Source organism: Lissotriton vulgaris, chromosome 5, assembly GCF_964263255.1.
Source record: "Lissotriton vulgaris chromosome 5, aLisVul1.2, whole genome shotgun sequence".
NCBI lineage: Eukaryota > Metazoa > Chordata > Amphibia > Caudata > Salamandridae > Lissotriton > Lissotriton vulgaris.
The window spans coordinates 1,249,567,772-1,250,100,656 of record NC_141693.1 but is presented as its reverse complement, the minus strand read 5'-3'; the positions used below and the strand labels follow the sequence as shown (position 1 = coordinate 1,250,100,656).

Here is a 532,885-nt window from a genome sequence, read left to right as displayed (position 1 = left end):
CACCCGTCCATCCTTCTTTCCATCCATCTTGTCATCGATGCTTTTAGCAGCTGTGGTACGTGCAGGCCGGAGCGGTGGGGCTGGGTTGGCGGGGATTCGACAGATGACCACAAGGGAAAATTAAACAAATACTTAGTATTTCCTCGTCGTCTGTCGACGTCCCCCTCCCCACCTGGCCCCACCGCTATTACCTGCATGGGCCATGGCTGGCTTTTACCCTTCCATCCACCCATAATTTCAAATTCCATGGATCTCTTGTTTTGCTATTCTATCCGTCAATCCTTTCACCCATCCATTAAATGTAGCCACCCATCATCAACCATCCTTTCTTTTGTTCATCTGTTCACAAATCTATCCTTTAACGATTCTATTCATCCTTTCATTTATCCATTCTTCTTTCATCCTTCATCCACCCTTCTACTCTTCCGTTCATCCATGCTTTCACCCATTCACACATTCATCTATGCATCCATATACCCATCACATCACCCATCCTTCCTTTTACCCATCTATCCATCCTTTATTTCACCTATCCATCTGTTCACTCTTAGATCGTCTCACCCTTCCATCCAACTATTATTTCATGCAAACATCCAACATTTCACTATTCTCTCATTCCATTGGTTCACCCGTCCTTCCACCTTTCCATACAGCCATCGATCCTGACACCCTTACCATGATCCTTTCTCCCTTCCATCCAACCATCCTTTTGTTCTTCCTTCTTTTCGCCTCCCTTCCTTCTTTTCCCCCTTTCTTCTTTTCATTGAGGTTTCCTTCATTTTACCCTTTCTTTCTTTCCTTTATTCTTCCTTTTATCGTTCCTTCCTTTCACCGTTCCTTACTACCTTGCTTCTCTCCATTCACCACGTACCCATTTTTCCCTCTCCAAGTTGTTCTTTTTTCCCTTTCTTTTTTCCGAAGCTGTCTTTCGTTCTTTTTCGCATTTTTATAAGCCCTCCTTCCCAGTCTCCTTTGCTACGCCCTCCCTACCCCTACCCTGTAATGAGTCTCACTTACAATGTCATGTATCAGCTTTCATTTGATGATCTGCAGGAAGAAGAAGCGCATCCATAACTAGTTATCCTTTTCGAAACCCAGCTTACCAGCCCGTAGTGCCCAGGGCAACCCCGCCCTCCACCTCGGCTGCTAAAGCAGGGGCTCAGCCGCCATTGGACCCGGTCTCAGACTAGACTCATCATTCCAGCTTCTCTTTGCCACTCCATTGCAATTAGATGCCAACCGGGTGACTCCTACTCCGAAGGGATCCACCTGGCCAAACTGCTAGGCCTCAACCCCCCTGTAAAGTTCAACAAGCAATCCCAGGTGTGTTTTTGTCTCTGTAGATGACACGAGCGAGGGACTGAAAGGGCCGGTAGGCCCAGCGAGCAAGGTACTTACCTCTGGACACACCTCGTCCACATAAAGAGACTGAACAAATAGCAAACGTGATTGTGAAGCTGCTCAGAATTCACCCTGTTCAACCTTGGTTGGCTGGCTGCCCATCTTTTACAGCCTTCTCTTTCATTTCCTTTGAGCTGTATGGATTGTTTTCGAAACTGTTCATGGTTTGCCCGCGGCTTCTGTGTGCTTGTTCGTCACACTCAAGGAATGAGAGAACACTCTTTGTACCTTCCACAATTCTTAGAATGTTGGGATGTTTGTTTGATGAGAAGCTTAATGAACATGGAAACATTTTTACTAAACGAGGTATTTGGTACTCTTAACATAGAGTTACTTACGGAAAGATCATAAAAAAGCTGGGTAAGTATTAGTGTACACACCAGGTACGCATTTAAAGGTCATGTTTTCCATAAAAAAAGAAAATAAGTGCAATTGAAACCTGAACCCCATTCACAAACATACTTTCTTTTAATTGCGTGTGTACAAATTCACATTTGTGCCAGCGCAATTCAAAAGCAAACATTACTCAGAAATGTATTGATTTATTTAGGGGTGTTTGTATTGCACTACAAATCACTGGAAGTATCCTCAGAGTGCCATTTGGTACTGTACTGTGATAAGAAATAAATAGGATGTTAATATTGATAAGCAGATAAAATGTAGCAAATTCTCTGGGATGAAGATGTGAAAGGTCAAGAGTGTCTTCCAGTCTAAATGACAGCAGCCAGCACTGACAAGTGATGGTGGCAGGCTGGAGGATAGTTATAAGGCTTGCAGAAAATGATGAGTTTTCAAAAGTTTCCTAATTTTAAGAAAGCCGTTTTCCAGTCTTAAATTCAAAAGGAGGGTATTTCAGAGGAAAGATCCAAAGGAATGAGGGGGACTGCCCCCAGACTTCTTGAGGCTCAGTAGGCGGATCAATACAGTGGAGGGATTTTTTTTTACAGTGGATGCAAAATGGTCAATGTGTTTCAGGTCAAAAAGGAGGTGGGCTGCATGGTGTTGAGTCTTTGGAGTTTGGCAACAGATATGTTGGGGAGACTTATGTGCAGGCTGTTGCAATAGCCAAGGCATGTTTAGATTTACTTTACTACTTAGTACTCAATTGTCAAAGCAAACATTTGACCCATAAATCCATAATCTTCAGATCTGCACAACCACTAATTCATCTTTAAAGCTTGTTCAGGTTCACATTTACAAATCTCAAGTGTCTGGCCAGATTTGCACCATTACTTAAAAGACTCGGCTGCGTGAGTACATTTGCATCATCACTCATTAATCCTGCTGCATGTTCAGATTTGCACCATATGCTGAGATTTTCACCATCCCTATTTATCTTCAGTACACACCCATACTTACCCCATCACTCAATAGTATTGCCACATTCCATTTGCAAACATATCAACAGAAAAAAACACATTTACTATTAGCCCAATAATCCATATGCATATGTAAATAGATAGGGGCAGATTTACAAGTACCTTGTGCCTCTTTTATGCCGCAATTGCATTACTTTTGAGACGCAGCGGTGGCGCAAAAGATGCGCCATGGTGCGGGGTATTTACAACGTGACGCGTCTCCCAGAAGCGTTACATTTAAAGCCCTGCGCCAGCAGGAGGCGTTCCATCACAGAGGGGGGCGTTCCGGCGCAGGAACGCCTACAAAAGTGGCTGAGTGAAATCTACAAGATTTCACTCAGTCACTTTTGGGCCCATGCTGCGTCAAAACCCTGCGCCTGCTTGAAGCAGGTGTAAGGATTGACGCAGCATTGTGGAGATAGGGTCCTCCAAAGCATTGCTGGTGCTGCGTGGCGCTGGCAACGCAACTCCAGCAATGCGCCGCTTTTACAGCACAGATGCGTGACTTTGGCGGAGCTGCGGCGCACAATAACTGGTGCATCCCTGCTGATATGCAGAAATGCGCCAGTTATTGTAAATCTGCCCCTCAGTATTTATGCAGATGGCACCACATCCATTTTGGTCTTTCCGCAACAGTGATGTATTTATCTGCTCTTTCTCTTTATACTGCCAGTGGCACAAGGATGCGGCACAGGTATTACGAGATGTCCCGATGAAGTGAGAAAAAAGGGTGTAATATTTCAGGTGATTTAGTCATCTAAAAGAATGCAGTACCTCATCAATCCCAAAGGTCCTTCTGAAGTCCGCAGAAAGCTGCATTCCCATAATCAGTTGCCAGATAGCTTTTCAAATTATAATTATAATAAGGACTAACTAGCTTTGCCACAGGGGCCGTGGAATGCTGTGTGACCATACACCAAAGCAGAGAATAATCAGAGAAGACCCAGTAATCCATGCAGCAGCATGCACCAGGCCTAGATGCCGTTTAATGAGCCAAAGGACATCAAAAGGGCAAGAAAGTCAATTGGTGACAAAAGCAGCAGCTATGCACCATATTATTTTCTTTATTTCACACTGTCTACTGCTGAACAAAACACCCCATAAAGTAGAAAGAAGAAAGGATGAGGAAGACCAATAAAGACTGCCACTTAAGCAGAAATTGCTCAAACTTTAAAAGGCCCAGACTCCACTTACCCCTGCTAGGATAAAAGAATGCAAACTCTGAGCAAGGTTGCAGGGTCCAAACCATTGGCACCCCCACTGAATCCCTATCTAAATTTGTGGACCACTTTTTAAGACCTCACATCCCAAAAATTAAATCATATGTAAAAGACACCTGTCATATGATAAATATAGTAGAAAACCTAGACATTACACCAGGGAGAGATATACTAGTCACTCTAGACATCGAATCCCTTTACAGCAATATCCCCATAGATGAGGCCATTATAGCAACCGATTGGTTTATAGATAAGCATCAAATCAGAAGTCCTAAGAAGTTCTTAATAGATTGTCTGTACATCGTTCTTACAGAGAATGTCTTTGAATTTGGAAATTACATCTATCGTCAACTTAGAGGTGTTAGTATGGGAGCGTCAGTGGCTCCGTCCATAGCTAACATATACATGTCCCGCTTCGAGGAGCAGTTCATTGATAATGAGGTTGCACTCTTTTTTGAGTCGATTTCCCATTGGTCCAGATACATAGACAACATCTTTTTTATCTGGACCAATGGGAAAGACACCCTGCTTGAGTTCCTGGAATGGATTAACTTGACTGACAGCAATTTGAAATTTACTGCCCACTACAACGAAAATCAGGTCGAGTTTCTAGATCTACTAATTAGAGTGAAGAATAGTAAATTGGAAGTGGATCTATTTGTTAAAACTACAGCACGAAACACCTTACTACATTTTAGTAGTTTCCACCCCAAATGTCAAAGGGAAGCTATTCCTTTCTCTCAATTTCTCAGAGTCCGCAGAAACTGCTCCAACTTATCTGACTTTGATAGGCAAGCTGCCATTATGCGCAAAAAGTTCTTAGATCGTGGATATCCACACAGACTGATAAGAAATTCCTACAAACGAGCACGATTTTTCGATCGAGACGCTCTATTAACCCCTAAAGATAAACAGGTTAATGAACAACTCGTGTGTGTGACCACTCATTCAACTATGAATGAACGCGTAAGACAGATCATTAATGCCAATTGGCATATTCTGAACTGCAATCCATCCTTCACATCTGCCTTACCCAAGCCCCTATTTGCCCATAGGAGAAATAGGAATCTTAAAGACAAGATTGTTCACTCTAAATTTACCACTAAAACACTAAACAATAACCAGATGCAGAGATCTTTACTCACCAACCTCCCGGTTCGAGGAACGGTCCCTTGCTCCTCATGCAAATCTTGCAAAAATATTCTTAGTGGAGACACCTTTACTCACAATGGCTTCCACACCAAAGCCACTGACTTATGGAACTGCAAGACTAGTAACGTGATATATTTCATCAGCTGCCCATGTGGCCTAGGCTATGTTGGCGAAACCTGTAGGTCCGTTCAAACGCGACTTACAGAACATAGATCAGCCATCAACACGAAAAAATTGCAAGCACCCTTAGTAAAGCATTTCCTGGATTTAGATCACAAACCGGAAGATTTGTATTGGCGCATCTTAGAAAAAAATTAAAACCCCTGACAGCAGAGGTGGATGCGCCATTCGTAAAAAAAGAGAAGTCTACTGGATTTTTGTTCTGGACACGCACAAAAGGGGACTTAATAGTGAAATCCCCTGGGAAAATGCGATTTTATAAATTTTCTTTATTAGATAGTACTTTTCTTTTTAGCCTAGTCTGATGAAATATACAGATTGTACTTTTAGTGTAGATTTTTTCTTGATCTTTCAGCTTAAATATGACCCAATAATTAACCAGTTTGTATTTATTTATTTTATTATTATTTTTCCACATCAGGGTTTCTCCCCCCCCCCATCTTGGCCTACTACCACTGTTACCACCGGAACAGTGTTATGTAGTACATCTCTAATATCGTGTGATTTTTCTATTTTGAGCCCCGCTTTCATTGTTACCATCTTAAAAGCGGCTAAAATTATGGGCATATCTTGTCTGCCACATACTATCTTCAACATCAATAGACTGCAGAGTATTTAGTTCGTATTCCACATCGACCCGGGGAGACTTTCTAGTTGATGTTATCGGCTTAAGCCTCCATTCTTGAGGCTTTCCCTTTAATTGGAAGAACTCCCCTCCCAATGCGTGACCGAAGACATCCGGTTCATTCAAATTTAAGGAAAGGCTCGCATTCATGCCGAGTTCTCTTCCTATCCCAGCGGCTGCGGGACGCCAGCAGAGATCTTTTCCGCGGCCCTCGCAGGTTGATGCACACGCCGGCGACCTTTTTATCCACGGTAAGAACTCTCATACGAACCGTTTCCCGCACTATCCTCTGCTTACCCCCCCACAATTCGTAATATTTATTAGCACTTAAAACCCCTCCTTTTCCCTCTCTATATTTCCTTTCTCTGTAGAAACAAGGTCTAAATCATAGCTGTGTTTTCGCCACCCAGTACGGACAATATTAGAGAGGCACTCCAGTTTTTCCGTGACATTACCTCCTTCCAACAGCTGTGGGTCACCAGCAGATTTTCTTAGCGGGACCCATAGGTTGATGTAGACGTCCATATCCTGACATCTACGGTAAGACCGCTTTCGCCAATACATTTGGTTACTGTCAGCGCATACGCTATTTAAATTATTTAGGCCATTTAATTAATTATAGCATCCTCACTTTTTGTATTTTAGTAATTCAATTTGATCCGATACTTCACTTCATTTATTGCTGATCTTATCGTGGCACTTTTCATCTTCCAACGGCCGTGTGTTATTAAGCAGATGTATTCAGCGGTTCCCACAGGTTGAAGTAGATGGATACATTCTTATATCCATGGTAAGATCGACGCCGCAGATCTATCTTGCCATAATTAGCGGGCTGTTTATTTAGAAAACTTAGACCAGCAAAGTAACCATAGCCTCATCATTTCTTGTATTTTAGAAATTCAATCTGAATTAAAGGCTGCGATACTTTATTTCACCAACTGCTACGGGAAGCTGGATAATATCGTTGATACTGCTCCCATAGGTTGATGCAACCGCCTATGTTTTTAGAATAACGGTAAGATACGGGCACATTTGGCATCTGAAGTCCGATTGGCCACATTTAAATGGTTAGCCAAAATCTATTTACTGTGAAATATAATAACTGCTCCCATGCTTCTTTCCTTATTACAGACGCATTGCGCGTTTCATACATAACCAACGAGTTGCATCGCTCTTTTGCAGCCGTTTGAGAAATCCATTGCATACACCACCAGAGTCTTTAGGTAAGGATAATTCAGAACAATCTAGTATAGTTCAGAACACCTTTATTACTTTTCTGAGCCTGGTTATTATGTATTAAATTGGAGATGTGGGACCTTTTATTTAACCATGCATTCAAGTAAGGTCAATAAAGTGAAGGGCTTCAGTTATTGCTCTCACGGATTCCATCCCTTCTTTAGATCTAATTCAAATTTAGACTATAACACACACCTATAATTCTCATCATTAAATGGATTATTAAAATACAGTGCACTACAATTATAGACCAATGATTTGAAAATATTTATGGTATATAGAATAGTATTTTCCAGGAATTTTTCCCATCTCATCAACGATTTACTTATATGTTCGTTGACTTCATAAGTGAGACCCACTTACTTGGATGGACATTGAATCTCTAAGTGAGACCCATAAACAGCACTCTGGCCAACTATGGAGGCCGTTTTCAGACGCCCTAATCCCTATAGGTGACTGACCAGAATTATAGTTTTCTACACACATGTCGGTATCATCATTTGGAGTGGATTGTAAGAACCTCAATTCCCATCTTGTTGTAATCCTTGTTGCGACTCTAGGGCACTTCGCCCTTTAACCACTGCTCAAATATTAAACCATTAGTTTGTACCTTGTGTAGATGTATGTTTTAGCTACACGAGTAGGGATTATTATTATGAAAGCACAAATTGAGAACAGCTTGATATTTCTCTCACTGTTAAATTTAAACTTAGGAATGTAACCATTTGTTTTTTAATTTTGTTTTTAAACCTGTTTTTCAGCTTTTTTTGTGGCTCCTGATGAAGGCGTTTCCTACAACGCCGAAACGCGCGTCGACCTACATTGTTTGCCACCGCTATTTTTTTATGAAATTCTACTAATAATTGTGATTCACTGTCCAATTTTGTCTGTTGTTTTAACTTTAAAATTGCTTTTTGTAATTGTGATATATGTATATGATTATTGTGTTATTAAGTTACCTATAGAATTGTTTGTGCCTTATGAATCATTTCTATTCAATGTTTTTAATATGAATGAGTTCAGATTTACAATAAATGTATTTCCACTTTTTAACTATTTGAATTGTGTGCTTTCCATACATTTTCCCTTACTCCTTGTGTGTTGACACCAGGTCTTTTCTTTCGCATTGATTATTTCCCTGTATTACAGATTAATTTTTGAAACAGGGGGTCCTTGATTGTTACATTGGGCATCCCTGCTGATATGCAGGGATGTGCCAGTTATTGTAAATCTGCCCCTCAGTATTTATGCAGATGGCACCACATCCATTTTGGTCTTTCCCCAACAGTGATGTATTTATCTGCTCTTTCTCTTTATACTGCCAGTGGCACAAGGATGCGGCACAGGTATTACGAGATGTCCCGATGAAGTGAGAAAAAAGGGTGTAATATTTCAGGTGATTTAGTCATCTAAAAGAATGCAGTACCTCATCAATCCCAAAGGTCCTTCTGAAGTCCGCAGAAAGCTGCATTCCCATAATCAGTTGCCAGATAGCTTTTCAAATTATAATTATAATAAGGACTAACTAGCTTTGCCACAGGGGCCGTGGAATGCTGTGTGACCATACACCAAAGCAGGGAATAATCAGAGAAGACCCAGTAATCCATGCAGCAGCATGCACCAGGCCTAGATGCCGTTTAATGAGCCAAAGGACATCAAAAGGGCAAGAAAGTCAATTGGTGACAAAAGCAGCAGCTATGCACCATATTATTTTCTTTATTTCACACTGTCTACTGCTGAACAAAACACCCCATAAAGTAGAAAGAAGAAAGGATGAGGAAGACCAATAAAGACTGCCACTTAAGCAGAAATTGCTCAAACTTTAAAAGGCCCAGACTAAACTTACTCCTGCTAGGATAAAAGAATGCAAACTCTGAGCAAGGTTGCAGGGTCCAAACCCCTCTCAGGTTCTCAAAGGCTCTCAAAGTCGGGCTTGTCCTAGTTGGGTCATAGTGCAGACTCCAGCTAGGAGGCACCCTACACATGAAAGGGTAAGTGGTGAATTGCTTAATAGGTTGCTTCCCTGGCAGCGCAAGAGCAAATTGGCCATCCCAGCACTCTACTTTCCTCACCCCTCCATGTGCGCCCAGTACTTTTAGTGGATCCCAGAGAACTATGTTCTTTCTAGTTTACACAATTGGGCATCGTCTTAACCCTCACAAGTTCCTCCCGAACAAATTCCACTTTCATTATTAGTTATGAATGACATTTCAGGGTACTACCAATCAAAGGGGGACCCCTGCAGACAATAGTTAGGCAGGTGTGGCAGGGGAAAATGAGTAAAGACAACACTAGCAAAAAATATGCGCCTAAAGGTAAGAATACAAATGGCCCAAACAAAGGGTCCCAAAAGGGTCCCAAACAAAGGGTCCCAAAACACTGACTGCAGCTGACCCAACCATATTTTGAAGCCATATAGCCACAAGTTTAATTATCAAAAATAGTTTTTCTTTTTATTCTTATTATATCAAAACATAATTAACAAAGTAATACAATACATAAATAAATACAACGCAGGCATACACTGGTGTTGAATAGTGTCTTACACATCCCTTCTATCACACTAACATTCGCTCATACTCACATACATTCATTCAACAAGACCACACAGTGTCCAGAGGACATCACACGTCAATCAAAACAACTCCTCGTGCAACATCCCAATAGCAAATAGGGACGAGATCCAAAACCACGAATGAGTTTAAACGCCTACATGTGTTTCGGTGTACATCCCAGGACCGGGCCACACCTTTATAAGGGCAAAGATGGATGGGTGGTGGGGGGGGACACAAACACACCTAAAATTACAGAAAAACATGACATCAGCTTTTAAATCAATATAATTATATAAACAAAATATACACGGTTCTAGGCATACATAGGTCAGCTCCAGAAAGGAACACAATAAATGTATTAATGATAGACAAGGCAAATCTAATGCCAGAATAGTGTGCACAGGAAAGAACTAGAAACTAGTTAGAGAGCTAAGAAAAAACAGTGAAAAGGACAGATACACCCAAGTTTGTGAGCTTAGTTCATACTGACAATGTGATTCATGATACCTCATGCATCCAGCTATATTGCAGATTGACATATAGTGCAAAACACTATAGCATGCGCCAAATTTAAGGAGTATAGGATGTAACATACTTCCAAGCTGTCTGCTGGGCGTGATTTTCAATAAGGGGCTCTTTAAAAAAATCAGAAATGTGATCTGACGTTCCAATGATACAGAATCTGTGAAAGAGATCAATCATTCAGGCTCAATTGCAAAATAAAAACAAACCCAGGTTGTGCTTCAGCAAGGAATAAAGAGTGGGCAACAAACCTACCCGCAACCTGTGGCATCACATAAGAGTCAGCAAAGGGTCAACTCCGGGGACCCAATGGGCTTCAAATAATCCCAAAGCACAAAAGCATGAAGATCAATAAATATCGCAGGAGCTGCCTTAGGCCATTCTAGAAAATAAAGACAAAAAAGGGTAGGAAGTAAGTCAAAAGGTCCTGGACTGATTACCAAGAACACAGGGCGACTGCTAGCTATGGATTGAGCACAAAGACCTACCCGTATTTTCAGCGTTACAAAAGTCCTCGAAAGAGAGGAGGGTCCAGGGGCCACTGATGTCCTGTGTCCTTAATAAAGGACTCCAATTTACTGACTTTAGGTTTCAAGAAACGGTCAATATATTTGGAGAGCGGCTCCGTGGCCGATCCAATAGTCGACACAATTGGCCTCAGGGGGGTCCTGAGGCCAATTATTGCATAGACATCTATGATATAGCTGCAGCACATATGTACAAGTAGCACTTTACCCCAGTGCTGACTCCTCTTTTCCCAACTCAGGGGGGGTCCACCATGTTTTTGTGGGTTTTTGGGACCCCGTAGATAATAGGCATTCGTGTGTGTGTCTAGGCGTCAGGAATTCTGCTTCCTTGGGGCATATAAATCCAACATCTACAGCACTCTCAACCATGGATAAATTACGCTGCTTGAGGCCCGGCTCGTAAATTTGCATTAGGTAAGTCTTTAGGTCTATTTGAAGGTATATTCCTATCGCTCGCTGGGAGGTTTGGATTCATTTGTCCCCTTTATTGATCTTGGGGTAAAGTGCTACTTGTACATATGTGCTGCAGCTATATCATAGATGTCTATGCAATAATTGGCCTCAGGACCCCCCCTGAGGCCAATTGTGTCCACTATTGGATCGGCCACGGAGCCGCTCTCCAAATATATTGATCGTTTCTTGAAACCTAAAGTCAGTAAATTGGAGTCCTTTATTAAGGACACAGGACACCAGTGGCCCCTGGACCCTCCTCTCTTTCGAGGACTTTTGTAACGCTGAAAATACGGGTAGGTCTTTGTGCTCAATCCATAGCTAGCAGTCGCCCTGTGTTCTTGGTAATCAGTCCAGGACCTTTTGACTTACTTCCTACCCTTTTTTGTCTTTATTTTCTAGAATGGCCTAAGCCAACTCCTGCGATATTTATTGATCTTCATGCTTTTGTGCTTTGGGATTATTTGAAGCCCATTGGGCCCCCGGAGTTGACCCTTTTCTGACTCTTATGTGATGCCACAGTTGCGGGTAGGTTTGTTGCCCACTCTTTATTCCTTGCTGAAGGACAACCTGGGTTTGTTTTTATTTTGCGATTGAGCCTGAATGATTGATCTCTTTCACAGATTCTGTATCATTGGAACGTCAGATCACATTTCTGATTTTTTAAGAGAGAACCTTATTGAAAATCCGCCCAACAGACAGCTTGGAAGTATGTTACATCCTATACTCTTTAAATTTGGCGCATGCTATAGTGTTTTGCACTATATGTCAATCTGCAACATAGCTGGATGCATGAGGTATCATGAATCACATTGTCAGTATGAACTAAGCTCACAAACTTGGGTGTATCTGTCTTTTTCACTATTTTTTCTTAGCTCTCTAACTAGTTTCTAGTTCATATACGGTGCACACTATCCTGGCATTAGATTTGTCTTGTCTATCATTAATACATTTATTGTGTTCCTTTCTGGAGCGGACCTATGTATGCCTAGTACCGTGTATATTTTGTTTATATAATTATTTTGATATAAAAGCTGATGTCATGTTTTTCTGTAATTTTAGGTGTGTTTGTGTCCCCCCCCCACAACCCACCCATCTTCGCCCTGATGAAGGTGTGGCCCGGTCCTGGGCTGTGCACCGAAACACACGTATGCGTTTGAACTCATTTGTGGTTTTGGATCTCGTCCCTATTTGCCATTGGGATGTTGCACGAGGAGTTGTTTAGGCCAACATCATGGGGCAATTCCACCACTTTGATTGATGTGTGATGTCCTGTAGACACTTGTATTGTATTGTATATGGTACTTATATAGCACATGCTGTCACCCTACGGGTATCCTGGCGCTTTAGATTTTACACCATCATCCTCAGATGGAAGGATGTGAGCACGGGGAAACCCTAGCAGGTCGGGAAGAGCCAGGTTTTCAGGCTACCTCTGAAACTCATGAGGGACTCACTCCGTCTGTTACTCAAAGGAAGCTCATTCCACAGGCGTGCCGCAACCACCCGAAAAGCCCTGCCCCCCAGCCTGGTCCGCTTTAATCTTGGGACTTCCAGAAGACCAGCACCAGACGAACGGAGCTGTCTCTGTGGCCGGTACCAGGAGAAGCAACCCTGCAGGGGGACTGGGCCCAGGTCATGTGTCGCTTTAAATACCATGCATAGAGACTTAAATAATACCCTCTCTTTGACCGGCAACCAGTGCAGATCCCGTAAAGCTTGGGACGATGAGGCACTGCGATTCCTCTTTAGAGCCAACTTGGCTGCTTCCGACTGTACTCTTCACAGCCTGCCGATGATAAACTGAGGGTCCCCCAGATACAGAGAGTTACAATAGTCCAGCCTGCTCAGCACAATGCTTCTCACCACCAACGACCTCTTATCATCTGGAAGAATAGGGAGGAGTCGACGCAGCATTCCGCAAGAGACTGAAGCACAGGCCGGCTATCCTAATGGCCTGTGACTCCATTTGTAAGTTTTTGTAGAGCAGGACCCCTAAATTTCTTAATGTATCAGACGAGGGCACTGGCTATTCCTCCGGAGTAAGCCTGAACTCCCTCGGTAGGTGCTGAGTTAGCCCTGCTGGGGCGCAGTACAGCACCTCTGTTTTCTCTCCGTTGAACTGTAGGGAGTTCTTCCGGACCAGCAGAAATGGGTCTATAACTCTCCAACTCGGTGGGGTCCAGTGAGGGTTATTTTAACACTGGTGTCACCCCCACCTGTTTCCAGCCATCCGGGACCGAACCCATCTCGTGGGACTGATTACAGATGCGCTGCAGCCATGGGAGGGTTGGAAGACCATATGTCTTCCAGATTTTTACCGGCATGGGGTCTTCTGGTGAGCCCGAGGATACACTATGTACCAAGCTGTTAAAAGTACACTCATTAAGGCCTGGAAACCTTTCCAAAGTGGCTAACTGGCAAGCATTTGCTGTGTGGTCTTGTTGAATGAATGTATGTGAGTATGAGTGAATGTTAGTGTGATAGAAAGGATGTGTGGGACACTATTTAACACCAGTGTGTGCCTGCGTTGCATTTAGTTATGTATTGTATACATTTGTTTAATATGTTTTGATAAATATGGTTGGGTCAGCTCCAGTCAGTGATATATAATATTGGGACCCTTTGTTTGGGCCATTTGTATTCTTACCTTTAGGCGGGTGTTTTTTGCTAGTGTTGACATTTCAGGGTAAAAAGGAGACAATTTAGTGAAAGGAGACTTGCCCTGTGTAGAACTGTGACTTTTCCTGTTCTTTCTGTGCTCTCGCTTTCCCCTTGCTGTTCAGCCTGAGTCTGTGTGGAATGTTGATGAGGTCATAGAATGTGGGGTGCTTGATGTGAGTCAGTTGGTGTCAGCAGGCTGAGCGGCTAGGAGGCTGCTCCAGGTGGGGCTACTCTACTATCTTACTTCCATCTTATTTACCATCCTATTACCATCTTTCTACATTTACAATTGAAACGTATTAAAGGAACTACTTGGATTCTACAACTTGTCTGCATATGGATTTTCATACTACAACACCCTGCTTCCATTATTTTGGCTAGGACAGCAGCATGCACCAGTTTGGTAGCTCTCAATTCACTCAATCTTAGTCCAGCTCTTCTCTGACTTGTGGAAAACGCGTTTTATGGATGCCTCCACAAGTTAACATCGCTTCCAAACTCCTTTGTCTGGTTCTTCTCTCTCCACCCCTTCCTCACCAATTAATCCTGCTCTCACCACTGGACAGAGGCCTTTGAACTGAAGCAATAGTAGTCAGTATTTTTCTTTTCCAGTCTGGGCAACTCATAATTCAACTCTTCTGAATGCTGGCTCCAGTCAACAGAGTGTATTGATTGAGTCTACTAGCTACTACAGTTTTGGGTCTGCTCTGGGAGTGCAGAGTTTTTGCCAGCCTTGTTCACTCAAGAAGCTTTGCCTTTTTTACATGCACATTGCATGGAATATGTATACTACCCCTTACTACTATAAGGTTGGTTATTATTTCTTAGGCCCGCCTTGCTGATTCCTGGGTGCATGATTTCAGTATACCGACCCTTTCAATTGTGGGGACATGACCCACAATCTGCTTTTCTCAGCATTAGAAGACACAAGTACGCTGAGCCCTGCCAGCCAGGAAAAAGAAACTACCCCTACCATATTAAGGTTTGTTGCAATGTCTCAGGCTCGCTGTGCAGATTTCTGAGTGCATAGTCACATACTGCTGATCCTTCTCTTTGCAGGGATATAACCACAATCTGCCTTTATCAGAATATTAAGCAAGGGCTGCATTATTTTTGTTCGCCTGGTAATGGTATGTGTGACTTTATTAAAAACTCATCATACTGAATGGTATCCAATCTTGTGGCTTTCCTTCTTAAAACATGTACAACAGCAGAAGTATTCTGCTCTCCTGGAAATACTCAATTGTGCTGCCCTGGTAAAAACAAGGTCTGGCACTTGATCCATAAGTCATCACTTAATTGCATTTCTGGATTCAGATGGTAACTTATTTTCTAAGTTATTGCTTTGAAAACCTCTGTTGTTGGTATCAGATATGAAATTACTTAAACCAGTTTCAGTGTGAAATGTTCAACACTTGATAATGTAATGGCTGTAAATCTGTTAGCACGGAGAGAAAATGGGAGTGAGCTGTTTGTTCGTTATCATTGACTACTCCCTAACTTTTGATGAAGTTGATAGGAATCATCTTTGAGGGAAATTGCACTCATGGTGCAGTGAACGGATTTTGCTTCACTTTTTGATCGAACTTCACTATGCAACTAAGATGCAAGTAAAACTATTAAAAGGTAGAAACCTTATACCAAGAATACATAGATCAAATTGTCTTAAACAAGGGTGCAATCTGCCTTTCTTGTTTCTTCCCTGTGTGTAACAGACCTTCCGGATTTTCTAGATCACCTCGATGGTTAAGCCCCGAAGCTCAGTACTGAAAGGGTTAGCTACCTAGTACACCCCAATGACCTGATTATTTTATCCATGACTTAAATAGGCTTACTGTTAGACCTTGCCCTTTTTGCAGGTTTATCCCCAAAATGTTTGCCTTTTGCTTCCTATTGTTCTGACCCTGTTTTGTTGGTTATAATACTCTGGGTACTTTACCACTGCTGTTCAGTGCTAAAGTGCATATGCTCTCTGTGTAAATTGTGATTATGATGGGTTATCCATAATTAGCATATTTGATTTACTGGCAAGTCCCTAGTAAACTACACTGTGTGTGCCCAAGGCCTGTAAATCAAATGCTACTAGTGGGCTTGCAGCACTGGTTGTGCCACCCACATGACTAGCCCTCTAAATGTGTCTCAGACCTGCCACTGGAGTGTCATGGCGCACAGTTTTAAACTGCCATGTTGACCTGGCAAGTGCATCCACTTGACAGGCTATAATCTTCCCTTTTCTTACATGTAAGACACCCCTTAGGTAGGCCCAAAGTACCCACATGGGCAGGGTCTAGTATATGTGAAAGATAGGACATGTGCGATGTGTTTTACATCTTTTTTTACTATTGAAATGTTTTCTGTCCCTTAGGTTAACATGCGAGCTGCCTTGTAACATCTTACAAGTGTAACTTGCCATTGGGACAAGATAGAGAAATGGAGTTTAAGCTCTCTGAATTTGAAATTTAATAACAGACCTTTTAGTAAAGGTCGTTTCTAAATCGTGTGTTTTAAAATACCACTTTTAGAAAGTGGGTATTTTCTTGCTTTACCATTTTGTGTGCCTCTTCCTGTTTGTGTATTTACCGTCTGGGTTTGGAGTGACAGGAGCTGGGGATGTACATTCACTCTAGACACTAACAAGGTGGCGTTGAGGTGTTTCATGCCTTGCATGGGTGACTCATCACCAGGCTGAATAGACATAGTCTGCTTTTAGAATGATGGGCAGAGTTTTGCTAGCGCATGAATAAGCTATCACTTTGAGAATGTGCTTTTAATACATAAATCCTTTTTACTCGCTGACACCACAACTAATCAGACTGACCCGGGCATGAAAGCAGATGAGAGTGTGATGGGAAACACTAACATTACCATATTGAATGAGAGGTTTTGAAGCCCCTGATCCAGAACTATACTAATTACACCCAGGTCCATTTTGCTCACCAATGGGTCTGCCCCACTCCCTTCCTGCCGCAATTGTGCTTGAGCTGGCTGAAGCATTGCCTATACCGCTCTCATCCCTATTGGGCACATCACCCCCAGGACAAAGAGCATCCTCCGAGTCTAGCACCAGGAGATGCACTATAGATGCTTGGAATAGATTGGCAGAGAGTGCAGGGTGGATATTATAAATTCTCCTTAACTACCCCTTTATTTCTATCCATGACTACCAGCAACGCATGAAGCCAAAGCAATCTACCAGCTACAGAGTTTAGGAACACTTAACTGAGGAGGCATTTATAAAAACTGTAGCTTCCTCACACTTGCCAAATTCCAGGGAAACTCAAACAGCACTCTGCTTGCAATTTTTCTCTATCATCACCTTCAGAGATCTTGTAAGACAGCATTCCTAACTTCTGAACCCAACCCCTTCCCACCACTAGAGAAAATATTAGTGGCTAAGTCCACCAACCAGATAATTTCCACTTTATACTGCTTTAGGCAAAACAAAATACTGTTAAAAGAGTACCCCACTAAAACTGAATGGGGAATACTCTTGTAGAGGAAATTCTGCTGCACCAAAACTGGCCTAGTAGTCTCAAGCAGTCAACTATGAGAACCTACCGCACCTCCTAGCCCATGAAGGTTTGGTCTCTATGAAGACTCAAACTACGGAAAGTGTAGGTCCTGCACTTGAACAGGATGTGCGGTGCAGTCCTCTCATATTGTCATGAGGCACTAGTTGCCACATCCCCCATGACAGAATGTGAAATATGCACAGACCCTAAAATCGCGTTGTTGAGATGGATGGAGGATCTTTGCACCACACATTAAAAAAATTATAGCTCTTGTGCTGCTATTAGACAAGAAGGAGGTGGCTTGTTGTTGGGGTGGGAGAAGACTGCTGAAGTACAAGCAATGGTTGGACTCTCTTATATATTCTAAGGAACAGCTGGAGCTGCACACAGAATTAATGCAACAAATCTCTAAACCCAGAGATATCTGGGGGCTCCTAAAACATTACCTAATAACAACTCCAGATTGGCCTGCTTCTCCGCTGCCCCAGGACATTGCTACGTGATGGTTGGTGTCCTGCTACTCACAGAGGCACTAGGGGGTGTCCTGTGTTTCCCCCATTCCCCAACAAACTCTGAAACTCATCTCTGGGACATCAAATGACTACCCTCTTAATATTCCCTGAGATGGCCCTAAAACTCCAGAAAAGGGTAATCAAACCAAAGTTCCAATTACATAAAAATGCTCAACCTTACCTCGAAAGGGCCAGCCAGCATTCAGGCCACTCATTCAAACTGTATGAAAGCTGTGGCTGCACTGTTGGGACACTGCCAGAGCTATACCCACAAGGGCAGAGTGTACTTAAGATAGGTGAGAACATAGAGACTGATTAAAAAACTATAAAATACCCTCAATTAGTGAAAAATGAAAGTAAACTTATAATGTGTTGTGCAAACATAGTACTTGTAGAGAATTAAGTTCATCTAAGTTATCATCTGTCACAAATTTCCAGGTAGAGGATCTTAAATTGCTATATAGTCTTAAATGAATCTTGGAGACAACTACATGTACAGCAATGCTATGAAAATGTTGACAAAAGATTGTATGACTAAACTGTACTTTAGTATTTTGAGATGGTTGATAAAAGAAAATGAAAAGAGATAATCGTGTCAGAGTTCCAATTCTGTCAAAATGATCGTCCCGCAACACAAACTATCTTTTATCAACCCAAGCAGTAGCGGCCGGTGGTGGGAGTTCTGCAGGGTGGGGGAGAAGCAGGGTGGGGGGTAGTAAACTATAGAATACAGCCGAGCAGAGGTAAATAAACAAATAAATAAATAAAACGAATTTCATTGCTCGCGCTGCATTGCCAAATGCGATGCCACGCGCGCAACTAAATTAGTTTTATTTATTTTTTTGTTTACTTATCTCCATTAGGCCATATTCCATAGTTTACTACCCCCCACCCTGCTCCACCCCCGCCCGCCTCACCACCCAGCAGCACTCCCACCACCGGCCGCTACTCAACCCAAGGTACATAAAATGTTTCCAGAGCACCAGGAATACCAATGCTATCTTCCAAAGGTATTCTTCTAGAAAGCACTTCCCAATATATTGATCTGTTCTTGGCTCAATACATGAAAAATCTCACAACATATGTCAGAGATAGCATGGACTTTCTCAATAAGATTGAGGGATCCCATGGCAAGCTGACCTCTTAATGATACCTATAGATGTTAATTCACTGTATATCAGTAAATGAAATCAGGACGGCCTTATTGCTTATGAATATTTTCGACCAATATATTTTTGGAGCACCCAAAGATGTTAATGCAAATCTTACCATTTTGATGTGAACATAATATTTTTCTTTTTTGATGGAAATCTTTTCCTGCAGTGACCGGAAACTGTGCTGGCCACCTACTTCGCCATCAGTTCAGCAAATCTTTTTAAGGACTGTTGGGCGAAGCAGGTGTTATGTACCAATGACATGGATGAACATACAGGTTTAGATTTATTGCAGACCTCTTTTTAATATGAAAAGGTACACCAGAATCAACCAGGAAGTCTTTACAATCTATAAATAGAATCAATTTGAATCTGAGTTTCACCCGCACTATGTCACACTAGCATCACATACTTATATGTTTGTAGGTAAACCAAGGGAGATTGAGAATAAGACTACACAGGAAAGAGACTGCATAGAATAGCTTGTTACATGCAAGCTGTCATCATCCCAGGTTTCTGAAATGGAGTATCCAGTAAGGAGAACTCCTTAGGGGCAAGAGAAACAGTGACACTGAAGAAGCAAACGAAGAGGAAAGAATCTGGATATGCAAAAGATTGTAGAAAAGGTGATACCCACGTTAAGTTATCTTCAAAGCAGTCAATTGACTAAATGAAGTATAAAATGGAAACACTACTGGTACCCAGGAAAAAGGGAGTGGAAAAGATGGTAGCCCCAATTCCTTAATATTCATTACCTACAAATCAACACATGGTTCTGTAATACCTTAGGAAGGAATCAGAATATTGTGGGTATCACTGAAAGAGTCAGGACTAAAAGAATATTTGGGTAAATATTAAGGTACAGGAAAAACTGATGTCCAGTTTGTCAACTTGTTTGTGAATGGTGTAATCCACATTGGGCAGATAAACGCCACTGCCAAAGTAAGTGTGTTGCTTCTGGACCAGATGAAAGAAGATGCACTCGAGGATGAGACCCAGGTTTATCAAGATGGCTATTACATATGGTAGGGAGGCGTGCAAATGTCAAAGGAAAAAGCTTTTCATACAATCAGCCCCACCACCTCAAACAAAATCGAAATAGATTACATTTTTCATTTTTTTATCTGGCCTACTATTGGAGAAAATGGCATCTAGGAGTGCCACACAAATGCTTTGAATACAAAACGTTAATTCTTTAGTTGTTTCTAGAACTCTGTGGTGCAGCAGGAGTCGACCAATGAAGAGTTACCTGACTGACTGCTGCTGGTGTTGACAGTACTTGTTTCACACTGTATTTCATAAAGTTTTATTAACATGGATGAGGAAGATATTTTAGAACTCATGGACAATCTGTTCTGACTTTAGCTTTCTAGAGCACTAACCATCATTTCTATGTCAAAGAACAAGCACCTAACTTCATCATTTATGGTAGTATCCTTTGTAGTATATGCTTTTACTTTTATGGCTTTGATTCCATAATTATGGTGTTCAGGTGTGCCACACCTTTGTCTTAAATACAGAATTTTAAACCTCTAGTTGTTAAATGAAAACTGTGACGAAGCTGCAGTAGAACGCTGGGGGATTAACTGACAGGCTGCTGCTGTTGGAAATATGTTTTACTCAGAATAGCAGACTTTATTCTTACTTGGCTGATGAAAATAGTGTGACCTTATAGAAAATGTGGTAGTATTTTAGCTTCCTTAACCTCAATCAGAAAATTATGAGAGAAAACAGGTTTCTCTCAATTATGGTTCATTGACTCCCAGCAGAGGATCAGCGTTTTGCACATGTCAAAATCCCTTTAGAACATAACACTATTCCTAAAGTTAGTATGTCTCTACCAACAAATGATTTATAAAATCTATTATCACACTTTGGAGGTCATTACGATGTCAGAAAAATCAATACCGCCAGACGCCGCATCGGTCATGGGACCGACCTACACCCGGTCGGCGGTACTGATCGCCTCATTAGGATGAGACCGAACACTGTTCAGTAGCATTCCTAAATTTTACTATGGCAGCATGCATTCCGGAAGTAAACCGATCGTAATGCATGCTCCCAGAGTGAAATGTGAGGTGCTGTTCATCCCTGCACCCAGTGGCAGGCACCTGAAACCGGATGCTGTGCACCCAAAGGGGCCCTGCTGGGGGTCCCCAAAGAAGCTTTCCGATATGGTTTCCATGTCAGACAGGCTGGCATGGAAACCATGTCGGAAACTGTCATTGCGATCTCAAGGGCAGAAAGGACCGCCCTTGAGACTACAGACTGGATTCCGACTGGCAGACGGGCCCTTCGAGCCTGTCGAAAGCCAGCCAGAATGACTGTCCGGTTTCCTTTCCGACCGCCTCCATCGTAATGAGGCGGTCAGAAAGGAAACCGAACGGCCCATTACAATGCGGCTGTAAACCTCAATGGGCCGAATGTCTATCGGCCCCTGAGTGAATGTATGATGTTACAACGCATACATTCATAACGCATACCATTACAACAAAACTTTTACAATGCAGGATCCATTACAACGCATGCCATTACAACGCAGATGCTATTACAACGCATGCCATTACAACGTAAGTATGGGTAAGTATTTTTTTTTATTTTAATTAATGGGAATGTAATAGTAGTGTAAATGTTGGATAGTGTAGGGGTTAAAATTACTATTCTAACTCCAGGGGGTGTAATAGTAGGGTAAGTGTTGGATAGTGTAGGGGTTAAAATTAAATTAAATACTTACCCATACTTACGTTGTAATTGCATGCGTTGCAATAGCATCTGCGTTGTAATGGCATGCATTGTAATGGCATGCGTTGTAATGGATCCTGCGTTGTAAATGTTTCGTTGTAATGGTAGTGCGTTGTGAAAGTTGCGCTGTAATGGCTGTTTCCCCCCTGAGTATGTGGTCTGGTTTGTGATCCTCAAAAATATGCTTTCATTACAATACATTTCAAAAGGGACCTTGTCCCAGAGTCCCATAATGACTGCCACTAAATGTTTGACCTTATTGTGGCCAGCCAATCAAGGGGTGTGGTCCTTTTAGGACCCCGACATGTCATTGGGGGTTACCATGTACCGTTAACAAATAATGAAAAGGATGCTTTCTGAGTAAAGTTTTAACTTTCAGCCAAACTTGCTGTAATTCCATTCAGCTGATTTTTTCTATAACACAAAGCAAACATTCCTGTAGGCATTAAAATGGGATTTCAACTTTCCAAATAAAAGTTCAACCAACTCAGGTCCTTCCAGGAAGGTTTTGAGTGATCAGTCAAGCACAGCTAAGAAAATGTGGGTCCCAAAATGTTGTTTCCTTTGTTAATTTGTAAATTGTGAGAAGTGACACAGAAAATAACAGCTGAATGGAAATATTCCAAATCTGGTAAAAAGTTAGAACTTTACTCAGAAAGCATTCTTCTGGTTATTTGGTATACATATGTTCAGCCATTTTTGAGAAATTTGAATTTATGGAAGTGCTCGGGTGGTGATGAAGTTGCTAAAATCATGATGATAGCTGGATGGTTGGTATCCTGCGGGAGTCCAACAGTACAGTAAGCTTAAAAAGTAAGGGCCTCTGACTGGGTGAGGGAACTATTTCTCCGGCCAATCTTTCGAGTCTTGCAGGACCGTACTAGGCCCTCAGTACCAACCGATCTGATTGACTGGCCGCAACTTGAAGAAAAATGTTGCAGCAGCCATTACATGACACAGGGATTCAGTCCCCATGTCCTGAATTTGGAATTTTAAAAAACCTCAAAAGAGAGACAGAATGGTAAAAGTAAAAAATTTGTAAATATACATGCGGGTTGGTGGTCCATGTGCAAGATTGTGCACAGTGGGATGAGAGTGGGTTTATTGCCTGCAGGGAGTGGGCGTTTTGTGCAGGGCCTGATTGCAAGCTGTGCGCAATGGCTTGTTGGATGCTCACAGGGGGCTAAGTGCAAGGCCTGGGCAGAGTTCAGGCCATGTGGCCAACCCCTGCAGTGCATGCAATAAAAAAACTGAAATTCACTGAAAAAACCATAGGTCGTGCACAGCAGCGGTTGGGCACCCACGTGGGTTGGTCCCCCAGGCCCTGCGGCCAACTTCCGAATGCACATGACCAAAAGCTGTGCTTAGCAGGGGGGTTGGCTGAATATGATTACACAAATTAAACATTCATTGAAAAAGACAAAGGTTAAAGTTATATTATAATTAGTTAAGCTAATAAGATCTTACCTTATGTTAAAAACAAATCAAAAAATTAACTGAAAAAAAGGTTCAAGTGTTCTTATAATGAAGTATGGAAATAAGATCTGACATTTAAAAATACTCAGACGCTCACTGAAAAAACAAAGGTTAAAGTAATGTTATGGTTAGGTGTTGAAATAATATAAAAACTAAAGTTGAAAAACCATTGAAATTCAAAAGTTTCTAACTTAATTATGTTACGTTATTTATACTTATAGAGTGCACTGCTACCCAGGGGTGTCCTGACGCTAAGTACTGGTAGCCTGGGGAACATAGAGCTACTTAGTGAGAGAAGAACCATGTTTTTAATCCCTTGTGAAAGGAGATGAGATCAGAGCAGTTCTAAGATGGGACGGGAGTTCATTCCATGCTTTAGAGGCACAATGGATAAATCTTCTGCCTTCCCAATTAGTTTTCTTGAAGGTGGAGGTTTGAACTAGTTTAGACCCGGAGGAACGCAGGGTTCTACTTGGGACGTACCACGCAAATTTAGATTTAAGGAACTCCGGACCAATCCCATTAACCGTCTTAAAGACAACACAAAGTGCTTTAAAGCGTGATCTTAGTGGAACTGGAAGCCAGTGCAGATTCTTGAGTTTTCCTTTGACCGAACCTGGGTGTTCCCGTCAGCATTCTCGCTGCTGCGTTCTGGACCAATTGCAACCTGTTCATATGTTGTTTTTGAACATTGAGATAGAGACTGTTGCAATAGTCCAGCGCGACATTATGAGCGCAGTGACCACCGTCCTCAGGTTGCTTGCCGACAGGAAGAACTTGGGGGCATATTACCAAGCAATAGCGATAATTATCGCTATTGCTTGGAAAGCGGGAAAAAAATATCGCCGAGCATCGAGGATTTTTACCGCTGAGGTACCTTGATATTATCAAGGTTTATCTCAAAAGCGGTAAAAATCCTGCGAAATGCATGAATATCGCTGAAAAATCAGCGATATTCATGCATTATCGTGACAATGCTCTTAGCCATGTTATCCACCTTCCATTGGATAACATGGCTAAGAACTGCTTTTAGCAGGCGTTAGCTTTTGGAGATATTCGCTCTTATCGTGAATATTTCCAAAAGTTGTTAATAGGAGTTAGAGATGTTAGCGACTGTTTTCAGTCGCTAACATCTTGGCACGCCCACTTTGCATGTCATTAGCGATAATTATCGCTGACATGCAAAGTGGGCCCCTAAATGCCCGCTATCGCCTACAAGCTGTCGCTAACCGGTGTTAGCGACAGCTTGGTAATAGAAAAGGACCTGCAAGGGATTTTGTTATCTTTCTATTTATCAGCACTGATAGGATCTGTTATAAATAATCAGAATACCTAACACTGTTTTCAATCAGTGGCTGTGCTATGTTATTAGCTTTTAGTATAGGAGTCCCAAAGGATCAGTACAACTAGTGTTACCACACTAACACAGTAAATATAGTAAATAATGAATAAATGCAAAAAAACAGGGTTTTGTATTGTCTGAAGGTTATTATTTGTTTTCAAGACAAAGAAATATATATTTTTATACAACAGAGATAAACATTCACATAAAATAGGGTGCATACATAGATATTATTTAGATATTCAAGGTGTCGATTGTTTCCTCCTTTGATATATCTAAATCATAAGTCCAGACTGCTCATAAATAATGGTACATTGATTTCAACTCCAAATCAGAAGAAATTCAAAGATGACATATTAAATCAAAATGCAGAGTTGGACTAAATAGTCGACGTTTCGGTCTCTTTGGGAATTTTTCACAAGACCATCATCAGGACAAAATAATTCTATATACAGTAGATGACCCTTTTTTCTTAATTAGAGACACGTCACTTATATAGTCAAGGCGGAAGCAGCACTTTGAGTGTAGCGTTGATGCGAAGCAAAGAAATAAATCTTTTTGTGCCAAAGTTTACTCGTATTTTATAAGATTCAAATTTCGATCGTAAGCCCGCCAAAGTCCGGACGAATCAAGTTAAGGCTTGATTCGTCCGGACTTTGGCGGGCTTACGATCGAAATTTGAAAAATATACGAGTGTTCTGGAATTGATCAAATTTGGATATCCTGCCAGAAACTTTTGACAACACTCTTATAAAATACGAGTAAACTTTGGCACGAAAAGATTTATTTCTTTGCTTCGCATCAATGCTACACTCAAAGTGCTGCTGCCGCCTTGACTATATAAGTGACGTGTCTCTAATTAAGAAAAAAGGGTCATATACTGTATATAGAATTATTTTGTCCTGATGATGGTCTTGTGAAAAATTCCCAAAGAGACCGAAACGTCGACTATTTAGTCCAACTCTGCATTTTGATTTAATATGTCATCTTTGATTTTCTTCTGATTTGGAGTTAAAATCAATGTACCATTATTTATGAGCAGTCTGGACTTATGATTTAGATATATCCAAGGAGGAAACAATCGACACCTTGAATATCTAAATAATATCTATGTATGCACCCTATTTTATGTGAATGTTTATCTCTGTTGTATAAAAATATATATTTCTTTGTCTTGAAAACAAATAATAACCTTCAGACAATACAAAACCCTGTTTTTTTGCATTTATTCATTATTTACTATATTTACTGTGTTAGTGTGGTAACACTAGTTGTACTGATCCTTTGGGACTCCTATACTAAAAGCTAATAACATAGCACAGCCACTGATTGAAAACAGTGTTAGGTATTCTGATTATTTATAACAGATCCTATCAGTGCTGATAAATAGAAAGATAACAAAATCCCTTGCAGGTCCTTTTCTTATAACAAGTATTGCCCGAGCCCGCAAGGGTATATTGGGTTGCTCACCTACATATCTTGTCTAGCTTGGTAATAGGGCGATAAAATTATCGCCGCATTAGCGGGAAAAAGTCCCGCTAATGCGGCGATAATGCCCTTGGTAATATGCCCCTTGATTCTTTTGATTATTCTGTGGACCATAAAGCATGCTGAGGCCACCAGATTCACTTGGTCTCCCATGGTGAGTTTATTATCCACCATAATGCCTACATTCTTGGCTTTCCTTGAAGGCATTGGACAGGAGCCGAGATCCTCCGGCCACCAATAAGGTGTCCATACCCGTGGATTATTGCCAAATTTTAGCACCTCAGTTTTCGCTGAGTTGAGTTTTAAAGAGTTGGACGAAATCCAGGTTGAGATAGAACTCATACATTTGTGGAACTGATCCCCAGCCTCCCTTTCCACTCCCTCCATCAGCGGCAACACAATTTGTGTGTCGTCAGTGTAGGAGGTGAGCTGGAAACCAAATGACCTGATGATGCTGGCCAGGGGTGCCACATAGATAATAAAGAGCGTAGGGCTCAAAGCCGAGCCCTGTGCCACCCCACATGGAAGCAAGAAGGGTTCCGAGGTGGTACCGTCTAGGTCTACGGTCTGAGACCTGCCCGACAGAAACAACGTAGCAGTTTCCATGCTGAGCCCTTCACATCAATATCAGAGAGCCGGTTCAGCAGAACCTCATGATGAACCATATCAAAGGCCGCGGATAGGTCCAGTAGGATTAATATAGCATTACCTCCCCTATCCACGTCCTCTCTGATTTCCTCGGTTGATTTTATTAAAGCCAGTTCCGTGCTATGAAAAGCTCTGAACCAATATCGTGATGGGTCTAGAGAATTGTTAGAAGAAATAAAGTTGCTGAGTTGGCTGTTCATTTCTTTTTCCAATAGTTTGGTTGGAAATGGGAGCCTGGATATTGGACGATAATTATTCGTGTCCTTGGAGTCCAAAGATTGCTTTTTCAGTAGAGGAAGAAGCTTTTTTCCAACTTATAGGAAAAATTCCGGATAGGAAGACTCCATTAAGCAGAGGGGTAAGTGCTGTTCCGATAATGTCCGGAATTTACTTAATAAACCAAACTGGACAGGGGTCGCTAGGGACACCAGATTTTATTGTGTTCAGCAATTTGATCCAGTCTGATTTCTTGATCGGGGTGAAATGGTCCAGTAGTTCTGCCGGGGCACCTGATTTTCCTGCTTCCATTAGGTTCAGATCAGTCTGATTTCCATTGAACTGACGAATGAGTGAGGAAAATATTGTTTCTATTTTTGATTTTAAAAAAACGAGTTTTATTGCAGAATTCTGCATCACCCTGTATCTTGGGAATATTAGGATTCGATAATTGGGATTGGGAAATTGTTTTAAACAGTTCTTTTAAGTTTGTTTCAGCCATGGTTATTTGTAAGGAAAAATACTCTTTTTTAGCTTCCAGAAGTGCTTGTTTGTAGTTAGAAATACAAGTTTTATAGTTTTCCTTATCAGATTCAGCATAGTGTTTACGCCATTTCCACTTGGCATATTTACAGACCAATTTCTTGGCCCTGAGCTCCTCTGAAAATTCCAGGGAGCAGTGGGAAAGGCGCATTTGGGTATCCATTTTTTGTGGGGAACAAGCCAATCACAGGCGTCCGAACCCACTTAATGTAAATGGTCGTAGCCTCCTCCACATCCAATGGATGCTGGTACATTGAGTTTTCAAGGACATTTTCCAGCCTCTTCACATCCAAATTGCCCAAGATCTAGTTATAATCTCCTGAGTCTGTTTCCGACGAGAGGAGTGAGCCAAAGAGCTCTTTAGTTCGAACTTGATCTCGCAGTGATCATACCACGAGATCGGGAGGACTGAGATCTCATCTAGATCTTTATTATTGGAATATATACCATCTAAGGTATGACCCTTTTCATGTGTTGGAAGCCTCACCAGTTGTTCAAGGCCTCCTGCGCCCATAGTTTGGTCCAGCCTGGATGTGTCAGTATCATTGGTATTTTCAAGATAAAAATTGAAATCACCCAACATTGAGAAGGACTCTAAACACAGTCCTTCTTCCAGCAGCGAACCAAGGGAGCCCAGAAAACTACTTTTGGAACCCGGGGGTCGATATATTAACATCCCTTTAAAGGGTCTATGAGAGCTAGAGTAGATATTAAAGACTAGAGCCTCACACGCCAAATTGGAGGCCGGTACCAAATTCGGTGTGAGTGATTTATGATAGATAATAGCAAGCCCTCCCCCTTTCTTATTTGGCAGATCTAGTGTGTAGCCGTAGAAGCCAGGCGGTGTTGCCTTCACCATATCGGGGCCAGAGCTGCTATCAGTCCAAGTCTTGGTACTGAAGGCCAATTTTACATTGTTTTCTTCCAGTAAAATTGCACATTCCAAACTACTTCATGAGCGATCTGGCATTAAACATAATGCATTTCAGCGGGCCTCTGTTATCATGTACCAACGAGTTTTCCTGTGGTTGTTGATAGGTTCAATTGAGAATAGTTGGGATAGGTGTCTGACAGCAAATACACCGGGAACCCATTATATTCTCACTATAGTTATCCACAGACAACCTAGGACACTGATGTAGCCTGCCTCCAGGATTAAGTTTGTGTAAATCACTACTGGTATATTGCAAGCCGTTTGGCGTAAAACATCCAGGAGGGCGGGCCCTGCCCCCGCCCAGAGCACGGACGGGCGCAGACAGGCTTGCCTTTGGCGCGCCAGTGGCGCGCCCGCTGCGCGCACGACCCAGCATGCATGCTAAATAGTCTCCCTGAAAGAAACACTACACTGCTAACCGACGGTCCAGAAGTGAGTAGCACCCAGAAGAGGCCAGGATCGGGACTCTAGTGCAAAAAGTGGCAATGAGGAGATTAAAAAACACTAAACGGTATCCCCCAAGAATACAATTCCCAAGTTAAAACAGCGATTAAAATCAATGCCTCCAATTGTCATGAACGGGTTCACAAAGTGTTTTGTCTCACCTGGCGAGCATTAAACACAGCTTCGCCCAGGGAAACCAGCACTCAATTATAACGTGTGCCCCTGCCTTGCACTGCTTAGGACGTCACAAATGTAATCACTGTTAACATCTCAGATTCCATCATTAGTGTGTTCAGTACTGTTAGATGCATGAAGCAAAGAGCATGTTCTTTAGTCGTATATCTAGATCAATGGATTGCAGCTCTCTTTTATGACACTCTAAGTCATTACATTTTTATTTCACCCATAGATAGGAAGGTGAGAGCAGCATAAGGATGCCGTGGTAACCTTTGTGGTATTTCACTGCTGTCAGAAAATGAAGGTCCCATTTTGATACTTAAGTTTAAAGCGACTAACAATAAAATAGCTGAGTCTTGTACACTAATGGTTGCTCAGAACCCACACTCTTTGTGTGGGATGGGCCTAAACATCTCAGTATGCCAGCATTATGTGAACTACGCCATTTGTGTGTAGGTGATAAACTAATGGTAGTGATTTAGGCAAATTCAATTTAAAGAAAGATTAAATAAAAGAGATGACAAATCTGAAAGGGGCGTGGGCAGCATTTAAAATAATGCCATTTCCATGCATGTTTGCTAATATGCATCTTGTTATCAATTTCAAATTCATGAAGTGCAACAATGCTCACAAATTAATCTCTCACTGCTAATTGTGTTCGAATGATTACAATGGACAGCATTATAGGGGGGAAGCATCCTTCCAAGGCTGCATTAGTACTCACCAAATAGTCCCTGCCACCTGTTCCTGAAAACATGTCCCTCATGAACTCCAGTGGAGAGAATCCCTTGGAAGTGAAATATTATTCCTGCAAGGCAGCGCAGTGATTGGTCAGGGGATTCTGGGAGGCTGGGTGCTTCCTGTTCCTGCGTCGGAGGAGGACACGTGGCGGCTGGCGATTGGCAACGATAAGATAAGTTGATCTGAAGTTGGATTCACGTTTGAAGGGTTTCAAATTTTTCATGCAAGAGAGATGGTACCATGTTAACTTCGTTTTCTTGTTGATGTGTTTTTTGAAGGAGGTCTGTGTTAGGGGTGATTGTGAGTGATTTTTCTTCAGCCGTCAGGATGTGGCAAAGTTCTCTAGGTTCATGTCCAGTAGCTAAGATTAAATATACAATTCTTTGCAAAAGGAATTCAGATTTTGTTGGGTTGAGGTTTGAAAGGTACTGCGCATCCGGTTCTGGATTACCTTGAGGCGGCTTTAATTCACTGAGGGCACGATTCACATGAGGCTGTGCAGTCATGGCAGAGGCTCTGCATTCGTGTGGAGGCTCCACACTCGTAGTGTAATTTCCACACCAGTTTTTCATTGGGGCAATTCACTGCAAGTGCAAACACTTTGCCACAACTGAGGAGCCTCTACCACGACTGCAGAGGTTCTTTGTGATTTGGGCCCTGACTGCTCTACATTAAGCAGATTACGAGATAATATTCTGTGTTTTCTGCATATTGGTGAACATTGATGCCATTGTGGAGTGTGAATCCAAGGGGTTCCACATAGTGAATGAAGATGATGAGGAGCAGATATATCTTTGAGGCCCTTCACAAGAGATGGGGAAGTTCTGGTTCTCGAGGTTAACACATGGACAAGATAGTGGAAATTGGTGCTGTATGATGTGAACTATTGCATGACTGTGCAGAGACGTCTCTTTGTGTTTCCTGTGTGTGAATCAAAGCTTGCTGGCCAAGAAGCAGGGGTCATGTTTGTCATGGATGAGGAGGGCTTTGTCCGGACTATTTATCGGGTCGCAGCATATATGTACTGAATCCAGATTGGTGGATTTATCAAAAGTTTTTTTTGTTGATCTGATCCTTGGGTGGAAACTGCTTTCTCAATGATTCTCCTGATCAAAGGAAGGTGAGGAGGGAGAAGCAATTGACTAAATTATCGATGTCGTGGCTAGGAGTTTACAGTACTGGTATTATCAGCCCGACTCTTAGATTGTCCTAGAAGATCCCATAGTTCAGGGATGTCAGGACATCTCACTGAAGAGTGGTAAAAGATCTTCTTCAATGGACGTAGCCTTCAGGGAGTTGAGTTTGTCAGTGAGTTGAGCATCAGAGAGAAGCTCAAATGCGGTCAATTTGGAGGTACAGTAAAAAGTAGAACTGATGTCAGGTTTCTGTTGATGTAGGATCTGATTTTGTGTATCTTCCTAGTGATAACAGATTTAAGGACTTGCACTTTTCATTTGAGTGTGCGAGTAGTGGAGGTGGGAGTAGACAGTATTTTCAACCTTGAAGAGTTCTTTGCTTCTGTTAATCGTGTTCTTAGTGATAGTCTAGTACAAGAAGATTCTGGCTGTGGTGATGAGCCATCTCCATGTAGAGTGGAGTACTTAAATTAGGTGAGGTCGGCATTCGTTCCTCTCCATTTCCATTCTTGATTGCACATGGTGCGATGATCTTGCGGATTCTTAAGATAACCATGGTACAAAGTGCTTTGGTTTGGAGGATCATATATATATTCTCGGTGGTGTGTTGATCTCAGGGCTGTCTTGGTGACATTTGCCCTGGGCTGGTGGAAAGTTCAAGAGAATGATGCATTCTTCTTGGAAAGTTTCCATAGGGAATTTTGTGAGTGAGTGCTATGTTTCTTTTACACTTCTTGGTTGACCACAATGAAGAAGTGTAGAATTAAGAATGGAGAAAGGGATGGCAAAGTTGTCTATCCAATCCAGAGAATCAGTTGTTGCAATCAAAAGGGGTTGAGGCTGCCATTACAATGTTGCGGGCATTGTGTTAACAATGGATCAGTTCGATGACATGAGGCTTGATGTTCATATTATTAAGAATTGTATGAAAGGACTGTGAAGAGATTGTGCTTTTTGGAGGTACAGACGATAAGGCATGGGATTTCTTCAGGGAAGTTTGTCAATGATAAGACAGGCTACTCTTACATCTATGTGAAGTTGGTCCTAGTTTCTTCAGCAAGACAAGCCAAGTGTGTTATATTGCTATGCAAAGCGTCAGCATTTTTCTCCATTAGATGTGAGTATTTAATGCTAATCCCTACCTTATTTATATGACTTTTTATAGGTTTTCTTCATATATACTTTAAGCAAGCGTAAGCATGACAGGAATAGAAATTCAGAAAGCAGGTGCATATTTTTCTCTTGAGAATGAAAAAGAACAAATGTAAAGTTTGAGGCGCTGAGCTAGTCCTTTATGAATCCTAGAATGAGATGTCTGGACAAGTTTATGTAGTCTTTCTGATTAAGGAAAAATTCCAATACGCTGGTTTTGTGGTGAAATATCTTTATATGAGGGTGATTTAGGAATTCTGAGTTGGATTGGCAAGGGTAACAATGGGGCATGTACTTGGCCGGTCGTTAAACCTGCCCTCAGACCCTCCTCCCATTGTTTGTTGTGTATCTGAACAGTACAGCTAAGGCTGTGGGTCTTTTTAATACTGGTTGACCACTCTTGGTCTCCTGCATAATTGAGGTTACTGCGAGGTGTCCTCCACAAACTCCCATTGTTGTGGGTTTCCCTGTCTTTTGCTTGTATTCTTGCGATCGGCCTCCTGACATGGCTACTAACTGGGGCTTAGCATTTGAGAGTGCCGAGGTTCAAAACATTTTAGATGAAAACCCTAGTCTTCTAGACAGTATTCCAGCCCAAGTAACAAATAACGATGAGGGTTGGGCAAAAGTTCTGGTTCTTAAAAAATCACATTCCAGGACAACGGTCCATGGAATAGTCATGGCACAATACCTCCGAGACAACTGTGCACCGTCAGGCCTCATTGTCAACAATGCACCACGGTTGTTTCTTGACGATAAAGACTTTCTTAAAGACTGGTCAATGATAGCCTGGAGGTGCACAAGGGACTGGCTTGTCCTAATCATTAAAACCGCAAAAAGAGTAGCGGATAAAATATTGATTGAGATTCAGGTACTTGAAGGACAAATAAAAGCTACACTAAAAAGTGGATTGTTCAAAAAGGGACAGGATGACAGTGACAAAAATAACAAAGATTTCAAGGAATCTATTCTTTTCACCAAATTAGAAAAGTTCAAAAAAGATTTAGCGAAATTCTCTATGGAAAGAGTATATCCATAGACGAGCGACTCATACACAGCACCAACATTCAATCGAGGTGGCAAAAAGGGTGGCTCGACATATGGCACATCAAGCTCAGACGGAGCCTCCAGTGACTCAGACACCTCACAAAATGGGTCTGCTAATCAAACCTCCAGGGGCCGAGGAAACCGAAGAAATTGGAGGAATGGACATCAATCACAGAACTTCAATAACTTTCAACCATGGTGGCCGGCTAATCCCTGGATGTTTGGACCAAACTATCCTCCTCAAATGGGTCCTTTTGGTCCCCCCCAAATGCAACAAGGCCCTGGATCTTTTCCTTTTTTAGGGTTTGGCCCGAGACGAGGCAGGGGCAGGAGGAGGCAAGGAACCACGACATCACAGGTCCATTGGAACACGAACACCACACCACAGCCCACGATGGATCTTCGCAGCGGGAAGAAAGTCCCACAAGAAACTGCAGGGACAAGCAACCAGACAGCCTCGTGATGAACCTTAGCTCACATACTCTCTCTCCTGATGAAGAGCGCCTTTTAAATAAAGGCCTGGGTTTTGTGGCTACCCAGAAAGGGGACCCTTTTGTAGCTCAAGTTGAATTAGCTAAACTTTTTAGAAAAATAAGACTACACTATTTCTTTTCTAAACCAGGAAATATTGGGACATCTATTGAAGGCAAAAACACTGGACTGAAAAAGCCCTCTACATTCAATCCACCAAGCGCTGTTCTGCCTCCAAAGGTTTTGACCTTCGAAACAGCCGTGGAAAATGACATCACACGCCTCTACAAAACAGAGATTAGACCCTTCATGAATCTCTCGCGAGATGAACAGTTGGCTCTGCGTTCATTGTCATCTAACGACCGGATTATCATTAAGCCGGCCGATAAAGGCGGAGCTATTGTTATTCTGGATTCCGAGACATACAGGAATGAATGTCTTCGGCAGTTGAGTGATCGGAAATCATACCTCCCACTGAAAGAAGACCCTACAGAGAAAATACAAACCAAAATAAGTAACCTAGTAGAGGAAGCAACCACTGAGGGTTGGATTACGCCACAAGAAGGACAATACTTAATAACTAAATATCCTACGACCCCGTACTTCTACTTTCTTCCTAAAGTGCACAAACCCCAGAGGCCGCCACCTGGAAGGCCCATCATTTCAGGCATTGGCTCTGTTTTGGAACCTCTATCGACCTTCGTCGACTACTTTTTAAATCCCATGGTCAAGGCTATGCCTACGTTCTTGCAGGATACGAAAGATATCCTGAGACTCCTTCCAACAGTACAATTTAACATCGACACTGATATTCTTGTATCGTTTGACGTAGAGTCTTTGCATACATCGATTCCGCAAACTGAAACATTGGAAGTAGTAGGCGACTTGCTTGAACATAGCAACCATCAGTCCATCACTCCAATACGTTTCATTATGAATCTAGCGGAAATTGCCATGAAAGAAAACTACTTTCGCTTCGAGGACACTACTTACCTGCAAACATCTGGGACCAGTATGGGCAGTGTTTTCGCGCCGAGCCTGGCGAATCTTTACGTTCATAATTTTGAACAGCAAGAAGTCCTGACGCCCGCCAACCCCTATTTACCATCACTACATGTATGGAAACGGTACATTGACGATATTCTGGTGGTGTGGCGAGGTACGGAAGAAGATCTCGTGTCTTTTCATGGATGGTTGAATAGCAGGAATGCATACCTCAAATTCACCATTGAATACAGCCGAACGTCCTTGGCTTTCCTTGACCTGAGGATACATGCAACTCGAAACGGCATCGAATCAGAGCTTTATCGCAAGCCGATGGCCAGAAATGCACTGTTGAGATATGACAGTTGTCATCCACGGGCATTAAGGGACAACCTACCCTTTGGCCAGTTTCTCAGGGTACAGAGAAACTGTTCTAGTAAAGAGGCCTTTAAGATCCACTCAAAAAATCTGGAACTACAACTGAGTGAGAAAAACTATCCAAAGAAAATTATTCGTCAGTCCAAAAAGAGGGCATCTAACAATAACAGAGAGTCTCTACTGGAGATACACCCTCCCAAAGAAAAGACCAACCGCATCGCCTTTGTCAACACATTTAACAGTAGATCAAACCAAGTGCAAAGGATCATAAAGAAACATTGGTCGATTTTGAAAACTGGAGGTGATGACATCCCTTTACCAATCTTTGCCTTCAAAAGAGGACAAAATCTCAAGGATCAGTTAGTCCATACACGCCCACGGAACAAAGAATCAAGACAAGTGGGCACATTGTGGGACTTGCCCCCTGTTGTAGGTCATCATCCCTGTGGGGCGTGTACTGTATGTCCCCAGACTTGTAAATCCACCATGGTTGATATAGGGACAAACAGACCGTGAACACAAACTAGATTCACAAACTGTAACAGCAGTAACCTTATTTATCTGATAACTTGCCCGTGCCCACTCCGATACGTTGGCATGACAACTAGAAAAATAAGGACACGGATACAAGAACATAAGAGCACAGTACGATGCCGAAAACAGGCTACTCGCCTTACTGCACACTTTTTGGAGAAAGGGCATGGCCCTGACGATTTCTGTTGGACAGTCCTGGAACAACCACAGATTCCTGATTTTTGCACTGACATCAGCCGCTTTCTGTTCAAAATTGAACAGAAATGGGTTTATCGACTGAATCGTGATAAGGAGGGTCTCAATGAGCCGATACCCTGGATGTCCCTCTAAATCACCATCTCATACATCCATATCCTTAGTCTCTTTCAGCATAACACATACTAAGAATCATTCAATCTCATCCCTGCAACTTTGCTATTGCACACATTAAAAAATCAAATAGGCTTGGGATTTTCTAGATGTTCTAAATGTACCCTAGATCAATGAATGCTACTGACATACAGCAATGGTCTATTTCCTTTGCGTAATCATTTCTAAAATAATATTGTGCCTTCTTCTACAAAAATGAAATCTAAAGCGCTTTGATAAAGACTAGTTTATTGTCACGATTTAAAAAAAAAACGCAACACGATGCACCTCGAACTACATGTCCCAGCATGCCCTGTATCACGTGACCGCATCTGATCACGTGACTCTATCAAGCTGAAGGCGAACGTACAAACAGTTCTCCATTGCGATCACCGGTGCCCCCCCAGACAGTTCGGATGACTGCCAGGAGACACCGACGGTCAGGTAAGCTGGCTGCACAGCACCCGCACGCTAGCGCGCGCGCTGCATGCCTGACGAATTTTGTCAATTCCAACGCATAAGTCAAGCAGCGTAAGCCTCTGATGCAGTCTCAGATACCTTTAAACTTCGATCTAAAAACTTTACCAAACTAAGCCTGGCTCCATGTATTCGTGAACGTGTTAAGTGGACTGCTCTCCACATTACCGAACATTGGTGTCACAATTTACATCGAGTTTTAAACTGAGCCATTAGTCTGATTGCTGGGGTCCAGTTTAGGCGGGGTCACCTACAACGAATCCACGCACTATTTGATGGAGTAACTAAACCATCTTTGTTCTTCCTCCGTGTAAACCTTTTTTTAAAAATAACTCTTTTTAAAATAAATTACTTCTAGAGCGGTGCTCCTCATACCTGAGCCGCAGCCAGGTGGGGTGAAGCCTCTCAACCATCACATATGGGTGAGTGTCTATATTGGAATTCACTTCCTAGTATGTGTGAATGTGGCACCATCACACTGCGGTTTTTATTGACAAAAACCACGGGAATATGATACATTCATGTTCTTTTGTTTTCTTGTTTGTTTGTCTCTCTGTTTGGATCCAATACCGTGCGATACCATGCGGTAACAGTATACGGTTGAGTACACAACCTGGGACTCTCAGGTGATATTTTTTCATTACTATTCACTTAAAGCAGTAGTTTTACATAACAAGGTCCTGAAGAATGCATTTGAAAATTTGTTCTAATGATGCAGAAACATGTTGACCACCATCAAGTACGGTTATTATTTCAAACCCGCACTTGCACTTGCTTTTTAACCTTAGGGATTGGGAGATACTAATAAAATTCGTTTTTCTACCCGATTCACCTAATTTTATTAAAACCCCTCACTATTTCACTCTTATCACTATACACTGCTTTTTTCAGTAGCCACCTTAATTTCTGAATAATACATACTACCCACTTGTCACATCCATCGGTCACGGTAACATCAGACCGGCCGTTTTGTCTCCTGGGTAAGGAGAACCCAAATGATGAGAAAGAGAGCGGTACAGTGTGGCTTCTGATGGGAACAATTTTCTCCATATGCTCTTGAGCCTTGACTTGGCCTGCATAAACCAGCATGCACGGTGTTCTCACGGGTGTTATCTGCGTAGTATTGGTTTTGTGATCCATGTTGATTGACTTACTCTGTATGACTCCCAGGTACAATTTGTTGTTATAAGGGTAACAAACAGACAAGACGTGTTTCGCCCCCTTACACGGCCATCCGGCATAGTGCTTCTTCAGGGGGTTGTGAAAGTAAAAGAGCTCAAATCTTCTTTATGTGTCTAAAGATCCTAAATCAATCTATTAGTCTTTGGCAAAATTCCCACCGGTCAGTCTTCTGAATTTGTCAAATCTCACTTACCAGTGCCAAGCACGAGATTGAGGATAAATATCTCAGAGGCGAGAAAGCAGTAGAGGTTATAGACAGCATGGACAAACAATAGGTAGTAAATTAATCAAAATGGTGTAATCTATTATGGTGATTTCAAAGCAATTTTTACACTTTTTCAAGTTCTTGCTCGATTCAGGAAGTCAGTAGCTTAAAGTGATGGTGAAGTATCGGGTAAAGAACTTGAAAGACCTAGATGTGACTGGGTCGCTTAGAGTGCATGAAGTCTTGTGGATGATACTGACTCTTTGTTTTTGCTATCTATACGTTTAATGCTACATCCTACAGAGATGAGGATATCAGTGAAATGTGTGGAAGTGGGCGTGAACTGTACTTCTCAGCGTGCATCTTGGTTATGCCAGCTAGACTGGAGCCTGATTTGCATTGATGAGCATAAGTTGGAAGGTTGGCTCTGTTGGTGTTGTTTGGGAGCTTGTGAGTTCACTCCAAGCTGAAGACACTAGGACGGTGGGACATCTAAGGTGTTGCCAGAAGAAGGGAGGCGTAAGGTGCTGAATGATCCACTAGTATATCGGTGCTTATTGGATGGCTGGTTTGAAGCTCAAGAGTAGACTCATGGATGTTCCTGGGTGCTTTGCTCATGCTGTGCTCTGATTAGCAGGTTTTAAAGGCCTTATAAGCAAGAAAAGGGCCATTGAATAGGCCTTTTTGTCTGCCAACAGGCGCTCCTTATTTGATGTCTGGTCATAAATAATGCTTCCTGACGAGCTGTGAGTGGTTCTGGGGTGTCCTTTATTTTTTATGTATTTCTATTATTCGTTTATTTTTGGGTAACACACATATAACAATACAAATATCACTAACTTAATTTAGCGCATAAAGCATTAGCCAATACAATTTTAACGTGAAAGTAAGTCCCTTCTTATCATCATGTCATTTCATTATGAAATTAAGTGACCTCATTACGTCTTCTTGAACACCAGTTACATCAAATCTGCTAAAATGGTTAAGACACACATTCAGTAATACAGACACTGTAAAAGAACAGGATATCACCAAAATGTCTTATTTACGTGAGACTAGAGGTGTCGAAATCGTGAATTCTTTCTGGCCACCAAGGGACTCATTTATGAGGCCTTGCGTCACTTTTATGCCGCCGGTGCGTCACTTTTTTGTGACGCACCAGCAGCTTAAAAATGTGCCTTGTTGCACCATATTTACAAAGTGACGTATCTAGGTAGATGCGTCACTTTGTAAACCCCTGCGCCACATTATACCTGCGCCAGGTATAATGTATGCAAGGGGGGCGTATTAACGCAAGGAAGGGTCGTAGAAGTGACGCAGTGAAATCTATGAGACTGCGTCCCTTTTAGGATGCCGTTGCGTCAAAATCTTGCACCTGCCTCACAGCAGGCGTAAGACTGACGAAGGCCCTTTCACATGGGGCTTGCCCCATGTGAAAGGACGCATTGCTGGAGTTACGTCACTTTTGTGACACACTCCAGCAATGCGTCACTTTTGCGCCTACAGATACGTCAGAAATACTGACGTATCTGTAACTCCTTGCAACATGATGCGTCATACTGTAAGTATGAAGCATCATTTATGTCGCAAGGAGGGCGCAATAAAAAGTGATGCATCACTGTTTTCACGCAGCGATGCGTCACTTTTCATAAATGAGGCCCTAAGAACTTAAACCCACCATACTGGTAATATGGAGTTTCTTACCTCTGTGTCTTTTCTACGTTCGGAATTGTCTTCAGAATTGTAGTTTTTAGCATAAAATATTTTAAAAAATAGGCGCAAGATCAAGTATGAGATGGTCTGGGTGTCCAAAGTATATTCCTCCACAGCAAGTATTTTCGAGTTCAGCTAATTGGCTCCAAGCAGCAGGATGTACTTACTCGACATCCCACCGCTCTCCTAGTTGCTCGATTTTACGTAACCGCCACAAATTGGTAGCATTACTTATTTCCTAAATTGCTTTCTCAAAATGCCAATTGGCAGCGTTTACGTTACCAATTTTTCGTAGTTTGTTGTGCAATCCTGTCACCTGCTGGCTAAATAGGGAACTGTATGTATTTAGTTGATGGTTTAGAAGAGCAATACTTTGCTAACTCTCCACGGAGCCAGCCTCCTGGGCGGACGAAGAACGGCTTAGAGTGAAAGTGTAAATTCTGTTTCCTTTCTATTCTGAAGAGCAGTAATCAGGAGTACATGTAGAGCTTTTTGTCAACCAAGCTTCCGGTCAGAGCGAGAGCCACTTGGGAGTTCTCAGAGGTGAACACATAAGTGCTTAATTTGTAAAAAAAAAAAAATAGAGTGTCGCCACCCAAAGCTATAAGAATGGCTTGGGCAGCAGATATTAGTCAAATCTATGTCAAGACCAACAGCTCGATAATGCTCAACTTTCTTTATTCTCACAGCAGCCATAAGAACAAGCATTGGCATAGCCAATGGGTCTTGCATTTGTGGCATTATAAATGTTTAGTCATGCAGCACATTATCAGACTACCCAATGCGTCACAAACATAATACTATGGGGCCTATTTACAAGCCTCTTGCGCCACTTTTGCTTCATTTTTAACATAGGAAAACATACGCAAAAGTGGCGCAAGGGGCTTGTAAATAAGCCCCGGTGTGTGCTTATAGATGAAGCTAAGCATAAGTTGTTGGATGCGTACAGCCCCCTGCTGGCATAGTTCGGTCTCATGCTGTTACAGACTGGACAACCCCTAAACTAAACTGTAAACGCATTTGCACAGCACGTACTGTTCCTAAGTGGGGCGCTGAAGCGTTTCTTCACATAAATAGCAAGGTACATGTGTGTGGAAGTGGCCAACATTAGCGTTCCACATGGCATATGCTTAAGTTCCAACAAAGATTTGCAGGATGTGAGATTTTCAAACATTGGTATCAGCAAGAGATTGTGAAACTGTGTTAGAAATAGGGCTCCCTGTTTTCCGTTTTTACAGATAAATACAGACAGACAAAATTTTGTTTCCTGTCTGTATTTATTTTTGAAAGCTGGAATATAAAAATAACGTGGCTTCTTTTGAGTGACACTGCAAGCTGAGGTTAATGACTTTCAGGCCAATAGCTGTACATATTGGCAGCATTGGGAGGGACAAAGCTCAATGAGATTTGCTTAAATGACTGCATACATGTATTTGTGCTAATATGCAATTTTTGTGAGTTCATTACATTATTATTTTTGTCTGTGCAATGTGCTAAAATCTGACATGCATTAAAGTATGAGTGCACGTTTATCCATTAAATAAATGCATAAATATACAAGTTATCACCTCATCTGTTCACAAAACACAAAGGGGCAGATTTATGTTAACTGGCGCATCCCGAGGGATGCGCCAGTTAACATGCGCCACAGTGCGCCACAGCTACGCCACCCATGGTGCGCCGCATTTATGATGCGGCGCACCATGGGGCAAAAACGGCACAGATGCGTGACACATCTGTGCCGGAAATGTGGCGCATTGCTGGAGTTGCGTCGCAAGCGCGACGCAGCTCCAGCAATGCTCTGGGGGGGCCTATTCTTTCAATGCTGCCTCAAGCCTTACGCCTGCTTCAAGCAGGCGCAGGGTTTTGACGCAGCATTGCCCTGAAAGTGACTGAGTGAAATCTCATAGATTTCACTCAGCCACTTTCAAGAGGCGTTCCTGCGCAGGAAAGCCCCCCGCGCAGGAACGCCTCCTCATGGCGCAGTGCTGTACAACGTGACGCATCTCCTAGATGCATCACGTTGTAAATAGGGCGCAGGGATGCGCCACATTTCCGCGCCGTTGCGTCACGCAACGGCGGCGTAAACGTGGCGCAAGCCCTTCATAAATCTGCCCCAATATACACATGGAGAAATACCAACAACTTGGCCAAAAAATAAATATGGACAAATACAGACGGAAATGTTCAAAAAATAAATACTATGGCCCTCATTTATGAAAAGAGACGCATCGCTGCGTGAAAACAGCGATGCGTCACTTTTCATTGCACCCTCCTTGCGACACCAATGATGCATCATATTTACAGTATGACGCATCATTGTGCAAGGAGTTACAGATACGTTAGTATTTCTGACGTATCTGTTTGGCGCAAAAGTGACGCATTGCTGGAGTGTGTCACAAAAGTGACGCAACTCCAGCAATGCGTCCTTTCACATGGGGCAAGCCCCATGTGAAAGGGCCTGAGTCAGTCTTACGCCTGCTGTGAGGCAGGCGTAAGATATTGACGCATTTGCATCCTAGAAGTGACGCAGTGAAATATTATAGTTTTCAATGCGTCACTTCTACGACCCTTTCTTGCGTCAATACGCCCCCCTTGCATACATTATACCTGGCGCAGGTATAATGTGGCGTAAGGGTTTACAAAGTGACGCATCTACCTAGATGCGTCATTTTGTAAATATGGCGCAACAAGGTGCATTTTTTACGCCACTGGTGCGCCACAAAAAGTGACGCACCGGCGGCGTAAAAGTTGACGCACAGCCTCATAAAGGAGGCCCTATGAAACTGGGAGCCCTAGTTATAAAGTACTCCTATGAATAAAGCTAACAACACCACTAAGTCACTTTATAATACCTTCCTGCCTTGTGCAATTTCTCATGCAAAACCTAAATAAAAACAAAAATACAAATACCACGGTAAACTGATAGATGAAGAAAATGCGTGTGTGTATGAGTGTTGAAGTGAAAAAAACTCCATTTGGCAACGAGTAGATGGCGGCGGCAGGGGGGGAGGTGATGGCGTGTAGAGAAAGTATGAATGGCTGGAGATCGAGTCCCCCCTTCGTTCCTCCCAGCTCCTGGTGGGCAAGAGTTAAACTACTGCAGCCTCCCCGAGCAGCACTAGTTCTAGAATGGGCCTTAAGTGTCCTTCCACCCCCTCAGTGACATTACGGGAAGCAACAAAAAATGCATGTGCCACGTAAATAAAAGTAAAGTTAGGTGTGTGGGTGGCCCTCATGCAAATAAAACAATCACCCACAAAAACAAAGACCCGTAAACAAAATTTACCTTTTCATCAATTAGTGACTGTTCATCTGGGTCTTTTCTTTCATTATCGCCACATCTATAGGTGTAGATGTGATATTCAACCGGCATCCTTCATTTACACCGCCCAAATCTCACCATAAGACTCATATTTGTTGCAAAACAGTAGCCTTGTTATACGAAAGTCCACCAAAAACTGCTCTGTGACGTAGAAATTCCTGCTGGTTCTAATGTAAGAACATGTGGTATAGAAATATTAAACATGTGAGGCATCAAAAGCAATGCTGTTCTTAAATGCATGGTTGTACGATATTACTTAATTTCTTTATTTTTATTTATTTAATGCATTTTTATAAAGCTCAGACTTTACCCGAAGGTGTCAGAGCACTGTACAATAGAACCAGTTACGTTATATGAGAGAACTGTTACAGGAATGGAACAACCAAAAATAGCATGCCATTGAATCAAAGTGACGCAGACATAAGGGACACAATCTCAGACACAGCAAGCACAGACTCTACAAGCAAAAATATGAATATATATGACAAATTTTACAATGACTAAAGTACTTCCTGGCGAAAAATAGCAGGCCATAGAATCAAAACAACGCAGGCAAAAGGAACACAATATCAAACGCAGCTAGCACAGGATGTACAAACAAAAATATAAATATATGTGACAAATTTACAATGGCTAAAGAACTTAGTGGCGGGGTATGAGAAGGAGGGAATTAGTTCTGAAATTGTCTTTGGAATAAAAGAGATTTGATGTCTGCTTTGAAGATCTGGATGGAGGTGATGGCACGGAGCGAAGGAGGAAGCCAGTTCCAGATTCTCACCACATTACCTGAGAACGATTGTGCCATCCATTTTTAGGTCTCGGCTAGCGTAGGCTGCGCACATGCGCAGTCTCGCTGGCGAGAAGTAATGACTCTGGGTAGCAAGGGTTAACCCCGCCCCTCTTCTCCATTGGCTGGCCTCCTAAACGGCGGCCAGCCATTGGAGAAGAGGTCTCAGTGATGTCATTCTCTCGCTGTAATCCCCATCCATTTCGGTTTGGGGGACGTGTTTTTTCAGTTTGTTCTACCCTCTTCTCCATTGGCTGGAATGGTAAATAACAAGTCAAAAACACGCCCATTGTTTACATTCCAGCCAATGGAGAAGAGGGGAGAAAGAAAAACATGCCCCCCAGTCTGAAAAGGATGGGGCGTTTCTCAGTCTCTTTTTTGCTTGACCTCGGAGAAACATGCTGGTGTTCATGGAACGGTCCGACCGGTATCCGTGTTGGCGCGTGTGGTGAGGTGAGCTGAATATGATCCACTTCTTGAGCGCTAGGTTAAGAGCTTAATACTACTGCTGCTTACTCTTTTTTTACAGCGTGCCTTGAAAGCGTGGAGCAGCAGCTATAGAGCCTGGCCCCACCTCAGTTTTCTTGCACACACTTCTCGTCATTCGGCTGCTTGGCTGGTTTTCAGCAGTAGGTCTGTCGCTGCTTATGATTCAACCCCCCCGCCTCCACCCTTCGAGTAGTGGTGCAGCCCCCCTCCGACTTTATATAAGTTTGCTCCCACAGTTTATCCTTTTGCGAAAAGCTGGCATTTAAGTAGGCAGCGCAATGGGTTCAATGCAGTTTGAAATGCGCAAGGGGAGGTTATTCAGTGGCCTTTTTGGGTCCCCTTTTTTTGCAGATGTTGCACTAGCCACAGCTGAGACAGGCGCGTTTCAGACGTTCAGTGTTCTGTTTTAGTCCTTCGTCCATGTCAACACCTGTAAGGGAGCCTGTTGTTTTGCGGGCGCTTAGTCGTCTTTAAGTTTTATGCTGAGTTTTAAGTAATGGCCTTTGAGGAGCGCTAGGCCTCTCTTTATATTATCTCACTGCAGCTATGCTGGTTTGTCGCCCCCCTCCCCCCCTTCCTGCTAGATACAGGTCTTGCTAGTGTTCAATTTTTATGGTTTAATCCCAATGTCGCAATGCATACGACAGTTTCAATAGTTTTACATTTTTGTATCCGGTGTTACTGCACTTCTATCTAGATGCCAACATGTCGAGCTGCGAGGAAGGGGTTTGGTCATCCAAAAGGGGTATTTGATCTTAGAATACTTTGGAGTTCCGGCGATGAGGAACACATTTTTGGTGCACGCTTCTTTTAGGCAGCAGCGGTACGGAATGGCACGAAGCGCTGCAGCGGTCACTTGACCCGCTAGTCTATCTCAGCAGCTGATGACCTACTGTTGATATTCAAGACGTGTGTAGCGCACACTCTACGGTGTGCTGTCTCTTGGCGCTTAAATACAAGGAGTTGTTAATTCTTGTATGATGATGGACACATCCTAGCAACCTCTGAATAATGAAAAGCCGAGCAGCCCTATGTGTTGCACACGAAGCTCTGCAGCGGTCACTTGACCCGCTAGTCTATCTTAGGAGCTGATGAGATGTAGCAGCGACCTGCAATGTCCGGTCAGATTAAAACCCCGGCAGCTGATTGGTGGGAGCTCGCTCCTTAGTCAGTGCTGGTGCCAAGCACGAAGAGGGCCTTCTTCAGTGTCACTTAATGCCATTTGAACCTCTTGAATGATGAAAAGCTGAGCAGCCCTACGTGTTGCACACGAAGCTCTGCAGCTGTCACTTGACCCGCTAGTCTACTTTAGGAGCTGATGACCTACTGTTGATATTCAAGATGTGTGTAGCGGACACTGTACAATGTGCTGTCTCTTGTTTTAACTACATTTGCTCTTGGAATTATGCTTGGTGTGAGTGGCTCTGTGTGTGTGTGTGTGTGGCTCTGTGTGTGTGTGTGTGGCACTGTGTGTGTGTGTGTGGCTCTGTGTGTGTGCGTGTGGCTCTGTGTGTATGTGTGTGGCTCTGTGTGTGTGTGGCTCTGTGTGTGGGTGGCTGCATAACAATTACACTTGCCACATTTCTTACTAACCCTCTCTCGTCTTCTTTCTTTTTCTCCATCTCACTTTCTCTTTCTCTGTTATTTTTTCCTCTTTGCCTTTTCTCTTTCTTACTTATCCTCTTTTTTTCCTATTCTGTTTTCTCTCTTGCCACTCTTCCTTGGCCCTCTCTTTCATTTTCGTCTCCAAGTTACTTCACTCTCTGTCTTACTCTGGGGCACACACTGTTTTTATCTTCCCTTCTCCCTGAAGCAAAGACAAAACAATTGCTCAGTTTAACAAGCATTTGCAATGCAAAAGGTCTTGCATTTAGGCAAGTTTAGGCTATTGATTGGCATTTTAAATGACAATGCCTTTTATTTATCTGTATTCAAAAACAACATATAAATAAAACTTTTGTCATTTACAATGCCAATAGCTCTAACTTTTGCAAAGGCGAGACCTTTGCATTGTACTCTACTACTCAGTTTATAATAATCTACTCACACTATACTAATAACTATATTACAATATACTACTCACTCGCCACACCTCAAATACTCTATACTACTCACTCAAATACTCTATAATACCCTAATCCTAATACTCTTGACTACTCTACTCACTAATAATTCTCTACTACACACTCTCTACTACTCAAAATATTTATACTACTAACTTTCTACAATATTAATACCTATTACTCTATAGTATTCACTACTAATCTACTACACACTATATAAAACTATCTACTACTCACTATTACTCACTCTACAACTCACTCTCTACTACTAACTCTCTAATACTCAGTTTATAATACCCTACTCAAACTATTCTAATAACTATATCTACAAAATACTACTCATTACTACTCACTGTAATACTCTGTATTATAACTATTTAATACTCTACTACACTCTAATAACTACTCACTCTACTACTACTGTAAGCTACTCACACTTTACTCAATCTCTATTACTCTCTAATACTCTCAATTCACACTCTACTACTGACTCAGCTAATCACACTCTAATACACCCTCTAACTACTCTCTACTACATACAAGTCACACTCCTCACAACTCACTAAATTACACTATCCACACTTTTATACTCACTCTCTACTACTCTACTACACTCTAATACTAAAAAGTACTAACTAACTACTGCTCTCTAATATATACTCTATTTTAAAACTCATTCGCTACTCACTCTACTAAATAGATAAACTACTCCATATACTATCTATAACTCACTACACTACATCTATTTCTATCTAGTACTTTTCATTACTCACTTCTACTCTGTCTCTACTACTCGCTAACTCCTACATGCTCTCTACACACTATCTACTACTCACTCTATACTACTCTCGACTAATCTACACTACTCACTAACTACTATTGCCTACAACTCACTTCTACTCTACTCTATACAAGTATACTCTCTATTAATCAACTAGCCACTCTCTACTAACTATTAATCACTGCTAATACTCTCTAATGCTTACCTATTGCCATTGTAAATGACAATACCATATATTCATTGGTTTAAAAAAAAAACAATGAATGAAAAAAATGACATTTGCAATGCCAATAGCTCTAACTTTAACAAAGACGAGACCATTGCATTGTAAATGCTTGTTCCCTTTTGAAGGAGGGGGGCTCAAGAGGGAACTTTTCCGCATTCCGAGAAGGTCTTGAACCTCCAGACAATTTCAGTTTATTCGCCAGATAGCAAGGGGAGGAAGAGTGCAAAGCTTTGTGGGTGATGCACGCCGTTTTGTAGATAGCTCTAGCCTCGATGGGAAGCCATCCGAGAGAAGACAGGATAGGAGTGATGTGGTCACTTCGTTTGGACCCTGAAATGAAGTGAGCTGGTGAATGGAGGACGAATTTGAGGGGGGAGAGGTGAGATTTGGGACGGCCAGTCAGAAGAGAACTACAATAATCCAGTCTAGAGAGAACTAGCGATTGGACCAAGGTTTTTAGGTCATTCTCCGGGAAGAACTGACGAATCCCCCATAAAAGGCGCAGCTGATACGTGCGCTCTTGGCCATGGAATTGGTGTGTGAGATTAGGTTGAGTCTTTTGTCAAGTATGACACCTAAGGTTTTAGCGCAGTCCACAATGATGGGTTTACTGTTGAGTAGATTCAACTGATCCATCCAGGTTTGAACAGGAGGCAGGGAGAGAGAGATAGATAAGAGGAGGAATTCCGTTTTGAAGGGATTGAGAATGAGTTGGTGCACTAACATCCAGTTGTGAATAGCCTTGAGAGTAGAGCTGAGTAGTGAGAGATCATGAGGGGAAGACACCTTGAGGTAGATTTGGGTGTCATCCGCATAGAGATGGTAGAGGATTCCAGATTTGCTTAGGAAGTTCCCTAATGCTTCCAGATAGGGATTAAACAGAGTGGGAGCAAGGATAGAACCTTGAGGGACGCCTTGACCAACCACCAGTGGAGACAAGAGACTGTTCGCAATCTTAATCATTTGGGATCTGTCTGAGAGGAAAGAGGCACACCATTTGAGTACTGTGCCTTCCACGTCCCTTCTCTGTTGAAGAATGTTAAGGAGGGTGTTGTGATTAACAGTGTCAAAAGCTGCAGAGAGGTCAAGAAGAATCAGAAGGCACGATTCCCCCTAATCGAGAATATGCAGCACATTATCGATCACTTGCAGCAGGGCTGTTTCAGTGCTGCAATTTTGAATAAAGCCCGACTGGAACATGTCGAGGAGATTATTTTCCATAATGTGTTGGAAAGGTTGTTTTGCAACACATTTTTCTGCGATCTTTGAAAGAAAAGGGAGATTGGTGATGGGGCGGAAGTTATTGAGGTCATTTGCATCTGCAGAGGTTTTTTTTAGAAGGGGGGTAACCTGTCCTGTTTTGAGGATAACTGGGAGGGATCCTTGACTGAGGAAGACATTGACTAGCCTGGTCCAGTAGGAGAGAGTGTTAGTATAGAAATCAATGGCGATGCCACTGGGTATGGGGTCAGAAGAATGGTTAGAGGGTTTGGTTTCACAGATGCATTTGAGGAGATCATCCTCTGAGATGGCGGCAAAGTTCTGCCAAGTGACTAAGAATTTTCGCTCCTCGATGGGGGTGGGGTGGGTGACCTGCTATTTTACTTGTCATGAAAGATAGCCATTAACTAAAAGCAAATTCCCCTGATAAAAAAAACTGCAAGTAAAATTATTGGGCTAATGGGTACTGTAGTGATCGGCCGATCACAGTATCATGTATGTAAAATAATGTGTTTCCACCAGCAACTCCTCAAGGGCAGGCTTCCATACCCACCCCACACCCATCCATCCAGATGTCACACGTCAGGTGACCCTGCTAATAAAAGGGTAAGGCGCACATGCCCTGGGCCAGTTCCAGACGATACCACTATGTGTCTGCATCCTGGTTATCTCTGCATGAGGGCCTAGGGCCCTACGCCTCACAATGGCGACGAGCAGGTTGGACCTGCATGTGCAGCAGCCCTGAAGGTTGGTGAGGGGGAAGTGTAGCATGTGTCTCAGGCAACCCCGCAACTTCTGCCAGCATAACGGACATCCAGGGACGACATACAATGAAATCCCTCCTCCATGCCCTGCGGTCTCCTGCTTGCCAGAATCCCTGTGAGGCAGCAGTGGACTGGGAACGGTGTTCAATGTCCAGCCGGGCATGAGCTGTGCCCAGCGCGTGGATCGACGTACAGCAGGCAAAGTGGTGAACCCGGGTATGTGTCGCAGCCTGCACCATAACTAAGGTGCTTGCATGTAGCTAACCAGCAGAGAGAGAGAACACCCCATTCGCAGGTTAAAGGGGAATGACTGTCTCTGCCATGTCCAACATGAGGGACAATCCATGCAATATGGTGAGCAAGGCTGGTAGGTGGTCAGCCTGCAGCGCAAATCAGTCGTCCGTCACCCCTTTGAACACGCCGAGCAACCGACATGTGGCGGGCCCTAATAAAGGTGGTGAGGAGAAAGGGACAAGCCACCCCCTGTCTTCTAGCGCATGTTACCATCCAACAGCATGGATAGACTGAACCTGCATCAGCAGTACAACTAGCCCTGCACCAGCATTTCCCCGCCCTGAGCTTATCGTCATCTCTGTGAGAAGTTAGCTTGGCATATGATGTCCACTAGTTCTAGTGGGCACCTTGCACCAGTCTAATCGACCCTTATTGATGGTGGTTGTAAAGTCAACCTTATAGAAAGCTATCCTAGTGGTAGCATGGACCAGCAGTCATCAGGCTAACACTTCAGAGAGCGCATTAGGCCAGTTGTTTTACCAATTATAATCCCTTGAGTACCAAATTAAAGGACACCACACAAGGTATATATCAAATATTTATGTATTTATTCTAAACACAACCCCTCTGCAATCTTTATGAGGTCAGAGGTAAAAATATAATACAAGTCACTGAGTTAATATACGATAAGTTGCACAGTATATGTTATGACCTAGGGGCCTCACAAACCATATACTAAAATAATGGTATAAGAACCACGAGAGAATTAGAAAGCAGGTCTGGGGCCTGTGGAATCGCTGGGGCTGTTCTAAACAACCACAGGTTAGGAAGTAGAAGCCCCACGGGAGACGCGTGCAATGACTAAACACAGACGCGGGTCACCATTGACTTTCTATGGGAAACGTAAAGGTTACAAAAATGCAATTTAAGGACACTTCTGGATGGACTAGGATGGAACCCTTTTAAACTAGGACACTTCGAGAGTCAAGACCCACAGGAGCACCGGAGTACTCGTGTTACCTCAGCCAGGGAAGCCGAGTGCATAGGTGTCTTCTCGTGTCGGGTTTCGTCGTCGTTTTCAATGGAAAGCTGCAAAGAAGTGCTGCAGGCGACCAAAGGAAAAGTGTCCGGGTGGATCCAAGGGTGGATCGAAGATCTGCAGAACCTGAAAGCAGAAGGGACAGAGTCTGGGTCACTAGCTAGTGACCAGGAAGGAACCAGGCAATGTCAGGTGATTTCTGGTGAAGTAGTGAAGTTTGTCTCTTCAGCCACGAGAACCAGGAGGCGTCGACGACAACCAGGCACTGGATTCAAGCTGTCCCACAAAGGATCTAGTTGACTGCGGTGTTGGTATCCGGACTGGACCCAATAAGCCTTGGCAAACGCAACCCACGCAGGATGTCAAGAATAGATTGGGTGCAGTCCAACAAGGTCTGAGGAACTTCTCCTTTGCAGGGAAGTTGGAGCAAGCCTGAAGCAACCAGGAAAACAAGTTAGATTCAGGATGGCATCTTCAGGAGGCTCACTAGCCAACGGGAAAGGAACCGGAAAGACACATCAAGCTGAAATGAAGGAGCGGGCCCCACGGGACACTCATGGAGTGTGGAAGCCTGAGCTTCAGTGCAAATGGTGCTCGGGTCTGGGGCTTCAAGCACCCCAATGCACAACTTTAATATACCTCGAGAAAGGAGTCCAGCTTGCAAAATGCAGGATGTCCAGGAGTTCTGGTCACACGTCTCTCGTGTTTGCCACAGGTCTCAGCTTTGCTGTGGTTGTGGGTCGAGGTCAGAGAAGTCTAGAAGTCCATGTCCTGTGTCGCAGATTCTTCCGAATCCGGTGGGAGCTTCGAAAATGCAGACCGGCAAAGTTGCTGTTGGTGCCTGTTTGAACAGGGTGGTCACTCCTTGACCACAAGGGAGATTTCTTCCATCTTTCAGTCGAAATGGATTGTCGAAGGTCCGGGATATGTCTTTCAAAGATTCATCCAGGGTTATCTGAAGTCCTAGGGACTGGGTTCCTATACATATACTAAGTTAAGAGGTTGGACTATCTTTAAGGTCCATCCTATGGGTGGACCTGAGAAGGGGGTGGTTACACCCCTTTCGCTTTGTCCAGTTTCACGCCAGAGCTGGGGCTGAGTGCCCCAGCAAATGGTTTGAACTGGGCTATACATGGAGCACCTAGTGTGCCCCAGGCAGAGTCTGGAAAAGCATCTGCTGATGCAGCCCTCCCTGCCCCAATACACAAAATCCTGTCTGGGGAGGTGCTGGCACCTCCCTGGACAGGAAACCTATTATCCAGGCCTCCCCTGCCGGAGTTTCATCCAGCAGCAGGAGGTCAGACTCGTGTCTGTGGCAGCAGCATCCATTTTGTGATGCTGAGGCTCTGTTTAACTTTAACCGGGTAAACCAGTAACTACATGTCTTTTCCCTCTAGAAGGGTGGAATGCTACCCCCACCGCCAGGACTGGCGGGGGCGGGAGGGGTATTAATCCAAAGTGTTTGACACCTTACAAGACATGTTTTGATAAAGCCAAACCAAAGTTAGCCTTAACCGTGAGGATTATAATGCACTTAAGAGTATATGGTATGGCTATATCATAGAACAGCTATAAGGAGATGGTTCCGAAAGCAGCAGAGGGGCTCAGCTCATGCTAGGGCACCCTCTCACATAAAACCAAGCACTCTGCCTCCAAGATTGTTAAGGTCTGCCATAGGAGTGACTTATAGGTGTATATGTGTCTATATGTATATATAGATATAGGTATACTATATTTAAGTAAGGGGTATTACACTACCTTACCCAGGCTGTGTGAACAGACCTGTGCTGTCAGTTTGGAAGGCAAACCAGGGGTGGCACAATACATGCTGCAGCCCCTGGTAGGCCTAAGGTGCACCTATGTCCTGGGTACCTATGGTACACTATACAGGGGCTCACAAGGGTGACCCAGTAACCAATCTGGTATGTACCTAAAGTACATGGTATCAATTTAGAGAGAGAACAGCTGGGCTGTGGGTCTGATTAGTAGGCCCACAGCCACACTAAAGTCGAAAAACCAGAGAATCACAGTAAAAAGTGGGAGTGACCATAGAAAGCAGACCCTACTCTCCTACACAACCCCCCAAACGCAGGGACATTAAACTAACCTTGACCAGTTGAGTCTTCATGTTCTACGTGGAAATATCTTGAGAGTCCATCTGCATTGGCATGGTCACTCCCAGGTCTATGTTCCACTGTAAAGTCCATCCCCTGAAGGGAAATGGACCACCTGAGCAGTTTGGGATTTTCACCCTTCATCTGATTTAGCTACAAGAGGGGCTTATGGTCTGTCTGAATATTGAAGTGAGTGCCAAACAAGTATGGTCTCAACTTCTTCAGGGCCCAAATCTCAGCAAAGGCCTCCCTCTAAATAACTGACCAACGTTTCTCTCTAGGGGTCAGCCTTCTGCTTATAAAAGCTACAGGCTGGTCTTGAACGTCTTTATTCAGTTGGGAAAGCACAGCACCTACCCCCAACTCAGAAGCATCTGTTTGAACAATGAATTCTTTGGAGTAATCTGGACTTTGTAGGATTGGTGCAGTGCACATGGCCTGCTTCAGGTCATCAAATGGCTTTTGACAGCTGACTGTCCACTGAACTTTCTTTGGCATTTTCTTGGAAGTTAATTCATTAATGGGTGTCACTATGGAACCATAGCTCTTGACAAATTTCCTGTAATACCCAGTCAGGCCCAAGAAAGCTCTGACCTGAGTCTGGGTGGTTGGAGCAGCCCATTCCATTATGGTCTGGATTTTGCTCTGCAATTGTTGAACCTGGTCCCCACCTACAAGGTGGCCCAGGTATACAACCCTGTCTGGCACTTGGTAGCCTTGATAGTTAGGCCTGCCTTTTGCAGGGCCTTCAAAACATTCTTTAGGTGGATCAGGTGATCTTCCCAGGTGGAGCTAAAGACAGCAATATCATCTAGATAAGCTGCACAGTAGTCATCCAGACCTGGGAGGACTTGGTTCACCAACCTTTGGAAGGTGGCAGGTGCATTTTTCAGACCAAAGGGCATTACCAAAATGGATAATGTCCAACAGGGCTTAAAAATGCTGTCTTTGGCTTTGCATCATCAGCTAGTCTGATCTGCCAGTAGCCAGCTGTCAGGTCAAACGTGCTCAAAAACTTGGCAGATGCCAATCTGTCAATGAGCTCATCTGCCCTTTGTATTGGATGGGCATCTGTCCCAGTGACAGCATTGAGACCTCTGTAATCCACGCAAAACCTCATCTCTCTCTTACCATCTTGGGTGTGAGGTTTAGGCACAAGGACTACTGGACTGGCCCAAGGGCTCTCTGAGGGTTCAATGAATCCCAAATCCAACATCTTTTGGACCTCTGTCCTGTTACAGTCCCTGACATGATCAGGTTGCCTGTAAATCTTACTTTTAACAGGCAGACTGTCCCCAGTGTCCACTTCATGAGTGCACCAGGTAGTCTAACTTGGAGTCAGAGAAAACATATCTCTGTAGGCCTGCAGAACTTGTCTGCAGTCCTGCTGCTGTTGGTCAGTGAGGCTGCCTGCCAAGGCTACACCATCAACTGAACCATCAGCAGGGTTCTGATAGAGCAGGTCTGGGAGAGGGTCACTCTCCTCCTCCTGTCCTTCATCAGTAGCCATGAGCAAGCCCATGTCTGCCCTGTCAACATATGGTTTCAGTCTGTTGACATGAAGCACCCTGTGGGGGCTCCTGGGAGTTCCAAGGTCAACCAAATAGGTGACTTCTCTCTTCTGCTCAACAATAGTGTGGGGTCCACTCCACTTGTCTTGGAGAGCTGCTGGGCCACAGCCTCCAACACCCACACTTTCTGTTCTGGCTGGTAAACAGTCAGCACAGCCTTTTGGTCATGCCAGGCCTTTTGTAATTCCTGACTAGCCTCAATGTTTTTGGATGCCTTTTTCATGTACTCAGCCATCCGGGAGCGGAGCCCAAGTACATAGTCCACAATGTGTTGTTTGGAAGGTTTGAGAGGTAACTACCATCCCCCCTTCACCAGACAAAGGGGTCCCCTTACAGGATGTCCAAACAAAAGTTCAAAAGGGCTGTAGCCAACCCCCTTCTGTGGGATTTCTCTATAAGTAAACAAAAGGCATAGCAGCGAGAAGGTCCATCTCCGCCTGAGCTTTTCAGGGAGACCCTTAATCATGCCCTTTAAGGTCTTGTTGAATCTCCCAACTAGACCATTGCATTGTGGATGATAGGGTGTGGTGAACTTGTAGTTCACTCCACACTCCTTCCACATTGCAGTGGCTCTTGCAACAACAGGTGCTGTTGTGGTCCTAAGGGGAATAGCTTCTGGGTATCTGGTGGCATGATCCACTACCACCAGAATAAATCTGTGCCCAGAGGCTTTTTGGGGATCCATTGGTCCATCAATGTCAATCCCAACACGTTCAAAGGGAACCCCCAGCACAGGTAGTGGTATAAGGGGGGCCTTTGTGGTGCCACCTGATTTGCCACTGGCTTGGCAGGTGACACAGGAGCGACAAAACTCCTTGGTGTCTTCTGACATGTGAGGCCAGTGAAAGTGAGGGACAAGCCTGTCCCAAGTCTTGTTCTGGCCAAGATGTCCTGCAAGGGGGATATCATGGGCTAGTGCTAAAAGGAAGCCCCTGAATTCCAAAGGTATGACCAACCTCCTTGAAGCACCAGGCTTGGGGTCTCTAGCCTCTGAATACAGGATCCCTTCATCCCAATAAACCTTATGGGTCCCACTAGCATTCCCTGCAGCCTCAGCAGCAGCTTGCTGTCTGAGGGGTTCAAGAGAAGGGCAGTCCAACTGCGCCCGCCTTAGATCTGCCCTGGAAGGCGCCCCTGTCCCAAGAAACTCAACCTGATCAGGCTCAAGTTCTTCTAGGACAGTTCCTTCCTGGGTCTCACAATCAGCTTCCTCAGAAGGGTGATCCTCTTCCTGAGGCAAGGTGGAAGGCACTGCCTTAACCCTACTGCTTCTCCTCCTGGTAGGCAACTGGTCCATTATTCCAGAATCCAGTGCCTGTTCAGTGTTACAATTTCAGACCTGTGACCTAGTCACAGCAAGGGCATGTGCTGAGATTCCTAACATTTCTGCATGGGTTCTATACTCCACTTCAGCCCAGGCCGAAGTCTCCAGGTCATTGCCAAGCAAGCACTCTACAGGGAGGTCTGAGCTAACCACAACCTTTTTGAGGCCAGTTACCCCTCCCCAGGAGAAATTAACAATTGCCATACTGTGAGTGGTAGTGATATTGCTAGCATTGGTCACTAGGTAATTTTCACCTAGTATGATCTGTCCAGGGTCCACAAAGCCAGGCGTCACCATTGTGACACTAGCACGTGTCCCTGTAGGCCTGAGCCACTTTGTCATTAATCAAAGGAGTTTGTCTGTACTTGCCCAAGTTATTAGGACTCACAGTAGAGGACATAATTATGTCCCCATCACAGATCAAAACAGCTTGAGTTGGTATTCTGACCAGGCCAGAATCCATCTCAGTTCCCAGGGACAACCCTATTACACCCTTCTGTTGTAGCTGTACTCTGCTCATGACACTCGCGTAGCTCCATCAACGTTACTGGGATCCATGCTGCTGACTTTCCTCTCCTCTCCTTCAGTCCTTCAGTGTCACCCTGCTTGTGAATGGCCTTATGCGAGATCTGAAACACACACGATCCACAGCATTCCTTCCTACCACATGGCCTTGTGATGAAATATAACAGGGTCACAAATTTCTCTTTAAGCAACGGCTGCACTCATCCTGCTCGGCACCTGGTTGGGTTCTGGCCCTGCCGACTGCATCCAGAGCCTTGCTGCCACATTGCAATCCTGCACCGTGGAATGGGCCGCAAAGACCCTAAACCAAGGACCCTACCCTTTGAGAAAGTAGCGGACAACCCCGCTGAATCACCCCCCACCATGGCGAACAGCACCCAGAGTGCGGACAATGTGGACGATCCTTCCTCACTGTATGCATCGATGCTCCAGGAAATGGGAGCGGGCGTCAAGGCTCCTGATGGTAGATACGATGCACTGGACAAAAGCTTGGCAGACATGGGTGCCAAAGTTTAAGCACATGACTGACGCCTTGATCTGGTGGAGGCCCGTGTATTGGACATTGAAGATAGCTCGGCGCAGTCACTGAAACGCTTGGACAGGGTGGAACGAATTTTGAAAGAGGTTGCAATTTAGAACGAAGACTTGGAGGGGCGCTTAGTCGGAGCAACAACGTGTGCATTTTTGGGCGTACCGGAGACTGTTACGGCCGGGAGGATGGATGTATTCGTGGAACACTTTCTATCTGATTTATTTGGCAGAGAGGCCTTCACCCTGAGATTTGTTATAGAATGTGCACACCGATCCCTTGGCCTTAGGCCTAATCCTGGCCTACCACGAGACCCATAATTGCGAGGATCTTGAATTTCAGAGATCAAGATTCAGTCTTGCGCCTCGCCCGGGAATGAGGTGATAATATTTGGCAGGGCTCTAAGCTATCTTTCTTTCCGAACTTCACTGTCATGGTCCAAGATGCCAGTCGCAAGTTCAATGGGGTGAAGGCAACCCTCAGAAATCTGGGATTGAAATATGGAATGCTTTACCCTGCCAGGCTTACAGTAGATGTGGTAGGTCGCTCTCGCATATTCGACACTCCGACAGAGGCACAGGAATTTTGTCACACCTACAAGAAAAACAACAGAGGGATATGGAGGACCTTCCCCTCCACATAGCTGTTCGGATGCTAGTATGGAACTCTTTTTCAATACAGGGACTGGATGAAGTGGCATTCCTAGCCTTTCATTTTGACTCTGTGGTAATAATGGGTAATGCTTACTATTCATCTGTTTTGTCATAAGTTAGTTGCCCTGCGGACGTGGCTTTGCCACCATTTAAGGTGTACACTTTATTCTGTTTTTTGTTTCAGTATGTACAGAAGTATTTTTCCAATGGTTGTTCACACATTCGTAAAGTAAGTTGCCACTTCCTGCTGATTATTGGGTCATGGTATTGCCTTACTTGGGATTGGGTGAGGCTGGGTAGTGGGAGGTGGGGCGCAACTTTGCGTTGGTTAGGCATTTTCAATGATTATACAAAATGGTCACTTTCACATGATGATTTCTTAGAATGCAATTTGATCACATTTTTCTGGATGTATACCCAATATGGCTCAGCTAGATAATACTGTTGGACCCTCTGGTTTGTCCCTTATGTCCTGGAATGTAGGAGACTTAAACAACACCCACAAATGACAACAGGTACTCAATTATTTATTGCGACATAAGGTCGACATCGCCTGTCTACAGGAAATACATTTACCCAAAGCTGATACCACCCTCATGGCTGCTAGTTGGGGAGCACATAGATACTTTGCCAGTTATAGCAGCTATGCTAGGGGCATTGCTCTCCTCATTCATAAGAGGCTCCCCTTCAGCCCTGGCAAAGTGGTTGAGGACAGCACACTCATGGGCCATTTTATAACCTTAATAGGCATCTATGGCCCAAACACTGACATTCCGGACTTCTTTCACTCCCTACATATACACTTAATGTAACTTGAACCTAGTCTGATTATCATGGGAGGGGACTTCAATTTATTATTAGACCCCAGGTTTGATAGCACCTCATCCCCTGACTCCAAACCACGCTCCCGTCGCGCACTGCAGGAAATTTGCAGACAACTTTCATTAATAGACATTTGGCGGAAACACAATCCTATCAGCACGTCATATACCCATTACTCTGGTTACCATAATACATGGACCAGGATAGATTATGGGCTGGTTTCTCTGGGAATTGCTGGCTGGTTTTGAGACCTAGAGATATTGCCAGGCACATATTCTGACCATTCACAGGCAATCAATACTTCGCTTAGATATCCCTCGCCCTGAGGGCTTCAAGCGGCAGTGGTGGTTTCCAAGCAGGACGCTGCAAGACGAGGTCTTTAATGCACAGGTACGAGAAGCCATTGATTATTATTTTACCATAAATACTGGATCTGTGGATACTTGGGCGGTCTTGTGGGAGGGCTTTAAAGCATACATAAGGGGTGTATGGATTGCTAAAAGTGCTGGCATGCTAAAAGACTTGCGTACCACACTGGCCCGCATTGAACGAGACATAGCTACACTGAGTTACTTCGCAATGCCACAGCAGATCCGTCTTTGGCCCTCTTGGTGGACTTTCGCAAAGCTGCAGACAAGGCGAAAGACCGGGAAGAGTACTGGCACAAATGCTCCGCCCCCCACAGCAAGGCATACGTAACGGAGATATGCACCCCCTCCCAATCAGCCCTTCTCCTCCACCTCGGAGATCCGCAACACTTTTATAGAGATTTTAAGGCCTTATACAGTTCTAGGATTGACAGCAATCTTAACGATCAGGAGGATTACTTGTCTAAAATTTCACTGGTGTATCTTGAAAAGTACATGCAGGATTTCCTGGCAGAGCCCATATCTGAAGTGGATGTTGTGGGTGCGATGGAGGTACTCCGTGGTTCCTCAGCCCCTGGTCTAGAAGAATTTACCGGACACTTCTATAAGGCTTACAAAGATATCCTTGCACCCCAGCTGATTGAAGTCTACGCAGAGGCATTGAGAGGCAAGTACTTCCCCCACGTTCCGGGAAGCAGTTATTATTCTCCTTCTCAAACCTGGCAAGGACCCCTCACTATGCAGTTCCTATAAACCCCTTTCGCTATTAAATTTAGATTATAAAATCTTGCCTAAGGTTATTGCCAGCAGACTCTCTCAATTAATGTAATTTATTATATCCCCTGCACAGTCTGGTTTCGTCCCACACCGTTCCACTTTACTCAATATTCACACCCTCTTCGGACCCTCTTCACTGTCATACACAGAATTGATCAAAAAGTTCCTGCTGCGGCTGTATGGTTAGATGTCGAAAAGGCCCGTGATTCTTTAGACTGACCCTTTTTTCTCTCTGTACTGTGCTGCATGGGGATGCCTGCAGGGTTCGTGGCCACTACTGCCCTGTTGTATACCAACTCAATGGCTAGACTCCGTGTAAATGGCACACTATCACTTCCCTTTTCGTTGACACGTGGCATGCGAGAGGGATGCCCTCTTTCCCCCTTTTTATTTATATTAGCGATGGATCCACTGATTAGACATTTTCAGGAGCGACATCTCCACCGGGGTCTTCAATTTAACACAGGATACTTATTAGTCTCACTCTATGCAGATGGTACCATTCTATATGTGCGCCACCCACATTTCACAATCTCGAACCAATCATAAGACAAATACTTAGATTTGGCTGCTTTTCAGGGCTAGGCATCAACTGGCACAAATCTGTAATTTTTCCGTTAACTGAGAGCACGACTCCTTGGTATTGTGGATTTCCTCTTGAATGGTGCCATGATTCTGTCAAATACCTAGGTATTCACGTACACCTAGATGCTGCTAGTATTATTAGCTTAAATTATGGTTGTGCGCTGCACAGATTGGAGGCACAGGTGGAACGCTGGCTGCGCTTTCCGTTGTCGATGGCGGGCAGGGTCGCTATACTCAAAATGATAGTGCTCCCCAAATGTTTGTATTTATTTAATAGCATCCCCATCCCTCTCACTAAGACTTTATTTCTACAATTGCGTACACATCTTATAAGATTGGTTTGGGGGGTAAGAGGCATCATGTCCGTTGATAGGTTTACTCTTCAGAGTGACAGAGGGGGTTACGGAGTACCCAATCACCATTTATATTATTTAGTGGCTCAGTGTAGCTATGCTTTCGTGTGGTATCATCCAGATGCACGTATTCCTTTTTTGAGACCTGAGGCTGACTTTGTGCTTCCTCTGAAGTTGTCCATGGTGCTGCCAAAGGGCGTCCACAGAGACCTGTGCGACATAGAAACCGTCTCCACTACTAGTTGGGCATGGGACAGGTTACGGAGATTTCTAGGGCTCAACACACTATACTCTCCAGCTCTACCGATCCCAAATCCTCTATGGCTCGACATCACAGACGAAACGCGTGTACAGCGCACATTAACAAAATTCAACATTACAAAGATAGGGGATCTATACCCAGACGATCATATCTTCTCAGTGTCCGAAGAGGCCTGATTCCAAGACAGATCTTTCATGGATACCTTTGTACTGCAACACATTCGTTCAGCATTGAGAGCAACGTTACCCACTTATCTGATTGTACCTGACATTGATAATTGAGAGCGACACAGGTACCCACCTCATTTCCAAACTGTATAGGTCATGTTCTATTCTCCGGCCGGTGGCAGATGTTAAAATATGCACTGCTTGGGAACAAGACCTGGGCTGTCCCATTACAGATGATCAATGGGAGAAATGCTGCATGGCAACGAGGAAAGTCTCCCTAAACAGCAGACACAAGCTTATTCACTTTAAATGTCTCCAACGATTATACCACACGCCAGCCATGTCACACAAAATTGACCCATCCAGACCCCACCACTGCTTGAAATGTTCAGCTCCACATGCGGACTTCGCCCACCTTACATGGACTTGCCCCAAACTACAGAAATATTGGGAACAAATTCATGACACATTGGGAGCCATGATAGCGCTGACACTTATCCCCACACCGGAAATTGTACTCCTTGGATATACAGTTAGTTTTCCCAAGAAGGTTAGGAGATTTGCAGCACTTGGGCTATTACTGGCTAACCGGGAAATAGCGCTGCTATGGGGTCAACGTACTGTACCTACCCTTAAGAGATGGCTTTGTAGTTTGGTCTATTGTAACGTGAACTATATGCCTCCCTCATGCCAAGTTCGTCGCGCCCTAAGGACATATGGGGCCCAAACAAGGCATACATTGAACGTGAATGCCAGAAATCTGCCCCTCAAGTTGAAAGTGGAATAGTCTGATTCGCTTCCAAACTATTCTTCATGAGCACTGTTGGGGATCCCCATATAATGTAAGGTATTTTTTTTTTATTAGATAGGGTCTGGGTGTGGATGGTCTTTGTGGTTTGGGGGAAAGGGACAGGCGGGAGTGGGTTCTGACACAAACAAAATTTGTTATTATGAACGTCATAAATGCCGTTGTGCCTGAGCTTTATTTTACAAGACTATTTATGTGACGATAGTTACGTGATATGATACCTGAAAATTTGAAAATAAAGATTTTTTACAAAAAGATTGACTCACAACAATATTTTGGTGTAAATTGTTAAGATTTCCCTCATTAGTATTGTGGATGAGTGACTAGCAAGTGTGTGCAGAAGGTTTAACTCATTATGTATTTTTTCAACTAACGAAGAGAAACAGTGAGGTTCGAAAAAAAGCTGGAGAAGTGATCCTGCCATTAGCAGAAGGAGGACTAGTGAGGATGATGCTGTGTTATATATGGTTATTAACATCATTATTTGTTGGATTGGTCGCGTGTTGTGGCTTTACGTGGTTGACATGGGAGTTGCAGTTTTTTCTCATGGCTGCTTTGAGAATTAAATAAAGACAGTTGAGCATAATATTTGACTCTGTGTCCTTAATAGAATTGAAATTTTCCTTCATACTAGCTAGGAAATTTTTCATTTTAACTGGTGTTGTGCTCATTTAAAATAATAAAAACTCTGCCACCATGTGGGGAACTGTATTAAGTGCCAGCAATTGTTGACAATTGAGTCCCGGTGCCGAGCCCTGAAACCACTGACTCAAATTAAGCACTGATTACTGTGCATGGAGTTTTGCCATGCTCAGAAGTGAATGAACTCATCTATAAATTTAAAGGATACTGCATGCCACCTCTGAGTTTCATGAACCTTCGGCCTCGTTTTTCTTTATGGTGGCATAGCTCCTTGGTGACTTACAAAAGCCTTATAATATATGTCATATATAATAGAGCTGTATCACTTCAACCAGTAAAGACAGATTGTGTTCTTTCATCTACTTTAAATAAAGTCACAAGATGAGAATCAGTGGCACGTACAATCACTGAGAAATCGCATAGCGGCCTTGGAAAAGTGGAACAATGAAAGCAAGTGAGTGTGCATGTTCTCCATTAATTGCCTCTGAAAACCTACCTTCCTCTCAGTAGTAATTGTCACATTCTGTCTTCCTATTTAGTTAGCACAAGTTTGCATTGGACCTGATTTCCAATGCAGGTTTATTCCACAGCATTGAGTGTAGAGCTGAGAATGTTTTGTCCCTTCTAGAGACAAACATTGGACCTGATTTTCAATGCAGGTTTATTCCACAGCATTGATTGTAGAGCTGCGAATGTTTTGTCCCTTCTAGAGACAAACATTTGACCTGATTTCCAATGCAGGTTTATTCCATAGCATTGAGTGTAGAGCTGAGAATGTTTTGTCCCTGCTAGAGACAAACATTGGACCTGATTTCAAAAGCAGGTTTATTCCACAGCATTGAGTGTAGAGCTGAGAATGTTTTGTCCCTTCTAGAGACAAACATTGGACCTGATTTCCAATGCAGGTTTATTCCACAGCATTGATTGTAGAGCTGAGAATGTTTTGTCCCTTCTAGAGACAAACATTGGACCTGATTTCCAATGCAGGTTTATTCCACAGCATTGAGTGTAGAGCTGAGAATGTTTTGTCCCTTCTAGAGACAAACATTGGACCTGATTTCCAATGCAGGTTTATTCCACAGCATTGAGTGTAGAGCTGAGAATGTTTTGTCCCTTCTAGAGACAAACATTGGACCTGATGTCCAATGCAAGTTTATTCCACAGCATTGATTGTAGAGCTGAGAATGTTTTGTCCCTTCTAGAGACAAACATTGGACCTGATTTCCAATGCAGGTTTATTCCACAGCATTGATTGTAGAGCTGAGAATGTTTTGTCCCTTCTAGAGACAAACCTTCATTTTTGGAACCTCCAAAATGTTCCCACCATTCACTTGGATCATGAATCTAGATGATGGATTGTAGAGTCCCAATCTTTCTTCTCCTTGACTTTACTCAATTATGTTTGCCTACGTCTACAAAGAAAAAGTGAAAAAATGTTCTTGCATTTAGATTGTGTTTAGAGACACCCTTGTGTTTTGAGGATAGTATCTTTCAATTCTCTGATTGCCGTGATTTTGCTGGGGAATTTCCAAGCCCTTGATCAGCTATAAGATGTTTGCCACCACATCCTGAAGTGGTCGCAATCTTAAAGTGTCTGGCTTCCTATTTGGACATCAATATTTTACAAAGAGCTAAGAATGAATGGAGCTTGTGCAGTTTACACTGCAAAACTTTCACATAATTTCACTCTCGAATAATAATAGATTCAAATGAAAGGAGAGGAGGCCATAACAACTGCATCTATGGAGAACGTGGTTTTTGAGTAGACACCATCAAAATCTGCAGAAAAATATGCGAAAGATTGCAGTAAGGTCTTTACATTGTCTGTTGTAAAACAAATATGGGGAGACCGGAAGATATGCAGACGATCTATTTCTCAATCTAATGCCAGAGAAGATAACACAACAAAACACATTAAATTAAGGCCCAATCTTGAAAATGTTGCACATGCAAAGCAGACTGACTCAATCAAACATCCAGATTTATGTACGCAAAAACACGTTTGCAAGAGAGGAAAGCAGATTTTGAACAGAGATTAACACGAGTACATCTACTACTGCAGGTGGGGAGTGTCGTGGTATTTGGTGCACAATTGCATACCCATCAAATTACACATCTGTATAATTCCTATACCCTTTTCTGTCCCTTTAACACCCTCGATAACATTGAAGGGGTACGGTGAAGGAAGAGAACACCACTCAAAACTGGTGGACATGTAAGGGGAGAGGATTATCCTTAGTAAAAGCTTTTTCCGTGTAGAAGAACGCAAGTACGTGCACTTGTGCTCTCTTGGATATTTTCTGATGCCAGAATATGTTCGTATCTGTACTTAAATGAGAAAATGAGCTTTCAAATCTGAAAGGGTTCTGGGAAGTGAGTAAATTTGTGCTCATGTGAAGACGTAAACCTCAGCATGTACATTTCATCATGTCTTCAAGCAGGGGCGGCTCTAGGCTCATGGTAGCCCTGGGCAGGGAGCGTAGGTAGGGGGCCCCGGAAGAGGGGGTCCCAGCGGACAGAGCGGGAGGCCAGTGAAAAGGGGTGGGGGGGGTCATGGTGTTAGGAAGTGGAACAGAGCCTGACGCCGCCAAATCCCGCCAGTGGCACCATGCAAATACGTATCCATCCTCAGAGGATTATTAAATTAAGGATATATATTGGCGTGGTGGCCCCTGGGGTTTGGTGGCCCTATGCAGGTGCACAGCTTGCACATGCCTAAGGCCGCCCCTGCTTCAAGTAGGGGTCCCCTACTGTTCATTTATGTTTCAACATTCCAGAAAGTTTAGAAACCAAGCTATTTGAAATAGATAAGGTCTCTCTTCGTCCTGATGCACATATCTCCTGAGCTTGTCTGGGCCTTGATCCTGTGGACTTTTCCCCCTCGCCGCATACCTCTACTGCTGTGACAGTATTTTCTGGCTCCAGGTAATACAGAGCACTGGTGGGCTGCTGATTGAGTCCAGCTGTACGACTTCCCTGTGAAGGCTCATTGCACAGATGCTCACTGCCCCGCCCATCTTGCACTCACCTGTACTACCATTATAATTACTGCTGAATTTGTGCAGATTGTTGTAGGCGTTGGGAACTGGCAATCGTTATTGGGAACCAGATAGTTTTTCATAATCAGACTTTGATCCATAGAGAAAAGGAAGCGAAAGATGGGAACATATTAATAAAGAAAGCAGGGATGAAAAGAACTTGCAAGAGTGAGATAAAGAGGCAGGAAGTGTATGGTGGTGGATGAAAGAGGCATGAGGTGAAATCAAAGCTAGGAAGCCTTGGTGTTTGGTAATCTAGGCACTCAGCAGCACCAGTGGTGAACACCTAAGAAAACCCCACATTGTCCCCTGCACTTCTGCACTTCTACAAAGATACTGCTAAATGTTGCCAACAGCTCCCACCGCTACTCTACCTGTGCTTAATTTGAGCCTGTGTTTGCCAGTGGGGGCCACTGGCACTCATTTTTGGGGACTGACAAAGATTTGTCTGCATCAGACATTTACTGAATGCAAGGGCGAAAAAAAAAGTGGAAAGACGGAACAAGAGAAAAAGAGAACCCAACACATAAAGAAGAAATCAGGAACCTGCAAGAGTGATATAAAGGGGCAAGGAATGTCTTCTAGTGGACTAAAGAGGCATGGGGTGGATTAAAGACTACCAGCGTAGGTATTCAGTGAGTCAACACTTAGTTGCAAGGCCGTGTTCTGCTGAGCACAGCTTTGGGAACCTACTCTTATTCTTTCACAAATCAAGCAGTGTACCCTCCCTCCCAACAGTAATTTCTCCTTCATTTCCAAGGCTGTCTGGGAGTGCAAAAAGAGAGAAAAATTACACAGGGTCCGATAAATCAGTTTTTCCACCAGAAAGTCTGCAGTGCAGATTTAAATTGCCTATATGAAGCAATGTTTGGTTATGCGCCTACGTAAACTCCAGGTACGATATAAAATAAGATTTCTTAAAGCAGCCCTGGAGGTTACTTAAGACTGCCAAGCCCTGCACAGTGAAATAGTTATCCCCTGTTTACACCTTGTATGCCCACTAGTCTTGTGTGATCTGCTATGATGAAGAACCTCACATTTTATTCTAAGCAGCACACTTTCAAAGTTTACACAGTTCATGAATTAGGATGCTTGATTCCGGTCCAGGAAAGATATGGCTTGGCAGTTCGGGCTGGACTGTTCCCATGAGGCACAGAGTCAAGGCTGATTTGCATATGGCCATGTCTGAACTGGGGTGGTGTGGAGTGCAAAACAACGATGGATTTAGGCCTAGATCTCTGTACTGGGGTGAATGTATGACATTGTTCTGCATTCTGTCCATCAACTGTGGTTTTTGCATTTGTCACCCCGAGTGGGATGGGTATGCTCAGACGTGAGTCCCATACTCTCCACACCACTGGAGTCAAGCTATCCTGGCTGAAGACGGCTGATAGCCAGAAACCAGTCTTAGGATGCTTGATTCCGGTCCAGAAACCGGTCTTAGGATGCTTGATTCCGGTCCCGGAAAGACATGGCTTGGCAGTTCGGACTGGACTGTTCCCATGAGGCACAGGGTCAAGGCTGATTTGCATATGGCCATGTCTGAACTGGGGTGTTGTGGAGTGCAAAAAAACGATGGATTTAGACCCAGATCTCTGTCCTGGGGTGAATGTATGACATTGTTCTGCATTCTGTCCATCAACTGTGGTTTTTGCAATTGTCACCCCGAGTGGGATGGGTATGCTCAGACGTGAGTCCCATGCTCTCCACACCACTGGAGTCAAGCTATCCTGGCTGAAGACGGCTGATAGCCAGAAACCAGTTTTAGGATGCTTGATTCCGGTCCAGAAACCGGTCTTAGGATGCTTGATTCCGGTCCCGGAAAGACATGGCTTGGCAGTTCGGGCTGGACTGTTCCCATGAGGCACAGGGTCAAGGCTGATTTGCATATGGCCATGTCTGAACTGGGGTGTTGTGGAGTGCAAAAAAACGATGGATTTAGACCCAGATCTCTGTCCTGGGGTGAATGTATGACATTGTTCTGCATTCTGTCCACCAACTGTGGTTTTTGCAATTGTCACCCCGAGTGGGATGGGTATGCTCAGACGTGAGTCCCATGCTCTCCACACCACTGGAGTCAAGCTATCCTGGCTGAAGACGGATGATAGCCAGAAACTGGTCTTAGGATGCTTGATTCCGGTCCAGGAAAGACATGGCTTGGCAGTTCGGGCTGGACTGTTCCCATGAGGCACAGGGTCAAGGCAGATTTGCATATGGCCATGTCTGAACTGGGGTGGTGTGGAGTGCAAAAAAACGATGGATTTAGGTCCCGATCTCTGTACTGAGGTGAATGTATGACATTGTTCTGCATTCTTTCCATTAACTGTGGTTTTTGCATGATTTCCAGAAACACACTGAATGTAACAGAATTACTAAGAAAGACTAGTGTTGACCTTAAAATGTGGTTTGCAGATACAGCGCATGTGCCGTGACGCAAAACCCCTAAATTGAATGAACTGTTTGACACTCAGAGGGATCATGTGTGACAAACCGCAAATTAGTGGAGTATACCAGTAACATGATACATCTCACTCAACATAGGATATGTCAGTGCAGCTGCCAGGATGCGTTACTTACTCGTCAGGACTCAGCGGGTGCAGAGGTGGAACACTCCAAACTCATTCCTGCTGAGATCATTTCAAGGATGGAAAGGCTGGCAGTGGTTGCTGAGGGTCGGCAACGCCTGGTGAAAGGCGTTGCTCCTGTGGAGATTACTTTACATAACGTCATCAGACAGAAAAAAGTATGGTTCCAAGGAATCGTCACACTCTCATGTTGTTTGGAGAAGGCAGCCATCGTGGATCATAGGGCATACCTTTGCGTGGGTTCCACTGCACAGTTGCAGACAATTGTGGTGCAATATTTCTGCTGCTAGCAAACTTAGAATGATTTGCTATTTTTCCAGTTTGGAGTACTGTTGTTACAATATTGGAGGACAATTTGTATTGTCTTATCTGTAACATGATTTATAACATTTGTAACTAATTGCATGGATTTAATTGTGGGTGAAGTCATGAGCAGTGCATTGGGTGTATTATGGTTTGCATTGCTGTTGTGCCAATTATTGATTGTGCTGCTAACCATAATTTGTGAATTTAGGGGCCGATTACGATGGCGGTTGGAGGCTTTCCGACCCCCCATCGTCAGTTTCAATTCCGACCGGCTGATTATGTATCAGCCGGTCTGAATTGCAACCCGTTGACCAGTCGGAACAGGCTCGTAATCCCAAAGGGCAGACCTTTCCGTCCTTGGTATAACTATGCATGGTTTCCGGTATGGTTTCCATGCCAGCCTGTCCGACATGGAAAAAATGTTTGGGGGCCCCCAGTAGGGCTCCTTTGTGTGTGCGGCCTCCGGTTGGGGGCTGTTTGGGGGGCCGTAGATCCCTGCACCCTGTGGCAGGCACCTGAAGGTGTCTGCCACTGGATGCAGGGATCAAAAGGGTCTTCCATTTCCATTTGGGAGCATGTATTACAGCCAGTCTACGGCAGTAATGCATACTCCCATGGGAAAATGTAGAAATGCGAACAAACAATGTTCACTCGCATCCTAATTAGGCAGTCGGACTGCCGACCAGAGGTCGGTCGGTCCCAGGACCGAGATGGTGCCGGGTGGACTTAAGTTTGCCCAACATCGTAATTAGCCCTAAGTGTATGTTTGATTTAAATTCGTAACTATAACTGCATTTTAACTGGGGAGAATTTCTTTTTTTATTTTTTTTAAACATGCATTGAGGTTTTACAATAAAAGCTAACCATAAGCCTGCTTTGGCTTTTTCAGTAAATATATATGTATAGAAACACAATCCCTATCAATTCGAAGGAAATGATTTGGCAAAGCTGGGTTTTTAAATGTTAGGCTGTTTAAGTAGTGCAACCCTAGCTCTGCGGAAGTCAAGACTCAGTGGCAGTTAGATTTACTTCTGCTTAAAGAGGAAACTGAAAAAAACCGCGAGGCTCTATCTGGGCCACGGAAATGTCATCTTGAGCAAGAAATAAACGCAAGCTGTGAAGCGACTTGGGCACACTTGCACTACGCTATGAGGAGAGCGCCTCGAAGGAGCAATTAGCGGGTAAGAGAAGGACATTCTTTGCCATTTATAAGATTTGCTGAGCTAAAGTGAACACTGGGCCCTGGGATTGGAACTGTTCTTTTCTGCAGAGATGTGTTGGTGTTGTGAAGAGACCTGGGACGTGCTGTCAGAAAAAGACCCATTAATGTTATGTTTCCCTGTTCCTCTCCACACCTCGAGACCCCACCTGTCTCCAGCCTCACTCCGGCTGCATCCGGCCTTTGGCTTCCCTAGAGGAGGGACGGATTGTTTTAATTCCACTTCTTTGCTGCCACTCGTTTACATTTAGGAGGTTTTCAAGCTTCTCAGCTAGATTCCAACTGCTCACACTTTTCAAGTAATTTGGGGGGCAACGCCCATAGATTTCCACATAACGCAAGGGTCTCTTGCTGAAACTAGCCGAGGGGTGGGTGGGGAGGGGAGAACGCTTTTCCCGCATCGAAATGCTATGGGGCAGATTTACAAACCCCTTGCGCCACTTTTGCGTCACTTTTCCCATGTTAAAAGTGACGCAAAAGAGGGGCAAGGGGCTTGTAAATCTGCCCCTTAGTTCCTCTATCTACAGGGACGTCGATTCACCAAATGCCAGAATCAAAGTCCTGCACACTTTGCCTCCTCCTGATGGCACAGCGTCGACCCCTTGTCCCGCCCGTAAACTCCTGTTTGCTGCCGAAGGGCATTGGAAGGACATGAAGTGAAAACTACAGAAAACAATCTGTTCTCTGAGGGATGTTTACTTCCTGTATCTGCCACTTCCTTCGTGACCAAGACTCGGGGTAGCAAGTGTCGCCCAGGAGCACCTGAGTAACCAAGGGCTGGCAGTACCAAGGACATCTTAAGGATTGGGGGGCCCTGGGCAAATGCATTTGGGGGCCCTTGTTCGGATCAGCTTTGAATTTATGATCCAATTTCAGCCCTTTCAGGTCACTGCCATCGCACAGGCACACTCATCAGATGTGTTTACATCTAATATTCAGGGACAGTGATGCGTGCTTTCAATATTGTAACACAGCAGCAGCTCACTAATCTGTGTGTCTCCCTCAAAGTTTTCATGTAAGGCCCTGTTTTGGTCTAAAAGAAACTTTTTGTAATGGATCAAGACACATAAAACATTTCTCTGCAAAATGGCTGTTGTAGACTTACAAATCAACCATGTTAAAAAATAAATTAAAGGAAACAGTATATTAAAGACTGCCGTAAAATATCTCTGGGCAAGAGGTGAGTAGCTGCTACCATTACTGCCAGGGTCGGACTGGCCTTTAGAGCTCTCTGGTGGTGCCACTAAGGCTGGTATGACAGGTTTGTGTGTGGGCCGTTTTATTTTTTGGTTGGGTGTGGGGCCTGTTTTATGGCCAGGTGGGGCCGTTTTAATTGTGATTTACCTGATGTTTTCCACACTGCCTCCAGTATGCAGGCACACACGCATGCAGCCTCCCAAACCCGTCAAAATACCTGTACAGCAGTGTGGGCCACTTTTTTGATCTGATACGCTAATGAGGGACACTTTGCTCAGGTCTTTTTTCTGTCTCAGTCCCACACTGTAAATTTCTACCTCTAATCGACGTTTCTGCTTCTCAAGTGTCCATCACGTGATTGGCTGTGCCCCATCCATCCTAGTTCTTAGAGGAAGTACCCTCCACAGGGCTCGGAATAAATAGGTACACCAACATACGGAGACGTTTATGTTTCTTGGGGTGTACACATTGTGAACAATTTAACCGAAAGTGTCAGTGCTTCCGGCACATTTACAAAGATTTAAGGTTTCATGTCCAAATGGTCTCTTTGATGCACAGTCCATAGGTAAGAACTGCTCTGGTCAGCCACCAAGCAGGCAGCAGCAACATGTTTTGAAAAAACAAAATCGTCAGGAATGTGTCTTTTTGCAATTTTTTTTGCAAATTCCAGACTCATACACCTATGTAAAAGCCTGCGTGTGAGTATCAGGCCTCTGGTGCATATTCCATAGCCCGAGGTCGATAACAAAAGAATACCTTGAGCTGTGTTCCAAATAATTTTTGTAATCTGTGTCAGATCACTTTGCCTTGTGTGATTTTGAAATGGTAAATAATTTGGTTATGCTATTTTTTTTAATCGTTGAACACATTTTCAGTGACTGTTTGCTGGTTTGTAAATAAAGCACACCTATTCAAATACTCGGGGGCAGATTTACAATAACTGGCGCATCCCTGCTTAGCAGCAGGGATGCGCCAGTTATTGAGCGCCGCAGCTCCGCCACCCTGGATGCGCCGCATTTACAATACGGCGCACCATGGGGCAAAAACAGCACAGATGCGTCATGCATCTGTGCCGTAAAAGCGGTGCATTGCTGGAGTTGCGTTGCAAGCGCGACGCAGCTCTAGCAATGCTCTGGAGGTCCCTATCTCCACAATGCTGCTTCAATCCTTACGCCTGCTTCAAGCAGGCGCAGGGTTTTGACGCAGCATGGGCCCAAAAGTGACTGAGTGAAATCTTGTAGATTTCACTCAGCCACTTTTGGGAGGCGTTCCTGCGCCGGAACACCCCCGCGAGATGAAACGCCTCCTTCTGGCGCAGGGCTTTACAACGCGACGCATCTGGGAGATGCGTCACGTTGTAAATACCCTGCACCATGGCGCATCTTTTGCGCTGCCGCTTCGTCACAAAAGTGACGCAACGGCGGCGTAAAAGAGGCGCAGGGGGCTTGTAAATCTGCCCCTCGGTTTTTAGGTCAAAGTCTACCAGACAGCACAACTGTCTGGTTTGCTAATGACATCTTGAAGACATTTGTAAAGCTTCCCTAAGAATGCAGCCACCCGTTGCTTACCATTGGCTTTGTGGTTTGTAACTCACATTTGCTTGCATTCTATTTGCTGTCTCTATTTGTCTTAGTCTGTCCAGCTCGAGGTCATCCCTTCAGTTGCCCAAACCCTATTTACCTTAGTCCTCATCAGAGCTCGATTTCTGTAAACAGGTCTTTAAACAGTGGGGTAGCTAGAGATTTTGCCGCCCAGGGCGGTCCTTGAGCTTTCCACCCAGTGACGGCCAGTGAAGGTAAGAGTGGGGGGGATGGGACGGGGTGGGGGGAGTTGACAGACAACTCCAAGTGAAAATAACATTAAAAAAAAGAAAACCACTTTCTGTTTGCTGAAATTGCCACCTGGGACAGACCCTGTCCCCCCAGCTACACCACCTCCTTTAAATTTGTTCTTATCTTGTCACATTTGCTGTGCATTCAAAGTCAGACGTTTGCTCTTCCAGGGAGTTTGGTATTTACTTTTCTTTCTCTGACTTCAGAGTGAGAGGATTTATGTGACAATCATGGTGGCTCTAGGGATTGCTTGAGGAAGACTGTACATGTTATTTTGCTTCTAGCATTCAACAAAACTTAAATGTCTGTAAATGAGCTGTGCGGATATGTCAGAATTAGAAAAGCCAAAATGAAGCACATCTTTTGGTAATTCAGAAGAGTGGGGCAAACAAATATTTTAAAATGATCAAAACAAATCAGAACACTAGGTGCTGACATTTTCACACATTATTGCTTTTGCCCTGTATACTTGAATCAGTGAAACTGTATGTCTGTACAAATGTAATGGTGATTTCAATTGAAGATGTGTTGTCTGTAATAGACGTGTTCTACCACACCATGCATATTCCACTCTCTGACAATGCAGCCTCCTCTGCACCACTCCACTTTACACCACGTCACTCCACTTTATTCTACTTTGCACTACTCCATTCTATGCCACTGCACTCTATGCCTCTCTACTCTACTCTACACTGCACTACTCTACTATATGCCAATGCACTCTATGCCACTCTACACCACACCATTGCACTCTTTGCCACTGCATTCTAAACCACTCCAGTCTAGACCATTCCACTCTTCTCTGAACAATTCACTCTATGTCACTCCACTCTACTCCACTTTGAAACACTTCACTCTCCGCCACTGCACTCTATGCCAATACACTCCATACTAATGCACTCCACTCTATGCCACTCTAATCTACTCAGAAAAACTGCACTTCATTCCATTGCACTCTACTTTACCCCATTACTCTAAGCCACTCTACTCTACACCACTGCACTCTATACTGCACCACTCAACTCTAAGCCACTTTGCTCTACCCTGCACCACTCCACTCTATACCACTTCACTCTACTCTGAACCAATCTACTCTAAGTCACTGCACACTACGCTGTTCTACACCACTGCACTCTGTGTTACTTCGCTCTACACTGAACCAAATATACTCTAAGCCTTTGCAGTGTATGCCACTGCACTCTACTCTGCACCATTCTATTCTACACCACTCTACTCTATGACATTCTACTCTACGCCAATGCACTCCACTCCAATGCACTCTACAACTCTCTACTCTGCAGCACTGCACTCGGTGCCACTGAAGTCTATGCCACTCTACTCTGCACTACTGCATTCTTTGCCAATGCACTTTACGCCTCTGCACTCTACGCCATTCTACTCTGCATCATTCCACTCTACGCCATTTCCCTCTGTAGCACTGCTCTCTATGCCACTGCACTCCACTCTACGGCACTATACTCTACTCTTCACCATGCTACGTCACTCTATGTTACTGCACTCTAAGCGAAAAAGAAGCGAAAAACATGCTACGCCAATGCACTCTACACCACTTCTCTCTATGCCCTCTTCTTTGCATCACTCCACTCTGGGCCACTCCATTCTGCAGAACTCCACTCTACGCTACTGCACTGTATGCCAATGCACTTTACGACACTGTACTCTACTCTGAACCACTCTATGCCACTCTACTCTGCACCACTCTACCCCACTCTACTCTGCACCACTCTGTGCCATGGTACTCTATGCCACTCTACTCTGCACCACTGCACTCTATGCCACTGTACTGTATGCCACTCTACTCTACTCTGTACCAATGAACTCTGCACCACTGCACTGCACTGACATGGTAAAGCTTATAAGCTTTACCATGTCAGTAAATATGTTCTAATATTTCCTTCAGAGATGCTTACCATAGGTTAAGGGATGAGGAAGCAAACCTCACCGCAAGCTCTTGTGCAGTGTGATAGAGCCACTTCACCAGGTCTGCGCCGACCCCACATGCTGGTACGGCAGCCTCGCAGTAACAAAAGTACAACTGTCAAAAATATCTATTCATTTTCTCTTAATTTGAGTGAATATAAAACAGGGAAGATTGAGTACCAGCAGCACAACATAAATTAAACAAAAGACACAAGGAACAATTACACCCCTTCTGAAAATGAAGAAAGTCATAGCAGGTTAAGTACAATATGTTTTTTCAAACACCTTATGGATCTTCACTCAGGTAAATTGTATCTAGCGGATTTATCTGAGAAGTGGCGTAGGCAATGGCAACCTACCACGGGGAGTATAACATGATGTACGAGCTTTCATTATTTGGCAATATCCCCAGTGACATCATAACAGCTGGCATCTCCACCTGCAACCTAGGAATTCATTTGGACATTGAAACAAACAGCTTATCATTTGTGACCAAGGTTCCAACCGTCTATGGACCCGCAACCTTGATTACCGTGAGATCATAGTCCTAGGCTTTGCAATCTACTCTTCTTGAACTCCAAACAATGTTCTCAACTTAACACCATTGATGCTGATGGTATTCCCCTCCTGTGCTGAGCTATCAGTAAATCCCATTGTTCATGACGAGCTCTGCTCGTCATCAGCACAGCTCAACCGTGCCTCATGACGAGCTGAGCCCATCATGAGCATCGAAAGGGTTAATCACCGGCATACATGCTCTTCAACCTTCCCGATCCATCCACAACTCCACTTAACAGATCAAGGTAGGCTAGTTGCCAATGACAAATGGATCTGTTGTCAAATTTTCCCTCTTTGTATCATGAGCATACAAAGGGTTAATCACCGGCATACATGCTCTTCAACCTTCCCGATCCATCCACAACTCCACTTAACAGATCAAGGTAGGCTAGTTGCCAATGACAAATGGATCTGTTGTCAAATTTTCCCTCTCTGTTTCACACATACAATTTTCCTCTTCAAACCTCAGGATACTTCGTTACCAACAGCTTATCATTTGTGACCAAGGTTCCAACCGTCTATGGACCCGCAACCTTGATTACCGTGAGATCATAGTCCTAGGCTTTGCAATCTACTCTTCTTGAACTCCAAACAATGTTCTCAACTTAACACCATTGATGCTGATGGTATTCCCCTCCTGTGCTGAGCTATCAGTAAATCCCATTGTTCATGACGAGCTCTGCTCGTCATCAGCACAGCTCAACCGTGCCTCATGACGAGCTGAGCCCATCATGAGCATCGAAAGGGTTAATCACCGGCATACATGCTCTTCAACCTTCCCGATCCATCCACAACTCCACTTAACAGATCAAGGTAGGCTAGTTGCCAATGACAAATGGATCTGTTGTCAAATTTTCCCTCTCTGTTTCACACATACAATTTTCCTCTTCAAACCTCAGGATACTTCGTTACCAAGCCCCCTTTGATCCAAAGCATCTCAAACCCGATCTCTGTTTAATTTATTCAAACTTAAATTCTATCAACACACCAAAGAAAAATTCAAATAAATCAGGATTCATAAAGAGTGGCAAATCACCCGTGAGGGTCTCAAGGCGATGGAGTTGCTAGCTGCTTTGCGGTGCCCTGTTCATTTGAACAACCATGTCTTGGTCCCTCTGGACAAGGAGAAACAATGAAAAATGAGGAAAAAGCAGCAGAAAGCGCTCAGATAATGGGCTGAAAGGAAGGAGAAAGCAGTAAAAAAGAGGCAAAAGCAGGAGAAAGCACGCAGAAAAACTGAGGAGAAGGAAGGAGAAGCAGTAAAAAACTAGGCCAAAGCAGGAGAAAGCACTAAAAAAAACATGGGAAAAGCAGTAGAAAATGAGGCAAGAGAAAACACTCAGAGAATTGGGGCGGAAGCAGAGCGGTGCAGCAGCATGGGACAGCTGGTCGTGGGACCAGTCAGCAGTAATCATTCTAAGGAAGTACACCTATGTGTGAGACTTAATCCTACAGGACATTAGGGAAAATCTGTTGCAAAGAGCTGAACAATATGCAATTTGATTAACTCTTCCAACTGTGAAAGGTTGTATTTTCGACAATGTTTGAACTCTCAGGTGGCGACCTATCTAGCCTAAATATTACATCTAAACTTTTAACTTGATAATATTGAATATAACACTGTCTTTAATCTTCATATATCATATTACATATTACCTCATAATTTCACTGTATGAACTGTTCCTGTGTGAAGGACTTTACAAGCATTTACATCTCGCCCACAAGAACTAACTAACTAACTAATTGCCCAGCTGACTATCAGTTGTCCTTTGGCTCGCTAGCTCCCAAGAGATTCAAAATCTCCCTTGGGGATGACCTCTCACAGAGGGATTGCACTATGGATGTTTCGATATGTTGCTTATGTGAAAGCCGGTGTGTAATTTTTAAAACCTCAACTGTAATGTAATCATATTTGTCATGTCTCTAGCTGAAAGTTGCCTTATATTATCACAAACGTGTTTAGAGAAAACACTGCATTCATACTGTGCAACTGGCAAGTATGTTGAGTGAATTTCATTTATCATTTTTCAGCTTGTCTGTGACTTTACAGAAAGGAAACAACCTTATGCAAATCAGTCTTGGCCTAGACCCCAAAAAGGGGCAGTCCAGCCTCGTTCTAAACAGGAACACAAGGCACTACAACAAGCATGTTTTAGTCTGATGAGGTGCAGCTAGATTGCTCATGGCACAGTGGAGTCACAATCCACGTCTCAGCATATCTTTTAGTAAGCACAAAAAACGTGGATGTACATTCATGAATCAGTTTGAGCTCATCCCATTCCAATGTGATTTAGCTCGTCATTTCGGCTACAGTTAACCACCAACGAAGCAACCTACAGAAACTGAAATTATTACGCAATGCAATCACTTATTTGTCACTATTTTTGTAGTCAGCTACAAAACCCCTAAAGAAAGCAGAAGCCTGCAGATATCACTGGTAGAAGTTCAAAATGGTCAATATTGCACATTCACCAGGAAGACTAAGTTCAGTCTTCCCGAATATACATTTTAATGTATTAAAAAGTGTTGGAAAAGATATCTGCAAGATTGGATTGAAGAAACAAACAGAATTCCCCGGGTCCAAACAGGCTTTAGGCGGAAAATGGGAACAATCACCAATTTGACATGCCTGTCATTACTAATAGACAGATCGGTAGCAAAGGGAGCACGGCTGTACGCCTGTTTTGTCGACATCAAATCGGCATTCGACCGGGTTAACAGAGAGCGTCTATGGGGAAAATTTAAGACCTGGGGTATGCAGACCAAACTTTTAGAGGCAACAGAAGCTCTATACCAAAATACCTGGGCAAGAGTGAAATTGGGAAATGGAGGTTGTACAACAAGGAGTATACCAACGGACCAAGGACTAAAACAAGACTGCGTTTTAGCTCCTACTCTCTTCAATCTTTTCCTTTCCGACCTTTCAATTGTATTGGAGTCGGATGAAGTTCACCCACCATCACTGTCTAATCATCAAATTCCTTGTTTGCAATATGCAGACGATATAGTATTGCTGAGTAAAACGCCAATTGGATTACAAAGAGCACTAAATAAATTAGCAGCATACTTGAAACAGGAAGGCCTGGACTTAAATAAAGAAAAAACAAAAGTGGTCCGCCTGGTAGACCCTCAAAAACGTAAGTATACATGGATGGCGAATGGGGTAAAGGTGGACGAACAAGGGTCTTATAAGTATCTTGGAATTACAATATCCCAGGGAGCAAAACAAATGGAGCATAAAACAGCAATTCGTGCAAAAGCCCAAACTCTAACTTTTGCTTACCGTTTACTAAAAACAAAAATGGACTGTCCGAATTATAAGCACCTGTTGAAACTCATGTCAGCCCAAATTTTACCCACCCTGTCCTACGGTCTGGTCATCTGGTTTGGCAAGGAAGCTGACTTACTAAATGATCTGCAAACCAAAATCTATAAAGCTGTTTTTAACCTTCTAAAATGTGCCTCAGCATCGCAAGTCAGGCTTGAATTTGGTCTGCAAAACCAGAAATACAGAAGCATGAGCAGCTTCGTAAAACTGTGTTATAAACTGAGATCTGCAGATCCGGATTCCTTGGACTGGCTAAGCTGGGAAGAAATAAAAAATCAAGGGGAGACCGGATCCCCGTGCTCCTGGGGAAAGTATTTGAAAGTCTGTGTGAAAGAGCTGGAGCTGGAAGCTGCATGGGAATCTGGAATGGACAAAGCAGGCTTAACCAGATCGGCCAACACGGCAGCAAAAAAGAAATCTTTTCAAGAAGATAAAGGTACACTTATAAAACGGCGGCATGGCTGGACCATCATCAACTCTTTTAAAGCAGGAAAACCACAAGTTTACTTAACTTCCCACTTCAACGAGTATCTAAAAAGAGCTTTTATTGACTATAGGATGGGTATGCATATCTCGAAGGACTTACAACCAACCTGGAAAGGTGTCCACCAGACGGAGCAATTTCGACTATGTGGCTACAAATCAGACTCTTTAGCCCATTTTCTGTGTGTCTACCCGGCACTTATAGATCAGAGACAACGACTTTTAAAATTCACCTTTAACGAACTAAAGATCCGTACCTGCAGACAAGCTGTAACACGTTGGGAATATTATTATTGTGGCATGCCGGGGAACCACATTTTTGGCTGAGGTGAAAAAACACCTGAGACAAATTGAACAGGGGATAGACCAAGAAGCGGGACATTATGGCCACCTTAATGCAAGGGTTTGTAAAAGATCTTAAGAATTTGCAAAATCACTCTGAGAATTCTAGATAGGAGGAGTATCGCAGGAAAAAAGTTTTTTAAACACCATTTTTATAATATTTCCTAACTGTGGAGGAGTAAGAATTTTAGTAAAATGTATTATATTTCGTATTATTATTTTATTATGTGAAAATTGTAATAATTTTAATTAATTATGCAATAAACCTATCTAATATCTTGCTTCTCCTGACGAAATTTTGTGGCTACACACTCTTGCACCATTGTATTTCACCACTCTTTAAAAATAATGTCACCTGAGACCCAGCTGGTATTGGGTGCCAAATTCAGCACTTGGTCAGACACCAGTGAACTCTGCTCAAATGCTACTATCTATGACAGAGGCTACAGTGTCTTTCCATGTGAATATCATCTTGAATTTGGTGGGTCAGCAATTGATGGACATCTGTTGAGATGAACACACACTTAGGCCCTAGTTATCCTCTTCCTGCTTCTCATAATATCTGGTACAGGGTTGAGATAATTACCCATCATCTGTGCCAAATATTGTCCCTATCTTCATCATTCGAAATCTTAGCACTAAAAAAGGGGTCCCTTGCCTCATACACATCAATTCCACAGCGCTGTTTATTATCTAAAGCGTTTCCACTTAAATAGGTTTGTCGTCTCCATTCATTCCCATCAGTTGTGGGAGTTATTCAAATGGATCTCTGCCTTCACTAGATCTCTGCCATCTCAGAAGGTTACTGAGGTGTTCCATGTTCAAAGTGAGGGTAATTTGTTCTCTAATTGTGCGAAAGGCATCCTTTTGGCCCTAATCACCCCCATTTATTGACTGATGCTGGTAGTAGTTGACTCTGAATGTGCACTAGGCTCTGCTAACCAGGCCCAAGGCCAGTGCTCTGATTAAAAGGTATATAGTGACTATGTGTCATTACAATTGGTACTGACAACCTACCTTCAAGTCCCTAGTGTGGCTCACTGGTTAGAGGCGGCAGACCCGAGAGCAGAGGACGGCCCGAGACCAGGGTTCGAATATCGGCGTGGCAGGTTTCTGGACCAGGGTCAGCGGACTCGATAATTCTCTCGCCTCGGTGCCCACTCTGATCAGCGATCACACTCGGCAACTCTGGGCATTAGCTTGCCTCATCTTCACTAACGGCCCCACCAGACCGCCGGGGATGCCTGGTCTCACCCTGGAGATACCCATTAAGGGACCATCTCTCAGGGAAGCCAGGAAGGGTTTCGCAGCGGTCGAAGCGCCTTGGGACCCTCCGGGTAAGTAGTGCGCTATATAAATGCCTATACATAGTATATGATAAGGCACGTAGCTTTAGAAGCCCATCAGATATAATGCACTTAATTTTCACTGTTGTGTTGCCTGCTGTCATTTTAAAAGCCAGCCCTGATTTGAAAGCTGCTTTTAAATTGAAAATATATGCAAATTCGATTGTTCATTTAAAGCTGCTTCCAAAGTTTTAAACTATCTTATTTTTATGTATAGGTCACCCGTAAGGTCTACCCTAGGTGCCCTAGGTTAAGGTTCAATGTAAAAACAAGCAGGGGGATTGTAAAAGATGTTGTATATGCCCTGGTGAGGGAAAAAACACCAATTTCGTTTTCCCCATTGAAGCAACTTAGCTCTATAGGCTAACATGGCAAAACTGTAATAAAGTATAGCTATTGACAGAAGTGAGCTAAAATAATATTTCAAGAACTTAAAATATTACTAATGATAAAGCCAACAACTTGTCACTATTGGTTTTATCATAACTAATGCAGCACAGAAGTTATAGAACTTTCTTGTTCTGTGAGACAAAATCAAGCCTTCTAGCAGCCTCTCCTGATTGGCCAGTCTTGACAGGCTTAGCCAAATTGCTTTGATGATGTGATAAGTGGCCTGCTCAGAGACACAGGGTATCTGATGAGGGGAGAGCTGCAACTGCAGAAAACAGGCCATGAAGGGGGCTGGGTAAACAAACCAGTCTTCAAAGTGAGCAGTATAGGAAGGATGCAAGCTAGGCCTAGCCCCTCTTCCTGTACTCCCCGGACAGATGGGATCCCCTAGAATGTAAATTTGCAGAAGGGCTGGAAGGGGAGTGTTAAGGGAAATAAGCCACACCATTAAGTTGGCTTAGCCAGATCTTAACCCCAAGGAGAAAGGTTTTCCATCTTTAATTTTAAATTGCAGTACTTTGTGGTGCAAGAATATGCAACACTTCGGAAAAAGCTGTCATGCTTTTGGGTGGCACCGAATACCCCCTACTTGTCGCTCCAGAACAGAGGTTAACTGTGGGAGAGCTGCATAGCAACTTAGATCTCCTGCCTGAAACTACAAGAAGAAGAAGGACTGCCCTGCTTGAACCTTGGCTTGCACCAAGAGGAATGCACTCTGAATAAGTGCACCTGTGTACACTAAGGAACTACAGCCCTAAGGACATTGCCTTGCTTCAAAAAGAGGAGTGGACTCCCTGAAAGCAACAGGTTAAAAGAGCACCACCTGCATCATCCCTAGCAAGAGGAACCCAGCTGACCCCCTTCAGCTTGACTTTAAAGGACTTGGTCAGGTGCATTGTGGGAACTGTAGTCACAACTTAAGAGGGGTAATTCAGAGACTCTGGAAACTTGGATTTCATTTGTGGACACTTTAAACTCCCAATAGGAACTTCAGGAAGCACAATTCTTTTAAGGTAAAATTTTATATCATGAGGAGAGCCAAGCAATATAAATAAAATCCACCATCACATTTTATTATCAAAAATATAAACATACAAAAAATACACAACAAAATGTTGGGTTAGATCCTACCCAAATCCACTTGCTACAAAACATTCCATTGTCTGCTCCCATCATGGCCTCTCCCTAGTACTATGGGAAGTGGTGCAAATTTTACTTCAAGTTTTCAGTTGATATTCTTCCAATTGCTCCCTTTCTACCACAGTAGGAAATTTGATTCAAGTTTGCATGAAGTGTCTGACCAGTCGCGGCTGCTACCTCCCACCTGCAGTGGGGCGGGTGGGGGAGAAAGAGGGAGGGATCGGTTAAATTATTTTTATAAATCACTTACCCCCCTGCCGTCTTCCTTCTTGGGAGAAACAGGAAGCAGGAAAACCAGGGCTCTCAAGCCCCCCGCAGCCAATCACAATGTTGCAATGCAGCATTGTTATTGGTCTGAGAGCGCTCTGCCAGGGGCTGGAGGGGGGGTCATGTTCTCCATGCAGCTGTAATGCAGCCTGCATGGAGAACAGGGAAAGTGCTCATGAGTGTTTTGGGCGGCTCGAGAGAGCCGACCAAACAGTCACTGCTCACTTAGGAGGGTTGTACCACTCTTACTCTGCTCTGCAGCCCGCTCTGCCCCCTCACACAAGCTGCCACATCAGGAGGACAAAATACAATGATAATAACGTTAGTTATTATCATTTTATTTTTTCCTTTCTTTTTCTGCATCAAGGCAGTGGGGCGACGCTCCTCCATCTTAGCGGAGGAGCCATCACTGTGTCTGACTCCAGTTTACCTACAGGCCGAACATCTACCTCACTAATGATCCATTCAACGGTGTCCTCTTTTCTTGAATATAATTTGAAATCCAACCGGCTGTGCCACTCAGTGCTCCACAGGGCTTCTTCCCTAGGATTGGTTCAGAAATAGTGCCAGCTCTCAGCTGGTGATGTCCCACAAGAAAGGGTAGCAGTGTGGGAGGATTCCACTTGGTGCAGCTAAACTCACTCGGGTGCCCAGCAACCATTTGTGGAGCATTTCTTACAAGAGTCCATTTTTATTTTCTCTCTCCATCATAGTTTAATGGTTCTGTCTTCAAAGGTCACTGTTCCTTAAGAAACTCATTGGAAATAGACTCCGAAATGCCACCATGATATCCTTCACCATCAGGGGATTCCCACTACTGAGGGCCTAAGTCTTCAGTACTCCAATGTCCAGCCTGCACTTAGAGAAGAGCATTGTTGATAGAAGTCTACGTATAGTGTAGAGAGTCAAATAATTACAAACTCGGGAGCAAGTGTGATCAGTAATTCCCTTCTATATGTATGTGTAGCATTTTATAGGGGGGAAACTTAAGGTGAAGTTGTCTACAGAAGAATTTTATATTCAGGTGCGCCTTTAAAATTCACGCATAGATAAGAGATTCCTTTTTACACCCCTTGCAGGAGCTTGTTTTCAATTATCTGTGAAAACTTGTGACACATGAATAGCGAGACTAACTTGTTAGTGAGAAGTGTGGCTCAATGGTTAGAAGAGGCAGACCATGAAGCAGAGGTCAGACCCAGGACCAGGGTTTAATTCCCGACGCAGCAGGGTCTTGAGCCCAAAATGTCCACGGACTCGATAATTCTCGCTTCGGTACCTGCTCGAATCACAGGTTCACACTCTGCAACTCCGGGCAATAGGTTGATTAATCTCCACTATGGCCCCCTGCGGTGGGTTGCCTGGCTTTCACCTTGGGGGTGCCCAGTACGGGTTATCTCACAGGGAAAAACCAGGACGGGTTGCCAAAGCAAGCGCTTAGAGACCGTTGGTGATAATGCGCTATATAAATTACAATTACATAGTGACAGACACTTTGAGGCGTGTGGGACAAATGCGCAGATAGTGAGGGGTAGACTGGAGAATATCGGACGCATCACCAGGAAGTAGTAGAAGCTGAATCACATCGAAAGATCAAGTGTCTCCTTGTGTCAATTTTCATTTTTTATGTTTTAATACTTTTGTAGTCCAGACCTGAGCTGGCCTGCTTTACATGCCCTCTCTACTCTCTCCCCCACAGTGCAATTTGTGGTCCCTATTTACACGGAATTACTTTCAAAGATCAGCTTCGCCACTGGGTGGTGCCAAGTTGATTCCGCCTGTATTCCTTCCCACATCCTGAAATGTTAAAAAAAAATCAGAGCAAAGAGAAACAGTCTGTGGAAAATTCTGATGAATTAGCGCAGCAAATGTATCACTCCCCAAACGCCACACTTGTTCAGAAATGTGCCTGGTGTCTGGTATCTGTGACCAGAGACCCTGCACAGGGACCTTAAAATACTGAGCTATATTTGTGAGATTACTTCATTTCTCGCCATATGTGCTAGTTTAAGTGTACAATTATTAGCCATTGTTTATCCAAAGTTCTTTGTAATCATTAGAGGTGAGCGAAGTGTTCCTGGAGATAATATTTAATACATTATGGTGATAGCATTGGTAATGGATAGCAGTCTTTGGATATAAGAAAGGGATATGAGAAAGGCTTTAATTAAAGTCCTAAGCAGAGAAAGATCCCTGGAGGTAAGTAATACTCATCATTCACTCTACACACCTCCACACCACTGGCTGTATATTGTCAAACATGGAAGAAAAAAGCTATTCAGTATTACTTAATATTGGAGACAAGTTTTTATTAACAGTTGAGAAACCTACACTTACAATCTTTGATATGCACGGAATACAATTATGATCCCACAACTAGAAAATAGTATTTAATTTTTTTTAATTAAAAGGAGTTTTACTCTCTACTATCACTTTAAACTGTATCAATACAGATACAATAAATGCAAAATAAAACAATGAATAAAAAAATCACAAGTTATACATTGCTCGATCCTTTATAGCACACAGGAGTGCAAAAAAACACATAAACGAATGCATAGACCCTAGACACAACACAGTGACAATAATCTGTTAAAAATCTAAGTGTTCCAAGAACCATACATGTATTTCATATAATCCTATCCACATTGCATTTAAAAAATAGTCTCTCCGCCATGCAATGAGGCTAGGTTTATATGAAATACATGTTCGCATTGTAGAGATGATACATTGTGTACAAATTGCTTGATATATGTTTCTTTTTTGTGTAGATACATTTTGAAATATTATGAAAAAAAGTGACCCTGTATTGGTATTTGTCCTGAAGAAGGTGGTTTTTCACATTATGCCAACTCTTCTACCGATACGCGTCGACGCCTATGTTTAATGAGAATCCACCACAAACAAAGGGATATTAGATAAGAAAGATAACTTCTTACAGAATAGTCCCAAATAGATCATGTTTTAATATTTGTATTGATACATTTTAAAGTGATAGTGGAGAGTAAAACACTTCTTTTAATAAACCATTTTTGTAAATACTATTTTCTAGTTGTGGGATCATAATTGTATTCCGTGTATGTCAAAGATTTTAAGTGTAGGTTTCTCAACTGCTAATACAAACTTGTTACCAATGATAAGTAATATTGAATAGCTTTTTTCTTCCATGTTTGAAAATATACAGCCAGTGGTATGAAGGTGTGTAGAGTGAATGATGAGTAGTACCTACATCCAGGGATCTTTCTCTGCTTCATTGTCTTAAGAGCCCTGTTTCCTGGAAATAGTTGGGCCACCTCTCTCTTTATTTACCTTTCATTAAACTCCACAAGGTCTGAACACACAAGCTCCAAAACCTACAAAAGGGAGTTGCGATGAGAAAGAAAATGTCAGTGACAATGCTATTTGGTTGTTAGATGTATGTATGTATGTATAGAGACTTTATTCGGTTATATTTCACACCATAAAAGTGCACATATATACAATGCAATTAAAAACATTATTCATACTATTACAATAATTCGTAGTCACATACAAAAATTATATTACACATTGGTTGTTAGATAGTCAATATACAGCACAGGTCAATGTAGCTATCGAATCCATCAACATGGCTGTGCTCAGTCTAGGAACACTGGGAGCAATTTTAGGAATAACCCCACCATAGAAAAATATTTCTTTGCCAGTATTACTGGAATAGCAAACAGCACCACTCCGATCCTGCATGATTTCAGTGGAGAAACCCCAGTGACTGGGAACTCGTTGATGAAATTGCCTTCAGGGAAGGACTCCTACATGCTACAGACTAACCACTCATGGGACCACTCTAAAACCCCTACCTTTTGAAGTAATCAGGTAGACAGGAATAATGTGGAAAAATAGTTTATTCCTGACAAACAGCTTAGACAACCACAGATCTCAAAGTCTCTCTTAATATGCCCAACTCCCAGATACAGAATGTTCAGTAAGAGAAGAAACATAACAATTCTAAAAGAATGCTAACATGGAATACTACACCTTTGGTCTACGTAATCTTACTGCACATGATCTTCCTAACCTCTGGGGCTTCTTTTTGAAAGTTAAGGTTGGAATATAAGGAAGGACAGCTTGAGGGTGCATAACATAAATACAGTCATTCCTCAAGGAAAACTCAATGAATCACCTGACATGGAAAATTATGTTTGAAACAAATATCTGTAAACATATCTAGAAGCAGTGCTCATTTGACGTTCCCTTCTAAGGTGTCTATTAGGAAGCCCTTAAAAATAAAATTGAAGTGTCCCATTCGTTTATCTGGTTAATAATTAATTACATTATAACACTTATCTAGCAGAAGTAGCCTTTAGAATACCGAGACAGATTATCTAAATCAAAAGATTATCTAAAATGATAAGAATCTGAGCTAGAGAAGTTTTGAACTTGTTGCTGCCATTCTAATCCATTTGGCTAGGAAATGCTTTTGCTGAATGTGTAAATTATGTTTGCTGGGATATTGTTGATATTTGGCATTTTATTCTTATATGGTGAACGATTTATACAATTTCCTAATCTATTCCAATGAATAGATCCAACATATAAAGGAAGTATCTTGACAATCAAGAAAAATCATCAATGCACCATGAATCAACAATGTGAGTTTCAGCAGAAACGGGTGTACTTCTTAGGCTGCATTTTCAACCGTTGGGGTGTGGAAATGGTCCTCTTAAAGAGTCAAGCTATTTTATCTTGTAATAAGCACAACAAAGTAACTAAAGAGATTTTTTTATCTTAGCCAAATATTACAGTAGGTTCATACATGACTTTGTTACTGTTCACCTATTTATTAGTATTATAAAGCACGAACCAGGACCAAAGTGTGGGAAAGTGATTGGCAGGCAAATTGGTAATGAATGATGGCCAAAAATGGTAGACAAGAGGCAGAAAAGTGGTCTTAATGCACAAGGAGAACAGGAGGTGCCATTAGCAAGCAGTGAAGGAAGGGGGCATGGTCAAGGCATGAGGCTGGAACTTTCAGCATGGAGGCATTATGACATCATCACTGGGAAGTGTTGGCTGCAGGTGAGCCACTCAAGTCTTTCTAAAGGAAGATATACAAGCAGACAATATTACAGGGAAGAGACTGGAGTTTAAGACCAATAGAGCATAACCTAAAAAGACCTGAGGAGGAGTTGGCAGATTTTTTAAACCTGGAGTCTCCAGTCGTAATACCTCAGGACTGCGGAGGCACATTTGATCCTCCTCACTTTCCTCGAGATGGCACATTTTTGAGCAGGTTAATGAGGTGAGGTTGAGTGCAGGATTATGCCCAGCTGCATCTGAGGTCATGCATGAACAGTGTGGGGTTATTCAGACCAGGGATGTATGGTCAGATCAATGCCGGCCTGACACTATATAGATCGCGCATACCCAACTGTAGTATGTATATATATATATATATATATATATATATATATAAGCTCTTTAATGTTTAGTATATCTTTAAGGAATGTTATATTAACAAAGTTCCAATGTGGTCATAGGCATTCCAGAATGTAAATTGTAAAATGCACTTGTACACTGGAAGTCATTGAAGCAAATCGTGGTTTGCTTCTCTGGTAATAAATCTCTTTATTTTTAATTCATCTGGAGACTCTTCTACTTCATTGGATCTTGCTACCACTGTGGAGAGCTTACTACATATTTTGGCGACAAGGGTAAATTTGGATTTTCTTTTTTATATATAAACTTTTTTCACCTGTTCAAGTTATAAGAGTAGCCCGCATGGCAGTACTTCTGCAGGACAGAGGTTGGTGGAACAAGAATGCTCTTATAAAGATTACTGACAAACATGCTGACATAATTTGTAAGAATAAACATGATTCTAGTAGTTATGGCAGCTCAAATTCAGACTGGTATGGTGTTGCTGACAACATTATTTACCTATCTCTAATGACTCAAGTGGTCACTCACAAAGTTCCTTTGCTTCCACTTCTTCAACTGGCGAAGGTAATTCTAATGCTATTTTGAGTCATGTTGTTTCTCATTCTTTTACTTCTCATGGAGGAGAGGGGGATGGTGGAGGTAGAATGAATGGTCTTGTAGAGTCAGAAATGCTCCGCTTTGTTTTCGTGATTATATCATGAATTAATGTTTAGATCTTTAGTTCTCATCGCTGTATACAGTATTTTACCTTTCTTTGTGTTTCCTGAAAAAGGGGGGATGCGTAGTATGTATATATATATATAAGCTATATATATATAAGCTCTTTATTGTTTAGTATATCTTTAAGGAATGTTATATTAACCAAGTTCCAATGTGGTCATAGGTATTCCAGAATGTAAATTATAAAATGCACTTGTACACTGGAAGTCATTGAAGCAAGTCGTGGTTTCCTTCTCTGGTAATAAATCTCTTTATTTTGAATTCATCTGGAGACTCTTCAACTTCATTGGCTCTTGGTACCACTGTGGAGATCTTACTACACCAACCTCTTTGAGAGATCTTAATTGGTCTTTAATAATGCCTGTGAGCAGAACATTCCCATAATCTAGTTTGAATAGGCCCAGAGTCAGTGGGTTGGCTTACTGGGTTAAATGCTGACTGCTGAGAGATGCAGTGTTCTACAGATCATGATTACGAATCCTGTCAAGGATAACGTAGACTACTATTTGTCTGCGGTCAGCAAACCATGCAATGGTAACATCTGTTATATTACAGCACTGAGAAATAGCAGAAGTGTAGTATGTAGTGCCATATGACAATGACATCATATTACTCTTATTATTTCTATTATTATTAGCATTATTATCATCCATAACACATTTAAATTTTATTACACTAGCAACCTTGGCTGTTGTTGATCGTTTTCGTTTTGCATCATCTTTTTCACACCCACATCTTAGGTGGAACTTTTTATCTGAAACAAATCTGAGGGATGACAATTTCTACAAAGGCAGGAGAAATGTCAAGCCATCAGCTCCAATATCCAGCCACAGGTGTTGAAAAAAAGTGTGGTTAATGAATAGTTTCTTGTGTCACAAGAAGCCCTTGATCTTTTTTAGACATATTTCAGGATAGTGCACACACATTCTGCAATAAACTCAGTGAAAGCACCCACCACAGAGAGTTAGAAAGGTTCATTACTCAGGATGAAGGTAGTATATTCTTTACAATCCTCGTGTAAAGAAAAGGGAATGCCTATTCTTCAAAGTTTACTGTATAAAGAATCGCGATTTCATTAATGAGGAGGCTAGTATTATGGATAATCTTTTATTCATTTCTTTCTGAGCACCAAAACCAAGTCCATATAAATCTCCCTGTCTTCCATGTTCTTCTTCTTTAGTTTTTCTTCGCCGACCAATTCTCTTCTTCTGTGTTCTCATATCATAATGTCCTTACTACTCTGAAAAATATGCAAACACATTTGTATCTTTCATCCCATCTCAATCTGCACATCACCTTAATATCCAATTACTCTTATTCCTTAAACTTTGTTATCAATAATGAACAATTCCACTTCTTCTAATTAATCTGGGAGGGTGTGGTGGGAAATACTAGCCTCCTTGTCTTTAAAAACATTGTAATTCTTCATACAGTAAACCTTTAATAATCGCCATTTTATGGCAAAACAGGAGGCTAGCATTATGCATGTTCGAAGCTCCTCAAAGCGCAGCGTGAAACATGATCTGTTGGTCAAAAAAAGAACAATTCCTAAATATATATGTGTTAGACCAGTCTGTGCTAACCTCCTGCCATAAAGGTTTTACTTGCCATCGCACAACTTACCAAATGTGCTATAAACTTAGTCATTTCAGTACCTGCTTCCTTCATTGCAGACTTCACCCATCTTGCAATGGTTGCATTCGTAACCACATGAAGAGGTTTCACATTCAAGATCAATAACTGATCCACTACAGCACTCCTTTTTTTCCAGCATTCTACGTTCATATTCTTTAATACATTTAACTACACATAACTTTGGTGATCTATCTAAATTCGGATAAAATATAGAAGTTGACATAATTTTTGTCCTTTCGAAAAGCTTAAACAGCACTCCATTAGTTGGTAAAATCTAAGTGACACCTCCAATGCTACCACATCTGAAACTTTTCTAAAAGAAACTAAACACAACAGTCACTAATTTATAGGGTAATTCTCTTACACCCAAATATTTTTTACTAGGCCAGAACTGAAACAATTTTAACATTGGAGGCCCGATTATGATACCGAGCGGTCGGACTACCGTCCGCTGTTGACGGGGACAGGAGACAGCCCGACAAGCAGTCAGTGGTCCAGTCAACCAATTCTGATATGACCGCCGTGGTGGTCAGAAAGTGCTCATTTACACTGTGGCTTGTGCTGTAGCCCAGGAAAAGGGACACAGCACAAGCCGCAGTGTAAATGAGCACTTTCTGCATCCATCCACTGTGTTCTATGCACTAAGTGGTGCATGGCACACGGTGCATGGATGTACATGGGGGCAATACTTGTGACCCCTGGGCCACTTTTCAGTGCCCCAGGAGGGACCAGGGCCCTGTTTGGGGGCCCCAAAGCCACTTTCAGACAGCCATTTCATGGTGGTGGTACAGCCATGAAAAGGCTGTCAGAAAAGGAGATCGTAATCCCGACGGCGGTACCTGCATTGGCACCGCCTCTTGTCGGGATTACACTAGCGCACTAGTGCGTTGATAGGCAGCTGGTATCCAGAAATCCCGGGACGTCACAGAGGAGAAGATGCAGGCATCACGAGACCGGTAAGACTATGACCGGTAAGGGTGTGCACGCGGAGATGCTCGTGACTTGTTTGAAAGGCAGTAGTTCACCCGCCATGAAGCAATTTGCATCACCAGTGCACAAAATAGAGGAAAATGCCCACCCTCACTCACCGGCAAAACACAGTCCAGCCTCCTCAAACACGTGCGTCGGCTCACCGGAGACGCTGCCCGTGTGCAGAGTCGTGAATCCAAAAGCCATGCTTGTCATGAAGGGGGTCCACTCTAGGGCACAATACGGCAAAGTGCACATAACACAGCAAAAACACACAGCCTCTGCTCCCACAACATGCGCAAGTGCCCACCCTAGATAGCGTAACGTTCCTCTCAGAAAGTTCCTCAAGTTCGCCGCAGTCGTCACTGATTCTGCCAGAATACCAGCTTGAATGAGCACTTACACAGTGCTCACTGCTGAGAAAAACATATGCTGCAAGTTAGAATACACCGCTATCCTCCTCAGGTGTAGCTTGAGAAATTTCTGCCAATGAATCCAGACTTAGTTGAAGACGCTGTAGAAAATACACTGGCAGACTCTGCTGGATACTGATTTTAGATCCAGACATCTCAGTAGTTCACTGAGGAAGTAGATGAAACCTACTGTTATACCACAACGCTTCCCACTCAGAATGAAGGCCAGATGAAATAGATAAACACCGCAGGCCTCAGGGAAGAGCGTTGCTGGAGAGACTTTTCCCAGACAGCAGCTCGGTGACAGCAGGCTCATCAGTAACAAATGCCCAGGTTGCAAGCTGTCCAGATAGTACAGGACACTGGTGGGCCTAGCCGGGGCGTTACCTTTGGGTTTCAATTGACGTTTTGAAAGTCCTTAATGTCTTTAGTTCATTGTCCTTTAGTTCCTTCATTTTTTAGTTGTCCTTTCTCCTTACTCCACACGTAGGTTCAAGATTGTTGCCATGTTGTAGTAAAGGAAGATGCACAGTCCAACTGTGTAAGTAGATAATCCTTTATTGTATATTCCTTGTAGGATAGGTAAGTAGGAGAAGATAGGAAGTATAGATAAAAACCCCACCAGGAGCATGCTCCAAGCAGCTCAGCCTGAGTTGACCAACTGACACTGTGAGCACAGAGAGACACCCAGGCATTCCATGATGTCATGGTACATTCTATACAGTGGAGAACAGTAGAGAAGTAATTTACTACACCACCCTGTCTGGATCAGATGAACCCGTTGGAGACAGCTGTCTTTCTCCCCAACCTCTCAGACTGATTGCCTGCATTGTAATGCGGTGGTGGGGCTGATGGCCTGTCTGTCGGGCTGACTGTCACCTACGGCCTGTCAGTGGTGGTCCGCTCAACATGGTAATCATGCCCTAAATATCAATTCCAAAATGATTGACACGTAAGTTTTGGATCTCTTTTCAGCCTGATCCCTTTCATCATTCCACAAATTAAAGAGCTCTTTTCCATTGAAATACCTTGAATTAAAGAATGCCCTTCCGCTACTGCTGAACAATAACAATTCTGCTGTTCTGTAAGCCAGTCCTTCATCAAATAATTCTGCTTAAAAATTAGCCACCACTATTTCATCACCCTCCATGGTATCCAAATCCCTTTCCATGCACCAACGTAACCATACTCCCTATGCACTCTTTTATCTTTTCTTAGTCTCTGTGTCCCAAGACTCATTGAGTAACCAGGTAGCCGACTCTGAAACTTTTGTGAATATTCCTGATTCCCTAAAAGTTTCCAAACAAGGAGGTTGAGCAAACCTAAAAGAATTAAAGGATGCTCTCTCACTTCTGTTCCTGTTAAGAATCCCTTCTTGGACCTTATTAAATAGGGACTCTCCATAGTCAACTTCGAAGCAGTCAGAAACCATGTTTGAGTCTTCCAAAATGGCACCACTAAGGTAATCCAACAATTCTGTCTCCTACACTGTAACAATACTCCTTGTATCATAGAGAAAGTGGGAAACGCATAAGCTTTCATCTCTGGCCAATCCTCCATAAACGCATCCCCTGCCATTGCACCCGGATCTGGTCTCCAGCTGACAAAGTTTGTTAACTGAAAGGTCAGCCTGGATGCAAAAAGATCCACTTTCAGTGGGACAATTAGATTCTAAATCTTTTGGAAATATCCTATTTGCAATTATCCAAATTCCACATTTCTCTCACTAAGTCCGCTAATCATTTTGATCTGCTCCCACCTAGCTTGTAGATATAAGTCATTGATGGCACATTGTTAATTTTCAACAATACGGATTTGCTGTTTCAAACTGCGAAGGGCAAAAAATACTGCCCTTAATTCTAGAAAATTGACATGTTCCTTCTTTTCTAACATGTTCCAAATACATCTGAACAGGTTGCTCCCCAGCCTGACATACTTGCATCTGTTTCCAGAACAAAGTCTGGTCTCGTCCCAAATATCGCACACCCATTCCATGACTCCAAATTCTCCATCCACCATCTCATTTTCTTTCACCTCCATATTTATTGCTACTCTGTCCCCATACCATAAGCCTCCTGCTAAAGCAGCTCTTTTTAGTTTCTGCAAAGCCTTGTAATGTAAGAGACCTGGGAACATTGCTTGAATTGATGATGACAGAAGTCCAATCACCCATGCTAAATCCCTTAGATTTATATCCTCTTTCCTCATCACCTTTTTGTATGTCTTGCTTTCTTTTCCTTATCTTCCTTACCAGAATCTGTAACTGACACTTTATTTTGTCTATAATAAAACTTAAGAATTGTAATGTCTGGCTTGGAATTAAAACAGATTTCTCTGTGTTGACAATGAAGCATATTAACTACAATACATTTCTTAATATTGTTATGTGTTCCTTCAACTCTTCCCCACTTTGATTCACTATCAAGATTTCGTCCAAATAAATGATCATCTCTCTCAAATAGCATACCACTGGCCTCAATATCTTTGTAAAGCACCAAGGGGACAAAAATAGGCTGAATGGAAGACATTTAAATCAGTACAACTGACCTTTCCATCTGAATTGTAACAAGGTTTGACTCTCCGGATGAATTGGAATAGTGAAATACGCTTTCTTGAGATCTAACTTCACCATCCAGTTTATGTTTAACAACATATCTCTTAGCAGATGGATACCCTCCATCTTGGAATGTCTGTAAGTTACGAATTGGTTTAATCCTCTTAATTGTATCACAGGTCTCCACCCTTTGTCTTTCCTCTCCACTCCAAAAAGAGTGCTGTCATAACCTATCCTGTCATTCTCCATCTCCACTATTGCATTTTTTGCCATCATCTGCACCACTTCCTGTGTCACAATCTCCCCAAATCCATTTGAAAACTCAACTCTCTCGGTTCGTTCACCTGATATGGTTGCCTATCCAATTCTATCAGATATCCTCTTACCGTCGAGGTAACACATGGATCGTCTGTGATCCTTTCCCATTGTTCTGCAAACAATTTTAGTCTTCCTCAAACCCTTTCTTGGGTAGAACCGAAAACTGTCCTCATACCTTGACCTGCTGAAGAGCTCTGCCCATGATATTTGGCCCTTGATGCTTTTTGTCTATGTCCTGTATGGGGTTAGAAGCCAGATGGCTATCTTCTTCCCTGGTAACTGTTTCCCTGGTTTCCTGAATAATGGGTCCTATAGAACCCTCTGCTGGGAAGTTGCCCCCTCCTCCCAGCCCGTCCATAAAAATTGTTACCTAAGAATACTCTTTTCATGGACTATTGTGCCTTATTCAGGCTTGTAAAGGTTTGAACATATTTATCGATACTCTTAACCATGCCGTCTCCGAATAACAGGACTTTCGCCTGATCATTGAACTCTTTTACACTAAAGTCTGTCAGCTTTGAATTTATTCACATCAGAATACTTTTCTGCCTTTGGGCTAACAAACCAGCATTGGCATTGCCTAGAAAGTAAACTACCCTTTTGCACCATAGGTAGATATTCACACTCGTCCCTTTAATGTATGCCTCTTCCACTGGATTAAAAATATTTGCCACCAGTCCAAGGATGTCCCAAACTTTATCCTGGCAAGACTTAAAGAATTTCTCCTCACTCTTTGTTTTAATAAGTAGATATTCTCCGACTGTACTCTTAGATGGCACTCACTTTGAGAAACCAACTGCGGGCACTGAGTGTTGCCAGGAGAGTCAGAGTCAAAAAGCTTTATTAGATTTAAAATTTTAAATCATAAAAGCACAATCAATCATAAAAGCATTAAAAACATTTTTAAGATATACAATAGTTCATACAAAAATATAATTCATGTTTTCCTACTTTACATTGTAATGATAATTTCTGCCCTGGTGCTTAAATTTTATCCTGTACACATTAGATGACTCACATAGATTCATATATTTAAAAGGAAAAATCTTTACATGGTTTTTCTACATCAGAGAACTCCTTTCAAGAACTTGGCTATGTGATCAACGATTCCTTCGTTATCTAGAAATTGTAATTTGCAGAATGTGGGTCGACATTGTCTAAAGCCTAGCACTTTCAATATTGACAGGATCCACCTTTTCTTTAATAATTAATAGAATTTACAGAAAAACATTGTAAGTATGGTGGTCTGTGTTGATAGATCATCGCCTGGGCAGAGGCCCAATGCGTGCGACCAATCATTCACATTTGGGAATGTTACCATGATGTGGAAATTACCTAATCTAAGTCATGTCAGTAACATCCTTTCGTAACTCCGTTGTGTATACAATACATATGGGTGTATCCATGCTTGTGACAGAAGCAATTGGTTTTCAAGAGTTTTTGCTATTGTTACTTTGAAATCTGTCCATCTCCAAGAGCTTCGCACATGCGGTCTTTAGGTCTTGCCTTGTAATAGAGTCCATACAGCCGGGATTGGTGAAATATTCCGGGCAACCTAACTTGACCACGAATTTTTTTATGTAGTTCAGCCACGGGATGCGGTTAGCCCACTGCAATTTAAGGCAATATTTAATTATTTCCCGATTAAGGCCGATAGCTGTTCTGGTCCATATTTTATACCACAATAGCACATGTTGTCAGGAGACCCAACAGGTGATTTCAATGTCAAAGCGCATCCATACATTTTCAGTCAACAAGCTTTATTCGATTTCCATTTAAGAAAATCATAAAAGCACATCATAAAAATACATAGTTATACAAATTTAACAAACATCAGCTCCTTTCCTTTAAAAGTAATATTATAATACAGATAGTCCATCACAGTGCTATCAACTTTCTACATTTCATCAAATTTTTCAAAAACTTGGTTAAGATCCATATCATGTGTTCATTATCTAAAAATTGTAAAGCTAAAAACGCTGGTCGGCAACTTCTAAAAGCAAGTTTCTTTAAAAGCGGCACTAACCATTTTTTCTTTGTAGCTTGTAAAATGTTCGGAAAAAGGCTACATGAATTGTTGTTTGCTCTAAACTATTATCACAGGGGCATAATAGCATCACCCTGGCCCATTCGTTCATGTTTTGGAAACTGGTTATATGATGAAATATGTCTAATCTGAATCTTGTTAACAGCAATCTATTGTAGGAGCCACGCACTAAAATGAGATAAGGTTAGATACTTTAATTTATTACTATCATCTGGTGATGCAGTACTGTGGGCTTAGAGATCTCTTCTGATAATCGACATGATTCAAGTAATGATAAACATTTAGCTTTCAGCTCCTTTCTTGACATCACATTCATTGTGCTTGGCTCGTTGTAAAATTCAGGATACCCTAAATCACGCAAAACGTTCCTGACATATTTTAACCATTGCTTTTTTAACACACAAGTCGTTCCCAAAACATCAGTTAAAATCTCCTGGTTCAGATGGGTTTCCCTACAGCTCCATATCCTGTACCAGAGGATAATTGGTTCTGTTTTAATAAGGTTGGTTAAGAATGGAACCCCCAGTTCCATGTGACAAACATACGACGAAATGCTACTTTGGAGTGCCTGGATATATCTTCAGAACTGGTTTTCAACCGTCTGTAAGGAATGAACATTACGATGTCCCCACACTCCTGCGCCATACAAGGCTATTGATACACATTTAGCCTTATAGATTTGTAGTAACACTTGCGGGGGCCTCCTTCCTAATTTCTTTGAAAAAATATTAGGGCTGCCGTAGTTTTCATAAGAGCAAGTTTCCTCATCTGTACAGCCTGAACCCATGTAGCTTTATGATCAAATAGTATTCCCAAATAGCTAAATCTATCGACAACATTTATTTTTTGTTTGTCAATAAATATATCTCGGCATTTATTACTACCTATACCACACCTCATAGTAAACGTTTTTGATGTGTTCACCCTTAGACCTAAGTCTCGCATAAATGCTGCAAAGCCATCCAATAATCTTTGTAGGCCCACTTGGGTGTGACACATCAGGACGGCATAGTCCGCATACATTAATGCCGGTATGGCTTGCCCTTTTATCATTGTCTGAATTATAGTGCAATTCCTTTCAAAACACATGTGCTTCATCTTCCCGCCTTCTATTATGTCCATTACAAGAATGCCGAACCTCTTCGGCTCCTGTTACTGTCTATGCATGCATTGGACACACGCAATATGGTGGTGCATCGTGTCAGGGCGTTCTAGTCTTTTGTGATCTACTCGGCTATGGTGGAGCTTTAATGTCTCTGTGAGCCCAAAAACACGCATTAACCTTTAAGTAAGGCTTTCTTCATTAATCAATCAGTTTTAAACAAACAATTAATTTTTGCATTTCCAAAAATAATATACAACTTGAATTTAAGCTGTCTGATCGTGCATAATCTATACTACTATTATAAAGAGAGAAGTGTGTCCTTTGAGTCAGGTAAACTTGTAAACTACACCACCAATCCAAACACCCAATACATCTTTGAAAATGTCTGGGCAAGCAGATGGACATAGGCTATATTAAAAAACCAAATATACGTTATTTAAAAAATTTAATATAAAAAAAAGTAGTCCCTTGGAAGAAGCGCCGGCCGCGACGTGCGTGCTGACATCAGGAGCTCGGGGAGGAGCGGCGCACAGGAGCAAGAGGAAGAGCGGGGGACGTGAGCGTGGGGAGGAGTGACGGACAGGCGGGGAGGAGCGGTGAGGAGTGGCGGACAAGCGGGGAGGAGCGGTGACGACCAGTGAGGAGCGAAAGAGCGGTGAACTCAGGAGCAGGTAAGAAAGACTCCCACTGCTCATGCCTCTTTGCGGTTACCGCAGCAGTGAAAGCCTTGCATGCTATGTTGGGTACATCCGGCTACCAAGTGATGCAATTCAGTGGCCTGACTTCCACCCACATCCTGAGGATACGCTACACTTTTTGTTGCCAAAGCAGCTCAGGAGCCTTGTCTAAGCTGCCAACAGAGCACCAAGAGGAAGTGAGCACCCGCGGGTGCGCAATGGGAGACACAATGACAACGTCGGGGCGGGCAGGGGCCCTGAAGCACCCTTAACGTCGGGGCGGGTAGGTCAGGGCGGGCGGGGGACCTGAAGCAGCCTTAACGTCGGGGCGGGCGAGGGCACTGAAGCAGCCTTAACGTCATGGCGGGCGGGGGCCCAGAAGCAGCCTTTTGCTCCTGGACAACGTCGGGACGGGCTGCTAGTAAATCTTATAAAACAGACATCAGACATGAGCAGAAGGAACTCTTTGGCCAGATGTCCCTCATCTGTCAAACCCTAAATGAGGACCTTAGTTTGGAACTCAGGTCCATCTTCTTGCAGTATAACACCAAAAAATTAAGGCTTCTCTGTAAGATCTTAGCCTAGAATAATGTGACTCAGGCTCAATCTTTAACCTGGGCATATGAAAATTTGGCATTTTGCTCACTCCACTGAGGCCTCCCCTCTGCTAGATACACCTCTGTGAAGAACACATTTTCAGGGATAACCTGAGGTGGTGTACTGCAAAGAAGGTGAATGTCATCCACTTGCAAGCCAGTTTACAAATACAGGTGATGTATGCTGTCTAAACACACAAATACAGATATTATCTGCTGGCCAAAAGCCTTCAAACATGGATAATAACTCTCTCCCTCCATCTTTCAGTTATATACAACATCTGCTAATTCCAGCATAATAGATAACCATATGCATTTATAGGAGTGATAATGGGCAATAGGGACACTTACAACCTACACAAAGACGTCATCAAAAGAAGAGGTAATTCCATTTTTAAAAGTTTGGCAAGCAAAGCTCATTCCGGCAATCACTTATGGGAGCGAGTGCCTGAAGAGTAAGAGATGCGGCCATATTAGATAGCACTGTTTCAAGAGGGGCCAGAATGATCTTTCATTTACCTAAGTACGTCTCGTCAGCCCAAATAAGGGTGGAATTTGGCATACAGCACCAAGTAATAGCCCGCAAAGGAGCTTACGCCAATAGCTGGTACAGGATTAAAAATGCCAAAGCAGGATCTCTGAATTCCTACCTATGGAATGAAATACATCAAAAGAGAGACTGGGGAGCACTTACCGAGGGGTATCTCAGACCACTCCCCTATACAACTCTTATACACAGCACAAATCCCTGGAAGGAAGATGATATACCCGCTCTACCCGGGGTTCCTAAAAAACGCTAAGATTACCAGGGAACTCGTGAAATCAACTGCACAGGTTTTTACAGAAAATGTACAATCAGTTGAGTAACCAAGCATATTATGGGAGGCATATAAATCTGTTATTAGGGGACAGGCCATCTCGACTATTACCCTACACAAACATAAGCAGAGGGAGACCCTGGATACATTGGAAGAAGCTATACAGAGGGCGGAGGGAGCACATGCCACGGATCCACAGCCCAATCCCTGACACTAGCGGCCCAAGAATTTAGAGCCTATGCGTGGGAAACCGCAAAGACCAGACATACTGATACCCTTCATAGGATCTATGAACTAGGGGACAAGACTGGGAAAATGCTTGCATGGCTGGAAAAGCGGGAAAAAGGCAAATAGATGGATTGCCCAGCTTAGTTTGGGAGATGGTGCTATCACGACTGATCCCGAACGCATAGTGGAAGAGATGGCAATACATTACAAAACGGTTTATACGCCATGAGCAGTAGCCACAGTGGAGGGCAAAATACAATTCTTGCACAATATTAAAATGTCTACACTTCCATTAGAGGCCATGCGCGATCTGGAAGCAGACCTCACGGTCGAGGAGTTAGAGGTGGCACTAGCAGCGCTTCACACGGGGAAAGCGATGGGACCGAATGGGCTACCAGTGGAACTGTACAGAAAGGTGACAGGAAACATTACACCCCACTTACTCAACATGTACAATGAATGCCTAGAGCGGGGGATATTACCCAGAGACCAGAAACTAGCCACGATTGTGGCCATATGCAAACCGGGCAAGCCAGCACTGAAGGCCTCTTCCTACCGCCCAATATCTCTAATAAACGTGGAAGCCAAAATACTGGCTAAAGCATTGGCACTTCGATTGCAACCACATCTTAAGGAGCTGGTTCACCCAGACCAGTCTGGCTTCATGCCGGGACGCAACACCTCCCTTAATTTAAGGCGTCTACACGGCGTACTGGCCCGAACACCGATGGTCCAGGAAGATGCAGACATCCTCTCCTTAAACGCCATGATGGCGTTTGATCTAGTAGAATGGCCGTTCCTATTTGGGGTGCTTCAAAAGCTGGGGTTCGGCCCAAAGTTCTGTGCATGGATCAAATTATTGTACACAGCACCCCTCGCCCAAGTTGTAGCGAATGGACGTATATCAAGGGAATTCGCACAGGGAAGGGGAAATAGGCAGGGTTGCCCGCTATCGCCGCTTTTCTTCACCCTAGTGCTAGAACCGCTTGCTGCATGGATCAGGCAGGATTTATCAATCCATGAGATGAGACGGGAAACAGATTGGGAAGACCGGATCTCGCTTTACGCGGATGATGTACTAATATATTTAACATCCCCAATGAGGTCTCTGGTATTTCTGCTGGACATTTTTACAGCATGTGGAACGGTGTCTAGGTACACCATTAATTGGACAAAATCACTACTCTATGTGTTACATGGCCCCATACCCCGGCTCCCCCGGGGATGCGAGTTGCAGGTTACGACCAGAGGATTTAAATACTTAGGAATATATGTCAGTCTATTTTTATAGAAGAAAATGTTATGCGGCCCTTGGGGAGACTCCGAGCACATATCAAACACTGGACATCCCTCCCGTTGACGTTATTAAGAAGGGCTGCACTATTCAAAATGCTGGCGTTACCTAGATTCCTCTACCCAATCCAAAATATCCCATTCCCGGTTCCCCTCTCATACTTCAAAGCAATCGTGGCAGAAGTGGCCACATTGTTATGGGATGGGAAGCCACCCTGTATAGCGCAACACAAATTGGTGCAGAGCTGGCACGATGGGAGTATTGCTTTACCAAATGTTAAACTGTACTACTGAGCCTCACAACTAATGGTGATAAATCAATGGCTGCATGTCCCGCAAGACGAACCGGCATTCGGATTAGACAGGAGCCTCCTACCTACAGACCAGTTGATGAGGGCACTGTACACCAACAAGAGACGGACTGCACACAGATCAAAATATGGCACACAGCACAAAGGGCACTGGGCTGGGAGGGAGTACTGACATTGGCTACCCCCCTTTGGGAGACTCGGCGTTTAGGCACTTTGGCGAACACAAAGGGATTTCGACAGTGGGACCTCATTGGCATTACTAAGGTGGGTGATCTATGGGTGAAAGGAGAGATCAGGCCCTTTGTGGACTTACGAGCAAAGTACGGGATGGCAGAAGCAGAACTCTATCGATACATCCAATTTAGGCACGCACTGCAGGGTGCGATCCCCCAGGGAACCCAATTGGCAGAATCTTCACCCCTGGAAGACAGACTCCTCACAGAATACATGGATAAGAAGGCCACCTCACAAACCTATCGGAAGCTGGTTAATAATCAACCAGACCCCATGGTAGCATTAAAGGGAAAATGGCAGGCTGAACTGGGAGACATAGAAGATTCGGACTGGATAGACGCGTTAGCGTCGGCCCGAGAAGCGGCGATCCCGTCTCGACTGAAACTTATACAGCTCAAAGTACTACACCGAGTATATTACCCACGCACCACATTACATAAACTTGGGCACACACCTGATCCACTCTGCCTCAGAGGTTGTGGTCAGGTAGGAACGTTTTATCATATAATATGGGAATGTCCCAATATACAACTCTACTGGGCAGGAATACTGGCTGTGATCTCGGAGGTGGGCGGGGCTGAGGTTCCCTGTGATCCCAGATGCTGTATCCTAAATATCTGGCAGCCTACTGACTTAAACTTGGCATTACAGAACTGGGCCACGTTTGGGACGACGATTGCGAATGCGAACATAGCTAAAAAATGGGGCTTCGGGGTTTCACCGACATGTCCACAATGGTAAAGGGTAATGGAATTCACCATTGTGGCTGAAAGGGCAGTCTATACACACAGGGGATGTCCAAAAAATGGTACAGAATATCGGGAACATGGAACGAATTCCGGGGGAACATATGCGACCCTCCACCAACGACCTCCACCCCTGAAGATAGCCCATGAATGAAGAAGGGACCACATAGGCCGGGCGACAGATACGATTAAATATTGTTGACACTGTACGCCTGCTTGGGAATGGTATCATCTGTTGCATTGTGATATAATGTTGTCGTGCTGGGACTGCTGTGTCGCGTATGTTGTACACTGTGAAAGGCATAATGTAATTGTGGATAGAGATACTCCCTGTTTGTTGATGTTATTGGCAAAATGACTCTGTGTGGGCTTGTGCTGATGAATAATAAAGAATTCATAAAAAAAAAAGAGAGACTGTCCAGCTAGGAGCTATTTGACAGCATCAAAAGAGCATTTAGGCTTGGATGTACTTTGGGCGGCCCGGGGTCTTACCACTGCTTCAAACAAATTATAAATAAGACAGTGAAAAACCTATTCCTAGTAGAAGTTAAGGTGGCACTCACAGAAAGAAACCATGGATGGTTTACTGTGCAAAGCTATGTTAAGCCCTCTCCACAACCATACCTAGGGGTAGGTTTCAACAGGAAAGAAGAAAGAAAAATACCTCCACTTTCGAATGGGCATCCTACCAGCATTGCTGCATCTTCCCCCCTGAAACAACTGCCGGGCCAGACAACTTGTCGTTTATGCGAGGAAGCCAACAAAAGTGTATTGCACCTTCTGTGTATTTGCAGAGTCGAAAGCCTTCATTTGTATGTAAGGGGATAAGAACCTGCAGACAAGCTGTGATAGCATGCCTTGGCGGAGGAGACGTTCAGTTAGCATGCCGTTTTGTGCAATTTATGGAAGTGACAGGGAAGAAACTCTGTCACCCTTGACCGGTATGTTTTACCACTGCAGAAAAAAGTGCCCTTTTATGGGCGGATCCTCATCTGGACCACACAGGCATTAGCAAAACAGTCATCAGCAATTTACAGGGGCAGCAGGCCAAAAAGCAACTGATTACTGTCCCGTTATCCCCTTCTAGGAAAAGTGTTTGGTCATCAATTCTTTTTGCCTTTTAGATTATTCTCCCCCTCAAAAATTCCCTAGAATTCTTAAAAAAGATATTATTAGGAAACCATCTGGTAATCCGTTTTAGCACTGAAAGGTTGTAACCCTTTACCATTGTACTGCATCATACGACAACTATGGACAACAGCCAGAATAATGCACGGATGTTTTATGAGACATTGTTTTTAAATCTGTCTATGCATTTTACAAAAGGATTGAATAACAATTTTTGATATTTGTTTAATTGAACTAATACTAGGAATGGGAGGTTATGAAATGCTATTTTTTATCTGTTTAAATTGTGAATCCTGCTGCTATAATTCTTCTTTTATGGATTTGTATAGGTTTAATTAACTAGACAATAAATTACTTACTTACATATGCATTTAGATATCGGATGTCACTGGTAGAATTTCTAAATGTATGCAAATTATGGAGCACATTGAATGAAATATTCACTCCTCTGTCCACAAAATATTGTTGTGTTCTCTCTGCCTCCCTCTTCCTCGGTCCCCTCTCACCGCTTCTACTTCTTTCAATCCATTCCTTCCCATAATATAATTGTCTACACTTTTTCTCCCCTGTGGCAATCACTCTTTTTCATATCCCCTCAATTGGTTTCTCCTTTTCTTCCCTTGATTCACTTATTTTTGTACTCTTCTCTCAATTCCACCCTCTCTATGATATTTCATTTCTTCACCTTTCTTTCTTCCCACATTTTTGTTCATTGTTTTCTTTTATCTTCCATTATTTCTGTCCTTCCTCTCATCTAAGCCTTTTTATCTATTTGTTCCACAATGCCTTTCTTAGTTTCTCGATAATAGCTTGACTGTGCCATCTATGGCTTCCAAGTGCCGTCTGCAGCGTGTGTTACAATTACCCGAAGCTGATAATTTTCAGTGTTGGCCCACTTGGTAATTTAGAGGGGAAAAGAGACATTTATATTAAACTGCTACTTTAATTATAGTCATTCAGATTATCTACAAAACTTTGAGTTCCAAATAATGCACTGTAAAATTGCAAATATGCACGGTTAATAACATTGCACTACTACTAGTTGCTTGATAAGCTAATGGAAATATTTGTGATGTCTAGCTAAGTGCTTAATTTGTCTGTATGATTTTTTTTTTTTAGAAAAACTTATGTGAGGCAAATTTACCAACTGATTAATATACTCACTTGTGTTCCAGTGAGTGTTGTGTAAACACAATTACATCCTCACAATTTGCATGTAAAATAAGCTAACACATGTTGACACATTTAATCATATTTGAAGTCCTACATTTAAAGCACACCTCACAGAAACGTTGTTAAGGATTTCATTCTGGTATATGAATATTTGAACATACTTCAATTCTAGTGTGACTTTGGGTTTTAACAAAGTAGGATTGTTTTAATACATGGCCTCTGGCATACTGTACTTTCATTTTCAGTATTGTGCTATGTGTATGGGTGGTTGTGGTGTGGGACTTTCCTGACTGTAGTTGAGCTGGATGGTCAGTTATCAATTTGCTCTGCCTGTGCCTCTTGTTGTCTAGGCAGCGCTGTCAGCCAAGCAAAAACCTACGCATGTGAATAATGTGAGGTTTTTTAAGAACACTATGGGCCTGATTACGACTACACCGGTTCATCAGACCACTGTAATCACGGTGGCAGCCCGTGAACCTCCAAACAGTGGTCCACCCGCTGTATTACGAGTACGTTGGTTGGACCGCCACTGGATCGCTGCAACCGCCGGGGATCCCTGATGCCGTAGTGGTCAGGCAGGGTTCTAAGACAGCAATATGCTGGCAGTGCCAATGTGGCACCGCAGAGCATATTACGAGTTGCCTCACTGTGACCCTATCCAAGGCTGTGAGTCTGCCATGTAAAGGGTGGCGGTTAGGCAAATAATTGGGCCTTTACAGGGCACCCTGTCACTTCTGTGCGCAGGGTTGCCTGCAGGGGAGCACATAGTGTTAGCACGCCCATTTCCTGCACATGAAGAAATGCACAGCATGGTGCATTTCTTCCTGTGCAGGAACCTGCTTTAGTGCTCCCACAGTGCTGCCTTTCTATGGCTCTCCTTTAAGCCTTAGAAAGGCACCTCCATGGGACCGTCGATGCAGGGCTGCCCACACAGGATTAACTCGTAATCTGGCGGGCAGTTTGACTATGTGTCTGGCGGTCTTGTAGGGGGGCGCTAGCCTGACGGTCTGCTGCAAGACCGCCAAACACATAATCAGGCCTTATATCCTAATGGTCTAAGATGTACATTTGGGTAATGTGGGGTTAGTAATTTTAGTGCAGTTAGTTAGCTGCACTTTGGCATCTATCGAGCTTTTGTGCCATGTTGTATACCTGAAAGCATGAGGCTGGCCTGTCTAGCATTTGAGAAATGCAAAGATAGTTGGAAAGGAGTTGGTGGGTGGAAGGTGTTGTTGGGTGTATGGTGCTAAATATGGCATATTGGAAGTGTGTTGCATAGGGGTGGTGCAGCCTGTCTCTTCAGCAGTGACAGTCATGTTGTTAGCGGGAGGCAGATGGGGCCCGTTCTCCAGCTGCATTTGTCCTGCCCCCCAATTGTAACCCATGACATTTGATAGGATAAATTGTTAAAGCCTGCTGTAGGGCCATGGCAGCCATAAAAAAACAGCCTGTGGCAGTCAGCACTGTATTCCGACTGCTAATGAATGGTCAAGGAGGTGGGAAACAAACTGAAGGAGCAGCACATCTTTCTTAGTGATTTACAGTCTAGTCCCCGTGACTCACTCTGTGAAACATGCCAATTGCGCCTTGCACTTTGAAACAAGTTGCTGCGCACGTGGCAGGTAACTACTGGGAATGGGTGTATGAGGCTGGCACTACAATTCTGAGTAACGGTTTCCCAGATTCTCTTGGGCAGGCGTCGCTTGGCCCTTGAGCCCCTTCTGCCAGCAACAAGTTAATTTTTCAGCCTCTTGCTCTGCTCTCGGTGCCAATAGGACAGCACTCATAAGCGACTGCTTTAGTTCTGGGGATTCTGGATGGCCGGGATTACACTTATGCAGATATGCAGCAGCGCCACGGAAGCTGAATGTGGGAGGCATCTAGGAGATCCTGTCATTGCCCTATCTGCAGTTGTTGCTGAGACAAAGGCATAGCAGCCTAGCAGTAATGGACCATAAGTAGGCAAGGAGCTCTGAGCTGCTGCAAGTATCAGCAAACAGCACAAGGCTGACTCTGTGATCATGATTCCCTCCTTCGTAAGGAATGAACTAAATAGTGGTAACTATGCATGCGGTCCATGAGGCCCTTTAACCATACGATGTATACACTTTGGGTGTGCTGCCTAATTTTGAATGAAATGTACTACTCATTTCTTTATGTTTTACTTTGATTCTGGACTGGTACTCTAGGGTGGACAAGCCATTGAATAGGGAGAGATGCACTAGAGATCTGGCTTGATGCAAACAATCATAGCCTTCTAAATATTTGGTAATCCATTAAAGCTTTCCCGGCTGAGTGGTGTTTACTTAATATATATATGTATATATATATATATATATTACCTACTGGCGGTCGCCAGTAGGTATATATAGTTAGGATTTTTTCTCTATGGAACTTTTGAAAATTCTATGTCTAATAACTTTGGCGTTTGTGGACGGAATCAGCTGAAATTTTCAGGAAAATGGCACATTTTGTTTCTGATCAGCCCCTGAAAATTTGGGGGGGTTTCGTCAAGGGGGGGCCGAGAAAAAAGGGGGGTCCCAAAACGCGTTTTTCCCATGTTAATTTCCATAGGGCGTTTGGCCTCACTTTTAGCTCGAACGGCTGAATGGATTTACACAAAACTTGGCAAAATTGTAGGGACTGTTAGCCCGATGTGCCTTTGCTGGGTCTCAATATATGTGCTCCAGTGGATTTTGAGAAATTAACGTTTAAAAAAACAGATATATCTGTGACAGCGTCCTAGATAGCGTACTAGTTCGCGTACTTTTCGCGTTTCGGAGCTTTTCGAAGCGAAGCTGATTGGCTCTCCGGTGTCTGTCAACATTCTAAACAGTCTGTAGCGGCCGCCATCTTGTCTCTCGGTAGGATCGAGAGACAAGAGGAGGCCAAAACGAAGGGGGAAATGAAGGAAAGGGGGCAAGGTAGACCCCTTCTGACCCCCTAGGATTGATGAGGGGGATATTAAAGTGCCCCGCGGGGCCAAAAAAAAATAAAAAATGTTTTTTTCGTGGGTTGCGCCCGGTTCGCGTACTGGAAAGCGGTCTGGGGAGCGTAGTATAAGGAAACAAGAATGATTGACTTTTAACTTATTGTATGTTTATTGATTGTTCGTTTTGTTGTTTTTTTGTTTATTTTTATTTACGTAGCTACATGTAGGTATCAATGTAGAGTGTATCATTTAATAAACGCCGTCTCCTTTGTAGATATGTTGCTTGTTGTTAAAGAAGTTATTGTGGTATATGGAATTCATACCATAGTCTGTCTGGAAAGCCGAAACAACATGGAGGCAGGAGATGATAAAGAGATGTTGTTGATGTTGTCACTTGTTGTTTTTGCAAATACACATTGGAGATAATATAGTGGGAGAAAGGAAGTAACTATGTACAAAGTTAGTATGTAACACCAAAAAGTTGCACAGTATATTTAAAGTCTGACTTCACGTTATAATCAATTTGCTACTAGTTTTCAATATATATATATAAATAAATAATGTGTCAAACAATTTTTGAATTAAGAAATTAAAATTTGTTTTTCAGATTGTTTTTCAAAATTTAAAAGAAAATCTAAAAAATCGTGATCATTTTGTTCTTCATTTTTCAGTAGAAAATCTACTGCATCTACACATTGCACAAGTTCATTGTTTATTGTGTCGTCGTAGAAATCCATGTCAACTTCTGTCTCATTTTTTTTCTGTTTCAGTTTTAAAGTTGTTTACTTCTCCTTCCATTTTGAATTCTGAAAAATGAATTTTTAAAAAATATATCAGTACAGATAGGGCACTGTTGGGTTTCAGTACAGACAGGCAGTTTGGTTATTTATACAGTGCTTTTTTCTTTGGGCAGTGTATGGTATCAAATTGGAAGTAGAAATATGAAGAAAATTATCAAATAAACTCTTAGTCAATTCTGAATTATACTAGAGAAGTCTAACTCTATCCTTAACTCAGGGCCGGCACTAGGCATGGGCAGCGTGGGCTGCCGGTCAGGGCCTCGCACTCAGCCCATCAGCATGGGACCACACACTGGTGATGTGTCCTTTTGTTTTCCTGGAGATCTATCACAAAGAAAGGTGTCGCCTGCAATTAAGGTCCATTGGCGGGGGCCCCTCCTTGGGCCTCTCATGGATGGTGTCAGGAGGTATAGGGGAGGGAGAAGGAGACGTTCCCTCAATTGCAAGGAGACCATTCACAGACACTGTGGGGGGCCCATTGTCCAGCATTTTGGCGCACCCTCAGTTTTAAAAATAATATCTTACCTTTTAAATATAATTTGAAGTTATCAGTTGATTTTTTGTTGTTCTGCACTTCACGAAGTAGTAGTCAAACTTTTTTCGTGTGGTTAGCTGCAGGTACGCGAACTGGGTAGCGTACCGGGAAGCGAATATAGGTGAAATTAAGTGAAAAAAAGGTTCATTCGAAATTTTAAAAGAGTACACTAAGTTAAGGTAGCTCTGAAAAGAGCTTGTGGGTTCTGTGTATGTTCTAGAAAGTTATAAGTAGGAACCAATACACATTCTTAAATTTAGTAACGCGATATGTTGCGTTTATGGGACGCGTCATGATGTGCCTTTCTAACGCGGTATTTACACTAACGGAACGTTTACCGATTCGCGGACCGGCAACGAAACAAGAAAAAATAATTTAAACTATAATATAAATTGAATTAAAAAAATATAATACAAATATATATAAAAAATATTTGTGAATTAGAATAAAATATATGTTACAGCTATAGATATTTGCTATTAAAAAACCATTGAAATTCACAGAAAAAACCATAGGTTTTAGGCCATATATAGTTAGGGATTAGCATTTACAAAACCTTAATATACTCGCACAAAACCATAGAAATTCGCATATATATCGCGCACCCGCAACCCACTGCTGATGATGTCACATATTACATCATTCATGACATGGTCAGTGACATCACTGATGACATCACTGATGACATCTCAAATGACATCACTGATGACATGGTCAGTGATATCACTGATGACATCACTGATGACATCTCAAATGACATCACTGATAACATCTCATTTGTCATTACTGATCACATCACTGATGATATCATTCATGTGATAATACGATCAACCTCTTCAGACTCTAATATAACCTTAGATACTTAGATACAATCAGTGTAAACAGACTCTCACAGACTGTCACTCATCCATGGAGTTACTCACACACCTAGTCAACATGCAAAGAATCAATCACACCTCCATTTCCTCAACTATACAGTTATACACACCTTACTTAATCAAACATATACTAACACATATTTACTCTCTTATACAATCCCTGATACAAGTTCAGAATGATCCATACAGCCATACAGCCACTCACACATTCACTGGCTCTTATGCACAGTTATTTATATATGTCAACTCTTACATGTACTGTGTTTTACATATGTACTTACTTTGACATATAGCACTGATAAATCCAATTACTCACCAATGCACTCATGCTGATAGTCAACCGCCCATACAGCTGTTTTCACATGCACTTTTGAACCCATACATCTACTGAATCAACTGCTCACACATCTATGCACAGAGTCACACACCTCCCAGCCACCCCCACTCACACACTCACTCTCCCATACAAATATTTGGGAAACCAATCAATAACCCATATAGTTACTCATATAGCTACTGATCAACACATGCAGCAGTTTACAGAACTACAGTAATAATGATGCACAAATTAAGACAGTTTAGTCACTAACCCATGCACTCAGTGAGACACATTTAATCACTCACTCATACAGTCAGTCATGCACCTACTAAATCCTTCATCCAAACACGTATACATCCACTCATTCTTCAATATCTAAGACATATTTTAACTTTACAGAAACATACAGTCACTGGATGTTGTCATTTGAGATGTTATCAGTGATGTCATTTGAGATGTCATCAGTGATGTCATCAGTGATGTCATCAGTGATGTCACTGACCATGTCATGAATGATGTAATATGTGACATCATCAGCAGTGGGTTGCGGGTGCGCGATATATAGTTATTGCATCTAACTATATATGCGAATTTCTATGGTTTTGTGCGAGTATATTAAGGTTTTGTAAATGCTAATCCCTAACTATATATGGCCTAAAACCTATGGTTTTTTCTGTGAATATATATATATATATTTGTGCAGGTTCCATATCCAAGCATACAAAACCACAGTCCTCGTGGAAATGAAGATACAGACACGGTCCTCAATTTTGTGCTGAAGTTTTATTTTCGGTGCTCAAGCGTCACGATGCGTTTCGGTCCCACCTTGGACCTTGATCACATGTATTCTCCAACCACACCTGATTTTCTCCTCAAAAACCGGACACCGACACAGGAGCAGATTAGGTCATCAGCCATTCAGGGTTTTTTTTTATTTTAATAGCATGACGCGTTTCGGCACACCTGCCTTGTTCACATGGGCAGCCATTTAAATTTACAACGTCTTTATACCAGAGCAAGGGTCACATGGTCATTGTACTTATGGACATGGACAACAGACTCTTTACTTTATGGCAATTAACACCTAATAAAGTTTTTTTTAAGTTTTTATAATTTTTATCTAAGACACCTTTTCTATTAAAATCATAGAAAGTCGGGACATCTTTACATTTGCAATGTTTTACAACTTCCATCTGCATTACACTTTCTGGTTGAAGCAATTTAAATGAAACAAAGACTCTCAAAGTTCATTTTCTGAAATTGTGTGAAGCATTCCTTCATGCCATCCTGCCCAACCTTTTTTTTTTTTTAAATCTTTTTATTTATTTCAAACAAGAAAGGAAATAGACACATCCGGCGTCATACATTCATAAACAACTAACAGATTGGACATATACTTTAACAGAATAGACTTGGCGCAGTCGAAGAATCCCTGACGCGCCTGCGTTGGTAGATACAAAATAGCCATTGCAACAAAACAATCGGAACACAGTTGAAGCACAATCCATCCAATCCCGCCCACACACCTAATCAGGATAATAGAAGAAGCGTGACCACCGGACATTGGAAATTAGAAGATAACAGGATATGTTACCGACAACAACGAGAAGAAAAGACCAAGAAAGATTAAGAAAAGAGAAACCAAGAGAGGGAAACAAACAAAGAAAATAATAAGCCCATCCCCCCACCCTGCTCCCCTGCATATGGCTGTCGCCTAACCCCAACTATCAGCGTGCCTGTCGACCCAACTAATTAAGTTCCAAAGATGGAAAAAGAGAAAGAATGGAGGAGGGCATATCCGTATGGGCTCCCAGCCCCCTTACTCCCTCCGCCAGAAACAGGCACCCCCTATCGTAAAAATACATGGTTGTCAAAAACCGTAATAGAAGAAAATTACGGGGCACCGTAATACACCGCCCTGCCTCATGTAAGTCCAACAGTTGCAGGTCGAACACCCATGTAAGCCACTGGCAGTTAGCGACTTAAACCTGTTCCACGATATGTGCCAGTTGGGAAATGAGGAAAGTATGGGGACACAAGAAATAGTGGCGTCCAGTGGACAGAAGAAGCCAAGTACCCCATTCAAGCCTAAATCCAAGTATATTCCCCTGGCTGCAAGGGATGGACTTGATGCTTTCAGTGACACAATTGTACGACAAATTAAAAAGTTGGCTCAAAACAACAATGAAAATAAGCGACAATATACGAATAAAGAGAGAAAACTGAATCAATTGTCAATAAAGTTAAAGGATGCTGAAGTAATAGTGCTTAATTCTGATAAATGCGGAAATATTGTCTTGTGGCCTATCACACATTATCTTGAGGAGGCGCATAGACAATTGAATGACATCCAATGTTACAACAAAAGCAACCCACAGAAATATAGGATTATGTTGGAAAATCTATGCAGGAATCTGGTGGCATGGAAAGGACTTGGTATGCTAAGTGGGGATGAGTTCAAGTATCTAAAGAAGGACCACCCACTGGTTCCATACATATACTTTATACCTAAAGTCCATAAAAACATTACTGCACCACCAGGAAGGCCAATCATTGCGGCGTGTGGCGGTCCCTTCGAAAACCTCTTTAGGTATATCGACTATTTTTTGCAGCCACATATGAAATCCCTGAAATCTTACGTACAGGACTCACGTGATTTCTTGCGTAAAGTAGAGGAGATCGTGTGGATACCAGACCTGTTGCTAGTTACATTGGATGTCAGTTCCTTATACACATGTATAAAGCATAGGGATGGCCTGCGTGCATGTGCATACTATCTTAGCCGCAGGCCAATGGAATTAGCCCATCACACCAAGATGCTTTTGGAAATGTTGACATTCTGCCTTGAGAACAATTACTTCATGTTTACTTCATGTTTAATGGACTAATGTTCCAACAGGTTCAGGGTGTGGCAATGGGGGCCAGTTTCTCCCCAAGTTATGCGTGCCTGTTCATGGGGTGGTGGGAGGAACTGGTCCTCAAACGCAAATTTAAAAAATACTGCACTTCAAATATAACCTGTTGGCTACTTTTTATTGATGATCTTTTTATTGTGTGGCATGGTTCTGAAGAAAGTATTTTAAATTTCATACAGGAAATCAATGAAAATGATCTTAATTTGTATTTTACCTCTAGTATAAGTAAGGAATCGGTGACATTCTTAGATGTGCATGTTTTATTATCAAATAATGTTCTTACTACTACCCTTTTTAGAAAAACGACGGCAGGGAACACTCTTTTACATGCAACGAGTGCCCATCCACTGCATTTGATCAAATCTATACCGTATGGTGAGATGCTACGCATCCGCTGTATCTGTAGCAACAATGAAGATATGATCATTAAGCAACAAAAAAGCCTTACGAGATTTGTGGATAGGGGTTACAGTATTAAGATAATACAAACCGCCATAAGAAAGTCACGACTTAAAGTAAGAGGTGAACTTTTAACATACAAACAAAAACCTAGTATATCACAAAGTGGAAATGCCAACCCAGTAAGATTAATAATGACATACTAAAAGCAGGAAAAAGAACTTAGGAGTATTGTCAGAAGAAATTGGCATTTTGTTCGAGATGATCCACTAATTGGAGAATTGATGCCCCCAAACCCGTCAATAACTTACCGTAAAGGTTTGAGTATGGGCACTATCCTCTCAAAAAATAGTGAGGAACATCTTGGCAAGGAACTATGGCGGCCAATTAATAGGGTTTTTTACAAGTGTTTGGCATGCAAGGCATGCCAACATGGTGTGAACACCAAGAAATATGTAATTCCAAAGACTACTAGGAAAATAAAACAACATCTTACCTGCAGAACAGAGTATTGTGTGTACATATTGGAATGTGACTGTAAACTCAAGTATATAGGAAGCAGCAAACTGCAGATCCATAAGAGGATCTTGCAGCACCTACGCGCTATCACCAACAAAGATCAAAGTTACCCGGTTGCCAGGCACTTTGAGGCATGTCATAATAGTAGACCTCAGTGCCTAAAATACTATGCCATTGAATCAGTCCCGATAACCAAAAGAGGGGGTGATAGAGAGGCATGTATGCGCAGGTTGGAAAACTAAATATATTCTTGAGTTTAATTCCAAATGGCATGGTGGCCTCAATACCACGGAGGACCTCCACACATATCTATAAATTGAAAACAGGCACACCTAAGTAAGATATATGGATTATAGACCTACATTAAACAGCACTTTATTCGGATTGGAAAGAGGAGTTGGATTATACATTGCACAATTTGCACATTTTTGTATTTATACAGTGTAATATATATTGCCCTTTTTTAATCAAAAGGATATTTATAATTGTGATATATATTTATGATATGATTGATTTTAGCCGTCTTTTAGATACTAGGGTAGTTTTATCCTAGTGTTTTTTATGATAGCTGGTTTTAGTTATGTCACCGATTTCCTCTTTTTATAGGTTGATTTTATGGTGTTGTTGTAATTCATTTTAATGACGTAACCAGTTGTGCGCCATTTTAGTGAATTCTAATGTATTGTTTATTTCATCTAGTACTGTATGAATTTCGTACTTCTAAGTGAGTCTTGATCTAAATGATTAATAATCTTTACTGACATTTATGAAATTATCTCCTCCTTGTATATATCCCAGGTAACTTTCTCCCCCTCACCATCAAGTCCTTGATATTTCAATGCACCAGTCACTTTGAATATATTAAACTAAAGCACGAGGTCACTTTATAATATAAGTCAAACCCGTGGTAATAAATGGATGTGCAATAATGAATATAGTTACATGTACATTGAGAAATTGCTAATTATCTGCAGTACATTTGATTAATTATACTTAGTGACTGAACAATATTTCATAGTTGAGCACATCTTCTGTATGGTTTTATGATACTGTTGATGAATTGTTTTTAGATTTTATCTATTATTATGTAATAATAGAAATTTATATAATTTTGCTGTTATGATTTTGTACACTTTTGGTGAGCACCAGTATTTGAATTCTAGATATGCAATGTCAGATGGATGAGGCTACAATGATTAAGTTGTGTTTTGGATGTTGGAACCAGCATTTATGCAGGTATTCGATTGCATTACGCTAATCTTTTTCCAAAATACTTCAGAGACATGGTTATTTATAATGTCTGAAAAATAATACAAAGTTTATTTTATGTATTCATACAGTTAGTAATGATATTACTATTTTGAAAATATATGTATTTGTACAAATAGTATTTCCTCTATGTCCATCGAAATGACATGTGACTGCACTTTGCACTTTAAATACGGCTAAAGCACTTTACAACGCCATGTGACCAAGGCCCCTGGGACGGCCGAAATGCGTCATGGCAATCTGTCTGTTGGCTAAATAAAGTATGCTGAAGAAAAGGTGGTCCTTGCCTCGTATTTCGCTGATGGAAAGCGTAGCTGCTGCGAGGTATTGCAGATATATATATATATATATATATATATATATATATATATATATATATATATAACCACCCAGACAAAACTCCTTCTGGATCCCATGAAAGGTGACGTGAATGTCGGCGGAGTATTTCCGACAATCGTATGCTCTCATGCATCCAAACAAAAGTTCATAAAACACGCTCTCAGGATACAACGAGGAGGTCTCCAATATCAAACAGTGCTGTTTAATTCACAACGCGTTTCGCCGACAAACGGCTTGATCACGTGAATTGCTGCTTGCAAACCATAGGTATATGACAAGAAATTTATATGGACATAGACAGAGGACTTGTATCGTAATCACAATCAAGTAATTTCACATTAATAAAACATCATGGTATTTATACATGCTGTTCACAATTCATCATGTTTTGTATTGTAATGTGCAAAGATACCGTTTTTATTACCGTTTTCATTACACGTTCTTAGAAAAAAGGGTTGCGGGAAATTGCAAAAGTCACTCGAGGTTAAGTGTATAATGTATACCTCGTGCTCTAATGTGTCCATGACTCTTCATAAGACCAAAGGGATGTTGTATGGAGTTATGTAAACTCCCTTGAAGTTAATGTGTCCCGGAGTAAGACGTGACTCCACCCCTGCTCACGCTCAATGCGTGTGGAAAAGCATGCGAGGAAAAACACAATCTCTGAAGAATAAAGACTTAAAATGTCACGGATCCCTGGTCTAAACTTTAAAAAACAGGGGGAGGGAAGGGGGAAGTATTGACAAGTGCCTGATTGCCCCAAAAAGGGGGACAAATATAGGCGAGTGCCTGATTACCCCAAGAAGGGGACAAGTATTGGCAAGTGCCTGATTACGCATACTCTGTCCACAAAGTCAGTCCATTACGTGTCCAAATCTCATAAAGGTTTTTACAGCGTGATAGTGCCCATGTGACAAGGAGCCAGAGAAGGGGAGAAGTCCCGTGAGGTGAAGTGAAGGTGCGTTGGGCCCCCTCTTTTGCTCCTGAAACAAAAACAAATACACAGCATAATTAAAATCACAGTTCCATTCTTTTCTGATGATAACATAGGACTAAAAACATCTTAGAGAAACAGAAGATTCTTGAGAACGCATGAAAACTAGTTTTTGAGGTGTACGGCTAACTCTTCATCCTGATTCAAACCCCCAGGGGCCTTAGTCTGGAAGTCGATAATAAGTTTAGACTCCCTCTGGCGTAATTTAAGAACTCTGTTTCCCCCCCTCGGGTTTTTCACTATCTGTTCTAAAATGATGAAACTCAGGTCCTTGACATTTGACAAATGTTGTTCTCTAAAATGCCGTGCCAACGGGTATTTAGGGTCAAAATTAGTGATGGCTCTTGTGTGCTCTAGTATTCTTTGCCATACACGTAGTGCTGCCAATATACCATTTGTTGCATGTGCAAACAATTGCGTATACAACAAACACCGAACTGCAAGTGAGGAAGGGCATGATCTTTTTATTGACTCCATTGTAGCTGATCTCCTTAACGGATTTACTGTTGGCACAGGCTTTACAGTGCCCGCATTGGAAAAAGCCATCCAAGCCATGTATACTGGTTGATGGGTATACTGTGATGTCACTGCGGACCAACATGTCACGGATGCTCTTACCCCGTCTGTATGTTATACTAGGCCTAACGGGTAACTCCTTACCTATGACATTGTCTGTCTTAAGAATATCCCAATTCTTAGTTATTATTTTCTTGATATCTTGGGAATCAGTACTATAAGTGAGGATAAATCTGGTAACATCCTCATCCTCATTATTTTCTTCACTCTTGTCAGAGATGGTATCTGATCTTTTGATTGAGTTAGCTCTGTCTTTAGTTCTCTTAAGTACCCAGTTTGGGTAACCTCTTTCTCTGAATCTGGTTAAGATAATTTGACTTTCTTCAGCATAGGCACTACACGTATTACAGTTACGTTTGGCCCTCAGCAGTTCCACAAACGGAATTCTCCATTTGAGGTTATCAGGATGACTGCTGAGGGCATGCAAAAAACTGTTTCCCGCCGTTGCCTTGCGAAAGAGTGAGGTGTGTACTTTATTATTTACAATTTCAATTTTGACATTGAGATATTCAATAGTTGTCATACTCTTAGTACCACCGAGGACAATGTTCAAGGTGTTGCAATTTAATTTTTCAACTAAGATGTCTGCCTCTTCAATTGTGCCCCTCCATACAATAAAAAGGTCATCGATGTACCTGAGCCACATCGATACCTTTTTAAAATCCTGTTGTAAGGTGGGATCAGATCGAATATCTCTTTCCCATTTCCAAGGAACAAATTAGCAAAACTTGGCGAAAAACAAGAGCCCATGGCTGAGTCACTAACCTGTCTGAAAAGTTCACCATTAAATAAAAAGATGTTATTGCGTAGACAGTATCTCACCATGTTAAACAGCATACATGTATGTTCACTAAATTTTATATGTCTGCCTTTCAGAAATTCCTCACATGCTTCTAAGCCTTGGTCATGGTCAATAATGGTGTACATACTCTGCACATCCAAAGTTATGAGTACAGAGCCTGTCTCCCACTTCAAGTTCTCGATTTTATGCAAAAAGTCTTTAGTGTCCCGAACATAACTCCCTAATTCCATCACAAATTCTCTAAAGAAATGGTCGATATATTTGGACACTTTCTCAGAAACACTACCCCGTGAGGACATGATAGTTTTCCCTGGAGGTCTAGTGGTGTTCTTGTGTACCTTGGGTAACAGGTAAAGGACAGGAAGAACAGGATAATCACATTTTAAATATTCAAATTATTCCCATGTTAGAATACCTTTCTCTTTCCACTGAAACAAAGAATCCCATAAGTCACAAATACTCTTGTCATAACATTCCATTTCTATTGTCTCATAGAACTTGGTATCAGATAGTTGTCTATTGGCTTCGTCTATGTACATTTCTCTGTCTAAGACAACAATATTTCCCCCTTCGTCTGCAGGGCGGATAATTATTAAGTCATCTTCCATCAGTGATTTAATAGCCTGTCTTTGTTTATAGGTCAGGTTCTGTCCACCTTCGGGCCTATTTTTGTGTAATTGTTTATGTCGCAGTTCATTTAGATTTTTGTTGATACACTCATGAAAAGTATTGATATTATCATGTGGCAAAATGGGTATGAAACTAGATTTAGTTTTAAATTTCGTACTTGCTGCTGCGTCTGTACAAATGTCCAAATCTGAGAGCATTTGTGTAGTACTACATGGTGTTCCCTCCTCTCCACCATTGGTACCCAATTCCATTACGGTGTCTAATGTTTCACTGTCTCTGATATCAAAATTATATATATTAGAAATGTCAGATATGTTAATAGAAATGTCACTTGAACCTCCTTTTAATTTATGCCACTTCTTGAGTTTGAGTTTACGTGTATACTTGAATAAATCAATCCGATTAGCCGTATATCTAGAGGGATGCGAAGGGCAAAATGATAATCCTAGGCATAAAGTTCTTTTCCCATTCATATTGAGTTTTCTTTTGGATAAGTTAATTATAGTCATATTTACCATTTTGTCATCCATTAGTATTTCTTTTTGGCGCGTCCCTTGTTGGTTCCCATGTCGCCGCGTCCCTTGCCTCTTTTGCCATCGTTGTCTGATCCGCGATCTTCTGTTGCGGCGTTTCCCCTTCCGCGTCCCCTTCCACGGGCTCCCTGTCCTTGAAGTTTCGGTACCGGTGTCTCCCTTGTTGTTAAACGCCCCCTCCTTAGGGTCCGGTATTCGTCTAAAAAAGTCAATTGTTTTTTGCCTTTTTTTGGAACTACTTCATTAATCACAGAAATATCGGATTCACTTCCACTAGTAGGATTCTCTTCAGTACCTGTTGTGGTTTTGTTTTCATCCACAACTGATCCATCGTTTTTATACAGGTGATCATATTTATGACTAAATGTTAAAATACGACCACTGTCATAATCTGCAAAGTCACGGTTAAGTTTCCTCTCCTTCCGTGCTTTTATGTCTTCCTCATGTTTTGCCAAACTTTCTTGTATAGGTTTAAGTCTTAATTCCAAGCTTTCTGTCTCCATAATTTTCTTTACATCGTCCATGAGGTCCTTTATTTCCTTGATTAGTTCATCACGATCAATCCAGGCATATTTGATTAGGATTTCCAGCATCCTACGTGAACTATTTGCAGAATTAACCGACCACTCCTCTAACATTGCGGGATTAGGTCTCTCATAGGTCGGTGTTGTAAAGATACGTAATCCTCTAGGTACCATATTTTGTTCCACATAATATTGTAGAGACGTTGCCTCCCACCATTTGGTGAGTTCAGTTTTTTTCAATTTCTCATATAGCTTAAATTTCTGTTCTAGTGGTTCAGTGCTCACAGTATGTTCACTTACTTTAGTGGTGCTGCTAGTGGTATTTTTCCGCACAAACAGTGTTTTGGCAGCTTTTATGCGTTCTTCATCTTCTTCCATGTTATAAATTTCTTTTAAACAGCTCTATATTCTTTTTTGCAGTGTCCACCTCTGTGTCCCCCCAGTAATTACCGGGTTCCTTTTGCCAGTTATATGTCCTAGATAGCAGCCTTTATCATGCCAGTTCCAGTATGCTGAATGCACCAGCGCCGTGGTTGGTGCGTGGTTGTTGGAGTGTGTCAATATATAATTTTGATATCTGAGACAGTGAAACATTAGACACCGTAATGGAATTGGGTACCAATGGTGGAGAGGAGGGAACACCATGTAGTACTACACAAATGCTCTCAGATTTGGACATTTGTACGGGCGCAGCAGCAAGTACGAAATTTAAAACTAAATCTAGTTTCATACCCATTTTGCCACATGATAATATCGATACGTTTCATGAGTGTGTCAACAAAAATCTAAATGAACTGCGACATAAACAATTACACAAAAATAGGCCCAAAGGTGGACAGAACCTGACCTATAAACAAAGACAGGCTATTAAATCACTGATGGAAGATGACGTAATAATTATCCGCCCTGCAGACAAAGGGGGAAATATTGTTGTCTTAGACAGAGAAATGTACATAGATGAAGCCAATAGACAACTATCTGATACCAAGTTCTATGAGACAATAGAAATGGAATGTTATGACAATAGTATTTGTGACTTATGGGATTCTTTGTTTGAGTGGAAAGAGAAAGGTATTCTAACATGGGAAGAATTTGAATATTTAAAATGTGATTATCCTGTTCTTCCTGTCCTTTACCTGTTACCCAAGGTACACAAGAACACCACTAGACCTCCAGGGAGACCTATCCTGTCCTCACCGGGTAGTGTTTCTGAGAAAGTGTCCAAATATATCAACCATTTCTCAAGAGAATTTGTGATGGAATTAGGGACTTATGTTCGGGACACTAAAGACTTTTTGCATAAAATCGAGAACTTGAAGTGGAAGACAGGCTCTGTACTCATAACTTTGGATGTGCAGAGTATGTACACCATTATTGACCATGACCAAGGCTTAGAAGCATGTGAGAAATTTCTGAAAGGCAGACATATAAATTTTAGAGAACATACACGTATGCTGCTAAACATGGTGAGATACTGTCTACGCAATAACATCTTTTTATTTAATGGTGAACTTTTCAGACAGGTTAGTGGCTCAGCCATGGGCTATTGTTTTTCACCAAGTTTTGCTAATTTGTTCCTTGGATAATGGGAAAGGGATATTCGATCTGATCCCACCTTACAACAGGATTTTAAAAAGGTATCGATGTGGCTCAGGTACATCGATTACCTTTTTATTGTATGGAGGGGCACAATTGAAGAGGCAGACATCTTTGTTGAAAAATTAAATTGTAACGCCTTGAACATTGTCCTCGGTGGTACTAAGAGTATGACAACTATTGAATATCTCGATGTCAAAATTGAAATTGTAAATAATGAAGTACACACCTCACTCTTTCGCAAGGCAACGGCGAGAAACATTATTTTGCATGCCCTCAGCAGTCATCCTGATAACCTCAAATGGAGTATTCCGTTTGGGGAACTGATGAGGGCCAAACGTAACTGTAATACGTGTAGTGCCTATGCTGAAGAAAGTGAAATTATCTTAACCAGATTCAGAGAAAGAGGTTACCCGAACTGGGTACTTAAGAGGGCTAAAGACAGAGCTAACTCAATCAAAAGATCAGATACCATCTCTGACAAGAGTGAAGAAAATAAGGAGGATGAGGATGTTACCAAACTTATCCTCACTTATAGTACTGATTCCCAAGATATCAAGAAAATAATAACTAAGAATTGGGATATTCTTAAGACAGACAATGTCATAGGTAAGGAGTTCCCCGTTAGGCCTAGTATAACATACAGACGGGGTAAGAGCATCCATGACATGTTGGTCCACAGTGACATCACAGTATACCCATAAACCAGTATACATGGCTTGGATGGCTTTTTCCCATGCGGGCACTGTAAAGCCTGTGCCAACAGTAAATCCGTTAAGGAGATCAGCTACAATGGAGTCAATAAAAAGATCATGCCCTTCCTCACTTGCAGTTCGACGTTTGTTGTATACGCAATTGTTTGTACATGCAACAAATGGTATTTTGGCAGCACTACGTGTATGGCAAAGAAAAGGATACTAGAGCACACAAGAGCCATGACTAATGTTGACCCTAAATACCCGGTGGCACGGCATTTTAGAGAACAACATTTCTCAAATGTCAAGGACCTGAGTTTCATCATTTTAGAACAGATAGTGAAAAACCCGAGGGGGGGAAACAGAGTTCTTAAATTACGCCAGAGGGAGTCTAAACTTATTATCGACTTCCAGACTAAGGGCCCTGGGGGTTTGAATCAGGATGAAGAGTTAGCCGTACACCTCAAAAACTAGTTTTCATGCGTTCTCAGGAATCTTCCGTTTCTCTAAGATGTTTTTAGTCCTATGTTATCATCAGAAAAGAATAGAACTGTGATTTTAATTATGCTGTGTATTTGTTTTTGTTTCAGGAGCAAAAGAGGGGGCCCATCGCACCTTCACTTCACCTCACGGGACTTCTCCCCTTCTCTGGCTCCTTGTCACATGGGCACTATCACGCTGTAAAAACCTTTATGAGATTTGGACACGTAATGGACTGACTTTGTGGACAGAGTATGCGTAATCAGGCACTTGCCAACACTTGTCCCCTTCTTGGGGTAATCAGGCACTCTCCAATATTTGTTCCCCTTTTTGGGGCAATCAGGCACTTGTCAATACCCCCCCCCCCTCCCTCCCCCTGTTTTTTAAAGTTTAGACCAGGGATCCATAACATTTTAAGTCTTTATTCTTCACGGATTGTGTTTTTCCTCGCATGCTTTTCCACACGCATTGAGCGTGAGCAGGGGTGGAGTCACATCTTACTCCGGGACATATTAACTTCAAGGGAGTTTACATAACTCCATATAACATCCCTTTGGTCTTATGAAGAGTCATGGACACATTAGAGCACGAGGTATACATTATACACTTAACCTCGAGTGACTTTTGCAATTTCCCGCAACCCTTTTTTCTAAGAACGTGTAATGAAAACGGTAATAAAAACGGTATCTTTGCACATTACAATACAAAACATGATGAATTGTGAACAGCATGTATAAATACCATGATGTTTCATTACTGTGAAATTGCTTGATTGTGATTACGATACAAGTCCTCTGTCTATGTCCATGTAAATTTCTTGTCATATACCTATGGTTTGCAAGCAGCAATTCACATGATCAAGCCGTTTGTCGGCGAAACGCGTTGTGAATTAAACAACACTGTTTGATATTGGTGACCTCCTCGTTGTATCCTGAGAGCGTGTTTTATGAACTTTTGTTTGAATGCATGAGAGCATATATATATATATATATATATATATATATATATATATATATATATATATATATTCACTGAAAAAACCATTGGTTATAGACCATATATAGTTAGTGATTAGCATTTACAAAACCTTAATTTACTCGCACAAAACCATAGAAATTCCATATATAGTTAGAAGCGCTAACTATATATCGCGCACCCGCAATCCACTGCTGATGATGTCACATATTACATCATTCATGACATGGTCAGTGACATCACTGATGACATCACTGATGGCATCTCAAATGACATCACTGATGAAATCTCAAATGACATCACTGATGACATCACTGATGACATCTCATTTGACATTACTGATCACATCACTGATGATATCATTCATGTGATAATACGATGAACCTCTTCAGACTCTAATATAACCTTAGATACAATCAGTGTAAACAGACACTCACAGACTGTCACTCATCCATGGAGTTACTCACACACCTAGTCAGTCATGCAAAGAATCAATCACACCTCGATTTCCTCAACTATACAGTTATACAAACTTTACTTATTCAAACATATACTAACACATATTTACTCTCTTATACAATCCCTGATACAAGTTCACAATGATCCATACAGTCAGTCACACATTCCCTGGCTCTTTTGCACAGTTATTTATATATGTCAAGTCTCACATGTACTGTGTTTTACATATGTACTTACTTTGACATGTAGCATTGAGATATCCATTCACTCACCAATACACTCATGCACACAGTCAACCGCCCATACAGCTGTTTCCACATGCACTTTTGAAACCATACATCTAGTGAATCAACTGCTCAGACATCTATGCACAGAGTCATACACCTCCCAGCCACCCACACACACACTCAGTCTCCCATACAAATACTTGGGCAACCAATCAATAACCCATATAGTTACTCATATAGCTACTTATCAACACATGCAACAGTTTACAGAACAACAGACATAATGATGCACAAATTAAGACAGTTTAGTCACTAACCCATGCACTCAGTGAGACACATTTAATCACTCACTCATACAGTCAGTCATGCACCTACTAAATCCTTCATCCAGACACTTATACATCCACTCATTCTTCAATATGTAAGACATATTTTAACTTTACAGAAACATACAGTCACTGGATGTTGTCATCAGTGATGTCATCAGTGATGTCACTGACCATGTCATGAATGATGTAATATGTGACATCATCAGCAGTGGATTGCGGGTGCGCGATATATAGTTAGCGCTTCTAACTATATATGGAATTTCTATGGTTTTGTGCGAGTAAATTAAGGTTTTGTAAATGCTAATCACTAACTATATATGGTCTATAACCAATGGTTTTTTCAGTGAATTTTCAAGGTTTTGTAAATGCAAATTCCTAACTATATATGGACTATAACCTATGGTTTTTTCATTGAATTTCAATGGTTTTTTAAAAGCTAATATCTGTAGCTGTAAAATATATTCTTCTTTAAATCTTGAAATATATTTTTCATGTTCTTTAGACAATTTTTTTAAAACATTTTTTTTTGTTTAGCTCCCAGTCCGCGAACCGGTCAGCTTTCCGTTTGCTCAATTTAAAGCCGCGGCTTAGTACGCGAACCAGTAAACGTTCCTTTAGCGTAACTGTTACGTTCGCATGACATTTTGCGTTATCGCGTAATACGTCATTGGACGCGCCAAGTTAGCGGACCCGGAAGTGGACCGGAAAGCGGAGCAAAGCGCGAAACGTAAACACAGCAGGTCATGTGACTCGATAATTACACTTTTCATTGGTTCATTTCACTTTTGGTTTCCTAATGATGTAATACTTGGTCATGTGATATAAAATTAACACTTTTCATTGGTTTAGAATTTTTCCTTCTCCCAAATGATGAAAACTCCTCCTTCTTTCCTCACTCTGACTTTCATCTTGGTGAGAGAAAGACCTTTTTTGATTCATCAGCAATGGCTTCAATGGTTGCTTCTGCCAGTGTGCCCCCACCACCTCCTCCACCTCCTCATGGGAAGAAAGGACCACCTGCTTCACTAATTATAGAAGAGGAGGAAAATCAAGAAGAGGAGGAAGAGGAAGAAAATCAAGAGTTTTTGCCAGAGGAGCCCAGGAGATATAATAGGAAAGAAAATTATATCTGGCAATTTTTTAAATTTCCTGCTGACCAAAAAAAAGTAAATGCCAGATACGTCTTTTGTCGCATTTGCGGCGATCGTCTTTCAAGGGGCACAGACAAAAAGTACAGCTATGGGAATCATACAATGCACAGGCACATGAGTCGATGGCACCCTAACAATTACAGTAATGCCCAACTTCGCGACCAACAACAAAATCCCCCAGAAATGGCAAGAAGATCTGTTGTTCAGGAGGTATCGGGACCGGAGGCGAGGGAGGTGATCCCGAACATCCAAATCAACATGGGAGAAGTGAAGCAAGTCTGTGTGTGGTGCAACCAGACACTTTGCTTCCGCGAAAGTAGCATTATCCTTATAATGAGAGCCATCAACAATCATGTGTGCCCAAAACGCCCCAAAAAGTAAATTCTTCTTTTTTTTGTTGCTCCTGTTGAGCCGTCTTCGATGAATCATTTTTGTTTCCCCCCTCCCCCCAAAAAATAAAAAAAATACAAAATGTTCAGAAAAAAACAAAAAAATATAAAAAATGTTCAGAAAACTAAAAAAAAAAATATAAAACAACAAAAACAAAAAAAACAGTTCTTTTCAGAACTACCTCCCCATTATTAAAAAAAATTGGTAGAATTCTTTGAACTCTGCCAAGCTCTATTTCTATTAGTTCGCTCCCAGTTCGCACTCCGGTACGCGAACTTTGAGCGTACCAAAACATTTTTTTTTTAAAAAAGGAACTGTAAGTATAAGGAAAGGAAACAGACAGTTATGTTACAAAAAAGACAGCTATAGGGAGTAAAGAAAAGATACTGTTACCCGCAATTCACTTCTGATCATGTCATATATTACATAATTTTTGACATGGTCAGTGAGATCATCAGCAGTGGATTGCGAGTAACAGTTTTTTCTGTTTACTTCCTATAGTTGTCTTTCTTGTAACATAAATGTCTTTTCCTATCCTTATACTTACTGTTCTTGTTTTAAAAAATTTTGGAGATCATTCAGAAACAGTAACATTAATAGAGACAGAATTAGTGAATAATAATGAAGAAGTATGAGAAGAGAGGGACTGAGAAAAATACTGGAAGGAGTAGAAAAATTAAGTAATAGAGAAAGGAAGGAGAGAAGTAGCAAACACAGGAAAGTAAAGATTAAAGAAATGAAGCAGTAGAACTAATAGATGTTAAATGTGATAGATTAAATGAATGATTGAGGGTGACGATAAGGTGTGTCCTCTCTAAAAGTTTGTTTAAGGTGAACCGTACTCTGGGTTGCATATCAAATTTATGCTTGTAGAAGAATACAGACGAGATAATAGATGTCAAGACCTACCATTGCAGTAAAACATGCCCACTTATTACATCAATCATAACATAGTCAGTGACATCAACAGCAGTGGAATGCAGGTTAAAAAAGTAGAAAACATTTACCTTATAATTCATGTTAACTTTTCAAGCAAATTTTTCATGCATTCAATCTGTAAAAGAGAGAACAAACATTTCCAAAAATATTAAAACATGTATTTAAAAATTTGAAAAAAGAAGGGAAAAGGTTCAAGAAGAAACAGTTTTTAAACAACTTTGACACTTACAGAAACCTCTACTTCTCTACGACCCCTACACAATCCTAAAGATATTTATTTTAAACAAACAGTATCTTCATGCTGATGAAATGAGGCCTATTTTGAAACATGATGCTTCTTTTGCATTGCTTATGTCTCACAATAGTGATGCAATAACAGCGCAAAAGAGATGTAAAACCATCATAAAATTGTGTCAAACATTTTAAATGATTGTTTTAGGATGCAAATAAGATGTGTGCTTTCAAGAGCTTTCTTTGAGGTGAGGCCTATTTCTTTTTTTAAAAAAAAAACAGTACCTAGAAGTACAGCACTATAAGCATTAAAATTGACACTTACAGAAGACTCAGCTTCTCCATATCTACCTCACATTTCTAAATGTATATCATAATTTCAAAAAGCATAACATTAATTATACATGTTAAATGGTTTATTTTTGCTGTTCTCAGAATGTATCAAATTTCACTTAAATCAGTGACTTGAAGGTATTCATCATGTAACAGCGGGGAAAAAAAAACACAATCAAAATGACTGTGTTTAAAAAACCCATACAAACTAAGAAAACTGATTTCAAAACTCCTTAAAATTAACTTACTTTCAATGACGTCGAAGGATCTCCTATGAACAGCATCCACTCTGTTGTGCTATAAATATTTTCAGCCCGCCACTTTCTGAAAGAAAACCTCCATCGATACGAAAAATATGTTACATAGAAAAAAAGACTTCTCTCATTCTATCACATGTTTCCACTAGGCCAAATCATGTTGCCGCGATTCGCAAGTCTTGTAATTCTTCCAATCAAATCCTGACATTTTCTATTTTTGCAACTTTCAAAAAGAAAACATTTGAGATTATTTTCACAATCCTGGACTACTAATATCTTACTCTTCTTTGTCACTCATGTTCTCCTTTTCCTATGACACTGATACTGCTTACTATGAAGCAGACTTACTTGCATCAGGTTTATATAGTTGGATTTTTAATCTAGACAGCATTGCAGACTTACATTCCCTCTACTTAAAATTTTGGTTTTAAAAACACCAGATAAGAATTTTTAAGGTCAAACGGCAATTTTTTTGTGAAAGTTACAACGGAATCATTGCAGAATGACCAGCCGTTTTGAGACTTTAAGTAAGCTGTATAATGTCCTGATGTTGTTGATAGACCATCGTGATAGATAATTGCTACAGTTACAAAAGTCCTCCCTGATATTGACAGCTGAGAAGCCACAATTTTTTTTATTAAAGTTGACAATTTTGATCCATCAGGCCTACATCGTTGGATCATTAAAATGACATACTGGCCATATCTACGTATAAATAATGTTGACATCATATCACATTTACATTGGCTACACTCCATGTTGTGATCCGCTGCATTTACTAGCTTATTAAAGGACACTGATTTACTGTCTGGCAAAGTTAAATATATAAATCTTTCTGAGTCTACACTAGTAGTACTTGATACCAAACAGTTATCGCAGTCATGCTGCCATTGATAAGAAAGCCCAAACAGGTGATCTACATCTACACCCTCATCTTGCAATACATCAAGCATATACATTAAAAACTCCTGACAATCTTGCTGATTATTTTCAGAGAAGTCTGTTTGACCTGAACATTCATCTAACAGATAACGAACTTCAGACACACTTTCTACTTTTGTTCGATCACTGCTACATTTCTCGAAAACAGAATTCAACAAACAGCATAAAATTTGTTCTGAATTCAACAGAATCTGTTCTCTTAAACTCTGTAGTGAAAAGAGAACATTAACCACTACATTTGCATAGCAGTTGACACCAGAACTGTTTTCAAATTGAAAACCGACAACATCTTCAACAGAATCCACTTTCTTTCTGGTAACAATTTTCGGTTCATTGACTTTTAGTCTTTTTGCAACAACCTCCCTACTATTACAGATATTTCTACGTTTCCGGCCTACCACACGTTTCTCAAACAAAGGATATTGAGGCAAATGTGGCGCATACTCTCTTCTTAACCTATTGTATTCCTTAACACAATCTAGATCCGCACAAATGTTTGTGACATCACAGTCAATCAAGTACAATCCCGATAAAGTTCTAACTCGTGACAATGCCACATATGCCATACCCTCCTTGAACACAGAACTGCCAATATTCACCAATGCACAGTCTACACTTAAACCTTGCGATTTATGGATTGTCACCGCATATGCCAAGCAAACAGGAAACTGTTTACGGCGAACATATAAGTCTTTAACAAGCAAAAACCTAGCAGAACAACGACCAATTTGCTGTACTTCCTCAATGCCATCAAATTTAATTCTTAAAAATTCTATTCCATCTCTATTTCTGTATTTCTCAAAATCAACAACATTACCCATTGATCCATTTACCAGACCTCTTTCTACATGTAAATTCCTTCTCAAAATGATTCGGCAATTTAAACACACATTCAAAGTCTTTTCAAAACCCGCTGTTTTGGATATAGTCTTCTCTAATGAATCCAATTTTGATTTCAAATTGTCTGATAAAATAATTGTTGATCCCATATGCTCTAATTTGTCGATAGCTTCAAGTTTCACAATCTCTTGCTTTTCTAAATTCAACATTTTGTTGTTGAAAATGGCACATTCTGCAAGAGTTGGCATCAAACATATCCCGGATTTCTTCTCAGTAATTTTCTGAAAAATATTCTCAGGCACAATCTCTTGTTTGGGATATAAATTTGTCAGTAATCGTGCATTTAAAGCTTCTTTCCCATGCTCGGTCACTTTTCCAATTCTAATATCTTGTAGAATATTCTTGTAATCTTCATCCTTTGCCTGACGCATATTTTCATGCAGTTCAGCATAATTGAAGTTTAACCATATATTGACGTTGCCAATGCTCCCTAGGCACTTCCTGGTATCTTCATGCGTGAGTATTTTGAACACAGGTTGACCTTTTACTGGTGTCAGCTGCAGAAGATCTCCAAAAACAATGATGTGTTTGCCACCAAATAACACATCATATTCAGTTTTAAGTACTTCTTGCATTCTCAAATGCACAAAGGCAAGCATGACATTGGAAACCATGCTTACTTCGTCAATGATAAGTAGTTTCATTTTCCTCAAGACTCTTGAAACTTCACAGCAAGCATCCCCAGATAACTTGTTGTATTCTAATTTGTTGTCATGCTCCACCGGCAGCATCAGTAGACGATGCAAAGTAATACCTTTAATGTTATGTGCTGCCAGTCCAGTAGGAGCGGTGACAACACAAGACAACGATGACTCAGTCCTTTCCTGCAAATAACAAGAAATTGCTTTAATGAGGAAACTTTTGCCAGTTCCCGCTTCTCCACTCACGTACAGTCGGACAGGCTTCAACAATGTACATGAGCACTCGTTCTTCTCATGACTTAATCCGTGCTCAATTTCCTTGGTAACTTCATCATATATTTTCCTCTGCTCAACGTTGAGTTGTTTTTCCAAGTCTTCTAAGTTAACTGAATCCTCCTGAGCATGTGCCATGGCTCTTTCTACTTCATTCATAGCAGTGGCAGCTTCATTTTCGATAATAGGTCCTCCAAGTGGATCTTGACTCAATGAAACAGAACTCTGACTGTCCTGAGAACTGTCTCTGGCAATCTCGGCTGCAATCATTGCTTCCTGCTCAATTTCCAAAGTAAGCATTTCTTGATATTTAGGAAAAGCAGGACATTCTATGGACTCCTTGGCTGCATTGAAAGAGTCTTCGTAACAGAGGAAATCTCCAAGCAGTTCCTCTTCTGCACGCCAAGGCTTGAAAAGTTGCAAAAGTGCTAAATAGAAAAACTCCTTTTTTTCTGGAGATTCGCCACTCAATTTTCGATGGTTTACTAATTGGCATTTTCTTTGCTTGACCAGACATCCCTCACTTCCAATTACAGCATACACTCCTTTCTCAATATCTTCTTTGATGTTCCTCTTGAATATATAATTTTGTAGAACCTCATATAGACAAACATTCTCAAGGTGACTGCTTCGATTTGGATAATATGTATCCTACATGTTGGTCTTCAAAATGTCGGTACTGTTTGGCTCCTTTTCTGCCAAATACTCAATTTCCCGGACAGGTTTTAGAACTCGATTTCGTGTTGCAGCAAGACCAAGACTTGCCCAAACGATACTCCTGGATTTGGCATAGAGACTGGCTGAAGACAAGCGGTCAGAACATTCGTAAGCTCAGATTTCTCGATGCGACAACATCTTCAGACTGAAACTGTACAACTTCTTGCTGAGGCTCTTTTCATGGGAAATGTCCTCCCACATATCCTTCAGTTCTGTCTTTTCTTTTTTGGTGATGTAAGATGTCACATACCGAGCCACAGCCATACAGTTGTCAGCCACAAACTGTATATCCATGTTAGCATTCCACATGGACAAAATCACTGGGTTGTAGTCATTGATGTACTTGGACTCTTCGTTCCTTTTCAAATTGTATGTATTCTTGGGTGATTTCCTCGTCACATTATGTCGCAGCGAGGACATCAAACTGTTCACTCTTCCTTTAGAAATCACCGGTCGTGGAAAGTTGAAACGACATTTGGTGTAGAACTTGTCCTTGTTTCTGAATTTACGACGACAGTGCTTTCCACAACGATGGCTTTGGAAACGTAGAACTTGTTCTCTTAGGCTTTTCTTCTCCGTTGCGTTTGGAACAGCACACGTAGAATACTGTTCTATGAAACTCATCACTAAGTCATCCGGATCTGTTCCAAATTTAGGTGCATCCTTGATCCACAACAACATATGTATATGAGGGGCACCTCTTGCTTGGTACTCCTTTCTCCAGAAGAAATCCAACACCTCTCCAAGAGGTGGATTCTTTTTATTTGTGATGAAAGACATCATAGCTTCAAATCTATGATTGAAGTACCTGCATACATTCACTGGATCCAAAGAACACAGTTCTCCAGGTGTCTTGAATTCAATGTTTTCAATATTTCCATTTGCCTCTCGTAGAAATTCAAGTAAGTCTTCCCAGCCATACTCGGCACAGCTCAGAGTGAGGAACCATGTCGGAGTTCCTAAGTTCCTCAACATACATTTTAAATCACCATGACGACGGTACCAGTACTCATTAGTACCACGCTGACACGCCATGAGATTAATTAAGTGAGAATCCAAAATACTGTCTTGGACATTGACTTTATGCATAAAGTCACTTGCCGAGATGTTTCGCATCTGTATACCACTTTTTAAGATGTGGTTCACTGCATATGACAGTCCAGACAGATCGCTTTCAAACAGGAGATGAAACAAATAGGGAATGCATTGACGAAACCTAGCATCTTCTGCATACAATCGTAAAGTCCGGTATTCAGACGCAGGAATTTGACGAGGTCGCTCATCATATCTTCCTCCTTGACCTGTGGGAAATAGCTGTGGGAAACACCGAGCTTCCAAACTTTCCTCCCAAACACTAATGGGACTCCCTTTGGCTTGTTTCATTTGAAACAACTCAATAGCATTCCCCATGACTTCCGTGGAATGCAAAGGATGAACACTATAATGTTCATATATTTCTTCACTATTAGACACCTCTACTTTCTCAATTTGGCCAGCACACAAAACGCTATCCTCTTCATCACTTACTTCCTCTTCTGCAACATATACATTCTTATAGTACTTATTATTTTTCTTCAAATACAAAGTTGCATTTTTCACTTTCCTAACATCCACTAAATCTTGCCATATTTTCTTATTCTTTGTCGGAACCCCATTAACCAAGATAACCAGAGGTTCCTCTTCCACTTTCTCAACTCCAATTGTGTTAATGTTTTTGTTCAAATCTAGAGGCAAATAAACAACTCTTCCCTTTAATCCTCTCTGTAAATCTGCTGGAGGCAACTTCCCTGTCTTGGGCTCCATTCTTACAATAGCCTGAAAGGGATGGATACTTTGAATCAAAATAGATTCATAAGTATTTAAATCCTTCAATTCTGAAGGTATCTCAACCAATTCCAGATTATTATGAACTGCCCTAGCAGGCATCTGGTTTTGATTTAATTTATTACAACAATAAGTACACACACGTTGATCCACTCCCAAATCAAAACAATTTTCTACCATCAAGTATGTGGCAAAATCCTTCCATTCACTATTTTCCCTTTCAGTTTTTGCATATAAATCCACTAACTTAGTCTGATTCTTATAATAAGTGCGTCGACAACATACACAAGTGAAATTAGGCCTCTCACTTGATTTCATCTGAAACGTGGCCATTTCCTTCTGAAAATTATCTGAACTAGAAACCTGTATATTATCTTCAACATAACCCTCTACTTCTGGGTCAATTTGAACATTCTCATCTCTACTACCAAAGTAACAAAAGTCAATTTCTTCACAAATATTCTTCACATCTATTTCAGAACCATGCAAAAGAGCAGCACATAATTGTTTAAGCATAATTGCTGGACTCTTAGCATAATACAACATTCTCACTAATTTTCTCACTTTATTATGATGCACTGCTAGCATCCTGAAATGATGAAAAACACTCTGGCATACTCTCCTGGAAAGACAAGCCAGTGAATGACCACGCAAACCTGTCATTTGTCTCACTCTGCAAGGATCTAAATCTTGCAACAACTTCATTTTCTGCTTCAAACTTTTCTTATTAAATGTCCGTATAAAATCACAAAGCAAATTGATGGAAACCTGTCGCACACTGCAAATAGAACTACACTTCCAAATGTACACAGGACCCTTAGGACGTCTTCCTAAAACCTCATCACTTAGCGCCTCTTCTGTCTCTGTTGTCACAAGTTGTTCTTTTTCAACTGGACAACCATCCTTCACTTCATAAGCTCGACCACTGGTGTCAACTGCAAACACCAAATCATTATCCTGAAAATAACTCTCCTCATTAAAAAATGCCTCACAACTAGAACTATGCATCCATTCTCCGGAAAAAACTTCACAAAAGTTAGTACGATTTACTACTCTCTTCCATCTACTTTTAGTTTTGAAATCAGAAATTACCTTGCTTAGTTTCCTAATTCTATTGATTACCAAAATAAACAACTTTCGCTTAATTTCAAAAGCATGATCAATAATTTTCTCTACATTTTTCTTCTTCTTATAAAATGCCGCTTTCTGTTGGCCTTTTTTTTTATATTTTTCAATAAATTAACTATTATCCTATTACGGAACATTCGATGTCGAATGTCCCTAAACTGTTGTTTCCTTCTACTATCATGCACAGAGTTATCTCTTCCTCTACCAGTAACATTTTTGATGGGTCTCTCCTTTCCATTTAAATTGCTTTTCTTTTTGAGGACTGAAACATTTTTTGGAGAAATACTTTTTTTATGACAAATATTTCTTAAGAATGATTTCGTGCTCTTACCCGGACCTTTCTTGGTGTTTTGACAAGTATTTGGGGAAGAGGACTGCTGCAATAAAACATCATCCTGCTGTCTTTGACGTTTTCTCGCCTTTCTAGTTCTATTTTTGGTAGGCATTTTCCAAATTATGAAAGAATCTGCAGTTGAATCTGTGGAAAAATGTATTAAAAAATGTTATTAACCACTATTACCAAACAGTAAATGAATAACAGTCATCTAAAACTTAATGCCCTACTAATTATTTAACATAGCAAATCTTTTGCACCAGCACTGCATCACAAAAATGACACTCAATGGTACAAAACAGGCATAGAACAATCATAAATCTCTCCCTAATATTTTAAATGATTAATTCAGGATGACGATAAGATGTAGCTTATCTAAAGGTTTGTTTAGGCCCAGATAAACATTGCTATTAGCAAGGTTTATCACAAATGCGATAAAAAACGGCCGCAATGCATGAATATCGCTGAAAAGTCAGCGATATTCATGCATTTTCCAGCAAATGCTCTTAGCCATGTTATCCACCTTCCATTGGATAACATGGCTAAGAACTGCTCGCAAATGCAAAAAAAAACGGCCGCAATGCATGAATATCGCTGATCAGTCAGCGATATTCATGCATTTTCCAGCAAATGCTCTTAGCCATATTATCCACTTCCCATTAAATAACATGGCTATGAACTGCTCAGGGCCCCATGAGGAACCCTATCCATTTTAAAAGGAAAACATAACATCAAAGACACTCAAATGCCTTATAAATATGGCCCAAAACAACCTATGAAGCTCTAACAGTACATATCCAGAAATGTATTTGATTTCAAAATTCGTTTTTAAACACAGCATATAAATCAATTGTATACCTGCATTCATGAAGAAATGACTGAAAATGTCCTTGAGACACATGAAAGTGTTTTCTGGAATGCCCTAGCACCATTTTTGGGACACTATTAACATGGCTAGGTAACTCCCATAATCAAAATCTAAATTTGCCCAGCGCAATTGGGAGCGTATTTACAAGACACTTGCCCCATGAAGAACACTTTCCATTTAAAAAGGTAAACCACAATGCAAGAATATCGCTGAAAAGTCAGCGATATTCATGCATTTTCCAGCAAATGCTCTTAGCCATGTTATCCACCTTCCATTGGATAACATGGCTAAGAACTGCTTGCAAATGCAAAAAAAAACGGCCGCAATGCATGAATATCGCTGAACAGTCAGCGATATTCAAGCATTTTCCAGCAAATGCTCTTAGCCATGTTATCCACCTTCCATTGGATAACATGGCTAAGAACTGCTCGCAAATGCAAAAAAAAACGGCCGCAATGCATGAATATCGCTGAACAGTCAGCGATATTCATGCATTTTCCAGCAAATGCTCTTAGCCATGTTATCCACTTCCCATTAAATAACATGGCTATGAACTGCTCAGGGCCCCATGAGGAACCCTATCCATTTTAAAAGGAAAACATAACATCAAAGACACTCAAATGCCTTATAAATATGGCCCAAAACAACCTATGAAGCTCTAACAGTACATATCCAGAAATGTAATTGATTTCAAAATTCGTTTTTAAACACAGCATATAAATTAATTGTATACCTGCATTCATGAAGAAATGACTGAAAATGTCCTTCAGACACATGAAAGTGTTTTCTGGAATGCCCTAGCACCATTTTTGGGACACTATTAACATGGCTAGGTAACTCCCATAATCAAAATCTAAATTTGCCAAGCGCAAGTGGGAGCATATTTACAAGACACTTGCCCCATGAAGAACACTTTCCATTTAAAAAGGTAAACATAACATCAAAGACACTAAAATGCATTCTAAATATGACCCCAAACAACCTATGAAGCTCTAACAGTACATATCCAGAAATGTAATTGATTTCAAAAATCGTTTTTAAACACAGCATATAAATCAATTGTATACCTGTTTTCAAGAGGAAAGGACTGAAAATGTCCTAGAGACACAGGAAAGCGTTTTCTTGAATGCCCTACCACCATTGTTTGGACATTATTAACATGGCTATGTAACTCCATAATCAAAATCTAAATTTGCAAAGCACAAGTGGCAGCGTATTTACAAGAAATTTGCACCATGAAGAACGTAAAATAGCATAATAGACACTCAAATGCCTTATAAATATGACCCAAAACAACCTATAAAGCTCTAGCAGTACATATCCAGAAATGTAATTGATTTCTAAATTCGTTTTTAAAAACTACATATCTGTTTCAGCTTACATAACAGACCATGGAATGGGCTCCATGTACCACAATAACTTGTGTTACTGCATGCCAGAATGCTACACCGAATATGCAATTACAATTTCTCAAAGTAACAAAATCTATTTCTATATCACTACAGACAAAGCCACAGTTTAAAAACACAGCTTTCTTCATCATTTTCTCCTTAATTCATACTATTCTCTCTCTAAAATAAATAAATCTTTTCTCACCTTAGCAAATACTTTTTAAGTTTTGAAAACAGTCTCAGAAATACACCAAATTGTCTTCAGCAGAAGAAAAACGATGCACTCCAGAGGCTGCAGCTATTGAAAGCACAGAGAAACAGATATTCATTTCACATATCTCTCATATTAGCCAATCATAACTCTTCCCTCACTTTTTTCAAATCAAAACCCTTCCCCCCCTCTGCCCTCTCTGCCTTTTTTCCATAGCAACCACCTCCTGGAAGACCTCTCATGTTTGCAAATTCACACAACAATGTTTCAATTGAACTCTGAACTCTCAGTGCACCTGTGTATCCAGTGCAATCTTTCATTAAATGTTTCTTCCTTGACCATTCAAATTACATCTTTCAAAGAACGCATCCATGCACCCTAACTTTCTGTTTTCAGAAATGGAAATGCACCAATCACTGCTAATGATTCATTAGCATTGGAAATCCACAGTTTTTTTTCTTTACAAACTCCTACTGTTTCAACTGCCCTTTCATTACCACACTTCATCTGACTGCAGAACAACCTTCTCCCACCATGTTTAAGGTCTGGATTGTTGGACATAGTTACATCCACTGGGCTCAAAGGTATGCTGAGAACAGAAATTTACACAACCTCAATTTACAGGATGTGGAAATTAAGTGGTTGGGCCAAAGAGGATTAAAATGTCACCAATTGATACCATTGGTGAAAACCTTTATGCATTTGCCAAAACCTGACCTGTTAATAGTGCACTGTGGAGGTAATGATTTGGGCACTTTGACAGGGGTAGGTCTGGAAATGCTTTTAAAGGACACCTTGGAGCAATTAATGGCACTTTTTCCTCAAACTGCTTTGGTATATTCCAATATATGCCAAAGACAGAAATGGAGGTGGTCCAACCAATTTTCTCCACAAATTGAGAAAGCGAGGAAGCATGTAAACAAATCTGTTTCAGCTTTCATGAGAGACCATGGAATGGGCTCTCTGTACAACAATAACTTGCGTTACTACATGCAAGATATCTACAGAGAAGATGGAGTTCACTTCTCAGATGAAGGCAACAGAATTTTCATTCTGAATTTAAGACTGTGCATTGGTACCTACTTATAAGTACCTAAATGTACCATAAACCCAAAAGCTCTTCTCAGAGCTACCCTTCATCTGATCACACACTTTTATTATTTTTTTTCTAACTTTTTTCTGTAATTTTCAACAAACTACGCTCAAAGAGCGCTATCCGGTACGCGAACTGGAAGCTAACCGCGCAAAATTTTTAAAAAAAATGTTTTTTCTTCGCACATATAGTCCTCCTCAGCCACCCTCAGAAAACGTAGGGGGGCAAACTACTTGTACCATGCCCCCTTCTACCCATTCAGAACATTATTTACCCTCCATTTTATACCTTGATGCGACCGAAACACAAAATGGTGGACTCCCGTTACGCTCCTAGTTCGCGGACCGGACCGCTTTCCGGGAAGCGGTCTAAAAAAAGGTGGGAAAGTGATTCACAGAAAAACGACTAGAGACACTCTCACCAAATATGAATTAGCTCATACTACATAACAATCCCTTTCATTTTCACAAATTTGATTGAAATTTAATTTAGCCATTTAGCCTGTAGACCTCTCCAAGTACCGTGAGGTAAATTACTTCACAAAACACATCTGAAGTGTTGGAATTGACAACCAATGAAAATGTTACTTTCATTTTCTACTTTTATTACCTGACATTTGATTGGTTATATACTTGAATATATATAAAGGAAGAGAAGGAAACACAGCCATTTTGACTGCTACTTCTTGTTGTACATTACAATTGAATTATCACTAAACTCTTCAACTTGTTTGTAAAGGTAAGTTGTTATTTTTAAAACTGAAGTATATTGTACACTATAACTTAATATAGTAGACTTTTTCTGCTAGATATACACTATCCCTCTGTACTAGTAATGTATTTAGATAGACTTCTCTGTTATAGTTATGAATGGAGTTGCCTTGTCTTGGTTAAATCACATACACTTTTTTATAGTCCTATTTCCACTCTGATACTATACACTGCCAAAAGATAAATTCACTGATAAAAAATGACTATCTAAAATTAATCCCAACAGTGCCCTATCTCTACTAATATATATTGTTTTAATCCAAATTTCAGGCAAAATGGAAGGCGAAAACCAAGTTTCTTTTGAAATGGACCTGCAAGAGAGCAGCCAGGAATTGATTGAACAAATTGACATGGAATTTATGGATGAAAGCTTGGATAATGAACTGCTGCAATGTGTCCAAGCAGTAGATGCCCTCCTTGCAAATGAGGACATTTTACAACCTCACAGCTTGCAAACAATATTTCAAGAAAATAATGACATTTCAGACACTGAAATGTTAGAAAGTTTAATAAATTATGAAAAACAATAAAAAAAAAAAAAAATAAAAAAAAAAGAAAACAAAAAAAAAAAACAACAAACAAAACAACAAACAATTAACATTTAGTCTTTGAAAAGTATATCATTCTATTATCCTTAAAGTACGCTGCCTAGAACGCTTTCCGGTTCGCGTACTAGGCGCTCATCGCGAAAAAAAAAAAAGAAAACATTTTTTTGAACCCTGCTGGGCCCTTTTAAAACCTCCACATAAAACCTAGGGGGTCAGGGAGGATCTACTATGCCCCCTTATGGAAATTTCCCCCTTTGTTTTGGCCTCCTCTTATCTCTCGATCCTACCGAGAGACAAGATGGCGGCCGCACCGGACTGTTTAGAATGTTGACAGACACCGAAGAGCCAATCAGCTTTCCGTGCGCAAAGTTCCGTTACGCGAAAAGTACGCGAACCAGATCGCTGCCCGGAGCGCTGTTACAGATATATATCTTGATTTAAACGTTAATTTCTCAAAATCCACTGGAGCACATATATTGAGACCTAGCAAAGGCACATCGGCCTAACAGTCCCTACAATTTTGCCAAGTTTCGTGCAAATCCATTCAGCCGTTCGAGCTAAAAGTGAGTCCAACCGCCCTATGGAAAACTCAATGTTAAAAACGCGTTTTGGGACCCCCCTTTTTTCTCAACCCCCCCTTGACGACCCCCCCCAAATTTCCTGGAGCTGCTCAGAAACAAAATGTGCCATTTTCCTGAAAATTTCAGCCAATTCCGTCCACAAACGCCAAAGTTATTAGGCATAGAATTTTCAGAAATCCCATAGGGAAAAAATCCTAACTATATATACCTACTGGCGACCGCCAGTAGGTAATATATATATATATATATATTCAATGAAAAAACCATAGGTTATAGTCCATATATAGTTAGGAATTTGCATTTACAAAACCTTGAAAATTCACTGAAAAAACCATTGGTTATAGACCATATATAGTTAGTGATTAGCATTTACAAAACCTTAATTTACTCGCACAAAACCATAGAAATTCCATATATAGTTAGAAGCGCTAACTATATATCGCGCACCCGCAATCCACTGCTGATGATGTCACATATTACATCATTCATGACATGGTCAGTGACATCACTGATGACATCACTGATGGCATCTCAAATGACATCACTGATGAAATCTCAAATGACATCACTGATGACATCACTGATGACATCTCATTTGACATTACTGATCACATCACTGATGATATCATTCATGTGATAATACGATGAACCTCTTCAGACTCTAATATAACCTTAGATACAATCAGTGTAAACAGACACTCACAGACTGTCACTCATCCATGGAGTTACTCACACACCTAGTCAGTCATGCAAAGAATCAATCACACCTCGATTTCCTCAACTATACAGTTATACAAACTTTACTTATTCAAACATATACTAACACATATTTACTCTCTTATACAATCCCTGATACAAGTTCACAATGATCCATACAGTCAGTCACACATTCCCTGGCTCTTTTGCACAGTTATTTATATATGTCAAGTCTCACATGTACTGTGTTTTACATATGTACTTACTTTGACATGTAGCACTGAGATATCCATTCACTCACCAATACACTCATGCACACAGTCAACTGCCCATACAGCTGTTTCCACATGCACTTTTGAAACCATACATCTAGTGAATCAACTGCTCAGACATCTATGCACAGAGTCATACACCTCCCAGCCACCCACACACACACTCAGTCTCCCATACAAATACTTGGGCAACCAATCAATAACCCATATAGTTACTCATATAGCTACTTATCAACACATGCAACAGTTTACAGAACAACAGACATAATGATGCACAAATTAAGACAGTTTAGTCACTAACCCATGCACTCAGTGAGACACATTTAATCACTCACTCATACAGTCAGTCATGCACCTACTAAATCCTTCATCCAGACACTTATACATCCACTCATTCTTCAATATGTAAGACATATTTTAACTTTACAGAAACATACAGTCACTGGATGTTGTCATCAGTGATGTCATCAGTGATGTCACTGACCATGTCATGAATGATGTAATATGTGACATCATCAGCAGTGGATTGCGGGTGCGCGATATATAGTTAGCGCTTCTAACTATATATGGAATTTCTATGGTTTTGTGCGAGTAAATTAAGGTTTTGTAAATGCTAATCACTAACTATATATGGTCTATAACCAATGGTTTTTTCAGTGAATTTTCAAGGTTTTGTAAATGCAAATTCCTAACTATATATGGACTATAACCTATGGTTTTTTCATTGAATTTCAATGGTTTTTTAAAAGCTAATATCTGTAGCTGTAAAATATATTCTTCTTTAAATCTTGAAATATATTTTTCATGTTCTTTAGACAATTTTTTTAAAACATTTTTTTTTGTTTCGCTCCCAGTCCGCGAACCGGTCAGCTTTCCGTTTGCTCAATTTAAAGCCGCGGCTTAGTACGCGAACCAGTAAACGTTCCTTTAGCGTAACTGTTACGTTCGCATGACGTTTTGCGTTATCGCGTAATACGTCATTGGACGCGCCAAGTTAGCGGACCCGGAAGTGGACCGGAAAGCGGAGCAAAGCGTGAAACGTAAACACAGCAGGTCATGTGACTCGATAATTACACTTTTCATTGGTTCATTTCACTTTTGGTTTCCTAATGATGTAATACTTGGTCATGTGATATAAAATTAACACTTTTCATTGGTTTAGAATTTTTCCTTCTCCCAAATGATGAAAACCCCTCCTTCTTTCCTCACTCTGACTTTCATCTTGGTGAGAGAAAGACCTTTTTTGATTCATCAGCAATGGCTTCAATGGTTGCTTCTGCCAGTGTGCCCCCACCACCTCCTCCACCTCCTCATGGGAAGAAAGGACCACCTGCTTCACTAATTATAGAAGAGGAGGAAAATCAAGAAGAGGAGGAAGAGGAAGAAAATCAAGAGTTTTTGCCAGAGGAGCCCAGGAGATATAATAGGAAAGAAAATTATATCTGGCAATTTTTAAAATTTCCTGCTGACCAAAAAAAAGTAAATGCCAGATACGTCTTTTGTCGCATTTGCGGCGATCGTCTTTCAAGGGGCACAGACAAAAAGTACAGCTATGGGAATCATACAATGCACAGGCACATGAGTCGATGGCACCCTAACAATTACAGTAATGCCCAACTTCGCGACCAACAACAAAATCCCCCAGAAATGGCAAGAAGATCTGTTGTTCAGGAGGTATCGGGACCGGAGGCGAGGGAGGTGATCCCGAACATCCAAATCAACATGGGAGAAGTGAAGCAAGTCTGTGTGTGGTGCAACCAGACACTTTGCTTCCGCGAAAGTAGCATTATCCTTATAATGAGAGCCATCAACAATCATGTGTGCCCAAAACGCCCCAAAAAGTAAATTCTTCTTTTTTTTGTTGCTCCTGTTGAGCCGTCTTCGATGAATCATTTTTGTTTCCCCCCTCCCCCCAAAAAATAAAAAAAAATACAAAATGTTCAGAAAAAAACAAAAAAATATAAAAAATGTTCAGAAAACTAAAAAAAAAATATAAAACAACAAAAACAAAAAAAACAGTTCTTTTCAGAACTACCTCCCCATTATTAAAAAAAATTGGTAGAATTCTTTGAACTCTGCCAAGCTCTATTTCTATTAGTTCGCTCCCAGTTCGCACTCCGGTACGCGAACTTTGAGCGTACCAAAAAATTTTTTTTTTAAAAAAGGAACAGTAAGTATAAGGAAAGGAAACAGACAGTTATGTTACAAAAAAAGAGCTATAGGGAGTAAAGAAAAGATACTGTTACCCGCAATTCACTTCTGATCATGTCATATATTACATAATTTTTGACATGGTCAGTGAGATCATCAGCAGTGGATTGCGAGTAACAGTTTTTTCTGTTTACTTCCTATAGTTGTCTTTCTTGTAACATAAATGTCTTTTCCTATCCTTATACTTACTGTTCTTGTTTTAAAAATTTTTGGAGATCATTCAGAAACAGTAACATTAATAGAGACAGAATTAGTGAATAATAATGAAGAAGTATGAGAAGAGAGGGACTGAGAAAAATACTGGAAGGAGTAGAAAAATTAAGTAATAGAGAAAGGAAGGAGAGAAGTAGCAAACACAGGAAAGTAAAGATTAAAGAAGTGAAGCAGTAGAACTAATAGATGTTAAATGTGATAGATTAAATGAATGATTGAGGGTGACGATAAGGTGTGTCCTCTCTAAAAGTTTGTTTAAGGTGAACCGTACTCTGGGTTGCATATCAAATTTATGCTTGTAGAAGAATACAGACGAGATAATAGATGTCAAGACCTACCATTGCAGTAAAACATGCCCACTTATTACATCAATCATAACATAGTCAGTGACATCAACAGCAGTGGAATGCAGGTTAAAAAAGTAGAAAACATTTACCTTATAATTCATGTTAACTTTTCAAGCAAATTTTTCATACATTCAATCTGTAAAAGAGAGAACAAACATTTCCAAAAATATTAAAACATGTATTTAAAAATTTGAAAAAAGAAGGGAAAAGGTTCAAGAAGAAACAGTTTTTAAACAACTTTGACACTTACAGAAACCTCTACTTCTCTACGACCCCTACACAATCCTAAAGATATTTATTTTAAACAAACAGTATCTTCATGCTGATGAAATGAGGCCTATTTTGAAACATGAGGCTTCTTTTGCATTGCTTATGTCTCACAATAGTGATGCAATAACAGCGCAAAAGAGATGTAAAACCATCATAAAATTGTGTCAAACATTTTAAATGATTGTTTTAGGATGCAAATAAGATGTGTGCTTTCAAGAGCTTTCTTTGAGGTGAGGCCTATTTCTTTTTTTTAAAAAAAAACAGTACCTAGAAGTACAGCACTATAAGCATTAAAATTGACACTTACAGAAGACTCAGCTTCTCCATATCTACCTCACATTTCTAAATGTATATCATAATTTCAAAAAGCATAACATTAATTATACATGTTAAATGGTTTATTTTTGCTGTTCTCAGAATGTATCAAATTTCACTTAAATCAGTGACTTGAAGGTATTCATCATGTAACAGCGGGGAAAAAAAAACACAATCAAAATGACTGTGTTTAAAAAACCCATACAAACTAAGAAAACTGATTTCAAAACTCCTTAAAATTAACTTACTTTCAATGACGTCGAAGGATCTCCTATGAACAGCATCCACTCTGTTGTGCTATAAATATTTGCAGCCCGCCACTTTCTGAAAGAAAACCTCAATCGATACGAAAAATATGTTACATAGAAAAAAAGACTTCTCTCATTCTATCACATGTTTCCACTAGGCCAAATCATGTTGCCGCGATTCGCAAGTCTTGTAATTCTTCCAATCAAATCCCGACATTTTCTATTTTCGCAACTTTCAAAAAGAAAACATTTGAGATTATTTTCACAATCCTGGACTACTAATATCTTACTCTTCTTTGTCACTCATGTTCTCCTTTTCCTATGACACTGATACTGCTTACTATGAAGCAGACTTACTTGCATCAGGTTTATATAGTTGGATTTTTAATCTAGACAGCATTGCAGACTTACATTCCCTCTACTTAAAATTTTGGTTTTAAAAACACCAGATAAGAATTTTTAAGGTCAAACGGCAATTTTTTTGTGAAAGTTACAACGGAATCATTGCAGAATGACCAGCCGTTTTGAGACTTTAAGTAAGCTGTATAATGTCCTGATGTTGTTGATAGACCATCGTGATAGATAATTGCTACAGTTACAAAAGTCCTCCCTGATATTGACAGCTGAGAAGCCACAAAATTTTTTATTAAAGTTGACAATTTTGATCCATCAGGCCTACATCGTTGGATCATTAAAATGACATACTGGCCATATCTACGTATAAATAATGTTGACATCATATCACATTTACATTGGCTACACTCCATGTTGTGATCCGCTGCATTTACTAGCTTATTAAAGGACACTGATTTACTGTCTGGCAAAGTTAAATATATAAATCTTTCTGAGTCTACACTAGTAGTACTTGATACCAAACAGTTATCGCAGTCATGCTGCCATTGATAAGAAAGCCCAAACAGGTGATCTACATCTACACCCTCATCTTGCAATACATCAAGCATATACATTAAAAACTCCTGACAATCTTGCTGATTATTTTCAGAGAAGTCTGTTTGACCTGAACATTCATCTAACAGATAACGAACTTCAGACACACTTTCTACTTTTGTTCGATCACTGCTACATTTCTCGAAAACAGAATTCAACAAACAGCATAAAATTTGTTCTGAATTCAACAGAATCTGTTCTCTTAAACTCTGTAGTGAAAAGAGAACATTAACCACTACATTTGCATAGCAGTTGACACCAGAACTGTTTTCAAATTGAAAACCGACAACATCTTCAACAGAATCCACTTTCTTTCTGGTAACAATTTTCGGTTCATTGACTTTTAGTCTTTTTGCAACAACCTCCCTACTATTACTGATATTTCTACGTTTCCGGCCTACCACACGTTTCTCAAACAAAGGATATTGAGGCAAATGTGGCGCATACTCTCTTCTTAACCTATTGTATTCCTTAACACAATCTAGATCCGCACAAATGTTTGTGACATCACAGTCAATCAAGTACAATCCCGATAAAGTTCTAACTCGTGACAATGCCACATATGCCATACCCTCCTTGAACACAGAACTGCCAATATTCACCAATGCACAGTCTACACTTAAACCTTGCGATTTATGGATTGTCACCGCATATGCCAAGCAAACAGGAAACTGTTTACGGCGAACATATAAGTCTTTAACAAGCAAAAACCTAGCAGAACAACGACCAATTTGCTGTACTTCCTCAATGCCATCAAATTTAATTCTTAAAAATTCTATTCCATCTCTATTTCTGTATTTCTCAAAATCAACAACATTACCCATTGATCCATTTACCAGACCTCTTTCTACATGTAAATTCCTTCTCAAAATGATTCGGCAATTTAAACACACATTCAAAGTCTTTTCAAAACCCGCTGTTTTGGATATAGTCTTCTCTAATGAATCCAATTTTGATTTCAAATTGTCTGATAAAATAATTGTTGATCCCATATGCTCTAATTTGTCGATAGCTTCAAGTTTCACAATCTCTTGCTTTTCTAAATTCAACATTTTGTTGTTGAAAATGGCACATTCTGCAAGAGTTGGCATCAAACATATCCCGGATTTCTTCTCAGTAATTTTCTGAAAAATATTCTCAGGCACAATCTCTTGTTTGGGATATAAATTTGTCAGTAATCGTGCATTTAAAGCTTCTTTCCCATGCTCGGTCACTTTTCCAATTCTAATATCTTGTAGAATATTCTTGTAATCTTCATCCTTTGCCTGACGCATATTTTCATGCAGTTCAGCATAATTGAAGTTTAACCATATATTGACGTTGCCAATGCTCCCTAGGCACTTCCTGGTATCTTCATGCGTGAGTATTTTGAACACAGGTTGACCTTTTACTGGTGTCAGCTGCAGAAGATCTCCAAAAACAATGATGTGCTTGCCACCAAATAACACATCATATTCAGTTTTAAGTACTTCTTGCATTCTCAAATGCACAAAGGCAAGCATGACATTGGAAACCATGCTTACTTCGTCAATGATAAGTAGTTTCATTTTCCTCAAGACTCTTGAAACTTCACAGCAAGCATCCCCAGATAACTTGTTGTATTCTAATTTGTTGTCATGCTCCACCGGCAGCATCAGTAGACGATGCAAAGTAATACCTTTAATGTTATGTGCTGCCAGTCCAGTAGGAGCGGTGACAACACAAGACAACGATGACTCAGTCCTTTCCTGCAAATAACAAGAAATTGCTTTAATGAGGAAACTTTTGCCAGTTCCCGCTTCTCCACTCACGTACAGTCGGACAGGCTTCAACAATGTACATGAGCACTCGTTCTTCTCATGACTTAATCCGTGCTCAATTTCCTTGGTAACTTCATCATATATTTTCCTCTGCTCAACGTTGAGTTGTTTTTCCAAGTCTTCTAAGTTAACTGAATCCTCCTGAGCATGTGCCATGGCTCTTTCTACTTCATTCATAGCAGTGGCAGCTTCATTTTCGATAATAGGTCCTCCAAGTGGATCTTGACTCAATGAAACAGAACTCTGACTGTCCTGAGAACTGTCTCTGGCAATCTCGGCTGCAATCATTGCTTCCTGCTCAATTTCCAAACTAAGCATTTCTTGATATTTAGGAAAAGCAGGACATTCTATGGACTCCTTGGCTGCATTGAAAGAGTCTTCGTAACAGAGGAAATCTCCAAGCAGTTCCTCTTCTGCACGCCAAGGCTTGAAAAGTTGCAAAAGTGCTAAATAGAAAAACTCCTTTTTTTCTGGAGATTCGCCACTCAATTTTCGATGGTTTACTAATTGGCATTTTCTTTGCTTGACCAGACATCCCTCACTTCCAATTACAGCATACACTCCTTTCTCAATATCTTCTTTGATGTTCCTCTTGAATATATAATTTTGTAGAACCTCATATAGACAAACATTCTCAAGGTGACTGCTTCGATTTGGATAATATGTATCCAACATGTTGGTCTTCAAAATGTCGGTACTGTTTGGCTCCTTTTCCGCCAAATACTCAATTTCCCGGACAGGTTTTAGAACTCGATTTCGTGTTGCAGCAAGACCAAGACTTGCCCAAACGATACTCCTGGATTTGGCATAGAGACTGGCTGAAGACAAGCGGTCAGAACATTCGTAAGCTCCGATTTCTCGATGCGACAACATCTTCAGACTGAAACTGTACAACTTCTTGCTGAGGCTCTTTTCATGGGAAATGTCCTCCCACATATCCTTCAGTTCTGTCTTTTCTTTTTTGGTGATGTAAGATGTCACATACCGAGCCACAGCCATACAGTTGTCAGCCACAAACTGTATATCCATGTTAGCATTCCACATGGACAAAATCACTGGGTTGTAGTCATTGATGTACTTGGACTCTTCGTTCCTTTTCAAATTGTATGTATTCTTGGGTGATTTCCTCGTCACATTATGTCGCAGCGAGGACATCAAACTGTTCACTCTTCCTTTAGAAATCACCGGTCGTGGAAAGTTGAAACGACATTTGGTGTAGAACTTGTCCTTGTTTCTGAATTTACGACGACAGTACTTTCCACAACGATGGCTTTGGAAACGTAGAACTTGTTCTCTTAGGCTTTTCTTCTCCGTTGCGTTTGGAACAGCACACGTAGAATACTGTTCTATGAAACTCATCACTAAGTCATCCGGATCTGTTCCAAATTTAGGTGCATCCTTGATCCACAACAACATATGTATATGAGGGGCACCTCTTGCTTGGTACTCCTTTCTCCAGAAGAAATCCAACACCTCTCCAAGAGGTGGATTCTTTTTATTTGTGATGAAAGACATCATAGCTTCAAATCTATGATTGAAGTACCTGCATACATTCACTGGATCCAAAGAACACAGTTCTCCAGGTGTCTTGAATTCAATGTTTTCAATATTTCCATTTGCCTCTCGTAGAAATTCAAGTAAGTCTTCCCAGCCATACTCGGCACAGCTCAGAGTGAGGAACCATGTCGGAGTTCCTAAGTTCCTCAACATACATTTTAAATCACCATGACGACGGTACCAGTACTCATTAGTACCACGCTGACACGCCATGAGATTAATTAAGTGAGAATCCAAAATACTGTCTTGGACATTGACTTTATGCATAAAGTCACTTGCCGAGATGTTTCGCATCTGTATACCACTTTTTAAGATGTGGTTCACTGCATATGACAGTCCAGACAGATCGCTTTCAAACAGGAGATGAAACAAATAGGGAATGCATTGACGAAACCTAGCATCTTCTGCATACAATCGTAAAGTCCGGTATTCAGACGCAGGAATTTGACGAGGTCGCTCATCATATCTTCCTCCTTGACCTGTGGGAAATAGCTGTGGGAAACACCGAGCTTCCAAACTTTCCTCCCAAACACTAATGGGACTCCCTTTGGCTTGTTTCATTTGAAACAACTCAATAGCATTCCCCATGACTTCCTTGGAATGCAAAGGATGAACACTATAATGTTCATATATTTCTTCACTATTAGACACCTCTACTTTCTCAATTTGGCCAGCACACAAAACGCTATCCTCTTCATCACTTACTTCCTCTTCTGCAACATATACATTCTTATAGTACTTATTATTTTTCTTCAAATACAAAGTTGCATTTTTCACTTTCCTAACATCCACTAAATCTTGCCATATTTTCTTATTCTTTGTCGGAACCCCATTAACCAAGATAACCAGAGGTTCCTCTTCCACTTTCTCAACTCCAATTGTGTTAATGTTTTTGTTCAAATCTAGAGGCAAATAAACAACTCTTCCCTTTAATCCTCTCTGTAAATCTGCTGGAGGCAACTTCCCTGTCTTGGGCTCCATTCTTACAATAGCCTGAAAGGGATGGATACTTTGAATCAAAATAGATTCATAAGTATTTAAATCCTTCAATTCTGAAGGTATCTCAACCAATTCCAGATTATTATGAACTGCCCTAGCAGGCATCTGGTTTTGATTTAATTTATTACAACAATAAGTACACACACGTTGATCCACTCCCAAATCAAAACAATTTTCTACCATCAAGTATGTGGCAAAATCCTTCCATTCACTATTATTTTCCCTTTCAGTTTTTGCATATAAATCCACTAACTTAGTCTGATTCTTATAATAAGTGCGTCGACAACATACACAAGTGAAATTAGGCCTCTCACTTGATTTCATCTGAAACGTGGCAATTTCCTTCTGAAAATTATCTGAACTAGAAACCTGTATATTATCTTCAACATAACCCTCTACTTCTGGGTCACTTTGAACATTCTCATCTCTACTACCAAAGTAACAAAAGTCAATTTCTTCACAAATATTCTTCACATCTATTTCAGAACCATGCAAAAGAGCAGCACATAATTGTTTAAGCATAATTGCTGGACTCTTAGCATAATACAACATTCTCACTAATTTTCTCACTTTATTATGATGCACTGCTAGCATCCTGAAATGATGAAAAACACTCTGGCATACTCTCCTGGAAAGACAAGCCAGTGAATGACCACGCAAACCTGTCATTTGTCTCACTCTGCAAGGATCTAAATCTTGCAACAACTTCATTTTCTGCTTCAAACTTTTCTTATTAAATGTCCGTATAAAATCACAAAGCAAATTGATGGAAACCTGTCGCACACTGCAAATAGAACTACACTTCCAAATGTACACAGGACCCTTAGGACGTCTTCCTAAAACCTCATCACTTAGCGCCTCTTCTGTCTCTGTTGTCACAAGTTGTTCTTTTTCAACTGGACAACCATCCTTCACTTCATAAGCTCGACCACTGGTGTCAACTGCAAACACCAAATCATTATCCTGAAAATAACTCTCCTCATTAAAAAATGCCTCACAACTAGAACTATGCATCCATTCTCCGGAAAAAACTTCACAAAAGTTAGTACGATTTACTACTCTCTTCCATCTACTTTTAGTTTTGAAATCAGAAATTACCTTGCTTAGTTTCCTAATTCTATTGATTACCAAAATAAACAACTTTCGCTTAATTTCAAAAGCATGATCAATAATTTTCTCTCCATTTTTCTTCTTCTTATAAAATGCCGCTTTCTGTTGGCCTTTTTTTTTAATATTTTTCAATAAATTAACTATTATCCTATTACGGAACATTCGATGTCGAATGTCCCTAAACTGTTGTTTCCTTCTACTATCATGCACAGAGTTATCTCTTCCTCTACCAGTAACATTTTTGATGGGTCTCTCCTTTCCATTTAAATTGCTTTTCTTTTTGAGGACTGAAACATTTTTTGGAGAAATACTTTTTTTATGACAAATATTTCTTAAGAATGATTTCGTGCTCTTACCCGGACCTTTCTTGGTGTTTTGACAAGTATTTGGGGAAGAGGACTGCTGCAATAAAACATCATCCTGCTGTCTTTGACGTTTTCTCGCCTTTCTAGTTCTATTTTTGGTAGGCATTTTCCAAACTATGAAAGAATCTGCAGTTGAATCTGTGGAAAAATGTATTAAAAAATGTTATTAACCACTATTACCAAACAGTAAATGAATAACAGTCATCTAAAACTTAATGCCCTACTAATTATTTAACATAGCAAATCTTTTGCACCAGCACTGCATCACAAAAATGACACTCAATGGTACAAAACAGGCATAGAACAATCATAAATCTCTCCCTAATATTTTAAATGATTAATTCAGGATGACGATAAGATGTAGCTTATCTAAAGGTTTGTTTAGGCCCAGATAAACATTGCTATTAGCAAGGTTTATCACAAATGCGATAAAAAACGGCCGCAATGCATGAATATCGCTGAAAAGCCAGCGATATTCATGCATTTTCCAGCAAATGCTCTTAGCCATGTTATCCACCTTCCATTGGATAACATGGCTAAGAACTGCTCGCAAATGCAAAAAAAAACGGCCGCAATGCATGAATATCGCTGATCAGTCAGCGATATTCATGCATTTTCCAGCAAATGCTCTTAGCCATATTATCCACTTCCCATTAAATAACATGGCTATGAACTGCTCAGGGCCCCATGAGGAACCCTATCCATTTTAAAAGGAAAACATAACATCAAAGACACTCAAATGCCTTATAAATATGGCCCAAAACAACCTATGAAGCTCTAACAGTACATATCCAGAAATGTAATTGATTTCAAAATTCGTTTTTAAACACAGCATATAAATCAATTGTATACCTGCATTCATGAAGAAATGACTGAAAATGTCCTTGAGACACATGAAAGTGTTTTCTGGAATGCCCTAGCACCATTTTTGGGACACTATTAACATGGCTAGGTAACTCCCATAATCAAAATCTAAATTTGCCCAGCGCAATTGGGAGCGTATTTACAAGACACTTGCCCCATGAAGAACACTTTCCATTTAAAAAGGTAAACCACAATGCAAGAATATCGCTGAAAAGTCAGCGATATTCATGCATTTTCCAGCAAATGCTCTTAGCCATGTTATCCACCTTCCATTGGATAACATGGCTAAGAACTGCTTGCAAATGCAAAAAAAAACGGCCGCAATGCATGAATATCGCTGAACAGTCAGCGATATTCAAGCATTTTCCAGCAAATGCTCTTAGCCATGTTATCCACCTTCCATTGGATTACATGGCTAAGAACTGCTCGCAAATGCAAAAAAAAACGGCCGCAATGCATGAATATCGCTGAACAGTCAGCGATATTCATGCATTTTCCAGCAAATGCTCTTAGCCATGTTATCCACTTCCCATTAAATAACATGGCTATGAACTGCTCAGGGCCCCATGAGGAACCCTATCCATTTTAAAAGGAAAACATAACATCAAAGACACTCAAATGCCTTATAAATATGGCCCAAAACAACCTATGAAGCTCTAACAGTACATATCCAGAAATGTAATTGATTTCAAAATTCGTTTTTAAACACAGCATATAAATTAATTGTATACCTGCATTCATGAAGAAATGACTGAAAATGTCCTTCAGACACATGAAAGTGTTTTCTGGAATGCCCTAGCACCATTTTTGGGACACTATTAACATGGCTAGGTAACTCCCATAATCAAAATCTAAATTTGCCAAGCGCAAGTGGGAGCATATTTACAAGACACTTGCCCCATGAAGAACACTTTCCATTTAAAAAGGTAAACATAACATCAAAGACACTAAAATGCTTCTAAATATGACCCCAAACAACCTATGAAGCTCTAACAGTACATATCCAGAAATGTAATTGATTTCAAAATTCGTTTTTAAACACAGCATATAAATCAATTGTATACCTGCATTCATGAAGAAATGACTGAAAATGTCCTTGAGACACATGAAAGTGTTTTCTGGAATGCCCTAGCACCATTTTTGGGACACTATTAACATGGCTAGGTAACTCCCATAATCAAAATCTAAATTTGCCCAGCGCAATTGGGAGCGTATTTACAAGACACTTGCCCCATGAAGAACACTTTCCATTTAAAAAGGTAAACCACAATGCAAGAATATCGCTGAAAAGTCAGCGATATTCATGCATTTTCCAGCAAATGCTCTTAGCCATGTTATCCACCTTCCATTGGATAACATGGCTAAGAACTGCTTGCAAATGCAAAAAAAAACGGCCGCAATGCATGAATATCGCTGAACAGTCAGCGATATTCAAGCATTTTCCAGCAAATGCTCTTAGCCATGTTATCCACCTTCCATTGGATTACATGGCTAAGAACTGCTCGCAAATGCAAAAAAAAACGGCCGCAATGCATGAATATCGCTGAACAGTCAGCGATATTCATGCATTTTCCAGCAAATGCTCTTAGCCATGTTATCCACTTCCCATTAAATAACATGGCTATGAACTGCTCAGGGCCCCATGAGGAACCCTATCCATTTTAAAAGGAAAACATAACATCAAAGACACTCAAATGCCTTATAAATATGGCCCAAAACAACCTATGAAGCTCTAACAGTACATATCCAGAAATGTAATTGATTTCAAAATTCGTTTTTAAACACAGCATATAAATTAATTGTATACCTGCATTCATGAAGAAATGACTGAAAATGTCCTTCAGACACATGAAAGTGTTTTCTGGAATGCCCTAGCACCATTTTTGGGACACTATTAACATGGCTAGGTAACTCCCATAATCAAAATCTAAATTTGCCAAGCGCAAGTGGGAGCATATTTACAAGACACTTGCCCCATGAAGAACACTTTCCATTTAAAAAGGTAAACATAACATCAAAGACACTAAAATGCTTCTAAATATGACCCCAAACAACCTATGAAGCTCTAACAGTACATATCCAGAAATGTAATTGATTTCAAAAATCGTTTTTAAACACAGCATATAAATCAATTGTATACCTGTTTTCAAGAGGAAAGGACTGAAAATGTCCTAGAGACACAGGAAAGCGTTTTCTTGAATGCCCTACCACCATTGTTTGGACATTATTAACATGGCTATGTAACTCCCATAATCAAAATCTAAATTTGCAAAGCACAAGTGGCAGCGTATTTACAAGAAATTTGCACCATGAAGAACGTAAAGTAGCATAATAGACACTCAAATGCCTTATAAATATGACCCAAAACAACCTATAAAGCTCTAGCAGTACATATCCAGAAATGTAATTGATTTCTAAATTCGTTTTTAAAAACTACATATCTGTTTCAGCTTACATAACAGACCATGGAATGGGCTCCATGTACCACAATAACTTGTGTTACTGCATGCCAGAATGCTACACCGAATATGCAATTACAATTTCTCAAAGTAACAAAATCTATTTCTATATCACTACAGACAAAGCCACAGTTTAAAAACACAGCTTTCTTCATCATTTTCTCCTTAATTCATACTATTCTCTCAGCCACTACTCCAACTCTGTCATCAGATGTGAACTCGGACGCTGTGGCTCTAAATTTCTGGATAGGTAATTCGCTGGATACTATCGCGCCTGCAAAAATTGCTACATCACGCAGAGAATCCCCCTCGGCCCCATGGTTCTCGACTGAGCTATTGGCTGAAAAAAGTCATTGCAAAAAACTAGAGCGTCTCTGGCGGATAAATTATTCCACATCAGCAAAAATTTGCTATAAAGAAGCCCTGCGTGTTTTCCACAAATCCATAAAAAAAGCAAAACAATTGTTCTTTGCGACCTCCATTCAGCAAGCTGAACAATCCAGCAAGGAAGTTTTTAAAATTGTTCAATCCTTTTTTAAACCTCGGGCAATTGAAACTGAAGTGACTCCGTCGGAGAATCTCTGCGAGGACATCTCGGTCTTTTTTGATAAAAAGATCGAGAAAGTCTACGACACCTTCACCAGTCCCGAGCCCACAATTATGTCCGACACAAATGATAATGTGGCTTCCCTCCCCGCCTTAGCTCAATTTCATCCTATCTCCCTCGCCGAGGCCAAAAGGGAACTACAAAAATGTAAATCAGGGGCTCCTGATGACCCATGCCCGCCCAAGCTCTGGAAAATGATGTCGGACTCAATTGCCACTTCATTGCTACATATCTGGAATACATCTATCAAAACTGGTCTATTCCCTGATTGCTGGAAACATGCCACACTCCTGCCTTTAAAAAAGAAACCAAACGGTGCCCCGGATGATTTGAGCAATCTCCGGCCAATCTCCCTGTTAGCAGCCCCTGGCAAAATGTTTGAAAAACTGATACAGCGCCAACTGAACAGGTTCATAGAAGAAAGAGACACACTACATGAAACCCAGTCGGGTTTCAGGGCGGGCTTTAGCACTGAGACCGCTCTGATAGAAGTGGCTGAGTCAATCAGGTGGTCTTTAGATTCAGGAGCATCGGCTATGTTGGTGCTCCTGGATCTATCTGCCGCTTTTGATACTGTGGACCATGTGAGGCTACTGTCAAGGCTAAAAAACACAGGCCTGGAAGATAAGGCTCTGGGCTGGCTACAGTCCTATCTCACGGATCGTACCCAGAAAGTAGCCTTGGGCCCCCTTTCCTCAAAACCTAAACCCCTCTGGTGTGGTGTCCCTCAGGGCTCGGCCCTTAGTCCACTACTTTTTAATATTTATCTGGCTCCTCTCTTCTCCCTTATTGCTAATTGGGGTGTCAAGGCGATTTCATACGCCGACGACACACAATTAATTTTCCCCTTCTCGGACGTCTCAGAGGCAGCCTTCAGCAATATGAAGGGATGCTTGCGAGATGTTGCCAAATGGATGAATGCAAACAAACTCAAATTGAATGCAAGCAAGACGGAAGTCATCTTCTTTGGCAAACATACTCGGCCCCCCCCAAGCCTGTGGTGGCCCTCCGAAATGGGTATCCCTCCTCTACCCAGCACCAATGCGAAAAATCTGGGAGTAAGATGGGATGAGAGTCTCTCCTTTTCTTCACATATACAGCAGGTCTCTGCGTGCTGTCTCCATAAACTAAGAAACCTTCGCAAATTTCTGTCCCTCCTGCCTGAAGACTGTCGCAAGTCGGTGGTCCATGCTACAGTCACTTCCAGACTGGACTACGCAAACGGCCTCTACCTCGGCCTACCCAAATATCTGGTGCAACGACTGCAGATCGTGCAGAACGCGGCTGCGAGACTGCTAAAAAACATCCCTTTTAAACAGCATGTCTCTCCGTACTTGCGCGATCTGCATTGGCTCCCTGTAGCCTGCAGAATCAAGTTTAAAGCTCTAACTCTGGCGTTTAGAGCCCAAAAGGGGACCTGCCCCTCCTATTTAAAGCTTAGACTCCCCAGATACTATCAGGAGAGATGCTTGCGCTCTAATTCACGAAACCTGCTCTCCATCCCCCGCGCCAAGAGAGCCAGACTCGGAGGCAGATCTTTCTCTGCCTGCACGGCGACACTCTGGAACGCCCTACCGGTCAACATCCAACTGGCTCCAACGGAAGCCAGTTTTAAGAGGCAGCTAAAGACCTGGCTCTTTTCCCAGAATAACTAAACACTCTCTCCCCTTTCTCCGCCCATTCCTACCTGGAAAAATGATCACTCAGCGCCGGGACACCTCCTTGTGAGGTAGCTGTTCGCGCTTTATAAATATCGGTATTATTATTATTCTCTCTCTAAAATAAATAAATCTTTTCTCACCTTAGCAAATACTTTTTAAGTTTTGAAAACAGTCTCAGAAATACACCAAATTGTCTTCAGCAGAAGAAAAACGATGCACTCCAGAGGCTGCAGCTATTGAAAGCACAGAGAAACAGATATTCATTTCACATATCTCTCATATTAGCCAATCATAACTCTTCCCTCACTTTTTTCAAATCAAAACCCTTCCCCCCCTCTGCCCTCTCTGCCTTTTTTCCATAGCAACCACCTCCTGGAAGACCTCTCATGTTTGCAAATTCACACAACAATGTTTCAATTGAACTCTGAACTCTCAGTGCACCTGCGTATCCAGTGCAATCTTTCATTAAATGTTTCTTCCTTGACCATTCAAATTACATCTTTCAAAGAACACATCCATGCACCCTAACTTTCTGTTTTCAGAAATGGAAATGCACCAATCACTGCTAATGATTCATTAGCATTGGAAATCCACAGTTTTTTTTCTTTACAAACTCCTACTGTTTCAACTGCCCTTTCATTACCACACTTCATCTGACTGCAGAACAACCTTCTCCCACTGTGTTTAAGGTCTGGATTGTTGGACATAGTTACATCCACTGGGCTCAAAGGTATGCTGAGAACAGAAATTTACACAACCTCAATTTACAGGATGTGGAAATTAAGTGGTTGGGCCAAAGAAGATTAAAATGTCACCAATTGATACCATTGGTGAAAACCTTTATGCATTTGCCAAAACCTGACCTGTTAATAGTGCACTGTGGAGGTAATGATTTGGGCACTTTGACAGGGGTAGGTCTGGAAATGCTTTTAAAGGACACCTTGGAGCAATTAATGGCACTTTTTCCTCAAACTGCTTTGGTATATTCCAATATATGCCAAAGACAGAAATGGAGGTGGTCCAACCAATTTTCTCCACAAATTGAGAAAGCGAGGAAGCATGTAAACAAATCTGTTTCAGCTTTCATGAGAGACCATGGAATGGGCTCTCTGTACAACAATAACTTGCGTTACTACATGCAAGATATCTACAGAGAAGATGGAGTTCACTTCTCAGATGAAGGCAACAGAATTTTCATTCTGAATTTAAGACTGTGCATTGGTACCTACTTATAAGTACCTAAATGTACCATAAACCCAAAAGCTCTTCTCAGAGCTACCCTTCATCTGATCACACACTTTTATTATTTTTTTTCTAACTTTTTTCTGTAATTTTCAACAAACTACGCTCAAAGAGCGCTATCCGGTACGCGAACTGGAAGCTAACCGCGCAAGATTTTTTAAAAAAATGTTTTTTCTTCGCACATATAGTCCTCCTCAGCCACCCTCAGAAAACGTAGGGGGGCAAACTACTTGTACCATGCCCCCTTCTACCCATTCAGAACATTATTTACCCTCCATTTTATACCTTGATGCGACCGAAACACAAAATGGTGGACTCCCGTTACGCTCCTAGTTCGCGGACCGGACCGCTTTCCGGGAAGCGGTCTAAAAAAAGGTGGGAAAGTGATTCACAGAAAAACGACTAGAGACACTCTCACCAAATATAAATTAGCTCATACTACATAACAATCCCTTTCATTTTCACAAATTTGATTGAAATTTAATTTAGCCATTTAGCCTGTAGACCTCTCCAAGTACCGTGAGGTAAATTACTTCACAAAACACATCTGAAGTGTTGGAATTGACAACCAATGAAAATGTTACTTTCATTTTCTACTTTTATTACCTGACATTTGATTGGTTATATACTTGAATATATATAAAGGAAGAGAAGGAAACACAGCCATTTTGACTGCTACTTCTTGTTGTACATTACAATTGAATTATCACTAAACTCTTCAACTTGTTTGTAAAGGTAAGTTGTTATTTTTAAAACTGAAGTATATTGTACACTATAACTTAATATAGTAGACTTTTTCTGCTAGATATACACTATCCCTCTGTACTAGTAATGTATTTAGATAGACTTCTCTGTTATAGTTATGAATGGAGTTGACTTGTCTTGGTTAAATCACATACACTTTTTTATAGTCCTATTTCCACTCTGATACTATACACTGCCAAAAGATAAATTCACTGATAAAAAATGACTATCTAAAATTAATCCCAACAGTGCCCTATCTCTACTAATATATATTGTTTTAATCCAAATTTCAGGCAAAATGGAAGGCGAAAACCAAGTTTCTTTTGAAATGGACCTGCAAGAGAGCAGCCAGGAATTGATTGAACAAATTGACATGGAATTTATGGATGAAAGCTTGGATAATGAACTGCTGCAATGTGTCCAAGCAGTAGATGCCCTCCTTGCAAATGAGGACATTTTACAACCTCACAGCTTGCAAACAATATTTCAAGAAAATAATGACATTTCAGACACTGAAATGTTAGAAAGTTTAATAAATTATGAAAAACAATAAAAATTAAAAAAAAATTAAAAAAAAAAGAAAACAACAAAAAAAAAAAACAACAAACAAAACAACAAACAATTAACATTTAGTCTTTGAAAAGTATATCATTCTATTATCCTTAAAGTACGCTGCCTAGAACGCTTTCCGGTTCGCGTACTAGGCGCTCATCGCGAAAAAAAAAAAGAAAAAATTTTTTTGAACCCTGCTGGGCCCTTTTAAAACCTCCACATAAAACCTAGGGGGTCAGGGAGGATCTACTATGCCCCCTTATGGAAATTTCCCCCTTTGTTTTGGCCTCCTCTTATCTCTCGATCCTACCGAGAGACAAGATGGCGGCCGCACCGGACTGTTTAGAATGTTGACAGACACCGAAGAGCCAATCAGCTTTCCGTGCGCAAAGTTCCGTTACGCGAAAAGTACGCGAACCAGATCGCTGCCCGGAGCGCTGTTACAGATATATATCTTGATTTAAACGTTAATTTCTCAAAATCCACTGGAGCACATATATTGAGACCTAGCAAAGGCACATCGGCCTAACAGTCCCTACAATTTTGCCAAGTTTCGTGCAAATCCATTCAGCCGTTCGAGCTAAAAGTGAGTCCAACCGCCCTATGGAAAACTCAATGTTAAAAACGCGTTTTGGGACCCCCCTTTTTTCTCAACCCCCCCTTGACGACCCCCCCCCAAATTTCCTGGAGCTGCTCAGAAACAAAATGTGCCATTTTCCTGAAAATTTCAGCCAATTCCGTCCACAAACGCCAAAGTTATTAGGCATAGAATTTTCAGAAATCCCATAGGGAAAAAATCCTAACTATATATACCTACTGGCGACCGCCAGTAGGTAATATATATATATATATATATATATATATATATATATATATATATATATATATATATATATATATAATGCGCCTGTGTGTGTAGTTTACATTATTAGATAACATAATTTTTTTAATGTATTATAATGTTTAATAAGCTTTTTACCATACTGTAGGAGATCTCCACCCTGAGTGTGGAGCCTCCCCCTGGTAAATATAGAAGTGAAAGTAAAATGTTTATTTACCTAAAACAAATGTTGTAAAAAATATGCATATGTGATAAAGTATTATTGTAATTATATATATGTATATCTATTTTAAATATAGAACAACATTTAAAAAATGCTTCAGCACTATTAACTAAATTTTGGAATAAACCTTTATTAAATTTAAATATATTCAATAAAATTAAAAAAAGAATTCTGAAGTTTAAATTGAAAAATCGATTACCATCTAAGGTAAAATAGATACATTGTTCGATAGGCATTAATACTTGTTACCAGTTATTCAATTATATTTATGTTAGTGGGATTACGAGGCAAGTCGGAGCAGGCCTGGTAATCTGAAAGGTCGGGCCTTTCCACCCTTGGGATTACGAAGCACAGTTTCCATGTCGCAAAGAGTGTTTGGGGGCTCCCAGCGGGGCCTCCTTAGGTGTGCGGCCTCCGGTTAGGGGCAAAGGGCTGTTGTTCCCTGCACCTTGTGGCAGGCACCTTGAGGTGCCTGCCACAGGGTGCAGGGATGAACAGCACCTCCCATTTATCAAGGGCCGTAACATGAGCTTCCATTGAGCAATTGGAGCATGCAACTGAAAAGTGTTCGGTCACATTGTGATTAGCCATTCTGGGCCCCCGACCAGTGATTGGTCAGACTCAGGACTGAGATGATGTTGGGCGGGTGCAAGTCCGTCCAACATCGTAATCAGGCCCTAAGTAGTAAACTAACACATGTGAGGATCCCCTCATTGAAAGGATGAGAGAGGAGAAGGTAGAAATTTACACTCATAAACTTGTGAATAGCATTTTGTAGTACTTTTAGTACTACTATACTATAGTACTATACAACTATGCTAGTACTAGTACCATTAAAGTAAAATAAACTTCAGTTTGTGAATTGGTCTCGCAGTGTGTAAATCCGTGCAGATTAATAAATCATATTCACGATTCAATTAGAAGATTGTAACAAGTTGTCTGAACTTTTAGACCTCTTAAAACCTTGTTAAAATATTCTGATTTTAGAAGAGATGTCAGCATTTCATGGAGTTTTCAGCAATAAGACTTGCTTTTCCTTAACTCGCTTTTGTGTGTTCTTTGGTTTTAATAACATATGTATTTACTTTATGATGTAACTGTTTGTTCCTGCTAACTCTGCCCTTGATATGCCTTTAGGTATACCAGTGAGATAATCACCTCACCATGTTCTAGTGCTTCTATCTTTTAATTGCCTACCTACACTGTCCTAAAAGTCCATGGGAACAGCGGTGAATCCTTAGCATTTAGTAAATGGGTGATATCCTAGCATCCAGTCACCAATCTTGCAAATGGTAGGGACCCAATCACAATACACATAAGTAGATTGGAGCGTACATGCAAGCTGGTAGCCCCCAGAGTCCGCATTTTATCATACAATCTATCCAATTGGTGAATAACACCTTTAATTCCATAACAATTCACATGTATCAGAATATCTAGTCCCATGTAGTCTGGGTGCAGTAACAGAACAAACTGTCAAGTGTTCAAACCATCACTGATGGAGCAAAGGCCACCTTCCACTTAGCCTTATATGTGTGACATTTTGCCATTATAGCCTCAAAGACTGAACCTCCATGGACACCATCTTGTCCACCGATCTCTTCTGAAACGCTGAGGGCCAAGAAATGTCCAGTTCATCTCAGGGCTCTCTTATGTACACCCACAATAAATTCACAATGAAGAGACTTCTTTCCATTTTCCATCTATTTATGGCCACCCGGCTGCTGATCTCTTTAGGACTATTGCTGTGTTTTTATAGATTTCTACAAAATTGATGGACCACCCATACTATGTTAACAGTGTAATTCTATCATTGCAAAACAATCAGCAGGAAACACGTTATAATGTACAGAACGTTATTAGTTTTTAAGAGAAAATTTAATTATTTAGCAACCTGATTCTATTAGGTTTGTGATCAATGGTCCTGAAATCGAGTGCATTCTATCTCTGACTTTCCAGGTGTGATGTCAAGGAGATTGGAGCATAGACCTGGGGTGCAAGCAGCAAGCAGACCCATGGGAGTTCTCGAGAGAAGTAAAATAATGTCTGCGAACATTAAGATCGGGGCTGACGTTCCTGCAATTTTGGGTGTGCGATTTTGCATTCAGATAACCACTTCACTGCCCCGTTAATATTGAGGCTAAACATTGTGAGAGCAAGAACACATCCTTGCTTAGCTCCCGATTTAATTTGTATCCTTTCCGTTGTCTCCTCTCATGTTCCATCTCACCTTTGCATAAGTGTTAGTATGTAGGACTTTTAGGATCCATAGGTGATCTCCAGGGAGCCCGCATTCATCCAACAACCTCCATAACTTGTCCCGCGGACCCTTGTCAAATCCTGACCTAAAATCTAATTAATAATCATTATAACTATAATTATGCACTATAGGAACTGCTGCAATCTTCCTCTTGGTCCTAGGAGACACTTTTTTGTTGTCGATCATCATAACCTGATCAACCACCTACCAGATTCAAGTAGATCTAAAAAAACGCTACTTTACCCTCATTCCCATCTTTTATCTTCATAATCAAAAATCTTCATTTTGGCTCGATAACCATAAAAGAACAAGTTAATCATGAGAACAATAAAATCACCAAATATAATTTAGAATTCATATACAAATACACTATGGCACATCCCATAAAAATTAATTGATAAATATTTTAAAAAATAAAATACAGATAAAAAGGTTAAAACATAGCAGCAATGCCCCAACTCTCTCCTCAATGTCGAGGCTAAAATATTGGCCAAGGCGCCTGCAAACCGCCTGCGGTCCCACATTACTACACTAGTGCATCCAGACCAGGCAGGGTTTATGCTCCAGAGAGCGACTCAACATAATATTCGATGGACACAAGTTGCTGTTGCGGCCATTCAGGGGCTAAGTGACCGGGCGGGGCTACTGCTGGCTGATATGGACAGGGCATTCGACTACCTTAGATGGATGTATCTATTTGTGTTATTACATAGGCTGAATCTTGGACTGCGCTTCTTGTCCTACCTGGCCCTACTCTATACTGACCTTACAGCATCGGTACAGGTTGCCGGCTCTACCTCCTCAACCTTTTCCATTGGTCGGGCACCCGACGGGGTTGCCCTCTGTCCCCCTATTTGTTTGCACTGGGTGTTGAACCCCTGGCCGCCTTGGTGCTTGTGGATGCGCAGGTGATTGGCTTTGAATGGGCATCTGGATTGTCGGATCGTATTGCATTGTATACTGACGATGCTTTATTCTTTCTTGTGGATGTGGATAGGTCGGGACGAGGCTGCTCTGTATTATGCAGATCTTTGGGGAATCGTCCGGTCTTTACCTGAATCCTTGAAAGTTTACCCTATGAGTTCTTGGGAATGCGTCGGCTCTGGGCTTTTGGGCTTCGTCAGTTCATTTAGTTACTGGAGGGATGAAGTATCTGGGGGATTTTCTGTTGGACTCCCCTGCAGTGTCATGGGATAGGAATCTGGTCCTGGTGTTGGAACATGTGCCGGAGGATCTCAAGACTTGGTCTCACATGCCACTGTCCATATACGGCCATCTTTAAGATTGTTTTGCTCCCCCACTTATTGTACCTATTGCAGAATCACCCCTACCCGATTTCCCCCAGTTGGTTCAGGCAGGTTAATGCTGCCTTGGGTCAATTTCTATGGGCCGGGGGAGTGGCAAGAGTTGCCTTACGGACATGCTTGTTCTCTACATATTGTGGTGGGTTGGTGACTTCCGACATATTATCATACTACCTGGCCTCTCACCTGCTTGTTTTGAACGAATGGTGGTATGGGGACAAAGATGATCCTGCCTATGCGATTGAACGGCGTCTTATGGGAGATTTCTCCCTACACACGAGACTGTGAAATTAAATTAAATGAAAAGAACATTTGTATAGCGTGATAGCTACACTGAGGCGTCCTAGCACTGTGGACAAACACGTGCAGAAGAGCGGAGGGGACCTAGTCTGATGTGTTGAACAGCAGGGTTTTAAACTTTTTTTCGGAAGGGCAGAAGATTGGGCTATGAACGCAGGTGGAGGTGAAGAGAGTTCCAGAGTTTAGCCGAGTTGTGGGAGAACGAACGGCCCCTACATCTGGCTCTATTTATCCTGTGTATTGTGACAAGGAAGGAAGAAGCTGATCTGAGCTGTCTGTTGGGGTTGTAGGGGGTGATCAGAGAATGATTAATGGTGGCACCCATTTTCCAGAAAGCTCGGTGAGAGATACACAGGCCCTTGAATACACCGGGAGCCAATGAAGTTTCTTAAGTTCGGTTTTGACAGAGAGGCGACGAGGTATCTGAAGGAGGGTTCATGCTGCACAGTTCTGGATGACCTGGAGCTTGTTTAGGGTGGCCTGGGGAGCCCCTAGTCAAAGGGCATTCCCAAAGTCCAAATGAGACAAAATGAGACCCTGGATCATGATCTGTCTGGCCTTAAAGGGTAGTAGGGGAAAGATTTTCCGGATAAGCCCGAGTATACCAAAGCAGGTGACTGAAAGTTTGGCTGCTTGGTGGTTAAAATTGAAAGACTTGTCCAGCCAGATGCACAGACTCTTGATTGTGTCCTTGGGTATGGGGCTAGGGGGTCCAAGACACGTAGGCCAGAGGGGGTCAATAGTAGGATGGGGGAGTTACCTAGGAGCTTCAGCTGGGTCTTGTCTCCGTTTAGTTTGAGACATGATGATGTCATCCATGAGGTCACCGCTTCTAAGCAATTCCTAAGGTTGTTGGGCCCGGTGTGAAGTTGGTTTAGGGCCACCACTAGCTGAGTATCATCCGCGTAGGTGATTATTTTATACCAAAGGGGCGGACAATTTCAGCAAGGGGGCTCATGTAAATAGTAAAGAGCGTAGGGCTCAAAGAAGAGCCCTGCGGCACACCACAGCCGAGAGGTTTGCTGGGGGAGGTGATGTTGCCCTCGAAGACTTGTAAGGATCGATCGGACAGGAAAGACTCAAACCATGTGAGTGCTTTTGTTGAGACTCCTAGATTGGTAAGTCGTTGCAGTAAGATGCTATGATTTTAGGTCAAGGAGGATGATGGCTGCAGTGCCTCCTTGGTCCATGATCTACCTTGCCTCCTCTGTCACGGCGACGAGGGCGGTCTCAGTCCCATGCATGGGTCGGAATACTGTCTGGGAAGGGTTGAGCAGGTGGTAGATCTATAGGAACTCCGTCAGTGTCTTGTTGACGTGTTTCTCTATGATCTTGCCTAGCCAGGGTGTAGAGATTGGTCGGTAATTCCCTGGGTTGTTAGTATCTAAGTTGGGTTTTTCAAGGAGGGCTTTGACCATGGCGTGTTTCCAGGGGAGTAGAACGTTTCAGGTGGTTAAAGAGGCATTGAGCAATTCCATAATGCTGGGTAGGATATGCGTGGTAACTGTCAGCAAAGAGCGCGTGGGTGCTGGGTCATTAGGGACCCGGATTTTACTTGAAACATGATGGATTGTAGCGTGGAAGAGTCAAGATAGGGAAGGTTGTCGAGTGTTGCTGGGGGTGGAGCCCTAGCTCAAGAGGTTTGACGGATGAAGTGGGGATCTGAGTGTGGGAAAAAGAAGTATAGATGGTTTGTATTTTATTGTAAAATAATTCTGCCAGGTCATTGCAGCGGGGTTGGGCATTAAGGGAATTTTGAGGTTTTTCTGGGAGTTTGAGAAGGGTTTTAGCAATTTGATAAATTTCCTTAGGCCTGGAAGCAGATGCATTGATCTTATTTTCAAAAAAGGCTGCTTGCTATATTCTGATTTCATTTTTATAGGTTTTTATTGCAGCTCTATATGCAGTTTTTCTGGGGAGTGAGTAGTCCAGACGCCAATTCCTCTCCAATGTTTTGAATTGGTGTTTCTTTTTTTGTAAATCCTGGGAGTACCAGGGGGTAGTCTTAGCGCTGTGCTTGGATTCAGTGTGTTTTATGGGGAGTACAGAGTCTAATGAGTTTGAGATCCATCTATTGTAGTTTTCTTTGTCTAGGGTGGGGTCAGAGTTACAAGGTGGTCTAGAAGTTTCTAGGGTCAATTCAACTTGGGGGAGTTTTGACCAGTTGCGTTCCCTCCGGGTGACTATAGTGGGGGAAAAGTGAGTATTGGCGTAACCCAGGAGACAGGGATTAGGTAGTGGTCCATCCATGGCAGGGCGGAGGGATTTCCCACTAGGAGATCTGGCCAATTGCTGAAAATGGGATCGAGAAGATGACCCTTAGAGTGAGTAGGTTTCAGCACTAGTTGTTGAAATCGTAGTGCAGCGAGACTGCTGGTCATTTCTAGGGCATTATGGCCCGTGTTATCACCAAATTGGATATTAAAATCTCCTAGGAGTGTGAAATTTGAAGAACTACATACTAGGTTGGCTATGGAGGAAGGAAGGGATTTGAGAAATTGTCCTAGGGTCCCGAGTGGGTGGTATACAAGCAACCCCAAGAAGGTGCTAATGGGGGAGATGTCAAGGGAGAAGGAGAGACTTTCGCAGTTGGTTATTGGATTGGGGGAGCTGCGGCAGCCATAGCATTCTCTGTAAATAATTGCTAAGCCACCTCCTCTTCCCGTTGACCGGTCTTCGTGTAAAATTTGGTATCCTCTAGGTAGGGCCTGGATGATATCAGGTTCTGATTCGGAGTGAAGCCAGGTTTCAGGGGTCGGGGAGAGGCTGAAATCCGCAATGTGGGCATGTTGAGCCTTGTTCTACTGGGTTACATGTGGAAAGGCATGGGAGTGAGACCTTTCCTCTTAGTTTAAGTAGAGATTTGGCTCTGTATCTCCTGATCAGGGTGGACCAACGAGCAGGGCTCATGGCCCCTGGCCCCGGCCGGCCGTGGACGGGCACAGACGGGCTTGTCTTTGGCACGCCTTTGGCGAGCCAGCGGCATGCCAGCTGCGTGTGTCCGCTGTGCGTCCTGAGAGGCATCAGCTTTTGAGGCGTGTGCAATGTCAGCTGCAAGCAGCTGATTGCCTGCCTGACCCGCAAGTCGTGATACACTTCCTGGAGCCCGGTTCTTGTCCCTCCACGCAAACCAAACAATTGGCGGTGGACCGGGGGCTCGGGACATGTGAGGCGATGCAACAAACTGTATTTTAGTCCATGTGAGTGAATTAAAACAAACTGTTTAAAAATTAATATTTCTAGTGACACTTGTGAAGAATAACAATATAAATGCGGGATTTAAGTAAAATTCAGGACTAGGAGGCAAGATCGGAGTCCTTTCCCAGGCGCTCCTCTCACCCAGAGTGTCTGCCTTTCTTCAAGTGCATCCTCTGCGGACCTGAAAGGCATCCGCCTTTGAGGCGTGCGCAGTGTCAGCTGCAAGCAGCTGAATGGCTGCCTGGCCCGGAAGTCGTGATTCACTTCCTGGAGCCCGGTTCTCGTCCCTCCATGCAAACCAAACAATTGGCGGTGGACCGGTCCTCGGGACAGGTGAGGCGATGCAACAAACGGTATTTTAGCACATGTGAGTGAATTAAAACAAACTGTTTAAAAAGTGATATTTCTAGTGGCACTTGTGAAGAATAACAATAATAATGCGGGATTTAAGTAAAATTCAGGACTGGGAGGCGAGATCTGAGTCCTTTCCCAGGCGCTCCTCTCACCCAGAGTGCCTGCCGTTCTTCAAGCGCGTTACTCTGCGACGATACGTAATTCACTGCCGTCAGCAACGAAGGTGGTGTTTTCCAAATTTGGCGCATTCCTTGTGGAGGATGGGGTGGTGGAACACACTGACGAGGGAGACCCCATTATGGAATAATGGGCATCTGCCACAATTAGCTACTCTGTCGGGGTTTCGAGGATGGTATGGCATTGGGGTCTCTACCCTGGGGGACGTAATGCATGGGCCGGCCCTAAAGTCCTTTCAGGATTTACAAAAAGACTTCCACATGCCGAGAACCAAAATATCTCCAGTTCCGGCACGCTCTCTCCCCTAGTCTCAAGGGCTTGGAGTCCCTGGTGAAGTTCAGTCCGATAGAAGCAAAGTTGTTCATGGGGGACCTTCAGGTCCACAAGATCTCTAAGATCTACCAATCCCTGGTTACTCACTGTTCTCGCGCACTGGAGAGGCTTAGGGGGGCCTGAGAGGGAGATGTGGGTCCACTTGATGAGGAGGACTGGACGGAGGCCCTGGCCTCCCCGTGTGGGGAAGCTATACCAGTACGTTTCCTCCTCGTCCAGTTCAAATATCTGCACTGAGTCTACTTTACACAGACTCATTTGTGGCGGGCGGGGCTGGTGGCCTCCCTTGTGTGTCTCAAGTGTGAACAGGAGGAGGGGATACTGATGCACACAATTTGGCACTGTCACTCCCTGTCTCGGTTCTGGAGTGGGGTGTGACCTGCCTCTCTCTTAGGTGTTGGGCTGGGACCCACCCCGCTTTCAAAAGCTGGTGCTTCTGCATGTCATGGAAGGGGTAGGGGGCAATATCTACAAACTCCATACTATGTTGTTTGGGTTACCCTGGTGAAGAGAGACATTGCTAGGGCATGGAAAGCACCAGCACAACCCTCGGTGTTGGCATGGAAGAGGGGTCTAGACTTCTGCATGGGTTTGAAGCTTTCCATATTTACTGCAAGAGGGTGTCCTCATGAACATTTCAAGGTTTGGAAGCGGTGGGCAGACTACCGAGGCTGCAGCTGGAGCCGGTCCCTGCAGCAGGGCCCCTCAATCCAGTTTTATTCTACCCTACTGGTGCAAACTGTAGATTATTGTGTGTTTGTACACTGCAGTGATATGTTGTGGTGCTTATTCCATTGCTGTGCTGCTCCTGAGAGGCTGTTGGTGTGACAGGGGGGGAGAGTGGGGGTGCTGGGTTGGAGTTTTCAGTTGTTTTTTTCATCTGTATTGCTCTTCCTTTTTCCTTGATCTTCTCACGAAAATGTCAAAGTCATGATGATATACGTTTATTGTGCAGAAGTCTCTGGGTTACAGAGTCCTGCTTTAAATGTGCCTTTTGATGAATAAAATGTAGTTTTTTTAAAATATATATATATAGCAGCAGGAAAACCCCAATCCATCAGATAGACAGCTTCTTCTGCCTAAACCTCCATAAATACATCATAAATACATCAGAAATCTTGAAACAGCGAAGACGATACGTTGTCTAGTATCCCTTCTTAGTATCCTATAGTTCCCAAGACCTAGGTTGCAGCAGACTGGTAAGATCCACTTCTTCCTAAACCCATGGTATCCCCTGTTTCTTGACTGGGCAGACTCCCAGTTCTTCAGGCATCCTCCATTACCGTTTAACACATATGTGGAGCCTCTAGGATATTTGATGTTCTTGTATTACACATCCTCTTGTTAGGCTGGAAAAACAAGTTGATAACAATGGAGACCATTTAAAATTGTATTTTATTGGCCATAAATATTTAGCATGGAATGATGATCTTGGAACTTCATCTTTGCGGAAGCAACAGCTCCTTCTGCCAATAAGAAAAGTCAGGAGTTTTCAGGATCTGAACACACATATAAAGTCACATCCTCCTGTAGACTCTTGGCAAGAATCTGTCATTTGGGCCTTCTGATATGGACTTTTCTGTGACAGGTTATATAATGTAAACAACAAGGACCCCCTGTTCAGAATAAATGATTCCTAAGGCAGGGAAATAGACTGTGTGTTTATATACACACAGACTTTTCTGTGACAGGTGCACACATAAATCCCCACCAAGACTACCGCAATAATTTATAATAAGGACTACTGGATAAAGATCTGAATAGACTCCAAAAAGTTAAAAATAGTTGTCAGATTTGCAAAAAGAACCTGCAGGATAAAGACAATGTATAAGAGGTGAGATGCACTACCCACTGTATTGCATTCCAGAGAAAAACATGGTGAAGGTAATCATTCAGTCAAGGCTATTGGTTTTAAAGGGTGTGGCAGGCTGCTGCGCTGTGTGCATATACTTATCTTGCGGTGGCTGACCCACTAGTGCTGCCATGTTCCTGGTCATTCCTCTCTGTGCTGGATCCCTTGTGGGAGATATCTTGGGTGTCTCCAGTTTGGTAAGCCATCTTCCTCCCAGAATTCCCTGGTAAGGAACTCTGGGTCAGATGGGTTCCCCCCAGTATATCCAAATGGCAATATCCCATTCCAACATGTTAATTCTAGGTGGTTTCTGTTTTTTTGAGTATATAAGGAGGGAAATTTAATTATTCATTGTTTTTCCAAGTTCAGTCAGTTAATTCTCCCTCTTTGCTAATATTCCAACTGCCTCTGTATTCCTAAAGACCCTGGACTTCCGTCAACTATCCTATTCGTCACCATCTGGAGTTCTGCTGCCACCTTGGAGTTTTTTTGCACACAGGCTTTTCACTCTGTTAGTGGTTCCTTCTTGAGGCCACCTTATGCTTAGAAGCTTTCTTCCGTTGGTGGCAAACGTCTAGATGGGGTCGTCTATACCTGTGGCAGACCAAGAAAGCCTTTGTTTTAGCCAGCAGTTGCACTCTTAATATTGTTAACTTTTCATCAATCTTCCATAGATGCTTAACTCTGTGCGACTCCCTTGTGAGTGTTTTGTCTAGGAACACTGTCAAGTAAATTGCGATAGGTGAGAGCAGGGGTACTGCCCTCAGGTTCAAGGTGTGCACACTCTTTGTTATGGACCAATATTAGTCCTCTAGTTACATTCTCATGTTTCAATACAGAATCTTCAGATGCATTATCCTTTGTATCATTCTTTTTTTATTGTGGTTTTTAATGATATTTTCTCATTAAATACGTTTTGTTGCAAATGTTAGCAGGTTCCATTGCTTCAACATTTCACATTCACCCAATGCATTTCGGGTACAAATGGACCCTTCGTCGGGGGTCTCTACGAAAAGAATAAAGAATACATAATGAGCCCCAAGCTATGTTCATGTTATCTCAATAACATATCACGTTTTCGTTTAAAAAGTCTTCAGGAAATCACAAATAAATCATACGAATTCATAGTGCTTAATAACTCTGCCTAATTTCAAAAAATGTGCTAAAACATATGCGAGACGTTTTGGAGTTCCAACTGTGAAAAATCTAAATAAACTTTCGTGTTAATCATAAGTAGCCCATCTGAGTGCCTTGCTAAGTACGTTATACCCACGTTCACTCGACATTGCTCGCCCGTACTTACTGAAATGTTTGGCGTCAAAGCCTCCTGCCATCTAATCCAATCCCTGCCGCATTGAGTTCCCACTGTGAGCATTGAACTTATACCTTCTCTGGTTGGTTAAGAGTCCGGTCACGTGATCGTTACTTTACAACGGGTGTTCTGACTATGTTAGTTTAAACTAAATCTCAAATAAACAATCTAAATTGCGTTACTATTTCCTCCTATTCAATCTTTCCATAGATGACAAAATAAAATAAACCTCCGCTAAGATGATATTACATCACATGCACGAAGCTTTCATAATTGAACCACATGGTAAATAAATGTCTGCTCGACTGAATGTCAGTAATTTCCAAATATATACGGTGAGCATGAAAACATCACTTTTGGAACAATTTCTTCGCTCTTATTACTTACAAATCGATAACAACCTAGTGGAAAAAATGTCGGCCATTTTGAAACGGGCAAAAATCTAGTGATAGATATGTGATCTCGTTTACTGAGTACCTTGAGTTTATAGGAAGCCAAATGGGACAAACCGTGTACATAAAACACAATATAAATACTGTATAAATGATATTATGTAGTGATTGCGTTGACAAAACAAATTATAACTTTCTTGCTTTCAAACACAGTCCATGTTAAATTCTGTAGTAATTGCGTTAACAAAACAAGCACTGGTAACCTCAGCCTTGTCAGGACAAATCCAGTGTGGTAGTTCAAAGTTTATAAGAAGCATGCTAGTTCCAATCTATCATTGAGCCCGTCTGGCTGGAGACTCCCCATTTTTTTTTATCCAAAAGTATTCAGATCTTAGTCTCATTTTGTGTGTGTCAACATCTGGGCGTGCTTTTACCACTTCTAGTATGGTGAAGCGTAATTGAGCAATATTATGTCCTGTTTCTGTCCAATGCGCTGCCACTGTTGATTTCAAATTTTTTAACCGAATATTACTCTTGTGCTCGGTTATTCTTACCTTAACTTTGCGCTCCGTCTGACCAACGTATAACTTACCACATGGGCATTTAATCCCATAAATGACACCTTTGGTATCACACGTACTTGAGTGTTTTAGCTGTATAACCTTTCCCGTTCTGGGATGTGTGAAGGATGATCCTGTCATTACGTTGTTGCAATGTGTACAGTTTTCACATTTGCGCATTCCTTTATACATTGGTTCTACAGAATCCTTTCTTTTGCACTTGAGCAATTCTTTTAAATTCTTGGATCTATTGTATGCAAATGTTATCCGGTTTGCAAACAACGGTTGTAAATCCGGTTCTTGGGTGATAATAGCCCAATGTTTTCTCATGATACTTGCAATTTTTGCTGACTGCATAGAATGTTTCAATACACACACTGTACGTTTTTGGTCAGTTTTATCTTTTTGAGTTAATAGTGATTCTCTTGTTAGAGACATGACTTTGGTTTTAGTCTCTTGTAGAAGTTGGTTAGGATAACCTCTTTTGCCAAATTTCACGATCTGTCTATCGATAGTTTCGGAAGCATCCTTGGAGTCTGATGTAATCCTTTTATACCGGATAAATTGAGACATCGGTAGATGTTGTTTTAAGGCCTGGTGATGAAAGCTTAAGTAATGCAACCCACTGTTGCGATCCGTTTCTTTTATATGCACACTGGTGCAAATTTGACCCTGTTTGATGGCGACTTTCACATCCAAAAAGGATAGTTGTTGCTGATCAATCACATGTGTGAACTTGATTCTACCATGTACCAAATTTAATCTCTCTATGTTGGTTGTTAGTTCTTCTTTCTTGCCTTTCCACATAATGAATATGTCGTCGATATACCGTTTATAGACTAGCAGTCCTCTTTGCCAGTCTGGGCAAATTTCCAAATATATACGGTGAGCATGAAAACATCACTTTTGGAACAATTTCTTCGCTCTTATTACTTACAAATCGATAACAACCTAGTGCAAAAAATGTCGGCCATTTTGAAACGGGCAAAAAATCTAGTGATAGATATGTGATCTCGTTTACTGAGTACCTTGAGTTTATAGGAAGCCAAATGGGACAAACCGTGTACATAAAACACAATATAAATACTGTATAAATGATATTATGTAGTGATTGCAAAAACCTACCAGCAACATCACCTCCTCTCAGGAGAGCGTCGTATCAGATTCGGACACAACTCAGAATAGAAGACCCATAGAAAAGACAGTACAAACAGGTCAAAAAGTTAAAACAGATAAGGCTTTTTTAGATTTAAGCCCGGCAGCCAACAATGTACCGACAACATCCGCAACTGCAGAACCTTCAAAACCAGGAGGGGAAAGAGAAAAAGAAAAACCAAAGGAATCAGAAGCGGAACGCGAACTGAGATCCAAGAAAAAGAAAATGAACTTGTCATAAACATCTCAGACAGGTCATTATCCAAGGCACAGTTGAATTTACTGAACAAAGGAATTTCATTTGTCCCAGTATACAAATCCAATCCTGAAGAGACGGAAATAGCCTTGTTTAAATTCTTTCGGACTTTGAGGTTAAAGAACTTTTTTAATACTCTTCCGCCTACAGACAAAGAACCAAGTACAACTAAGGAATTCAAAGTGAAAAGCACATTCTGCGCTTCAATTTCACACAAAACAATTGATGCATATGAGCGTGTCGTTTCCACAGAAATTAAGAACATCAATTACCAAAGTGGAACTAAAAGTAACTTTTCAAAGAAGGAATGGAACACGTTGAACACCTTAAAAGAGATGACTGATATAACCATCCAAAAAGCGGATAAAGGGGGAGCCCTGGTTGTAATGAACTCAACCTTTTATAAAGAAAGTGTCAAACAACATCTACAAGACACAACCATTTACCACAGACTAGAACAAGACCCCACGGAAACTTTTGCAATCACACTAAAAGAGATACTAGACAAGGCTCTAGAATTGAAATGGATCACAAACAAGACTTATCAATTTTTGAACATAAAATACCCAAGGAGACCACAGTTTTACATGTTGCCTAAGGTGCACAAGCACCTAACTAATCCACCGTTTAGGCCCATAGTATCAGCTTGCGGATCCTTGTCCGAACCTATCGGACAGTATTTAGACTGGTTTCTACAACCACTAGTTCAAAATTGGTGCACCCACATTAAAGACACTACTGCATTTTTGAAGGTCTTAATGGAAGTCAAGATCCCAGAAAATGAAGAAATTTGGTTGAGTTCTATAGATGTCACTGCACTATACACCTCGATCCCCCACAATGAGGGACTCGAAGCAATGGAGTGGTGCCTATTAAAGAATGAAGTTGAGGGTTCAGAAAAAAAAATTCTGATGGAAATTCTACATTTTGCACTTTTCCATAGTTATCTGGAATGGGATAATGAATATTATGCACAATGCAGTGGGACCAGCATGGGCTTTGCTGGAGCACCGTCCTACGCGAACATTTTTATGTCCAAATTTGAAAGCGAACACATGTTGGATAACCCAGACTGGCAAAGAGGACTGCTAGTCTATAAACGGTTTATCGACGACATATTCATTATGTGGAAAGGCAAGAAAGAAGAACTAACAACCAACATAGAGAGATTAAATTTGGTACATGGTAGAATCAAGTTCACACATGTGATTGATCAGCAACAACTATCCTTTTTGGATGTGAAAGTCGCCATCAAACAGGGTCAAATTTGCACCAGTGTGCATATAAAAGAAACGGATCGCAACAGTGGGTTGCATTACTTAAGCTTTCATCACCAGGCCTTAAAACAACATCTACCGATGTCTCAATTTATCCGGTATAAAAGGATTACATCAGACTCCAAGGATGCTTCCGAAACTATCGACAGACAGATCGTGAAATTTGGCAAAAGAGGTTATCCTAACCAACTTCTACAAGAGACTAAAACCAAAGTCATGTCTCTAACAAGAGAATCACTATTAACTCAAAAAGGTAAAACTGACCAAAAACTTACAGTGTGTGTAATGAAACATTCTATGCAGTCAGCAAAAATCGCAAGTATCATGAGAAAACATTGGGCTATTATCACCCAAGAACCGGATTTACAACCGTTGTTTGCAAACCGGATAACATTTGCATACAATAGATCCAAGAATTTAAAAGAATTGCTCAAGTGCAAAAGAAAGGATTCTGTAGAACCAATGTATAAAGGAATGCGCAAATGTGAAAACTGTACACATTGCAACAACGTAATGACAGGATCATCCTTCACACATCCCAGAACGGGAAAGGTTATACAGCTAAAACACTCAAGTACGTGTGATACCAAAGGTGTCATTTATGGGATTAAATGCCCATGTGGTAAGTTATACGTTGGTCAGACGGAGCGCAAAGTTAAGGTAAGAATAACCGAGCACAAGAGTAATATTCGGTTAAAAAATTTGAAATCAACAGTGGCAGCGCATTGGACAGAAACAGGACATAATATTGCTCAATTACGCTTCACCATACTAGAAGTGGTAAAAGCACGCCCAGATGTTGACACACACAAAATGAGACTAAGATCTGAATACTTTTGGATAAAAAAAATGGGGAGTCTCCAGCCAGACGGGCTCAATGATAGATTGGAACTAGCATGCTTCTTATAAACTTTGAACTACCACACTGGATTTGTCCTGACAAGGCTGAGGTTACCAGTGCTTGTTTTGTTAACGCAATTACTACAGAATTTAACATGGACTGTGTTTGAAAGCAAGAAAGTTATAATTTGTTTTGTCAACGCAATCACTACATAATATCATTTATACAGTATTTATATTGTATTTTATGTAGACGGTTTGTCCCATTTGGCTTCCTATAAACTCAAGGTACTCAGTAAACGAGATCACATATCTATCACTAGATTTTTGCCCGTTTCAAAATGGCCGACATTTTTTCCACTAGGTTGTTATCGATTTGTAAGTAATAAGAGCGAAGAAATTGTTCCAAAAGGGATGTTTTCATGCTCACCGTATATATTTGGAAATTACTGACATTCAGTCGAGCAGACATTTATTTACCATGTGGTTCAATTATGAAAGCTTCGTGCATGTGATGTAATATCATCTTAGTGGAGGTTTATTTTATTTTGTCATCTATGGAAAGATTGAATAGGAGGAAATAGTAACGCAATTTAGATTGTTTATTTGAGATTTAGTTTAAACTAACATAGTCAGAACACCCGTTGAAAAGTAACGATCATGTGACCGGACTCTTAACCAACCAGAGAAGGTATAAGTTCAATGCTCACAGTGGGAACTCAATGCGGCAGGGATTGGATTAGATGGCAGGAGGCTTTGACGCCAAACATTTCAGTAAGTACGGGCGAGCAATGTCGAGTGAACGTGGGTATAACGTACTTAGTAAGGCACTCAGATGGGCTACTTATGATTAACACGAAAGTTTATTTAGATTTTTCACAGTTGGAACTCCAAAACGTCTCGCATATGTTTTAGCACATTTTTTTAAATTAGGCAGAGTTATTAAGCACTATGAATTCGTATGATTTATATGTGATTTCCTGAAGACTTTTTAAACGAAAACGTGATATGTTATTGAGATAACATGAACATAGCTTGGGGCTCATTATGTATTCTTTATTCTTTTCGTAAAACCCCCGACGAAGGGTCCATTTGTACCCGAAATGCATTGGGTGAATGTGAAATGTTGAAGCAATGGAACCTGCTAACATTTGCAACAAAACGTATTTAATGAGAAAATATCATTAAAAACCACAATAAAAAAAGAATGATACAAAGGATAATGCATCTGAAGATTCTGTATTGAAACATGAGAATGTAACTAGAGGACTAATATTGGTCCATAACAAAGAGTGTGCACACCTTGAACCTGAGGGCAGTACCCCTGCTCTCACCTATCGCAATTTACTAGACCAAGAAAGCCAAAACCTGGAACTTCACATAAATCTGCAGCTGAGATCATTGACTAAGCATCAGACCCCAGACATACATTGGTTATATTATTAACTGCTTTCAGTTTTCAGTTTTTTATTCAGTCCTGTTTTTTTAATTATTGTAGTCCTGAGGTCTTCCTCTGTTTTTCTTGTCCCTTTCTCATTTTAGCACCAGGAAGTCAGCTAAGTAACACATGCACTTTATAAATCCTTATCACGTCACTTCACTTAACTGAATGACCACTTGATTGAACTCTAGAGCCCTCATTTATATCATCACCATATTGGAATATATCTGTGGTATTAGACTAACCAACAGTTTACCATTACTACCTTGCCGATATGGAAGCTCCACTGTAGGCTTAAGAATCCCCACCAGGAAGGTGTCGATCTCTAAATTGGGTGGGTGATACTCCACCAAGGGAGTGGAAGCCAGGGCTCTACTAACCTGACAGGCTGACTGGCCACCCATCAAGGTCTACATGACCCTGTTGGAAATCTCCCTTAGTGTAAGCACTAAGCAGTCCACATGGTAGGGTGAAATTTATTTTAAAATGAGGACATGTACTTTTAAATTTTACGTGTCCTGATAGTGGAAAAGTCTTAAATTTGTTTTTCACTATTGCAAGGCCTACCTCTCCCATATGAATACATTGAAGTTACCTTATTACATTTAATAAGCTGTAAATTCCAAATGAGAACAGGTAAACAGTTCATGTTTGGTGCTGTTGGAATCGTAAATCCTCTTTCATGGTAAAGTCAGATTTTTACAATTTTGAAAATGCAACATTTTTAGACAGTTTGCATTTTCCTCCCTTTGTGATTTAGGGCCTGCAGCTGTCTTTGGGTCTCCTGACTAGGTGTAGATTGCAGTTGGGCTTTCTGTTTTCCTCCTTGATAGCCACACATTATAGAAAGCTTAGGTATTCTTGGATGAGCCATCATCGGCAGGATGGGAAGGTAGAACTGGACACAGCCTTACTTACTCTTGAATAGGCTGTGTCCTACCTTCACACAAAGGATTGCATACCCCCTGGAGTTAGTCTGGTGCCAGTATAGGGGAGGAAGGACACCTGGGCTCTTCAAAGGGAAGCCTCTAGCATTTTCTCCCACTTCAAAAAAAGGCCCCACATATCAATACTGGACCTCAGACACAACTCTTCAGTACACTTCTGGACCTGTGGACTCTGCCAGGAAGAAGGACTGCTGTGCTGCTAAAAGGACTGTTACTCTGCCAGACTGCTACTCTGAAGGACTGCTGTCATGCTGTACTGACCTGCTGCCCTCTTGCCTAGGTGAGAAGGACTGGACCTGAAGTGTAAACCCAGAACCCTATAGCGACTCCAAGGGCTAGTCGCTGACCTCCTGATCAGAAGCCTCAGGGACAGAACAGGCTTCCCACAACCTTCAACCCAGCACCTTAACTCTACCATCTGTGAGTCCTACTCTACCAAGCAGTGCCACCCCAATCCTAGACACTTGGAAGGAGGCCTAAAGTTGCTATACCAGCTGTGGATCCACAGGACCGACTTATCTCCTCTGCTGCGCGGCACAACCCAGAGCAGAACCAACACATCCCCTCTGCTGCGTGGACTTTCCCAACGCAAGGACTTTGTATCACATCCTTGCAGCTCCATCAAAACCACTGCTGCGTGAAGCATCCCAACACAGGCCCTCACATCACAATACTCTCGTCAGTGGGATCCTCAATGACAATGCAGGACCTCACATTGCAGCCTTGCAGCCCCTTTGGAACTGACACATCACTTCGGAGGCATGGAGCATCCTTGACTCTGGCCTTTGCATTGCATGCTCTCATTGACAGGATCCTCGACGAAGACACAGGACCTCACACCGCAATCTGACTGACTGACTGACTGACTGAGGGTATTTGTAAAGTGCACTTATGCCGAGGCGTCTTGGCGGCGAGGAGAGTGATCGGGTAATCTGCGCTGACATTAGCATTGTATAAAAAGCCTGGTTTTAATAGCTTTCCTGAAGATGGTACGAGAAGGCTGAAGTCGGTGCGACGCTGGGAGTGAGTACCATAGTTTGGCTGCCAAGAATGAAAAACGTTTGACTCCCCAACTGACCCTTTTCATCTTGGGAGGAAGGACCAGCCCGGTGTCCATTGACCTTAAGCAAACAGTGGTCCGAGACCTATTATTTTAAACACGTAAAAAATCACAATTTAATAAATTAGAAGGCTTATGGTATTTTAACCGCCCTGATCAATTAATGAAGAAAAATAGAGAATAGGCAACAGCAACAAACTCAAAGTGTATAGACAATATTTTAATCTATTGTCAGGATTTGGAACGGAAACACAGTATACAATATTTAAATCTATTGTCAGGTTTTTGAAGCGAAAGCACAATTCACAGTATTATGTACTTTTTTTATGCATTGTCCCGTATTCAGAACGTGCAGTAGAGCAAAAAAAAAAAAAAAAAAAAAGGGGTGTCAAAAGAAAGTGAACGTGATAAAGTGAACGGAAAGGAATCACACAGATTTAAGAAAATATATTTCAAGCAATTCAAAAGAAACACCAGCCAAAAAAGGCCAGAACCATATGACCTGGCCACTTCAATTAGTCAGCATAATTTCCCTAATTTATTACTAGGCAACTGATGTCAAAAAAATGTCTGCACTATATCTACAAGGGTGATACAGTAAGTGGTCCAGGTTAGTTAATGAAATGTCGACGTTTCGACTCGACTAGCGCCCATGCGGTCGTTTTATTCCTGGGCCATGCGAGTCTTCTTCAGGACAGGTGGGACGGGACAATAGGGATCTCATTGGTGACCCCTTCTAGGAGATAATGGTCGTGATTCCCACTCCACATAGACACAGTCCTTACGTTTCCAGGGAAGTTATCCAAGTGGTCTCTGCGTTCTTATTGGTTTCCTATCCGATGGGTAATCATGTGGCACTACATGTCTTAATTTTCGGTCCCAATCCTAGGTATTGGGTAGTATCAAAATCAGATTTTGATACTACCCAATACCTAGGATTGGGACCGAAAATTAAGACATGTAGTGCCACATGATTACCCATCGGATAGGAAACCAATAAGAACGCAGAGACCACTTGGATAACTTCCCTGGAAACGTAAGGACTGTGTCTATGTGGAGTGGGAATCACGACCATTATCTCCTAGAAGGGGTCACCAATGAGATCCCTATTGTCCCGTCCCACCTGTCCTGAAGAAGACTCGCATGGCCCAGGAATAAAACGACCGCATGGCCGCTAGTCGAGTCGAAACGTCGACATTTCATTAACTAACCTGGACCACTTACTGTATCACCCTTGTAGATATAGTGCAGACATTTTTTTGACATCAGTTGCCTAGTAATAAATTAGGGAAATTATGCTGACTAATTGAAGTGGCCAGGTCATATGGTTCCGGCCTTCTTTGGCTGGTGTTTCTTTTGAATTGCTTGAAATATATTTTCTTAAATCTGTGTGATTCCTTTCCGTTCACTTTATCACGTCCACTTTCTTTTGACACCCCTTTTTTTTTTTTGCTCTACTGCACGTTCTGAATACGGGACAATGCATAAAAAAAGTACATAATACTGTGAATTGTGCTTTCGCTTCAAAAACCTGACAATAGATTTAAATATTGTATACTGTGTTTCCGTTCCAAATCCTGACAATAGATTAAAATATTGTCTATACACTTTGAGTTTGTTGCTGTTGCCTATTCTCTATTTTTCTTCATTAATTGATCAGGGCGGTTAAAATAACATACGCCTTCCAATTTATTAAATTGTGATTTTTTACGTGTTTAAAATAATAGGTCTCGGACCACTGTTTGTTTATACTAATACGTTACCCAGGTCCAGTACCGTTTGGGTCACCCCATTTCTTTAATCATTGACCTTAAGCAGCGTGACAGAATGTAACAAGGAAATAATGATTGTACGTCTTCCGCCCCGCCAACATAGAGAGCTTTATGTATTAGACATAAAGCTTTAAACTCCACCCGACGTTTCACCGGAAGCCAATAAAGTTGTTTAATGCTGGCTGAGGTGGAGTGATGCTTGGATAGGCCATGCAGCACTCGAACTGCAGCATTTTGGAGTGACTGGAGTTTGCTGAGTTGTTTTACTCCAACGCCCAGATAAAGGGCATTACAGTAGTCGATACTCAATAATATAAGTGGGCCAACCACCATTTTCCTGAGGGAAAAGGGGATGAATTGAAGGATTTTGCGCAATATCTTAAGTGTAAAAAAGCAAGTGGAAACCATTTGGTTTCTTGGGGGGCGCAAGTGAGATCTTTGACAAGGATAAAACCGAGATTTCTGGCCTTCGGCACCGGCTGCGGGCATATTTCCGCATCAGGGAGCCACCAGGACTGGTTCCAGATAGAAGGTTTCTTGCCGTCTTCTCCTTGTTAAGATTTAAGAAGTTGACATTCATAAATAAATATGTAAATTGATACTTGTATAGTGCACTACTCACCCGCAAGGGTCTCAAGGCGCTTGTACGAATACCGCTGTGGAACCCATCCTGGCTTTCCCTGTGAGGCGTCCACTCCTGGGCACCCCCAAGGTGGAGGCCAGGAATCCTTAGCGTTGTGGGGGCCGTTGTGGAGATTAGGCAAGCTATTGCCCAGAGTTGCAGAGTGGGACTCCATGATTGGAATAGGCACCGAGGCGAGAATTATCAGGTCCATGGAATTTTGAGCACAAGACCCTGCCGAGGCGGGGAATTGAACCCTGGTCCCGGGCTAGACCCCACGCCATTACAGAGGACAGGCAGTCCCGGAACCGTTCTGCTGACATGCTGTTATTTTGAGTTACCGACACTACCACTTGCTTGTTAATTGCAGTCTTGCAGCTTCTCGGAAACAATGCATCACCTCAGCTGCACGACGCATCCCTGATGCGGGACTCTGAAACTCTTTGCAACCAGGATTGAAGCTCTTCTGTTCAGCTGGCCTAACTGGGTCCCTGTAGCCGTCCCACACTCCATTTCAGTCGGCCTAAACTTGGGACTTTGTCGTGATCTAGCGAAACCAGATATCCATAGTTGGCAGTTTGTGCGTTTTGGTGCTATTTTCACTTAAATCTTTAAAATTGCATATCTCTGGTTCAACTGATTAGATTTTTGTTATTTTTGTCTTAAATTATTTATTAAAATTCACTCTATTTGTGTAGAATTGGTGTGGGATTTTTCCTTAGGTCGTATTTCACTTTATTACTGTGCTGCATAAATACTTTACACATCGACTCGAAGTTAAGCCTGACCGCTCTGTTCCGAACTACCAGAGTGTTGAGCACAGGTTAATTTGGGGTTAGCTTGTACGTTCATCCTGACAAGGATTGTGGGGGCATATTACCAAGGACCTTATCGCCACTTTAGCTGGATTTCTTCCCGCTAAAGCGGCGATAATTTTATCACCCTATTACCTAGCTGTCGCTAACACCAGGGATAGCGATCATCTTGGGGCCCGCTTTGCATGTCAGCAATATTTATCGCTAATGACATGTAAAGTGGGCGTGCCAAGATGTTAGCGACTGTAAACAGTCGCTAACATCGCTATCTCCTATTACCTACTTTTATTTCCAAAAGCTAACGCCTGCCCAGAGCAGTTCTTAGCCATGTTATCCAATGGTAGGTGGATAACATGGCTAAGAGCATTAGCTCGGTAATGCATGAATATCGCTGACTTTTCAGCGATATTCAGGCATTTCGGCCGATTTTTATCGCTTTTGAGATAAACCTTGATAATAGCAAGGTTTATCTGCGTTAAAAATCGGCGGAGCTCAGCGATAATAATATTGCTGCTAAGCCAACATAGCGATAATTATCGCTAGTTGTTGGTAATATGCCCCGTAGTTCCTAAATAAGTATGGTTTCATCCCTCTCAATGAGTAACTTATTTTCTTACATATCCTGTATGTTCATTTGTGCCTTTGGGAAGAGTGGGCATGGATAGTGTGAGCTGACATGAAAGTTATAAACTCCTCATATTATCTCTTGTTGAAAAAGCATTACTTTGAAATACTTTCCAGGAGAAGCAAATTCATAGTTGAATTCAGGGAGAGAAAGAGAGCGACAGAGAGAAAGTCAGGGGCGTAGCTTCAAGGGAGGTGTTTGAGATGTGACACCACCTAAATAAATACATTCTAGGCTTGTTAGTTGTGCCTTTTCGGGCCATGGGTTGGGTTTGCAATCTCTGAGTTGGTTTTTCTTATCATAAGCCAAGAATGAAAGACAAACCAGTAGCCTTTTATGTGACCAAAAGACAGAAATGAAAGAGAGATAAGAATACCCATCTAGTGACTGAGTTTCAAATTGCCAAACTATATAACCTGCAACCAATACCAGTTCCTGCACATCCAAATTGTATGATCCCAGGCATATATTTTATTTTGAAGAGTTCCCTTTTTCTTTATTATCACATCTGAGAGCACATTTAAATACTTGAGTTCAGGATGTGCACTGCACAAGCTTCAACTATAATTAGAATCTAGGTGACATTTAGGGTTTAAATGACTGCTGACTTGCCTCTTAGTCCACTAATGGCTTTGTCATTGGTGGGCAAGCCACAATGCTTCTAAAGACTATACATTTTAATAAATGTCTGTCTGTGCAGTGATATAATCTGATGTGGTAAGGTGAAATGATTCCTCATGTTAAAGAAATATACTTTTTCAATTTCTTTTGTTTGGGAACAGATTTTATTGGTTCTATCGTAATCAAAACAATATATTCGAGCGATGTGCATCACAAATAACATCAACAGGATATAATGATTAGGATTCTTAGTCCCCACCACTTTGTATATATTGGCATTACAAACATAAATCATAAAAAAATATGTATCCAACAAAGCCTAACTATGCACCTTATCGTATGTGTGGTTGTCATGGTTATTCACATCTCAAGTATATGTAGTATGATATCTTTATTAACTCCCCAAACTGGTGGGTGCCCCCCCCCCCCCCAGACTCAAGCCGCTACAGCACTGCAAACATTCTTTTTCAAGAAATCCATCAATCTGAAAACAAATATATAACAATGTAATCCAAAGTTTATTCCAATAGTTACTCGATGTTATAACAATGATAGTGTTGTTTTCAAACTTTAATTGCTGCTGAAATGCCCGTCCAGTCCTTATTCCGTAGCACGTTACAACCCACTATACATCCTTGGAGAAGGTGCTTTAATGTACCCAATGCTTTTCTGGCTATTTGAGCCCTTCATCAGGGGTATGAAACATAAATAAACCCATCAGTTTAACAAAGATTAATCATGACTATACTTATGGGTATGTATACATGAAGCTAACTAGTCTGTGTGCCCTGTAATGCGATGTGTTCTAAATTTAAACTGAAATCATATTCAACAACTTCCCCATTGCCACATTCCCACTTTAAGTGCTCATGTTGTAACGAAAACATTCCTAATTTAAATTTATACCAAAACTAATTGCATATCTCCCCATGTATTCAAAAGTCCTGATTCACTCACCGCACCGTTCATATGCGATTACAATCTCTGCTGCTGTGCGCCAAAGCCGGCATAGTGACTATATGTTTCAAGTTTCCTTGACCGTTATATCCGAATTAAACCAGTATGAAAAAACTTTTCTTGCCTCCTCAGGTGAAAACAATATATTTGAGCGACGTGCATCATATATAACATCAACAGGATATAATGATTAGGATTCTTAGTCCCCACCACTTTGTATATATTGGCATTACAAATATAAATCATAAAAAAACACATGTATCCAACAAAGCCAACTATGCATCTTATCGTATGTGTGGTTGTCATGGTTATTCACATCTCAAGTACATGTAGTATGGTATCTTTATAAACTCACCTTGCCTACTGAAGTGTTATAATCTCACTGCCTAGTTAATGTCTGCCTTTTTGTGTATCTCTAGGGGAATGTTCCTGTATGTTGCCTACATTTCCCATATTTTAATATGTTTCTGTGGGCAACCACAGGTTATGAATACCGGCTGCTCCAATTCCATAATGTAATGCATGCCCTTTTTCCATACTGAAACGCAAAGTGGGGTGTCGGCCTACCAATGCTTACCTATGTCCTGTTTTGCATGTGTGAGGCCGAAGAACAATAGGTGTTTATTGTAATGATTGCCCCCAATTCCTTCTGAGCAGTGTAAAAGTATAAGCTTTGGGGATCTGGGATCATCCCATGCTAGAACCGCTGTCAGGCAATTAAGCACCCCCTGCCAGAATCTGTCCAAGGCAGGACATGACCAGGTTGTACGTAGAAAGGTGCCGTCATCTGAACAACACCGAAGGCACTAAGTGAAAGCAATCAGCCTAACTGTCCACAGTCTGTGTCGGGTATAGTACAACCTGTGTAAATATTTAAATTGGATATTGCCACCTCTTGTGGGTATTGAAGTGCCTCTGACCAGTCATCGTCATGGATCTGGCCTAAGCGTGGGTCCCATGTAGCGTGCAAGGTAGCTTGGGTCGTTGGGCTATTCGTCAACAGAGTCTGATTAATTTTGGAAATGTTATGGTCCCCTATATCCCCCATCAGGAGCTGCCTTCTAATGGGCTTAATTCAGGCAAGGCAGGTAAATCCTTAATATAAGGGTGTAGGGCATGTCGTAGTTGTAGAAATTTATAGAATTGGGATTGGGGCATTGAGAATTCTTTTTGGAGGTCATGAAAGGATTTCAAGACTGGTCCCATCATGACATCTCCCATAGTTGAAATTCCAATACGATCCAAGCCACTGAATCCCAGAAGTTCTTCTACCGGCGGAAGTAGGCGATTTTGCCAAAGCGTGGTCTCACTTGTAAGGCGTCCCCTCCACCCGACTCGGCGGAGGGTTTGTCGCCAAGTCATAATCACAACTCGTGTTGCAGGGGAAGGCCTTTCGCGTCAGACCTGCTATATAGAAATTAATATAAGGAAGGTTCTCCCATGATCCAAGGTTCAACTTTATTTGCAGGTTCTGAACTGGGTTCACACCACCATTCGTTCCAGATCTGTAGCTGTGTGGCCGCATGGTAGGAGTGTATGTCTGTGGCAGCTATACCTCCATAGTGGATCACTGAAATAATATAGACTGCCAAAATATCGACCTGCAAAAATATCGTTGCCAAAATATCGACAGACAAAATATCGACTTTCTATCTACAAACAGGTAAGTACAAAAATATCGAGTACAAAATATCGTTAACAATAATATAGATGTAAAAAATATCGACTTTATTAAAAACAGTGTTAAATTAAATTAATATTAAATTTTAATTACTAACATATACTTAAAAATACTTAAATTAAATTATAATAATTAAATAATAAATGAAAATAATAAAAATAATTTTTTACAATCTTATTTGTTGACCCTGAACCCTAAAATATACCCCTTTACCCAAAAACCCAAAACTGACCCTGAACCCTAAAAATACCCCTTTACCCAAAAACTAAAAACTGACCCTGAACCCTAAAAATGCCCCTTTACCCAAAAACTAAAAACTGACCCTGAACCCTAAAAATGCCCCTTTACCCAAAAACCCAAAACTGACCCTGAACCCTAAAAATACCCCTTTACCCAAAAACTAAAAACTGACCCTGAACCCTAAAAATGCCCCTTTACCCAAAAACTAAAAACTGACCCTGAACCCTAAAAATGCCCCTTTACCCAAAAACTGAAAACTGACCCTGAACCCTAAAAATGCCCCTTTACCCAAAAACTGAAAACTGACCTTGAACCCTAAAAATGCCCCTTTACCCCAAAAACTGATAACTGACCCTGAACCCTAAAAATGCCCCTTTACCCAAAAACTGAAAACTGACCCTGAACCCTAAAAATGCCCCTTTACCCAAAAACTGAAAACTGACCCTGAACCCTAAAAATGCCCCTTTACCCAAAAACTGAAAACTGACCTTGAACCCTAAAAATACCCCTTTACCCAAAAACTGAAAACTGACCCTGAACCCTAAAAATGCCCCTTTACCCAAAAACTAAAAACTGACCCTGAACCCTAAAAATACTCCTTTACCCAAAATGTATCAATATTATTTAATTACCAAATAATTATTAATTAACAATAACAATAAAGTAAATATATTAGCACATTAGCTGTAATTATTTTAATAATTAATATTATTTTTCCCAATTAATTACTTAACAATAACACAAAATTATATATATTTAAATGTACTCTAATTAATGTAATTAACTAATTACAATTAATCAATTACCAATTAATTACTAATTCAAAATATGTACAAATTATATTAATTAATTAACTAATTATTATTAATTATCAATTAATTATTAATTATAAATATTTACAAACATATATTAATTAATTAATTATTATTAAATTACTTCCCACCCTATTCCCCTATAAACCCACAACCCGCTACAGAATTACATATCGCAATTATTAAAAAAACAAAATACATTTAATAAAATATTTTATAACATTAATACACACTTTTCACACATATTATTACATAAAAATACACTATAAAATATTATATATTATTAAAAATTCGATATTTTTGCTATCTATATTTTATACAGTCGATATTACTTCACTTACCTGAAAAACAATATTTTTGTAGTCGATATTATGTCCAGTCGATATTTTGTCCAGTCTATATTTAAAACTCGATATTATGTCCAGTCGATATTTTGGAGTCGATATTTTGTCTGTTCACCCTCCACAGTATGTGGATTGTGTACATGTTTGTAATGCAAGCCAGGCTGTGCCACCCCCCCACATAAATTGTCCCAATGCTGTGTTCAATTGACGGAACTAGGTCGTAGGAATCAGGTAGGGATGAGACTGTAGCTGGTACAATATTTTTGGTAGAGATGCCACCTTAAAGATGACTGATCTTCCATAAAGTGACAGGGGGAGTGTGAACAATGTCTTTATCTCCGTTTTAACCTTGGCTGTCGTGACTTCTATGTTTTCTCCCCAGGATATTGTTTGGTTATCTGACACAAAAACGCCCAGGTAGGTGAAGCCGTGTGTTACTGATGTCAGTCCCTCTGCCCACCGTTTTCTTTCCGAGCGACCCTCTGATCGGCCATATTTGTGATTTAGAGGCATTCATATATAGGCTGGATGTTTCGCCAAAGATGCGAATAACTTGAAGTATACGGAACCTGTCTGGATGGGATTGGTTAGGAAAAATAAGATGTCATCTGTGTATAATGCTATACGAGCAGAGATTTTGGGAGTCCATTCGAAGCAGTGGTAGAGTTCATTAGTTTTACCCAGGATGCAAGTGGTTCAATGGCAAGGGCAAATAGCAAGGGGGAGAGGGGGCATCCCTGACGGGTGACCTGTCGGATTGGGAACTTGGGCAATGTAACTCCTGCCACCTGAACGGAGGCCATAAGGTTTGTGTATGAGAATCTGATCAGAGCGAGGAAATGGGGGCCCATGCTTAGGTGTCTTAGTAATAAAAACATATATGTCCAACTGATTGAGTCAAAGGCCTTGTCCATATCAACCAAAAGTAAGGCGGCTGGTCTGTCCAAGAGATCAATAGCAGCTATTGTGTTGTGTAATCTCTGTAAATTGTGCTGGGTTGCTCTTTCTGGAATGAAGCCGGCTTTGTCTGGATGGATTAGGTCATTAAGATGTGTGATCAGTCTGTTTGCCAGCACCTTGGCTAATAGTTTTGCTTCAATATTTAGGAGAGATATTGGCCTGTAGGATGTACACAGATCTGGGGGGCATCCTGGTTTGAGGAAAACAACGATTTCAGCATGCCTCCAGTCTGATGGCTGGAGTTTATTCTGGAGGGCTTAATCAATGGTCACATGGTAATGTGGCCCTAGTATGGTTGCAAAGGATTTAGAAAACTCACTTGGGAACCCATTGGCTCCTGGTGATTTACCAGATGCGATCTCAGAGGCTGCTGAGGTTAGTTCCTCAATTGTGATAGGGTCTTTGAGCGAGCTTTGCGCAGCATCAGACAATGCCTTAGGTGGAATGTCATGGAAGAAGTAATCTATTTGGGACTCTGAGAGTACTTCATGTTTAGTATAAAGTGAATGGTAAAATTCAGCAAAGGTCTTGGCAATTAGAGTAGGGTTGTGATCATCTCGCCTGTTAGTGACTTAATAATAGGTAGCTTGGTGTGTTTGAAAGTGTACTGACACAGCCTATGTAGAAGTTTCCCAGATATATCCCCCCACTGATATATCGTGCTTTGCGTGGCCTGCCAAACATGCTTGGCCTCGAAAAGTAGGATGCGTTGATACATTCAATACATTCAAAATCAGTGATTCGAGGCTAGACTCTCCAGGCGATTGTGCAGTACATGACTGTAGTTATGAGTTCCCAGGGAGAACTACAGAGCCCAGGTGGAATGGGCAGGGATGTAGCTTCAGTGGGGGTGTTTGGGGTGTGGCAACCCTCAAATCCATGCTTGTTTTGGTAGCTGGGTTGGGGGCCCTGAGTCTGGTCTGCTGTGTTGGGGTCAGGTTTGTCGTCATTCTCATTTCACAAAGAGATTTAAACTTTTTCATTTTTTGGATTGTGATCTTATATATACCTAGTGACAGGTTCGCCAAAAAAGTAGAAAATCTACACCTATAAAAATCAATGGGTGCAAATGTACTACCTTTTGAAATTCACAAACATTGGCAGGAGTAGGCTTGGAAAGCTGCACCAGTCTCAACTTTCCAGGCAATCTACTCGCAATTAAAAACCCAAATGGTCATGAGATGAATGCCTGCAAATGGTCAAACCATTGCTTACTCGCAAACATTTTCCTAGAGGCCAAAATGTTTGGGCAGTAATGCAACCGGGGGCCACATTAATGCCAGTGTTGCTAAAAACAACAGTGGTGGCGGGCACGGATCTGGGGTGGCGGTGTGGGAGGCGAGTGGGTAAGAAAGTGTAAAAAAATATATACATTTACCTCCTCGCCTCTCTGTCCCATGTTGTTACACTGTCGTATGATCAGGATGCGGCCAGGCTCCCCTTAGCCAATCACAACGCTGCAATGCAGCATTGTGATTGGTCTGAGCACTGAAATTCGGGGATATAACAAGGACTGGGGGCTTCGGCATGTTCTCCACTCAGGATGTAATGCAGCCTGGGTTGAGAATATGCTAAGTGGGCATGATCGTTTGGCTGGCTGAGATTTCAGTGTGCCCACCACTCCTCCTCTGCCCTGCGAGCAGAGCAGCCTTGTCCTGCCCCCATACTGCCACAGCAAGAACAAAGAACATGATAATAACATCATGTTATTATAATTTTATTTTTCCTTTTCTTCACTGCTGCATCGCAGTGGGGCGACGCTCCTCCGCCACTGCATGACAACTAACTGGCCTCTTTATTTTACTATTAGCAAGGTCATCAGGGTAGGGATAAGAATTAATGTTTCTAAATTTGTGTTTGAAAACTATCACTTTTAAATTAATACTTATTAATGCACTGATATAATCTGATGTACTAAGGTGCAAAGACTCTGCATGTTAATTAAGTACACTTTTCGAATTTTAAAGAGGCTTCATCATATTTTACTCTTTTGCTGCAAGATGTCTTTAAAAATAAAGATGTTCCTACAGTTAAGTGGTGCAAGATTCCCTAGTTGCTTCCTTTCTTTAACCCTTTCGATGCTGATGACGAGCTCAGCTCGTCATGATGCACGGTTGAGCTGTGCTGATGACGAGCTGAGCTCGTCATGAAACAATCAAAATAATCCAAAGTCAGCACAGGAGGGGAAAACACCTAGCAGCCAAGGTGTTAATACAATTTATCCTTTAGAAAAATGCTTGACTATTTACCGTCTTTTTAGGTCTCGCCTGAGCCAGCACATTTGCTGGTCTGGCGAGACATTTAGGGAGTAGGCTTTAGAAATCCGACCACACGCTTCTGCTTGTGGCCTAAAGCTAGCGGTTACGTGTGCAATTACGCGCACATCCGCCATCTGGCTTTCCTATCTCTCCCTCATTAAGCACATCGCTCAAGCGCATCGCTCACGGGGACCCTTAAAGCGCACGCTCCAAATCAGCATTAGTTATTCACTCCTGCACAGTGTGTGAACTGAAAAGGTAGCCCCCAATTTTCCCACTGTACCATACACCCATATAATTCAATGCTTTTCGCCCACAGCTGCCTATGCACACCGCCAACAGCACTAAATATGTTACCAGTAACTATTATAAATCGTATATGCCATACTTACAGTATTTCCTCAACTTTGGTCCGCCCCACTTCTGGCTCTCAACTGAAGAATGCTCTGTTAATATAACACATTCCTGCCCAAACAAATCCACTGTCACCCTTCACCGCAACACATAGCCCCCTTGCTTTCAAACAACAGTAAACAAAACAACTCCCCCACCGGGCTTCCAATTTCCAGCAAACTGTTGCTCCTTTCCAAATTACTCACGCAGTCCATGCCGCCACACTAGAAATGTATCAAATGCTCAGAAACGTTGTTTGCTCAGCTTTACTGTTTCAAATAGTTGTAAACAGTATATAGGTTTTGAATGCTTTTTTAATACATATGCAACTGCTCATCTTTATGCATATAAATGACTATGTTCCAACCACAACAATATTTTAGGGGACACGCACTAAAGATAGCTCTAATTCCATATTGTGCACCCATGGTTAATATGCCTTTTTAAACGCCTATGTAAAATTATACTCGCTAGTTTTAAAAAACACATAAACTTGTTCAACAGTTTCCTCTTACATTCTTGCTGTGCCATTCCCTATACTGCTATATTACAGTGGTTATTTTTATATTATATATGATACACAATATTAGCTCACTTTATCGAACATATTTTACTCTTACAAAACGACTCCTCTATATATATACAGAGCAAAAACCAAATTGCTGTACGCACATCTTTACTTACTATATTTAGCCAACTCCATTCCGCCACACATTTACCTAATAGGTTTAAGAATGCTCCGTATCACTATTGCCCTACCCCTACAAAAAATAATGTACACCTTCGGCGCAACACATACCCACACCCTCTTGAACAACAGTAGCCTGACCGATTTCTTTATCGGGCCTCTCATCTGCCGGTGAACTCTTGCTACTTTGCAAGTTACCTATGCAGTCCAAGGCGCAGCAATAACCAAAACGACACATGAATTTACACCCAGAGCTACCAACTTACATATGCAGTACAAAACCAGTACATATAAAAACAAGCATTCGCAATTCAATAGGTCTCGAATTTACGTGAGTTTAAGCTATTGGCATTGTAAACGGCAATGCCTTTTATTTTTGTTTTAAAATCAAAAACAATAATAAAAGGCATTGTCATTTACAATGTTAATAGCTCAAACATGCGTCATGGCTCATTAAATGTATCGCTTGCGGGCACGCTTTCAGCCCGCGATCGCCATCACTTTCACTTTGACGGCCGCGGTGTATGTCTGTTTTCTCTGGTTCTTTCATTTATGCCTTCTCCATTTGCCCTCTGCGGAATCTCTTCTTTTATCATGTTTACTTTGCCTGTTCTCTGTCACCTTCCTCTCTCTTTGGGAAATACACTGTTCATCTTCTCTACACCTCTTTCTATCTTATCTCATCATTTTATTTTTCCTTTCGTCTATTATTTCCTTTACATATTTTACTGCTACTCTCTTTTCTCCGTGCTTCTGTGTTTAGCCCGCTCCCCTGCCCTTTTCACTTCCGTCACTGACAAGCACTTTTCCCGCCTCTGCGCCTTCCCTCCTCAGCACGTGCACTGCCCCGGGCTCCCGCCCTGGCAGATCTTATCTTTGGGCCTGTGCACCTCAATAGAGAAACCACAACTTTAAAGGCAGGACTTCAGTGAGGCTGACATAATGTAGTCAACAACCCACCCTGCCCCCAGCACTGTTAACCTTTTGAAGAAACATCGGTGACATCTATATTCATTACAGGGAGATGTTGACGCTGTTAATTGCTTATTGGCCTTGACCAGGACAGTGAAGATTTGCATTATATCAGGGTCTTTTGCTGTTTGCCTGAGTCAGTCACTACTCACTACACCCTACCTCACTCACGGATCGATCTTCACTCACTGATATACCCCTTGCTTGCACGTACATGCCAACTATTTTAAAATGGAAGCTTTAACAAACAAGCACTGGCATAGCCAATAGGTCTCGCTTTTGGGGCCTTATAAGTGTTTAGCCATGCAGCAGTTGATGTTGTTGCACCAAGGATATTGTGCTGCATACTTAAATACTTATAGGTCCCAAAAGCGAGACCTATTGGCTATGCCACTGCTTGTTATTGTTAGTGCTGAGTCCAGTAAACAGCAGGCCAGTGTTGCTGTTGATCAGGGGGTCTCGTGTAAAGGCGGCCCCTTGCCGTACTTTGAGTATCAACGGACTCTAAACAGTGGCAATTGCGTGGGATAATATTCCAACTCAACTTTTGTGCCGATTGTGCCACTCTAGGCTGAGGCCCACCTAATGCAAATCAATCCTTACCCTGGAAATGGTCCATCCCGAACCTGGTACATCTCACTCCTCCACTTAGCAGCCAACTGCGTTTCTTAGTTGGGAAATTTGATAGTCGCATCCCATGAATCTGCTGACTAAGCAACAACCCTGGGAAAAGAAGAGGAAAGAAGGGAAAATGAAGGAGGAAAGGGTGATTCCAGGAAACCCTTCACACATTGCATCCTTTCTCTCGGTCTTCTTTTGGTAGAAGGGATAAGAAGATTATGCGTTTTGGGGAAAAGCCATTATCCCTAATATACTCTTTCCCAATCAAGGAGCAATAAAAATGTTCAGCAAGAGCTGTCCGTCATAATTTGAAATTAATCTTTATTTGTCTACAGGATATCTGTGCAAAAACGAAAGTAACGATGTTAAAATAAATAAAGAATACCTATTCCAGCTGCCTTGCATTTTAAATGTCACTCATGGTTATTTGAGCTATTACTGAATTAATTTGCTTCTGCATCTCAATAACAAATGATGCATGCTCTCTTCGCTGCCTGCCTGCATAGGGGTCATAATTAAAAAACCGTTGCTAAGAGATGCTCAACAGATGAAAAAGAATAAAGTAAGCAGCTTTTGGTTTATCTTTTCAAAGTGCAGAAACACGTGTGCGCCCGGCGCTGGACCCGGTGAGGCACCATGTCCGGGAAAGCTAGGAAGCTGGGGTCTACCAGGCGGAGGACGGGGCGGCCCTCCCGCGACCCCGAGGACGGCAGCAGGGCCATCCCGACACTGGACGAGGAGCCGCTAGACTCCGACATCATGCAGAGAGTGCAGGAGTTTTTCCAGGAGTGTGACGTCGACAACAAGGGATTCATCACACGCGAAGACATGCAGGTAAAGCAGGGTGCATGGCGCGCGGACTGTGAAATGGCGGCGGGACTACCTCCGGGCGGGCTGGAGGCTGTGACATTACCAAATTAGGCTGACGGCACATTGAGAGAATCAGGGACGGCCTATAGGGAAATTTGGGTCAGGCAGTCCTAATGGAATCGATTTCTGGATTTCTAGGCATGGCCAAAAGGAAAAGTGTTGGATTTAGACAACTGTATGTAAAATATGGTCTGGCGTGAATATTGTGTCCCGAATATCATTTACAAAAAGATTGTTCTACTGGGTGTAAATATTCTATTATTAACTCTAATTGCGCTAGTTTTGTAAACAATGTTTAGGAAACAATATTTATGTCAGCCATATTCTGACCACCAGTCTGGTACCATGCAATTTAGGCAACACCTTGAAAAGCAAACTAGGAGTTTTAAGGTAAGACCGAGATCGAAAATGGGAGGATTAGGCAACGCCTAATTGGATTCTTTTTTTTATCAAAGGTGCAAAACTATTGAATGATACTAAACACATATAGGCAAAACTGTTTAGCAACAAGAAACAAAAAAAGATGAAAAGCCCTGCATAAAATGCAGACAACAAAGATTGTACCTGTAATTAAAATCTGCGCTGGCTTTTTATATATTTAATTTAATAATAGGTGCATCACTCTACTAGAGTGACTAGACAAAAAGTGTTATATTAGTATCCCACGAAAGCAGACATCAAGTCCTCTCAGAGTTTCTCGTATGGGCAACATTATAAACCCCTTATGGTTTCGCCCAAAGGTATTCTAATAAGAGCGTATGTCTTAGAAAACAGGACAACCAGACTGCAAAAACAGGAAACCAACAACGTAGATCACCTCTCTTGCTATTGTTTATCTCCTGTAACCCTTTGATGTCTCTGTATGTGCACCCAGCGCGTTCTTATTCTACACCAATGACATGGAGGGTCTCGGCTACAAGCTCGGTTCAGAATGTGTATGCGTGCTATACATTAAACACAGTCAAAAGAACTAGCAATCAATGAGATAGCAATGTCCTCCATTCAGGAGAACCAGCATCTTGGTACTCATTGGCCTATTTAAATCATTAAATGGCTACCTTCAGAGACGCTCTCTGTTTAGTATGTGACTCCATGGAACGGTCGATTCGTTTCTTAGTGGTTAAAAACCAACGATGCACATTAATCAGGGTAATAAACATGTTTAACAAAATTCACAAAATATTTATGCACTCCTTGATCAAAAGATAATGGTGTGGATCATACAAACATTATTCAGTAGAAGAACACATTCACATATTTAAATATAATCTAATACGGACTGATTAAAAAGTGCTAGCCCAAAGGGTTGGTCAGGAGGCAAAAATGTATAAGAATTTAATACAACATTCTCCTGAAATAGGGGACACAAACCGTATGAATTGTTCTTTATGTCAAACCCTCATTCGCTCTAAACAGTGTGTAATGGAACCACCTAGATGGAAAACCTGTACAGTGATAGGGGACAGGACCCCTCTCCACTCTTTCAAAAGTATTTCAAACGCTGCAGCGATCTGATCGTCTGCTGTGTGTGGAACTCCAAGACCGTAAACCTGACAAGATGCAAGTCAATAGGGCTGGGACAGGGTCAGGACAACAGCAGGCCATGGTAATGTTTTGGCAGTAAAAACCCATTTGTTGTACCAAACCAAACAGTGACAATTACATTGAAATTGTTTTAGTTTTATGTTATTATAAAGGGCAATGTGAGCGTCTGTAGAGTGCTGTGCTGGGCCCCTGTTAGCTTGCAAGCTGTTGCAAGAATGGTAGTTTTTGTTACAATGCAAAAGGTATAGGCTGTGAGAAGTGTTATCTTTCTGTGTGGGCTTTGTTAGCCTAATTACAGAGTTGGATTTTCATTATGTGTAGATTCGAACAATTAAAAAAAATATTTCAGAGTTAAGAAATGTTTGATGACTTCTTCTTCGATGTTGGCAAGTTTAGAATTTTCTCCAAACCACCCCCTTAGAACAGGCATAAGATATGTGCACTGTAAAGACAGAGGTAGTTTAAGTATGGTAAGTTGATATTGTAGCTTAGGTAGGTATGGAACATTATATATTGTAGGTAGGTATGGGAGGTACAGTAGATATGACTGAAATGATCTTGGTTGTTTGGTTTGTACAGTAGTTTGGGTATGGCAGGGTGGTACGTATGGTTGTTTTGGTAGGTATGTTAGCTATGTTAGTTATGGTAGGTACAGGAGGCATGGTAGGTAGATTAGATTGGCAGGGATATATGATAGGTTAAGTATTGGGTTGTGGAATGTTAGGTATGTTAAGAAGCTATGGTAAGTGAGGTACAGTAGGGAGGTTAAGTACAGGGCAAAGTTAGGTAAGTATGGTTTGATAGGTTAGATAGGGTAAGCAGTTTAGGTATGTAGGGAGATTACTAGGTAGGTCTGGTAGGAAGACATGGTACGTATGTAGAAGTGGCAGGTTGGTATGGTAGGTATTGTAGCATCTTCCCAGTCGGGGTACCCGTAAATGACTACGTCACACACGGCGTTTGTATCACACGTCTTTATTCATCTGCGTGTGACTGCGAACTCAGCACGATAAAGCAGCCTTCGTTGCAATGCACTATTTTCATTACATCATAGCTCCACAGAGTTCATCAGGAGCCAAAATTGTTCCGTCATTGTTAACTTGCAAGACACTACATCTCCCCCTCTGTTAAATTAAAACGTACCAATTTTACAATTTTACAAAAGATATATACATATATACATTTAAATATCTTCAATTAATCTCTTTGGTTTTGTAATTGTTTTTGCACTTTGTTGTGCAAAGTGGAGACCTGTCACAATCATGATCCAAGAGCTGCTGGGATGGTGATAAGGCAGAGTCAGTCATAGGTGCTTCAGTGTCAGTTTCTCCTGGACCGAACTAAGAATCAAACGCTTTGGTTGACCCCACTTAGAAAGGTTCTGCATCAAAGGAAGCATCAGATTTTCTTTTCCACATCTGCCGTGGCAGCACTGTGTCTCCTTTCTGGAAGATGGTGTTTTTCATATCGTCTTCGGTCAGCATATGTTTTTATCTTTTGTTTCGGAACCAAGTACCTCATACAAGTTGTATTCTCATCTATTTCTCTCTGAGTAGTCCACTGGAGTGTTTTAGCTGTCAGTGCTCTCCCGAACATCAATGTTGCCAGATTTTCACCAGTGGTAAAGTGAGGTGTTGAACCGTAAGCTTGCAATGTAGAATTTACAAACAATTGTTTGTAAAATTCAGCTTCTCCAGTGTTGCAAGCTGACGCTACACAGCTTTCTTTAGTGTACTCATGAATCTTTCAACCAGTCCGTTGGCCTGAGGCCACAGAGGAGTGCTCTTTTGATGATTGATTCTCAGATGCTGTAAGAAAGACTTGTCAGAGAGAGGAACAGCTAGAAAACAGCATTTCCAACTGAGGGGTCGATTATGATGGCGGTGAATCCGCATCCACCGGGCCGGTGGAAGCCACCGCCGGCCCGGAGGATGTGGATTCATTGCCGCGGTCCTTGAAAACACCCACCGCCACATTATGATGGCAGTGGGATCAGCAGCGAACGGCAGGTCCGTCCGCCTCTGATCCGCAGGGTATGGACCACAATATGGGGGCGGTGTCTGCAAGACACCGCCAGCCATATTATGATGGGTGCGGAGACATGCTTTTCCACGGTGGATATTCGGCCGTGGAAAAGCATGTGGACCTTTGCTTCTGGGGGCCCCTTGCGGGCCCCCAGGATGTTGGGGGTGGGGTGTGCACATGGGGTGTACCTATGGTACCCCCCTGCATGTGCATGCACAAAGCGGCAGGCACCGAGCGGTGCCTGCCGCTTTGTGCATGCACATGCAAAGCACGCATTTTTAACTTTGCGGCGGGTGCTGCTACAAGCAGCACCCGCCGCAATGTTAAATATACAGGATGTGACTGCCAGGGTGGCGGTCACATCCTAATTCCTATGGAGGGCAGCCCCTGCGGACGGTCCCACCACCTCGGGGGTGGCGGACGGATGCAGGTCCGTCCGCCATCCTAATCGACACCTAAATTCGGGCCCTGAAAATACTGTATTGTTCCTTTTAGAGTCTGCAATGCTCTTGCTGTGTTCCAATGTTTTATAAATTATGTAATTCAGCACCTTTTAGGTGCATTAGGGAAAGAACATCTAACGTGTGTGTGCCATTTTGCACCACATATGTTGAGTTTTTAGGGTTCTATATCTAACCCACTAATATCAAGATGGATAGTAAAAAAAACATTGAAGCAATTCTTCATGGGCCCACACACACATGAGCTAGAGACATTCACAACTTCCTCTGGTTTGCTAGTTTCTATCTTCATTTCATTTCCCAATTTAGAGAAATTGTCTTTTCAGTCACCCAACTTCTGCAAAAAATACTCCATTTGTTTGCAATTACAGGAACTCGAGACCGGTTGTACAATCTGCTTTGAAATTATCATTCATTGAAGAGGTTGATGCATGACTACGCACAAAGAAGAGTTTTTTTTATGAGATCCATATTTAGGTTATCTACATTCAATGGGTTTCTTTTCAAAGAAATTGTAACCGGCAAAGCAGAATTAATCAATAACAGAAAGACCTTCCACCAATGAAGAAGGCATTCCATGAGTGGCTGCACTATCTGCTAAATGCACGGCACACTGAAATCCTCTATACCAATCTTCAAAAACTTCACTTGATGAGATAAGCACATGTTTGAGTTGTACAACAACCGGGTTGTTATTGTATTTTAACAAATAACATAATAACTTTCTGAATGATTGATGACTTGTCCAGGTTGGAAATTACAAAAGAGAAGGATGACACAGAAAATAATCTCTCCCTATTCTCCCCGAAGGGGCAGTAATTTGACTAATTGATTTGGAACAAATAAAAGCCAAATCGCGAGCAAACAAGGATCTGAACAAACTGTCAAAAACAACCTCTTCTAGCAGGGTGGAGCTTTATATATTCCAACACTAGAATTGGGACAGCAGGCACGGCAATGCTGTCACTCTTCTCTGTCGGCAGGACATAATGGTAGACTTTTCAAATTATGCAAGTATGATTTTGGTGGTAAACTCTAGCCGAGAATGGGAATATATTTGCACTAAATAATTCCATTTGCAGAGAAAATAATGATGCCCTACCAAGCCAGATGGTCTTTTAAAGCTGTTGCCTGTTCCGCTTCTTCCATGGCATATTGTCTGAATGGAATTTGTAAAAAATTTGGCCAGAGTGGGACTGGGTCAAAAAGAGGCTGGGGCACCAAAATAAAAGTGTCCCACATTAGTGAATTAGGAAGGTAGAAAATGGCGTTTGTTTGCAAGTTGCTGCAGTACTTGAGCTAGTAAAGACATGCTATGTCAGTATTTTGTAAGGTATGGAAGACTGCATGAGTTCTGGCTTGCAGCAAGCAATGTTTGCCATATTATCAGGGATGTCAACAGTATAATCTGTCCCAGCAGACCATAACCAGGCCCACAAACAACCAGAAAACATGCCCCACACACTGACCTGTCATACAAGCCCATTGAGGACTGCCTGATTGCTCTAAAGGTCAGTCCAGCCCTGGATCTAGTACATGTTCAAAGGTTTACCACTGTATTATTGGTCTTAGATCATGTGACCAAAATAGCTCTATGCTGTGCTCCTGAAAAAAGTGCTGACTTCATAGTTACCAAACAGTGATTACGGATCAAAGTCGTTAATTTACCTCAGGATTTTGAAAAGCATGGTGCCCATCCTTAAACATAGAGGCATGTTTTTTCTCCTTATACTAGCCTCAGTGTTTTAATCAATCTGTGGAACAATATTGCAGCTCTTTATTGAATGCAATCTCTGACAATTGGGAAGAAGTATTACATTTAGTAGAATTTGTGTACAGCAAGTCTCCAGGTGCTGCATCTCGACTGTCTCCCTTGTGTTGTCTCATCCGGCAACATTAAGAAATAATAACTTTAGACCATCCTCAAAAGTAAGGAACAATACAATCAGCAACTGATCATCACAGAAAGTTAAGTGATATTTAGCATACAATTAAGAACCAATTACAAGTTTCCAAGAAATCATTTAAAGAAATGGCAGTTGTTAGACCTGGCATCCTTGGTGTGCTTTCCCCTGACTTTTTTCCTTTCTAACCTCCTGTTTTGCTGACTTTGTTGTTGCAGGCTTCAGGATTCTGGGTACTTTACCACTGCTAACTAGTGCTAAAGTGCATATGCTCTGTAATCAAAACATGGTAACATTGGATTATCCACAATTGGCATATTTAATTTACTTATAAGGCCCTAGCAAAGTGCACTATATGTGCCCAGGGCCTGTAAATTAAATTCTACTAGTAGGACTGTAGCACAGATTGTGCCACCCACTCCGTAGCCTTTTAAACTTGGCTCACGCCTGCCACTGCAGAGCCTGTTAGTGCAGATTTAAACTGCGAATTCGATTTAGCAAGTTAAACTACTTCAAACAGAAGATGATGGACAGAAAACTGAATCTTTTCAGACACTCACCCCCAGTCACAGATCTGGGTTGAATCCATCATCGTTCTTTAGCTCACTTCGCCACCCCAGTTCAGACCCAGCAATATGCAAATCAGTCTTGACCATGTTCCTCATGGGAACAGTCCAGTCCGAAGTTAAACTACTTGCCAGGCCCAAACACTCCTTTTTTACATGTAAGTCACCCCAAAGGTAGGCCTTAGGTAGCCCCATGGGCAGGGTACAGTGTATTCACGTGGAAAGCATGTACTTTTAAGATTTACATGTCCTGGTAGTGAAATATTCATACATTTGTTTTTCACTACTGTAAGGTCTATCTCTCCCATAGGATTGCCTCAAACACCTTTTAGGTGTTATCTCCAATTGGGAGCAGATTGAAATTTTGAGTTTGGTGTCTCTGGACTCACATTTTAATATCACAACATATGGTAAAATTGGATTGTGTATCTAATTCTGTAAATCGCACTTTTAGAAACTTGCGTATCAAGAGGGAGAGAGAGGACTAGATAGCTAGTCCGTATCCCCAGGGGTATTTATATATGTATCAACAAGGACTAGCTATTCGTGACTTGTGTGTCAGAACGCTATGACATGTATATTGGCACCTATTGGGTGTCTTCATGAAGCCCTCACCCACCAACCGAGTTGGTGGTATGCTTCATCACCGGGCCCACCCAGTGACACCTAATGTGTCCCGGGTGTGCTTCGACGCCTGATTACAGCGGAGCAGGTATTCTTACTGAGAGTGCAGTGTAGTGAAAAGTGAAGTGGGATTAAAACGGCTTGACAGGGGTCCCAATACCCGAGGGCTAATTAAATTTTAATAAATGGGCTCCTGTCAGCGGTTAAAAACAAGGCGGTGGGGATGTCACGGTGGCAAATTACGGCCTCCTACATCCAACGTGGGTCGACATGTTTCAGCCAGTGCCTTCTCTTAAATCTGGCTTTCCTCAGGACCGGGCCCGATTCACAGAATGAACTTAAGACTCAATCCTAAACTTACTACTGTTTTGGTATTCACAGATTGCACTTACTACTTTTGGTATTCACAGAATGAACTTACTAACTTTGGCATTCACAGAATGCACTTACTACTTTTGGTATTCACAGAATGAACTTACTCATTTTGGTATTCACAGAAGTTAGGACTCCTAACTTTAGGACTCCTAAATGCCTTCTGTGAATACCGAAAGTCCTAAAATTACGATTTTTCTCCATTTAGTAGTAGTAAAGTTAGGACTCCTAACTTTAGGACTCATAAATGCCTTCTGTGAATACTGAAAGTCCTAAAATTACGATTTTTCTCAATTTAGTAGTAGTAAAGTTAGGACTCCTAACTTTACTACTACTAAATTGAGAAAAATCCTAATTTTAAGACTTTCGGTATTCACACAAGTCATTTAGGCGTCCTAAAGTTAGTAGTCCTAACCTTACTACTACTAAATTGAGAAAAATCGTAATTTTAGGACTTTCGGTATTCACAGAAGGCATTTAGGAGTCCTAAAGTTAGGAGTCCTAACTTTACTACTACTAAATTGAGAAAAATCCTAATATTTTCAGACTTTCGGTATTCACAGAAGGCATTTAGGAGTCCTAAAGTTAGGAGTCCTAACTTTACTACTACTAAATTGAGAAAAATCCTAATTTTAAGACTTTCGGTATTCACAGAAGGCATTTAGGAGTCCTAAAGTTAGGAGTCCTAACTTCTGTGAATACTGAATGAGTAAGTTCATTCTGTGAATACCAAAAGTAGTACGTGCATTCTGTGAATGCCAAAAGTAGTAAGTTCATTCTGTGAATACCAAAAGTAGTAAGTGCAATCTGTGAATACCAAAACAGTAGTAAGTTTAGGATTGAGTCTTAAGTTCATTCTGTGAATCGGCCCCCGTATGTTTAAGTGTGGTGCAAATTAAAGAAATAATTAAGTATTAATTATTTCTTTAATTTGCACCTGCTGGGTAGGTGACGGTCAAGGGGAGACCCAGAGCTGATCTCCTCTATATCTGACTAGGCAGCTACACTCGAAATCTGCCATGATGATCGGTATCTTTGCGCTTAGGAGTTCATGTAAAAGTCAGGCTTTGTCCTGGCCCGTCATTACAGAGGACACCCGGCCTCGAAAGGCCCCCAGAATAGGGTGCCTTCGCAATGGGGGATCAGTTGGAATGTCCCTACAGTTCAGTTTGGGAGTGCCCCGGAGCCTCAGGAGCCCCCCGCTATGTATCCTAATCGGCGTGGGTCCCCGGGTTTTCGCAATGAGGGACCAGAGGGGAGGGCTTAAAAAGATCTGCGAGAGCGCGTGAGAGCCAATGTTGGACCTGCCCACTCAGGGGTCACGTAGTGGCTGTGCTGTGCGGCCGCCATAGTGTGCTAGGTACACTGGGACGTGTAGTTCCCTGCATAACACATTATACGGCTGGAGATGCCGTAAAAAGTTGTAATCACGGAAAAAATGCTATCTAAAATACTTGTTGTCATGAATGTGCTAGGCATATTTCATTGTATTCACGTCTCGGCGATATAATTATAATGTGGACACATGGCATGACATAGTAGCCTAAGCGTGCTGGAAAATGTAGTTCCCAGAATTACGTGATGTCCGACTGTACGTGCCGTATGGAGTTAAATAAAATAGAGGGGTGGTGAAAGTATATTCAAAAGCCAGCCATACCATGTGTATATAACATTTCGATTTTGATTCATTATATAACGTTGCTGCGGCATGGTATGATATAGAAGTGCCAAGTGCCTGGTAAAATTATAGTGTGAATATGATGGAAGCCAGGTCTTCTTCATTTGGAAGGAAGTAGCCACACAAGTGACATACTATCCGGTACCTCAGTCGTCTGAGAAAAAGATTGGTCATGTATGATTGTTTTAGTACGTGTATCTCCTTTTGCTAAAAAACTTTTCAGAATACGGTATTGTTGAACCACTAGGCATCTGTTTTCTGATGTTGCAATAAACTCGGAATCATGGATGCGGATCGACAAGTTTAACCATAGTTAAAAAAGGTTTGCGTTGTCCTGTTTTTTGCAGCTATGATCATTTCCTATTGAGTTGATTCCATGGTATGGAGTCATTCAATCCAATCATATGGGTCTTCAGTCGATAGGCCCACCGTTGTTCTCATTCTAGGAACTCCCTTGACCTTCTCAATGATTGTCCACCTTATGTCATTGTCAGTATGGTTCTTCTCAAGGTAGTGAGAAGACAGTTTGGTGGCCGTGATTGCTCTTCCAACCGGGCTCCTATGTTCACTTATGCGCACCTTCACTTTCCTTCCAGTCATGCCGATAGACATAAGCTGGCATTGGCTTTTGCGAGGTATACCACATTGTCGCTGTTACAATTAGTATGAAACCGTTGTTCCCATGCATGATGCATCCCAAGGTCAATCTCTTTGGTGTGCTCAGTGAAGGGGCATGCCACACAGGATCCATACAGGTAGTGACCCGTAACAGGTGGATTATTCCAAAGTGTCAGTTGGTGGGTGGCTTTGGATCTCTGTGAGTTGGTATGTTTTAGTGTATCCCTTAGACTTCTATTTCTCCTGAATGAGAACATAGGTTTTCCGAAAGTTGGTTTGTTGGATGTCAGCACAGACCACCTTTATTGATGATTTTTTAATATCATTTGACGAGGAATTATATGTTGTGACACATATAAATATATCCTTCTCTTCATTATGGTAGGATTGCAGCAGAGCCTCTCTTGGTGTATTCCGAGATTTTCTTTGGCTTTTTCAAAAATCCTTTTTGAGTAGGCCTGCTGTTCCAATTATTTGGACAGTGTTTCTGCTTCCTCCTTATAGTCTTTTAATTCAGCACAATTCCTGCATATCTTGAGGAACTGCCTAATCTGTAAGTTTTCTCTCAGTGCGGGCGGATGTGCGCTGTCAAAGTGTAATAAACTGTTCCTATCACTAAGTTTAGTGTAAAGTGAACTGACCAGCCTACCACCCTTTGCACTGAGATTTATATCTAGGAACGAGACCTGCTAACTGCTGAAACTCATAGTGAATCCTAGGTGTTGGTTCAGCTGGTGCATCCACCCCAAAAAGTTCACCAAATTGGTTTCATCTCCTTCCCAGATAACAAGGATATCATCGATGTATCTGAAACACTTACAGATGTTTTTGGAGAATGGGTTGGTGGGCCAAATGTGTTGGTCTTCCGATTGGCCTGAGTACAGACACGCTATGCTTGGCGCAAAGATGCTGCCCATCAAAGTTCCATGGACTTAAAGATATAGCTGGTCATCAAAGCTAAAGAAGTTTTCAGTCAGTGCTAGGCGCATCAATGTAATCACCCAGCTGACCGGGGCGACCCACTTCCAATCTTCCTGTCTAAGAAGGTCTTCCACCACGCGGATGCTTTCCTCTTGTGGAATGCTAGTATATAGCGCTTCCACGTCTAGGCACACCATGATATTAAGTGCTGGATCATATGTAACATCTGTCAAGAGACTGAGAAAATGTTTAGTGTCTTGTACATCTGACCTAATTCGTGTGACTAGAGGACGTAGGAACCAATCAGTGTACTTGGAAAGAGGTTCTAAAAGTGACCCTATCCCAGACAAGATGGGCCTGCCAGGAGGTGACAGTTTGCCTTAGTGTATTTTGGGTATTGTATAAAACAAAGATGTTCTGGAGTCATCAGGATTGAGGAAATCATGTTCCTGTTTCGTAATCCAATTTCGGTCTAGTGCATTGGCAGTCAGTGTGCTAATAGACTTCTTGAGCCGTGTGGTTGGGGCTCAGTCAGTTTTCTTGTAATATTTGGTGTCAGCCAGAAGGTACATCCAAGCTGTTCTGTATGCCGTAGTGCTCTGGATTACTGTTGGGCCCCCTTTGTCAGCTGGCTTAAAAATGATGTCTGTTCTTGTGCTCAGGGTTTTGAGGGCCTCTCTCGCTTTTTTGCTTAGATTGTTGTGAGTGTCTCTTCTGGGTTGTAGTTCTTCAATTTCTTTAGAAACACCCTCCTCAAAGGCTATGACCTCTGGGGGCCTCAAGGATGCTGGTGGGAAAAATGTGCCATGTTGCGCCCTATTGATAAAGTGATGCATCTAGAAAGATACGTCACTTTGTAAACCCCTGTGCTACATCATACCTGCACCAGGTGTAATGTATGCAGGGTGGGCGTATCCCCGCATAGAAGTGGCGCATTGACATCTATAAGATTTTAGTGAACCACTTCTAGGAGACCATTGCGTGAAAACTTTGCGCCTGCCTCATGGCAGGTGTAAGGGCGATGCAAGCCCTTTCACATGGGGCTTGCCCCATGCGAAAGGACACATTACTGGAGATGCGTCTGTCAGACACACCCCAGAGATGCGCCATTTTAGCGCATACAGATACATCAGGAATACTGACGTATTTGTAACTCCTTGCGACATGATGCGCAGTACTTTAAATATGGAGCGTCTATGGTGTCGCAAGGAGGGGCACTGAGAAGTGTTGCAGCGATACAACACTTCTCATAAATGAGGCCTTGAGTTTCATGAGAAAAACTTATTGAAATAGCACAAGAGATACAATTTCTCAGTCCTACGAGTATAAGGGAAAACACTTACTGAATCCTTGAAACAAATAATGTTAAACCATGAAATCACAGAACAGGTGCTCAGAAAATTGGTCTAAAAACAAATATATATGAGAACCCCCACTGCTGCTGCGCTATATCAAAGGTTGACATTGACTACCATGAAATAACCTCACAAAACAGAATGTGAAACAAAAGCCATGCATCCCGCTTTAAAATCGTCTAAGATCACTGGCCCAAGATGCAAGAATTAGCCTCTTGCCTTACGGTAATGCCTCACGTCAGGTCACATGAATTTCTCCATGCGCCAAACAAACCCCTTTATGTAGATGTTGCATGGCGCACCATCAAATGTAAGAATGCATGCTAGCAGAAGAAGATACTTAGGGGCATAGTTACAATATCTCTGCGGCACTTTCACACAGCCGGAGCATCACTTTTGTGACGCTCAGGAGGCATGGTGTGCCGGCTCATATTTACAAGGCCACATAAAGCTACCCAGTGTGGTTTTTCATGGCCTTGTAAATATAACCTCCCTTCATGCATCACTCTGGGTGTTCACACACAATACTCATGGAATCTGACTCACCCCAGATTTACAAGTTTTTGTAAACCTGGGAATGCATAATATTCTAACGCCTCCCCAGGGGAGGCATTAAAGTGGCGCTTTGAGGAGAAATACTTTTATTTCTCCTCCTTTTTGCTCTTTCTATGTGTTCTGCAATCTGCAGCACACACAGAAGGACAAAAACGACATCAATGATTGTTTTTGTGCAAGACTTCTCTGCTTTCTTTAACCAAAAAACTGACAACATAAGAAGTGATCTCCTCAATGACGCTATCCTTTACTCCAACCCCCAACACACAGCACCGTCTGAACCAAAGAACAATGCTACATGGTCATCCTTTGGCACCTACTCCGAAGAAGAAATTGGCAGATTGCTCTGCACCCTGAAACCATTCAATCACCTCTCTGACCCCCTTCCTGCTAACGCTTTAAAAGTCTTTACCCCGTCGCTCCTCCCACTTTGGACTAAGATCATCAATAGCTCTCTTCAACAGGGATCCATCCCTAACGCCCTCAAAGTCGGACAAGTCACACCGTTACTAAAAAAACCAACAGCAGATCCCACTGATCTAAACAATTACCGTCCTATTACAAATATTCCCACGCTCGCTAAACTGTTGGAAAAATGCGTACAGCTACAATTGACTAATCACATAAATAATTTTGATCTCCTCAACCCTCATCAATCAGGCTTCCGAGCAGGGCACAGTACCGAAACTGCTATGACTCACCTAGTTGACGACGCCCTCCAAATCCTAGACCAAAATGATACCTGCCTCCTCATCCTTCTTGATCTCTCTTCAGCATTCGACATAGTTAAACATGAGAACCTACTCGAACTATTAAACATAAGAATGGGTATATCTGGGAGTGTTCTCAAGTGGTTCACTTCCTTTCTACACAACCGGTCTCAGCGATTCAAAAGGAACAACCTGATGTCCTCCGCGGTACCTGTATCGTTAGGCGTCCCTCAAGGTTCCTCCCTCTCCCCTACACTGTTCAACTTAGTCATGGAACCTCTCACTACTCTGCTACAAGCATCCAATGTTCACTTCCACATGTATGCCGACGACACCCAACTTTATCTCAAAATACAATCCCCCAAGGACATCTTGCTTCTGAACTCCACGATCAGAAACACCCAATCCTGGCTTGCAGAGAATCACCTCAAACTCAATGCGATGAAGACTGAGTTCCTCCTGATCTCACCGCCCGCAAAAATCTCTACCGCTCAAACTTGGCTCAAGCACCTAACTGCTCTCAATGTACAACCTATCATCGTTGACTCAGCAAAATCTTTAGGCATAACACTTGACTCCAATCTTAACATGCAGCAGCACATCAGCAAGGCAACCAAAGGAGCGAACTTCCAAATCAATACCTTGAGAAATCTCAAACCCTTCCTGCCAACCAAAGACTTTCAAACTGCAGTACAATCTATAGTCATCCCGCACATAGAATACGGCAGCATCGCCCTCTGTGGGCTCCCCATTACCACAACGGCACCCCTAAGAGCGTCCCTTAACGCTGCAGCGAGACTCATCACTGGCTCAAAAAAGCACTCACATATCTCCCCTGACTTTAAATCCCTGAACTGGCTACCTTTTGAAGCCAGAATTCATCTGAAAATCGCCTGCATGACACACAAGGCTATACACATGAACTCACCCGCCTACCTCTCTCAAAAGCTGACAATTTCGGGCGGCTCTAGAACTACTAGAAGCACAAACAATCTTCTGCTGAAGCCTCGAAGATTTCGGAAGGTAAAAACCTATAAACGCTCCTTCTCAGGAATGGCGCCCAGGATCTGGAACTCACTCCCTCCTGAAACCAGGCTCATCTCCTCCAACAAACTTTTTAAGAAAGAAGTAAAAGCGATCCTCATGGCTAAATACACATGAACTATTATTCTGTACTTCCAGGACTCCGCGTTGTACTACCTTCCTGACCCCTTGGCCTATTTGTATTACTGGTATTATCGACTCACTTGATAGTATACGTTCCCTCTCTGTTAATCTTATTTTATATTATTGAAGTACCTATCTGACATTGCACACTCTACCTACACCACCTCAAATATTACCTACTGTTATTTTACTGATTCTCCTGCGTGACTATGCACCCTGTACTCTCCTACCTCAACTATGCCTACCTCTATGCTATTTACAAAAGTAGTTTAAGCACGCTTAAACAAGTATATGCTCCCTCTTTATGTACTTTCATTTGACTTTGCACCTTGTACCTACACTACCTCAACTATGACCTATCTCTTGTATTTTGACCTACCTATGTAACTATGCATATCGTACCTAACTACCTCAACTATTACCTACTATTATGCTATCACCCCATGTCCTGTAAAGCGCTCTGATATCTGCAAAGATCTTGTTCGCGCTATATAAAACTTTGAAATAAAATAAAATAAATAAAATAAAGAAGGTGTCTCTTCCTGCACAAAAAAAACCAACCCTGCAACGCAGACACTCTTGCACCATGCCTGCATTGGCGTTAGGCAGCAAATTGTGTGCCAGCAAAGAGGAAAGCACTGGTATGTGTCGTATTACTGTAAATACAGCGCATACCTGCCCTTTCTTAAGGACGCAGCTCAGCACAGCAAGATGGCTTGCAGCACTGCGCTGTGTCATTTTCTAGTAGATGTGCCCCAAAGTATCTTCTTCCTCCAAGATGGCTGGAGTTCTGGTATAATTATGATATTCACAGAAAACAGACCGAGTGGTCACCGATATATATGTAGAAAACAGACCAGAGGAAGGCAAACAGACCAAGGGTTTGCAGATATGTATGGCAAACAGATGAGTGCAAGTACAGAAAAACTAAAAATGGATAAGGGAAAGTTAAAGAAATTTTGAAAAACAGACACAGTAGGTCGTTGTTGAACTTAGAAGAGTTGAATCAAGTATATAAATCAATTCAACATTTGCAGATGAAGGAAATTGTTCTTTCATATATCTTAAAGTGTCAAACTCTACATCACAGCAACAGCTGAAGAGGAAAACTAAACATTTTTGCTGCTAAAGTACTTTCATAAATGGGTTTTGCGTGCTCTAGTCAATAGGAAGATAGCTGGAGGTGATCTCCATGATACCCAATGATTTCAAAGCCTTCCAATAAACTATAGACAATACAGAAAGAGCATGGAACTGCCCCTGCCTCCAAAAAGTCAGAGATGTCCTCCACACGATGCGCCGTCTTAGCAAAAGCTGCATCCTTCTAATACACATTGGTATAAACTCACCTTTCCCCCAGCAACTCTAGCAACCTGTTCTCTGCTGTAGTTACCTCCGAAACCAAAAAACACCACAACCGAAGGCCAGATTCAAGGAAACCCTCCTGAGTTTCTCTTTCAAGATCACCAATATTTAGACTAAAATTCTCTCCTTTAGCCTTCTCACCCTCCCCAAACATTCCATCATCAACTATCCCAAAGCTCTCATGATTCTTTGCCTTCTTTGAAATATCAGCTGGCTAGATATCAAGCTAAACAAATGCATGAATATCACATTGTGTTCTTTTAAGAAACAACTTACCAAGATTAATAAAGCTTCCATATCTGTCTTCTTGCCCGAGGTTAGTGGCTTCAGGGTCTGTGCAGGCAATCTAAAACAATCCACAATAAATGTATTGCACTTAAAGCCAATTGGCATTTATAGTCCTGTACCCAAATATTCATGCCTCCATTCCTTTCCTGCTCTACATGTATGGCAACTCCTTCCTTGCATTGTGGTACATCTGGCATTGCCATCACTACGGGCTGGTTCCACAAGTCACTGGTAGGAACACAAATTAAACAGGGCTCCAGGAGGCTTGTTTATGTTCTGTAGTTTACATTGTATTCACCCTCAGTGTTCCTTTAATCACTCAACAGCAATATATATGCTGCTGAGTGCACACTAAGGGAAGGCATCAATCCACTGATGTCATTGGGCAGTCAGCTAGTGGACAATGTTGATTCTGCTACCTCTGGTATGCTGGTGATCTGACATATGCCCCAAAACTGATTGACTACTGCTAAATTGACTCTCAATATCCCCTAAACATTGACAATCCCTCTTATGCACTCCCTTTCTTCCCATCGATTATTGGGCTGTGACATAAAAATTCCTAAGGGTACATAAACAGATCAGTTATCAACCCAGCTCTTGAGAGAAATCTTCAGCAATCAGAAGCCAAGAAGGGATTTGTCAGAAGTGAATATACAACTTCCTGGTGCCTGAAGTTGTAGACTTCTTGCCATGTCCTTCCCTGCTCCCACCTCTTCACGGATTCCATCAATAGTTAAGTTGACATGGAATGTCAGAAGGTGTACCTTGAACCCTCTTGGCCCCAACTGGTAATGAAAACTTCATATGAAGCCTTGACCATGCCAAGCACCTCAAGGACAGCGTACTCCAAGAATAATTCAGGTTTCGTTGTTTACCTCCAGGTCAGGACGGAAGAATGAATACCGGTCCAATGCCTAAACCTTGAGTGCCCTACAAAATACAATAACTTATCAAAGTGGTTAAGAAGGGAACATATATAGGTTATTACAATGTGATCACATGTATTCTCTTTGTATACGATTTACTTTCTGATTCACTATACAATAATCATATTCATGACAATAGTGCAGAGGATGCAGTGTATGGCAAAGGTGAATACGTCTGAGATATCTTAAGAATTTTGGGAGCCCAGGGCCAAAAGCATTTTGGGGCCCCTGTTTCATCTTAGCGATTTTGGGGCCTCTGTTTCCAACAGCTCTGAATTTCTGATCCATTTTCAGCTAATTCAGTCCCATTAAATTAAACATTAAAATATCAGAAATGGGAAAAGAAAGAAGACAAATGATAAGCAATTATGCAGATAAATTATTTACTGTCTCACCCATACCCTTTCGGATCCTTCTTTTTCTTGATCTCGCCGGACTGTCTTGATTCACATATAGCACACCAGAGGGCACCATGAGGCATCCCACTCTGAGGCTATAGTGTATTCAACAGCATTCTATGACCAAAATAGGTAGGAGTTTTCATATTTCAAACATGCTAATTTGCATAATAATTACCTCACAATAAATGACATCACAAGATTTTTAACATGGCGATGAGATCACAGCAAATGACCACACCACTCATTACTTGGATAGGAATGGAATGGAATGAGGATTTGTAGAGCGCGTTGACTACCCAGGGGCGTCCCAGCGCTGTAGGGAACTTGAGCTAATCCGGAGGGGTAGGAAGAGGGAGGCTAGGTTTTGGTTTTAAACAGAGGTTTTGCTGAATAACCAGGTTTTGAGAGTTTTTCGGAAGGTGAGGAGGTTGGGTTCGGATCTGAGATTGAGAGGGAGGGAGTTCCAGATCCTGGCCAGGTTGTAGGAGAGCGAACGACCACCACATCTGGCCTTCCTGATGCGTGGTACTGAGGCGAGGTAGGAGGTCGCAGATCTGAGAGAACGAGTGGGCTGGTAAGTTTTCACAAGGGGAGAGTTAATGGGGGGGGCCTGTTCCCCAGTAAGAGCGGTGTGCAATGCACATGCTCTTAAACTCGATTCTAGATCTCACCGGGAGCCAGTGAAGATCTCTCAGTCTGGCTCTTACTGACGTTCGGCGGGGGATATCCAGAAGAATTCTTGCTGCGCAATTTTGAATAACCTGGAGTCTGTTGATTGTGGATTGGGGTGCTCCAAGATATAAGGCATTTCCACAGTCGAGGTGGGAGAGGATCAGTCCTTGAACCACGATTCGTCTCGAGTGGAATGGAAGCAAAGGGAGAATTTTGCGGAGCAGTCTCATCAGGCCAAAACATGTCGCAGCTAGCTTAGTGGCCTGATGGTTGAAGGACAGAGTGTGGTCAAGCCAGATGCCCAGGCTCTTGATTTGCTCCTTGGGTTGCGGGGGGTTGCCTAAGCAAGAAGGCCAGATGGGGTCGATGGTTTTGGCAATGTTATTACCCAGGAGCATTATCTCAGTTTTTTCCCCGTTAAGCCTAAGACAAGAGCTGGACATCCAGGTGGCGACTGCTTCCAGACATTTGTGTAGGCTGTGTTGAGAGTTTAGGGGGGGGTCCAGAGATACCACTAGCTGCGTGTCGTCCGCATAGGAGACGATCTTCACTCCAAATGGGCGGACGACATCAGCTAGGGGGCGCAGGTAGACATTAAAAAGGGTGGGACTCAGGGACGAGCCCTGAGGCACTCCACAATTAAGTGGTCTACTGGCAGAGGTGAAGTCTCTCTCAAGCACCTTGAAGGATCTGTCAGTCAGAAAGGAACTCATCCAACTGAGGGCGGTCCCGGTCACTCCTATTTCTCCAAGACGATGGAGTAGGATGTTATGATTGACAGTGTCGAAGGAGGCACTTAGGTCGAGTAGGACGATGGCCGTAGAACCGCCATCGTCCAGGATCCTTCGTGCCTCCTCCGTCACTGCAATCAATGCCGTCTCCGTTCCGTGACGGGGCCTAAAGCCGGTCTGAGAGGAGTCGCGGATGTTATTGACTTCTAAGAAGTTGGTGAGAACGGAGTTGACATGCTTCTCGAGGAGTTTACTGAGCCATGGCAGGAGGGAGATGGGACGGTAGTTGGCGGGGTTAGATGGGTCGAGATTAGTTTCTTTTAGAAGGGCTTTGACCATTGCTCTCTTCCATAGGGAAGGGACGATCCCAGTACGGAGTGAGGAATTGAGCAGGTCTAGAATAATAGGCGAGATCAAAGGTGTGATCTGTGTGAGGGTACTGGGGGGAGCAGGGTCGGCGGGTGATCCAGATTTGACCTGTCCCATAAGTCTCTCCAAATTAGTAAGTTCTAAAGGAGGAAAGCTGTTCAGATCATGGAGAGGGACTGGTGGGCTACCTGTGTTGACGAAATCTGTGGGTGGAGTGACGAGGAGGGGGAAAGAGGAGTTGATCGTTTCAATTTTCTGGTGAAAAAACGGAGCTATTTCCTCGCAATGGGCCTGAGTATTGTTGTGGTCCTTCGGCGGTTCCGGAAGTTGTAGAAGGGTTTTGGCTATTCGATAGATTTCTTTGGGTTTGGACGCTGCGTTTTCAATCTTGAGTTCGAAGTATTTAGCCTGGGCCTGGTGAATTTTCCGTTTTGTAGTTTTTGATTGCTGTTCTATAGCATGATTTATCTGAAGGGAGGTAGCTGAGGCGCCATTTCCTCTCCAGTCGCTTACAAACACGTTTTGCCTCTCGTAGCTCGTTTGAGTACCACGGGGCTGTAGGATCGCCCCCGTTTAGGGTGGGAATTTTTTTGTGGTAAAACTGTATCCAGGGAACTGGTGATCCACAGGTTGAAGTTGTCATTGTCTTAGTGGGGATAGATGTAGTTGTCTTTGATTCAATGAACATCACTAATTGTGCACAATAAAAAAATAATAGCTGATGAGAACTGCATGCCCCATCCAATTTCTTAATTTGCTAACATTGATAATTTACCAGTCCTTACCTTGTCATTTACCAGTACTGGTTCTACTCGACACATGTAGGCCACTGATGTAAGGTTCTCATGAACCAATGGTAAGAGCTCCTCAGAATCTGGTGATGCACAAGAGATGTCCACCTCTCGACATCCCCAACTCTGATGGAAGTAACACAGAGTACTAGGGCAATCAATCGACGGAAGGGAATTAGGATAGGAACAGCAGGGAATAGGAGACCTGTAGGCAGAAAACCCAGTGTTAATAAATCAATCCTGTAAATGACGGCTACTCTCATAATGTCTCACTAAGGTTATATATATACCTTTAACCAAGCGGATGTCACGTCTGATTGAATCTCTGACTGTGAGTCGAGTTACCACTCTCTGATGCATACACCTATAGAGATAAAGCACAAACTCATTACAACTCCATCTCCTCCAGAAGCATAAATACTCAGTGCACCCAGCGCCATTCATACATACCAGCTTCTTCCATTCCTTGTCACAACAGAAAAGAAAGGAAAGAATATGGGCCTGTTCCACCCCTTGGAGAGTGGTAAATGAAATGGCAGATAATTAGTTAATTTCCCATGTACTGTCAAAGTTCCAATAGTGAAGAGCAACAAAATAATAGTAGATATCCAAGAGATAATTCATCCACTGAATGGAAATATGAGAGCAACAGTATACGGATTCTATAGGAGTTACATGCAAATTAACATGCCATTTTCATAGCCCTCCTTCCTTTTTACTTGGCCTTACTAGAGAACCTTCTCGGTCTCAGAGGAAAATAATAATCCAATGATACTTCCTATCTGGAAGTCCAAAAACACTGGAGCAGAGAAAATGCCTTACTTCCAGCAGCCCCCCCCCCCCATAGAGTCTGATACCAGAAAGAACACAACTTTCCAAACGACTGCTACTCAAGCTTGAATAGCTAAGAATGAAGGCTTCAGCTGGAAAACAGACACCAGTGCCCCAGAGCAGAAACACCGGAGTCTGGAAAATATCCCAAGTAGCCACGTCAACCGAGGACAAAACAGAAAACAGTATTCCTGAGCAGCTGTAGCTGCTCTTTGAGGCTTCCCGACAGGATACAAATTCCTCTCTCGCTCCCTAAGAGAGAGGCCGAGCATAAAGGCGAAAAAGACTCGTTCAGCCAAACTATCCCACGAATCCGATTCTATGAAGAATTACGCACGCCAGCTGGCATACGTCAATATCTTAAATACACGGAGCCGTCTCTTCTACTGGCCCAAGCCTCCTGGGATTTGTACCCATCTGAAGGTTGAAGAAGACACAAGGAAGTTGCATCTCGACCTATACCCGACAACTGAGTGCCCCCTTTCCAGTCTTTTCATTACTCTCAAACTCTACTTACTCTCCAGCTTCACCCTTCTTCACATGAGTACAGTAGCTTAATTGTCACTTGAATCTGCCAATAAAAGGAGATACAAAAAGAGAAAGAAGTAAACCGAAATGGATAGAAAGAAGAAGTAAGTGAAAAAGGACATAGGGTGGGAAAGGGACAATAGGGCAGAGGAGACAAGAGGAGAAAGAGACAGAAGTAATTGAAGCAAACAAAGGGGCAAGTGGAAGTAAGATCACCGATAAGGGAGAGAGATAGAAGGGTAGATGAGAGAGCATTAAGCATGGTACGAATTAAGTGAAAAACCTGAGGTGATCATGTAAAATGAAATGGGAAAAGGGAGAGGAGAGGACAAAGAAAAGATGGAAATAAGAATGAGAGGAGAACATTTACTAAAAATAAGGGAGAAGAAAAAATGAGGGGCGAGGAGGATAAGATCTAAGAGAAAGAATGAGGGAGCCACAGAAAGGGAAACATTTGGTGGCAAAATAAAGGCTTGAGAGGGAAGAATTTGACATTTGCCTAAAAAGCATTTGAAAGAAGATGTAGAAACTGAGTTCTAAGGGAGAATAAAGTGATGGGTAGAATGGAAGCATGAGCAGCAGAAGTGGGAAGCAGGAGAGAGAAGGTGTACGAGTGGTGTGAGAAAGGGGGGAGGGAAATAAGGATGAACTATAGAGAAGTGTGAAGAATAGAGAGAAGGTATGAAGAGGGAGATAGATAAATAGAAATGAGTAGAAATCAAAGTAGAAATGTGGTTGTCAAGAGTTTGAGACCATGTGCCAACTTTGTCCTATTTCTTCCAAACTTCTGATAAAGAAAACACCTGTTCCTTAGGGAAGGAGGGTATGCATGTTGTTCATTGGCTCTGAATAGCAATTGTTAGGCGGTTCTGCTGATGTTATGTGCCCAGTGCCTGCACACTGAGCTCTGACCAATATCTTCCTGAAATATAGGAACCACTAACATAGTAAATACTTGTGTTATTATTATGGGAAGACTCCGGCCATCTCAAATTCAAATTGCACTGTGAACTTTAAGAAAAAGAAAATCCCTTGTTCACTCCCCCTTCCTTTGTATCTACTCACTCATTCCCTTGCTCACACACAACATGCTTACTCTCACAGTATTCTTGCAGTTGCTTACATGTTCACTCATATGTTCACTCAGTCACACATAGCATGCACGTACAATGGTATTTTAAATCTGCAAAGTGTTACCACAACTTCTTTGGTTCTCATTGCAAGTTAAGAGATAAATTCTGATCACTGCGCAAACATGTATTTTCACAGGGATCGAAACAACGAATTGTGTGAGACCACCTTTGCAGTTTTCACCTGATGAATTCTGGTTTTCGGACTTGCCAAAATTTATCAAGGCAGAAACTCCCTGAACAAAGGCAAAACATGTAATTCAAACGATTACTCAAGTCAAGCCCCATTTTCCTTGTAAAAACTCAGAATAGGAAGTGTTTACTACACATTAGTAATTCCTCACCCAATGATAATGGTATTTACCAAGTGTGGTACATATCCCATCCTATAACAAAAAACTACTAATGATGTCCTAGGTATTTTTACTTTGCACTGTGAAAAATTTGATTGTAGTGTGTTCAAGGGGCTGAAATTAAAGCTGCTGGTCTCAAGTGAAAAGTTTGGAAAATTATGTTTCTGTCCATGACAGACCTTCACTACAGCAGACACACTATTCTTTTTCACACTGTATAGTGCCACTGAGAGATTTCTTCTCCAAGCGTTAAGTATACCATAGCACCCCAATTATTAAAATTATTTTTGAATGTACTTAAAATAGATAATTCCAACTAGGGGTGCGTGGACTTTGCAGAGTTTTACTCAGTGGAAGTCCTTGGAGTTACCTAAAAACTCTGCAAAATTCAGCAAAGTTTCGTAAAATGTCAAATCTGTGCGAACGGCATAATGCGGCACACCAGAGTGTGTTGCTTTTTTCTGCCACTTGAGCAGATTTTCTACTTGAGTAGCAGCATTCCCAATGCGAGCATCAATTTTCTAAACGCAAGCGGCAGCGACCTGCCTCAACCACTCACATTGAGAAATATCTTGCCGGAAGTCAATCTAGCACTTGTTTTTTCATGCTCACCAAATTAACATTGGCGAGTACACATGGGAAAGAAGACGTTTTTTAATTAAAAGTATGATAACCATCCAGGTTAAGAAAGTGCTAGCTAAATTAATGAGGGGACCCTTAGAAGGTGGTATTCTAGGCCAAAGACCACTTTGCCCCTACCTTCAAAGGTCTCTGGAATAAGTGACTTATGTACCCAAAAAATCACAGCCTGATAGAAAATTCTGATGTGTGTCCTAGTACTTGTGAGTGCCTGTTATTGTTGCACAGGTGTTCTACATAGGACACAAGTTCTTATAGGCCAAGGGATTTCTTGTCAATCTTTCCACCCCATTGTTACTTATAGTGTATCATCAGGGCAAGTCATCTACCTATGATTGACACTACAGGTTATTCTGAGTATATAGCTGATCTTGCTCTAAGTACGATCATTCATATCCTTTTTATTTATTTTTTTGCAAATTATAAGGCGGTGTATACATCCACTGAAGTACATTATCACAAAACAATTATGTATTTTCTTTTTATTTATCCTTCCCCTCCAACCACCCAACGCCCAGCCACCCATCCCAGGGGAGTTGGCCTCACTCTGTTGTCCTTAATGTCGTCACTAAGTTGGTTTCCTCTTTATAAGTTACCCGTTTTTCTCTATCCATCTAGTCAATGGTGCCCAGATTTGTAAGCCTTTCATTTTGGAGCGTATTCCCCTCCTTGCATAGATCGCCTTTTCCAGATTATAGTTGGCCGACTGCCGAGAAAGCCACTGCTGGAATCCGGGGGGATTGGGATCTAACCATGCCAATGCTATACGTAGATGGAGAATCGCCATACTAATTGTTAGAACCGGCTGTCTCTAGTTGGCAGAGGTATACACTTCTGACAAATAGGGACACTCCTTTTCTAGTTAGGGCAAGGGGATCACACCCTTCGATAACCCCTGCTCACCCCCTTGGTAGCTTGGCAGAGCAGAACAGGCTTATCTCAGAGGCTGTGTGTTAAGCAATTATGACCACATACAGTAATACAGTGAATACACTACAAATGGACACGACACCGTAGTATTATAAAAATAAGTATTTTTATATAAGGCTTAGCACAAGACCAAAATAACGGCAAAACTGTACACAATCGGAATAAATACGTTCGGGAAGGAAAAAGGATAGTTCAAAGGTAGTTTCTTCTTTAGCACAAAAGTCTTTAGTATCAAGCAATTCTTCTTCTTGGGAACACAGTTCTTAGCAACAGGGTAACTCACACGGGAGCTACACAACGCTGGGGCAAAGGTAATCCACAGGTTCGGCGTCGACCGCGAGGAGCGCTGCGTCGGGCCTGGAGTCACACGGACCCCCAACAACACAGTACCTTAGGAAAATGAAGCACACGAGGATCAGCGGCGTCGAGCACTCCGGCGTCGCGTCTTCGGTGTCGATCAGGCCACAGCAGGCGTTGTCGATGATGCAGTTGCACAGAGTGAGCAGCGCTCACGGCGTCGAAGGGCACACGGTTGATGCGATCAGCAGCGGGGCAGACACGAGGTCCTCTGGAGTTAGAGCCGTACTCCTACTCACTGGCGTTGCTGCTGGCGTCGGTTGGGCCCAGCGTCCGATCGTCGTGGTTGCTGGTTCTTTCAGAGATGCTGGATTCACACTTCCAGCAGATAGCACTTTGTAGCAGGTGAAGTCTTTTAGCCCTGTGACTTCGGCAGGAGACTGGCACTCTTCCAGTCCTTGGAGATTTTCTTAGCAAGCGTGAGAGTACACACAAAGTTCCTCTCTCCTGGTTCCTTGGCAAAAATAAAGAAGCACTGCAGGATTCCCCCAACAACAGCACACTGGCAGAAGGGGTAAGCAGTCCTTTAGATCAGCAGGCTTCTTGTCCTTGGTTACAGGGTTCCTTGTCAGAAGTGATCTGATTTCCTAGTTCAGGGGTCCTTCTCTTATACCCCTTTTCGTCTTTGATCCCTTTGTCTATGCCGGGGATTTCCCAACACCCTGGGTCTGTGGTGGGTGGAGCTAGGCAGTCGCACCTGGCCTATTCATTGAGCCGGGCCGGGTCCTCAGATGCCCCGCAGGAGGTGGAGCCAGCATTGACACTGGCAGGAGCAGAGCTATCGCCCTCCTGGCAGGAGGTGGGGCCAGGATCGTCCATGGCAGGTACAGAGCCATCCGTCGCTCGGCAGGAGGTGGAGCCAGCATTGTATCCGGCCAGGCAGGCTATCAACAACTACTCTCCCCCTACTCTCAACGTAATGTCCCACTCATCCCACACTGACTCATCCAGACCTCTTGGAGCCACCCAACTCCTGTCACATACACGCAGACCAGCAGAGTCCAGATATGGTTAGACAAGAAAATAGACACTTTCTAAAAGTGCTATTTTCGAACCCAGAGTCCAAAAACCATCCACACCAACGGATGCGTAATTAAACCCCGAGTTCAGGGATACCAAACTCGCCATTGCACCATGCTCCCCGAGCCAGCTAGGATTATAGCGTTAATAATCCCGGCGGCCCATTCTATCCAACGGAGAGCAGGCTACCTCGCAATAGTGAAGCCCTAAGATGGCGGCACCTCACTATCAGGACATGCCAACTTGGTCAGGCTTGTCCTACCTTACACTTACAATGCACCCTGCCCATGGGCCTACCATAGGGGTGACTAACATGAAGCTAAGGGAAGGTTGGAGGGGCTGGCAGGTAGGTATACCTGCGCAGCCGACGTGACAGTGCAGGACTGCACGTGGGTCTCGCAATGACCGACCCGTAGACATTCTTTTACAAGGCCGCTCCCGTGGGTGGCACAACACGTGCTGCAAGCCCACGAGCGGTATTCGTATTTACAAGCCCCGGCACTCCTGGTGCACTAGACTAGGGACTGACAGTAAACCAAATAAGCCAAACATGGATACAATAGATACATCATTTTAACATAGGGAGCACTTGCGCTATGGCACTGATCAGCAGTGACACGGCGCCCAAAGCATATACCAGCAAAACATCGTAACACAGTAGAGGCAAACAGAAAAAATGGAGGAGAGACTCAAGCCAATGATGTCAGGTCTAACACGTGTCCCCTCCAGCTGAAATGTGGGGAGAACTACCCTTAACCTAGGGAGTCCTCATCACTAAGGCGGAAAAATCTGGACAGACCATCAGCATTGGCGTGATCTGTACCAGGGCGGTGTTCCACCGTAAAGTCCATCCCCTGTAGAGCAATGGACCACCTCAACAGTTTTGGATTCTCACCCCTCATTTGCATCAACCATCTGAGGGGCCTGTGGTCTGTCTGAACCCGGAAGTGAGTCCCAAACAGGTAGGGTCTTAGCTTCTTCAGCGCCCAGACCACAGCAAATGCTTCTCTCTCTATCGCACTCCACCTCGTTTCCCTGGGAAGTAACCTCCTACTGATGAAGGCTACAGGCAAGTCTCGGCCCTCTTCATTCACCTGAGCTAGAACAGCCCCCACGCCATGCTCTGAAGCTTCCATCTGAACAATGAATTCTTTCGAAAAGTCGGGTGCCTGGAGTATAGGTGCTGTGCACATTGCAGTTTTCAGGGTGTCAAAGGCCGTTTGACAGGCATCAGTCCAGATCACGTTTCGTGGCTGCTTCCTGGAAGTCAGCGAAGTCAAGGGGTGCACAATGTTACCGTAATCCTTGACAAACCTCCTGTAGTAACCCGTGAGTCCTAAGAAGGCTCTCACCTGTGTTTGGGTTTTGGGCGGTGCCCAAGCCAGGATGGTATCAATCTTGGGTTGCAGGGGGGCCACCTTACCGCTCCCTACTTGGTGCCCCAAGTACACCACAGAACCCTGCCCAATCTGGCACTTACTGGCCTTGATTGTGAGGCCTGCTCCGCGCAGAGCCAACAACACTTCCTGGAGGTGACGCACGTGTTCCTCCCAGCTGGCGCTGAACACTGCGATGTCGTCCAGGTAGGCGGCGCTGAATTCCTCCAGTCCAGCCAAGACCTGGTTGACCAACCTCTGGAAGGTGGCGGGGGCATTCTTCATCCCAAAGGGCATCACCCGGAACTGGTATAGCCCATCTGGTGTGGCGAATGCTGAACTCTCTTTTGCCCCATCAGTCAAGGCGATCTGCCAGTACCCAGACGTTAAGTCAAACGTACTAAGGTACCGGGCAGCCCCCAACCGATCGATGAGCTCATCAGCTCTGGGGATGGGGTGCGCGTCAGTCTTCGTGACTGAATTGAGCCCTCGGTAGTCCACGCAGAACCGGAGTTCTGGTGAAGCACCAGGCGCTGCAGCCTTCGGGACCAAGACCACTGGGCTGGCCCAAGGACTGCTAGAGGACTCAATCACCCCTAACGCGAACATTTTGGAGACCTCCTCCTTAATGTACGCTCTGACCTTGTCAGTCACCCTGTAAGCCTTGTGCTTCACAGGAGGGCTGTCTCCGGTGTCAACGTCATGGACACACCAATGCGTGACACCCGGAACCAAGGAAAACAGATCCGGGAATTGTCCCAACAGGTGGCGACAATCCTGTTTCTGCTCAAGGGTCAGTGTGTCAGAGAGGACCACACCATCCACTGACCCGTCTTGCTCCTTAGCATACAGGAGGTCAGGAAGAGGCTCACTCTCCTCCTCCGTTCCATCATCTGTCGCCAAGAGCATGCCCACTTCGGACCTTTCTAAGTGGGGCTTCAAACGGTTGACATGCAGGACCCGCAAGGGGTTCCTGGGAGATTTCAAGTCCACCAAGTAGGTGACATCGCTCTTCTTCTCCACAACCTTAAACGGTCCAGTCCACCTGTCCTTGAGCGCACAAGGTTCCACAGGGGACATGACCCACACTTCCTGACCAGGCTGAAGCTCTACCAGAGTGGCATTCCGGTCGTACCATCGCTTCATCTCCTCCTGGCTGGCCTCCAGATTTGCCTGAGCAAGTTCTCTGAAGCGCCGAGTCTGGTTCCGAAAGGCCAGCATGTAGCTGTATACATCCTGGGGAGGTTTCCTGGGAGATTGCTCCCAGCCTTCCTTGACCAGACTCAAAGGTCCTCTTACCGGGTGACCGTATAAGAGCTCAAAGGGACTGAACCCTAGAGCCTTCTGCGGCACCTCACGGTAAGCAAACAACAGGCATGGCAAGAGGACGTCCCATTTCCGCCTCATTGGTTCTTCAAGACCCATAATCATGCCTTTCAGGGTCCGGTTGAATCTCTCAACCAGCCCATTTCCTTGAGGGTGGTAAGGAGTGGTGAACTTGTAGGTTACCCCACACTCCTTCCACAGAGACTTCATATAGTTCGATATGAAGTTGGTGCCTCGGTCGGACACCACCTCTCTGGGGAACCCCATCCGGGAGAAAACACCCATCAGTGCCCGTCCCACCACGGGGGCCGTCACCAGGGCCGGACTGGGAACCAGAACCGGCCCTGGCAAAGTGCTTGGCCGGCCCCCCTCCCCCCCTCCGGGAGGAGAGGGGAGGGGGGAGAGGTGCAACCGCGATCTGTGACAGGGCCGGTTTTCGGCCGTTTTTGTTACAGGGCCGTTTTTGCAGCATAACGGCCCTGTAACAAAAACGGCCCCAGGAGCCGAAAACCGGCCCCCAACCATGCGGCCCACCGGGGAATTGCCCGGTGCCCTCAACGGCCAGTCCGGGCCTGGCCGTCACTGTCCTGAGAGGGATGGCTTCCGGGTACCTTGTGGCATGGTCCACCAAGACCAGGATGAACCTGTTGCCCAGGGCTGTCTTGGGGTCCAGGGGCCCAACAATGTCAATACCCACCCGGTCAAAGGGGGTGCTGACTACCGGAAAAGGTTGGAGGGGAGCCTTCTGCTTCCTTCCGCTTTTCCCACTTGCCTGGCAAGTGCGACAAGTCTTACAATGGATGTCTACATCCCTACGCATCTGAGGCCAATAAAAATGGGTGACAAGCCTGTCATAGGTCTTGTCCTGCCCCAGATGTCCAGCTAACGGTACGTCATGAGCCAAACCCAGTAGGAAGGCTCTGAAGCGCTGGGGTACCACCAGCACACGGGCTGACCCAGGCTCAGCAGCCTTAGGCTCGCTATACAGGAGGTCGTTCTCCCAGTACACAAAATGTGACCCTGACTGATCACCTGAGGATTGGGCTGAGGCCTGCTGCCTCATGCCCACAAGAGAAGGGCACTCTTTCTGTTCCGCACAGAATTCCTCCCTGGAGGGACCACCATCCTGCTGCCAGTGGGTCAGCTCGGGCAGATCTCCCAGTTCGGCAATTTGTTCCCCTGTGGGCTCCAGGGCATCCCCCTCAGGGTCTACCTCCTTCTGGACCACGGGAACAACGGGGGCCGGTTTGCCGCGCCTCCTGCCTCTTCTCTTCACAGCTGGGTCCTGGGCCGTACTTTCAGGCTCCGGGACCCCATCGACACCCTTACTCGTTGTCATGGATCGAGTGGTTGCACACACCCACTCTGGCACACCCAACATTTTCAAATGCGCCGCTCGCTCCACCTTAGCCCAAGGGGAGTCTTCCAAATCATTGCCCAGGAGACAGTCGACAGGCATGGCGGGCCTCACAGCAACCTGAAGAGTACCTGAAACTCCCCCCCATTCAAAGGAAACCTGAGCCACCTCACACTCTTTCTGGGAGTTATCGGCAGCTATCACGGGGTAGAATGCGTGGGGAACCACCTGCTCTCTGGACACCAAGTGACACTTGACAGCTGTCACACTCGCTCCGGTGTCTCTGAGAGCTTCCACTCTATGGCCATTAATGGTCACCCACTGCCTATATTTACTAGTGTTACTAGGCAGAGGGGGTGGAGGGACCATTCGCATGTCTCCTAGCGAGACCAGGGACATTTCTGCGGGACCCCTCCCACCATGGACAACCATCTCCTCCCCTCCCAAGGCTACACTTGCCAACTGACGAGGGGGTGCACGCGGCGGTGCATTCGAATCCTTCTTGGGACACTGGGGGTCATAAAACCGGTGTCCCACCTGCCCACAACCGTAGCAGGTTAGGGGGCCCCTATGAACAGGTTTACCCGTCGGGGCCCCTGACTTCTTCTCAGGGGGAGGCTGGGAACCCTTCCCTTGGTTCCCTTGGGGATTACTTTGGGGCCCTTTCTGAGACTCCTTCTGTTTTCCCTTGTCCCCCCCACTCTTCTGCTGGGGACCCTGCCCACCTTTGGCTAAGTCTCCCACTGGACCCTTGTGGACCCTGGTACTGACCCAGCGGTCCGCCTCCTCAGCAAGTTTTCTAGGGTTAGATATCTTGCTATCAATCAGGTGCTGGCGCAGCTCTGGAAAACAGTTATTAGACAAGTGCTCCCACGCAAACAAATCATAGAGAGCTTCATAACTTTCCACTTTGCTGCCCTTTACCCAACCATCCATGGCTCTGCAAAAATAAGACACATATTCAACCCACGTCGTACCAGGCAACTTCTTACATTCTCTAAAAGCTTGTCTGTACTGCTCGGGGGTTAAACCATATCGCAACATTAAAGCATCTTTCATATGAGCATACAACATCCTATCCGCAACAGGCATGTCTAACAGGGTATCTCTTCCCTCATTCACAAAGCGACCCCACAACCCTGCTCCCCAATTCTTCTCAGGGACCTGGTGGGCCAACAATGCTAACTCATATGCTTTAAACCATTGACCAATATCTTCATTCTTATTGTAATCTTTGATCACATCTTTCGGGAAGTAAAACTTACTTTCTGCAGGCTCGGATGGAATGCTGCCACCAGAGGGATTCAACTCTAACTTTTTAGCTTGGATATCCAGTTCCCTCAACCTGGCTTCACGCTCCAAAGCTAACTTCTCGCGCTCAAACTCCAACTTTTTGATCTCTAAATCAGCTTCCCTTCTACCTCTTGCATTTTCTAACTCCAACTTCCCATTTATCTTTAGCCTTGCCATCTCCATGTTGTAAGCTCGCTCTTTCGCCCTTTCTTCTCTTTCTTCAGGGGAAAGACCCTTGGAGGAAACACTGCTTCCGGGAGAGGGCACAGGTCCATTCACTGGCACCTCCTCATCCCCTTCCTCTGTGGGTACCACCACCACATCAGAGGGATTTCTGGACTCCCACCAGGCCTGCAATGCTTTATAAAAATCATCTTTTCTCGAGAGGCCGGTGGTCGGAACTCCAAACTGGTCGCAAAAGTGTTTCAGCTCATCTTTCTTGTATTTCTTTAGCTTACTCCTCTCGAACTCCTCCACAACAACGATAGCAGGGGCAGTGACTCCGTTGTCACTCATGGTTAAACTGGCAGTGTTCAGAAAATCAAGTTTCAGGAAAGCGGAGAACAAAAATAGGATCCTTCCGAATCAGATTGTGACTGCGTTATGGTCTGCTTTCACTACGTAGCGCACACTAATCACTGTACATGGGTCATAAATGCAAGGTCCAAATCCTCTCGCTGCTGCCAATGTTAGAACCGGCTGTCTCTAGTTGGCAGAGGTATACACTTCTGACAAATAGGGACACTCCTTTTCTAGTTAGGGCAAGGGGATCACACCCTTCGATAACCCCTGCTCACCCCCTTGGTAGCTTGGCAGAGCAGAACAGGCTTATCTCAGAGGCTGTGTGTTAAGCAATTATGACCACATACAGTAATACAGTGAATACACTACAAATGGACACGACACCGTAGTATTATAAAAATAAGTATTTTTATATAAGGCTTAGCACAAGACCAAAATAACGGCAAAACTGTACACAATCGGAATAAATACGTTCGGGAAGGAAAAAGGATAGTTCAAAGGTAGTTTCTTCTTTAGCACAAAAGTCTTTAGTATCAAGCAATTCTTCTTCTTGGGAACACAGTTCTTAGCAACAGGGTAACTCACACGGGAGCTACACAACGCTGGGGCAAAGGTAATCCACAGGTTCGGCGTCGACCGCGAGGAGCGCTGCGTCGGGCCTGGAGTCACACGGACCCCCAACAACACAGTACCTTAGGAAAATGAAGCACACAAGGATCAGCGGCGTCGAGCACTCCGGCGTCGCGTCTTCGGTGTCGATCAGGCCACAGCAGGCGTTGTCGATGATGCAGTTGCACAGAGTGAGCAGCGCTCACGGCGTCGAAGGGCACACGGTTGATGCGATCAGCAGCGGGGCAGACACGAGGTCCTCTGGAGTTAGAGCCGTACTCCTACTCACTGGCGTTGCTGCTGGCGTCGGTTGGGCCCAGCGTCCGATCGTCGTGGTTGCTGGTTCTTTCAGAGATGCTGGATTCACACTTCCAGCAGATAGCACTTTGTAGCAGGTGAAGTCTTTTAGCCCTGTGACTTCGGCAGGAGACTGGCACTCTTCCAGTCCTTGGAGATTTTCTTAGCAAGCGTGAGAGTACACACAAAGTTCCTCTCTCCTGGTTCCTTGGCAAAAATAAAGAAGCACTGCAGGATTCCCCCAACAACAGCACACTGGCAGAAGGGGTAAGCAGTCCTTTAGATCAGCAGGCTTCTTGTCCTTGGTTACAGGGTTCCTTGTCAGAAGTGATCTGATTTCCTAGTTCAGGGGTCCTTCTCTTATACCCCTTTTCGTCTTTGATCCCTTTGTCTATGCCGGGGATTTCCCAACACCCTGGGTCTGTGGTGGGTGGAGCTAGGCAGTCGCACCTGGCCTATTCATTGAGCCGGGCCGGGTCCTCAGACGCCCCGCAGGAGGTGGAGCCAGCATTGACACTGGCAGGAGCAGAGCTATCGCCCTCCTGGCAGGAGGTGGGGCCAGGATCGTCCATGGCAGGTACAGAGCCATCCGTCGCTCGGCAGGAGGTGGAGCCAGCATTGTATCCGGCCAGGCAGGCTATCAACAACTACTCTCCCCCTACTCTCAACGTAATGTCCCACTCATCCCACACTGACTCATCCAGACCTCTTGGAGCCACCCAACTCCTGTCACATACACGCAGACCAGCAGAGTCCAGCTATGGTTAGACAAGAAAATAGACACTTTCTAAAAGTGCTATTTTCGAACCCAGAGTCCAAAAACCATCCACACCAACGGATGCGTAATTAATCCCCGAGTTCAGGGATACCAAACTCGCCATTGCACCATGCTCCCCGAGCCAGCTAGGATTATAGCGTTAATAATCCCGGCGGCCCATTCTATCCAACGGAGAGCAGGCTACCTCGCAATAGTGAAGCCCTAAGATGGCGGCACCTCACTATCAGGACATGCCAACTTGGTCAGGCTTGTCCTACCTTACACTTACAATGCACCCTGCCCATGGGCCTACCATAGGGGTGACTAACATGAAGCTAAGGGAAGGTTGGAGGGGCTGGCAGGTAGGTATACCTGCGCAGCCGACGTGACAGTGCAGGACTGCACGTGGGTCTCGCAATGACCGACCCGTAGACATTCTTTTACAAGGCCGCTCCCGTGGGTGGCACAACACGTGCTGCAAGCCCACGAGCGGCATTCGTATTTACAAGCCCCGGCACTCCTGGTGCACTAGACTAGGGACTGACAGTAAACCAAATAAGCCAAACATGGATACAATAGATACATCATTTTAACATAGGGAGCACTTGCGCTATGGCACTGATCAGCAGTGACACGGCGCCCAAAGCATATACCAGCAAAACATCGTAACACAGTAGAGGCAAACAGAAAAAATGGAGGAGAGACTCAAGCCAATGATGTCAGGTCTAACACTAATAAACACTAATTCTCTCCAATTATCCCCTGCATGTCCTGAGTTACCCCAAGCCCTATCAGAGACGGAGAGAGGAAGCAATCTACTCCTAGGGCCTCCTTAAAGAAGTTGGTGATCTCTTGCTTTAGCTTGCTAAGTGCATCACAAGAGGCAAAAATATGAGTCAGATCTGCCTGATATAATGCACACCGGGGGCATAATATTCCTCTACCCGGCCCCCAACTCGCCCAACCTTTTGAATATTGGGCCTTTGAAAATTTCTGGCAGATTTGGGGTATTGCAAAGTGGTGTGTAAAAATTGAGCTGACCCACTCCTATCAATCTTCAATCTGACTTCCAGAATCTAAACCCCCCTTGTAGTGTTTTCAAATGGACTTTTTTGTAGTGGTTCTCATTTAGATATCACCAGACCCATCCCCACGCTTCCCCCCCATTATAAGTTCTAGGGGGGTCTGTACTTCTTCAATTGCTCTCTCTTTTAGCTTCTCTTGTAGTAGAACTAAATTGTTTAATAGTGTGGTGGCCCAGTAGTAAACTCTTATATTTGGTAGAGCCAATCCCCCTCTTTCCCTAGGTATAGTGAGGAATTTATATGCCTTTCTTGGCTTAGCATAAGCCCAAATGAATTGAGAAAACAGATCTTCTATTTTCTTCAGGCAATGAGCTGTGAATTCCAGTGGGATTGCCCGCAGAAGATATAAAAACTTGGGGAAAAATAGCATTTGATTAATGTTGCATCTACCAATGATATATAGATGGAGATTATGCAGTCTCGCCAGGTCCTGTTTGACTTTAAATAGTAGGGTATCGATATTCTGTTTAACGATCTTATCTGTATTTGCTGATATGGTAATCCCTAAGTATGTTGAATTTTTAACTACTCTGATATTATTGATCAGTGAGTTCTCGTTGCCCACTATTTGCATTTTGCAGCGATTAAGAGTATACCCGAGAATGTTCCATACCTCTCTGCTTCTTCTTCGATTTCGCCTATAGCAGTATCAGGGTCGGGGGTTACAAGGGCAATGTCATTGCCATATGCCAAGACTTTGGATTCGCAGCCATGCATTACGATGGGTCTGATATCCTTCCTATTTTCCAGTTGTCGAAGAAAAGGGTCGATATAGATTGCGAATAACAACGGTGAGCTTGGGCATACCTGTTGGGTGCCTCTTGTTATTTTAACACCTTGACCGCGGCATGAATTCCACCGAGTTGCTGGTGATTTATTGAGTGGGCGGGGTTTGGACGGCCCCCTGGCCATCCTCCACACACGCCAACTATGACGTCGGACGACCGAAGGCTGTCCGACACATGGAACGGGTTAAACGGATCTGAAAGAGCTCCGTTAACAAATAACCTTGCTGTAGGGTGACAATAAAGCATTTTAATAGCCTGTATTAGCCCTTCTCCAATTCCCACCCTTGACAGGGTCTACCATAGAAAATACCAGGAAACCCTGTCAAATGCCTTTTTTGCGTCCAGCAGAATTACTGCCATTGAGTCCATGGACATGCTGGTAGCATGTAAGAGTGAAGTAATATCCTTATTTGGTCCGTTGTCCCCCGCCCTGGGATAAATCCATGCTGATAGATGGAAATGACCTTATGGATAATCAAAGCCATGCGGGTGGCAAGGATTTTTGAGTAGATCTGACTATCACTGTTAATCAGTGTTATAGGGCGATATGAGCCAGGTTCGCATGGTGGTTTATTTTTTTTTAAGGAAGATCACAATTTTTGCCTGTGACCAGGAATCTGGTGGTCTTCTACCCTTGAATACATGTGTAAATAGGTGTGTCATAAAATCTTTAAGTTGCGACAAGAATGTTTTGTAAAATTCCAGAGGGATACTATCTAGACCAGTGGCCTTGCCGTTAGGGAGGCTATTGATTCATAATAGTATCTCAACCCATTGCGGGAGCTCATCTAGCAGTAGCTGGTCTTCCTGAGAGAATTGCTCCGCTGGAATCGAGTCCAGATATGCCTTAGCCTCTCCCGGGTCCCCAGGAGCATCCTCCTGATATAGCTCTTGATAGCATGTGTAGAAAGCATTTCTAATTCCATAGGGATCTGTAATCACACCTAGCACTGGATCTTTGATTTCATGTATTATGTTCTGGGTTGCTTTTTGTCTAGCTCTAATTGCCAGGTGGTGCCCTACCTGATTGCTGCACTCGTATGATTTCTCTCGCCATACTGCAAGCCTGTCGGTGGCATCTTTTGCAATGATTTCCATAATTGCTGACTCAGCAGCTGCCACTTTTACATGCACTTCTGTGGGATCCCCACAAGACGGGAGCACTTTAATCAAATCCTCTTCCGCGGCTGCCAATCTAATTTGTATGTCGTTTAACAGTGATTGTTTTTTAAAATTCAAAGATAGAGAGAATCTAAGGGCGTCCCCCTGTATTCCTGCTTTTAACGTGTCCCATACAACCTCGATTCCTGCACTCTCTAAGTTCTCAATGAGAGACTGAGGCATCCATTTCCACATATGATTACACTATTCCTCATTGGCAAGCAGAGCTCGTTCAAAACTCCATGTAACGCCACCCCCAGCTTTTGGCACTTCCCCCTTAATCTCTACAATTAAAGGATTGTGATCAGCTAATATGCGTGGGGCTTTCTCGATAGAGAAGTCAGGCAGAAGGGAGTAAGATACTAATATAAAGTATAGTCTGGCATGCTTACTGTGTGGAAAGGAAAAATAGGTGAAACCAAGATCATAGGGATTTTGCCATTCCAAAGGTCGCAAAGCTCGTGATCTGAGCATAGTGTCCTTAATGCCCGAAACACTTTCGGTTTCTGGCAACTATATATCTAATTAGTTTCTGAACTCAGTTTCTTGTCAGCAGGTATATTTATGTTGAAATCCCCACATAGGATTATGGGGAGCGGCCAGTCAGCTAGTTCATTATTTATATGTTCAAACACTCCTGGGTCATCTAAGGTACTGCCATAAATTGAGCATATAGTGAATGATTCCCCATTATTCTTACGGCCTTCGGTTATTGCCCATCTTCCTAGATGGTCCACTGATGTTTGCCTGAATTGTAGGGTAATGTTAGATGTCAAGATCGCCACCCTGCATGTCCGTGTATTTTGTGTCATTCCCCCACCAACTTGTAGCCAGTGTATTTAATAGGTGCATTTGAATCCTTTCAATGTGAGTGTCCTGCATACAGACAATGTCTGCCTTCAATAACCGCAGCCCAGCTGCCATATAGTGTCTTTTTTTAGGGTCATTGAGGCCACAAATATTATTAGTATGTAGCAAATGTAAAAGAAGAAAAAAAAAGAAGCAAATACCTGTAGGTCTTCTCCCTGTAGTGCTAACCCCCATCCCCTGCCGCAATACCCCTCAGCCCAGCCTCCCCCTCCCACCACCTATAGCTGAGGTAACCTGGCCCAGCCCGAGCCCAATGATGTCATCTGAGCAGTCATAACCCCTGCTGCACCCCGAGTCTTCCCCCTCTCTCACATCACCCTCAAAAGCTGCGAATCAGGTCCAAATATTTTATCAGTCATGGTCAATTATTGTTCTGGATCAATTTCCGTAAAGAGATTGCATTCTTAGCATTCTTCCATATCATAAGAAATGAATGGCCACAGAAGCTTTTAGACGATAATATTACTTTATCTTGAAGTTTGGCTCTGTCTACCACTAGACCCCCACTCCCAGTTTGGCCAGAGATCTCCTGTAGATATGCTTGGGCCTGACTTTCGGAGATCAAGCTGCGAGTTGTCCCCCTGAAAACAACCTTTAACCTAGCTGGATTCTGCAGGTATACTCCTGCCCCAAGCTGCTGAAAAGGGGTAAAGAATTGTATAAGCTTCCACCTGCGCTCCACAGTGGCATGAGCGAAGTCCGGTCTTGTAAAGAAACTCACTCCATCTATTTCTTTCTTGGCGGTAGGTCTGGCCAAACCATAAAGAGACAAGAAGTTTCCAAAGTATAAAAGTATTGCAAGCGGCCGCTCAGGAGTGAATGAGGGACATTTCGCCGGTATTAAGGGGAATCTGTGGGCTCGCTGGATCTCTATGTCCCAGTCCCAGGTATGCAGTTCTGGAAACGCTCCCTTGAACAGCGAGATCATGTATTTCCTGGGGTCGTTCCCTTTGGCTCCTTCCGGAATACCTAGAACACAGAGATTTTTGTGACGTTATCTGTTTTAATACTCCTCCATTTTCCACATTAGATCCTTCACAATCTCCTCATGTGCATCGCCTTCTGCCTTCAATGTGACTAGGTCCTTCTCCAGGTTTTCAGTCCGAACTTCCACAGAGGCCATTCTGTCAACATTTTCGACACCTGTTTTGCCCACCTTCCTGACGGCCCCTTTTAGTTTTTTGGCCGCCTGCCGTGCTCTCCGGTTGTCTATCTTGACCTCCTCCTGAAAGCTCTTGATTGATTGTAGCACCACTGCTAAGGGAGGATCCTTCTGGCTCCCTGGCCCTTCATCCTCAATGTCGCCTGTGATTGTGAGGTTTCCCCTGAGTGAATTATTTGATCTGACATAGTAGTTAGTTGCCAAGCCGAATAGTCCCATCTCAAATCCCCAGCGCTTCCGTAGTCTGGGTCTCACAGCTCTTTCTCCGGTTTCCTTTCTTTGTTTGGAGTTTTTTCTGTCCATGGGATCTTGAGGGCGGATATTTCAGATTCTTCAGTTAGGGAATAAAATTTCTCCAGGGTGTCAGGTGTTCTTAGCAGGGGTAGAGTGGTATTTCCAATGTCATTCCTGGCTGCATTTCTAATTTCATTTCCAGGGTCCTTGGTTGCAAGGGAGCATTCATTATCAATTATTTCCGCATTTTTTGGCACTTCTGCTGGCCATCCTGGAGACCACGGATGGAATTTGTAGAGATAGTCTCTTCATTGTCTAATGCCAGGTTAGAGGTGAGTTTGGTTGGAGGTTAGGGCCTGGTGTCACCTCTGGGGTTGGTGTGGTGGCAGCAGCGGTGGTAGCAGTAATTTGTTCATTCTGCTCCCCTTCCCCCTTCCTTTTTTCCCCAGAGCCCTATGCGTGCTTGCCTCAGTTGGGCCAAAAGTGTTTGTGATTAAAGGCTGGCAGGTGACTGAGTCCCGAGGGGCCTTTAACTGGGCTTTCTTGGTTGTATCAGGCTTCTCAGTGTTATCGCTTTTTTCACTCTTTTCTCCACCTTCCCCTTGCTGCCATGTGTATTGGTCCACCTCCCCTGATTTTCAATAGTCATTGTGGTGGGTTGGGTGGTTGCAGTTGTTGTGGGCAAAGACCATTGTGCATTTTTAGGTCTCGCATAGGCAACTCAGGCGCTGCCTCTACGAGGCATGAAGTCATAAGTATTACTACTGAAACTCCACCCATTGCATTTCACTTTGTTTTGTCGCTTGCCATTGGTGGATTTAGGCATTGCTGTTCTTATCTTGCTCAATATTGGCTGGTGGTCAGATACCTCGCTTCCTTTTCCTTCAGTTTTTGGAGGAAGCAGTATGGACCAACTACAGTTAACTTACACTGCTGGCTGTTATCTTTTTGTTTAGGGACTATTTTATTTCTTTGCTGCTCTCAATTCCACATGTGGCAGCTTCCTGACCTTACCCAAGGCTGTTTATTTATTTACATTTATTGTATTATTAAATCACACTTAAATGATGCAGCCCACACCAAGGATCGAACCCTGTTTTCCTCTTCTAAAGTCGGCAGCGTTATCTGTTGAGCCACCTCCTCGCACCATTTGCTTCGCTTAGTTTCAGATGCTAAATTTGTCAGATTCAACCGTGTTTTTTTAAAATTGTATCTGTTTCTTCCTCCAAGTGTATTATTTTTTTAATGTGTCTCTCCCCACCCTCATTGCTGTTTATTTTTAAATAATTAAATAAGCCCATGCCGAGGCTCGACAGAGGCTGCAACCCTGTTTTCCAGCACCAAAGTCAGCAATGTGCACAGCCTGCCATCTGTATTGCCTCATGTTATGAGGCTGAGTACCTTGTTTTTACATCTCGCCTAACTCACGCTGTCTGCTCGGGCCAGTCGGCTCTTGAATTGGTTGGCAACTACCAAATAAGCTTTCTGATTGGTGAACCATGTCAACCAATCAGAGAGCCAACTGGCGCGTGTCAACTCGCTGTCCCAAGGGCGTGTTGATGTTCAGCCTTGTCCCGGATTGCGTGTCGACAACCAGCTGGTGCCTAGCGTAAGATCTGTGTCTCCTGAAGTGTGAGCTGCCCCTGGAGGTAGTCCCTTTAACGTTGTGCGCAAGTCGGCACCGCTGGAAATCTGTGGGGCGCCTACACTTCCCCAGAACATTGCCTGCATTCAGCGATGTGGAGGCGGCATCTGCCGAGATCGTAGGAGAATTTTTGCTGCCACGGAACCAGCTGTGAGGCATTGTGTGGGGGAGGCCGCACCGCAAAAAGATCGGCTGGGAAGTGTTGTCTGGCAACGGAAGACTCTGCAAAGCCGAGCGGGAGGAGCTGTCTCGCTCCTCCTCACCCGGGCAGAGCCAGACAGGATCAACTCACCTTCCATTGGTGGAGTAGTGCGAGCTGGAACAATTAGATGTGTAGATTGTTGTTCGTCCCTGGAATAAGGTAAATTGTCAGAACTAGGGTGGCTCGCGATTAGCTCTTTGGCATTTTCATTACTGCCCTTGCGCCTTTTGGGCCGTCCCAAATGAAAATCCCCTCTCGCTACGATGAAACTTCTAGGGGCGTGCACACATACTTGGCACGAGACATACGTGTCCGCGCATGCTGTCCTGCACGAAATGTGCATGGAATGACGTGCATTGATTGGCTAGTCCAGTGGTGCACCTGCTTTGGCGGGGAGGACATGCAGTCTCTCCAGCGGAAGATGTGCTTGAGACGCACGTGGCCGTGCATGATGTTCTGCATGATCACTGGATCACTACGTGCAGCAAGCGTATAAGAATCCAGTGACGTGCGTGGGAGCTGCATGGGGCTTGTTGGACGTAGAAGGCTTGGGTGATGCAAGGAACTGAGGGATCCTCCAAGTCTGTCCCTGCAGGGACCTGTGGCATTGGTAATGTAGGGACCTGCAGGAGGTTGTACCCGGCATGGGTTGGGGTTGCACCATCCTTTTGAGGGGTGCCATGCACGCAGAATGAACCAACCTGCACCCATTCCCTAGGAGGGCATGCGGAATGTACCAACCTGCACCCACTCCCTAGGATGCGAGTGAGTATATGAAGCTGCAAGGAGTGTGTATGGCGCGAGGTGCTGCCTCGTGCCCACGGGGCATGCATACCATTAGTTGAGCGCACAGAGGAACTGCACGCGGCGCTCTGCTGTAAGGGATGTGCTGCTGTGTCCAGGCACCGTTCCCTGGCACTGTACAGGGGCGGCGGCAGCTTTGGGTAGTAGATACCCTAATGGTCAGTATATATCACGCCTGCCCCACCCCTTCCTGTGCATCCCCAGTGTGCCTGAATGAATGAATGATTAACTGTATGAAATGGAGTTTGTGCGGTCTGTGGAGGCACAGCTGGTCTCCTCCTTCCCGGGAACACATGACACCCATTTGCATAGGATCACAGTGTTGCGAACATCAAATTGAAACTCCAGTCTGTTGGTAACACAGTGACAGCTATTAAAAAAAAACATTGCTTAGGAAAGGGTAACGTTAAGGTGCAGCGCATGCACTGCTCGCCTGCCAGAGTCCAGGCATGTATTATATTGTCATTCAAAGCTTGGCTCATGACTGTCTGCCCAGGCGAGTAAGGTACCCCCCGCTACAGAAGTAAGCAAGTCTGTTATTAAGTTTAACTGCAGAAAGTAACTCTTGGCTTTAACCTGGACCTATAAATCTGCACCCTGCGACTCGTTACGATCTGTGCCCTTTGGTTTATGGATCTGATACTGCACGGAGGTGAGTATACATGGGCAGTCTATAAGAGGACTCTACCCCCAACCACCTCAATCCTCTTGTCTGGAATGACCCGCCCCCTCCCAGGTGCGATTACTGTCGTCTGAAGCTGCTTACACTTCTGTTAATGGTACCGCTCTTTCTTGTTCTTGTTTTGAATGCCAATAAAATGCGTACTGTAGATATATATACATATATATAGATATATATATAGACATAGTCATGTGATCAAGGCTATTGGTAGCCGAAACGCGTCATGGATGACTAGTGTTGGGCAATAAAATAATTCACACCGAATAATTGGGTCTCGCTTCATCCTTCTGCTTGGCTGAGTAGGCTGTGTTTGGACGACTACGTACCGAATATATATATGTATGTATATATATATATATTTCTCGCTCCACTGCCAAAAAGACTTGACACACCAGAACTCGTAGTAGGTTAAACCTTATCAGGTATATTGCACAGAAAAACAATAAAACAAACGCTTTTCAGCACTTGCCTTCGTCAGTGTCAGCTGGCGACGGCGAGGTGGAAGTTAATAACGGCAAATATAGTCAAAATAAAAAACGGACCACTGTCCAAATCATAAACACCATCTTGTAATGGCAAAACCAAATCACAATTATATTAGTTCAGGTATATCAGTTCAGATTACTGTTGGAAAAAATGCATGTGGTATCTGCTTTTGCATTGCATAAAATAAATAATTACATCCTTGTCTTAAGCCCTAAATGGGCAATCATTACAAGACAATTAATTCAATGTCATTTGAATTACTAATAAATCACAGTCCAACATTCTCCAAAGTAACCTGGATTATTGTATCATGTAATAGTATGTCTCGGGCAGAGTCTAATTATGTTGGAATACGCAGCAACCATAGTGCCCTGAATGGGCATACAGTGAAAAGAAATTCTTATGAACTATTCATAGTTTATTCTAGAATCACTGTCTGTTTTGAATGGAAATCTGCCTTGTACTATGCATCATATAGTCCCCTGACTTATTACTAACTTGGTTTCTTTAATTATTCACAAGAAATACTCTGGCATCAACACAGCTCATAGTTGCTCTCTTATATCATTGATTACAGATGTGATGTACCCCCCACGTTAAGACCTCCAGGTGACTTTGTTTGGAGTTCAATGATGTACCTCGACTCCAAACGTCTTAGCTTCCGTTTATAGTCGCCCCCTCTCAAATCTTGTAGGATGCAGTCTAGGCTAAAAAAGCTAAGAAGAGTTCTATCGCTATTATGGTGCGTGGCAAAATGTCGAGCCATCGGATAGTTCATCCTTATTAGCGATGGCCGGTTGGCGCTCTAATATCCTTAGCTTAACTGCTTTAGTTGTACTCCCTACGTAACGGTGTCCGCAGGGACATTTCAGGCCGTAAACTACATACGTGGTAGAGCAGGTTATAAATTTAGGGATTCTGATCTTAGCTTCCTTGTGAGGTACCTGATATGATAACACCCTCTGGCTCGTGCTACAGGCCTTGCATTTCCCACATGGGTACGACCCATGCATGGCGTGTAGTTCTGCTATATATATATAGCTGTGTGTCTTTTCAGTACACAACTTTCCCTCGTTATGCGTTGCTGTCCTTGCTGACAGAAGTGGCCTGTGGGGAGGGAGAAATCTGTGTGTGAGGTGTGTAGGTTGTGCATTCTGTTGGGATGGGTATAATTTCAGTTGTATTTGAATCAGTCACATTTTTCTTTTTGCCTCTTTCTTACTCTCTGTTCACTCCTCCCTTCCTTTCTCCATCCTTTCCTTCTTTCTTGGACTTCTCGCCTCACATCACGCCTACTAGATAACTTTTGTTACTTCAGTGTTTTCTTCTCGTTTTGTTTTATGCCCTGCTTGCTCCTCCCTACTTTCTGTGTTTTGCCTTCTCTCGCCCATGCTCTCTTCCCTAGTTTCTTTTGTGCAGTCTTCCTATAACTGTCTCTCTTTCCTATCATTACTTTTAAGTTCCTTTAACTTTCTTGGCTCTGGTGTGTGTCTCTGTGTAGCAGAGTTATGTGTACAGCGTTGACAAGCTCAGTGGTAGGTTACATGAAAAGCGCATTAATCTGCAGAGCTGCCAGTGTTTTGTTCCCAGGTGTTCCTTCCCGCGGTGACCTCATCTTAAAGACTGTAACCAGGTAATAATATATGACAGGATGGCTTCAATAACATAGTGTGACATCACCTAACAAAAAGTGAGGTTATAGCATGAAATAAATAACACAGCATCATACCACTACACGCAACATCATTCAACTGCACATAATTACACTCTACTCAATACCAAATAAAATACAGCCCACATAAAACCACTGTCACATAGCAACAATCCACATAGATCCTCCAGACTATGCCACATAATTCCAAACAGCACAATTCTACTCATCGCTACAGTTTCACCCCAATCAATTGAACGCCACACCTTTCCATTTCACACCACATAATTGGACACCAAACCACATCATTCAACTCAACAACACATTACACAACACACCACATATATCCAATCCATACCACAGAATTCCACATCATGCCACAAAATTCAACACACCAAATAATCAAACTCCACGACATACCACACCACAACAGAAAATACCATTGCACATATTTACACTTCATGATGCACAATCCCATTCCATATAATTCCAGTACACTCAATACCACATAAGTAATATCCACACAATCCCACTGCACACTATGCCACCTGAATTCCACTACACAAATCCACTCCACACCACACAATTCCACAACTAACAATACCACTTCAACCCACATAATTCCACTTCACACCACATGGATTCATCCACTCCAAGCAAAAACATATGGGTAAAGACATTGTCATTTACAAAGCCAATAGCTCTAACTCTCACAAATGCGAGACCTATTGCATTGCAAATGCTTGTTAACTCTGGCTGTCTTCTCACCCCGCCCTGCCATCCTTACTTGCTTTATGTGGAATCTTCCTCCGATACAATGTTTCCTCCGTGAGCGGTTCTGTCTCAGCTGCCGGTGATCAGGAAACCCACCTCCGTGCTGACCGCGCTGCAACGCGGATGACAAAGGTTTTCTATTCAGAGGCAGCAAGGCCCCAGGGATCGCCAAGAGTATTCTTGTGAGCTGCTCGCAGGAATCCTGTTGCAGTCCATGAGACTTCAGTGATGCCGGATCGAGCCGCGCGGGTGCTGGAGCCAGCATCGGTGCAGGTTAATTACACTCCTCATACGTCCCGCATAGGTCGTATCGGCTCTCTACAATAATCACAACTTGTAGGTATTTCCTTTGCAATTTGCATCTTTAATGTGCTTTAGAAGGGCATTCTGTAATTTCCTGATTATTCTGGGAGTCTGACCAGGGAAGCGTCGTGAGTGAGAGGCTACTCAGACGCCATCTTGCCTCTTCCCTGTCAGATCATTTATATTCTAATGAACCAGCACATCAGGTTTCCTTTCCAACAACTCGCTCGCTATATATATTATATATTAATAAAAGTGAACAAACTTCACCACTTGGTTTCTCATTTCTGAGCAAAGACACGCTTTCAAACTTCACTGCTGCATCTCGTGATATCTGACCTTGAAAAGGAAAACAAAGGTTATCTGAGCAATCAATCATTTATATATTAATTAATAATGGAGCCAATGGAAAATCACAAAGGAACAGCACTAGAGAGGTAAAACTACCAGAGGGAACCGAAGGTCACAATGCTAAGAATTTTCTAGTATTGACACAAAAGATTCTTAGTCAAATGTAAATTATCCCACTGTTTTAACAATGCATAATCCATGAATAGCCAGCAGTAAAAATAGAGGCACCACAGAACACTGGACTTGAGAGCTGGACATAGTAGTGAGTCAACGTTTCCAGGTGAAGTGCCTGAACAAATCATCCCTTTCATAGGGTTTATACCTAAGGTAACCTACAGAATCAGTATCTGAATGTGCAGTGCACTATCCAAGGGTCTGGATATGTTCTCAGCTGTTGCACTATTCCACTAAGCATGCTCAAAAGAGTATGCACAAATAATATCCATCTTTGACTGCTTTATAAGTGGTAATTTAGATCTCAGCAGGCAGTCCATGAGCCTGCTGGAGATGGATAGGCGTCCTTGTGGTATAGTGATGCAGAAGATAGTAGCAACACGTCCCAGCTTACCTATAGATTGCTACTACCAGTGGAAAGGGAACCAGTGGGTGTGAACAGGTATGTTGCCCCACTGCGGGTGTCTGAGGGTACTGGCCTTAAGTCTATGGTACCTGAGCCAAAGAGGTAAAGGAAGGGGTAAGAGATGCGTGTCATCGCAGTGGAAGCATCAGTGGATGAGGGCTTACCTTCTCCGACTGGACTGGACATGAAGGCAGGAGGTATGACATTTGTCCTGAAGGTGCTGTCTATCTCAGACATAGTTGACAGGAGCCCTGGACCAGACAAACCTCTTCATGACATAGAGTGTGTCACACATACTAGGGGCTGTCTTTCCACACTGGAAGTCCCACACTTGAAGTACAGACCCTGAGCTGAATTTGAGTCTCATGGAGTCACCCCTGAGATGGTTAAAGTGAGACTGGAAGGAGAGAGTCTGCAGCCTGAGGTCATAATCTTTGCTCTGAAAGCATGGGAGGTCTCAGTTGCCTCAAGGAGGTTCGAGAGCCGGAGTTTGTCCAGGGAAAGGCATTTCAGGAGTTGCTTGCATTGCTCTCCCATGAAAAGATGAGGTGCCCTTGTGTGACCACAGGGGTACCAGGTGAGAAGGGAGTCTTAAGCCCTGTAGCTAAATCTGATGTACAATGCTTGGCACTGGAAAATGTAGTTCCCCCAGCTTAGTGTGCTGAAAGGGCCTGGACTGTGTCAGAGAAGCCCCAGGTGCCCACGGGTGACTCTGTGTCAACCCACACATTGGAAGCGACGCCTTCCCAAGACATTAGATTTGAGCATTGACCTGTGAGTAAATGGCCAGGGATCTAGTCCAGTACACTTATAGCTTTCCGATGTATGTAATTCTTGGGTGTCTTGTGGGCAGAACTTTAGATTGGGGACAGTAATCTGACACAGGAGGCATAATGGGCAAAATCTCCTTGTCAGTCATGGTACTTGGATGCATGTAGGAATAGGCTAGGGTTAGTCCTCTCATATGAGGGTTCTAAAGATGAGGCGAAGGGTCCTCCATGAGCAGGGATAGTGGCTTCAGCAGATCTTGACAGAGCGGTACTGGTAGTTTCAGTGGGGCATAGAACAGACAAGTGTCTGTGTAGAGACAGTGAATTGTCCTTGACTGGAGGGGGCATGTGCAGCAAATTTGCCTTTTCTCCTTTGTCATCCCAAATTATGAATTTTTTTCTGCACCCTATTTTTCTTGTGCACTGTGACACTGGTATTTAGTGCTGCAGCGTGTGAGTTAGGACCCTAAAATGGTATTGGTGAGATTGGTTTCACCCAATTGGTCTATTTAACTTGTTTGCAAGGCCATATTAGATAGTGAAGAAAGTGTTCCAATACATGGGAGTTAAAATGTCATGTGTGTATTTACACAACCCACAAATATGTGTGGCTGCAAGGAGCACCACTATGTTTTGGCTGAACTGCAGGTTACTAGCACTGCAGAAACATGTGGTAGGAAAAGTGTTCAGCATGCAGGGAAGCCTATTTTTATAATTAACAAGTCACCTCTAAAGTCTGCTTTGTTAGCCCACAAAGCAGAATGGGCACTATATATTTAAAAAGTGTGCCCTTACAGTGACTGAAGGGTTGAAAGCTATTTCACTGTATTGATTGATATATATTTTCCATAGAACCGGCCTATGTGTGATTAAAATTCTAATTCTACAGCTAGGAAACTACTAGAAATTCATTTTTTAATTTATTTCTTACTTAATTTTCAAAATCTGATTTATGGATTGCAATTTAATTTTTATAACCTGAGTGTAAAAGGTACTTTAGAAAAATTTACGTTAGGCTGCCGGAGCCCGAACTGACTTGAAAACAGTTCTGCTACTTATCAGACCTGCTGTGTTCGAATACCTGGTTAGAAGACTGTTGCCTGTCTTTGTGATCAGGAAAGACAGCCACCACCTCTTAACCCCCTCGGTGCTCGTGACAAGACCAGCTCGTCATGAGTCACGGTGGAGCTGTGCTTGTGACGAGCTGCTCTCGTCATAACAGCACCGCTCCGCCCACGGGCGATTAATTCCCTGCCTTTGCAGGCAAATTAATCAGTGGGCGGGGTCGTGACGAGACCAGCTCGTTATGAGCACAGCTCCACCGTAACTCATGACGAGCTGGTCTCGTCACAAGCACCACGGCGCCGCACTCACCCCCCGCACTGTAGGGGAATTACCCCCACAGGTAAGGGGTTAGGAGCATTCTTGGATATGGAAACACTCCCCCTGTGGTGGAAAAGGGTCCTGCATGAAGAAAGAAGACTCCTGCTTAAAGAAGACTCACTCAAGTACTCCTGACTCATGCTGGCATTTAGGGACTGAAAGTACTCAAATGTTTCACTTCCTCTTTGCCTGGATCAGGAACACAAAAAGCAAACAGACTCCTGACTCCAAGAGGGCCCAACTGACCACAGATGATTGGAACCTGCGTAAATTATGACTCTAGCATAGTTCTACAAGGTGTGCTTTCCCACCCACAGGTGATATGGGTAAACTTGGTTCAATGACCAAAGATGCATGTGAAAGATGGGTTATTGTTGCCCTGCAGAACACTACTCAATGTGTTATTGAAAAAGAGGTAGTGTTTTTGGGTTACTAACAATCCCCATGAAGGGATCAGTGGCACCGTGGTAACAGAAACAAACATTTTCCATTATACACAGTATTGCACGCCCACTGAACTAAGAAGAATGAACACTTTAAGGTAAAAAGTATTTATGACTACAGGAAACAAAGTGTTTCTCAGTACATCTAAAACAAGTACAGAGAACATTATAAAAACAGTCTGTTATAAATAACGAGAATAAGATGAATATTTCAAACAGGGTTAAAATGTCATCTAGAATCTACCACCTTAGCGTCTACTTTTATGTGCTACGCTAACAGAGCATGGAAGGCAAAGCAACTTACAGTCTAGAGTTTCTTAAGGAGAAGAGATGCACTACATACCTTGTTGACTACAAATACTGTCTATATCAGTGGAGGCATGAAGACTGTGTTCCCTACAACAGGCAAACACACATTGCAGTCTTCCTCCAATATTCAGCTTTATCAGCTTCAGGCAAGATCTAGCATCCGTGAAGTACGAAGTGTGCTGGCAGTGGGTGAGACCGTCTCTGACAGAATCTTGTGTCATAATCTGGGCAAATGACCTCTCCTGACAAGTGGTCAAATGGCAGTCCTTACATACTAAATCTTATCAGAAATTGGAATTTCTGACATGAGTTTAGGAATGCCTGACATAGATTATGTGCATTAAGGTGTGCGTCTCAGAGGTTTCCTTATGAACATATAAGGTAGAAGGATGTGAATTCAGACTACATCATTTCTATTTGTTCTTTTTTAACCTTGACATGGTAAAAAGTAGACATTTGACCCAGACAAATGTTGCATGTGATGTTTTATCTATGTCATGAGTTGAATGACTTGACACTTTCATAGTTCTTAGAAAGATAAGGTCAGACGGCATCTGTGGCAAATGGCAGACCTGACTTTGAATCTGCATGAATCGGGAAAGATGACAACTTCCATTGTCTAAGAGAAAATGGTGATCTCCATTATCTGCGATGGAGTCAGGCCCTACATAAAATGGAGTTGGATCTTAGAGGCTTTAGGTCAGGTCAGACTCTTGGTGCTTAGTAGCATGCCCTGAGGATCTCGGGGCTGAAGGATTTACCAGACTAACCTTTACTAGGAGTTGGGAAAAAATGGGAGGTAGTATTTTTCCCCACACTGGAGTACATACACACGGTGCCAAAGCTTCCCAGGAAAGTCACACCACAGGTTGGCAAGAAAACCAGGTTCATTCAGCTGAGCTTTTTACCACAGTAATAATAGGTTTAGCAGGGACATCGCAGAAAAGGTATCATGCCTAATGAAGTCTTTCTCAGCTGCAGCTTCCAGCCTTGCCTTGCTGAGGATTTGAATTCCAAAACAATGATCACAGCTCAATGTAAATCATTGGAATGGAAAACGGGCTGCATTTCCCCCCCAAAAATGCAGAGTTTTCTTTTCATTTTTTTTGTGGACAGTGCAAATGTTTTATGACCGCATTCCTTGTTGCAAAACATTCATACATAACAGTGCTACTTGCTATTAGGAAGGGACTCCTTTTACACACTCCTTTCCCATAGCGATCTGCAGACCCTATTTTGCGCGTCGGTAATAGGTTACCAACTCGCAAAATAGGGTTGATACATAGGAAAATGATTTTACAAGTCATAAACAGCTCATCGTGCCAATTGCGACTTGTAATCCTACTGGCCCAAAGCCATTAAGGGTAATCCCTTCCCAACAATCAGTCTGGAGGAAGACCCACATTGAAAAATGGTCTCCTAACTTGAAGTATGTGCAGTGTCAGGTGCCTCTGTTGAGGCTGAGTATGACCTGTTCTTTCTATGACTGCAGCAATGCAACATCAGTCTGACATGGACCCCTAACTGAGCAGAAAAAACACCAACAGCAGGCCTTACCTCATTGATGGTTTCCTCAGAAGCAGGCCAAGCTCTGTTAATGGGCTACTAGTACTCTCTACACTCCTTTCCTTAGTGACTGTTATGCCTGCACAAATATTCCATGAAGTGGAAACTAAGTGCCACCCAATAGACACTGTTGTTACCTCAGAGAGTGCCCACTATAAATATCACTGTGATATAACAAACACCACACCAATTAGGGAACTAGTGGAGCCCTATAGAGGTCAAATAAACAACCTCTCTCCATAACAACTGAAGTGACACTGTTGTGAAACAATGTCTGAGGCATTCCATTTCTTAAGCTAAGCTTGAGTAAGGGACCTTAGGTCAGCAATGAGAGGAGGAAGCAGTCCATACCTCGTCACAGAGTGGGATGGGGTCAGTAAATGTTGCAGACCTCACCCCACTCTCTGATAAAGTTTCACTAATTGACACTTGGTCCCGGGGACGCCAGTGCTTAAAACTAAACTGAAATGCCCTGGTCCGAGGCTATCAGTGACGCTACTCCTCATCATGAAGGGACCTCACAACCTTTTGCTATTCTGAGGAGGTCACGCTCACAAGGCAGTGACATCTTCAGCCCAGCAAAGTTCGGCTCAGGCAGCCATGTACCTGCATGGCTGCCTGACCTGAACATAAAAAGTGTCTGTCAGGATGACTTTTGCTCAGCCTAACACTATTTATGTGTGCCAAAAGCGGGGGGGTATTCACCCTTAGGGACAGGCTGGAAGGAGATTTTTGAAAAACAGGTGTGTTTAAGTTGTGTTGTTTGTGAAAGTGAATGCAGACATGGCTATGCTTGAGGCTCATTATTAGTAATTAAGGACACAAAGGTATCTATTTACTAAGATTTTATGCCATGTTTGCATCATAAAAGTGACGCAAATCGACGTAATTTCTTTAATCCTGTTTACTTTCCAGCTCTAAACTTGTTCAGCACTGAAAATCACTTGAAAGTAATGTGCTGCTTTGCATTACTTAGCGCTAACAGGGTATGCCATGGGTGGTACATGGGTGTTCCCATGCAACCAGCAAAGCTTTCTTGACGCTAAGTCCTATTTACTAAAAAAAGTAAACAGGGTTTAGCTTCAGAAAATAGCGCCCCTTTCAAGTAGGCGCTATGAAGGAGAAATGCGTTAATTTTGCCTTCTTTTTCCAACTTTGCATTGTGCAGCACACATACAAAGTGGCAAAAAAATTAAAGTTAGTCTGAGTATAGTGTTTTGTCCTGGAAGGCTATCCTTCTAGTACAAAACCAATGTTAGACTCACGCAGACACCCTTTCACTATGGTGCAAAGTGGGGGGTGGGGGGGCACATGGCAGCTAATTATAGCGCTGGTGCTAGGGAGAGGGGAGGAGAGTGCCATATTTCTGTAAATTTTGCGCTCTCCTGCTCTCTTCTTCTCGTACTTTTTTACCTGCTGCACTGCGTTTCGTGAGCTTTTAGTAAAACTGTCCCAAAGATCCGTTTATGTTTCTAGCCGTTCTACTCACCGCCATGTCTGAACCAATATTCCATCTTCCGAGCTCCCCATTATTGTGCTGCTCCTCTTCCATGTCTCCTGTTTCCTGTTATTCCCCGCCCTGCTTCTAGACTGCCCCAGCTGATGGGCGTATCTCAGAATTGACCTGCATGCTTCTAACCAGCTGTGCTGGTTCATGCACATTAAAATTACTCAGTACCACAAGAGACACAAAGTAATATTTATATTCTCCCCTTATATTGGTACTGAGGAACAGTTTCGACTGGCATGGGCCAGGGTAAATGTAAAATGTCAAGGTATTTGTAGAGCGCACTGCTACCAAGCGGTTTGCTGGCACTATTACTCATACCGTTGTAGAACCCTTCCTGGCTTTCCCTGTGAAGTGTCCACTCCCGGGCACTCCCACGGTGAAGCCAGGCATCCTGGCGCTGTTGGTGCCGGTGTGGAGGTTAAGCAAGCTATTGCCCAGAGTTGCAGCATGGGGCCCATGATTAGAATAGGCACCGAGGCGAGAATTGTCAGGTCCGAGGAAATTGAGCCCAAGACCTGCCGAGGCGGGAATTGAACCCTGGTCCTGGGCCAGAACTCTGCATCAGGGTCTGCCGCTCTAACCATTGAGCCACACTCCTCCAACCTGGAATGGGCCATGGTTGGTGGAGGGCGGGCACAGGGAGTTGCAGGGGGGTTGCGCAGGGGTGTCACGAAGGAGGGAGTGAGCCAAAAAACAAACAAATAAAATACAAATCACTTACCTTGCTACCGCCGTGTCCCACATCTCTACTCCTGCTCTCCTGCTTCCGACTTCAAGAACAGGAAGCAGGCAGGCAGGCTCCCTTCCCAAAGCCAATCACAATGCTGCAATGCAGCATTGTGATTGGTCCGAGTGCTGTAACACAGCGCTCATCCAGGGGCTGGAGGGGTGGGTATGTTCTCCATGAAGGCTGTAATGCAGCCTGCATGGAGAAGGAGAAAGTGCGCATGACTGATTTGGGCGGCTATAGAGGGCCGACCAAACAGTCATTGCGCACTTAGGGGTGGACAAACCAATCCTCCCCTGCTCTGCTCCTAAAGCAGAGCAGCCTCGTCCACCTGCTTGCCTGCAAAGGAAACATAACATGATAATAACTGAAAGTTTTTACCATTTTATGTGTTTGCTTCTTGGACTACGAGAAACCAGTGGGGCGATGTTCTTCCGCCACAGCGAAGGAGCGCCCCTACCAAAGAAGTTCAAAATGTTTTTGCTTTCGTATCGAATATTACGAAAAATTGTCATGCTGTGTCAAATCAGAAGTAAATTCAACTCTACATACCTCGTGTTTTCTTCCTTTTATACTAACTGTGTATATTCAGTTGTGTACAAATCATGAGTCCACTCTGTGCTGCTGTTTTTTTAAATAGATTTGAAACCTCTTATTTGGCTTCCTAGAGCCTGTGTCTTTTATGTCCTTCAGATTGTATGCAGAATTGTTTTAACATAAATAACATAAAAATATCTAGAGGAAACTATTGAGCAACACGTCACTTCTTTTACAGAAAGCGAACAGTAACTTTCTATGTAGTCCAGAAGAATTGGAAATCCTGTTTGATGGGCTTGATAATGACAGAAAAGGATATCTCACCACTGAGGAATTTACCACTGGGCTAAGTATGAACACTTTGCTATTCTGCATGTGTAATGTATGGGTAAAGTGCGTACACGTCTACAGACATACTGTAGCCACTTCAGTCCATTCATTCATTTCAGACTGTGAGATGTTCCACAATAATACAGACTCCAGAATATCGTGCTATCAGAATATTGAGGCCACAGCCCAGGCGAGAAGGAATAACTGAAGAGAATACCAATAGCCCAGTGCCCGTAGACTCAAGCCAGAAAAGTCAGAGGGAAAGTTAACTGAGCCCAAAGATACCCGCAAAGCAAACAACTAAGTGGCCACCATAGAACGATATGTGGATGATCATATGTTCTAGACTAAAAGAAATTCAGGACAGACCAAAAGGAGCCACAATGGAACCAGCTGTAAGCTTATAACCTTTTTAAAAGGAGACACCCACTGAAATAGCAAGGTCCAAATAAAAAGCCAGGAGCAATGTTGTCTCACTACCACATGGGCTAAGGAATTGCTATAACCAGCATGGCAGTTTAGGGGAAACTTGTTGCCAAAACCCACATCGGTCATTGCGTGGAAAGCCACGAACGGGGGATCAGAGACAGAAGCCTGCAAAACCAAGACACCATACTGGCTCACAGAACCACAGCACCACACCAAAACAATGGCATCTGAGTGAGGGAAACCACAGCACTATACTGCATCGGGACATACTGGCTAAAGCTCAGCCTGAAATAGATTAAAAAAACATAGAAATAAAACAAATGCAAAAAACCCCCATTATAATGGCCCCCTCAGAGTGCGGGTCATCATCTCTAGATGCACAAAGAAAAAAAAACAGGTTGTGTTTTCAGGGGATAGGGGTGTTATGGGTAGTAGAGGCATGGTCAAAGTTATAGAAATGGAAGAAAGACTACATCATTAGGTGGAAAATAGCTTTTTTCCCAGTTACAAAATTAAGGGTTATTTGTCCATGTGAGTATTCACCTTAAGTCCGTATGGACTGGGACGAGGAGACACAAGAGGGTAATGGATAGCCGTCGTCAATGGTATATTTAAATTCACATTGTACATTACCATTAACATTGATTGTAGTCATTGTTTTGCTTTGTCAGGTAATTTTTCAGATCAGATTGCTCTCACATTAATCAGATGTTTGTGATTTACCGTTCTAGGAAATTTTGTTGATTCTCAGGAGAAAAACGCGGAACAAAGAAGAAAGCGCTTGTCTTCAAAGAGAATGTCTGCACCTCCAATGATGCTCTCCCCGGAAGAGGCTGATGATGAGGAACGCCAGCACTTTATGTCTTTCATGGAGCACTTGGGCGCTAATAACATTTTTGAAGAGTAGGACACTGATTTTCTTTTACTGAATCTAAATCAGCTTTTGAATAGTTTAGTGTTCAGAGTCGGGAGAATATGTAAAAATGTTAATTTTAAAATGATATTTGGACTTGCACTGGGAATCTCTAAAATTCTGCTGCAATCTCCAGTTTTGGAGTAGGTCACATTTTGGTGAATACTTTGAAAGAAATCTAATCTAATTAAGAAGGCCGAGGCTCTTCCAATGACTCTGAAACCGAAATGGTACTAATGAGCATTTGGTGTAGAGTGATCACCGATTTCCAGGTTATTAAGGAGACTGTTTCAAGGCCTGGGTGTTTGTGTGATGTATTCTGGGTGTTGCAGTCTTGTTTTGCTTTCATTGAAATATTAAGACTGATAACAATTGAAATAATTGATTTGTAGGTGAAACATTCAGGTATGGATGCAGTGTCCGTCATGCCCCGGACTGAGGTGGTCACCCTAATTTCTTACTATTACTCTCCTTATTTTTACTTCTTACATTAACAAAGAAGAATATATATTCGGATGCACTAAATAAAATGCTGCAGTTTCACATGAATAAATGTTTCCTTTAGCCAGACTGAAGCATGCAGTAACTCACTCAAAATACATAATCAGCCAGATTCATCATTGAAAATTGCGCTCGCAGAGGGCCAGAGTGTGAGAATCTGGCCCTTTGCAAGCGCAATTTTTGCATTTGGGATTCATCATCCCAAATGCAAAAATCGCTAATAGCAAAATCGCTAAATTGCGAGGAATTGCATTTAAGGAATCTCTATTTGAGATTACTTAAATGCAATTCATTAACCATTTTTTATTTGCGAATTCGCAATTTTTGGCCGCTATTTACTGCGAAGTCTGACTTCGTGGTAAATAGCGAAAACTTAGAAAAATGCACTTTAGTGCATTTTTCCAAGTTGTATGTTACACACACACATGTCCTTTGGACGTGTGTGTGCGCAACATCAGTCTACATTTTCATTTCAGGGGTGCTACAGGGTGTCCTTTGGACACCCCTGGCACCCTTGAAATCGCATCCTTATTTGCGATTAGCTAATTGCTAATCGCAAATAAGGAAGCTGTAGGAATCGCAATTTATTTTGCGATTCCTACATGAATCCCGTTTTGCAAGTCCATAATAGGGATTAATCGCTATTAAGAACTCACAAAACGTGACAATGATGAATCTGGCTGAAGATTCTTTTTTTTGTTTACAACGCAGAAAAACATAATTCATTTTTCATTAAACATTTACCTTAGGGCAAAAATCTGTTGCCGTTTTTAGTACATTGGAACTGGACTAAAGGGGCACATTTGTGCCTACATTTGAGGCTGGCCAATGTCCTGAAACATTTTTGGACCTCACAATCCAAAATGCGATTCACAAATAATATTGAGAAACATTGTTTGAGTGAAGTTGAATAACCTAATGGCACACGACCAAGTATCATTTATTTATAATCCTGTAGGAGCAATGTAAAGTGTGTAGTAAAAAAATCTTTAGCAAAGCCACCACGTTTGACTATTGCCTTGCCACTGCTTGTGTTCTTAATCTGGATGGCCATTTTTGATGAATAAACATTTAGAAATCATCCAAAGATGCTGCTTGTGCGTGCACGCACACAGGCAGCCATCTTGGAATATTTCTGAAATTCTTTAATACTGTTTACCAGTGCCGGGTGGTCAGTGCTTTGAAAGCGTGCCAGCCTATCTGGAATGTTTAAAAAGGCTAAAGTATTGAAAAAACTACTCAAAGAACGCCACTAGGGCATATACATTGAATAAATGAACACTTTTTTTAAAAAATGTATGGCAAAAAAACAATCCATGATCGTCGTTGGAATGGATTTTGGCGTTCTTTATTATTATTATTCTACCATTTCAGGATGAATGACGGTCATTTTGGAATAGTAGAAATTAATAAAGTATCTACAAGATACGGCACACATTCAAGCCAGTGGCCTTGTAAGAGTGCGCATAGAGCTTCCAGGCCCTCGCCAAAAATAATACATAAATTAAAAATTATAATAATAAATACAAACGCTTTCCTACAAACCCTGGCATTGAAGTGCACTATTTAATGTGGGGATGACAACTTAGTGCGTAGATAAAATGCTGTCCCTCACGGGGAAGTTAGCTAATGGCTGAAGTTGGCTGACCTTCTGCCCCAAGATACATGCAACTGTAGGCGGAAGAAGCAAGTGAATGAAAACAGAACAGACCAGTGGAAGAAGAGGGCTAGCTAGGGCCCCTTATATATGTATGGTAGATTGTCTTTTTTTAAACAATAGTCTGGAGAGACACCTAAAGCTGTCTCAAAGGCCATAGCTAAAAAGATATTTGGGGGGCACTTAGAGTAAAGGGAAAGGCGGCTGAAGCCCATGCAGGTAAGAGCGGTGGCCCCAGATGGGGCGGGTGGGGGGTTTCGACAGACAGCGACGAGAGGAAAATAATTTTATATTTAATTTTCCCTCATGTTCGTCTGTCGAATCCTCCCCCCCAACCCGGCCCCACCGCTCTTACCTGAATGGGCCGTGGCCGGGGAAAGGTCTGACATCTCTTGACAGCCATCCATCCGTTGAGATGTCCTTGAGGTCATCAGCTCAAAACCCGAAAAACCCCTCCTGTTCATAACCAACCCCAGGCCCAGCATTTTCACTGGTATTGCTTTCATTCACAACATAAACTGTGATTGTGAAAGGCTGCAACTGTGGAGCTTTTTCCATTGTGCAGGGATGCATGCATATATGTAGCAAATGGGACAATTTCGGGTACTACTCGTTGGTGAAACTTGACCAGTTTATGCAAGCTAGGCATACATAGAAAAATAAAAGTAAAGCCTAATTGCTATACCTGCAAACGAAGGGATTTTTTAGTCACCAATGAAATTAGCAACTAGCACATTGTACACAGCAGAACACAGACATAACTATCTTCTGGCATTTTTCAAAGGAAATCTGTCAAAATGGTCCTAGAGTATATACAAATTGTAAAATGCTTCAAAAAAAAGAAATATGATTATAAAAGGCATGTCTATTACCCATCTGCGCCAGCAGTCCACAAAGAACTAGGGGCCATCAGTAGGCTGTCCTTTAAGTTGGAGCCTGATGTTTGGAGTCACGTGGCCTCATGGGGATTGATCAGCTAAAGCACAGACATGGCAGCTAGGTGTTAACCTTGCTCAGGTGGGAGTAGTGGCCACAGAAACTCAAAATCTGTATCGCCCATATGTTGTTTAGACCTTAGATGGCCTAAAATAGCATCAGGAGAAGTCATTAACTTTCTCTACCACAAATCATATGAAGAATAGGGATTGTACATGCCCTCTTCAGCCCAATGTCAACATCAAGGAACGTGGTGCACAAAAACACTCCTTGTCCAACACCCACTCTGAGCAAAAGAACACAAAGAACTTCGCAGCAGAGCGCAGACTTTAGCAGCTAAACTTACCTTAATCGACTAAGAATACACATCCTTATACTAGCCCTTCTCACTCTCAGGTTGAACTTTTGGTCGCCTTTACAATCACTCTTTCACCCACTTCCCCTTGTTGTATATTGAAACGTACTGAACCCTCACAAACAAAACAAATGAAAAACAGTTTTCAGCATTATAGAAAATAGATACAAGTTGTGCAAAATGTTGATTTAATAAGATTTCACTTTCATAGTGCAATGTCTTGGGAGCCTCAGTAGACCTATAGAAATGTGCATTATACAATCAACGATGGTGCTGTTAGCATTAACTTCCTGAAACTGAAGCGTTTTGATAAGTACAAGGACAATTGGTTATAGCATATGGTGTGTCCAGATTAGCTGATGCATCAATGGAAACCTGCAGTCTAAAATCATGGTATGATTCACATGAAGGTGCAGTTAATAAAAGTGCATTTGTAAAGGTCACGTTCGCTAAGAAGGGTGTCTTGGTGCTGGAATAAGAGATATCTATTGTTACCCAACTCAACACAGAAGCCCTTTTATCAACCTTGGAAAGATAAAAGACTGAGCGACCAGGCCAGGATTCGAACCTGCAGTGGATGAATTACTCCCCTGGGCCACTAGATCAAATATAGGCTTCACTTCTACTTACTATCTCTGTCCTCTGCCAAGCTGCACAGGGGATCTGCAAATGGACAGCTATCTTATCAGATGTTTTACCAATAACTGCAGTTATGAGATGTAAAATATATTATGCTGGGGGCCAGCTGAAGTGCTTTCCAGTGGCCTGCACATATCTGTATGTAATTAAATTTGCTTCAGTATTTTGGTGACTTGCCCTCCAGCCGCCACTTCAGACGAAGGCACACACATTTTTTTTTTTTTGCAGAGTTTTATATAGTGCGAACTAGACCCGAACTGAACCGGGTATCAGAGCGCTTTACATAGCACCAGTTACGTTACACAAGGACACACATTCATTTTGTTAGGCACGGGGAGATTAAGTGATTTGCCCAGAATCACAGGAGGTTTTAGCGACATTACCGAGACTCGAACCGGGTTCCCCAGGTCCGAGGTCGAGCGCCGCAGCTGTCGTCTGCAGCAGTCCCCTGTTTCCTGCAGGATGGGACATCTGTGTCAGAAGAGAATCTGTGGAAGCTTCCCCATTCAGGAAGTTGCCCTAGGAGTCCTTGTGGAGTCATGCCCATGAGCAGGCCCGAGCCAGGAGTCGGCTCAACAAATTCTATTTCTTTGGAAACTATGAGGGAGAAGTGGGAGGCAGGTGGGTTGTTAATGCACAGGACTCCAAAATGATGTTTAACTTTGTTGCAAAACTGAGAGTCAAAAGCCTGGCTTTTTATTAGGACTGGCTAGATCGCATCAACAGTGCCAGACGGGTTTACTGATCCACTCCACAGAGAGAATGTGTCTTAATCTGAAGAGAGAGAAGGCCTGCTTAGTTCCAGCACAGAGGAATGTTAGCCTCCTAGAAGTTTTTCTGCACGAATTTCTGCTTCCAGGACTATGTTCAAGGACTGGCACTACCAGTCTAGGAGGGCTGCGGGTTATAATAATCCACATTTGTAAAGCGCAAACAATCACCTGTAAGGGTCTCTAGGTGCTGGGGGCCGTCTGGAAGATTAAGCAAGCTATTGCCCAGAGTCACATGATGCTGGGCTAACCTGCCGCCAGAGCCAGGGATCGAACCGTGATCCCCAGATTCCAGCGTCAGTCGCCCTGCCCACTGCTCCACACCTCATCCCTGCTGCTAGTGAATTCTGTGTGCCCTAGGGAAATTTTCGTACAGAGACTGGAGGATGGAAAATGGTCTACAACTGAGATCGTTACATGCCTGGAAGAATTCTAGCAGACAAGTTAGTACTGGGTATTTATTGTTAAATTGAAAGCTAAATAATGGGGACTGGGGTTTGAGGAGGGGGACTATACGTTCAAGGACTGTTCTTCAAAGAGGAGCTGTTCTCAAAACTTGTGGGAAGACTTTGTAATTTTGAAAAACGGTGAATGCTGAATCCCAGGAAACCTGCAAATCCTCAGAGCAGTGGCCGCTCCTCTGCTTTAGCAGAGGAGTGTCGCCCCACAGCTTTTAAGCAGCGCCAAGTAGAAACATTAAATGATAATAACTTAGTTATTATCATTTTATGCTTCGTGTCCTGCTGCTTTGCAGGCAGGGGGGTGGGCGAGGCTGCTCTGCTCTCAGAGCAGGGGAGGAGTGGTTTGCCCACTCCTAAGTTCGCAATGACTGTTTGGCCAGCCAAACCAGCCATGCACACTTTCCCCATTCCCCATGCAGGCTGCATTACAGCCTGCATGGAGAACATGCCCACCCCTCCAGCCCCTGGCTGCGGGCTGTGACTCGGCTCCCAGACCAATCACAACGCTGCATTGCAGCATTGTGATTGGCTTACGAGAGGGAGCCTGACTGCCTGCTTCCTGTTCCTGGAGTCTGAGAGCAGGAGAGCAGGAGAGCAGGAGCAGGAACAGAGATGCCAGACCTGACCTCAAGGTAGGTTTTGTTTTTTATTTATTCCCTCCCTCTGTGCAACCCCCCGCGATCGCCCCCACCACTGAGGGGATGATCCAGAGGTGCGTGGGGGGCTGTTCAGGAGCTTCCTTCACTTTTGCTTCGATAGATGCAGGGAGGATGGGCAAGTGAAAGAGATGCGAAGCGTAGTCTTCTCAACAGTTGGTGGAAGTTCAGGTGGTGGTTAATGTAGGCGGGTCTGGGTTGTGTAGAGCCTTATTCTCAGCAGCTTGAATTGGCATCTCTTCTGCACAGGGAGCCAGTGGATTTGCTTGATGTGGGGTGTGATGTGGGTTCATTGGGGAAGGTTGAGCATGAGTCTGGCTGCAGCGTTATGTATGGTCTGAAGTCTCTGTAGGAGGTGTGCAGTGATTCCTACTTAGAGGGCATTGCTGTAGGGCAGTCGGCTGGTGAGTTGCATCTTGTGTGTAGGGGTAGCCACTTGAAGATCTTATGTAGCATGCACAGAGTGAGAAAGCAGGCGGATGAGACAGCGTTGATCTGTGATTTCATGGTGAGCCTATTGTCAATGATGATTCCAAGGTTTCTTGCATGGTTGAAGGAAGTGGGTGCAGGTCCAAGCCCGATGGCGGCACCAGGAGTCGTTCCATGTGTTGTTGCCTCAGATCAGTGCTTTCATCTGGTCTGTGATCAGCTGCAGACAGTTTTGCTACATCCAGTCAGCGATGCTTATCATGTATCTGTGGAAGTTAGTTCTGGTGTTGGTGGGGTCGTCTGTGAGTGAGAGGATGAGCTGGGTATCGTCTGCAAAGGAAATTATGTTGAGACTGTGGGATCTGACGATGTTGACCAGCAGTGTCATATATGCATTAAAGAGCTTGGGGCTGAGGGATGTTCCCTGGGGGACATCACAGGTGATCTCCTTGTGTTAGGAGGTAAAAGGTGGGAGGTGGATCCTCTGAGTTCTTCTGGTGATGAAGGAGGTGATCCATCTGAGCGTGTCCCCTTGGATGCCGATGTGGTGGAGCCTTTCGTTCAGCATTTGGTGGGATACGGTGTTGAAGGCTGTCGAGAGGTCGAGGAGGATCAAAGCTGCTGTTTGTCCTCAGTTAAGAAGGGTTCAGATGTCGTAGGTGGGTGCGATCAGGGCAGTTTTGGTGCTGTAACTGCTGCGGGAGCCGGATTGGGAGGCTTCAAGTAGCTGGTTCTGCTCCAGGTGTGTCATGAGTAGATTGCTGATGATCTTTTCCAGTCCCTTTGCTAGCAATTGGAGTAGGGCTATTGAGCTGGGTTACCCCTGTCAGGGGAATCTTCATTTTGGAAAGTCGCACACTTACCATTATCACCTAAATGTCACGCATCCTCCACTTTACACAGTAGTGTGTGAAGAAGTCTGAAGACATGTAAAAGACTTTGTCCTCTGTCATGGCTGCTTTGTTGACTCATTAATGGCAGTAATTGAACATGGTGCAACAGGAGAGTGTTCCCAGTGCACATAAGCAAATAGGACCTCAGCAAGACAAGCCTTTCGTTACCTATAAGATAAAGCATAAGAACATATCTGCTTGATCTACACAGTATATCTACATGACTTTATTAACACTGCAGTGTTTCAGTTTCGATTATGTATATGTAAGTGCAGCAAGAAAGTACCTTGCCAGCTCAGCCCTCTGAAGGTTAACAATATGCAGATTGACGTACAAGGTTAGCAAACTAGAGGCCAGGGCCTCGTCTAGGCAGGCAAGCTGATGCAAAGGTAGCCACATGACTTGTATCTTTTGCTTTTCATGTGCCCCCTACCTTTTGTCTTACAGAGTAGTGGTGATTTTTCCCATTTGATTAAGGTGTTGGCAACCGTTGGCTAAAATAACTAAGGGCCTGATTACAACGGTAGTGAACCCGTCACTGGCAGGCTGCCGGTGGTGGGTTCACCGACATCGTAAGGCCTTTTTCCACCCGTCAGATTAGGATGGCGGGTGTGTGCCTGGCGGGCAGAAAGCCTGTCTGCCATGGGTCCGACAGAGGCAATTGTCACGATTGCCTGTCAGACCCACCCCGCATCCACACAATGGTGGCAGTGCCTAGCAGGCACCACCCGCCAGATTTGGATGCTGCATCCCCACCAGTCTGTCTATAGCGGTTCAACCGCCATTAATTTGCTGGCGGTGATGTACTTAGGGGGCCAGTTGTGGGCTACCCTTATGCAGGGGCATGTGGAATTTGCACTAGGGGGGCACCTATGGTGCCCCCTGTAGTTCCCTGCACCAGGTGGCAGGCACTGCTTGGTGCCTACACGTAGTGCGGGGAAATGCACAACATCCATTTTTACCATTGCGGCGGGTATTGCAGCCAGCAGCACCGCCGCAACGCGTAGGGTTTTGTCTACCCAGAAAAAGCAAACCCAATTTATGGATTCCACATGTTTTTGCCAAGTGGCATGTTCAAAAACTGTTTTTTTTTTTTTGGGAGTGCGTGGAGTGCGTGGAGTGCGTGGAGTGCGTGGTACTTTCTGTACGTGAGATTGGAATATATACATATATATATATATATATATGTATATATATATATATATATATATATATATTAAAAAAATATATAAAATAATAAAATAATTGTCAATAAAGTAAATTTAATATACACTTTAACAAATATAACAAATAAACTTAACAGAAATTGTAAACACACATACATAATAATGTACATATATATGCATATTAACTTAATAATAAATTAACTATTAATTATACACAGTCACTACATAGAGTAACTGGGATTCCAAGAACCGAGTTGTTAAAACAAAACAAAGAAAAAAAGAACGATGATGGAAAATTCCGTCTAATAACAACTTTTTCTAATGATGCCAACTTTCTGAAAGGAACACTGCGCAGAAACTGGCACATTCTGAAGACAGACCCTATCATTGGGATGGATATCCCAAGAAATCCTCTGGTGACTTTTAAGAGAACGAAATCCATCAAAGATCTCTTAGTACACAGCCATCTAGACGCCCCAAGATCGAGAACAAGTACCATGGCAGAGATGAAAGGGTTCTTTCCCTGCTGCAAGTGCAAGGCCTGTGCATACAGCAAAAGAGTTTTAGGCTATGAGATACCAGGCCTCAAAAATCGAAAAACCATTAGCTCTTTCATTACCTGCCAAACACCATATGTAGTGTACTGTCTGATGTGCCCCTGCAGGCTAAGATACATAGGGAGCACTATAAAAAGCGTAAAACTGAGAATCCTTGAGCATATGCGTGCTATAGCTAATAAGGGCATGACATCCCCAGTAGCTAAGCATTTTGCGATCAAACACCGTAGCAACAGGGATCTCTCACAATACTTCGGGGTTGATCAGGTACCAGAGCATGAAAGGGGTGGAAACAGATTACTTAAACTAAGACGCCTGGAATCCAGTTACATAATTGACCTGCAAACTAAAATCCCAATGGGCTTAAACAGTGGGGAAGAACTGGCTATCCACCTAGGAAAGTAAATTCACAGAAATATTACCAGGGCCACCTAAACGAATCATGAGGAATTTGTACTGTCCTAAGGCATGCCTTTGGGGTAACCTGGCGGTTTCTAGTGATAGGAGCCGCCCGAGCCAATCCACGGCAATGTTTAAGGGAATGTTCTGTATACCAGGCGACTGTACATTACTTTTCAATGCCAAAGCATTGAGTAAACTACATGTGTCTTTAATGTGATAAATGTAGTGCCATTTAAGGTTTTAAGTTTGAATTGTCAAATATGAATGTCATTCATTTAACACATGTAATTGCTCTTTGAAGGTTCGATTATGAATATGGCATTATAACATGTTATGTATTTGGCTAGCCAATTCACGGCAAAATGTTTAATTCGTAATAACTTTGAAATCATGGTCTGTAAGTAATTTTGATCGCCGCATAAGTACAAAATCTTGCTTGTTTTGCACATTCCAACATGGCACCCGTGTATTGAGGACGGGTAGTCCTACCTCACTTTTCTCATGAACTCACGCTTTGCACTTTAAAAATGGCTCCTGTGCAACACTCTTGTTGACACATTGAGAAAGGGCTTGACCCAAAACGCGTCTGTGAGGAGCGAATAAAGGAAATGTCTGATAAAACACCCAGCGAGTGCTGTTTTCGTCTTTCCCGGCTGAGGGAGGAGATTTGGAGCAGTATTGTCACACGGCGTACCAACCGTGTTTGCGGCACCCACCGCTAGTGCCCTGTCACTTTTGGTACAAAACCGGAGCTTGAATATATATATATATATATATTTATATATATATATATATTCACTGAAAAAACCATAGGTTATAGACCATATATAGTTAGGGATTAGCATTTAAAAAACCTTATTTTATTTGCACAAAACCATTGAAATTCCATATATAGTTAGTTGCACTAACTATATATCGCGGACCCGCAATCCACTGCTAATGATGTCACATATTACATCATTCATGACATGGTCAGTGACATCACTGATGACATCACTGATGACATCTCAAATGACATCACTGATGACATCACTGATGACATCACTGATGACAACACCCAGTGACTGTATGTTTCTGTAAAGTTAAAATATGTCTTACATATTGAAGAATGAGTGGATGTATAAGTGTCTGGATGAAGGATTTAGTAGGTGCATGACTGACTGTATGAGAGAATGATTAAATGTGTCTCACTGAGTGTATGGGTTAGTGATTAAAGTGTCTTAATTTGGCAATCATTATTTATGTTGTTCTGTAAACTGCTGCATGTTTAAATCAGTAGCTATATCAGTAACTATATGGGTTATTGAATGGTTGCCCAAGTATTTGTATGGGAGACTGAGTATGTGTGTGGGTGGCTGGGAGGTGTATAACTCTGTGCATAGATTTGTGAGCAGTTGATTCCCTAGGTGTATGGGTTCAAAAGTGCATGTAGAAACAGCTGTATGGACAGTTGACTGTGTGCATGAGTATATTGGTGAGTGAATGGATATCTCAGTGCTACATGTCAAAGTAAGTACATATGTAAAACACACTCCATGTGAGAGTTGACATATATAAATAAATGAACATAAGAGCCAGTGAATGTGTGAGTGGCTGTATGAATCATTGTGAACTTGTATCAAGGTTTGTATAAGAGAGTAAATATGTGTTACTATATGTTTGAATAAGTAAGGTGTGTATAACTGTATAGTTGAGGAAATGGAGATGTGATTGATTCTTTGCATGACTGACTAGGTGTGTGAGTAACTCCATGGATGTGTGACAGTCTGTGAGTGCCTGTTTACACTGAGTGTATCTAAGGTTATATTAGAGTCTGAAGATGTATTATCACATAAATGATATCATCAGTGATGTAATCAGTAATGTCAAATGAGATGTCAGTGATGTCATCAGTGATGTCATTTGAGATGTCATCAGTGATGTCATCAGTGATGTCATTTGAGGTGTCATCAGTGATGTCATCAGTGATGTCACTGACCATGTCATGAATGATGTAATATGTGACATCATTAGCAGTGGATTGCGGGTCCGCGATATATAGTTAGTGCAACTAACTATATATGGAATTTCAATGGTTTTGTGCAAATAAAATAAGGTTTTTTAAATGCTAATCCCTAACTATATATGGTCTATAACCTATGGTTTTTTCAGTGAATTTTCAAGGTTTTGTAAATGCAAATTCCTAACTATATATGGTCTATAACCTATGGTTTTTTCTGTGAATTTCATTGGTTTTTTAAAAGCTAATATCTATAGCTGTAAAATATATTCTTTATTAAGTGACGTATCACGTAGCCCGTGAGACGCCTCATGATGCATCGCATAACCGTGACGTATCGTCTCTGCAGCGCAAACCAAACCCAAAACGTAAGCGCGCCAGAACACGCTTAAAGATATATATATTTTTTTTTAACCTTAATTAGACAAAATCCACACGTGCACATATCACAAACGTTCAAAAAACACAATATGTCGGACTCCCGTTACGCTGCCGGTTAGCTGCCCGGTTAACGTACCAGGAAGCACCTTTACCGCGAAAAATCGCATTTTTTTTTCTTTTGCCCCGCAGGGAACTTTAATAGCCCCCTCATCAATCCTAGGGGTTCAGGAGGGGTCTGCCTTACCCCTTTCATTCATTTACACCTTTTTTTTTCCACCTCTTGTCTCTCGATCCTACCGAGAGACAAGATGGCGGCCGCTCCGGACTGTTTACAATGTTGACAGCCAATCAGCTACTCCTCAGACTCCCGTTACACTGCCGGTTAGCTTCCCGGTTAGCTGTCCGGTTAGCTGCCCGGTTCGCGTACCAAGACGCGTCTCTACGGCGAAAAAATCGGATTTTTTTTTTTTTTTTTTTGGCCCCGCGTGGCTTTATAATATCCCCCTCATCAATCCTATGGGGTCAGAAGGGGTCTACCTTGCCCTCTTTCCTTCATTTCCCCCTTTGTTTTGGTCTCCTCTTGTCTCTCGATCCTACCGAGAGACAAGATGGCGGCCGCTCCGGACTGTTTACAATGTTGACAGCCAATCAGCTACTCCTCAGACTCCCGTTACACTGCCGGTTAGCTTCCCGGTTAGCTGCCCGGTTAGCTGCCCGGTTCGCTTACCAAGACGCGTCTCTACGGCGAAAAAATCGGATTTTTTTTTTTTGGGGCCCCGCGTGGCTCTATAATATCCCCCTCATCAATCCTAGGGGGTCAGAAGGGGTCTACCTTGCCCCCTTTCCTTCATTTCCCCCTTTGTTTTGGCCTCCTCTTGTCTCTCGATCCTACCGAGAGACAAGATGGCGGCCACTCCGGACTGTTTAGAATGTTGACAGACACCGGAGAGCCAATCAGCTTTGCTTCGCAAAGTTCCGATACGCGAAAAGTTCGCTAACCGGATCGCTACCCGGAGCGCTGTTACAGATATATATCTTGTTTTAAACGTTAATTTCTCAAAATCCACTGAAGCACATATATTGAGACCTAGCAAAGGCACATCGGGCTAACAGTCCCTACAATTTTGCCAAGTTTCGTGGAAATCCATTCAGCCGTTCGGGCTAAAAGTGAGGCCAACCGCCCTATGGAAATTAACATGGGAAAAACGCGTTTTGGGACCCCCCTTTTTTCTCGGCCCCCCCTTGACGAACCCCCCCCAAATTTCCAGGAGCTGCTCAGAAACAAAATGTGCCATTTTCCTGAAAAGGTCAGCCAATTCCGTCCACAAACGCCAAAGTTATTAGGCATAGAATTTTCAAAAGTTCCATAGAGAAAAAATCCTAACTATATATACCTACTGGCTATCGCCAGTAGGTAGTATATATATATATATATATATATATATATATATATATATATATATATATATATATATATATTACCTACTGGTATATAGTTAGGATTTTTTTCCTATGGGATTTCTGAAAATTCTATGTTGAATAACTTTGGCGTTTGTGGACGGAATTGGCTGAAATTTTCAGGAAAATGGCACATTTTGTTTCTGCGCAGCCCCTGGGGGGGTTTCGTCAAGGGGGGGCCGAGAAAGAAGGGGGGTCCCAAAACGCGTTTTTCCCATTCATTTTTCCATAGGGCGGTTGGAATCACTTTTAGCTCGAACGGCTGAATGGATTTACACGAAACTTGGCAAAATTGTAGATATGGTTTGCCCGACGTGCCTTTGCGATGTCTCAATATATGTGCTTCAGCGGATTTTGAGAAATTAACGTTTTAAAAAACAGATATATCTGTAACAGCGCTCCGGTTAGCGCTCCGGTTCGCGTACTTGACGTGTAACGGAACTTCGCGGAGCGATGCTGATTGGCTCTCCGGTCTCTGTCAACATTCTAAACAGTCCGGATCGGCCGCCATCTTGTCTGTCGGTAGGATCGAGAGCCAAGAGGTGGAGAAAAACGAAGGGGGAAATTAATGAAAGGGGGCAAGTTAGACCCCTCCTGACCCCCTAGGAATGATGTGGGGGCTATTAAAGGGTCCAGTGGGGCAAAAAATAAAAAATACATTTTGTTTGATTTTTCACGGTAGAAGCGCTACCCGGTACGCGAACCGGGTAGCTCACCGGTAGCGTAACATGAGTTCGCCATTTTGTGTTTCGGACAAATTTAATCACAAGATGGAGGAATAATAATGTGGGAAATGGGTATAAGGGGGCACGGGAGATGTATCCTGACCCCCTAGGTTTTCTGAAGGTGGCTGAGGAGGCTCATATATGTCGGAAAAAAAATGTTTTGAATTTGTCGCGCGGGTAGCTGCCGGTACGCGAACCGGGTAGCGAACCGGGAAGCGAACATAAGTGAAAATTAGTGAAAAAAGGTACATTCGAATTTTTAAAAGAGTGATTATAGTTAAGGTAGCTCTGAAAAGAGCTTTTGGGTTCTGTGTAAGTTCTAGGTACTTATAAGTAGGTACCAATACACAGTCTTAAATTTTGTATGAAAACTCTGTTTCCCTCATCTGAGAAGTGCACACCATCTCCTCTGTAGATATCTTGCATGTAGTAACGCAAGTTATTGTTGTAGATGGCGCCCATTCCATGGTCTCTCATATAAGCTGAAACAGACTTATTTACATGCTTACTCGCTTTCTCAATTTGTGGACAAATTTGATTGGACCACCTCCATTTCTGTCTTTGGCATATATTGGAATATACCAAGGCAGTTTGAGGAAAAAGTGCCATTAATTGCTCAAAGGTGTCCTTTAAGAGCATTTCCAGACCTACCTCAGTCAAAGTGCCCAAATCATTTCCCCCACAGTGCACTATTATGAGGTCAGGGTTTGGCAAATGCAAAAAGGTTTTCACCAATGGTATCAATTGGTGACATCTCAATCCTCTTTGGCCAATCCATTTTATTTCCACATTTTGTAAATTGAGGTTGTGTAAATTTCTGTTATCAGCATACCTGTGAGCCCAGTGGATGTAACTATGTCCAACAATCCAGAGAGAAAACAAGGTGAGAGGAGGTTCTGCTGCAGTCAGATGAAGTGTGGGAATAAAATGGCAGTTGAAACAGTAGGAGTTTGTAAAGAAAAAAACTGTGGAGTTTCAGTGCTAATGATTCAGTAGCAGTGATTGGTGGATTTCCATTGTTGAAAACAGAAAGTTAGGGTGCATGGATGTGTTCTTTGAAACATGTAATTTGAATGGTTAAGAAAACATGATTTTAAGAAACATTGCAGTGGATTAGCAGGTGTACTGAGAGTTCAGAGTTCATTTGAAACATTGTTGTGTGAACTTGTAAACATGAGCGGTCTGGCAGGAGGTAGTTGCTATGGGAAAAGGACAGAAAGGGCAGAGTGGGGAAGGGTGTTGATTTGAAAAAAGTGAGGGAAGAGTTTTGATTGGGTCACATGAGAGATATGTGTGATGAATTTCAGCATTTCAGTGCCTTTGTTGGTTGCAGCCTCTGGAGTGCATACCTTTTGCTCTGCTAAAGAAAAATTGGTGTGTTTCTGAGACTGTTTTGAAATTCAAAAAGCATTAGCTAAGGTGAGAAAAAAATTCATTTAATTTAGATAGAGACTAGTATAGTTTATGGAGAAAATAAGGTGCATTTAAAATGTTGTTTTGTGTCAAGTGTTTTCATTATTTTTTCCAAAAAGATTTTGCTTGTTTGACAAATTATAATTATAGATAATGTGAAGTATTAGTACTGACAGGGTGTGCTTGTACATAGGAGGTGTGCTGTGTTTTCAAATTATGATCAGAAAATCGTTTTTTAACAAAAAGTCATGCTTTTTACATTTATGAGAAGGATAACATGGGGTGTGCTTTTTTAAATAAATATTTCACTTCCCAACATGAATATGGGAGCATAATTTGCTTGTTTGTTGGTTTAAAAACTCATTTCTTGAAGTCATTTAGGTTTCACAATATGTTTTGCAAGAGTTACATAGTCAACATGGGGGCATATTTACAAGGCTTATGAGACACATTCACGTCATTTTCCCCATTTTAAAAGTGACTTTAAAGGTGGTGCAAGGTCCTTGTAAATACACCCTCATGAGTGCTTTGCAAATTTAAGTCGTTTTCCCCTGGTGCATGTGCCTTGTAAATACGCCCCTATGTGTGCTAGACAATTTTAAGGTACTTCTCCCATGAATCTGGGAGCCTAATTTGCTTAAATGATGGGTTTAAAAATTGTGCTAAGGTGAGGAAATATTCCTTTAATTTAGAAAGAGATTAGTATGCTTTTTGGAGAAAATAAGGAAGCCAGCTAGGGTGTGCTTGTACATAGGAGCTGTGCTGTGTTTTGAAATTATGACCAGAAAATCATTTTTTAAAAAAAAGAAATACTTTTCACATTTATGAGAAGGACAAAAAGGGGTCTGCTTTTTTAAATAAATATTTCATTTCTCAACATGAATATGGGAGAATAATTTGCTTGTTTGATGGTTTAAAAACTCGTTTCTTGAAGTCATTTAGGTTTCACAATATGTACTGCTAGAGTTTCATAGTCACTATGATAATTATGATATACATTTAGGACTGTTTAGGGGGCATGGATATGCTGAGGCTTCTGTAATTGTCACTGAAGGAGAATTATGTACATTGCACTGCTGCATACAGTCCTCACCTTCTGCGTACTCTTGGATATGCTAGACTATATCTGCTCAATGAGATACCTAAGCTGAGGAAACACAGGTGATGTGATTGTGAAATGAGCAAAAATATTTGCACGTTTTTCAATTACATCACCTGTGTTTCCTAACATTACTAATCACATTGTGCAGATGAGGTTTAGGCCTGTCCAGGGAGACAGAGGAGGTCTGGCCTTTGTTGAAGTGTGCAGTGGACATGACTCACTTCATCTGTTGGCCTGCACATGTATTATGTCCTCTGTACTCTTCAACAAGCCAAAATTTCATCTGCAACCCCGAGTAGGCCTCACCACAAACAAACTTTTGTGACTGCAAGACCTGCCTTTTTGCTCCTAGATATTTCTTGGTTTTACCATGGCAGACAGACAATCAAGCATACCTCTGGATAGGCCACACCTTATGGTGGTGCAAGGGCCTTGTAAATATGCCCTCATGTGTGCTTGGTAATTTTAAGTCACTTCCCCCTGGTGCAAGGGTCTTGTAAATACACCCTCATGTGTGCTTGGCCATTTCAAGTCACTTCCTCCTGGTGCAAGGGCCTTGTAAATACGCCCTCATGTGTGCTTGGCAATTTTAACTCACTTCCCCCTGGTGCATGGGTGTTGTAAATACACCCTCATGTGTGCTTGGCCATTTCAAGTCACTTCTTCTTGGTGCAATGGCCTTGTAAATATGCTCTCATGTGTGCTTGGCAATTTTAATTCACTTCCCTCTGGTGCATGGGTGTGGTAAATACGCCCTCATGTCTGCTTGGCAATTTTAAGTCACTTCCCCCTGGTGCATGGGTGTGGTAAATACGCTGTCATGTCTGCTTGGCAATTTTAAGTCACTTCCTGCTGGTGCATGGGTGTGGTAAATATGCCCTCATGTCTGCTTGGTAATTTTAAGTCACTTCCCCCTGGTGCAAGGGTGTTGTAAATACACCCTCATGTGTGCTTGGCCATTTCAAGTCACTTCTTCTTGGTGCAATGGCCTTGTAAATATGCTCTCATGTGTGCTTGGCAATTTTAATTCACTTCCCTCTGGTGCATGGGTGTGGTAAATACGCCCTCATGTCTGCTTGGCAATTTGAAGTCACTTTCCCCTAGTGCAAGGTCCTTGTAAATACGACCCTATGTGTTCTTGGAATTTTAACTCACTTCCCCCATGGTGCAAGTGCCTTGTAAATATGCCCCCTTTGTCTATGTTGTTAAATTACTGTAGATAGAATTGACAACTAGTGTGTTCATTGTTTGCCTACTGTTATTGGTTTACTGTTTGGTAATAGTAGTTAATATCAATTTTTAAAAAAAAGTCCACAGATTTAATTGAAGATCTTTAGAAAACTTTAAAAATGCCCTCAAGGCAGAGAAAACAAAAAGAAGCAACGCGACTTACACTCCATCTTGGTAAAGATTTGCAGCAGTCCTCTACTATTAAATCGTATCAAGTCGCCAAAAAAGCTCCAGGTAAGAAAATAAAATCATTTTTAAAAACAATTTGCAGACAAAAAAATACCAGTATTGAACATGTTTTAGTGCATAAGAAGAGAGATAATTTAAAGGAAAAGGAAAGGCCCGTCAAAAAAGTTTCTGCTAGAGCAGGAGATAAGTCTGTGCATGGCAGTAGAAGGGAAAATCAATTCAGGGACATTCGTAGGCGAATGTTCCGCAACAGGATAATTGTCAATTTGTTAAAAAAATTTAAGAAAGGCCAACAGAAAGTGACATTTTATAAGAAAAAGAAAAATGTATAGAAAATTATTGATCAGGCTTTCGAAATTAAGCGAAAGTTATTTATTTTGGTAATCAATAGAATTAGGAAACTAAACAAGGTAATTTCTGATTTCAAATCAAATAGTAGATGGAAGAGAGTAGTTAATCGAAGTAATTTTTGTGAAGTTTTCTCAGGAGAATGGATGCATAGTTCAAGTTGTGAGGCATTTTTCAATGAGGAGAGTTACTTTCAGGACAATGATTTGGTGCATGCAGTTGACACCAGTGGTCGAGCATATGAGGTAAAAGATGGTTGTCCGGTTGAAAAAGAAAAACTTGTGTCTGCAGATGCAGAAGAGGTGTTAGGTGATGAGGTTTTAGGAAGACGTCCTAAGGGACCAGTCTACACCTGGAAATGTAGTAGTATTTGTAGTGTGCGACAGGATTCCATCAATTTGTTTTGTGATTTTGTACGTACATTTAATAAGAAATGTTTAAAACAGAAAATGAAGTTGTTGCAAGAATTAGATCCTTGCAGAGTGAGAGAAGTAACAGGTTTGCATGGGCATTCACTGGCTTGTCTTTCCAGAAGAGTATGCCAGAGTGTTTTTCATCATTTCAGGATGCTAGCAGTGCATCATAATAAAGTGAGGAAATTAGTGAGAATGTTGTATTATGCTAAGAGTCCAGCAATTGTGCTTAAACAATTGAGCAGTGCTCTTTTGCATGGTTCAGAACAACATGTGAAAAATATTTGTGAAGAAATTGAGTTCTGTTACTTTGCTAGTAAAGAGAACAATGTTGAAATTGACCCAGTAGAAGAAGGTAATGTGGAAGAGAGTGTACAGATTTCTAATATAGATAAGTTTCACAAGGAAATTTCCATCTTTCAGGTGAAATCAAGTGAGAGGCCTAATTTCACTTGTGTGTGTTGTCGACGGACTTATTATAAGAATCAGACTAAGTTAGTGGATTTATATGCAAAAAGTGAAATGGAAAACAATAGTGAATCGAAGGAATTTGCCACATACTTGATGGTAGAAAATTGTTTTGATTTGGGATCGGACCAATGTATGTGTACTTATTGTTTTAACAAATTAAACCAAAACCGGATGCCTGCTAGAGCAGTTCATAATAATCTGGAATTGGTGGACATTCCTTCTGAATTGAAGGATTTAAATACTTATGAATCTATTTTGATTCAAAGTGTGCATCCCTTTCAGGCTATTGTACGAATGGAGCCAAAGACAGGGAAATTGCCTCCATCAGATTTACAGAGAGGATTAAAGGGAAGAGTTGTTTATTTGCCTTTAGATTTGAAGAAAAACATTAATACAATTGGAGTAGAGAAAGTGGAAGAGGAACCTCTGGTTATCCTAGTTAATGGGGTTCCGACAAAGAGTAAGAAAATCTGGCAAGATTTAGTGGATGTAAGGAAAGTCAAAAAGGCAACATTGTATTTGATAAAAAACAATGAGTACTACAAGAATGTATGTGTTCCAGAAGAGGAAGTAAGTGAAGAAGAAGACAGCGAATTGTGTGCTGGACAAATTGAGAAAGTAGAAGCCTCTAAAAATGAAGAAATATATGAACATTATAGTGTTCATCCTTTGCATTCCAAGGAAGTCATGGGGAATGCTATTGAGTTGTTTCAAATGAAACAAGCCAAAGGGAGTCCCATTAGTGTTTGGGAGGAAAGTTTGGAAGCTCGGTGTTTTCCACAGTTATTTCCCACAGGTCGAGGAGGACGATATGATGAGCGACCTGATCAAATTCCTGCTTCTGAATACCGGACTTTACGATTGTATGCAGGAGATCCTAGGTTTCGTCAATGCATTCCCTATTTGTTTCATCTATTGTTTGAAAGTGATCTGTCTGGACTGTCTTATGCAGTGAACCATATCCTGAAAAGTGGTCTACAACTGCGAAATATCTCAGCAAGGGACTTTATGGATAAAGTCAATGTGCAAGACAGTATTTTGGATTCTCACCTGATTAATCTGATGGCATGTCAGCGTGGTACTAATGAGTATTGGTACCGTCGTCATGGTGACTTAAAATGTATGCTGAGGAACTTAGGAACTCCCACATGGTTCCTCACTCTCAGCTGTGCTGAGTATGGCTGGGAAGACTTACTTGAATTTCTACGAGAGGCAAATGGAAACATTGAAAATATTGAATTCAAGACACCCGGAGAACTGTGCTCTTTGGATCCAGTGAATGTATGCAGGTACTGCAATCATAGATTTGAAGCTATGATGTCTTTCATCACGAACAAGAAAAATCCACCTCTTGGAGAGGTGTTGGATTTCTTCTGGAGAAAGGAGTATCAAGCACGAGGTGCTCCTCATATACATATGCTGCTATGGATCAAAGATGCACCCAAATTTGGAACAGATCCAGATGACTTAGTGATGAATTTCATAGAACAGTATTCTACATGTGCTGTTCCAATGACAAAGGAAGACATAAGTCTAAGAGAACAAGTTTTACGGTTTCAAAGCCATCATTGTGGAAAGTACTGTCGTTGTAAATTCAGAAACAAGAACAAGTACTATACAAAATGTCGTTTTGGATTTCCACGATCGGTGATATCTAAAGGAAGAGTGAACAATTTGATGTCTTCGCTGTGACATAATGTGATGAGGAAATCACCCAAAAATACATACAATTTGAAGAGAAACGAAGAGTCCAAGAACATCAATGACTACAACCCAGTGATTTTGTCCATGTGGAATGCTAACATGGATATACAGTTTGTGGCTGACAACTGTATGGCTGTGGCTCGGTATGTGACGTCTTACATCACAAAAAAAGAAAAGACAGAACTCAAGGATATGTGGGAGGACATTTCCCATGAAAAGAGCCTCAGTAAGAAGTTGTACAGTTTCAGTCTGAAGATGTTGTTGCATTGAGAAATCGGAGCTTACAAATGTTCTGACCGGTTATCTTCAGCAAGTCTCTATGCCAAATCTAGGAGTATCATTTGGGCAAGTCTTGGTCTTGCTGCAATGCGTAATCGAGTTCTCAAACCTGTACCGTAAATTGAGTGTTCGAGGCATATGGGCTGCAGATGGTACATTATGAATAGATCGCCATCTGGTGTTGGGCTCGGATGATTGCACTTTGTTTTTCTCTTGGAGAGTCTTTTGTATGTTGGTGACTCCTCCCTTAGTTGGTAGTGCGCATGGGCATCGGCTCCATCCTTAGATTGTTTTTTTCCGCCATCGGGTTCGGATGAAGATCGAGACGCTCCAGATCAACTTCAGAAGAAAGTGATTTTTCGGCGCGTATTCCCTTTCCAATTCGACGGTATTGTTAGCGAACGCGTTCTTTTCCATTCCGACGCGTTACAAATTCAAAATAGAAGAGAAAAACTTGGATCTACGTCGAAGAACAGGAGACCTTTCTCGACGCAGTCAAGCCCGGAGTCCATGGAAAGGACTCCATTCAAAAAATGTCCATCGTGTGGTGCTAAGTTCCCACACAAGGACCTACACGAGGTGTGCAACCTCTGTCTATCGCCTGAACACGAATCCAGGGACTGCGAAGCCTGCGCAGCATTCTCCTCCAAGCTAACGATTAGAAATCGTCGAGCCCGAAGACACGAGGCTTCCAGAATGCAGGCGGAGGCAATCCCGGAGCTGTTCGGAGACGAACAAATCGAGGAAGAAGAGGACCAGTCGGGGTCGGAAGGGGACCAGTCGGAGGTTGAAGAACTCTTCGAGCAACAAACCGTGAGTGACGACGTCCCCTTACCGAAAAACCGACCCCGTGCGGTAACGACCCCGCCCTCGGGCCCGGTCAAACCGCTGAAAAAAGTTTCCGACGCCCCGCCTTCGGGCCCGGCAACGAAACCGAAACTGAAACCGAAACACTCGGAATCCCACCACGTCGGATCCGAGAAAAGGGCGTCATCGACTTCGACACCGAGGCTGCATACAAAGGAGAGCTCGGTATCGAAACATTCCATGTCGAAAAAGAAATATGATGTATCGCCCAAAAGACACTCGATACCCAAAAAGTCGGAATCGAGCAGACATTCGGTGTCGAAAACAGAAAGATCTGAAGATCGAAAACAAAAACAGCTCTCGGAACCAGGACCCTCGGTACCGATTCAAGAGCAACAAACAGATCCCAAACAAAAGATCTTGTTTATTGACCCTCAGACTGGGAAAGTGGTCACGAAGAAGAGAAAGAGTGAACAGTCAGAAGATAAACCTCTTCCTTCAAAAAAGAGAACAATGGGGATGAACATAACTCCTCCTGCTTCTCCTCGTCCTAGAGACACACCCTCTTCTCCTATTCCTCACAATAGGCCACATATTCCTACACCCTCCACACCAAGACCAGCTACACCTCAATCAGATGTAGACAGTGATATAGGGGAGGGAGAACCTCAAGGGGATGACGAATCTATCCAAGATGAGGAAGATCCATGGGAAAATTACGATGTAGGGTCAGATGAGGACAACGACCCAGAGCTATACCCCTCAAAGCCTTCACCACCTGATGATAACACAGGTTTTGTGCAGCTCATTAATAGGGCAGCAAAATATCACAAACTAGATATGCACACAGAACCTCAGATAGAGGATTTCTTGTTAGAGACTCTACCTAGTGCACAGAGAACATCAGGTACTCTTCCTATGCTAAAGGGTCTTCTCACTCACACAGAAGAAATATTCGAAAACCCAGTGAGAGCCAGGGTGTTAAACCCAAGAATCGATAAGAAATACAAAGCGGCTCCAAAGGACCCAATATTTATTAGAGGGCATGTACCTCTAGACTCGCTGGTGGTCTCAAACGCTCGTAAAAGAGCAAACTCATTATCTACAGGAGAGGCTCCGCCACCAGATAAAGAGTCGAAGTTAATAGATGCATCAGGCAAAAGAGTAGCATCACAGGCAGCGAATAGCTGGCGTATAGCTAATACACAAGCACTACTCGCACGTTACGACAGGGCACATTATGATGAGTTAGAAAAACTTCTCACACATCTTCCAAAAGAACATCAGAAGAAGGCAGACCAATTAATACAGGAAGGTAAAATAATAACCAATACTTCCATTAAGTGTGCATTAGACGCAGCAGACACTGCAGCAAGGTCTATTAACACTAGTGTCATGCTAAGAAGGCACGCGTGGCTTAGAATCTCAGGATTCAAACAAGAAGTTCAAACAGCCCTACTGAACAGACCATTTGATCAGAAGACATTGTTTGGTTCAAGTACAGACGAGACATTAGAAAAGATGAAGAAAGATACGGAAACGGCTAAGTCAATGGGAGCATTGCAACAGCCAACGCACAGAGGTCCTTTCGTAGATCCACCTATAGAGGGGGCTCAAAAAGCACAGGAACAAATCAGCAATCCACATCTTTCACACCAACATCACCCAGAGGTAATTCAAGAGGTAATTACAGAGGTAACAACAATAAGGGTAGAGGCCGCGGAAATAATAACAACCGCAACGCCTCAACACCAAAACAGTGACTTCATAGATCTCCCCCCAGACCACATAACACCGGTCGGGGGACGTCTATCACAGTTCCTACCTGTCTGGGAAAACATCACGTCAGACAAGTGGGTGAGACAAATTATCCAACATGGTTATTGCCTAGAACTCACAGCTACCCCACCAAACATCCCCCCCAAACAGCGTCCAATGAGTCAGGATCATCTGACATTGTTAAGAGAAGAAGTGCTAGCACTTCTACAAAAGCATGCAATAGAGAAGGTCCCAAAGGATCAACAAGGAACAGGAGTATACTCTCTATACTTCCTGATCCCCAAAAAGGACGGGTCCCTACGACCAATATTAGACCTCAGACCTCTCAATGCTTACATAAATTCGGAACACTTCCACATGGTCACGCTCCAACAAGTACTCCCTTTACTGAAGAAAGGGGACTTTCTTTCTACACTGGATCTAAAAGACGCTTACTTTCATATCCCAATTCACAAAGCCCACAGAAAATACCTAAGGTTTGTGTTAGAAGGACAACACTACCAGTTCAAGGTCCTTCCGTTCGGTGTCACAACAGCACCGAGAGTTTTCACAAAATGCCTAGCTGTGGTGGCAGCACACCTAAGAAGACAACAAATACATGTCTTCCCATACTTGGACGATTGGCTAATAAAGGCCAAATCAAAGGAGGAATGTCTTCACAACACACAGAAGACAATTCAACTGCTGCACCACCTAGGGTTTACGGTGAACTACAAAAAATCACACCTGCAACCAAACCAGATCCAGCAATACCTGGGGGCTACAGTAGACACAGAAAAGGCAATAGCATACCCCAACCCAATCAGAGTACAGACAATGGTCGGGTTAATACAAAGATTTCAACCACAACACTCACTACCAGCACGAGTGTTTATGCAACTATTAGGCATGATGTCCTCTTGCATACTGCTAATACCACATGCCAGACTACAAATGCACCCACTACAAGAGTGTCTAGCGACACAGTGGAATCAGGCTCAAGGTCAGATTACAGATCTGGTGTTGGTAAACGACCGGACGTATCGCTCTCTGAAGTGGTGGAACACAGAAAACATTTCCAAAGGACGGTCGTTCCTAGAGCCAATTCCACAAGTAATAATAACAGCGGACGCATCGCTCTCCGGATGGGGAGCGCATATGGACAAATACACAGTACAGGGGAAGTGGAGTGCGCAGCAAAAGAAACTGCACATCAACTACCTGGAACTATTAGCAATATTTCTAGCACTAAAAGCTTTCCAAATGCAAATAACAAACAAGGCAGTCCTGATCAGAACAGACAACATGACTGCAATGTATTATATTCAAAAACAGGGGGGGACACACTCTCTCCAACTGTCCAAACTAGCACAGGACATATGGAGATGGGCCATTCCTCAAAAAATCTACCTGTTAGCAGAACACCTACCAGGAATTCAAAATCAAATAGCAGACATCCTAAGCAGACAGTCAGAACAAGTTCACGAATGGGAACTGCACGACCAAATACTACAGCCATTCTTCCAAAAATGGGGGCAACCAGAGATAGATCTGTTTGCAAATCATCAGAACGCAAAATGCAAACAATTCGCATCCAGGTACCCACACCAAAGGTCCCAGGGCAATGCACTGTGGATAAATTGGTCCAACAAATTTGCTTACGCGTTCCCTCCTCTACCACTAATTCCATTACTGGTGAGGAAACTGCAGCAACACTCAATGACAATGATACTAGTGGCACCCACGTGGGCAAGACAGCCGTGGTTCACCACGCTGCTACAACTCTCACAAGTACCACATCAAAAGCTAAGGTTATTACCCATGCATCTTACACAGAACCATGGAGAAATAATGCACCCAGATCCCAAACAACTGAACCTAGCGATCTGGCTCCTGAGGTCATAGAGTTTGGGTATTTAGATTTACCACCAGAATGCATGGAAATCATTAAACAGGCAAGACGTCCTACCACCAGAGCATGCTATGCAGCAAAATGGAAGAGGTTTGCTATACACTGTAACAGTAAGCACATCAACCCTCTGGACGCATCCACTAAACAAATCATTTGCTATTTATTACACTTACAGCAATGTAATCTAGCATATACCTCTATTAGGGTTCATCTAGCAGCCATAGCGGCGTACCTTCAAAACAGGCAACACCTGTCACTGTTTAAAGTACCAGCAATTAAAGCTTTCATGGAAGGACTCAAAAGAGTCATTCCACCAAGAAGACCACCTTCCCCAGTCTGGAATCTCAACATAGTGCTTACCAGACTAATGGGGCCACCCTTTGAACCTATGCATAGGTGTGAAATACAATTCCTCACATGGAAGGTGGCCTTCCTCATAGCTATCACGTCACTTAGAAGAGTAAGTGAAATGCAGGCTTTTACGATTCAAGAACCATTTATGCAGCTACACCAAAATAAAGTGGTTCTTAGAACAAACCCAAAATTCTTACCAAAGGTTATCTCAGCATTCCACATCAATCAGTCAGTGGAATTACCGGTTTTCTTTCCAAAACCACAAACAGTAGCGGAAAGAGCCCTACATACACTGGATGTTAGGAGGGCCATATTGTACTATATAGAGAGAACACAAACTTTCAGAAAGACAAAACAGCTATTTGTTGCGTTTTCTCCCACACATAAAGGCAATCCCATCTCCAAAGCGGGCATTGCCAGATGGATTGTAAAATGCATTCAAATATGCTACTTAAAGGCAAAGAGAACATTAACTGTTCCTCCTAGAGCTCACTCTACACGTAAACTAGGAGCATCTATGGCATTTCTGGGAAACATTCCACTAGATGACATATGCAAAGCGGCTACCTGGGTTACACCGCACACTTTCACAAAACACTATTGTGTTGATGTGCACGCAACACAACAAGCTAGAGTGGGACAAGCAGTATTAAAAACATTGTTTCAGACAGTTGCAACAGACACGGGCGACCACCGCTAGGGAGAGAACTGCTGTATAGTCTATTCATAATGTACCATCTGCAGCCCATATGCCTCGAACGGAATATGCTACTTACCAGTATGCATCTGTTCTTGGCATAGAGGGCTGCAGAGTGGTACATGCCCTCCCAGCCTCCCCGGAAACCTGTGTCTGTTCCAACATTATCTTATTTAGATACACTTACATGGGCACTCTTATCTGTATTCTACTATACTACTCCATCTAACCCTACTATGGCAAAACAATCTAAGGATGGAGCCGATGCCCATGCACACTACCAACTAAGGGAGGAGTCACCAACATACAAAAGACTCTCCAAGAGAAAAACAAAGTGCAATCATCCGAGCCCAACACCAGATGGCGATCTATTCATAATGTACCACTCTGCAGCCCTCTATGCCAAGAACAGATGCATACTGGTAAGTAGCATATTCCATTTGGCGGAGAAGGAGCCAAGCAGTACAGATATTTTGAAGACCAACATGTTGGATACATATTATCCAAATAGAAGCAGTCACCTGGAGAATGTTTGTCTGTATGAGGTTCTACAAAATTACATTTTCAAGAGGAACATCAAAGAAGATATTGATAAAGGAGTGTATGCTGTAATTGGAAGTGAGGGATGTCTGGTCAAGCAAAAAAAATGTCTATTGGTAAATCATCGAAAATTGGATTGCGAATCTCCAGAAAGAAAAGAGTTTTTGTATTTAGCTCTTTTGCAACTTTTCAAGCCTTGGCGTGCAGAAGAGGAACTGCTTGGAGATTTCCTCTGTTACGAAGACTCTTTCAATGCAGCCAAGGAGTCCATAGAATGTCCTGTTTTCCCAAAATATCTAGAAATATTGAATGCAAAAATCGAGCAGGAAGCAACAATAGCAGCTGAGATTGCTAGAGAGAGTTCTCAGGACAGTCAGAGTTCTGTTTCATTGAGTCAGGATCCACTAGGAGGACCAGTTATCGAAAATGAAGCTGCCACTGCCATGATTGAAGTGGAAAGAGCCATGGCACATGCTCAGGAGGATGGGGTTAACTTAGAAGATTTGGAAAGACAACTCAACGTTGAGCAGAGGAAAATATATGACGAAGTTACCAGCCAAATTGATCATGGATTAAGTCATGAGAAGAAAGAGTGCTCATGTACGTCGTTGAAGCCTGTCCGACTGTACGTGAGTGGAGAAGCAGGAACTGGAAAAAGTTTCCTCATTAAAGCAATTTCATGTTATCTGCAGAAAAGAACTGAGTCATCACTGTCTTGTGTTGTCACCGCTCCAACTGGACTGGCAGCACATAATATTAAAGGTATTACTTTGCATCGGCTACTGATGCTGCCAGTGGAGCATGATAACAAATTACAATACCACAAGTTATCGGGAGATGCTTGTTGTGAAGTATCTAGAGTCCTAAAGAAGATGAAACTTCTTATCATTGACGAAGTAAGCATGGTTTCCAATGTCATGCTTGCCTTTGTGCATTTGAGAATGCAGGAAGTTCTTAAAACAGAGTATGATGTGTTATTTGGTGGCAAACACAACATTGTTTTCGGTGATCTTCTGCAGCTGACACCAGTGAAAGGACAACCAGTGTTTAAACTACTTACGCATGAAGATACCAGGAAGTGCCTAGGAAGCATTGGCAACGTCAATATATGGTTAAACTTCAATTATGCTGAGCTGCGTGAAAATATGCGTCAGGCGAAGGATGAAGATTACAAGAATATTCTACAAGATGTTAGAATCGGGAAAGTGACTGAGCGTGGGAAAGAAGCTTTACATGCACGATTACTGTCAAATTTGTATCCAGAAGAAGACGTTCTGCCAGAGAATATTTTTCATAAAATTACTGAGAAGAAATCGGGAATATGTTTGATGCCAACTCTTGCAGAATGTTCCATCTTCAACAACAAAATGTTGAATTTAGAAAACCAAGAGATTGTGAAACTGGAAGCTATTGACAGAATAGAGCATATGGGTGCAACAATTGTTTTGTCTGAGAATTTGAAATCTAAATTGGATTCATTAGAGAAGACTATATCTAAAACTGCTGGTTTTGAAAAGACTCTTGACTGTGTGCTTAAATTGCCGTATCATTTTGAGAAGGAATTTACATGTTGAAAGAGGTCTGGTAAATGGATCAATGGGTAATGTTGTTGATTTTGAGAAATACAGAAATAGAGATGGAATTGAATTTTTTTAAATTAAATTTGATGGCATTGAGGAAGTACAGCTAATTGGTCGTTGCACAGCTAGGTTTTTGCTTGTAAAAGACTTATATGTTCGCCGTAAGCAATTTCCTGTTTGCTTGGCATATGCGGTGATAATCCATAAATCACAAGGTTTAAGTGTAGACAGTGCTTTGGTGAATATTGGCAGTTCTGTGTTCAAGGAGGGTATGGCTTATGTAGCATTGTCACGAGTCAGAACTTTATCGGGTTTGTACTTGATTGAGTGTGATGTCACAAACATTTGTGCGGATCCAGATTGTGTTATGGAATACAATAGGTTAAGAAGAGAGTATGCGCCACATTTGCCTCAATATCCTTTGTTTGAGAAACGTGTTGTAGGCCGGGAATGTAGAAATGTCACTAATAGTAAGGAGGTTGTAGCAAAAAGACCAAAAGTCGATGAACTCAAAATTGTAAGCAGAAAGAAAATGAATTCTGTTGAAGATGTTGTTGGTTTTCAATTTGATAATAGTTCTGGTGTGAACTGCTATGCTAATGTAGTGGTTAATGTTGTCTTTTCTCTAGAAACTTTAAAAGAACAGATTGTGATCAATTCGGATCAAAGTTTTTGCTGTTTGTCGAATTCTGTGTTAGAAAAATGTAGCGCTGATAGAACAAGAGTAGAAAGTGTGTCTGAAATTCGAAATCTGTTAGACAAATGTTCAGGTCAAACACAATTCTCTCAAAATATTCAGCAAGATTGTCAGGAGTTTTTAATGTATATGCTTAATGTATTGCAAGATGAAGGTGTAGATGTAGATCATCTGTTTGGCCTTTCTTATCAATGGCAGCATGACTGCGAGAATTGTACGTTATCAAGTACTACTAGTGTAGACTCAGAAAGATTTATATATTTAACTTTGCCAGACACTAAATCAGTATCCTTTAATAAGCTAGTAAAAACAGCCGATCAAAACATGGAGTGTAGCCAATGTAAGTCTGCAATGCTGTCCACATTATTTATACGAAGATATGGCCAGTATGTCATTTTAATGTTCCAACGATGTAGGCCTGATGGAACAAAATTGACAACTTTAATTAAACATTTTGTGGCTTCTCAGTTGTCAATATCAGGAAGGACTTTTCAAACTGCAGCAATTATATATCATGAGGGTCCTTCAACAACATCAGGACATTACACAACTTATTTGAAGTCTGGAAACGGCTAGTCATTCTGCAATGATTCTGTTTTAACTTTCAAAAAAGATTGCCTTTTCACCTTAAAAATTCTTACCTGGTGTTCTTACAACCAAAATTTTAGGGAAGAAATCTCGGGATTTGTTCAGAGGAATTTCAAGAGGTTCTAATGGCTCCTACACTATATAGCCTTGTGGATAAGTGTAGCACAGAGCGAAAATTGTTTGTTTTAATAAGCTAATTCAAGCAGAAGATCAAAAGAAGGAGTAGAGGTAATGTAAGTCTGCAATGCTGTCCACATTATTTATGGAAACTTATGGGTGAAATGTAATTTTACAATTCCAACTATATAAACCGGATGTAAATAAGTTGTCAAGTCTAATTAAAAATGTTTTGGCTACACAGTCGTCGATTTCAGGAAGAACATTTGTAACTGCAGCTATTATATGACATGATGGTCCTTTGACAACATCAGGATATTACACAGCTTATTTGAAATGTAAAAAAGGCTGGTCTTTCGGCAATGATTACAATTTGAGTATGAAGCAATGTTGCCTTTTGACTTGTTTTCAGAAGTGAGAATTTAGGGTAGGTAGCTGGATTATAATGATTCTAGGTGTTGCTGTAATTTAGTGTTCTGTTTTAAATTGCTTTGTAAGTCTCATTTTTCTTAAAACGATGGAGCTTATCTTTCAGAAAGTGGCGGGCAGAAAATAATAACAGCACAACAGAGTATAAGCTGTTCATAGGACATCCTTTGACGTCATGGAAAGTAAGTTACTTTTGAGGAGTTCTGATTTCTGATTGGTTATATTATATGGGTTTTTAAAACACAATCATTTTGATTGTGTTTTTTTTTTCCCGCTGTTATATGATGAATACCTTCAACTCACTGTTTTTAGTGAAATTTGATATATTCTGAGAACAGCAAAAATAAACCATTTAATATGTATAATTAATTCTGTACTTTGAATTGTGATTTTTAATATGTACTCATCTTGTCTCATGCTCACTCATCTTTTACTACTTTCTATCAATATTTAAATGTTTGTTCTTTCTTTCACAGATTGAAAGTATAAAAATAACAAGTGACTAAGTTAACGACAATTATAAGCTAAGTGTTTTGTACTCTTTCCGTTACATCTCTATCACATTTAATTTCTATTAGTTCCACTGCTTCATTTCTTTAACCCTCAGTTTCCTGCCTTTGCTACTTCCCTCATTCCTTTTTCTATTACTTACTTACTCTACTCCTTCCACTCCTTTTCTCAGTCCCTCTTTAAACAGTAGTTCTGTGTTACTCCCTCTAGCTGTCTTTCTTTTAACATTACTCTCTGTTTACTTCCCTTATACTTACTCTTCTTTTTAAAAAAAAATAATTTTTTTGATTCGCTTCCGGTTGGCGTACCGGCGCGCGAACCGGGAAGCGAACCAAAAGAAACAGAGGTTGCCAGAGTGCTAAACATTCTAGCAATTTCTTATAAAGGGGAGGTAGTTCTGAAAAGAACTTTTTTTTATTATTTTTGTTGTTTTATATTTTTTTATTATTTTTCTGAACATTTTTCTACTTTTTTTGTATTTTTTGAACAGTTTTATATATTTTTTGTTTTTTTGGGGGGGAAATGAAAATGATTCATTATAAAGGGCTCAACAGGAGCAACAAAAAAAAAGATAATTTATTTTCTGGGGCGTTTTGGACATTTGTGATTGTCAATAGCTGTGTTGATTAAATGTATGCTACTCTCCCTGTAGCAAATCAATTGGCCACAAAAAATGCACACATGCTTCACATTCCCAAACTTCAGTTGGATATTTGGGACCGTCTCCCTCGCCTCTGGTCCCGTCAGTGCCTCTTCATTGGATGTACTGGCCACAGGTGGGGGGTTATCCTGCAGGTCACGTACTTGCGCAGCACTATAATTTATAGGGTGCAACCTGTCCATGTGCTGATGCATGGTATAATTGCCATAGCTGTATTTCTTTTCAGTCCCTCTTGACAGATCTTTTTTGCAGATCAGACAGGTAACGTAGCGGGCATTTACCTTTTTTTGGCCCCGGGGAAACGTGAAAAATTGCCAGATGTAGTTTTCTTTTACATGGGACCTCCTCGGCTGTTCAGGTAAAAACTCCCTAGTCCCTTGCTGCTCTTCCTCTTCTTCCTCCTCTTGCTGAAGGATAACCTGAGGAGGTCCTCTCTTCTTAGGAGGTGGTGGTGGTGGTGGGGGTCCACCAGCTGCAGCTACTAATGAAGCCATTTCTTTAGAATCAAAATAGGTCTTCCTCTCAGAAAGTTGAAAGTCAGAGTGAGAAAAAAGGTGGGGCCTTTCATCATTTGGGAAAAAAAATGTTCTAAACCAATGAAAAGTGTTATTTTTAGGTCATATGACCTAGCCTTACATCATTAGGAAACCAAAAGTAAAATGAACCAATGAAAAGTTTTATGAACAAGTCACATGACCTGTTATGCTTACGTTACGCGTCCCGCTACGTACCCGGAGCGCTTCCGGGGCGCTGCGCTTTGCGCCTCGGTTCGCGTTCCGGAGCGCTTCCGGGTGCTCTAACGCGGCGCGTCATAAGACGCATTACGCGGCTACGCGATACGTCGCGCTTACGCGACACGTCACGATGTTGTTTTCTAACGCGATAGTTGCGCTAACCGAACGTTTACCGGTTCGCGGACCGGGTCGCGGAACCAAATTGAGGAAGCTACCCGGTGCGCGGACTGGTGGTAGCGAAACAAAAAAAAATAATGAAAAAAATATATAAATAAAAAAATTATATTACAAACATATAAAATATATTTTTGCATTAAAATAAGAATACATTTTACAGCTTTTGATATTTGCTATTAAAAAACCATTGAAATTCACTGAAAAAACCATAGGTTATAGAGCATATATAGTTAGGAATCAAAAATTTGCTAACATTCGCGCCAAGAATTTTCAATTCTATTAAGGACACGGAGTGCGAGGATTATGCTTCTCAAACTTTACTGCATCAGCACAGCAGCCAATGAAAATGTAATATTTTCGCAACAAAACAATAAATTACTACATTTCCCATGAACACCATGGTTATAGGCACGCCCCCATAGTCCATAAGAACCCTCTGCGTGCGTTACACATCCTCTTTCTTTGAGGCGAAAGTCCATTGCCTGAACCAACACGAACTCCAACTTGGAAAGTAACTTCAGCCCAACAGCTTGACGTCCAACGTCCCTTAATCCGACTTTTTCTCAGCTCCTGGAAAAAAGGATAACACCACCGTAATCACTGAAATACAGGGTGGGCAAGCGTATGATATACAACATTACGCCGGGTGGGATAATCCTCGCCTCCGTGTCCTTAATAGAATTGAAAATTCTTGGCGCGAATGCTAGCAAATTTTTGATTCTATTACAGGACCGGAGGCTTCAGATTATGCTTAGTTTAAAGCTTGATTAAAGACAACAGAAGTAATATCTCCCACCGGCTTATAGTAAAAGGTTTTAAAAAGTCGATTCAGATGACCAATCAGCACAACGCATAATATCTTGGATACTCGATCCCAACCCAAATGATTTCGACGCCATTGCGCCTCTAACAGAATGAGCACCAAATATTCTAGTATCTACACCAGCCTCGGCCATCACATAACGAAGCCATCTAGCAATCGTGGCAGCAGCCACCGGTTTGAAGGGTTTCTGAATGGCAATCAACAATTGTTTACAACCCTGCGGCCGCAAGGCCTTAGTATATTCCTCGTAAGCTTTCAAGCAATGAACCACACACAATTTGTCATTTGAAGGAAAAGCATTATAAGAAATGTGACGTGACAAAGTTTTAGTACGACCTGTAATATGAAAGGAAACCCCCTCCGGGGTGAACACTCTACCTGTTACGTCGAGCGCTCTCACATCCGAAGACCGTCTGCAAGACGATAAACACAATAACATAGCCATTTTTGCCGATAGCTGCTTTCTGGAAAGAAGAGCATTACTCGGCCACGTATTGAATAACGAAAGCACTAAGGATACATCCCACAAACCTGTGTATTTGGGCGCGGGCGGCTTGGCCGCCCTGATGCCTTTTAACAGCTTGCATACCATCGGGTGCATGCCAACCGGTTTCCCGTCTATCTGGGCATGCCCCGCTGAAATTGCAGACCGAAAATTATTAACCGACCGGTACGCTAAACCCGATCCGCCCTTTTCCGTCAGAAAATTCAGAACCTGGGGCAACTCTGCCCCCACGGGATCCAAACGTCGTCCCACGCACCAATACACCCAGTTTTTCCAGGCTGAGGAATAGCGTTTCCTGGTGGAAGGCGCCCATGCCTGTCTGATAAACTCAGCAGTTTCGTTCGAAATTCCCGGCAACCGTCACTGTTCCCGGAAAGCCTCCATGCCATCAGTGACAGCTTGCCTTCCAGAAGCAACGGGTGCTGTTCCTGCTGAGGGCCCTGCAGCAACCATTTCGAGTCCGGAAGCATCCGCGGGCAATCGCAGCTCCACTGCAAAAGCTTGGGAAACCAAGCCTGAGACGTCCACCACGGAGTCACCATGACTATCTCCGCCTTCTGTCTGATTACCTGAGTCATTACCCTGGGTATCATGAGGAATGGAGGAAACGCATACTGCGTCCCCTGAGACCAGTCCTGGAGAAAAGCGTCCGTTGCCGCCGCCATCGGGTCCGGTCTCCAGCTGAAGAACCGGTGAATCTGAAACGAGAGCCTGGAGGCAAACAGGTCCGTCTGAAACGGGCCCCACGTGGCCTGGAGCCACCGAAAGACACGAGGGAGCAGCTTCCACTCGCTGTAATCCCTGAGATGTCTGGAGTTCCAATCGACTACTTGATTGGCCTGGCCCGGAATATATTCCGCCACTACCGAAATCTGGTTCTGGAGACAATAATGCCAAAAGTCCTTGGCTATTTGAACAAGCATCGACGACCTCGTGCCGCCCAGCTTGTTGATATACCTCACCGCCGACACATTGTCCAAGCGGAGGAGGATGCAACAAGACGTCTGTTTCGGGGACAAGGTGCAAATCGCAAACGACCCCGCTAACAGTTCCAGACAATTTATGTGCATTTCCAGCTCTTGCGCCGACCATCTGCCGCCTGTAGAAATTTCTCCACAGCGCGCGCCCCAGCCCCACCTGCTGGCGTCGGACTCGATCACAATCTCTGGTTGTGACCCGAAAATCGCCCTGCCATTCCAGGCATCCACGTGACTTAACCACCACTGTAATTCTGTCCGCACTTCTTCCGAGAGAGGTACCGAGTCTGTGTATGAGAGGCCCCTCTGAAGATGTTGTATCTTGAGCCTCTGGAGGGCTCTGTAATGTAACGGCCCTGGAAAGATAGCTTGAATGGACGATGCCAGAATGCCCACTACTCTGGCCAGCGTCCTGAGAGTCACTATCTGACTGTCTAACAACTTCCGTATCTCTGATTTCAAATCCCGCAATTTGGAATGTGGAAGGGATAATTGAGCCGACAGCGAATCTATCGTGAAACCCAGAAAGTCCACTGATTGTGTCGGAATCAGTACCGATTTCTTTGAGTTTACTACAAAACCCAAGTTCTGGAGTAAAGACATGGTCATGTTCAGGTGTCGCATGAGACAGAGTCGATCCTGCGCCATGATTAAAAGATCGTCTAGATAGATGATCAGTCGAACCCCTCTTTCCCTGAGGAAGGTGACCACCGGTTTCATCACCTTTGTGAAGCACCATGGAGCCGAGGAGAGACCGAAGGGAAGAGCCAAGTACTCGTAACATTGGTCGCCCCAAATGAATTGTAGAAACCTGCGATGCGGTGGGAAAATCGGGAGAGACAGATAAGCGTCTTTGAGGTCCAGGCGGACAAACCAATCCCCTTCCTGCAGCAAATCTGCCAGGAGGTGAATCCCCTCCATTTTGAAATGATTGTAGGTAAGGTATTGGTTGAAATCCCTGAGGTTGAGAACCAATCTGTTTCCGCCTCCTTTCTTTTGGACAAGGAAGACGTTGCTGAAGAAGGACCGAGGGCCTCTCTGAACCCTGGCGATTGCCCCTTTCTTCAGCAACTCTTCCACCTCTGCGGTTATGAAATTGTGATCTTGTAGGGAAAAACGGAGAGGCGGGGGGGGGAGCCCTGCACTGGGCGGGAATAAAATTCCAGATGGAACCCCTGAACCGTTTGCAGTACCCATGCATCTTGCGTCAAAGCTCGCCACTGCGCCATGCAATGCTGCGTTCTTCCCCCCAATGGAAGAATAGAAAGGTCTGGAACACTCACCGGAGTTCTGACTGGACTTGAAGTTGGCCCTGGTGTTTCCCGACTGGAAACGGCCCTTCGAGAATCTGCGCTTGGAAGGATAGAAAGTCCCACCGCGGGTGGAGTCCCACTCTCCACGGCCACGGCCAAAGTCTCCACGTTGGGAGCCTTGCTGGAATCCTCGGCCTGAAGAGCGGCCCCCGCCTCGTCCGGCCCTGTTGAAAACCCCCTGGCTCAGGGCTCGCTTGATACCGCTCTGGGCTTTGTCAAGGGCGGTGAAGGTGCCGACATATATAGTAACGTCCTTCACGAACTTGTCGCCAAAGAGGAAATCCCCCGCCAGGGGTCCGGGTTCCGCTTCTGCCAGTTCCGTGAGGTTGCTGTCCATCCTTAGGAGTAGGGATTTCCGCCTCTCGGAAGATATGGCGCAGTTCGCGTTGCCCATGAGGCAAATGGCGCGCTGGGCCCAGCCCGCCAGAATGTCCGGATCCACTGCGTCCGGACCCTCCTTGGCCTTCAGTGCCATTTCTAGAATTTTCGCCAGCGGTCCCACGACGTCCAACATCTTGTCCTGGCAGCCTCGCCAGGCCCTATCTAACCCTCTCTTCGTGTCCTTGGAGAATTTACGCAAGAACGTGAGCATGCTCGCGTCTATCTCCGGGGTGTCAGCGACGCCATCCTGAATCTCAGGCCGGGGACACTCCGATCGTAAACGATTACGGACCTCCCTGCTGAAAGGCTTGCGGAGGTTCTCATGAAGATATTCAGCGACCGCCGGGGGAGGGATCCAGTCCGAGGACCGGGGGTGGAGGATATCCGCCGGGTCAAAATTGAATGTCCCGATTTTCTCCTCTGCCGGATTCAGCTCGGATCTGGGCTTCTTAAAAGGAGGAGGTTGTTCCTCCGAGGTGTCGGTGTCGGTGCCCGTGTCCGTGTTTGTGGTAGCCGTGTCTGTATCCACAGGCAGCGGGCGTTTAGACTTGGCCTTTCCGCCCACGGATCGTTGGTCCGATGGCCCTTTCGCTGGCAGGGAAGCCAGAGACTGAGCATGCGGCCACTGCTGACCCGCCGAACTCGTCTCGGAAGAAGTGGCTGCGTGTTTAGATTTCTGCTTCTTCTTCTTCCCATAGCCATGGCGTTTAGCAAAACCTTCGGGTTGTTTCCGAATAGGGCGCAGAGCCTCTGCAAGCGCCTGATGCACTGTCTGTGGGACTTGCGTCTCCATAGCTTTCGAAACCGAAGCCTGGACCGAGGCATCCAGAGCTTCCACGATATTGTCCTCCAGAACAGCTTCACGCTGTCCGTCTACAATCTCCTCCTCATCCTGATGTTCCTCATCTGGGTAGCGAACCCAGCCCTCCATCGCAAGGTAACACCGGCCGACTGCCGAACAAAGGGGGGTAACGGGGGGGGTCAGCCCGGGCACACTTGAATTAATTCGACGGCAACGTTTCCCATTCCCCCTCAGCACAGCTGTAGTCAATGGTCAAAGACCTGGGCCCTTGATTCCGAGAGCGTGTGCACACCCTGGGCCTCGCAGATTTTACTACCAACAGGCTCAAGAGCGCTGGCGATCACACAAGGGGGACCTGCCGGTGTGTGGAACGCGTGAGCAATGCGTTCGCAGAAAGCCAAGGAATCAGAATGAGGCGCGCCGCCCAAACGCTACCAAAACCGCCCAAAGAGCCCAAGTTGGTAGTGTGGAGGTAGCGCGCGTCGACTGAGAGCCACCCGGAGAAGCGTTAGGGCGTACGAGGGAAGCCTCTGCGCGCCTAGCGGGTGACGGGAACAGGCTCGTATGCGTATGAGCGGCAGCCCCCTTGCCGGCCAAAGACCGTTGTCCTGAACGCCAGAAGCGCGAGGACCGAAGGACTGACGTCCAAAATCAACGGCTCTGAAGTGGTTCGTAACTGACAGAGAAAGTGCAAAACAACTTCAACAGAAATAAAACAATTCAACTCGGAGCTATGGCTCAATCATACACACATAGTAAATCAACACATTTAACCCCAAAGGAACAACCCAAACACAAGCAGAGTGAGGGGACCCAGGGGAGGTGCACTTAACTCTGACTTGAGCAGCAAAGAAAGAGGATGTGTAACGCACGCAGAGGGTTCTTATGGACTATGGGGGCGTGCCTATAACCATGGTGTTCATGGGAAATGTAGTAATTTATTGTTTTGTTGCGAAAATATTACATTTTCATTGGCTGCTGTGTTGATGCAGTAAAGTTTGAGAAGCATAATCTGAAGCCTCCGGTCCTGTAATAGAATTAGCATTTACAAAACCTTAAAAATTCACTGAAAAAACCATAGGTTATAGACCATATATAGTTAGGGATTAGCATTTACAAAACCTTATTTTACTCGCACAAAACCATTGAAATTCGCATATATAGTTAGTTGCACTAACTATATATCGCGCAACCGCAATCCACTGCTGATGATGTCACATATTACATCATTCATGACATGGTCGGTGACATCACTGATGACATCACTGTTGACAACTCAAATGACATCACTGACAACATCACTGATGACATCATTCATGTGATAATACGATGAACCTCTTCAGACTCTAATATAACCTTAAATACACTCAGTGTAAACAGACACTCACAGACTGTCACTCATCCATGGAGTTACTCACACACCTAGTCAGTCATGCAAAGAATCAATCAAACCTCCATTTCCTCAACTATACAGTTATACAGTTATACACACCTTACTTATTCAAACATATACTAATACATATTTACTCTTTTATACAATCCTTGGTTGAAGTTCACAATGATCCATACAGCCACTCACACATTCACTGGCTCTTATGCACAGTTATTTATATATGTCAACTCTCACATGTACTGTGTTTTACATATGTACTTACTCTGACATGTAGCACTGAGATATCCATTCACTCACCAATACACTCATGCACACAGCCAACCGCCCATACAGCTGTTTCCACATGCACTTTTGAACCCATACATCTAGTGAATCAACTGCTCACACATCTATGCACAGAGTCATACACCTCCCAGCCACCCACACACATACTCAGTCTCCCATACAAATACTTGGGCAACCAATCAATAACCCATATAGTTACTCATATAGCTACTAATTAACACATGCAGCAGTTTACAGAACAACAGACATAATGATGCACAAATTAAGACAGTTTAGTCACTAACCCATGCACTCAGTGACACATTTAATCACTCTCTCATACAGTCAGTCATGCACCTACTAAATCCTTCATCCAGACACTTATACATCCACTCATTCTTCAATATGTAAGACATATTTTAACTTTACAGAAACATACAGTCACTGGATGATGTCATCAGTGATGTCATCAGTGATGTCACTGACCATGCCATGAATGATGTAATATGTGACATCATCAGCAGTGGACTGCGGGTGCGCGATATATAGTTAGTGCAACTAACTATATATGCGAATTTCAATGGTTTTGTGCGAGTAAACTAAGGTTTTGTAAATGCTAATCCCTAACTATATATGGTCTATAACCTATGGTTTTTTCAGTGAATATATATATATATATATATACCAATAACATAAAATCTATTAAAATACCCATTCTATTATCAATTAAAACATTAAACTATTTAAAATCTTTAAACTTAAATTAGGCACTCCAATCATTGCAAAAGTACGGAAAGTGTTTGCTGGCGGAGGGGTAAAAATTACTATTCCGACTCCAGTGAGTACAGCAGTTGGGAAAGTGTTGGATAGCGGAGAGGTAAACATTAATATTCCAACTCCAGTGAGTGCAACAGTAGGGAAAGTGTTGGTTAGCCGAGGGCTAACATTCACTATTATCACTCCAGTGAGTGCAACAGTAGGGAAAGTGTTGGATTGCCTAGTGGTAAAAATTACTATTCTCACTCCAATGAGTGCAACAGTAGGGAAATTGTTGGATAGCGGAGTGGTCAAACTTACTATTCCCACTCCAGTGAGTGTAACAGTGGCGAAAGTGTTGGATCACATAGGGGTAAAAATTACTATTCCTACTCCAATGAGTGCAATAGTTGTGAAAGTGTTGGATAGCAGGGGGTAAAACTTACTTTTCCCACTCCAGTAAGTACAACAGTAGGGAAAGTGTTTGACAGCAGTTGGGTAAAACTAACTATTCCCACTCCAGTGAGTATAACAGTAGGGAAAGTGTTGGATTTTTTGCGGATAAACATTTCTATTCCTACTCCATTGAGCAAGTTTTGGAAAGTGGAGGGGTAACACTTACTATTCCCACTCCAGTGACTGCAACAGTAGGGAAAGTATTGGATTGCATAGTGGTAAAAATTACTATTCCCCTCCAATGAGTGCAATAGTTGGGTAAGTGTTCGATAGCTGAGGGCTAAAACTTATGGGGCAGATTCACAGAACTATCTTAAGACAAAATCCTAACCTTACTACCATTTTCGTATTCACAGAAGGTACTTACTCATTTTGGTACTCATTTTGGTATTCACAGAAGACACTTACTCATTTCGGTATTCACAGAAGTTAGGAGTCCCAACTTTAGGACTCCTAAATGCCTTCTGTGAATACCCAAAGTCTTAAAGTTAGGATTATTCTCAGTTTAGTAGTAGTAAAGTTAGGACTCATAATTTTAGGACTCCTAAATGCCTTCTGTGAATATCAAAAGTCTTAAAATTTGGATTTTTCTCAGTTAAGTAGTAGTAAAGTTGAGAAAAATCCTAATTTTAAGACTTTCAGTATTCACAGAAGGCATTTAGGAGTCCTAAAGTTAGGAGCCCTAACTTTACTGCTAACAAATTGAGAAAGTGCCTTCTGTGAATACCAAAATGAGTAAGTGCCTTCTGTGAATACCAAAATGATCGTAAGTTTAGGATTTTGTCTTAAGTTAGTTCTGTGAATCGGGCCCTTACTCATTTTGGTATTCACAGAAGGCACTTACTCATTTCGGTATTCACAGAAGTTAGGAGTCCTAACTTTAGGACTCCTAAATGCCTTCTGTGAATACCAAAAGTCTTAAAGTTAGAATTTTTCTCAATTTAGTAGTAGTAAAGTTAGGACTCCTAACTTTCGGACTCCTAAATGCCTTCTGTGAATACCGAAAGTCTTAAAATTAGGACTTTTCTTAAGACTTTCGGTATTCACAGTAGGCATTTAGGAGTCCTAAAGTTAGGACTCCTAACTTCTGTGAATACCGAAATGAGTAAGGGCCTTGCTGTCGAGATTTCTGATTAATGATATTTCCAACTCGATATTTGTGTAAGTAGACATTTCCAGTTCGATATTCTGTCTCATCACCATGTAAGAGACAAATGTGCTCAGGCAGTTAGACAAATCCTGATCTTTGTCCCGATCTACTTTTCACCTCTTGCACTACTGAAGCTGAGATTAAGTGGTAAACCTGTGAGATTGAAGGCGCCTGCAGACAAGATTGGGTCACATGGTTCATGTGCATTTTCTCAAAAAGAAAACCCACCCCTTACCACAGCTCAACACCCTATTCCATTGATGGTGGAAAAGGTGATCAGGAGCCTTTAGTGTTGGGTTCCATAATTTGGTTCGACTTTTTTAATTAGGACTTTGGTCTTGCAGATGGAAGAGAAACCAGTTGACGAAAAAGAGCATTACAGACCTTTTCTTCCATAGTCAAGAAATAGGAGGGAAGATGGCTAGATCAGGCCAAGTGAAGTAAGACCCCCCTTCTGCTCCCTTCAAGGTACATCACCCTAAGTTGAAGTAAAATGTTTGATTGGTACTTTCAGATACATAGGAATTCCTCACACATGTTCTTCTTCTCCTAGCTGGATGCTGGGTTAAGAGCCAGAATTGCTGTGGCTGGAGAAACCCAATCATTACTACTTTGTTAACCAAATTTGACAAGGTTTTAAGCACATATTCAGGAAATCCTCACTAGAGACTCAGCAGAAATGGCACAATAGGCATGTTTAGGCTGACTGCATCTTTTTTAGCCTCTTTGGACCAACAAGCACCATCTTTGCTGGAGCTAGACCACACTCAAGCAGTAGCTTAGTCTAATTTTAAAATGTATGCAGCCTCTTTTCTAAAGAAAGTGAAACTGTTCCTTCTAAAAAGCGACTTCAGAATTGCTTTTCAAGCCCTCATACTCTTGCATCTGGATGGGGGTGACACCATATCCATGCCCCCAGAATGCACATTGTTACCTCTTAAAGACATCCTACCCATCGCAGCAATCCTCTTCCATGGTCTGAAGAAATATGATAGCATCCCCCCATTTTGATGGGATTCCATTGGCTTAAAAATCAACTACATAATTTACAAAGCATCACAGCATCCCGCTTATCTTGCAGACAGGCACACCATCTATGGTGGTTCTTGCCACAGCCAGGACAATATCAGACTGCAGATTAGGAAGTGCAAAAAAGAAAAAACATGTAAGCAAACCTGGAACAAAATCCCTCTATTCATGAGGACTGCCCTAGTGCTGCTCAAATTTAGGAAAGAGTTGAAGACACACCCTTCGACGTAGGGTTCTTCAAATTACACTCCATCTCAATGCGTTATCACTCCAACAAACATCTGCCTCTCCTGTCACTTGTTCACCCTTTACAGTGCTCTGCTGCATGTTGTCCAGGTCTCTGTACTGGGGTGAATGTATGACATTGTTCTGCATTCTGTCCATCAACTGTTGTTTTTGCGTTTGTCACTCCGAGTGGGCTAGGTATGCTCAGACGTGAGTCCCAGGCTCTCCACATCACTGGAGTCAAGCTATCCTGGCTGAAGATGGCTGATAGCCAGAAACCGGTCCTAGGATGCTTGATTCCGGTCCAGTAAAGACATGGCCTGGCAGTTCGGGCTGGACTGTTGGCATGAGGCACAGGGTCAAGGCTGATTTGCATATGGCCATATCTGAACTGGGGTGGTGTGGAGTGCAAAAAACCGATGGATTTAGGCCCAGTTCTCTGTACTGGGGTGAATGTATGACATTGTTCTGCATTCTGTCCATCAACTGTTGTTTTTGCATGCATTGCATGAAGGCACTGTCAAAATTTCTTTGGCAATCCATTCTTTGGCAGTTGGCTTACTGCATTCTAATATTTCAATGAAGTCAAAGATTGCAAAAGCACACATTTGAACTCCAACCCTGCAGATTACCCACACAGCATTTAAGTCGTCAAATGCATGCAGCTTGGAGAAAAAGGGTGCTATTTATTTCATCTGCTAAATACTGATCACCTGGGATTCATAACTCAACCAGTGCCTCACATAGTACTTATTATGAGTTGTTCTCATTGTAGTAGGTAATAATGTCCAGATTTTTAGACTTTCTGCAGTCTGCCAATATTTACCCGCCGAATACTGCAAAGGATTGGAAAAGCACTATTTGCATAATTGTCACAATTTAGCAAGCAGTCATAATCAAGAACATGGTGCAAAAATACACACCATTCAGTTTGACCAACCAGCTAGCTTGACCAAACCCAGAACCACAAAACTCTGGAGCATATTTACAAGGGCATATCGCCACTAGAGTGTGACTTTTACCAACGGTCTGTTGGTGCTCTGCCCTTCTCCCTATTTACAAAGTGAAGTTAAGCCACTTTGAGTGCTATACGTGAAAGGGGCACGCAATTCGTGTTGCTGTGGGCTTTTCCATGCAACACCCATTGCATTTTGACACTGCCCCAGGTTTTCCAGACTCTGTAAATCGGAGGCAGCGCCGCAAACTAATGCCAGTGAAAAGCAGGTGCTAGAGTGGCGCAGCGAGGAGAAATACTTTTATTTCTCTTTGTTGTTTACTCTTTCTATGTGTGCTGCATATTGCAGCACACATAAAAGGAGCAAAAAGCCATTCATGATTGTTTTTGTGCAAGAAGGTATTCCTTACTGCACAAAAACAATCATAATTTAATGGCACTTTGCTACTTTTATGTGTGCTGCAGAATCCAAGAATGCAACACACATAGAAGTAGCAAATTGCCACTATTGATTGTTCTGTGCCAGAAGGGACACCTTCCTGAACATAAATAATCATCGCTACAATGCAGGCAGCCTTTAAAAAGGTTGCAAGGGTGTCTGCGCTTGTGCTGGGCAGCTATTTTTAGCGCCAGTACAAGGGAAACACAGGGATTCACTGTACTCTTTTGAATATGGTGCATCCCTACATTTTTTAAATGACAAATCAATCAATCAATCAATCAATCAAACATTTGTATAGCGTGCTACTCACCCGGAGGGTCTCAAGGCGCTTGGGGGTCCTCTACTGTTCGAACAGCCAGGTTTGAGTTGCTTCTTGAAGGAGAGGTGGTCTTGGGTCAGGCGGAGGTGGATGGGGAAGGAGTTCCATGTCTTGGCAGCCAGGTAGGAGAAGGATCTTCATCCCGTTGAGGCTCTTCGGATGCGGGGAACGACGGCGAGGGCGTGGCTGGTCGATCGTAGTTGTTGGGTGGGGTGTAGAAGGTCAGGTGGTCGTTGAGGTATCTGGGTCCTTGGTTGTGGTGAGCTTTGTGTGCGTGGGTGAGGAGTCGGAACGTGATTCTCTTGTTGATGGGGAGCCAATGCAGGTCTCTCAGGTGTCCGGTGATGTGGCTGCGTCGGGGATGTCCATGATGAGTCCTGCTGAGGCGTTCTGGATGCGCTGGAGCTTGTTCTGGAGTTTGGCTGTGGTTCCGGCGTAGAGGAAGTTGCCGTAGTCCAGACGGCTGGTGACGAGGGCCTGGGTGACCGTCTTCCTGGTTTCAGTGGAGATCCACTGGAAGATCTGGCGTAGCAGGCGTAGGGTGTTGAAGCATGACGAGGACACGGCGTTGACTTGTCTGGTCATCAAGAGGGAGAAGTCCAGGATGAAGCCCAGGTTGCGTGCGTGGTCCGTTGGTTTGGGTGCGCTGCCCAGGGCGGTGGGCCACCTTAAGTCGTCCCAGGCGGAGAGTGATGATGCCGGGATGAGGACTTCCGTCTTATCTGAGTTCAGTTTCAGGCGGCTGTTCAACATCCACCCGGCTACGTCTTTCATCCCTTCGTGTAGGTTGGTTCTGGTGGTTGCGGGGTCGTTGGTGAGGGAGAGGATCAGCTGGGTGTCGTCGGCGTAGGAGAGGATGTTGAGGTTGTGTTGTCGTGCAATGGCCGAGAGGGGGCTCATGTAGACGTTGAACAGCGTGGGGCTCAGTGATGAGCCTTGCGGTACGCCGCAGATGACTTCGGTGGCCTCGGATCTGAATGGTGGGAGGCGGACTCTCTGTGTTCTTCCGGTGAGGAAGGAGGTGATCCACTCCAGTGCTTTCTCCTGGATTCCGATGTTGTTCAGGCGCTGCACTAGGGAGCAGTGGCAGACAGTGTCGAATGCTGCGGAGAGGTCCAGGAGGATGAGGGCTGCTGTTTCCCCGTTGTCTAGCAGGGCTCGGATGTCGTCAGTGGCTGCGATGAGGGCGGTCTCGGTGCTGTGGTTGGCCCGGAAGCCGGATTGTGAGTGGTCGAGGGATCCATTCGTCTCGAGGAAGTCGGCCAGCTGTCTGTTGACGGTCTTCTCGATAACTTTGGTGGGAAAAGGAAGGAGCGAGATGGGGCGGTAGTTTTTGAGGTCAGTGGGGTCCGCTGATAGTTTCTTCAGTAGGGCGCTGAGCTCGGCGTGCTTCCAGCTCTCTGGGTAGGTGGCGGTGTCGAAGGAGGCGTTGATGATGTCCCGGTGATGGGGTGCGATGACTGAGTCGGCTTTGTTGAAGACGTGGTGAGGGCAGGGGTTGGTTGGTGATCCGGAGTGGATGGAGTTCATCGTGTGGAAGGTGTCTTCCGTGTTGACCGGGGTCCAGGTGCGGAGGGAGCTGGTGGGTGGCGTTGGTGCGGTGGTAGGGTGCGTTGGCTGTGCCCTGAATCTGTGGTGTATGTCTGCGATCTTGCTGTGGAAGAACGAGGCGAGTGAGTTGCGGAGGTCTTGCGAGGGAGTGATGTTGTTGCGGCGTGGTGCTGCAAAATTGCTTGCAGCACCACAGTGCATAATTTGAGCCAATGGGCTCATTTTTGGTGATAAGCACCTATTTTTCCTCTGACATTTTCCGAGAGCAAGACTGGAAAAAGAAGCAAAGATGGGGAAATAGTCATTGAGGGAGAAAGAAGGAACTTTCAGGAGGGAGATAAAGGGGCAAGCAGAGCCTGATAGTGCTTGGAAGAGTCCTGGGGTGTATTGAAGACTCCACAGCCTTGGTACTGGAAGTACCAATACCTACCACAGGCTTTAGAGCACAGCTTTGGGCACCAGCACTTATTCTTTAACAAATGAAGCACTGCACGCCAGCGGCCATATCATTACGGACTATTCTGACTGTGTTTTTTGCATATGTGGTGTCAAAATAAAATCACATATAACTCTGAATTTCTCTAAAATAATGCATAAAATCAGACAGCAATGAGAGCGGGGATTGTCTCTCTCTGTTTCTTAACCGTGCTTGCTAAAGTTCATGCATTAAACTCGCAGAATACCTACACCTCAAAACCAAAAGAAAGAGGTGCCATGCCCTGTGCTGAGCCAGCGCAGCTCTTCATGATATGGCACCAGGCTTCCAGCTCATTAGCACAGACCATCATCCCACCAAATATGGTGCACCTTGCTTCAGCATTGTGGTTAAAGATGGTCGCCCCTGTTAATTAGGACTGTTACTTTGCTGCATCCCATTCTACGCAGCATTGTATGAATATCTAACCTGTGGTTATTTTAAGGAGAAATACACTTATTAGGGCGACTTTTACCTTGTACATTTGCATTGTACATTAAAAAAATTTCTCTCACTTACCACTACTGGAGGGAATTTCTAGCAATTGAATGCTTGTTAATGTCCGTAAACACCGCACATTAATTGTTGATCTCTCCCTTTTTTAGTGAATCAGAAATTTGGAAACTGTGGGCCAAGCTCCGACATGATGAACCCTACCTGCTTGGCAACTTGGAAGAATTCTTGGCAAAAGTGACCAACCAGATCAAGGAAGCACGAAAGGAGAAAGAGACACTTGAACTGACCCTAAAAAAGTAGGTTTGTCGACACTTTGGCAGAATAATTGTTCCTTCTACCTGCTATGATTAATCTGGTATTTGGTTTTTATATTCCAATACGTTGCTCAGACATTGCTGTCCTGACATTTATGTGGTTTAACACTCCACATAAAAGAGATGTGTGTAGATAAATAGCATTTCACAAGCTCACATCTTGAGTAGGTTAATTCTGCTTTAGATGATGATACATGGGATAAAGTGCAACCAATGTAGCAAACACTGTAATGATTGAAAACACAGATATCCCTTTATTAGCTCATTGTGAGAAAGTGGATTATAAGTTGAAGTGAATGGTAGCCCTCTTCAAGTGATAATTGCACTTTTTTTCTAGGTCCAGTTAGATCTCAATAATGTAAACCTTAGTTCAACTGTCTGGAGCTACAGCACAGAGCTGCTGGCTTAATTTAGGAGACGTGTGACCATTTATGAGCACCAAAACTGTTAATAAGTATAAAATACAACACAATTAAAATGCCACTTCAGTTTATAAAAGTAGAGTACATTATAATGATCAAATAGACACCAAAACAAAAAAAAATCAGATGCAGGGAATCAGAGATATGATTAAGGCCATCCGCAATGGAGCACGAGTCAGATACAGCTACCAGGTTTGTCTCATTGGAAAGTCTACCTTCTGACTCATTTGTTTTAATGGAGAAAAGTTCTCGTAAACAAGATTCTCCGTTTGTTCGGATACCATCTGGATGTGAAGAGGGGCTCTCTTGGCACCTGTACGCCGGACACAATTTATGTGATGCCTAACCCAGTGGCTAAAACACAATCTTTACCACTGAATTCTCATCATTCAAACCCGCAGTCATCATCTTCAAAACCAACAACATCTACCTCCCTCGGGATCCCTTTACAAATGTGCAGGAATTGTACACCAAAAGTGTTTACACTGGGTTTGGTGGCTTAGTGGACTAATGTGTCTACTGTAGGTGCCTGTTTTCAACCTCATGCTTACAGGTTCGAATCACGGCAGGTCCACGCAGCCTTTCATCCTGTTATTCAGTGCCAAGATAACCTTAGGTGAGCGTGCATTTTACAAATACATACGTTTATGAAAAAACATGCTGAGCTCCAAGCATTCAAATTAAGCAGGTGGAGCTATATTAAATTACTGTGTAAGATAGTGAATAATTTGTCAGGGTATACAAAGAGAGAACATTCACTGATCACTAAAACAAAGAATAAAAAGATGGAAAATGTGTGTGGTTGGCCATCCTATCGTAGGACAACTTTATTTATTCTTTCTTAACAAACCAAACTTAAAGTACTGAATTATTAGAAATTTTAAAGTTATAGTTACATCTTAAATGTATAATTTACGCGCTACGTTTCAATTGCTATACCATTATTTATTCTTTCTATACAAACTAAACTTAATGTACCCAAATATTAGAAATTGTTGAGGTTGATGAAGAAGCACTGAAATATAGTGTTAAATGGAGGAAAAACGGTCCCAATACCTTTATTTACGCTCATGTATTACTATAGTATATACAAAAGACTTGTCAAAGCAAACCCATCACCCATATGAAAGTTCCATTTGAGTCTTTTCAGTTTTCAATCCCATGATAGAGACACAATTATTGTACTCAAATTTAGTTTAATCATAACATCATTTGGAAAGTGGTCACTTTCTTTTCTCACTAGGATCAAAAATGGACTTAGCAAAAATGGATAGAGCTTCTATAAAAAGGATACTTCTTTAGGGCTGGTGCTAGCCAAGACATTTTGATTTTTAATAAAAATATGTATAATATACTTACTTAAAGTAGCTCTCAGCCACCTCTCTTCATCGTTGTTCTGTACAGTACACAGTATGGGCAATGGGTCACCCTACTACAGCCACTATGAGTGTCTGCATTTAGCCCTATCACAATGAGCACATCCACAAATTATTTAGTTCCCTTCAGTATCACTGTTTTTGTTTTTTTGTTTTTTCTACTTTTTTTCTCTTGCTTGTTTTCCTGCTTTGAATCTTTCTTTCTCAAAGGCAAGAGGCTAGCAGTCAATGCCAGATTGATTGGCTTTTTCATGTCTGTGTTAGCCAAGACCTTTTGAGTTTACTAAAATGATGCCTATAACACAGTTAATTATAGGGGTTTTAAGCCAAACATCATTCATTGGTGTGTGGATGTGTCGTTAACATTTTCTTCAAACCACTGAAGCATGCATCAAGGGGCAATGTGTCAGCCCACTTCAGCCATTGGCTTACTTCATCTAGACTAAAGGCATGCTCTCCCTTCCACAAAGCAAACACAACACGATGATGGACTGAGTGCTGAAACATTTGAACCACTCACCCCCAGTCAAAAGATGTGGGTTTAATCCATCCAGGTAGGTTCTGGTCTAGCAGTTTGGGCTGGACTGTTTGCATGGGGAGCAGGGTCAAGACTGATTTCATATCGGTGATTCTAAATTGGAATGGCATGGTGAGCAAAATAAAAGATGGATTTGGGTCTAGATCTCTGTACCGGGTTGAATGTTTGACATTGTTTCAACATTCTGTCCATCAATTGTTCCTTTTCCATTTGTCATTCCTTCCACAATGAGCACATCCACTCACAAAGTGTGCGAACGAGTACTATTGTATTGTGTGCTTTTTGAGTCCAAAACCTTGTTTTTGTTCCTTTTAGATTGATGATGGCCCAGCAGCTTTCTGAACAATAAAGTTTTTTTTTTAAAACATGATAAAACAAGAACAAAAATCCTGGTTGTGAACACCAGACTTATTGGCTTTGCCAATGCTTGTATGTTCTTGCTTACGTTTGCACTCGGAACGGGTTTTTTCTTTTAGATCGGGGAGTGAACTTCCATTTTGACTGGGTGCACAAGAGAGCCAGCTTCAGTTCCCTTAGATTCTATTTTTACCAACACCCTTCTTATCAGGTATGATCTGTGGCCTCCCGAATGGAGAGGTATGCAAAGCCCATATAGACTAAAAACACACGAAAGAGTTTTGAAGAAATGCTGAATGTTATAACTGGAATACACGGTAGAGCTGGTGTTCACTTAATCAACATGTTAGACAGTGACAATAGAAAGGCAAATGTGATCAGATGCAGCAGTGTGAATATATTGTGTATTTTAAAGGGGCCCGCTTAAAACAGAGTTCGAACTAATAAAAAAGTATGACTGAGAGTAGTCAGTAAATTAGAGCAAAGTCTGGGTTGCAATTGATGTGAGATCACATTACGGTTACTGTCCTATTCCAATTAGATCAAAAGTCTTCATGTCTGCCCTTGGAGTGACCGTCGTGTCCTTTATTTTCTGTCTGGCAGGAGGATCGCAGAGCACAACGAGGAAGTGCAGCAATTGTATGAGGAGATGGAGCAACAAATTAAAAAGGAGAAGGAGCGTCTGCGAACAGAGGTTGGTGCATTAGCTGATGTATCATTTATCACCACCAGGGCACTGGGGTGGGGGCACAAGTGGACAGCAGCATCCTAATGGTTCTAGAAAGCGCCTGCATGTCCCCAACAGTCCAATCCTGCAGCAGAAGAGGGCAGTTTCCAGTGTCCTCTTTTTCCCAGGAGAGTGTTGTCTTATCTCCTATTTGTAAGAAGATCTACCTAATATCTACATTTTCATCATCTAAACAGTTGGCAAGAGCTTCAGTGTGCTCAGGGAGGTGTGTCTGTGCTTTAAAACGTTATAATGAATCAAGTGCATTAGCCCTAAACAAAATATTGCTTAAAACAAATACAATCACCACATCTACCCTGTAAAAACAGGAATTTGTACACCTATGTACAACATAACACTTGAGTCCCGATTACGAGTCTGGAAGTCCGAGGACCACCAGATTAGTGGGGGTGCGGCGGTGGAGGTCAGAGTCGTCCAATTTGGGTGACAGAGTTGGGCGGTCGGACTACCCTGGGACCACCGCCAGGGAACTGCCATTCCCTGGAGGTGGTGCAGCAGTCAGAGGTCGCAATATGCTTGGCAGGAAAACACTCACTTAGTCAGGAAACCATTGCACAGCACCAATAGCATTATTATAGCCAGATTCAGGCAGGAGACTCCATATTTTTAAGCTAAAATGGCTTCAATTCAGCTTTTTCCCTCCTGAAGTTTCCCCATTTTAATACAAGTCAATGGGGAAAATAAATTCCCCTGATTTTTGTTTATTAAATCTCCTACTTTCTGCTATTCCAATATTGGCATGTATGCAATTGAACTGTATTTTTGTAGTGTCTAAAAGGTGTATATTTAGAGCCTCTAAGTCCGAGAGCAACTTGCAACTGTTTTGTGGCTTATTTTTACTGGATATGTATTTCAAAGTATATGTCTGACCAGCACATTCTACTCTTTACTTTTGCTTTGATTCTATTTGCATAGATTCAATGTGTCTCCTGTTGACTGGCCACAACATGGACAACATGATATGGCAGCCATTCCAGGACGCAGTGTCATAATCTGTATTGAAATGCTTTGTAGGTAATGGCAGATTTTGAGGGTCACAAAAGGAGCACTTATAAAGGGTTTAACTCACACTATAAATTACTTGTTGGCAGTACCATACTAATTGTAGGAATTGCTGTGTGCTCTAAGGTAATTTTACCCAGTGAAAAATGGTGATCCTCTGCTGAGATTTGACGAACCATGTTTGAGAGCAAACTATTTTCTCTTATGATTTTCTTATAAAGGTTATGGAAGGTGCCCCGAAGTTAAGTAAATTTTCAAGACATTAATACTAGCTTCTTCCGCTATGTGAGAAAAAATCTTATATTTTGAGTAAAATATGCACTTTTAAAAGCAGTAGCAGCCGGTCAGTTGAATTCTCAGGGCCTGATTCACAAAGAGCCTCGCTCCGCAGGTGTGTCGGGATCTACGCTGTCGAGGCGGGACCTCTGCAATGAGAAACTACAATGCGAAGATAACTCCACAAGTGCAGAGCCTCTGCGACGAGTGCAGATGCTCTTTGTAAATTCAGGCCTTCATTGTTCTGCTATAGCCTCTCCCACTGTTCTAGTGAACAACCTGAGAGCTTGCATTCTGTATTTATGACAGAAATGTGGCACACTTTATTTATTTTTATTTTATGGAGTTTGTAAAGCGCGCAGCTACCCCCGAAGGGGTGTCCCGGCGCTGAAATCCAGGAGTTTACTGAGTGGAGACGGGAAGAAAGAAAGGGCGGTGCAGAGAAAGTTAGAGTCCGGAGAAGAGCCAGGTTTTGAGCTTGGCTCGGAAGACGGTTTCCGAGGGGCAGAACCTCAGCTCCAGAGGAAGGGAGTTCCAAAGTCTGGCAGCAATGACGCCGAAACCTCTGCCACCGGTTCTGGAAAGTCTGAAGCGGGGTGAGATGAGGAGACGGAGGTCATTGGATCTCAAGGATCTGGCGGAACAAGATATCGAGATCCGATTTTTCAGGTAAGTAGGGCCAAAGTTGTTGACGGCTCGATAGGTAAGGGTGAGGACCTTAAACTGGATGCGACTGGCCACAGGGAGCCAGTGGAGTAGCCTTCGATATGCAGAGACAGATTGACGGTAAGGGATGTTACCAATCAGCCTGGCCGCAGCATTCTGGACAATCTGCAGCCTGCCAATCAGGTACTGTGGAGCTCCTGCATAGAGGCTATTCGCATAGTCCAGGTGGGATGTGATAAGGGCCTGGGTGACTGTGCGGCGGGAATCCGTGGGAAGGTACGGGAGGATCTTTTTTATCATCCGTAATTTCATGAAGCAGGCAGAGGTGACCTTATTAATCTGGGTTTTACATGACAAGGAGTCATCAAATTGGAAACCCAGATTCCGCGCCGAGCGAACCGGGGTTGGGGCGGGATTAAGAGCTGTCGGCCACCACCAAACCGAGGGAATGGAGGTTTTCTGATTAAAAAACAGAACCTCCGTTTTATCTGCATTTAATCTCAAATGGTTCGTAGTCATCCAGCTGCTGATGTTATTCAAACATTGGCGGAAGTTGAGGAATGCGGAGTCCGAGTGGTCCCGAAAGGAAAACACCAACTGAGTGTCGTCGGCGTAGGATACCACCCTGACTCCGTAGGACTCCACGACGTCAGCCAGGGGGGCCAGGTAGACATTGAAGAATAGAGGGCTGAGGGCAGAGCCCTGTGGCACCCCACAAGACAGAGGTTTTTTCTGTGATTTGTAGGGGCGCAGTAGCACTTTCTGGCTTCTAGATGAGAGAAAGGACTCTATCCAGCCGATAGCAGTGCCACCGATGCCTATCTGCCTGAGACGGTCCAAGAGGATGGGGTGGGAAACCGTATCGAACGCTGCGGACAGGTCGAGGAGAACCAACATGGCCTCCTCGCCCCTGTCCACGCACTCCCGAATGGTCTCCGACACCTCCAGCAGGGCCGTTTCGGTGCTAAATCCTGCTCGGAAACCGGATTGGGATCCGTGAAGCAGAGAGTGGCTTTCCAGGTAATCAGTAAGCTGGAGCTGAACTGCTTTCTCCAGGACTTTGGCAGGTTTAGGAAGGAGGGAGATGGGACGGTAGTTGGAGAATGTCGCGGGGTCTGCGTCTGCTTTTTTCAATATAGGAGCTTGAACTTGAAGCTGTTGTGTAGTTCCTATAGAAAGTATACAGAATCTGCACTTTTAGACAACATATACTGTAGGATTGGTGTCTGAAGAACTCTGATCAACCCCACTGGGTATGTTGGCCCTGTTTGTACCAACTAGCTCACAGTGCCACTAGAATCTCCTCTTACCAAGGAGAGAATAGTTCTTGGCAACCATCAAACATGACAACCCTGATCCCTCAGGACCGTGGAAACAATATATTACCTTTCGCTAAGTCACTTAGTTTGTCTCAGAGAGATACACTGAATAAACAGGCTGAGCGTTTTCAATAAGCATTTATTGAACAGTTGTTATTCTGGTGTAGAATAGATGTGCTGCAACAACCGTTAGGCAGTATAAGATATAAATGATTAAACAGTACTATAAAGGTAAATGGATGGTATAGTTGTACATGCTTACTTCTACGATGCCTCCCTAACTAGATGTACCTAAGTGTACCTAGCATGGGTGTAGGTGTTCAGCCAAGAATCTCTCTAGGCTTTAGTCATCCCCATTACCTGAAGTGAAAGACTATGGGATCCCCGTCTTGGTCTCGAGTTGGACACCCTGCGAGGGATGTTTAGACCACTGCGAGCTGGAGCATCTGCATGCAGGAACCTCAGTGTCTCTGGTCAGTGTGTCAGCCGGAAAGTCTTGGTCTCCTCTATATCTATCTTAGCAAGATGTGATGTATATATACCCATAGGTCTCCCCAGGGGTCCTATATTATGGTACCTATATGGAATATAACAAAGCCATCTTGATAGATTCAAAGCTGTAAAAATGAAAACATTCCTTTAGCATTTGGAGAAAAAAGGAGGGGGTTGTTTTGTCATTGAAATTATACTTGGTGCTCCAGAAGACTAAACTAGGACACATTTTCTATGAGTTCTCAAATGTATTTCTCATCCATGTCAATAAAGCATGCAAAATGAAAGAAGTGCTTTCAAAACCTGCAGCAGTCTGTCAGTTAACTATCCAGTACGCTTTTGCAGCTTCCCATAGTGCTCCAACCCTCTGCCATGCACAGCCATAGCGGGTGTTGTTTTTACGTATGGTAATAAAATATTACTTGCATTTAAAAAACCCTAAAAATTGCACACAAAAAAACAATAGTAAAAGTAATGTTATAGTTAGGTGTAATAAAAAGAGCTGTCAACTCAGAGCTGGGGATCTGGGTTTGAGTCTGGGCATCGGCGCAACATCCTGTGATTCTGGGCAAATCACTTAATCTCCCCATGAATATGGACAGCCCTTAGATGCCCTCACGGGTGATAAGCTGCGATATATAAATAAACCCTCTTTGCACACAGTGTTCAATGTGTATCCAACTGTTCAGAGAAAGCCAAGTTACTCAAGATACTCAATGTCTGATCCAAAATGAATGCCCTAATATGGACAGATTTTATCTGTACAAACCCCTCACAGTCATCAAACCTACACTGAGAAATGAAGTTGATATGAGTAGAAAAGTGGGTATTGTCAACAGTGTTTACTCTTTGGAGAGAGTTTACTCTGTACGACAATGTTTGCAGACAGTGGAACTTTCATAAGAAATACACCACAGAGTATTAAAAAATATCTCTTAAGAACATTGTACACTCTATGCAACATTTGTCAAATAAGACACTCTTCGCTTAAAATAACCAAGGTCTGAAGGTTCTAAATATTATACTGCCTGCATCCTTCAAACTATGGTGAAAACTTTGCAGAGAGCCCATCTTCTGAAGGAAAAGAAGCACACAGTTTTCTATGTTAGGTAGAAATTGTCAGGAAGTGACGATTCTGTCTAATAACTCAAGACTGCTTACAATACTTAATATGGCGATAGCACAAGTTATAGTTATATTAGGGCATGAGTCATACTAACTATAGCTATAACTGGTGTAGTTCTGTGGTTTTTAGAGTTTAAAACAGTACGTTGTTACTGAAAATTTTGCCTAGCTATAATGTTACCTTAACCTTTATTTTAGTAAATTTCTAGAGTTTTTTTTAATGTAAAGTAATCATTTATTACCATATGTAAATCAAAGCCCCTGCCGTGCACAGTCTTTAGCCGTGCATGGCAGGGGTTGGTTGCAGAAGCCCTGTGACCAATCCCCCCATGCAGCCAACCCCACATGTCACACAGCCTTTGGCCCGCCCTGTAATCTACCCCTCCAAAGTCAGTCAACACCACACTGTATACCACCTTTGGCGTTGTGAGGTTGGCCACACGGCCTGGCTCGCCAGGCAGCCAACCCCAAGCCAAACATGGCTTTTGGCCATTCATGGCAGGGGGGTTGATGCTTTGCCAGAAAGCATAGGACTGGCCTCTGGGTCCTCGGGACCCCATCCTCTGGGGTCAAATACAACTAAACAAAGAGGGGGAATGTGACTCCTCTCCTAAGCCTTTTTAGGCCCAAGGGACCCTATAACCTTGGGCCCTATGTATTTGAGAGGTGAGGGGACCGCATGGCCCAGTCTCCAAGCCTCATTAGGCCCTGGGGACCCCATTCGCCAGGGCCTTTTATTTTCATGTGACCACCCTCCGTGGGATTTTCTGGCCCTGGGGACCCATTCGCTTAAGTCCACTACTTCAAACAAAGGGGAGGGTGGCAAACCCCTCCCTGACCCTACATTGGCCCCAGGGACTACATCCCCTGGGGCCTGCATTTTTTAAAGGTGGGTGCCCTGGTGCCTACCCAGGGCGCCCGCCATATATTCGTTGGGGCAGCGGGGGAGCCCCAAGGCCCCAAGGCCCCTGCAGCATCAACTGGCTCTCTCCAACCACTGTTAATCCCAGGTGTTCAGCCATGTAATAGACAATCAAAGCATCAGAAAAGAGGGCAGTAATGAAGTAGCAGAGCCAAGACTTTAGGACAGAAACTTGAGCATTAGGCCTTTTTTTCACTTCCTTTTTGAAAGAAGTGGTGAATGGGATTCGAGACAGACTTCCGGTGGAAGAGAGTTCCAAAACTTTAGGGCAATGCCAGAGAAAGCTCTGTTACTCTGGGTTTTCAGTAGCTTTGAACTTGCACTTCGAGATGGTCGACAACACCCTGATCATTCTAATTTGTGATCCAGATAAATGGAGGTCTTGAAGTGAAAGGCTTTGTGAGTCATGCAAGCAATCTTTAGCTGTATTCTAGTTTGTGAGGTAGCCAGTTTAGGGACATTAAGGATGGGGATATGTGATAATTTCTTTTTGTACCAGTAATCAATCTTGATGTGGCATTAATGGAAGCCCTAAGTTGGGCCAAGTTTTGTTTGGGGAGACCCCAGAGTGTGGAACTACCTTAGTCTAGCCTTGGCAATACTAGAGCTTGAACCGCCAGTTTGAAGTTTTCCTGTGGATGAAATGGTTTGAGACTCTTTAGTGTTCTCATCTGGGGCCCGATGTAGGTGGCCATTTACCGGCCGATAACGGCCGAATTCGGCCGTTACCGACCGGTAAATGGGTTTTCAGATGTAGGGGGCCTATGTTTTACCTATTCTGTAAATTTACCGAATCGGTAAATTTACAGAATCGGTAAAATACTGAATCGGTATATTTACCGATTCAGTGAATCCACATGTAGGTGGCACTCCTAAGAGTGCCACAGGCCCTTAAGAATCAGTATTTTACCACCCAATCCTATTGGGTGGTAAAATACCGAATTCAGGTGTGCATGCACATCTGTGCATGCACACCTGTGCAATGTGACACACAGACATGCCCTTAGGGCATGTATGTGTGCCACATGGCACACAAGTCCGGAATTGGGGTGCTAGAGGGTGTCAAAGTGACACCCCCTGCACCCTTGCTGAAATCGGTATTTACCGAATTGGTAAATACCGATTCGGTAATGCCCATTGATTTCTATGGGCTTCAATGCCCATTGGAATCAATGGGCATTACCGATTCAGTCTTTACAGAATCAGTAAATACCGAATCTTAACGATTCAGTATTTACCGAGTCTAAATTATCTACATCCCCCCCCTCTATTTTACCACTTCTTAAATACCGATTCGGTATCATTCAGTATTTAAGAGGTGGTAAAAAAATATTACCTACATCGGGCCCCTGGTGTTTAGTTCCCTTCGTTGCATTGCTGATGTTATTCCGCATGTTCAGGTGCCTGTCTAGAGTGATTCCTAGGGATTCAGCAGACTCAATAATGTGGGGGAGCAGTTGAAGGCTGTAAGATGTTTCTCTAGAGGTCAATCTCGGCAGCGCGGTTAGGGGGAGCTATGAGAAGAATGTTTTGGAGGGGTTGAGCATGAGGTTGTTTTCAGTGAGCCAGTTTTGAGTGTTCATCAGGATGGAGTTGAGCGAGATGAAGTCTTACGGGGAGGAGACCTTCAGATAGAGTTGAGTATCATCCACACTCATATGAAAAATAATGTATGCGGAGTTCAAAGCATTTGCTAATGGTTCCAAGAATAAATTGAAGAGCATAGGTGAAAGGGCAGACCCTTGTGGAACCCCCATAGATACTGAAGAAGGCTGAGGTAGGGATTGATTTACCTTGGCTCTTTGAGATCTATTGTGGAGGAAAGAAGTAAACCATTGCAATACCAACCCAGATACCTTCTTTCATCGTGTGCAGTGGGGGTTGGTCACATGACATGATTGGCTTTGCACTGTGCTCAATGTGCTGTCTATCAAGTTTCATGCTGATTCATCAGACAGTAAAATTATTGATGAATGACATTTTAGTGCCTCCATTTACCTTTGCCTCCGTGATCGATCTTAAAACTTGACATAACCAACAAAAAGCAAAATCTGTCATATTTTATTCAGATTCATAAAACTATGGCAAATATATTAGCAAGTAAACATGTCTTTAATCATCCCCCTAAATCTCTAAACTTTCTCTTGATGGACTACATTAAATTGAGAATATAGAGAAGGCTAACATTGCTATGACTCTCAATTTCTTGCAGTCCATGAAACTGTGCCACAGTTATTAGTATTTAAAAAAATGTGATGCCCCTTTAACTTTGCTCCCCGCCCATTGGAACTTCACAAAATCTAAAATACATGCACTTGTTGTAATTTGATAAATGCCTGCCACAAATTGCACCATAGTATTTGCCAAAGGAAAATGCCATTGTCCTCTTTAACTTTGCCCCTTCTGGATTGTTTGGCACAAAACGTGACATACCAATAAAAAACTCATACCTTCAAGGTTTTGAGCAGATTTTTGACCTAGTTCCAAATATATTAGCAAATGAACACTTTTTTCCCCCTCTTTCTTTACTTCCTTCCCCCTCACCAGGGTTAACATACTAAGGGTCGCTAAATTCCATAAATATTTCTCAACCGGAGAATAGGTTTAAACAAAAACACCAAATTATTTTTTAATTAACAAGCTGTACAAAACTGTTAACCTTTTCAAACCCCCCCGGCATGTTGTTCAGATATTAATATCTAAACAACTATTAACCATGTTTACACAAAACCATAAAAAGCTTGCTTTCCAAGTCAAGTTTAAGGGGGAACTGCAGAAGCTGGTGATTACTTGATCAGTGAGCTCCCAATCCCTGACCTAGCAATTGCTTGATACTGGTCACACTGGGACGCCATTTATGTCTGAGACTATGCCGTGTTACCTCTCCTTGTCGAGGGAGGCATGAAATAACTGCCATGGCAGCTGGTTTCCCTGGTGAGGACGAGCTGTAGCCCTGCAGAATATCTGCGAGCTGCAGCGAAGTGAGCTCGGCGCTGCAGAATGAGACCTGCCACGCCGTGCAGTACTGCAAAGACAGTTCTCCCTGGACCCAGTGCCTAGGGGAGGCTGTTTTGTGTCAGCTTCGGGCGTGCCCGTTTTGACCTCGAACACTGGAGCGCTGCCAATGGCGGTGGTGGCATTGCAGCTAGAGATACCTGAGGACCGCAGATCGCCCCCGTCACTGCTGGGGGCTGGTCGGGTTCCACTCTACCTCGGGATGTAAAATTGACTAGGAGATGTGGCCCGCGCAGGCTGTAGCAAGGGGGGCTTGGGGGGCAGCCGAGCCGCGAGGTCTGCCCCCCGGGCAGATTTGGGAGGGGGAAGGGGGGCGAGTGCGAGAGCGGCCATTTCGCTGCTTTGGGCTACCTGGGAGTAGCCCAAAGGCAGCCCAACTCCATAATTACAAGCCCAAGGGGTTTATAGGGGGTGCCCGAGTTTCCCAGCCACTATTTTAAGGTACTGGTGACCTGGTGCCTGGGAGCGGGGTAGTGAGGTGTTTTTGGTCAGGCAGGGGGGATTAGCTCATGGTTGCGTTTTCGCTTAGCGCAGCTGCGGGGGGCGGGGCGGCGGCGGTACTTGCCTGATCGCCTCTCTGGGGCGGTCAATGAGGCCGCGAGGCGGAGCAGGGCCTTGGGGAAGGGCAGCGAGCGGTCGGGAAAGGAGGCGGTGTGAGAGCGAACGAGGGAGCGGGTGGGGGATACATTCGAGGAGAGAGGAGCACGAGGAGGGAGGGGGAGTAGGAGAGCTGGCAGGAAGGGTGGCAGGCGGGGCTCTGAGCAGGGATTTTCTTTAATCATTCATGTGTTTTTATATAACACAGACTTTCCCCGAAGGTGTCAGAGTGCTTCATCATAGGAACAGAGCTGATATATGGGGACGTTACAAGTGAACAAATTACAAAAGTAAACGTTACCATGCATAAAAGTGACAAACGTGAGCAAACAGGTCAGGGGAGAGTGGGAGGGAGGGGGAGGGTCTGGGCGTGTCCGAGCCTTGGGGGGGCGGGAGGCGCGGTTTTCGTACAGGGGGGTTGGGGCGTGATGGGGAGGTGGCGGGTCCGTCATGGAGGGGGAGGTGAGGCCGGGGCGGGACTGGATGATAGGGGGTGATTCGTGGGATAACGGGGGCAGGGATCGGGGGGTTATTTTGGAGTGAGGATGAGGAGGGCGCGGTAACCGGGGGGATGGGGGGGGCGTCACGGGGTGGGGGGCGCTTGGTTGGAGAGACCCGGCAAACCAGATTGCAGGGAGACAGCCGGCGAGGGGCTGTCGACTTGGCAGGGCTAGGAATGGCCCGCGTCGCCAAAGAGAAGGGAGGGCTGAGCCTCCCGCTGCATGCCCAGAGTCAGCGAGGGATCACAGCGCGGCCGGCACACGAATGCCCGCAGCTGGCTTGCCGACCCTTCACCCACAGGGCCGCAGCGGCTTGGGGGAGCACCGACAGACGTGGAGCAATGGCACGGATGGTTTTTGTGGATTAAGCGGAGTGCAGGACGGGGCGTTGGCCTCGGGCAGGATGCAGTCTGCGCCGCCGGGCGGCCGGAGTTTTTGGGTCGATGATCACAAGAAGGGTGGTGTGGGGCCTGAGGGGCCGGGGTCGCAGGGCGCTAGTGGTGTGGGTTTGGGGGGACCTTCGTGCGGTCGGACGCGGCGCGCATATGATACTGTCCACTAAGAAAAGATGCGGCAGGAACAAATGGTACAGTGGTAGTTCCTAGAGGCTATGAGTGCTTTTAGGGAGTATGTGGAGTTGTTGAAGCTGCTGCATCGGGAGGTTCGGGCGAAGGAGGGTTCGGAGGAAGAAGAGTATGGGCTGCAGAAGAGAGGAAGTAGTCGTGGCCGGTTGGTTAAGGCGATGGACTAGAGATCCATTGGGGCCTCCCCGCGCAGGTTCGGATCCTGCCGTCTACGGGGTGCAATTTTAGCCACAGTTTCCTCTGACGATAGGGGACTGGGCGGCGGCATTTTTAATTTGTGCGAGCGTTTATTGCGAATAATTTCTGGAGGGATATGCCTGGGCGCAGTAAGAGGGGGATTTTCGGGCACGGATGGCGGGTGACCCCGAGGCTAAATGGGGCGAGTTGAATTGCGATCTCCGGCAGCATGCGATGGGGCTGGCGGGGTCTGGCACGACCATATGTACGGCCAGTAGATTACCTTTTATATACCAGCCCTTTCAGGGGTGCCCCACCCGAGGAGGGGTGGGGGCAGGGTTCATAAAACCAGTTCAGGATCGTTGGGGGCCTATTGGGACTTCAATAAAGGAGTGTGCGCCAGGGAACATTTGCCGCTTTAAGCATGAGTGTTCCGGTTGCGGCGAATACGGCCACCCTGTGGTTCAAGGTTGGGGGCCCCCGGGGCAGCGACAGGGAGGTCAACAGGGCCCAGCCGGGGGCTGGGCGGGGTGGCGTGAGCCGGTAATCCCAGCGATTTGGGAGGCTGAGGCTGCTGGATTGCTGGTGGTCTGGATTGCTGGGCGCTGTATCGATCGGGGGCTTACAATAATTCATATTTATCTATCCTGAAGACGTACACTGAGCAGTGCAAAGAGGTCAGTGAGGGCCGTGTGGCTGGGCCGTTTGCGGACTGGCCGTTGCATGAATTGATTGTGTCCCCCATTGGGGTGGTGCCCAGAAAGGAGGCAGGGCAGTTTCGCTGTATCCAACATTTGTCATGGCCGGAGGGTGGTTTGGTTAACAACTACATTGATGAGCGGGAGGCCACGGTGTCTTACTCTTCGGTTGATGCGGCCATGGCCTTGGTGGTGGCGGCAGGCGCAGAGGCAACAATGGGTAAGTGCGACATCGAGTTGGTGTTCCGGCTGCTTCCGGTTCACCCAGACGACTGGTGCCTACTGGGGATCCAGTTTGACGGCCGCTGGTATGTGGACAAGGCTTTGCCGATGGGCTGCTCGATGTCAGACGAGTTTTTGAATGTTTTGGTACATTCCTGCAATGGGTTTTTACGGAACAGACGGGTCACCAAGGAGTTAAGCACTACCTGGATGGCTCTTTCTTGGTCGGGCCCCAGACTCCACGGACTGCCAGGTTGCGCTGGACAGGTCTCAGGAGATCATGGAGGTCCTTGGAGTGCCATTGGCAAAGGAGACGGCAGTGGGGCCAGGCACGGCGCTGTCAATTTTGGGTATTGAGCTGGAATCGGTGTCAATGGAAGTCCGTTTACCAGTGGAGAAAAAGCAGCAGAGGTTGGGGCTGCTGGAGGTGATGGAGAAGACAGTGGGGCCAGGCATGGCGCTGTCATTTTTGGGGTATTGAGCTGGACTCAGTGTCGATGGAAGCCTGTTTACCAGTGAAAAAGAAGCAGCAGATGTGGGGGCTGCTGGAGGTGATGGGAAAGACAGCGGGGCCAGGCGCGGCGCTGCCATTTTTGGGTGTTGAGCTGGACTCTGTGTCGATGGAGGCCCGTTTCCCAGTGGAAAAGAAGCAGCAGATGTTGGGGCTGCTGGAGGTGATGGTGGCACAGCACAAAGTGGCGGTGTTTGAGATTGAGGTGATGTTGGGGCACCTTAATTTTGCATGCAGAGGGTGCGGGTCTGGCGGTTTTCTGTAGGAGGTTGGGCAGGGCCTTGGCTGGACAGAGGCCCCCGCATTCACCACGTGCGTTTGTTTGGCAGACGTTCGCAAGGATTTGCGGATGTAGCAATTTTTCTGCAGCACTTTATCGGGGTCCCAATGCAGAGAGCAGAGGACATGGTATGGGATGTCCAGAATTTTTTGGACGCGGCAGGCAGTGTGGTTGGGGCACGGGAAGTGGCGCGCAGAGCAGGGGCACCCAGAATGGGCGGGCGTGGAGGAGCATAGCATTCCTGCAGCTCTCCCCTTTGGTGGAGGCAGTCTCGCGGTGGGGGGAGGTGTTGGCCCACAGGAGGGTGACTTTCTATGTGGATAACAGGGCAGTGGTCCAAGTGGTGAATCGCCAGTCCGCCAGGGAGGAGCAAGTGCTTAAGCTGCTGTGAGTGTTTGTGTTGGGCTGCCTGCGCTACGACATTGCTTTTCGCGCGGTGTATGTTCCCGGGATTAACGATTACATTGAGGATGCTTTGGCTCGTTCGCAGTGGGGGAGATTCTGTGGGTTAGCCAAGGACGCGGATCGGGACCCGACGCCAATGCCATTGCAGTTGTGGTACGTGGGCAACACAGGCTTGCAGCGGTTTCAAGGTCCCTTGGGGAATCAACGATGAATTTTGCCTTTAGTTTGTAGGGATGGAACAAAAACTTGCCTGTTCGCTACCTTGATGGCGGGGATATTTGCTGTGGCTTTTCGGGTTTCAGGGCTGCTGGGTTCGAGAGACGGTCATGGGCTGCGGTGGTCGGAGGTGCAGTTGCGGCGGGAGGAGGTGCGTTTTTGGTTGCTTAAGTCTAAGATGGACCAGCGGAGCGTTGGCATGGGGTAGTGTGTTGGAAGGCGGCGGAAGGAGCCGTGTGCCCAGTGCAATGGGGACGGAGATGGCAGGGGGTGAGATGGCAGAGGGACAGGTGTTTTCACATATAGATGGGAAGGGGGCGACAGGTTTCACAGCTGTTAGCCGTGTTGCGGTAGGCTTTGGCTGAGTGGGGGGTTTGACGGGGGACGTTATGGCACACACTCTTTTCGTATTGGGGCAGCGTTGGAGGCGCACAGGCGGCGATGTGGACAAGGGGACAGCATGCGGCTGGGAAGGGTGTCATACATCTGTTATCAGCGGTACGTGCGCAGCGCAGAGACTCGTTGAAGCGTGGCGGGTTTTGTGCCTATGTACTTAGTTTCTCGTGTCAGTTTCTGTGGCAGGTCCCCTTGTGCGGGACATGTTGATATGGATTGTGGGCCACTCCTTTGTGCAGAGGGCCAAGCTGCAAGCGCAGGATAGTTAGTTCGGTAAAAATCGGGGGTTTTACTCCTGTTTTTGCTTCAGGTTGTTTGGTCAGGGCGAGATACCATGCGCGGGAAGGAGCGGATAAGTACATTGAATGGTGTGGTGACAGGGGGGGCGGTGTCCGGATGTGTTTAGTTCCCCACCTGGGGTAGGGCGATATGGGACAAGAAACAGGTTGGGTTTTAATGCGGGCCATGACAAGGGATCTGGCGGAGGATGTGGTCAATGGGTACGGTGGTTTGGACCGAGCTGGTCCCACTGAGATTTTGGGGAGGTGCGGGGAGTCTGCAGACGGTGGACAGGGCACGACGTAGGATTAATGTGGACATGGCAGCGGGATATCAAGTACGACGTGCCAGTGTTATTCAGGGGTGATGGGGTCCACCTTTCTCGCGGGGGTATGGATCGGGACTTGTGAGAGCAGGGAGGTTTTGGACAGTTTGCTGGGTGTGTGCGCCGGGGTTAGGGGCCAGTGGGAGTCTGGAGTGTCTGTTTTTGGGGGGGGGGCAGAAAAAGGGGGAGGCGGTGTAATCACCTACCCTTCCACCTTTTCCTGGGTGGCGGAGTTGTTTTCGAAGTTGGCCAAGTTTGGCTGGAGTTTGGTAGGTTATCGTTAAGTTTGGGGACTTGGGGAACGGGAGCGGGGAAAGGTTAAGCAGTTTGGAAGTTACATTACAGGGTAGATAGTTACAGTTGCAAGAAGGCAAATAGGACTGTAGGTCTTGGGAGGCTTGGAGTTATAAAGTATGTGATAATATTGTGTATTATGTAATGTAGTTGAAGTTATATATTGCATCTTGCAGGGTGGGGGATTTTTATCATGTGGGGACGTAGGGGTGGGGGAGGAAAAGTAAAGGCGTCAGGTAATTCGATGTTTAGAGAGGTTTTCATTTTGTAAGGCAGATTGCCAGTTTAAAAAAGTGGGATGTGCACCTGTTTCAATAAAGTGGCCTTTTACAGACACAAATGGTGGTCGGTGGCTTGTCCCCCCCTTCCTCCCTCCCAAGGGGGGTTTGGGGGGCAGCCGAGCCGCAAGGTCTGACCCCTGGCCAGATTTGGGAGGGGGAAGGGGGGTGAGCGTGAGAGGGGCCATTTCGCTGTTTTGGGCTGCCTGAGAGTAGCCCAAAGACAGCCCAACTCCATAATTACAAGCCCAAGGGGTTTATAGGGGGTGCCCGCGTTTTCCAGCCACCATTTTAGGTACTGGTGACCTGGTGGCTGGGAGCAGGGTAGTGAGGTGTTTTTGGTCGCCGGCCACCCTCCCTGGGCTTAGGGTTTTTGGGGAGGCGTTTTCTGCTGGCAGATTTTTGGTTAGGAGGGCTTTATTTGGAACAGGTGCATAGGGGGATTTTATGTATAGTTGTCGCTTGGAACAGGTGCGGGCGGAGTTGATTTTGAAATTGGCCAAGTTTGGCTGGAGTTTGGTAGGTTATTGTTAAGTTTGGGGACTTGGGGTGGGGGAGCAGGGAAAGGTTAAGCAGTTTGGAAGTTACATTACAGGGTAGTTAGTTACAGTTGCAAGAAGGCAAATAGGACTGTAGGTCTTGGGAGGCTTGGAGTTATAATGTATGTGATAAAATTGTGTATTATGTAATGTAGTTGAAGTTATATATTGTATATTGCAGGGTGGGGGATTTTTATCATGTGGGGATCGTAGGGGTGGGGGGAGGAAAAGTAAAGGGGGTCAGGTAATTCGATATTTAGAGAGGTTTTCGTTTTGTAAGGCAGTTTGCCAGTTTAATAAAGTGGGATGTGCACCTGTTTCAATAAAGCGGCCTTTTACACACACAAATGGTGGTCGGTGTGCTTGTCCCCCCTTCCTCCCTCCCAATGCAGTGTTATGAAGGAGGACCAGCATTTAAGAAGCCTGACGGGGGACGGCGGGCCCTCTGGGACTGTATTACTTGACGTGAAGTGGCTGCTGCGTTGTGTCAACAGTGCTGCGAGTCCCTTTGGCTCTGCGTTCAGGGGCGGCATGGGATCCTGAGACGGGGCTGGGACCCAGGCACTTTTATGGCCCAGTGGAGAATGGGCCTTCTCCAGCAGGCGTTGGATGCAATATAACCCTCTCTAACTTGCCACGTGTGCATTTGATGAAGCTGGGGGGCATCTGGCGCATACTACCTAGCACCAGCCTTTCTGCAACTGGGGGTACCAGCATAAACCCTGCTGCCTCTTCACCCCCACTGGCTGGTTGTGCAGACATTTCTCTGGCACTCCCCCTCCTGCTCGTCATAGACCTCCCTAAGTTCCTTCCACTGGATGTCTCAAAGATTGCTGAAAGGGGCTGCATGAGGGGAAAGGCTGCCAATCCCTGTGACCACACTGGGTCACAATGGAGCCGATCGAACAGCTCTCCTGCAGCTTTGACAGAGGAATGTATACATGCCACAACCACGGACCTCCCCCCTCCCCCCAAGATAAACTAGACATTATCCTACAGGAAATACGCAAGTCCAGAGCTGCCATTGAACAACATCGGGCACAATTACCATGGACTTCAGCCTTCCCAGGACTGACGACAAAAAACTGTCGTACAGAATCAAGACAAATGAGGTCTCCCTTTCTGATCTTCCAACCAGAAAACTGCCCCCTGGGGCATTGCTGTGACCATTGGTGGGCAGGATTCTCAATTTGAGAGACAGGGATGCCCTCCTCCGCAGCACTTGAGAAAATGCACCTTTCCTGTTGAACAATGCCCGTATCTCGTGTCCCCATCCCACAATCTTTGTCCAGCTTCAAAGGGCCTACTTTCAGGCGGTGATCGCACTGAGCCTCTCCTATGCTTTACTATTTCCTGTCTATCTCAAAAAAAGCCATGATCAGAAGAGTAAATAATAGCCCTAAGAATTCCAGATTTTAATTCGTTCTGTTCTCTATTTTGCACCGCACATACCTTACACCACAAAGACTTCATGCCATATTCCCCCCGGTTCCATTAAAATGCCCCAGATGTCCAGGTCTGGATGCTGACCTTTTACACATGCCGTGGTTTGCCCTACAATATCCTCATACTGGACACATCTCAGTTCTCCACTGAGAGTGGTATTTTGGATCTCTACCCATGCCCAAGGGCAATAAAGTGTTGGCAGGATTTGGGGATTTGGTGCTTCTCCGGCTTAAACTGATCCTGACTAGGTGGTGGAAATCTGCAATGACCCTAGTGATATCCCAATGGAGAGAGCAAGTGGAAAGGTGGTGATTAGCCGAAAGTGATGCTCTCCGATGGGAGGGATACCAGGTATTACAAAAATGACCAATGGCGATGAAGTGGGATGCATTGTTGGAATCCTTTAAAACAGTTGAGTTTCCTGATCACTGAATACTGTCACCGGCGTATATGATGAACAACACCATGCTCCCGGTGCTCTACAGCTGCGGCCCATTTATCAACCCTTGGTGAGCCTGACCGATAGTACTTGCCCAATAATTAGCAAACACACTGTCGGCTTTGGTGACCTTATTGCACTGGATCATTCTTGAATTTAATGAACAGCATGGTATATTTGCATGTTTGCACCTATCAGGTTGCAACAAGAGATGTGTAAGTGGGTGGATGTCAAAATACACAAGAGAGAAGGGAACTGTTATGTTTGGAAATTGGTATATGCCACATGATTTACAAGGGAGCGCTGCAGCACGGCAACGCAAGCCCTTTGGCTGCACCATGCTGCAGCACTTCTAAAGCACAGGAATATGACATATTTACAATAATATGAAAAATTCCTGTGCTCTCCGCAGCGCTGGCGCACAAACTGCTGCCACGTGCCGGTGCAGGCACTCTTGCACCATGGTGCAAGGATGCCTGCATCATGGGGAGATTGTTTTTGGGCAGGAAGGAGCATCCTCCTGCACAAAAACAATCACTACAGGCATTTTCCTTTTTCAGTGCGTGCTGTAAAATGCAGCATGCATTGAAAAAGGAAATAACGAGGAGAAATGAAAACATTTCTCCTCGTTGCGCCTCACTACACCACCCCTAGGGTGGCGTAGCATTCAGACACATTTCTAGATTTACGATTCCTCGTAAATCTGAAAATGTGCCGTGTTCCATGGGTGTTGAGTAGGAACACCCACAGCAACACCCGAGGGGCCATATTTACAAGGACAGGAAAAGCCATGCAGGGTGGCTTTTCCTGTCCTTGTAAATATGGTGCTGTAACATGCACCACCAGTAAGTCACAAAAAGTGCGTACTGGTGGTGCAGGGGGCTTGTAAATCTGCCCCTTAGTCCTGGTAGATATCTAATGCATCAACCCCTTTTTGAAGACAAGGCAGATAACATGGCTGCCACTCAATTTCTTCATAATTTCTCCATCTAAGTCTCTCAGATAGAATTAGAAACTGGTCATAAGGATCCGAGGTGTGCATTACAGTCACTTGATCATATCTCCTTTCAATTATGAGGTCTTTAGGTTTCTCCTACAGACAGCTCTAACTGCCTGTTGTGGACAGAACAATATACAGAGAGCACTTAGGATCAGCCACTTGCTTATGACTGGATGATTTACTTGTCTATATAAGTGCCGTACTCTTGATTACGTGGCTTTTCTCCCTCTTATTGTCTTTTGTCTAACCAGTGGAGCACAGCTGCTTTGTCATCCATTAAATTGGATGAGTTAGGTACCTTCACTGCTAACAAATGGAAGCAACCTTTTTTATTTTTTATTTTAGCACACCATAGGAGTGCATGGCTTTTCCTGCTCATTCCACCTCAGGTCCCTGTCCATCCAACTTTCTCTTGAGGTTAACCATCTCTCCTCCCCTTCAAGTAAAGCTCTACATTTTGAAAAAGAAACAAAAAAGTGAATTACTCTGTGGAGAGCTTGACAGCTGCACACTGCTACATGTCACTCGTTTATTTTTCTTTACGCCGCATTGTGTGCACACATGGGGGCAGATTTACAAGCCCCTTGAGACACTTTTGCGCCACTGTTGCATCACTTTAGTGACACAGCAGTGGTGTAAACAATGAAGCCAATTTACAATATGACGCATCTAGAGAGATGCGTCACATTGTAAAGCCCTGAGTCACATATACCTGCGCAAAGTATTATGTATGCAGGTTGGGCGTTCCCACGTGGCAAAGCCTCCAAAAAGTGACGCAGTGAAATGTACAAGATTTCCCTGCACCACTTCTAGGACACCACTGCGTCAAAACCTTACGTCTGCTTGAAACAGGTGAAAGGACTGACACAGTATATTAAGTATAGGCCTCGACATGCATTGCTGGAGTTGCGTCGTGCTTGCAACATGACTCCAGCAATGTGTGACTTTTGGGCCAACAGATGCATCAGAATTTCTGAAGCATCTGGCAATCCTTGCGCCATGGTGCGCCGTATTGTAAATATGGTGCATCCATGGTGGCGCAAGGGTATCGCAGGCTGGCGCAGGGAAATTGATGTCTCCCTACAGATGAGTGACTTTCTTGTAAATCTGTCCCTTTGTTTTTTAATTTGCCATACTACAATAACTCTCAGTCATTGTGAACCAGTAAAGCTATTTAATAAAAATCCCAGAATGGCCACCAGAGCATCATTAGGTACACACACATTGGTCACCATCTTGTAATGGGTTTTCTTTTTCTTTATGATAAAAACCAAACCATGTAAACGCATGCGCATGTGCAGTGATGAAGCGATGTTGTCCCTGAATACTTTTTTTTGTAAAGAAATAGAGCAAACTTTTCAGAATATCCTCCTATGTGTGCAGATGTGCTCTCATGCCGCACATAAAATGTGCTTTTTTCTGTTATAAAAACTAGCATTAGCATTGGCAAAATCAAACACTTAGCAATCATCTTTAAAAGTGGAGACCTATCAACTGTGGCAGTTTGTTTAACTATGTAAATCAAATTGTCAGTGGCCACCAAAGGTGTGAAATAAAGTTTTATGGCAATCATCAGCGTATGTGTGTGTGTTGTGTGTGTGCCCGTGCGTTTGTTATGTGCTTGTATTTGCCAAGTCAAACAAGATTGTAACCTCTGATGTAAACCTTTTTAAAAAAGCCATGTCTCCTAAATGTTGTATTTAGAGTGATGCCCGGAGTAACTTTCAAAGCAAGGAGATGAAGAAAACCCTGGATTTTAAAGAGAATGACATCCAACACTTAGTGGTCGTTCAAAATGAGGTAAGAATATTTGTAAAGTTTCTTGATTTGCAGAAAAAGCATAACAAAACTATGCATGACATTAATGTGTATCACCTGTTCATTGCCTGCTTAGACCTAAGGAGAAGTGTTGCTTAGGGGGGCCACACAGATCCTCGGGTGAGTCTTTCATGAGCTCCATAGTAGCAGATGCAGCATGTCTGTGCTCTTGGTCTCTATTTTTCAGTTACATGAATGGGATGACTTAAAGAGGATGTTGCCTGCCCCTTCTTTATGGATATCAGGACAGGATCTTGTCGGTTCTTTCTTTGCAGACACTCTGGGAGGCCTCCTTGTTTAGAGAATATCAGGATTTTCCAATGTGACTCTTCATTTGAAAAACACGAGGTGTTCGTTGTTTCCTTTTTGGGTTTCCATGGTAATTCTTTTGTATGCCTCATTCTTAGCAGTCTTATGTGCTACAATATTGTAAACGCTCTTAATGAGTATGGTAATGAGTAGAATTGTAAGACCACTAATTCACAAGAACATTACAAAGTGAGTTCTAAAATCCCATCTCCACTGACTAAATTGGGTATTTCAGGTAAACAATGGGGCCATTATCTCCTTATCTGTCTTCCACTTCACCAGCATATACCCAAGTGATGCATATAACTTGTTTCCTTATGATACAAGAGAAATGATCCAGACACTTCGACACGGCATTACCCATTCTGTCATGTACTAATGATCAATTATTGATGCAACCGGACCACGCCACCAGATCAAAAGATAGACGCTGTAGCCCTCTTGCGCCCTGCAGCACCCCCATATTGACAGCCAATAGCGAAAACATCGTTGGACGTTCAGACAGCCACATTGCAGATGTTATAGAGGTAACATCTTGTGCTCACGGTGATGCCAGTGCGCTAAGGCGAATTGGTTTAAACTACCCTTGGAAGATATTTGAACAGACAGAAAACAGAGACAAATTTATGAAGAGCAACGTCCGTGCCATGAAAGGCTCAGTAGCCAAATAAAAAGGGTCTAACATAGAGCTATCTTCTTAGATTGAAGAGAACTGACAATTAATTTCCTTTTCTAAAATTGTCTTAGAATGTAAAGAAAGGAGCGAGCTAGGACGCTAATTATTGACAATGGTAGCGGCAGGTGAATGTTTCTTTAAAAGGTGCATGACTTGGGTAGGTTTCCAGACTTCAGGGGCTGTCCCATCTAGTAAGGATATATGATGCATTTTCACAAGGACTGGTATGATGAGTGATATGGCTTTTTCGATCATTAAGGTGGACCATGGGTCAAGAGGGGATACTGAAGAAATGCTATTATTGATAAAGAGTGCTTTGTCGGAGGAGAGAGAAGAAAACTGTTGAAAAGAAACCTGAGACTCCAAAGTAGTTCAAATCGTAGACCAATGTATGGTTGCTGAGATGTTAAACGATTGGAAAATGACAATAATCTTGTCTTCAGAAAAGGTAGAGAGAGACTCGCACAGTTCTTGAGAATGGCAATAGAAGAAGACTGGGTGGTCGGATTAATAAGACGTCTTACAATCGTAAAAACTGTGCTGGAAGAATTAGTTGGTGTGTAAATAGAGGACACATACTAACTTGCGCTGGCTTCTTCGGTTACTTTCTTATATTGCTTCAGCAAGGTACTGCGATCCTGTAATCAGATCTCCAAATGGGCTTTAAATGGGTTAAAGTCTCTTTTGGCATCAGCTAATGCAGTGGTGAAGCAGGCTGCTAAATAATTTTCCCTGGATTGTTTTTGATGTTTTATAGCAATAAGGACATTGGCTCTATCAGAGAGTCAACCATGATAATTGATGGCAGCCTCACAAACGTTGGGCGGAAATGGATGGGAGAATGGCAGTGAGTTAAGAATCCCATTTTTCATCATATACCCTATTCCAGGAATGAGCATAAATCCACGGGATGGAAGGGAAAACAGGAGAAGAGCCTGAAAGATGAATAGTAAAGGGAATCGCAACGTGATTTGACCAGATCATGGGGAAGGGAGAGCTGATAGATAGAAATCTCCCTAAGAGAAACTGTGAACTAAAATATGCCCTATGGAATGAGTGGGTGAGGTAAAGGCTTGCAATATGCGAATAAATGTGAGCAAGTCCACTAGCTCAGTGGAGGCAGGGTTTTTGGGGCATCCAACCAACTATTCAGACTGCAGAGGAGAAAATAAAGTCAAAGCATTTGTGATAGTGTCAGAGAAATCATCTGGATGCAAGGTGCAGAAATTTTTCATCGGGCTGGATGAGTGATAGAGCAGTTGACCTGTGAAAGAGCAGGTGGGTGCTCTTGTTGTAAAAGGAGAGATTCAGCAGGGGAAATGGGACTATGGGGCATAGAGACGAGTTTGCAGTGAACTAATGTTGCTTCAACACGCACTGCATCGAATGATGTTGCCGGTGGAGAGGGCTAAATACAGGTCCCATCCAGAAAAATAACTGAAGGGTAAGAGGAAACAACAGTCTTCAGAGCTAATATGAAACCACTAGAATTAAATTTACACCTTACAACTCATTAATAGTTTGGGAATTGGGTATAGGTAGGAAGGCAGGACACACAACAGATTTCTAGACCAACAGAAGGACAGGACATCACTCTCCCATGCATAAGGAAATGGTCCCATTGAACAGAAGCAAACCATGGAATGCTGAACCTTTGACACAGCCTCTAATAGATATGGTAATGGAAGTAGTCTGACTCTGAAGATGGCAAAACCATGGTGACGTGTCCATATACACATTGTCATTCCCTGAAACATACACTGTCATCTACCTTAGGAAATAGTGCCCTACCCAGCACTTGATTGATTAGGCTACCTGCCAACTGTCTCCAAATATAAAACAACCAACCTCTTCAAGTTCCCAAAACCTAGGCTTACTGTAACCCGTATGTGACTGCAAGGGCGATTAGAATAATTGTATCTTGCTTCTCTGGCCGAGGGCCTCAATGTGAGTCATAATCGACTGCTAGAGGCGATACATGGAGGTGAACCCACAGAATCAACTTCTTACCCACAGAATTTGCAGTGGACTGGAAAACACTCTCTAGTTGAAGGCTTCAACTTAGTAAACTGGTTTAAATAGTTGCGACAGGAGTTTTTCTTGGTGCCACTTGTGAAGAAAAACTGTCATGATACCTTCCTGAAGGTTGTCCTGATGAAATCCATGTCTCTGCCTGGAAGTAGATGAAACACAACGGTGATGGGTGGAATGCCTGAAGAAAGCCTGAGGCACTGGCCAGTGCTTGGACTATATAAAGGTCAAGGATGGTAATGAAGATCCAAGCTAAAGAGAAAAGAGTGTAAGAGAATGGAGAAAGAGAGCAAAATTCCAGCAAGTCAGTAGTTGGAGGATCCTATCAATAAGACTTAATAGGTTAGATCTCCACATACAGCTAAGAGAGCACATATTAGGAGGTCTATGCACAGAAGGGAAGTATGAGAATACCACAGACTGGGACTACCTGGTGCAGGCATACCCACATTGCTTTCAGCCATTATGGCTCAACGACAAATACATTTTCTAACAAAACCACAACAATTTGTAAATGATTAAACTGAAGTCTCATAAATACAATCAAACATTTTGTCCAATCTGCATACAGATTCATGAGCTTGGGGCACTCACTGAGGGGCATATTATCAAGAACGGCTTTAAAAATTATTGCCTGTTAACGGCAGAAAACTGCTGCTAAAGTGGCGATAATGGGCTTGATAATATGCCCTTGTGCATTCCCATAGAAGCCCATATTCTGGTGTGAACATGGGCTTCTATTGGAATTCTCCAGGGCATATTATTTATGAAGCCCATTATCGCCACTTTAGCGGCAGTTTTCTGCCGCTAAATCAGCAATAATTTTAGCGCTGTCCTTGATAATATGCCCCTAAATTTTAAGTCACCACCAGGAGAGCATATTTAAATCTCACTTTACAGATTGTTGCTTAGCAAACATAAAAATGATAAAAAAGAAGACGGATTCCTGCTAAGGTGATTGCTCGCCACTTCTGCAACAACAAAGGAGGACACTGGTTTTATGGAGGAAGCCATGTAACTTGGAAATATTCATTAACCATTAAACACAGAATAAAGGCAACATAAAAAGGAAAACTGTATTTTTCTTTATTGTGGAAGTCAAGGACATTTTGTGAAAGAATGCCCAAGGCAATTGGGAATTCCAGGACTTGCCTGTAAAGGGCAACCCACAGTAAATTCTGAATGGTACTGGGTAGTGCTGAGAAATTTCAAGGATATCCAGAGGTTCTTAGGATATTTCAAGTTTTATAGGTAGTTTATTTAAGACTTTTCGGCGATTGTACATCCCATCTCTCACCTGACGCAAAAAGGAGTATTCTTTCACTTGGGTAGAGAACAAAAAGAAGCTTTTGAAACTTTCAAGAAATCATTTGCGAAAGCACCTATCCAAAGGTATCCAGATGGTACACTGCTTTGCATTGTTCTTTTTTTAACCCCTTCGATGCTGATGACGGCCCCCAGCCGTCATGCACTACGGTGGGCGTGTGCTGATGACGGCTGGGGGCCGTCATAAACCCGCCCACTCGCGATTCTGCCGCTCAGGCTCAGAATCGTGGCCGCGCCCAAGGAGTTACTATTTTTATTTTGTTTATAAGTGTAGACAGCAAACAAGGGTACGAACTTGCACCTATATTAATTATACAACTGCAAAGGGAAACATGCATCACAGCATCAGCATAGTCATACACATCCTGTAACAGACTACAAACTAGGGTCACAGTAAGGTTTGCAGAAACACATAAGGACACCCCAGCATGCACAGCAGGCTTATCCCTGTGGAGGCAAGGCCTTTCTATCAACAATGTCCAAAGTATAATGCTTTATTTAATCTCCCCAGACTTTACAACATTTATGTGGGCACCCCTAGTGTTATGAGTGACCTTTTCTGCCACCATTTACATGTCCACCCGACTTCCATTCCTACAAGATCGGGTTCTCTGGGACCCCCCAGTGCTTGGCCATGTCCCTCTTTGCCATCACCAATCCCAAGTTTCAAAAGAGGAGTTTGGCCAAATGAATGTCCGCATCCGTGGCTACACCAAGGAGAACATACATTGGCTCTAGTGAAATGTCAGCCTTCACAATGTTGCAGTGTTCCCACACAACCTTTACCCAGTAGGGCTTTATGGCTGGGCAACACCAAAGTGTGTGCACAAACATTCCTCTACCCCCATGAGATCACAGACAATCTGGAGCCATGCCCTACCCATTTTATGCCGATGTTCACAGTCATGCTAGAACTGATGCAGAATCTTAAATTGTATAAGCCGAATTCTGGATTTAATACCCATCACTCTGGGATGCATCACTGCTGCCTTTCAGTCTGTGTCATCCATCTCATGCACATCTCTCTGCCACCTTTCTCTCATCCTGGTCATTTTATTGGGCATGTTGTTGAGTGGTTTGTAAGTGAGGGGGACCGCCATTTCCTCTATCTCTCCCATAAGTATCCTACTCTCCAGGGTAGCATATTCAGGTAGTTCAGTTACCTCCAGTCCCTCAGCCTTCCATGCATGGTGCAGCTGCATGTATTTTAGGTATTGACTCGTGTGCAGCTTGTATTCCCTCTGACGGGAGAGAAAGGGCATAAGGTTTCCATATTTAAGAAGGTCCGCAATTCAGGAGATCCCTATTGTGTCCCAGTCACTGAAGCCCTTGAGTTTCCTCATCTCCCTAATCATCACCCAGTCCTACAGAGGCATTTCTCTGGTCACTCTATTTGCCCAATCTATGCATCTGGTGGCTTGGCCCAGGCCTCCAGTGCTACCTGAGTAGCTAGTAGCAGATGTCTGGCCTCCCTCCCCCGAATATGGATAGTGCAAATGGGACCTTGTGAAGAGCTGAGTCTGTTCCAATCTATACCTTGAATGGTCCTGTGGTGCAAACACCCACTGATTTATAGAAATCAAATGGGTTGCCAAAATATATGCTCATATATCAGGGAGGGCGATCCCACCATTGTAAGGGTTGCATTGCAACATCCTGAGTGCTATCCTGGGGTAACCCCTGTTTCGAAGCAAAGTACAGAGAAACCCATATATTTTCTTGCATAGCTTGTCTGGAATTCTAGAGCATTTATTCTGAAGGATGTACGAGAGTTTCGGGATTTCTGTCATATTAAAAATAGCCGCCCTACACAATTAATTAATCAGTGGTTTAAAGAGCGCGCTACTCACCTGTGAGGGTCTCAAGGTGCTGGGGGGGGAGGAGGGAGAACAGCTCTGGGTCGGTCAAAGAGCCAGGTCTTGGGGTCCTTCCTGAATGTGTGGAGGGTTGGGGAGTGTCTGATGTTGACCGGGAGCTCGTTCCAGGTTTTGGCTGCGATGTAGGAGAAAGCTCTCCCGCCTGCTCTGCTTCTGTGGATGCAGGGGAACCCCGCCATGGCAAGGTCGGCGGAGCGGAGATGTCTCTTGGGTACGTGGAAACATACTCTGTCATTGAGGTATTTGGGTCCGATGTTGTTGAGGGATTTGTAGGCGTGAGTGAGGAGCTTGAAGGTGACACAGGATTGTCAAAGGTAGCACATAGCACACACCTGCACTCTGCGTCTCCCTGAAAGTTTTCTACCACCTGCCCCAGGTTTCTATCTAGACCTCTCTCCTTCTGAGCTGTCATATACATTCTGAGGTATTGAAACCCCTCTCTCTCAGTCTGCAGCCTCCTATCAAGGGTAAGCAAGTCAAGGGAACCAAATAGGTGGCAAAGCACTGATTTTCCCCAATTTATGTTGTAATCCGAGTGGGCACCATAGATCTTAAAGACCTGGTAGATGACCGGGATCAATGTTTAGGGCTGGGCAATGTATTGAAGGAAATCATCCACCTATAGATCTTTTCTTCTTCTGTGCTACTTTTGGATACCTGGAACCACCTGCTCCCTGGATGATTTCGGGTCATGTAGGCTAAGGGCTCTATGGTGAGGGAGAACAGGAGAGGTGATAAGAGGATCCATTCCCAGGCCCTCCTCCTGATCAAAAATACAGACGAGAGGAGATCGTTGACCCTCTCTGCAGCTGTTGGAGCCTGTTATAACACCACTATCCATATCCATGTTATGTATTTGGAGATGAAGCCAAAATTCTTCCGCGTTTGCTGAAGAAAAGGCAATGTATGGTATCAAAGGCCTTCTAGGCGTCCAGGGAAAGGAAAACATGTGGTTCGTCATTGCCTTGCATTGTTGAGACTGATCTGCCATCTTTCATTATTGAATTTATCCTATTTTAAAAAGACCAGAGAACTCATCATGTGTCTTGCTATTCTCAAACTTTGATATCATCGGAATATTACCTACACCATCTATGACAGGGAGCTATTTCTCAGGTAGCAACAAAGAGAGGAGGCGTACTGAGATACAAGTGCATTGCCGGTTAAGACACTGCTCCCTTCAAAAACAAAATTGTTTTTTCCAGTACTCAAAGTAGTGGAAGTAACTTCTACTTCACGGGATGACCTGGGCAAATTTATTGCCTGACTCAGTAAGGTCAGCATGCCCTTGGACTGCCACTTCATAATCATGTTGGATCTTTCTGATTGCTTGTTCCATGACCTGCAAAGGACTGGTCTCAAACTCTATCTTCTGTGTATCTGGAAAACTATGTTGTTCTTGGTACTGTCCAAGGCAATCCCTTCCTCTCCCCATAGAAGTTGACTCAGCCCCTTGTATTAGCTGCAGAATGGTAACAAAGACTGAAGCTAAGAGGAAAAGTGGGTGGGGGAACTTAGAATGAGAGTTACTCCTTTATCAAATGCAGTAAGACTTATTAGGGTGAAAAGTACATCCATGAATGAGAGAAAACAAATTACTAGTAGGTCTATACACAGATGGGAAGTATGAGACACAAATACCACAGACGGGGACTTACCCCGGGCAAGCTCAAGGTGTGCTTTAGTTAGCCCCCGGTCAACTTCAAAACCTCCATAGGAGCTGAAGATGAAGATCACTTCTACACCAGAAAGGGAGTAGACAGGATGGAAATTACATACTCAACATAAAGGTCAGAGAAAGGATAGCAAAGTACATTAAGAGAGGGAACAAGAGAACCAAGGAAATGGAACAAATGAAAAATGACAAACGTAAAGGCATGAGCAGAGCGCTAACTAATGCGAGTAATGATGAGGCACAACAACCTCTGTTGCATGACATGTGAGCTCAGTGTGACTCAGGCCTAAATACTACAACTGCCACAATTGACATGTACGCATGTCTGCATGTGCCAGTCCTTTAATGTCTGATGCTGCAAATCTGACTCTGGTAAAAATCGATTTACGGACCAGTGTACTTTCCATTGCCCTGTGTGCCATGTCTTCCATGTTTGTCTCTTTTTGTGCCTCACTGTGTCCTGTGAGCTGACAACCAGATAGGAGATTTTGAAAGAGTAACAGCATAAATTAACCACTTTTCTAAATGGTCAAAAAGGAAAATTCCTGTGTCTAGTAGGTGTAGACCAGTATTTATTTATTTATTTAAAAGTTTTGTATAGCGCGAACATGACCCCGGAGGGTATCAGAGCGCTCTACATGGGTATAGGTAGACAAAGGAGAATAGGTAGGAGAGAGAAATCATGTAAACAGTTAGACGATACACAACCGAGGCACTCAGAGATTGGTCGGGAAAGGAAGCGGGAGGCTGATAGCAAAGAAGGAGGGCAATGTACACAGAGAGACAATCAGACAAAGAGTTAAAATAAACAATCAATTGGAGGCAATATGAGCCCAGCCGCAAGTTCAGTTCAGCACATTGATCAATTAGAGCAGTTTGTTCAAAAGTAGCTGCTTGACTTCCCTTTTGAAGGCAAGAGTAGAGGGAATTAGTCTTGTATCCACTGGGAGGGAGTTCCAGATTCTCGGGGCGATGCCAGAGAATGAACGTTTGTACATTTTAAGCTTCTTAAATTTCATGGGCTTGAGCAGCAGAGTGCCAGTACTTGTGGATCTGGAGCCCCCCGAAAGTTCCAGTTTGTTTGCCAGGTAGATAGGGGTGTTGAACTGTAATGCTCTATGGGTCAAACAAGAGATCTTAAGTTGTATCCTGGCTTCAAAAGGAAGCCTATTGAGCGATTTGAGGTCCGGAGAGATGTGATTGGTGTTCTTAGAGCCCCCGATAAGTCTAGTTGCAGCATTTAGAGATTCTCTGATGGGTGCTAAGCTGATTTAAGGCAGACCGCAAAGAGTCGCATTGCCGTATTCTAGTCTGGAAATGACAAGTGCTTGCACTGCTGATTTAAAGTCATCCTGGGGAAGATAGGGTTTGAGTTTCCTTAGGATGCAGAGTTGAAAGTTCGCTCCTTTGGTTGATGATCTGATATGATCTTGCATGTTTAAGTTTTTGTCTAGCACAACTCCCAGTGATTTAGTGGAGTCAACGATGTGTGAGTTGCAGTTGAGGGCAGTGAGGTTACTGAGAAATTTTGAAACAGTAGGGGTTTGCTTAGAGGGAGAAATTAGGAGGAATTCAGTCTTGAGGGTGTTTAATTTGAGATGGTTGGCGGCAAGCCAGTTAAGGGGTTGGAGAAGGATTCCTTTGAGAGATTTGATGTCATCAGGGGAGGAGATTTTCATGTATAGTTGGGTGTCGTCCGCATACATGTGATATTGGATGTTGGAGTCTTTAAGGATAACAGTCAGTGGTTCAAGGAAGAGGTTGAAGAGAGTGGGGGAGAGGAAGGAGCCCTGGGGAACACCCAGAGTGCAGGGACTCGGGTTGGCGAGAGACTGGTTGGATTTGACCCTTTGTGATCGGTTGTTGAGGAAAGAGGCAAACCATTTAAGGACCGTGCCCAAGAGCCCCATTCTGCATTCTAAAAGGAAGAGAAAATTGCCATGTTTGACAGTGTCAAAAGTTGATGATATATCAAGTAGGATTAAAAGGCAGGTTTCATTTTGGTCAAGTAAAGTGAGAACATCATCCACAATGTGTGTGATGGCCGTTTCAGTGCTGTGCCCAGTGCGGAAATCCGATTGGAATTGGTTGAGAAGCTGGAATTGCTCAATGTGTGTGCGTAGTTGTTCGTGAACGCATTTCTCCAGAAGTTTCGCCAGGGTCGGTATGTTTGTGATTGGGCAGTAGTTGATCAGGTCAGTAGGGTCAGCCAAGGGTTTTTTTTAGAATTGGGAGCACTAGGCCTGCCTTCAGACAGATCGGGATCGCACCTTGAAGAAGTGAGGCTTTGATGATTTTCGACCAAAGAGGTGCTAGTGAGCCTATCATTTCTTTAAAGAAGTTAGCGGGGAGCAGGCCATTGAATTGATTTGAGGGTTTAAGGGTAGAGAGAATGTTGAGGATGGTGTTGTCATTGAAGGGAGTGAAATGAGACCAAGAGGCATTGTTTTTGAGTGAGACATCCAGAGGCGAGGGCAAGGTTGTGGAGACCTCGCATCAGGTGAGGTAGAGAGGGTGAGTGCAGCAGACCGAAGGTCTGATTCGATTTTATTCATCTTTACAAGAAAGAATTCAGCCATCTCATCACAGTTTGGTTGCGGGAGAGTGGTGTGCTGAGATTGGGTGGAGGTGTTGTTGGATTGTGATTTAATGAGCTCAAAAAGAGGTTTCGGGTGGTTTTTGGCTGAGTCAAGTTGGTGCTTGAAGAAATTGGCTTTCACCGTTTTAATAAGTTTGTTGTATCGGCTTCTTTGGGATCTTAGAGCGTTTAGCCGATCCGTGGAGGGGGAGGCTCTCCATTTGCGTTCAGCTAGTCTGAGATTGCGTCTGAGATTTAGACTTTCATTGAACCAAAGTTTGGAGTCTTTTATGGGTATTCTTTTTAGTTGAAGAGGGGCCGTATCATTCAGGACAGATAGCATGGCGTTGTTATAGTTGTCGGTGAGGTCATGGACGTCAGACATGTTGGATGGCAGCGGAAGGGATAGATTGCAGTGATCTATGAGCTCATTAACGCTAGTGTTATGGAGCGGTCTTTTCCAGTGTTTGAGTTTGAGTGGTTGCATAGATTTGTTGTTCCACCTTTCCGGAATCAGGAAGTTGATAAAGTGATGGTCAGACCAGTCACAGGGGAGAATGGATTCGAGAACAATGGATTTGGGGTTGGAGATGATGAGATCCAGTGTTGAGCCTAGGTTGTGAGTGGGGCTGTCACATAATTGAGTGAGAGAAAGGTCGGTAAGGAAGTTTTTAAGGGTTGTAGCAGCCTGATCAAGGGGGTTATTCCAGCGGAGATTGAATTTACCTAGGAAGATCTGGGGGTGGGACGCCCCAGGTTGGAGGAGACGGTTTCCATAACTTGTTTGATTAGTTGGAGGTTATCACCTTGGGGGTGATAGAAGATGTGAAGGCTGCATAAGGGTCTGTGTGTGCTGGTGATATCAATGGAAAGGTATTCACAAGAGGAGAGATTAGCTGAGTGGGATTTTTTTGCTGTGAGAGGGTTACGGAAGATGCAAGCAATGCCACCTCCTAGTTTCTTTACTCGGTCGAGTCTGATAATGTTGTAACTAGGAGGAACTAATAGGTTAAGGATAGGGCCAGAGGAGTAGTTGAGCCATGTTTCTGTGAGGATAGGGAGGTCCAAATCTTGGGCTAGGATAAGATCGGCAAGGTCAGTGGCATGTTTCACCGCTGATCTGCAGTTAAGTAGCATGCATTTCAGGTGTGATTTGTGCATGGTGTCAGGTGGTGCAGATTGTGAAGTGGGGATCTGCAGAAGGTTACAGAAGTTTATGGAGTTGGTATTGAGTTTGGGGGCTGTAAGGTGGATAGGGGTGATGGATCGTATGGGTTCCGCAGTATCATGATTAGTGAGTGTTGATTTAGGTGCAATTAGTGGGGCTGTACGGGAGCATACAGCAGGGCTAGAGATATTCAAAAAGGGGGAGGTGTATTCAAGGAGGAGGGAGCGAATATCAGGTTCTGGATAAGGATTAAAGGATCTCACAGGTCTAGAAGGGGCATTAGGGTAGGGGGTGGTGTTCAAATTTTGGGTGGAGGGATTCGGAGGGATCGTCTGTGGGCTCTCAATTGTAGGCCAGGTGGAATAGCGATGGGGGAACTTGAGAATGGACACGGGAGAGAGATCAAGGGCTAGCTCTTCGGTGGCCATGATGAGTTTAAGTATGGCAGTTTTGCGAGTTAGCAGTTCAAGGTTAATTGCCCCGAGTTTGGAGGCAGGATCAGAGAGTGGGTCAAGGTTTGCATGAAGGGGGGAGGAGGGTCGGTCAGTAGGGCAGACTGGGGGGAGATCTGGGCCGATGTGCGGGAGGGGTGAGGGAAGCCCCCTAATGGCGAATTCCCCCCCTGAAGTGTTGTCGCACGAGGTGAGTCGGTGGTGTACACGGGGACAGGTGTGGGGAGGTTGATTGAGATCCTGTTGGAAAGGCTAGTGAGGGAGGGAGTGGGGGAAGTATCAGAGAGGTGGTTGGTTCAAGGAAGAGCAAGAGCACTGTGAGTACAGGTTACAGTCTGTTCAGGTTGTGGTACGACGGTTGAGTTGGGGAGGCCTGGTGTTGGGGAGGCTGTGGGTAGAAGGGAGTTGATCGGGGAGGGAGAGGTCGACCTCAGAATGTGGTGCGATAGGGAGGGATCAGGGAAATCCTGAGAGAGGGTACAGGAATGAACATACCTGGGTTGAGTATGGGAGTTGCTAGGGACCAGGGATTTTTTAAAGAGAGCAAACCTGTCATCAAAGATGTCAAGGCTGTGGTCGGTGGCCTACATAAGAATAGTCCCATTGTTGTAGATGGATATAGTGGCATTAGCTCTAAAAATGGGAGATTTTGGGACCAAAAGTCGCAGACCGTGAGGGAATTTTTTGGAATAGGTGATGTGGAGTAAATCGTGGAACGTAGATCTCCATTGAGCTCTTCTCTTAGTGTAGAATAGCAGGTTACAAGTAATAGCACCTTTTTTAGGTAGGGGTCAGAGATAAGAGTTTCTGGATTTGGCTTTGAGTAGTTTCTGTTTTATGGTTTTGGTCGCATTTTTGGGTAGGTTGTCCGGATAGTTAATTGTGTAGCTGTTAGATCCTGACTTTTCAAGTCTGGGGTCCATGTTGCGAAATGAAGGAGTGGCTGTGGAGGAGAGAGCTTAGTGAATGTGGGAAGGCAGTGAGGAGGGTGAGCGCAGGAGCTAGTAAGCGTGGTTTGGCAATGAGTTAGGAGTACGCAGGAGTCATGCTCAGCCACGCATTGTGGCACCTGTCGGGTCACACACTGAGTAGGAAACATGCCAATTGATTATGGGGATGCCAATAGTCCAAAATATCGAAATACCAGCAAAGGAAGCATTGACTTTTGGTTTACTTTGGCTCTCCTTTTGCTCAAGAACGGAGCTGAAAAGAGAGAGAGAGAGGGACTATAAAGTAAAATGCAGTCAGAAGCCCCAGAGTTTTCAGCTGATTACATTCAATGCGAGGTAGCAGATGGGCAGAGGTGTGAGGGTTCATACACACTGGTAGCAGTAATCCATGGGCATCAGAGGGGGACACCCGTATGCAATAGGGGCAGTAACCAGATGGATGCCCCTGAGTCGGTAGCCGTTACAAGATGGCTGCCAATAGTATGAGACATAAAATGGCTGAGGTTAATTTCAGAGACATGAAATGTAGTACTCTAAACTAACCTTGGTAAACACTTGTGGTGCTGACGTGAGAATGAAAGTGTAGAGATGTCTAATTTGGAATGTTAATGTGTTGCCTAGCAGCTCAGAGTGTTATGATTAGAAAGGACTGAACTGAGCTGTGAAGCAGGTTGTGGGTGAAGCTGGAGGTTCCTGTACAACTCTTCAATAAACCTTTTATTTCTACTTGCTTGCCTGGATTTCTCTTTACACTGGCGACGAGGGTACCATACGAACTCAACACCAGTTTTCATCAATTTGCGCAAAGGTTCCACAATATCAGTAAAATTCCTCACAAATTTTGAGCAATATTCGGCTAAACCCAGGAAACTTCTAAGTTGATCTTTATTAGTAGGGGTAGGAGCATCTTTGATGGCAGAAACATTACTTTTTTTAGGTCTGATACCTTCTTTAGAAATTTCATGACCCAAGTAACTAACCAAATCCTTTCTCAGTTGACACTTCTCTTTCTTGATTGTTAATCCATGCAGTTCTTGTGAGAATGCATTTAAGGAAGTCAAAGAAGGTATATTGTCAGCACCCAGCCTAGGACACTTTGATGTTAAGGCCAGAACGTATATTACTACAGATGCGAGTGCTGCGGGTATTGGAGCAGTCTTAACCCAAGTTTGTGGTGGAGAAGAAAGAATTATAGGGTTTGCTTCAAGGAGATTACATGGTGCTGAGTGATCGTATTCTGTAATAAAAAAAGAAGCCTTAGCATGTTGTTGAGGTATTAAGCACTTTAAATATTTTGTGTGGGGATTACCATTTAGACTCTGTACAGATCACAAACCCTTAATTCATTTGTTTAAGGGTGGTAAGGGTCTAGAAGGGAGCGTTACTCCAAGGATATCGAGGTGGATTTTGTCTGTGTGAGAATATAATTTTGAGGTGGAGTACATGAAAGGGTTGAAGAATGTAATAGCGGATTGTCTTTCAAGGATTCCCATTATGGTGACTGAAGTGGAGTCTGAGGTTGATGTTGAGGAAATAATGTACACTGAAGAACAAGCTTTTGGCCTGGAACAATGGAATGCTGCGATGTTAGAAGATGATGTGTTGAAGAAGGTCATACATGCTATTTCTAACGGCTGGAATTGTGAACTGAACAATGATGTGCGCTTCAAAGGTTTCTTCAATATTGTTGAAGAGTTAAGTGTGAGAGATGGAGAGTTGTGGAGGAGAGACAAGTTGGTACCAACTGAGAGTCTTAAATCTAAGATTTTTAATATGTCACATGAAGGTCACGTGTGCGTCAATCATTCTGGTGGCCAGGTTTAGATAAGGAGGTTGAAGCGGTCGTCAAGGATTGTTATGCTTGTGCTGCTAGTGATAAGACCCAAGTTGTTCGGAAATCTCCTCTTGCTCCTGTGAAATTTCCTGAACGTCCTTGGGAAAGGTTGGTAATAGAGTTTATTCGTCCTATTTCCAGATTAGGGTCAAGTTGTAGATTTCTAATGGTTTTAGTTGATTACCATTCTAAGTGGTTTGTTGTTGAAACATCTGAGACTATCACAACGGAAAAAGTAATAACATTTCTAGAAAACGTTTTCCTAAATGAGGGAATTCCTAAAGTTTTGGTGTCAGATAATGGTCCTCAGCTAGTTTCCAAAAGAATGGAGGAATTTCTTTGTAGTAAGGGTGTTAAGCATGAAAAAGTTGCTTTGTTTAGACCGCAGGCGATTGTTTTTGTTGAGATAATCAATCGTTTGAGCATGGACAATATACAACTTTCTTTATGCAATGGTTTATCTTGGTCTGAGGAGTTGAAAAAGTTAATGTGGTCTTATAGAGTAACACCGCACTCCATGACTGGTATATCACCTTTCATTTCTCTTAAAGGGAGGGAACCGGGTTGAAGGAGATACCAGGGTGGTTGAAGGACAGAGATTGTGTGTGGGTGGATTGTGATGTGATTGGAAAGCAAGTTGCTAATAAACAAATTGTTGTTGCCAAACATTATGATCATTCAAAAGGGGTCAAGATTCCTAATATCAAATCGTGTGATTGGGTGGTGGTAAAACGCGGTGGTACTGTTGCTAAAGGAGACAGCAAATTTTCTAAACCTATTAAAGTGAAGGAAGTAAAAAGGAGTGTTGTAATTTTGTGTGATGGGTCAACTTGGAGTTTTGGAAATGTTGCTAAATGTTTCTCTCCCCAAATGGGTGGTGACTAAATTTTCATTTATTTTTGTTCTATTTATTATCAGTCATTGTGTAAATGATTTCTTCCAATTTTGTTTTCTTTTATGGTAGCATGTGTGGGGGCAGGTGTGTAGAGATGTCTCATTTGGAATTTTAATGTGTTGCCTAGCAGCTCAGAGTGTTATGATTAGAAAGGACTGAACTGAACTGTGAAGCAGGTTGTGGGTGAAGCTGGAGGTTCCTGTACAACTCTTCAATAAACCTTTTTTTTCTACTTGCTTGCCTGGATTCATCTTTACAGAAAGGAAGGCAAGAGATCTGGAATTATTGATTGTCCATGGACTATGTCAGGCATTGTGGAATGTCGGAATTAATAGGAATGTGAAGGGGTTGTCATCCCAACAAAAAGCAGACAAAAAGTTTCCTGAGTCTAGCAAAGGGATAATGTACTTCACGGAGAACATCATCTATGGCTAATAAGGAATTCATTGATTGACCAATTTCAATATGAAATTCCCTGCCAGCTCTTGGACTGGGAACACAATAGACTTGTACAGTGTCTTCATCCAGATTCTGACCTTGCAACTAAGTTGGTTTGTCCATCAGCTTCTGCATTTACAGAATAGAACTAACTGTTCACTTGGAAACTTAAGCAGAGTGGGCCGAAACCTGGATTGAGCACTGAAAAGCCTTAACTCTAAGTGATATCCTTTCTTGATGATGTACAGGATCCATATCTTATGGGTGGGTGAAGAATTTAAATTTCACCCAGGAAGGTTTGTGAATGAAAAACTTGTTGAAAAGAAAGAAAAGAAGGTTCTCACAAAACCTTTATGTCATTTAACCACACATTCCATTTTTTATTCATAGGTACTGTATATTGCTCTTTGTGAAAATAGTACAGTAACTAAAGAATCCAAGTTCTCAAAGAGGTGAAACTCAGTACCAAACACATCCAGTTACGAATGCATATCAGGTGTCACTGGTCTACCTTAGATACTTAGTACTGGCCACTACGTGCACAATGCTGACACAGACTATTGAAATTCGATTGTCCCTGAGATGCTAAATGACGTCTGGCAGATGAATTCCTTTCAAACAATCTTCTTTGCACTCCAGTTAATTTCCAATATCTCCCTTCATGCATCAGGATCCTCAGCCCTATGAATTCCCTTTGTCTGGGGCACTTACCTGGTCTTTGCATCATATGATCTAATGTAGAAAGCAATGTTGTGGCAGCTAAGCCTGCGATGCGCAAAGTCCCAGGGTTTGCAACCACAAAATAGCTATTTATTATGAAGTAAACCCTTTTTATGATTTGGTAACCAGTCAGTAAATTGCAAAATGGGTTTAGAAACCCATAAGGGATTGCTATTTGGAAGAAACAAGTTTAGGGCATGTCTTCCGAACAGTGATTAGTTAAGGAATGTACCAAGGTTTTGTGTCTGAAATCCAGTTGGAAAACATTTACAGTTTACGGACACCTCAAGAAGGTTTTCATCTATTCACAAATGGGAAGGGGTCATTTTGAAATCCCTACCGTTTTGTGAGTGTTTAAAAAACTTTGGGAGTAAGCAGTGGTCCAAAGGACTGCCAACTCTCAAGACAAACGAAGAAAAACCTTTTCTTTTTAAATGCTGCTTTGTTTCCTTTAAGGAAAAAGGCCTGCATTTAAAACGAAGTTGACTTTATTTAAAATGCGATCACAGACATGGTGATTTCCTGACCCCAGCACACTACAATCCGTGTGCTGACATCCAATCATAGTGAATCGAGCACTTACAACTTAATTCATGAATATTGATGAGGTAGGTCAGATTGCTACCCACTACAATTTGGAATTGGAAACTGATTTACGAATACATTGGCTGGTTCAAAAAATTCCTTATCATTCGCAAAATGTTAGTGCGCAATTTGCAATCACTTTTTGCAAATAGAAATTTTGTACGTTAGGGCTCTAGTCTCCACACGTTCCCTCTATCATATATTGTTTTTATGTTACAGATGTAGCTTACATTAACTGGTCACACAATACTGCTGCTAGAGATGTTTTCTGAGATGAGAATGGAGCGGTTTCTTGTAATGTCAGTTTAAAGAACCATCTCCACAAACTTTCCTGCATGACTGTTTGCACTGGAAACCACTAGTCACTGTTGATGCTCACTCCTGGGAGACTCCATGTTAGAATCAGGCCAGAGCAGAGCAGGAGCATCCTTTGAGCCATTGCAGTCGAAAAAGGCACATTACCCTTTTGGAACAGAAACTAAAAACAGCAAGGAGTACTGTTTTTGAGGCAATACTATTGAACGATTGTATATACATTTTATACTCGATTACTATTGGGCTGCTCATAATTGATAACGAGTAAACCAGTTACATTCTGACGATATATACCAGGCTGGAGATGGTTTGCCTCTGTTCCCCTCAAAGCTGGGTTCAGTGGTGTGATGGTCAGTGAGCAAAAGTAATCATATGAGACAGAGGGACGTGCGTTTGTTGATAATGTCTTAACATAGTAGAATCGTCCTTTGGAAAGTAGACCAGACAGTTTAGCAGTTAGTTAGATAAGACCATCTGTAACCTGAGGTGGAATGTGATGTCTAATGGTGTCATATGCTGCTGGCAGATTTCACCAACGACTCAGGTTTTTTATTGCGTCTGTGTCACACTACAGACAGAAAACGTCTTTTGATTTCTGTGGGTATTAGGTTGCTTATTTTTGTCTTAGGGAATTTCTGTTTTGTGAGGATTTGCTTGATAAAGCTGGGTTTGACGCTAAGGTCCATGCATTTTAGAAGCAGTGTTACTAATCCACTCCTCAAAGAGTTGTCGAATGTGCCGTTATGCAGGGAGTTGTTTATTCTATTGCGCTATAGTAAATTTACGGCTCCCATTCTTTGGGAAGGGATGATACTTGATTGTCAATTTGATGATGTCTTTGAGTTGTAGTTGTGAGAGAAGATTAGAAAACCAGGAGGACCACAAAGCAGTATTCTGCCTTAAGGGGAGGGAGTTATGGGAGGAATTGTTGTCTTGAATTGGTTTTTATTACTAAACATGCTGATATCTTTTCATAAAATACTCATTGTCTATCTTGTACATTTAGAATTGTTTTATTTTTTTTAATGTGAGGGTTGTAGTGAGCAACCCGTACCGTCCCAAAGTAGCACACTGCCCCAGATGTGCACAGTTGTACATCCTTTGGCCAGGTGTGGCCACAGGTTTTTTATTACAGGAGTCATGGGCTGACATGGCCTTTCGCTCACACCATTATATAGTGTGTTGTCTTTGGAGCCAGCGGGTGAATGGTGTGAGCGTGAGGTGGTTGTGTAATATACGGCAACACCGCCACAAAGGTGAGCTGTGCTTTTGTAAATGAATGTACCTCTTCTGGAATTAATCTTGTTCCATTGATTGCAGATAATTTGTCAGTTTCGTTGGCGGCATGAAAAAGATTCTGCTTTGTATGAAAAGTGTGACTTGTTTTATTGAGATTAACCAATAAAAAATAAAGAAACCAAAAATAACAAATATTCCTACCTCCAACCTCAAATAGCCGTAGCTATTCTCTGATTCTGAAGACATATACATTTTTTACAGCCAGATAAATGTTTTGCATTAGTGAAGTGCAGCTCTCAGACAGTGGTAGTCGAGCTGTTCAAGGGAATTGAGTTATTTACTTTTCACAACTATTATGGATTAAGCAGGCCAGATTACGGGTGCTGTTACTACAGACCTGAGCGGGCAGCATTGGAAAAAACCGACTTCATGCTTAGGCGGTGTTGCTACTGTTGCCATAAAACGCAAGGATAAAAGAATTGTTCTCTCAGTTTCCAAGAGTTTAATGTAGGACAGAGCTAAGGGAATATTTTATTATTGAAACAGCAAAACCAGAGCAAGATAATTTTGCTCTAGTTCTGCTTCGGTGAAAAATCACTGTGCGATAAGGTGGTATGGAACTCCTGATTGCGCCATTCCATATTATGGAATAAGCATATTGTTGCAGATTAGATTACATTTTGTTTTCTGGTACAAGGTTTAAATGATATTCTTCCTCTGTGTGCAAAGGGGCTGCCTTCATTCCTTTGGACAAGTTTGCTGTACCCTAAATATTCAAAAACAGATTTCCCTTTTAGCGAAAATAATACTCAGAGTTTCCTGACTGCAAATTCTTAAATAGATTAACACTGCTCTTATTTTCTGTGTTCTGAAACATTAAAAAAATAAAAACGTTAATTTTCCATCATTTTTGTTCTTTGATTACTTTGTATCAATATACCTGTTGTCATCCCGTTCATACTGCCATGGTGCTCATGGTAAAAAGAAGATAAGAACTCCACACATTTTTGAAACCATACATTATTCATGAATAGCACTCTTCTCTCTCTTATATTTGTTGTGGTACCAGCTTTCATTTGGAGTCCCTTCCTTTAAACTGGGTCCTCTTTAAGATGATAAACTCTAGTGGACTAACCCATACTCCAGTCAACCCACTGACGCATGACTTGCTTTTTTCAAGTTGGAAACCCAGCTCCACAAATTGCGAAGTAAGCAGCAGGTGACCACCACAGAAAACGAAAACCTGAAGCGCACAAACCAAGACCTGGAAGTACATCTGGACAGGATTCGAGAACAACTGGTTGAAGCTCAAAATCGTATTCAAGTGATGAGAAATAAAGCGAGCCAGCAGCAGAACAAGGACCACAGGTAGGGCGACTGACAAAAAGTATTATTGGGTAATTGTAACACGATAGGGTGGGCAATGACTCCTATACCTGACTCCTGGCCTGGGGTGTGCAGAGCAGATGTAAATAAAGCAAGTATGGGCATAACATAGGCCAAGCATCCTACTTAATAGATGTATTTTAATCCTAGATGATGTTAAACAAAACTTTGGTTCTGTCATCAGGTCTGTTTAGCCCTCAGAAGGTGTCTTTGAGCACACTGTTGCTGTGCGTGATTTATGGCTCTATTTGAAAATGTTGGGTGTAGTTGTATGTGTGAGTCTGTGATATAGGTACATATTTATTCATACATGGTCCCTCAATCGTAGGTTTGCAGGCATTCCTAAATATGTCACTCTTTCCGTTTAACTTTGGTTTAATGTTAGTTAGATCAATTTATGTCCTATATCTTTTACAAAAGTATGGTCTAGTATGTGAGGAATTGTGCTTGGCACTTCTTCACTTTGGAAGTAAGGGACGGAATTTAATTGCTGTCCCAGTTTTATAAGACTTTCTCGTGGAATATGTGTACAACCTTGAAGTAGTTTATGTTCTAGCTGTAAATGTGAAGTTGAAATCAGACCACTGCTATAGTTCTTTGTGTGTATTTAAGACTATGGCTGACTGAAAAAAGAGTGGTGCTTAATTTCCCTTTCCAAAGGCCTGTCTCTTACACAGAAGTCATTTATCTTTACTCAGGATAATTATATGTCGCCCATGACAGTCTAAAGATGTTTAGTGCCTTTTAACTCTTAGGAGCTATCTGAGCAAGATCACCATTTGGAACATGTCTCGGTTTTTCAGACACACCTTATTGTATCTGATCAAGTAACTTCTGTTGCAACACAAAAGTTTACCAAAATCTCAACACTGGAAACAGTCAGGGCCTCATTTATGGGTGTTTTGTCTTGCTGCTGTGCTGCTCTATGGCATAGGAAAAAGGCAGGAATGTGCTGCATCTAATAGATATGGCGCATTCCTGTACTTTTCCCTGCACAGCGCACAATGAGATGCCGTGTACCAACGCAGGCAACTTTGCACCATGGTGCAAGGGTGTCTGCGTTGTGGGGATGAGTTTTTTGTGCAGGAAGGGAAATATTCCAGCACAAAAACAATTGCGATTCTCCTATTAACATGCCTAGAGAATCTAGATTTCATTAAAGACACAGAGGCTCACATTATGAAATGACTTTTAATTGCAGATCCAAGCCAGTCGCATCACAATACAAAGGTTCCAATAAGAACACCGAGATAAAATAATACACAAAACATAGCAACGATCAGCTTCTTTTAAATCAGGCGAAAAAAGATGCAGTAGATTCCAGAAGATTCGAAGTAAAAGACAAACGAGAATGAAGAAGACAACCAGTCAGCTTCTCGGTGATGAAACATCCAAAGTAGCTTAAGTAGAAGGATTATCTGAAAGAAAGGAGACAATGAAAATTGTATCCAAAATAAAAAGGTAATCATAAACAAACAAATCCTGAAAAATGAATTGAACAACCATAAATAACATTTCAATATAAATATAAAATACATTATATTCAAGTGACACTCAGAATATAAATATTACATCCAGAACCAAACAGGGAACAGGATGGGCGGGATAATGTGAGCCTCCGTGTCTTTAATGAAATCTGGATTTTCTAGGCATGTTAATAGGAGAATCGCAATTTCATTACAAGAACGGAGGCTACATTAGGCATGTTGGTAGCCCTGTAAAACTACATTAGACATGTGTTCAATAGGTTTACAATAATGTCTTGCAAAGGTATTAGCGTTAGACCAGTCAGCAGCTTTAAGGATATCATCCAACTTACCTCCGGACCAAAGAGACTTACTTGCCATGGCACCTCTAACAGAATGAGCTTGAAATTTGGATATATCAATACCAGCTAGAGACATAGCAGATTTAACCCATCTGGCAATCGAGGTGGAGGAAATAGCCTTATGAGGTTTGACAAAGGAAATGAGAAGCTGATTCTCATTAAGCGGTCGAAGGTTAGACATTGTCACATCATAAGCTTTCATACATTCAACTACACAACGTTTCGGACAAGGGTCGAAACGATGATAGAAGATTGAGTCAGACATGGTTTTGGTTCTTCTATAGACCTCAAATTTAACTCCAAACAAATTATAGGACCTATTAGAGATCTCCAGAGCTTTAACATCAGAAACTCTACGACAGGAGATAAGGCAAAGAAGAGTTGCGAGTTTAATAGATAGAAACTTTCTGTTCAAAAACAAATTATCGGGCCAGGAAGTGAAGAGATCTAGAACCAAATTCACATCCCAGAGTGTATCATATTTCGGTTTCGGGAGTCTTTTAATATGAATACTCTTCATAACTCTACAAACAATTACGTTTTTCCCAACCGTTTTGCCATTAACGAGAATATGACCCGCAGAGATTGCGGATCTATAACAATTGATTGATCTATAACTCAATCCCCTGTCGAAGAGTTCAGCTAAAAAATTTACTACGTCAACGAAGGGTGCCTGTATGGGATCCAAATCCCTCTCCATGCACCAACGAAACCAAGATTTCCAGATATTGTTGTATCTGTAATGGGTTCCCGGAGCCCAAGACTCTCTGAGGAGAGTAGTAGCCGATGTCGAAAGTTCTGAGACTTTGTTAGATCTCCTGACACTCTCCAGGCAAGAAGGTAAAAACTCCCGGATAGGATCAGAGGGTGAGGATCTCCGTATACGTCTGTAAGGAGATCCTCTAGAGAAGGATTCAGAAAGGGAAGATCGTAAGTTAGCTCCAGAACTGTGGGGAACAACGCTTGTGACGGCCAGACGGAAGTTATGAGGACTAGAGAGCATCGCTCTTGCCTCACTTTCTGCAAGACTCTCTGGATCATTGCAAATGGTGGAAAGGCATATACACTGATCCCTGACCAAGATTGGAGAAAAGCGTTCAATGCTAGAGCACCGGGATTGGGCATCGAGCTGAAGTAAAGCTCTAGTTGAGAGGTGAGTCGGCTCGCAAAGAGGTCTATTTCGAATGCACCCCAGCAAGAATTTAGCGAGTCGAAGACAGCGACGTTGAGTTTCCAATCGCTGAAGTCCGAAAGGAATTTGGAATTCCAATCGGCAGATACGTTCGATTTGCCTGGGTAGTATTCTGCTTGGACAGAAATCTTGTGTTCTAAACAGAACATCCAGAGTCTCCTTGCTAGGTTGGAAAGGTCGGCAGATTTCGTACCTCCCAACCGATTGATGTAGGCCACTGCCGAAACATTGTCCATTTTCAGAATAACCGATCTCCCTTGAATTGAGTGCCTGGAACTCATAAGGGCGTATAGGCCAGCAGTAAGTTCTAGGAAATTGATGTGGTGAGGTGACTCCTCCTGAGACCAAACACCACCCGTATTCTGGTCTAGGAAACAAGCACCCCAACCATGAAGGGAAGAGTCTGATTCCAGCACAAAATCCGGTTCTGACCCGAAAATTGCTTTGCCATTCCAAGCCTCCAGGTTTTCCAACCACAGTTCAGTTCTGCTTTGGCCTCCAAATCTAGGGTGATTCGGTCTTTGTACCAAAGTCCGGACCTCAGCGCCCTTCCTTTTATCCTTTGCAAAGCCAGATAATTCAGAGGGCCTGGGAATATCGCTTGAATGGAGGAAGATAAGAGACCTAGAATTCTTGCCAGTTCCCTTAGGGGAAAGTCTTCCTGTCTTAAAACGGAACGGATCTCTTTCTTGATCTTCGAGATCTTCGAAGGAGGTAAAAGGAGAAGACACTTGGAAGTATCCAGAGTGAAACCGAGAAACTCCAGTGATTTTGAGGGGGATAGAATAGACTTCTCTTTGTTGACAATGAAACCTAGACTTTCCAACAGATTCATAACTGAAATCAGGTCGAGTCGAATCTGATGCAGATCTTGGGACATTATCAGGATGTTGTCGAGGTAAATAATAAGTCGTAAACCTCGTTCTCTTAGGAAGGAGGCTACTACTCTCATTTCCTTGGTAAAACACCAAGGCAGGGACGGAAGCCCAGAGGGGAGCGCTTTGAACTGATTGAGATGTTTTTTCCATAGGAATTGTAGGTAAGGTTGATGTATTTCCGCCATCGGGATCGTGAAGTAGGTGTCCTTTAAATCCAGTTTGACTAACCAGTCTTATTTTTGAAGAAGGTCTCTCAGGAGATGTATTCCTTCCATTTTGAAGTGCCTGTAAACAAGAAATTTGTTGAGGCCCTTCAAATTTATAACCGGTCTCCAACCTTTTCCTTTTTTCTCCACAAGGAATAACAAGCTTACAAAGGTTAGAGAGTCCAAGGGAACTTCTATTATTGCTCCTTTCTGGAGCATAGAGGAGATTTCTTCCTCTACTATTTTCTATTTCTCTAATGAGATAGGAATATCCGTTGGTAGGGAAGTTTGAAACGGAGTTTGAACGAAATCTATCATAAAGCCAGTCACTGTGGATAGAACCCAAAGGTCTTGAGTTATTTCCTCCCATTTTTTCGAAAAAAGTCCAAGCCTGCCTCCCACCTTTGGAGGGATAGAAAGAGAAAGTAAATGAGGGGGACTTACTTGGAGGGTTTGACGAGAATGAAACTCGTGATCTTGCTCCTCTTGTTCGATTTCCTCTTCCAGGGTTGGATGTGTTGTAGTAATTATTTTGATATGCGCCTCTTCCAAAGGGGCGTGATCTCTGGTAGGGCCTCTGGTTCAAGCCCCCGTAAGAAAGGCCCCTTCTCCCGGCCCTTCCAAAAACATTATTGTTGAATACTCTCTTTATATTCTTCTGGGCGTTATCAAGAGCTGTAAAGGTCGAAACAAACTTTCCCAATGATTTTAAAAACTCTTCACCAAAAAGCAGTCCTTTTGGGTTTGAAGAAGGCTCCTTCTCAGCCATATCTGAGAGTTTAGGGTGAAGTTTATAAAGGATGAGCCTACGCCTTTCTGCGTTAATGCTTGTATTAGCATTAGCTAGCAAAATGAGGGCTCTTTGACTCCATCCCCTTATTAAATCTATATTAAGGGGTGTACCTTTAAGGTAACATTCTTCTGCGGAGTCAAGAATTCTGCTAAGTAGTCCAAGCACATCCAGTAGGCGATCTTGGCATCCTTTACAAGCTTTTGCTAGGCCTTTTCTCGGATCGCGTCCAAGTCTAAACAGATACTTAATCAATTCCGGATCCATATTAGGAGCATAACATGCTTTTTCATCTATTGAGGGTCTTCAACACTCTGCCCTTAAAATATTCATTGTCTCTCTTTCAGGAGGGAAGCAAATCCATTTTTTAATAAATTTAGAGACATGTCCCTGTGGAGACCATTGCGAGGAACGAGGATGTTTTAGATTAAGAGGGGAGAACATTTCCTCTCCCAGGGGGTTTAGAATACTGTCCTTCGAGGAAGAAGGAGTTTCGTCCTCCTCATCAAAAATTCCTTCATCCCCATCATCTAAATCCAGAACGTATTCGTCTGGATCCATATCATCATCATCATCATCATCATTATTATTATCCGAGCCCTCTGGGAAGTCTTGAGCACTTTGAGATAGTGAGCCGCTAAGGGCATCCAAGGTATTTGGGCCGCGAAGGGCACCCGATTGTTTTGTGTCATAAGAGACAACTCTATTAGTTGAGGTGCGAAGACCTTCCAAATATTTTGTGGTGTTAAGACCACCAATATTAAAAGAGGTGCTAGGACCTCCCGTGCTCTCATTGGTCTCTGAAATAGTGTGGTTAGTCTTCTTTATACGTTTAACTCCAACTTTCTCATGAGCAATCACATCAGACACATCTTCCTGAGAGGGAAGTGGTCTTTTATAGGGTACAAACTGAGCAAAGGTCTCTCGCATACAGGTTTTCATTTCTTTTTGAATCATAATGCGAAAATCTTCCTTATTAAAATTAGGAAGTGTTGCATTGTTCATATCTGAATCTGAGTCATTTTCCATCTTGCCCCTTCTTTTTTTTTTTTTTTTAATATAAATAGAATTTCCAATTAATCACCCCCTTTTTTTTTTTTTAGGTCTCGCCTGTCGATGTGCATGCGCATCGAGCTTGCGAGACTATGGGGGCTTAAACAGACTTTAACCAACTTGCAAGGAATCGTGGCGATTCCTTGCAGTGCCCGTGAAATTCAAGCTCAATGCGCATGCGCATTGAGCTTAAAAGCGCATGCACATGCCCCCAGCCGCCTGCCTTGCATGTCTTTTCCCTCAGGCGCACTCCTCCCACACCCCCGCTCCGCCCCCTCCCCTGCCTGCCGTGTCGCATTTCGAATCGCCGTCTGTTCCCTCAGCCGCACTCCAGGCCCCTGCTGCTTTCACACCCTCTCCCCGCTCCGCCCCCTCCCCTGCCCGCCGTGTCGCATTTCTCCTCCCCCCTCCCCTGCCGTCCCTCCGTCTTGTTTTTGTTTTTACTCGCTCCGCCCCCTCCCCTGCCCGCCGTGCCGCATTTCTCCTCCCCCCCCTTCTCAGACTGTCCGGCACCCGCACTTCAGCAGTGGCGGCCACACACCACTCGTAGGACGATGCCATTGAACAATAATGGCGACTTCAAAGGTATCCGCTACCCCCGCCCCCTGCTTCACACGTCTCACGGCCGCCAGGCCGTCTCGTATTTTTCCTCCCTTCCTCGCCCTTCAGCGTGCCTAAAGCGCTTTATTGCAAGAAAAAGACAACTTCAAACTAGCCATTCTGCCTTCTGAACGGATGCACGTCATGTGAGTTTCTCGTTACATCTTTAGGTTTTCATTTGCATTTAAGATGCAACTGGAACACAATGCCGTTTTCACCTCGTGCGTTGTGTTTCAGCGCACTTTGGGCACCTACCCGCTATAAAAAACATTTAAACAAAATCATATAATGGTATACAATTGTAAAACTATATAATTTCACTGCATTTTAATTCTTTTAAAGTACGAAGTTTGTTAATGAAACGTGAAGTCAATGTAAACTTCTTCGATTCAAAGATGGCCGCTCTTATCAATGTCTAACGCGAAGGCTTCAATTGTGTAGTCCTTTCTCTATGGTAATAGTTAAACCTACTGTGAGCGTTCGGAAGTATTTTCTGGCTTCCTGTTTTCCGACTATTGTTGTGTTCTCTTCGTGTCTAAATCTCTTTCTCCGCTTGATCTGTGCTTATCCCGATTTGCAGCATGGGGAAGGCTGATTTTCTCAGCCCGAAGGCCATTGCCAACCGTATCAAGTTTAAAGGGCTCCAGAAGTTGCGCTGGTACTGCCAAATGTGCCAGAAGCAGTGCAGAGACGAGGTGGGTGGCTGGGATGATGCTGGCAAGCGGGCTTTAAATTCCTATGTGAAACTTGGTATACAATAAAGTGGTGTAGGTATTGAATACTCTTCGTTATATAGTAGAACTGTCCGGCTTTCCGTGTCTATGAGTGAATATTCCGTGAGACTTGTTGTCGCGAAGTTTATAACGTGAAAAAACGCTCTTCAGGTCCTCCAAAACGAAATCTTTCACTCCGTGAGCTACTCATGCTTGGACCCAAAAAACGTGAGAGCTCTGTAGTTTACAATGATGGAGGCCTTTGAAGTTAGACTGCTACTCCCATTCCAACTTTCGTTTGGAACTGTATGGATAGTTTACAGGCTTCCATAACCTTGGTGTAAACAAGATGTGTTTCAGCAAAACCTAAACTGGATACACATGTAACAGCATGGCGACTATTTTAAATACTAGAGCGAAAGATAATACGGTTTTGATTTAGCATTTGTTTTCGAAGCATTACGCAGCCATGTTCTTGGTTTCTTTAAATTTGGACGCAATGTTGTCCGTCTCATCTATATGTGACTTGTTATGGGATATGAGCAGATTTTAAGCAGATTGTAACTTGGTGCGGTAATTGTTTTTTATGATGAGGCTCTGATGTGCATTTTGTGGCAATGCTGTGACCAAGGCTCATGTCTGCACTTGTTCTGTTGTGTTTTATGACGTCCAGGGTTATTTTTGTACTTGGGTTGTTGTTTACTCGCAATGAACAGGGTCAGAACGGTCTTTGTTCACATCTCTGTGGTTGTGGTTTGTAGAATTCCAGGCATCGGACTGTATCGTTTTACTTTTGATCTTCATGTTGTGTGTTCCTCTGATCTTTTTTCCAGCACTTCTCTTGCACTAAAACAGAAATTCGATGGATTCGCTTGTTAAAATGTGAGAACTATTGCATTTTGTTCATGCATTTACCAGGGTCTCTGCACCAACTGTAATTTGAGCGGCAATGCCCCTATTTCTTTACACCCATTATTTTACTTGTTATAGCAAGTACATTGCTGAATTTGAACAGACTCGTTCTTTTATTAGATGAATACATCTAAGTCACGTACATACAAAACATGTTGCTTTACAAATGCTATAGGTGTCACATTTGAAAAAGTTTAAAGTATTGGCATTGTAAATGACAAAGCTATTAAATTGGCTATTTTCAAGACCAACACATTAAAAAAAATTGTCATTTACAAAACCAATAGCTCCAACTTTTCTAATGCGAGACCTATTGCATTTCCAATGCTTGTTAATTATATGAATGATATCTTTTTTTAAGGGCATATGGCTGAAATAAGGCCAATGTATAAAATGTGGAGTTTATGCAGCAGTAAGAGTGTAAAAGTAGAATAGGGTAGTTATTTCCTAATATTTCAAGTTATTTCTTAATATTTCGATGGATCCAATGACGAATCAATAATCCTCCTGCGAAACGCGGTCAAAACAGCTGATTTCCAACTGTCGGTGAGTGAAGAAAGTTCCTAGGCGGGATACTCACGAAACGTGATGCTCGCCAAGGAACTTTCCTCTAATGCGCGTCCTGCCATCTTTGCGATCGGAGATCACGGAGAGGAGGAAATGCGCTCAGTCTATCGTTTCCAGCAGCGTCGCTCACATCAATTACCCTGGCAAGTACAGTGCTTAAATAAATTATTCAGGGGTAGTGCTTCACTCTAGGAACAGAGCGAGGAGTTCATTGCTTGTTTTTTCATAAAAGGCCCGAGGTTAACTACAGCGTAAGGCACTCAAAGCATGTTTCTTTTTAAAATTGTATTTTTAAAAGATTGACATAAGCGCTAGGGTAACAGCGCGAGGAGTCCAAAAAAGGCTTCAACAAGGTTTAAAAACTGCGCAAGGTTCAGGGAAAAAACGGCGAAAAACGGCAATAATGAGCATAGAGAACAAAGAACCTGAAGGTAAAGGCACACATTTACGATCTAACTGTAGGGAAAAGGCATATTAAAGACAACTTGGAAAAAACAGAGGTTATACAAGAAACGGAGAGGATGATCTCCATAAATTGCAGATCATGGGGAGTGGGGGAGGGAGGAGGTGGGAATAAAACCACCCTTCATGCAAACCCCCAAATACAACTCTATATAGTTACCAAAGCACAATATTAATGAAAGTATGGAGAGAAGATAGTAAGCTACTTATCCGCTTGGAGCCGCATTTAAAAGAGGCTGATGGTTGCTATGTTTTGTGTATTACTTTATCTCAGTGTTCTTATTGGTACCTTTGTATTGTGATGCGACTGGCTTGGATCTGCAATTAAAAGTCATTGCATAATGTAGCCTCCGTTCTTGTAATGAAATCACAAGAGGCTTTTTCCTCTTTCTAGGCTTGCTGTAGAATGCAGCACACATAGAAAGAGTTAAAACTAGGAGAAATAAAGATATTTCTCCTCGTTGTGCCTCCTTTACTCCTCCCCTGGGGAGGCATACGTTTTTGACGCTGCCTCAGACGTACAATTTCTCATAAATCTGGGACAGTGCCAAAAATCCCTGGATGTTGCTGGGATGGATGTTGCTGCGAACGCCCCCAGCACCACCCATGGAAAGTCCCTTTCACACAGTTTTGTGCGTGAAAGGGGCACATATTTATAAGCCATGAAATGCCATGTATCGTGGATCTATGTGGTCTTATAAATATACCAGTGACACATTGCGCCACTGAAACATAAAAAAGTGACGTTCTGTCAGCGCAATAGTGCCTGTAGAGCCTCATAAATATGACCCTCAAACTTTTGAAGGCTGCAAAATACCAAAAACAAGCCATATTGTATACATCATAAACAATAACGTGGCATCATAGTATTAACATTTTCCAAACTGTTTTATCAATGGAGAAATTCCAAATATCGTCCACTTCAATCTTTTACACAGGAAAAGGCAGAGTCGCATCACATTTACAGTACATGTGGGTTGTGTCCTTTAACAGCAGTATCCTTATCATGGGATTTATCAACCAGTTGAAGAGAACCTAAATTATAACTTTCAAAAAGTACAGCCCGAGCTTTCTTCAACCTCTAAAGTGAACATTTAAAAAAAAAACTCTCTCAAGAAATGAATTTGAATGGTAAAAAGATCATGTTAATTATATTAGATGTAAGCCCTGACAAAGTGGTCAGTCTGGCTGATGATATTTGAATTCTCTACATGGACAAATGATTTAAAACAATGCAATGCTTTTGGATTTTGGAAAGAATACATTACATTACATTTTGAATCAGAATATTCGACTGGTGCATTAACATGATATCATTCTGTGAGTAACCTCCCCAAAGGGTGTTATGTTTGTGTTTTATACATAAAATACCACCAGGTGTGTAATTGGTGGGTGGAGATTTGAACACCAGGAATTATTCTCTGATACCCACTTGTAGTTGGTTTAATGATAGCACAAATTCAGAGGTGAGCCAAATTATATTCGCTCCTCATTTGCGCACGGACTAGCACCGTTTTTAGCAGGTAATAATTGCCTGCTCAAATTTTTTAAACTTCATAAATTGTTCACTCAACCCAAAACATTTCGTGCACACCGTACTTCATTTGTGATCGAACAAGTATCAATTGGGCATGTTTTTGCCCCAGCAATGTACACCCTGGTCTAGATAACTTTAAAATGCATATTTCTTTAAACCATAAATCCACAAGTCCTATCTGTGCTTGTAATCATTTATCCACTGAGCTAAGCAACAAAACATATATGCATCATTTACTTCTCTGAGCATGAATGCAGGTGTATTTGTTTTCTGAGCCTGCATGTTTGTTTGTATATATGATGTCTGTGCATGTGTGCCTGTGTGTTTTATTTGTGTCCTGCATTGCTGTTGGTCTTTGTGCCGAGATATCTGTATCAACGTATGTGCGTTGGTCTGCATTACATGATTGTATGTGCATTTACTATACACAAACCCTAAACTCAGAAAGAGAATACTGGTGGACTGCCGATGAAGAAAAACATTTTTCATTTTACAGATAGCAACACAGTAAAGGAAGTTCACTTTATTCAGGTTGGTAGTATGCAAAGATTTATGAATGTACTCATTACTTGAATTTGTCTAGAGACTAAGGTGTGGGACATATTGAACATCTACATTTCTCATTTTGTTTATTTATGTTACCTCATTCTGCCCAGTTTGTGTGTTACTATGAGAACCTAGTTTGCGCTTTATGTGTCAAGTTGAAGCATCATCAGTGAATTGTCCAACTAAGGTTGTGGCTGAAGAACTAGAATTGAATATTTAATTCTGTCCAAACCTTTGAATGAGCATATTGCTAGGTGGATATGGAACTGCCCGCTTTTCTACTGAATCCTAGTGAATACATGGTTTCCAGTAATTCCACAGCTGCTTAATTCTCTATTCTTTATACCCTTGTTATCAAGATTTTCTGTGCTAAGGTTTGCAAGTATATTGGTGATTTTTCTACTCCCTCAAGAAAGGAGGCACTGCATTCCAGGTGCAAAAACCTACTATTCCACTTTTTATAGTGATCTTGTAGTCAATCCACTGGAATCAAACAATTGAATTTGATGATCACGTTATTGGAGAGCAATATTTGTCATTGGACCACTGGCATTTATGTTTGTCAGTAAGGTTTCATATGGCAGTATAGTGTTTGTCAGATGATAATGTGTTAATTAGATTAACTATTACAAGAGGCTAGGTAGTAGACATTGTCATTGGTGAGTTTCTTTTGCAGGTTCCTCCTTTGGGTTATAGTGGGTGTTTGCTGCTTTGTGTTGAAGTGAATTGGGGAAAACAGGTTTTGGAAGATTATCTTCAGATATTTGTATGACTACTCAACCTATTGGTCCTAATATTACTGCCGTACCTTACTATATTACTGTGTTTATTGGTGCTTTGACCTATGCTTGATGTGAACTAGTTGAATTTATTGAGCTAGTCTGTCTATACATTTTGAGAATCCTGAGATTCTGTTCTAAGTGCGAGTAAGGTGATATTTTTATTGATTCTTTTTAGTGATTTCTTTGCCACCCCAAATACATAGCGCTGATATTTTGTGATGGTCAAATTCATTATTAGATACCTGTAGGTTTCAGTGTTTAAATGGATCTTGGGATCATTTCTATGGTCATTTGCCGCATATGCACATGTATGTTGATAATGAGTTGTTGGAAGAGCTACTTGAAATTCCAGGCCTGTTACAGTGGAATTGCTTGAAGGTCGTGAGTTCTTACTTATTCCTTTATGACTTCTGTAAGAATTTTAAAGGGTTTTTAAAAAAAAATCAGAATCAGGTATTATCAGTTTTCTTCGTGACAGTCAGGCTGCTCTCAAAGTTGAATGTACAGGTTGAGGTATCAGTTGTTTGAAATTAAAAACAACTGTGTTCATCTTATCTTGGTCTGCATGCCCAATAATCGAAAAGAGGATGTTTGATGTCTTTGGGGTTGATTATGATGGCAGGGAGACCACCACCGACAGGCTGTCGAGGCAGTCTCCCCGCCACCAGAGACATGTGTCCCACCCGCCATATTACAATGCGGGCGGGGTGATGGCGGTCAGAAAGCCCGACCTTCAAGCATCCAACAGGCTCCTTGAACCCGCCGGTGCGGTGGAGGGGCTTGTAGTCCCCATCATGTTGGCGGTGCCTGCCAGGCACCATCATAGGGATTACAATGTCTCTTTCCACTGCTCCTTTTCATGGCGGTTAACCTACCATGAAAAGGCTGCCGGAAAGGGACTTTGGGGGCCCTTAGCTGGCCCCCCTTAAATCCTGGCCCTTGAATTTGCGTGATGGGGGGCACCATCCCTAGACCATGGAGCAGGCACCGCATGGTGCCTACCACGTAGTGCATGGATATGTTTCCTGTCCATTTTCTGTATGGCAGCGGGTGCTGCGGCACACAGCAGCCGCGCAATACAAAAGATAGACAGTGCGACCGCCTTGGAGGCAGTCGCATTGTAATTTGGTTGACGGGACCGCCGACAGCATGTCTCGTTTTCCGATAGAAAGGGCCTGAATAGAGCGGCGGGCGGTCCCAAGTCCGCCCGCCGCCCTAATCAGGCCCTTTCTATTTGAACAATATGCCATGACTTGCATTCTCACAGATCAGTCATCCCAGCAGGCTCGTACATCACCCTATTTAAGCCTTTCAATATTGTGTTCAAATGTTTGGTATTTAATCCCCGTTTTTTGTGTTATATGCACCATTGCATTATATAACCATATTGACTTGTTAAGGTATTACACTAAATGAATTTGATAATTTAGTGGATACATGTTTCACGAAAAGATGCAGCATACATTCTTTGAATTTACTTACAGTGAACTAGGATAGCTCAGTATTTCTTGTCTTTTCTTTTTGTCCTTTCCTTTTTTAATTCCACGATTGTAATTCTGAACTTGTAAAATATTTTAGTTAGACCTAGATCTAGGGTTTCTTTAGTAAAAATATGTTATAAATGGATGCGTTACAAAACTGGCTAATAATTTATGTTTGAAAGTTCTTTGAATGTAGAAAACAATTATCAAATTATATACAGGAAATGCATAGATCGTTACGTTTTGTATTTGAGCAGCTAAGGAACAGTGACATTCTACTTCTATTTTCAGGGAGCAAAAGATATCTGAAGACTCTAAAAAAGTTTATGACACGCAGGTAAGGAGCCATTTCAACCTAAAATTGATGTATAAATAACATGGAAATGTGTAAAGGACGCTAACAAGTACTTAGGTAATGACTTACTTTTGACATCTCTAGCTTTAGGTGACTGTGTCTGTACATCCTTAATGGTATCATTTACTGATAGCACAGCTATCCCTGTTGTGAGCCAAAGCAATTTGGCCCTCCCACTTAGAACTCCACACGCCTTCGGACCCGTGTAACTAGCCAGTGGTCCCGCAGACCAGAGGGCCAGGGGAAACAGCCAGCTCTGACACTTTGTGCGCTAAGTCATAGGGCATCAGTAGACAATTAGATTTATCCAGGCTTGATAGAAACTCTTGCAATGCTATTTATGTGGACCATCCACTTTTGGGTTCTAAGTAGTCAAGGAATACAATAGTAAAATGTTATAAATCTTTCTTATACACCAATCTAGAGCATATAAATTGAACGTTGATTACGATAGTGAGTACAATGAATGAGAACAAAAAGAGCACATCTAGCATTTTTTAACTGGGCTAATAGTGGCCTGCAGAATATTCTCTGCCCATCTTTTATAAATGTACTCAAGTCCCAGAGACTTTTTTTATGGCTAGTCTGGCAGAGCGCAGCCCTCGCACCTTCAATGTTCTGAGCTCCTTCTGCGTGGTGCTGGTCAATCTGCCAAAGTGTATTCTGGCATCCACAGTGCCCTCAAAATGGCTGAACCACGGGGGTTTCATACACTGGTACAGTGGGTAAAACATATTAACTGGAGTTCTTTGAGCTCAGAGCTGGACATTGTAATACAGCAAGAGAAATACATACAATATGTGATGATTACATTTACTCTCTAATGAAAAGGATTGTATAGTATGAATTGTATTAGTATATCTATTTTTATTTTTAACTGCCTTCTTGTATGTTTTTTATTCTGCTCAATAAAAAAAGAAGAAATATATGTGTATGAGGCAATGAGAAAATGATATCTGAATTGCAAATGTTACAGCCAGAATGGGTAGCTAGTCTTGAATGTAAGTACATGTTAAACACCATGATGTGACAAAGCTGTTATGACCTAATACATGAGTGATATAGAACCATGCCTTGCTCCTCTCCTTTGAAGCAGGGCCAGAGAGGTAGTCATAATAACTGAGATTTGTGGCTCATCCAGCCTGCACATTTGTCCAGCTGTTGCTAATACAACATTCCACACATGGTGATCTTTTTCCTTCTGATGCAGCAGTTCTGTTTTTTAAGCAAGGTTGTTTTTTAATAGATTTAGAGGATTGTATCTCACTTTTGGGACAGACGTTCATTTCACTTGATAACTCAGAGTTTGGAAATGCTAGGTTTTAACTTTAAATCTAGTTGGTTGGAGTTTCGAATAATTATATGGACAAAGGTAAAGATGTTCACTTAATTTTAAACCCCAAATTTAATGGTTTGAAGGGTGGGGAGGCTGATATAAAAGGTGCACACCTACCTCTCGAGGCAGTCGTGAAATTCTGTGGTTTCAGAGTCTTTACATAGAGTCCACCAATGTCACATCTCAGTTTCAGTACTTCATTTATTTTGTTGTATTATTTATTTGAAGGTTTTATATAGTGCGAACAAGACCCTTGAGGGTATCAGAGCGCTTTACATGTCAGATGTAGGAAAAAAGAATAGGCATAGAAAACACAGATATAGGTGATACAGACTCAAATAGATATAAAACTAGCTAATAAAATTCATAACTGAGATACAATAAGTGACAATAAACATTTTACTGTTTAAAATGGACCATTTGAGATCCAACCTCTATTAAAAAGGAAGATCACAAATGAAACATTTTGGCAAGATAAAGTGTACACCAGCCTGTTAAGCACCAAGAGACTTCTGAATACTTTCCTTTGAATAATTCTTTGGCCATGTTTTCACATATCAAAGAAAGCAAGGCAGTGGTGCCTGGTTACATTAGGAAATTAGGGATACAAAGAATACAAAGAATAAGAAGAAATAGGGGATGCATCTTATTATTCCATCCACTCCTGCCCTTAGCACTGATGTCAGCCTCATCAGCTACTACAACCCTATTTCTAATTCAACAAAGTTATTCCATGAAAGTGTGTTGCCCTCCCCCTACTGACCCCAAGCCATAGATTTAGTTTCTAAAATCGCATTAAGATAGTAGACCAATCAGTTTTAATAATCTTTCCAATCCTCAAAATTATCGCCAGTAAGAAAGAGAAAATGTGGCTGTTTTTTCCCCAAGGCCAACATGTTTCTAGCGTAAATATAATAAAGAGGGTTGTAGTGGACTAGAAATCGCACCTTGTACTAATGTACAATTTGTAGTGGGTATACAGCAATAAATGAAAAGAACAGGAAATGTAGGATTGTGCTTTTAAGGTTATTCCACACCCTACTACCAAAGGTGTGAGTTCACGTTGGACCCAGAGATCCAATGTGTCAACATGAAAAAAAGGAAAACCATAGTAACCAAGTTGCAACAGGTGTTTGTTCTATTTCAGAGAGCAGCACTTCAATGGATGGGCATAGGCTGCTTGTGATGCGAAAAGATGTACACAGCAAAGAACAGTATAAACAAGGCAAAAGGTGTGTAATCTATAGTGGACAACACATCTTCTCATATAAGGCAGAGAACGGCTCCACTATGCATTGGGTACAATAGGTAGGAGACTAAGTAGTCTAACCGTGATATAGGCCAAGATGGGGACTTTGATAAGTCTCTGTATCGGGTGGAATCACTTCCAATATGTTTGGACCTTACATGTTATCTGTGATTACTTATTGAGTGCTATGGTCTTCTTTTTATTATTTTTCTCGCATAGTTGCCAATATAATCATTCATTAGGGCATTTAAAGGGTCAAGGGTATTTTGAAGAGATCAACCAACTGCTGATATTGGCAATGAGTGTTTTACTTAAACATTTGAAGTATTTTCTTCAGTTTAATCTCTGTACTGTAAAAAAAGGTCGCCTGACTGAATTGCCTGTGCTTGGTGTTCACAGAGCTGAATCCATGATTTTGCACATCACGGAATCGTTTAATTTGTCTCTGCATTCAGCTAAAATGCCAAAGACCTGGAAGTTAACATTTGTTTCTCCTATTCTTTTTTTTGTAATTGATTTTTATTTGATTTTACCAAGAGTCAGAGCAGTCAATACAGTCACTTACATAAACAGAATATAACAAAACAAAAGGATGAAATAAAGAAGGAGGAGAGAGGGGACTTTAAACAAACTGGGATATCTAAAAATGGGACAACAATCATACAGAGAATGAAATGATCAGCTAAGACCAGTGTGACCATATTTTTCCCACTTTTTTGACTGATCGAGGACCCCTAGATTTTACAACTGCAGTTTCACATTCATTAATTTGACGGAACAATTCCCAAAATTCAGACACCTTAAGTGGTGTTAGGTCATCCATACCCAGGCAACACATAGCCGAGCACTAACTACTATGATCATAATTGGTGCACATAGTCTGGGAACCAACCCAGATGTATAATCCAGCATAATTTCCTTATAATTCAAATTAATTTTAATGCCCACATATGCTAAAATCAATTCAAATAGACTATCCCACTATCCTTTAATCTTAAGGACAGTCAACAAACATGTGTACTATATCTGCAGCATAAAGTCTGCCCTTGAGGCATTATGAATGCTCTGATGTCCCAGCCACCCCCCCCCCCCATTTCGAAATATGATTGGGTTTGTCATATAGCATGCAAATTCTCTTACATTGCTTTAATTTAAGACTAACCAAGTCGATTGACTGATTTAAGATTGCTAATGCATCCTTTATCGCAGCAGCTGTAACCACAGTTGCCCAACGCTGGCTCCATTTTAAGGCAAGTTGGATACTATCATCCATAGCACAAGCCATGTATTTCTGATATATCATACTTATGCTTACCATACTTGTTTCCTGCCCAGGTTGGTAATAGCAAGAATGAAAGTCGATTATTTCTTCATTGTTGCTATAATCAATCTTATTTACAATATAATCCCTCAGCTGCAGGTATTTAAGAAAATAGTGCTGCAGGAGCCCATATGCATCCTGTAATGCAGCGAATGTCGGGAACCCCTGTCTATCACACAGCTGCCCCAGGTTAACTATGCCCGGCTGATCCCAAAGCTGCCCAACATTATCATGAAATGTGTCAGGGAATAATGGGCTTTTCAGTACGAGTATGGGGAAAAAGTGGAGCGTCTGCTGGCTCATCAGATCTCTGATAGAAGTGCGAGCAATATTATACACCGGATTATTGGGTATAGTGGTGTAGTATACACCAATCCTCAATCGGTCATGGAGCAATTTGCTATGTTTTATCTAAGGGTGCATTATAGGCCTGATAGTAATAATCACCAGGCTGCAGGCAAGTACTTACAGGAAAGTGGTATGTCCTGACTTGACCCCAGCAGCTAAGTGTTCTAGAGGAAAAGATTAGCCTAAGGGAGGTCGAGGTAGCTATAAGCGCTTTACCTTCAGGGAAGGCAGCCGGAGAAGATTCAATACCTTTGCATTTCTATAAAGTATTTTGAGATATTCTTGCACCAGCACCTTTTCCTTTGGTAACTGCTATTAGTAACGGAGACACTACTCCGGTATCAAGGGGACTGACAAATAGTGTAAACCTTCTGAGGAACGGAGTTCTTATCGACCAATCTTCAAAATAAATGCAAACGCCAAAGTCTTTTCTAAAATTTTAGCTCTGCGTCACGCTCCAGTCATTCATAATTTTGTTTCAGAACAGCAATATGGTTTCATCCCTGGTAGAGATAGTACAGCACATATCAATACTGCAATCGCGGCGTTTGACGTGGCTGGTAAAACTAAGTACAACATAAGTATGATTATGCTGGATGCAGATAAGGCCTTCGACCCGGTTACTTGGGAAGCACTCTGCATGATTATGGATATGTGTGGGGTAGGTAGCCGTGTTATAACACTAGTGCAGACACTCTATAAGTACCTGTTCGCTAAGGTGCTAATGGGCGGCTACTCCTCTTTTTCTTTTTCAATTGGTAGGGGCAGAAATCAGGGGTGTCCACTTTCTCCTTTGTTGTTTGCCCCATATATTGAAACTTATTTAAGACACCTTAATTTGAACAAAGGTATATAGCGTGTTTGGTTAAATGGTATTGGTCTTAAAATAATGGCTTATGCTGACAATGTAGCAGTTTTTGCCTGCAATCCAAGGGACGCTGTTAACGTTATATCCAAGGAGACTGAACAATTTGGTGCCTTTTCCAGTTATAAGGTAAATATCTCTAAGGGTATTTTATATTTTAAATTACCGATTTTTATGATAGGCCTGGTAGAGACTTCTTTATATCTCAGCATACGTTTGTGTAGTCGTGTGGAGAACATAATTGCACTTAATTATGAACCTCTGTTGAAAATGGTCATAGCAAAACTGGGACAATGGCATAAGCTTCCTTTGGGTATCCTAGGTAGATGTAATATTGTTAAAATGAACATATTACTCACGTTTCTCTATCTATTTTGTTCAATACAGCTACGAGTTCCTGATTCTTTTTTTAAACGCCTGGAAAGGGCAGTGAGTAGTTTTATATGGGGCTATAGGAGGTCTAGGTGTTCTATCCATTTCTTGAAGTTACCCTATATGCAGGGTGGATTTAAATTACCGAATTTTAAATTATTCTTCTGGGCATCATTCACTGGACGCATTTGAAGTTTATTGATTGAAAGTAAAGCTGGGCCGATTACATTTAGGTAACAATTAGCACTAGACTCAGGCTTTAGATTTTCTTTGCATAGGCTGATGGACACCAACTACTTCAAGAGGGTGAGATTTTGGTAATAAGAGATATAGCTCGAATATGGCGTGAAATATGCACAAAATGTTCTTTACCATCTGTTCATCCGCTCATTCCGCTTCAGGGCAATCCATTGTTTCTCCTATTATAAAAAAATCTAAGGCAGACCCGACCAACTCTGCGAATTATGGGCCTATTTTGCTCCTTCCTTTTGGAGGCAAGGCTTTGGAGAAGCTAATAAATAAGCAACTTTCTCATTATCTAGAGGACAACCACATACTGGACCATTCACAGCCAGGATTCCAAACAGGGCACAGTACAAAGAACACTTATGGCGGTCACTGATTCTATTAGGATCATGTTGGATGAAAGCTGACCAGCGATGCTGGTATTAATAGACCTATTGCTGCCTCCCACCCTATTCTCTTCCACAGACTATACAATATCTGAGTGCATGCAGAACCATTAGCTTGCTTCAGGGACTTCCCGGAAGATAGAACACAGTATGTTTCTATATATCGCTTAAAATCTAGGATAGTTTCAAAGAACTGCATCTCGCTGCTTTTGTGGAAAGCTCGGGATGCCTAGACTCCTCCCAGCATGGATTTAGGAGAGAATTCAGCACCGAGTCAGCCCTCACCATCGTGCTCGATAAGATCCGTACGACAGTAGATGAGGGCCAGACCTCTCTCCTGGTCCTGCTCGATCTAACTGCGGCTTTTGATACCCTCTCCCCCTCAGTACTTACATCTCGGCTGAGGGAGGTGGGGGTGAAGAACGCAGCTCTGGATCTTTTGACCTCCTTCCTCACGGGGAGGGAACAAAGAGTCAAGCTGGGGGAGTTCCTATCTCCATCCCGACCAGTGCTATGTGGGGTCCCTCAAGGATCAGCACTTAGCCCGACCCTTTTCAATATCTATGTTACCCCACTGGCCAAATTAATAAGATCTTTCGGGATGGAGGTAGTCTCTTACGCAGACGACACTCAAATTGTCGTCTCTCTTCCCCATTCAGATGGACTAATCGCCTCCAAGTTTAGATCTTGTATGGAGGCGGTTGGTCATTGGATGATTCAGAACTCTCTAAAACTGAATGGGGAGAAGACTGAGGTGATGGTGTTCGGGGGGAAAGAAAACATCTGGTCAGCCAACTGGTGGCCTGACTCACTAGGAACATGCCCTTCCCCTACAACATCTGCCAAGAACCTCGGGGTGCTGATAGACCCTGCCCTTGACTTAGGCAGCCAGGTGAGCAGAACCGTCTCCACCTGCTGGGGTTTGATTCACACCCTACGAAGGATCAGGAAATATCTCTCCTTGCAGGCAAGAAAACAAATAGCTGTTGCACTCATCGGCTCGCGTTTGGACTACTGTAATGCACTGTATGCTGGGCTTAACAAAGGCCAGCTGCAGCGCTTACAGGTAGTCCAAAATGCCATAGCCAGATTTGTCCTGGATATTCCCAGACGCACTTCGGCCACTGCAGCCAGGAAAACGCTGCATTGGCTGCCGGTAGAACATCGAATCCGGTTCAAAGTTCTATGCATGACCTACAGAGCCATTGCCAAAAATAGCGACACAGGAATTGGGTCCATCATTTCCCACTATATCCCCCGGAAGGAACTTGCGTTCCTCTGGGAAATTGCGTCTGACAGCCCCCCGTGTACGAAGAGCCAAATGGGGTGGCAGAGCCTTTTCCACTCTTGCTCCTAAGTGGTGGAATGACCTTCCCCTGGACCTGAGATCTCTCCCGTCTTTACAGCACTTCCGCACTGCTCTAAAAACTCTTCTCTTTCGGCAAGCATATATGTAAGGTTTCCTGTCTCCTTCTTTGATCATTCTCTGATCATTTTGTTAGGCGCCTTGATACCTGCGGGTTATTGTCTTGCGCAATATAAATCGCCATTTAATTCAATTCAATTCAACTGTGGGGAGGTTCCTCAAGGGTCTTCCCTGAGCCCCAAACATTTTGATATATAAGTTGCCCTGCTAGCTGAGATTGTGAGATTCTGCATGTTTGAAATCCTGCCTATACGGGCAATATTCAATTGGTAACTCTGATAGGACAGGATCTAGAAGCCACTAAAGCTAGTTTTATTAACTGTATGAGGAAAGTGGCTTCCTGGTTGAATCCGTACTGCTCACAGCTAATGGTGATCAGAGGATTGGTGGCCAGAAAAGATTGGCAGAGGCCCCTGTCACAATAAAGTGGTGTCCTGGCTTCTTAGTGGATTACACACTCTCTATGAGGGAGCAAGTGAACAGTATCTGTGGCTCCTATTTTGGTATCCTACAGCTGCTCAGGAGAGTCTTCCTGTGACTTCCCATTATTTCTAGGAAAACGATGGTCCAAGCATCACAACAAGTTGCCTGGACTATCGTTCAGCTTCCTACCTAGCACCTCATCATTGGAACATGAAATCGAATTCGTTCCTGCCAGAATCTTGTATTGTTTGAGAAAATGTTGAACACCTGTGTATTTTAAGACCCATCTGATTGGCAATCCCCGAGACTGAAACATAAGCGCCGAGATACTCCGCTGCGCTCTATAAGTACGATTAACATAAAGAAGTATTGTAAAATAAAAACAATGCAAATGAAAAGTCAGAGAATTCCTGAATTTAATTCTACTTCAATGTACATGCCAATTGAGGTGCGTTCCGAATATCCCAAGAAAATAAAGATGCAGTCTACAAATGTCTAAAGAAATCTGTAAAACCGACTAACCATTATCATGTCTAAAATACTTCCTTTTTTTAAGTCATAAACATCTAAGCAGAGGTGAGATTAGATTTTGATGTACATAAAATCTTTTCTTGTTATTATCGGAATGAGTGATAATTTGAAATATAAAACAATATTACATTTATTCGCCTATGCAATACGTTTATTATATAATGTGGTAGTGCAGATTAAATCCCACATGAAAGAAGCTTGAGTTACAGCAAAGCAAGCTGTGATACTGAACATAGAACAGTAGGAGGAGGTAAATCTTAGCACAGATATAAAATGTACATTTTGAAAACATTCAAGGATCTACTGGAAAAAGCATAAATAACTTTATGGCAGAAAAAAATGTAAAAAAGAAAGAAATCCAAGGAAAACAATCGAAACATGACGGTTGCTAAGCTAAAAAGTCCGACTAAAAAAACACAAGTGTGCGCTTTTAAATAGCAGACCAGTATTCCACGACATTGTGAAAACAAGCGTGTATTTACTTGGATGACTTAGATTTCAAAATGGCTACCGTAAAAAGAAGGAGCAGTGTGTGTGTGTGTGTGTAAGTTATAGGCAGATGGCCCTGGAGGGGGTTAGTCTAGGTCTGAAGGACAAGATGCAGTCTTGCAAAACAATCTAGCCAAGCAGGGGCAAATGACAAAGAACGAATAAGTGGATATTGAGGTTTGTTGGTGGAATCTTTAGAGTTGCAGTTTTCATCTGAACAAACAATAAATGAAAACATTGGAAGTGCAAGAGGTGCGATGGTGACGCAGCAGACACTGAGCATTTTTGATAGGAGGTTAAAAGTGGGGGAACCATTGTAAAAGAAAAAGGAGCGTGAAAATATGGGGGTGACTAGAGGGGAAATCACACTCCTAACTCGTGGTAGTCAAATGTAAGGTAGTCTCGAGGGGGTCTGCTAACTGATCCAGAACCAGAGCTTAGAGAGACAGCTTTTGCCCTGGGACACCGCTGCTTCCTATAATGCTCCAGGTAGAGCTGGCCTTGCTGCTGTATCTGGAGTCCTTCCCAAATGGGAGTGGTAGGTGAGTGCCTGAACATTGTTCTCAGAATATATGTTTGCAAGCCCTCCTGAAGTGGAAGGAGGGGATCTAGCACATCCACAGTGGGAACAAGGGAAAGCAGGTCCCACAGCTGAATATGCAATATTTATTCCAGCGGTAGGGCCTTCAATCACCAAAAGCACCACAACCCTCACCGCTCCAAATATACGCTTCTCTCGCTTGCTTTCACTTTACATCATCGTCACTCAGTACAAAAGTTAAAATCAGGCCATTCCTCAACTCCAAACCAACATGCTTCAAGCCATACCACACGTCCTTCCTCATAGAATCAAGAGGCATGACTGATGTTTCTGTTGAAACCACTTGGATGGGCAGTCCTTTCTTTTCAACTACCATGATTATTCTTCCTTGCTTTGGTATCATACCTCCTTTTTGTTATCACTTGAGACAAATTCTCATCAAAGCGTGCTTCCTGATGTAGCTCTTCGTATTTCCCATTGTACTTGCCTTCAGTCTACATCACTCCTGCGTGAATCTATTACTTGTCTGTGAATTTCCATAGACAACTTTCTTGAAGCATCTAATGAATAATGCTGGGAATTTTTTTTCAGCACACACCACATGATGATGAGCATCCTGCCAAAAGAGAAATGGACTCTACATCAGCCTTGCAGCTACGAACAATGAACGTGCCCAGCGATAGAGACCAAGATACCTCACAAAATATGTGAGTAATACCAAAATTGCCATATAAACACTATACAAATATGTTTTTTTTTTATATGTTAAACATGCTAAGACTGCCTAGTAGGTAATATGCCTGCTGTAGAAATGTTTTTTACCTCAAGGACATACATTAGTAATCCAATGGAACTACATTAATTTGTCAGATTTCTTTGTTCAATAAAATAAATATTAGAGAGTTTGGTGGTAACATCTTAGTACAACACTTACACATCTCAGTGTCTTTTAAAAACTTTATAAAACAAGTTGTAATCAATTGTTAGTTACTTTTTTTCTCAATGGTACTTCTTTGCTTTCTGTTTTTCCTAACATAAATGTTACCAAATACAAATTTTAATTATATCAGATAATGGGCATGAAAACCCAGACATGCTTGGCTTGATACACAATGATGACAGCCTTTATATTGTTACACATAGTCAGTTGGACGTGCCTATTGCCAGGCCCTGCACCCAAACCCCCGCTATGTACGGCTGAAGAACTATAACCATGAACTGCTAATTACCTCACATGTTACATTGCTCAAGACATGTTCTATGGAATGATTGATAACATCACTGCAATATCTGTGACAACACTCGTGACATCACTGTGAGTGGGTCTGTAAGTGTCTAAGTGGGTCTGGGACATATAGCCAATTCCCAATAGCCCTTACTTTGTCGGGCCATCTGAGAAGTTTGGTTATGGCAGTGACAGGGTAGTCAACGCCATGGCCAAACTATGGTCCACCCGCATTTAAATTTGGGTATCGACCACTATGTTCCCTCTCTGCCAACATATAAATGAGGCCCTTTCTTGTTATTTTTTTAAATATTTATTTATTTATTTATTTTTGACATTTCTAAAGCGCGGCAAATACCCTCAGGCGTCTCGGCGCTGATAATACAGTTACTTGTGGAAAGGAAAGTGGGGGAGGGAGGGGAGTCACTGATCAAATAACCATGTTTTAAGGAGTTTGCGGAAGTGAAGGAGGGAAGGGCTCAGCCTAATGTTTTGGGGAAGAGTATTCCATAGCTTCGGGGCTGCTACCAAAAAGCGGCGATCGCCCCACGACACCGTCTTGGAGCGAGGAGTAACAAGTTGGTTGAGGGTAGCTGATCGTAACAGTCTGCTTGGTTTGTACAGTTGTAGCTGCTCTTTCAGGAAGTGTGGTCCTTGGTTTTTGAGTGCCTTATATACTATGCATAAGGACTTGAAGTGTATTCTGTTACGAATAGTAAGCCAGTGGTATTCCTTTATAGTTTTTGATATTGGCTCATGTTTTGTTTTACCAGAGAGCAAACGTGCCGCTGCGTTCTGAATAGATTGTAGTTTGCTTATGACTCTGGATTGTGCATTAAGGAAAAGACCGTTGCAGTAATCCAGAGTTGATAGCACTAAGGAGCTGACCAAGGTTTTAATTGCTGACTCCGGAAGGAAGGGGCGAATCTTCCTAACCATCTTCAACTTAAGATGAGCAGTGGATACTGTTTTATTAGCATGGTCCATGAAGTTTAGACCTTTGTCGAAGATGGCACAGAGAGGCCATCCGAACCGCTACAGCGGTTCCTGGCAGGCCATTGTAGGGATCAGAGTGCCCTCAAGCCCGTCGGATCTGTGGTGGTCGGTGTCTCCGACCATCACCCCTTCTCCCACCATCAGAATGTCGGGGGCAGTAAAGCTGCGTAGGATGGCGGGGAGACCTCCATCGACAGCGGGTCTGATTAGGTTGATCTTCATTCACCATATGGTTTCTTGAGGTAAGTGATATCTTTGACTCCAATAGAATAGATTGTTCTCTGTTTAATTCAGTTACTAAAAAATACCATAGATCAACTCATGAAAATACTCAAAAAGCATAACATTTAGAATATTAGCATCTTTCTAGGTATGACCTGTCATTTCGTCTGCACCATTTTTAGGTTTGATATGTAATGGCACCTGCACCATTCTTTGTGAAGGTACGGTATTCTATCAATATTACAAGGAGTATGGTTTATCTTCCCTCAGCCATAGGCTCTTTTGGCTAAGGATCTTCAGCCTTAGGCTTGAGACATTGTCAATCGTGTCTTGGATCGTCCTACAGGAGTATTGTAGTGCCCCATTTTTCTATTGGTTGTTTGGGTCCTTCACTTGCCTCCACTGGAATGCATGAGGGACTAATATTATTTCTGAGAATACACTTTTTCATCTTACACCATTAATTGTATACACACAGACGTTTTTTTGAATTGTTTTGCATGGAAGCAGGCTTTTTTTAATGGTTTTCCTTTCGCACAAGAGCAAGTGTCAAATTTATTGATATTGCCAATGCTTGTTTGAATGTAAATGTTCAAGCAACGCCATCAATAGTATTCTGATTGGCTCGCTGGCCCTCAAGCTTTTTTACCACAGCAGAGAATTCCTCGCAATATATTTGTCAGTTTCAGTTGCTACCAACCGCCCATTATAATCTCCAGTGATACTGTCCCTTGTATATAGGATAAATGAGGCCCTTTCTTGTTATTTTTTAAAATATTTATTTATTTATTTATTTTTGACATTTCTAAAGCGCGGCAGATACCCTCAGGCGTCTCAGCGCTGATAATACAGTTACTTGTGGAAAGGAAAGTGGGGGAGGGAGGGGAGTCACTGATCAAATAACCATGTTTTAAGGAGTTTGCGGAAGTGAAGGAGGGAAGGGCTCAGCCTAATGTTTTGGGGAAGAGTATTCCATAGTTTCGGGGCTGCTACCAAAAAGCGGCGATTGCCCCACAACACCGTCTTGGAGCGAGGAGTAACAAGTTGGTTGAGGGTAGCTGATCGTAAGAGTCTGCTTGGTTTGTACAGTTGTAGCTGCTCTTTCAGGAAGTGTGGTCCTTGGTTTTTGAGTGCCTTATATACCATGCATAAGGACTTGAAGTGTATTCTGTTACGAATAGTAAGCCAGTGGTATTCCTTTATAGTTTTTGATATTGGCTCATGTTTTGTTTTACCAGAGAGCAAACGTGCTGCTGCGTTCTGAATAGATTGTAGTTTGCTTATGACTCTGGATTGTGCATTAAGGAAAAGACCGTTGTAGTAATCCAGAGTTGATAGCACTAAGGAGCTGACCAAGGTTTTATTTGCTGACTCCGGAAGGAAGGGGCGAATCTTCCTAACCATCTTCAACTTAAGATGAGCAGTGGATACTGTTTTATTAGCATGGTCCATGAAGTTTAGACCTTCGTCGAAGATGATGCCCAAATTCCTGACTTTAGCTGTCGGGCTTGGAGGGATGCCAAAAGCTTCTGGCCACCAGCTTGATGGCCAGGCTGGGAGAAGAGGTCCGAAGATGACTACCTCAGTTTTTTCTGAGTTCAATTTCAGACAATTGGTGGCCATGCATTCTCCTATATCTAACAGTCCCTTTTTGAATTTTTCTGCCACTTGATCTCCGTCGCCTTTGATAGCTAATACCAACTGGGTATCGTCGGCATAGGAGGTTAGGCTCATCCCGTGTGCTTTGATGGTATTAGCAAGGTCCGACACATAGATGTTAAATAGTGTCGGACTGAGGGATGAGCCTTGGGGAACTCCACATGGTGATGAAAGTGGTGCCGATTGAAAGGGTCCTAAGGTGACGGCCTGCGTTCTTCTGGCCAGAAACGAGGCAAGTAGGTCTCTAGCTGAGTGACAGATACCGAACCCCTCGACACGGTCCACTATCTGTAGCCAGAGACGTTGTTTGAGGGGGGGGGATAGGGGGTTCTGCCCCAGGCGGCACTATTTTGGGGGCAGTTGCGTGATCCTGGTGTCACATGGTGGCAGCGATTATGATTTAATTGGGGACACTGACACCTCCCCAACAAATGCGGCTGTGAATCTGCCGCTGAAGTAGGAGCACTGTCTACACACGTGATGTGCAGTTATGTTAGTGAAAGCGCAAAGGCTGCAGTGCATGCACGCACGTCGCACCATCTAGCGAGTGGTGGTGTTGCGTTGCATACCGTATGGTTCCCAGGGCCGTCAATCTTGTAGCGCGCGAAGGCGCTACGAATGACGACCCTGGGAATCATTTTTATCCAGCCCCTGCGCAGTGCTGCTAAAATGCAGCAGTGACGCGCACCACCACCACGCGCTCTTTTCACAAAGTGGAGTCTCGGCATAGGAGTGCTGGGCGATTTACAGAACCCCTATGGTAGGGGCCCTGCCACCACTATGGAGTGTACAGGAAAGGTAAGCTAAATATTCGCAGCAACCACAAGCAGATTCGTGTGTGTGAAAAACGTTAAACGCATCTGAGTTGCTGGTGTTATTTTAACTGTCTTCGCTCTCTTCCTGATTTACATCCTAGTCTGAGCCTGCAATGCCTCGTATTTTTTATTTTTTTTGGTCGTTATAAATAGCGCAAACTATCAGTATCAGCATAGCCGCCAAGGTTTTAGATTGACATGTGTGACGTTTTCATAATTTCAGGTTTATTATGAGTGACATTTAACAACTATCGAGTGACACCCGAGGAAAATGAAGCAATTAAGATAAGGGGTTCAGTGTCTATAATTTAAGGCTCTCTGGTTGGTACTTACTTGGACCTCGGCCCCGTCCGCAGATAAATCCTGAGTCAGTCCGGCGTGAGTCTGTGGCGAAGGCTGCTGGTGGTCGCAGGCAGCAACTCTGTTCTGCAACTGCTGGCTGCGGCAGGCAGGCTGAGATCACACAAGGCCACAAGACACTGAAACTCCGGTTTCCAATTGCCGCCCTGCCCGGGGCCTCCACAGGTGATTAGACTCCTGTGAGTTCCAGTGTCACTGTCTCAGGTCTCCCCCCTCTGGAGTCAGTCGGTTCGGGCTGAATCAGGAGCGGGCGGGAGTAAAATAAGCTCAGCTAGAATAGTGTCTGCGGTGGGTACGAGCTGCCTGTAGCAAGCTGCGAGCTGTGCCATGATCATTGCGTGGCACTTGGCACAACTGTATCAGAGCGCTTTACATGAGCACGAGTTGCCTTACAGACTGATTTATCTTAACCTTTACTGGAAACAATACAATTTTCCCATTTTACTCGTTCCCAAACTGGGATCATAGCAATTATTATGATGGCTGGCGTTTTGCCTATGGTACTTTAGAATACTGTAGAAGTGGAGGTGAACCGGAAGTGAACAGATTCATCAACAGTGAAGAGACTTTAGTTCTTTAAATAATATAGGGCAAGAGGGAGAAACTGCGTTTGACATTTGAGACGTGAAGTAGGTGAATAGCTTGCTCTGCCAAAACATGTTTTCGTATTGATATCTGTTAAGGTCACCCTTACATTCTCATGCTCGTAATTATTTGTGAGAAATATGATCATGTGATGAATAGTAGAAACTTCTGTATAGTAAAGTAGGAATATGGGACTTGCCTGCACTTGTCCAGGTTGCCTTCAGGTGGACCCCTGATTCTGTGATTCAGAGTATAAATTTTGTCAACAAGCCTTTTCAGACTCAGATTAGCATGTAAGGAAATGTCTTTGACATGTTAAAGGCATACCTTGGTACAATAGCATACAAGTAAGGAGTCTACCCCATTCCATGATTAGTAATAAAGGGTCATGACTGAAAGCACCAGGTCGGGTAGTTCAGGGACAGCAATGGAACCCACCCTGGAAGTAGAGTACAGTAATCGCCTCCTGCTGATGTACACGAACCAGGCTCACCAGGGTAAGGCTTCTAGATGGCAGCTCTGTGATCACTTGTACCATCTACAAAGCTTCCTTTAGAACTTGTTCGACTTAACCATTTTGACGCACCAAGTCCAAATTCGGCTAATGAAACAAACTTGAGATATGGAACCAGATTTTTTGGCACCTTCTTTCAAAAAGATAGTCCCCACTAGAACATCTTTGTCGGCAGAAATGTTAACGCTAAAAGGCATGCCCTGCCATCCTTGACCTAAGTGTCTTAACAGAGCATTAAAACCCCTCAACATGGAGAAGAACTCGAATAAAACTATTTAATATTTGCCCATTAGGGGGATATACTAGCCAATCAGATGAAAGTTAAAGGATTTCCAATGACCTGCAGAGACGAGATACTCATGGATCATCCTGAATTCATGTAGGTTTTGCCGCTGCATGAATCCTTCTCAATGGAACTGACAATCATGTTCATCAGGATTTTTTACCTGTAGTTGAATTCCACTTTAGCTACAAATCCTCCACACCATTAGTGATTGCTGGCGCTGCAACTTTAAAAGGAGAAAGCAGCTAAACCCAATATGGCCTCTCTCCGTAGTGGCAAATTGGCAAGACATCACAGACTGTTCGAGCACAAATCAGAAACTGCATTTAGTAGAACCTTTAGAATCAGTACAGTGGTACTACTCGCATACTACAAAATGCAATTCACAAACCTATCTGTGGAGACCTCTACCTCTACTACTTCTCTGTTTTATGTGCTGAGATCTCCACCCAAGGAGGTATACATTTAAGGTGTAATAACATCTATTCAGAACAACACATTGCCACCGCATATAGTACTCTGGTCATATTTTTGGTTAAATATGCTAGAGGTTGCAAACAAGTCAACCTTGATACCTCTGTACTTATATATTATTGTTGCAAAAAAAACATTTGGGAGACAGAATACAGAACAATGTCATACATTCACCCCAGTACAGAGATCTGTGCCTAAATCCATCGTTTTCTGCTCCCTATGCCATTCCAGTTTGAACCCAGCTATGTGCAAATCAGTCTTGATTTGCACATGACCAAATCTAAACTGGGGTGGCATGGTGAGCAAAAGAATGATGGAAATAACCCAGATCCATGGACTGGTGGTGAATGTTTTGATTTGTTCTGCATTCCCTCCATCTTTGTATGTCTTTGTACTGCTGGTTTATTCAACCGTGTAGGCTTGGTCCGTGTCATGTATGGTAACTTGCATGATCGAGGTAACTATTAGCGGTTATACCACATGCCTCTTGGACCTCTTTCAAGTGCTTGCCATTCTTTTTACCCAGTATTCCCCCCACCCCCGCTGCCTGCCATGGGCGGCAATCTGAGGGATAGCCCCGGGCGCCAGAAGCTCTAGCTACGCCACTGTCTGCAGCTACCCACAACCCTTAAATCAAAAGTTTGCAGTGACACCTGCCTCTTTTTGGGGCACCACAAGAACTAAACACAGTTAAAAGAAAGCCCAAGCTGGTCATTATGGGGCTCACCATTGGAGTGCAGTGAATATTTAATGAACGGCCTATACTGAAGGGGAAAGGCCACCATTTTATTTCTTTTTCTATTATATTGAGGGAGCACCCACAGCCTTCTTTCTTTTTTTATCGCAATGGCAGTGTGGGAAGCCCCCTTCCTCCCTGCCCAGCTGGCTATGTGGCCTCACTTTAAATTGTTTTTTGCTTTAAGTGTGCAGTCTCACTTGGGCACCTACAGTGTATTATTAATTTTATCACAATGGCAGTGCAGGGGTCCCACTCCCGAGCTGCCAAGATGGCTCCCCCCTGCCAGTGCAGTCTGGGGCGGGAGCAGGCATCTTCCTTTTCCCCCTGCCTGGTACCCCATTCATGGGGTGGCCCCAATACTCTTTAGGACCTGGGAATGAGAAGCTGTGACCCCACCAAACATGCATCAGCCTCATGGGAGATGGGGGCATCTATATGTTTTTTGTCTTTATTCGAAGGAAACCGAAATAAGCCCCCAAATCCAAAAATTATCTCTAAATATCTTTGTTGATGTCGTAGGCAGCCAATCAAATATTATGTGCTGATCTGTTGGTCCAGTGGTAGTCCCTCTGTACTATATATGTATACATTTTGAAACTTAATTTTTGAAAACAACTGAATAGATTTACACCAAATCACAAAAAGCATGCTTTATGGGTAAATATCTAGCTTTCTGTCAAATGAAGGCGGGCGGACGTCCCTAACGGAGAAGGAGACCACCTGATATAGTGTCGGGGATCCCAAAGACCATATTACAATACGACCACCACGGTTGCCGTCGCATTGTACATATTTTCTGCTGTGGCGGGTGCTGCTGGTTGCAGCACCCGCCGCAATGGAAAAAAAATGTTTTACATATCCCTGTACTACGTGACAGGCACCATGCGGTTCCTGTCACTTGGTACAGCGATCTGTGGGGGGGCACCCAAAGGAATGGGCCAGGGATAAAGGGGGGGCCCGCTAAGGGCCCCCAATGTCCATCCCCACCAGCCTTTCCATGGTGGGTGAACTTCCATGAAAAGGCTGGCACAGAGGGGCCATCCGAACCGCTACAGCGGTGCCTGGCAGGCCATTGTAGGGATCAGAGTGCCCTCAAGCCCGTCGGATCTGTGGTGGTCGGTGTCTCCGACCATCACCCCTTCTCCCACCATCAGAATGTCGGGGGCAGTAAAGCTGCGTAGGATGGCGGGGAGACCTCCATCGACAGCGGGTCTGATTAGGTTGATCTTCATTCACCATATGGTTTCTTGAGGTAAGTGCCATCTTTCCCTCCAATAGAATAAATTGTTCTCTGTTTAATTCAGTTACTAAAAAATACCATAGATCAACTCATGAAAATACTCAAAAAGCATAACATTTAGAATATTAGCATCTTTCTAGGTATGACCTGTCATTTTGTCTGCACCATTTTTAGGTTTGATATGTAATGGCACCTGCACCATTCTTTGTGAAGGTACGGTATTCTATCAATATTACAAGGAGTATGGTTTATCTTCCCTCAGCCATAGGCTCTTTTGGCTAAGGATCTTCAGCCTTAGGCTTGAGACATTGTCAATCGTGTCTTGGATCATCCTACAGGAGTATTGTAGTGCCCCATTTTTCTATTGGTTGTTTGGGTCCTTCACTTGCCTCCACTGGAATGCATGAGGGACTAATATTATTTCTGAGAATACACTTTTTCATCTTACACCATTAATTGTATACACACAGAAGTTTTTTTGAATTGTTTTGCATGGAAGCAGGCTTTTTTTAATGGTTTTCCTTTCGCACAAGAGCAAGTGTCAAATTTATTGATATTGCCAATGCTTGTTTGAATGTAAATGTTCAAGCAACGCCATCAATGGTATTCTGATTGGCTCGCTGGCCCTCAAGCTTTTTTACCACAGCAGAGAATTCCTCGCAATATATTTGTCAGTTTCAGTTGCTACCAACCGCCCATTATAATCTCCAATGATACTGTCCCTTGTATATAGGATCTATTATGCCCCCAGTTGTTTTAGTTAACACTGCCATCATTTGTAGACCGTTTCTGAGGATTTACACCTGTATTGCACTTGATGATCTTGTGGAATACATTGCCCTTTGCTCGTGTACACTAAGACGACTAAAAATGATTTAATGCCTACTCGCTCAGGGCACACGTTACACTATATACGGGTCTATGTTTTTGGTAAAACAATAAAGGCGGATAAAACCCTGTTGTAAACCATTTTAGGACACTATTGTAAATTTCCCGATCCATGCCCTTATATAGGTATAAATCACCATATCCTTATATAGGCATAGAAATCATTACCATATTTAGGCATAGCTCATGCAGTCCAAATATGGCAGGGCTACTTCCACTAGTTCCGAAAATCTACAACGATTTCTTGGAAAAGTCAGCTTCGGCAGCTAGGGACTTTCCCTTGCTCGAGAACTGACTTGTCCAAGAACTCCTGGAGTTTTCAAAGAACCGAGAGTATTTAATGACGTTATTATGTCCACCTTTACTTCAAACTCGACCACTTCAAGGTATAAATATGCCCACACTTGCCTTAGCAAACACACAGTGGTTTGGAGCAGTTCGACTATCTACTTGCCCAACGCATCCTGCTACAGCAAGTGCCGAAGGAAGCATACCCTCCAGCAGACGCACTGAGAGAGACGCACTTTTTTCTCCTGCCGAGAAATCCAGCTCCAGTGTTTCCAAGCTACCCCTGCGGGTTGTTGGGAAATCGAGTCCAGAGACTGACCTTCTCCATTGTAAACTAAGGTATGGAGCTGATTAGACCCTAAGAAAAATCTTGGACAGATTCTTGGCAAATCGAATACTACATTTATGCTACACCTCACTTACTTCTTCCCTCGTACTAAGCTTAGGTTAGGTACACCGGGGTAGCTGTTTTTTAGAAGCACCAGTTGAGTACTTTTAGCCTCTGTTATTTATGTATGTATTTTTCTATGGTTTAGGAACCATACAATGCTCTTACAGTATTATTTTGTTCTACTTTTTATACTGTATGCGTTATATGTTACAACCAGTTTTATGATTGTAGCAGTTCATTTCTTATGCTTGAGAAAGAAGACGGTTCAATAAATCCTTTTATTGAAAACGCCAGTCTATCTATTTCTCTGCAACTCTGGTGAAACGAAGCATGCACGATTGACTGAGTGAAATATATATCTATTGTATCCACAACTCTGATGATCAGTTTTATCTTGGGGAAACAAAGTTGTCATGTTTATGCGGTTGTCAGAAACAAATCCCTTCTTGTGAATTCGAGAAAGTTTCTAGTGACCTCTGAGCTAGTTGGCACTCACAATTAAGTCTAGTATATTCGATAGAGACCTAGTAGACCTCAGTCCTACGTCTAATCTATGGGATATATTATTCCAATGCGCAGAGCCTTTTGGGAATATAGGAACTACACTACAACCCCCCCTGACGGGCTCTCTACTCCTTTTTAAAAAGTATATGAGAAATATGTTAAATTTCCCTACAGTTTCTTAAATCTAAGTTTGTGCTGCACTTGAGTATACATAGTGAAAAGCTTCCCTACAGGATATTATATTATTCACCACCTAAAAAGAAATTATAGTATGTTTAAGATCTCTCTTGTGGCAACCTCGATTCATTCTAATTTCGGAAGACTTAAAGAATTTGGATGTAAATCAACCTAATATGAATGTACACTTGAAAAGGAATATGTTAATTAATATACCTGAGAATCCCCAGACTTGAGGTGACACTCAGGAAGGTTTGTGAAGTGTGAGTAACACAAAATGACAAAATGACAAGACCTATTGTTGTAAAATGAACCAGCTAAAGACTCCTAGCTACAAACATATGGCCTGATTACGAGTTCATGCATACCTTTCCTTCACCCCAACGCCTTAGAAAGTCCCCTTCTACTCACCGAATTCTGTACCCCCAGCATGCATCTTGTATGATTTCACTATTTGTATTCTTTAGAGTTAGTCTTGTACAGCACATAATTGGCCTTGACTACGTGTGTGCTGTATAAATAGCCAAATACCTACAAAATAAGACTGAGAAATAAGACTGAGAGATTACCTTTTCTTTGAGTAAAAGAGCTAGTGATGTGTGTGTTTACATGAAGTTAAGCACTGAGCCATTTTAGATTTGCCCTTTGTGTATAATGATGGACGGTGAATTGTAGGCAATTGATTGACATAATTATGTCACTTCCTGGCATAAGGGCATAATTCCCTGGCATATAATGGACATTTTGGAGATGTATTGGTAATACATGTAAGGCAGAATCTGTCCACATGTGGCAGTAGTGCATTTGGGTACTTGACACATGACCAGCTGATGTTTGGAGATCAAAGGTATAAAAACAATTGTTTATGAAAACATCAAGCTTTTATTTGGGGAACTCTATTATTTCAATTGTCTATTTCCCTAGGAGAATTGTGCTATAATATTCATTATGCTGTTACAATTTTTATAACTTTTCTGCAAGCGGCTGGGCCCACAATACTACTGGGAAGCAAATCTTACTAGGCAAATTAAGAAATATGCCTTGATTGACTCTTCAAAACCTGTGAAAGGTGTGCCAAAGTATGTAATAATTAGGGTGCACCATGCAGCACAAGGCCATTAAAAATCACGGGAACATTTTGAAAGTAGTGAACCAAAGTGTGTATCAGTTCACTGGTATTTCATGTGTCATATGTCAGAATATCGCTTTAAGAAGATTGTTGCACCATACTATCGCGGGCAAAGTTTCAAGGACCAAAATATCGAGAAAGTACGTGCATTTAGGTAAAAATACTCGTGCTTATTTATAAGCCCCTTGCAATGCCGGTGTGTCCCTTTTTGCCTGGACACGTAAACCCACACACGTAAAGCCAGCCTGCGTGGCTTTTCATCTCCTTGTAGATATGCCCCTTTACACGCAACACATTGCCATGGGTGTGGCAGTGCTCTTTCTATGGCATAAATGTATGTGCCTTCTGGGCAAACTTGCTTTTGTGTTTTTTGGGTGCACAGTCTTTTTTATCGGAGGATGCATGGGTTGATGGAGTTTAGAGATAGCACAACTGGGTATTGTGGTAGATCCTGAAATATAAGAATAATTCATCAGCTAAAATTCAGACCTTCCTGGGAAATCAAGGTGGGTATAGCCTTTGAATTTGAAAAATTGTGCTGTAAAATATGCCATTCAGTCTTCATTTCTGCAAAATGCTCTTTCTTGAGGGTAGCTCCTTTATTCCCTCTGTATAACTTGGTTAAATTTGGTACGGGTAGGACATCTATGGTCTGGCCTCATGTTGGTTTCCAGTACAGCACTGATTTCTCAGTCGGTAAGTCTTCAGTTAGACATTTTGAATGGCTCATCTATGTTGAGAGTGTCTGGAAGAGATGGATGCCTTCGACAAAAGAGACAATAGAAAAATTGTCCCTTCTTGGGTAGTTCACCTTTCTGCCTTTGTTCTGATTATGTCAACAGCATTTGCATTTTAATAAAACGGTTAATCCGTTAATTCTCCTAAATGTTAGTGGTTCAAAACCTGAATCCTTAATGTAATATTTCCTTTCTTTGGCAGTACTGCTGATTTCTCTGAATCTGAGGCCCCCGCAAGATCACGAGTGATTTCTATTGAAGAAGACCCTCTGCCTGAATATCTAACCAATGAACCTGTGCCTCTGAGGAGTGACTTATCGGCTCAAGTGCCGCACGAGTTTGATCATTCCAGTGTTGAAAAACAAAAAAGCAATAAGTACGAGCCTCATTGGCATCAACAGAGTGATCCAGTGTGGTCACCAGAGCATTGGAATGAAGCAAGCATGCACGATAAACCTTCAGAGCCAGACACAAGCCTGGACATGGGTGAATCCGTGCATCACATGTTTCAAGAAGATCACAAGCATGCCGGGGAAGAACCCAGTGCTCTTGGTGACAGCGCCCTTGAAAGGACTTCTGAGCAGGGAAGAAACCATGAGAAACTCGAGGAGGAAACAGCAGCAGAAACAGAACCTTATGTCTTTAAAAAAGTCCAGTCACAGAGAAATTGGGAATTTCATGTCAACAGTGAAGCCCAACCTTCTTCTGAGTTAAGGCAGAAGGATTCCTCTGAAGAAGCACTTAAAGGAATGGTGGAACACAATCCTATCCCCCATGACCAGGATGATAGTGCACCACTGATCGAAAACGTGCTTTTTCACACTATCGATGAGCACACCTTGTATCAAGATACTCACAAGCATGCAAATGAAGAAATAAAGGGCCTTGGTCACGGTGACCATAAAGTGGCTTCTGAGCAGGGAGAAAACCATGGGCGGCTCGAAGAGCCACTGGTAGAAGTAGCAGAACCCTATATCTTTAAAAAAGTTCAGTTACAGAGAAATTGGGAGATTGCCATTGACCCTGCAGCCCAACCTATTTCCGAATTTAGGCAGAATGAGACCCCAGAAGAAGTGCTTACAGAAATAGCACAGATCAACCCTATTACACATGAAGAAGGCCATAGCTGGACGCAGATCGAAAAAGCTCTTGTGCACAATGAGGGGCAGGCGGATTCTGAAGAAGAAATGCGGGAAGATCGAGTTATACAAGCAATGCCCAACACGTACACTCTTGTATGGGATATTGAACCATCTGCTGTTTGTGAGCAGGCAGAACTGCAGGCGAAATATGAGGATGTTCCAGAGGAAAACGCTTCAATATCCCAGGCTTCTCTCATTGAGCAAGAGATTCGCCAGACCCATATGGCTCAAGCGATGGCTTTAGAAACACCTGTATCTAGTAATAAGAGTAAAAAAAGAGTAACTTTTACGACCAGTGTACTGGAAAGGCTTGCCAAAGCTGGGGTTGAAAACATGGACGAACACGATGAGAAAGAGGACCCGGATATGTATGGAGATCGCCAGGAAGATTTTATAGAAAGTACTAAAGCAAAGCATTCTAATACAAAAAATATGGAAAATAGATCCTTAGACAATAAGGGATCAGCTGCAAACCTTTCAGCGCAGAAAGCACCTTTAGCTTTGCACACCATGCAAAACCCAGATTTCGTTTACAAGGTTTTGTTTATTGGCAACTCAAGCGTTGGGAAGTCGTCTTTTTTGTATCGTGTCCATGATGGCATCTTCCGCCCCGACATAAATGCTACAATTGGTAAGTATGGGTCACCTTCACAGGAATAGAAATGGAGAAAAATATAAAATATATACAAAATATGATTAAACAAAAAATTTAATGAAAAGCATAATACCAGAACATGGATACTCACTGACAAGTGCTGAAGGCCAGATTCCAACAATAATTATTTGTTGAGTCAAATTGTCATATTTGCTTGTGATAATGAAATTCAAGTCTTGAGCATGAGTGCCGGCACTGAGTACTCATGGTTCTCAATAACAACAAAGTGGGACAGAACCTAGATAGTTGTCTGGCCTTTTATTTGGCTCCAAAAGTAATATTGTGATTTACTTCCCCATGCTACTTTGAATTATCCTTGAACTCTTTCTGTACATTTTAATTCAATTATTATAGATTAGAGAAACAAACAGTCCTTTATTTTCTGAGCTGTCTTCCTTTGGCTAAGCACTTGTAATATAATGCAGTACAATACAATGTAATACATTACAATACATTACTATTCAGTAAAATACAATACAATACATTTCAATACAATACAATACAATGCACTGAGTACTTTTGAAATACTTAATTTTGAAGCTAAGAACTCATACAAACCATGCAGCTTTCTATCCAGCTGCATTTGAGCATTCAAGATCTTCCTAATTTCCTACTATATATTAAGGAATACACAACGCGTCATAGTCTGAAGCTTTTTGTGATTTGAATGTTGTTTAGGGCTGACATTATGAAGTAATCCATGTCTCGTTCAAAAGGCGATGAAATACTTGAAAACTGGAGCTGGCTAGAGAAACCATATAATTGGTCATCATTTGGTATGTTTAGCGCTTGTGTGAGTCACGTATTAATGCTTGTGATCAGTTTTATATGCTTAGCAAAGACGCATCAGAAGGTCTTATGTTCTGTATAGGGGGCGCCTTCAGTGACTAAATAACTACCTCTCTACAGGCTTGTTCGATACATTCCGCCACCTTTTTTTTACCCCGGCATACTTGCTATATCATAGGCACAGGGTTTATTTCTTTTTAGAGAGACTGGGGGCACTCCTTTTTTGTGCTTTATCAAGTATAGTAAGTGCTATATATATGCAATTTAAATGCAAGATACATGCAAGATATGGCATAGTGTTTGAACATATGGCTGATGACAGCTTGTTTAACCTTTACTGGTAACTTCAGCTTGGTGAACTACCCTCTACCTACTTGAAAGATCACCATCCACCACTGATATTCCTCAGCACATTCTAAGTACTTCAAACAAAGCAAATCAAAGTATATTTTAAAGTTTTAGTCATAATCATTCCGGTCCATGAGGTTGTGAGATTTGGTCCTCTGGCAACATACAAAATATTTATAATGTAGATAGGAGCTGCACTCTTGGTAGTGAACTTTATTGGTCATACAGCTCACCATCTCATGGGAGCTTAACAATACAGAGGACAAATGTGTTTTGTGATCACAGTCATGGATTCCCTTCTTAAGGAGAGATGTTGAGTGGAGTGTGATTTACGATGAAAGGGAAGCCATAAAGAATAACATTACTCCATCAACATGAGAGAGGAAAAGTGACTCCACTACAGTGCGGATGTTCTCAGAGTGCATCAGAGGTTTGATTCTAAGCATTTGGTGTAGTTAAGAACAAGCGGATGTAATGAAGTTGGCAATCTAATATATGATGCTTTACAGTGAAGCATATGGAGTTTAGCAAATGTGGGTCAAAGGCGAACAGGGAAGAGCAGGCTGACTAAGAAGGAACAAGAAGAAGGAAGAATTTTGTTTTTCTAGTTTTAGCTGCAAGGAGAAAGTAGTCATCAATTCAACTGGCTGGTGAAAATAGAGGTAAAAGCTTCAGAAGTCAGAGTTTTCCTTAGCAGCGCTGTCAGTACTAAGTTAAGGATTTGCAGTGACTGTTATTGTTTCACATTAGAGGTATTCTGTTTGGTAGGGAAATCTGAAGAACTCCCACCTGGTTGGTCCATTTGAAGGGCATGTACCACTTAGGAAATAGTCGGACACAAGCTACTCGCCTGTTAGGTCTAGCCAAAGGTTTTAATCATTCCAACTTGAGTGCAATCCCTTGTATATATTACATAAACAGACAGGTTTTCTTTGAAAGAAAACATGTAAAGCAACAATACTTAACCTGTTGCAACACCTACTCAGGGGGGTTGCAACTGCTTAGAAAATTAAATAATATTAACAGATTAATAAAGTGTATATACATTTAGAAGGCAAATGCAAAATTAGGAGATTTACAACATTCTGTGAATGTGAAGGAATTTAAAATTGTAAGCTAAAAATGTACTTGGTATCCACAGATAGATTTGTGACGGCATTGGAAGAGTATAGTATGAACCATGGGTGGCCTCAATTGAACTTTAAAAAGCTCAAACCTTCCCCTTATTATTACATTTTCGTTTTTTTTATATTTGTAAATTAAATAAATGTTTTATCATTTGTGTAGTGGTTTGATCAAACCTTGTTTCTGTATTTTTGTGTATAGTTTTGCAGTTCAAATCAACGAAAGTGCTTACTCAATTGGGGTCCCCTGATTCCAATAATGCGTTGGTATGGGTTCTGGGGTTTCAGTAATGATTAAGTGGGTGTCCACGGAAGTCAAATGGTTAACAACCCCTGGTGTAAAGTATTGTGACATACCAAAACAGTTAAAAGTCAACTACAATACAAGAAAAATCACAGTCCAATTTTTAAAGATAGAAAAAAATAGTGGGCAAAATGACACCGAAATGACAAAAATCCAATAAGGGAAACTGGAAATTTAATTTTTTTAAAGATGTAAGTGAAAAGCGATAGTGATAATCTACGGTGACAGTTGACTGGGACCTATGTATGATTTCAGGCTGACCCCGATGGAGCGTTGGTCGGATACACTAAGTAGGCTTATTCCAGTAGGAGATTCTAACTTGAGAATTTGTCTCTGAAAGGGAAGTTAAAATCTTCAAGCGGGACAAGGGTTCATGGTTAATCCAAGCAGAGTTTCGCAATGCCAGGTTGTCATAGGTACCAGTGAAGCAGTTGTTTTTAAGTGGGAAAAGCTCTCTGCGGGGAAGTTCAAATTTCACGCCTAGGTCTCGCCCTGGAACAGGGACAGAGACTCTATAGCTGGCGGATGCCGGGGAATGAGGGACAAGAAACTGGCACGATTTTTAGCATTCGGATTTGGCTGCGCGAACGCGCACGTTCCGTCCTGCGCCGCCCTCCCAGCCTACTGCGCATGCGCCGCCCTCCCAGCCTACCGCGCATGCATGCACACAGACACAGACACACACAGACACACACACACACACACACGTCGCAGACAGACACTCGCTCACACACACACCCCCTCCCCCACAGTCACACACACGCACTCCAAGACACATACACACACGCACGCACACACATACACACACATACACAGGCCCCCCCCCCCCGCGCCTACATGCTCCTCTCCCTCCGCCCGCACGCCGCTCAGCAACGCACTCACCGGCTTCCTCTCCTCAGCTGCAAGGCCCGGCAGCAGGACTCTTCTTCCCTCCTTCGGCACCGGGGCGCAGGGTAGGCTCCTGCCTGCTCCGGTGCTCCCTGCTCCCAACACGGCTCCAATCGCGGCTCTTCCGTGGGAGGCGGGGTAGGCTCCCGCCCTCCTACTTCCTGTTTCCGGGTGTCGCGCCGGCCTGCCTGACTTCCTGGTCGCAGGCCGGCAGAGTAACGAGGATGTTTTGCGGTATGTATTTATTTATTTAATTATGCATTTTTATATAGCGCAGACTTTACCCGAAGGCGGTATTTATTTATTTATGTATTTATGCATTTTTATATAGCGCGGACTTTACCCGAAGGCGGTATTTCTTTATTCATGTATTTATGCATTTTTATATAGCGCGGACTTTACCCGAAGGCGGTAATGCTTGCCTTAGCGTAATGGTGTTCCTTCTTAATTTATTGGTGGTGTCCCTGTTAGAATTATTCCCACTTTTAGTCTAGCAATGCTTGGCATGATGTTGGCATCTTTGGCATTATTGAGCCCATCCCTGGTATAATGGGACCACAACGTATTGTGGGCATTCTTGACACAATTGTGCTTCTCTTCACCAGCGGTGATGGTCATCCCTGGCATGCGATGGGTGTTCATGGAATTGGATGTTAATATGTAGACATGTAAAGCCAGACTCTGTCCATGGGGCAGTAATATTCATGAGTACTTGATGACATGGAGATGAAAGATACAACTAAAACTGAAAAGCCATTATTTTGAGAGACTGTCATATTTGTTTTTGGGAATCAGAAATATTTATTAAAATGAAATGCTTGCCGCCCTCCCAGCCTACTGCGCATGCGCCGCCCTCCCAGCCTACCGCGCATGCATGCACACAGACACAGACACACACAGACACACACACACACACACACATACACGTGTTACCATCCTTGTGGGGACTATGTGTGAATACCTGCCTTGTGGGGACTTACCTTTCCCAATGTTTTTAAAACACACAACTAACAGAAAAATGTTAAGAAAAAATTCATGATACAGGATCCTGCTTCAAATTTGCAAATATATTGTTATTTAATCGTGCGCACAGCACCATCCTTGTGGGGACTTGAACACGTGCTACCATCCTTGTGGGGACCTAGTCCATAACACTATTTGTGATTGAATACAGTCGAAGGCACATGGCTAAATGTTTATTTTAGCAACAATATACACAAACAACATTATAATATATTCATATATGAATTGCTGCATATATAATAGGGGTATACAATAAAGGCAGATTATCTTAATGTGCCAGAAAATACCATATCATGCTTAACGAAAGACACTTAAAGCTGCATTTAACTTATTTATTAGTGCTTAAAATCTTAGGAGATAAGGGAACTAACACAAAGAAATTAACATATGGAACAAAGGAATATGGTCAAGTGGAATCCAGAGCTTGAGTAGCTGCTTACATTTTTACCAAAATAGATGTTTAAGTTCCCACAGAGATACTGAAATAGTGTGTACATTCAAAGCTTGAATCCCATTATAAAGGATGTGAAGCTAATGATGTTCAAGTCCACACAGAGGTTGTGTGTAATTATAGAAATGCTCAAGTCCCCACAGAGATAGTGTGTTATCATAGAGATGTTCAAGTCCCCACAGAGATGGTGTGTTATTATAGTGATGTTCAAGTCCCCACAAAGATAGTGTTTTGTTACAGTGTTGTTCAAGTCCCCACAAAGATAGTGTGTTATTATAGTGATGTTCATGTCCCCACAAAGATAGTGTTTTGTTACAGTGTTGTTCAAGTCCCCACAAAGATAGTGTGTTATTATAGCGATGTTTAAGTCCCCACAGAGATAGTGCAAAAAGGGGTTTATGTTTAAGTCATCATTAAAATAGGGCCTGATTCACAAAGGTAAACAGACAAAAAGTATATCTTTACTACTTTTCAGTAATCACAAAGGTAAATTTTGACCAGAAGTCTAACTTTGCCTCATGGCACCCCCTGGTGCTTCTAGTAGAAACAGAGCTTGTGTTTAGTTACTTGAAGTCCCCACAGAGATAGTATGTTTTTATAGAGATGTTAAAGTATTATAGTTTTTTTAAGCCCGTACAAATACAGAGTGTTATTATAGTGATGTTTAAGTACCCACAGAGATAGTGCACAAAGATGATTGTGTTTAAGTACTCGTTAAAATAGGGCCCGATTCACAATGGTAAACTTAGACAAAAAATCTAACTTTTGTACTTTTCAGTTTCAACAATGTAAACTTAGACCAAAAGTCTAACTTTACTACTTTTCAGTATTCAAAAAGCCCCATACAGAGAATGCAAAGCTGGTGATGCTCAAGCCAAATCAGAGCTTGTGTGTAATTAAATGAATGTTCAAGTCCCCACAAAGATGGTGTGTGACTATAGTATTACCACGGTCACCAAATAGAATGTGTGTAATTATAGACATGCCCAGGTCACCTCAGAGATAATGTGTGGGTATAGACATGCCCAGGTCCCCACAGAGATAGTGTGTGATTATAGAGATGCCCAGGTCCCCACAGAGATAGTGTGTGATTATAGACATGCCCAGGTCCCCACAGAGATAGTGTGTGAATATAGACATGTTCAGGTCCCCACAGAGATAGTGTGTGAATATAGACGTGCTCAGGTCCCCACAGAGATAGTGTGTGATTATAGAGATGCCCAGGTCCCCACAGAGATAGTGTGTGAATATAGACATGCCCAGGTACCCACAGAGATAGTGTGTGATTATACACATGCCCAGGACCCCATAGAGATAGTGTGTGATTAATGGGATGCACAGGGATAGCACACAGAGATAGTGCATGATTGTAGTCAGGTACAAGTCCTGACAAATATATTACAGTGACGTTTAAGTACCCCACAGTGATAATGTGTGATTACCATCATATTGAAGTCTCCATGGTGATGTGTGTAATGATAGGTATGTTGAAAAATCCATACTGATCGTATTAATACAGATCGCATTAGTCAGTGCCAAAAAGGTGTTTCTTTGGTGGAGTTTGGGTGTTCCCATGCATCCACCCATATATTCTGGCACATTCCCAGATTTACAGCGACAAATAAACCTGGGGATGCATTACCATTTTATGCCTTCCTGATAGAGGCGTAACAAGGAAAAATATCTTTATTCCTCCTTGTTTGTTCAGAATACAGCACACTTAGAAAGAGGAAAATGCATCTAAGGAATGCCTTGGTGCGGGAAGGTGTCCCTTCCTCAATACAAAGAATCTCATGCAACACAGGCATCCTTTCACTACGGCACAAAGGTGCCTGCGTTGGCGCTAGGTAGCACATAAAATAATCCTGGTTTTATGGTATTTATTTTTTGACATTTCCGTCTGTATTTATCCATATTTATAAATATGCACTCATGCTTGAATGTCTACTAGGTTTCAGTGCTGTAAACACCTGCAGAAGAGAAATGAATGCACTTTTAAGAAAATATGCACTTTTCAGTATTAACCTTGTGCATATCTACTGCTGTTAAAGCTTCTTTACTAAAATTCCTTTCTTTTTTAGCTCCCTTACCTATCAATCTACACAGCTATGCGCCTGGCAGTCATGGCAGACAGTATTTAGAATTACTCAAAAAGTAACACAATGTCTGTTTTTATCCACATTTAAAAATAAACACAGACAAGAAAATAAATGTTTTCAGTTTGTATTTATCTGTTAAAGTCAGTAAAAATGGAAAACAGGTAGCTAGCACAGTGCGAAAACAGCAATGCGCAAAGTATTTATAAATATGGCCCATTCCTGCCCTCTCCATTTGATGCAGTGCAGCATGTTGTCTTGCTGCTTTGCGCTACGTCAAATCTTGGTAAATTTAACTCTAAGTCTGAAAGTAGGAATCTTCACAGTGACTTCGTCCAACGGCTCAAAGAAAACGACGCCTCCTCTTTGAACACCCTTGGCTGCCTTGCCCAGCTGAGCGTTAACTTCAAAAATTCTTCTAAATCCGAAGGTAAATGGAGACGCAGCCCAATCAACTTCTTGTATCCAAACTGTGGTCCACGATGAGATGCCCACAGTTGGTGCTTTGAACATTTAGGCACTCTTTTTCACTTGAAAATTTACAAATTCATAACTCTCATTCTACTGATAAAACAAATATAAACTTAAGATAATCGTCCCATTTCAGAAATGTCTCCATTACCATTACCTGGTGGAACATTTTTAATGTGTTTTTAACATGATTCTTGAACAGCCAACCTGTCAATGATCTTCCTCCTCATGCATCAAACCATTTGGAGATAATTTGACAGACTGCATACAAGTGGCTTCCCTAGTGTGTTTTCTCAATAGCCTTAATGCCTCTGCTTGTTGTGTTACCCCCATGGAATGGCAAATCCATATTATCCCCTTCCTCCTAGGATTTTTTATATGCTGCACAAAAGAATAGAAGATGAGCCATTCTTTCATTTGGCAAATTACATGACAGCATAGAGCTGGACAGGTGGTATGTGTTCTACCGTTTGGAACAAAAAGCACAGAGTTAAAGAGATCAGTCTGAATTTTACACATAACTAACTAGCCACTAGGAGAGTAATAAAGTCAAAATAGCGTTAATGAAAACCAGTACATTTAAAATTCAGAAAGGCTACATTAAGGAACTTCTGAGTCAGGAATAAGTCATTTGTTTCTTTGGCACAGTATTCTAATGTATTTTTGGATAGTGTTCTTTAGATAGTGGTTGGAAGTTCATCCTGTCTTTGTATTTCACTTCAAAGTCAAGTAATGTTTGCATTGACCACACACTTCTAAAGCACAGGATTTTACATTGCTTATCATAATAAGAAATACCAAGTGTTACACCACCTTACCACCTTTTGATTTGAAATCTAGCCACAAACAGAACATGATCACCTGTTTAAAAAAAGACCTATAGAACTTCCCCGTGACCCTATTCCATTAACTCTGCAAATTAGGTTGTCTATAGACTTTTATTTTGCGATAAACACTCCCATCATTGATAATAAAACCCAACTTAGATCCAAAGTCCCCAGTAATTATCGGCTCATACCGTGTTATCATAAACCGAGCTAGATCATTGAAAACCCAGTAGGATCACCATTGCAAGTGTACTGCAACCAATACCAGTTATAAAATACCTCTCAGTGTGGATTCCACCCAACGCTTCCACAGTATTACTGACTATTAGTGAATTTTCAGAATGATAACAGACAGAGAGGCATATGTACACGCCCCTATCGCCACCACAATATCACTTTTTCTATCGTTCTGGTGGCGTTAGGGACTTAGCCTTATTTAGCAGCATGAAGCCACTTACCATGGCTTAACGCTGCCTGGTAAATAAGGCCCCCTTTCATGCTATTTTTAGTGTGAAAGGGTTGGGCAGTGGATGTTAGGGGGCATTCCACTGCAACAGCCATTGATTTTGACGCTGCCCCCTATGTACAAGGGCAGCGTACATAGGAGGCAGCGCCAAAATTAATTCCAAGGAAAACCTGGTCTTAACTTGCAAAATGAGAAATGCATTATTTTCCCTCGTTTTTGCATTTTCCATGTGTGCTGCCTTCTGCAGCACACATGGAAAAAGCAAACAGCCATGGATTGTTATGTACAGGAAGGTCCCCCTTCCTGTACATGAACAATCTGTAGAAAATTGTCATTGTGTGACTTTTATGTTTGCTACATGAAGCAGCACACATAAAAGTGAAAATATGGCAATTTAGGATTGTTTATGTGCAGGAAGGGAAACCTTCCTACACAAACAATCCTCCCCTGCACGCAGACACCCTTGCACTATTGTGCAAGGCTGCCTGCGTTGGTGCTACAATGCTAAGTTTAGTGCAGGCGCAGTGGGAAATACAAGGTTGCACCATATCCTTGTAATTATGGCGCTGCCTTGCGTTTCTAAAATGGCAGACTGAGGCGTTATGCCATGACAGCTAACACCCCCATCTACCACTTCCTTGTACATATATCCGGGTGAGACTGTTGATCTCCTATGTGTCTATCTGCAGTGGTTGAATAGAAAACATCAGCAAAAGGAAGCTTTCCTGCATTGCATTATTTTTGTCTTCAATGAAGCGCAGACCTATATTTTCAGGAAAATCCGGACAATATACAGGAAACACTTTTATTTTGGCAGGAGCATCTCAAATATGAGGTGCTGAACAAAATAAAATGTGTGCAGCACCAGTAGTGACTATTACAGAAACAAGGATGTGATAGGAACTTGCAGAACATAAGGACAGTCACCAATGGAGATAAAGAGACTTCCTCAGATTTGCAAAATGTTTTTTTTCTGGCACAGAAGGCACTGTTAAAAGCAATTGGGGCACATTTATGAGAGGCTTGCATTGTGTTTGCATATATGAAAAAACATGGACCCCCTGGCAAAGTAAGAACTTTTAGGACTGGGTAAAACACAATGTGGGTATCTTCCTAGACAGTCAAATTTCTAAACGTCTATATTTAATTCGTCATTCAAAAGCAACAAATATATAAAGTCAAGCAAGTGGGAATTATATAAAAAAAATCTATTTTATTAAAAAATGAGAGAATAAAAACAGTCAATTCAACAGATAATTTTACGCACAAAATATACAATATATCAAAATCACAGTTTAAATTGAGAAAATGTTTTTATCTAATCCAATAACTAGTAATGTGGCGAGATTGAGATTAATTCTGACGCGCGTTTTCGGCACTATAGCAGCGCCTTCTTTTGGGAATCGAGCCACAGATTCCTGTATTAAGAGGGACCCGCAGTCTATGAAATGTAGAACTGATGATTCTTATCTATGTGGGAACCTTTTAAAATGCTTGTTGTTTAGAGAGTTTTAGATACTTTGTTTTAATGTGACTTTAACGGTCTTGATGAGTAGATCCTTTAGATGAGGGTCTGTGCTGCTATTTTTAATAATACAGGAACAATTCCCGGAGATGTAAGCTTTGATAGCTCTTAAGTGGTCTATATGATGGTTCAATATAGGGAACGCCTTCTATTTCATAGTAAATTCTTGTGGCCAAAGGATATGAGGAATTATTAATGGTCACACTCCTTATGTCCAATCAAAGACGTGTTTGATTTCCGGGTATAAACTCGGATCCTAGCAGCCTTGCATTGTGTTTGCACCATGCAACATGGTACATGCATGACACAAATTTCTACGGCAGATTTTTTGAAGCCATGATGAGTTTCATTGAACGTTTAAAGGGATGAAAGATATTTGAAGGCTGCATAGTACCCTAGAAGAATCAGTCCTAGTCTAAAACTTTCATTTAATCAGGATGGTGATCACTCATTTATTCTTTATGGTAGATTCTGATGCAGGAGTTTGGTTTGCATTAAGGCCATCTTAGGTAAGGTTGTTGAATCCAAGCATCCCAATCACTTAGGACTGGGAATAATTAATCAGGAAATTTAGACATACATTTAAGAAAAAATACATTTTGTACCTATGTGAGTCATGGGTCTTCTGAATTATTCCGTTTTGCTTACTAAGTGGACTGGATTCATATCTTAAATCTGTTTTGATAAGGTAGGATTTATTATTTATTAGAATGCTTAAGTTATCTGCATATAATTATGGTCACATGTATTGGTTACCTGTTCTATACTCAAAATACATCGGGAGTTATTCACATAATACCCTATGTGATCTAAATGCTCTATTTGAAATGCCAAAAACATATAAATAGCAAATTATCTTTTGCATTATTTTTCTGCGTTGATTAGGATTGCACTCACAAGCTGTTTTTGAAGCATCTAAGGACATGCCACATATACTGTAATTTTTATGTAATAACTTGGTTAACTGAGTTAAGCATGTTTATATTTTCCCTACACTGGCCATCTCATAAAAAAATATTTTCAACTGACCATAGTTGGAACCATAACAAGCAATTGGAAGATCAAGACAGTAGTGGTTAATAATCGGAAGATAAGGGGTGGCAATATATTTTCACCCATATAGAAAATAATTTATTTCAGCTTCATTGTTTTATTGCCAAACTGCCTGCCTCCCAACAAACATGGATTCATACATGGGCAATTGCCTCAGTAACAGTGCTGAATGTGCGTTCAATGATTCTGTTATTTATAAACGGGGATGTTAGGGTTATGGAATAGGTAAGGATTTAAAGTGGTTTTGTTTTTAATGTGGTTTTAGGGTTCAGGGGTGTTTTAACGTACAAGTTAGTGAGGGTGGCTGGCAAGGCGTTTTTAGGGTACAGGGAAGGATAGAGATAAAAGGAGGGGATGGGATTTTCGAGTTTAGGGGGAGGTTGAGATAAAGTGAGGTAAGGCATTTTAGGATTTAGAGTTCATGGGGAGGTAGAGGTGGGAGGAGGTAAAGTAAGTGAATGGGATTTTGTGGTGTTCAGTGGTTGGTATTGGTAAAGGGAGATAAGTGGTTTTTAGGTTCAGGGGTGGGTAAATGTAAAGGTGCCTTGGTGTGATTTGGGGTTCGGGCAGATAGAGGTAAAGGGAGGTAAGGATTATGGGACAGGTGATATCCTATGACCCTTGGTAAATATATCTCTATATCTCTCTAGATTGTTTGGTTTACCCATTGTTATATATACACACACACACCACCAGGGACGCTACCAGGGGGTTTTGGGACCAAAGGCCTCATGATCCTTAGTGCTTGTTTGCACCGGCGTTAACGTTTTTTTTATGTTTGTGAAGTTAAAGGTTGATTTAACCGTTGGTATATATATATATATATATATATATATATATATATATATATATATATATATATATATATATATATATATATATATATATATCAATGGTTAAACCAAACCATAACTTCACAAACATAAAGAATCAAAAGTTATATTTATACCACAAACATATAAATTATGCACCACCTTCAAATTTCTCCGCTGTACACACAGTTGCCAACTCGCTAGCCACAGTATATTAAGTATAATTTGCCACAGTATCAAGCACAGTGTTTTAGAATTGATTGCATTAGTCATCTTATGAGCCTTATTAAGAACGCTATGACTTAACATGCTATAAGTGATGCAATATGAAAGGGTATAAGCAGTGGATGAAGAAAGTTTTATTTAATGTACTGTGGCTCGCGAGTTTTCAGCAGTTTGTTCAGAGGCGCAGAAGTTATAATAATTTGAAAGTGGTGCGTAAGTTATTAATTTCAATGTCATTGAATTTCAGGGGTTTATATTGTTTAATAAAACCTGTTTCAAATCATAGAATGGAATGTTGTCAAGTGGACTGACTACATTGGCGTTGAGTGGCATACAGTGGATTGTCATAGAATGGAGTGGAGTTGTGCAGTGTTGGGTGGCTTAGAGTGGAGTGGCATACAGTTAAGTGATGTACATTGGAATAACGTAGAATAGAGAGGCATAGAGTGGAATTGCATAGAGTGGAGTGGTGTAGAGTGGAATATTGTAGAGCGGAGTGGCATAGAGTTGCATAGATTCAAGTATCGTAGAGTAGAGTGCTAGGCATAGAATGGAATGTTGTACTGTACAGAAGCGTAAAGTGGCATTGCATAGCATCAAGTGGTGCAGACTGAAATAGAGTAGAGTGAAGTGGAGTGGCTTGGAATATCGTAGAGTTGAGTGGCATACAGTGGAATATTGTAGAGTAGAGTGGCGGGGTATCGAGCAGAAAAGTGTGGTGTACAGTGGAGGGACATACAGTGGCATGACAGAGTGTAATGGCTTACAGCCGAGTGGTGTTGAGTGGAATATCATACAGTGGAATTGTGAGAGTGGAGTGGCGTAGAGTAGAATGTCTTAGAGTGCTGTAGAGTTCAGTGGTGCAGAGTTGAATAGCATTGAGTAAGTGGCATACAATGGAATAGCTTAGAGTGGAGTGGCATAGAGCTGAGGCTTGTAAAGTGAGGTGACAGAGTACAGTGGCACAGAGGAGAGTGGAATACTGTAGAGTTGAGTGGGGTAGAGAGGAATACCAAAGAGTGCAGTGGCGTACAGTGGAGGGGTGTTAAGTGGGGTAGCGTAGAGTGGAATACTGTAGAGTGGAGTGGTGTAGGGTGGAATACAGTGAAGTGGCATACAGTAGAGTGGTGCACATTACAGGATCAGGGAGGCAGATGCCGGGGGGGGGGGGTAGTGTGGAGCCTGCGGGTTGGCTTTATGCATGGTAATAAAATATTACTTTGCATTGTTTTCAAACATAGAAATTCCTTGAAAAAAGAAAGGTTAAAGCAACGTTATAGTTAGTTGTGGGAAAAATATCTGTTTGGTTTTTTAAATGTAGAAATTCACTGGACTAACGTTATAGTTAGGTGAATAAAACAGTCACAACATTAACATTGTGAACTCAGAAAAACATAGAAATTCACCAGTTATATTTAGCGGGGCTAACTGTAACTTGCGCCCCCACAAAGCACTGCTATCGCCTCACATATTGCATCATTCATGATATGTTCTATGTCATCATTTATGTTCCTACATAGATTACATACTTTTAGCCATATTTTGTGGCACCCTGTCCAAAATATATATTTAGATCCTCATTAATAGCTGAGCATGCTCACTGGCCAGAGCCATCAGTCACTTCCTACAATCTTTTCTATGTTTGAATGAACCAATATCTGCACATATATAACTAGAAAACGAAGCACTGATCCAATGATCTTTTCTATCATCCAATGCGCTATATACTATTCATATGCAAACTGATAGAAAGTGTTTTCTACATTTCATTATCAACCTTAACAAAAGAAAATAGCTTTGTTTGGCATCCAAACATCAATACATTGTTGCCCACTCATGGTGTCAGGTCTGATTGCATCACCACTACCATTGGCGTAGGATACAATGCTGAGCCCATGCTGTCCTACGATGGTGGGAAGGGGGGGTCATATAGATGTTGAAGAGCGTGGGGCTGAGCGACGATTCTTGGGGTACTCCGCAGTTGATATCAGTGGGTTCGGAGAGTAAGGGAGGGAGTCTGATCCACTGCTTTCGGCCGAGGAGAAAGGATTGGATCCATTTGAGGGCGGCTCCTTGTATCCCTGCGTCGTGAAGTCTGGCTGCGAGCGTGCAGTTTGAAATTGTTTCGAAGGCTGCGGAGAGGTCCAGAAGGATGAGGGCCGCAGTGTGTCCCTGGTTGAGTAGCGTGCGGCTGTCATCAGTGGTGGCGAGGAGGGCAGTCTCGGTACTGTGGTTGTGGCGGTATCCAGACTGGGAGGCATCCAGGATGAAGTTCTCTTTGATGAAGGCGGTCAGTTGGGCATTTACGTGTCTCTCTGTGACTTCTGCCGAGAAGGGGAGGAGAGAGATGGGCCGGTAGTTTTTCAGGTCTGTTGGGTCTGCCATCGGTTTCTTGAGGAGGAGTTAAACCTCCCCCCGCTTCCAGTCATCTTGGAAGATGCCAAACAAGAAGGAGGTGTTTACAGTCCATCCTAGTTCAGGTCAGATGGCGGCGGCGGCTCATTGGTATATTTACGGTGGACAGGGGTCCGTAGTCCGTAGGGTCTCCTGAGTGGGTTTTCTTCATGGTTGTGGTGATGTGTTGGACGGTGGCAGGGTTCGAGGTCCTGATGGACCGCTTATCGGCAGAGTTGGGGGGGTGGTGTCCGGCATTTGTTCACTGAAGTAGTCGTGAAGGACCTTGATCTTCAGGTGGATGTAGGCGCTGAGCTCGTCGCAGAGTCCCTGGGAAGGTGTGATGTCCGTGGCTTCGCTGGGGGGTTATGTGAACTGCTGTAGGACGTTGAACAGTTCCTTGGAGTTGGTCATGTTGGTCTGCATCTTGTCTCCTATGAAGGTCCGTTTGGTGTCTCTTATGCGCTGGTGGTATTCCTTCCGGGCACAACATTTGTTAGCCCACTCGGGCAGAATTGAATGATTGGGTAAAATGATATAATCTTCTGAGGAGAGACAACACATTATGAATGAAAATAATCATGTATTATAACAGCGAACTAAGAAATAGTTAGGTTTTGCTTGGTATATATATATATATATATATATATATATATATATATATATATATATATATATATATATATATATATATATATATATATATATATCTCCAGTTTCCACTCTCTACGCAATATCCATTACGCCAAAAAAGATGAGAGAGACGGACTCTTCAATTCAACAGCAGCCGCTGGTAACTTTATTTGTTTTAGTTTTTAAAGTGCATTGCTGTGCCCTCTACCAAACGCGTTTCGGCGATCCCGGTCGCCTTGCTCGCTGGTAAACAAGTGCTCACACCCTCCTTAGATTTAAATCTCAAAACAACCAATCCCTGGTCGCCACTAATACATAGAAATGAACAACACACTAGAGCACGCATAAATACAAAAAATACATTCAACTGTGAAGACAGACTCCATTGACCGTGTATTGTCTAAAATCACCACATGCTAATATATCCTAGTTCTTAGTATAAAACACATCATTTAAAATATGTACATATCCGATGAAATATAAATACATAAAAATCTGTGCTTTTTATAAAAGAAACCGATCGTCTTGCTGTACAAATACAAACAAAGAATTTTTTTCAAATTTAAAAAAATGGAAAATACTAGCGGTGATTCTTTACCATTACTTCAAAGCTGTGCTCTTCTGTTGATTAAACTGTGTAAATGACCACCATAAGTTGTGCAAAACAAGAAAATCTTATGTGCCTATGTAAAGTGCAAAAATAGCCTCCCTGCCGGGAGTTTTGTGAATCCTGACTACAGGATAAAATTCATAAATCTAAAAAGGGTCAGGGTTATTGGGCAGAGTTATTTACAGTTAATCACCAAATTTAATACCTGTACAAATACATATTATAATCATTTGATTTTATCTGCAATCCCAGTAGTCGACACTAAATAAGAGAGATTACACTCAATTCTGTCATGGACTTTAGAAAAAAAAATGTTGTTCTCAATAACTAGACACTAAATCACCGTAGTATCCATGGTTTTAAACCCATTGAACCCTCTATATTGGGGTCCATATCAAATGCAACACCGTACTCATGTAAACCCATCCATTTCCAACACAGCTCCTGGCCAGTGTGGCAGAGCTATATAAGAAATAAATCAATTTAAAATCCTTCAATACATAAAGAATATTAAATAGATTAAATAGGCTAAAAAGTGTCCTACTGACTTAAATACTACGAAGCTATACGTCTGCAAGTTCTCAAAACCTCATCTTTAGGTCACAGGTACTCATGACCCATCTCCAATAGCCTCATTGTGATCTTTCCTTTACAAGAAGTGGTGCAGATCTTCACAAATATTAAGGCCATGCGGGATGTATATATATATGTATATATATATATATATATATATATATATATATATATATATATATATATATATATATATATATATATATATATATAATACCTTAAATTCATAAAACATGCATCACCCTCAAATTACTATAACATTTATTCCTGTGTTGAGCATCCCTGTTTTGAGATATTCTCATTATTGAGCTTATGGTATTCTCCTTTTGGCCAGATGAATTGGTTCATATAGCCAAAAAGTAAGGCATGCACTCTGATATTTTTATGTCATTCGTCATAGAGTCCCATTCGAGATTTGAGTGCCACATCAACTATCTCCTTAAACCTTGGATTGACTATACAATATTCATAAATGAGTCAGTCAGTTATATAGGAGAAGAAAATCTAGATATGATCCGTTCACATAGAAGATGTGCAGCTGCTTCCATTGTTATTCATTGGAATGGATGTAGGAAGCATTTTAATAGTCTAAAATGCTCAGATTCCTCATTTTACGATAATTTAGATTTTGTTTGCTATATACTAATCCCATTTTGGGATTCTGAATGGCTATGGTTTTGGTGAGTGGCAGGGGCAGCATGCTGTAGGCGACCAAATCGGAAGCAGTGTTTTGCGACCTAGATCTCACTGCAAAACTTTGAAGTTTTTACACCCCCAAGTTGGGCAGGTGACCCATTAGCAAAAAGGTAAAGCTTCTCTTTAGAATACCTTCCCTTCATGAATTAAAACATTTGTTTGGGAGCAGGTAGTAATTCACAGAGCCACTGCCAACTCTCAAACAACAAATAAAAAACGTTTTTTTTTTTTAAATGCATCACAAACTCTTTTTGGGAATACGGACTGCATGTAAAAAACTATAATTATTAAATTTACTTTATTGAAAGGCAATTCGAAACATGGCGGTCTGCTGACCCCAATCTGAGTGAATTGCAATTGGTGACTTACCTTTTTGACATTAAGGAGTTAAGCCAGATTGTGTATAAGTTGTTTTTGAAAATTAGTGGTCATAACATTACTGGCCTGTTCCTTGTTTAATGTTTTCCTGATCCCATAGAGAGCAGGTTTCTAAAGATAATTTACAAATTATGTTATATATTAACATTTCACTTTATGAATGTGCTTCTTGAATACATTGGGTGTCACTTTCCCTGAAAAAGCACAGTTGTGCCAAAGAGTACCTGACCCAAAATGTCCTTTGATCCTATGATGCTCCAGCTGTGCCGAAGCCCAGAACAGCACAGAACGCACTGGAAATGCCCAAGTTCAAACAGAAAAGATGCATTAAGCCATGAACATTAAGATTCTACTTCAATTTCATAACTGCAAAGCCCTAGGAGGCTGCTGCATAGGTGTACTTTTTACCAGCAGACTCCAGTCACAATAACATATCTGGGAGAGAGGGTTAGCTAGGGAAACAGGTGTACTCTGCAGAACATAGGTTGTAATGCGTACAAGGTTGATTAGTACATTTAAATATGAAAATAACAATAAAAGTGGTTTCTTAAATAAGGAAGTAGAACTCATGCTATATAAACATTCCACCTGACACAGGACCACTAACTCTCCCTCCCTGGAAAAGTGACGAATTATGACAGTCAACATTTAACATACTGCATTTGTAAAAAGAAAAATGAAAGTAAAAAACGCTCAAAAACTGCCAAATGTAGCTCTAAAAGTCAGAAGGCCTTACAAACGAGGGACATCTGAGGCATTAAATTCACTAAATATACAAGCTCTGAGTGCATTTCATACACCTGTCGAGAAAAACAATAAAATACAAGTACAGCTGTCTCATTCTGCCTTTAACCTGCTTTTAGTTTACCAAATCCTGCTACACCAGAGGAACAATGAGATACTCTTGTAGGCCATGTTTGCCCCAGTACATCAAAAGCCTTTTGACTTTGTGGGCCCCTGAAAGTCAAAGGAGCTGTTGACAAAACAAGTATAGGGTAGCATGCTTTTAGAACTGACTGAGAAGAGGGGAGAGCACATGAAAGTGCTTTCTAAGCAGACGCTTGAGCAATCAGTATGTTAATAAGTCGAAATCGATCTCTTTGTTTCCGCCTTCCGTGGTAGGGAGACACACCTAAGGCTGGAAAGCTACTGACACCAAGTAACCCACCCCACCCCTGAACACAAACTACCGACTAGCGCCCAGCAAGCCACGTTTGAGTGAGACAGCCCTGCATTTCAACAGTGGTGTCTGCCGAGGCCCCTTTGAATGCTGTGGATTAATGAAGTCCCACAGATAGCTTGCGTTCGTATTTATGTAGCTGTTGTAGTAGTTCTCATAAATATGTATTTGCTGCTAATGCTACATAATTCATCATCTACGCAATCCAAAGATTTTAATAACATGCAGTTTTGTTTCTAGAGCGAAGGGATCAAACGTTACTAAAATGGAAAATGTATTTGGGTGTTAAACTGGTACAAATGACATGAAAGCTTGACCCATACAGTGCTTATATGAGTAAAAAACAAAAATAATGAAGGACAACTGTTACAAAATGTGCCTTATCACGCCGGATAGTTTAGTCAAGCACCCCGCATAATTTCCTCTTCCCTTGCCACATAATTGCAATGACCCTGATTATAATACAGTATTCCAATGGTTTTAAACAGGTGGATCGGTCTAGTCTTGTACATCAATCACTTTACAGCTGCGATACTGTGAAACACTCCCTCATTTCGCCTCCACCCTGCCCAATGCACAAGAATTTTGAAGGACATTCTGATCTTTTTTCTTTCTTTTGAAAGCTTAAAAGTAAGATAAAAGAAAATATCTTCTAGTCTAATTCTCACAAAACTGGTTAAAATTGCATCGTTGTTTTTAGTTCCTTCACTTCATGACTCAAAACGGCAGATCGAGGGTGATCGCTCTATAGCATTCACATCTATTATATGTTTTCATGATATGTTTGGCAAATACTTTATGCCACTGAGATTGAATTTTACAACTTTTAATGTTAAAACAAGTTTCTCGTGTTACAATAAGCAGTTAGTTGAATAACTGAGTGTAGGTCCATCAAAATATCGTTTTTTTCTCTTTTGTTTAAATTAGAAGACAACACACACCCTAATGTTTTCCCTATGCTGCACGATTTCTGAAATGTTGTTGGAAGCACCTGGAAATGAGACAGTTTTTTTTTTTAACATAAAATCGCTCTCTTCTGGAAGTGGCGCATAATCAGGAAAAGTTTCCGTTTACGGGCCTCAGTGACATTCTGGCTGGAGGTATCCTCAGTAATTCAAATAACGGCGTCATTTAATATGAGAAAATTGTTTTAACATTAACAGTTGTGGAATTCAAGCTCAGCAGCATAAAGTATTTGCCAATACTGCTGCCCTGCCTGCCAGCCGTTCAAAGGTGTGTCCGTGGAAGCACTACCCATCCCCCAGTCTGGGCGAAGCTCCATGCTCAGGTGTTTCCAGCTTGCAGGCCTCTTGACTTGTTAATGAGCTCTTTGTAATGCGTGAATCGGCGCCTGCACATCTTTGAATGGCTGTGCTGAAGCCCGGGTTTGTGTTTCCTTTCTTTTTAGGGGAGAAGGAGCAGAGCGCAGGACATTGGGATTTCTTTCAGCAGCATTGTCTTCTTAACACTTGAACTTGCGCTGGCTCATAATTTTAAACAGTGAGAATTAAATCTAACATACAATACCAGGACATTTTGGATGAGTGGTTTAGTTTACTGCTGCGTGTGGTAGCAAAAAGCCTGCTTTGTCTTTATGTTTTCCCAGATTCACCTGACATGATCTTAAGCAAATAACATGCTCGGTTTGTGCCCTTTATTCTGCAAACATCCTTGACATGAAGTTTTGTATTAAACCACAACAATAACATTTACATGCCGACATTATAACATTCGGCAATTGCTTTTCTCAGGGGTTCTGAGTTTTTTTGCCTACATGTTTATATTTGTGTAGTTTAAAGTAATGGACACATGCACGTGCATTTGTTACTACTCACATCTCTATTATATTCCCACTCCAGCATTTGGTACGCACACAAACTATGCCGCTTTCCACCTATCCGCCATTACAAAATAAGGGGCAGATTTACAAGCCCCTTGCGCCTCTTTTGCGCCGCCGTTGCGTCACTTTTGTGACACAGCGGCGGCGCAAAAGATGCGCCATGGTGCGGGGTATCAACAACGTGACGCATCTGGGAGATGCGTCACGTTGTAAAGCCCTGCGTCATAAGGAGGTGTTACGGCGCAAGGGGGGCGTTCCTGCGCAGGAACGCCTCCTAAAAGTGGCTGAGTGAAATCTACAAGATTTCACTCAGTCACTTTTAGGCCAATACTGCTTCAAAACCCTGCGCCTGCTAGAAGCAGGCGTAAGGCTTGACACAGTATTGTCCAGATAGGATTCCCCAAAGCATTGCTTGAGCTGCGTCGCGCTTGCGACACCACTCCAGCAATGCGCCGCTTTTACGGCACAGATGAGTGACGCATCTGTGCCGTTTTAGCCCCATGATGCGCCGCATTGTAAATGCAGGGCATCATGGGTGGAGGAGCTGCGGCGCACAATTACTGGTGCATCCCTGTTATTTGCAGGGATGCACCAGTAATTGTAAATCTGCCCCTAAGTGTGTTAAAAAGCAGGAGAGAATGTGCATGGTTGCTCCAGTGAAGTTTTAGCACTATGGAAGTGCCTACATCATTAAAACTTTATGGGGCTTATTTACAAGCCCCTTGCGCCGCCAGTGCGTCACTTTTCCCCATATTAAAAGTGATGCAGCGCAAGGGGCTTGTAAATAAGCCCATATGTACATTGGTTACGTATGCTTATTCTAAACTAAAAGCACATTTTAAAAAACCAACAGTTATGGCTTTTGTAGGGTGAAAATAATTGTTCTCTCTTTATAAACTGAAAGATACAAGTGGGTGGAGGGGAAACAAGAAGAGCGAAGGCATATAGAGAGTCTTGGAAGAGTGGCATAATGGCACTGGAGCAGGGACCTCCAACCCTCATTCTAATAAGAGCTACTTATGTTCAATTAAACTCATCGAGAGGTTTTATTATTATTTGTGTTGTAAAAGTGACCACATCTGACAAAATTACATTAATAGCAGCCATATGCAAAATAAAGACCAGCCGTAATCACTTCAGGTCATCATGCATGGTTGCCAAGTGTAATATAAAAGGCTTTGCTAGTATGCTTGCCTCTATTTGGCTTGTACATAATAGTTATAGCACTAACAACTCTGGTACCAAGGTGATAACATTTGTAGAAAGTCTACCCAATGCCATATGATTTATCACTCGAATATCAGATTTAAAAACATTTTTCTCCAAAAACCAGCCTATGAGTTCTGATAAAAAACATATTTTTGTCTACAACATATACTCTCAATTTTGAAGCAAGTATATTAATTCAAACAAGCAAAAGCTTCTCATTTAGCAGGCTTGCCTGCACAGAGGAGAGCTACTCAGGGGTAGCTGGAGAGCTACCAGTAGCTCACGAGCCACTCGTTGGAGAAGCCTGCACTAGAGCAAATGCAGGATACAATACAGGCCTTTATTCTGATTTTCATTGCACCTTTGGCCCTCTGCTACATCCACTGACGTTCTTCTAGGTTTTTACAATTACCACATACATTCATACCCCCAACCTGAAAAGTAGAACTGAGGTACAAGAAAGAAGTATACTTTTGCATGAGTATGTGGGAGGAAGACCTGTTTAACAGACTGACCATAACAATAAGGGGTACTACCTTCATAAGTAGAATAGAGAAGTGTGCTCGAGAGTGAGCTTGCTATGAACTATGGCTTTAATATGCAGCAGCATTTCCTTAAACAATTGTATGTTCATATCTCAATGTTTACCTGTAATTACAGTTTATATGTAAAATGAGTGCAGTGTTAATACCTTCTTTATGTAAGGTATGCATTCTGTTCAAGTTGCATAGCTTCCACTGCTTTTGAGATGTCACTTTGGAGCATGTTGGAAAGCAGAGTCTCATGTGAAGCATTCTTAGAGCTTAGGAGATGCACAGGGTATTTTAGCTAGATACCAGGGCACACAGGAAAGAGGTGTGCAATGAGGAATGCACACTGATGGTAGGCCGACTTAAATTCATTGGTAGAGCTTTTGGTGAGACTCGGTGATGGGTTATCAATGTCTTGGGGCTCTGTAACAAGTTGAGACTGGACTAGAGAGATGTCATGCAGTTTTCTTTATACAATAGAAGGATGCAATGAAGGGTCACACTGATCTGTGCTGACAGACCAGCTTGTGTGTTTCGAAGATGAAATAGAGTCTTCTACAGATCAGTCTTGCAGATTAATCGTAAAGCAGAGGGTTGATCTCAATGCTGGAGCAGCAAACAATTGTGCAATTGGTTAGGATTGATGACTATTTGCAGTACTATCAGAGCTGATTTTGTATGTGGTGTATATATTCCCAGTAGTGGATATATTCATCATGACAGAAGATTGAGTTCCTGAGGCCACATGTAGGTTTGCAGTTTTGAATATGCTTGCCAGTCACTTGTGAATATTCTTGGTGGTTGGTTTCTGATCAGGATTCAGTAGAGTTTCATAATAGCTTTGTGTAGCGTGGAGAGAAGTGAGTTTCAACACCTGTGCCCTAGTTCACACCAAACACCAAATCTCGGCTGCGCATGCTGGGGAATCCCGGTGTCACTGGGCGACATTAAGGACCAATCCTAGGGCATATTATATGTGAGACAGAAGGATCTCAAGGCACTTCTACAGGGCGTCATTGATGTCCTGATCTGTGCTGCCCCGGAGTGTGGAGACGGCATTCACAGGAGGGGACCAAGACACGACAACCCGCTGTTTGAACTGCATCTACTGAGCGCAAGGGTATTGTAGCTGATGTCCGGTTCTGCCACCATACAATTCCACGCACACACAATTTGATGTAGCGAGAAAGTTAAGACCAGAGCCTAGACTTCTGTCACAAAGCACTGAATTCAGTAATCAAATTATTTCCTCCTGTACTGCCAATTTATATGAAAAAAATGCATTTATAGTATGGCATATGCAGCTGGTGAAGGGCTGAAATGCATTTATAACTGGGTATTGTGCTACTCTGTGGCAGTGCTAAGGATTGAAGAATGTGTGAAGATAAAGCAAAAAGTAGTGTGAGATTGTGTGCTTAAACCTTAGTGTCAAGTCTATGGATGGGGGAAAAGTGAGTCGGTTCAATCTGGCCCATTTGGGAGGTGTTTCTTTGAGTGTATAGGACAGCGGCTTTGCAAAATGTGTCACAGCAGCAGTATAGCTGTGTATATGCCTAGGTAGGTAGGAAAAGTGTTAGAAAAGATGTTGCAATTCATGCATGTGGACTGTAGGAGTGTGAGAAATTCATGTGATTTGCTTTTACGCACTTACACAAAATTGTAGGAAAATTATACGAAATAACATCATTATGCAAAATGTGAATCTGGCTTTTAGTGCTATATTTTAGCACAAAATAACCAATAATTAATTTTTTGACACAAGCACACATTCTGCCGCATATTATAGCTCAAACAAGACAATTGGCATGAGCAATGCCTGCTCACGTTCTGTTTGTCCGCATTCCTCCTGAGTGTTCAACATAAATGTTTGTAGCAAATGCCACATAATTAGGTGACGTGGCATAATGGCATATTTTCAGGGATTTTACATAACAAGTGCAACACGAAATTCCCCAAATTACTCAAACTATGCAAGGGTAATTTAAAATTCTCAGGCCTAGTGGACATCTACCATTTGGATTGGACTATCAAACAGTTTAACCTCGTAGGAGCGTCGAACGTTCAGCGCCCAGGGCTGAACGTTCGAAGAACGAACGCTGGCCCGTCGGCCAACGGTCGTGCGCAGCACTGGCAAGGTAGTGCTCGCGACGACCGTTGGCCGACGGCAGCACTTAAGGGGTTAAAGAACACTGAATATTGGCACTGGAGGTGTCCAGATGTGAAAGAAGCTAAAATGCGAGGGAGCTGTGGTGGGGGTCAATCATGGATCAGCTATAGTAAATACTCTTGCCTTCACACAGGACCATTAAAAGAGCTACCCTTCAGAATGGCTATTTTTTAACCAGAAACAAAATAAACATTAATGAATCCACTGTGTACCAGAAGAGGAACAATCATTGTATGGTCAGCTATAGTCAGGGCCACTGGAATTAGGCAATTGTGTGGCAGCAGCGAGTATAGATATGCTGCATTGGTCACACACTCTCTACCGCATAATCTGCAGATTTTAACAAAAACATTGTTTCTTGTTTGAACGGTTCAAAAGTTACTAAAAAAAAAGCAACATCTATTGCCACACAATGGAAGGATCTTTGCAAAGGTTAACTAGTCACCTTTCAGTTGTTATTACTATATTAGGTTGGTAAACTGGTTTCAAAGAGGCACAGCCAATGCACTGACAGTGTTACCAAGTTTAACAAGCATTAGGAATGCATTAGGGCTCGGGTTTGTTTTAAGTTAGAGATAATGGCATTGTAAATGGAAATGTGTTTTAAGCACTCTGCACTCTCAATCTGCACTCTGCACTCTCAATCTGCACTCTGCACTCTCAATCTGCACTCTGCACTACCACTCTGCACTCTGCACTACCACTCTGCACTCTGCACTACCACTCTGCACTCTGCACTACCACTCTGCACTACCACTCTGCACTCTGCACTACCACTCTGCACTCTGCATTACCACTCTGCACTACCACTCTGCACTCTGCACTACCACTCTGCACTACCAATCTGCACACCCACTCTGCACTACCAATCTGCACTCTGCACTTCCACTCTGCACTCTGCACTTCCACTCTGCACACCCACTCTGCACTACCAATCTGCACTCTGCACTACCACTCTGCACTCGCCACTCTGCACTACCACTCTGCACTCTGCACTACCACTCTGCACTACCACTCTGCACCCTGCACTACCACTCTGCACTCTGTACTACCATTCTGCACTCTGCACTACCACTCTGCACTACCAATCTGCACACCCACTCTGCACTCTGCACTACCACTCTGCACTCTGCACTACCACTCTGCACTCTGCACTACCACTCTGCACTCTTCACTACCACTCTGCACTCTTCACTACCACTCTGCACTCTGCACTACCACTCTGCACTACCACTCTGCACTACCACTCTGCACTACCACTCTGCACTACCACTCTGCACTACCAATCTGCACTACCAATCTGCACTCTGCACTACCACTCTGCACTCGGCACTACCAATCTGCACTCTGCACTACCACTCTGCACTACCACTCTGCACTCTGCACTACCACTCTGCACTCTGCACTTCCACTCTGCACTCTGCACTACCACTCTGCACTACCACTCTGCACTACCACTCTGCACTACCACTCTGCACTACCACTCTGCACTACCACTCTGCACTCTGCACTACCACTCTGCACTCTGCACTACCAATCTGCACTCTGCACTACCAATCTGCACTCTGCACTACCACTCTGCACTACCACTCTGCACTCTGCACTACCACTCTGCACTCTGCACTACCACTCTGCACTACCACTCTGCACTCTGCACTTCCACTCTGCACTCTGCACTACCACTCTGCACTACCACTCTGCACTACCACTCTGCACTACCACTCTGCACTACCACTCTGCACTACCACTCTGCACTACCACTCTGCACTAACACTCTGCACTACCACTCTGCACTCTGCACTACCAATCTGCACTCTGCACTACCAATCTGCACTCTGCACTACCACTCGCACTCTCAATCTGCACTACCACTCTCAATCTGCACTACCACTCTCAATCTGCACTACCACTCTCAATCTGCACTACCACTCTCAATCTGCACTACCACTCTGCACTCTGCACTACCACTCTGCACTCTGCACTACCACTCTGCACTCTGCACTACCACTCTGCACTACCACTCTGCACTACCACTCTGCACTACCACTCTGCACTACCACTCTGCACTCTTCACTACCACTACCACTCTGCACTCTGCACTACAACTCTGCACTCTGCACTACCACTCTGCACTCTGCACTACAACTCTGCACTCTGCACTACCACTCTGCACTACCAATCTGCACTCTCCACTACCACTCTGCACTCTGCACTACCACTCTGCACTACCACTCTGCACTACCACTCTGCACTACCACTCTGCACTACCACTCTGCACTACCACTCTGCACTACCACTCTGCACTACCACTCTGCACTACCACTCTGCACTCTGCACTACCACTCTGCACTCTGCACTACCACTCTGCACTCTGCACTACCACTCTGCACTCTGCACTACCACTCTGCACCACCACTCTGCACCACCACTCTGCACCACCACTCTGCACTACCAATCTGCACTCTGCACTACAACTCTGCACTCTGCACTACCACTCTGCACTCTGCACTACAACTCTGCACTCTGCACTACCACTCTGCACTCTGCACTACCACTCTGCACTCTGCACTACCACTCTGCACTCTGCACTACCACTCTGCACCACCACTCTGCACCACCACTCTGCACCACCACTCTGCACTACCAATCTGCACTCTGCACTACCACTACCACTCTGCACTACCACTCTGCACTACCACTCTGCACTACCACTCTGCACTACCACTCTGCACTACCACTCTGCACTACCACTCTGCACTACCACTACCACTCTGCACTCTGCACTACCACTACCACTCTGCACTACCACTACCACTCTGCACTACCACTACCACTCTGCACTCTGCACTACCACTACCACTCTGCACTACCACTACCACTCTGCACTACCACTACCACTCTGCACTCTGCACTACCACTACCACTCTGCACTACCACTCTGCACTCTCAATCTGCACTACCACTCTGCACTCTGCACTACCACTACCACTCTGCACTCTGCACTACCACTCTGCACTACCACTCTGCACTACCACTCTGCACTACCACTCTGCACTACCACTCTGCACTACCACTCCCACTACCACTCTGCACTACCACTACCACTCTGCACTACCACTACCAATCTGCACTCTGCACTACCACTCGCACTCTCAATCTGCACTACCACTCTGCACTACCACTCTGCACTACCACTCTGCACTCCCAATCTGCACTCCCAATCTGCACTCTGCACTACCACTACCACTCTGCACTCTGCACTACCACTCTGCACTACCACTCTGCACTCTGCACTACCACTCTGCACTACCACTCTGCACTACCACTCTGCACTACCACTCTGCACTACCACTCTGCACTACCACTCTGCACTACCACTCTGCACTACCACTCTGCACTACCACTCTGCACTACCACTCTGCACTACCGCTCTGCATTACCGCTCTGCACTCTGCACTACCGCTCTGCACTCTGCACTACCGCTCTGCACTCTGCACTACCACTCTGCACTCTGCACTACCACTCTGCACTCTGCACTACCACTCTGCACTCTGCACTTCCACTCTGCACTCTGCACTTCCACTCTGCACTTCCACTCTGCACTCTGCACTTCCACTCTGCACTCTGCACTTCCACTCTGCACTCTGCACTACCACTCTGCACTACCACTCTGCACTACCACTCTGCACTACCACTCTGCACTACCACTCTGCACTACCAATCTGCACTACCAATCTGCACTCTCAATCTGCACTACCAATCTGCACTCTGCACTACCACTCTGCACTACCACTACCACTCTGCACTACCACTCTGCACTACCACTCTGCACTACCACTCTGCACTACCGCTCTGCACTACCGCTCTGCACTACCGCTCTGCACTCTGCACTACCGCTCTGCACTCTGCACTACCGCTCTGCACTACCACTCTGCACTCTGCACTACCACTCTGCACTCTGCACTACCACTCTGCACTCTGCACTTCCACTCTGCACTACCACTCTGCACTCTGCACTACCACTCTGCACTCTGCACTTCCACTCTGCACTCTGCACTACCACTCTGCACTACCACTCTGCACTACCACTCTGCACTACCACTCTGCACTACCACTCTGCACTACCAATCTGCACTACCAATCTGCACTCTGCACTACCACTCTGCACTCGGCACTACCAATCTGCACTCTGCACTACCACTCTGCACTACCACTCTGCACTCTGCACTACCACTCTGCACTCTGCACTTCCACTCTGCACTCTGCACTACCACTCTGCACTACCACTCTGCACTACCACTCTGCACTACCACTCTGCACTACCACTCTGCACTACCACTCTGCACTCTGCACTACCACTCTGCACTCTGCACTACCAATCTGCACTCTGCACTACCAATCTGCACTCTGCACTACCACTCTGCACTACCACTCTGCACTCTGCACTACCACTCTGCACTCTGCACTACCACTCTGCACTACCACTCTGCACTCTGCACTTCCACTCTGCACTCTGCACTACCACTCTGCACTACCACTCTGCACTACCACTCTGCACTACCACTCTGCACTACCACTCTGCACTACCACTCTGCACTACCACTCTGCACTAACACTCTGCACTACCACTCTGCACTCTGCACTACCAATCTGCACTCTGCACTACCAATCTGCACTCTGCACTACCACTCGCACTCTCAATCTGCACTACCACTCTCAATCTGCACTACCACTCTCAATCTGCACTACCACTCTCAATCTGCACTACCACTCTCAATCTGCACTACCACTCTGCACTCTGCACTACCACTCTGCACTCTGCACTACCACTCTGCACTCTGCACTACCACTCTGCACTACCACTCTGCACTACCACTCTGCACTACCACTCTGCACTCTTCACTACCACTACGCACTCTGCACTACAACTCTGCACTCTGCACTACCACTCTGCACTCTGCACTACAACTCTGCACTCTGCACTACCACTCTGCACTACCAATCTGCACTCTCCACTACCACTCTGCACTCTGCACTACCACTCTGCACTACCACTCTGCACTACCACTCTGCACTACCACTCTGCACTACCACTCTGCACTACCACTCTGCACTACCACTCTGCACTACCACTCTGCACTACCACTCTGCACTACCACTCTGCACTACCACTCTGCACTACCACTCTGCACTCTGCACTACCACTCTGCACTCTGCACTACCACTCTGCACTCTGCACTACCACTCTGCACTCTGCACTACCACTCTGCACCACCACTCTGCACCACCACTCTGCACCACCACTCTGCACCACCACTCTGCACCACCACTCTGCACTACCAATCTGCACTCTGCACTACAACTCTGCACTCTGCACTACCACTCTGCACTCTGCACTACAACTCTGCACTCTGCACTACCACTCTGCACTCTGCACTACCACTCTGCACTCTGCACTACCACTCTGCACTCTGCACTACCACTCTGCACCACCACTCTGCACCACCACTCTGCACTACCAATCTGCACTCTGCACTACCACTACCACTCTGCACTACCACTCTGCACTACCACTCTGCACTACCACTCTGCACTACCACTCTGCACTACCACTACCACTCTGCACTCTGCACTACCACTACCACTCTGCACTACCACTACCACTCTGCACTACCACTACCACTCTGCACTCTGCACTACCACTACCACTCTGCACTACCACTACCACTCTGCACTACCACTACCACTCTGCACTCTGCACTACCACTACCACTCTGCACTACCACTCTGCACTCTCAATCTGCACTACCACTCTGCACTCTGCACTACCACTACCACTCTGCACTCTGCACTACCACTCTGCACTACCACTCTGCACTACCACTCTGCACTACCACTCTGCACTACCACTCTGCACTACCACTCTGCACTACCACTCCCACTACCACTCTGCACTACCACTACCACTCTGCACTACCACTACCAATCTGCACTCTGCACTACCACTCGCACTCTCAATCTGCACTACCACTCTGCACTACCACTCTGCACTACCACTCTGCACTCCCAATCTGCACTCCCAATCTGCACTCTGCACTACCACTACCACTCTGCACTCTGCACTACCACTCTGCACTACCACTCTGCACTCTGCACTACCACTCTGCACTACCACTCTGCACTACCACTCTGCACTACCACTCTGCACTACCACTCTGCACTACCACTCTGCACTACCACTCTGCACTACCACTCTGCACTACCGCTCTGCATTACCGCTCTGCACTCTGCACTACCGCTCTGCACTCTGCACTACCGCTCTGCACTCTGCACTACCACTCTGCACTCTGCACTACCACTCTGCACTCTGCACTACCACTCTGCACTCTGCACTTCCACTCTGCACTCTGCACTTCCACTCTGCACTTCCACTCTGCACTCTGCACTTCCACTCTGCACTCTGCACTTCCACTCTGCACTCTGCACTACCACTCTGCACTACCACTCTGCACTACCACTCTGCACTACCACTCTGCACTACCACTCTGCACTACCAATCTGCACTACCAATCTGCACTCTGCACTACCAATCTGCACTACCAATCTGCACTCTGCACTACCACTCTGCACTACCACTACCACTCTGCACTACCACTCTGCACTACCACTCTGCACTACCACTCTGCACTACCGCTCTGCACTACCGCTCTGCACTACCGCTCTGCACTCTGCACTACCGCTCTGCACTCTGCACTACCGCTCTGCACTACCACTCTGCACTCTGCACTACCACTCTGCACTCTGCACTACCACTCTGCACTCTGCACTTCCACTCTGCACTACCACTCTGCACTCTGCACTACCACTCTGCACTCTGCACTTCCACTCTGCACTCTGCACTACCACTCTGCACTACCACTCTGCACTACCACTCTGCACTACCACTCTGCACTACCACTCTGCACTACCACTCTGCACTACCACTCTGCACTACCACTCTGCACTACCAATCTGCACTACCAATCTGCACTCTGCACTACCAATCTGCACTACCAATCTGCACTCTGCACTACCACTCTGCACTACCACTACCACTCTGCACTACCACTACCACTCTGCACTCTGCACTACCACTACCACTCTGCACTACCACTCTGCACTCTCAATCTGCACTACCACTCTGCACTCTGCACTACCACTACCACTCTGCACTCTGCACTACCACTCTGCACTACCACTCTGCACTACCACTCTGCACTACCACTCTGCACTACCACTCTGCACTACCAATCTGCACTACCAATCTGCACTCTGCACTACCAATCTGCACTACCAATCTGCACTCTGCACTACCACTCTGCACTACCACTACCACTCTGCACTACCACTACCACTCTGCACTCTGCACTACCACTACCACTCTGCACTACCACTCTGCACTCTCAATCTGCACTACCACTCTGCACTCTGCACTACCACTACCACTCTGCACTCTGCACTACCACTCTGCACTACCACTCTGCACTACCACTCTGCACTACCACTCTGCACTACCACTCTGTACTACCACTCTGCACTACCACTCTGCACTACCACTCCCACTACCACTCTGCACTACCACTACCACTCTGCACTACCACTACCAATCTGCACTCTGCACTCTGCACTACCACTCGCACTCTCAATCTGCACTACCAATCTGCACTCTGCACTACCACTCGCACTCTCAATCTGCACTACCACTCTGCACTACCACTCTGCACTACCACTCTGCACTACCACTCTGCACTACCACTCTGCACTACCACTCTGCACTACCACTCTGCACTCTGCACTACCACTCTGCACTCTGCACTACCACTCTGCACTCTGCACTACCACTCTGCACTCTGCACTACCACTCTGCACTACCACTCTGCACTCTGCACTACCACTCTGCACTGTGCACTTCCACTCTGCACTCTGCACTTCCACTCTGCACTACCACTCTGCACTACCACTCTGCACTACCACTCTGCACTACCACTCTGCACTACCACTCTGCACTCTGCACTACCACTCTGCACTACCACTCTGCACTCTGCACTACCGCTCTGCACTCTGCACTACCGCTCTGCACTCTGCACTACCGCTCTGCACTCTGCACTACCGCTCTGCACTCTGCACTACCGCTCTGCACTCTGCACTACCACTCTGCACTCTGCACTACCACTCTGCACTCTGCACTTCCACTCTGCACTCTGCACTTCCACTCTGCACTACCACTCTGCACTCTGCACTACCACTCTGCACTCTGCACTACCACTCTGCACTCTGCACCTCCACTCTGCACTCTGCACCTCCACTCTGCACTCTGCACTACCACTCTGCACTACCACTCTGCACTACCACTCTGCACTACCACTCTGCACTACCAATCTGCACTACCAATCTGCACTCTGCACTACCACTCTGCACTACCAATCTGCACTCTGCACTACCACTCTGCACTACCACTCTGCACTACCACTCTGCACTCTGCACTACCACTCTGCACTACCACTCTGCACTCTGCACTACCACTCTGCACTCTGCACTACCACTCTGCACTCTGCACTACCACTCTGCACTCTGCACTACCACTCTGCACTCTGCACTACCACTCTGCACTACCACCCTGCACTACCACTCTGCACTTTGCACTACCACTCGGCACTCTGCACTACCACTCTGCACTACCACTCTGCACTCTGCACTTCCACTCTGCACTTCCACTCTGCACTCTGCACTTCCACTCTGCACTCTGCACTACCACTCTGCACTCTGCACTACCACTCTGCACTCTGCACTACCACTCTGCACTCTGCACTACCACTCTGCACTCTGCACTACCACTCTGCACTACCACTCTGCACTACCACTCTGCACTACCACTCTGCACTACCACTCTGCACTACCACTCTGCACTACCAATCTGCACTCTGCACTACCACTCTGCACTCTGCACTACCACTCTGCACTACCACTCTGCACTCTGCACTACCACTCTGCACTACCACTCTGCCCTCCCAATCTGCACTCCCAATCTGCACTCTGCACTCCCAATCTGCACTCTGCACTACCACTCTGCACTCTGCACTACCACTCTGCACTCTGCACTTCCACTCTGCACTCTGCACTTCCACTCTGCACTCTGCACTCTGCACTTGCACTCTGCACTCTGCACTTGCACTCTGCACTCTGCACTTCCACTCTGCACTCTGCACTTCCACTCTGCACTCTGCACTCTGCACTACCACTCTGCACTTCCACTCTGCACTCTGCACTACCACTCTGCACTACCACTCTGCACTACCAATCTGCACTACCAATCTGCACTCTGCACTACCAATCTGCACTACCAATCTGCACTCTGCACTACCACTCTGCACTACCACTCTGCACTACCACTCTGCACTACCACTCTGCACTCTGCACTCTGCACTACCACTCTGCACTACCACTCTGCACTCTGCACTACCACTCTGCACTCTGCACTACCACTCTGCACTCTGCACTCCCACTCTGCACTCCCACTCTGCACTCTGCACTACCACTCTGCACTCTGCACTACCACTCTGCACTCTGCACTACCACTCTGCACTCTGCACTACCACTCTGCACTACCACTCTGCACTCTGCACTACCACTCTGCACTCTGCACTACCACTCTGCACTCTGCACTTCCACTCTGCACTCTGCACTTCCACTCTGCACTACCACTCTGCACTACCACTCTGCACTACCACTCTGCACTACCACTCTGCACTACCACTCTGCACTACCACTCTGCACTACCACTCTGCACTACCACTCTGCACTCTGCACTACCACTCTGCACTACCACTCTGCACTCTGCACTACCGCTCTGCACTCTGCACTACCGCTCTGCACTCTGCACTACCGCTCTGCACTCTGCACTACCGCTCTGCACTCTGCACTACCGCTCTGCACTACCACTCTGCACTCTGCACTACCACTCTGCACTCTGCACTACCACTCTGCACTCTGCACTTCCACTCTGCACTACCACTCTGCACTCTGCACTACCACTCTGCACTCTGCACTTCCACTCTGCACTACCACTCTGCACTACCACTCTGCACTACCACTCTGCACTACCACTCTGCACTACCACTCTGCACTACCACTCTGCACTACCACTCTGCACTCTGCACTACCACTCTGCACTTCCACTCTGCACTCTGCACTTCCACTCTGCACTCTGCACTACCACTCTGCACTCTGCACTTCCACTCTGCACTCTGCACTACCACTCTGCACTCTGCACTACCACTCTGCACTATGCACTACCATTCTGCACTCTGCACTACCACTCTGCACTCTGCACTACCACTCTGCACTACCACTCTGCACTACCAATCTGCACTACCACTCTGCACTCTGCACTACCACTCTGCACTCTGCACTACCACTCTGCACTACCACTCTGCACTCCCAATCTGCACTCCCAATCTGCACTCCCAATCTGCACTCTGCACTCCCAATCTGCACTCTGCACTACCACTCTGCACTCTGCACTACCACTCTGCACTCTGCACTACCACTCTGCACTCTGCACTTCCACTCTGCACTCTGCACTTCCACTCTGCACTCTGCACTACCACTCTGCACTCTGCACTACCACTCTGCACTCTGCACTCCCAATCTGCACTCTGCACTCCCAATCTGCACTCTGCACTACCAATCCGCACTCTGCACTACCAATCCGCACTCTGCACTACCACTACCACTCTTCACTCTGTACTACCACTCTGCACTACCACTCTGCACTACCACTCTGCACTACCACTCTGCACTACCACTCTGCACTACCACTCTGCACTACCACTCTGCACTACCACTCTGCACTACCACTCTGCACTACCACTCTGCACTACCACTCTGCACTCTGCACTACCACTCTGCACTACCACTCTGCACTACCACTCTGCATTACCACTCTGCACTACCAATCTGCACTACCAATCTGCACTACCAATCTGCACTACCAATCTGCACTCCCACTCTGCACTACCACTCTGCACTCCCAATCTGCACTCCCAATCTGCACTCCCAATCTGCACTCCCAATCTGCACTCTGCACTACCACTACCACTCTGCACTCTGCACTACCACTCTGCACTACCACTCTGCACTCTGCACTACCACTCTGCACTACCACTCTGCACTCTGCACTACCACGCTGCACTACCACTCTGCACTCTGCACTACCACTCTGCACTCTGCACTACCACTCTGCACTCTGCACTACCACTCTGCACTCTGCACTACCACTCTGCACTCTGCACTACCACTCTGCACTACCACTCTGCACTACCACTCTGCACTCTGCACTACCACTCTGCACTTCCACTCTGCACTCTGCACTACCACTCTGCACTACCACTCTCCACTACCACTCTGCACTACCACTCTGCACTCTGCACTACCACTCTGCACTCTGCACTACCACTCTGCACTACCACTCTGCACTCTGCACTACCACTCTGCACTACCACTCTGCACTACCACTCTGCACTACCACTCTGCACTACCACTCTGCACTACCACTCTGCACTCCCACTCTGCACTCCCACTCTGCACTCCCACTCTGCACTCCCACTCTGTACTCCCACTCTGCACTCCCACTCTGCACTCCCACTCTGCACTCCCACTCTGCACTCCCACTCTGCACTACCACTCTGCACTACCACTCTGCACTACCACTCTGCACTCCCAATCTGCACTCCCAATCTGCACTCTGCACTACCACTACCACTCTGCACTCTGCACTACCACTCTGCACTACCACTCTGCACTCTGCACTACCACTCTGCACTACCACTCTGCACTCTGCACTACCACTCTGCACTACCACTTTGCACTACCACTCTGCACTCTGCACTACCACTCTGCACTCTGCACTACCACTCTGCACTCTGCACTACCACTCTGCACTACCACTCTGCACTCCCACTCTGCACTCCCACTCTGCACTACCACTCTGCACTACCACTCTGCACTACCACTCTGCACTACCACTCTGCACTCCCAATCTGCACTCTGCACTACCACTCTGCACTCTGCAGTACCACTCTGCACTCTGCACTCTGCACTACCACTCTGCACTACCACTCTGCACTACCACTTTGCACTACCACTCTGCACTCTGCACTACCACTCTGCACTCTGCACTACCACTCTGCACTCTGCACTACCACTCTGCACTACCAATCTGCACTCTGCACTACCGCTCTGCACTACCACTCTGCACTCTGCACTACCACTCTGCACTCTGCACTACCACTCTGCACTCTGCACTTCCACTCTGCACTACCACTCTGCACTCTGCACTACCACTCTGCACTCTGCACTTCCACTCTGCACTCTGCACTACCACTCTGCACTACCACTCTGCACTACCACTCTGCACTACCACTCTGCACTACCACTCAGCACTACCACTCTGCACTACCACTCTGCACTCTGCACTACCACTCTGCACTTCCACTCTGCACTCTGCACTTCCACTCTGCACTCTGCACTACCACTCTGCACTCTGCACTTCCACTCTGCACTACCACTCTGCACTCTGCACTACCACTCTGCACTATGCACTACCATTCTGCACTCTGCACTACCACTCTGCACTCTGCACTACCACTCTGCACTACCACTCTGCACTACCAATCTGCACTACCACTCTGCACTCTGCACTACCACTCTGCACTACCACTCTGCACTCCCAATCTGCACTCCCAATCTGCACTCCCAATCTGCACTCTGCACTCCCAATCTGCACTCTGCACTACCACTCTGCACTCTGCACTACCACTCTGCACTCTGCACTACCACTCTGCACTCTGCACTTCCACTCTGCACTCTGCACTTCCACTCTGCACTCTGCACTACCACTCTGCACTCTGCACTACCACTCTGCACTCTGCACTCCCAATCTGCACTCTGCACTCCCAATCTGCACTCTGCACTACCAATCCGCACTCTGCACTACCAATCCGCACTCTGCACTACCACTACCACTCTTCACTCTGTACTACCACTCTGCACTACCACTCTGCACTACCACTCTGCACTACCACTCTGCACTACCACTCTGCACTACCACTCTGCACTACCACTCTGCACTACCACTCTGCACTACCACTCTGCACTACCACTCTGCACTACCACTCTGCACTACCACTCTGCACTCTGCACTACCACTCTGCACTACCACTCTGCACTACCACTCTGCATTACCACTCTGCACTACCAATCTGCACTACCAATCTGCACTACCAATCTGCACTACCAATCTGCACTCCCACTCTGCACTACCACTCTGCACTCCCAATCTGCACTCCCAATCTGCACTCCCAATCTGCACTCCCAATCTGCACTCTGCACTACCACTACCACTCTGCACTCTGCACTACCACTCTGCACTACCACTCTGCACTACCACTCTGCACTACCACTCTGCACTCTGCACTACCACTCTGCACTACCACTCTGCACTCTGCACTACCACGCTGCACTACCACTCTGCACTACCACTCTGCACTCTGCACTACCACTCTGCACTCTGCACTACCACTCTGCACTCTGCACTACCACTCTGCACTCTGCACTACCACTCTGCACTCTGCACTACCACTCTGCACTACCACTCTGCACTACCACTCTGCACTACCACTCTGCACTCTGCACTACCACTCTGCACTCTGCACTACCACTCTGCACTACCACTCTGCACTACCACTCTGCACTACCACTCTGCACTACCACTCTGCACTACCACTCTGCACTACCACTCTGCACTACCACTCTGCACTCCCACTCTGCACTCCCACTCTGCACTCCCACTCTGCACTCCCACTCTGCACTCCCACTCTGCACTCCCACTCTGCACTACCACTCTGCACTACCACTCTGCACTACCACTCTGCACTCCCAATCTGCACTCTGCACTACCACTACCACTCTGCACTCTGCACTACCACTCTGCACTACCACTCTGCACTCTGCACTACCACTCTGCACTACCACTCTGCACTCTGCACTACCACTCTGCACTACCACTTTGCACTACCACTCTGCACTCTGCACTACCACTCTGCACTCTGCACTACCACTCTGCACTCTGCACTACCACTCTGCACTCTGCACTACCACTCTGCACTCTGCACTACCACTCTGCACTACCACTCTGCACTCCCACTCTGCACTCCCACTCTGCACTCCCACTCTGCACTCCCACTCTGCACTACCACTCTGCACTACCACTCTGCACTACCACTCTGCACTACCACTCTGCACTCCCAATCTGCACTCTGCACTACCACTCTGCACTCTGCAGTACCACTCTGCACTCTGCACTCTGCACTACCACTCTGCACTACCACTCTGCACTACCACTTTGCACTACCACTCTGCACTCTGCACTACCACTCTGCACTCTGCACTACCACTCTGCACTCTGCACTACCACTCTGCACTACCAATCTGCACTCTGCACTACCACTCTGCACTACCACTCTGCACTACCAATCTGCACTCTGCACTACCACTCTGCACTACCACTCTGCACTACCACTCTGCACTCTGCACTACCACTCTGCACTCTGCACTACCACTCTGCACTCTGCACTACCACTCTGCACTCTGCACTACCACTCTGCACTCTGCACTACCACTCTGCACTCTGCACTACCACTCTGCACTACCACTCTGCACTACCACTCTGCACTAGCACTCTGCACTACCACTCTGCACTACCACTCTGCACTCTGCACTACCACTCTGCACTCTGCACTACCACTCTGCACTCTGCACTACCACTCTGCACTAGCAATCGGCACTCTGCACTACCACTCTGCACTACCACTCTGCACTCTGCACTACCACTCTGTACTACCACTCTGCACTCTGCACTACCACTCTACACTACCACTCTGCACTCTGCACTACCACTCTGCACTACCACTCTGCACTACCACTCTGCACTACCACTCTGCACTACCACTCTGCACTACCACTCTGCACTACCACTCTGCACTACCACTCTGCACTCTGCACTACCACTCTGCACTCTGCACTACCACTCTGCACTCTGCACTACCACTCTGCACTCTGCACTACCACTCTGCACTACCACTCTGCACTACCACTCTGCACTACCACTCTGCACTACCACTCTGCACTACCACTCTGCACTACCACTCTCCACTACTACTCTGCACTCTGCACTACTACTCTGCACTCTGCACTACCACTCTGCACTCTGCACTACCACTCTGCACTACCACTCTGCACTACCACTCTGCACTACCACTCTGCACTACCACTCTGCACTACCACTCTGCACTACCACTCTGCACTTCCACTCTGCACTACCACTCTCCACTACCACTCTGCACTCTCCACTACCACTCTGCACTCTCCACTACCACTCTGCACTCTGCACTACCACTCTGCACTCTGCACTACCACTCTGCACTACCACTCTGCACTCCCAATCTGCACTCTGCACTACCACTACCACTCTGCACTCTGCACTACCACTCTGCACTACCACTCTGCACTCTGCACTACCACTCTGCACTCTGCACTACCACTTTGCACTACCACTCTGCACTCTGCACTACCACTCTGCACTCTGCACTACCACTCTGCACTACCACTCTGCACTCTGCACTACCACTCTGCACTCTGCACTACCACTCTGCACTCTTCACTACCACTCTGCACTCTTCACTACCACTCTGCACTCTGCACTACCACTCTGCACTCTGCACTACCACTCTGCACTACCACTCTGCACTACCACTCTGCACTACCACTCTGCACTACCACTCTGCACTCTGCACTACCACTCTACACTACCACTCTGCACTCTGCACTACCACTCTACACTACCACTCTGCACTCTGCACTACCACTCTGCACTCTGCACTACCACTCTGCACTACCACTCTGCACTCTGCACTACCACTCTGCACTCTGCACTACCACTCTGCACTCTGCACTACCACTCTGCACTCTGCACTACCACTCTGCACTACCACTCTGCACTCTGCACTACCACTCTGCACTCTGCACTACCACTCTGCACTCTGCACTACCACTCTGCACTCTGCACTACCACTCTGCACTACCACTCTGCACTACCACTCTGCACTACCACTCTGCACTACCACTCTGCACTACCACTCTGCACTACCACTCTGCACTACCACTCTGCACTACCACTCTGCACTCTGCACTACCACTCTGCACTCTGCACTACCACTCTGCACTCTGCACTACCACTCTGCACTCTGCACTACCACTCTGCACTCTGCACTACCACTCTGCACTACCACTCTGCACTACCACTCTGCACTCTGCACTACCACTCTGCACTACCACTCTGCACTCTGCACTACCACTCTGCACTACCACTCTGCACTCTGCACTACCGCTCTGCACTCTGCACTACCACTCTGCACTACCACTCTGCACTCTGCACTACCACTCTGCACTCTGCACTACCACTCTGCACTACCACTCTGCACTCTGCACTACCACTCTGCACTCTGCACTACCACTCTGCACTACCACTCTGCACTACCACTCTGCACTACCACTCTGCACTACCACTCTGCACTACCACTCTCCACTACCACTCTCCACTACCACTCTCCACTACCACTCTCCACTACCACTCTGCACTCTCCACTACCACTCTGCACTCTCCACTACCACTCTGCACTCTGCACTACCACTCTGCTCTCTGCACTACCACTCTGCACTCTGCACTACCACTCTGCACTCTGCCCTACCACTCTGCACTCTTCACTACCACTCTGCACTCTTCACTACCACTCTGCACTACCACTCTGCACTACCACTCTGCACTACCACTCTGCACTACCACTCTGCACTACCACTCTGCACTACCACTCTGCACTACCACTCTGCACTACCACTCTGCACTACCACTCTGCACTACCACTCTGCACTCTGCACTACCACTCTGCACTACCACTCTGCACTACCACTCTGCACTACCACTCTGCACTACCACTCTGCACTACCACTCTGCACTACCACTCTGCACTACCACTCTGCACTCTGCACTACCACTCTGCACTACCACTCTGCACTCTGCACTACCACTCTGCACTCTACACTACCACTCTGCACTCTGCACTACCACTCTGCACTCTGCACTACCACTCTGCACTACCACTCTGCACTACCACTCTGCACTACCACTCTGCACTACCACTCTGCACTACCACTCTGCACTACCACTCTGCACTCTGCACTACCACTCTGCACTCTGCACTACCACTCTGCACTCTGCACTACCACTCTGCACTCTGCACTACCACTCTGCACTCTGCACTACCACTCTGCACTCTGCACTACCACTCTGCACTACCACTCTGCACTACCACTCTGCACTACCACTCTGCACTACCACTCTGCACTACCACTCTGCACTCTGCACTACCACTCTGCACTCTGCACTACCACTCTGCACTACCACTCTGCACTACCACTCTGCACTACCACTCTGCACTACCACTCTGCACTACCACTCTGCACTACCACTCTGCACTACCACTCTGCACTCTCCACTACCACTCTGCACTCTCCACTACCACTCTGCACTCTCCACTATCACTCTGCACTCTCCACTACCACTCTGCACTCTCCACTACCACTCTGCACTCTGCACTACCACTCTCCACTACCACTCTGCACTCTCCACTACCACTCTGCACTCTCCACTATCACTCTGCACTCTCCACTACCACTCTGCACTCTCCACTACCACTCTGCACTCTCCACTACCACTCTGCACTCTGCACTACCACTCTGCACTACCACTCTGCACTCTGCACTACCACTCTGCACTCTGCACTACCACTCTGCACTACCACTCTGCACTCTGCACTACCACTCTGCACTCTGCACTACCACTCTGCACTCTGCACTACCACTCTGCACTACCACTCTGCACTACCACTCTGCACTACCACTCTGCACTACCACTCTGCACTACCACTCTGCACTACCACTCTGCACTACCACTCTCCACTACCACTCTCCACTACCACTCTGCACTCTGCACTACCACTCTGCACTACCACTCTGCACTCTCCACTACCACTCTGCACTACCACTCTGCACTCTGCACTACCACTCTGCACTACCACTCTGCACTACCACTCTGCACTACCACTCTGCACTCTGCACTACCACTCTGCACTACCAATCTGCACTACCAATCTGCACTCTGCACTACCACTCTGCACTCTGCACTACCACTCTGCACTCTGCACTACCACTCTGCACTCTGCACTACTACTCTGCACTCTGCACTACCACTCTGCACTACCACTCTGCACTACCACTCTGCACTACCACTCTGCACTACCACTCTGCACTACCACTCTGCACTACCACTCTGCACTACCACTCTCCACTACCACTCTCCACTACCACTCTGCACTCTCCACTATCACTCTGCACTCTCCACTATCACTCTGCACTCTCCACTACCACTCTGCACTCTCCACTACCACTCTGCACTCTGCACTACCACTCTGCACTCTGCACTACCACTCTGCACTCTGCACTACCACTCTGCACTACCACTCTGCACTACCACTCTGCACTCTGCACTACCACTCTGCACTACCACTCTGCACTACCACTCTGCACTACCACTCTGCACTACCACTCTGCACTCTGCACTACCACTCTGCACTCTGCACTACCACTCTACACTACCACTCTGCACTCTGCACTACCACTCTGCACTACCACTCTGCACTCTGCACTACCACTCTGCACTCTGCACTACCACTCTGCACTACCACTCTGCACTACCACTCTGCACTACCACTCTGCACTCTGCACTACCACTCTGCACTCTGCACTACCACTCTGCACTACCACTCTGCACTCTGCACTACCACTCTGCACTACCACTCTGCACTACCACTCTGCACTACCACTCTGCACTACCACTCTGCACTACCACTCTGCACTACCACTCCGCACTACCACTCTGCACTACCACTCTGCACTACCACTCTGCACTACCACTCTGCACTCCCACTCTGCACTCCCACTCTGCACTACCACTCTGCACTACCACTCTGCACTACCACTCTGCACTACCACTCTGCACTACCACTCTGCACTACCACTCTGCACTACCACTATCACTCTGCACTCTCCACTATCACTCTGCACTCTCCACTACCACTCTGCACTCTCCACTACCACTCTGCACTCTGCACTACCACTCTGCACTCTGCACTACCACTCTGCACTACCACTCTGCACTCTGCACTACCACTCTGCACTCTGCACTACCACTCTGCACTACCACTCTGCACTACCACTCTGCACTACCACTCTGCACTACCACTCTGCACTACCACTCTGCACTACCACTTTGCACTACCACTCTGCACTACCACTCTGCACTACCACTCTGCACTACCACTCTGCACTACCACTCTGCACTACCACTCTCCACTACCACTCTCCACTACCACTCTCCACTACCACTCTGCACTCTGCACTACCACTCTGCACTACCACTCTGCACTCTCCACTACCACTCTCCACTACCACTCTGCACTCTCCACTATCACTCTGCACTCTCCACTACCACTCTGCACTCTCCACTACCACTCTGCACTCTGCACTACCACTCTGCACTCTGCACTACCACTCTGCACTACCACTCTGCACTCTTCACTACCACTCTGCACTCTGCACTACCACTCTGCACTCTGCACTACCACTCTGCACTACCACTCTGCACTACCACTCTGCACTACCACTCTGCACTACCACTCTGCACTACCACTCTGCACTACCACTCTGCACTCTGCACTACCACTCTGCACTCTGCACTACCACTCTGCACTACCACTCTGCACTACCACTCTGCACTACCACTCTGCACTACCACTCTGCACTCTGCACTACCACTCTACACTACCACTCTGCACTCTGCACTACCACTCTACACTACCACTCTGCACTCTGCACTACCACTCTGCACTCTGCACTACCACTCTGCACTACCACTCTGCACTCTGCACTACCACTCTGCACTCTGCACTACCACTCTGCACTCTGCACTACCACTCTGCACTCTGCACTACCACTCTGCACTACCACTCTGCACTCTGCACTACCACTCTGCACTCTGCACTACCACTCTGCACTCTGCACTACCACTCTGCACTCTGCACTACCACTCTGCACTACCACTCTGCACTACCACTCTGCACTACCACTCTGCACTACCACTCTGCACTACCACTCTGCACTACCACTCTGCACTACCACTCTGCACTACCACTCTGCACTACCACTCTGCACTCTGCACTACCACTCTGCACTCTGCACTACCACTCTGCACTCTGCACTACCACTCTGCACTCTGCACTACCACTCTGCACTCTGCACTACCACTCTGCACTACCACTCTGCACTACCACTCTGCACTCTGCACTACCACTCTGCACTACCACTCTGCACTCTGCACTACCACTCTGCACTACCACTCTGCACTCTGCACTACCGCTCTGCACTCTGCACTACCACTCTGCACTACCACTCTGCACTCTGCACTACCACTCTGCACTCTGCACTACCACTCTGCACTACCACTCTGCACTCTGCACTACCACTCTGCACTCTGCACTACCACTCTGCACTACCACTCTGCACTACCACTCTGCACTACCACTCTGCACTACCACTCTGCACTACCACTCTCCACTACCACTCTCCACTACCACTCTCCACTACCACTCTCCACTACCACTCTGCACTCTCCACTACCACTCTGCACTCTCCACTACCACTCTGCACTCTGCACTACCACTCTGCTCTCTGCACTACCACTCTGCACTCTGCACTACCACTCTGCACTCTGCACTACCACTCTGCACTCTTCACTACCACTCTGCACTCTTCACTACCACTCTGCACTACCACTCTGCACTACCACTCTGCACTACCACTCTGCACTACCACTCTGCACTACCACTCTGCACTACCACTCTGCACTACCACTCTGCACTACCACTCTGCACTACCACTCTGCACTACCACTCTGCACTCTGCACTACCACTCTGCACTACCACTCTGCACTACCACTCTGCACTACCACTCTGCACTACCACTCTGCACTACCACTCTGCACTACCACTCTGCACTACCACTCTGCACTACCACTCTGCACTACCACTCTGCACTCTGCACTACCACTCTGCACTACCACTCTGCACTCTGCACTACCACTCTGCACGCACTCTGCACTACCACTCTGCACTCTGCACTACCACTCTGCACTACCACTCTGCACTACCACTCTGCACTACCACTCTGCACTACCACTCTGCACTACCACTCTGCACTACCACTCTGCACTACCACTCTCCACTACCACTCTCCACTACCACTCTGCACTCTGCACTACCACTCTGCACTACCACTCTGCACTCTCCACTACCACTCTGCACTACCACTCTGCACTCTGCACTACCACTCTGCACTACCACTCTGCACTACCACTCTGCACTACCACTCTGCACTCTGCACTACCACTCTGCACTACCAATCTGCACTACCAATCTGCACTCTGCACTACCACTCTGCACTCTGCACTACCACTCTGCACTCTGCACTACCACTCTGCACTCTGCACTACTACTCTGCACTCTGCACTACCACTCTGCACTACCACTCTGCACTACCACTCTGCACTACCACTCTGCACTACCACTCTGCACTACCACTCTGCACTACCACTCTGCACTACCACTCTGCACTACCACTCTGCACTACCACTCTCCACTACCACTCTCCACTACCACTCTGCACTCTCCACTATCACTCTGCACTCTCCACTATCACTCTGCACTCTCCACTACCACTCTGCACTCTCCACTACCACTCTGCACTCTGCACTACCACTCTGCACTCTGCACTACCACTCTGCACTCTGCACTACCACTCTGCACTACCACTCTGCACTACCACTCTGCACTCTGCACTACCACTCTGCACTACCACTCTGCACTACCACTCTGCACTACCACTCTGCACTACCACTCTGCACTCTGCACTACCACTCTGCACTCTGCACTACCACTCTACACTACCACTCTGCACTCTGCACTACCACTCTGCACTACCACTCTGCACTCTGCACTACCACTCTGCACTCTGCACTACCACTCTGCACTACCACTCTGCACTACCACTCTGCACTACCACTCTGCACTCTGCACTACCACTCTGCACTCTGCACTACCACTCTGCACTACCACTCTGCACTCTGCACTACCACTCTGCACTACCACTCTGCACTACCACTCTGCACTACCACTCTGCACTACCACTCTGCACTACCACTCTGCACTACCACTCTGCACTACCACTCCGCACTACCACTCTGCACTACCACTCTGCACTACCACTCTGCACTACCACTCTGCACTCCCACTCTGCACTCCCACTCTGCACTACCACTCTGCACTACCACTCTGCACTACCACTCTGCACTACCACTCTGCACTACCACTCTGCACTACCACTCTGCACTACCACTATCACTCTGCACTCTCCACTATCACTCTGCACTCTCCACTACCACTCTGCACTCTCCACTACCACTCTGCACTCTGCACTACCACTCTGCACTCTGCACTACCACTCTGCACTACCACTCTGCACTCTGCACTACCACTCTGCACTCTGCACTACCACTCTGCACTACCACTCTGCACTACCACTCTGCACTACCACTCTGCACTACCACTCTGCACTACCACTCTGCACTACCACTTTGCACTACCACTCTGCACTACCACTCTGCACTACCACTCTGCACTACCACTCTGCACTACCACTCTGCACTACCACTCTCCACTACCACTCTCCACTACCACTCTCCACTACCACTCTGCACTCTGCACTACCACTCTGCACTACCACTCTGCACTCTCCACTACCACTCTCCACTACCACTCTGCACTCTCCACTATCACTCTGCACTCTCCACTACCACTCTGCACTCTCCACTACCACTCTGCACTCTGCACTACCACTCTGCACTCTGCACTACCACTCTGCACTACCACTCTGCACTCTTCACTACCACTCTGCACTCTGCACTACCACTCTGCACTCTGCACTACCACTCTGCACTACCACTCTGCACTACCACTCTGCACTACCACTCTGCACTACCACTCTGCACTACCACTCTGCACTACCACTCTGCACTACCACTCTGCACTACCACTCTGCACTCTGCACTACCACTCTCCACTACCACTCTGCACTCTGCACTACCACTCTGCACTCTGCACTACCACTCTGCACTACCACTCTGCACTCTCCACTACCACTCTGCACTCTGCACTACCACTCTGCACTACCACTCTGCACTCTCCACTACCACTCTGCACTCTGCACTACCACTCTGCACTACCACTCTGCACTCTCCACTACCACTCTGCACTCTGCACTACCACTCTGCACTACCACTCTGCACTCTCCACTACCACTCTGCACTACCAATCTGCACTACCAATCTGCACTCTGCACTACCACTCTGCACTCTGCACTACCACTCTGCACTCTGCACTACTACTCTGCACTCTGCACTACTACTCTGCACTCTGCACTACCACTCTGCACTACCACTCTGCACTCTGCACTACCACTCTGCACTCTGCACTACCTCTCTGCACTACCACTCTGCACTACCACTCTGCACTACCACTCTGCACTACCACTCTGCACTACCACTCTGCACTACCACTCTGCACTACCACTCTGCACTCCCAATCTGCACTCTGCACTCCCAATCTGCACTCTGCACTACCACTCTGCACTCTGCACTACCACTCTGCACTCTGCACTACCACTCTGCACTCTGCACTACCACTCTGCACTACCACTCTGCACTCTGCACTACCACTCTGCACTACCACTCTGCACTCTGCACTACCACTCTGCACTACCACTCTGCACTACCACTCTGCACTCTGCACTACCACTCTGCACTACCACTCTGCACTCTGCACTACCACTCTGCACTACCACTCTGCACTCAGCACTACCACTTTGCACTCTGCACTACCACTCTGCACTACCACTCTGCACTACCACTCTGCACTACCCTTCTGCACTACCACTCTGCACTACCACTCTGCACTACCACTCTGCACTACCACTCTGCACTACCACTCTGCACTACCACTCTGCACTACCACTCTGCACTACCACTCTGCACTACCCTTCTGCACTACCCTTCTGCACTACCACTCTGCACTACCACTCTGCACTACCACTCTGCACTACCACTCTGCACTCCCAATCTGCACTCCCAATCTGCACTCTGCACTACCACTACCACTACCACTCTGCACTCTGCACTCTGCACTCTGCACTACCACTACCACTCTGCACTCTGCACTACCACTACCACTCTGCACTACCACTCTGCACTACCACTCTGCACTACCACTCTGCACTACCACTCTGCACTACCACTCTGCACTACCACTCTGCACTACCACTCTGCACTACCACTCTGCACTACCACTCTGCACTACCACGCTGCACTACCACGCTGCACTGCCACTCTGCACTACCACTCTGCACTACCACTCTGCACTACCACTCTGCACTACCACTCTGCACTACCACTCTGCACTCTGCACTACCACTCTGCACTACCACTCTGCACTACCACTCTGCACTCTGCACTACCACTCTGCACTCTGCACTACCACTCTGCACTCTGCACTACCACTCTGCACTCTGCATTACCACTCTGCACTGCTGCTCTGCACTCTGCATTACCACTCTGCACTACCACTCTGCACTCTGCACTACCACTCTGCACTCTGCACTACCACTCTGCACTCTCACTCTGACCTACCAATCTGCACTCTGCACTCTCCACTACCACTCTGCACTCTGCACTCTCCACTACCACTCTGCACTACCACTGTCCACTACCACTCTGCACTCTGCACTACCACTCTGCACTACCACTCTGCACTCTGCACTACCACTCTGCACTCTGCACTACCAAACCGCACTCTGCACTACCACTCTCCACTCTGCACTACCACTCTGCACTCTGCACTACCACTCTGCACTCTGCACTACCACTCTGCACTCTGCACTACCAAACTGCACTCTGCACTACCACTCTGCACTCTGCACTACCACTCTGCACTACCACTCTGCACTACCACTCTGCACTACCACTCTGCACTACCACTCTGCACTCTGCACTACCACTCTGCACTCTGCACTACCACTCTGCACTCTGCACTACCACTCTGCACTACCACTCTGCACTACCAATCTGCACTACCAATCTGCACTACCAATCTGCACTCTGCACTACCACTCTGCACTACCACTCTGCACTCTGCACGCACCCCACCTGTTGACTTTTGAAGTTTTATCAAAAATCGAATTTTGTGCAGAGATTTTTAACACCACAGTGGTGGGGTTTAGTTGACACTATTTATTTGCCCAGGTCCAGCACTAAGTACTCCTGGCCACAGAAAAGTGATGTAATCCTCAAACAAGATGGAAGCTGGACTGGCTAAACTGACAGTCATACCATATGCATACTGATCCTCCCCCTTGACTTCATGTATGGTCAAAAGAGGTAGCTACACCAATATGCATTCTTTCCAGTAAAATGTCTAGAAGTGGCCTTGAGGTAACAGTTAACTATAAAACAGACCTCTAATAAGAAAACCTGCTTTCTATGTAATCTCTATTAACAGTGCACAACACTGGCCTCACAACATTCTAGGCAGCTTTATTTCATAAAAGACAGATTGGTGTTAATTGTTCCCTTTGTTTCTAGCATTCAGTATACACACATTCTTGTTGTACATAGCCTCCCTACATCCTCATTGGCACATGAAATCACAGTAGATGTTGGAACACCCAGGATAACGTGCTGCATCACTAAACACTTATCAGGTCACAAAGGCAGGATGTATTGGCTATGACAATGCTTGTTTTGTAGGCACTGGGAGAGTATGTGAATTGCCCAGAATCACAGAATGTTGAGCTGACATGCCACATACTCTCCCAATTAATTTTAGTGACAAATAAACCTCTGGATGACTTCATGCCTGCATTTCTAAATTACACAAATTGCTTTATTAATGTTTACAAACTCACTAAGAGTTAGACTGGGTTCAGTCTCTTGGTGCTTCAACCTCGTTCTGCTCTCAGTGTCCCAGTCAGTCACATCTCATGTTGCCTTTCCCTGCAAAGGTGCCGTCTTTTAAGCAGGGCCCATCCCCCAGTCTGGGAGAGTTTCCTGCTCAGGTGATTCCAGCACGCTGGCCTCTTGAGGGCTTATGGCCCTTTTGTTATGCGCGAAGGTGAATCTGCATATCTGTGCTCGGCCAACCTGAAACCTTACAGGTTTGATATGCTTTAAGGCCGCCAGGATTATCATTCCGAGGGGCAGAGGAAATGCTATTCAAACTGGGTAAAGTGTTTCTTCAGTGAGCAGACTTGTAAAAGTGTTTTGCTTACATCCGTGCGCACCAACTTCACAGGTATTTTTTCCCAAACCATTTATTTCACGGACTCTGCTTTCATAAAAAACGCATTTCAAGGAAGCGCAGAAAGTGCAGAACATTATGCAAGCAAATATCTAATAACTCGTTATTTCTGTTCCTGAAATCTCTCTCGTACGGGTTGAGAAAGCTTTAAAACAGGTAAACCACTGCAATTTAAACTCTGTGCTAGGGCAAGTTTTGAAGAGTACCTGATATGCGCTTAGTAAAAAAGAAACACCTTTTATCACAGGTTAGTATTTAATTGTAAATGCAAATGATAAATTATAACAAGTTCTGTCCTTTTCTTTATTCCTTCAAACCAATGTAAACTCTAATCCTTTTTTTTTTAACGCAAACAATGTATTGGATTACAACTGGAAGACACATTTCTCACCCCAAGAATTTTTACAGACTGAATTTTCTTCAGGAAAAATGTGTCACGAAACTTGCTGGCAAATGGTGCAGATTTTGTGTTTGTGTAGTAAAGAGGTAAACATACATTTTGGCGCAGATGTATCATCCGTTTTTTTTCTCGCAAACGCTGCGATTCGCAAAAAAACAGCGTTTGCGAGAAAAAATAAGGAAAATGCGATGTATCATGGAAATCGCATCGCAAAATTAAGGAATCACAAAATTTGCGATTCCTTAATTTTGAGTCAGCATTTACGGAATCGCAAATTGCGATTCCTTAAATGCTATGTATGAAGCACTCAAGTTGCGCGAATTCCAATTAGGAAATCGCAAATTATTTTACAAATGCACTTTTTGGCATTTGTAAAGGTGCCATGTGGCGCACATACATGCCCTTAGGGCATGTATGTGCGCCATATGTACACACATGTAAATTTCAGGGGTGCAGCAGGGTGTCCTTTGGACACCCCTACACCCCTTCAAACTATTCTTAAATTGCGATTAGCAAATTGCGAATCGCAAATTGAGAATTACTTCCCATTCCTTGCTGTGGGACTCCTGGTGAATGGGAAAGTATTTCTTATTTGCGAATTTGCAATTTGCAAATTCGCAATTAAGGAATATCAAGAAATCGCCAAAAAAGACTGTTGCACCAGGCACCACCAGCACTGAAGTCGACTCTGGCTGCCTAGTCCACCAAAGGATGGCCAGAGTCTTGGAGTGAATTGACTTTGCAATAGCGAAAAAAGACAAGGGCTCTGAACACTGGGCCTGAATAGTCCCCTAAGTTATTTACAAAACATGATCAGAATCATTTACTTTATATCACAGTCCAGTGCACCATCATTCTTTAATTGAAGATAAAGATCACATGGCTATAGTGAAGTGTTACAACTCAAATAGATTTTAAAAATGCTCATAAAACCACACTTTTCAGACACAAAAAGACTAAATTCAATAGCAGCATCATGTAAATAAGTTTTTATGTAGAGAAAAGGTTAATTTACATTCAAAATATTTGGATAAATAAAGGGATATGGAGCTTTCCCTTCGAAATGTGCATCCTTTCTGCTGCTAGTATTTGCTTCTGTGAGCAATGTGTGTTTAAAATGCAAAGTGTGTTTAGGACTGCAGTACCGCCTCCTGCCTACGGGGACAGAGCGAGCAAAAATTTAAACACACTTTATGAAACACAGGTCCCCACAAGGCAATTTTTTCAAAAGTTGTAAAAATTGACACAGATGTTCCTGAAGTCATTTTTTATCATTTAGAAGACATTACCTTGTGGGGACCTGGGTTCAGGTCCCCACAGTGCAATCAAGTCCCCACAGCGTGAGTGTGTTATCATGCCCAAGTCCCCACAAGGATAGTAACACAAACCCACACACACACGTCGCAGACAGACACTCGCTCACACACACACCCCCTCCCCCACAGTCACACACACGCACTCCAAGACACATACACACACGCACGCACACACATACACACACATACACAGGCCCCCCCCCCCGCGCCTACATGCTCCTCTCCCTCCGCCCGCACGCCGCTCAGCAACGCACTCACCGGCTTCCTCTCCTCAGCTGCAAGGCCCGGCAGCAGGACTCTTCTTCCCTCCTTCGGCACCGGGGCGCAGGGTAGGCTCCTGCCTGCTCCGGTGCTCCCTGCTCCCAACACGGCTCCAATCGCGGCTCTTCCGTGGGAGGCGGGGTAGGCTCCCGCCCTCCTACTTCCTGTTTCCGGGTGTCGCGCCGGCCTGCCTGACTTCCTGGTCGCAGGCCGGCAGAGTAACGAGGATGTTTTGCGGTATGTATTTATTTATTTAATTATGCATTTTTATATAGCGCAGACTTTACCCGAAGGCGGTATTTATTTATTTATGTATTTATGCATTTTTATATAGCGCGGACTTTACCCGAAGGCGGTATTTCTTTATTCATGTATTTATGCATTTTTATATAGCGCGGACTTTACCCGAAGGCGGTAATGCTTGCCTTAGCGTAATGGTGTTCCTTCTTAATTTATTGGTGGTGTCCCTGTTAGAATTATTCCCACTTTTAGTCTAGCAATGCTTGGCATGATGTTGGCATCTTTGGCATTATTGAGCCCATCCCTGGTATAATGGGACCACAACGTATTGTGGGCATTCTTGACACAATTGTGCTTCTCTTCACCAGCGGTGATGGTCATCCCTGGCATGCGATGGGTGTTCATGGAATTGGATGTTAATATGTAGACATGTAAAGCCAGACTCTGTCCATGGGGCAGTAATATTCATGAGTACTTGATGACATGGAGATCAAAGATACAACTAAAACTGAAAAGCCATTATTTTGAGAGACTGTCATATTTGTTTTTGGGAATCAGAAATATTTATTAAAATGAAATGCTTGTAATAACAAGCCAATGCATGATTACCAGCTGTGATCGTGTTTTCAAAATGTTTGTAAAGTTGATATTAAAGTGATAATTCATGCTAATTTCTGTAGTCTTATTTACATCTTGTTTACAATTATACTATACTACTAATGTATGTTTACTAGCCATAACTGTACTGTTATATGTTACATTTTAATTACAGTGTTTGCCTTTTACAATCATTTTCTTACAAACTACCTCATAAAACAAAAATATTTATGGCTAAAATATTTTGCACTGTTTGCACAATATATTTGTGATGTTTACACTTACCTATTTGAAATTAAAATGTACAAATGGACATTTAGTCAATTACCATTAAAAAGTTTAACTTTTTTGCTAAGATATTCTTGTAATCTTTTATGCAAACAAATTTAAATACTGCATAAATAATTTTAACAACAAATACTTTATATGTAGCTTTTTATGTACATAAGAAAACTATAGCATAAAGCAAAAAACATTGCCATTTACAATAATAATAGCTCAAACTTAAATAATGCGAGACCTATTGCATTGCAAATGCTTGTTTAAACTTGGGCCAGTCAAGATTTCTACGTTCAGACTTAGGAAACGATTTAGAGTTTGGCAAGACTGATATCCGGTCCGCCATATTAAAAGTACAGTACTATTACACTTGTAATACGACTAATGGGATATCTGTCACATTTGTGACAGAGTATCACATACGTCAAACGCTAAATTAGGCTGTTGGTCTCTTTTTCAGAGCTCCTGATCCTCCCGTGTGACCAGGTTGCTGGGTGTATCCGATGATAAGTTCCACAAGGCCAAAGACCGTCTTGTTGAGGGCATGTTGAAACAAATTTGCTGGTGCAGAGTAGCTCCAGAGGGAGAAACCTGTTTCTTTAGCCTAGTGAAGTTGCTCCTTGGGCGGATTGGCTTGCGTGGTTGGTAGCGGTACTTTGGAAGTTCCAACTTTTCAGATGTGTTAGGAAAAGTTCAGGTTCTCCTAACACAGGTCCCAGGTGCTCAGAAACTGCACTTGTGGGTCAGAACTCAATCCAGCAAAGGCCACCAGAAAGGTCCAGTCCAAGTCCAATTTCCACTGGTCAACTGGGTTCTTCAGGGAAAAGGTCTCTTGCAACTTGAAGTGTTGCTGTGGCCACACAGGAGGACAGTCAACTGATCCTTGGAGTCCACTTATTTGTCTTTGGTGCAACTGGGGACAGGTCCAGTCCTTTGGGGTCTCACCACAGGCCTCAAACTGCTCGTGCAGTCCTTCTTCTGGTCTTCCATAGGTGCAATAAAATGTTTTGAGGAGGATGTCTTGTTTAAGCCTGACAAAGGGTAGTGGGTATGGGTGACTCCTGGCTCCTTCCTGACCAATGGGGTAAAAGTTCATAGTGGAAACCCTACCCATTTTTCAGCAGTTCCGATTTGTGTTAATACAATCCCATAGTGCACTTTACCTAAAATCCAAGATGTAGAATCCCTTTTTTCCCATGTGCAGAGCATGTGTGCCAACCTAGAAGTGTTAACAGAATAATGAGCAGCCTACTTCTCTGTTGTCACTCAAAGCCAGTTCTCAGAGTAACTCTCCTCCATCTGGGTATCGAGCCAGCTTGGCTAAGTGAATGACAGTTGGGCCTTCCCATGTGTAACCTGCCATATACTTGTTATACTTGTGACAGAGCAAGTCCCTTTGAAGTTAGTTAAATTCCTGAGCTCACCCCAACTGGTCTTCCTTGCATGCGAAGAATTCCATGCACCAGGCCACTCTCTCTCTGCTCTGTAAGCAGTTTTTACACTTTATTAAGCTCATTGCTGGGCTGCTGCTGCAGAGCTGATTTAAATTAGCCTCCTGGAGCTACAGGAAGGGAAAGGGCAACTTTCTACAAGTTACTAATCCTAAATATGTGTTCAAATCTGTCTTCATCATTAAAATGGGTTTTAATAAATATTTAAAAAGTAATTTAATAATTTTTCTAGCTGGTCCCAAACCATAGATACCCTAATTAAGATTTTAATCTGTACTCTAGTTTTCCCATAGAACAGCCAGGGCCTTCAACAGTGAAAGTAGATTTTGGAAGCCTGTCACTGCAGGGACATGGTGCCATTGAATTTCTATAGGTCCTATTTTTAAATAGTATGCACCCTACCTTGTGGGCTACAAGGCCTGAATAGGGATTACTTATTATTATTTAAAAGGAAGTGTTTTCTCCTGTCAAGGGGGTTATTTTTACAGATCAGCTGCAGGGTCAAGTGCAACAGTCAGTCTCAAATGGTAGCCCTGTAGTCATGTTTTCCTTATCACACTCGTAGATGGCACAATAAGAGCTGCAGTTCACAGGTGACTTTTAGCTTTCTAAGGCATAGGTGTATTTTCTTCACCGTATACTCTGGCCTTACAAAGAAAGTTAAATAAACCAATCAGGCGTTAGTCACTTTAACCATGTTTCAGGTGGTAGAGCACATGCACCTGGCCTGGACAGCTGTGTCCCAGTGCAAAGAGACAAAAAACTGGGGGGATCTTACAAAAAGAGGCATTTTCTCACAGTGCACCACAATTTAATTCATCATACAGTTTAAGGTTAGTAGAAATTTTAAAAAGACCAACCTTATTACTAGACCTGTGGGCACCCAGAGGTATAATATTCTTCAAACAAGTGTTTTGCTCCTCCCAGGCAGTAACCAGTCTTGAAGACCTCCGTTTGAGTATAAAAGCCTGGGCAGTGGAATGTGAAGCATCCTATTGATCACAGGACGTAGGGCCTGGCTTAGAGCTTGGCAGATTGGTACTTCATCACAAACATGAGCGATATCCCGTCCGACTTTCACAAGGGCATTAGGATATAATTCGCTTGTAATATAGCGGGCACATTTCTGACTGTGTACATATTTGCCAAGTTCTAAATCAGGCTGTATGGGTCCTGGAAATTACATAATGCCAACCTTTTTTCCAGGAATGTGCAAATGTAATATTTGCAAAAGCAATGGACAATTTCCATCAGCTGTTTCTTATTTGTTTCAACATCTAGGAAATCTGGCAGCGTTTGAGAGCCACAGCTTTTTTAGGTCATGACTCTCTTGGAGCACAGTGTGTTTTGCATGATGTGTGCACTGGGTACACTGTATTATATGGGCACAGGTGATGTGCCTCCAGGGGCACGGGGCAGTATGTAATATATGCAATAGGGGGCACAGGTAGGTGTGTCCAGTGTCATATTTGTATTCAGCTAGTCCTGGGTTTATTTGGCGAGCAGCTTTTTACATGCTTAGATTTGTAACCCTGTACTTATACTGGTAAAAGAAAAACTACAAGTCTCATTCCTCAAAATTCTATTCATTAATATGTACCATGAGATGAAGTTATCATACATGGCATGGGCTTGTTTGCAACTATGCACATACATTTTCTTTTTTAGACAATTGGGCATATATATATTTTGCTTAGTCAAAGTTCCAGGAGGGGAATCATGTGGCTCCCCACCTCACATGACAATTCAAGGTGCATTGCAAAAATATGAATATAGCTAATTATAGAATGGTACTCTTAGACACTAGAGCTGCAGAGGCAGTTGACAACTAGTGTCAGTATGTAAAACTGGTGAAAGCATACCAAGATTGACATGAAACTGGATATCTTTGAAAATCTCTACTGACTGACTAAAGTATAGGTCCCTGCTCTGAAGGCAGGCACTGAACAAAATTACCTGAACTCTTTATGTCTGACTTTTGTTTTACTAATGCATCCCTGTAATATAACAATTTGGACATCGCTCTCAAAATGTAAAGGGCTCATCAATTCCTCCTTCAAACAGACCAAACCTACAGCCACGATGGTTTGCTTAGGCATTGCTGTGCTCCATGAACAAACAGACAGGTATGCCAAAACCAACCAATACGGGATACAACCTTTACAACGCAACTTTTACAACGCACTACCATTACAACAAAACTTTTACAACGCAACATCCATTACAACGCATGCCTTTACAACGCAACCATTACAACGCATGACAGTACAACGCATACCACTACAACGCATGTCATTACAACGCAGTCATTACAACGCATACCATTACAACGCATAGCATTACAACACATAGTACCCTTACACTACCAAACACTTACCCTACTGTTGCACCCCCTGGAGTTAGAATAGTAATTTTTACCCCTACACTATCCAACACTTACCCTACTGTTGCACCCCCTGGAGTTAGAATAGTAATTTTTACCCCTACACTATCCAGCACTTACCCTACTATTGCACCCCCTGGAGTTAGAATAGTAATTTTTACCCCTACACTATCCAACACTTACCCTACTGTTGCACCCCCTGGAGTTAGAATAGTAATTTTTAACCCTACACTATCCAATACTTACCTTACATGCAATATAATGTTATGCGTTGTAATGGTATGCGTTGTAAATGTAGTATGTGATGTAATGGAATGCGTTGTAAAGGTAGTTTTTAAAAATTTGTTGTAATGGCATGCGTTGTAATGGAATGTGTTGTAATGGATGTTGCGTTGTAAAAAATGCGTTGTAAAGGTATGCGTTATAAAAGTATGCGTTGTAACATCATACATCCAACCAATACAGTCGATGATGCTCCTTTCTGACATCTGTTCTCGTAATCAACCATTGAAAGGCCATAAAAACTTTGGCAACTAATTGATTCAATGAGAGCAGAGGAAGTGTAGGGCTTTTAGCAAAATTCCAACAAATTTTAATATTATCATGAAACATATTATTGAGGGCTAGAAATTAAGGTTTATCATGACCTTTTTAAAATGTAGAAACATAAAATCTGGTTACAGTTGTTTAGATTGATAATACTTGCTTTGTTGGGCAGTGGCCAGGATGACATAGGCTTTGCTCTTTTGTGTTGATGTAGTAATGTATCTTAACAAGCAGAGATTAAGTGAATTGATTAGTTCGTCTTAATTTCCGTTAGGGAGACTGCACTCATAGCGCAAATTTGTAAATGCTTGTGTTGAACTGTGGGGCCACTGGGTCCTGGTACAAGTGCAGGAGACAATACTTTTTTTTCTATGTGTTCTGAATATGGGCTCTCTAAATAACCCTTCAGTAAACTACAAACTGATTTTTCGACTTCAACCAGAATAGCTGGTTAGGGATCTTCATAAACCCCCACATATAATATTGATTTATTGATATTAGCCATACTCCTCCTCATTCATTTTGAACAATGGTTTATTAATATTCGTTCTGTGATCTGTATATCCCTAGTATGCATTTATCCTTTGATTGGCCATTAGCTGCTACAACCTCAAACACTATTTTGGGGAAGGAACTTAAAAACTGTTGTTAAACGAGGGCTTCACAAGGTTTAGCTAAAATCTAGTCCTCTCTTCAATGCATCCCTCAAACTATTACCAGAGACCCTTGAATCCTTTACCATGCTATTCAGTGTTGCATACTATAACTATATGGACAACGCACATATATTTGAAAGCCCAAAGGCCCTTTTGTATCTTGACTCGTGTTCTTTAGGCCAGTGCCTTTAAACAATAAAAACAAAGCAGATCCCACTAGGTTCCCCCTAAGAAGGTCCTCAAGGAATTGTATTGGCAGCTTGTGGTCTCCAGGACCTTTAGGTCTATTGATCCTGGGTCCCTGACCGGATTGTTTATGGACTTTAAAGAAGCGCCAAAATTGGAAGCCTTTTGGGACAAAAACCCCTAGATTGTAAAACTCTACTTTCAACTGAGAATCGGGAGCTTACCGGTTAGGGCATTCACTAGCAGGTGGTCCGCGGGAGCTAAGACCGCTTGTCCATCGTGCTCAGCGCTCTCGGAAACCATTGGCCACCTACTATTTGAATGCCCTGAGTACGTGGCGCCCCGGAGAATATGGCTTCGGCTTCGGCCAATGTGCAGGTTAATGGGCACTGACAGGGGGTCAGTGGCAGTCAGAATAATTCGTTCCTGTACAGATATGACAGTTTATATAGCTGTGGCAAAATTCTTGGGCTGGGCGTGGACCATTAGAAGTAGAATGCTAACAGATTAATATGTATTCATGGTGCCAAATTTAAATCCGCTTTCCAATGTACAATAATTCGATTTTAAATGTGTAATGGACTCGTGATTTTTAAATGTAAATATGTATAATTTTATCAGATTTTGTATTTATATGTACAGTTCGCTTTTATGACAATCGTCGAATACGCTTGTTTGATTTGATTTGATTTGAAAGTCAGAATTCTGAGATGGTGGATGTCGACCTATGTTACTGTTATGTTATGGTAATTTGGAATTTATAAAGCGCGCGGCTACTCCCAGGAGTGTCCCGGGCAGGAGTGTCCTGGGACTTAGCAAAAAAGACCTCATAACAGAAAAAGAAAGACTCCCAAGGCAGAGACAGTGAAAACAAAATTATAGTTGAAAGAGCCATGTTTTCAGTTTTTTCCTAAAGGTGAGAAGGTCCTAAATCTGTCTAAGAGACAGCGGAAGGCCATTCCACAGGCGGGAGGCCAGCACTTGAAAGGATCTTCCTGCAACCCGGGAGAGTGAAAATTTAGGAACAGGAATCAAAAGGTGAGCCGAGGATCTCAAAGTACGTTGGGGAATGTAGTGGGGAAATCTTTGTCCAAGATAGGGAGCTTCAATCTGATGAAAAGCTTTAAACACCAAAATCATAGCTTTAAAATGGATTCTCCTCTGGACCGGGAGCCAATGCAAAGAAGACAAGAGAGGAGATGTATGAGTCCTGAGATCTACCAGAAAAATGGCCCTAGCAGCCATATTCTGGATCACCTGCAGTCGGGCAAGTAGATAGCCAGTAGTCCCAGGTACAGAGAGTTAGCATAGTCTAGCCTCGAGATCACCAGGGCCTGGACGACCATCTTCCTATGAGAGACTGAGAGCAGCGGGAGAAAATTCCTCAACATTCTTAAAACCCCAAAGCAGGACCCTGCTACAGATAGGATCTGAGTCCTCATAGAAAGAGTAGTGTCTAGTCTGACTCCAAGATTCCTAACCATGGTCACAGGTGAGGTGGGGGGAGACATATCCTCCGGCCACCAGCTATGCTATGCCTCCCAGGGGGCGAGGACCGAAAAAAATGATTTCAGATTTTCAATTGATTTTCTTTCAGCCACGAGAAAACCTCAGAGAGGCAAGAATTTATCACATGACCATCAAACCCAAGTCCCTTTTCACAAGTAAACAACAATTGTGCATCGTCCGTATACAATACAATTTTTGCCCCATATTGTTCGGCCATAGGGGCCATATATAAATGAAACAATGTTGGGCTCAAAATAGAGCCATGAGGGACCCTGACGTTCATAGGAGGGATGACAGCAGAAAAAAGGGGGGGACCATATAGTATGAAGACGATTATTAAGGAACGACCTAACCCATCAAAATACTGTGCCTCCAACGCTGCTCTCCACCAATCTTTAAACAAGTCTATTGTGTGGCACGGTGTCAAAGGCCGCGGAGAGGTCCGACAGCATCAAAACCGCGTTTCCTCCCCTATCCAGCGTGGCTTTTATGGTCAAAGGCCGCGGAGAGGTCCGACAGCATCAAAACCGCGTTTCCTCCCCTATCCAGCGTGGCTTTTATGGTTTCCGACACTTCTAGGAGAGCCGTTTTGGTGCTGAAATTCGCCCAAAAACTCGACGGACTCGGGTGAAGAAAATGATTAGTCTCAATACAGTTAGTGACAATAGAGTTAACGTATTTCTCTAAAACCTCGGAGAAAATGGGAGCAAAGATATGGGCCTATAATTACTGCTACCTCTGGGTCAGCCTTAGGTTTTTTTAACAGCGGAAGTATTCTCGCATGTTTCCAGCAGAGTGGCATATGTCCCTCCCCCAAGGCGTTGTTTAAAATCAAATTCACAGTATGGTTAATCACTTCTGCGATAACAGAAAATACCTTTGCAGGGCAGAGATCTACAGAAGAGCCTGACTACAAGGACTTTATTAGAACCTGCATAAGGGAGACCTCAGAGCGAGCAGCAGCAACAGGTAGCAAATCTAGATCTGCTGCTGAAGCTAGCGACTGAGTTTCAAAAGAGTCCTGTATTTTCCTAATATTATCGTGGAAAAAAGAAGCCATCATATTAGAGCACTCGCTTGTTGGTACAAACGGACATTTAATAGCTGTAGGCGATGAAAAAATGTTGACAATATTATAGAGTTCTCTACTTTTATTGCTGGCTTGATCGATTTTAGCAGAGAAGAAAAGTTTCTTACCCTTGCAAACTTTCTGATAATGATTTCTCAAGGCAGTTTTAAAAATAGATTTGTTGTGAGCCATTTAATTCGCCTGCCATTTCCTTTCCAAGCTTTTCCAGGCTCTTTTACTTTTTTTTTGTTTTTGTCAAATCTGTTTATTGGTATTTGTATATTTTAGCATTGCATCAATTGCATCATTGCTAAACAATACAGTCTTTCAGCCATGTGGAACTAGCGGTACACAAACAGGTTAACTTGCCATGTGTCGTTGCAACTTTACACTGAGATAGCAAACAGCTCAATCTTGGGCGTCTGGGCATGTCCATAGTATGAAAGAGCCTAAATGCTCCAGCCCTGTGTACAGAGATGAGTCTTATATATATGGAGCAACTATAGAAAGAAATCCTGTGAAAAAAAACAGGAACAACAACCTGCGGCAATGTCACAGAGTTACAGTACATCCCAGCCCCCTCACCATGCCCGTTCCCCAGCCGGCCTCCCCCCCTCTCCACACCCCCTCCCTTTCTCTCTTCCCAAGCGAGCACGCCCCTAACTTTCATTGCTCACTCGCCGCATATATGTGTTGTGCCCAGCCTGACCATCAGGTGTTTTACCCCCTGTGGATCTCGCCGGTCGCCCAATGTGCCTGCCTAGTCCTCTGTCTCCCCCCGTCCACATTGTTACCTGCTGCTTGAAGGGCGCTAAGCATGTGCTCCCAGTGCTCTGCTATAGGTTCTATACGGAGCACTATTGTTTCCTCTCGCCATATTGCAGTCCATTCTGCCCGAGCCCACGTCTGGAGGGAGAGAAGCCATGCCCGCACGCTAGGTGGGTCGCCCGCCTTCCACCTTCTCGTGAGGAGGCGTGCTGCCACTATGATCCCCAGGTCCAGGAAGCGGGACGATATCTTGTCTTTGGGTGACCTCTTAAAATAATGCAAGAGGTATTCAGGCCAGTTTCAGGGAATGGTACGGCCAGTGCACTGCGTGAGTAACTCACTAGAAAAAGGTGGGGCAGGTCTGCATTCACCTCGTTGCATCTGGGACAGGATACGTCAGCTCTGTGAAAGTATTTATTTATGAGTTCGGGAGTGAGATAGGCTCTATGAACTATGTAGACTTGGATTTGGCGAAAGCGCATATTCCTGGGGATACGCACTGGGCTTTTGAGTATTTTCTCCCACTCTTTGTCAGCTAGTGCTCGCCCTAGATCCCACTCCCACTCCCACTTTCCGCGGAGAGGGGCCGGGTCCAGTTCTGTGTGCGCCCTCAAGGATGCAGCAAACCATTTATTAGATGTCTGCCCCTACCCATGACATGAAAATATTGCACGGTCAAGTGCTGCGTAGGCTCCTCTGCAATATCGCCCCACCGACCCGCCATGTGAGCCGTGAGGGAGCGATGCACCAGGAACCCCCCCGGGGGGAGCCCATCTTCGGTGACCAGTGTTTCGTAGGGTATCAGTGCTCCATCTCGGTACAAGTCACCTAGCGTCTGGACGTCCGCCTCCTGCCATTGCACCAGTATGTGACGCGTGAGGACCCCCTCACCGCCCGGCGAGCCCTCCAACGGCACCGCAGGTGCGTAGGGGAGCACCGCCCGCATGAGTAGCAGTGCCCTGCGGTAGCATTTGTATGCCACCACCAACAATAATGGGGTGGAACATGTCAGGGCCGCTAGTGGATGGAATAGCACAATGATCCGCTCCAGGGTGTAGGGTGGCTCACTTGTGGCAGTGTCCTCTCTCCCCCTGTCCACTAACCAGCGGGCTATCCATTGGAGCTGCGCCGCCAGGTAGTAGTGCTCAAAGCAGGGAGCAGCTAATCCGCTTCTTTCTGTTGGTAAGAATAGTTTCCCGAGCGCCAGTCTATGCCTGGACGCGTCCCAAATAAAGTCCAGCAGGATCTTATTAAGCGTGGAAAAGAAGGAAGCAGGTACATACATGGGTAGGTTTGCAAAATGGTATAAAAGGCGAGGGAGCATGACCAGTTTGGAAAGGGCCACTCTGCCCATGGGCGTCAGGGGGAGCGTGGACCAAAAGCCGATCTGGGTCGTGAGCGCTGTTACCGCTCTTCCTAAATTTCCGTCAAATAGGTCTGCCAGCTGACGATAGATCTGGATCCCCAGATACTTGAAAGTGTCTGCTCTCCACCTGACTCCCGTGCCATGGAGGTGATTATTCGGATCAGTTACCTCGCTACTGAATGCGTAAAGGCAGGACTTGGCTGCGTTTACTCTGAGCCCCGACAGTCCAGCGAAACGGGCTAACAGAGGGGGCCAGCAGCTCCGGTATGCGGCTCATGTTCCGGACGAATACCAAGAGGTCATTAGCGTAAAGTGACACCTGGTGAACACTGTCCCCCAGGGGGATACCATCCACCAGGGTTTGCCTCATGGCTGCAGCAGGGGCTCCATGGCCAGCGCGAATAGCAGCGGGGACAAGGGGCACCCCTGTCGGGTGCCCCTGCCCACCGCAACTGCCTCCGAAATGTATGGCCCCAGTCGGATTCGGACCACAGGGTTCCGGTACAAGAGGTCCACCATCAGCAGGAAGTCTATGTCCAGCTCATACTTCTCCAATACCGACGACAGGTAGCCCCACTCAAGGCAGTCAAAGGCCTTTCCCAGATATAATACTAGACGCCCCGCTCTAGGCCAGACCTTCGTTGCTTCCGCCGCTACTCTGAAATACCTCCGAAGGTTCAGGGACGTGGATCGCGCCGGGACGAACCCATTCTGATCCAGGTGGACTAAATGCGAGACCGCCGGTGCCAGACGTTCTGCAAGGATTTTGGCAAATATTTTGTAGTCAGTGTTAAGCATCGCCAGTGGGCGATGAGAGCCCAAGGCCGCAGGGTCTCTGTCAGGTTTAGACAGGGACACTAGAAATGCTTCCTGCATAGATGGTGGTAAGTGACCCGCATCAATCGCTGCCATGTACATCTGCAGGAGCTGGGGTGCCAGGATTTCTCTGTTTGCTTTATAGTATTCGGCTGGCAGGCCGTCTGGCCCTGGGGTTTTCCCAGTCGCTAGTGCCTGGATCGCCTCTCCCACTACCTCTAACGTGAGCGGTGCATTGAGCGTTGCTTTCTGGCTCTCAGTGACTGCGGGCAGCGCAATCGATTCCAGGAACCCAGCTAGTGCATGCTCATGACCAGTACCTCTTGCCCTATAAAGGTCACGTTAGTGGTCAGTCAGCGCCCTATGTATCTTGCACTGCGTATATACCACTGTACCTTCCCCTGTGCGAATGGCACCGATCAGGGTACTTTGTGCCGTCTTTTTCACCAGCCTTAGCATGCGTCTTAGCCCTATGCGCCCCTTAATTGTGACATCGCAGCCTTTCTATAAGTACCGCGTGTTCCCCACGTAGGTCCCCAAGCCTAGTCAAGTGCCTACCAGTCCCCTCTCCCTCCCTCTCATAGCGCAGGAGCTAGGTCTCCATTTGGGTCAGAGAAACGGATACTGTGGCGCGAATGTTCAAAGTGGCACCTATGCAGTGTCCACGAATAGTTGCTTTGTGGGCATCCCATTCCACCATGGGGTCACTTGCCGTTGCCGCGTTCTCCTCAAAATAGGCTAGTATTGCCGTGCCCAGCGAGGATCTAAACTCAGCGTCCTCCAGTGCGGCTGGCTGCAGCCGCCACGTGGGCACCGAGGGTCGGTCCGCCTCCCAGCTAAGGTATTGTGATCTGAGTGCAATCTGCCTAAGTATTCCGATCTGGGCAGAAGCGGGAGAAGGGACTGGGAGCCTACTATCCGGTCCAAGCCGACATGGAGGTCGTGAACTGGCGAGTAATAGGAGTATGTTTTTTCTGTAACGTGCTGCACGCGCCCTGGATCATGTAGCCCCCAGTGCAGCAGCCAGTCCCGTAGAGCCTGCACCGTCGATGTTGCTGTCACCGCGCGGAGGGGTGGGAAGGAATGGTCCAGTTGTGTGTCAAGAACCATGTTAAAGTCCCCGCCCAGCAGCCAGGGTAGGCCCATGTACTGTTGAAGGATGTGATTCATATTGGCTAGGAAAGTGGGATGATCCGTATTGGGGGCATAGATGGATCCCAGCAGTACCTCCTGCCCATTTAACCTCCCCCTTGCAAGGGAGTATTTCCCCTCCGGGTCCACCTGAGTGTCTGCGCATACAAACGGACGCCTGCCCGCACCCAAATTAAGGTGCCGCGCACATGCGCTGAGTATGTCGTACCGTAGACCTGCCCCCTCCAGCGTCTACGGAGCCGTTCCAGTTCTACTCGGGACATATGCGTCTCCTGTAGGAGCGCAATCCCCACCTTATGGTGCTGCATATAGGCAAAAACAGAGTACCTGCGCGACGGGGTGTGCATGCCGCGGATGTTCCAGGTCATAATGTTAGTGCTCGCCATGGTCGGGATTGTGGTGCAGTCTCTTGGGGGGCTGCCATGCAGGTTCAAGGGAAGGACTATCGGGGGGAAACTCTGAGCGCCACTTCTGAAACGTTGGAACCAAAATTAACAATGGAACAAGGTGGGCGAGTACCCAACGGCGCATACGTCCAAACTAGGTAATAAGTCAACCTCTTAATGTGTCATGTCCGCAACGCAAGTGTGTGCGGTGAAGCGCGCAGCCAATAGTCAAATCAGGGTGCCCCCTATCCTAGGGCCTCCAGACTTCTGAGAGGTGTTCGGGTAGTACTAATCAGTGGATCACGCAGAGCTGGCGCGAGCCGTCCCCGTGAGGCAACCCCACGCGCCACACGCTAAACATCTTCTAATGTAAGTCTTGGGAGCGCATCTGCAGCATTTTAGTGACGCCCCATTCCAGGCCGGCACTGGCCATTTTAGCCAGTAGCTACTGCGCAGGCGCGCAAAGGATACATCAGACATTGTGCTGAACATAGTGATCACATCAGTTCATCACAGGTCTGCTGCCAGTCACATTATGAAGTCAGCTGTTTGGGGCGTCACCACCGGCAGGACAGTGTCGTCTGACATCACGGCGGAGGATAAGGACAAACCACTCACGTCCAGTTCACTCTGTGGCCCGTAGTCCGGGCAGCTGATGGCATTTAGCACTCCCAGCGTTGGAACCGCCTCAAGTGCTTCATGCCTTTCTTGCTGCATCTTCTCCAGACATGGTGCGGCCTGACCCAGGCCAACGTCTCGCCGGGGTCCCCTCTTCCTCCTCCGCCTCCTGGAGTGCTGCTCTTGCCATCCACCCTCTTCTGGGCCCGCAGGTCTCGTCCCTGACCACTGCCCCGTCTCTTCCAGCCAGTCCCAGACCTCCGATGAAGTCGAGAGCGCCCTTCCGCACCCTCCGCTCTGTCCTCCAGCGCGGGAACTCTGTCGATCAAGTCTCATAGGGCTGAGGCATGGCTGTGCACTACAGGCTGCAGATCTTGGACCGATTGACGCTGTGTGGCAACTGGCTCCGATAGCTTACGGTGGTCCGCGTGCAGCAGCGGGAAGTCAGATGTGACTTTGTCGATCCTTGCCTCTAGAGAGGTCTTGGTTTGCGCTAAGGTGGCTTCAATGCGCTCCACCGCTGCCAGAACAGTGTCCATTTTGGCTGCCGGAGTGGCCGTTAGCTCCATGCCTTCTCGCCTTTGTTCCTGTCCGGGGCCTGGACTGCTCACCCCCTGCTGCTTCAACTGGGATTTGTCCCAGAGCCTGCCCATGATGAGCTGCTGTGCTGTGGGCATCCGCACGTCTCACCTGGTGTCTCACAGCGGGTGTAGGGGGACATTCCGTCTGGTCTGACAACTTTACAAATGGTTGAGGTAGAAACCAACAGAGTCAGTGCCCATGCCACCTCGCTAATGGTAAGCGGGCCGGAGGTCAGTGGGGGAGGGGCAACTGCAGCAAGAGGCGCCCAGGGCAAGCTTGTTCCTCGGTTGCTCGACCGTCACTGGCCGAGGAGGGCGTGCCGATGTTTGGACAGTAGCCGGAACTTCAACATCTTTACGCCGCCATTTTAATTGCTCCCACGAAGTGTACCAGGGTAAGGGGTCTGCGCGCATGCAGGGTGGTAGTCAGTTGACTTCCCGCTCATTGGCGGCACTATTTGCAAGTGTGGTATCTCAATGGGCGACAGCAGGGGCAATAATGTCAGTCTATCCGACAGTTCTCATCAAAATGACCCGCGGGCCGCCATGTTGGGGTCAGGCAGGATGAAGAACGCGGGGTGAGGACAGTCTTATGGGAAAACCACCCACCTACAGGTTCGCCCGGGGGGAGATCAGCAGTCAGCAAGTCTCACCAAGTCCAGACGGGTTCAGAGTCTCTGCGCAATCCCAGACGCGGCCTCAGACTGTTCGGGGATTCAGCGCCATTTTGTGGTGCTTGCGCTGGACGTGCGGGCGTCTTGGGGAACCTAGACTGCAGGCCACACCAGGGCAAGTCAAGCACAGTTCGTTTCCCAACCAGGGCAGCACTAGTAGGTAACCTGGTTCCTGGTGTGGTAATGGCAATATCCCAACGAGGCCCTCGTTTCACATTAAGTCCACTCAAGCCGCCGCTTGCTGCAGGGGTTACCGGCCGCCTCCAGCCGTCTTGTGCTGCAACGCCTCTTGTTCACCGCTAGTCTCAGAGCTCACCAGGGGGTGTGTAGAGTGCTGTGATGGGCCGCCGGCCGCTGCCCCCCCGGGTCGCTTCACTTGGGCTGCCGCTGCACCTCCAGATGCGGCCACAATGCTGGCCCGGTCTCTCTCTGGACGCTCCCGGGCACTTTCCGCGTGCCGCCCTCTGTAGTGTCACTCACCCCACGCGGTGACTGCACTCGTCTGATCACCGATGCGCCGAAGCTCTGGGCAAGATGTTACCCCGCTGCTCAACGCCGTCTCCTCTATGTCGGCGAGGGCTCCCTGGGGCGCTGAGGCCGCAAATGACTTTCGCGCCTCTGATGGCCTTACAGCGGTGCCACAGCCTCGGTCCTGGTACGCTGCCTCTGCCGCCGAAATTCAGGCTGCTCTCCGTCCCAGTGATCTCGCTGGACCTCTGCATGCCAGCTCCGCACAGTCTGGCTCGTAGGAGTACACCTTCTGAGGATAAATTTAGGATGTTAAGAGCCCCGTGGACGGAGCTCTACCAGGTCGCGTCCGCCATGTTGGGCTGCTAGCCGAGGCTCTTTTACTTTTCCTAAGATCCTCAGTGTACCAAGGGACCGAAGCTCGATTCATCTTAGCCACCTTTAAGGTAGAGGGGGCAAGTTCTAAGGTTCTAAGTTGAAGCCACTGCTCCTAAGAGCGCACATCCCTTTCAAGAGTCCCACTAAGTGGAATAGGGTGTGAGTTCGAAGCACTCTGCATTGCATCAGGAGTAATCAAATTAAAAGGCCTAAAACTGCTGTTGCAGATCTTCTCCTGTACACGAGATCTGACTAATTCCCTGGGAACTCTAAAATTAATCAAACAATGGTCCGACCAGACTAAGGGAAGAGGGGCCTCCACTTCGATCAGTTTGGCAGAAAAAATCTGGTCCAGTGTATAACCCTTTTCGTGGGTGGAAGAATAAGCAATGGGGGTCAGATTAAATAGGTCCAGAGATTCGCGCAACTTAAGGGGCTCTAGCTACAGAGGTTTATCCATGTGTACATTGAAATCCCCCAGGACTAGGCAATGACTGTATTTAGCAGGTAAGGGGGGAATAATGTGACTGATAGACTCCAAGAACTTCCAAGCTGGTGCTGGCGGACGGTAGATAACCACCCGCACTATGGACTGATAGGCCGAGATCGTTGAAAGGAACCCCAAGCTCTCAGCCCCCTCAATCTCTGTAAGAACTAGGCGAACACAGCTGAAAGTACTTTTATAGATTTAGACCACACCACCTCCCCTCCCCTCACGTCCATCTTTCCTCATAATCTATTAACCAGGGGGGATAGCACTGGCGATAGTGGGGTCCGAGGCCTCAGTCAGCCATGTTTCAGTAAGGAACATGAAGTCGGGGCGTGAGTCAGCTAGCAGTTCATAAGGTTGGAGCGCATGTTTTTTCACTGAGCATACTTTGAGCAAGTACGCCTTAAGGTAGATACCACCCCCTCCCTGCTGGGCTTTATGTTTAGCCATCTTAGACATCACGCTGCAGCTCCCTACTTTAGGGAGACCTGCCAACTACAGTCCTTCCAAACAACAGCCTCACCCAACAACTTAAGGATGTGGGTCCTGCAATTCACACACCTACCGATATAGAGTATACTGTCTCTGCCATATGTGATAAGTTTTGGGCGCTCAGCAATTAAACCAGCAGCATTTCCCACGCCGGACGCCTCCAGGACGCTGATGGGCTTGTCTTAGATCTCAAGTTAATTAAGTGACCAAGAAGCTATCTACAAAATGTGAACCTTATTCTGTACCTTCCCTCATCTATGCCAGAGTGTTTAAACTAATGTTGTCTTGGTCCTGCCATGCCTCTGCCAAGGGGTACTTCTCCACCTATTGCTGAGACTCAATCTGGTACAAAAGGCAGCCATCAGAGAACTCCTGTATCTACTTACATGAATATATCATTGAAGCCATTCAAGCCCTCCAATTGTTGCCTCTCGCCAGATGCAGTTCATTGAAGGCTCTGTGCTTCACCCTCTGGCAGGTCTCTTATCTTTCAACTAAGACTACAGCTATATGCAGAAAGAAAGATCATCTGTTCCGGACTGGCCCCTTACCTGACAATCCAGCCTATCAGGAAAATATGTCTTAATGGAGTGTGTCCCTGCCAAGCTCTTGAACTCACTATCACCAAGGATCATCAATGAACATTTGGCATTTAAGAGGGTGGTAAAGACCCAACAGTTCCCAAACAGAAAGCAAATCTGTTCTTAGGTCTTCTCATTCATACTTCTTTACACTCAATGTACCCTAGCCAGTCCACATTGCTACACATAGTAGGAATAAGAAATATTGGGTAGTAGTCGAATGAAATACACTTATGAAAAAGGTGGAATGTATTAACAAGAAAAGACGCGGGAGACAAGTGGTGAGTGAAACCGTAGGATGACTAAATTCAGTCCTTAATTCGGATTGATCCAGATCTAGAGTAAATTGAAGGCATGTCTGAACAGAAAGGTTTTAAGACTTTTTCTGTATAGGAGGTAATTTCCTTGGTTTCTTAAGGTGGGAGCAAGGTCATTGTAGAAATGAGCATCTTTCTCTATGTTACAGTCTTTTGAGTGTGTGTTGAATGAGTTTTGTTGCTTTGGCCAATTTCAGGACTATTGTTGGTTGGTAAAGAGAGGCCAGAACATGCAGGTAACTAGTTCCTGTTCTATATAGTTCCTTGCGTATGATATGTAGTACCTTGAATGCAATCCTATGTTGTACAGGTAGCCACTGCAGATTCCTCTGTCAGTGAAATAGGTTTTAATTTCCTGTGGTTATGACTGACTCTTGACTCTTGGCTATGCAATTTCTGCAACTTCTGGGTTTTGGGACTTTGAGGATCTGGGTACATACTACTGCAGTTGCCAAATCTGTATAAGGTTAGAGCTTTTGTTAATGTAATGACGCGTTACGTAAGGAGTGGGTGGATATGTGGATATTCCTGAGCATAGAAAGCTGGAAAGTATACATTTTTATAACATAATTTATCTGAGGTTTAGTGGGCATTTTGTAATAAAAATTATTCCAAAGTTTTTAGATTTTTAGATTATGTCTTCATGGCAGTACCATTCTAAATATATTTTACAAGTCTGTCTATACAAAACATGCCTATGAATAAATACGTTTTCAAAGTAATTAGAGATATAATTTATTTCATACCACTCTGAAATAAATAAAATACCACAAAAACAACCAAATAAAAAGACAGGGTGATATAAAATAAATGACTATCGTCATAACTTAACAAACATATTATATTTCTGTAAAGTCAATAAATATACACATAATATTAAAAAACGTCCTGCCACCATCACGGTAAAATACAATATACATGATACAAAGAAGTAGATAGCACTAGTACACTATAACATCATATATTAAGACATAAATCAACATAAATATGCATTTTACAAAATGAAATTCTATCCTATCCAGTCTCTAATCAGTCATAAATGTGTGTTTCCTCTGCAGCTATGTTCTTGCAAATGTTAAGCAGACATCTGCTTGTCAAATAAAATTGAATGGCTTTGCAGGACTGCTCTTTTGGGCTAAATTACGAAAATGTGTCTTAAAGGGTGATGTTTGAAGGAGATTTGTAGCATTTTTATTTAAGTACTTCCACCTATATTTTCAATTTTTATTTTCACACATTATATTATTTGTATATCATTTTTATATGACTTAGTTGTTTGTTCCTGCCCATTGTATTTTCCCACTTAAATTATTCTACTTCATCTAGAAAGGGGGAGAGAGACAATAATACATTTCTATTGTTGCTGTTGTAATGTAAATGTTTACTAGGAAAAGTCAAGCTATGGACCAGAAGTGGAATAGAGAGGCCTATTGACTATTTAGGCAACTATCAGAATGGCTGTATGTCAGTAACCATGCTTCCGCTAGAGGTTGTACTGAAATGATGCACCATTGTAAGATATTGTAATACAAATGTATTTTGTTATCTTACTGTGGATTTACCTGTCAAATAGAAATTGTAATTCTTGTTTGCCCTGATTGACAAATAAGGGCCGATGTGGAGAGATGACAGCTAGAAAATAGCGAGGGGGATGTTTGGGAATGTGAATTTCTTCGTGATTGGGTAATGTTGATGGGTACTGGAAGAGGTGGTTTTTCAATACTGATTTAAAGATGGGAAGAATGGTAACTAGATCCACAAGAGCAAAATTACTTAGGAGCAGAAGTGAGAAATCTTAATGAAGGCACAGAGCGTGTAAGAGGGAAACAAGCTGCAGTGTAGCAGAACATTATGGGGTTGATTCCTATTCGGGAAAAACCGCCCGAATAGCCGTTCAGAGCATTTTTCCCATATGAATCGTACCCTGCAACGTCCCCCGTACGTACGACGAAGTACGATTCGTACCAGCAGCTGGACTCAGTACGAATTGTACAGAGACCGTACGAATCAAATCCCGTACGAATCTCCCTCGGTACCCACTGTACGCGACATTTGTATGGTTCACGGCTGGTTTTTCCGACCCAGCAAGTACGATTTGTGTCGGGTATGCACCGTACGATCCTTTTTCTACGGGAGCTGAAAACAGCTGTAAAAGCAGAGTTCGCCCCGAAACAGGTACGGAACGCCCCACCCCGGGTACAGTGCGTACACCCCATGATCGCAGGGGAACGCACCGTACCCCTGCGATCATGGGGTGTATGCACCGTACCCCTGCGATCATGGGGTGTACGGACCATACCCCATATACGCTGGGTGTACGGTGCGTACACCCCATGATCGAAGGGGTACGCAGCGTACCCCGCGATCATGGGGTGTACGAACTGTACGGGGTGTATGTGATTGTGTGCTTTTCCGTACGAATCCCCCTTACCTGACGTGGACCGTACAAATCGCGTCCTCATACCCTGGACCCGATCGTACTCGTCGGGTCGTACGGCATGTTTACGATTCGTACGGAGAGGGCTCCGGATACGAATCGTACGGACGTTTTTTTTCCATGATCGGAATCGACCCCCAGGTGTTGAGTGTCTCACAGAATATTGCATTTACTATTTAAGAACTCAGCTTTATGTCCAGCAGGCTAAAGGTTGTAACTGAAAAGGGGAAATGCAAGATCGCTACGAAGAACTTCAAATTCGTTTTTTTCTTATGTTTTTTAAATCAATATTTCCAATTTTGTTTGCCATAGGGTTGGATTACCGCATAAAGACTCTGATTGTGGACAACAAGCGCTTTGCTTTACAAATGTGGGATACAGCTGGGCAAGAAAGGTATGATATACAATATAAACTTTGTGATAAGTGACAATTAGGGTGTAAAAACTCCTGTGGAGTGGACAACTTAAGAAGAGTATGATTGTAGATCACATAATTCATATGAATAAACACATATTTCATAAAATTGAAAATTTACCTCAGGTTTTAAATGATACATAATTGAACTGTAAGATGTTTTTACGCTTGTAGCCAACAAATTTGTAGCCATTGTGATGTCGGTAAGATGGTACCTTTTAAGTGGAAAGAAGAGAAATATTTGAAAATCATGTCGAATCGCTGTAGAATACATAGGGGCTTTTTTAGAGGTTGGCAGACGGGGTACTCTGTCACAAACGTGCTGATTGCCCATTCTGCCACACTCTCCTTCTGCCCACCCCATTTAGAGGCGTGGACATTTCTATCTGCAGATTCTCCATTGTCTCTTTCGACAGAAAGCTTATTATGATGGGCCCACAGAGAAGAGGCCACGACTATTTAGGGCAGACTGCGTTTCTTTCTGTCACTGCCAGGAATAGCTTACAGTTAAGGAAGAGAAGTAAGTTTAAGCTTTGGGAGTTTGTTGCTAAAAAAGAAAACAGTTTGGTAAACCGCTGTAAAAAGTGACAGCAGCCATTCCTTAAACTTCTTGTACCTTGAAGGGAACCGCTATGACGGTGGTTCCTTTCAACATACAAAGATCACTGCGAGGTCGGTAGTCATCTTTAAATTTGGTGGACGGAGTGCCTTTGGGATGGCAGACCTAAAGTCCTCCACCATCCTAGCTGATGTTAGTCTGTCAATCAAACACAAAATCAAGCCCCTAGATACAAGACACAGCTGTGTTCTTTTGCTATGCTGCAGAATCCCCATTTCTGTGAGTTACTTTGAGTGTCCTTTCAATCCCATTCTTGTTAGTGGAATAAAGTCCCCAGAGAGAATTAGGGTTGATGCCTTTATTAACACTACCTCTAATTAAGCAACCAATCACAGATGGCCATTTCATTTTGTCCACTATCATGCAGCTGCCCAGCTTCATGCAAAAACAGGTGTAGTGAAAAAGTATTCCACATTCTAGGACTGACATGTTAAATGTAAGCACACTCACACACACAGCCCCCTGCATGGTGGGATAGCATATTTTTAAGGCCTGAGACCGTGAAATTCATTAAACCTTTCATTTTTCCCTCCTTCTGCTTTTAAGTAGATTTTAAATCATATTGGGGTTCCATTGAAATCAGTGGACTGGCAGAAAGCTGTAAACGCTGGCATAGGTGTGTGGCCTACATTATTATAGTACCCCAATCAATTTACTCATCCTGTCTCTCTCTCGAGTCTGCTCTTGTGATATGTTGAGTTGTGCAGAGGAGGGAAAGAGGCAGAGACAGTGTTTGAGGGTTTTGAAAAAAGGTTTTTATCTCCCTCCTTCCTACTCACTTCTCTGTCAGCTCCTTTTATCATGTTGTGAGAGACCAAACTGTTTTGGACTGCCTTTAAACTATGAATTTTTAGCATGTACCCTTAAGGAATTGTTTTAAAATGCATCCTTTGGCTCTATGTTTTCAATATGTTTCCTAAATGTTACAAAAAACCCAAGAAAACTGCAGATGGTTTTATTTGCTTTGCATTTCATTAGGTATTAGAATATTTATATAATGCCTCTACAATTTTTGTCGTTTAAGCAATGTTTTGGGGAAAGAGTGCTTCAAAATGCAATATTTAGTCTACTTTATTAAAATAAGATTTCCAAGTGGGAAGAACACACCATGGGGGCTGTGGGGAGATCTAACTTATTTTGATCACTCAACCGCTTGGAGCAATTTGGGAAGTGTATGTTCACCCGGCAGCAGCAACTATTGTTATTCGTTAGATTTGTAGAAGCATACTCAGCTACCCAAATGATATGATTACAATATTCTCAAACGTTCAAATTCACAGAAGAGATTCTCAGAACTGCACTACTTCTAGGCAACATGTGAGTTCTGGGACAGGTTTCTTGACATTATCATCCTAGATGTAATTCTCAAGCTGGTCGACTCCAATTATACAGTTAGGTAAGAAAGGAGACCAAGAAACAATGTATCTGAAGGATAATGTTACTGATACATTATTTAGGGGCATTATCAAGATTGCACTAAATTGTAAGTTGACTTCCATCATTTACACTCAGGATGACAGCATGAGTTGAGAGGTTGGAAATAGATTCAGTCTGCAAATATCTGGCTGTCGGGTACTGACACTGAAAGTGATGGGAGTTTGAATGAATCCATTAGTCCTTGTTGGAACTGGGGGTCTCTAGTTGACTGAGGTAAGTGCCTTAGGCCAAATAGGGACCCTTGCTTTTAAGTCAGGGAAAGGAAGGACACCTTCTCAGATAGCCCCTGCTCACCCCCTCGGTAGCTTGGCACGAGCAGCCAGGCTTATCTCCAAGGCAAATGTGTAAAGTAATTGCAACCCCGCTCTCAGTAACCCAATGATGACACCACAAATGGACTCCACACGAGTTTCATAAAAAAACAAGTATATGTTTCTATAAAAAGGTATACAATGAGACCACAGGATAAAAAATCCAACATTTGCGTATTTGTAATATTTCCTCTGGCCGGTTATTAGGCCAGCAAGCCCTTCTAGGTTCTTGCGGTTTTAATGAGCAATTCTAGATGAGCCAATGCAGCCCTAATGCAATGCAATGCTATGCAGTTCGTAATGCAAGAATCAGGCACTTCGTAATGTAACAATAATGCAGTTCGTTATGCAACAATCAGGCACTTCGTAACGCCAAAATAATCCAATTTGGAATGCAACAATCAGGCAGTCTGTTATGCAGAAATAATGCAATGCGTAATGCAACAATCAGGCAGTTCGTAATACCAAAATGAAGCAATGCGTAATGCAACAATCAGGTAGTTCATTATGCAGAAATAATGCAATGCGTAATGCAACAATCAGGCAGTTCGTATTACCAAAGTGATGTAATGCAACAATTAGGCAGTTCGTAATGCCGAAATAATGTACTCCTGCACCCATCACGGTGCTTGGGATGGTTTCTATGCCACTCCTGCTGACTCGCGGTCAGCTACTGCCAAAATATGCCCCCAACACGGGTAGGGTGTAAAACAAAGTGTAGCTCCACACTCCGGCCCGGGTACTGCCACTCCTCGGCAAGTACGGGCCGCAATACAGACTTCAGCAGAGGTTTGCGCTGCAAAGTGAGGAAAGGCCGAGAGTGTTTCTCTCATAGCCAACACCCTGCCCCAGGCGAGACACACGCACGCTCGCTGAGCGTTACCTGGGGGTGCGATCTCACTCTCCTCTCCTCGCAACTTTTGCCTCCGATGCGACTTTGTTGATCTTGGGCAGTGAAACACGGGTCCCCCCCACACGGGGATGGTTTGAGCTCCCTCTTGTCAAAGACAGGCTTAGACCGGCGGCACAGATCCTCTGGGGATGCCGGTCCGGGCTGATGGCAATGACGAAGGTCTCAGACTGCAACAGGGCATACGCACACAGCGTCGCTGAGACTCACTTAATTCCAGATGCCCACGATCACTGGGCAATCCTCACGAAGGTCTCAGGCAGAGACACACAGAAATGTTAGAACACAAAAAACAGCCCCTTCTAAAAGTGTGGTTTCTAAACACTCAATGCAAAAACCACCTTCACAAAAAGATGTGTTAAATTGTGACATACTAAACTTCACCTCTGACCTCTTAAGCCTATGGGAAGATAGGCTGGAAATATATTACACAGCCTCCCATTCTAACCTAAGGGCAAGATGGCCTTTCAACAGTGAAAAACGAAATGGAGAGTATTTCACTGTCAGGACATGGTACACACCTCAGTACATGTCCTACCTTACACATACGCTGCACCCTCCCCGGGGAGGGGTACCTTGGACCTACCATAGGGGTGACTGATGTGCATAAAAAGGAAAGGGTAAGGCCTGGCAAGTGGGTGCACTTGTCAGAACAACAAGGCAGTTTAACAAACTGCACGCAGGTACTGCAGTGGCAGGCCTGAGTTCTCCCTTTAAGGCTACTGATGTGGGTGGCACAGTTAGTGCTGCAGGCCCACTAGTAGCATTTGTATTACCAGACCTGGCACACATAGTGCACTTTACTAGGGACTTTACAAGTAAAACAAATATACAATTTATGGACAACCAATTACCATTACACTTTATACAGGGAGAAATTACACTTTGACAGTGATCAGCAGTGGCAAAGTGCCCTAAGTATCTAAGTTGGCAACACCATGTCAGAAAAAAGGTCTAGGGCGAAGGCAAACATTTTACGGAACTTTAGCCAAAAAGGGCCAAGTCCAACTGTCCTTACATGGATACTCTCTGAAATTCAGATATAAACTTATTGTCCCCCACTCTCCAAATAGATTAGTTAGATGTTCTACTGTTCACATGTTGGAAATAGCCATAATTAAGAGACTGTAGCATTTCTGGGGGGCATTCCACTGTGTGGGATAGGATGCCATTAAAAGTGCATTCAAATTCTCCCCTTTGCACTTTCAGAAAAGCCTTGCAGATGTGACACTTTTCTGGAGCATTCTAAGTTACTGTAGCTAGTTTTTCAGAAAATGAGAGAAAAGTATTTTTAAAATAATGTTTATCAGTGTGCCATAACATCTGCAAACAGAACCAACCCTGATTATGGAGCCTTCAAAAAAGGAGTTAACATGCACCCCATGTCAATGTTACTGCCACCTTAAATGTGAGTCGGTGACCACTACTCTTATTTCATTGAAATCAACTGATAATGCACTGAAGTATTCTGTTTGATCTCTCGTTACTCAGTTTTTCTGAAAATTATGTGCTTGGGTTGTATATATTAGGTGTTCTTGTTTTCATTGTTTTGCTAATTTGAGAAGGAGCCTTATAAAAAATGAAAATAAATACAGAAAGTTATTTCAACATTTTTTCAGGAAGAAAACTTTCATTTTGAATGTCTCTAAAATTTTACTTACATTTGGCAAAGAAGCTTTAAATTAATTCATCAATATATCCCGGTGCGAGGTAGATGGAAATGTAGTAAACTTTGAAATGCTTGGGCTCACACTTGCATCATGATTAGATAAGATAATATAAGATAAATGTTATAAAGCGCTCGAATGCCACGGCGTCTTGTGAGAGTGTGAAAAAGGGACTGTAACAGTTGATAACAGTGACTTAGTTCGTGGGGAATAACCAGGATTTTAGCAGTTTCCTAAAAATCTGCCGATTGGATTGCAGACTCATCGAGATAGGCAACTGATTCCACAGTTTAGCTGCACAATGTGATAAACTCCTTCCTCCCCATCTTGCTCTACGGATTTTGGGAACATGAATGAGGCCCACATTTGTGGATCTAAGATTTCTGGTGGGACTGTACCATGAGAGCAGTTTCTGGATATCCACCAAATCACCTCCATATAGTGCCTTGTGCACCAAACAGAGGGCCTTAAATTCTACTCGTTGCTGGATAGTTAGCCAATGTAGCGATCTTAAGCCAGCTGAGGTGGAATGGCCTTCAGGAAAGTTTAATAGCAATCGTGCCGCAGCGTTTTGTAATGATTGCAGTTTCGTCCTCTGTGCCTTGTCAATGCCCATAGAGAGTGCATTGCAGTAGTCTATTTTTGAAAAAATAAAGGCTACTATCACTGACTTCCTAAGTTCCTGAGGAATAAATGAAAAAATCTTCCATAATGGCTTCAGTAAGAAGAATCAGGAGGAGGTTAGACGATTGATCTGAGCTGCGAAGTTAAGCTGATCATCAAAGATCACTCCTATGTTCTTGGCCTTAGCTGTTGGACGAGGACATTCACTGGCCTCAGTCGGCCACCAGATTTGATTCCGCAGGACTTGGCCATTGCGGAACTCCATTACCTCCATTTTATTAGTGTTGATCTTAAGAAAATTTGTATTCATCCAGCTCCTGAGTTTCATCAAGCAGGCATGAAAGCTAGTGGCGGTGGTCTCTGGCTGTTTAGATACTGAAATGATAAGCTGCGAATCACCTGCATAAGAGACCAAAATAAAGCCATGCTCTCTGATGAGTCTGGCCAGTGGAGTAACATAGATATTAAATAGAGTCGGTGACAAGGCTGATCCCTACGGCACTCCGCATGGAAGATGAAATGTGTTGGATTGTAGATTTTCCGAGAGTATGTTTTGCTCCCTTCAGGCTCGAAAGGAAGAAATAAGGGCCAGAGCTGTGTTCTCAATCCCCACAGCCTTCAGCCACCGCACTAACAACGTAGGATTGATGTTGTTGAATGCTGCTGTCTAAGAGGATAAAGACAGCTTTGCCCCCCCCCCCCCCATCCACCTGTTTGTGGATCTCCTTCGGTGCCATAATCAGAGCAGTCTCAGTTGAGTGACATGTCTGAAATCGATGCTGACTTGTGTCAAGCAGATTATTGGAGTCTAGATAGTGGGTTAACTCCCTGTTGAACGATTTTTCAAGGATTTTGGCTGCTATTGGCAAGCATGAAATAGGTCGATAATTTTTAACCTTGGTAGGGTCCAGGACAGGCTTTTTCAGGATCCGTCTAATACACGCCTTTTCCAGGCACAAGGATAAATCCCTGACTCTAACACTTTGTTTAACAGTGGGGTTAGATGTAAACTAATCTTCCCAGAGACCAGGTGCATAATGGCCGGATCATTAGGTGATCCAGATTTAATGGTAAGAAAATGAGGATCAAGAACACAATGTTTCTTTAGTCTGCTGCAAGATTTGACCACTTAAATTAACGAATCCAAGCACATTTTAGATACCAGCTGTAGGATAGAAATAGATTTGCTAGATGGAAAGTCAAGTCAAATGTCTTGGGGCCATCACATATTTAAACCACCATGAGGTATTATAATCATCATATATTTTCTCGTTTACACTATATATGTTTATTTATTTAGGGTAATGTCTCAAATATAAATGCACATTTATTAATAATATAAATTGCAACCTGATAATTCAGCCTGCTTGAATATAATACTCTTTTTCTGTATGGTTTGAATTGCCTTACTAATAATTGTTTTAGATAACAAACAAGGCTTTATAGAAATTGATATCTTGACTTCTCACTTATTGTATTTAAATTATAAGAAGGGTTTCACAGACTATAAATAAGTGAAAGATTAGAATGGCTTTAATACTAATTGTTATTTTGAACATGTTCAGACATAATATATAAACTAGAACAGAGTGTTACTAGATAAAGAGGAACTCTGTAGAAGGGATTAGAAACTGAGGGTCACACAAAAGCCACAATCACCTTACCTTGCTGAAGTCTATGAGAAAGGCACAGCCAGCATTCACCAGATTATCTGCCGAGTTGTAGACAAGAACATCAATTGAACAGCTGTTGAATTTCTTTGTGGACTATTGTTTCTATTGTTTTATTGTTCAAAAAAGGTATGTTGGTGTGAACCACCAATGAAAGCTGTATAGGCCTCTATTGGTGCTTAGTTAGTGGAGAGAAAGGAAGGGCTGGTGATACTATTACAAAGCAACTTTACAATACAGTCAAAATGTTACAATGTTTTCTATTATTCTGCATCCTCACAAGTATAATTGCTAATATTGTTTATTTTTGTACTCGTTTTTATGCATTTTGTGTGTTCTAGGATAGTATTTTAATTTTAATCAACCTTGTAGATATATTACTAGCTCACTAGCGTTCTGCAGAGTGCTTATTCATAACAAAAGAATGCCTGAATTCCAGTAACTGCCCCTGTGAAATTCTACAGGAGTGATTGTTACCTAAAACACACATCACTCAAATAATGCTTAGTGGGTTGCAGGGGCGTTATAGTCTACTGGGTTCTCTGTCTTAGGTTGCCATATTGACTAAGGTCCAGATTTACCAACATTTGGTGCAACGCAGCAAGACAACTTGCTGCACTGCACTGCATCAAATGGCGAGAGCAGGAATGTTGTGTTTGCTGCGGAGAGCAGGAATGCGCTTTCTGCGCTGGCGCACTTGTGGTTGCCATATGCCAATGGAGGAACCCTGTTCCATGGTGATAGGGTGCCTGTGTTTCTAGGATTGTTTTTGTGCAGTAAGTGATATCTTCCTGCACAAAAAGAATCCTCCTATACATTTTCCTTTTTTAACGTGTGCTGCTTAATCCTTAATTTGGGAAATAATGAGGAGAAATAAATATATTTCTCCTCATTACACCTCATTTTCACACATTCCCATGTTTACTAGACTTAGTAAAACTGGGAATGCATCAAAATCCATGGGTGGATGCATGGGACCACCCATGCTCCACCCATGGAACACTTTCCCAATGCAGAGTAATGCAAGGCAGTGACTTGCACTACTTTGTGTTACTCTGGATTTACTAAACCACGCAGACCCACACAAGGTGGCTTGGCATGGCTTAGTAAATGTAACATAAGGGCTTGCGTTGCCTTGCGTCATCTTACGTGATGCAAGGACAATGCACGCCCTTAGTTGTTCAGAGTATCAGTCCTTAGTCCCAGTGGGTCTAGAAAACCCATTTCTGGGCTGTGTCTCCTGAGTATTACTGTCAGAAATTGATGAAGGATATGTGAAAGGTCGCCCTCTGAAATGACACTTGCTTTCATTACCTTGGTGCTGATTAAACTACTGCCATAGAAGTGTCAGTATGTCTACATGAACTTTGACTGTCGGTACCCATTCTTCGTTCATGTCAACCTGTATTTAAGTGAATGTGTCCATGCCCAGTCGGATAATGCTCAGTGAAGGATGGACTGAAAAGCTTTGAGCAGTGCAGGCTTAGATACCTCAAGTGCCTTGATGTCCCTCTCACAGCGCTATACGTTGTCAACAGGAGGTGTGAAGTGGTACCTGTGGAAGGCCAGTGTGTATTTACATGGAGAACTGGTGAGAGGAACTGTAGCATAGGAGGTGTTCGGCAACAAACAGGTTTAGGAACATATTGGCCTTTCTTGAGGTATTTATTTAAAGTGATGTAAACCCCAGCAGGGGAGCAGCTGAGAAGCCTTCAATGTCTTTGAAGTCCAGTTGGTTGTCGGAATACTCCTTTTACTCAGAGATCCATCTATCACATGGCTGGGCTATATGCCATGCCCTGTCCTGTGGCAGACACTGATTCTTTTGCCATGTCAGACACAGAGTGGCAGTAGTTGAGTAACTGTCGCGACCTTCTAAATGCACATAGGCTAAAGCTATCCGAAGCATGGACGGCCCACGTGCCTCGTGTAGATATTTGCATTTGTGATAACAAACTTATGAATATGGCGCTAGGGCCGAGTGTGGTGGTATTTCCATGTTTGCCTTTTTTCTTGACGTTTTACATCAGATTCAATGCACTACAACTGATAAGCAATGAGTGGAAAAAGAAAGAGAGCACTTTAACATTCATTACGGTATTTTTGTTGCGATGGTAAATTTAACAAACCTGTTTAATGTCCAATAGATATCACAGTATCACGAAACAATTCTTCAGAAAAGCAGACGGCATTGTGCTCATGTATGACGTCACTTCCGCGCACAGTTTCACAGCGGTGCGGTACTGGCTGGACTGCATCAAGGTAAATATAACCACCAACGGAGAAATAAATGCAGTGCTGACCGTCTATCTTACAAATAATACTTAATTATCCGTACATATAACAGAGCAGTGGCATGCGAGGGTTAATTTGTTTACATTTCTTTAAGTGTAATTGGCACATGGTATGACTACCTTTTGCCAACAGTACAGATTGGTACCCAAACACTGCGATCATCATTATGATGTAGATGGAATTTGGTCCAGGGATGCTACCAGGTTTCTCCCTGGAATGGGGAATAACTACTCGGCCCCAGAAATACCATGTCCTTTGAGGTGCATGTTTCCCCATTTTCAAGGAAAAAACAGCTGATGTTTTCCTTTTCCAGCTGTTCACAGCAGGTAGAAATGTCAGTGGGATGGCCGGTGGGGCCTGAGGGTGGGTTGGAGTGCGGAGTGCTCAACCTATCGTCGAGTGCTTCCCAAAAGTGCTGCAAGGGTCAGGTGGGAGCTAGTGGTCCATCTGTCAGTTGTCCCTGCCCCTACAGTAGCTAAAACAGGTCCGTGGGTGCATTATGCATACAGTTTGCTGTCCTTGTTTGCGTCAAGGTGCACCTTTAATGAGGTGCGCAGGCACAAACAGGGACAGTGCGTCATATTACAAAGAATGCACTTCCCCCAGGGCATCCGTGAACTAGCACTACCCAGGGGGCAGTGCATTCAACTGAACTATGGAGCGGCTGCTTCAAAGCAGCTTGTTGTTCCACAGTGCAGGTGACAACCTGCCTGCACTTTCAAGAGGGTAGAGAGCTATCCCTGTAGGTGGGTGCAGTGAGTGACTTCACCTGCCTGCAGGCAAACATCTAGGATCTATGGGACCCCCTTTCTGTCCTCCAGAGGGCTGCCTTAGGAGGTGCACTGTAAGTGTGCCATCTTTTTGTGGCGCTTTCCTTCTGCGCCCATGTTCAGAATCCGAGGCGGGTGCAAAGGCAAAGTGAATCCCTCATTTGCATGGGGCCACAGCCCCTGAAAATAAGGGAATGACATCTCATGATAGCGCTGGTGCTTCATGTGCGCCAGCGTTATCGGTATTAAAGAAGAGGTTGGGGAGAGGGGAAGGTTTAGTTTATAGTTGTTGCAATCACTATACTGTAAAAGGAAGTGTCCTTATAATTCTAGACGAAAACTGTAAGATATCTAAAATGGGTTGTGAAATATGTTATTGCATAAAAGTCATGTAATATGTATATAAACATGTGCTAATATGAAAACCAATAAAAATATGTTAAAAAAAAGGGGTTGCACAACCGTCTAGGACCCCTTCTGTAATACCATTGTGCTCCGGGTGCAGACCGAGTGGATGCACACGCCCGTTGGCACTATCTGTAATACAGACACAAAAGCATCCAAGCCCAGTATGATCAAGTTTTGTTAATTTATTTATTTATTTATTTTGGGTTTTCTATAGCGCGAACGTGACCCAGTGTAGGGTATCCGAGCGCTTTACAGTAGCGTTTCAAACAAAACAGAACATTGGAGGAAAAATCAGTCATTAATGTTTTACACTTCAGTTTAGCATATAAACATATATACATTCAGTAATAAAATGACCAAGGCGCAGTTAAAAACAGGATAAACATTGTACCATCTCACGGTTAGCGGAGCAATGAATACAAGTGAGCAGTTTGTAGACAGCAGTCCTCCAATATAGTCTTATGGGAGAAATGTGCTTATATAGTACGATTTTGCTTCCTTTTTGAAGGTTGCGATGGATGTAATTCTTCTGATGTTTGGTGGGAGTGCATTCCAAATTCTCGGTGCTGCTCCTGAGAATGCTCGGTCATAGGTCTTTTTCTTGCAGAAGCGAGCCGGTTTCAGAAGTAAGTCTGATTTGCTCCTAGAGGGTCGGTTACCTCCGGAAAGCGTACGTTTCTGAGCCAGGTAACCTAGACTTTTGTGGTGTATTGCATTATGAGTGATGCATGCCAACTTGAATTGAATTCTTGCTTCGAGAGGCATCCAGTTTAGCATTTTCAGGTGAGGGGAGATATTGTCGAATTTTTTTGATCCCGCAATCAGCATTGTGGCTGCATTAAGACAAGCTTTCAATGGGGCTGTTGAGATCTTGGGGAGCCCTGTCAGGGTAGTACACCCGTATTCGATCCTTGATACGACCAGCGCTTGAACTGCAGTTTTAAGGTCTGTTTTGTTCAGGAAAGGTTTACGTTTTGCGCAAGTATCTTAAGTGGAACCTGGCATTTTTTGCCATTGTATTAATATATGCTAACATGTTCAAGTTTTTATCCAGGGTAATTCCCAGTGATTTGGTGGAGTCGACAATCTTTGGAGTACAGTTTAGATCAGTGATAATGTTGGCCCATTCTGCTGACTTTAGTTTGTTTTTCTGTGGTGTAATCAGTAGAAATTCGGTTTTCTGAGGGTTTAGCTTCAGGTGATTCTTGGTTAGCCATTGGAGGGTTCTAGATAGCGCATGGTTCATGGTCTTTATCTCTTCTGTTGATGCGACCTTGATGTAAATGCATGTGGAAAGCGATGTTTGCTTTTTGTAATATTTCTGTGAGTGGTTCAACGTATAGATTGAATAGCGCCGGTAAAAGCGTTGATCCCTGTGGAGCTCCGATTGTATTACTGGTTGAGCCAGAAAGGGTTTGGTTGACAATTAATTTTTGTGATCTGTTCTCAAGAAAGGAGCTGACCACTTAAGGACTGTACCCTCTAGGCCCATTCTGTTTTTCATCCGATCTAGAATTTTGTCATGGTTCACCGTGTCAAACGCAGACGACAGGTCCAGCAAGATTAAGAGGCAGGTTTCATTGTGGTCAAGAGCCAGCAGTGCGTCATCTACAATGTGCAAAATTGCAGTTTCTGTGCTATGGTTTGGATGGTAAACATTTAGCAGGTTGAACTCAGAAATGTGTAGACTCAATTGTTGTTGGACACATTTTTCCAGAACTTTGGCTAACATGGGAATGTTAGTTACAGGTCTGAAATTGTTTGGAACAGAGGGGTTCTCTGTTGTTTTTTAGCAGAGGAATGACTTGTCCTGTTTTAATCACAAGAGGGTTGTGAATCACCACAACCTAGAACGGAGCACAGCGTGAATAGACGGCGCCTGTCTTCTCAATACATTTTTCATGAATTAACACAATTTACTCTTAAAGCTCAAAGGCATGTCAATTTAATTAAACCTTTGTTTGTATCATGATCTCAACACCTTAGTGTCTAACACAATTCATTGTTGTAAACACAGATCATTAAGCATCAAAATCAAATTGTTCATAGAAAATCAAAATGACAACTGTTAGTAATTTACATGGATACCCAATACATAGCCAACAACTTAAGCAATAAAATCCCAATGCATTTCGGGTTCAATCACTGAACCCTTCATCAGGGGATATGTGTCAAATATTTGTAGAGAACAGGAGGTGTCCAAATGTTCTGTCCACAGGCACCTACAACACAATTGATATTGTTTTGATACAGAATGATAGACTTCTCATAACAAAATGCAAATAGAACAAAATTAAAACATTTGCTAATAAGAATTTGCACTCTCAAAAAATTAAAAGAACCACGAGAACATAAACGTAAGATATGAGACCAAACCTAAGATCTGAATCAATTTTTCATGTTAATCTTGTAAGATGTTAAACTGTCTCTAACTTCCACTATCAGAGCCTCTCCGGTTCGAAAAGCCATGCTTAAATTTATGGACATGCTGAAATACTCATGGTGAAAAGTCTTACCAATCTATCTATACTGGTCCGCATGCTGTCATTGATCCTATGAAGGAGAGTATTCCCAATTGCACCAAAGTTGTGTTATGTCGGTCAACCAGTACGTGAGTAATTCTCAATAGGATCTCACACAGTAGTTGGACTGTAAAATATTAAAAGTAGGAGAATCCTAAATGTGTTGTTTAAAGTGTGTGAATAACACGAATGCATAGGGCCACAGGAAAAACACAACACTGTGTGGATCTTATATGCTAGCCCTCAGCCATGTGATAATGCGATGTATCCTAAGTTCCCAGTCGAGTCTGAAAAAAAGAGCGGTGCCACATGTTGTAATGCCAAACACTCACGAGATGTGCCGCTGCCAAAAATATTGAAAAATAAACTGCTCCTCACCAAGACCTGCACGTTTCAGGCACCAAACAAGGTTCTCCACCGCTCGTTTCTCCCTTCCGCATTCAGAAACACAATATACCAGTGTGCTTTGCGCTTTTAAAGGCGCCGTGCTGTATGTTCACAAAAACACAAAGGGGTGGGGAGGTTCTGATAGTGGAAGTTAGAGGCAGTTTAACATCTTACCAGATTAACATGAAAACTCGATTCAGATCTTAGGTTTGGTCTCATATCTTACGTTTATGTTTTCGTGGTTCTTTTAGGTTTTTGAGAGTCCAAATTCTAATTAGCAAACTTTTTATTTTTGTTCTATTTGCATTTTGTTATGAGAAGTCTATTATTCTGTATCAAAATGATATCAATTGTGTTGTAGGTGCCTGTGGAGAGAACATTTGGACACCTCCCGTTCTCTACAAATATTTGACACATAACCCTTGATGAAGGGTTCGGTGATTAAACCCGAAATGCATTGGGATTTTCTTGCTTAACTTGTTGGCTATGTATTGGGTATCCATGTAAATTACTAACAGTTGTCATTTTGATTTTCTATGACCAATTTGATTGTGATGCATAATGATTTATGTTTACAACAATGAATTGTGTTAGACACTAAGGTGTTGAGGTCATGATACAGACAAAGGTTTGATTAAATTGAAAGGCCTTTGAGCTTTAAGAGTAAATTGTGTTAATTCATGAAAAATGTATTGAGACGACAGGCGTCGTCTATTCACGCTGTGCTCCTTTCTAGGTTGTGGTGATCCACAACCCTCTTGTGATTGTTTCAGTACATCGAGATAGATTGGGGTCTGATCTCTCTCATCAACGGAAGCACACACACAAGCCAAAGATTGTTTGAATTTACTTCAAGTCAACCCCTATTTTACACAGATTAGGAGTGCAGCCACACATTGTTTTTTTGAGTTTGTCCTGTTTTAAGGCAGGCCGGGATTTGTACTTGTGACAATGAGGCATTTAGGATCTTTGTCCAAAATGGGAATAACAGGTGGTTTAAGGAGGACCAGCATTTTGCTGGTAGGGGATCGTTATAGTGGGTGTTAGGTTTAGTGGTCGACATGATCTTTGAGATGTCTAATTCACTGACCGCTTTAAAATCTGATCATCTGGCATTGTTTTTAGGTTTCTTTACTTCTTGTTGAACCAGTTCTTCGTCCTCCGTATCCTTCCTACTTTCAATGTCTTCGCCTGCTTTTTTTAGTTCCCTCTACAAATAGTTAGCTTTGTCTGTAAAGAAGACCGAGAAATCTTCACTATTTAGGCTATGGTGATGGCTGGTGCTACTTTAGCTGATTTATTAGATTGTTCTTTAAGTAGATCAAAAAGTTTCCTAGTCTGTTTACTGCATTATCCAGTTCTTTCCTGAAAGAGTATTTTTTAGATTTAATAATGTTTTTATTGTAAGCTTTCCTCGATTGTATCAGTAGGGTTAAGTGGGGTGAGGAAGGGTGTTGTCGCCATTTGCGTTCTGATAGTCTCATTGATCTTCTTTCTTCATTAAGGGCATCATTGAACCACGGGTTTTTGACTTTGCCAGTGACCCTTTTCAGTTTTAAAGGGGCTATGTCCTCGAGAATGCTTGACATTGTTTTGTTGTAATGCAAAGTGAGGTCATTGACGTCAACAATGCTCTTGGGTGCTTGCAAATGTAATGTACAAAGTGCGGCTATTTTTTCCATATTAGTTCCTCGAGTGTCCCTGATCCATTTTTTTGGTTTAACAGCTTGTTAGGACGATTTCGTTTTCTTAAGGGAATTTCGAATGTGATTATATGGTGATCGGACCAGTCAAAAGGTGTGATTACAATGTTCTCTATCGCTTTCTCTTTAGCTAGGATCCAATCTAGGGTGGATCCTTTAGAGTGGGTGAGGAGATGACTTCCTTGGACTAACATTTGCTCTACCAGGAAGGTTTTCAGGAGGGTAATTTTACTATCTACCTGATCTTCCCATTGAATATTAAAGTCTCCTAAGAATTTATTGTTAGACTGCGGGTTAGATTTGGTGATAATGATATATCTATTAGCTGGTCTATGAATTTGGTCTTTGTACTGGGGGGTGGTAGAGGGCGTGGAGTTTTACAGTTTTGGTTATCATCTGATCTAAGGGACATGCCCATATATTCACAAGACTCTAATGGGTCAGCGTGAATTTTTGTGATGGAAATGTTTGATCTGTGAATACAGGCGATACCTCCACCCCTTCCTTCATTTCTGTCCTGTCTCATAATCTGGTAGTTCGGTGTGACTAACAGGTCTAAGCATGGCGAGGACGAGTCCGACAGCCATGTTTCAGTTAAGATGGTAACGTCTATTTCATGGCTTAGTATGATGCTTGCTATGTCAGCCGTGTGTTTATTTGCTGATCGACAGTTAATTAGTATGCACTGCATGTGTTCCTGATCATTGATCCTAGACTAGACAGACTCTCCAGGCATTAATAGCACATTTAGGTATTTGCAGACATGATAACTCTGGGCCTGGAGTCGCTCATAATTCCGTGGGCAGAATTTCACCCGAAGTTTTGAAACAAAATCCCATAGTATTTTAGAAAAAAACTACAAAATATTGAGATAAAATACCTGTTAAAAGACATGTGAAATGAACATTCAATTCAATAAGGAAATAAATCAATAAAAGTGCCAAAGAAATGCATTTTTTTGAAAGATTGTCTTCATTTGAGCCATTTGCAACACGGTTGCAAGTCTTTTTAAACTGATATATGCACTCTTATTTCTGGGACAATATTTGCATTTAGGGCTATACTGAAAGATCTGTGCGCCTACAGTAGCAATTTTTCTATGCGAGGTGCAGAGATTTAATTGCAGTTTGTGCGGTAAGCCCGTTCTGTAACTCTGAATGCATGTATTCATTTTTTATGGAAGTGAAGAACATTTGTCATTGTCAAAAGAGTGCTCTAAGGGATGGAGCCTAATGCCACCAAACTGCAACTTTCCCAGCCCCGAGTAGGAGACCCTGATCCTATACCAAAGGAAGCCTGGGGCATACAAGCACTCTCAGAGTCAAGGTGGCCGGAGCCAGGCTAACAGGTCATGTGCATAGTGCAGGTACATCTTGGTGCTTGAGGGCGTCTATGAGCTTAGCTGTTGCCCATCCAAGTTGGTCCTCCCAGGTTCCATGAAAGGTTTGGGTGGTCACACGTGCACGCTTGTGGAGTAGATGGTTCACTCACCACTCAGTGAATGTCTGTTGTGACGATTGGAGTGAATGTCATTTGGGGTATGTAATAGGGGTAGGGGTCAGGCACCCCGTTAGCATACTCATCCTCAGACCAGGGTGTAACTGAGATGTATGATAGTAATGTAACTCACTGAATGCTTTCTCGCTTCATAGGAATCAGTAGGAGACAGTGTTCTGATTCTTCTCCTTGGAAACAAAATAGACTGCGCCTCAGGGAGGCAGGTCTCCACCAATGAAGGGAAACAGCTGGCACAGGTAAGAGCATCTCCATAAAGACTGCCTGTGTCCACTCTCACTGTTATATCAGCTCAATGGCTGGATGTGCAGCAAAGGGTGTATATACTTTTATGCAGTTTTATGCTTAAGTTGTCACAGTTGACCATCTAATGTGTAATAGAATCCCTTTTGCTGCAGAACTACACACAGTCGTCAATGGGTCTGCTTTACTCACTCCTGAGAAATGTTCTCTACGATTAAAAATAGATATCAAGGAAATACTTAGTCTGTGGGTAAAGGGGAATGGAGAGAGAGCGAGAGAGGTCAAGAGAGAGCAATATAGAGAGAGCGACTGAGATCTGAGTATGGTTCTGCGTGGTCTTTCTTCTGCAGGGCCTCGTTAGAAATTAGTCACTTTGTTCACTTGTTCTGGTGGCTCTGAGAAAACACTTCAAGATTATTTCTATTTCAATTCACAATCTCTTATTCTTTAAAACTATCTAGAGGTAGCTTTTCATAAATTAATCATAATGGTCTCGTGCTACAGCTGCTACTCCTCTGTGTTAAAAAGTGACATTATTTTATATCAGAAATAATATATATTGAGATCATTAATAATTCAGGGGGCTATTAGCAACAACTTGCAATAATTATCGCAAAACGCGCTTAGCGTGGTTTTTTTTATTGCCGCCTATCACTGGATATTATTGCGGAGATAACACGCTATTAACAACGTTTATCTCCAATGCAATAAAATATCCAGCGATTTCGGCAAAATACGTGAATATCGCTGGAAATCCAGCGATATTCATGCATTAACGAAAGGGTGGACTTAGCGTGACAATCCACATCCCATTGAAGAAACAGGTAAGTGATGTTTTTAGCAGGTGTTAAATTCTAGCGATAATCACGCTTAGCACAACGTTTTTCATCGCTTCGCCTGCGTTGCTAATAGGGGGAAGTTGTGTTAGCGACTGTTTTCCATTCGCTTTTAGTTGGTAAACCCTACCTTGCATATCATTAGCGATAATTATCGCTGGCATGCAAGGCGACAGGAAAACCGTCTGCTATCGCCAGAAAGCTGTTGCTAACGCCTGTTAGTGACAGCTTGCTGATAGGTCTGCGGGGAATGAGATTTTGATATCTTTTCTGATTACCTAGATACCTATCTCATTCATCCAATTTTGGATCGATTATTGACTGTCATTGAGTAAAAGGCAAACCCACATAAGTTAAATCAACCCCATAGACTGACGCAACTCTGAAAAACCACTTACGACTGGTAAAGTTTAAAAAGTTTAATATAAAACCAGAGTCAATTGTAAATACAATCCTCTCAAGATAAGATTCAACAAGTATACAGGAACTAAAAGGAACATAAATTCCCTAAAGAATCTCAGTCTACAAAAGAATACAATCAAAACCAATTCTAGAATTAGCAAATTGAATAGCATAGACACAAAATGAATATGATGCGTCATTTACATAAAAGAATAAACAAGTTAAATCTTTCCCTACTCTATGCTAGATGACATCCCTACTCAGCAAGTCCTTTACCTAAAGAGGTGTCAGCAGTTTGACTTCCAAAGAAGTTCAAACTCTCTTAATCTCTGATGGAAACCTATGTCGAGAAGCAGTACCCTTTCTACCTACCCATCCGCTCTCTAAGGGTCCTCGGCCTACTGCTCTCTCTCCTCTCTTCTCTTTGCTCTCTCAGGCCATCTGCTCTCGCTCTCTGCTCTGACTTCTCCCCTGGGTGCTGTCCCTAAATACAAAATCACAGTATAGATGGAACGCCCCTTTGAGACGCCCACCATGTACACATTTCACGTAGTCCCGCTTCTGGTTTTTTCCATAGCTTCGTCTCTTCACGTCGTCTGTTAAGTTGACCTTGCTTCTCATGGCGCCGTCTTCGTCATCGTGCTGGTAACCTCATGACATTCCAGTTGACACTTTCAGAGCAAAGTCTATCACTTCAACAGAGCTCTATTCATTACAGCTGTGATTGTAACCTCTTTTGGTCCTGTGAACAGACACTTCGAAAAAAGACCCCAAATTCCAAGCGTCCCTTATCTCACTAGGCCATAAACTTCGTCCAGCATTGTCACTTTAATTTAACAAGACCTTTGACTCTTGGCTCGCACGTACAGATCAAAGCTATCCCCCTATTCCTGTGAGCCCACTAAATTATATGCAGTGGACTACTCTTGCGAACCCTTGGTCCGTTAGGTTAAAATCACATATGATCACACCATTCTAAAATTCCTACAAACTCTTCTACACGGTATGACTTTTAACACATATATATATAATCGAATTAGCAAATCATTGGTTATAATCGAATCCATGTTACATAAAATACAACATTATACTCTCGTTCTTACACAGTGCTATATAGTCTGCACATTTCTTCAATTTACATTTCGTCTCTTTCTCCGTTTCATTATTACATACGTACATGAACTCTGTTTAGCACGTTCTACTGTTCTTAAGCATTTTCACATTTCTATATTAGCCCAATCCTACGTATACGGGCCTTTCTAATTCTAATGCACATTCTAGAGTAAATACAGATACATTTCTTATTACTTAAGTTACATGTGCTAACTTTATGCTATAGGTCCTAACTTTACATTACAAGCCTATAAATATGGTACGGACATGTGTTTCATTCAAATTGCGCTCTCTCAGGTCGATAAAAAAATCCCCCCTTTAGCGGAAAAAAGAGTTGCTAAAGCGGCGATAAGGCCCTTGGTAATATGCCCCCTAGTCGTTATGATACTCGCCGAGAAATATCATTTTCTGCTCATCTCCCACAATCCCCACCTATGGCACTTAGGTCCACGGAAACAAACATGATTTACGTTGGCTCCAGTTTTAATCAGTCCTATTATTAATGTATTGCATGTTCCTTCAAATCAACCATAGTTCATAATAAGAATTCTCAGTTGAATTGTAACTCAGACGAGAACACACAGTTTCCACAATATCTGTTTTCAGACAATATCCACAGTCAAGCACCTTTTTGAAAATGAAATAATTGTTTTAAAAATAAACAGATCTAAGTAAGTTATACCACAAAATATCCAAGAACTCTGTCCACAGCCCGGAATGTCAAAAGGCCATTTCTCAGCAAAAAGTACAATGCCACAATCAACAACAGGAATCGTCCCGAGAAATAGGAACGATAATATGAATAGTTGTACCCAGATATGGCTCCTCCAGCAATGATCTTCATTTTGGAAGCAGCTTACATCCACTCTGTCTTTTATCAAAGATGGCAGCGTCCCTTAGTGATAACTTGATGACCGTTTACCAGGATGTGTTTTTTACATTTGTGGGTTAACATACAGCTCATCCGCAGTGGCAGTGAAAGTGTTAGGGTTAGAAAAAAATGAATAAAGGAAAAAAGAAACTCACCATCGCCAGCCGCCGCCTCTCCTCCGAGCAGGAAAAAGGAAGATCCCATACTCCCCTGACCAATCACAACGCTGCCTTAACCAGAGTTGCGATTGGTCTGAGCGCCGTGGCTTGGCACTCAGATGGAGACTGGGAGTATGGGCATGTTCTCCACTAAGGCTGTATACTACAGCCTGTGGAGAACATGCACAGTGCACATGATGCCAAAATGCCATGGGCACTTAAGGTGCAGCCACCGCTCCTCCTCCGGCCTCGATGTCTAGAAAGGCCGCACTGCCCTAAACCTGGCTGCACTGCAGTGCAACTGTAGTCTTAAAAATCGAATGATAATGACGGACATTCCGTTATTGTAATTTTGTTTTTACTTTGCACTGCTTTAGAGCAGTGGGGTGATGCTCAACCACCTTAGCGGAGGAGCCGCCCCGGCTCATCAGTCAGCATTTCAGTTTCTGCTGGCAGCGCCCTATTAACAAAATTGGATTTCTGCAGTTTTTATGATTAATATAATTAATTACAGTTCTATGTAAATGATTAATTCTTTAAATGCCATTCCACTTTATGAGCTTCTGTAACAGCACTTGCAAAACGAGAAGCAACCATTATGACAGTCTGAGCCCCAGAAGATTAACAGGGTCATTTCGAGCCTGGTGAGTGGCTTGCTAGTCTTTAGGTCAGCAAAGGCCAGGGCCTTAATTACATAGGTGGCATACTGCCTTAAAAGATTCCTGCCAGCCTGGGGACAATCTCACTGCCTTCTGGGCATCTACAAGCGTGTTGGCAGCTCAGAAGGCAGAGCAATTTGCCAAGCCCATGCCATGTTGTTTTCGCCTTGTTCAGCAAACCTTTTGTTTTTCAGATACCCCTGAACAGGGAGTTTATTTCTTAAAATCAAATGGTGCTTGCCTTGAGGGAGGGGGAGAGAGGGGGGGTTCTAACTGTGTGCGGGCCGTTCACAGGTAGAAGCCTAACAGACAGTACTGCTGTCTGGTTTGCTAAAGATATTCCTGGAGACATACAGAAAGCTGAATTAGTAATGCATTCTATCAGTTGCTTCCATTGTTTTTGGGTTTTAACTCGCATTTTCTGGATTTTAATTTCCTTGCTCTATTTGCTTTATGCTGTCCAGCTTGAGTTCATCCCCCCTGTTCCCCAAAACTTATTTAATCTATTCTTCCACGAACTCGCTTTCAGTAAACATGCCTTAAAATGTTGTTCTTATGTTGTCTCATTTGTTGTGCATTCAAAGACAGAGGTCAAATGTCTAGCTCTCTCTTCCGAGGGAGCTTGGTGTTTACTTTTCTTTCTCTGACTTCAAAGTGGGAGAATTTATGTGACAATTCTGCTGAGTATCCGTGTAAAAGGAGAGTGTGTAGGATGTTTTTTTTCCAGCGCACAGCAAAAACAAAGTGAACTGTGCTGATGTTTCAGAATATATCAGAATTAGTACAATTAGTACAAATTAGTACAAATGAAGCCCATTTTTGTGGGTAATTCTGAAGAGTGGTGAAAATAAACATTTGAATACCATCTAAACACATCAATATACCAAGTGATGACATTATCATTTGTGTGCAGAACATTTTTTTTATGCTGCAAATGTAATGGTCATTTCACACCACTCTATTTTACGACACTCCATCTCACTCTATGACATGCCACTCCACTCTACTTCCCTAAACTCGAAAACACTCAACGACACCCCATGCCACTTTACTCCATGCCATCCAATCTACGACACTCACTCCATGAAACATGCCACTACCCACTACACCCCTCCACTCCACACCACTTACCCCACTCTACCCCACTCCAATCTACTCAAATCTGTCCCACTCCACTTCAATGTACCTCAGTCTACGCCACCTCCAGTTCAAAACATTTTACCCCAATCTACTCCACATCAATCTACCACACTCCACTCCACAGAGTCTACAACACTCCAAACCAATCAACCCATCCCAATTTATCCACCCCAACCTACCCCATCCTACTCCAATAAACCCCACTTCAGTCTACCCCACTCTGGTCCAATCTACCCCATTCCACTCCAATCTATCCCAACCCACCCCAATCTACTCTACTCCAATCTACACACTCCACTCAATCTAACCAAATCCACCCCACCCCACTCCACTCCACTCTACCCCACTCCACCCCAGACTACAGCACTCCACTTAAATCTACCCCACTCCACTCCAATCTACCCCAATCCACCCCACTCTAATGCACCCCAATTCAACCCCCTCCAGTCCAGTCCACCCAACTCCACCCCATTCTATTTCACTCCACTCTACTCCACTCCACTCCAATCTACCTCACTCCATTTCAATTTACGCTTATCACAATCTACCCCACTCCAATCTACCATACTCCAAGCCACCCAATTTACCCCACTCCACCACACATTAGTCTACCCCATTCCAGTCTACCACTACCCCACTCCACCCCAATCTACCTTATTGCAACCTACCACTCCTCAATCTACCCCATTCTAGTCTACCTCTATCTACTCCACTCCACTCTACTCCACCCCACTCCAACCTAGCCCACTCTACCCAACTCCAATCCAACCCACTCCACTCTAATCTATCCCACTCCAAACAACCCTACTTCAATATTCACTCTTCACTCTACCCTACTCCAGTCTACCCCACTCCATTGCAATCTACCCTGCTCTAATAAACCCAACCTAACCCAGTCCACTCCACCCTAATTTACCCCAGTCTACTCCAATCTACCCCACTCCACTCTTCCTCAATTTATCTCAGTCCACTGCAATCCATTCCAGTTTATCTAACTCTACTCCACCCCATACAACTGCTATCTACCCCACTCCACCCCAATCTACCCCACTCCATTCCACTCTGCTCAATCTACCCCACTACACTTCATTCCAATCTACCACATGCCATCCAAATCTGACCCACTGCAGTCCAACCGAGCCCACTCAACCTCACTATATCCTACTCCAAACTACCCTACTCCAATCTACCCCATCCAATCTGCCCACTCCAATTTACGCCACTCCAATCTACCACAATCTACCTCACTCTAATCTACCCCACCATAACCCAATCTATCCCACCCCATGCCAATCTACCAAACACCACTCTATCCAACTCCACTCCAATATACACCACTTCACTTCAATCTACCCCAATCTATCCCATTCCAAACTATCCCACTCCTACCTATCTCATTCAAGTCTACTGCGCCCCACTCCAATCTACTCCACGTCACTCCAATCGTCCCTACTGTAATCCACCCAATCTATTTCACTCCAATCTACCCCACTCCACCCTAATCTAACCCACCCCACTCCAGTCTAACCTTCTCTACTCCAGTCTACCTCACTCAATTCCAAACTACCCCACTGCACTCCAATCTTTCGATTTCACCCCCATCTATCCCAATTCAATCTACCCCACTCTCCCACTTCATTTTACTCCACTCCAATCTCCCCATTCTTCCCCAATCTAACTCACTCCACCCATCCGAATCTACCATACACTACTCCAATATACTTCACTCCCCCAATCTGTGCCACTCCATCCCAATCTACATCACTCAAATCTGCCCCAATCTATCCCCACTCTATTCCATTCTACCCTACTATAGTCCCCCAACCTACCCCACTCCAGTCTACCCCACTCCACTACAATATACCCCAATCAACCGCAAACCACTCTTCCTCAATCTACCCCAATATATCCCACTCCACTCTACTGAAAGCTATCCTGAACTACCGTACTCCTATCTACTCCTTCACAATCCAACCAACTCTACCTCAATTCAATCTACCGCACTCCAATCGACCATACTAATCTACCCAACTCCCACTCCATTTTACACCACTACAATCTCCCCCATGCCACCCCATTCCAATCTGCCCTAATCAACCGCACTCCATTCTACACCACTTGACCCCCACTCCACTCTATGCCATTATAGCCCACTTCACTCTTCCCCTATCTACACAATTCCCCTCTACCCCAATCAACTCAAATCCAATCCATCAACCTCACCCTACTCCATGCCACTAACTTTCAGCCATGCTGAACAGCAGACACACTGATTTACATAATGGCTGAAAGACATTGCAAACGTTAATAGCTCTCGCATAGGCGAGACCTGTTGGCTTTGCCAATGTTTGTTATTGTTTCCTGTTTGGGACCACCAGGCTTTTTTTGCTAATCTCCAATAAGAAAAATGTAAGTGGAAAGAACTTAGTGGTAGAGTCCTTCTGATGTACTTTAAACGCAACTCCTTGGTGGATGGGCCTCCTGTCAGGATATCTGACAACAGAGCCACCTGAGGCTCCAGCACAAGAAAAACTGGTGTTTGCCCAACCTGTAAATGAAGCAGGTACACTGTGAGTTTGGTGGGGTGGAAGCTATGCCAAATTATTACAGGGCTCCCACTCCACTAAATTCTAAGAGCCTCATTTATGAAAAGTGTTGCATCGCTGCGTGACAACAGAGATGCGTCACTTTTCACTGCGCCCTCCTTGCAAGACTAATGATGCGTCATATTTACAGTATGACGCATCATGGCGCAAGGAGTTACAGATACGTCAGTATTTCTGATGTATCTGTTCGGCGCAAAAGTGACGCATTGCTGGAGTGTGTCACAAAAGTGACGCAACTCCAGCAATGTGTCCTTTCACATGGGTTAAGCCCAATGTAAAAGGGCATGCGTCAGTCTTATAAGAAATTGACGCATTTGTGTCCTAGAAGTGGCACAGTGAAATCTTATAGATTTCACTGCGTCACGTCTATGACCCTGTCTTGCGTCAGAACGCCGCCTCCCTGCATACATTATACCTTGCGTAGGTATAATATAGCGCAGGGGTTTACAAAGTGACGCATCTACCTAGATGCGTCACATTGTAAATATGGTCCAACAAGGCACATTTTTTACGCTGCTGGTGCGTCACAAAAAGTGAGGGCCTTAGTAATGCGCTAAAGTCCATCTAGTTGTCTTCTCTCAGTCGCTCAGGTAATTGAACAGCGTCATTTACAATTCCAGATTCCATTGTAGATTCACCGCTTCAACTCTGAGTAGAGATTCGATTGGGAGTTCGTTTAAAATATTAGACGGCCTGAAATGTATACAACACTGAAAGAAAGGAAGCTAATAGATGCTGTCCCCCTGTGTCAAATAACATGCTTCGTTATCATGAACATATGAACAATCAGCAGTGTAAACATAGCTTCTGTTCAACAAAAAAAGTATACCTGTAGAAAAGAGTTCAAATGCATTTACCTAAAAAATGAAAGACCAGATTTGTGTAAACTAGGACAAATGAAGGTCGGAGGACAGCATTCTAAGTGGGTTATGCCCGAAATGCTCACTGACAGACACCAAGTCAGCCAACAGCACATTTTATTTATGTATAGATTTGTGGTTTTATAGAGCATGCATGGACAAGACCCAAAGGTGACAGCGCGCTCGACAAAGACACAATGTAAGAAAAATATTAACATAGAACAATCAGGCATATTTACAATGATAATTCAGCTATAGTAGTCCTCTTAAGACAAGAAAGGTTAATATAAAATTATTTGCTTTAGGTTATTTTTGAAGGTTTCATAGGAGGAAGGCCGCCATATTGTTGCTGGAATGAAATTCCAAAGTCAGGAGGCATCACCTGATAATGAGTGTTCGAGTGTTCTTTCTTTTCTGAGGATAGGATATTTCCCATAGAAGGATGTAGGCACTCCCAAAGACCCTTTGTCCATCTGAGATGACAAGTTTCGTAGAAAAAAGTTTTGGGAGTCAGACAAAATGAGTTTGTGAGTGATACAGATCAATTTGAGGGTACTGTTTGCTTCCATTGGAGGTAAATTAAGTGACATCAGAACTGAAGCAGTATGTATGAATTTCCTGCCTCCGGTCACCAGTATAGCTGAGACATAGAGGGAGATATACCAAATCTCCATCCAAAGCAGCGCAGCCTCCCGCGAGCCTGCGCTAAAAGATATGTCTCTCTCCTCCTCTTTCCCTTGCGCCAACATAATTACAGCTGCCAAGCGCCACACACCACCTTAGCACCATAGCGCTAGGTTGTGTTTGTGTGTGAATCTAGCATAGGCTTTGTACAGGAAGGGTACCCTTCCTGTACAAAATACTATGACTAGACATGAGGAAAAGCTTTTCCCACTTTGTATGCGTGCTGTACAGTCGGAAAAGGAAGGAGAAATGAAAGCATTTTTCCTTCATTGCGCCTAGTTTAAAAGGGCGCACTTTTCTCACATTAAACCCAATCTAGTGTATTTAGTAAATTGGGTTTAGCAAAAGAAACCTTGGGTGGTTGCATGGGAACACCCATATATCACCCTTTTATGCCCACATGGCGCAGAGTAATGCTAAGCACTGCTATGCACTTCTTCGCATTACTCTTACGTTATTTCCAGTGCTAAAGAAGTTTAGCGCTGGAAAGTAAATTAGGAAAAAAAGATTTTGCGCCGTTTCGCATAATTTTTTGTGAAGCAAACACGGCTCAAAATCTTAGTAAATCTCCCCTATACAGTGTTGTTTTCAAGGGAGCAAGTCAGAGTAGGGTTTCTATAGTCTAATCCGGACAGTATGACCAACTGGGATTGGACTGCTTGTTTGAAATCATGAAAGGGGGAAAGGGTTAAATGCCCATTTCATTTGAAATAAAAAATTGGTGGCTATGAATATCATAAGTGATTAAATTTGAGGTTCTTGTCAAGACGGACTAGTGCAAGAAATCCACTTATTGTGATTTGTGTAAGGTTGAGTTACTAATATTGATGGTCACGTTGGTAAAGCATAGTAAAACCCTTATATTCAATATCAATAGAATTTGTTGTGGGGGCCAGATCCGTTACAGCATTGCAGGCACTGCTATCAACTCTTTTTGTCGGGCACAAAAAAGGATCCCTTCAAGTAAAAGTTCATGAAATGACTGTTAGCACGTTAACGAATAAAGAATTGCACTCTGCGGTCGGTCTGGTGAGATCTGCAGTCTTGGCCAGTCTGCTTCATTAGTTACAGATGACTGGTCAGAGTCTGTTGGGGAAACAGGTGTTAATTGTGATATTGAGATAATTTTCAGACAGGTATCCAGTTTTCTTGAATCCCTTTAATTTTTTACGTAATTGTCAAGTTTGAAAATAAATTGTCAAGTGCTTGGAAGGGTCTTGCTGTGCTTGTTCAAGTGAGTCAATGCAGCCTTTCACCCTGGCAACCGTAATGGTAAGAGGATCATTAACAGGAGCAATAGTAAAACCTGCCGTCGTCTTAGACTATATAGCAGTTTTATAGTGTGTTATTAGTATTTTTGCAGTTATTATTGGTAATAGTAACAGTAGTGGTAGTAATGGAAAGGCGGGATTTTCTCTCTTCAATCAGAATAGTATTTTCTAGAATCCCGTCACAGGTCGATTAGACCTTTTTACCTGTCATAGAGTGTAGAAGGCAATCTATCTCAACATCATAATGTCAACTTGAGCTATCCCCATTGCTTTCCCCAAAGAACCACTGACAAAAGGTCAAGTTTAAAGATTTATTATAAAGCCAAAAACAATTGTGTTTATAAACACCTCAGTAAAAGATTCAGAAGATAAACAGGCACTAATACAAACATAATTCTACGGAAAAGTCTTAATCGACTAAGAAACAATACCAATATCAATTCCAAAATCATCAGACTAACAAGAATTGCTATGACTTGCGTCTTAGTATGCATCGGAAAAGGAAAGAATAAACTCCAATTCATCTGTCCCTACACTGTGCTGAGTGACATCCCTACTTGACAAAAGTTCCCTCCTATCAAAAGGTGTCAGCCGTGGTGACTTCCAAAGAAGTACACTCACTTTGTTTGGACTTGGCCTAAAAACCCATCTCCTATAGCAAAGCTCTCTCTCTGCCGGACCAACCTTTCTTCGCCCTCATGCGCATCTACTCTGCTCTCCAAGGGGGTGCTGTCCCTAATACAAACCCCAAAATATGGGCGACACACCCTAGGGTACGCCCCTCTCAAAGGTATTAACTTTCAGAAATTTCAATTACGACATCTTCATCCTTGTCCGTTGAAAACGTCCTTGGGTCCCAGCGCTTTCTCTTCTCTTGAAGTTGCTTCCCTAAATTCCGCAGTCACTCCTCCATTTCTGATACTACCATCCTAACGCTCATACACAATGGGCCCTTCTTCTACAATCTCTAGTTAGCCTTGCACTTGTAAAGGAACGCACATAAATCGATTCACAGTTCCATGCTACTTGCAATTAATTTTCTAAAGCAACCTTCTAAAGAAGACATTTCCATGATTTAATGTACTGGAAAAACATACTTGGTTCGGCCTACACAGCCCTTCTACCACCTGGGCCTCTGCACGTTTCTGGGTATCACATTCTAACATGAGCAAATACATTTTCGTTCTTTAGGCCTTCATCATTATAGCAAAAATACATTTTCTAAACACATTTCCTGACTTAAGCACTTCTATTTCGTTATATGACTACAATAGTGTATTTCTAATCGTACGTCTTAATACATTATTGGATTGGGTAAACATTTCACTGCAAACAATAATTCTAAATTAACTTGGCATTAGTATTTTCAACTCTTTACGTTACTCTATGTAACTTCTGGCACATTATTTCGTAGCCTTACATCACATCTAAACATGATTATAGTCCTTTATATATGTGGGTGCTGATTATTCATGAATATAGTGCACCCCTACAATTTCTAACTCGGTTTTGCGCTCCCTCAGTCCCCCCTTTGATGACCTGTGTCATCACTACCAACCCAACATCTCTTAGGGTAGGGACCGAGCTACACAGAACTTGTCGCAAAGTTCCCTCGTTTGAGCATCTCCAATGCCCTCAAACTTCGATATTGACTGTCTTGTAAGTTCTCCATTCTCTGCTCTTGTACCCTCATTGACCTCGCCAACCTGTTCGACCTATACCATTTATACAGTCTCAGCAAACCCCATAATCCGACCACACATGCCACTATGATTATAAGGGGTTTCAACACATATCCAAGGAAACCCCTTCCCAAGTTAGCAAACCAGCTTCCAACACTTCCAAATCCTTTGCCGACTGTTTCCCATGCATTCTCTTGTGTCAAATCCCCAATTTCGTAATGAATCGCAGTAATGTTACGTATATATTTCATCAGATCCTTAGAATTATCTGGAATATACGTGCAACATTCCTGAACCTTTAAAAGTTTACAGACTCCGTCCTCTTTCGCCAGAAGAACATCTAGAGCAAGACGGTCCTGCAAAACCATTGTCCTTATCGACAACATCTCACCCTCAATCAACACCAATGACTTAGCTGTACTCATTGACAATTCATCCACCACGGTTGCCAACCGCCGTATCTTCACATCATTCAGAATTACTCCTAACATTGGTATCGCAGCTCCAAACACATCGCCCACTATTGCACTAGCACTCTCTCCTCGCTTTACCCTTGTCAAGTATCCACCTTCCACCAGAGCAAAGTCCTCAGTGTGGTATATCTTAGGAAAAATAATCGCCAGGTAACATGTCCCATACCACTTATCATGCAACCTCACGTACGCATTTTTCCCACAAACGAAGTACACCGTAGGGATCACTTGTACCACACTCTTCAGGAAGTCCTTGGTGTAATATTCTAGGGTAAAATTGTGTTCACAAGTTGTCTGGCCCACATACACATTTTCATAATACGTCTTTGGTCTGTGCAGGCATAACTTCTCTTTCTGTACTTCGTCCAATGCTATCGGACCATACCTTCCCCTGGTCTTATGCAACTTTTCTTCATCCGTCCAATCTACTTTACCTTGCCCTGACACCTGCAACTGTTTCTGTTTTTGGTATCTATCTTCTACTTGTTCTATGAACTTCTTCTCTACCTCTGTCAATGAGCAGGTCAAATTGTGTCGATGAGGTTTCTATTTCTCGTGTAGGAATGAAAAAGTATCTAAGTCTATCCTCTGACTTATAATAATCCCATTTGTTCAGATGCTTATAATTTGGGACTTCCGGTAGCACAGCGTCATAATTCGAAAAGAAATATTCAAAATGATTCCTCCCATAAAATATGCTAAGCAGCAAACTACATGAAATACCATATGTCAATGGCAAATGATGATATCTAATACCCTCGTCTACTGAAGCAGGCAGCTGCATACACACATAACAATCCTTTGCATCCATCGCATCAATGTACTCATACAACAACTTGGCATACGCATTCTTTCCAAAGTTTCCTTTAGACAAATCTGCATGTAATCTACGGCTTTCTTCTGCTAGCAAAGCTTTCTCAGCTCCTATGTTTACCTCTTTCTGGCTAGGAGTGGTAGGTGTAGGCGTTCCCTCGACCTCCGCTTCCTGCTCTTGTGGTGCTAAATAAGAAACTAAAACTACTAAAAATATAAAGAAAATCACTACCCCTATAAGTGTGCCTATAATACATTTTGCCCTACGAGTCGGCTTCCCAGCCTCCATGGACTCAAACTGTGCGATTCGTTCCTAGCAGCAACACAAAGTCTCTTCTTGGCTTTACGAAATCGAACCACCTCTAGAAGCAGAAGTCCTCTTTCATTTCTTCATTTCCATTCGCATTTAGGCAACCCTGACCCTTCTCCGTCCTCTAAGGGATGTCCCTAAATTTCTTCTTCTTCCTCTCGGCTCTAAGTAAACTTTGGCAGCTATTTACAAAGTCTTTACTGGTCAATGATGACATTTTCTCCAACTGCACATAGCACGTAATCCAAGAGTTCCATATGAAGGACTATTGATTCATAAGCAGGTATCTCAGGGCCAAATGTAGGAAAGACCAGTCTATTCAGGATTAAGTTGTTTATCTTGCTTAGGTAAGGGGGATTAGGAATCGTGATTGTCAGTATACCTTCAATTTCCAGTCCAGGTACCAACAGTATCACTTCCAACTTAACATTGGGGGTCGTATTGGTCACAAGCACTGACCTCACCCTCCCGGATCTCAGTACACCTGGCATTTGTCAAAGGGTAGGTCCACTTCGGAGTGGCGTATCTTCGACAAGGTACTCTCACCCTCCTGGATCTCCTCGGACCTTTTTCCTCTGACTCTTTGTTTTCCCCTTCCGGGTCTGATTCTTCAGATACAGGTGCGAGATCTCTCTCAGAGGTCCGCCTCACGTTCAGTTTTCTTCGCCTCGCAGGCCAACTTGCCTCTGTGCTTTTCACTCCCCTGCTTCTCGTTGGCACAGCCTGCTCATCACTGCCTTCAACTTTTTCAGGGTTGAGATCACCTTCACAGCAGGTTCCCCATTCAGAGGCGGATTCCGTGTCACTGCCGTCGTGATTTCCTTCAGCTCGGTCTGATGAGCTACCAGCCTCCTCAGACACCCCCACAGCTTGACTTGTCCCCTCTAGTGGATCTTCCTCCACTGCTGGATTTTCTTCTACAAGAGGAGCTGCTTCTTCCAGGGGTGCTGGAACTCTTCGGGTGTGAGAAGCATGTATCCAGTTCGGCAATCCACCACACTTCACGGCAGTGTTCGTCACCCGGATAACTTGAACGGGCCTCGCCAGCGCACATCCAAACAGCTCTTCCTCACGTGCTTCCGCACCAGGACCCAGTCATCTGGACATAGGTTGTGACAAAGATCTCTAGAAGCCGGGATTTCAGCAGTCTGCACCTGAAGAGACACAGAATGGATGACATCAGATAGTCACTTGCAGTAGTCAAGAATCAGATCATCTGTAATATTTAACAAGGCTGCTGAAGGGACGGACGGCAATCTCATAGCCCTCCCCATCAACACCTCATGTTGCGAGAGTCCTGTCCTTCTGTCTGGTGTACTACGCATGCTCATTAGCACCAACGGCAAAGCATCTGGCTATTTCAGGGACGTGGATGAGCACACTTTCGGCATTCGAGCCTTGAGTGTTCCATTTATTTGCTCTACTATGCCAGAAGCCTCTGGTCGATAGCTACAATGCAGTCTCTGGTCAATGTTCAGTGCAGAGCAGAGCATTTTCACAACTTCACTGTTAAAATGCGTCCCTCTGTCCGATTCCAAAGAGGTCGGGACCCCGAATCTTGGCACTAACTCCCTCAACAATAACTTGGCTACTGTGAGTGTATCGCACCTACGAGTCGGGTATGCCTCAACCCACCTGGAGAGCACACACACAATCACCAAGACATATCTGAGACGATTACACCTCGGCATTTCAATGAAATCCAGTTGCATCCTATTGAAAGGCCCACCAGACCTCCCAACGTGACTCAGTGTAACTGGTGTCCTTTTCCCAACGTTAATTTGTTGACATGTAACACACCTCTGACACACCGCTTCCGCAGCCGTTCTAAACTTGGGATTGTACCATGTCTGCCTGAACACTCATATCATGGCATCCCTTCCCAAATGCACAGGACCATGTATCTGTCGAGCCATCGGACTCACTAGTTCATTTGGCAACACCGCTCTCCCATCAGCTGAAATCCACAAATCCAGATCCCCTTTGTTACAACCAGAGGTCACCCACACTCTTTTCTCGATATCTGACGCTTGTTCCTGCATCTTCCTCAATTCATCCCAGGTATCTGCCACTTCAAGTATCAGGTTTAGCTCGGTCCCTCTATGCATCCCCTCGATAACTTGGTCAGTGAAGGAATAAGCTTGTTCTGCACAATAACGTGCAACTTCATCAGCATAACGATTACCCAGGGACACAAAATCAGCACCTTTGCTATGTGCTGTACATTTTACCACAGCGATTTCTGCTGGACCCTGCAGAGCCTCCAGCAGTAACCTGACAAATTCTCCATTCCTGATGGGGGAACCTGACGATGTCATGTAACCCCTTTGAGACCACAACTGACCGAAGTCATGAACCACACCAAACCCATATCGGCTGTCAGTGTATATGGTGACTCGAATTTTGTTGGCTGCTAAACAGGCATGTGTCAACGCAACTATCTCAGCCACCTGAGCGGAGTGTATTCCTTCTAAGCAAGCAGCTTCGACTATCCCGTGAATCGTACAAACAGCAAAAGCCGCTCTTAACTGTCCAGCACTGGCTCTTATGCATGAACCATCCACAAAGAGAATTTCATCAGGGTTTTCCAATGGTTCATCGACAATGTCTGGTCTAGGTTTGGTGCACAGTTCAGTCACCTCAAGGCAGTCGTGGTCTTCACAGTCATCATCTAAGACATTTGGCAATGGCATCAACGTAGCAGGGTTCAAAACGGAGCACCTCTTTAGGGTCACATTCTCTGCGGCAAGTATAACCTGCTTGTAGCGTGTGAGCCTATTGTTGGTCAAGTGCTGCGTTTTGGTCCTGGTCATTAACAGTTCTACTGAATGTGGAACGTGTACCACCAATGGATGCCCCATCACAATGCTTTCACATCTCTCAATGCTGACACCTGTTGCCGCAACGGATTTGAGACATCCGGGCAACGCTGCGGCTACTGGGTCTAAAGTAGCCGAGAAATAAGCAACTGGTCTACGGACACCTCCATGATCTTGGGTTAAAACTGCCAACGCGCAACCCTCTCGCTCGCAGCAAAATAATGAAAACAATTTGGTGTAATCAGGCATTCCCAGAGCCGGAGCACAACATAAGTCCTCTCTCAACTCAAGAAAAGCCATCATGCAGTCTGTGTCCCATGGTACCGGATCACTCACGTCCTTGAGCGTCAGTTTCTGCAAAGGCTTCGCCTTCATGGAAAAGTTAGCAATCCACTGGCGACAGTAGCCAACCATCCCTAGAAACATTCTAACCTCTCTTTGAGTCGAGGGCACCATCATTTTCATTATGGCCTCTATCCTGTCAGGAGACACCTTCCTTTTTCCCTTCTCTATTCTGTGCCCCAGATACTGTACCTCTGACAGACAGTACTGTAACTTGCTGGGAGATACCTTGTGAACATTTTCTGCCAGATGGTTTAACAAGGCGATGGTGTCTATTCTACAGGCATCTTCTGTCTCTGACGCAACAAGGAGGTTGTCTATGTACTGTACGAGAACTGAGTTCTGGGGCAGTACTAGACTCTCAAGATTCCTTTTCAACAATTGATTAAAGATCGATGGGCTCTCTGTATACCCTTGAGGAATACGACACCATGTTAATACGCGATCTTCCAGCTTAAAAGCGAAAAGAAATTGGCTCTCCTCGTGTAATGGTATTGAGAAGAAAGCTTGGCACAAATCAATCACTGTGAACCACTCAGCTTGTGCTGGAATCTGGACCAATATCACTGATGGATTCGGTACCACTGGACAGCATGGAACAACTATGTCGTTCACTTTTTCGTAAATCCTGCACAATTCTGAACTTCCCGCTAGGCTTCTGCAAGCCCATGATCGGAGAGTTATACGGACTGCCCACTACTTCCTTCAGAATTCCCTGTCTGATCATGGATTCAATCACAGGTTTTATTCCCGCAATTGTTTCAGGGGTCAACTTGTACTGGGGTGTTCTTGGAAACTCTGCATTTTGTCTCACTTGGATCTTAACTGGCTCCACTCCTTTGATCAACCCAATCTCTTCTCCTGTAAAGTCCCAAACTTCCTGTCTGACTGTCTCTCTCAGATCCCAGGGGAGCTCCTCCACCGTTAGTGCAGGGTACAATTCTATGCACACACGTGTGTTTGCAACCTTAAAGGCAGCATCATCATCATTTGTCTCTAATTCTACTCCCTTAGGTGTACAGTATATGGTGCAGTTAAGTTTGCACAACAGATCCCTCCCTAGCAAACACACAGGACTAGAATCGCATACCACGAATTGGTGGTTGTCCCTAAAACTTCCTATTTTTACTGGGACTGGCTCTGTCAGTGGGTTTGTCATTTTCCTATTTGCAACCCCTACAACTTGGATAGTTTGTCCAGAAAGTGGTAGATTAGGAACTACTGTGGACCGTACAGTAGAACGAGTAGCGCCCGTATCCACCAGGAAAGTGGTGGGGTGTCTAGCTACATCAGCTTCTACAAAGGGTCCCTTCTGATCTATCTCTAGTACTGCTCCTAAGGTACAATTCTCCTCTTCACTCAGACATCGTCCAGTCACTGGGTCGAAGTAGTGGTACTCGTCTCCCTCTACCAAGAGAGGCATCTGTTGGTAAACCTTGTTCCCTGCCGCAATTTTCGGTGGCTGGGGAACTGGGGCTCTAGGAGCGGAAGTCCCCCCTTTTGCCGCCTTGATCTTGACTACTGTTGTTCTCGGTACTTGAGGGGCCTGACTCTCCTCTTCCTCCCCCTGTAACTGATTTTCTGGGTTATGTGGACACTCGCGTCTCCAGTGCCCGATCTCATGACACTGATGACACTTAGTTGTCTTTTTCAGAGTCGCCAGATCTACTCTTGGCCTTGGGCCATCCTCATTGTCTCTTCTCTGACCGCTCGATTTCCTCCCTAATGTTCCATTTCCAGCCTGACCCTGTCCTCCCGATTGCATCTGGACTAACATCAGTTTATCCTTAAGCTTCTTAGTCTTAGAGTCTATCTCATCACTGCAGTACCTTGCGAATCTCAGGATCTCATCTAGAGGTTTGTTCTGCCAACAAATCAAATGTTGTTGTATCATGAGACAGATCTCGGGTCTCAGTCCCAGAACAAACTTGGACACAAACTGTCGCATGTCCTTTGGATCCATCACATCCAATCCACTGCACTGTTTAAAAATCTGCAATAATCTCTCATAGTACTCGTGGACTGTCTCCTTCGGTTCTTGTCTAGTTCGATCTATTTTTACCCAATCTATGTCCTGTGGTGATACCTTAGTCTTTAACCATGTAATCACCTGTTCGTACTTTACCATCACCCTGGGTGAGGGTCCATTCGTAAGTGCATCTCGCTCCGGCTCCTCCGTGGGCCATTCAACGCTGACTTTAAATGCTACCCACAGGTCTCCCGGAACCACAATGTCAAACAATGTGTTCAAATCAACCCACAGTACCTTCGAGATCTTGACAAACCTTTCTACCTGCTTGTACCATTCTTCTGGGTTCTCTCTTAATTTAGGAAATGTGTTCGTAAAAGCAGCCAAATCTCCCCTGCTCTAGGGTACATGCACATATCCTCCATGAGCTATTTCCCTCAAGGGGTATGCTTCTGCATGCATCAGCCCCGCTCTGTCTCTATTGTACTTCGCCTAGCACTCTTCTTTCTCGACCACCTTTACTCCCACTTATCCAGTTGGACCCATGTTCGGATTCCCACTATTAATTCTCTGATGTGGGTTTTTAATCCGATCACTCTCTTTTCTTCAAGGTCTTGATCTGAGTACTGCAGCCTGTGGCCACCCTGCAATGCCTTTGTCCTGTTCAGATCCACTGAGTATTTGTTCGCTAGTTCCGTTAGCTTCTCGTGAGCTGTCCTGGCTCTGCGAGTAACATCTTTCGCTACAAACAACAGTTCATCCGGTTCGTAGAGTTCTATTCTTTCCAGGGGTATTGTACCTTCCACTATCTCCTCCACCTCTGATTTAAGTCTCAGCACATCTATCCTCCTTGCTTTTATTGCTGCCCTCAATGTGCCTTGACTAGAGGTTTCGCTCGAGTCTCTCCCCTTACATTCCTGACTCACTCGTCTGTCTTCCTCGGGTGTGTTATGTGGAACACTTCCTCGCTCCCATCTTTCACGGTCCCAATCTTGTCTTCTATCTGTAGATGCAGGGAGGGACGTTCCCCTGTTTTCCTCCCCCCCACAGTCCCATTCATGTCAGCTCCTTTCAGACGTGCAGTGAGACACCCCCTATTGTCCTGGCTTCCATTGCCATAGCCTTCCCTTGACCTGTCGCTCTGGGTATCCACGATCGTCTCCCAAGCTCGCAAATCTGGCCTCAATTCACTAATCGGCCTTGGCCGTGGCCCTCTCAAATCCATCTGTCCTCTTAAACCCCCCTGTTCTCTGGATGAGTCTGCCGATGCTGCCAAAGGGGTGCTTCTTTCTACAGGTCTGGACCATTGATTCCATTCGTCCGCCACGTTACCCCTACCTTCGCTTGTACTTCTCTCTCTGTCTATTTGTGGCAGACTCTCGTTTTGTGTCTGTTCTGGGTTGTACACTGATACTATGGGACCTATGGTGACAGGCACCGTGAGAGCATCTGGTAGCCTCTGGGCACTGATTCCCTCTTCGCAGTGCACTTTCTGCACCGTAAATCTTCCTACTACTCTCGCTTCTGGGGGCTGCTGAAATATCCCCTCTCCTTCTACTGAGCCAGTCCTGTCCCCTACTGGGCCCAAGTCGCTCTCTCTTAAGACCCCGCCGTCTACCGCAGATGTCTCTCTTCCCATCGGTGATGTGGGCCTCCCTTCTACCTCCGGGTTATATGGAGGTGGCCTCTCTGACAACAGCCTTCCTATCAGACTGTCTTCTGTTTCACTATCATCATCCTCTGTACTCTTTTTCTGCGTTTCCCCTGCATTGACCAACAGCGGGTACAGTCTGTCTCCCTCTATGGTCTGCACTCTCCACCTCTTGGCCAGTGCATCCCACCTCGCATCCTGTACCGCCTTAACTGATCTCTTCACTCGTTCCTCTCTTCTATCCCTGTTCCTTTCGTGGGCTGCCCTGATCCATGCATTTAATGCTTCAAACTGTGTTGGTCTAGGCAAAGGTCGCAAAGAAGCCATAGTAGCTTTTAACTGGTACAACACCTCCAATCAGAATGTCCCGTACTTAGAAAAAGTCAATTCCTCACTTCCATCTGTCATCTTACACCAGTTCTCAAACCACAATATGGTATGTAACCCAACATTTGTAGCCATGTAATGAGCTGGCGTATCTTCGGGTGGAGCCTCTTCCCCATCCCGAGGTTCTAACCTCTTTTCTCCTCTAAAACAGCTTCGCAATCCTTTTAAACATTTCATGATGAAACCCACAACGTTTCCTTGTTTACAGTGCTCGTTTACTTCCCAATGACAATCCACCAATCCCAGCGAGGCTTTACTCTAACCGCCCTCTCACAGCGCGGCTCTTCCTGATGTCACTCGCTTCTTGCTAACCGCCCAATCTCAGCGCGGCTCCACACTGACCGTCCTATCCCAGTGCGGCTCTCTCTGACTTCACTCGCCTCCGCTTAGCAGCAGTTCCCCTCCTTCTCCACTCGTTTCTCGGTCATGCATGCGTCCCATTCATACACTTGAAATGATCACTTCCGACCAAGCAACCACTTCTAACTGTAATTGTCACCGTATTGGCAAATGTCTATCCATTTAATGACAAGACTATCGCCTCTTCTGATAGGTTACATACACACGGCAACTTCCGACCAGCGTCCATTACCTACGCATTCACACATTCGTTACCCCTATCTCGGTCGTGCGGGCGATCAATGGTACCTCATGACCCCCTTTCAATGGTCGACAATTACTATGAGTGTTCGATACACCTGAACCACTTAAACTCTCCTTGAGCTTAAGATTTTCACCGGTTGCGCGCGCTCACAACCTGAACTCCTTTCACACTACAGGCATTCAACTCCGCTAGACAATACAATTCAACAACACAATGCACACCGCAATCTAACACGCATTACCCTTTTCATACTCACTCCCTTACGACCTGCTGCTTTCCGCCGCACCGTCACTCTCCGTCATTTTCCGTGGAACGCCATCCTCCGTCCGCTTTTCTACGGACGCACATCTCCGGATCTCTATGGGCCTTGGGAAAATCTTAACCTAACTTAGATAACCCTCACTCCAGAAGATAAACCATCCTACTCTGCTACCAACTGGAAAGGCGGGATTTTCTCTCTTCAATCAGAATAGTATTTTCTAAAATCCCGTCACAGGTCGATTAGACCTTTCTACCTGTCATAGAGTGTAGAAGGCAATCTATCTCAACATCATAATGTCAACTTGAGCTATCCCTATTGCTTTCCCCAAAGAACCACTGACAAAAGGTCAAGTTTAAAGATTTATTATAAAGCCAAAAACAATTGTGTATATAAACACCTCAGTAAAAGATTCAGAAGATAAACAGGCACTAATACAAACATAATTCTACGGAAAAGTCTTAATCGACTAAGAAACAATACCAATATCAATTCCAAAATCATCAGACTAACAAGAATTGCTATGACTTGCGTCTTAGTATGCATCGGAAAAGGAAAGAATAAACTCCAATTCATCTGTCCCTACACTGTGCTGAGTGACATCCCTACTTGACAAAAGTTCCCTCCTATCAAAAGGTGTCAGTCATGGTGACTTCCAAAGAAGTACACTCACTTTGTTTGGACTTGGCCTAAAAACCCATCTCCTATAGCAAAGCTCTCTCTCTTCCGGACCAACCTTTCTTCGCCCTCATGCGCATCTGCTCTGCTCTCCTACGGGGTGCTGTCCCTAATACAAACCCCACAATACGGGCGACACGCCCTAGGGTACGCCCCTCTCAAAGGTATTAACTTTCAAAAATTTAAATTATGACATCTTCATCCTTGTCCGTTGAAAACGTCCTTGGGTCCCAGCGCTTTCTCTTCTCTTGAAGTTGCTTCCCTAAATTCCGCAGTCACTCCTCCATGTCTAATACTACCATCCTAACGCGTTACACAATGGGCCCTTCTTCTACAATCTCTAGCTAGCCTTGCACCTGCAAAGGAACACACATAAATCGATTCACAGTTCCATGCTACTTGCAATTAATTTTCTAAAGCAACCTTCTAAAGAAGACATTTCCATGATTTAATTTACTGGAAAAACATTCTCGGTTCGGCCTACATAGCCCTTCTCCCACCTGGGCCTCTGCACGTTTCTGGGTATCACATTCTAACATGAGCAAATACATTTTCGTTCTTTAGGCCTTCATCATTATAGCAAGAATACATTTTCTAAACACATTGCCTGACTTAAGCACTTCTATTTCGTTATATGCCTACAATAGTGTATTTCTAATCGTACGTCTTAATATATTATTGAATTGGGTAAACACTTCACTGCAAACAATAATTCTAAATTAACTTGGCATTAGTATTTTCAACTCTTTACGTTACTCTATGTAACTTCCGGCACATTATTTCATAGCCTTACATCACATCTAAACATGATTATAGTCCTTTATATATGTGGGTGCTGATTATTCATGAATATAGTGCACCCCTACAATTTCTAACTCGGTTTTGCGCTCTCTCAGTAATAATGGTAGTATTCTACGTAGCATTCATTTGCTACATAAAAAGATATCTCTGACTTTCTAAATAAAGTGTAGTTGTTATATCACTAGTCAGCTGTAATAAGAACATTTTGGCAAATGCCAATTGAACAAATACAAGCAAAATATACTTTTCATCTCTTTCTTTCTTTTTTCGCTCTAAATTTAGCATTATATAGGAAGACAAAGTTAAACGTTTATTACACAGGTTGAGTTGTCTATAATAATAGATCTGTGTTATCACGCATTCTAAACCAAAAAGCTAGTTTTGATAGTGACTTACATCAAAATACTAGATATACATGAAGAATGATAAGCTGGAACTTGGTGTGTTTCTTTTCCTGTGCAGATTCCACATTTATCCTAAAATTCTGAAACCCAAAAAACTTGTTTTATTAGATGAACACTAAACCAAGGATTGAATTAATAAGATGGTGAGCATAATATTTTATATTATAAGGAATAGAATACCCCCTGCCATACGTTTGAAAAAAATTGCAAGTCACTTGAAGTACTCAGCCTTTGGCCTCATTCCTTGGGTCATAGAACTTCTTGCTGTCTTACGCTAGCCTTATAACCTACAGACTACTATATATAGTTAATTGTTATATATGTTATATAATAATATAAAATATTTTTATTTATTATTGTAATGTTTTTTCGTATATTTCACATTCAGAGAGCTAATTTTCCCATACCTGACCTGTATCTATAACAACTGCACGAGGGAGATGTGTGGCTATACAATTATTTATTTATTTGAAGCATATTGGGTTTGCTTCTGTACAAGCCTCCCACATTGTTATTAACCTATTTCTACGAATTCAGGATGTGACAATAAGGTATTTTGCAAACTATGCACAGATGATTTTCTATTTATGTTCCTGTTATCGTCTCCTAAGCACATGAAGGCATGGTTTGAGGTAGCACCTTGTAGTATTCATTGGCAGGTATCAGGAGGCCCAGCTGGAGCTCGTCGTACTGATATGGATATGGGTCTGAACCTATGTTACACAGTGTCTTTTCACTGAATTAATTTCTGCTTTTCATGAAGATTAAGAATGAGTCTCACTTTTGTCTTTTAGATGCATAGGCTGATGTTTCATGAATGCAGTGCTGCCGCTGACCTCAACATCTCACTGTCAATCATTCACTTGGCAAGGTGAGATCGGATCTTACAAATGCAAATATTACGTACATTCTGGTGGCGATATCCCCTTCTCCTTATTTACAAAACTGCGTAGCCTTGTAAATAAGGGCCCTTTTTTCACACTTCACTTAGCGTGAAAGGGGCATACAATGGGTGTTGCAGTAGGTGTTCCGCTGCAACACCCATTGCTTTTTAACGCTGCCCCATATTTACAAGGATCGGGCAGCGCCAGAAACTAAGGCCAGGTAAAACATAGTCTTAGGATGGCAATACTAGGAGACATTATTCATTTCTCCTCGTATATATTGCTCTAACAGCAAATCGCCTTTAAATATTCTTTATGTTCAGGATGGTGTCCCTTCCTTCACATATCTTAAACAAACAATGGCCTGTCCTGATGCAGTATGGAATCAAAGACCCCTACTTGCTATACCTTAATCTATTCAACAGAGGGTGTTGTACAACCTTCTATCTACATGTGCTAAGGGGAATGGTTTAATTAATGTTGCAAGGAACCTTCCTTCAAATGATTTATTTCTGTCAAATAGGTTCATGGCCCTCACTGATAGAATAGATATTGAATGACTAGTGCAGCGAATTGATTATTGATTACTTCTTTATGTCCCCGGGGCTCTTACGTTATGTTTTGTTTTACAATGCTTTTGTAAGTGGGTTCAGTGACCACAACCCGGTGTTGTTGGTTCTGGACACTCTATCTGGTTTGTGTAAAGGGGAACAAAGGGCTACTTCCACAAGGGACGTAAGGAGCAGAGACCAGGGAAGACGCCTTAAATGGTGTAAAGTTTGTCCAGAGGACTTTCATGGACTAATTGAGCAACACATGGCAGTCGAAATTGCGAAATGTAGGGTTGGACAGAGTAGGGGGTGGGGGGGTTGTTAGTGCCTTTGAAGCTATTTGTGCAAGAATAGAAAAAGAGCTTACAAAAAAACCGAGGAGGGGCCCTGCCCCAGTGTTCAGGTGGTTTGATCGCACTTGTTCGAAGGCACACTCGGCTTTGTTGAGGGCCCTTAAACATTCGCCCAGAGATAGGTCTCTGGTGGCACAGTTGAGAAGAGAATATGCAATGGCGGTTAAATTACGGAAAAAAGCCATTAAAGATGAAGCATGGGATTCCTTAATGGATTCCACAACTCTTAAACAAAGCTCCAAATTTTGGGCCATAATTAATAATCCTTTGTTTGCTAATACTAATAATACGGATCTTGATATAAATATCCCTGAAGCAGACTGGATTAATCATTTTTCTAATATATATGGCTCAAATGAAACAGTTGAGGCTTTTGCAATACCCTACTCCCTATCATATCCTACCAAGTTAATTTTTAGCAAATCAGAAGTAGAACTGGCAATTCTAGGCTCTGCTGCCAACAAAGCTCCGGGCCCAGATGGGGTTCCTCTGGACCTCTACAAACTTAACCCTGAGTTGTGGGCTGAGATCTTGGCTAATGTTTTTAATTGTGTGCATGAGGGGGGTTTGCCAAAAACCTGGGCATGTTCAATTATAGTACCCATTTTCAAAAAGGGCCAAAGAAGTGACCCCAAGTGTTTTCGACCAATATCTCCATTGGATTCTTCTATGAAGATTTTGGGCAAGGTTCTGTTAGCTAGAATTAACACCTGGTCCCTAGAAAATGACATTCTAGCAGATGCCCAGTACGGGTTTCGTGCAGGTAGAGGGACAGAGGACCAATGCTTAAATCTTCATTTGATAATTTCGAAATACACTACTGCTAAAAAGGGCTCAATTTTTGTTGCTTTTATGGACCTGTCCACAGCCTTTGATTTAGTTAATAGAGCTCGGCTGTGGACCATGTTGTTAAAATTGGGACTTGATCCACCCCTTGTATATTTCCTGGCAGAACTACACAAGGATTTAAAAGCTTCTATTAGGATGGACCAAGAAGGTAATTGTACAGCTTGGTTCAAATCGAGTAGGGGCGTGCGGCAGGGCTGCATTCTTGCTCCCATGCTGTTCACCCTTTATATAAATTCACTTGAGAAGACTCTTTTAACTGCCACCTTGGACATTCCGCGTGCAGGGGATACTCGTATTCCTGTTCTCCTGTACGCGGATGACGCAGCTTTGATAGCGCGTACCCCGATAGGTTTGCAAAGACTTTTAAATGGTTTTAATGATTTTATGTCTTCATTGGACTTAGTGATAAATAACTCTAAATCTCACGTCATGGCTTTTGGGGCTGTTAAAAACAACTCCAAACAGTTCTACAGCAATGGCGACGTGATCACTAACGTCAAAATTTTTACCTATTTGGGTGTGATTTTTGACACCAAAGGGAGCTAGGCTCCCAATCCACAGCCACGTTCTCAGTCCACCAGGAACTTGGTCTAGGGTATATTTCAGACACTCTCCTTATGGCCCCCATTTTGTTATGGATAAGGACCTGGATTAACAATAATCTAGGCCTGAACCATAAAATTCTGGCTGACTGTTTAAAACTGGACAATTTTAAAAAGATAGCTTGGCTTTCATATATTCAAAAGTGTTCCTCGGACCTTGGACGTCCTGATATTTTTTTGGCCCCTCAAGGGCTAAAGAAATCTGATTTAGATTGGGTTAAGCTCAATTTTATTAAAATAAAAAATGTGGAGGGGGGAGCGACAATCGACTAAAACCACAGTCAGAGCTCATTACCTGATCATTACTCGCCTCACTATACAACCATACCTTACTATTGTTAACATCCCCTTTCACAGGTGGCTTCTGGTTAAACTTCGGTTTACTCAGATTTATACGGTTCTCTGTGACAGTCAAGGTTGGTATAGGGAGGAGGACGCCCCTGTTTGCAACTGTGACAACTTTTCAATACAAAATAATATGCACTTTATGCTGTTCTGTCACTTTTTTACTGTGCCCAGACAGAAATACCTGGTTCCATTATTGAAGGATAAAGCATTCCATCAGGCAAAACCTGCCCTCCTGTATCTCCAATTATTGGATTCTGCTTTGGCTATGTTTAGCGTGGCCAATTATCTTGTTGCTGCGGTTAGGATCGGGAGAAGAGGACTTAAAATGTAATACATGGGTTTTTGCATGGAAGGCGAAAATGGATAATGTTTTGTGTATTTGTAAATTTTTAGCGAAATATGTACTCCTTTTTTAGCTGTATTTTTAAATTGTGAATTATATTAATTATACTGATGCTTTTTAATTATTTTTAATACTGTGAATATGTAAATACTATCGACTTATTGAATTTGTAATTTCTCATGAATTTGTATCGTCCCTTCTTTGTGAATGTAGAATGCTTTTATGATTTTTAACTAAATCGAATAAAGTGGTTTTTGACTTGACTACATGTGCTAAATAAAGTCACCATTTTGAAGATAAAACGATAAAACAGATAGTATGTGTGCGTGAACCCCATGTCCTGATCCCACACCTCACTAGACCTTTCTCAGAGGGTGCAGCCTTTAAAAAAGGTGGGAGGGAAGTTGGCAGAGCCTCACAGGAGCAACACCAGGGGGAGGATTTTACAGGCTGGTACTCGCCTGTGTCCTCACGTTCTCATCATCAGCATCTGCCAACCAGTAAAAAAACGGGGATATAAACAGTGCAGAAAAAGAAAAACCTTTGTGTGTTATGTGTAAGTGACCCACTGTGGTATGCCAAACTCATGTGCTTGAGATCTGGTCCCACCACCTCTAAAAGAGCTAAGCTACACTAGCTAGTCCAACTTTATTCCGTGCTGTGTGCCCGCTTCCTTCACATAAACAATTTCCCCTGCAACGCAGACAGCCTTGCAATGCAGCACGATGCAGCTTTTTTAATGCTAGGGGAAATGCAGGGGTGGGCTATATTTTTGTAAATCAGGCGCATCCCTGTGTTTAAAAAATGTCAGAGCACGGCGTTAGCAATATTGGCGTAACACCGCGCTCCAACATTTTATTGTTAATATCCTCCATTGTGTTTTAACCAATTTCATTCAGCTAATTAGTAGATAGTTAAAACTGATAATATATATCCGAATGTTCAAAGGCAAATTACATTATTGCTTTATCATAAGCACTAACCAGATAAATAATGAAAAACAAATAAACTCAAACAATAAAACCCCTCAAATTACAATTTTAATACCTTTTAAAATTCCCCGCATTGCTGCTCCTGTGCTTTTATTCTGAGGAATCAATTGCACAAATAAAATGGCGCCCTTGAAGTTAATTACATTATGTATTTATTTATGTATGTATGTATTTATTTATTTATTGTAAATCCTTACCAACAGTATTGCAGTACCATCGGTGTGCTGAAATTCAAAACATGGACTGTTAATCACGTTCTTTTCATCTTGGACAACATACTATTAAGATTTAAGGCAACCTTATATGAGACCCTGAATCTAAACCCTCTCCAGCTCATCCAGGAGGCATGTGTTACAAGCTTATACTGCAATTCTCACACAATTCATTGATTCCCTGCTCTAGCTCCTTCATTATTTCTTTCAAGAATGTGTTTTCTGAGACTCTTCTTTGTGGAGTACTGTACATTGTGAGCCAATAAATTCCAGGGCACTACAAGAGAAGTGGCCCTTTCTTTCACTCTTCCGTAATCCTCTTACAAATGCATTTATTATTTGTAAAACTTTTCATAAAGTGCTTTATGATGCTTAGTAGAGGTAGAGCTCTTCTTGAATGTGAATATTTAAGCCGTGGAGTTCTCGTGGGCAGGATGGGGTCGTTCAATTTAATCGAAAGGCGAATGGGTCTGTCAGTTCAGAGCTCTGTGAGAGCCTTGGTCTGAGTTTCATGATGATAATGAGAGAGAAGGAGGCAAAAAAAGGAAAATACATTTAACTTTTACTTGAGCTTCGGGTTCAAGTAGATATGGTCAGTTCTGGGTGTTTTATTGGCCAGTGGTGGAAAAAGTACAGCTTCTGATTGTTGAGTGGATGCTGCTAGTAAACACTCCATTGTGTCTTCGAAGGCAGTTTGGTACACATTGGTGTAGGTAGTCCAACACAGAATTTTTCGGTGGTCCTTGTTCACACAGTTACCTACCCTCAAACCTGACGAAGAAGAGCTTAAGGGTAGCAGATCTCAGGAAATCTGGCACAAACCCTTGATTAAACCATGTGACGGTTTAAGAATCCTAATTTTCTTAAGTTCCTCTTGTCCTTTCATTCAGGCGGGAGTTCTGAGAGATAAGCCTTAGATACGCCATTTTTCTAATATTTATTTATCACTGTATTCATCAGCGTGCACCCAGCTATGATGTTAGCAGATAGCTTTACAAACAACACACAAAAAGGTACTCTGGATAACACCCACACTGTGCCCTTTCTAGAATGGCCGCAGTTTATTACGTTGCATATCCATCTACACATTTTGTATTTTCCCTTGGCCATAGTTTTTATGACCAGGGCCATAAATCATTGTCCGGAACCATCTTAAATCATATTGTCATAAATCATTGGTGTATCATAAATCATTATGTTACAAGCAGTCATAAATCTTCTGCCATAAATCATTCTTCCATAGCGTCATAAATCAGTAGCCATAAATCACTTGTTGGTCATAAATCACTTGTTGGTCATAAATCACTTGCTTATCATAACTCATTCGCATATCATCTAGACGCAAATCATCCTGACTGTTTGTACATTGTTCTGTAGGTTTCCACACCCCTTTGCATGTGGGACGTAGCCTTTCGCCGGAGTTAGGGCTCAACTCTCTACCTTGCTAGTCTCTTTTGTGCCCTGCCATCTGGCGGGGTCTGGGCTGTGAGCGCCATCTCCATTTGCTACACCCTTTTGTCTGGCCTACTCACCCTGCCGTAAGGCATTCCAAAGTGAGCGGCCCTCTTTCTACACACCGCCCTGTCGGTGTGCTTCCATAACCAACTAAATGAACCCTTCGTATGCGTCAGCACTGCAACACTGCTGATGTATAGGTGTGGGTGAGTGGGTATTGTAAAATCTTCGCTGCCGCTCCCCAGCACCAAAAAGCAGAAGTGAGCTGCTGTATGTGGGGCGGCATCTTATATCCCACCTTTTCCCTCTTCCCGCCAATCTCGGGGGTTCACCCTGATTGGGGATATTCGAACGTCACCAGGCCCCCCCATTGGCCCGGTGACCTGGCGCTTCTCTGGCGCAATTATGCCTTGCAGGAAACACCTCCCACCTCTGCTTCAGGGTTCTTCTAAGCGGTACAAACCAGCTCCTTACAGGGCTCTGGAATCCATTATGGCTCCAGCCCTCTAGGCCCCCTTTGTGGCGCCCTCTGCACGAACAAGCAATGAGTTTCTGTTACGAGAGAAAAGACCGTCCCTGCAGGTTGCCATTTTCCAAGTATTCAGTAACCTTAGTACCGCTCTATCTAGAAAAGCTCTGCTTCATATTCCTATTTATGACTTACAGTGCCTGAGACACAAGATAAACTTCAGCTTTTACATTATTTACAGGTGTTATTACATTATTTACTCACCAGGCCAGTCTGTCAACTCCAGATTGTTTTTCAATTTTAGAGAAGGGGGTGGGCCTTACTTCACATGAAAATATAGCACTTCAACGCCATGTCAAGGGTAGAAAGCGCTTTATAAATACAATTACAATGTGGAGAGTCTGATTTTAGGAAGCCACGCCTAACCCATCTGTGATACCCTGCATGAGCGAATATGGTTCAACGACTAGAGTTTCCGACCTTGAAGCTGGGGAACCAGGTACTAGTCTAGCCCGAGGCTCAAACATCCTATGATTCGGGCAAATCGCGTAATCTCCCCGTGCCTTAAAATGAATGTGCCCATCTCTAAAGCACCTCGCCCTCATTTAAAGTGCTCTGATACCTTCGGGGCGAGTTCGCCCCATATAAAAAACTGCAACAAAAAAAAGTTGCACCACTGTCCAAGAGAAAGGGCTATCCTTCTAGCATTTATGTTTCACGCCAGGTAGCTATTCTAAAACGTTTCAACCTGTAACTAGTCCCTCCACAACACTTTAAAAGTCCTCCGATGTCCAACTCCTGTAATAGGTTTAATCATCTTAGATTCCCTAATTCGTAATGTCAGTTCATTCTTATCAAAATTTTGCGGGACCCCCTTGAGATACTTAATAGATGGTAATCCAAGATTGGAAGTAAAAATACACAGCAGAAAGGAAGGAACATTTTCTTTTTATTTGCTTTAAAAACAGAAATGTATAAACCCTTTTATGTACATTTTTGATGTACAGTTTCTCAGCTACCACATGTAAAGGAGTCTGTAGTTAGGCTGGTGGATCAACCACTCTGATTCAGCAGGTTTTCATGATTTTTGCACTTTCATGTTATTAAGCAGTGCATTATGTAGTCTTTGAACAAATTGAACTAACAGGCAGGATTATAATAATTTGTCAAAGAAAAGCGTAAGGAATGGACTGTTATGTCCTACTGGACACGCCATGCAATTGCCCCTCCGATGGGGCTGTACTTACACCCACACCACACCCATTCAACACAGGCATCACCAGTCAGATGACCTTCTAATAAAAGACCCCAGGCGCATGTGCTCATGTCCATTTGTATCCAACCGATCATGTGTTGGCATTGCCCTTTATTTTAGTATGTGGGCCTACGGCCAACTACTTTACATTGGCGACTTTAAATTGACCTACGGCCCACAACTTTACATTGGTGACCACACCTGCCACATAGCTTTGAGAAACAACAAAGAATCAGCAATGAGCCTGCATGCACACTCACGTTACTGGTTTGGTGCCCAACACACCGGGAAGACAAAGACCAATGCTAGAAGAGTCGGCATGATGCACCATGAAGGCCATAGAGGGCCCCCTCTCCCTCAACAGTGAACTGGGAAACCAGCCCAACCATGTGGTACTGAGACACAACTTTAAATCTCTACCATAGACTTAGTGGTCTCTAATAGGCAACCCTACTGCCCAGTAGCAAAGAACAAGTGGCCTGGGAAAAGGGGCCACATAAGAGGCTCAAGTACAGGAGGTCAAAATCCACCTGCAGGATCTGCATGCTCGGGGACATTGTAGCTGCTCTGACCAGCTTCCCCCTTCTAAAAGAGCTCAGTAGTTGTCCCCATCACTACACAGCCCTCAGTATGGCTCATCAGCTACAGTAAGGCCAGAGAGGTCGCTGCCCACACCGGAAGGAAGAGGTACTGTACCAACTCATTATGGGCCAACAGTCTCTAAGCAGAGTTGCAGGACCAGGCTGCCAGCCACAGAGCACAGACTGAGAGGAGAGGAGAGGAGAGGCTTTCAGCCGAAGAGATCAGCCCGACCTAGAACTCCTCCCCCCACAACTGAAGGTTGTGGACAACGTTTGAGGGCAGCCAGTTACAAGGGAGAAAAAATGAGCAAGCTGCACTTCAATCATTTTGCCGCCTTACACAGTCTTTTGCCTGTACCCATCCCACAGGAGAGCTGAGCCCTGCAGTGTGCATCCTTATGCCCAACACCAGGGAGCCAAGAATAAGAAGTACAAAAGGAAAGCAACCCAACCGCAACATAGGGGACAGTGAAGAAAGGCAATTAAGAACTTTTGGGACACCAAAGAGAATCAGCAGAAGTAGAGCAAGGTGACAAAGCTTACAATGCCTCCCAGGCCAAGAGACGACCACCACGGTTGGCCTCAGAGACACCCCACTGTTGCACAAACCTGTCCAAGCCCAAGGCAGGAGAAAGTTCAAAGAAAGTGAGGCTGGGCCAGAAGGTGAACAGAAGTATGAAATGCTGCAACTGTGGTTTAGCCACTAGGGCCATATCATCAAGGCACAATGTGTCACACCCCACAAATCACGCCTAATGGCAGAGACACCTCAAGATGCAAGTCCTGCGCCACCCAGAGGAAGTGGGTCAGAGCCACAGCTCCTTACTGCCCACGGAACAAGATAATAGAAGAGGGAACACACCGGAGTAGGAGCTCCAAGAACGTCCCTCAAGAGAGAACACGCAACACATGTCCTGGTGCCACACCACACTCAAGGAGGAGAGGAAAACGAGATCCGCAACTGGCCTGATCATAACCAATGCAAACACAATAAGATGATGGACGGAGCGCAGAAACTTTTCAGACACTTATCCCTAGTCACTATTAGATCTGAGTTATGTCCATCAACAATATTTAGCTAAATTCGCCACCCCAGTTCAGACATAGTCATAAGCAAATCAGTCTTGACCCTGTTCTCGCCCGAACTGCCAAGCCAGGTCCTCCCTCATTCGAAGGACCGAAAACAAGCATCCTGGGACCTGATAATCACCACGCCTGAGCCAAACACAGAGGCCAGTGACTGGACTATAGAGACAGTCTAACACTGAGAGACCTTGTTGGCCGGCCCCAAAGAAGGTGCAGGCTCCTGCACCTAGAAGGGGAAGAGACTCAAGCGACTAAAAGTCTCACCTGCTTACGTCCCACTACTTTACAGTGACCAACATTGAGCAAAGTAGAAACCTGGAAAACATAAACATTGCAAGTTGTATTAGGACATAGAGAAAGAGAAACTTGAAAAACTGCTAAACAATCATTGGTAAAGCCAGGAATGTGGGTTTAGCATGGTAATGCTTGTAGCTCAAGTACATAAGAGTCAGACGAGACAACCAAAGAAAGGTGGACTGTATTGATTGTATCGTTGCCTTTGATACAGTTCTGTTTTTGTTTCTATTTCAAGTTAAAGGTGGATGGGGAGGGGGCTTTACTCATAGTCCTTCATAAGTATTTGCTCCATTGAAAGACACAAGAACTAGAATTAAAGTGTCTCGTGCCTCCCACACTTGTTTTGACATAAAAGTAAAAAAAGGGTGGTGTAGTAGGCAAGAAAGCCTTAGTATCGCTCACATTTGGCTTCTTTGGAATAAAAAAATGGTCCTGTCAGCAGATATGAGAGGCTGCTGGGTGTGGGCAGATAGGTCAGCAGCTGGGGCTAGGAAGAGAAGGGTAAAGTGACAAGCAGTGCACGGGGGAGAAAGTGACAAGGAGTGAATAAGGAAAGAAGGAGGGGGATAGGAGAGGGAATGGCAGGTGGGGGTTACAAGTAGTGCAAAGGGGAAAATAGGGTAGCAGGAGAGAGACAGGAGAGGGCTGGGTTTGGAAATAAGGAGTAGCTGAAGGAGGGAGGTGAAGGAGGAAATGAGATCTCACACAGGAAGGAGGGAGGGGCAAGAGACCGGAACAAGAGAGAGTGATGGGCGATGGGGGATCACGATCATAGTAAGGAACAGTTAGCTACACACAAGAGGATGCATGTGTCATTAACCTGCATATGTCATTCGCAAAACCTGCTGCTTCTTTTGTTTCCAAATCATTATTGATTTCAAAAACTTGAAACAATAGCGACTGATAGTCCAGGGCCCAGACCTGGCTCAGGAGCAAACACGTTGGAGTCATCAAGCAGCCAAAACCAGCAGTATTATACAGATAAATAGCACACACCCATGAGGTGACATCCATGTAGCGAAATCCCCCTAGTGTATCCTGGGTGGGGGAGGTCACCAACTCACTTCCCCCAGTCCACCACGACCCAATCAGACACAGTGGGACAGGGGCACTCTGCTATGGGGCACAGGTATGTGGCCATCCCAACGAGAAGCTCTGCAGGCGAAGCACGCAGGAGGGCTACAGCAACGACTACACCACCCACTCACACCAGGGCAAGGCAGGACAGTTCTGGGCATTACAGAGGTTTCCAATACACAAGCTAAGGCCTGCACCATAGCCCTCCTCCACAGCATCATCAGGGGAACACGGATCAGGAGGTCAAGGTGAGTGCAAGTCGTTTCTCACTTCAAGGTTCCTAAGGTATATGTCCGGAATCATTCCCTCAGTCATATCGCCACCACCTCTCCTGGCCTCCACAAGGACATCTGTCTCAGCGCGAGCCCACTTCAATAAAGTGTGGAGCCAACACAGCACATCTGAGACAGCATGTGATTTCCATGACAACAATTTGTCGTTTGAAAAACATAAATGCTAGGTCTACAAATCTATGCAAATAGGGATTCCCCTTGGCCCTAGGGAGAATGCCCAATAAGCAGTAATCCGGCATTGCAAGACGACCCCATCGTCCAGTGCGGCGGTCGTCCCCACAATCTCCACCCAGGTCGGTTCAACCACCAAGCACTCCCAAATCATGTGGAGGAAGCCAAGTCTTGTGACCCACACCTGGGGCATACTGATGAGGCCGCTGGAGACATGTGTGCGATGCACCGTGGTTTGAGACATGCATGGTGTAAATAATAAACTGCGTAAAGCATAGATTGCATGATACACCTTTAACCTGCTGCATGGCTTAACACCATTGTTTGTCTTGAATAGGGGTCCCAGGTTCAGCCTAGTGTACCCTAGTGTACGGCCTGCAGTGATGAGTCAGCAAAGCAGTGTAGAGTGCCGTTATGAGTATGTGCAAACCCCTGCTGCTTCTGATACATTATCACCCTGACTGTGAAGTAATGCGACAGCGCAACAGGCCCGGCTCCAGGAATTTTTATTTGGGTGGGCCAAGGGTGCATTTGGGTGGGCCACTGCGGGCTCGATTTGTCGCATAAATGTCTGGGCAGGCCTGCTTCAGGGCCCTCCTATATCACTTCTTAGTCTTACAAGGCCCAGTAAAACACACTCTTTTCCAAATCTCTTTCTAAATATTATCACTCTCAAAAAGTGTTTTTTCCATGTAATGTTCCTTTGATGGGAATAGGAGGTTTCTGAGGTGGGAGTATCAGACAAGTAACAGTTTTCAGGGAGAATCCCTCTTCATTACTATCTCCAAATGACCCCAGACTCTGTAACACACTCCCTTACAGGTTTGATTATCCACTACTCCTCTCCAGTGAACCTCATCTCACAGCTGACCTTGAAATCCAGCCCCATATCAGGCACTATCGGGCTCCACTTTAATTTTTCCAGGTAAAACCATTAGTACAATCACCTTCAAACTTAAAACATAGCAGTAAAAATAATTAACATGCACTTTAAAATATTTTCCACAGTAGCCCTTATGACCCGACTGCTAAATAAATAAACAAAAAAAGAAATGCCATGACAGGGCCGGCTTTAGTGCTGATGCGAAAGTCTTTTTGGCGGCACACCAATTACCTCTTTCTCCGTAAATACCTTTACTACCACCTTCCAACAGTGCCCCTCAGCCCCCCCTGTTGACCTCCTCCTCGGATTCCCTCACTGCCACACAACATTAGTGCCCTCATCTCCCCATAGCCCCTCCCCCTCATGCCCACCTCAGATTCCGTCACTGCCATCCTCCACCAGTGCCCCTCATCTCTCTGTAGCCCCTCCCCCTCATGACCTCCTCCTCAGACTCCCTCACTACCACCCTCCACCAGTGCCCCTCATCTCTCCCTAGCTTCCCCTCCACCCATTGACCTCTTCCTCGGATTCCCTCACCACCACCCTCCTCCAGTGCCCCTCATCTCTCCGTAGCCCCTCCCCCTCATGACCTCCTCCTCAGACTCCTTCACTACCACCCTCCTCCAGCGCCACTCATTTCTCCCTAGCCCCTCCCTCATATGCATTTCATTTGTTGTATAGCGCTACTCATATCAGTGTAGGGTGTCACAGTACCTTACATCACGCACACATTATACAGAGACAATCAATCATGCAGGTATGTAAATCAGTCTGCAGGGAATGCCATATAAGCCATTGAGGATTACAAGGTGTAGGAATCACATGTCATCTATACTGGTGGGCAGTATATTTTGATTGGGTTTGGTCCAGGGGAACAGAACCTTAGGATTTAAAGAGTATTCCATGGGGTCAGCTTTACTGATAAAAATGTATATCTGCCCATAAATACTAATTTTAGCAACATTAGAACAATGAAATACTGGGGAAGTTCTAACTATACCACAAAACAAAAAAAGCAAAGTTCTAACTCTACCAGTCATGTTTGTATGCAGCTCTTTGGTGTCAGTTTATTGGTCACTGTCCTATGTTAGGATTGTAACTTCTGAACTGCAAGTAACACAAGGATCTCTGTGAAAAAGGCAGTAACCCACTGAGCTTTCACATAAAATTGTTATTGTTATTGTTAACTTCGGTTTATATAGCGCCAAATCACCTACAGGTCTCTAGGCGCTCAAGACCGATGACAGGCAACAATGATTCAAAGCGTAAGAGAGGCAAAGAGAGGCCTACAATGCAACTATTTAAATGGGCCAAACGCCTCCCTAAATAGAAGCGTTTTTAGCAGCTTCCTAAAACGTAGGAGATTTACTTCTCTCCCGATCGGTTCTGGTAGTTTGTCCCATATCTGTGGAACCAAAACCGAAAAGGATCTCCCTCCCTTGGTTGCTAGCTTATATCTAGGGCAGACCAACAACTGGGTATCAGAAGACCTAAGTATTCGTTTGGGGTTATAGACCTCCAAACGTTCTTTAATATAGGCGGGGGCTTGCCCATAGATTGCCTCGTGGGCCGTGCATAAGCTCTTGAACTCCACCCTCTGCTCAATAGGGAGCCAATGTAGCTTAAGCAATAAAGGAGAGGCATGGGTACTTCTAGGTAGCCTGGAAATTAGTCGCGCAGCATCATTCAGGACAACCTGCAATCTATTGGTCAAAGTTTTAGGCAGACCTAAATAGAGAGCGTTCCCATAATCCAACCTCGAAATGATTGTAGCAGAGAAAACCATACGGAGCATGGACAAAGAAAGAAGGGGAGCTAACTTACGCAGCTGTCTGATCAAGCCAGTACACGTCCCTACGAAAGAAGAAATCTGACTGGCCATTGACAATTCATGGTCAATCTTGATGCCAAGACTTTTTACTTTGTCACACGGTATCGGGGTGGGACCTAATTCCTGGGGCCAATACAGGTCACTCCAGGGTGAAGCAACGGTCGAAACCACCAAAACCTCAGTTTTTTCCGGGTTTATTTTCAGCAGGTTTGCAGTCATCCAACCAACCGTATATCTAAGGATGTTCTGGGCATTGGTCTGCGCCGAAGCCGTGTTATTAATACTCAGTAGCAACTGGGTGTCATCGGCGTAATTGAACACACGACAGCCCATGTTCACTAGAGAGTCAATAAACGTTTGCAAATAGAGGTTAAACAATAGTGGGGATAATGCAGAGCCCTGAGGCACTCCAGGGTACCTACATCGGAGATGCAATCCCCCAGTTGAATTCTCTGCATCCTGCCCGTCAACAAGGATTGAAGCCATTGATGGACCACGCCCCTTATCCCGAGAATGGCCAGTCTGTCCAGGAGCAGGGAATGGCTGACAGTATCGAACGCCGCCAATAGATCTAAAAGTATCAGGGCGCTCGGTTTCTTACTGTCAGCCATACAGTTCATCTGCATTTTAAAACTACTAACAGACAAATGATTGCTCTCCAGCAGGATCATTAATCACCAGGGTTATCTGGGCATTTTGCATTGTCTTATTGTTGTCCTGCATCAGCCATGATAATAATAAAAACTGTTCAAATGAAGCACACGGGAAGTATGTGTCCTGCTGGGCCTGTGCAGATTTAAAAAAGAAAAACAAATAGTAACACATTGTCTTACCTACTCCATAAAGCAAAATTTGTGTCACAGCCTGATCTGATATGCAGCTGCAGGGGTCAGGAAAGGTGAATAGGAATAAACAAATAAACAAATAAGCACAGTAAATAACTGTTAATTCCCAAAGGACATGGACCAGAAGGCTGTGGGCTCTGATTCGACTATTCTCACCTAACCATAGCCAAAGAGAAGAGCTGTCTTAGTTTCCCTTGTATGGCCATGCTGCACAGTCTCACTGTACTGAGAATGGAAACAAACAACACTAGTTCATCCTGCTTAGTTGAGCCTTCCCTAGAGAGTGCTGATAGAACTTGATTTCTTATTTTTTCCCCACAATTAGTCATTTCGATGCTTGAAGTCCTTCTTACCCTTTCAAAGTTCCTTTTTAGGTCGAGCATTAGCCATGACCAAATGAAGTTACTAACATTAAATAAGTGCTATTCTTGCGTTAGTCAGTTTTCTTCCATCCACTACACACACAGCATGGGGTAATGGCCCAGCACCTCCCACAGCAATAATGTACAAAAGCCATTGAAAAAGACACACACATTAACAGAGTAAAAAATGCTAGAAACCAACATTAGGCCTGTAGACTTTCTAGTTAATGTTCACTGTGGTTCGTTTATAAAAAAAATGTGGAATGCTCAAACGTATTACTCAGCTGTGCAAGTGCTATGGTACTGCTTTACTGAAGTAGAACTAACACAGAAGACCCAAGTTTAACTAACAGGTAAGAAAGACCTTTGGCGATGGGCACCAGATGAGATTTTGTCCCACTGGATTCTAAGATCATTTATTTTGAATCCATCATGAACCGTCTCTCCAGACTTCAGAAGTCCACTATAGCAATGTAAAGGTGTGAGAGGACAGAAGGTCTGGCTCTTCTCTCTGTACTCAGAATCACAGGACTGGTTTCATATGTACAATAGGTATGAATATCCTGAACATCAAAGGTTGTGTATCAGCCCGTTTCCCTTTAAGGGATTGGTGCTGCTTTAAAACAAGTTGGCATGTAAGACATTGGGGGAGCAGTCAGTGACCACTTGGGTTCTGGACTGCTGTCTGCTTCCCCTGAGGGTGCCCACCATGGTTCTCAAATGGGAATCTTTGAGAATCAGCTTCTACCTTAAATCTGGTGTCAGGTGTCCTTAAATGAAATTGTCATCACAAACCATTTGTACATTACAGTTCTAATTGCAAAAAGGTGGAGACCCAATTCCGAATGAGCAGTAAAAGCCCTTTTCGAGTCAGAAAGACTTTTAGGTTGTAAAATATCTTCTTACACAGCAAAAAACGATTATAATGTTGCCTATCACAGTCTTTAAGACCACAAAATACCTTTAACAGACCCTTAATTTCCCAACACCTATTATACAGGACAGTGGTGTCTGGTGACATTTGAAAGTGGTGGGGCTTTAAAGTTCGGGGTGAGTGACAAGTGGCGAGCGAGGCTAGCGAGTGTGCCCGACCGCCACAAGGAGGGTTCGGGGGGTCCTCTTCGCCATTTTTATAATCAGACCATATATTATGCAAGATAAGCAAATCGCCACACCCGGGAGTTCAAAGGCGACAATGAAAAGGCACAACATTTCAGATCTTGCCAGTGAACACCACACAACAGCCCTTTCAGTACCGTATCACCTTTGAAGAATGCTCCTTTAGATTGCTTTAAATATCAATGTGTACTGCAGTTTAAAAGCCCGTAGCCTCCACCCCCCCATGAAATCTGAACAAAAGAATTTAACATGTTAGGTACTAAACTTCTTATAAGAAAAGGGAGCGACCCCACTGGCCAAGAGACAGGGTACCACAACAAAGTGTAAAAGAAGATTCTCTTGGACAAGCACAAATCATCAATCAGAAATCCTACCAACAACCATGTAGTTCAGACACACCTACGCATACATAGCCAAGATTATGGGAAAATTTAGAATATTTAGAAGTCTAACCCCAATGGAGCAGCTGTGTACAACAAAAGGATAAGTAACCAAAATATATAAATTAAAAACACAAATAAGATTTATTACATAATATGCCAAAAAGAACATACAAATAGTAAAAACAGTACAATATATGTATTACAAATAAAAACTACCCAGAGAGACACGACAAATGTGAAGAGATAAAACATCAAAATTGGTTCTTTCGCAGAGGAATCAAATCATAAACCCCATCAGTCTTTTAAAACATAATCTTTGGTACACATGAGGTCGTTCCTGGAAGTAACCACAAAGAGAATTGGCATTGACAAAGCCCGGGTTGGGCTTTGGGTACTCGCTGCTTGTTTTCTGTGCTTGGCACCTGGGTTGGACTCCATGTGCTTCCCGGCATTGGGGCAGTTCGAAGTCTGGTTTCCGGCATCCTCGGGGTGCTGGGCGCCAGAGCTGAATTTCTCCACATCTTTCGGCCTTCGGCGGCCATGTGGGTTGAGTTTTGTGTCTTTGGCTCGCCTCGCGTCCTGGTTATTCTCAGCTATTTGGTATGCCACTTGATTCAGGGGCGTTTTTTTTTTTAATGGAGGGGGGGAGGGTTCACTTCTGGTCTGTTCCTGCCTCTTTTGGTTGTGTGCGATCGTCCTGTCTTTTGGTGTTCATTATGGGGAAACATCATAAGAAGAGAAAGCATGTGTCTCCTGTTTCTTCTTCCTCTTCTCCGGCTGACAGTGGAGATTCTGCTATTACGGTGAGGCCGGCCAGGTTGGATTACGGCAGGTTGAAGCGCCTGATTTTGGAGACTTTGTCAGATCTGAAGTCCTCCAAGAAGTCTGTTGGGGGTTGTTCTGCTGGGGGTGATGGTCTCAATTCGGACATTTCTTCCCCGGATTCTTCTGATGCCTCTTCCTTGGGAGAAGTGGATCTAAAAGGCAAATATGTTTCCAAGGAAATGTTGCCTGACCTTCTTTCTCATGTACGTGAGAACATGGGGTTTCCTGATGATGTTCTGGCCAATACTTCCATGGATGCTGTTCTGCCACGGTTTCGGAAGCCTGTTACTACTTCTCTTCCTTTCCATCCTTTGAAAGAATGGAAGGATCCGGATCACATCATGTTGCCACGCTTTATGTCCAAACTGTATCCTTTGCAGGACATGGAGGAGTCATTTCCTGAGTCGGTGCACGTTGATTCCATTGTCGCCAGTTTGGTGGGTCGTCCCTCTATGGTGAATGATAATATTCTGCGTGATGGTGGAGATAAGAAAATTGACTCTGCGTTGAGGGAATCTTATGCTGGCTCTCACCTTGCTATCTGTTCTGGTGTCTATGGGGCTTATGTCGCTCAATCACTATTGACTGACTGACTTTGTTTTCCACTATGCAGGAGGGGGGCAGTTTTACGGACTTGCTGAAATCCATGGAACATCAGGCCGAATTCCTCTTGGACATTGCCTTTGATTCTGAGCGTGCCTCTGCCTTGTCCTGTGGCTCCTCTATAGTATTGCTGCTCGTCGCAACTTGTTGCTAAAGGGTTGGAATACAGAAGTCTATGGCTTTGCACTTGCCCTTTACTGACCCTCGTCTTTTTGGGGACGCCCTTGAGGATAAACTTCACAAGGTGTTCAAAAAGTGGAAGCATTCCTTTTCCTTCCGTCGACAGCCTTCTCGTAAGGATTTTTCTTTCTCTCAAGACCTTTTGTCAGCCTTCTAGATTTCAGCAGTCCTCCTTTAAGGGCCCAAAATGTGCTGGTAGGGGTTTCCCCCGGAAGTTCTAGAAGAAGCCCCCGGAGATGCTGGACAGGGACTGCAGCATTCCTGACTATGCCGCCCCCAAGGTTGGTCATGCTAGTGTTGCACCAGAGGTTGGTGGGAGGTTGCGGTTGTTCCTTCCTGCTTGGCGTCTGATGACCTCCAATCAGTGGGTGCTGGTTATCCTGGTCCGGTGGTATCGGATTAATTTTCTGTCCCTTCCTGCTCCCTCGGGCGTGGTTTGGGCTCCGACACCCTTGAACCAGCCTCGAGTTCAGTCTTTGGTGGACGGTGTTCGCACTTTGCTCTTGAAGAAGGCGATTGTGCCCGTTCCCCGGATAAAGTGCGTTCTGGGGACCTATTCGGATGTCTTTCTTGTTTCGAAGGTCACAGGAGGTTTTCGGATTGTCATCACTCTCCGAAGTCTGTACTTGTTTGTCCGGAAGATCCCATTCAAGATGGAGGCCTTGCAACGGGTGATCCCTTAGATTCAGGCTGGCTGAGTGTTTGCTATGTCTCCAGGACGCTTATCTTCATGTGCCTGTGGCTCTGGCGGTTCAGAAGTTCCTGCACTTCTGCCTGGAGCGTCTTCATTGGCAGGTCTGTGTTCTTCTGTTTGGTCTCCAATACGCTCCCCGTGTGTTCACCAAGGTAGTGGCTCCCTTGGTAGCCCATCTTCACCTCCTGGGTGTGTCAGTGTTTCCTTACTTGGACAATTGGCTGTTCCAGGCTCCTTTACCCGCGGTCCTGTCTCAGCACCTGTCCTTGACCATTCATATGCTAGAGCAGCATGAGTTTCTCATGAACTTTCCGAAATGCCAGCTGCTTACTGCAACTCGGAGGTCTTTCATAGGGGCCATCTTCGATTCGCTCCTGGGCAAGTTGTTACTTCCGGATTCCCGGCTTCTGCAATTTCAGTTCCTGTTACGGAGGTTGTTGTCCTAGGCTGTGGCTTCCCTCCATCAGTGGCTCAAGGTTCAGGGTCATATTTGGAAGATAGTTGATAGGGGGGGGAGGGGGGCAGAGCGGTCCTGATTCTCCTGGATCTCTCGGCGGCATTTGATACTGTGAAACATACAGTGCTGGTGCAGTGGCTGAAAGATGTGGGAATAGAGGACACAGCTCTGACCCTCCTCTCCTCCTTCCTAGAAAACAGGAAACAAAACATTCACTGGGAGAACCTACAGTCTGGAACTTTTCAGCATCCCATGCGGTGTCCCGCAGGGATCTGCTTTGTCACCAACCCTCTTCAACATCTATTTATTTTATTTATTTTTTATCTTAGTAGTTTTGTATAGCGCTAGCTAGACCAAAGGGTATCAGATCGCTTCACAACATATAAATCATATACAATAGTGAACAGACATGAGATCCAGGAGAGTGGGCGAACATGTGGGTTAGGGCAGACGTGGGACTAGCAAGTGGCTACAGGGTAGTCGCGCCGGGGGTAAGATCTGATCTTCAGCCAAACCAGATCGGGAATGAAAAAAAAAATTTAAAATGTAAACATAGAAGGGTTTCTTGAACTGCTTCAGAGGTTAGGGTCTGATATTCAACCATACAAAATCGGCCATCGTTTGTACATAGAGGATATCTTGAGCTGCGACCGTGTTGTCGGACTCGAATTTTAGTAACGCTGGAGTGACAATTGGGGGACTGTCCAGGGTCTGTCAGTTCCCTCGAGTACAGTCGTGGAAGAGGTCTTTGAGTAGACTCTTGAATTTTGAAAACGAGGGTATTGTTCTAATGTGGGGTGGAATAGAGTTCCAGATTTTAGGTGCGTTACCAGCAAAAGATTTGGCTGTGGTTCTGTGCTTGCGAGTTTTTGGTGGGATGAGCAGTAGAGAGCTGAAGCTCCTGAGGTTTCTGGACTGGCCTGCCCTATTGAGTTTGGCGGCCAGGTATTCTGGTTTGCCTGTATGCAGGGTTTTGTGCGTGATGCAGGCTGTTCTAAAACTGGCTCTACGTGTCTTCGCTGGCCAACTTAGTCAGGAAGCATGGCTTCTCTCCGATCATGTATGCCGATGATTCGCAGCTTACAATCTCGGTTTCTAAACCATCAGAGCTAGTGGCTAACAGTTTTTATGCGTGTCTGAAAGACATCATAATCTAGATGAGCCAAAACTTCTTGAAAATAAACACTGAAAAAACCGAGGTCCTAGAAATTGGTAAGGGACCTTCGCTATGGAATAACAACTGGTGGCCAACGGAGCAGGAGTTTGTCCTCGCCCGGTTACCAAGGTCAGGAATTTGGGGGTGATCCTTGAGGATCAGCTTAATCTCTCAGCCCAAGTAAACCAGCTAACTTCCTCCTGCTTTTTCCTCTTAAAAACATTGAGGAAAATGTTTCCTTTCATTGCGTATGAACTCCAAAAGACTGTTGTAGTGGCACTTTTTCTATCTAAATTAGACTACTGCAACACGCTCTTTGTGGGGATTGATGAGGCGCTGGAGAGGAAGCTGCAATGACTGCAAAATGCCGCTGCCAGACTGCCCATGAATATCCCTAGGGGTCGTTCCACCTCAGAGGCCATTAGAGCCTTACATTGGCTTCATGTCCAGAAAAGAGCGATTTTAAATCTCTGTATCTAGTACACAAGGCCCTCTATGGTGGAATCTCTGGGGAGATATGGAAATTATTCTCTATGTACTCAACGGCCAGAACGCTTAGATCCTCTATGAAGGGCCTTGTCTGTATCCCAAAAATCTGCAAGGCCAGATGGGTGGGCCGCATGCTGTCTTTCTGTGCGGCCAAACTCTGGAATCAGATGCCGTCTACCCTGTGACTTCAACCTAATCGGTTGAGGTTTAGGAAGGAGTTAAAAAATTGGTTGTTTTCCAAAATCTAACAACCAAAGTCAGGATGCTTTTTAGTATTTATGTATCACAGTCAGCGCCACGATGCCTCAGCATTCATTCGCTTAATAAGCAATAATTCAATTCAAATATGGCTGCAACTGACTTCACTGTGCCCTGGGCCAGGGTTCATCTTCGGCCTCTGCTGTGACATCTTCAATGTTGGGTGCCTTTTCCAGTTCGGGACTATGCTGTCTCTGTGCCAGTGTCTCTAAAGGTTGTGTCCGCTCTCCAGTGGTGGCTGGATTCCTCCATTCTCTCCAAGGGGACGTGGATTCACCTGCCGCCTCCATTGGTGTTGACAACGGATGCCAGTGCGTCCGTTTGGGGGGCGACTCTGGGTCATTGGGCTGTTCAGGCTCGTTGGCTCCGGTCGGAGTCCCACCGGTCGTCCAATTGGAGGGAGATGTCTGTGGTGGACCGTGTTCTTCATTTCTTCCAGGGTCGTCTGCTGGGGTGCAATGTCCTGGTACAATCCGACAACTCAGGTACTGTGGTTTACATCAAACTCCAGGGCAGTACTCGCAGTCCTTCGTTAAATCTGGTGGCCTGTGCAATTGCGGGTTGGGCGAAGTGTCATCTTCTGGCCATCCCTGCTCAGCATATCAGGTGCATGGACAATGTGGTGGCGGATGCCTGGAGTTGCATGTTTCCGTCATCTCTGACACTGTGTCTCTCCCCCAGGATTTTCCGGATGCTCTGTCGGAGGTTCGGGACTCCCAAACTGAACTTGTCTGCCTCAAGGACCAATGCGCAGCTTCCCCTCTTTTGATCCCGGGCTCCAGAGTTGGGTGCTTGGGGGGTGGAGGCGTTGTCTCCTGCAGTGCTGTGCTCAGCAGCAAGCAACCATTAGGACTAGCTGCTGCTGGTACTGCAGTAATGTTGAATCAGATTCAGATTACCTCGGCTTCAACAAACACGCAGTCCGACTATCCGATTCGAGTCACACATGGGAAGCTGTTTCAGGTCAAGTCTGCGCAGAATCAATTCCTTAGATTTCCACCTGCCACACCCTTTCCCAACTTGTCACAGGGTGGGTCCCACCTATGTCCCACTCACACCTTGCAATGAATTGGGAAAGGGTGCGGAGACAAGCTCTCCACTCTCTGATTGACGTGGAGACTTAGCGAAACCGGGCTCGTTTTTAAAACTCCTGGGGCTAACTTTACCTCCACGCCATCAGGAGGTGGAGACTGGGCCTTGAAGCTAGGTCTTTGCCAAGCTGATGACCTCACAGGCTTCAGGGCTGTGAGGTTGTCAGCCCGGCAAACACTTAGGCTTCTTTGGGCCCGCCAGGGGAGCAAGCAAGCAGAGTCACGTGGCAGTGTCCAAAATGGTCACTGGACAATGGCGGCAGTATCGGTGAGTAGGGCAGACAGTGCCTCGTGTTCTAGAAGTAAGTGGACTACAATACAAAATAAGTTAGGGGGTATTTTTTTTATTAAAACAAAATGTGGGCGTTTCTATTTTATTGTTGAATGTAATGGGGCGGAGCCCACACGTCCTCAGAGAGAAACCGCCCCTAATATAGAAATACCAGAAGTGTTGCTTGAATATAAAAATACGTTATTATCATGATCGTTATTCATATGGATATAGCTGGAATGGTTTGACCTGAAAATTGAATAAACCCATTGCAAATTCCATGCAAAGAGCATCCTTCAATGTGTTGCACACACACATGCACGCACACACACATCTAACTACATAGACTGTAAGTATGAATTTGGTGGTTGTTACATGGTGGAATAAACCTTCCACTCCTAATAAGTCGGTTTAATACTCTTTTTTTCTGTGTTTTTATCCAGGGCACTAAAGGAGCACGAGGACAGGCTGAAGAATAACGTGGTGGCAATCCCCTCCCAGACTGTTAAGAAACAGAATTGCTGCACATAAATGTTTATACGATATTTCCCAAGTGTGTAAAATTGTACATGTACATACAGTGGAATACTGTTCCTTCCATTGGCACTGACTTATCTATTCCTCGCTGCCACACAGATAAACAAACACATTTATATACAGGAAATCGTGATCCTCCAATCTCTTGAGAATGTCCCTCCTTTTTATTGCGATGACCACAGACTGTGTTTGTAAACTTATCTGAAAGAAACTGTTGCTGGTTGTAGTATGGTACTACTGGATTTAACTATGAAGAACTGTTGATGGAAATATGGTTCATTAATAATGTTTTGCTTCTATCTCTCCACTCTCTCTACCACCCATAACGTTAAAAAAAGAGTGAAAGTACTGAAGGCAGTGAGTATTCATAACAGAGGCAGGGAAACTACTCCAATTGTGTGGAGATGCAGACAACGGTCGGTGTTCGTGTTGTTTAGGTAGATGGGAATGGGTTTCATCTGAACTTAATTTGAGCAGGTGTTTGTCAGGGCAGAGCTCTAGAACTCATTTTAGAGCACCAAAGCTTCAGTTGTATGCCTGCATCCACGGATGCACTAATCCTGCAGTAGGCATGTAGGTGAACATTTTGCCTGAAACGATTACCCCTGCTGAGCAGCTACCAAGAATAGCACTGTAACCAGGGCAAAGCAGCAGTTACATAAGTTGAACACAAAAACCTTTCCTAGGCCTCACCACGCCTCATAGAGGGAGAGCCATTGGCTTGCCTACTATTGACCAATTTGAAGGTGCCGTCCGGTGAAAGATATCACTCTAGATCTTAACACCCCAGCTGACATCTTCAAACAAATGAACATTCTAGAATGCCTATTTTTGGTAATTGTTAGAGATGGGGGAATGGGCAAAGAGAACTGTTTTCTCTCTACACTTTAAGCCCTTTAAACCAGGCACTGGACTTCCATTGCTCCTCGAACTGAACTGTTCACTAATATGGCAATAGCAGGATCATCTCGCATTGGCCTGGCCCGATTTAGAACCCCAGTCAAAATAAATACAACTTAACCAGTTATGTTATTTTTCTTGTACTTCTAGTTTGATCTCAATTAAAGGTGCTGCACTGAATGGTTAGGGTAAAAGCTTTGCCAACGTTAGCTTGTATTGTGGCGTTTAATTCAGCCTATGAGGGATATACCATGTTATCTCTGCTTAAAGTTTGACACGGGCAGATAATGACCCTACTATTGTATGGGAGTGAATTGATGGCTAGAGATTCAAAACCTTAGTACGTAAGGCTTGAATACGAAATTCTCAGAATATCTCTTGATTTACCCAAATTAGCAATGCTGCAAGCAATTAGAAGGAACAGTTTTGTAAATCCATGGGATTTTCTCTCACGTAGACAAAATATAATTTTTTAGATGGGATCAAAAGACTGAAATTCATTAAACTGATCTTCAGGTTGCCTAGATGCCATAATGCACCTAATCACCGTAAAAAAGGAGAGATGATCTTCTTAATCTGGTGGTTTTGATTTTTGTAATAATGGCCACGTCAGGGAAAACCATCTCGGGAGTGCAAGCATTGCATTGAAGGCAGGAATTGGATAGCTTTTACCTTATGGATAAAAAGTTGATACAAACGACAAGAGAATTTCTCATATGTCCCTTAATGTAAAATTGCCTGGCGAAATTCCCCTATTTAGCAACATATAATGAGCTGTTAAGATGGCGAAGGATGGTGTTCTTGTTGGAAGGACTTCAAGGCGTTAGTAGGTATTCATTGAAAAGCTTACCTGTGCCATATGTACTTAAATCTTTCTCCTATACATGTACTGCTTGATTGTCCACTACTATCAAAATCCCAATGTTTGTACCTTTCTTAAATATACAGTGTGATTTTGTTTTCAAGCTATTTCTCTAACCGGTCAAATATATTATGTTGATGATTTTAAAAATGTCTGCTCCATTTAAAGAAAAATGTTTTTTATATGAATTGCTTTAAGGAGTTTTTGTGTTGTCTTCCTAAATTTGTTTATGTAGTTCATTCAAAGGGAGGATTACTCATTAACTCTCTTCTAATTGTTGTATTTACTGATAATGAGCCACACCCTCATTCTTCAATCTTAAGTATTAACATTGTTTGTAATGAACACATTAGGAATTTTATTGTACATCTTTTTCTATATTTTTAAAATATCTAAACAAGGAGTTTTTGAAAGTATAGTGAAATGCTGGAGCCCAGATATCAGAATGCAAGCCGACAAGGACAAATCAAGGATCAATCTTTTTCTGCATAAATGTGGAACTCAAATACTTTGAAACAAATGTCAAAACGAAAAATATGTATCAATATTTCTGTAGTGTGAAGCTACACATGTAGTAAACGGTCTGGGCAGGGCTTTAAGTGGGATGATTAAAATGGGGGGTCTCTCAAAGAAGCGTGGCCAATTTAAGGGCATGGCTTAAAAAACACGTAAATTAGAAATCTGTGCTTAGCATAATGTGTCGCCCGACTTGTATTTTGCTGTTTCTCTCATTGCATCCAGATATATGATACAACAAGGAACATCATATCTACAACAAGTCAGAACTATTGGCTTTGTCAATGGTTGTTAATGCATAAGAATATTATTTATTTTATGATAAGTTAAATAAGCAGCAACTATGGCTTGTATATAATATTGAAAAAGCTTCCACTTACAGCCCTGGTGGTGACACCACTACAATGTTGCTGCTCCTGAGTTTCAAAAAGAGAAGGGAAATCCAGAGAGAAAATGACTCTCTTTAAAGGATTTCCCTTCCCCTACAACACTCACCTGCCATGACTTAATTCCCTAACTTCTCCACTAGTGAGAAGTGAGCAGTGTGAGCAGTGCACACTAAATGTGTAAATGTAAATGTGTTGTATTTGTATTGCGCGAACAGTAACCCGTAAGCATCCCGGCGCTTGTACTCCTACCACAAGGGAACCCCTCCTGGCATTTCCTTGTGAGGTGTCCACTCCTGGGCATCCCATGGTGAGAACAGGCATCCCTTGTGTATCGGGGGCCGTTGTGGAGACTAAGCAAGCTATTGCCCAGAGTTGCAGCGTGGGGCCCATGCTTATATTCGGCACTGAGGCGAGAATATCCGGTCAGAGGAATTTAAGCCCGATCCCGCCGAGGCAGGAATCGAACCCTGGTCCCTGGCCAACGCTCAGCGCTCTGCATCAAGGTCTGCCGCTCTAACCATTGAGCCACACTTCTCCACTAGTAAGAAGTGAGCTGTGTGAGCACGCGCACACTAGTGAGAAGTGAGCAGTGCATGTACACATCCCACATTGATGTAGCTGCTGTCACTGCAGTTGGGAAAAAAACGGACCACCTGCGCCAGGGCACCATACAGAGCCCAATAGAGACCGGCTTTGAGTCCCCCTTTAAAAAACTGCCGATGCTCAGCACCGGTGAGACCCGGCCCACTTAAAGCCCTGGGTCTTGGTTAGAAACTATGTAAATGAGAGGCACATTGTAATAGGAACACATCACCTGTGGTTAAAGGGGGCAGAACCAGCACTGGTTAACGTCTTCACCCCCTTAAGGAAATGTGTGGCCCTGACACTACTGTTTTTTTACAAATTCAACAATGACATTTGTGAGAATTATGCATAAAACGTCTTGGTGAACCCTTCTGTGTAACTCGTATATGCAAGTTGTACTATTAAAAGTTCATGATTTGCATTATATATATTAAACTGCTCTTGGTCAGCCAGAGATCACATTTACCAAGAGCTGCTCTCTGGTTCCATCGTCATCAGATCTTTAAAAGCGAATGCACTGAACAGAGTTCCCTCTCCACAGTCTGTGGTCCTTCACCGCAACAAAATCTGGAGGAAAAGGTTTTAGCGTCTCGAAAAGCTAAGCAAAAAGCTTCTTTTAAATATTTTGTCTGTGAATCAGACTTGAAGTTTGAACAGTCAGGCCAGAACTTTTTATAATACCAGGTACATGACTTTGAATATAGTCCTGGCCAATGGAGACAAAAAAAAACAACAGCTCTCATCTCAATCGATCAATCAGTATTTGTAGGGCGCGCTAATCACCCCAGGCAGTATCCAGATGTTACATGGGGGTGAGCTACTCGAACAGCCAGGTCTTAAGGCCACTCCTGAACTCAGCGAGGGAGGGAGAGGTTCGAGGTGGATGTCGTTCAGACCTTGGCAGCGAGGTGGGAGACGGAGCGTCCTCCAGTGTCCTCCAGCTCGAGTATGGTGGAGGCAGAGGACCGTGGCGAGGGCCAGGGAGGCAGACCACAGGTGTCTGGTGGGCATCTACCATTTACATTCAAGCATCAAAGCTTTGCTGCGCGTGAACGGCTCCTGGGGCCATCCATAGACTGTTAGGCAGCTGGTGCCGTTAAGGACTAGCTATGTAACCCCAGACTCAGCACTGTTTCTTGATTCCTCTTAGTAGATAAGAAGAACTGTAAAATGGATCTGTTATTCGGACAACTCGATAAAGAAGGACAGTCACTGTGATTGTTAAGGCAGAACATGCCTTCTGGAGGTATTTGAAACAGCTCATTGTTTAAAACTGGGAACATTTCAAAAATGGTGCACATAAAGAAAATCAGCAGGTGCATAGCTTCAGCACATCTGGCGGTGGTGAAACACCAGGTGTGTAGCTCAACAACATCTATAAACGAATAGGAGGACCCCACTCTAGTTTAGTAAAGGACGGTGGGGAAAATTTCGGAGAGAAAAACAAACGTCCGGGTTCGTTGGACAGTTTAGATGATGTCTTATTTTAGTGTAGGACTAATGGGTCTCTCCTTTGACACCCTTGGATCATTAATTATATCTAAAGGGGTATATTTTCCAAGAGGGAGGCAAAAGCTATACACTTGTTCCTGAGATAACATATAAATGTGAATATTCTACTATTGGAAGATTGAATCAACGTTATCAAGGTAGGATTGCTAGCAACAAGAATGGACAGATTTGTTAAATAAATTTTCAAACAAATAACCGTGTTTTTCTGATTAAGAACATATCACTACTAAAGTTCGGTAACAAAATACAAGTTTTATTACACAATACAATGTTATAAAAAAGAGTACAATTAAAACCATTACACAGTGTACATGATCATCACAATGTTATTTAAAATACAATAAAAGGTCACAGAATCAAAAGGTCGACGCGGCGTTTCGGCTTTTTCTAGTATGCCTTCATCAGGACTGATTCTTGTTGGTCCAGTTGACTTTTATTATCCCCCTGGATGGAACTACTTGGTTCTATGAGAAGTCGCTTTTCAATTTGGACTCTTGATGCTTTGCTTATTCAATATCCGTAAAGCTGCTCTATCTCCAAAGTCATGGGTTCGTTAAATTTCCTTGACTTTCAGACCAGTGTATCCAGAATTTTACAGTACGAGGTTTGATACTCTCATTTTCTGCCTTCATACGGCTCTGTATTAACCGTTTCTTTAGCTGCCAGGAGGAGCCACCGTCCTAAGTTTTGAACCTTCTAGCTCTGGCCTCCCATTGGAGTCAGGGTGTAGATTATAATGCCGAGTACCCCTTTTCAATTGGGTAACAGAAAATCTCACTTGCAGTACTTGTCCCGTGAGATATCTTCTTCAGTTGGATGATACCGTTCTCAATGCAGTCGGCCTCCCTGCTCCTTCCTTCCTGGCAGCCCGTCCTTGTGTTTACCGCACGGCGTTTTTCAGAATGAAAAACGCCGTGCGGTAAACACAAGGACGGGCTGCCAGGAAGGAAGGAGCAGGGAGGCCGACTGCATTGAGAACGGTATCATCCAACTGAAGAAGATATCTCACGGGACAAGTACTGCAAGTGAGATTTTCTGTTACCCAATTGAAAAGGGGTACTCGGCATTATAATCTACACCCTGACTCCAATGGGAGGCCAGAGCTAGAAGGTTCAAAACTTAGGACGGTGGCTCCTCCTGGCAGCTAAAGAAACGGTTAATACAGAGCCGTATGAAGGCAGAAAATGAGAGTATCAAACCTCGTACTGTAAAATTCTGGATACACTGGTCTGAAAGTCAAGGAAATTTAACGAACCCATGACTTTGGAGATAGAGCAGCTTTACGGATATTGAATAAGCAAAGCATCAAGAGTCCAAATTGAAAAGCGACTCCTCATAGAACCAAGTAGTTCCATCCAGGGGGATAATAAAAGTCAACTGGACCAACAAGAATCAGTCCTGATGAAGGCATACTAGAAAAAGCCGAAACGCCGCGTCGACCTTTTGATTCTGTGACCTTTTATTGTATTTTAAATAACATTGTGATGATCATGTACACTGTGTAATGGTTTTAATTGTACTCTTTTTTATAACATTGTATTGTGTAATAAAACTTGTATTTTGTTACCGAACTTTAGTAGTGATATGTTCTTAATCAGAAAAACACGGTTATTTGTTTGAAAATTTATTTAACAAATCTGTCCATTCTTGTTGCTAGCAATCCTACCTTGATAACGTTGATTCAATCTTCCAATAGTAGAATATTCACATTTATATGTTATCTCAGGAACAAGTGTATAGCTTTTGCCTCCCTCTTGGAAAATATACCCCTTTAGATATAATTAATGATCCTAGGGTGTCAAAGGAGAGACCCATTAGTCCTACACTAAAATAAGACATCATCTAAACTGTCCAACGAACCCGGACGTTTGTTTTTCGCTCAACAACATCTGGCACAAATATAGTACTATCTGGCACCAATATAGTACTAGATGTATTGCTAGAGTACATATGGTACCAGGGTAACAGCAGGATAATAGATCTAGCATATGTGGCATTACTGTAAACCCAGGTACATAATTATGCACCTCTGACATAAGTATGACATAGGACCGTCACAATGGGGAGGCATCGGGAGAATGATGTACCAGGACCTGGGCTTTCATGCGTTCAGAATCTATATATACATAGCTTCGAAAACACGTTTGCACCGTTTATTAATGATGTGGCAGATAACACTGCCTACCACTAGAGGGCACCCTGTGCTTGACTTGCTCTGTTCCCCAAAGAAAATGTTTTGTATCCTTGGAATAAAGTGCTAAGATGGGCTTGGCTTGTGCTCTAAAAAAAAAGTCTTACTGGCCTGGTATGATACATATGTGCCATCATGTGAGCTGGAGGGGCATGGGCGGCATTTAGCGTCATACAGTCCCCCGTCAAAGGCAGCTTGAAGGCAGTGCGTTCGGTGTCAGTGATCGGGTGTCCGATTTCGGGTGGGGAGGGACAGCATTTGGGTTCTGATTGAAGAGGAGGACAGAGCAGACACAGCAGGCAGATCAGGGGTGACCGGTAAGACGAGAAGCTGAAGAGATCTTTGTGTGTGATCAATGCCAAAGAGTAAACAATAAGAGTTCCAACTACTTGGATCTCTCTTCCTATTCAGCTACGCGATGAACGCAACCACAATTTTTTTTCGAAACTCCTGAAAACGTGGCTTTTCCGGCACGAGGGAGTCATGTACTGCAACCCTTCAACACCCGCTGGCGCTGTGAGACCTACGGGTGACACACGCCTAACAAATACCAAATACAAACACAAACTAAATAACTTCGGTAGTGAATATGCTTGCTGAAGGGATGTGTTTTGTCTAGTCTCAATTTGGACTCATCATAATGTAGCACAGAGGGTTAAAGGAGCTTTTTCAAACACAATGTGTCACATGCAGAGCACAGATGTGTACTTTATGTAGATAACTCAGTGAGTTGCGCCATTTGTCACAAAGATCCTGTTGACACTAGCAGTTTAAAAGTAGTTCTAATGTAGCACTGTGAGCTATGAACCCTCATCAAAGAGCTACATGCAAGCAGCAAGGCATAGGTTTAGAACCGTCAGGTGGTTTTCTCAATCTATCATTATTCCAAGGTTGCTGAAAGGGTTTTTTTAGGTAGTAATGGATTCTTTCTGGTACACAACCCAACTACTATGTTACATGTGGAATCCCAAGTGTGTGCTTCTTCCGATCAAATTCTCTGAACGTGTAATGCCTACGAGTTTGGATGACAGGAGACTCCTACATCTTGCAGTCCTCATTGCCTTAATTAACATTTATTATACACTGATTTACATACTTGAATGATTCATTGTCTTAGATTATTATGTGCGTGTGATGTAAAGCACCCTGACACCCCACATTGGGATGGGTAGCACTCTAAAGGAAATTAAACAAATGTCAGAGGAGCCATGGAGGGATGAGGGGCACCAGTGGAGGTTGGTAATGAGGGAATCTGTGATGAAGACTGGTATGGGTGGGATGCCAACAAGCTGGCCTCTCCTCCTGTACGGTACTGATCATTCATTCATTGCATTACTCGTCCACTACCATACCTTTGGCACAGCTTCCGGGTCTGAAAATGCTGTCCATGTTATGTATTACAGAACATGTTGCTCTATATCTGTAATTTCAATTTGTAGAGTGCTTAAATGATAGGTTGGTTCAGCCTGAAATGTCGTGGCTATCCGTGAAATACTCCCGCAATAGATTAATTTACAGAAAAAGTGATTTTTACAGGAACAATAAAATATATATTTTAGAATCTGGCTGGGCTCATGAGTGCTGTGTTTTATTGAGAGTAAAATATCAGTCAGTTACTATACTTTATGTATATTTGCCTGCTTATTGTGATTTTTACATGAATATTTAGAGGTCACTGGACTTTACTGCATGACATTTAAGTGACTTCTTCATAATTTTATTAGGAAAAATAGCTGTGGATTCTCACAACTCAGGGCTTGTGACTTTCTCAAAGAAATCATAAGAGGCTGACAAATGGATTTCGCAGTTTCCTAAAATTAGGCCACGTAATCCTGTACTCACTGCCTGCCTGTAATTGTTTACCTCAGTAACAGTTTAAATGTAGCATTTCGAATGAACAGCTGTTAAATACACTTCTTGGTATAGTATAATCAATTGTATCCTTATTAATTGTAACTTGTATATCAAACTTTGCACTGCTGGCTTGTGATCTTACCCCTTTCTGCTCAATCCGGCATTAGTTTAAATTTAAATCTCTTCTTTGTTTTGAAACCTAACATATATGCATCACTCACCCTCTCGAGACCGGAAATGACTTGGTTTCGAAACACTGACAATGAAAGATTAGGATCCTGTCCCTGCTAAGGTGGGGGGCAGCACGAAGCCTGTATGGTCAGTCATTCAGGTCAGGGGGTAAGACAGCTACCCAATTATTTCACAATTCATGGCATACGAGGTTACCATATGTAGATGCCCTACCTTACCCTAAACCTAGATCTAAGGTGGTAAGATTGAGAATTAGTTTAAATCTGTGCTACTATAAACTGTCAATTTAAAATGGCAATGATAGGTGTATATGGAATATGCAATTGCAGATTAAAAGTAAAATGGGACTGCTTATCCTATTAGATTGTCCAAAGCTTTGGACAATTCGAAAAGCTGTTTTAAAGCCACTTTTTTTAAATGCGATATTCAAGAACATAGGTAAGCTGTGGCACTTTAGATAAATATGAGATATCTGGAAGTGCATCCTTTAAGAAGAACCTTGGTTGCTGTGAGTGCTTCACAAAAATGAAATCGAAATTTGCTTCAAAGAATGGACCTTATAGCGAATTATTAATTCTCAGTGCTTGGAATAATCAAAAGCAAGTGATTGGTAGAGCAAAGACGTCGTTTATTTAGATGTGTTTGTAAGACTTTGTTTGCAATAAATCAGTACCAATCCATTGAAACATTTAAAGTTCAGTGTGAGGTCTGTACAAATGTTACAGTGACGTCTGGCCTGTCTTCGGTACTTGCCTCCCATCTCTTCTCACAACCACTGTCGCGAACCCTTCGCACCAGATGGCGAGACCGATTATCGGTCTTCTATGAAGAAGACTAGTGGGCAGAGCTTCTAGATGACCTGGACAGAGGCACCTGTGAGGCAAGATTGAAATTCTGTATATTTAAGACCCTAAATGATTGGCACTGGTCACCAACCAAACTGCACAGGGCAGGCCTACTCCCGCATGCAAACTGCTGGAGATGCACAAATACAGGCTGCGACACAACCCATATTATATGCGAATGCCCATCGGTGCAACCCTTCTGGGCCTATGTGGGCCGGGTCTTGAGCACCACTATGCACCTGCACCTACCACTTACCCGACCATATCCTTCTGCATGATCTGCGGCACTTCCCAGAGCTTTCAAAACCACAATGCCGTCTCTTCCACACAGCACTGGCCACAGCCAAAATATGTATCCTGCGACAATGGAGGTCGCCAACCCCACCGTCGCAGGGCGCCTGGCTAGGGGGCGTGATCCACACGGCCTCCCAAGAGCGAGTCATTTACAATCTCCGGAACCAATCCGACCTGTTCCTTCAGGTATGGGCACCATTGCTACACACGGAGAGCAGCACTGAAGAGAGCCCTACAGCAGAGAACCTGCCCCAGGAAGCGGCAACAACATCAGTTGATGACTTGTAAACTACAATATGCGCGGCCATCTCACGCACTAGAGCCACGCCCCCATTAGCACTCCTGCAGACACACATGGCCTCAACTTCACCTCTACCCCTGCTTTCTCCTGCATGTACCTCATACTGTCTAGACATATAAAGATTGCCCTGTGCAACCCACTCTTCATCTCCAACTACCCTGTACAACCTGATACCCGGAAACTACTACAATCTTCTCACCCTCCCACGCATATGCCCCCTCCCTACCTTCCCACTCCCCTTCCCTACCTCTAGTCCCCCCCTGCGACCATACCCCTCTTGTAACCCCACCACTTCCCCGCCCCACCCCCCAAGCATAGCGGCACACAGGCAAACAATACCCAAGCTCCACCCAGGAACCCGGATGGGAATCCTCAGAAGAAAACGTGCAACACCTCCCTATCATGCCCCTACCCCACCCCCAGGTTCTGCCTACACCGCTCTAGAGCAGGGCAAGTCCCTCCCATGCTACGAGTCGACACAGAGATGGGGAGCGCCCCTCATCACCTGCCATACCCCCTATCGCCTTGTATCTCTTGCATACAATCCTACTTCACTTAGGGGCAACCCGGCCCCAGCCTGGACATAAGAAACCACAGACCTCAGGGCTGCCACCAATACTTCTGGACTCCACACCCCCCTCCCCACACCCGGCCAGAGCACAGCCACCACTTGAAACGCTAAAGCCGGCATGCCTCCCATGACACGGGCACCCACACCCCCTTTACCATACCACCCCTACCCCCTCACCCTTCAGACACTCTCTCTTCAGTTCCCAAGAGGCACGCGCCACACAAGTTGTTTTCTCTGGCAATTGTAGCTGTGTGATCGATGCTGTTGTTGCTCTCAAGGTGTAATTTCTTAAGAACTGTTAACCCTTTCGCTGCGGCGGCTATTCCGCCGCAGCGCTAACGGGGTGGGGCGGCCGCATGCTGGTGACAGAACCGCTACGTCACCAGCCGCGGTTGAGCTGTGCTGGTGACGGAGCGGTTCCGTCATGACCCGCCCCGCTCATTAGAACGGCAGCACAGGCGCGAAATCAGCGCCGCGCAGGCGCGGCGGCCGGGCCATGACGGAACCGCTCCATCATCAGCACAGCCCAACCGTAGCTGATGACGGAGCAGTTCCGTCATCAGCAGGGGAGGGGTTAATAAAGAATTACAACACAAATGATACAAATGGTGCAAAGTACAGTCATAAATGACAGCGAGTCTTGGAGCTATGATCACATTTGGCAGGACATGCAATAGGATAGGCTGAAATAATCCTTAAGGTTTGAAGTCTGTGAATCAGACCTGCATGCTTTGCCTTACAGAGAGTACCATGGTAACCAGCCATGCTGTAACACAACCAGACTCCAGTTTGGAGATCCTCCCACAAAATGCAGTGCTAACAAATTGCAGTAGACCACAACATTCACCTGGAGCCTGAATAAAAGGGTGTTCTTGATCACCCACCAAGTCCCTTGTGTTCAGTGAGGGTGAAGAATGTTTTGTCGGTGGATCTAAGCATCTAGGTTAAATTGTCTTTAGAGGGAAACCCTTGGAAACTACCCAAAGAAATCTCTTCCTCACAAAATTTTGACTGTTAATATTGTTCATCAACTCTCAAGGGCTTCAGTCACAAATGAGAGCTTCTCTAGAAAACTTTCCGAGAGACACAGGTAATGCTAGGTTTTATCTGCATAAAATAAGCTTCAAGCAGCCAGGTTGTCAGGAGGCTGCAGAAGCAATGCTCATAAATATTAAATATCAAAGATGACCATGGAGATTCCGTCAGCACTCCAAAGAGCTGAAATTCCCTCTTTGCTGCAGTAGAATTGGATCAACCAAATAAGCTAGACCTTTATGCAAAATAATGTGGTCGAGTCTATTAACCACGGTTGAAATGCCCCGTGTGGCCACTATTGCACGGATGTATGTCGTCACAACGCATACTTTTACAACGCATACCTTTACAACGCATTTTTTACACCGCAACATCCATTACAACGCATTCCATTACAACGCATGCCATTACAACGAATTCTTTGAAACTCCCTTCACAACGCATTCCACTACAACGCATACTACATTTACAACGCATACCATTACAACGCATAACAGTACATTGCATGTATGGTAAGTGTTAGATAGTGTAGGGATAAAAATTACTATTCTAACTCCAGGGGGGTGCAACAGTACAGTAAGTGTTGGATAGTGTAGGGGTAACAATTAGTATTCTCGATCCAGGGGGTGCAACAGTAGGGTAAGTATTGGATAGTGTAGGGGTAAAAATTACTATTCTAACTCCAGGGGGTGCAACAGTAGGGTAAGTGTTGCATAGTGTAGGTATGTGTTGTAATGGTATGCGTTGTAATGACTGCGTTGTAATGACATGCGTTGTAGTGGTATGCGTTGTAGTGACATGCGTTGTAATGGTTGCGTTGTAATGGCATGCGTTGCAATGGATGTTGCGTTGTAAAAGTTTTGTTGGAAAGGTGGTGCGTTGTAAAAGTTGCGTTATAAGTGTTATTTCCCCTATTGCACAACCCCATCAGTTTAAAAGGTTAAATACATTATTGTTAACAGAGACCTATATTGATGCCTAGTTCCGGTGGGCCCTTAACCAGTCAGCAGTTTCTAGTTTCAAGTTGTAACACCTGGAATCCTTTACTACTGGTATCCTGGGGTCTCCATTGCGTTCCAAACAGGATAATCAAGTACCCCTGTTTAGCAATTGGTTCTCTCAGGGTACTGAAGCAGAGAAGTTCAGGGCTTGCTTGAAGGACTGGTGTAGGTTGAAAGCTAAGTGCCTGATTTAGACCTTGGGAGATAGGGTACTACATCACAACAGCAACGGAATACCCTGCCCACCAAACTTTCGGCCAGCAAGCCCAATTTTAAGACCAGCTGACCACCATGTCTGTGACAATAAAGTAAAATTTACTCTATCAGTGTAAACCTTCCTCCAACAGCCCGGAGATGTATGATCCGTTGTAGGTAAGCCATCTGACTGTCCGCCAAATTTAGAGTGGGCGGTGAGATGTCTTTTTTTTTTACAGTCCCTCATTGGCAGGTGTTATAAATGGGGTCTCTAGTTGGCAGTCGGTATGCACGCTGTCCAAGTAGGAATCCTCGCTCTTATCAGGATAAGGGGATCACACAGTTAAGATAACCCCTGCTCACCCCTTTGGCAGCTTGGCACGAGCAGTCAGGCTTATCTCAGAGGCAATTTGTAAAGTATTTGTACGCGCACACACAGAGTAACACAGTAAAAACACTACAAGAGGACTCTGCATCAGTTTAGAAAAATAGCCAATATGTATCTGAGTAAAACATGACGAAAACAATAAATATCCAAGATACACAAGTAAAGCTATGAATTTTATAAGTATAAACTTACAGTCGATAGTACCAACTGTGGTATTGCAGCATCATGAACAACACAAGTCCAACGGTTCAGTGATACAGCATCGGACAGACCCACAAAACTGTACATTTGGAAGTGAAGAGGCCTCTGGACCTTGCAATGAAATCCAAAGATAAGGCTTTGCTGGCACCAGCGGGCATAGGTTCCGAAAATCGAGCAGAAGTCGTTGAGGACTTGGAGTCACACGTGCTAGGGAATGAGCTCCGCAATGTCGAGGTTAGGAACACTGGTGTCGGCAGTGCCGGGGCTGCGATGTTTTCAATGTCGATGCCTTGTGCTCTTCACAAGTGGTGACCACAGCTTTGGCGCAGGCAGTGGCTCGGAGTCAATGCTGAGCGCAGCCGTCGGCATACCCGGGGCAGCGATGTGAAATAGGACGATGCGTCATGCTCTTCACGAGCGGTACCCTCAGCCACAGTGCAGGCAGCAGCGTCTGTGATGGGTTCAGAGCCGATGCACTGTCAACAGTACACCAGGGGCTGCGATGTCGTTGAGGCAATGCATGAAGTGGTGTCGTCGGTGAGGCCGGGGTTATGATATCATCACTGTTGATGCATCTTGTTCCTCACGAGCAGTGACCACAGCTTTGGTGCAGGCAGCGGTGTCCCAACCAGCATTGGGTTTGCTTTTCTGGAGGTTATGGCACAACCACTCAGTTCCAAGGGCCCAGGACTGATTTTAGCACCACTTGGTAATGCAGGACTCACAGCAGAAGAGTCCCAGTGCTGGTAACAAGATGTGGATGAAGTCTTTGATATCCCTGGGACTTCCAATAGGAGGCAAGCTCAGCTCAATCCCTTGGAGAAACTTGGAAGGCAGAAAGCAAAGTCCAGTCCTTTCACTGCCCACGACAGAAGCAACATCAGCAGGCCAAGACAGAAAAGCAAATAGCAAAGTGGTAGTCCCTTCTGACAGCAACACAGCTCTTCTTCCTGGCAGAATGTCCTCAATCCAGAAGTGTTCTGAAGGTATGGTATCACAGCTCCAGTACGTATACCAGTTTCTACCTTCGAAGTAGGCAAACTTCAAAGGAAAGTCTTTGTATTGCACAAGACCCTGCTTTTTCCTGACCTGGCTCCAGACAAACTACAGGAGGGTGGAGACAGCTTTGTGTGAGGACAGGCACTGCCCTATTCAGGTGTCAGTGACAACTCCTCCCACCACTCAAACTCAGGAAGGCCCATCAGCCTAGTGGTGGTCCATCAGGATATGCAATGCACACCTCAGATCCCTTTGTGTGACTATCTAGAGTGAATGTACAAGAGCCCAACAGTCATCCTAACCCAGACTTGGATTCCACAGAAGTTTGAGGCACAGAATGGTTAAGCAAGAAAATGCACACTTTCTAAAAGTTGCATTTTCAAACATGCAATTTAAAAACCAACTTCACCAAAAGATGTATTTTCATATTGTGCAATCAGATACCCCACACTCCAAA

General features: G+C 43.5%; 1 protein-coding gene across 3 annotated transcripts; it reads left to right on the top strand.

Moving 5' to 3' along the window:
- The first annotated feature begins 68,853 nt into the window (after positions 1-68,853).
- Positions 68,854-519,718, top strand: RAB44 (RAB44, member RAS oncogene family). 3 transcript variants are annotated; one of them, XR_015295992.1, is made up of 17 exons: positions 68,854-68,985; positions 194,009-194,250; positions 247,920-248,031; positions 249,172-249,343; positions 296,470-296,616; positions 299,931-300,021; positions 319,783-319,878; positions 340,145-340,332; positions 354,189-354,234; positions 364,377-364,492; positions 377,214-378,784; positions 452,820-452,901; positions 462,308-462,422; positions 469,898-469,999; positions 494,590-494,666; positions 517,504-518,185; positions 518,708-519,543. XR_015295992.1 is itself a non-coding variant. In XM_086923095.1 (16 exons), the coding sequence occupies exons 2-16, from the start codon at positions 194,053-194,055 to the stop codon at positions 517,589-517,591; spliced, it is 3,201 nt and encodes a 1,066-aa protein (XP_086779221.1). In that variant the 5' UTR covers positions 68,854-68,985; positions 194,009-194,052; the 3' UTR covers positions 517,592-519,718. The 3 variants fall into 3 exon arrangements, 2 of the variants coding, with proteins under 2 accessions (XP_086779221.1, XP_086779222.1); XM_086923095.1 differs by having other exon boundaries at positions 517,504-519,718; XM_086923096.1 differs by having other exon boundaries at positions 68,869-68,985; positions 194,014-194,250; positions 517,504-519,718.
- Positions 519,719-532,885: the final 13,167 nt, after the last annotated feature.

Bases quoted from the DNA above. Each gene is read 5' to 3' on its own strand.
- RAB44 (XM_086923095.1), top strand. From the start codon at position 194,053: ATGTCCGGGAAAGCTAGGAAGCTGGGGTCTACCAGGCGGAGGACGGGG. The intron at 364,493-377,213 runs GTGAGTAATACC...TTTCTTTGGCAG, and splicing joins CAAGATACCTCACAAAATAT to TACTGCTGATTTCTCTGAAT. The intron at 494,667-517,503 runs GTGAGATCGGAT...GTTTTTATCCAG, and splicing joins TCAATCATTCACTTGGCAAG to GGCACTAAAGGAGCACGAGG.